This window comes from Crocodylus siamensis, chromosome 13 (genome assembly GCF_052110815.1).
Source record: "Crocodylus siamensis isolate JL-2025a chromosome 13, ASM5211081v1, whole genome shotgun sequence".
Classification (NCBI taxonomy): Eukaryota; Metazoa; Chordata; order Crocodylia; family Crocodylidae; genus Crocodylus; species Crocodylus siamensis.
In genome coordinates this window covers 25,612,238-26,188,953 of record NC_143407.1, presented here as the reverse complement: position 1 = coordinate 26,188,953, position 576,716 = coordinate 25,612,238, and the positions used below count along the sequence as shown (strand labels likewise).

The window sequence follows — 576,716 nt, the reverse complement described above, 5'->3', positions numbered from 1 at the left end:
TCTCTTTGCAGTGCAGAGTGGGCCACTATACAAGCCTGCTTCCAAAACGCTAAATTCAAAGCCACAATACAATGGCTATAATTGAATACAGGGCAGACTTGGTGCTAATTGGAAACGGGTGTCACTAAGTTGGCCACCGATACAAAGAACAGCTTAAATCTTTACTTGAATACACATGGGAGTCTTAAGAAATGAGAACTGGAGCTAGTTGGAAACTGGAAACCCTGAAAAACTTCATAGAAAATTGAAACGGTCTTATCCAAAGAAAACAGAAATGCTGTCATTGTGTTTCATGTAGCTTCTAAACCTCGAGCCCTCAGTCTTTTCCACAGGGTAGGCACTCTGGTTGGACAACCTCTGCTATGTTTTGCCAGTCCCCCATCTTGGAAAGGAAGTTGCATCACTGAAGTCCAACCCATAGATGAGAAGTGTGTCTTGAGACGACTGTAAATTCCACAAAACGATCATTTATGGAAGGAAAATTGCAATTTTCAGGGCATTTTATTTGCACCCTGACAGGAAACCATCCATCTCCCTTAAATATTATGGGAAGAAAAAATAAACATGAGTTTTTACATTTTTAACCACCTGTACTGAAAATAGCCAAACTGCTGCTCCATAGCCGCATATAATTGGTATCTCGTTCACATCATCATCACACAATAACGGAAGTGCGCGGTAATGTAGCGATAAATCAGTAACTGTTTCTGGACTCTTGGGTGCCAGTCTGACCACTGAGAACGCCATGGTTATACCTGGGAGGGAAATCAGATCTGCCCAGTTCAAAAGCACCAGTCAGGTTAACAGAGACTCACTTCAGCTTACAAGCAGCTCAGAATACGTGATGCTTAATGAAGCATTTCTGATTTTGTCCATTAGAAAGAAGAGCCCATGACCATTTATACCCTGATTCACATGCATGCGTGATCAAGTGTTTTCCTGAGCAGAGCTGTTGGCCACTTCATTACCTTTGCAGAAATGGTGATATAATCTATATAGGTCAGGTAGAAAAATCCACCGAGAGAGGCTCACAAATGCAGGTATGTTTGAAATAATGAATATGAATTGATGTATGAATTTGATATAATGAATGAAAATAAAAACGACAGTGTAGGCAACAATAAATATTCCTCATTAACATATGCGCTTGGAGGGGAACAATGCATCTGATTTCCCAGGCAGCCGTCTGAGGGTCTAGTTAGAAATTCAAGTGGGCCCTCCCTGATTTCATGTCACTAATGTTCAGGCAGATTGCAAAGCCTCTAGATAGCTAAGGGAAGATAAGAGAATCCAGACAAGAATCTGACAGCCACAATTTAATCTACTCACCACATGAGCTTTCTGAAGACATCTACTTCTTTGCAGACCACATACCGAGTAACAAGGCAAACTCAAAGCCATGCAGGGCTCCCCGCTTTAGACTCCTCCCTGTCATACATATGCATCCGCTCTGTAATTATTACCCATAGGAAGAACCATTGCCATGTGAGCAATCTGATTTTATCCAGTGCTAACTAAATAACAATAACTCCAGAGAAATGGACTGAAGACCTTGCTGGGACTCCTGAGCTTGCATTTACTTGCTTTCAGCCACAAATACATGCCTGCCAAGTTAAAATAGCTGTCAAGCAACGATATCCCAAGTATCCAATCCAGTGGTGCACAACGTGCTGGAAGCTTGGGCTTGGAGGGCTCCCAGCACCCCGTGCACTGTCCCTGCCACCTTCCCGCTGTCTGGGACTGCCCGGGAATGGGTTGGCTTGCCCTGGGGTAGTGCGGGAAGGCAGCAGGAGGACAGCTGGGTGCGCCGGTGGCTGGGGTAGGTGGCCCATCAAATCCAAGCTTCCCTGAGCACACCGGGGCTTCCAGCACCCCGTGCATCATCCCCGCCTCCTTCTCTGTCTGCCAGCACACCCAGGTGACATGTACACACGCACACATTTTTTTATCCACAATGGGACAATTTGCCCCAATCAAACTAAAACACATCAGAGGTGGTCTAAGCTGTCATGCTCAAAGAAATCTTTACAGGAAAAAAATCATGCATGTGTACACGGTGATGCCATTACGTTAGACAAATGACAATTTCCCCGTCACTTTTTGGCGCATGTACATGACGGCCCTGCCACCACATGTCCGAGCTCCCTTAGACTAGTGGCGTCATCACCTGATGAGTCTATTGCTGGGAAATCTCAACAGGCAGAAGGAATCTGTGTCCCACATCAGTTTAGACCCAGCGGTAGCAAAAGGAGCCAGTCTCTTTGGCTCACCTGTGTGTTTGTAAAGTGCTGTGATAAAAATTGGGCTCCAGGGAATTGGATGACCTTCTGTATTCTCTCCATCTTTCTAACAAAGAAGAAGTGTTTGAGCTGTTTTTGGAGCTGGCACCCATTGCGGGGTACCAAGGGATGGACTATCTGGTCCTCTATATTTTAAAACTTGCAGGTCTTACTCAAGCAGAATTCCAGTTCTCCTTTCCACTTGTCTGTCACATACTGTCTAATTGCTTTTAAATATCTAAGCCTGAAGTTTGTGAAATCTGCATCCCATGTCAAATACACAAAGGAAAACAACGTATCCTAAAGACCTTCCTTTGCTAGTGCAGGATAAAAGTTGTTAATTTTGAAAAATCTTTTTTCCAATGTGCGCATTAAAAAGCCAATCTGTTTCCAGCTCATTTTTTACTGGGAGTGCATCCAACAGTCATTCAGGTGTTAGGGAAGATGTTAACTTCAACACAGGCTTGGAGAGGCTCTTGCTTTAAGGAATAATTATCAAAGCCACATCCAGGGATTTAGCTGTGTGACTCCCATTAACATCAATAGACGCTGTGAGGCTACAATCCTCATGGGCCACTTTGAAAACTGACCTCTTACCAAATCTAAGCTGTGCGCCATCACATTAAGAAGTTGTATTGCTTGTAGGTTAATACAAAAACCTTCTGATGAGAACAAAATAGCTTTAGAAACAGCAAGTCGGGAGGATTCGGATAACACCTCGTTCTGACTGCTCTTGAAAAATAAAATCAACTTAATTGAAGCTCAGCCTCTGCCTAGGCCTTGGAAAAGTGCATCCTGTGTGAACTCCTATTGGATCCAAAGTTTAGCAGCTTTCAGACTTGCACAGAAGTCTCAACAGTTCTGAGTGCTTTATTCAAACCACCTGATGTTAAGTTGGGTGGCAGCACATTAGATATGGGAACACAATGCCTGGGCTCTATTCACAGCCGTCACTGATTTACCATCAGATCTTGGGCAAATCCTTTGCCTGTCTCTGTTAAAATGGGGAATGCTCTGTTGAAATGGGGCCAAATGTTTGTCAGTGTATCTTTTTCATGTCAAAACTAGGTGAATAGTTTATAGTTAAACCTATGCTAGCGGACATATTTTAATTACCATGATTTTAAACAGGCTGAAAGCACGATAGATTTGCAGCTTAAACTAACTACATCTGAAACGAATAGCACGCGCTTTTGTGAGCTCACACTCACTTAATCAGATGCCGTGAAAGGATAGACACAGAGTAGGGTATCAAATAGAGAGAGCGACTTGAATACAAAAGAGGTGGAAGACAGGGAGGCAGGTAAAGAGTGATAGTCCTGGAGTGGCAAACAAATAATAAATCCACAAAGACAAAAGGGGTCACAAAAGCTAATCGGGTAATGGCGATAACAAGCTGTAGTCTCTGTCTAGACCACACGTCACACAATCCGGCCTGTGGATGATTTTACAAGTTCATTTTTAAATTTTGTTGTCTAGGGACAACTACCTTGCGGTCAGTGATGGGAAGTTCAGAGAGGTTAAACCGTTCTGCTAGAGGCTTGTCCATCTCTGGAACTGATGTCAAATCAGTGTTCATTTGTTCTTACAAATAGTGATTGCCCCATCTATCCAAAGTAGACAGCAGAGGAGTGCTGTAAGCAGGTGATGGCATGTATGACCTTAGCAGAGGTGCGGGTGAACGAACCTCAGAGGAACGTTGTAACTAATAGGGACAGAGCGAGTCATTTAAAAAAACATGTTAGTTGGTTTCCTGTGGGAGAAAATAGGATTGACCTGGCCTGCTGACATGATGACAAAAGTACGATTTGTGCTATCTGCATCAGGGGCTAAGTCTTATTCAGAATCAAAATGAATTACTCAAAATACATTAGGTGTCATTTTTCAGTTCAACTAGTTTCCCCCCTCTCCTAGCCTACATGCAACGTTCGGATGCTACAGATAAAAAGGATCATCACTGAATTCGTTTATGTAGCCCGTCCATTGACTTAGGAATAAGGAACCTCATTAAAATCCATGGACACCGACAAAACTTCACTGCCACATTTCCATTTGAGTGATGTGAGAATTCAGAAGGGAATACAATGAAGCTACTCATGTGCACACGTGCTACTCAGCGGGCGCATCTACACATGCAATTAATATGACCGAACATACTAACTAATCCTGGCGTCACTGCCCACATGTGCGTTAAGTGCAGTAATTTATTGTGCTGCTGGATACCACTTGTATCTGACAGGACTATCAGGCAACACAGTAAATTAGTCTACTGCATCCTAATTGCCGCTCACGTGTAGACCGTGACGCTTTACTCAGCAAATTAGTCTGCTGTGCAGTAAAGTGCCTCGGATAGATGCACCCAGTGTGACCTAGCAGTATAGAATTGGGGCCGGGGTTATTCTGAGTATGGAGGCACCAATGGCCAGTGGGTCGGTAATTGAAGTTGACCTCCATTTCCCGCTCCTCCCCTCAAAAGGAGCATAATTTCTTGTTTAATACTTTAATAAGTTTTGCTTCCGTGTCCAAAACTGGAGGGAAACTGCTCTGGTTCCTAGGGGCTTTAGGCATTTGTCTTGCTAATGAGAGCAGCAAGCATTTGAGCCTGATCTGCCCTGAAATGGAAAGTGAAAAATGAAAGCTGACTTCCACCACTAACATTGTCATTGAACATCACTGAGCTGTCTCCTGGCTGTGGTCTATATGCCAGCTGCTGCGTGTGATGTGATGTCATTTGGAGCACGTCAGGTTATTTGGCCTTGATGAATGCACTTGGTACCACCTGTGCCTTAGGATGTTTAATCTTCTAACGTTGCTCAGTCTAGGCCTGATTTAAAGGCTTCGGAAAAGGTAAAAGGAAGTTGTGTTATAGTCTTCAGTGTGCTCTCAAAAGTAGGCAACAAAAGACCAATTCCTCACGGTGATCTTCAGTGTGGGGCCTGCTTCTGAATTAATTCATTTTCAGGCCATGGAGATATAAGTAACATGCCCACATTACTGTCCCAGACACTGTGATCTATTAAACTTGGTGTTAGCTTGTGGGGAGCAACCTAAAGTCGAACTGATTGGCGTCCTGAGGAGTAGATTCAGCGTGTCTACAACTTGAGCCCAGTCTAGATTCAAAGCAAAACCCAGCAATCTTAATAGCCTCAAGGCCTTCTACTCTTCCCCAGATTTAAAAACAAAGTAACCTAGATGAAAAAGAAATCACTGTAATTCCTCTGGGCACTGGAGATCAAAACCTTGTCTTATTGAAGTCACTGGCAAAAAAAAAATCAATGAGCAGGACTTGATCCTAAACATCTTGGAATCTGATTCAAAGGCCACTGAAGTCAATTCAAAGTGCTCCCCCTCCGTCCCCCATCAATAGACAATAGACCAGGCCTTTGATCCTTAGACATAAGGATTAAGGCCAACAAGACTGAGAAAAAGGGAGGGAGATGGGGAAGGGAGCAGAAAGTCCAAGCTGAGCAGATATTCACCTCCTGCAATTCTGACACGTTACTGTACTGGCATACTGAAAAAAATGCACGATGCACAGTGCTTTCCATTCCTGACAGCGGTTTAAAAAGAGAGTAGAGCTAGGAGACTCTGGACCTTGATAGTTTCAGTGATGGCTTGAGGCTTGTTACAGCTTTTCTTTGCCCAGTACCCAAGAGCTCCTATACACGTGCAGGAAGGCTCCTTTGACATGCTATAATTTCATCGTGTTGGAGCATGGTAATCGCTGCACTCCAGCATCACATGTATCAGTGCCCTCACGCTGCAAAATGGTGGTGGGGTATTGTAAATTAAAGCTTGTTCAATGAGCTTTAGGTCAAAGTGCCCTGCCGCCCTTTTGCAGTGACACTCCGGCTCTCGGAGCTGCGCTAATTAAAACGCCGCCACTCCGCTGCCCTCCCTGGAGCACATCTATAAATGCCCCAAAACTTTAGCCGTATCACCAGAAAAACACAAGGTCACGAGGCATGGACACACAATGTCCTCACTGCACTCGCAGAGCTAGCTTGCTTCTATGCCTATCATCCTGCCATTAAAGCAGCATCATTTACTCACACTGAGCTCTTGGTTATTGACTACATCTGAAACGTGTGAAGGTCACTCCCTCACTTTACACATCTCAGCAGTGCTGTGTTTCCACATTTAGCCACTCCAGTTTGTCGATATTAACATCTGTTACTATTTAACACCTGCCACTGTTTGAATGCGCAGAGGTTTTAGCACACAGACACAGAAATCCAGCTTGTCACGCTGCTCTGTACTTCAAGGGCTGGAACGGACACTGCACTGGATTGCAGCTGTTCACACATGGGTGTACAAATCATCATTGGTAACTCCTCCTAGTCGAGAATGATTGTTTTCCACGATTGTCTTATCTGTGGATCTGAAGGCGGCTGATGAGGCCTATTCGGGATTAACTCTTTTGCAGCTTGGGCACATGTTTCTGTGGGGGAGGGAGGCTTTGGGTTCTTGGTTTGGTCTGGGAGATGCTTTTTCTGCTGCTTCCATTTTTGTGTCTCCTGTTGTCATCATAAGGTTTCAAAGTACTGAGACCCCTGCAGCTGACTCCTCCATTTGGAAGGTGGTCCTAGGTAATAGTCTCCCCTGAGTTGATATCGATGTCTCATTTTTTCAAGGTGGCCTTGAGGATGCCCTTAAAATGCTTCCTCTGCCCTCCTCTTGAGGGTCCACCTCGACTGAGCTGGAAGAATCAAACTTACTTCGGGAGTCTGTAGTCGGACGTCTGGACGACATGGGTGGCTTAGTGAAGTTGATATCAGATGATCATTGCCTCGATGCTTGTGAAAGGACACTAATGTTAGTGTGTCTGTCTACCCACTGAATCTGCAGGCAGCATTGATGGTACTTCTCCAGCAACTTGAGGCATCTCCTGTACATTGTCCATGTTTCAGCTCCACACAATAAAGTAGGGCTCATGACTGCCTGAGAAACCATGAGCTTGGTTTTGGATTTGACATCACGATCTTCCAGCTTGCATTTCCTTAGGCATCCAAAGGCTGCACTTGTACATTTGAGGTGTCGTTGGATTTCTTCATCAGCGTCATCCTTCTGCAAGAGATGGCTTCTACGGTAGAGGAAATACTTAACTTTCTCCAGAGTCCCGCTGTGAATCGTAATGCCTGGAGCTGAGGTCTGCTCATTAAGAGCTTGTTCACGGAGGACCTTAGTCTTCTGACGGTCAAGCATCACGCCATTTTCTTGTACGCCTCAGTAAAGACATTAGTGATTGCCTGAAGGTCCACATCCAAGTGAGTACACAATACAGCATCATCAGCTTACTGGAGCTCAATGACTGAGGTCAGGGCAGTCTTGGTTTTGGCTCAGAGTTGGTTGAGGTTAAACTGCTTACCATCCATTTGGCGGGTTAGCTCCACTCCAGCTGGAAGCTTGTTGGTGGCCAGCTGAAGCAAAGCAACCCCTGCTGGACTCCCCTACCTTTTACAATGGAGGATGAATATCAGCACTGGAGGGAATGAGTCAAACAACACCTCTGACCAGACCTCTGCCGTTTACCCGTTAGATCAATTAGTTTTCACTGGCTGCCTTCAGAGGTGGGGAAAAAAACCCTGCACAGTGAACTTCCAGCTCAGGTGGCCTTCAGTTATAGTTTTCCCTGTTTTCAGGCTCTGTTACTAGGAAAGTAAAATACACGGACACCACTGGTCCCAAATATGCGTGCACTTCACAATTCATTTCTCATTCCCTCACCCTGCAAACATGCCATCGGTGTGGGGAGAGAGCAGCAGAGGATGCCTGTCTCTCTCATTCTTTACTTGAAGTCTAAGAAGATAAGACGACAAGTGGCAGGCAATAAATTAAACGACAAACCTAACCTAAGTCAATCCACTCTGTGTGTTCTCTGCTCACAAATCTCAGTGTCCACACAGCTCTGAAAATCTTTAGGTGAACTTGAACCATGTTATAAGTACACCCACCCCAAGTTTTGGATGCTGGAGAGGCATTTATGGCTTGGAGTGGCAGTTAGATAAACCCTAATAAAATCAAATAGCCTTTTTTTTTTTTTTGCTTCTGGGTTGCTTTTATCCTTTTGGGTCTTTCTATTCAAGTAGTTTTACTGTGCTACTCACCCAAAGCTGTGCATACCACCAATAAAATGGAAAGAAAGGGTTTTGTACAGCTTTCATCTCACTCTTGTGGACCCACAGGCACAATAAATAGCAGCAGCTTTGTCAGCTGACATAATCATTTAATGGCACTCCAGAGCCCGCAATGTCGGCAACTCTGCATTAGAGGGATTTGCCCTGACACCCATGACAGGGGGAGTCTGACTTTTGCTCAAGAGATGTGTCCACCTCCACACAACAGTGAGAGGTAGGATCAACTTGGTGTCCCTTTGTGTCAGGATTCATGATTTCTATACACATTGTCTTCCTTTCCCTGCCTTCCTGCCCCTGGAAAGAGAAATTGTTGTCCTTTGAAACACCATTTAGAAGGGACCAATCTGATTTAAGAAGCCTCTTCCTGACTTTCACCACAGCTCTGAATATCCCTGTAATGTTCCATAAAACTCAGCAAGTCCTTTGTAAATCCTGTGCCAATTCGGATATCATGTCTCAGCATGTTACAGCAGTCAGACTCTGAAGCCGCATCCAGACGAGCATAGCCACGTGGTCTGCGGCGCCACATACTGCACGTTCAGTTGCTCTCTGCGCTGCAAGGGAGCAGGGTGGAGTGTTTTTTGGACCCCTGGATATCCAGGGACCAAAATACCCACAGGAAGAAAAAGCCAAGTGATGCATGCGTAGTTTCATAGTTTCTAGGGTCGGAAGGGACCTGCGCAGATCATCGAGTCCGACCCCCTGCCATGGCAGGAAAGAGTACTGGGGTCAAATGACCCCAGCAAGGTGTTCATCTAACCTCCTCTTAAAGACCCCCAGGGTAGGAGCCAGCACCACTTCTCTTGGAAGTTGGTTCCAGACCCTAGCCGCCCTGACTGTGAAGTTGCACCTCCTGATATCTAACCTAAATCTACCCTCTGCCAGCTTGTGACCGTTATTCCTGGTCACTCCTGGCGGTGCTCGGGGGAACAGTGACTCCCCCAGTGCCTGCTGGTCCCCCCTCACTAGCTTGTAACAGGCCACTAGATCCCCGCTCAGCCTTCTCTTGTGGAGGCTGAACAGGTTCAGGTCCCGTAGCCTCTCCTCAGAGGGCCTGCCCTGCTGTCCCCTGATCATATGAGTGGTCTCCTCTGGACCCTCGCCATGCTGTCGACATCCCTCTTGAAGTGCGGCTCCCAGAACCGGACGCAGTACTCCAGCGGCGGCCTGACCAGTGCCGCATGGAGGGGGAGGATCACCTCCTTGGACCTGCTCGAGATGCATGTGTGGATGCATGACAAGGTGCGGTTGGCCTTCCTGACTGCCTCTCCACACTGCCGGCCCATGTTCATCTTGGCATCAGTGATGACCCCAAGATCCTTTTCCACCTCCGTGCTGACAAGAGGGGAGTTCCCCAAGCCTGTAGGTATGGTGCCTGGTTGTTCCTCCCGAGGTGCATCACCTTGCACTTGTCTGTGTTGAAACCCATCCTATTCTCGTCCGCCCACCCTTGTAACTTGTCTAGGTCTGATTGCAGCCTATTGCTCCCTTCTAGTGTGCCCACGTCCCCCCACATCTTAGTGTCATCAGAAAATTTGAACAGGGTGCTTTTTACCCCCTCGTCCAAATCGCTGATGAAGATGTTGAACAGTGCGGGCCCGAGGACCGAGCCCTGGGGGACCCCACTGCCCACATCCCTCCAGGCTGAGAAGGACCCATCCACCACCACCCTCTGGGTGCGGTCCTCCAGCCAGTTGGCGACCCAATTGACTGTGTGGGTGTCTACACCACAGCCCCCCAGTTTCTTAATGAGAACAGGGTGAGAGACAGTGTCAAAAGTCTTCCAGAAGTCCAGGAAGACTATATCCACTGCTACCCCTGCATCTAATGATCTGGTGATCTGATCGTAAAAGGCCACAAGGTTGGTCTGACAGGACCTGCCATTGATGAACCCGTGTTGGTTGCCCCTAAGCATGCAGTCCCCTGCTGGCCCCTCCTGGAAGTGTGCCAGCATAATTTTCTTGAACAGCTTGCCTAGGATCGAGGTAAGACTAACCGGCCTGTAGTTTCCCGGGTCCTCCTTCCTGCCTTTTTTGAAGATGGGGACCACGTTGGCCCTCTTTCAGTCCTCCAGTACCTCACCAGAGCACCACGAGTGCTCGTAAAGCCGTGCCAGGGGACTTGCAATGACCTTGGCCAGTTCCTTTAGAACTCTAGGGTGGAGATCATCCGGACCAGCTGACTTGAATACGTCCAACCCCTCCAGAAGCTCCCTAACTAAATCCTCGCTAACCCGTGGTCCAGGTGTGCCTCCCCCGGGGCCCGAGGGGGGCCCAGCAGGGAGGTGGCTGTTCTGGACCCTACTTAGGAAGACGGAGGCAAAGAAATCATTAAACATGTTAGCTTTGCCATCTGGTGTGATGACCAAGTTTCCCAGCACGTCCTGCAAGGGCCCCACATTACCTGGGACCTTCTTTTTACCCCCTATGTATTTAAAAAAGGACTTCTTATTGTCCTTAATCTGGGAAGCTAGTTCCAGTTCCATCTCTGCCTTGGCCTTCCTAACTACCTCCTACATCCCCGAGCAACTACAGAATAGTCCTCCCTGGTGATGACCCCTTCTTTCCATTGGGTGTAAGCCTCCTTTTTAGCAAGGAGACATTCCCGGATGCTTTTGGTGAGCCACGGAGGCTTGTGTGCTCTCCTGCTCCCTTTGATCCTTGTTGGGATTACCTTCCTTTGGGCTTGGAGAATCGTCTCCTTAAGGAGTGACCACTCTCCTTGGACACCTGGCTCCCCTCCCCTCTGGGACCTCAGCGCTTCACCAACTATGCAGTGGCAGTGTGCGCCACCCAAAGCCAAAGCCTGGCTGGTCGGGGCTGTACAAGGCTACCCACGAATGACTTCCACCTCCTGAGGCTGGGAGGGGGCATGGTGACTGCCTGCAGGTGGTGGTGGTGACGCCGGTGGTGAGGGTGGGCTGAGTGCGCCGGCGTCAGCAGTGGCCAATCTCAGGGGGGACATGTGGAGGCCCCCAGGACCCCAGGTAAGGCTGGGGCCAGTCCAGTGCTGGCCCTTTCCTCCCCTACCCTGCCTAGGGTAACCTGCCACGTATCAGAGCAGCTGTGGCAGAGGTGTTCCCTGGGGAGCACTAGTGATGGCACAAGGTACACCACTACTATTTGTCCCAAGGGAACCAAATGTCTGCTCATGTCTGGACATAGCCTGAATGTCATCTCCGGAGCACTGAACCACTTTTCCATGGCTTTAGATGGCTTCAACTTCATGATCATCTGAAGCCCATGTTGAGAATTAAAATCAGCAGTATTCAAGGAAAGGCCACGATTTTGCTGCCATGTCTTTGGTAACATCAATAGAAAGAATACCAAGGAAATCAGAACAAGCTGTATGGCAAAGCGAATTACAGCTGGAAATGGGCCTGGGTTGCAATATTCTCGTCCATACGGGAAGATCGGTGGAGCAGGGATGATAGAATCCGGAGCTTCCAGTTAGGGTATAAAGACTTTTTAATTGCCATATAAAGATTTCAACTTTTAAAGCGTAATTCACATCACTGACTATATCACCTTACAAAGCACAAGGCTCCTTGCATTACAGGGAGACGAATAACAATGTCAGATAAAAGAAGAATCGACTCAAAACTGAGTCCTGACATTTGTATTTCACTCTTATTATTTTTCAGTTCCATCCACTTCTTTTTGTCGGTTCTCATGAGAACAGGAGGAAAAGGGGCTGAAATGTCAGATGATCAAGCCTATTACTAAGAGACCGAGTGTTCAGATTTGCAAAGTGACACTGCAAATCTGACACTGACAAAGTGGCACTGACAAAGTGTGCGTGGCCCAACAAAAACATTCAAAGTTTGGGAATATTTCAATAAACCAAATGATGTTTCAATAGTTTCTTTAGGAGTCACCTATCCTTGGGGCGCATTTCCTGTCAGTTGGGATGGTGGCATCTATAGTCGCCAATACAAAAAACACATAAAACCAGAACAAACATAATTAATTCAGCTGTTGGCAGAGTGTCTTTACGATCTGTTGGGACATATTCAAATGTTCTGCTTCTGGGCTTCTTCTGATGGAAAGGGTCCTCAATTTGTATGTCTCCTCAAACTATACAGGTCTCAATTTCCTTATGGGTAGTATTTCTTTGAAAATAGTATCCAATTAGGATGTCGTTACAATGCCCTACAAGGTCTTTTACTTCTATGGAAAAAAAATCCCAATAGAAATCAGATGTGTATTCTCCCCATTTAATTAATTGTGCAAGCAATTATAGGATCTCAGAGACGTTGCTATTAACCAAACCCAATAGCTCTGTGATGGCATTTGAGTCAACATTATTTTTCAACTCAAGGTAAAAAAGGCACACCAAACCAAACCAACACCCGCCGCCCCCCAACCTCACTTATTTAAAACTATCCATTTAGGTTTGCCCTAGGGATGTCCTAAATTTCCACTAGCTGATTTAATGTATGGCTTTTCCAACAAAACTGTACCTACATCTACATTTATTTCTCTCTTCTCTTTTCATGAAATACAACTGAAGGCCAGCAAATTCAGATATAATCCCTCTGCCTACTCCCCTGCAAAAAGTGCTGTTCGCAAAGTAAAATGGTTAGAGAGGTCTTTGTCCTTCAGACTTAGCACAAATGTGAGGCCCAGAAAGACAATCAGTGAGGGAGGTTTTAGCAGGAGGGGTTTTCCAGTTTCAGTCTGTATGTTGTCAGACAACACAGTCTCTTTAAAGAAGGAGTAAGGAAAAGCAGAGGAAACCCCATGCAGTTGGTGGGATGAATGAGTAGCAGAAATAGAAAATTGAGAGAGAGATGGAAAAATGTCAGGCAGGAGTCAGTACCGTCCTGTGTTAATGCAGCAGTGAAACATCCAATACAAATGGCTCTATTAGAGAAGCTTAATTTGATAACTGGGCAGCTCAGCGAGATGGATCTAGAGATTTGAGTTATACTGGAGGGCTTCTAGTTCCCCTTTTTGTTTATGGTATCTCCAATTAAATTTGCACTTTTCAGGTATAATATTGATAATAATGAAGTTGGCACCAAAGAGCCTTTAACTGGATTTTTGCCTTTCCCCCTCAGCAAGCGCACAAAAGATGAAGTTGGTGACATCACCTCTAGCAAGAATTGGGGCCTTCTCATGATATTCTGTTGTTATTCTTAGAGGAAAATGAGACCACATTTAGGAGCTGTTTCCTTAATAGAAGAGGGAGTATGTTGTCAAATAAGCATGCAAATAAATGCTTGAAATCTTACACTTTAAATGGATAATGGGCTGGCAGCAGAGTGGCCATCATAGAGGAGATTCTGGTTTTCTGCTACTCTGTCCTCTGTTGATACGAAACACAAAGGGGAAGAAATGCAACAAAAGGCTTTCAAGAAAATAAAAAGAAGTACTGGTGTTTCCATCAGTTTTGGCATAGTAGTCAGTAAATTATCTAACTGTATCAATGGACACTACTTTCTATGATCAGTGCTCACTCAAAAACAGCCTGATGGAGATTAGGGATGTATTGTATTCATACGAAGAAACCCCATGGAAAGTGAGCAGGAATGCAATCAACTGGAAAAGGAAGCTCTAACTATCTCTTGGGTCTGCAAATGGCCCTGTGTGTGTTTATTCACCTTGGATCCTAACACAGAAACAGATTTCAGGCTCTAGGGACAGACTCTGTTCCATCGATTGGTATGGGATGGTTTGGGTAGAGGTGATTCTGCCTCAGGCAGGAGGGTTGGATGAGATGACCTCCAGAGGTCCCTTCCAGCTCTACAGTTCTATGATTGGATAAATATATGTGTTCAAATCTGAAGGTACCTAAGTCCACATGCAGGCCTAATACATAGAATAAAATCTAGCCATTAGTGTACTTCCTGGGTTAAACATCCCTTGGACAACTTTCAGAGAGAATTCAAAGATCTCCGTGCTGACTGATGCTATTTTCTTTCAGTACTGACGATATAACCAGGGCAAGTGCTCATACTGGGGACAAATGCCAGAGCACTGATTAGCAGCCCTTAACAGAAAAGAAGACTTTAAAGTCAATACTGGCCTTGTCCTGGCAGCAGTCCCATCACCTGCCAGTCCAATTCAGCAAATTAGAAATGAAGAATTCAAACACGGTACTGCCCCGTCCTGAATGGGCTTCGTATTGGCTGGCCTACTTTTGAAAGGGCAGCACGTTTTGATCCTCCATAGTCATTTCGAGGCCAAAATTCTTGGGGTGCTCACTGCAACATGAAGATCAATCTGCGTTAAGTGGTCTTAGACTAGGCTGGGCATCCGAAAATGGATGTTGCCAAACTTACAAGGCAAATACCTCAGGTTCACTGGGAGAACTTGTTTCAGTTTGGACAAAATCACGGAGGTGGAGGCTGCTCCCATGAATACTGCTGTCGACTCTCATTCACCTACGAGATGAATGGACGGGTGAAGATGCAGACAAAGCAATGTCAGTATAACATTCTTTTGACAAAAAAGGGACAACCTTTTCATGGCAACGTTCGTGAAAAATGCATTCTGCTTTGATCTGGTCTGATAGAGAGTTAATAGTATATGCACATATTCATAACCGCTAATTGAATCAGTCGTATGATTTAATAATTGGAGCTGACTGAAGAGATTCTCTCTTTATAGTTTCCAAGGATAACACTCCTCTGCATATCCACAGCTCTTGCCTTATTTGCTCACATTTCAATTTTAAATCCCGCCACTCATAACATAACGGCAAAGCTTTCATGAGACTTCCTCAGCCAAGAGAAGCCTGTCACAGCCAACAAGCTGATCCTAGGGAAAGGGAGTCTGATTAAAAAACCTCATTGTGTCAGCCAGGCAATCAGATGTTCATTATCCTATGACACATGACTACTGAAATGGAACATTCCCATATTTTAAACTTGAGAGATTTGTACTTTAATATAATTATTTTTGAAAGATTCTTCATCAGAAAGGTTAATAAGAGCAATATAGGTTAATAACGGTGCTAAGGCAGCTGACATAATCAGATAATTGACCTTATTGATATGTTAAGTGCCCTATGCTTCACCTTGGGATGTTTGACTGCTCTCCACAGTCAATTATCTTATAATGATGCCTGCTTCTTAAAGTCTTATTGCTTAAATATTGGCCTTAGTCCAAGGTTTTCTTCTTCCTCCCCTCTAGAAACCCTCCAGTGTAGGATTTCTGCTTCGCTCCCATTCTGAACCAGGCTGGAACTCAATGGATATTTTAATAAAAATGGTGCGGGAGCGAACTGCAGTTGATTGGCTGTCAGTTGTGTTTGTTTTCCTTAAACAAAAATAGCCTTGTGGCAGGTTCCCATTTTCTCTTTTCACTAGTATTCTGCAAATGCAGGGAAGAAGGGACGATCTCTCTGCATTGTATACAGCATACGCGGTTTAAGGGCATAGCCTCAGGATGGGAAGAAACAGCTCTGCACCTACTTACTTGACGTAAACAGCGCTCATTAAATGCACAGCACTGTCATTGCAGTGGCATGAGCAGCCTCAAAACTGACTTTCCAGCTGATTTTCAAAGCTTCTAATACACTTGCGAAAAAGATTATTTCCAGCCCCGAAAATACGGGGAGACGCTGACCCTGAAACTGACTAGCTCCTGTCAATTTCAAGGCTCCTAATGGCAGCCCTTTGACAGCTGCTTCCGCTTCACCATGCCAGTGCAGTTCACTGGAATACAATTGCATTATGCAGCAGACAGCGGGGCTGACAAATGCTACGCGCTTAACCACTATGTAGATAAGAAATGTCTGTTGCAACGTAAGCAAGTAAGTCAGACTGTCTGTTCAGAATGAACATAAGGACTTCCTCATTTGCGGACAACAAAATCAACTTCCAACATGTCAAACAATTATTATATTTTACCACTTTTTTTTTTTGTTAGATGAAACAAGACAAAGGGTTTGGGAGCAGGATATAAAGGATTCTGGAAATGGGGGAATGCAGATACAAAAAGATACTAGATTCTTGCGGTCCCTGCTAGCTGTCTCATCTTTCTCCCCTCCTCCTCTGTCTGCCTGCCATCCAATCTACTACCGAGGTGTCTTGGTGCTATTACGTGACCTGTAACATGTTTCATTTGGCCAACACTGCTCAAGCATCTTGGCACCTAATGGGCTGGAAATTGGGATAATATCCAACTAGAAGACATTAACTAATTTTGTGGAAGTAAGAGTAGGGACTGAAACCTCTGAGCATACAATACAATGGGGCTGCAATATGTAGGCTGGTGAAGACAGGTATTTGCTCTGCTACCACTGTGAAAATGAAGGTTGCAGTTGAGGCCATTATTTCAGACTAGTTCTTCCCCAGTGCGTCTCTGAAGTGCTGTGCAGCATTCACACCTCTAACTGATGTAAATGGCAGGCTGGTCTAATGCTGTCCTGCAGCTTAACAAATGTGATGGCAAAATGCAAGTGGCAGGCTGCTATTTGGTAGCGTCTCCGGCAGGTCTGCCTGGCAGTCATCTGCTGTGTTCCAAGCACCTCATATAAACTGGAAATGAAGGACTGCTCTGCACGTTTTATTAGTAAACCTGGTCTCTGCAGTTTTACCTGTTAGGACTTCTCAGGATCATCATAATTCCAGAAATAAAATTTAATCTGCGTGAGTTCTTATCTGTTAATATCTTAACGGGGGTATCATTGTGGCATCCTGAGCTCAGCAGTCCAATTAAGTCGCACAGGTAGGGCATCTTCTGTAATCTCACTCACTTTAGTGCCTCACTTCTATCCACCGGGGATGCATCTGCTGGAGGAACATTTCCTCACCCTGGCATCAGTAACTGGAGCAAGGCAATACAGTACTACCTTTCCCCCCACACTGCAAATAAGTGTAGCTTAGGCCAAAGAAAAGAGACATTTGCCAAAATGCCAGGGGAGCTACTAAAAGGAAGTTCCTACCAGACTACAGTCAGAGAGACCCTTTCACACGTATTGCTTTCACCCTGCTCTGTCCCTCCAGACCACTGCGGCTAAACTTTTCGTTTCCCACTTTTTGGTGAGCCAGCTCTCTGAAGAACCCTGGCATCAGGGTGAACTTGCCCCTGGGACTATACCCTCATAGCCAACTGTGCTTTTAGTTGCTTTGGGCATGTGTTTATATAACAGAGGGGGGCACTTGGAAAGGTGTGGGACAAAAAATAAATAAATCTGTGTGCCTTGCATAAAAAGGATTCGATAAATAACTCTTTCCAGGTCTACCTAAAATCTATGCCATGCAGTGGGTAAATTTTGATGGTGTCAAGATAGAGCACTACCTATAGTTCAATGCCTTGCAGTCACATAAAGTGTTTTGAGGCTTGCTAAAAGGCACTCTGGATAAATTAATATCTGCTCATAATATTTTCAGCCTCTCCAGTGACAAGGCTTTATAGATTTACCCATAATATTATCTGTCGTTAGATGCAGAACATCCAATATATAATAAACTTTCACAGAGAAACCACGGAGGGAAAAATATCTAAGGTCAGCTCCCGCTGTTTATAAGATCAGAACAAAACATTCTGGCTTTGGATCAATCAAATAATGGACAAGAAAGGTGAGAAATGCACCATTAACAACATAAGCAGGGTTATAGCAGCGGCACTCAAGAGGAATATACCAAGCTAGGAGGTAGTCACATCGCAAGAAACATTTTACCCATTAAAACAGAAGACAAAAAGTCTATATCTAAAATATAGACATTAGAAGCTGAGCTCCCCTATACGGTATAGGGGGCAATGTACTTTTTCCTCAGTCACAGCCACCTGACAATGTAAAAAAACCCCAAACTATGGAGAGAGTCTCTCTGCTCCTGCTTGATGCAGCTGTGTTAACATGTCGCTCCACCTCCCCGCAAGTCTTTTGCAATTAGAAGGCTTATTCCTCTTATTTATTGTGTAATAGCTGTTTGCTACATCACCTCTATTAGACACAGTGGACCTTTTCTGCAGCATCCTCAGTAAGCTGGGCTGCTGTTGTCATTCTTTGTATTAACAGGAACACCTTCAGCTCTTTGTGCCAGGTGCTGTACATCTACATTTATAGAAAGAGCTCATGATCTAAATATACAAGACCGACAAAGGAGTTGTATTTATTGGTTGCATTAGTCCCATTCTATAATGTGAAACTCAACTACTACCCACCCTTCCTTCATCTTGCTTCAGCAGGAAGGAGCAGTAAATTCCTGTGACCTAGTCTGACAGCAAATTACTACCCCTGGCCAGTTGACAGAAGAAGGCCGAGAACTCCAAGGGAAAGAAACAGGCATGTAGGGCTCCCATCCTTGCTAAGTGCTTGGGTCTACTATGTAGGTGCCACCTACCCATCTCTACATGGGCATGTCACCTGGGTAAAATCCAGTCCTTGTGACTATTAACTTTATCTGTGGATGAAGTTCAGCACAGATTTTTTTTATGGTGTGTGCCCACGGAGGGTTCATGTTAATAATAAGCATACCTAACCAAAGATCTTTACCGTATCTTAATCTCTCTCTCTCTCTCTCTCTCTCTCTCTCTCATGTTGTTTAGTAGGAAATAAGAAAAGGAGTCAGTCAGTGGAATCAGTAATTGCCTTGGATACAAGCCACTCTAGTCTAGAAGAAAGGCTCCTTTTAAATATAATTCTGGTATCATTCGAGCAGTTACGGGAGTTAAAACCCTAGTTTTGCAAAAGTATTATTTTCTTATGAACAATTCAATTGCTATCTATTTGAACCAGATTCTCTTCAGCACTAGGCAGCCAGTATGTCCCTAAGGACTCTGGGATTTCTTTTCCATCAAGAGATTGATGGGGTGGCATTTTGAGTGCATCGTGTTGATCTAACGTGATGCCTTGCCCACCTACTCTCACTCCAGATGCCAACCCAAAAGTAAGACTGAAAAGTCATTGTGGGGATGCACCCTCACTATCATTTTGAACTCTGATTCCAGCATGTGTGAGAGCAGTAGAAAGGCACCCACAGGGCCACTTCACTGCATAATTTCTGGGTTTGGTATGTGCAACTGGAAGGAGATGGGCACGGCAAGTTTCTGGAGCCTGCTAAAATAGTATAGATGTTCCTAGTACCTTTGTACCTACAGGAATCATTCAGAGGCCACAACTGTATAAATGAAAGCATAAGAGCAATATTGGATCTCTGCAATCTGCTTGCGAGTGCCGTGGGGGGGCAGAGACAATGTAGGGTCAGGGTGACCAAGAGCCAGATAGGATGCCCCTGAACATTATAAGACAGAGTACCTCTTCTCCTCCCAAATTTAGGGCCCCGGAGCTTACAGAATAAAAGGGAAACCATGAAAGGGGCAAGTCACTGATGAGCCAAGTATAAACTGCTTGACTGGCCACTAGACCTCAAAAGGCACTGAGTAACTAGTAAACAGTCAAGTCTCTAAGTGGAGGAGCTCAGCCATATTATGTCAATATTTGGGGCCCACAATGCTCTTTGGAGAAAGGATTCCTGTTCACCTGTCTCAGTGCACCATGCACCAGGTCACTTGTGAAGGTATATAAATAATAGATGGCAGTAGTTAATAAATCATACCATGGCACCCGGTGTGACGTCTGAGCAGAATTGCTCTGCTGCAGCTCTGAAGCGTTGGCAGTGCTCACAAATGGCATGGCAGAAACAATAATATTTATATAAAAGTTGGAAAATATCAGTGCCATAATTAGATTTTCCATTAGGTTTGTGTGGCATAATTAAAACTGTAATTTCCCTGTAAGTACTTAACAGCCCTAGTAACAGGGTGTCACTACTTATTAGGGGTATAAGCAGGTGCTTCAGCTAACCACATAAATTGATTAAGTACTAACTCAGGCAATGGGGTCTAACTGTTTTGAACAAATACTGCATGTAAGAGGACACACAACTTTGCCTGTTGGACAGCATAATTCATTCTGACAACTGGCGGTATTAATGTTTAATACTGTACTTGTGCTCTTAACATCAGATATAAAAATCTTACTCAGATATAAAAGCCTTACACAGCCTGGAAGTTTTATGTTAGATTGGGAACTATCAGTGATATTTTTTAGATAGGACCGTAAACTCTAGGAAGTCAGTAACTCAGGTGAAGGATGTAGCATCCTAAGCCTGGGGGTGAGGAGATCTGCATTACAATCCAAGAACTGCCACTGAGTCACAATGACCATGGGCAAGGCATTTGATCTTTCGAGGTCCCTTCCAGCCCTAAATTTCTATGATTTAATAAGTCCATGCCTGTGTCAATTCTTCATCCGTAAAGCCCTTTGAGTTTGTAGATGAACTTCTCCCCTCCCCAATAGGACTGCTCGGATAGTCCGAAGAGCAGAAGGGGACTTTAGCTCTCAAGTGCCCTTGTGGATTCCAGCTGTTATTATTAACTAGGTTTAACACCATTTTATTTAGGCTGCCGATCTTGCTTTTCCACAGTATAAATGTCTGCCCTATCTTTTCTGGCCCCACATACCTGAAACACAGCATACATCCTTAGAGCATAGGGATGAGACTCAGACATTATCAAGGCAATGATTTTGACAAGGTGTGCCGTTACAAACATTGTCTTTGCAAAATCGAAAGCTTTGATTAAAAAAATGATTTTTTCTCTTTTTCAAAGCATTTCCATTTCTGTCAAAAATGGGACCCTGAAGCCTCAAGAACGTGCCCCTGGGAAGCACCCGAAGCACTGGTAGCACTCCAGAAATGAGGAGCTGGGGGAGGAAGGCAGGTAGGATCCATGGCTGGGCACCCAAGGCAGCCGTCACAGATGCGGCAGCTGTTTTGGTCGCCACTGTAAGCGCAGTCGTATGACTGCAGCGGTAGCTGACGGGTCTCTCTCCCCCCTGCCCTGCCAAGTTGGTGCCCAGGGAGGCTGCTCCGAGTTACACCGCTGGGTAATGCTACAGCGAGATGGATTCTCTCCCTGTGGGGCGTTCATATCGGGGCACGTCTGCTGATTTCAGTCAGCCCCATTTGGTGCAGCGGAAGTGAAAAGGAAATCAGATCCAATTCCTTCATGTACAAGCTTTGCTACAGCGGCCCTGAGAACATTTATTCCTCCCACATTACAGAACGTAGAAATTTACCATCAAATAATGAGCCCTATTATGCAAACTGGATCTGACAAAATTTCCATCATTACATTCCCGACAAGTGCTTAGAACTGCAGAGCGCTTTGTGCTCTTTTCTCCTTCTTCTTTTTTGAATCTGCATTAATATCTTAAATACAGAGCGGGAACCCCGTCCTATCAGAGTGGCTCAGCTTTCTTGAACACCTTAACTACATCTCCCTCCTTCACAGCTCATTAATCCCAACTCCTCTGCTGTACATTGACTTTTAAATTCTTTCCACAGATCTAACACAGCGGAGGTATTTATATCATGGTTAATCAGCATGCACCAGGCTCCGAATGCTTTGCCTGACCTTAGTTTTTTGAATGACCGAGGATCATTAGGAAATCAGCAACGTCCGAAGCACCGCAGTTTGAGGCCTTCTCAGCCCTTACCAAACCGATTGGAGTACTCACTGCACCTTTCTTACTTGTCCCTCCCCAAATGCCCATTAAAGTGGTTCAATTACCATCAAAACATTGACTGAAATTGTAAATCCAGAGCACAGAAGGTTTCCGTGTGATTTAGCAACTGGCTTGGCTTTATACCCTGCTAGGCCTTCTGGGTAGCACTTTGCAATCCAGGGAGCAAATATAATTCAATTTCTCTTTAGTCCTAAAATGGGTCAGCCCCAACCCCCAAAACCTTTGCTTAATGCAGTTACCTGCCTAGTTAAATTAACTAACACGGCTTCGCACATCAGAGACGTATTCAGAATGGGTGGCCTCAGCACAGTTTGAAAACAGAGACTAATACAAGAGACGTGCTTAAAAAAAAGTCAGCTTGCATGCGTTTAGTATGACAAACAGCTTCCAAATCTCCTTTTTGCCTACCCTGCTCACTCGTATTTCCTTTCTTTGTTTGCTTTTGGTTTCTCTTCTTGTAGTTCAGATCTCCTCTTACTCTCCCTGATCTTTCCCTTCCCACCACAGTGGCTTACATCTTCCCTTATGCTCGTCCTTTCTTAGCTTTTTTCCTCAAAAAGTTTCCTCCTCTGTTGCCGCTCAGTTTATCTAGAAAGCAGCAGAGAGGCTGGAAAAAAAGGAAATGAACCACAGACAAGAATTAATGTGCTCACTGCCCCCCTTCGATGCATTGGTAAAAGGTTAGGTGAATATGGGAGCCCAAAAGCAATAATTGTGGGATTGTAAAAGGATCGCACCAATCTCTGAGCAGACTGACATACAGTTTCTCTGTCCTGAAACTTATTGGATCCGCGTGCTGCTGCCGTTCCAGCAATTTGTAAGAACTGCTCAATGTGTAACCAGCTGGAAAGCCCAACAGCACATAATTGTGCCATTATGGCAGACTTCAATTGTTTCTCTTTTATTCATTAAATGGTCATTTATTTAAGAAGGGTTTTACAGATGCATTGTTGGAAAGCTCTAGATTGGAGTCACCTGGACCAAACAAGGACAACACTTCTCTCTCCTGCTGTGCACTTCCAAGTGCATGGAAAATAGTTTCCCTGTCTCCAGACCACTGAGATTTCAAATCTCACTGGGATGAGACAGGCTACGGCAGTATTTCAGAGAAATCAAGTGCAGCTCGTCCACCCCAGAAGTCAAAGCACTTGCTCTAATAAGCTGTGGATGCCTCAGATTCAAACCTCTGCTCGGCTTACGCAGAGAGTTTCAAACTTGAGACTCTTGTCTCAGGAAGGTGCCCTAACTACTATCACCCCAGAATCCTTCCTATTGGGCCAGCGATGGAGAAATTATATTGCCTGGGGGCTAGGGCATTCACCTGAGCACCGTAGGACCGGAATCTGTCTCCCATGTAACTATTTCAGCCCCAGCATATTTTGGGGTGGGCGCATTAATCTCTGGTTTAGATTAGGCAATCTATCCTGGAAACCTGAGAAACACGCCTAGCGCATTCGGTTCATAGCATGGTACGCAGTGGACTGAGGCTAACTCACACTTCGCTGTATAACCAAAAATGTGAAAAATCACGCAAAAAAAAGAACTAAAGGGGAAAAAAAATTCCCTTGCTCTCCCAGCCTTCCTCTGAAGCCATTGAAAAGGGCTAATTATGTGAGCTGGAATTGTTTCCTATGCTTTTTATGGGCTTTCTATATTGATCTTAGCAATTTCTCCACTATGCTATATAGGACTTGTCTGGGCAGGAAGTCCTATGAAGTGAACTGACATTATTGAAAAAGTGAGAATTATCCCCATTTAGTTGTGTCAAACAAGGCTCCCACCAAGCAAACTTCTGACCCCCTGTCATATCGGATATGATCCCAAACAGGCCAACCGCTCAAACACCCTCATCAAGCCAGAAGATGTGAACTCCTAGCATCCAATAATGAAGCCAGCTGGTGTCTTCCCATTGGCTTTAATCCGCTTTGGATCAGTTTAGTTTATCTCCAAGCAAGCATGCACTTATGTCAAGACATTTTCCTGGTCTAAGATGACTCATTTCCCCAAAGTAGTTACAGGCAGGACTCTGTACTCCGCGTTGGTCCTGGTTTGTTCTCAGGATGAACCGGATGGAAAATAAAGGATGCCCAGATATTTGCACGTCGCCGGGAGACAGAAACGAGCCCGGTGCAGAGGTCTAAGAACTGGGCAGGTAGACAGCTGATCTCCGCGGGCGTCCGCTCCAGATGCTCGTTCCACTTTGCGGGACTTTGGTGCTGGTGAGCGTGTCCGAGACAGATGTCCCTGGGGCAAACAGACAAGTTACACAATCCAAGCGAGTGCTGCGGAAGACAAGGGAAGAGATTTATGTTGTATAGCATGACAAGCGCAAGAGTTTAACCGCACATGGCATTTTTGGAAGCGTGCCAGCTCCCAGTTTAGTGTGTTTTGTGTACTTCACTCTTAACTGTTTATTGTGACAGGTAAACACTTGTTTTGAAAGCTTGCAGGCGTACCATTAAAACAGAAGTGTGCCTGACACAGTCAAGCTGCGCTGTCAAATGTTTATCTTTTGAATGATGAATGCTGGCTTCTCTTTTCACTCCTTCCAGTCTGCGTGGAACAGATCTTAACACTTACTCGCTCAGGCTCATTTCACCTGGAGGACAATTGCACGGCTGCTGGGCCTCGGTAGTGCCCTGTAATTATCAGCCCATGTGCCAATCAATGATTCGGGACAGAGCGAGGGACGTGGCTTGCATGAGCTGAAACGAGGGAGGAGATACAGGGGAGACTCGGTGGCCCGGTCTGTCTTGCCAGTGCGGATTTTCATTTGTAGACACTCGATCGGATTCAAAATTCAGCAGTATGTCTCGGCGTGTGATTTTTTTTCTTGGACTCCAAAAAAACCCAAGTGACACGAGCGTACTTCACAGATCAAGTGCAGGAAATTCGAGCAGGATGCGAAACTAGGAAGTGACTAGAGAATTGTATGATTTTTTCTCTTTTTTTACCCTTTAAAAAAAAATAATCAGAAAATGGAAAAAATAACGTTACCATCTTGCACTGGAGAGAAAATACTGGCTTCAAACATGTTCTATGGGCGTGCTTAGGGTTGTTAAAATGCTGGCGAAGTAAAGGATAAAAAGGCTTTTGGGTGAGAATGAATATTCTCCACTCAGTGCCAAGATGAATATCCCTCTGAGCTCTCCACTCAGTGCAAAGATGCTTCCTGGAAAATTAGGGGGGGAAATGCGAGAAGAAACAGAAATTTCTAGATATTTCTGTGCAGCAAAGAGTAGCAAGGTGATGGATTTCGGAGAAAGTCCCAGTAGTGCATGAGTGGATTTCAGAAGTTTCAAATGTGCCAATTATATTGAGCTGTAATATGACTTCTGGGGAAATTTGTGGTCTTTGACTAATTAAAATGGTACCAAATTTCCATGAAATTGTTTAATGAATTCACTTCAAATGCATCCACCGTCCTTTGCTTTGTGCCATCTTTGTCATTTTAATCAGCGTAATTGAAATGGAGCCTTATTAGGGGCACAGTCGGTTCAACAAAACTGAAAGGCTGAAGATTCAAGACTGATAAAGGAAAACACACTTTCACGCAACCCCTCTGACTGCGACACCCACTGCACCCGGGTGTCACAGAAGCTGGCATGAGGACTCTTTGGAGTCCTTATACAGGACTCAGAGAAGGATGGGATGTTTTCATGGGTTTCAAGAAGCATTTGTAAGACTAGATATCAGAGAAGTACAACTATCGAAAGTCTGGACAGGATTCACTTGCTGTGGCCATTAGCTCAGAACAATGCTGTCCTGAGCATTAAAACTGTACATTCATAAACCTTATCAGTGTATTAGTACCTAATGTATGTGGATACATTAGTAAGCAAACAGGAGGCTGAATAAGGGCTTAAAACGGCTGTGTGATTTTTGGCAAATCAACTAATTTTTCTGGGTCTCCGTTCCCTATCAAGAAGGCTAATTATATCCATTTGCCTCGTTCCCATCTGTGATCTGTCTTGCCTGTTTTAAGAATTTGAAGAGGCAGGGTTCATGCCTCACCTAGGGTAATCTAGCCCTGCAGTTGTCCTCCAGTCACATTAATATTGATCATCGTAATGAAGCACTTGTTCTTGTTCCTTTCATTATTTTTTCCAAGTAAGGGAACATGACTTCCCTTTCGAGGAATAGTCTTTCTTCGCTCCACTGACTTTACTAGGACATTTCTGATCCCAAACGCAGCCCGCCTACTTGGGCCAGTTACTGCACAGTGAGCAGAACAGGAAATTTGAGGATAAGCATAAATTTCTAAAATACTAATTCCCCCTGCGGACTCTCAAAGCACTCGCTAAGAGGGCCTGCGCATGAATTAGACCACGTTATTAAGAGTGTCTATATTGGGAGTTAATATGATGCAAATTCACTCTTGCCCTCCGAATACTCCCTTGCCCGTGCAGAGAAGTCCAGAGACTAAATCTGAGCTCTTGAGAAAAAAAAAGGAAAGATAACTGTACTACAGATGAACACAACATACTTTTCATCCATGCTTAACACAGCGCTGTTACACAATGAAGAGATCACTTCAAACCCATTACTGTGCATGCACATTTGCCCCCCTCTGGCATGAACATCTGGTGACCCATAAACCAGCCAAAGCATTGCCGCTTTCTAATCAGGGAGATGGAACAGAGCAGCTCAGGCAGGTTTATTTACAATACATCGCTGCTGCAGCCAGCAGCTTCAGGCAAAAAAATCATTCCTAGAGCATCACCAAACACCCTTCTGAGTGGGGACGGGTGAACTTACTTTGCCTAATTTGGAATCCACTCAAATGGCACAGATTCGAATAAGACAGGAGAAGGTTTGCGTTCTGTAGAGGGGCAAAGACTGCGGGGGGTGGGGAGGAGCCAAGAGGAAACTCAGTGAAGAAACAGGATGCGAATTGGAGCAGAGGCCAGAGTGCAACCCAAACAGAGACTTGAAAAGAGACAAAGAGAGGAGGAAAGAGTATTAACTATGGTATATATGGGGAGAGTATGTGACCCAGGTAGAGATTTCTCCCCAGCTGGTATATATTGGCTCCACTGGGCTCCATTGGCTTCAGCTGTCTCGGGGTTGACTCACTGGATATTTCGGCCAGATATTTGTGCTAGCCTGTTTATTGGGTAAAGTGTCTCTTTTGATTCCTACGATGTGCAATGGCACATGTGGCTCCTCTGTCCCCAAGATGTTGAGTTTAATTGAATGACTCTTGGGAAACTAAAAAAGACAAATCGGGCAGACTTTCAGTCTTATCACAGCAACAACAGGCTTCTTAAGCCGGAAGCACTAGAAATGTGAGCAAGAAGTGTAGAGCTCCCAGGCAGATTGGTGCAGGCGCCCAAAAATTACCTTAAAACTTGCGTGGCCCTCCTTTTGACTCTTTCAAGCTTCTCCATGTCCTTCCTGAATTGCGGCACCCAGAACTGGATGCAGTACTCCAGCTGCGGTCTCACCAAGGCTGAGTAGAGCAGGAGGATAACATCCTTAGTCTTGCTTGAGTTGCATCAGTAGATGTATGCCAATGTTTGATTTGGTCTGCCAGCTATGGCATTGTATTGGTGGCTCATGTTCGTTCAGTGGTCTATCATGACCTCCAGGTCTCTTTCAGTTGTGGTGCTGGCAACCATAGCACTGCCAAGCCATGTCATCTAATGCCAACATGTTGCTCCTTATGGGTACGTCCAGACAAGTGTGGATGTCTGGCTCCCAGGGACAAGTAGTGGTAGTGCACCTTGTGCTTTGGAACATGGTAAGTTACCTTGGGTTGGGTAGGGGAGGTTGGGTCCAGCACTGGGCTGGCCCTGGCAGCCCTACCTGGGATCCTGGGGGCTTTCTGGGGCTATAGCAGCAGTGATTCTGCTGCTCGGAGCCTGCCCAGCAGCCGCAGCATGGCTCTGGGTGGCCCGGCTCCACTTTTGAGCGGCGTGTGCTGCTTTTACATGTGCAGCTCTGCTTTTTTTTCTCCGTGGGTTGTTTTGCCCTGTGTATATCCAGGGGTCAAAAAACTTGAGTAAGACTCTCGATTCTTATGGGGAACAGAACTGTTTCCACGAGGTGCTGACCACCCTCAGTTCTTGCAGAAGGCAGGGTAAGTTGTGGCTGCTCAGTACCAAGTTGTCTGAAAAAAAATTCTCTTCAGTTCTTCACACGTTAAACCTGGACTCTCCAGAACAAAAGGAAATAAACCTATTCTGATCAGGATCATCATAACCAAAAGTGAACAGAGCATTGTATAACACAATAGGCGATCCCTGCCCCAGGGGTCTGTTCTAACTAATGCCTTTGTCCTGTCAAATAAAAAGAGTATGAAAAAAGCAGTAATAAAAAGCATTAAGACACACACGAGGCATGTTAAATGATTTAAATCTTCATAATGTATAGTGTTCTCCTGGTAATTAAATTGGAACATTGAGTCAAGCTAAATGCCTACTACAGTTAGATAACACTTAAAAATCCCCCTCATCTGCTCAAATATTGTTTCTTTACTATGTCTTCCAGTTATGAATTAAGGAAGCTGAGGGAGGAGTGCAAAAGTAGGTCAGAAATTAGACCAAGTATGGATGCTGCTGTGTCCATTACTTAAAAAGTGAGTTATTCTTAAGCACGGCATGAACTACTCAGAGCATGGGCAAAAGGCAGCTAAGTGTAATGTCAAGTATACCATTACCATACACCACATTTTACTGGATTATACACCATGAACCTTCCAATTATGGTTACAAGATGACAGGGATGGAAAAAGGGGGTGGGGAGTTCCATGGAAAGCTTAGACTTTTTGGTGTAAAATGGCCAAGCAATGAGAAGATTTAGGATGGGGGGGGGGGGGGGAGAGGAGGGAGGGAGGAACAGGGGTTAAAAGTAAAATCTCTTTGAGGAAAGCAGAGATTTTTGTTTAGCTCCAAACCCAGTTTTCTGCTACAAACCAGTTCAGTAGGAAAGCCCTTACCAGTTCTAATAACAAACTCTTAGGCTACAGCAATGTTCCACTGGACACACTGACATTTTGCTTTGCTCCTACTGATGGCTGAAGAATGATATTTAGAGATTTGCTTTTAGGAACTGGCTTGCAGGTAAAGTAGATACTGCATTACAAAAATGGTCCAGGTGAATGGCAAGGGTTAACTGGTTTCTAAAAGCCTGTTTGTGACAAAGTTTCCTTCAAGGCAGACACAGTGTCTGAGGCTGATGGACAAGTGGGCATAAACAGACTGGGAAACTGAAGACATGTACTACACTGTTCATTGATAATCCATAACACAAAATAGGCTTGCCACATTGGAGCCAGATCACAGTGAACAGCTACAGAGCCCTTAGGATTTCCAGTTTTGGTGGGTAGACGAAATTAGGAGGCCAGAGTACAGCCAAAATTAAGACACCGGTAAAGTACCAAATTAAGATGTGTGCATGTGATAAGATTGTTGGAACAAAGGACTATGCTGACAGGACAGAACATGGACAATATGACAACCACAGGGAAACCAGTCAGTGGTACCCGGAGGTAAAGAGTCATCAGAGGAAGGAAAGAATACAAAAGGAAGGATTTCAGAGCACCAAAGGGTCCCTGAGGGGGGATCTCGAGGCCACCATGGACAGCGGGTGCATGACCAGCCCATCTCACCCATTGCACTGTGGGGGCAGTGAGCCTCAGCCCCAGATCTCCAGGCTGCTGAAATCTGACATTCAAGAAAGAACCATAGGGTGAAGCTCATGTACTGGCCAGATGTACCTTCCCTCTGACTGCCTTAGGAGTTGCAGACATAGAATCAGGGGAGGGGAGGGGGGTATTTTGTTTGCCTTGCCTGCATTATTCTTATTTGCTATCACTATGTATCAATACAATTTGCCTATTGTCATTAAAATTTGCCTATTATCAAATGGAAGAAGTCATGGTCTGCCTGAGGTTTGGGTCTGCCCGGAACAAGGTACCTGGTAGGGGTGTGTGAAATGGGTCCTAGTCAATTCTGATTTGGCTCAAATTGGGGACAGTGATTCGATTAGTTGATTTGGATCGCTGTCCCCAATTCAATTTGGCCGAATCTAAATCTGAAGATTGGATGCTGATTCATTCAGAGAATCAGCAATTCAGACATAGACACAGCTTTAAATGTTTTTTCTACATACCTCAAGGTACCAGGCATGGCCTATGAATGCCTTGATGCTGAGGCAAATGAAGCATCCCACAGCAGTGTAGGGGGACCCTCCACGTGTTTGACAGTGAACCCAGAACCACCAGGGAGCACACTGGGGGCTCCCCATGCCTCCCTGGCTCAGTGATTGGCCACAGGGGGACCCTGGGTGCCCCCGCAACCCAGGAGACAGCAGTCACCGAGCTGGGGAGGCATAGGGGGCCCACCCTACACGCTCCCAGTATACCTGGAAGTGGATCAGAAGTGCTTCTGGTCCACTTCTGGGTCTGCTGCCAAGCATGCTGGGGAGTCCCCGGTGCTTCTTTGGGACACTCCATGTGCCCCAGCATCACAGTACTCATGAGCCCTTGCTACCTAAAGGTATGTAGAAAAAACACGTAAAACTGTCTCTATGTCTGAATCGCCAAATCTTTCTGAATCTCTCTGAATTGATTCAGAGGGTTCCGATTTGATTCGGAGAGATTAAAGGGTCTCCCAGTTCGATTCAGATTCGGAGATTTAGTCAGCGAATTGGGCTGAATCTCCACAGAATCGAATCAGCAACTGAAGCTTCGTACAGCCTTAGTGTCTGGGTCATAAATCCAGTGCCAGCAATGCTATCTCTGCTAGTAGCGAAGCCAACCCCCAGAATCACAGCTAGCCATTCACAGTTCTACCAGGGATATGCCATCAAATGAAGAAATTCAAGTTCGCTGCAAGATACAGACCTAAGAATGTTGCAAATATTTATCTTATCTCCATCCTCTTTTCTCCTTTCTCTTCCTCCTCTGTTTCCAAGTTCAGTTTCTACTTGAAGTATGGATTAAAAGCAATGCTGCCACTGTAGACATTAAGACAAAAAGAAAACCAGGGCCCAGGACAGCAACTGATTAAAGACTAAGACTTGGAAACAGTCCTGACAAGGTCTCTCCCTAACTCCTCCACTGACTTATTCGTTAACCTTGGGCGGGTCACTTCAGCTTTACAGCTGCACAATAATAACTTCAGCTTTACAGGTTGCAAGATAATAACTTTTTACCAGGGCCATCAGGCTTTGGGATTCAGCCACTTTTGACTAATGGTTTGTAATTCAGCCACTTTTGAGTAATGTCCCACTATAAGAGCTGGAATTTCAAAAGAAAATCCTTTAGGGCAAATATCCAGGAAAGTTTGTCTTTCAACAAGAAAAGGTTAACTCTCCTCAAGACTGTAACAAATTCATGGCAACCCCACAATGTACGGCTGCTACTGTATTCCATCCCATGTGGCCTTTTAGATATTCCTTTAGGACTCAAATCCTTCTGTTATCACTTGTAAAGAAGAATATCTATTGTCCACGAGAAGCTTAGGGCCCATGACACACAGTTGGGATGTTCTGACTCCATCTAGTAGGAGGCAATAAAATACACCTACACCCCCACTTTTAATGGGGATGTGGGTATGTAGGTATTCTCTCAGAATGCAATTACTTTTTATACCTTCTGTGTCTAAAACCAGAACATAATCAGGACTATATTGCAACACAAGTTATAAGTGCAAAAGCACAAGCCCTTCTCTTAGCCTCTGCAGATTGATCTGTAAATGTGCCAAAATCCCAGTCGGTTGAATTGACGCTGCCAAACTGTGCTTGGCAACAAAAAACAGTGACGGAGCTGTTCCATAAACTCTTTGGGTGAAGCCTTCATCCACTGAAAGTTATATTTAAAAAAAATCTGGAAATTTAAGTCTATTTTCAAAATCCTCCCAGGCTAACTTCATATATCATCCAAGTTGAAACTGCTGTTGTGATATATTATACATGGAGACCGCACTACATCATCAGGGTTCTGACACTGCCATGTTCTGGAGTATGCTATAATACAATATAATGTATTACAATAGTGGACATTGACAAATACACTTTAGGGGGAGCTTAAATTAATTTTTTTTTTAGCAGCTGGTAGTTGAGCTTAGAAGGTAATTTTTATTAAATAAAGCAATGGGAGAGTGGGGTTATCCAAAAGCTTTGGCAAAAGGACATAGTTTAGTAGATAGGCTTGGGAGTTAGAAAATTCTTAAGCTCAGCTCTGAGACTGACTTGTTAAATGGCTTTGGAAAAGTCAGCTCAGACCCAAACTTGCCACGACTTACTTATACCTAATGCAACCCCTTTAAAAATAATGGAAGTGTATGGGTGGAAGTGACTGCACCGTCTTTAAACCTGGTTGCCTCAAAAAAGATCCCCACATCTATAGTTATGATTCTACATTTGGCAGTATGTAACTGGTTCCCATTGATTTTGGTTGTGGGGTAGATTGTGGCCTTTGCTCACGCTTATTGTAGACATATTAGACATATTCCCGTATAAAAAAATGTACACATAGGCATTTTATATCAACATTTTAAAAATGGTGACAAGAAAAGAGGAGTTGATAAAACCAAACCAATGAACTTTCATGGGAAGTAAAAGTTAGTGCTTGTGACAGAGCCCAGAATAATAACTCTCTGCATTCAAAAACTTTTAGCATTACACGGGGAATCAATTAACTACGGTGCCTTATGCAAGTAGACTTTAGATTAGTACCATTCCACTTCTCTATAGATAATTAACCTTAGTTTCCAAATTAGCAGCAAAATAAGCCAGCTATTAGTTTTTATAATGATGAGGACTCAATATTTTGGGTAGTTAAACACCCAAGAGTTTAAATTAAAATAGACATCTGACAGAAATCCCTAAAGTGTTCTTCAGATCATTAATACTATAAATTCCACAGAAGATTGAGCTGACAATGTTCCTTTTCCCTTCTGGAGCATTCCAAAGGCACGCGCTACTCCCTCGAATCAGCATTCAGTTTGATCTCTAAAATAATCTCTCCTTGATACCTAAAGCCTCAAGGCCAACAGAACAGCTAGATTGATATCCTCCTCTTAGCATGAGTCTAGTGAAGTGAAAAAATAAACCGATCTTCTTCATCCGTATATGGAGTGCTGCAGGTATTACAGAGACAAAGCAGCCTTCACCAGCTGCTATGAAATTCTAAGGGCTAAAGTCTGACTTGAAGCAACAGGTGGGACATAAATTGTACTAATCCAGGAGGCAATGAAGACAGGCACGTGAGTCCTTAGCTCATGTGAGGTGGGGAGGGTGAAAGCCAGCTCTGACTTCCAAGAATGGTAATACCGGTTGTTTTAGGGTTGCTGGGTTTTTTTACATACCTGGGGGAGCTCACCATTTAACTGAATTTCAGTGCAAGTGGAGGCCAGTAAATAAGGAGGCTGAAACCAAGGTCCCTCCCCACCCACTTGCTCCATGATGTGGGGAAGCAGTAAAGATCTAGGTAGCCTGCCTAGCAGCATGGGAGGGCTTCTTCCTTCCTTCTGCTCATGTTTCACCTTTGCTAGACCTAAATCATGACAGCTTTAGTATTCAACATGATTGCCGTATCCTTTTTCTCATCACTCAGAAAAAAACAATAACGAACCTTTTCTGAGTGCTCTCAAGGGAATACAGTAAAGTGAGGGAGATAAAATTGCCAAAGACTTTGGCAAGCACAAATGGGTACGTATTAGGGCTATGCGAAACTTCGGGTGGGGATTCGATTCAGAGGAGATTCAGCCCAATTTGGTGGCCGAACCTCCAAATCCAGATTGAATCAGGGGACCAATTTAAAGATCCAAATCAATTCAAAGCTCTCCGAAGCTTTGTAAAAGATTCGGAGAGCTTTGATGATTCGGGCAGTCCCTGGTGACTGCAGCAGGGAGCTGCGGCTGACCCCGAGCGGGTAAGTACTAGACGCGGGGAAGGGGACTTGGAGAAGGGGAGGGGGGAGGGGAGCATGGGGGACCCCTGCCAGCCCCCCCAACCTCCCCGCTCCCCCAGCCCCCCCCCCCAAGGCTTCCCCACCCACCCCAGCTTGGTACTTTAAAGAAAAACCCTGGTGCTCACCGAGTGCTGCCAGGTGGCAGCCATGATCCCTTTTGCTCCCCGCTGCCCCATGCTGCAAGGGGAGTTCTGTACAAACCCCCTGAACCTCGTCTGCTCCCCCAGCCCCCCCATGGGTGCCCTGCCTGGGCCAGCTCTGACCCTTTAAGAAAAAAAAATGAGAAAAGCCCTGGGACTCACCGCTCCTGCAGCAGCCTCGGGGCTCATGCAGAGCCCCCCATGTGGTGCAGGGCAGTGGGGGGCAGCAGGGATCACCTCTGCTGTTAGGAGCAGTGAGTTTGGGGGGTTTTCTCATTTTTTTCTTTTCTTAAAGGGCTGGAGCTGGCCCAGGCTGGGCACCAGTGGGGGGTGGGGCTAGGGGAGTGGGGGGGGGTCAGGGGATTCATGCAGAGTTCCCCATGCAGTGTGGGGCATTGGGGGCACTGGGGATTGCCCCCTTGCCCAGCAGCACCCAGGGCTTTTTTTTAATAAGCGCCAGGAGCTGGGGTGGACGGGGCAGCCTTTGCCGGGCTGGGAGAGAGGGCAGGAGATGGGCCTGGCCTGGCTGATTTGGAAATTCAGAGATTCAGCTGAATCAGATTTGGCCTAATCAAATCGGGACAGTGATTTGAATCAGCAAATCGAATCACTGTTCCCCGAATCGGCTGAATCTGAAGCGAATACTAGCCATTTGTCACAGGCCTAGTACATACCATATAAAATAATAACAGCTTATGAATGTGGGCACAAGCTAGCTCAGACCTGACTTTGGAATAGGTTAGAGATACAGGGTGCAGGTTGTGGGGTGAGGGTGCAGTGGTCAGCGCGTGTGTGTGTTTGCATGTACCGGTGAACCCCATTTGGGTATCCCTAACAATGGGAGCTTCACATGCTCTGCCCTCATTCTGTCTGGGAAGTTCAGCCCTTAAAGGCTCAGTCCCTAATAACATGGGGTGTGTTTACTTGAGACATTTACTGCAGAGCTGTCTAATTAGCACCTCAGTAAAGTGCCAGCTTCTACACATGCAAGTACTACCCTGTGGTGGAGTGCTTTACTCTGTCATGATGCATGGGTAGATGCTGACAGAGCTGGTTGGGACACAAGGGTGCTTCAGTGTGGGGGCTGCCTGCTGGCTAGTTATGAGCAGAGGAGCCCCAGCCAGCCCCTCTGCAGCATGCTGAGCTGGGGTGGAGCAGATCCAGGCTGGCAGTCCGACTCCCCTGGGCTCCCTGCCAGCCAGAACTGCTCCAACCCAGCTCAACATGCTGCAGCCTCAGGCGCATGTGTAAATGCAACACCTGGGAGTGACAAACTGCAGTGTGATATGTGCCAGAATTTATTGTGTTGCATTAATTGCATGTGTAGATGCACCCATACTGTTGCATGCTACACTTTGTCATATCTCACTTTTTTTAGTCTGGGCAACTCACTGAGAGGCAGAGTGTGACTGCTCTTAGGGAGAGAGGTGATGAGGCTTCTCTGTTCAAAACTGCAGTCAGCATCTCTGTCTGCGCTTCGTGGCACACCTAAGGAGCACGGTCAGCTGGCAGAGCACAAAACTAATTGCTTTCCAAGTTTTAGTTATCAGAGGTGACAGCAACTTGTTATGAAATCTGTGTATCTTCTCTGTGCCTTCAGTAAAATGTCTTCAGTAAAGCTGTAACTCACTGATTGCAAGGACAGAACCCAGATCCATCTATTAGCACTTGAAAAGAAGAATGTACGCTGGCCACTAGAAGCCCAGGGCCCATGACACATGGTTGACATGTTCTGTCTCCATCTAGTAGGAAACACTAATACATACCTTCATCCCCACTTCTCATGGGTCTTCTGTATTAGACCCATTCTCATGGGTCTTCTCAGACTGCAATTAGTTTTTTATACCTTCTGCCTCTAAAACAAGACTGCAAAAGCTGTGACTCACAGGACCATGGCAAAAAATATTATCACATGAGACAGGTAAGAGGTAACAACAGGATCTGTCTTTGGGTCATAGCTAGGGCTGCATATAACAACCCTGTCCTATAACATAGAATATTCCTGAATTTTTTTTAGGCCAAGAAAGGAATAGAGGCAGTAGGATTGGCCTGCTGAAAATGAACTGTATGTTCTAAGCGAAATTAGAACAGTTAGCAATAAATATCCCATGGGTGTAGAAAAGGCTGACAAAATGTGCCCCAAATAATGAAAGATTGGAAAGAGAAAGTTATAAAATATCAGTGACAGCTGGCCCTTGGGAAGATGACAGGGGTAAGTTGAGAAAGTAGTCAAAGTGATAAGAAAAGCAAAAGGACTGCACTAAAGGTGAAGATAAATAATGAGAAAGATTTCCAGTGTATATGCTATAGCTGAAGGGTTTGGCGAGGAGAGTGTAAGATGTCCAGGAGTACAGAAAGGCAGACGAAGGAGGCAAACAGTGCCAAAAATATGAGTTTATTTGTCTCGGCATTGAAACAGGAGAATGGGCAGCAGATGCCAGGAACACTCAGAGACCTGTATTCCAAAGAGACGAAGGAAAGAAAGCCCCCACTTAAAGCTACTGGGGAAGTATAGTTTTTATTGCAAGAAAAATGTTACCTAAAAATAAAACCCTTTTCACTTTGGTGGAAAATTTCTGCGGGGAAAAATTTAGGGCTGTGCGAAACTTTGGGCGGTGATTTGATTCGGAGGAGATTAGGCCTGATTCGGTTGCTGAATCTCCAAATCCGAATTGAATCAGGGGACTAATTTAAAGGTCCAAATCGATTCAAAGCTTTCTGACTCTTCAGAAAAGATGCAGAGAGCTTTGATGATTTGCACAGTCCCTGGTGGCTGCAGCATGGAGCTGCAGCAGACTTGGAGCTGGTAAGTACCAGGGCCGGGGGAGGGACCATGGGGGGACCCCTGCCAGTCCCCCCAACCTCCACCTGCTCCTCCAGCCCCCCCAGCTACACCACCCACCCCAACTCCCGGCATTTAAAAAAAAGCCCCGGTTCTCCCTCGGTCCTGCAGGGCAGGGGGACATCCCCGTTGCCCACATGCTGCATGGGAGGCCCCTCCCTCACTCCCCCAGCCCCACCACGGGTGCCACACCTGGGCCAGCTCTGGCCCGTTAAGAAAAATATAAAACTGAGAAAAGCCCTGGGACTCACCCCTCCTGCAGTGGCCTTGGGGCTTTGGGCAGTGGCACAGGGCAGTGGGGGGCAGCAGGGATCACCCTCCACTGGCAGGAGTGGTGAGTCTGGGGTTTTCTGGTTTTTTGGGGTTTTTTTTAAAGGGCCAGAGCTGACCCGGGCAGGGCAGCAATGAGGGGTGGGGGCCTGGGGGAGCAAGGCGGAGGCTGGAGGGCTCATGCAAAGCCCCCCATGCAGTGTGGAGCAGTGGGAGGAAGCAAGGATTGTGCCCCCCCACCCAGCAGCACCCACTGAGCCAGGGCTTTTTCTCCCCCAAAGAGCCGGGAGCTGGGGTGGGATGGGGTTGGCTGATTCAGAGATTCGGCAGGAGCCGAATCTCTGAATCAGATTAGCCAAATCGATTTCAGAAAGCGATTCAAATCACTGACTCGAATCACTGTCCCCTGATTCAGCCAAATCCGAAGTAAATACTAGTCGCTTCGCACAGGCCTTGAAAAAATCCTTTTGGATTTTCCTCAAAAAAAAATTACAAAACAAAACGTTGGCACCAGGGGTGAGTGAAGCGGGCCCTACTTGATTTGGATGCGGCCTGAATCAGGGACAGTGATTCGATTAGTTGATTTGGATCGCTGTCAGCGATTCGGACATAGACACAGCTTGAAAAATTTTTTCTACATACTTTTTCTACATGAGCCAGTGTGATCACTGCAATACTGGGGCTCATGGAGTGTCCTATGGGAGTGTGGGGGGGCCCTCCCCATGCTCAGTGGCAAAACAACAAGTGGACCGAAAGTACTTCCGGTTCACTTCTGGGTCTGCTGATGAGTGCACTGGGGGACCCCCCATGCATCCCTGGCTCAGTGATTGGCCGCAGGGGGATCCTGGGTGCCCCCCTAGACCCAGGGGGCACCAGTCACCAAGGCAGGGGGGGAGGGGAGGGCCCCCAGCACACTCCCCGGCAGACCTAGAAATGGACTGGAAGTGCTTCTGGTGCACTTCTGGGTCTGCTGCCAAGCATGCTGGGGAGGCCCCGGTGCTTCTCTGGGACACTCCATGCGCCCCACCATTGCATTCATGAGCCCTTGCTACCTAGAGGTATGTAGAAAAAACGTTTAAAGCTGTCTCTATGTCCAAATCTCCGAATCTTTCTGAATCTCTCTGAATCAATTCGGAGGGTTCTGATTCAATTTGGAGAGATTGGAGTGTTCTCCGATTCAATTCATATTCAAAGATTCGAGCACCAAATAGGGCCGAATCTCTGCCAAATCAAATCAGGCACTGAAGCTTCGCACAGCTCTAGTTGGTACTAAACCAAAATCTTTCTGTTTTGAGGATTTAAAAAAAAAATGCAACCCTGAATATTTTTCCAGAAACCAACAAAACCCTCAACCTTCAAAGTCTTTTCATAACCAAAGTTTAACCAACTCCAATCATAGTTAGGAGCTGTTCAAGAATGGAAAAAGTCTGAAGAGGCCATGAACTGCAGAACTGAACAGTGGAACCTTTATCTTGAGGCCAATCTGTATCTCTCCTGCTCATTAGCACTCTAGTAGTTTATACCTAAGCAAGGCATGCTCATATTATTTGGAAATTTGCATAATTTAATCATTATGATCTTCTCGGAGTCAGAGCAGGAAAATTTCAGGAAGGAGGACATTGACATTTCTTTATAATTTCTTTATATTATGAGCCTTTGGAAGCAGGGACCACGTCTTTGTTGTTTTGGGGACCTGGGATGTGACTGAAGCTCCTAGGTCCCACTGTAACACAGGTAATACTATTTTTATGCAATGTATTGTTGACCTTTGTTCACTGAAACTGAACTTCCTCAGTGGTTTTCTCCCATGGCCTTTTGGTTTTTAGCACAGTGTTGTGGAGGCGGGGGAAGGCATGAATTATAAACAAATGGCACCAGGAGTGAACTGGAAAAGTGCTGAAGAAAAGCTAAATTTTTGGTTGTGGCCTTGTTGGTCTAAGGGCATAGGCAGGCGAAGTTCTTTAGGTAGATGTGATATCTTTTATTAGACCAACTGAGCAGTTGGAAAAAAGGTCTTTTCAAGCTTTCGGGCAGAAATCGCCCTTCTTCAGGCATAGCAAAAGCTAATGCCAGGTACCATCCTGAACTGGGGTGATCCCACGTGGTCTGCTTAGGAGTGAGTGGCACTGACACATCTGGGGAGAGTGGAGTCAAACCCTGAACAATTGTACAGACGGAGAATGGAGAAAGGGAAGGAGCAGTGTAGAATATAGTGGGACATTGCAGTGGGAACAGTGCCCTGGAAGGAATCTGGATTCAGTTCCTGGATCTGCTACAGACTCCTTGTGGGCCCTTGGGAAAGCCACTTGCTCTCCCTACCTCTCAACTTCCCAAACTATAGTAAAGGAAAAAGGGATGGTGAGGAATCTAGCAGTAAGAAAGACTTGAAGGCTCTACCCCTTCCGCTGGGAGCGGTGGAAACTGATTTCACTTGGGAGCATTTTACTACTGTTTATGGCTCAGTCTCTGTTCCAGCTGAATACATACACTTGTCAGGAGCAGGCTCCCAATCCAATAATTACCAGAGGTGCTTCTAACTTGGCCCTGTCTTGATCTTACACTGTGTGATTACTTTATTATTCAGCTTCATTTTATTATTCAGTTTGATTTGGCAACTGCCTGAGAAACTCACGGCTGCTCCAACTGGATATTTTAAAATCTTTAAAATCTGTTGATACAAATTCTTTGAAAGTCTCCACGCCTGAGTCAACATTGTTAATTCTGAAGCTCTAGCCTGTCAAATTGGCAGCGAGAAAATCACCATTCACACACGCACACACACGCATAAACAGACATGCTCGCAGAGCTCAGCAACTGCTTAGATATGTGTGTAGTGCTGGAGGTGCCTGTCATTTTTCATCTGGATCACAGACAGCCAGATTCAATGGCTCTTTTGTGAGAGATTCAGTGAAGAGACAGAAGAAGTTCAGGTCTGGTTTGAACTGGCTTGAAACAGATAAGTTTGGAAACTCCTTCTTGCCTAAATTGAGATATGTCCTTAAAGGTTTTCACTCTCTGTTCTCTATGACTTTTGCCCTGTGAAAAGCCTGCTGGATACAGTGGATCAATGACATTCTTAATGACTGTTGTAGGAGGGTGAAGAAAATTCCAGCTGGAGAATGAGAAGTGGAAAACATCTTGCCAACCCAAGCCCCAATTTTTTTGCCCTTGGCGATGCATGTTTCCCATTAGCATTCATGGGTCTGTCGGATAAGGACTCCCCAAGTCCAGTTAGCTAGCGGCTCTTGCTCAGTCATGCTGAGCTGCTTCTATGTTTTTACCTTGGTGTAATGCTCCTGCTTATCCGAGGCTGGACTTTTCCTGGGTCCCCACCAAGTTGGACCTCCCCTCAACTCGCCTGCCATGACTTTGATGGTAACAAATTAGATAGGAGGGAATGGTTGTAAATACAGAGGTCCCACTTAGGGTTAAACGAGAATCCAGAAGCAGTTGACGAAGCGGGCTCCACCTCCCCTACACCCCCAGCCACACACGTCAGCTGTTGGTGTTAAGGTGTTGAATTATGTTGCCACAGTTTGATCTGTTCCAGGTTCTTTCAGAGGCAATCCTGGCTACTCTACCTGGACTTATCCAGTTAGGCTAAATAGCCTCTGATCTACTAGGAGTTAACCTTTAAGTCAAACCCTATGGAAAGACTCCGGGTGTCCGGATCCTAATGTTTTCTTCCCACAGTATCAAGGGGGAAAAAAAAGAAGAAAGAAATGAAGAGGAGCCTCTTCCTAAACGGGTTGCTCCTGTTTTGGCTAATAACCTTGTTAGCCAGTCTGCCACTCTCCCAGCACCTTAGGAATGCTGGTTTAGTTGCTGGGTCGAGGCTCAGTTTCCTTTACCTCAGATTCCCCACAGCCTACGCAGCTCTATATAAATGGAGCCCCTGTGACTCTGTCAGCTCTTTGGCTGCGTATCCCAAGCCAGCCTGCCTCTTCCTCGGAAACAGCTCATCCAGAGGCAAGCTTCTCCTCTCCTCCCCGGCACTCTGGGTGTCTTTTAAATCTCCTGTGGTGGTACCAGGGGCTGATGTCATCAGCCTGGCGCCACCCCGCTTGATTGACAGCTGGCTCTTAAATCGTGGTGGTGGTGCCACACATTGTTGCAGCCCTGCCACTTCCTGCTCCAGTGGTAAGTTTCTCATTTTGTTGTGAGCTTGCTCAGCCCATTTGGGGTTCTGAGGTTTGCTCATGGCGTCTCTCAAGCCCCTTTTGTTACATTTGCACAATGGTAGCAATGTGATGGCTCAGAGAGAATTACTGTCCCCTTCATCTGGATCCTAAGGAGACCATCTTGAGACCACTTTAGGGGTCCCTTGGTCCCACCTCTTTGAGGGGTAAGGACTGTTGGGTTTTTAAAAAATGTGTAAGTTTGATATCCTTCCCTCCCTTGATTTCAGATTACTCAGCTGCTTCTTGTCCATTTGATGATCAAAACCAAGATCCAGCTTCCCCTGCTGCCTTCAAACATTTTTAACCTGCCTCCACAGCATGTCTTTTCCCTCAGATTCCCTCAATTTTTCTTCTGGGCCTTCCCTGTTCACATTCTCTTATATGTTCAAAGTCACTCACGTTCCCCTTTTGTCGATACCCTTCTTTTTTTCTCTCCTATAACAAATTCCTCTGATTATAGTTCTTCAAGGGCAGCAACACGAAGTTTCAACCATAACTTTAAAGGAATCTAAAGGCTAGATTCTCACTGCCAAACTCTGTCTGCACAGCAAGAGGGGAAGAAGATCATGCCAAGACGGGGCTAGCTAACAGCAAGAGGGGAAGAAGATCATGCCAAGACGGGGCTAGCTAGGATCCTGGTGTTGAGCAGAAGACACAGGTTGTGACAAAGTATGTCTATTCTGGAAAATCTTCCCTAAAGTTTACCATAATTTTTACCCACCCAGTGCTATTAACAGTGGTGTAACTGTTAAAATCAATTTCAGCAATGACGTTGATAAAATCAAACTTAACCATATTCTTTACGCTAGGGACATCTGAGACTCATACATAGACTATTCAGGATGTGAGTGTTGCCAGTGGTGAGTCTATACAGCAGGTATCAGTTCAGTACGGTTTCTAGAAAATGGGATTTCAGCATAGGCTAAATTTGTCAGCATATTTCAGTACTCAAGCTCTGAAAAGGACTTGTTGTGAAGGTCTTACCCAAGACTATATGTATGGGCTGCCCATATGCTTTTTTCTAGCTCTTAAACTTTTGCTTGAGTTTCATCCTATCTATTATGCATCAAACAAAACACACCTGCTTAGCATTGCGGCACGGAGGATAGGAATCTCCATGGCATGTAACAAAAGAACATGGCTATACCAACAGGAAAGATCATGTCAGACCCAATGGCCTTTCACTTTTATCAAGGCATTTGTATTAGAACAAGGCAGACAGCCTATGATTTTTGTTTCTGCTTTTCTTGCGGAATATTTCAGATGTATAAGAAGATCTTGCCTTCAAACCAGATTATTTTAATACCCGATGGATTTATCTCTGAAGATATTTATTATGAGTGCTTTTAAGATAAAGTAGTGCTTGAACCCAAGTGTTCATCCAGTCAGTTTTAAAAAACTTTCAATTCACCTCTCCTCTTCTCACCTCTCCTCTAGTCTGTTATATCTACATTCTTATACTTCCTTCATCACCATGGTATCAAAGTGCCTTCCAACAGTACATTAAACAATGTGACTAACATCTGTGAAGTGTGATTTGATCTCTCTTTTATAGAAAAAAAAAGAGCCTTAAAACACCCAAGTATGAAATCTCCTTTGCCATTATGCATTCTTCAGGGGACAGTCGTGTCTTCACAGCAGCAGAGTACATCATCTGCTCTGAGTCAGAGCCAGAGCTATAGAATTTCCATTGTAGTCCACTTTCCTTCTTCATTTAATTACGGATGTTAATTGCATCACTGTACCAGCTAATGGCAACTTAACCGGACACTGGGAGAATTAACATTTCCAAGATTGTGATTCTTCCTGGCAAACCCCTAAGAACTGTAAAAGACCAGCTGAGCCAGCATCTTCTTTCATTAATGTCTCTCACCTCAAAAAACAGGAGTACTGAATCTGTAGTTGGACCTCATTTGCAATGGCAGAGGGCACTATCTGCAGCTCCGTTCCTCCCCTACACTGTAGCCCAAACCTCGCAGATGGCATCCAGATGACAGTGCTCCCGGCATACAGCTGGACCAAGATTAGGCCTCATTGTCAGGCCTCAGTCACACACATGTTCATACTGCCCTCCTCTGACTAGGGCCTCAGACACACTCCACCCCCTTTCACAGGGTCTCTTTCATGCGTCGACAACACATACTGCCTTGCTCCCTCTTGGAGCTGGCCCCTTAAGCCATAGGCTTTACCTAGTTTATACCCTGGGTGGCAGACATACTGTCTTTTGGGCCTCTCCCATGAACCTCACCAGGGTAGTGGCCAGTCAATTAACTGACCAGATCTAAGCTTGCCCTGGCCCCTTCCAGGGGCAACTCTATACATACCAACATTTTAGGCTCCTAGCCCTCTGCTTCCCTGCCCCCCCTGACTAGGGCTCCTCATCTCCACCCCCGTACCGGCGCTGTCCCCTCACCGGGGTCTTCATTTCCGCCCCCTCACTGGGGCTCCACACTGCCCCTTCACTGGGGCCATGCGGCTTCCATCCCCAGTGGGCTCAGGTAGTCACAGCTGTGCCTGGCTCCAGCTACCTTTCCTTGGGGGTCCTCTACCCCATAGGACTCAGGTGGCTGCAGCGGTGCCTGGCCCCAACTACCTCCAATTGTACTGATCCACCTGAAGGCAAGGGCTAGGGTTAAGGCATTTCTACCTACCTTTCACCAGGGTGATAACAGGCCTGGCATTTCCTGGAGGGCTCTTGCACCACTGAGAGTCCCACCAGGCCACCCACTCCTGGCAGGGTGCAGTTTTAGGTCATGCACAGGACCAGAAGCCTCTGAACCAACCCCAACAGCTCCTCCTGTACCTCCAGGATGTTGCATGGAGCCTTGCAGCCAGGCAATGTTACTACATAGCCTGCTAGAAGCGAACTGCCCTGTTTATATAGGCCACCAGAGATCTAAAATGGCCACCACAATCAAGCACCTGAGGGCTGCTTGGCTCCACTCTTAAAGTGGCAGGCACCAACAGTGCCCTGCCACACACCTCCCCCCTTAAAACAGTTCCTGGGGGAGGTTTCCCCAGCTGCTCCTCCAAAGCAGGCTCCCCTCAGAACCTGTGAAATCCTTCAAGTGGCAAGCACCCCCAAAAGTGCTCTGCCACACACCTCCCTCCTTAAAATGACATTTGGGGTTTTGCTTGGCTGCTGTCTCCACTGGCTTTGTCCCAGCCTGCTGCAGCCCCTTCCATGAAGAGAGCACCCCCAAAGGTGCTCTGCCACAGGAAGCATCTAGGTTTTCTTCACTACATCACTGCCAAAGGATGTACTAGACGATAGCCCTTCCAGCCATTCATTCCTATGACTGCATAATCTATTGGTGAGAACTAGGGTTAGCTATCTGAACCCAAACCTTTCCATGGATACCAAAGGTTGGAGCTGGGGCATTCTTAGTAGAGAACTCTTCGTTATGGAATTAATCTCTCTTCCCTCCTTCAGTACAATCAGTACTTTTGTCTTCCTTATGAATGTTCTCTAAGGCCTCTCTATTTTTTTCCCATGAGGGGACCAGGGCTGGGCTCCAGGGAGTTGAGGAAAGGAGCCGTCCTTGAGTGGGGGACAGCTCCTAGCTACATGGAGCTCATGATCACAGCCCAGCTTGGGGGTGCTGGCTTGGGGTGATGCCCCATGGCTGAGCAGCAGCAGCAGCATCCTGAGCTCCCCCCTTGCTTTGCTTGCTGAGAGGACAGAGGAGCTCTCCGCAGGAACCAAGAGCTTAGCAGCACCAGGATGGGGGAACTTTCTGTCCCCACAGCACCGGGTCAGGGACGGAGAGCTTCTCCCCTCCCCACCCAGCCATGCCAGTGCCTATGCAGCACATGCTCCAGTCAGCTCCCACTCCCCACCTGTGTCTGTGGGGGAGCTGGGAGCTGAGCAGCACCAGGACTCGGGGGAGCTGTGTGTGTGGGGGAAGAAGCACTGGGACTCAGAGGAGCCATGAGGAGGGTAAGCAGCACCAGGACCAGGGACAGAGAGCTCCCCCAACCCCTCATCAAGCAAAGTGAGGGAATAGCTTAGGGCACTGCTGCCACTTGGCCACAGAGCATCACCCTAGGCCAAGACCACTGAGCCAGGCTGCAATCCTGAGCTCTGCACCAGAGTGGCAGACAGCGCCTTCCCACACCCCGTCTGTCCCCCGCACTGGCTCCCTGCTGCGTAGGCCAACCAGGAACAAATTGCTCCCAGTCAGTGTCTACATGTGTATTACTGTGCGTAGCTAATGCATGGTTAATCTAGTACCAGTAGTTCTTGGTACTAGGAAACTGTGCATTAGCTTAATTTACTGAACATGCACGTGTAGATGGTGGCACTTTACTGCACATAAGATTAGTTTAATGTGCAGTAAATCATCTCACGTACATGTGCCCACTTAGTCTTTAATACTAGCCACAAGTTTAACTGGCAAAGAACACAATGTTTTTAAATGACTGCATATGAAGAGTGTGAGGCTGTGATAGTCACCAAAGCGAGAAGAGCTCAGGCAGTAAAGGTAACTCATTATTATCTTGACTGATCATTTGTATTCTGCTCACACCTGGCAATCCAACTGTCTCGATTGCTATACGTACTGCATAAATGCATTGAAAGAGACAGTCCCCACCTCAAAGAACTTCTTTTATTATTATCTCCTTTTCAGGTAAAACAGAAAAATTAGGGCCTGATTTTTAAAGGTATGGAGGTATCTGAGGGTGCAGGTAAGCGCCTGATGGAATCTTAGAAAGACTTTGGGCCCTACCAGTATCGAAATCAATCGATCAGAAGTTTTGTGCCTTAATGATTTGGAAAATGCCACTTGATCTCTCTTTAATAAATAAACATTGTTAAACCTCTAGCCTGAAGTGACCTGCCCACAGGAAGTTTGTAGCAGTCCAGTCTTCCTGGATCTCAGTCTAGTGTTTTAACCCATAGGCCATATCTTCCTCTGGCAATACTGACAGCATAGGAAATGCCCTTATAAGAGGCATATTGGATTGGGGGAGAGCAAATTAACAAGCAAACTGGGGGAGGTAGTGGAGACTTGGGAAGCGTAAACTCCGAATAACTGTTAAAATCATTAGATTATAAATGTGTAAAACCAGTCAATCTGCACATTACTCACAAATTTGCTTGTGCTGGTCAGCTGCAATCCCAAAGATGCTGGTAATATGAGCCCTAATGTGTTGTATTTAATGCTGCAATGGGGTTAGATGGGAGTACTAATTACATGCAAGTTTTCCAACATTTCTGTAGGGAGTATTTCACATAAAAGCTAATTGTTCTTTTGGGGGTTTTACCATGGGTTTATCTAATTAAACTGGAGTTTTCATATATATTCTGAAATAACTCACAGAAAGAAAACTGCGGTAGCCAGAAGGGGTAAGTACAGCATAGTGGAGGGCAGGAGAAGTGAAGGAGACAGATTTGAGGAGATTACACTGCAGAGGATTGTATTTTACTCAGGGCATTAATAAATTAGGAATGTAATATATGTGTGTAAGAATGAGGCTATAAGCCCTGGTAGAAATCTGTGGGCTTGATGCTTTGTGTAACTTTGTCCAGATTAGAAACACCAAAATTAGGTTGTGGAAGCACTGAATACTGATTCTGCACAGTTTTCTGATCCAGCAGTGTTTTGTTACAGGATTTGAGAGCAAACAATTTTTTAGGAGATTAATTGCTCGAAGACTCTCCCTGGAAGCTTTAGGTACATTCCCCTTAGCTGCAGGGGTGCGCTCTGCTTCCTTAATTTCATTCCTGACTACCAGATATATCTGCAGCAAAATAGGATCTTTAGGTTAGGAAGTGAGTTTACTTCCTCCCAGCTCCAGCTGAAATTACAGAGCAAGCAGCAGCTATTCACACCTCCCTGCATCTACTAAGCCCCCTTTCCTTCTCTGGTGAAGTTATAACACAGGAGCGCTGGAAAGCAATCAAACATTATGTCCTGGCACTTGATCAAGGCTAACAGTATTGCACCATGTTGTATTGGACTCCACTAATACCAGGGTTTTCTACCATATTTTACTCCAGCATCACACCAGAGTAAATCTAGCCGCTGGTGCTCAGTTTGCAGCCTCATAATTGTGGTTGTGCAGAGGAATTGGAAGTCATCGTGAACTTTTATGACCAGGTAAGGAATATGCATGAGCAGATGAACACCAAAGAAAAAATCTCCTGTATTCATGTGAACCTCTGAAGCAAAGAGAGGACTCTCCCCTCACCTCCAAACACCAGTCACAGTGGTGAAACCATTTCTACCAAGAGTCTTGTATTAAGTTTTCTCTGGCCTTTATGGAGGCACTTTATGTTAGAGCTAATTATTATACAGCCTTTGGGAACAGAGAGCCAGTGTGAACAGTGGATACAGGACCAAACTGGGGCTCAGAAGGGCTGTGTCCTAGTCTTGACTGTGCCACCGGCCTGCTGAATAACTTTTATATTTTTAATCAGGACACGCTGTATGATTTGCAGGGACTCCCATTATTAGTAGGAGAGCTCAGGATATAAAATGAGGAATGGAAATAAATGAAGGCCTCTTGCGTTTGCAGAGTCTGTGCAGAGCAGCTAGCATGCAGTTAATGTTGGCCCCCATCTTTATAGACTAAATTTTCAGAAGTGGTCCACTCCTAGCAGCTCCCTTGGTGACACCCGTGGCCAGCACCCAACAGACTGAACTCTCTTAAAACCCTGTCTGTTTACACCAATACCTGAATGAAAGCTCATAGGAGAACCTGGTGTGGGTGTGAATGCCGGGTGGATCCGATAGGGAATGTTTCCAAATCGTGAGGGGTTTTTTTTGCTGGAAAATGACAATGCAGCATCGCTGTAACTTTTGGAACAGATGTGTCAGCTTGAATTAAACTTCATTAGGAAACAGGTTTTTGGATTAAGGATCTAATTTCTGGCCAAAATGAAAGAGATGTTACCCAGCTGTAGCCAAGAGCCTGGTGGTCAGGGATGAAAGAGCCCCAGGATCACATCCATGTTCTGCCTAAATTAGACTGTCTCTTGCAAGTTACTCAAAGTAAGAGTTTGACAGGCAGCCTTTAGTCAGGGGCAGAAATGATTGCTACTGTCACTTGCTGTTTCAGAAATAATCCACAAGAAACCGGTGATTGCCAACAAGCAACAGCTGCTCATTAAGAGGCTGAGTCAGAGCCAATAGCGCAAAAAAGCTGTTGTTCGCCAGACGCACGGGGAATATACCTTAAAAACACTTTTTATATGTAGGCAGCCTTCATATTTTCAAAAGGAGGCATTTGTGCCAATTTCATGGAGATCAGAAAGCACAGTTGGATCCCCCCCCTTCTTTGACTCCCACCAGTGCAAACCACTGAAGTCAATGGCATTACATTAGTGGAACTGAGAGGAGAATCGTGTCTCTGTTTGTTACAGATCAGGGGCCAGGTCTTCAGCCACTTGCCTGGCACCGAATGCTAAAACAGTAGCACTGGCATTAATTAAAAAACATTTTACGCAACATCTTTCTGCAAAAAAAGGAATCACAGAACTACGTTTACGGAAGTCAACCCTGATTCTACACTGAAATCAACGGGCACATTGCCACTGGCTTCAACGGGTTCAGGACTGGACCCGTACTTAATGAATTTTGCAATCGGCAGGGAGGATGAAACTGGGTGCTGTGAAGATCACGATAGTAAAGGCAAGGTTTTGTCATGGATGCGGACTGAGCAGAAAAGCACACGCGTGAAGTGGCCAGCATCCCTGAGGCCAAGCAGGTCACGATGCAATGCAGGAGGTACATGTGCATGGAGCAGGCTTTGCACTCCCCCGCTCTACTCTCAGCTGTAATTCTTCAGTAGGCAGGTCCATGCTACAGCTATGGTGCTGTATTTGTATGTTTTCATGCATGCACATGTGTTTTCAGTATGGAAAGGATAAAGGGAGCCTTTTTCCTAGAGAACCCTAAACAGGCCAGCTGGAGAACTACAATATGCCGTTCATAAGGCCACAGGCCATCAAGACCATTAATCCAAGTGGGCATATAACTCTAATGACGTCAGTGCAACCGTACCGACTGATAATGATAAATTTGACCTCCTTTATAGTGTAGTGCGTAGCACAGGGGTAGCCAGCCTGCAGCACATTTGCCACAAGTGACACAGGGAGGAAGCCTTTGTGTGTGGCACGAAGCAGGGGACAGTCAGCTCTGTGGCAAAAAGGGTAGGAAGCAGAAAGCAGAGCAGTCGATTTGGCAGGGAGCACAGGGCTGGAAGCAGAAAGCAGAGCAGCGAATTTGGCAGGATCAGGGGCAATGGACCAGTGTGGTACTTGGGGAGAGTGCAGGGCTAATTTATGGCCTGCTAAAACAATTACCCACCCCACATTAAGCATCATAAGGGAAGGCTTAACCACCATCCTTATCAATTATGTTTTCCCAGTCACAAAAGCCTCTCCCCTTTAGGTTTAGAAGTGGGATCTCCAAGACGTGTTTCCTTTTTGTTCGCACTCTGGCTATGTACATGAACAGCAGCACGAAGCCCAGTAGTGGCCAGTCAAGATCAGTTATGTTACAGCTGGTAATGATGTCAGGCCGTTCATTCCTTGCTTTGTCAATGCAGCTGCAAGTCCAGCCTGATGAATCTCACCCCCTAGATAATGCCAGTCAGACATTTGCATTATCTACCCCATCCAGAGGGCACGCTACAACTGGAACTCCTAGATCCTTGCAACCTCATGTACTTCCCTAGGCCATTAAAAAAAAAAAATTAGGTCTTGGAAGCGAAAACCAGCTGAACTCATTTCTTTTTTGATTACTGAGATTTTCTATTCCCCCCTCTTCTTAATAAGACTTTGAGCCTTAGATACATTTCCGTGAAAAGGAGTATGTTTCAAATGAGTTTGATATTCAGCATTTTAGGTTTAATGCAATATTTAACCTCCTGTCTCCAAAAATCATTGTAGCATTAGTTAATTTAAGGCGAAGGAGACAAGCATGAATATTTATAATCCAAGCATATAGTCTATAGACTCAAGTCTGTGCACACAGAAACCTAAATTAATTTTGTTTGTCTTATTCCTCAAGATTAAGCTGAGATATTTAAATTGGTCCGAACTCTCACTGAAGCCAATGAGACTTGGCCTGAGTTAGGAAGGACTCCAAGGTCCAGCGTGATAAAAATTGAACGCCTTTGTCCTGAAGCACTTAATAATTCCAGGATTTCTAGCACAGCTTAGCACAAATAATTAACCAGATATTCAAGAGACCAAAGCTGATATTTCAGCATAAGAACCAGCTTTCAAAAGAAAGGATGCATCTTGTGTTTTGAAAATCTGGCTCTGTGTCTAGGTGTCATCACTTCACCCAAAATGCATCATTTCTGAAGCTGAACATAGCAACTAGAAAGCATGTACAACAATTTAGGACAGAAGTGCGAGGGAATATCATATAATATTGAAACAGAAGAAGAGTTACTGTACGTAGGTAGGACAAAAAAGGACACAAAACTGTTCCTATCAAACTGGGAATTTTGTCTTTGAATTCAGTTCTAACAGGATCAAACTCCCAAAGTGCAACTTTGTTGAGACATCACAGACATCATTAAAGCTATACAAATGCCTGATTTTTCATTTCAGTGTCAGAGGCAAAAAACTGGAAAAAGAGTCCGTTTCGGATAGCGTGGAAATGAATTATTTTTAAAAATGTTGGCAAGTTGAACAGTAAAAAAAAAAAATCTTTTCAGGTTGAATAAAACATTTCATTAACCTCAAATGAAAGGATTTGTTTTGATTTCAACCATATTTAAAACATTTTCTTAAATAAAATCAAAAGAATTTCTTTTAAAAATGCATTTTACGTTAAAAAGCATAAACTTTTTTAGACTATGTTGAAGCAGTATGTTTTTACATTTGAGGACCCCCCCCCACACACACACTTTTAAGACAGTTCAGCGATCTGGGAATGGATTGCAAAATGTTATTGTGAAATCAGTGTTTTTCATCACAAAAAGATTTTCTCCTGGTAGAAAACCTCAGCCCCAAATCTACAGAAACACTGTACGCTGAATTTTTCTCAGATGCACATAAAATGTGTTCTAGCTGCTGTAGTCTAATTCTCCTATTTTAATTAGAAAGAGTGTTAAATACTCTTGTCCTGGGGGATTCCCACTGAACTAGGCAGGTTTCTGATCATGGAAGTTTTGAGTTAATGAGACTTTTAGTTTGACTTACAAAAGCTCTTACATTTACACAGCTTGGATTTTAGCTTCAAAGCCCCTCAGAATTGCTCCTGGCATAGCTACCCTTCTTCGGGGTCCTAATTTGCAATGCTGGTCTCTATTTGTTCTTTTGACAGTGTTGCATTAGTTATGATTACCTCGCCTTGTGCCAGTGTCTGCGTTTGTAATGCCGCTAAAGGGAGCGGCTAAGGGGACTGAAATGGGAGCCTGTAATCTCGCAGAATTACCCAAGGTAGCAGGAGCGGGGTGGTGGAAAGCATGGAAGAAAAATGGGGACTGTTCGGTGTCTCTGCTTTAAGCCCTGGGTATAACATTTATACTCATTCTCATTCTTCTCCATGATTTTCCACTCTGTCCATCTGGAAACCAACATGAGCCAAATGCGCTTCAATTGAGTGAAAAGCTGCATCCCTGTGTTTCCTTCCAGTTGTCTCTGTTCATAGCTCTAAAACACCAGCAACAGCATACAGCGCTGTCTAATGCCACCCCAATTTTCCAAAGCCCTGTTATAACCAAAACCCTGGATAAACCAGAGGTCACTTAGGTTTCTGGGTTGCAGTATTGTTTAATTCCATTCTTCTTTTTGGCCATTCTTCTGTTCGGTTTTGGTGTTCAAAAGGAAGGCTTCTCAAGGGCTTCTACTTTCGATATACCGCAACAAGATTTTTTCCAAGTCGCTGCAAAGTCATTGTCACATCACATGCTAGGCCCACCTGCTTGGCTCGTTCTCTGATCAAATGTGTTGCTCCATTAATGAACAACACATGTGGTGTTAGAGGTACCTGGTTGTGTCAGTGGGTTTTTGGGGATGATGTGGGTTTTAAGATTGCAGAATTGCAGGAGGTTTTCTTGATACAGTACGTGCCTTAATGCAGTCACACTTGCACCCAAGGACCTCCGTGCCTCTGCTGTTTTCGCAAACTGCTTTGAGGCGCTGCAAACTGCACATGAGAACTCAGGTGGGCCCAAGGTGTCTTTTTTTTTTTTTTAAAACAGTATCCACAATTTGCAATGCAGCATTGTTTTAAATCCCATTAACATTTCTAATCCTAGCTATGGAACGTCCCATGGAAATATAGGAATCTGTTGCTCTGCAGTAGTTGGAGTGTGTTTAAAGTATCCGTTAACAGGGCAGCCTGGCCTTTTAAGAGGGAGTTGGCAGCTTTCTTGAAGAAGCCCAGCTGTGGCCTTTTGGATAAGGAGGGATTTTGGATCAAAAGCCCAAAGGAGAGAGAGCAAAAGATGAACTGGGTGAAGGAGCAGCTTGTAGGCAGGAGGCAAATTCTAACCCAAATAAGCAGGAAGGGCCACGCTGCTGTGCTGGGGCCAGAACCAGATGACCCGTCCTACTGCCTGGAACAAGGCCGAAGGGCTTTGCTGTTGCTCTGTTTGTTTGCCCTGCAAAGACTGTGGCTTTTTATTTGGAGGCCTGGCTAAGGAGCTCTTCAGGGAGCAAAGCCAGCCTGCAGGACCCAGTGGGCTGCAGTACCCATCACAAATGAATGCTCTAATATGAGGCAGGAAGCAGGGGCTTCACAAGCAGGGGCTTCACCTGTATGAACAAACCGCACTGACGCACGGGTATATTGAACATGAATCGAGGAATTATTTCTGGCGTTTTTCCAGTGTTTATTAGATTAAACACAGATTAGTTGTGGTCATAGTAAAGTTGCAGCAATGTGAGTGTTTTTTCAACATCACAAGCCTTAGCTAGCTCGAGTCCTAACCCCATAGGACTGGAGAGGCCAGAGCCTTCCTCCCAGAAAGCTTCAGGCATCAGTTCTACAGAGCTCCTAAGCTCTCAGGACTGCAGCTGAGCTCTGCTGAAGCTCTGTTTTTGCAAAGTGTATGATCTCCACAAGACCTCACCTTTTCCAGGAAAGCTCTTAAGTTCCCCTGCTCCAGGATAGTGTAGGAGCTGATGCAGAACTAAATCTCTTGATTATCAGATCCTCTGATCATGAAAAGATCATTCAAAACTAAAAGAAAAATCAGGGTCTAAACTTTACAGTGGGATTTTCAAAGCCACATCTGGGATTTGGAGGCTCAGTTCCCACTGGCATCCAGACCTCTTGGCTTTGAAATAGTCATCCTATATAACAAAAGTGCAAACATGCTGTATTGCTAGGGAAGCAAAATAAGCAGCTGTTTTGTGTGTGTTTGTTTTAAAAAAAACAACTTTGTGTGTGCTGGGAGTAAAGCGCTCTTGAAAATCTCATTGCAAGTGCCACCGTTGAACCTGCTTTTGAAAGTCTTGCCCTGTTTGGATTAGGAACAGCCAAAAATTGAAACACAAAAGTGTTTTGCAAAGGAAAAGCAGGTCTTTGACTAAATTCATTGTGTTCGAGTGAGAGGCTACATTACAAGAAAACGTATTGGGGTTTCAAGGAAAACCCAAAATTTTCTGTAGGAAAAAAACATATCCCACCCCTTATTTTCCAGTCACCTCTGAATTTAAGGCCTGAATTGGAACTGAATTCATTTCAGAAATCTGGCCTCGGCTGCGGGCGTTGAGTGTTTGAAGGTCTGGCCCTGAGCTTTTGTGTAAAATCCCTGCCTCGTATGCAGGTTCTGCAGGTACGTTGGAAAAATAGCTTCTCAAATGGCTCGTCGTGGAAAGTGAAACTCCCTGGAATCTGCTTGTTCCCACATTTCCTTGACACTCTGCAGAGATGAACCGAGAGGTTTGCTAAGACTTAAGAAGGCATCTGAGCAGATTCAGGGTCATGCTGCAGTGAATGTGGGGTGAGGTTGGGATGTGCATCCAATAACATCCAAGTCCACTGATCCTTACAGTTCCTGTTGAAGCTGTCTTTGCTCAAGCCAAAATGGCTCCTGGGGCTTCTGTAACTCTTTTTTTTCTCCCTCTACTTATTAAATGGAGAAAATGGCAATGTCATAGCAGAGGCAAGAGCCCCCCTGACATAAGCAAAGTTTGGTGCGTTCATAAAAAATACAGATATCATTTGGCAAACTAGCTAAACAAATCATTTCCTTTCATCCTCCTTGTGACGTGTGGTTGGCAAATTTTATTCCCTGCTGCTCTGCCACCTGCTTTTCCTACTGCCACGACTGGTCCCATCCTGCGTCTCAGCTCTTGACTGCTCTGATAACAGCCCTGCGTGAAGTTGCCTTGACTTCAGACTGCAGATACGGGCCAGTTGTCGTAGCTGCTCTTCCAGGTAGCAGGTAGTCAAAAGTACAAGCATCTATTTCGAGACGGAGTGTGCGAGCCACAGGAATACTTTGTGAAAAATCGGAAATGCCCTTTATGGTGCCAGTGATCTTCACTGCTTCCTACTGTGAACCCATTTTCTCCAACCACACTTGTTGTTTCCATGCATTCATTTATCATCCCCGTACTGTGCTGCCAAGGTGAAGGACAGGGTGATACACTGAGCAGTAGAAAGGCAAGTTATTGTCAGACACTTGGGTGGTACCTTTTGCTTATACGGATCCCAAAGACCTCCATCTCTTTCAGCATCTATATTACCATCCCTATTTGTTTCCTGCAATGCCAAAAATGCATGAAGAGCTTTCCCAATATAAAGGCACAGTCCCTATTATGAATAGTACGACAAGTTATACATACGTATAAGATGAAACACAGAATCAAAAGCGTGGGCTTCAGTTTAAACGCTGTGCCCCTTCAAGTCGGCAGGTTGAATAGCAGAAAGCCTGGAAAAAAACCCCACTCTCCTCCCCAAGCACATTTTTGGCTCCCTTTGTGAGTGAATCAAGTAACAGGCTCATGAGTGTCCGTATATTCTTGGTAGAGCTGGTAGCGCAACCTCAAATTAAGGTTACCTGACATTTTTCATTATAAGAATCTGTTGCCAAACTGCTTCTCAGGTTGATTTTCTCTCCAGGCCACGTGTCTGCCTCAGGTTGACTTTTTAAAGAAATCTTTACAAAAATCAATCCGGCCATTTCAAAGGGGAAAGTTAAAGAAAACAAAGAGAGCTGTTTTGTTACATTATAATTTCCACTACTTGGGAAGCTCTACTGCTTCCATGCTCCGGAGAGAAGACTTGTCATCTGGCATGGAGATGGTCTCTTTACTATGCGTTTTGCTAGTCTATGAAAAATGAACCAAATATAGATGAGGAATGAGCCCTAGAGGGGAATCTCAGGGCAAGAAGCAAACCTCAGCTCCTCTGGGAATTAAACACCACTTGCTCAAGGGTGGCCTTGGCTGAGCAGGGCGTTCCTTGCTACTGCTCCTTGGGTTTCTACAGGCTTGTGTTAAGCCAGAATTGCGAACAGGGAGGATGCCTCTTTTATGCTCTCGGTGTTTTCCTTGCTGGTGCCCCAGAAGAAGTGATCTAATGCAAAGGAGACAAGAGCCAGATATTGAAAGGAGGCGGCAGTAGAGGAAGGAGACTGTGACAAGGAACTGTCCAGAGCGAGGGTGTGGTAAAACTTAGCAAGGGATGCAGCAGAGGAAGTAACAGTGAGACTGGGACTGGGCAAGAAAGATGGGAGACAGAGGCCGTTGACAGATGTGCAGCTCCCCACTGTAACTCATGGCACTTCACATTCGCTGTTGGCTCAGGCGGGTGGAGGATTGAGCTCCACTTTGGAGCTGATCCAGGAGGAGATGCATGTCTGTAGCCTCTTTCCCCTAGCCCCATTCCCCCCACTCCCAGCTCTGGTCCTGTCTGCATGACGTGAGGGGGAGAAGGGAGGGGACAGTGCTGTAGGCTGGAGTTTGCCCAGCCTGTGCTGAAGTGGGGGGCAGGGCAGGTGTTGGAGCCCCCCTCCCCGGGGGACCTCCAAGCCACCCACCTGACCTCTAGCACAGGCTGGAGCCTCGTTCCCTCCCTTCTCCCCCTTTCATCATTCAAACAGCACTGGGGGTGGGCTGCATCAGTCTAGCCCTGATCAGACAGAAGTTAATAAAGGTGCTCTGCTCTGAAGTGCCTTCATCTCAATCCTCATGTCATTTGTCGCACAATCAGGCACTTTTAAAGCACTCCGCAGCCGTGCACTTCTGTCAGGGCATGGCTGTAGAGCACTTCCAAGGGGCCGATTGCATAACAAATGTCACTTCTATTGGTGCCCAGAGAAGCTAAGGGGTATTAGAAGGGCTTTGGACTGGGCAAGGAGCCTACTTTTACAGAGGCAGGGCTAGTTCAGGGAAGGTAACGCTGGGGCCAGCTAAAGCATCCTCTCCGGGATAAATACGTTCACCTCTCCATACAAAGAATTTATGCAAGGTCTGAAACTGGTGAATTCTCCCAGCTGAAAGACATCATGATGGTGGAGGTGCATGCACACATTGAAGCCTAGCCACCCGCAGCGTGGGATGCAGCAGTTGCAAAAGATTTTAGGGACAAACACGAAAACAGAGAATATTACCAATGACAATGGAGCGAGGAATATACAAAAGGTGGAATCTAATCTAGTCCTCCCCGGGGCACAAGTTCCCACAAGTCTGTGGCACGTCCTGTGGAAATATGGATGACAGTAAGTACTCGTGCAGTCAGTTTTGTTTTTCTGGGAAAAAAGTGAGACAAGATATTTGCAGTATGATGCTGCCAGTCCTTGTTTGTCTTTTCATAGGCGAAGAAGGACTGGGCCGTTTATTTGGGATGGCGTTTTTTATTGCGTAAGGAATGTCTCTGTTCCCATTGCCCGCATAATAATTGCTGACAGTTTTGCTCTCTTGGCTTTCACTGATCTCTAGGCAAAAAAAAGCCTGTCTGAAATATCCTATCTAGTCATCTTTTGTTGTGTTTTCTCACCTTCCCCTGCCAACATAACCCTGCGGATATAAACGGTTTGAAGCACCTGAGTTGTTTTGGAGGATAAGTGGGAGAGATGAAGCCGCACACAGTCTAATCTTCAGGGCTTCTGTATCAGTCTTCGCTGATGCTCACTTTCTCTCCCACTTCAGACAGGTTTCCTTTCTCTATCTTCCCCCCGCCCCTCCCTTTTCCACTGAAAACAACCTTCAGCTTAAATATGGTTTTTAAAAAGCAAAATGTGCATGGTAACAGTTGAAGCTGAGAGAGGTAGTCAGCGGGGTTAGTTTGAAGTTAGGCAGATTTGCACCTTATATACTAACTAAATCAGAGCTGTATGGCAAGAGCCTGAGTTCCCTTCATCAGAAGAAGCTGCCATCAGCAGCACTAACTTCACTTGGGAAGCAAATTGCTGCGTATCCATAAAACAAATTTGGCATGGACAGTGAAAGTGCAAACTGCCACATTAACATATCCCAACTATGCACATGACACATTTACTCCTGGATAATTGGGCTTTACTGCTGGGCATAAGTGCCGTGGACACTGCTTTAAGTCACTGCACTCAAGGGTAAAGTTACCCCTCTGAAAGTGAGGGGTAAGTGTATACCGGTGTGAGTTACACTGGTGTAATGGTAGCCCACAGATGTAGTCAGCTCCATCCCAAGGTAACCCCTTGCCCAGCTTTTCCTGGATGCCTTGCCACCTAGCGGTGAGGTACTGTAATAGTCTCTACTGGAGGACAGCTGCTTCTGGAGGGCTCGTCCTGTGCTTAGCTCCAAACCCTGATGCAATTCACTCCAGAGTCAAATCTGAAGTCAATTATTTTGGGTGAGACATGTTGTAGGTCTGTGCCCTATATTGGACCCTCTAGCTAATTATAGGAAAGCATATGGCAGTAATGGGACATCCCCCTCTCCAGCGCTGCACGGAAGAACAGCGGCTCATGATGTTTGCTTTCAGCTTTAAGCTCCCTGGGTGCAGACCTTGCATAAATGCTCCTGGGATTGTAGATATATCTTAAGGATTTATCCTGACCCAGCAGCTGCCTTCCCTGAATCTGCTTTGCCCCATGGAGAAAACTCTAACGCCCACTGCTTGAAGGGCAGAAGGCTTTTATGTTCCTACTTTTCCCTCCTTTGTTCATTTGCAGTCACAGCCACTGCCATTTGATCCACGCAGCCAAGCGTGTCCGTCTTCATTATTCAGGCTGTTTGCGACTGAACAGACCAGTAGACAAAGCTTATGTACATAAACTCTGCAGCCCACTAGGCAAGGCACAACATTTGAAGTTTAATAACCAAGTGCCTTCAGGCATTGTGCAGCTTTTGCAAATGCCATTTCTCCCTCCCTCCCAAATGGGAAGCATTTTAGCAGCGGCCAAATCAGAAACCAGCAGTTTCTCGTAGTGGGTTTTCTAGCAGAAATAAACCGAGAAGATAATTGGGCCCACATGGTGGTCAGGCACTGCGGCAAGTGGATCCGTTCTTTTACAGTCCTCTCCTCCTTGCCCTGCTTTATTCCACGCTCTTGCAGTGCCCTACACAGGGCACATCTAATATCCTCGTCCTTCACGTGCAGGGGCAAGCTTGCTGCAGAGCCTGCAACAGTGTCATTATGAGGGTCAGCAGAAGGAGACTGCCAATGACAGGCACGTGATGCTTCGAAGACCTGTGCTCCTATTCCGAGAGCTGAACCTGAAACTTAAACACACCCAGAGGTGCGGGCCCTTGGGTTCGTTCCCCACGACTTTTGTTCCTTATAGCCACAGAATTGCAATTTCTTCCCATTCCCTTTTCCTTCCCCTTTCTGAACGCGCTGTCCTGTAACGTAACCCACTTTACTCACAACAGCAACCTTCGTTCATATGAGAAATCTCACCAAAGTCAATGGCCCGAAGCCTGTCGGTCTTCAAGCAACTGGAAAACACATGCAAGTGTGAGCAGATCCATTCAGAACGAGAATCAAGGGTCAGAGGTGGATGGCTAACCGTACAGCAAACGACCTTCCTAATGCTGGCACTGAAAGGGAAATCCAAGCAAGGATAAGGGTGAAGGTTGGAGAGAGGGACAGAGAATAAGAATTTGCTCATTGTTCCTGCAGTGTATTGAAATTATCATGCATAATAGTACTGCCTAATGTCTATGGTGCCTGAAGTGTTATCAGAAGGAGAAGCTAGGAACAGGAGCCAGTATTTATGTGCTCTAATTTAAAAAATATATGTATAGCAATCTCAGCCATTCACCAGAAGAACAGGAAGGGCTTTACACACATTAAGGGGCAGACTGGCACTCTTTTGGCCACTAGAACCAGTCATGGAGTAAGATGCTACTTGATGAGAGTAAATGCGGTAAAATGAGGCCCTTGCTGATAAATGCCAAGAAGTCCTTTTTTTTTTTTTTTTGTGCAAATGTGACAGGTTGTATAATCTCTTGGCTCCCAAGAGCAGGAACAGGTATTAACACTGCTATTGATTACATCTGCATTTCATAATACCTGTTTTTAGAGCTGCATAAACAGGTACAGAGAAATGATTTTCTGGAGCCAAAGGACGCAAGTCAGTGGCAGAGCCCAGAACTGAACTTAGGAGTCCACTGTCCGGTCGACAGATCGCCCTCCTAGCTCTGCAAGGTACTTGCCGGTTCCTTTGCTGCCTGAGCACCTCATAATCTTTTAAGTATTTTTCCTTATATCACCCCCAGGGAATAAGGAGGCACTCCTATCTCCATTTTACGTGTGCCACCAGCCTCACCTCCCAGTACAAGGGAAGAGCAGGGATGTACACCCAGGCCTCTCAAGTCTCAGGATAGTACCCTAACTACTGAACTACTGCATCACTTTCCTCTGTTCAGTGCATTGAATCTCCCAGCAAGGACTAGGTATATGAATATATACAAGTACACATTAAACCAAAAGTCAAATGTGACTGCTAGAGAGTGGAGAAAGTATCAGAATTTATTTCCGAAGATCTCTAATCTCATCGCCACCAGGTTGGCAAATAGCAGCACAGAGCCCTGGGTAGCAGGAGAATTTGAATTCACTGTCTTTGAAGGGAGAAGCAATACAGCATTTTTATTGCTGCTCTTCTGTTTAACTCAGCTGGACTGTGCAATTACCTCCATTGCCACTCTCCAAAAGGGATGACAGACTTCTTACCTCCTTAGCCAAAGATACTAGATCAAAGGTACTTTGCGCTCACAGTCGCTTGGTGTGAGTGCTTTCCTTAAGGTGGATATAGCTATAGTGCAACTGGACCAGTGCTGGCTATGGGTGTGCCACACTGACGTAACAGCAGCTTCAATGATTATTGATTAATGCAACCACCAAGTGCCACCTGCTGCCAGTCAGCGTAGATCCAGCCATGCAGCGTGTACTGACCATTGTGACCTCCCCCTGTGGGCTCAAAACAGATTCTGTATTTAGGAACCAGAGGCTGTGTTGCACCCAACTACCCCTGGAAACCTGGGGTATTACAGGGACTCCCACAGGCCCCTACAAGGATTCATATATGATCTGCAGACGTTCGTAATTTATAGCAGCTTCTAGTGCACTGCTTTGTGACTACTGCCTCCTTCCCACCCAAAATGTCTGTCACCCCTAAACACTCCCCCAATGCGCCCTGTAGTGTGCAGTGCCTCTTTTTAAGGAGAGGACCACAGAGCTTGCATATACCAGCCCTATGCTGCTCTGGCACTAGGGTAATTGCCTTGTAGACCATCAAGTGCTCTCTGCAGCAGTGTAGATGGGCCACAGAAAGCAGCAGAATTTGAACCCAGGAGCTCACCTGGAAACATGCACTAGAAGCTGCTGCGTATTCAAGACACGGCTGCAGCACCACACATTCAAAGGCCTAATCAGCAATATTGTCTGAGGCAGCATTGTGTAATGCACACCGGGCTTCTGCTTGGGAAATGGGAGTTTATTGCACAGCGCATGCTTGAGCCATCCTAGCTTTGAGACCCTCCCCTTCCATGAGGCCAGACTCTCTTCAATACATGAGGGCACCACCGTTTTAGAGATAGGTGCGTGTCACACTGATTAAACCCACCCTTCTAGCTCTGAGAAGAGAAACAGAATCATCTATAAGGGTATATAGAGTCTTATAATACTAACCCTAACCCTAACGGGCACCAGAAGTGTAAGGGACTGGGGCATAGGCACTCTGGCCTAATTATTAGGCCACTGAGGGAAACCAGGGCCAGGGGCTGGGTCAAAGGGCAGCAGCCAACCCAAGCCACAGGGAGATCCAGAAGCAGAGTCCACCACACAGGCCAAGGTCAGGATCCAGGGGTTAGATGGCAAGTATCAATCCTGGGGGCAATCCACAGGGCAAAGTCCAAAAACAGCTAAACCAGGGTCAGGAGCCAGGAACCAGACCCAGAGGGAAACCTGAAGGCGAAGCCCAGAACGAAGCCAAAACAAAGGGTCGGGAACCAGATGAAGCAGGGTACAGGAACCAGGAGGCTTGCCGCAGCAGGACTGCTGAGTGGGCTGGGGCCCAGGGCCCCAGCTGGCGCTAAATGAAGAGGTGGTGCACCCAGTGCCAGTCAGGAGGCTTGTTGCTCTAGATAGGGGCCCAGCCCATTCGCTGGGGCAGGGGTAGGCAACCTCCAGCACAGGTGCCAGAGCAAGGCATGCAAAGGCATTTTGCTTGGCCTTGGGGCGGCCAGCGGGGAAGGGGCTAGGGCTGTGCTGCCACAACAAGGGTTGGGCCCCTGCTGTCTGCCCCAGCATGCTTACAAGTCGAGACTGCAGGTGTTTTTGGCACTCTGCCCCAAAATGTTGCTGACCCTTGAGCTGGGGCTTGCTGCAGGCACGGCTGCTGCAATACTGGGCCCAGGCTAGTCTGCCGGGTTGGCATCGCTGACAAGAAGCCTGGTCCAGCTGCAGCAGAGACCAACAGCAATCACTTGCTCTCCTTTTGCTGCCATATTCTGTTTCCATTTATTTTATCTCAGACAATCTAGGCCCTTCCAGCCCAACAACGGGCAGGTAAGTTGACCTGCCAAGATGCCTCCTTCGAGCTTTACTGAGTAGCCTGAGAGAAAGGTCGGTTACTTGTCTGCCAGGTCCAAGTTTACAAATTAATATTGTCATTGAAACATCCTTCTTTCTGGACCTTTCAATGCATCTGCATTGATTGGGCTCCAAAAGCATTAATCACTGCGAGGGGTGGTTTTCTGGGTCAGAGCCAGTGAGTCAATGCATCCTGCACTCAGCGGGGAGGAGGATTTTAAACAGGCAGCCAAATCATTCTCCTGCCGAAGAGGTCAGCGTCTGAGTTCCTGTGCTGTTGTTTCAATTCCGCGGTGGCGGCTCCTCGAGGATGTAGCGGTTGTTCGGTGCATCTCACCTCTTTGTTTCACAAGCTGAAACACCGGTTCTGTTTGACCAGATAAAAACATACCCAGCTTTGGGGCAGGGAGCAGGGGGAGGGCGGCATTGTGAACTCCTTGGATTTTCCATCACGTTCAAAACTGTAAGTCGTGCTTTGCATCAATTTGTTTGAGCATATGGTGAATAATGTGTCTAATTTGTGTATGGCATTGGTGTTGCCTCAAAAACAAACAAACAAATAAAAAATACATTTCAGTAATGCTTTTTCTATGGGCTTTTACCCAGGAAAATTTGACTGGTTATGCTGATACACATGGGTAATATAAACCTACTTTGGCAGAAGCAGGAATAGAGAGCTGGGCTCTAATCTCACAAGATGTCTGCGTGTTTTCAGATTGAGGCACGTCGTGGACAAAACGCCTGTGATTATCTTCATTTCCTGAACACTGCTTTAAGGACCCTTGTGAACTTCTCCAGCTAAAGAATAAAAGGTACCAAAGAAGGGCTGGCACTCCCATCCTAAGTGCTGTTGAAAATCCCAGCTATTGCACCTCAGAGAAGATGACAGCTTCCCACCTTCAGTAGACTTTTGCTACCCTGTGGATTCACTTCTCCATCGTTAGCCATTAATTTTCTTCTACAAAACTCCCGGTGACTAACAGTGACATCTGGCATCTACAGTTCAACAAGAGGATTTTCTTTTTTTTTCTTTTTTAAAGAGCATGTTTGCTTTTCAAGAGGGCTGCAGCTGGAACGTGGCACAGCATATGGCTTTGGGGAGGCACATTTGGTTCACTTAGCACAGTTCTGTGGCCTGTGAATGTTCAACACATTCGAACATTAAAGTCATCAGAGAGCTGGCACTGTTCCTGCTCTTCTCCTTTCGTCTGAAAATCTGCTGTTCAGTACAGGAGACGACAACGTGGGCCTCTGAGAAGCACCAGTCAAGGCGCCTCTGGCTCTCACTGCTGTCCCCCCAAATCTTCACCCCGTTCCAGCAGGTGCTCCAGCTGGTGCTTCCCAAGGAGGGAGCAACTGGCAGGGAGGTTTCCATCATGCGCCTCCACCCCTGGAACATGATCCCACCCTGTCCAGAGCACATGGGCTATTACTGTTTGCCCAAGACTGCTAGAGACAGGATGGACTGAAGGATAGGAGGCAGCTATGTGGTACCGTCATTAATTTGGCTCCCTGTTGCTGGAAAGCAGATCTAACACAACATAATCCTGATTCTGAAGAGCACTAGGATCCTGCAGTTCTTACCCGTTTTAGTGCCGATGATGCTTAGGATCAAACCTTATCAGCAGGCATCCTTCCTTCCTGCGACCCTGACTGAATGATTTCGGTGGGGAGCTTTTCCTACTGAACTGAAGAGACCCAGGGATCAGCCCCTAAGAGCTCAGCCCACAGTAGTCAGATTTAAATGTGGGAAAGAGAGCATTTACAGTATCCCCCATCAGAACAGTTTGTTTTGTCTTGGCTTGGAAGCGAGCAAGAAATTGCCATGCAGGTCTCTTTAAAAAGAGACATCAGTATCACGCGGCATATTTAGGCTTCATTTATCTTGGTTAAGAGACTCTCTGTTATGTTCCATTGCAATCATTTAAAAGAAAAGAGTTCATCAACAGTTTAATTCCCCAGATCTCTGGATCGCAGGGTCTGGGGATAGGAATAAGCAGGGAGTTCTTATTTAAACCCCAAAAGCGTGTCAGAAAAGATTAAGCACTTGTCTTGTGAATTCCTACAGAGGAAAGCGCTCACGGATTCAAGTGTCAACTGGGGTTGATGCTATTTGCCTCTCCAGCAAATGAACAATGGCACCTGTCTTTGCCCTGCATTTGCTGTGGCCAAAACCAAGCCACCGTCGCGCTGCCATGTGTATCCTTGTGGGCCTCCACCCTGTGAGGTGTAAAACAAGAGAACGCAGGAAAGCTGTGATTTGAGAGGGGAAGACCTGCTAGCTTTGAGCATGACCTATATCCTGCGATTTTTTTTTTTCCACCGTAAAGAAACAGTTGCAATAATGGACTGACAATAACAGAAATGGAAACCAACCAGAAACTTGGACTCAGATATTTGGGGATTTGGCCTGAAACAGTAAAAGGCAGTAAAGTTTTCTTTAGATGCTACAGTAATTTTTCTGGTAGAGTTCAGTTAATTATGAGGGGGGGGGGTGTGGGTGGGTGGGTGGGTGTGGGTGGGTGAGTGAGATGTAGGGGGATAGCACATATATATTTAACGTTTTGAGAGATAAAAACATTAAGCATGTTCTCTGACCTTTGTGAAGTGACTTGATGGTTTCAGTCCAATTCCTAGTAGCTAGAAGCCAGATTCTCAAAATGTCTGTAGGCTCCCAACTCCCACTGAGGAATTAGGACCCACCTTTGAGGTTCTCTAGGCCATGGTGTCCATACAGATCGCCATTTGCACTTTTGAGCAGACCTAGCAAAAAAAAAAAAAAAAGGCATATATAATGTAGTCCCTTCCCACCAAACTGTGTGGTTCTTTTAGTCTGGAGTTATGAGGCATTGGCAAAGCTGGGCAAATGTTTCTGCTGGGTTCAATTCAATGAATAAAAAGGGGATTTCAGGCTCCAGAACTGTTCATCTGAAGCCCTGCATCAAAATTAAATTCTTTTTATTGTTGCAAGTGGATTTGCTTTGTGTTCCTAAGAGCAAAACCCCACTGTCTGGAACTGCTAGGTATATTGAACATTCCCAAGCCATTTATTGTTCTCTGCATGACCTGATTCATTTTAATGTTTCAAATTCCCTTTTTCTGAAATGATGGAGATGGGGCTTTTTTTGAGCAATGAAAACAAGAAGCAGAAGTTACTGCTCAGCTTCTTCAGTGAGGGGGTAGAGGACACTCTGGCCCTTCCGATTTCATTAAGTTATATACATGTCTAAGGACTTTGACATACCAGGGCCAGAACCTGCAGCACTTTGCCACCCTCAAGCACCTAGAGCCTGTGCAAGTCTTTCCAGTCCCTAAACGTGATGCAACTCCATTAATGCAGAAAGAAGGTTGCCCACTGTTGCACTGCACCCTTCTAAAACATGATCAGGGAAAAGCTTAATCTTCTTAATCAGGAAATCAGGAGTTAAAAGCTTTGATTTTTTTTTTGGCAATCACAGCAGTTAAAAAAAAAAAATAAAGTGCTTTTCAGGAAACGGCATTTGTTGAAATGCTACAAAGAGAGTAGTTTTGCATTGGTTTTTTTTTCTAGCGACTACGGCTGAGCCGTTGCTCATTACAGTGTGGGCTACAAACCACTTGAGTGCCTAAAAGTACAAAGCTGTGATAAATAACAATGCATGGAGATTGGCTGGGTTGTAACCTGTAACGTAGTGCTTATTTTTTATTTTAATTGCAAGCAGTCTCTGAGACATTAGAGTGCATATAGTGCTAGACACAGCAGAAGTAATTAAACTGAGGGGGACACATGCAGCCGGCAGTAAAACACCAAATGTAGGCAGCTTGAGAAAAAAATGTCAGTGATTCAGCACCAGCGAGAGGCTGGGAAGAAAGAAGGGCGGATTGAAATTGTCAACAGCGGAGCTTGTTCCAAATGTAACAGGGAACGCTACAGAGGGAAAACAGCAGCGGGATGTGTTAGTGCAGAACCGCCAGCGTTTCGGAGTGACAGGTACCGAGGGTGTCAGCTCCTCAAGGCGGATGAAAAAAAAATTGCCTTAGTCTGACCCCTGTACCCAGCAGGTAGAATCCGCATTGTCAATTCTTGCAAGAGAAGAATTAAAGCTTTCACGCACAGTTTTAAAAGCAACAGTTAGCGATGTTGGGAAAGCAACAGTTGGCAATGCTGGGAAAGCAGCAGATAGTGAGGCTGGAAAAATGGATCCAGACTTGGTGTGCAGGTGAAAAGCACATGTAGTCTACAAGTAGGTGACCTGTGACTTTAAGACAAAGTAGTGGTACTAGTTTAAGCTATGTAAGAACACGACATTTTGTGGGTTGTTCTTTAAAGGCCTCATCCAAAGCCCATTCGTGTCAGTGATGAGAGGTAAGGACTAATGAAAATCCTGCTGCTGCAAGCCTAGACTCTATGGCTTGTCCTCCACCAATAACTGATTTAGTAACTTCCCCCCAGTAAGAAATGGTCCCCTGGAAGAATCTCTCATTGACGCTATAGGCTGGGCTTACCTCTTCATGCTACACCCCAAAATAGCTGCAATGTGCAGCTGCCCTAAAACAGCGCTGGGAGTGCACCGGTAAGCCACCTGAGACTTTGTCTAGCCCACGTGGAGCAGCCACGCTGTTGTGGAAGTCCTGAGCTCAGTGTGTAAACATGTCTACACGGAAGCCAACACAGAGAAACCCAGTGTAGGTCAGGCCAGGAGAGGCAGCCGTAACATCTGCAGGTGACAGCATATGCTCTGATTCTCACGCAGCAAAGCATCTAAGCGCACAGTTGACTTTGAGCACACACCCAGCGCCATTGATATCAATGACCACGTGTCGCAAACTGTACGCCGACTGCTATGACAATGCAGATCGTGACAACGGCAGACTGGTACTCTGTTCTGTATTCATAACGCGGTGGATCAGGCAAGGCTGTGGCAGCACTCTTTGCTAGCAAAACAGCGCAGCTACATCTGGCCATGCATGCACACACACATGCACATGGATATGAATTTCTTTTTCAGAGTTCCTCTGCTGTGTTTCTTCATTTACAGCTCCTGGCAGTGGAGACTGTGCATTGGGAACTGGCAGGTCTGCTATTGAAGTAGCTGAGGGTGTGGGAAAGAACGTCACTGGATTTGGAAGTGCCTGAAATGAGTTGTTCAGATGCTGGCAGCCTAAGTGCGCAACTGGCTTTAAACCATTAGCACATCTGCATCCTTAAATAGTCTAACTGAGGGGGAGTCACCGCAATGCATGTTAAACACTATTGACCGTTCTATGAGCAATTAGTTACAGCTAAGGTTAATGATAACTTCTAGCTTTAAATAGTTTATGGAAGAAAGATGTATCTGATGCCTTCTAACAAGGCAGCTATTGGAACTCGCTGCTCTTTCTACTGACTTGCATATCATTGATCTTTTCTCTTGAAATGATTATCCCCAGGCAACCTATAAATCTTACTTACTTTGGCTCAAAAGTGCTGGACAATGTAATGAACTGTCGTGAGGGCAAAGGAAGAGAATTGGGTCAGCTCTGATGAACTAGCAGTACAAGTGCCTGGTGTGTGGGTGTGTGTGTGTGTGTGTGTGAGATTGTGTGTGTGTGTGCGCGCGCGCGCGCGTGTGTGTGTTTGAGAAATACCTTCAGGTGAAGTTTTTAATTAAAGATCAGATGTTGGTTCCAAGTATGCTGTGCAGTGTCAGTTTTTGATGCTGCTAACTACAATGGGCACGATAACAATCTGGAATATGTCAGCCTGCATCAGCATTTCACTTGAAAAGGCCCCTGCTGTGTATGTCTCTGTGAGGGCAACACCAGATCTACTGGTTCACTTCAAATGAGCATCCCAAAAGGCTACTACTAAGAGTGAGCAAAGGGAACAGTTAAAGAAAACATGACTAGTAAATGTCTATCCTCAATGGGATAGTCATCCAGGCATTAACCTCAAAACTGGGAAGGTTGGGAAGTAGTAGATTCGTAAATTTGAAGGATGGAAGAGAACATTATGATCTTATAGTCTCGTCTCCTGCCAAGTCTTTGGCATGCCACCATTCCTGCCATTCTCACAAAGCTGTTCCTGCCCTCCAGAGTGAGGCTTGTGGTTAATTTTATACCGAGGACTTTTGAGTAGAAAGCTGATCAGGAGCCTAGCACCAATCTAGCTGCTCTCTGTGGTACGCTCTGCAGAATCACAGAAAATGAGGGTGGGAAGGAACCTCAGGAGGTTACATCTTGTCCAACCTCCTGCCCAAAGCAGGGCCATCCCCAACCAGATCATCCCAGCCAAAGCTTTGTCTAGCCGGGTTTTGAAAACCGCCAAGGATGGTGCTTCCACCACCTCTCTGGGTAACCTGTTGCAGTGTTTTACTACCCTCCTAGTAAAAAGATTCCTCCTAATATCTAACCTCAGCTTCCCTTGCTGCAACTCGGGACCGTTGCTCCTTGTTCTGTCATCTGCCACCACTGACAACAGTTTAGCTCCATCTGCTTTTGAACCCCCTTCAGGTAGTTGAAGGCTGCTATTAAGTCCCCTCTCAGTGTCCTCTTCTCTAGACTAAATGAGCCCAGTTCCCCCAGTCTTTCCTCATAAGTCATGTTCCTCAGCCCCCGAACCACTTTTGTTGCCCTCTGCTGGACTCTCCCCAATTTGTCCACATCCTTTCTGTAGTGGGGGCCTAAAACCGAGCACAGACTCCAGATGTGGCCTCATCAGTGCTGAATAGAGGGGAATAATCACTTCCCTTGACCTACTGGCAACACACCTACCACTGCAGCCCAGGATGCTGTTAGCCTTCTTAGCAACAAGGGCACACTGCTGACTCATATTCAGCTTATTATCCACTGTAACCCCCAGAGCTGCTCCCCAGCCAGCCAGCCCCCAGCCTGTACAGGTGCATGGGATTGCTCTGTCTCAAGTGCAGGACTTGGCACTCGTCTTTGTTGAACCTTGTGTTGTTCCTTTTGGCCCAAACCTCCAATTTGTTTAGGTCACTCTGAATCCTAGCCCTACCCTCCAGTGCATCTACTACTTCCCCCAGCTTGCTGTGATCTGCAAACTTGCTGAGGGTAACTCTATGCCATCTTGCAGGTCATTGATGAAGTCATTGAACAAAACCAGCCTCAGGATTGACCCCTGGGGGACTCCACTTGACACTGGCGGCCAACTAGACTTTGAGCCATTGACTACTACTCTCTGAGCCCAATGCTACAGCTAGTTTTCTGTCCACCTTACAGTCCTTTCATCCAGTCCATACTTCTTTAGCTTGCCTGTGAAAATGTTGTGTTGAAACCGTATCAAAAGCCTTGCTAAAATCAAGGTACACCACATCCACTGGTCTCCCTGCATCCACAAAGCCAGTCATCTTGTCACAGAAGGCGATCAGGTTGGTCAGGCATGACTTGCCCTTGGTGAATCCATGCTGACTGCTCCTCATCACTTTCTTCTCCTCTAGGTCTTAGAAATGGATTCCTTGAGGATCGCTCCATGATTTTTCCAGGGACTGAGGTGAGGCTGACTGGTCTGTAGTTCCCTAGATCCTCCTTTTCCCCTTTCTTAAATATAGGCATTATGTTTGCCCATTTCCAATCATCTGGGACCTCTCCTGATTGCCACAAGTTTTCAAAGATGCTGGCCAGTGGCTCTGACATCTCATCAGCCAACTCCGTCAGCGCCTTCACATGCATCCCATCCGGCCCCGTGGACTTGTGCAAGTTTGGCTTTTCTAAGTAGTCCCTAAGCTGTTCTTTCACCACTGTTGGCTACTCATCTTCTCTCCAAACTGTGCTGCCCGGTGCAGTAGTCTCGGAGCTGCCCTTGCCTGTGAAGCCTGAGGCAAAAAAGGCAATGAGCACTTTAGCCTTTTCTGCATCCTCTGTCACAAGGCAGCCTCCCCCATTCAGCAAGGGACCCACATTTTCCCGGATCCTCCTCTTGCTACCGACATACTTGTAGAAACCCTTGTTACCCTTCACATCCCTTGCTAGCTGCAACTCCAACTGTGCTACGGCCTTCTTGATCTCATCCCTGCATGCTTGAGCAATGCTCTTATATTCTTCCCTAGGTATTTATCCAAGTTTACACTTCTTATAAGCTTCCTTTTTGTGATGTAGTTTACCGAAGAGGTCCCTGCTAAACCAACCTGGTCTTCTGCCTCACTTGCTAGTCTTCCTGCAGGATGGTTTGCTCCTGCACTCTCAGTAAGGTTTCTTTAAAGTACAGCCAGCTCCCCTGGACTCCTGCCCCCCTCTGTCTGGCTTCCCAGGGGATCCTGCCCATGAGTTCCCTGAATGAGTCGAAGTCTGCTTTTCTGAAGTCCAGGTTCCTTACTCTGATGCTCTCCAACCTGAATTGAATCATCTCATGGTCGCTGCTGCCTAAATTGCCACCCACTACTACATCCTCCACCAATTCTTCCCTCTTTGTGAGCAACTGGTCAAGAAGAGCATGGCCCCCAGTTGGCCGCTCCAGCACTTGCACCAGGAAGTCGTCCCCAATGCTCTCTGAAAGCTTCCTGCATTGCCTGTGCACTGCTGCATCGCCCTCCTGGCAGATGTCAGAGTCACTGAAGTCCCCCATGAGAACCAGGGCCTGTGGTCAGGTAACTTCCACAAGGTGTTTGAAGAAAGCCTCATCCACCACTTCCTTCTGGTCTGGTGGTGTATAGCAGACCCCCACCACAACATCACCTTCGTTGCTCTCCCCTCTGACCCTAACACAGAGACTCTCAACAGTCCTATCTCCAGTGGCTCTTTTACCTAAAGTGCAACTCCTCCTCCTCTTCTCCCTGCCTGTCCTTCCTGAACAGTTTGTACCCATCCATGGCAGTGCTCCAGGCATGCGAGCTCCCTCCAAGTCTCTGTTATTCCAATCACACCATAGTGCTGTGACTGAGGAAAGATTTCCAATTCTTCCTGCTCATTTCCCAGGCTCCGTGCACTTGTGTACAGGCACCTGAGGTATCTAGCTGATTGCCCTGATTTCTCAGGCAGTATGAGAGCACCTCCCTTGTTGCGCCCTCCTGCTTGCTCTTCCTCCAGGTCTTCCTCTTCCCCACTTACCTCAGGGCTTTGGTATCCACACCCCAGCAAACCTAGTGTAGTGTGGCAATAAGCAGGAGCAGCACCTCTGGGGTGCTTACCTGCCACTGAACTCCATTCAAATCCTTCCAGGATGCTAATGAGCAGTCAAATATCCATTCTTGTACCTTGGCATTCCTTTCCTTTGGAAAGATCACACAGATCTAATCACAAAGGATATTTGTCCACATCATTATCTTTAATGGGTCCAAAAATGGGGTGGCGGGGAGGAGGAATACTAGCAGTTCTAGGCCCCAGAGAAATATAAATCTTCCTAGGCAAACCAGTGTAAAGTACTGATGCACTTTACAAGCTGTAAACTCTGCTTTTATTAGCCATTTATTGGCCACTTTTCACAATGCAGCTTTAATATTAAACAGTAAAGCTCACAATGCACTTATAAAGGAAAATAGACTCTCTCATTTCCTTTCAGATCAGAAGTGTGGCATCGCCTGATCATGTCAAATCAGCACCACCAAGCTAATCTAGTTCAGGCTGCATATTATTCTGGCCCGAGACATGATGCGGATATAGAGTAACAAATAATGTGCAAGGAGACAGGCAAGGACAGGCTGGGAAGTGCAGCACTACCAAAAAAACCAACAACAACAAAATCAGATTGAATTTCTGGAAAGTGATAACCAGCCCCCATTGGTCATAAAAGTAGGCACAAGAACAGAGCACTGAAGTTTTCAGGCAAATGTTGATAGTTCTTTGTATTACAATAGCTATGGGGGTCCCATCTGAGATATGGACCCCAGAATACCAGATGCTGTGCATACACCTGTTAGGAGATAACCACTACTCCTAGAGCTCAAAGACAAAGGGCACAAGTAGGGGAAACAGAGGCACAGAGCCTGAATTAAATGACCTGATCAAGGTCCCATCAGGAATCTGTGGAAGAGCGAGGAGGAGAATGCAGGTCCCAGTCCAGTTCCTTATGTGCAGCACTAGCCTTCCTGTTCCTGTTCCTTCTCCATTGACTGCAGGGCGAAGCAATGCCAGTGAAGTCAGCAAGTGTGAGTAAGGCTGATGTGCACAAGTACAGATTGCAAGCACAGGCCCCCATCTGAGGAGTGGTTAACATGTGTACCCCTCCAGCACAGGGGCGCGCAATTATTTCGGGCGGAGGGCCGCTTACTGAGTTTTGGCTAGCCATCGAGGGCTGCATGACAGGCAGCCAGGGGCAGATAAATATTAATCTTCTAAATTTTTTAGGAGCCCCGCTGGCTGGATAGAATGGCCTGGCGGGCCGCATCTGGCCCGCGGGCTGCATTTTGCCCACCCCTGCTCTAGCATGTACAATAGCACCGAGCATTTAAGGAGTCAGTTCAGCCTGTTCTTTTCCCATAGATGGCTTTGTACTGGAGCTCCTACATTTGTTAGGAGATACCAGTGGGTGCAGCGTGCTTGTGATGGGTGGAAAGTGCTACATTGGAGGCTCTTGTAGACCCGTTTGGATAACCGTTTATTATATGGTTGCTAGTGACTGCAAGAGATTGGCTATGCTGATCCTGGCAGCAGAAGCGTAATGATGTGGATGGGTGCATGGCGCAGCTCTCACATGGGGGCAGAGACGACTTCTGGTTTCTGCCTCCCATTGAGTCGACGTGGAGCAGCTGCCTCATCCTAATCACACGTTCCTAGGTAGCATTGACACCAACCATCTTAGGCTGAAAATTACACCTTGGGTTTATTAACTGTGTTTTTGCCTTGCTCACATTCTAGGTGTGCCCATTGATCCAAAGCAGCACAGCTGGCACACAGCCTATCTGTCAATTAAACATCCTAAACTCCAAAAGAGCATCGGGCTCTGTTAACGTGTTGCACATATGCTCATTGCCCACCCCCCAGCCACCGAAAATAAACAGTCCAGAATATTCAATACGATATGTTATTTTTTTTTTTTTATTTCCTGGCAGTTGGTTGAATATTATCCAGCATCATCACACACGTGGGTAGCTGACAGACGTAAAATCCTGCAGTATTCTGCATGGCAGTCACTAGCTAAGTCCTGTTTGCTTTGTGCCTACAGAATAGTCAATCAGCTGTGTCACTGCGCCCATGAGGTTTGTGTTGTCTTTAATGACCAGCGAACACAGACTGCTGTTTTCTCAATGAAGTGAGTGTGGAAAGCAGCTTGTTTTACATGGATTAAACAATTATTGACACTGTCACAGAAAAGGGCTTTTGGATTGTGTCGTCTAGAAGAATAATAGAGTGAATGGATTTTTTTTTCCCCCTGTGCACTCAGAATTTTTAGCTCACACTGATTATTAGAGAGGCACCATGTAAAAATAGACTGTGCAATTAAAAACCGTGCTATTCAAAAAGCAGCCACGAATAAACTACTAGAGAGTCATCGGATGCCACGTGAAGAAAAACCGCTCCTATTTAGTTTGGCCCGGCAGCTTGAAGCAGCAATTATCACCTTGAAAATAAGGAATGTTATATTTTAATATATATATGTGTGTGTTTTGGCATTTCGGAGATGAGTGCCAGGGACTACTGCTTTATGGAAAAGTGCAGCCATTTTTCTACCCTTGGGGGTATGAAAATTCAGTGAAAATGATTGTAAAATAGTTTCCAACCTACTATAGCACTGGTCTCACAATATGGAGAAAATGGCAAGCTTTAATAGTTAGATAACAAAGCACTGTTGATTTAACAAGACTGTGCCCTACATTTTTCTTTCTACATAATTGGTGTGGGGATGGTGAGTTGTATGATCTGATGGCATTAGTATTAACTGACTCCAGGATATTGCTGATGAGAGAAAGGAAAATATTACAATAAGGCACTGGGGTAGTGATGGTTCAAGTCCTGGGTTTACCCACTACTTGGGCAAATCACTTAGGCTTAGTTTTATTCAGAGATAGTTCTGTTTCACATCTTACGGTTATGGCTATGGTTGTAGGGTTAAACTTCCTCCATAGTCAGGGATAGATGCATATGCTGGTCCTTGCATATATACCTCTTTCCAGACATATACAAAGCTTGAAACAGTGTTAGACTAATGCATGATTTTAACCCTCACCCAAAACAACATGTAAATGAAAAGCAGGCATTTCAATGAGACTTGCAAAACTAGCCCAAAATAGACAGTAAGGGAGAGGTGAGAAAGGCCCAACTTCTTCCCCAAATTGCAGATAGGTGTTGGAGCAGATATTCTCATTTGCAAGATTTTATTTAAAAGGAAGTGAAACAAAATATTATCATCCCTGTGCATTTTTAAGCTAACACGGGAGAACTAAGGGGTTCTGCTGTTGTTGTACTCTGCGCCATCATAAAAGGAAGCTGTTGCTACCAGAGACCAGGTCCTTTTGACACACAAGACAGCTTGCCTGCTTTATTACTTGGTGTCTGCAAAGAGTACCTGAAATCTAAAAGAATGCAATTGTCAATTCATTGTGACATCAATTGACAGTCTCAATGCTGAGAGTGCATTCTCCTTGTGCTTTGATTTAGAGATTTGGGTAGTCTCTGTTCCTTCCCGTCTCTGAACATATATATTTGATGTATTGTTGAGTAAGGCATTTGTTATCTTCTTAGAGAACACGCATGTAACTTGGTAAATCTATTTCCAGACTGTCTTCTAAGACGGATAGTACAAGGGTTGCTTCTGAGGCATCAATTTATCTGATACAGGGAACAAGGCCTGTGACAAATGCAGAGACCACCAAAGAGCTGTTATTGTGTGTCACTCCTACGTGGTCTTTTCGTGGTTGTTGATTTGTTTGGATAACGTCACTGTAATCATAGGCAGGTTCCCTTGCCATTGTATACCCAGTGTAAGTGAGTGGGACCGACAGATCCTGCGGTTATATTCTGGTCTAGCAAACAGGTATCTTGGCTATGTTACTAACTGACTAATTCCCTCTTCTGCACTTAGCTTTCACCTTAGATGTATTTACTGGGGATCACACCTTAGAACACCCTAACCTGGGGCAGGCAATTATTTCAGGCAGAGGGCTGCTTACCCAAGATTTGGCAGGCTGTCGAGGGCCGCATGGGTAGCCCCACCCCTTGACAGGTGCCTCGCCCCCCGCCACCATCTTGGGACCAGTGTCCCAATGTCTTGGGACCAATGACCCAGGCCAGCACCGGTGGGACCCAAAGCGGGGCACAGGCTGGCAGGGGTCTGTGGAGCTGGCCTGGGCTGCTCCAGCAGGGAGAGGGGGGAGCTGGTCCAGCTCTATAGAGCCCCTGCCGGCTGGGACCCCGCACTCCTGCCGCCCTGCTCTGGGCCCCGCCGGCACTGGCCCCGGGACACTGATGCAGGCCCCGTGCTCCCGCTGGCCTCCCGCCCACTCACTCCCAGTGCCCCTCAGCCCCGCGGTACAGGCGGGGGGCAGTGCACAGCCCCGACCCCCTGTTCGCCAGCAAGGAAGAAGCTGGTGCTGAGCATGGGGAAAAGCGACCCCTCATCCTCCCCATGCCCGGCGCTCCCTGCTGCAGCCACTTGCAGCCTGCGCGGGGCTGTCTGGAGCAGGAACAGGCAGCCCCATGCGGGCTGCAAGCAGCTGCAGCACAGGGAGCTGGTCACGGGGCAGGCGAGGGGCCGCTTTTCCCTGCACTCAGCTTTTCCCGGGCCACTTTTCCCCGGGCTTCTTCCCTGCCACCCCTTCCCCCTTCCCCATGGTTCCAGTGCAGGGCAGTCGTGTGGTCCTAGGCCAGAAGCTTCTGCTGGGGCTCCCAGCTGGGGCAGCGGGGCGGGTGGGCCCTGCTGTTGTGGGAGCCTGCCAGGTTTCCCCTGGATCCTACTGCCTTTGGTTCCTGCCATTTTTGACAGGAACCAAAGACAGAGAAATATTAATTTTCTAAATTTTTTAGGGGCCCTGCGGCCCAGGTAGAATAGCCTCATGGGCCAGATCCGGCCTGCTGGCTGTATTTTGCCCAGCCCTGCCCTAACCAGTGCATCTATCAATACATTTAATGAAATGATCAAAATGATTAGCAGCATAGTTTTGCATTTCACCACTATGATGAAAACACAGAGTTTATTAGAAATCTATGAACTTATGTGGCTCCTTTTGCCATTGTATAAAGCCTTAATAAACCTGGGACACAGTACTCCAGCAGTGGGCTTCTCAGCAACAAGAATACATCCTAACCCTTTTACCTGATATCCCCTCTTATTTCTACAGACATTGCATCGGCCTTCTGTGCGATAACTGTTTTGCCACAGCGTTGTCCTGAGAGCTCATGCTGATGCTGTCCTCACAATGACCTCAAACTCCTTCTTTATGGCAATTTTCTTCTCCAAATTAAAAGTTCCCACCCGGTAAGTGTAACTGTTTTTTGCTTCTATTGTTTACCTTGCATCTGGCCACCAGAATACTTTTTTTGGACTGTGCTATAACTAGGGATCTGGGTTTTCCATTTCCCACAGGAAAACAGAGAAAAACGTAGATTTTCCCCTTACCAAGGAAAATGCAGATTTCTCATTTTAATGGAGAAACCCATGGATTTTGCAGGTTTGCAGAATTCCAGCCTGCAAGGGGCTGGGAGGGAGCAGGAGGAGGGCAGCCAGGCAGGGGGCACCATGTGCATGTACATGTACGTGGCCCCAGGCAGCCTAGAGAGCAGCTCCCACAAGGTAAGTGGCAGGGGGGATTGAGGCCCCAATAGGGAAGGAGGGAGGGTGTTGGACAGGTCTGGAGCTGCTGCCCATCTGGGCAGTGCGTGCAACCCAGGGCTGCAATGTGTAGCTGCAGAGCCCTGGTGGGGCACAGGAGAGAGCCTTAGACAGCTCTTCCAGAGGGCAGGGGATGGAGCCAGCTCCCTGCCATTGCATACACTCCCAGCAAGTGAGGGGGGACCCGTGCCCCCAGATCTGTGCACAGGATGGGGGTGGGCTGCCTGCTGCAAGCTTGGGCTTCTACCCTGCTGCCCACCCCCAGGGCATCTGCAGTGCTGCAGGGCAGAGCAAGTCTGTGTGGAAAAGCTGGTTGCTGCTGTGAGCTCCCTGCGGCCCTGGCGATGCATCCCCTGCCTGCAGAGCAGCAGCAGGTGCAGTGGTACGGGGTTGCACCGTGCCTTACCAGGGCAGCAAAGAGCTCACAGCAGCAATCAGCTTCCCCACAGAGCCCCTCTGTTCCCTCCAGTGCTGGGTCACACCCACTGGGTTGCAGAGACCCTGGGGGAGACAGCAGGGCGGGAGCCCGAGCCCGCAGCAGGCAGTGTACACCTGCCCCACACACAGATCTGGGGGCTACAGGTCCCCCCTCCCCCTCTGGGAGTGTGGACAGCAGCACAGAGCTCCACCCCCCGCCCCACCTGAGCTCACAACAGGTAGCAGCAGGGGAAGCAGGAGCGCACTCCATTGCAGCAGCTTCCACCTCCTGCCAGGGGCAGGCGGCCTCGGACCCAGGTCCCTTGTCCCTGTAGCCTGCCAGCTGGGGGCCCCCTCTAGCAGGGCGGGAAGGGGGGGCAAGGGCTGTGGGTGGGGGGCGAGGAGCACCAGCAAGACTGAGGGGGATGTGTGGGGGGAGTGAGAGGCACCAGCATGGCGGGGCGGGGGGGAGGGAGAAGTGAGGAGCCTTACATTTTAATAACGTCCGAGAATTGCTCATTTTTTATCAGGGAAAACTGGGATCCCTGGTTACAACAAAACGATTTGGGGATCTTCAAGAGGAGGCTAGACAATCACCTAGCTGGGGTCATTTGACCCCAGCATCCTTTCCTGCCCATGGCAGGGGGTCAGACTTGATGATCCCTTCTGACCCTACCTACTATGAAACTATGAATTGCTTAACAATGACCCACCCTCTCCATTATTTGATAGTTCACCAGTCCGTGTGTTCTCTGCATACTTGGAGTAAAACTTATATACCGGTGCCATCTAGATCACTGGAAAAAAAATACTGAATAGACTTGGTGAATAACTTTTCAGCTGGGGGACCCAGCTGAGACCCACCTCTGCATTGAGGTCTCCTTATTATCACCTACATTCAGAGATCTACCAGAGGGCCAGTTTTTAATGCATCGAATGTATACTTTCTTAATTCAATGCAATATACAGTATTCACCTAATATTAAACAAGTCAAGTGTCTTTGAAAAATAAGTATATTATACTGACAGAACTGTGACTTCATTATAAAAAAGAAGGTTAGGAAAAAACCCAAGACTTTCATTGAATGTCCTCATTTGACAAGACCCATCTTCCATGAATCACTGCTGTTTATTAATATTAATTATGTTTCTGGCCTCTGATTTTTTTGGTGCTAAAGTCCTGAATGTTCTGTTTTCTTCTTATGAGACTTAGTGGACTATAGTAAAGTATAGTCTTTTTTTTTTCCTTCCTGGAATTAAATTATCAGCTCTTCAATCTGGATTTGCCATTGTTTTCCAGGAACTGTGAATAAATATTGAAAATTCAGAGATCTCCTCAGCTAGTTCTTTAAGGCTTAGATATAAATTATCTGAGCTTCTTTAATTGTCTGAATTTAGCAGATGTGGCCCACATCCTCCTTACAAATGGTATACCTTCCAGTCTACCAAAAACCCATATGGATTGGATGTGTCTTGTTTTCCTGCTTAGTTCTAAATACAGACCAAAAATGTCTATTGAACATTCATACCTTTTCTGATTCACTATTTACTATTTTACCATCTAAAATCAAGCAACAGACCAGACCAAAGATTTTTGTTGTCATTGCTGTTTCTATTGTGTTTTAAAAAAATCCACTCATTGTATTTTAACCCTGTAGACCATTGATATTTCATTGATGTCTTTAGATTCCCTTATCAGTCTGCATAATAATATTATTAGCAGTAGTACAAATGGATATATTTCTGGTCAGAGGACCTCAGAGTGCTTCACAAATACTCACTGCCTAAGCCATACAACATGCCATTCCTGGAAGGTGATAACAATTTAGCTATGGGGAAACTGAGGCATAATAGAGCTGAGTGGCTCACTCAAGGGTACATGGACACTAACTAGCAAAGCCAGCTCTGAATTTGGCGGGTCCTGGCTGCTAGTCCTCTGAGTCAGCCACAAGATCACCCGCATTTCATTCCTTTCATTATATCACATATGATTTCCTACATCATCCTTCTCCAGGGTGGAAATAGATGTATATGGCCTCAGGTACACATGAAGACCAACATGTTGTTTCTCACAATCTGCCTGTACTGTAAGTGTCACTGTATCTTGTAGTTTATAGCCTAGGAGAGCAGGAAGCTCTTACGTGTATACGGTGTTAGCTGAGGATGTTGAACATCTTGCAGGATCAGCCCTGTAATGAGTTTAAAACAATGGAAATGGAAAGCATGTGTTCTTTTTAGCATAATCTGTGCCTTATAATCAAACCTAGGCATTCACAACCCGCTCAGATTATAATTAGGAGAATGACTTAAATGGTAGAATGTTCTGCTCTTTCTGCAGGTTGACAAAAAAACGAAATTACACGTAGGCTTTCTATTACAAAACAATAGGCAAATTGAAGACCAATTATGCAAACCCATCAGAGAACCTGGTGAGCTGTAGAGAATTTTGCATTTCTGAAGCAGAACGACTTTTTAGATGAAAGACTTCTACGACAAGAAATTGGGAACATCTGTGCCATCAAAGAAAGAACGCAGTGAATAATTGGACAATCACAGGCAGCCATTTGAATATGAAGCTGTTTGTAATGTTGCAGTGGAAAGGAAATTTCCGAACGCCGATGTTCCTTAGCTGCCGAATGCTCGTGCTTTTTTTCTTTTGTGCTCATTATGGCTCAGTTGCATGCTCATCTTGCACCAAGCCAGAGTGGGTCGAGGGGAAGGTTTTTAGGATGATTTGGTTCCGATTTCTCATGTCACTCGTGTAAGAAGAAGGAAAGGTTGCCGGGCAGTCATGGGACTCTCTTTCTGGGAGGATCCACCTGCTTAATCATATCGTTCATCTCTCTATTGGCTGACATGCCAGCAGCCGTCTCCTGGATGACAAGCTGGGATACTCAACCCCCACAGCTGACAAATGCTGTGCAACTCCCAGTGTGGTCTTACGTGCCTTGCTTCCAGCCAAAAAATGTTTATGACACTCCGAAGAGAAAATATGCTGCTTACCTCCCAGCTAATGGACCCACTGAAAATCCCATCCCCTCCCTGCCGATGACTCACAAGAGAGCCCGTTCTCTAACATCTCAAGGCATAGCCGTGGTCTAGAGGGCCTAGCTTCTTTGAAGGGGATGAGGAAGGTGTGAGGCCATGATCTTTCCATTTGTGCGGTATTCCCGCTCTCTCAGTTACTGGTGCTGGGTGGGACATGGGAGCCCCTGACTGGTGATGTGGGCGCTATGCTTCCTAGGGTCTCTAGACAGTGCTAAATTATCTCAAAGATAATACCTCGAGGAGCTCTAGCTGGGGTACATGCTCCTCCCTGAAATGAAGTCCATTACAACCCAACAGTTGAGCTCTTTCCCTACATATAAACACTAGATTTACAATATCTGGGCAAATTTTCCGCAGACAAATATTTAGGAAGCCATAATACCTCCAGCAAAAATAAAAGTGTTCAACTTTGTTATGATTTCATGGCTAGTTGCTCAGACATTCACATGTTACTTTGCACAGTCAGTCTAATAACCAGCTTTCAGAAGGACAGACAGCGTAATGAATGGGTTGTAAAACACGCTCATAAAAATATTATAGCGTGTCTCTGAGCATTTGTTAGTGGCTTTTGATTTACTGGGAGCTCCTGTTTTACATTTTCCCATGATTTCTATGTTTCCTATTGGAAAAAATAAGCTTTCAATGTGCACCCAGTTTATTTTAATTCTTCCCCTCCCCCTCCACCCCCATTAGATGATAAAACTTTTACAGTCAGGAGAGAAAAGGTGAAATTATAGGCATCAGGTTCATTATACAGTAATTAAGACATGGTAAGTATCCTGTAAATATTATGTTGTAATGACTTTAAGTAAATACATACTGTACATCAGCAGTGCCCATTAAGTCGGTGCTACTTAAAGTGAAATGTTACTAATTAATTTATTTTAAAAGGCTCACGTCAACTTGGATGTTCTTTAGAAAGTGCAGCACAGGGCTCGGAAAGTGAACAATGAGTTGGTTGGCCTTTAATAACAGCACTTTGACATTAATGGTTACTTTTCCGGTTCATTTAAGTGGATTGGACACCTGCACCTGGATTGCAGAAGAGAGCAGAGGGCTGGGGACTGGAAAGGGTGGGGGTCTTATTGTGATAAAGAGCTGTGAAACCACAATAATATATTCCAGTATCAGCACGAAGAGTGGCTGAGAACTTGCACATGGATTATTACCAAAGTGTCATGTCATAAAAAGCCTAAAACTGCCAGCGTCTAATAATCTCTTTTGAGCAGACAATGCCAGTACAGTAACTCTGGTTTCACGAGGAACTGTTGGGCCTCTGCTGTGTTTTTGTCCATTTTATACATTATATCACTTTATTAAGGGACTTTGGCTGGCTCGGCTAAGCAATAGCAGAAGCAGAGGCTTTGTTCTGCACCCAGCTAGAGGCTCAGACATTTCCTTTCATCCTGTACAATGCTCTCCTTTCCTTCAGCAAAAGTAGCCCCTCACAAAACATCCAGCTTTTTAACAATTTCTGTCATTTTCTATTTTAAATAGTAGGGGGGAAAAAGCCTAAATCTTTCACTTTTTCATCCTGAAACACAAATGGAAGCAAGGTGTGGAAGGTGAACACACTGAATTTAGGGCTCAGGAGGGGTCAGCAGTTCTTCCACCTGTGACTTCAGCAAAAGACGGTAAGAGAGGCCAGTCCCTTTCTTGACGTGTTTGAGTTTTAATCATGCAGAGGGGAATACTCTTCTTAGGATGAGACTGTTGTGTGAATGTTAATCAATTTCTGGTGTCACACCTGGTGGCTTGAAAAATGGTATGTCAAGGTCTGCTTTTGGGGGGAATTGGCTTATAGGTATAGATATATGCATTTAAGGGTTCAAGATGGGCAGCAGGAGTTAATGGATTTGTAAGAGCCTGGGTTTCACACACAAAGTCCCATATAGCCCTGGAAGCAGACAGGCTGTCTAGCATGACCAGGCCAATGGATGGACACGGCCTGAAAATTGAGGGGGGCACGCCATAACACAAGATCACAGCCTTCAAGGCAGACAGGTTGTCTAACACAACAAGGACATAGTCTAGAAAACAGCCTGGAAAACAAGGAAGTATGTACCATACTGTCCCATAACACAAAATAAGTGACACCAGCTACAAGGCCCAAGGGCCGCAGGGGGCCTAAGTTCCGGTTTTGGGGGAAGAGACCGAATTAGGAGAAGGCCTGGAAGCCTATGTGGATGTGTGACCACAGAGAGACAGCCAACCAAAGGTGGCCATGCATGAAAAGTCATCAGGAGTCATCAAGGGGGAAGGAGAATACAAAAGCAGAGACTTGAAAATAACTTTTCATCCATGGCCATCTCTGGTTGGTTGTCTCTCTGTGGTCACATGTCCACATAGTCTTCCAGGCCTTCTCCTAATTTGGTCTCTTCCCTCCCTCTCCCTCCTTCATTTCCTTTCCATCTTGGTCCCCTCACCCGGATTCCTCCTCCTTCTCCTCCCTGAGAAGGGTCCCCATCCCCATCCCCATCCCCCGGGAAGGGTCCCCAAGGCCACCATGGACTGAGGCCATACCAGCAGCCCATCTCCTGCACCCCACTGGAGGAGGGCTGTGGGCCTTGGCATCCCCCCTCCAGACTGCTGACACCTCAGAGTGAAGCTGGCAAAGTACCAGAGGTATTTTGACTCTGAAGACAGCCCTAGGATTTTGCAGATATATACAATTGCTTGATTGTTTGCATGGGGTTTTTTTTTCTGTTATCAGTAAATTTGCCTATTATCGAATGGAGAGGTAGTGGTCAGCTTGAGGGTGGCTCCCTCTGCCCCGAACAAGGTATCTGGATCCTAAATCCAAAGCCAGCAACACCAACACTACAAATAAGTGTACATGGCTATCCTCAATTACAGATGGTAAAGCTGAGGCACTGGGTTGTTAAATGGTTTGCCTAAGGTCACACAGCCGTGCTATAACTACCAACCATTACGCCTCTCTGAGGGGTGACTTCCCTGAAACACGCTGAAGTTAACCGAGGAACACCAGAGAAGAATTTAGCCCCATGCATTTTGCAGATGGAAAGGGCTGCGCATTTGCTTTCTGCATTTCGGGAGATGTTCTTGGGACTGTGGATAATACTAGAAAGGTCTCATGCAGCATCTTCTCTTGTGGCCGCTTTCCCCGAGTTTTTTTCACTTAAGTGACTCTGAACTCAGCACTGGCTGGTGCTGTCACCATTTCAGCGCATTGTGGGAAGGCAGAGAAGCAGCAGCTTGGAAGCACACAAAGGTTGCAAGGACAAAGGGGTCTGGAGATGGGCATGGCCACATGTGCTGTAGCCCGCAGCACCTGTCTGGTCAGAAAAAATGAGAGTAGGTTGAGGCTGCCCTAACGCTTCCACAGCCGATACATCCCCAAAGGGCCATTAGAGCAGGTGGGCACCATGTAGTCTGGGCAAGGGTTTTCCCCAGGGGCTACCTGTCCACAGAGATCACCTTAAGGTCTGAGCAGCTCCACCAACTTGAGGATTTTTCTACGCAGACAAAGCAAGTGGAGCATCTTTGAGGACTGTCCCTATTACATGGATTGTGCACATCCCTGCTTAAAGCTTCAGCGCTGGCTGCAGAGAGAGAAAAAAAACCCATGATCCATCTCTGAATGGTAAGGCAGGGGCATAGTTCAGAGTGGCATGAGCAAGAGTCACTGCTAGTGGCAAGGACGAGGAGCCGTGTGCTCTAGCTCTCTTGACAGGCAAATCGCTTCCTGGCTCTTTGCCTCCGTTTCCGGTACTTGTCAGGGTGCGAGTGAGGCTTAATTAAGGAATATTTGCCATGCACTTGGAGGCTTGAGTTGGGACCTTCTGTATATAAAAAAGTATATTTATAGCCATCTAATTGTATAGCTTTCTAGTCTTTCAGTGCTCCCACATGAAGGAGCATATTTTTTCAGAGCATATGAATATACCTGGTACCAAGTCTGCTGTGGCCCCATTTCCCCGCTCTCAGGGACCTCTGGTCTTGTAGTAGACCTCTTCACCAGCCCACATATTCATCTTGGCCTCCTGAATGAAAGAATTCCTTGCCCGGTTTGCGGATGGGTGTGATTTTTAACATCTCTCATGTGCATTTGCCTTCAGCTGAACAGTGCGAGGCATGAAAACATGCTCTTATGACCAGAGAGAAGTGACCAGCACTGTAATTTGTATCATTTATGAAGGGCTCTAACCTAAAATTTATTTCTGAATTGAGTACAAGTGCTGCCTATTTCACACATATCTGGCTAGCAGATGAGAGCCCTTTTAGCAACAGAAGCAAACAGAGCTACAATCAAGCAGCTCAAGGCACAACCCCCTAATAGTGCAGTAATCAGTGATAATCACCCATACTCTTTATGTACAGTGAGCCCTAATAGAATCCAACTATTCTACAGTGAATACATTTTCATTTATGGGACTAAATGGAAGCATACGTTATCTACTTAATTAAAATCTAAATTCTCTAGCTAACCATTTGCTGTTTCTCCTGGGTGCACGTTACATACATTACTGGTGTTTTCCTGAAATCCGCTGTGAATGGATTAAAAATAACCTGATGCAATGCATTCCTGACTTCTTTCGCTGCATTTGATGATGAAAGAGCATGCAAATCATCTGGTAGCATTAGTACACTGAACTCATTTCCACTGTTATTCTTAGGGGCTCCCACTTTTCTGTGCAGGACTCCCCTGACGCACTTCTCCTATTCAACAATGTGGGAAAGGCAGTGAGAATGGCACCCTCTTAGTGCTGCTTGCAGCTATCCAGATTGCTAACTGCTGATTAAATTAATAGAAAATGAGTTCTCCAAGGACCAAAGAAAACTCACTCGATGCAAGTGAACATCGAGTGCACTGGGGTGAAGCCCTTAAGAATCAGGGGTGGGGGGTGAAGAGAGAGCTGACTGGGTAGGCAAACTGGCAATCACCCGGAGAGATACAGGAGAAACCCGCTAGCTTGTAATGGGTTATAAATTGGTAAAACCCTCTAAGAAACCCTGGACAGAGCATGTTCGCTAGCATCATCTGGAACAGAGTTTTAGTGCATTATGAAACGAATGAAGCAGCGTTGGGGGAAAAAAAAATCACATTGCAGAAATGGTATTTTCCCTTCTCTCTCTATTTTAAATTGAATCTTTGATATCTGTTTTTAAAAAATATTCTGAAGCAGGCCCTGCTGATTTGCTTGGACCTTGTCACACTAAATCTAGTCAAATGGGTGTGTTCACTGTGCTAGTGAGTGCTGGATAAAACATTTGTATAGGTTGATTACTGATGGTCCTAACAGAGGACCATTGCATCAATGGCGGGGGGGCAAAATGACTCTAGGCTCTCTGTCTCCCACGAAAAAACAGAGATGTCCTTTTGCTGAGTTTGAAAGTCATAGCTTCACCGGCACTAAAATGAAGCCTTCTTTATACCCCATAAAAAAGACCCTGGCCATTTCACACCATTACAAGGTGAATCCAGTGCTTTCAGTCATCTGATTCAGAGATAAGCTCTGATCCTAAGGTCTCTAAACATCAGAGAAGTTCAAATCCCATATTAACCTCCATAGGTTGGAATCTATGTCCGGATGATGAACCTCTTGATAGGGCCATATTCTTCTCCAGTGGTGCTAAACCTGGCTATAAATTGCAGCTCTCTCCCCGTGTCTCAAGCTGCTCCACCAGCTTCCCCCTGCACTAGCTGTGCAACCGTGTAAAATACGCCAGCTCGTCAGACTGGCATAAAGCATCATTTCTCCATGACCAGGCAAGTAGATGCGTCAGTATAAAATTAGGGCTGATGGCTCCTGCTCTTGGATGACAGATGAGGAGAAGCAAGAGAAGATCCTTACTTCCTTACTACCAGTCAGAGGGATCACGATATTTTATATGTGGGTCACTGGGAATTTTGACATTTCTCCTAACCAACAGAAGATAACAGCACCTCCCACGTGTCAGCTGACCTATCCTATAATTTAGTGACAACTTTATTCCCAGGTAGGATTTGGACTCTGGTCACTTGCTGCCCAAATAGCTATGTCTGCAGCTAAATTATCAAGGAAAATGAATTCCAGTCCAATACCATGATGCTTCCTTTTTTCCTAGCTTTTATTTAGGCTAAACTTACAGAGAATAGGGACTGCTTCTTCCTCCGTCTGTGCGCAGCACCGAGCACAGAGGGTCTCTCCTATTGGTTGGAGTCTCTAGGCACTACTATAATAAAGTAATGTTGAATCATGTTTTGCAAAGAAAATCAAAGCCGTTCAACCACCAAACCTATTCCAGTACTATCCCCTTCTCTTGATATATCGCACTCTCTAACTACCGGCCCGCTATTTTATAGTGTCATTATATTTTTAATTATTTTGTATGTACTTCTTTATAACTATTTGCTATATATCCTGCATGACAATGCTGTAAATTAGGCTTATCCCACTGACTGCTGCTGTTCTTTACAGGGAGCAAAGCAGTAAATATAACACCTGAAAAGCCTTGCTCACATTACATTGTTAGATGGTATGTGACCATAATAGCAATATGTAATGATTTCAGGCCCTTGGAACTCATTTAAGAGGGCAAAAATATCAGGGGCACAACGGTGTTGCATCCATCAAAAGCAGCAGACAACACAAGGAACAGCGTCCAGTCTGTGTTTCCCACCAAACCCTCTCAGTGGCCAAGTGGGGGAAACAGAGACCAATTATTGCTGAAGTTGGAAGTAAGCCAGAACAAAACCCTCAGATGTGAAACCTTAATGGTCCAGGGGAGTGTCTGAAACCCACACTCAGACCCAACCATTGCAATTGGCCCCTAGTGGTATCATTATAAAAGGACAACATCGGGGTGCACAGGGCTCCCATTCCTGTGGCACCTTACAGTCTTTAATGTACGTCCCACTGCAGACCGAGAAAGGTTGCATTATTACCTCCATTTTGGAGCTGGAAAGGAGAGCGTGAGGTCCTGATCTTCAGAAGGTATTTAGGAATCCACTCCCAGTGAAAACCAGGAGGAGTGAGATGCCTAAATATCTATGAAGACTCCAGCCATCATTGACTAGCCAGATGTCACACGGAGAGTCTGCAGCAGAAGAGAGATCTGAGCCGGACTCTCTTACATGCTACACTGGCGCTTGGGCTGTGCTTCCCTGAGGTTACAATGTCGAGGTGTTTGAAATCCAGATGGGGCCTCTCATCACCTCTTGTTAAAAAAGCAGATAAAAATAAAAAGTGTGGCTGCCCACGGTTGAACCAGAGTTAAACCTGAGCCGTTCTAGCTTCAGCGGTTCTTAGCTGTCCTAGCTTCAGGAGTTCAGATGGGGGCTACAACAAATATCTGACCCTTTATGGACTGACACAGAGAAATACCTGACCGTTCGCACTCCCTGAGCAGGGGGCTATATCTGATTTAAAGGACTGGGATCATTTAGGGGGTTCTGTAATTTGTGAGCTCTCCTCCCAGATTTGCCAGCAATGTACTGCACAGCCCGAGGCAAATCCTGCTTAACTTTTCTGAGCCTTAGTGCATGAATGAATGTGCACCAATATGGGCATTACAAAGTGCACCCTACTCACATGCTCCAAACCCAGGAATGCGTCGATGAAGCTACTCCCATGTCATCCTCAGCAGCTACTGTCAAGTCCATGAACATCTGAGATGTCAGGAACAATGGCTGGTGGATGTCCCTGGAGCAGCTGCCTCAGCACATTGCCATTTTTGGAGCTCATGAGTGAGAGTAGATGAGTAAGAGTGCTTGAGGTCATCCTCCCCCAGACACAGTGGAGATGTGGGGTAGCCCTGGCCTAATCTTCCCCACCTGCAAAATTCAATATTGATGCCAGCTCGCACTTGATGGATTAACTCATTAATCGTTCTACAGTGCTAGACAAATTCTGAGTATTTCCTTATTAATCATCTGCTCTTTAACAATTATCATTACAAACGCTTCCTGCATCCCTTAAAAAAAGCCCATTGGGAGCAACAGTGGTTCTTCAAACCTGAGGCAGGTGACTCCTTGTCCAAAAATCAGCACATCTCACAGTCAAATTAATTAATCAAATAACACCTTGGCTTTATTATATATATGTGTGTGTGTGTGTGTGTGTGTATATAATGTGTGTGTGTATGTATATATATATAAATAAAATGACACTTCTTCCCTTTTAGCTGCCCCACGTTGAAGCTAGATAGGAATATTCTGGTGCAAAATGCTTCTTTTTGCCCCACAAAATCAAAAGTTTTCACAAGTAAATGGCACTTTTGCCCCAAATCTTTTGCTTCCCGGAGGAACAAACAGAAATGACTGCTCCATGGCTGCCCCCAGGGAGGCTGCTACCTGCATCCCTGGATAGGGAAACTGATACCAGCCTTGCAAGGAGCTTGCCAGAGGTTGACTGTTCCCCTGCCCCATCCTCCTGCCCTCACCCCCATGTGCATCACCTCACCAGAGGTGTCAAAAAGGTTCTTCCGAAACAAGATTTTCATTTAATATATTATTATTTGCAGAATTTGGATCTGGATTCAGCTGATTGCTTATTTGTATTACAACAGCTCTTGAGAAAAATCCTCGTTCAAGACTGGAGTTGAATTGTACCATATGTGTATAACCCACTGGAGAGCAAGTGGCTCCCTGCTGCACTTCAGTCTGTACAGGATGGAGAACTGACTCTTTAGCTCAGAGTCCGTGGTTCAATTTCAGCCAAAATAGTGCTCTTTGCACCTGCACACAATAAGACAGGGCTCACCTGAGGGATCTTATAACCTTAGTTGACAAGCAATTCAAATTGAAGAGGACAAGGAAAAGAGCCTTTTTTCCATTTTGCAGATGGGGAAAATGAAGCATACAGAGCACATGATTTCCTCCAAGTCACAGAGAAACTTTCCTTTCTTCAAACTGAAAAAAAGAGAGAGAAAGAGAGAGAAACCAGAACTTCCACTCTTTCAGGTGTGCCAGAAACAAAATAAATTGTGGGGGGTGTTTCTTCCTGGTTTTTTTGCTTTGGCTTGGTTTTGGGTTTTTTGGGGGGGGGGGAGGGGCATTGTTTTTTGGGCGGGGTTGGCGAAGAGAGCCTGAAAAAATATTATTTTGGCTCAAACTCAATGCTTCACTTATCTTTTTGGCCAGGAGTGGGCAATTATTTCGGGCAGAGGGTCACTTACTGAGTTTTGGCAAGCCATTGAGGGCTGCATGACAGGCAGCCGGGGGCAGATAAATATGAATTTTCTAAATTTTTTAGCAGCCCCTGGTGGGCCACATCCAGCCTGGGGGCCGCATTTTGCCTGCCCCTGTTTTAAGCTCTATTTTCTTTTTTTCCGTTGTTTTAAAAATAAGTTTATAACACGGCAGAATTGCAGAACTACAGCAATCCGTTTCATTTAAACTTTTACGACATTTTTTCTCAATTTCTTTTCTAGGCAAAACCACTAGCTAATTTCAGATGAGCAAACAGGAGGAGTTTCATCAGATTTAAAAAGGCAGTTTTTGATGGGAAAAAAAAAGAAGTTTTCCTGACCCTTCTCCTGAGTCCAATGCTTTTCCTTCAAGACTCCCTTTTGCATGCATGTAGGGTATCTGAATGCAGGGTATATATGAAACTACGGGATTCTGGTTGGGCCTCTCTTAAGCAAATAGTAACCACATATCTAAAACAGTGAGAGAAATATTATCATAATCCTTAACACCTTGAGAGAGAAATTTAATGACTATGTTCCAAAGCTTGTGCACTGTGTATCAAAGATATGTCAAAATAGCTTCTTAAAAGAAAAAAAAAAACCCCTCAACTCACCAAATATTGCATATGTTCACAGCCCTCCTTGCTTTATATCCCAGGAAGAAGGTATTACATTTCCAGTATTAAATTATAATTTCATTACACTTATAATCAAATGCTGGAATGAGCAAGAGCTGAGCAAGTCTCTTGATTTAGGATAAAGTGGTTTGTATTCCTCAATGCCTATTTTATTTGTACAGGAGACAAGCAAAATAGAGGAAAAAGGGGAAAGGGAGCAGAAGAAAGTCTAGGGAAGGAGAAGAGAAAATGCTGCAATGAACTTAGCCTGCAGTGCTCACTTCCAGGGGGCTGCATTTCACCCCCTTCTGAAGTCTGCTCCCACATCCTAGATATTATCATGCCCCCATGACCATTAGGCTGACTCTTCTGGCCCCTGTTCATACATCCCAGCTCTGACTTTATCTTGCAACTCCTTCTCTGTCTCTTCTACCCTCTCCCTGGCTTTTCTCTTCCCGCATTGAATACCATGTTTAACAAAGGCTCGAGGCTGCGAAGGCTTCTAGAGAGCCTCTTGTGTGCCACACTTCTTATATGCCCTGCTCTTTGCACTCCCCCAAGCAGCCTGCTCTCTGTCCATGCAATACAAAAGAGACCAGCCCGATTCCTTTTATCATGCGGTGAACTCATCCACCTGCTCACATTCTTTTGCAAGCAAAATAATTTCCTATGCCCTCAGTGAATCTGATAGCGAGGTGGGACTGCACAGGGCAAGATCGTAAAGAGCCTTACATACAGGCTGTGCAAAGCGGGGTGGGACTGAAGGCTAAGGCTGCCTGGAGTGGTATTGCAACTCAACGGTGGGTTGCTCACTGCATTGTGTTACTCGGGCCATTCTGTGGTTTGGGTGTGCTGATGCTACTGCACCCAGATGCAGAGAAATGTTAAAAGGGGCTTCGAAAGGAATAATTTAAATGCAAGTCATGCTATGGCTTTTTTTAACTCTCTCTCATACACGCAATACCGGAGTACTCATGTAGGTAAGGCACCTTATGGAAAGAGAAGTTGGAAACCGTGCTATAGGTATCTGGATGCATTGGGGTTGAATCCCCCAGGATTGACTCAGGAAGAAACTCCCATAATTACAATGCACGAGCTGTAGGATTTGGCTAATGTCATTATCTTGGGCTCAGTCTAGCCAGGTAGTGAGCGCTTCCTACGATGTACTGATTGGTGGCAGCACCAGGTAGCTCAGCAGGAGTTGAAGTGGACAGCACTTCTCAGATGGCGTTGGACTTGCACGGGGGGGCAGGCTGACAGTATCCAGTCAGAATATTATTTGACCCAGACTTTTTAAAATTTACAGCAGTTTTTCTTAGTGCTGTGCATGAACTTGCAGGCATGCACACATACCTATCTGGGTGTGTGCATACATACATAATAGCTGTGTGCATATACATGCACATACATGTGTGCAAACACAGAACAAAAGTACCCTCTAGGGATGCAGGCCACTGGGTGGGGAGTCACAGCATCTGCGTTTGATTTCTGGCTTATCTGCAGGGTTTCTGTATGACCCTGGGCTAACACCCATGCTAGGGCTGACTTTACGGTAGACCCTAAGCCTTTGCCCACTGATTGACTATGCTGGAAACTTGAGCCTGACCTTCAGCCCAGCCCTGGGTGCTTGGCTGAACTTGTGGGTCATACATCAACCCTGCACCCACTTTTCTCCCCTCTCCCTGCAGTGAGCTTGGAAATCACCCTACCCGCAGGCTGCTCCCAGTAACTCTTACAATCGCTCTGAAGCAATGCTAATTGCAGTGCTGTGGGACAAGTCAGCACAGGACACTGTCATGGTGGACAGATCAGGAGCTGGCCAGCCCAAGGAAGTGCTTTGTGAGTGTGGCGAGAGTTTCAGGCCGTGCATGGTGGATCACATTGTGCCAGCATAAAAGTAAATGAAGAGCCCGGTTAAACCCCCTGAAGGAGCGGTGGGTTTAATCACACACATTAGTGGCTGTCTCCAATACAAGGGGCTGGTGGTGGCTTGCTTCAAGCTCCACTCTTCTTCTGTGCCAGTCTCAGCACAGTTACTGAAGAACAGAGGTCGTCAGTTATGGTCATTTGGCAGTATCACCAGGCCAGCAGGGAATCTGTGGCTGCTTCTCATGTGCATTTCTAGCCTGGAGCATCTGCTAACCCACCTCTGCTGATTAGCAGCATAGGAGTGACTTGCTGCCTGGGAGGCATTTTAGGTTTACAGGCCAAGTCCTGTGACTCTAACTGGACCAATTCACTTCCTTGGACTAGGAGAGGTGTGTAGGCATCATGAGTGTGGAAAGGACACAGCAGTAATGGAAGCAAAAATAAGGAGGAGCAAAACCTAAGCTTCAGTCAAGAACAAATGTTAAGATTATACCCAGAGACTGCAAGTTACAACTTATTCCAGATTTAGTGCCAGGATAATATTAATGATTGTCTCCTAGTTATACCCAATCCTTTCACTCTTCGTATTGGTGTAGTTAGAAGTATTTTAAAAGTATCTCCAAGATAACTATTTGATTGAGCATTTCTTGTTAGTGGTAACTTACACTGTGCCTTTGGCATCTTCCTAAGTAACTACATCAATCGCTTCAACTAAGAGTGATGCAGTTTGAAGATACCCTAACAGTAGTTCAGAAACTCATCCATAAAATATCCAGCATTCAGACTTGCAGCAAAGACAGTAGAACGATGCCATTTTACACTAAATAAGGATTTGGTCCCCTGAGTACCAGGGAGTGAAGTTTTTCACCAGAAGCACTATTTAGGGTTCAGTGAGTGTGAAAAAAGTGTGGCACTCGTTACTATAGCATGAAAGGATGGTGTGTCGTTGTGTTTAAGAGCCCAGTTCTTCCAGACCATCTTGTTGCCAAGTACCACTTGACTGTCCAAGTAAACCCTGGTGAAATCAATGTGATAGCTTGTGCTGGAAGGGAGCAGCTGGGTAGGAATCTGACTCTGAGGCCACAGACAGATGTTAAAAAGACGGTGCAATGGGATCTGATGGATGATCTCAACAATCGCGCTTCTTGCCATGCCACACGTGCATGACCGGAGGCGTGATTGTGGAGTCAAGCACATACTGCTGGTACAGTATGATCCCAGGCTCCCCCTACACCAGCCATCTTTGCTCCCATGGCTGGGAGCCCCATCAGTTGACTGGAGCGTGAAGCCTCTGAAGCAGACCACGTGCTCCCGGAGCTGAAAGCTGCAATCAGCTCATGGAGCTCCAAGCCACAGGAGTGCATGGTGCATCTGCACGGCTGGGAGCTGTGATCAGCTGACCAGCGCTCTCAGCCTCTTTCCACATTACACTTAAGGTGTGATTAACCAGTTGCTCACATCTTAAGTTGTGACCCAGCTACACGTTCAACTCGCTAATGAATGGCGCAATAAATCAAGCAATAAGCTACAAAGTTATTCCGAGAAAAAATGTGTAATAACGTGTAGCTTGTTCTTATCACACCATTAATTGAACATGTGGCCAAGTGCTCCCCTACGGCTGGGACCCCTATCAATTCAGGGTCTTCCAGCCACATCGGTGCAACCCTCCGCTGCCAGCTCTGCAGGTGACAAGGCTTGCGGTGGTGGCAGCATTTCCTGAGCTGCTCCCTCTGTGAGCCCCACAGCCAACCATGCTGGCCCTGCTGTGAGCCCTGTCAGCTGCAACATGATCCCGGGTTTCCCCTGCACCAGTGATAAGGCATGATGGGATCTAAAGTGTAATCCCACAACTGCACCTCCTGCCATGCACGCATTGCATCTCATTGTACCTTTACCTGCACATATAGAGGGGCCCTCTATGACTTAGGTCAGCTTTTATCACGTCCTTCATTGAATGAACGTATGGCCAGGTCATTACTACTTTATCATGTCTTACGTGTAATGTGTGTCAGGAGCCTAAACTTACAGTGTTACAAACAGAGCATCCTGAGATGCCCTGTTGTACATTAGTGCATTTTCCCACTTTTGGAAGAATAATTTGCATGTCTAAATGAATGGGAAAAGTGGGACCTGTACTTTTATCATCTCCCAGCACACAAACAAACCAGGATCCTCTTCTCTATGGTCTTGTGAATGGGCAGTATTTGAACAGCGTCTCAAAATGTAAGGGCAGGATAATAAATATGGGGATTGTCTCACTGGTGAGGGAAGAAGAGGTGTTTTATTTCCAGCAGGAATAAAATTCACTTTAACCCGTGTGAGTGAGGGGCAGTCAGTAGGACTGGGCCCCCAAAGCTGCACTTCTATATGAGTGAACAAAATCTTGCTGTTCTGTGCAAATCTCATTTGACTTGTTAACTGAGTTTCCTAATTTAGAACCCATTTTTTTCTGATTAGAAGGACCTTTAGAAATCAGCTCTTCATTTTTCCTTTTTTTTTTGCATAATGATTTGCCCCTTTTAGCTTGTAAATAGCACTGGCATCACAGCCACAGATTAAACCCACCGGTTGTAGCAAGAAGGGGCTGACACTTGTACGGTTTTGCTGCGTGCAGTTTCCAGCACCCCTGACATGGGAGGTTTGTCTTCACTTTTCACCCATCTCCAACTCTAAAACTTCACAGCTGTCCTCACTGACCAAGCATGCTCACTGGAGAAGTACACATGCCATCCATTCAATTATTGTTACAGCAGTACAGCATCTTCAGGTTTCTCTGTGCTTGCTAGTAACTAGCAATGTTGGATGCTGGTTTCAGATTGAAGAATTACTTAGATGCGTTCTCGGGGGGCTACAACCTCATACGACAGGGGCAGAAATTCTCAGGGGATTGTTCCCCAGTGGCTTTACCCATTGGCCAACGTAGGGAGTGAATGAATATTACTGATCGGATAAAGGGATTAGTCACTGTAATGGCTGAACCAGTGTCTACCTTATGGTCCTTCATTATTGTAAGAACACCACCACTTATGGACTGGCACTGCAATATATAGAGAGTGTTATACAGTCTGTCATCAGGAATTGCACGCAGGACCTTTGAACACTTAGGTCACCCATTTCTGAGCATGGGTAAAGCATTATAGACTAGATGGGTACAGGGTAGATGCGGGCTTGAGAGATGGGATAAGCTCCAGGTCACGAGTGTGAGGTTGGAGATCTCAAGGCCTGTGGCTATGAAAGGGTATAAGGTTTGTGGAGCAAAACGGCTATGAAACCCACTTCTGTTTAACTTTTTGTAGGAAGCTGCTGCAGCTTTCCTGCAGCAAAACCCGTGCTCTTCTACACTGCTTTACCCTGGGTACTAACTTGTGGATTTTAGGCAGCCAGTTCATTGTCTGAAGCATTTTTTCATTTCTTTTTCTGAACAAAGTGGTGCCCCTAAGAAAGAGCAGTCCTGCAGGGTTGCTAGAAACTCTGGGTCAGATCCTCAGCTGCTGTCCACAGGAATTGTTTCACCGGCTTCAATGGAGCAAAACTGACTGCTACCTGGTCAGAAATCAGCCCTCTATATTTAGCCTGCCTTGGCTTTGTGCTGCACATTTGCTAGCTATTAAACTTACTAAGCTGAGGCTCACATCACTGTTTGGTTTAATTTTTCTTGACGTTTTACCTCTCTAACCTTCTCTGGGAAAGGAAACAACGGCTTGCTTCCTTGAAAGTCAGTAGTTTGCTTACCTTGAAGGTAAGCAGCTGTGCCGAGCAAGGTCAAGGTCTGATTGCTACTAAATGATAGTTTTAAAATACTATATTTGGCATAAATGGTTTAACTTATTGTGGGTCCTTCTCTGGGAAAAGCATAGCCGTTTGAGGCCCGATGTGACAAGAGTTCCCAGGCATATACCTACTGATTGTTTTGGTGATAAATTATGTTCCCTCCCAGAGGACTTGTGCAACTGGCCTGGAAAGGCCAATATAAACCTAGATAGGACATCAGGGCATACAGAAATATTGAATTAACTGAAAATTCTCATTCTGACACTCGTATACTTCGAGGGCCTTGCAAGTCAGTATCTTAGCAAAGGAAAAGTTAGTTATGTTGAATCTCTTCCAAATGTAACTTGCTTTATTCATACTTAGGGATCGACCTAAATTGTTAAGAAGGGTAGGGCAGCCCTCTCGGCCAATCAGTAACAAGGGATGGCTGCCATCTCTGCTGCTTCCCTTCATACCAGTGGCTTTCCCCCAGCTCCTAGCAGGCTGCCAGGCCAGGCCACACCAGCCCTGAGGACTGCTGGCTCTCATTGGGCTAGCATTTTAGCTTTTTCTCCATCCCCATGGCTATTCTGTACCAAAATCACAGGGATTGCCATTTTCATGGGCACACAGAAACTACTTTTTCATGGTTTCCCTGAAAAATGTGAAAATCGCCAGTAGGGTAGATCCCTATTTATACATATCCTTATGCAGCACGCAGGCAACCCCTTTGCACAGAAATACCATTGTTCCCGTGAAGGCATTTTCCATCACTAAATGATTCTAACATTTCTTCCAAGGCAAAAAAATTGCTCACACGCTGGGAGAAGAAGCTTGCAAAACTGGATATGACAGCACCACTTGTCAGAATGCAGTTTTACTGCATCCGATTTGTGGGATCTGCAAAATGAAATACAAGCCCAGATCATTTGGAAGCTGAGCAAAGCTCAAGACAAGCACAGTAATTGTACGTGCTATTTGTCAAGGAATACCCCTCTCAAAGGGGAAGGTGGCGGATGACCATTATTTGGTACCTATCAGTGTGCAGTAGAAATATCCCCGTGTTTAGTATTGTGCCCAGTTTACAGACGAGCATGTTGAGCCGTGTGAGATTTGTAATGGCAGAGTAGTGCAATCAGCTGCAGAAACCATAAATCCTGACAGTCAGTTCCTTGCTCTAAGCCGGTGATTCTCAACCAGGGTCCCATGGCCCCTCCAAGGAGTACAACTAGGTGGGAGGAGATAAGCAGATAAGCTTAGTAGATAAGTACAGGCTCAGGCTTGTCACTACCTTGACCAATCCCCACCATAAACACCTGATCCCTCTGCAATTGCAGCTCATGCAGGATTAAATCTTCCTCTTTCCCTCCCTCCCTTCCCCACGGGCAAGTATTAAAAGAGGTATGGCGGAAACTTCTTTGCTTTACCACGGGGAACAACCCATGGGTTTCAATGTGGCCACCTGCATGAAGAAATCAAATGGGATTTGGCCCTTGGTCATGAAGTGGTAACTAGAGTGACCTTTATCAAATACCCATTTGAAGGATTTGGGGTTTTTTAGGGTTGGGTTTTTTTTGGCTTGTCCACAGAGTCAGCCAGAAGCTTTGTCTCCTGAGCTGCCATTGAGAGCCAGCTGTCTACCATTTATATTGTTAATTCATTAAAACCAGTTCTTTATCCTCTCAGGAAATCACGGCAGTCCTGCTTACTGGCAGACAATAACATTCAAGGGCTTGCTGCTGCAATTGCTGACAATATCAATTATTTAGTTTTCTGCCAATTCCTATTAGACTTTTCAGGCTGGAGAATTTACACTGTGTTATTGAATTAAAAAACAGCTAAAAGCTTTAGGGAATCCAAACTAATTAGCCGGCATTTGTAAACCCCTTTGTTCATGGTAATTTGTTTACAAGAGTAGCTCAACCTTTTAATTATGGGCACACTCATAGGCCGCATACTGCACTGTTACAGACATTTTTTTGTTTGGCGAGAAGAGGGCAAATACGGTGACGCTAATTTTTACTTTAATGAGCTGTGATGCCCCTGCCTGGCTCTGTATGACCTAAAATATGAGCATGTCTATAATTATAACTGAGCAAAAATAAGGCTCTTCAAGCTTTGAGCTGGGTCAGAAATTATTGCTAGCCAATCTGTGGGAGCAAGACAGCTACAGCTCTGCATCTTTACGGACTCTTCAGCCTTTTTTCCTATCCTTTTCTCAAGACATTTCTTTTCCCAGCTTGTCTCGTAAGGATACGTTTTCGGTTTGAAAGGTGGAGTTTTTTTTTTCCCCCCAGTCATCATATAATGAGTTAGATTAACTGGCGTAAAGGTGACGTAACTCCAATTCACATCAACGAAGAAGCTCGCTGGGCATCCTGAGATCGTATACTTCTTTCTGGAGGGGACTATCTTTACCTCTACTGTAATGAATCATGTCACTTATATGCTAATGTTATAGCTGGAGTCTCCGGAAGATATCAGTGCACATAGTCTAGTGAGTTTTTAGCGTGTGAGCAAGATTTTAGTCTTGGGAGAAGTGCCATATTGTTGGTGGGTTTTTAAATGCTTCTGGGGGAAAGCTGTGGCAAACAGCAAGGGGACGCTGTTTTCCTTAATTTGAAGCAAATGGCAGGACAGTTGCTCCATGACCGTCAAGCATGGGTGTATGCACTGAGTTCCCTTGCATACAGTTTATAACCATTTTTAAAGCATTTGTATACATCTGAGTGACTCAATCAAGCTTCGCTGAGAATATGCCCAGGCAACTGGCCTGGAAGACCTGCTTCGAACAGGCCAAAACTGAGATGAAATGCAAAATACTTTTGCCTAACAGGAATTTCCCCCATGTTGTCTTGTTCAAGGCAGGAAGGGAGGGAAGAAGAAGATTACACATCTCAGGGGAAGGCAACATGCCAGATTATACAGAAACTCAAACATGAATGGCTTGAAGCAAAACATAATACCGGTTTCAAAGCTGACAAGGTTTCACAATATTTGTTGCCTATGATTGGGGATGATTTATTAATTTACTGATTCCAGAAACTGCAAATATTCATGGTGTAAAATATGGATTTGGAAAAAGTCAACAAAAAATGAATTTTTGAAAAAAAGAGAGGGGTGGGGGGAAAATAAAAAATGTTGACTGTTTAAAATCTAGCCCTGACCCTGATACATATGAATTTGGTATCCCTCGAGCTGATCTAATACACTGAATGGAAACTGATTTCACCTCACCACAGCAGCTCCATATAGGAGAGATAAAATGTCTTCTGCCTTACGCAGAAGGCAAGGTTCTTTGGGTGAATCTGATATCTTTTATTAGACCAACTTAAATAGTTGGGAACAATTTTTTTTTAGCAAGCTTTCAGGTTTAAAAATCCTTCTTCAGGCTGAGGAAGCCTCAGCAGTTGGCGTGGGCGCTCTTCCTGGTTGGAACGAATAGTAAAGAAGCCAGAGCCTTCAACTCACACCTGCATGAGCAGTACTTTTTAAGTTCAGTTCATGAATAAGGACTAAAGAACGGAGAAATCCTATCCCAAGCACCTCCTGCGGAGAGCAGGGTCTCAGGGACAGGACACCAAACTAACAATCATTATGTCTTTGCTTTGTTCACCCCTCTGCCACTGACTTGTTGTAGGACCTTTGTCAAGTCACTCCTACTCGCTTTGCTTCAGTTTCCCAGCCTCTAAAATGACATTAATGAGTCATTGTTTATGTCTGTAGTGTGCTGTGAGGGCTGTTACAAGATGCCATGCATTCGAATTAGAAGCTGCAGCTCAGAGACATGCTTCAGTAAGATGAATGATTTGCTACAAGGCTTTGAACTTTGCACTGCCGTTGTTAAAAAAAACGGCGAGTGGCAAGGGTTGCCCTGCTGTGACTTGGATTCAAACTTCGGGGTCTCCAGATCCACCTTTAGTTAAAACACCATTACGGGGGCAGCATGTTTGACAAGAATGTATGACAGCACCAGCCATATGGAAAGCATAAATATTAAATGCTGTATATTGCAGCCATTTGCAAGAAACTGCATTAATCCCTTGAAGGTTAATGAGAATTATTCATGTGCATCTGAGGGAGAGAAGTACTTTACTTTAGAAATGGAGCTGCTTGACATGCCTGATTTTTCACCTACCAATAAATATGAAAATGGATGGACATCTCAATACTGTACATAAATGAGAGTCAGACTGAACAACTCCCAGGTTTGTTTTTCCAAATCAATATTTTACACTGTTAAAATCTGCAGTTTCAGGAATCAGTGAGATAATAAATCATCCCCAATCATAGGCAATTCACCAAAGAGTGGGATATCCATGCAAGAGGGGAAAAATAGCTGTCAAACAAAGCAATATAAACCTGTTATAGCTTGTAATTTGGGAACTTTTAGTTAAGTGTATGACAGATAAAAAAGCAGCAGAGCCTCTTTCTATTTTTGATCCAAACAAGAGCTGCCAACAGTATAGTGAAGCCTATCTTTAGACACCTCAGCAGGGGGAAACAAAAATGAAGCACAACTGTTGTGTGTCGGCAAGACGATCTACAAAGACATTTTCACCAACACAGGTGACAGTCAGTTGTGTTTGGAGCCAAGTTGGACAGTCATTTAAAAAGCAAAATTACCTCCTAAAAGTATGGGTTTTCACCAAATGTTAAGAAAAATGTACTGAACCGATCACAAATGTCTTTGAAAACTGTGTTATGACCCAGGACTTCTAGTGGCTCATCTGCATTAATACATTTGCACATGTTTGTAGAGAGCTGGTCAAAATTCTCCCAGTATTGGATGAAAACCAGCCATGATTAGTGAAATATTTTTGCCATTGGCCTGTCAGCTGTTGGGTGGCATTTAAAAAAAAAAATAAGTCAAAGATTTTATTTGAAACTAGTTATTTTTATAAGACACCCCCGCCCCTGTTTTTCTCCCATCTTGTATTTTTGTAGAAATATAGGAACCATATGCATGTGGCATGCAGTGCCAAAAATATAACAGCAAACTGTCCTGGGGCACACAGAGCTTAAACGAAATGGGCTTCAAGCCCAAAACAGAGTGTGCTAGCCAAGCCTGCTACAGAGCATGAACATTATCCTACGTGCAAAGTGGCAGATTTAATTGCCTATGCAAAGTGAAGAGGCAGTTGTTATATTTTAACTGAAGTAAGCAAGCCCATAGGACCAAGAGTTCAGTTGATGTAAACAAAATGGGGTTTGTATGACTTCAAGGGAATCAATGGAGCTATGCTCTTTTACACCAGCTAAGGATTTGGCTCATTTTATTATGTTCTGCTATAGACTTCCACTGGGTTTATAATATGTATTGTAACAATTTGACTTCTGGAATGTCATGATAATAAAGGAAAGAGATAAAGATGCCATTCTGCAACATAACAGATGGAGGTGAGAGACCAATGGTGGCCAACCTTGTCTCACGTCACTGAGGTAGTGAGTAGGGGATACTGTATTATGGTTTATTTTAATTGTTTATCAGTCATGTCAATTGTTGCTGCTTCCTGCTGGACTTTCCAGGGAATTAAACGCTGGGCTTAATTCATTCGAAAACCTACTACGTGCAAACGCTGATGTGACGCTACAAAATAAACAAGTTTAAATTTTATAAACCTATTTAATTTAATGAGGACTAAGCCCCATGACATGTATAGGCACCCTCAGGCAACAAGGTACCCTAGAATGTGATGGTGGAAAGGAAAGTGCATCGCGTCACATGGATTTTTTCCCCTTCTGAAGCGTCTTGATTTCCGATTCTAATCAGAATTGGCCTCAGTAAAGTGACTTTGAAACAGCAGGTAAAAGCAGGTCTGCATGGATCACAGCATGTGGCCTTTATCACACATTTGAGATAAGGAGATAACCCTCTCTGACCTGGAGCATCCTGCCCCATTTTCCACACTGGGACAAGCTCTGTGTTTGTCTGTGTTCAGTGATGTATACAGGCCAGAAACAGTCACACAAGCAGCCAGTTGCTGCTCTCAGGGAATTTTTATTGAATCCCATAATGATCCAAATCCTAAATGGGTCTTATGGGTTGTCATTAGCCAGAGGGATGGATTTGCTGAATTCTTTTGTGTTGCCCAGTGTCAGAAACAACAGCTGAGCCAGTCATGCTATCTGTTGAGGGTAGATTGAGAAACAGTTTCTAAAGAGTTAATAAATGACGAACAGATGTTCTCATAAGTGGTCAGTCAATTGTAACAAATTACTATGGAGTCCAATAGATCAATTGGTTGCTTATAACTGCGTCCAACCACTTCTGCAGATAAGTATAGAGCCATTTGTATAACACATGCTACTCTTGTCTGGAACACCGATGATTAAATATTTCTCAAATATTTATAAAAGCGACCGTGCCATAAGGTATTACTTCTGAGACTCCTTGCAGACTCAGCTAATCCAGGAGACTGAGAACCACTGACCCTGAACAGACATGTTAAAGGAAAAGGTAGGAAAGGTCTTTGCTTTTTCAGAAGAGCAGGGGCTCTTTAAAGGAAAGTCAAGCAAACCTTGCATTTTATGCTGTTTTCATTGTTAGAGCATACAATTATTCTTAGACCATATGAGAGAAAACACAGCTGGTGAGGTTGGACTTTTGTTATTTTGTTTTTATTCTGAGCCATTTACCACCTCCTTGAAATAATCCCAGAAGCCTCCACAGGGGTTTACTTTTACAGCGTTGGATGGCTTGTGAGTGTGTCCATCTCTGGACTTCTCCTGCTTTTCAATTTTCATTCTGGATTGCGTCCACCTGAAGAGCAATCCCTCTCTGTAAGTTGCTTAATAGAAATGCGTTAATGCTTTGGGCTGGCTCCACAGCTGATATAAAACAGAGTAGCTCTGTTGACTCCAGTAAGGCTGTGCACATTCATGCCATCTATGGGTTTTATTTTTAAATTTTGCCTTGATACTGCTTTTAAAACAAATATGAAACTCAGAGCTACAACTCAGGGGAAGGGTCCTGGGTGTGGGCATCCTTGACATTTGTCCTAAAGATTCCCATGCATTTTCCCCCAACTGCAACACTATATGCTATAGTAGTGTCTTGCGCCCTAGCTGAATATGCCTACAAATAGAACAACAACACTTATTAATATTATGTGCTTGAAAGCACTAGCCAAAGATTGTAAATGCACCCCGCAGAAATATTTCTTTGTTCAAACCCTATAATCAAAATAACCAATATTATCCTGATTTTACAGATGAGGACACTGATGTGCAGGCGACAAAGGGCTAGCTTTTAGACGACTAAGTAAGAAGGTGTAATAGGTAGTTACCAAGGTTTATGAAGAAAATGAGACATTTATATGGATAGAACCACTTGTGTTCACAATACTGATAACTGCGTGTGCCACTGAACATACACTTCCAATATTAGAGTTTTTGAAAAATTAGACATTAAGTAGTTTCAGGTAATTTTTGAACTTGAGTGCTCTTGTCCCGTAGGTTATCCTTGGGAACATCACCCCCTCCAAAAGCCTTTCATTCTTCTCCCTGTTCTGCTTTTCGTGGGCTTCTGGCCCAATATTTTTGGGCTTCATTAAAAGCTGAAAGAAGGTTGTGGCTTTGCATCAAAACCCTCTAAAACAAACTGATGAAAAATAAATGATCTCAGGGCAAAACCGACGCGTCCCCACACCTGTCTGATGTCTGCTTGAGGGGCCCACAAGGCAAACTGAGCCTGAGCTGCAAGTTAGGCTCTTAGACTAGGTGAACTCTATGAATTCTTAGACTAGGTGACATTTGCAGTTATTTAATACCCAAACTGGGAAGAAGCTGGCTTGACTGGTAGATCAACTCCTTGTGCTGCATCTATTGTGGCCTATTTGGAGGAGGGGAAGTGGCTAAACAAATCAGTCGCTCATGGACAGTTTTTAGTATGGGTTGGCCACTTGTGTCAGACCTCTGGCCTCTATTCAAAGATGGAAGAATCATTTATAGGTGGAAGATTTTTGTGTCTCATAATCTGTTGACCTCAGGATTACTCTTCTGAGACATTCATCTGTGGTGGGTTTTGAAATGAGGTAAAAGCCCCTAGAGAAACATTCCTTTCCCTTAACATGAAAGATGAAGCTTCACTGGAAACTTGGCAATCATGCCCCCCTCGCCCCCCAGTTTTGGCTTTTACAGCTAAAATGTTGTCTTTTGATATTTTAAGTATTTGAAGCTTTCATTTCCTTTGCAGGAACGTGTTTTGTCACCGCCCGGGCACATTCAGGTTGTGTATTCTCTGGGACACGTTTTGTATGCTGCCGACAATTGCAGCACTTGGTCTCTTTGCATAAGTAATGCAATTCTTTATGGCAAATTAGCCTCTCCTTAATGAAGACCTGTTGTTCCTAAGGAGTCAGCATTTTTGGAGGAGAGATTTAATAATCTTTATGATCCTGCTGTCCATTATGATGCCCAGATTTAATTTAATCTTATTATTAATAATGATAGGAGGGAGTCTCTTGAACACGTGCGGTAGGCAATCTTAGAGGTCTGATGGAAATCTTGGCCTCCACCTGACGGAGTCTGTCCACTGCCAGTTTAATTTTTTACGTTGTAGTACAGATGAACAACAGAGGGTGTCCCTGGAAAGCACCGATACAAGGCTTAATCTGTGAAGGACAATGGATTTTTGCTTCCCCACAGGTAAGCAACATTTCATTATTAATGAAATTGCAACTCTTGCACTCTGTTCATGGCCATGCTTGGCAGGACTTTCACTTGGCTTCATTATAACCTACCGATGACCACATGGTATAAAATCCAGACTTCTACCACCCCAGAAGTTGGATGCATTTGGATCCTGTGTTTTATTCTGAACCTCTCTGTTCTATGGATGCAGTTTCACTATATCAGAGATCATAATGTGGTGTATTTGATTTTGGGTCACAATACTTATACTCCCATTCTGTGCTTATGTAGGACTCGGTGGTAGACATGGCTCATGCAAAGCAGCTTATACGCACATGGAAGCTGCAATGCCCCAACCCTCACTAGGCCCGAATGAGCCACCTTTGATAATGTCACTCCAAGGTAGTGATCTCATGCTTACTGTTACTCAGCAAGATCCTTTGGGATTTCGGCATCACTATTTGGTGCCCTTCCCTAGTCTTCAGACAAATTATGACTGTCCCTGTGTAGCTAAGGCATGAGAGCTCTCTCTATGCAGCAGGCTTTTAAGTTTGCTTATTGAAGAGGATAAAATATTTTTTTCTGGGGAATACAAGTGCTATTGAATTGAATCAAGAGAAAACCAGTGAGTTTATAGAGACATGAAACAGGATCCTACAAAAATGACCCTAAAATTTATAGTCTTAAAACAAGCAAGGCCCTTTCCATGCGTATTTCATACTGTTGTAGCGTTCTATGGCAGAAGCACACACTTCACATAAAAGCCTGGAGGACACTTGAAAAAGGACAATGTTATATGCAATACTGTAGTACTTTCCCACAATAACTTAACTGGCTGAAAGACTTTTTTTTTTTTAAGGTAGAACAACATTTAACTGGGCTAAAATGAATTTCCTACCTTTTTACCTCTATAAGCACATGCCAGTGTGTCAGATGTGACCAAAGCCCCTAAATTCACGTTATATAGCTGACCTGAGTGTCTCCTGGTACCCCATAATTTCACTGTCCAGAGTAACATTTTCATATTGTACATTATTCTCTTGTATGCATTCTCTTCACTAAGTATTACTGCCATAAGCATGTTATTTTTCCTATCTCACTGTTACTAGTCGTGCTTTCCTGGTTCATTTGGTCCAAACATGATAAATCAATTTTCATCCAATTAGGCTGTGCCTGAAGAATTAATTTGTTACACGTTAGACTGTAGTACTTTGTATGTTCCTAAATGCAATTAGAAAACTTTAATTTAATCTTACATGCCAAATATGATCGGCTTGTACATAAGACAACCCATTTGTGGCTTGTACAGCATGTGCGTCTTGTTGTAAGGGACTGGCAATTTTATTTTAATATGTTTTAATGTCATGCATGGGTTCTTGATTTGCTTTGGGTCTCGCTCCTGTACACATTTACACACATCAGAAACCTTCTGCAGGTGAGTAGCCTTGCTGACCTCAGTGGGGTGACTGGTACTTGAATATGCATGGAATAAAGGCTTAGCAGGTACTGAACCATTTCAGTAACCTCGAGGGATCTTATCTTCACCTGATACGGTTTTCAGAACTGCCAGCGGCCAGGTTTTCCAAGTGATATAGGCACCAAAAGGGATTTTCAAAACAAGTGAGGCTCCTGGGCCCAGACATTCCTCAATGGGAGCTAGATGCTTAGATACCCTTGAAGACCTGGCCCCTGATACCTATTAAGAGTTAGGCGTATCATTGCTTTTCAAACCCTACCAGGCACCGGCATGCATCTTTGGGTGCTAAAACATTGCTCTAGCTACTTAGATACCACAATGCTGAGCACTAGGAATAGCTTTTTCTAGCCATTATAAAAGGTTGTCTTATTACTTACAAATATTTTATGAGGGAACTATTGCTTTTAAACATTTAAAAAAGTATGCTGACCTCAGCCAAAAGGAAACAGTTTTAAAAAACCCTTACATTATTGTTCTTCATTTCTAAAAGGAAACCTGAATTTGGAAGGAGTCTTTAAGTGTATATAACAGGATCCTAATAACTCCAAGTTTTCCTCGCCCATTTTCCAGATGTGTTTGTATTCAAAACCAGGGTGCAAATACGTGAGTTAAACCAAGGACGGGCAATTATTTTGGGTAGAGGGCTGCTTAGTGAGTTTTGGCAAGCCATCAAGGGCCACGCGGGGCAGATGAATATTAATTGAATGGCCCGCAGGCTGCATTTTGCCTGCCCCTGAGTTAAAAGGTACAAGTTCTCATTTCTAGATATAAATAAAGGAGCATTGTCTGGATATCCCTGGAGTTCATCAGAAATACGTAACAGAGCAATAGCGATTTTTCACAGCAGGTGGTTCTTGCTGTTTTGGTCAGTAAGAGTTTATTAAGTGAAAAAAGGGACATGGATAATATGACGCGTCACAGAAGAGACTTTGCTTATGAATTTGGCCTCCAGTTTGTTCTTGGGTTTGTCAAGAACAATACAGAGGGCAATTTCCATTGCATGCGTTTGATATACTGTAAAAGATGAAATGCTAACCTCAGTGGTAACAGTACAGTCAAACTTTGAAGTAAGAAAATGTATGAGGGAGGTTGAAACAGTTCTGAAGAGGCGGAAGGGGGGGAAAATACCCCCCCCTTACGCATCTTTAATTGTGGCTAACCCAGTGTTTACAATCCTCTGCTATGTTATTTTTGAGAGGGAGAAAAGTAGACATTAAAAGGACAGTGATTTCCTCCCTAATGCTTCAGTTGCTCTTTCTTTGATTAAAAGTGACCAGCTAGATTTTTGCCTCCTTTCATTCTCTACCAGCGTGTCTCCGTTTAACAGCAAAGGAGGGGTAAGAGCTGGAGAAAGCAGATTCTTTATAAAACATGAATATCACCAGTGCCCGGTCTCCCATCAGGACTCATGGAGAAGTTGTTGGAAATGTCTGGCAAAGGTGGATAAAACAAAGCACTGTATAGGTCTGCCTGTTCAGTCTCCTTACGCTGTATCACAATGTCCTCTAGCCTGCATTCCTCTTCTGCTTATGAGGACCTAAAGTAGTCAACACCAGACAAGTGACATCAGGAGATGCAAGTAACCCTCAGCTGGCCACATGTTTCAGTTGACTGGAACCTGGTTAACTGAGGTTGATGTTAGGAGCACAGGACTCAAAGGGATGACCCAAGTCACCGAGTCATTGCAAGCAAGCACACCACCCAGTCCCTTGCATACATGGCTCAAGCTACGTCTTAAAATCACTTAAATTGTTTCAGCCTACTGCTCCTGAAGCCTGTACCAGAACTTCATTCCTCTAATGGCTAGAAAGATTCTTCCACTTCTCAGCCTGAATTAAATGGGCCCATCTGCACTTATTTGCTCTTGTGCCCTATGTGTCTCTGTACGGCCAACGCCTCCAAGCACGGCATCACTGACACGTTTCACTCCTGACTTTTGCATTAAGGGCATTCATTTCCCAAGATCAGGTCCAAATCTTATCCTTGGGGAGCTCCATTAGTAACCTCCCTCAAGTCTGAGAGTCCACCCTTCAACGCCACCTGTGGTCATTTCTCTTTCAGCCCGTTCCTTCCTGGCCTCGCAGTGTTTCTGCTCAATCCCCTCTTGTCCAACTGAACTAACATTTTCCTGTGTGATAACATATGACATTTTTAGTACAGTCCAGATAGATTAGATCTACTGTTGTTTTAGCAAAGAAAGATATCAGGTTATTCTGGTACAATCTCCTATTGGGAAACCTAAGTTGCAGTTCATCCCAGTTCCCATTTACCTCCATATCTTCATAATTTGTACAACTCGTACACTTTAGGCCAATTAAAAGAGGTACAAGCAAAAAGGTTATTCGAGCTATTGCATCATTATAAGATAGCCAAGGTCTCCAGAGAGTACAGCCCTCTGCTGTGTGTGTCACCATATTTCCTAGTTACCCACAAAGTATGTTAGTGTCATATTTAGTCATTTTTGAGGCGGTATTTACTTAGTGCTTTAGTGTGATATCTTTAGTGTGATATTTAGTGATAATTGCTCATTATTCAGTCACATAGTTCCAACTGCCTTTGCTTAGCAAATATATCAGCATCCCTCCCCCAGACTTCCTGTGTCTGGGAAGCTAACCCACTTAAAGATGTTTTGCTTTTTATAAATAATGGAGTCAAGGTAAGAAAAGAGAGCAGACTAGGCCGGTTGACCTAGGCCATACTGTTTATTCAAAGAACTAACCCTTTTGGAAAAGGGAGCGTACACTCTTAATATTGGAGCAATGTTTAAAGGCCCTTATACAACATAGCGTTTAAACCTATGCATCACTTTAAGCATGGAAGTCATCGTACTGTAGCACCTGCTTGGCTCTACATGAATAGGTAGCCCCATAGACTCCAGTAGAAGTCATGCCAATACTTAGGTGCTTATGCATGTGCTTAAAGGCGTTACAGGATCAGGGCCATGGCTCATCTGTCTCTTTTCAATACACCAGGTGTTCTTGATTTCAAATTGTGCTGTTCAAAATATTCATTTTCCTGAATATGACATTTCTAGTCATATTGTTTAAATGTATCAGGAGAGTTTTGACTAAATCTTTTAATCCCATTTGATCTAAAGACAGAGCTGTAACATGACAGGTTGGATTAATGCATTTGGCATTTGCAAAATTATAGATTTCCAACCTCAAGCGGTAAACAGACAGGAACTGCCATTGCAGTTCCCTCCCCATACCCCCCACCTTTTATAACACTAGACTGAACTAAAATAAACGCTCTTCCTACAGCCACTTTTGATTGAAAGATAGACATGCAGGAAAGGGTGAAGTATCCTAAGTGATGGGCTCAGTGGGATATTGAATTTATGTCTACGCTTTGATGCTTCTAGGTTTCGTGTTCTGCTCCTGAGTGGAATTAATTCTGTTCCCTGCAGGAGTCGATTTGGTATTCTGCATAAAACCCCAATTTTATTGTTTTAAATCCTGCTTTCAGGGAAAGCCAAGAAGTCAAGAGGAGACAGGAGAAATGAAAGGTGGAGAGGGGACCTTTTACAAACCAAATGATTGTAAAGTCCCTGTTTAATACACTGAGCTCCATTTTGTCTTTCTTCATTTTAAAGGGGGGGGGGGACAGTGCTTGTAAAGAGGCCCTTGAATCCTCATTTCAATTCTACATACTTCCGAACAGTCCTTTAACTTGTGTTCTTGACAGGTGCTCAGCTGACAATATTGCTTTCCCTACTGCGCTCTGCAGAGGAAATGAAATAGCTCGCTTAAGACCTGCTCCGAAGTTCAGTGAAGTCAGTGGATGGACTCCCAGTTCTGTGCAGTGCATTTGAGTTCAGGTTCTCAGGGTTTCCTATTGCAACGCCACTAAGCTGCCTCTGAGCGAGTTAGGTAAGCTTTCTGGACCAACAGAGAACCATAGCACACGGCCAGGTTTTGAACTGAACCAGCATTCAGCAAAATGACGTCCGCTGTATGAAAGAGGAAACTCGCAGGCAGAGAGAAGTCAAAAAAGGAAAACATCGAGATGGAGCTAACAGGATCTTTCTAAGCAGGGATGGAAACGGGCAATGATATAGACTAAAGCTTCTTTTTCGGTTTTCCTCTCCTGGCACAGTCCAGCATGCCTGAGTTTGCAGACAGCCTAAGCCAGTCCTTCTGACAGGGCTAAACAGTGCCATTCCTCTGAAGAGTATATTAGGAGTATGTGTGTGTGTACACATGCATATGCATAGTAGGAATGTATAAGAGTATATTCACCATCAAAGCCCTTTCCCCTTCATGCCTTTGCTCTGGTGGGTGGGACAAAAACCCTCCCCAGGCAAGTCCTCAGCTCAACTGGAGGAGGGCAAGTCCCACCCTTCTGTGACAGATCCCGAGTCACCTGAAGGGACGGCAGCGTGATCCACAATCAACCTGCCACTGTGTGGGTGGTCCCTACCATTTATAGAGGTCTCCCTTGGGGGTGGCACTTTGGGTCCTACTTAAGTGCTTCATCTTCATACCAAGGACTTTAGACTGCTTTAATGTGGCCCTAATCACAACATGCCGCGTGTGAATAGCTCTTTGCTATTCTGGTACTAACAGTGTCAAACGGCATTAATTAAAACAAATCTCCCATAAAACAGACGGGATTCATCAACAATAAGTGAGGCAATATTTTTCAATTTTTTTGTGGAGAATTTTAATGAATAAACAGCAATTCTTATTCATTATTTATCTACTTCTGAATTTTAATGAATAGTTCCCAGTGCTCATTAACAAATCTCTGTATTTATGGAAAACTGGCACTTCATAAATATCAGATCATGCTATTTTATGTGCTGGTTTTATATAAATATAGAAATTCAGTAATTATCACTCGAACTGATCATTAAAATTCAAAAATGGATGAATCAGCTGAAGCTTTCTGCCTGAGTATTCAGACAAAACATCTTTGTCATAAAGTTTCCCAGTCTCCTCATGTTGTGCCCTTCTTTAGGGTTGGTCTAGGGAGTTGCTGCCTTTCTAAGGTTTTATTTTGGGGTCCTTTCTTTGCTTGCATTCAACTATTTCTTTGTTTCCTCTTGAGCCCTTTCTTCCCCTCTGCAGCAAGCTCTGTGGTATTATATCTGTGCTCTGGGTTAACCTCCCTTTCCCCCCTTGCTGTTCTTGCCTCTCAAGGTCATTAGCTTTCTGGGGCTGTCCTCCTCATTCTGTGCTGGTCCCTCTTCCTCTTTTTTTTGGACATTGTATTGATTTTTATGTTTTTTACAGCATAAACCATCAGCCATTTTATGTAAATCCATGTGGAATCTCAAGTCCATAAAACCAAATTTCAATTTACAAACTGATGTAATTGTATAGAGCTGCCTCTCTAAGAAACAGCTGGGAGGGAAACAAAAATCTACTTATTTGATGCTGATCAAATAAGTGCAGAATATGTAAGATTCTTGGGTTGAATCAGGAGTAATTCCATGGGAGCCCATGAAGCTATTCCAAGTATATGCCAGAGTAAATGAGATCAGAATCTGACTCCACATGTATTAAAATGTTAATAGCATCAAACTACCACTTATATGTTCTTTTTCATCTTCAGAGTTTTGCAGATATTACTTAAATCATCCCTCCCCAAGGCATTATACTCTATTTTACGGAAAGGGGAGCTAAGGATGGTGTGAAGAGTGGAAGGGCAGAGGAGGTGGCAAAGAGAGAAGTTAAGTGATTTACCCAAGACCCCAGGGGGATTCTGTGGCAGAGGCAACCAAAGAAACAACTTACATTTAAGGGATTGAAACTTGCCAGCTCTATAGCTTCATGAAATAATGAATGCCCAGTGCCTATCAAACCTACAAAAGCTCTTGAAAATACCTGTGTTCAGTCTGTTCCTTAGGTTTAAGTTTTTCACATCACTGGATGGAGAAAGAAAGAATAACTTAAGCAAACAAGGCACGTGGGATAGACAGCCTTCATTTACTCATTTCCTCACTGGTGAACTTACCTATATACTATGTTAATGATCCCTTTGTTCTCATTGGGTCAGAAACCTCATTGTATCTAGCTCTGTTGTGGATCACTGCAATCATACTTCATAACAAATATCAATCATACTTGATAACATAACTTGATAACACCTTTTGGTGTTAAAGGCTGAGTGTCAGTGTCTTTGTGCGCTAGCAATGTTTACTTTTTGATCTCGGGTCTAATATGACTGATATTTTTTTCGGCTTTCAGAGTCTCAGCATAATTTCTCATTTCAATTCATAATTATGGAGGCCAATTCATATTCTCTACATATTTTCCTCCTTTTTTGACTATTTCTATTAGTCACATACACTATACCTTCAGCAACATTGAATTATGGAATTTGGAGAATCAGAGAGTTTCATGTGCCTTGATGCCAGCCTCTTCAGAGCTTTGCAGGCTCTGTGACAAAGTATGCTATATAAACCAACACTTACCTTGTACAGGCATTCAGTTTCTCCTGGGAGAATTGCTGCTCTTCCAGGAGAAACCACAAGTGTATGGATGGTCAAACTTTTTTTTCCAGAGTAAAAATGGCCCACTTCCAGGGGAAAAATAGCCAGGGAACAACCAGGGTTAAATCTCCTGGGAGAGTGAATGTCTGTATATGCCATGGCTTCTCTCAGAAGAAAACACTGTCCTCCAACATCCTGCCCAGGAAGCCAGTGTGTCACTGGCTTTCCAGCAGGGAGCAGAATGCAACACCCTTCACAATCCCCACACTGAGCTACAGAGAAACACAGGATGACTAGCGGCAGTCTGGGTCAGCCAAACAGGGCTGCCCTATGTTCTACTGCCATCTGTCACCAGGCAGACTAAGGAAGGTGGTAGATCACACATATATGTGCACAGACTACACTGCTGCCCCCCTTTCCCCCCCCGTCTGCCCTTTTCTGGCTGGATGGTGTCATCATTACAACATCTCTACTCTTTAAGGCCTCAACATTCAAACGTACATACACGCAGCGCTGGATAAGTTTCTCTACCAGGAGAATGAACCTGGGAGTATTCTCCCAGATTATCTGAATGTATGTACACTGCCACCATTTTACTATTCCCTTACAATCTCCTCTGTAAGCACTCGTCTCTTGTTTTACACTGAGGTGGTGAGGTTTATGGAGCAGCCACCAACTTTTAGTTCTGGGTTGTACAGTGCCGAGCACTGTGGGGCCTTAGGTTATGACTGCAGCCATTATGCACCACCTCAAATACAAATAATAAGTCAGAGAGTAGTTATAGTGCCCTACTGTAGCAGATTGCAAAGACTTTCAAAAGTTACTGAGTAAATGGCTACGTTTATCCTATTAGACACTGATAGGAGTTGTGCATGCAAATCCCCCAGAATAACCAAGTCCCCGCGTAGGTCATCAGCTGATAACCAACAGAAAACCTCTCTCTGATTCAGGCTTTCCCTTTTCCCCCTTTTGAATTCCAGCTCCACTTTTTCCATCAGACCCTTTTTTCCACTGTGCCAAGCTTCTCCACAGAGCTGGCAGCTGCTATTCAGTAAGTCTGCAAGGCAGCTGAAGGCTGAAGGTTTCATTATAGCAAAGCCCTCCTAATGTCGTGCATTGTGTAGGTTCAGCTGTGCAGTCATTAATCCTCTCCCACTGCTCCCTGCCACCCCTGGGGGAGGTTCCACTCCAGGAAGCATATCCCCTTGGCCTGTCATGTTGAGAGCCAGAAGCTCCTGAATTATTTTTGAATTTATTGTCACAGTTGTAGCAACAGAAACATTTGACTTTTCTGTCTAAATCAATACCGGGGTGGGGTTTTTTTTTTTCTTTCTTTCTTTTTAAAAGGACATATGCCTATACAACTGCTTCACTGCCAAGCTCTTCAAAGCTCAATCAGAGTAAGAGACAGTGGCTCATTCTCTCAGAGGCTTCAGTACCTCTTTCATTTGCCCCTCTTCAAGCAGGTCAGGCTTGCAGTCTTGATCCACAATTCCCCTCAATCCCAGGTTTGATGTTGACCTACTTTTCTGAGTTGTAATTCAGAAATGTCCCCCTTAGTGTTAGTATAATAGAACCAGAGGAAAAATCCTGCTCTCACTAAGAAGTTATTTCCACATCCTACATTTGCCACACTTGGGTCCAGCTTTTATTGTAATACAATAATAAGATAATGAGTTCACATTACAATTCTGTCTTTGTCCATGTAAGGATCCCAAAGCACTTAAGAAACACAGGAATGTCCCTGTGTTCTCAGTGTAGTGGTCCATGTCTAACAGTGATCGGTATCACACGGTTCAGAAAGAGGTGCAACATGTCCCCTTCTCCCCTTCTCTTCACTGAGCACTCATTAAATAACGTGGCCATATGGACAATTCTCCTCTAATCCTTTCCTTTTAGATATTGGCCAATAACTGGGAGTGTGAGATTTATATCCAGCTCTAAACTCTTGGTTCGTTTCAAGTCTTCTTGTAATAGCTTGTGTTCTTGTTACCTATGTTTTTGCAACATATTACCCATAGTGCTCCATAGCGAAGGACTACCCATTTTATATATTAGAAAACTAAGGCTCAGAAAAGATGTCAGAGCAAACAGATATAGGAAACTCTTCCCCCAGGTTACAGTACCTCGAGCCTTTTTTACAACAGTACGTTCCTTGATCCTGAAAATGTTGCATTTTTGATTTTGGAGTATCCTCAACCCCAGTGTCAAGCCGTATCACTTAGCCAGAGGCAGAGTGAAAACCCTTGGGGTGCTTAGCTTCTCAATGGCTGTAAAGAGCAAGAGCAGGATGTTGAACTGGGTGCAGAATCCAACTGGGACACCAGAGGAGTGTGTACAGCGCAACGATGATGAACTTTTGCCAGTCCTTTTTTCCCCATATGGTCCTCTCTTGCTATGGGAGCAGAGGTTTCTGCATACAAAGCCTTAGGAGAAATGAGCTCCAGTAGTCCAATTTACACATGGTTACAGTATGCTCACAGTCCATCAGCCAAGGGGCATGGGCATGATCTCCTGAGGTTTGGTGCAGGGAATATTTTACTATCGTTGCTATTTTGACCTATGGAAGTAATGGTGGGACTCGCATGCTAGTCTTTGTCTTTGGAATTAGAATGCCCTTGTTCTGTGCTCCATCCCTTAGACTGCATTTCCTCTCTTATTTGCACTTGTTGTATGCCCTTAAATCCTCCCCTGACATGGCAAAATCGATACACACGGGGTATTTTCTGATTCCAGAACATGGCGCCTGGTGATAATCTTGCAAAAGCTTGGAATAAAACAGAAGAGAAAATTGGTGGAACTTGGCTCAAAGAGAAATGTTGTCCTGTCTTATAACTGTAGGAAAGTAGAGCTAGAAAGACCTCACAAGGTCAACTAATCTAGCCCTCTGCTCGATCACCCCTGACTAAAGCCATCCCAGAAAAGTGTCTGTCCAACCTGATCTTGAAAATTTCCAAGGATGGAGCTTCCACAACTTCTCTTGGTAGCTTGTTCCAGTGCTTGACCCCACTCATCATAGTCAGATAATTCTTGCTAATCTGCAACCTAAATTCCCTCTGCTGCAGTTTATTCCATTGCTTCTACTCCTGTCTCCTACAGCCAAAGAGAAAAGCTCATCTCCATCCTCTCTATAAATTGCCCTTCAGATATTTGAAGACTGTTATTAAATCCTCCTTCAATCTTCTCGTCCCTAAACTAAATAACATATTTCTTTCAGCCTTTTCTCATAAATCATGTTTCCCAAGTCTCGAGTAACTTTTGTAGCTGTCTCCTGGGCTCTCTCCAATCTGTCCAAATCCTTTCTGAAGTGTGGGCCCCAAAACAGGACACAGTACTGCAGGTGAGGCCTCATCAATGCTGAATAGAGTGGAAGAATCACTTCCCTTGATTTGCAAGTGATAGTTCTGTTAATACAACCCAGTATCCTGTTGGCCTTTTTTTTTTTTGCAAAAAGTGTACACTGTTAGCCCATATTCAGTTTATGTTCTACTGTAACCCTCAGGTCCCTCTGTGCAGTACTGCAGCCTAGCCAGTTGTTCCCCAGTTTGTATTTGTGCATGCGATTATTTTGCACTTGTCCTTGTTGAATTTCATCTGGTTGATTGCAGCTCATTTGCCCAATCTATACAGCTCGTTCTAGACCCTAGCCCTGCTGCGACCTTCAGAGTGTCTGCAACTCCACCCCAACTGGTGTCATCTGCAGATTTGCTAAGCATGCACTCAGCCCCATCTTCCAAATCATTAATGAAGATATTAAACAATACTAGACCCAGGACTGCCTCTGACGAACCCCACTTGTTGCACCCTCAAAATCAGAAATCGAGCCATTGATGACTACTACTCACTGAGCAAAATGCGTCAACAACTTATGTAGCCAGCTTACAGTCTTCTATCTAGTCTGTATTTCCTTAGCTTATTAATGAGAATATTGTGGGAGACGGAGTCAAAAGCTTTGCTGAAGCTTGTGATTTTTATAGCTCTTTTTATAGAGATTTAAAAAAAAATTTTTATAGCTTTTGCCACGAGAAGGTATATCATACAGGTGCCACCCTCTTCCCATCCATGGGGCCTGCCAGCTTATAAAATGAATTCAGATTGGTCAGTCATGATTTGTTCTTGGTGAATTTATGCTGGCTGTTTCTGATCACTAATCAAGCTATTTAAAAAAAAAAATCTTTCAGCCTTATTTCTGTTAGTCAACTGTCCTGCTCATATGACTAAAGTTACGGTAGCATGAATATGACTTATAAAATGGCTTAATAACATAGGGAGATTAAGGACTATCAACCTGTGAAAATTAACTAGGATTATAGTGGGGTATGTATCTAAAATACATTTGCTATTCTCAGATAAACCCAGAATAAAACTGTCCCCTACCATGGAGTTATCCAGGAACATCTATTGTGAAATAACCATTCCCCAGTAACTCAATAACTCATGGTGTTTAACACCCCCATTCCATCCCTTGTTCATGCTTTGTGGAGTAATAAGGATAATTATACAACTTTCTAATACCCCAAAACACTCTACCTGGTAATGGTGTGACAGGGTTGCTTGTGTATGGTTTTAGGATTAAGTTAGACAAACTCTTGTATGGGATGTTTTGGATAGGGATTATCCTGCCTCGAGCAGTGTTGGACTAGATGGCCCCGAGGTCCCTTCCAGCCCTACTTTTATATGATTTTATGATTCTGTGTTGTAGATGTGTCTTGAAAACGCTTTAAGAGTCTTTTTCATGAAATGCATTGTGTAAATTTAAAGGATTATTTAAATATATATCAGAACAAAACAGGAGGACCGCAGCATTTCAGAACAATAGCTGAAATAAGAATCACAAGTCTTTTCCTTCGTGCGGTCCCAAACAATGTCTGGTTTACACTGTGACTACAAGTACAAAAATGCAAAATACACATTGGAATATAAACTTTGCAGAACTGTTTGAAGCAAAGACTGCCAAAAATAAACTATAATGAACACAAAGAGGCTGCTAGGCATAGAAGGGAACCAGCATTTGCTCCGGCTGTCCAATTCCCAGATTATCATCAAGGCTGTGTTGCCTCTCTGAGACTTGTTTGGCCTAGGAAGCATAGTAAGGACTAGTAGCTAGAAGCCCTGACTGTACAGACTGAAAATGAAGCGTTGTTTTCAGAACCACATTTGGCTTCAATAATAATATATTTTGGCCACTAGCAACGCAATGAATCCCAAAACATGCACTGCCTGAGCTGGAGCTTTCAGAATAAACTTCTCAGGTCAGGTAGAATATTTTTATCATCCTCAAAATAGTACTACCAGCAAAACCAAGTGCTACAGACATTTGAACAGATAAAACCATGGGAAAGCTTCACGGACTTGAATGAAGTCCTGACCCCTATTTACACCAAGATCGAATCTGGCCCAAGGTATTTTTGAAAAACAATCTAGTTTTGATAAATGAGCTTCTATAGTTCATACTCTGCAGGGAATCCCTCCTTCATTGGGTAGGTTTTTGCTGTGTATGAGTTTTAGGCAGAAGGCAGGGACAAGCCTACTTCAAGGAGTCTTGCAAGTATCTACAGTGCTAACAGGTCCTTTCCTCCTTAAAAAGAACCAAATCAGAGACAAAATTCAGGAAGATTAAAAAACCCCCAGAAACAAACTTACGCCAACAGAAGAAGTAGAATAACTTGAGTTTTTAAAGGGGTATACGTTTCATAGATGTCATAGACATTAGGGCTGGAAGGGACCTCGGAAGATCATCGAATCCAGCCCCCCGCCCAAAGGGCAGGAAGTCAGCTGGCGTTATAGGATCCCAGCAAGATAAGCATTCAATTTGTTCTTGATGGTGTTTCAGTCCATCCAGGAAGAGCACACACGCCAACTGCAGATGCTTCCTCAGCCTGACGCACGGTTTTTTAAACCCAAAAACTTGCTTGAATTTTTTTTTCCCAACTATTTACGTTGGTCTAATAAAAGAGATCAGATTCACCCAAAGAATCTCGTCTGCCTTGAGTTTTTAAAAATGTTTTACTAAGCTGAAGTCGGACAAATTGTTGCTCCTTTCCTTTTTGAAAATCGTTGATGAGCTGTTATTTCTTCTGAACTTTCTGTTATGCATAGGTATCATCTAGGTAGTCAGGTACATAACTTTCACCCCATTGGTCAACTATACACTGTTCAATTCAACTCGAATTGAAACATATATTGGGGTGATGGCATGGTACATAGTAATTTTCCCTTGTGGATGTACACACACAGCTTTTGAAAGATTGTTTCTAGTCTCAGGCTTCACAAACGCATTTGATGGCTTAAGTAGGATGAAGTCCCTGACTGAGTAATGTTATATCATACCGGGCCCGTCTACACCTGCCCCCGACTGCACAGTTGTTAGTGAGCGGTCAATTAGTACTTGCCGTTACTGTGCAGTCCCAGTGGCACCGGGGTTATTTCCAACCCTACTGAGCAGTAGCAATGAGTTGCTACATAGTAGCTTGTTGCTGCTGCACAGTAGCATCCATGTCATGGTTCACGACCGCGGATGCTCATCGCTGTTGCGACGTAGCTAAAATTCCTGGAAAAGTTATGTTAGTCCTGGTAAGTGATTACTGGGGTGACTTGATAAAAAAACAAAAGCAAAACAGATAACCCAGAACTGAATGACGAAAAAGGAAAGTCTTTTTTTAGAACCATGCCATATCTTTGTAGACATCCCTTAAACAAGTTAAAATAGTCGCCGTCCGCCTGACCAGTGAATGAACTTAGACATTTTATCCAGGTTATGCTCCAAGTTGACAGCTCAGCCCTGTCTTACATAGCTTGGCAGTTGGTACTTGGACAAAATCTGAGCGCACGAATATTGAGCACCGCATCTATCTGGAACTAACTTTAGAATTACAGGATTCATCCTGTGCCGTGTATGGATGCACAGCTGCCCTGAATGCATGGAGTTATGTATAGCGCCTTCTGGGGCTGGCGAGCGGCCTGGGAAGGATAGCTGTGGACAGCTGGAGAAGATGGCTTGTGTCATCTTACAAGGACTACCTGGTGATCATGGTTTAAAAGCAGCATGAGGGCTGCCTTGCCTGCAGGCTTTGCAAAGGATGGGGTGGGGATACACCTTTGCAAACTGGTGTACTCCAAGGCGGGATTTTCAAAAGCAGCTAATGAAAAATGATCGGCAGCTTTGAAACTCTGCCGTCTTGTCGATTTGGTACAACTGGCTACACGTTTGTCAGATCATGTTAAACAGGATGAGGAAAAAAAGGTTCAGACTTGACCTAGAAAGAATCTAGCCAACCCTAATCATTAAGGGATCAATTGGGATTCAAGGCTGTGTCTAACTAGCAGATAAAGGCTGTGAGAAGTTTACTGGGAAAGGGATGTCCAGAGGAACAGACTGACTCGTAAGGGACTCATTCAAGTCAAAACAGTTCAGCTAGGAAATGAAGAGGTCTCTGCTAATCTTAATGGGAGTATAAGCAATGCATATGCAAATGCATAGTAGCTTTTATATCATCTACCATCTCTTTGGTTGTTGAAAGCCTTGGAGCAAGAGTATCTGATCTGAGTTACAGCCCTGGACCACAGCTTTCACAAACAGAGTAGCGCGGTACAGACACCTCACCCAGCTTCTGAGTCTGCAGGTGGGAAGGGGATTATGTTTGATCGGTACCTAACACCGCATATGCTGAATGGCATGACAGGAGGCAGCACTGGAGGCTATCAGCTACTGTTGAGTCACTTCGGTAGACATCTTCCCTTTGAAGTTTTTTTGTGTGGGGCTTTGCTCATCTTAAAGCAGCTTTCTCTTCGTTCTTCTCAGAAGCAACGGCGTAGACGGGGAATTTTGGTAGCATCCTACACAGAAGCAGACCCCTGTTTAAAGATCCAGCATTACGTGCTAGTGACAGTGATAACATACCACAAAGCACTGCTAAGCTTCTGACCCAACATTTGGAGGCACTCCCTCTGGCTTCAGTACATTTTAGGATAGGCCCCAATTCTCTCACTAGCATCTTACACTAGTAGTGGCTTCCCTCTCCCTGCTGTGGCTTTTTGGGATGACTTTGGTTGTCTTGATCACTTTACCGGTAGGTGGATGTCTGGGTGTCGGAGGCAGGTTCCTTAACAGAGGGGCCTCTCTTGGATCAATTCAGCTTGAGATAACCCCATTGCACATGTATGTGCATGGGGTACGAATTCTAAAAGTAGTCAGGAAATGTTTGACAGTCTGAAGTCAACTTTGGTCAGTGTGAGGGGAGGGATGGTTTGGCCACTATATCAGTTCTTTTAGAACTGGGAAGTAATAGTTTAGCCTATAACATGAGGAAATACAAATGAAGAGCAGTGAAGATTGAGGCACTAAAAAACAAAGGGAGCAATGATCTGGAAGATTAATAGGTAAAACAGCGACTGCGTTACAGAGGTATAAGAGATGTCTGTATCAGAGCAACAGCATACTGAAGGAAAGCTTCGTATGACAGCCAAGTACACATTAAGATTATTTTCTCCAGGAGAGAGTGCATTTTCCAGTGCCTTGTGCAGAGACGGCCCTTGCGTTTCTTCTAGAGGAAGGGGAGTATGTGTCCGTCTGTACTAAGTGGGATTAGGGTGGCCATCAGAGAGGACATTCCCGTTTTCTGCTACTCTGTCCTCTATCCTCTATTGATATGAAACCTGACGCCTTTATGTCCTCAATTTTTCCCTTGAAGAGAAAAATTGAGGACATAAGAGCATCTGGTTTCATATAGGTACAGGACAGAGGACAACTGGACTGTCCCCTGTGATGGCCACCCTAAGAGGGATAGGAGGGTTTCATAGTTAGTAGGGTCAGAAGGGACCTCAACAGATCATCAAGTCCAACCCCCTGCCTAAGTAGGAAACAGTGTTGGGGTCAGATGACCCCAGCCAGATGGCTATCCAACCCCAGCCAGATGCCTATCCTATGGGTGTTTCAGCTGACTAAGCACAAATTAATTTTATCACAAACTACTAATAAATTGGGGTGCTGGCTTAGATGACTTCCTGATGTCATCACCACTTCCAGCCCCAATTGATTCTCTGACAAAAAATAAATGCTAACCAATGCCAGTTTGTTTCTGAGTTCCTCTGGTTCAGAGTGGACCTTTTGGAAAAACAGAGGACCCCCCTAAACCAAACAGCCAATAGCGTTGTTACAGGGGCTCATACCCCCATCTGCCCGCATCCCATTACTAACACAGAATGGAACGACTCCAGGAGGAGGGATGGAGGAAGACTGATTCTGGTGGTTAAGGGACTTGCACAAAACCCAGGTTTAAGTCTATCAAGAGACCAGGAGCGTGAACCTGCGCCTCCCAGTCTCCCAACACTACCTCGTTTTGTGTTTTCATAAGAAATTGTAAAGGTTCTCTGGTAGATCCTGATGTGGCATAAACAACAGATTTCAAAACTGAAATGTTCTTAATTATGGCTCACCAGATCCTCTTCTTCATTCTGGCACTGGAGTGAAATGATGGTGAAGGGTCCTCTTTGTGTCTGGCTGGATGTGAGGCCAAGTACTCAGCTGATTTTTGCACTGCCTTTATTCATTGGAGAATGGGGCCCTGAAGAGAGCATTGTGGTGCAGATTTTTTTTAAAAAATCCAATAAAAATAAAGGCATGAAGTAATTAAGCAGAAAGAATGAGCACTGTTATGGCTAAGCAACTGCCCAGCGATTCAGGACAACTCAGTTCAACCCCCAGCTCTTGCCATACGACGCCAGTGTGACTCTAGCCAAGTAGTTCAAGACTGGTTTTCAGGGATACTGAGCACCTACTCTCTATTAGAGCAATGGGTGCTCATTACCTTGGCGAGTCAAGCCATCCATGTCTAGACCTCAGGTTTCTGCCTGTAAATGATATAAGTAGCACATGCTGTCTTAGCTTATGCTAATCTATTTACCTTGCAAGTGTTTGGGGGTAGATAGTGTTTTTTAGGAAATGTTTGTACAGTGTTTGTCACACAGTGGGACCTGAGTTTGCTGCAGGGCCTATAAGCAGTAATGTAATTCTAATAATGGCTGTTCTTAGGATTATATTATTGCTCTGGTATTGGCTTTAATGAAGAAAGAGAGAGGAGGAGTCCTGGATCAGAGACAGACTTCATTTACGTAGAGTTCAGCTGTACAGGATTCTCCCAAAGCACAGAGTAGCTTGATCAGAATATGCCAGGGAGAAAGAGAGTCTAATTCTCTGCAAACACATTTGGAAGATTATACAGTTTGACTCATGGGCACATTTAATGAGTTTCTGGCGGAGTGATTGCACCTCCTCATTGAACTGCTCAGAATGAAGGCAGAATTTTAGTCACACAGAAATTACATCAAAAGGAAAAGCCAGATGTTTTGTGAATCCCACCACTAATGAGCTACAAGTGCTGTTTTTTCCATTGTACAAGAAAATTATGAATTTTTAAACATATACAAAACAAATTGTTTGTGATTACATTAGACCTTCAAAAGAAAGTGGGAACATAAATTCCGAGATGAATAGCATAATATTGGATGCTTGCCTCACTGCTTGACTTCAATAACTTATCTCAATAAATCCCCCAGCAGAAAGCATCTTATGTACTTCAAGTCTGAAGAAGATGAGACATGAATGCTGGAGGAATTACAAGACAGAGGGGCTTTATTGCAACAGTGAACAAGCTGAAAATTACAAGGTAATGGAAACTCAGCAGGAGGTCCTCCTACCCTGCCATTAGCTAACTCCTACAATGATTGCTGCAGAAATCACTTAGGTTATGTAAGCACTGTACACTGTTTCTGCACTTTGCATCTCCATCCAGCTAAGCACAGAGACAATTTAATTAGATAAGAGGAGATACCTGAACAATGGGGACTTTGCCTTCACAGATGAAGCAGCATTAACCTGCCCTGTGAATTTTTTTCTAGTTGGCAGGGATCTTGCCTCTTCCAAGGGATGTGTGTGGGCCTGTGTTTGATGCATTGTTCTTGAGGTACACACACATTTGTTTATTAAAAAAATGACTGTATTTAAGGAATGATACCCCCCAAGGCCCCAAAATAAATCCTGTAAATGACAATAATGCTGAAGAAAATGAAGGGCTCTTAACAGGAACGCAGCACTAGGTTGGAGCTAGGTATAGTGCAGGAAGGTACGCTTGCAACCTCTAACAGTTTCTCTTCAGTCTTGCCCCAGAATAATCCCTGTAATCCCAGTTTTGGGTGTTAGACAAGAGTGGTACGAGTTTCCTTTCTACTGCACTTCTACTAAGCAGCCAGAATATAGGGGAGGGAGGAGAAATATCCCTTCTGCTCTCTTCTGGTAGTGTCTTTCTTTCCTTCCTAACCCAGCTTTCCCTCCAGTGAAAGGACAGAGTACCAAGTCTTGACCCCTGAGCAGCCGTAATGTCTGGAGAGGGAGAAAGAGTAGTGAAATTTGGAAAAAGAAGGTATTAGAAACAAGCTTTGCCTAGAACTTGATCCATTTCTCGAATGCAAAATAGCGGGACCGTGTTGCCGTGTTTTCATCATGGTGCTACAATAGGACAGGAAGCCTTGTAATGGGAACAAGGAAGAGGGCCAAATGGTAGGATCACATAGAAGGGAGTTTATTCAATGCTTCCTTTTCATGCCAAAGAATTTGATAGCCTTATATACAAAGTAGCATTCAAATCCCAAACAGTGTAATGTTCAGTGGCAGCTGTAATAGGTCCACTGGCTATTGACTGCTGAATTAATTTGCATGTTGTCATCGTAGGTGTATGCTGTACTCTGCTACGTGCACTAAATACTATGAGATGCCACAGTTTCATAAAGGTTAAATCTTCAATGTGGGACAATAAATACTTGCACTGATATTTTCCAAAGCCCATAAAGGAAAGTGACCCATTTTCAAAAGTGACTTTAGTTTAGCTCTTTAATGGTACCGAGATGCTATAGGTAAGGACTTTGCAGGATTTTCGAATGCTGTTAAGAGCCGAACACCTACTGATTTCAGGACTCCAATGAACTTTTGTGGAGACACACATCACACTCAGCTTTAGAGAGAGGGAAAAAACCTGACTTAAAACTCCAAAAGTTTCCATCAGGTTACTGAGTGACTGATCAGGAGCTAAGTCCCATCAGCTTTCAGTGAAAACTGGACTTAGACAGCACTGGCCATGTCTGCATGAGACACTGACTGCTCATGTAGATGGCAGAGTCATTACTGCGCAGTCATTTAGTACTTGTGCACCCAAATACTAAATGACAATACTGTAACTGGTGTTACTGTGCATTAGCATGTCTGCACAGCTTCATGGTGATGCTGATTGCTCTGTAGCTCGTTGCTACTGTGTAGTAGTGTCATGTCACGCTTCGTGCCCCATGACACTACTGTGCGGTAGTAATGAGTTACTATGCAGTAAGCGTCGCATGTAGATGCAGCCTCTGTTACTTAAATGCTTTAGGAAAGATATTCCTAATCTTTTCTGAATCCAAATGACAAGCAGCATAGAAGTGTTAGCATGCAACAGGTGAAGGTAACTATCAAATGCCTTCTTAGGTCAGACGAGAGGGGTTTTTTGGTGATATCTTTTGTTGGATGAAGAATATAGTTGAAAAATATGTTAAAGAAGCTTTCAGGCCCAGTGCCCTTCTTCAGTTCTTGTAAAGGAAAAAAATGCAGCCTATGCTAAATATTGGATAAAAAAAATGGGTTGTCTTTACCTCCATATATAACCTACTGGAGCGGTGTTTGTTTCACAACAAGAATCACAGAATCATCGAAAATAAGGGCTGGAAGGGACCTCAGGAGGTCACATCCAGTCCAGCCCTCTGCTCAAAGCAGGACCATCCCCAACTAGATCATCCCAGCCGAGGCCCTCTCTAGCTGGGTCCTAAAAACTTCCAAGGATGGAGATTTCACCACCTCTCCAGGTAACTTGTTCTAGTGCTTTACTACCCTCCTAATGAGATTTTCCTAATATCCAACTAAACTTCCCTTGCAGCAACCTGAGACCATTGCCTCTTGTTCTGTCATCTGCCACCACTGAGAGCAGTCTGGCTCCATCTTTGGAACCACCCTTCAGGTGCTGCTATTCAATCCCCCTCAGTCTTCTCTTCTCCAGACTAAATAAGCCCGGTTCCCTCAGCCTCTCCTCAGAAGTCATGTCCCCCAGGACACGAACCATTTTTGTTGCCTCCCCACTGGACTACGTGCAGTTTGTCCACATCCTTTCTGTTGTGGGGGGCCCAGAACTGGACACAGGACTCCAGATGTGGTCTCAGCAGTGCTGAATAGAGGGGAATAATCACTTCCCTTGATCTCCTGGCAATGCTCCTACTAATGCAGTCTAGTATGCCATTAGCTTTCTTTGCAACAAGGGCACGCTGTTGACTCATATTCAGCTGACTGTCTACTGCAACCCCCAGGTCCTTCTCTGTAGAGCTTCTGCTTAGCCAGTCAGTCCCCAGCCTGTACCGGTGCATGGGATTGTTCCAACCCAACTGCTTGTCCTTATTGAACCTTCATGAGATTTCTTTTGGTCCAATCCTCCAATTTGTCCAGGTCTCTCTGAATCTTAGCCCTACCCTCCAGCTTATCTATTACTCCCCCCAGCTTGGTGTCATCTGCCAACTTGTTGAGGGTGCACTGCATCCCATCTTCCAGGTTGCTGTTAGGAGTTTGCTAAGCTCATCTGGTTCTAATTAAAATCAGATCAGTGGTCAATCTATGTAATTTACATCAGCTAGCAGTAATTAAAGCATTTGCTGTGAACCTGTACAATGAAGGCTAGCAATTTTTTTGTCTCTGTCTTTCAAAGACCATTTTATTCTTGGAGCAAGCCGTTTGTGTTTTACTTGGAAGGGGTTGGCTTTTTATCATGTTCCCAGGAGAATATTTAATATATATGAATAGGAAAAAACCAAAGAAAATACAAGCCTTACATGCTCTCTGATAGGTCGTCCTAATTCCAGTCTTCCTTCCACCATAACCACACTCCCTTAACAGACCCTCTTTCTTCATCCTGGATTTGGGCATATATAGCAGTGTCGGACATCTCTACTGTCTCTCATTACCACTGCTGCTTGACCCTTCTATATTATTTTACCCTTTTCTATGCCCTTTCTTTACCTACATTGTCCTTTGGACTGCAGGGCATGCTAGAAATCTGATGAGCAAGTCAACTGCCCTCCTCAGTCCCCACTCCCATCTTGTCTGATATCGTGGGTAGTGGATTGCCATCTCACTTGAATAGCTGTACAGGTTTCCCTCGCTTTATGCTGCACATGCATCCCAGGAAAACGGCGCGCAACTCGAATTCGCATAAAGGGAACCCACTTTACAATGTAACAAATAGGAATACGTTCCCAGTCCCCAACTGTACTGACCCCTCTGACTGTACTGATATAGCATCGCGCCACTCCCAGGGCACCCGCAGCCCCAGAAGCACAGGCACCAGCTGCCCTAAGTGGGGACCATGGGTACTGCTGCTGGGTGGCTTCACGGATGACAGCTGATGGGGCACTGAGCTGATGGGGCCGGACCAGACCAGGCTGCAGGGGCTGGTGCTGCAGCCACAAATAATTTTTTCTTCCTCTGCCTATGGTGTCACTCCTACAATGCAACACGCAAAGCAGCTGACTGAAGGTTTCCACCACACAGATCACGCAGGAATGAATTTACCTCGCGTACAATGAATTTGTGGTATAAAATGGGTCATTGCATAAGAGCGAATTTGCACATACAGAACCCACATAAAGCAAGGGAAACCTGTACTGCAAATATAGGCTGGTACAGTTTTGGCTTGCCGTGCTTGCTTCAGATTCAGCCCCGTGAATAGTCTGCTGTCTTGCCCAACACTCCAGCTAGTAGATAAGTAAAAAGTACTATACTTAGGCTGGAACAATCAAATGCACAAATACTGAAAGAGCCGGCTGGGCTGGAGTATTACAATAAAGAATCCATGGGTTTTAGCGGACCAGAAACCGAATATAGGTTGATGTATTAAAAGGCATGTCATATGCAAGCTGCAGGGAGTGGTTCTTCCACTCCACTCAGCTCTGATGAGGCCTCACTTGGATTACTGTATAGTGAAAGACTTGAACAAGTTGGAGAGAATCCGTAAGGGCAACCTAGCAGAGGACTACAACATATGCCAAGTTGGAAGAACAGGGAGCAGAAAAGAAAAGGCCGAAGGTGGATTCAATAATAAGGTGGTTATAAACAAACAAAAGGGATTGCTATAAACAGGAAGGTAATAGGCTCTTCTCTGTGCCCACCCTGGATAGAACAAGAAGTAATGGACTTAAATTGCCAGAAGGGATATTTAGGTTGAATATTAGGAAGAACTTTCTAACTGTAAGGGCAGCTAAGTACTGGGACAGATTACCCAGAAGGCTTGTGAAATCTCCATTATTGGTCATTTTTAAGCGCAGATTGGATAAATGCTGGATGAGATGGTTTAGGAAAAGAGGATGCTGCCTTGAGCCTGGAGCCAGAAGTAGATCAAATCTGTCCAGCTGGCAGCCTGCAGGCTGCATCTAGCCTGTGACGGGCTAAGTTGCAGTCCCCAGGCCCTTGCTTGGCTGCTGCTACCAGCTGCAGGAGTAGCCAGAGTCTCCAGGCTCCCCCTCCTACCTCTGGCTTCTGCTGCCAGCTCCTGCCCTAGGGGGTGGGACAATATAGCATGGCCTGACCCTGGGAGTTGAGGGCGAGTCTGGGGCTGCATGCATGATGCAGCAAGGGGAGGGTGTGCATGTGTGGTGCAGCTGGTGTGGGGGGACATTGGCATGGGCATGTGGTGCCGGGGTGAAGGACAGAGAGGGTCTGCACCAGCACAAGGTGCAGCAGTAGTGAGCAGGGGGCAAGGAGGGAGTGGGAGCAGGAATATCGGCACGGCACAAGCCCTGGGAGGCCTGTCGTTTTGCCTCGATGCGGTCCACATAACACGTGGCCATGGCTGCTTAGAAATTGGGCAGTTCTGCGGTAAATGATCTTCCAACCATTATTTTTATGCATCTAATATTAGAACCCTTGCAGACTCAGTATATTATAGTATCCAGGTGACATTTTCTTGTACAGAGACAAGTTAAAACACTTCCTGTTCCCTAGCATTATACAACATGTTCAATTCACATCCCTAGTCCTAGTGATCTCCTGCCAAGTCCTCTCTCTAACACAAGTCCCATCAATTAAATGATAGCAAATAAACCACAACTTTAGCAGCACTCCATAACAAACCAAAATGACTTCACAGCATTGTTTTGTTTTACTTTTCCCTCATGCCAAATCAGTGTCATTCAGTTCTGGAAAACATCCCCTACACCAGAATACAAGAAGCCATCACAGACTGGTGAAGCTGGCATGCGAGAGGGGTTCAAATGTTGACCTTGTTCTTATCATGAGAAACTGCTTCAATTTTCACTTGGTGCTGGGCACTAGACTGGTGCAGGGATGGTCCAGACGTGTCAATTTGTGTCACTCCTTTACCTTGCTCTGAGTAAGCATGTGGAAGAACCTCTAATCTTATAGAGGATCCCTGGCCTCCTTATCCCCTATCTTGGAAATCTTTTGGCCAAATGACTGCAAAGTTATACCATCGACTCTATGCATGTTGCAAAATACAGTACAGACATTTTCCATTTTATCTGCCTATTTTAATGTATCGGGGGAAAAAATAAGCTTGCATTTGAGTCCCTCTGGAGTGTGTTGTTCATCCATGATCTGACTTTGTTCAGCTGTTTCTCAAGCAGCCCAGTCACGGACTAACTATAGCAGGGAAGAAAGCAAGCCCAGAACTGAACTAAACTCACTTAAAACTGTCTCCTGTAGGAGGCTAAAGAACTAATATGCTGGACCAAATACCTAAGTGCTTCATGAGTTTATCTAAGGGAATATTTGTAGCTTACATTATTTACTGTATCTTACCTATATTGTCTTCTTGAATGGGACTGAAGGGCTCCATTAATCTCATTGTGTACTGTGGATATACCAGGAAATGTAACTTCAAAGAAACAAGCTCTAATGTGCACCTTTGCTATCGTTCACAGAATATGCGGTGCTCGGACAAGGTAACCAGTCTGCAGAGATGCTTTGCTCCCTTAACGCTCATTGAGAAATCTGTTGGAAAATTAATTTGGAGTTTTTCTTAATGCTGAGGGTATCTTAGTCCATTGTAGCTTCTTGCTCATTCTTGATAACCGATGCATAACAGAGCATATTGAGAATGAAGAGATACTAAGCTTCAGAAAGTGCTTGCAATTATGTATTTACTTGCAGTTGATTATTTGGGCATTAGATGTTACCAACAGCTGCACAGAGATCTAGGCAGGGCATGGAGCTGGGTAAACAAAGGAAACCGTGCTAGGATCAAGCTGTTTGAAAAGCTGTCATGAACTGGAATTTGTAGTTTTCTTTAAAGAAATGCCTTCTGTTTAAGATGATATAGCAAGGGCGTGACAGGAATGAGTCCCCAGGGGTGGCCATGTGGCTCCTGCCTGGCTCAGGCTCCGGATCCAATACAGCCCACCCTGGTTGCTCACCCACCACACTTTGCTCTTACAGAAGATTGAATAAGGGAGGCTGCCCACTGGCCTTAGTCCATTTTAATCAGAGCTTGGTCTCCCCCAGACCTCAATAGTCTTAACTTAGCCCTTAAGCCCTCCCAGCCTCTCTGTGCCCCTAATGAGTGCCAGTAGCTTGGACACTTATGTGCATATCTGTGCCCTTCCAGGGCACCCATAGCCCTAAGAGCTCAATTCATGGCTCTGTCCCTCCCCTATGCCACACCCCAAGGCTTGCGGGTGTTATCACTAGTTGATATTGCCTGTTTAAACACTTGGCCCCCTTGGCCACTCAGACCCCTCGGTGCCCTACACAGTCTTCCTCTGAGCTCCTGAACCTCTGGTCCCAAACATAGCCACTCCTCTGGGGTCATAGACCCCCTGATCCGACTCTCAGCCCTTCTCTGGGTTCAGAGACCCTTTACTCCAGCTTAGCCCCTCTGGGTTTGTGGACGCTCTGGCCCAGCTCAGCTCTTCTCTGGGTACATGGACCCACTGCTCTGGGTCTCAGCCTTTCCCCAGGCTCCTGGACCCTAATCTCACCCAGGGGCTCCTGGGTTACTGGATCTCTAAATAGGGCTTGAGCCTGCCACAGCACCACCGGTGCCACTTGAGTACAACGAAGCATCTAGCCCTCTAGCAGACATCTCAAATCCTCTCTGGGTTTAACATAAAACAAAGACCATTTGCCTGTCAAACCCCATCTTTCTCTGCCCAGGTGACCTGCCTCTGTTCCCAGGCCTGCAGAGTTATTCACAGAAACCTGAGCCTTGCTGGCTCTACAGCCAGGAGCTCTTCATTTTGGGGCTGCCAGAGGGAGAGATGTTCAGGGGCAGGCTTGAGCCCTCTCCTGGTCATGCAAAGTCTCTCGTTAGCCCCCTGCAAGCAGCCTCTCAATGCCCTGCTACAAAGGATATTTGGCTCCTTCACAGATCGGACTCTAAGGTTTTGACGTCTCTCTCTGCCGGGGGAATGAGAATTCGGCCGCTGGCTCCTGTGGCAGCAGGACACAAGATGCTGAGCACAATTTCCATTGATTTCAGTGACTGAACCTAGGAGTACTCTGTAGCGGGCTCTTAGTGAAGAGCTGATAATAAAAAAGGAAGTGCTTCTTCGAGCATGTCAAGTTTGGGCTGGTTTAACTGAATTAGGGCTCAAGCGAAATCAATAGTATCCATTTTTTTATGCAGCTTTCCCATAATCTGCTGTATACAGTAACTTGTACTGCTAACTGCACTCACGGTTTTGCAGTAATAAATGGCTGATAGACGAGGGCAAATGAATTGGCTGAAATCTCTGTAATACAAATGGCACCAGAGACACGATGAGATCAGAACTATTACGGGGGCCAGGAAATACTGAACTCAGTAGATTGAAAACAGCTCCAGCTATACTTTGCTTACCATTTAGCAATAAACTAATGGGGACCTTTTCCTGATATTTTCCTGGGGACCTCAGAAATCATTCACTCGCAACAGGAAAGAATCTGTAAATGAATCTGTTCAATTCAACCACTCAGGTAAATTGGTCTCTTTCATAATTGATTTCCCCCACACAATTGATTTAAACTTTTAAACCCCTCATGATGGGGGGATTAGATGCGAGTCTTTTTCTGCGTCATGCAGTTTGCATGGTGAACTCTGCGCTAAATTTCTCTTTCATTGGATTCGGCTTATTGGAGGAGAGGGACAGAGTTCAAGGACGGGCCAGCAGAAAGCATGTGATTTAAACACAGCCCTCAAGAAGCTGAAATATGAGAAAAAGAGGAGCGGGAACAAGACTACTTCTCTCACTTCCCTTCGTACAAATGATAGCTGCAGTATTTGGCTCTGTCGCCCATGGGCGAGGGGTTAATATAATTTCCTAGCCGCTGGTTGTGTTTATGGTAAGGTTCACTGCAGCACTCATAGCATTTTAAGGTATTAATTTATGGCAGTGATTATCAACTGGGGTGCTATGAGATGCTTTAAAGGGTGATGCAGGAAGGGTCAGGCGATATAAGAGGTGTAAAAATAGAAGCGGATAAGAGTAGGCTCAGACTCCAGCTGCGAGGATAAAAACAGATAAGGGCAGATTCAGGATCTCCCTTCCTGGCAATTCCCCTGCCCCTCAGCCCAGGATCTCTGCAGAAATTCATTTTTGAAATCGGGGTGCCACTCAATTCACAGGAGTTAGGGAGGGGAGCCTTAAGTCTGAAAAGGTTGAGAACTACTGATTTACGGACAAATTCAGCTCCTTGATGCCAACGAGGATCTTTTGCTTGCTATCAGTGGGCTTAGCATCAGACCCTGACAATACCCTGGTTAGTAGAGCTGGCTGCAAAGTAACCAAAGTTTACTTGTGAAGTTAACTGGTGTACAACTTTGTCGCTTAGTTCCAGTCCATGTTGTCACCCGTACATTTTGTTGGTAATGGTTGTGTTTTGAAAGAGGATTTCTTTGCTTGCTAATTGAACACACTTTCTTCGGAAACAAATTCCAAATTTAAGAAACTTGGCTCAAATGGCAAAACTCATCTCCACTTGCAAGTATTCCTCGTTTTGACTTCTAGTAAATGTAGCACCTGATGGATTAGGCTGTCGCCTACAAAACACTCATGGCTTTTCAACCAGTTAGTCTCTAAGGTGCCATGCTACACTATCTTCTGTGTGTATCACTGCTATCCGTGGGATGAAATGCAATGCTTTCTTTTGCAGGTGTCATCATATTGCACTCTGATGGCTGGTTCAAAATCAATAAAAATGCCAATCCCTGGCACGCCTAATAAAAAAAATGGCTTTAATTGATGTGATAAGAGGAATAGGCTGTGAGGGAAGGTTGTTAGACCAATGATCTTGGTTGCACCTTTGCAATACAGCAGCCAGTTGTGTATCAGTAAGCTAGGGAATTGTTGCACTAATCTTCAGTGCTTTGATCACAATGTATGACTCTGAAATACTGGATTTCTCACATATAACATGCCCCTGAGTATAATACACACCTTAGTTTTGAAAGGCAGAATGAAGAAAAAAGACTTTCCTGGAGTTATGCCTGTATACAGCAAGGAGTCTTCAGCTGACTCAGCCTCCCTCCCCTTTGTGCTTAACTAAAGCTCAGCGCCTAGGTGCTGCTGAAGACTGATCGGCATGATTTAAAAAGGGCTTAGGTGTCTCAAAGGCTATGACATAGGTGAAAAGAGGCCGGGAGCAGCTAGCAGACAGCAAAATTGCCCTAAGAAAGCTTGGCTTGATTAGTGGAACATGGAGACCATTAAAAAGGAGGGACTATCATTAACACCTCAGCTGTGAAGACAATGAGTCATTACGTCTTCTGCTGCCCAAATGGTCACGTAACAGCTGTTGCACTGCGGAGCAGATATCAAGGCAGGGCGCTTCTACCCTGGGCAGAAAATCAGCCTCCCTGCTTAATACATGTGCCCCAATTTGAGAGAGGGCTGAGTTTTTGTGGAGGAAAGGTGCTCACTGTATGCGAGAAAAGACAGTAATTAATACTGGCTTAAATTTTCTGAATTATTTTTTCCATATTTCTCAAAGAGTTGGATTTTGATCAAAAAGGGATTTTTTCCCCCTGAATCACTTGCTCCCTAGGTCTTTAACCAACTCATGGAATCTTTACTCATTCTCCATTTTTCCTTTTAACTTAACCAAAGTAATCCATCTTGATTTCCTGGAGGGTTGGCAGAATATGTTTTTTTTCCCTGTGTAGTCTGGGATACCTGTGCCTCTAAGAATGAAAACAGTCTTAGCAATTTATTTCTTAAAATAACTTGCAATATCATCTTGTGACTTGTGCTCTTCACTCGACCAGTCTGCTTATGAGGAAGAGACTGTTGTTGCAAAATTCAGCTCTTGATTGGTATCCAGAAGAGATTGCAAGTGTTTGCTAACTTGCAGAAGCGGGTCAGAATCATATCTAAAATTACGGTGTGAAAAAGATTTATTATAATCGTATCTAGGTCTTTATATTGCAATATGCAGCTGTGGAGCTCAGAATGCTATGAATTGGGTAAATATTATTTGTCCCCATTTCATAGATTTCATAGACATTAGGGGCTGGAAGGGACCTCATGAGATCGAGTCCAGCCCCCCTGCCCTAGGCAGGAAGTCAGCTGGGATCAAGTGATTCCAGCAAGAAAAATATCCAGATGTTTTTTGAAAGAGTCCGGAGTCACGAATGGGGAAATGCTGGCACAGGGAAGTGAAAGGACTTGCTCATGATCTCCTGACAAGCCAGTTGCAGAACCGGGAATAACACTCACATTTCCCAACTCTGTTTCCAGTGCTCCGTCCCCTAGACAAAACTGTCTTGTATTGCCAACCCTATCAGGTGACATTCAGTACAATATCAATACGGAAACTCATCCTTTATGAGCTTTTCAGTTCAGATCATTACTTAGGACTTGCGCTGAGCTACCACATACAGAATTTCCACTGGTGTTGTTTTACTTCTCCCTTTCGCCAGTCCAATTTGCAGCACTAAATAGTCAGCTTGACAACAAAGCCTTACATACCCTGCAATGATCAAGTCAGGAATAAGATAAGAGACTGCTATTGTCTTCTACAATACAGTACGTCGCAATAATACTGCCACATCAAAACTGTACTGTTTGTTTCCGTCTGTGATACGGGTCACCACTAAGTTACTCTGACTTAATACAAGAAAAGTCAATATTAAGGTTACTCCTTGTGGGAGGCATCCAGGACACCCAACTGACAAAGTGTTTTTAATATTAGAACAGCAAGATTTTTAAGGGCGTGTAAATGTCTTTCATTGCATGGGCTAAAATAGCACTAAGCACAAGTTCAAGGTGATGCCAGAGGCTCTTCTAAATCTGCATTTTCATCTCCCTTTAGATTAATTCATATTTTAACTGGTCATATCACTGATTGAAGTACTAGAGACGGAGCACTTGAATTCCTTTCATCTCATGCTTTTGCTACATGCTGGTAAGGCTGGACATCAGGCAAGCCTGTTTCTGGGGCATATAGGGACAGTGGGCGGGAAGACGGGTAGAATGGACTTGAATGAAGAAACATGAATTACAGGGAGAGTTTGAAGCCAGACTTGATTAAAATTGTCTAAAGCCTTTTCATGTTAATCCCACGTTCTCAAATACTTGTAGCTTGGCCAAAAATATTACTTATTAAATATTCCACACCAAAATAATTCAGAATACCAAAACTTGCAGTGCAAATAGATTTTCCTTTAGAGTGGTTGACTTCTGGCCTGATTCTGCAACCCTTCAGCAGAATGAAGTAGTACTTTGGTAGGTGATCAGATAAACTCTCATCTTCAGAAGGATTGAAGAGACTCGGGTTATTTACTTAAGAAAGGAGACAAACAAGACCCAATATTATGAATATATATTAGTAGTAAATAGTCCAGAGAAGACAGATTGGGAACTGCTGTTTTCCCCATCTCACAATGGCAGGGGGCATTTGAAGAAAATGAAAGGTGCAGGATTCAAAGCTGAGGAGAACAGTTTTTCACACCATGAATAATTCTTCTGTGCAACCCATGATCACAAGAAGCAGTTGAGGCCCAGAGCTCAAGAAGATTTTAAAAAGTTAGTGGTTATGTGCATAGCCAGTGCTGGATTTAGGCTTAAACTACTTAAGCTACAGCTTAGGGCCTCACAATATGAGGAGCCTCTAAATAAGAAAAAAAAGCTGGACATTTTCATGCTAATATGACTCTCTCTCTCTCTCTTTTTATATATATATGTCTATACACACACACACACACACACACACACACACACACACACACATATTATATATTTTTCATATTAGAATAAGCCATATAGATAGATAGATAGTATGGCTAATATATATATAGATATATATAATGATAATAATATAATCTATGAACATATTATATTATATAGTAATAGTATAGTGTGTGTGTGTGTGTGTATACACAGAGAGAGAGAGAGAGAGTGAGAGAGTCATATTAGCATGAAAATGTCCATTTTTTTGTTTTTATATCTATATATGGCTCCACAGTTATTATTCATATTGGAATTCATAAATTTGTGCAGAAATAACAATGATTCATCTTAAAATTTCATGAAAATCCATTTTGGGCGATTTCGTGGATTATTTTTTATCGTATGGGGCCTCTTAAATGGGATGTAGTTTAGGGCCTCAGCATGTCATAATCCAGCACTGTGTATAGCGATCAAGACTGTCCTGAGCAATAATTATTCAACGGCAAAAATATCTGGAAAGGAGATTTAACGTTGTGTTTCAGGTCTTAGACCAATCACTAAGTATGAGGATACCTTGGAGGGGGACAGGGAAGGAGGCAGTGCTCCAGAACGAGCTGCTGAGGGGTGCTGGTGCTCTCTTCTGGATGGTCCTGGTCATTGTCAGAGGTGAGATGAAGTGGTGGCAGCTCCCACAAGCCTACGGTCCTTATCAGAACCAACATCAAGCAGCAAATGCATGCTGTTCATCACAAGTAAGGGCTGTACTATCAGGCTGTTTCAAAATATCATGCTTTACACCCAAAGAGATACGTATGCTGTAACCACCGTTCCTTATTTGAGCAACCATGCCTCCCATTTTCTTCTATAAATCAGACTGGCACTGTGTCACTGGTCTGTGACTCTCCACACAGCACTCCCTGATTGGCAAACTGAGACTGTTTCCATAGGCTATACCCTTGATTTGAAAAGTAGTCTGCGCACCGACCCCCACAGAATGACAAGTTTCAGTGTTAATAGAAGGGTCTCTGCATGAATCACTGCCTCTGCTAAGTATTCCTGCTGTGGTATGCTTCAGGCCATTAATGTGATTGCAAGAACTGGCAACTGCATAACTCAGGGCCTTGACATTTGGATTAAAATGGAACCTTAAGCTATGCCCACACTAAGGACCATGCTTTTGGCAGGAGCGTTTCCTAGGCTCATGGGTATTGGATATCATTGTTTTTACTGTTTTGTTTTCTTTTCCACCAGGAGATGGGTCTTTCAATGAAGACAATTGCTTTCCTTGCTCTGTATGCCAAGCTGGTTTGTCCGGCTTCAGATACATGCGCACATCCTCCTTTAATTTGATTAGTGACAGATGCCATTATCTGAGGAAATCTAAATTGCCTCTTCCTGTGCTAATGAACTACTGCACTATGTGTGTGGGGATTTGAGAACAAGCTGGATTTATTAATGAGCTCCTAATTAAAGGGACAGTTCTCCTGTTCGTACCGCACTTGGTGTATGTTGGGTGGGGGAGTGGAAGAAGAGACAGATGGCACAAAGGACTGCCACTTCTAACTTCAAGCAAACATCTCTGTCTGTATATCCATTTTGTGTGTCCAGGCAGATATTTTAACTGAAATCTCAAATTTAATTTTTAAATCCTAAAAATTCTGAGATTATTCCAAAAAGCTAAAGGCTAAAAAAAATAAGCATTTCAAATAGTACCTAGCCAAAAGAGGCTCTATCTTATGAATGGGATGCTGAGATACTACTAAAATATTAATTAAGAATCAAATACAACACATAATAAATCTCTGCAGTCATCATTGATTGACTAGTGATGAGCAGGAGGGGTTGCTTTATGTCTACGGTATAGGCCCTTATCTTGTATCGTTTCTCTTATCTGTACTTACCACGGTACTTTTTATAGGTAAAAATGATCATCTGCATTTTACAGCTGGGAAAACAGAGGCATGGGAAAGGTAAAGTACCTAACTCATAGCTGTCTTCCATGTAAGTAGTGATGGCAGATGTAGACTCTGTGGTTCCTAACTCCTGGCCCAAAGGCCAAAACAGTGGACAATGCTGCCTTTCCTTATGAGGTCCTGAAAAAAATGAGAACTCAATTTTCTTTAAGTTGCATCCATCCTAATAAGTGTAAAACCTCTCTTCAAAGCCAGTTAAGTTGTTCCTCAGAGGGCTGGGGGGTAGGGCCAATGATCAATGAATGTCTCTAGGTTCTTAAAATGTTGCCTACACATGTTCCTATAATATATGTGCTTCTAAAAGAAATTATCTTCCTGAGAATGCAGAGGACATTCCTGTAAAAGGTGAAATGTCACTTCCTGAACTTAGCCAAAACTTAGCCAATTCATTTTTTAAGGCATTGCATGCTTGTGTCCCAGACCCTAGCAGAAACGAGTTCATTTCTTGGCTGTGACCTTCAGGTACTTCTATAATGCCAATAATTGAAAATAGTGTAGATCTTCAAATGAATTCATTCCTCTCCTGGATCTCCTTCTTCCATCCCTTGACTGTCTACACTTGGTTGCTCTCAAGAGACTTCCCTGCTCTGGTGCTAGGACAGAATCATGCCTCTGACAACAGAGACATCCTGCTGTTATAGCACAATGGACTTGCTGAATCGGTCAGAAAGCCTCCAGGAACAGAGTGCCCAATGCAGACAGCTAGTGAAGCGTACCACAGTATGGGAATGGGTGGTGGAGGTGGAAAGCATCTGATCGTGCTGACATATGAGAGCTCCAGTTTGTACAGTGGACACACAACCTTATAAAGTCACCACTGATTTTTGGTGGCATATTCACTGAACACCTGGCTTGAAATGCTAACAGCTTTGATTCTGAGAGATGGGTGGCTAAAGACTTTCTGAAAAATCATGGCTGTTTATGAAATTTCTAGTTGGGCACTTCAATAACACTCATCAGTCTAAAATGTTGGCCTAGGTATCTGTAAGCTGAACCTATCTACAAATATACTTTGCAAGAAAGAGCACTTCTATAAATGCCCAGAAGACGTATTGTAACTTAACCTCATACTGTGCACTTGGAAGAGAGTAAAAGAAAGCACTTCAAAACTATTTCCATGTGAATGTCTTCTTGGCTTACTTGTAACTTTTACCCAGGGAGCTGACTTCCCAGGAGCTATTTCCAAAATGTAATGGAGCAACTTGTTTCTTTTTAAAATTACTCAGGAATTGGACTGGTCATAAATTATACTGAATGGTCTCCAAGATCACAGCCCATGGTACCATTGTATTTAAATCCAACGGAGAAGTGTTGGGGGGTTGGGGGAAAGGAAAAAAACAAGCTAAATACACAGAAATGTCTTTATCTTAAAACTATGTTGCTTTCTTGACTTGCAGCATCTCTAGGTTGGATTAAACTCAATGTGGACAGCTCTCTTCATCTTGTATCCAAGCACCACGTGCCACCAGGTTATCCAAAAGAAACTAGAGGAGTTTCTTTTCCCTTACTGTAGAAGGGCCCAATCCATCTTTTGGCTCTCTGGGTGTATCTACACGTACATTTACGTTGCATTAAACATACTGCACAGTAACTTATTGCGCAGTAAGCAGAAATAGGCTGGCAGCTACATGTGCAGGCGTTAAAGCGCATTAATGCTAAGCTTAGTCCCAAATCAGTCCACACACACAGTGCTAGTACACAGTAAAGTGTCTACATGTGCTTTACTGCACAGTAACTAACTGAGTGTAAATTTGATACCTGCATGATCCAGGTATCAAATTTATGCCCAACTCCGTGTACGTCGCCATAGTTACTGCACAGTACAGGCATGCATGTGTAGACATGTGCCTGTACTGCATAGTAATTTAGGTTACTGCACAGTAAATTTGCATGTATAGACGCACCTAGTGACTACAGGGGTAACGGAGAAGGGAGTTTGGCCCAACAGCTCTGATGTTACAGAATTTTCTCTGTCACTGAAATGTTTTCATGAGTATGAGGAGGGTCATTGTCACTCACTAGAAACAGTGCAGGGAAGGAGAAACTGGGATGAATAAAACAGAGACGAAGGTACACAGGTTTCTGATTTAGCCAGTTCAAGACCTTGCAGGGGCAGTGACCATAGCAGGAAAAAAAAACAAAACCCTCTGTGGAGATGTTGCTAGAATAGGAACTTGTGCAGCAAGAGGCAAATTAAAACTTTCTTCTAAAGAGTAAAGATTCAAGTGAGTTTTCCTTCTTGAACACTTTGGAGCTGACACCTTTGGAGTACCTACCAGTTGGGAACATGTGTATCTTAATAGCAAATCCTAACTCTTCCTCCACCAAGTGGGTTGGACCCTCTGGAAAGCTACTTCATTTGCCCAGCTTGCTGGGGGATCTCCAGGATCATGTAGGGTCCTCTGCTTATTTCTATGGTAACCTTATAATTAATGCTTTTCTAGTTCAGCAAAGACCAATTTTACTTAGGGAATCTAGGCTTCTGTCAGCAGCTATGTCACACTGTGGTCTCTTACCGTGGTGTCCTCTTTTTCATTTTGGCCCCGATTTTGCACAGCACTTGAGTAATCAAGAGGAAAAAATATAGGGCCAGCTGATGAATATCAGTAACACTGGACCAGCAATGATTGGGCCGTAGAAACGATCAGCTGTTCCAATATGTTTGTAGACACATTTTAAGGACGATCCTAAACTTTTCAGGTACGTTCTACATGTGGTGGATGGAGGGCATTTGATTGCTTTACTTAACGGGCCAAGAAACATGGATTTTATTATGCATTACTGGCTACCAAAGCCCTCTGAAATCAGTGGCCATCTAACCAGGCACTGCAATAGGCTTTGGATCTGGCCTCACGAGCCAGATGCTCAGCTCATGTATCTCCTTGTCGTTCCAGTGACATCCAAAGAGCTACAGCAGTTTACAGCTGGCTCTATCCCCCTGCTCTCAACAGGTACAATCATCTGAGAAAGCAGTCTGCTGACAACCTTCTCCTCTTCTTCTGCGCACTATTTCCACTGTGTTCCCAGCTTCCTCATCTACCCAAATAACATCCTTCTCTAGGTGTATTATCCGTCACCATAAAATCACTCATTCTTTCAAATACAATTAATTTTAATGAGGTTGGCATGGACTAACAAGCCGTTGACTCGCATTTATGGATCCAGTAAACAACTTGTTTTCTTTCAATACCGACACTTGGGTGTGCTAAATAGATTTAGAACATTAGCCAACTTTGTGTGTTGGACTTGTGCCCGCCTTTTTACTGGGACAGGTCCAAGCGTTTCCTCCAAGGTTATTACTGTGCACATTCATATCCAATAAGAGGGATGAAATGAGAGTAACCTGCTGAATGAGTCTTGATTTTCTTACGCTGCTTAAAAATAGGCAAGACACAGACTTCAGTTCTCTCTCTGAAGAGGTGAGACCTAGCTATGCTGCTCCCAGAGAGGTCCTAGGAAGCCATCATATGTCCTTCATTGACCTCCACCTTACTTCAGCACCCAAGTAGCCACCCGATCTTTCCTCTGCAGAGAGAGGCAGGGCAGGGGAATGCTTTATATGCCATGACCCCCCTATGTGGCTGTGGAGAGCAGTTTATAGTCTTGGCCAGTGGCTCACACATTTATGGGTGGGGAGGGCAGTAAAACAGCCAGCTGGGACATTTCCATCCAAGATTTTTAACTAAACACTGGAAAGGAAATATTCTACATCATTTTTAATGCTATTTGGCACAAGCCTATGTGACCATTACATTCTTAACAAAACCTGGCTTGGTAGTGAAAAAAAATCCCAACTCTTCGCAAATGACTCATGTACTTATTAACAGGGAAACAGTGCCAACTAGTTATTTGATTAATAGCCTTTGGCCATCCATAATGCTCACTGAATGGAAGAAACACTTTTTCGGGAAGAAGTTGTTAGAAAACTAATGAAAAAGGCTCGGAGACATTTTTGACTACCTGACTGCTGTGGGTTCTGATATAAACCCCTACTCAGCTAGATGAGGTTTTAGACCCAGACTTTGACGTATGAACTGTCTATTGATGTTTTTAGGCCTATAACAGGAAGGACAGTTCAGCAGTGAGGAAGCTACCCTGGTGCTCCTCAGTGAGATATAGTTCTGCCAAAGCCTTTGGGTATTACAATCTCTTTGTGCCTCAGTTCCCTATCTGTACAATGGGAACAATAGCATTGCCCCAGGGTCAGGCAACTGTTTTTCGGATAAGTATGTTAAGTTAAAAGGTTGTGAGATGCTCAGAAGGAGTCCCCTAGGTACTTCAAATCAATGCATAGGTAGGTGTTCTTGTAATTTTTGGCCATCATCGAACTATTTGGAGCACTGAAAACAATACCTTCATAAACCGCCCACAAATCACAAAGCCAAACCACCCATGCATTATACTTTTAAATATGCTGCACAATTTCCCGAGTGATTCAGCTTAAGCTGGGAAGCCCGGGTTAGAAAATTATGAATAAGAAAACTTTTGTGAGACTATAATCCTTGTATGAAATGTATCCTAATAGATGTTAGCTCCTGTGCTGTCAGGGTTAGCCCTATAATGCACCAGCCACCACACATCCTACACATGAACTGAGTGCATGCAGTTCAAGCAACTCGTCCTCTATTAGCTAATTAACCGTAAGCAACATTAATTAAGTGTGGTTCTCTGTCTATCCGTATGAAACCCAATTACTTGGGCTTTTACATTGCACAATTAAAGTCAGAAATAAACTTGAAGCATTAAAACAGGCCCTTGGTCTGGGCTCACTAAACAAACAAACAAACAAGAGCCGCCCCTCCGGGATTCACAGATCATAAAAATCTATTGCTCATAATGTTCTTACAAGACAAATTCCCAAGTTTTGGAGGACAATCTATTATACAATACTTTGGCTTTTCTTCCCATTCAGGGGAAGCAAGCTATATTCATAAACCAAGCCTATTCATTGATTTATCAAATGATTAAACAGGCTACATCATTTACATCTTTTAGTACAGTAAGCAAGACATATAGCAAGGGAATGTAAGCATTTAAACTGAACGCAGCTGGCAAAGGAGCTCAGAAGGACCTACACAACACTTTTGGAAAACCAGGCTTCCTTATGGTATCTCAGGTGGGGCATCCAAAATTGCGACACAGGAAATCACTGGTCCCGGTATTACTTATTTACTCTCACCAGAATCATGTGTGTGCATATGCATACAATCTCTCTCTCTCTCCTATGCAGCTAACCCTTTTGAATTGCTAGCCCTCTTGAATTCAGTGGGACTTCTTGATTTATCTTTGAAGTAAGCATCTTTATAAGCTTCTGTTGGATCAGAGTTACAATGATCAATGGAAGCAGGACCAATTTAGGTAAGAACTAAACCAGCTTATTATCAGGGATCTAATAAAACAATGCAATGGGATGCACTGGCATCAGATAACACTAAACAAGGGCTTGATGGTATTAAATGCAAAATGTAAAAACAATCAGACTGACATCTTCACAAGGAGAGCATTTAAATTATTCACAGTCAATGCAATACAATCCAGAGCTAATTACAGTCTATATGTGCAAATGAAAGTAATGATAATCATAATTACTTTGCACTTATATACTGTAGCAATTTTCCTCTGAGGTCCTCAAAGTCTTTATAAACATTAATTAAGCCTCACAACAACCTGGTGGGCGAGGTAGTCTGTTACCATCTTTCTCATTATAAAGACGGGAAGTGAAGTGTAGAGAGGTTAAAGGGGCCGATGAAAAAGGGAACTTTGGGCATTTATACACGTGTTCCTGGAGTGGAGGCGGGGGTGCTTTAATTAGGGTGGCTCCAAGAACCACTCTAATTAAAGCGCCATGCATAGCAGTGTCCCTGCACTGAAAAATGGCAGTGGGGCACTTTAAAGCTTGCTGAACAAGCCCCTGCAGAGATGCTGATACATGTGATGCTGGGGGCTGCTGGAGCACGGTAATTGCCACACTCCAGCAGACTCGATTAACTGAGTGCACTCCGACACACTGTAATTACAGCACGTCAGTGCAGCCTTGCTGCACGTGTATAAGCACCCTTTGGTTCTTCAAATTTGGGCTTAAGTTTTTGGTGCTTGGCCTCATGAGTGGAATCCAGCCCCACTGCCCCCAGTTCCTGCTCCATCCATTTGACATTCAACCAGCACTGGATCAAAACCAGAAATATTTGGAGGAACAGAACACAGGCCTGTTCTCTTTCAGCTGAGCACAATAAGTTTTACACTACTGTCAGGCTCTCCTAACTATGAAGTTGGTCCAATAAAAGACAACACCCCCAAATCCTTGCTTTTCCAAGAGGGAGGAGCTTGGTGAGTTTGTACCCCACCAGAACTGGGCAGACACTGAGCAGGGCGCTCTAGATTGCTACTTTAGACCTAGGTACTCAGGACTCCTATACACATGCAGGGATGTGGTCCTAAGTAACTTGCTTAGTGTCATAGTCTCTTTCCTAGGAGAAAACTGAATACAAGAATCCTCTCTTTGTTATCTCCACTAGCAGTTAACATCATTCTCTGTGTCCAAAGCTGCGCTATATCACTGGTAGATAGGTTAGGGCATAGGTGATAAATGTTGAGAGACAGGTTGGAAGGAGGTCTGATTGATGGATTAGGGAAAGAAGGTGTGAAGTTGGAAATGCGCACCTCATTTATAATTACAATGCCATACAACTTCACAATGTTGCCAGCAGTAAACTTCCAAAAATCCTGAAGCAGACCCTAAAAATAACGGTTGGCTTAATTTTTCTGCAAAGCGGGTTCTTTTTATTTTCTTCTCTTTTTGGAGCATTCAGGTTCCTGTCCTGAGGGGGAGTCACTGTGGCAAGGATCTTTTTGCTCTGTGCGTGGACAACTCATTGCACGATGGAGTTCTGGTCTTTGATTAGGGCAGCTATTCCTATGACAATATAAATAATTGAGAGACAAGTAAAACATTGAGAACAGTTTACTTATCTTTTTTTGGCTTAATGTTTTGGGCTTCAGTTAAAAGATAAATGGATTTTAGAGATTATATAAAGCAGAGAATTTGCCAGTCTGAAAGAACTGTATAACCCAGCAGACCATAGCTTGAAATCCCCAGTCATTTTTTAATTGCTGTTATTTACGTGTGCTCCGGTAACACCCGCAATACTTGATGGTGCTGCGCGCGCGCGCGCACACACACACACACTTCTCTAGGCAGTTGTGCGTTCATCATTGTTTAAGGCCATAAAATACAACAACCATCAATTTCCAGCCTGCCAGCTTAACAGACTCTTGTGATGGCTGCATTTCTATAGACCTACACAATAGGACTAATTGCATGGGCTTGCAATATAAGCCAGAGGTCGTTTGATTACTGGCTGTTTTGTACCATGAAAGTGCACATTAATTATTTAAAAGATGGACTTATAATTATTGTGAGCTCTAAGTAATTACCTATAATTTTGGCAAGTGTTAGAAAAACTGATAGTCTAGCAAATTCAGGTTTTAGTCATTAGTAAGCTCATAATTACATTTAAATTGCAAAATGAGAATTATGCAATTTATCTCCCCAATAATGCATAAACATTACAGTGATTGTAGGTTTTAATGGACTATATTATTACAATAAAAAGTAGAGCAGTGATGGGCAGTGAGGGGCAATTTGAGTTCATTGCAGTTATTTTACATTATAATTGCTTATCAGTGACTGCATGGTTAGGTCTCCCGAGATTAGTGTAGCTTCCCCCCGCCTCAAACAAGCATTTTATATTGGAAAATAACATCATATACAAAAGAGTCAGTAAAATGAAGTAGTGACTAATTTTACATTTATGTAGAATTAATTCCACCATATGTTTGTAGGTAAACGGCCTAGTCCTGGTTTAATTACTCTTCTCCAACCACAGTTGCTAAGCATGTCATGAAGATATGCACTCTTGAGCTGTGCTCTTTGGCCAAGCCTGTCTCTTCGTTGTGTACTTGCATTCTGTAGACCTGTGGGGTTCTGATAAATGAGTAGGGCTAGCAGGTCCTACTGCAGTACATGCAAGTAAAATTGTAATTATTAAGAAAGCCACCAACTAATGCATATAAAAAGAGTTTCATACACTGTATTCAGTGGGTTCCTTAACAGTTCAGGACAATCCGCAAGCCATTAAAATCAACAGAAGAATTTCTACTGACTTTAGTTGCACTCAGTTGTACAGTAACTGGACAGCAGAGCTGATCGTGAAACAAAGAGAAAAAAAAATCACTATACTAACTTACTGCCATTATAGTCTCCGAACATCTATGCACACAGAGGATCCAATAAGCAATGTCCATAATCATTATGATCATTCGGGATGTATCTAGATTAGGTAAGGAGCAAGGTTGGCATTTCACCTGCTTATTGGTGATGACAGTATCTGCAACACCAGGTACTGCAGAAGTCCGCTGTATGCTCTTTTATAAGCAGAAGCATCACACAAATTCATTACAAATTAGGCTGTACCTGAAAAGCAAATGAAATCTAGTCAGTGTTTATGCTTCTGTATTTGCAGAGCTGGGATCAAGGCAGTCACAAGAACATGGAGCAGGAGAAAAGAAATGAGGCTTTTTGGAGGGAAGGGAACACTAAATATAGGCTAGAATATAGGGTAGAAATGGAAAAAGCTCAGAGCGCTGGCCTAACTTTACTCCATTGAACCCAATGGGAGTTTTAACACATATTGTCAATACCAAAGTTTTTGCTGCATTTCAGTAGTGCCAGTTTTGGAGCTGCATTGAAGCGACTGAAATGATTTGTACATATGGATGAAGCACTTCATCCATTAATCCAAATTAACTTTGTTAGTTTAAGGCAGAGGGCAGCAACATATGGCCTGTGGGCGTGGAGTTTGGCAGCATTTAAGCAACGGGGGATGCTTTCTGTGGATGCTGTCCCCATCTGCCATGGGGGAAAAGTGCCAGCCGTGGGCACTCTCCCTCTCTGGTTAGGGAGACAATTGGTGGCAGTGGAAGGGGCTTAGCACCCATTCCCCATTCTGACCTGCAGCTGGAAGCCAGGTTGTCTACCCCTTGTTTAGCTATTAGCAATGGTCACCTTATGAGACATCAGATTAGTTAACAAAGATATTTTTGGTAGCTGCCAAAAAAAAGTTGAAAGTTTGGAAGTGTCAAATACAGTTCGCAATGTAAGGTTCCAGTTTAGACCCTGGGGTTTCCATCATATACAAGCAGTTTCAGCTAGCAATAATTCACGTACATACTGGAGTACTGAAAATAAAAAAGGCTTATCACAGAGGAATCACTAGCACAACTTCTTTACTTTATAGATTTTTCTCCTTCCCTGTCTTTCCACAGAGGTGACCAGGCTGATGTAGGGGAAGGCAAAGGTACTCCCTTCTTTAAAGGGAAACCTTCCTTTGCAATTACTTGCTCCATGATTATAAGCTTGACCTAGCAGTTTCTTTGGTCTATGGAAAATTCCTTCTCTTATGTTGTGGAAGGAATCGTGAACAGGAATTGCACTTCCAGTCTGGTCTCTGGTAGAGAACTTTGTGAGGGGAAAAGAGCGGGGCAAAAAGAAAGTCCCGAGAAACCTGAATAAGGGATACTCACCGCAGGTGCAGAGAGAAGCCCAGCCAGAGCAGGGACCGTGCCACCATATTTCTGCAGCACATACTGCCTGTGGACTGGTGGAGGGGGTACAAAGATGGGTATTTCTGGGCCCGAACAGTGGAGGACCATGGCCGGTGGACTGAAGAGATGCTGGATGTCTTCCCAGCTGGCAGCATCCTGTGGCCAACTGCAGGAAAAGCAAGTGGGCTCACTAGCCAGAATGGTTGGAGAACCACTGACAAACCCCTGGATGCGCTGAGCCAGGGAAACACTCGAGGACACCCGGGCAAACACTAAAGCAGTGGAGCCACCGTGAATGGGTCTGTGAGCTATCAGAGGCACTGCCCCTTTTTGCTTTTCCCTCTTTTTTGTTGTTATTGTTTTTAGAGGGGGGAGCTATTGGGCTCCCCTCTCACTGTGCTGGGGAAAGTGGCAGGAAGGAGAGCTCCCCTCCTTGAGGGTGCCTGTTCTAACCCTGAGGAGCCAAGGCAGGGTAGGAACACCTGCAGAATTAATTTTGTTTGATTATTGGGTGCATCCTTAATGGGCTACTTACAGTTGACTGCTCCAGGAGCCTGGGATAAATTGATTCCACTTGATGATCTGATGGATCATCAGCACTGAAGGACTGAGAACAGTTGATCAGCCCAGGAACCTGATTTCAATTTTTGATTATATAGTTGGTTACCTGATTGGATCCTTAAGGGACTGATCCAGACTGAGTAACCCGGGAACCTGGGATGAATTTGAGGTCATCGGTCTTACGGACTGCAGGTGGACTTATTTTAATTGATGGACCTATAAACCAATGAGCGACGGATTTAAGGATGGCCTCAGGGAGCCCGAGCAAATGTATTTAAGCTCCTAGACATTAATTCGGTACAGCACTTAACTGCCAGCAGCACAGGGGGATCGATACAAGATCCAGGCTCCGACATGTGTCCTCCAGGAAGTGGTAAAGGTGGTGTAGGAGGGGAGGTGGAGCCCCACGAAGAACACCCTCCGAGACGACCAGCCAGGCTCTATGGCTGCCTGCACATCCAGCTCCCAACAGTTAAAGGAACATCAAGGCATGGCAGGAGAGAAAAGAATATCGGAGGTTGGGGCATTGCAGTACTGTGCTGTATCCCAACAGCTTCTTCCCATAAGACATCGGGCTGGCATGGGTCACGGCCATATTGCACCTACGCCCAAACTTGTGCGCACTTTTGAGCTGGAGTTCTGCCAGGAGAACTGGCTTTGTTTGACACCAGGAAAAATGTCAAAGCTGCTTTGTATTGCGACTTTACCAGCTCTTACACACAGCATTTATTTTAAACAATGTGCTACATGATTTAGTGATGCTTACTGAAACGATGAAAACCAGTGCTGGATGTGTTGTACTGCATGGTCGGTGTGATACTCCTGGATATGTTATTTCACTGGGGCTTCCCCAAAGGCAGCAGCAGCAGCAGCAGTTGTAGCCTTTGGGACTTTGCATCCACTCAGAAATTCAAAAAAGAAGAAGAACATTACTTGCTGTTAGCTTTTTTCCACCTCCCATTGAACCGAACAGTTTCTCCAGATGATGGATGACAAGGGGGCAGCTGTTTTACGCTCCAGGCTGAGAAGTGAACATTGCAGCAAAGAGTCCATGGCTTCACTATCCCACTGATCAGGCCTAATGCTATAGCTACAGAAGAGCCACGTGGAACAGGCACTGCAAGTTTCACCTTACACTGGCAGAGTCGGTGGGAGTCCTGCCTTTGATTCTAAACAGAGCAGGAGCAAGGCTTTATAATTCGCTCCAGTGGCCAGTGACATCCATGGCTCGCCATTCTTTATCACCCCATGTGAACCCATCTGGGAACTGCAGTGCAATGAGTGTCCTATCTCTGCACTTCAGTTAAATGAGTCTGACCTGATCAGCATGTCTTCCTCTTACCTCCAGTGCTAAGAAGCGGTCTTTACTGCACTGGTGTGGAGGCAAGCAAAGTGCTACCTGTTGTCAAAGTATGGAGTCTAATTTCTTCAGGGGCAGCACCACTCAACCTTTGCTTCCCCAACACAAAGGGAACAACAGGCTGCGCAGCACCATTTGCAGTCTTGTGGTAAACTCACTTGAAATAATAAGAACTTGCACATTGCCAGACCAGTGGGTCTATCTAGTCCAGTGCCTTATTTTCTTCACTGGCCAGCACTGCCTCCTGGATGTGACAGAATATAAAGCGATCCGTCTTCTTGCTCCCTCTTTGCAAGACAGACTGTTTATAAATGGGGCAGCATGAGAGCTGACGTGCAAACACAATTTATTTGTCAAGAGCATTAAACAGCTCCTGGTTTTCTTCGTGCTAAGAGAATGGATATCAAGATACTCTCTATTCTTTGTAGCCTCCTCCCTTGATCTTGTTCAGTTCTTTTCATTCCAGCCCCGCCTCAGATTATGGGTACAGCTTATTCATCCCATTCAACCCAGTCTAAGTAAATCACATCATATCCAGTGACCACAGACAGGCAGTCTGACAAACGGGAACACATAGACCAGGCACAGACATTACGCTTTCACCACTATAAGTGCTTGGAAACTGGGTTATACCCATAACAGAACATAAGTGCTGCACCCAAAGCTAATCTATACCTGTAACAGAACAGAAGTTCAGCACAAATAGTCTGGTTTAAAAATGTCAGAACCCAGTCTAAAATTTCCCCCTCCCGCCAAAAGGGCAAATATGTGTTATGTTCACTACCGACCTCAACTATGCCGCTTCCAGAAAGTAGTGCAACTTAGATCAATTCCACCTCAGGCTTTTGCAATGTCTGTACCCATCCATATTAGCAGGGAACAAACACCCGTGAGACACAAGATACCATTAGTAATGGAATGAGCTGCCCGCAGCCCAGCTCCTATCCAGCTGCAACAGGTCTGATTGGATATTAGCGTTTGCCCAGTTCATGCTTCAGGCCTGTGTGCGGCTTCTCTAACTCAGCTGCATGGAGAGAGGACTTTGTCACAGTTTCAGTTCTTGTGTCTGAATGAGCGGAATAGCTGCTCCCTGTGCTGCTGAGCAGGGGTCGGGAGTACCAGTCACGGTCTGGCCCGGCCCAGTTCGGTTAGCTTCCCCTGCTATACGCCATTTGGCCTTTGCAAAGAACCCTCCATTTAGGGGAGCAAGTAGCAAGTCAACTCATAAATCAAAATGGGTGAAGGAGGACTTGCCCTTACAACAACAACCCCAGAGAGCTCATTATTACTTTAAATTAACAGGCATCTCTTTACCAGTATCAACTACTGCTTTAAAAGATCCGGTGCTATATATGCTGCTGATCACCTTTTGGGGAGGTGAGTTTTTGACCTGAGCATCTATCTTGGCTGGCACTTAGAGAATTAACCACTGTCAAATATCTCAAGATATTTGACAGTGGTTAATATTTGTCAGTGGTTAATAGGCACATCATGCCTATTTTGGACCTGCTTCTGATGGTGGAAGGATCAGGCTGCCACTTTGCCACTAATACCTGTATCGGACCCGAGGTTGTACTTTTTGTCTCACTGGTACAGCAGAGTATAATTGCAGAAGGAACCAGCACAGCATTATTAGCGTGAGGCCTTCCTGAGATGGAACGGGCTTCAAAGAACAGAAGCCCTTTCCCATGTCTAAGTCCTGGAGTAATTCCCCATTGTCAGTGCACAAAACATTTGGATGTGTAAAGACCACCAGGGGCAGAAATGCCAGACACACTCAGTCACCAGGGGACCACAGAGAATGGCTCTGAACTCCTCATGATCATAAGTAGGTTTTACAGACCCCTCTCCAGCGTGTCTGGGGCTGAGAAAAGGCAGCTGAGCCTCATTAGTGAATCAGCCAAGCAGGACAGGTAGCCTCAGGTTACACTAATGAGCCAATTAAGAGGACTTATAAAGGGAGCCTGGTAGGGTAAGGAGGGAGGAGAAAGCCTGGCCCTATTGGTTGGGGCGGCAGCTACGTTTAGTCAATGTTAGTCTGCTGCATAATTACAAAGACTCTTTGCATTATATTGCTTGGACCTGAGATGGGGTCAGCCTTAAAAGATTAAACATGTCTGGTCTGGGACTGTGATGCTGTTAATCTGTGTCTCAGAGCCTGCAGGAAAACCAAACATCAATAAATAACGATGACTTTGCCCTCCCTATAGTGCCTACTCATCAGATCTTGAGGACATTTTGCAAACAGAGACCAGCACAAAACCCCTGGGCCCGGTCTAACGTGGTGCTGAGAGCAATATCGAGGCCTGCTGAACTCAACGGGACTCAGGGGTTCTGGTCTTGTTTTGGGGGGCTGGTTTATCCTCTTGTAGGACTGGAAGTATGAAATGTATAATTATAAACAGCTGACACTTAAGTGAGAGCTCATGTGAAGCAGGCTTGTTTTGACAAGTTACCACAAGTATTGTTATTCATTATTTCTGTTTCCTTAATGGGTAGGCACCTCAGACGTGGACATGTGTTGACAATACAGTCAAGTGTCTACAGACAGAACAGAAAGTATGTCCTTCAGCTTAAATTTTAAAAGTTTAAAAATGAATTATTCAGATTTTGAATCTGAAATTCAACACTTGAAGAGTCTTGGTGTTTATCCTGGTCTCCGCTGCATCGCTGGAAAGGTCTCCTCTGCATCTCGTCCCAGACTGTAGTTGGACCATCTAATGTGCTAGGTTGCAGCTGTTGTCAGCCTGAGCCTAGTGTGTGTGGAATAAATAAAATGCCAAAAAGCAAGGCAAACATACAAAAACTCAGCTTATCCACCCAAATAGCTAATTTTGAGCCTTTGCTTGGGTGACTTGAAGCTGGTTAGAGAAATTTTCCAACTCTCAAACATGAGGCTTACAACACTGATGTGGGTAAATATTAGTGCCTAGTTCCTGATCCTGGCATCAGACCTTTCCACTCAGATGGCGCTTTACTGATTTTTCTTTTTTTGCATCCCAAACTGGAGCAGATATCCAAAGGCAAAGGTTGGATCATCTGGGAAACCTCCCTTTCTTGGCAACATGATAATGCATGTACCTCTTCACATGGGAAACACAGAAAAAGCTCAAAACCATATCAATATTAAGCAGCTTACTACACATGGATATAAAACCCAGGAATATTTTGTGCAAGGGTGAGGCCAGAAAAAAAGCATGATTTGAACAAATTCCTTGTTATTTCCCTTGATAGTTTTGCTGTCTCCAATGACCTAAACTTCTAAGGTATATGTTTTTTTTACAGCTTCCAAATAAAAACATACATTTTCAGCCATTTACATTCTTTTGTAACACCACTTACAGCCTGCTATTCAAAAAGACCCCTGCCGTCCTGATAGTCCAGCATCCAGTCGAATGCCATCTTATATTAGTTGCCTTGGTAACACACACACGCACACACGCACATGCACACACACACAAAAGAATGGATCACAGAAAATAGGAGGAAAAAAATTAAGATTAAATTAGGAATCAACTTCAGGCTTTCCATTTAATTCAAAATTCTGGAAGTCTCAAAACCTCAGCATATGAATGTAAAAACAAGTTGTAATCAGCCTAGAATAAAGTTGGCACCAGGGCAGTACTTATGCCTTGACAGGTGCACAAAGTATTATTCAGAGGAACAGGCCCCAAAAATCAAATTCACTCTTCAGGATGCTGTGCATTGTTGGGAGCAGAATTAAATGTGGACCGCTTTCCCAATTAGAGCATTGTTTTATAACAAATTAAAGCAGAGCATCAAATCCAAGTAATCCCCACCTGCTTGGCAGGGTATAAAATTCAGATCCAGACTTGGTCTGGCCCATATAGTGAGGCTGAAATTCAGGTATGAGCGTGTCTAGACATCATCTCACAGGGTTTCCCCTTTTTGTTTTTTGTGCACTGTGAATTATGCGATTGGATTCCTCTTGAGTTCTTCATAGACCTATCTGAACCTGAAACCAGGTTTATCCGATTGTGGATTCATTACAACCCAGAAAAATCGGGTTCAAGTCACTGAGATGTGTTAGTTTTGGGGCCAACTTTCTCCAAGTTTTCATAAAGCCTGGCCTGCACTTGGTTTACGATGTGCAGTTTCAACCCACAGCCATAACAAACTAATGGGATTTTAGCTAAGCTTTTGGGCAAGTTTTACCCATCAAGACCGATGTTTTGTTTTCTGAGTTTTGATGAAAGAAGCTGTGGAGCCTGGTAGGCAAAACTGGCACAATAAAAGTGCATGAATGTTTTACAGCAGCATGAAAGGAACATACTGTATCTGAATGCAAACAGGGACAGCAATTCTCCTGTTCTGTGTTAAAGTGCCTACCACGCTGTTAACCCCGCCTGTGCTAAGGTGCCTCTACTGGAAGGCATCCCAGCTTAATCTGAAGACAAGGACCTGGTTAAAGAAAGGACAGACATACCTAGCTGCTGCGATGCTTGAATAAGCCACAAAATTAACTGCTCCACCTAGGTGGTTATCTCACGGGGATCTCAAACTGCAATGGCAAACAGGAAAGCCACAGTGCTTTCATCCAGCTCATGTGAATAACCTGCAGGCACACAGAGCAAGATCAAATCCACACGGCGGAGTAGGAGGTGCTACACGCATCGAACACTTCCCATCAGGACTTGGGAAGCTCCGCTATTACGGGAAGAACGGCAAGACAGACTTTCACTTTGGTGCATTTCGCTGTTCTTCTCGACATGAATTACCGGTGCCTCGGAAAGACCGTTTTGCGTAGTTTGCAGTTAGCACAGATTAAAACCGTGCTGGTTGCAAAGTCCAAAATTTGATTGATTTGGAGGGATTTTTCTTCTTCTGGCTTGATGAAGCCATCAAAAGAAAAAAAAAATGGTGCTGTTATTTGAAAATCGAATATACTAGCAACTGTCTGAACCAAGGAATCTCTCTACGGAGGATCTCCCGAAATGCCCAATTTGGTATTTCGCTTTCACACCTTCTCAGCTGCTCAGCCAAGCATCTAACTGTTCCAATGGGTAGAAATTATGCGCTGTAGAGGGAGGCACCAATTTTCATGGAATAAAGTTGGCGTTTGACCAAAGGACATAAAGCCGGTTCCAAATTTTGCCACTTAAAGAAGTCTACGGAGCTTGAGCACCGCCGAATATTGCCTTGGGATGTGTGAAATATTCACAAATGTTCTTTTTTATTCCTCACCCAACGTTCCAGGAAAAACACACTAAAAACACCCAGTCATGTTGTGACGTGCTGAATTGTGAACATCCTTTTGTTGCATTTCTAAGAGGTTATTACCGGGAGGTTCGGAAGATATTCAATCTGAGATTATCCGACCTACCAGCAGGATTTGGAGTCCCAGTTTCCATTAATATGAATGGAGCTTTCAGATCACCTACCTAGACTTAATAGTTTTCATCCTGAATTAACATGGAAGGAAAAGGATGCAAGGAGAGTCTGTTGGCTTGGTCACTGAGACTAGGTTTAGTTAAGATCTCTGACACAGGTTTACCGAGCGACACTGGACAAGCCTTTTATTCCCATTGCATTTTGACTCCACAGGTATAAAATAGGGATAATAAATGCTTTATTCCTCTTGTCTTACTTATTTAAGTTTGAAACCTCATTAGCTCACGGGCTGTTTTTTATTTTACATATGCGCAGCAGCTAACTATACAGCTCTAATCCTGTTTGGGGTTCCCAAAAGTTCAAATCTTTACATAATAATAATAGCAATCATTTCTCTCCTACTGAGACTGGTAAGAAAAAGTATTCCTATGATATGAAATCCTCTTGATGGAACAACATGTTTCAGTGGGAAGAGAAAATTTTAAATAGCATCAGCTTGGAAATAAACAGGACTAGACTTTCATATGAGATCTAACACTCTTGACAGAGAATAACAGTTCTGAAGACTTAGCCTTGCAGTACTTTTTCTTTCATCTAATGCAGGTATAAAGGTTTTCTGTCTCACAGTTTGTGTAGGGTTTTTTACATGATTAAATTGCAGCGAACTCAGAAGGAGCTTTGAACCTTGTCATGGATTTTTTTCCCCCATATGGAAATGTTTTAAGAGTCTTTTAAATACAAGCTTCTGATAAAGCAAACATGAAAACTGCGGTCATCTCCATTAGCTCGAGAGTAACTAAAAACATACAGAAGCTGACAGAACAATAAAGTGAAAATGTCCCTATCTTTAGCTACTTAATTCCTCGTAACTTGTTCTTTGGACGGGAAATGTAAAGATAACAGAAATAAATCAACAGTTTTGAAAAGCTGACACTAAGGCAACATTTCATGCAGATTGTTCCATCACCAGCTCCTGTTCAGTTGAGAAGATCTAATCTCAGCATCTTCTGATCCTTTTCCATAGTTCATTACTTTCTAATCACTTATGGCCCTTATCGAAGGAAGCTCTGAGCCTCTCAGACTGGAACAAATCCATAAATCAAAGGCAATGGCTTTCTGCTGCCTTTAGCAGCCTGTCTTACCCTTATCTCTTCCATCTGTCGAAATTTGGTGCACGTGTGTTTGTGTGAGCGCACTCATGTGTCCACATATTAAAAAATGAATACATTCACGCAAGATGTTTTAGTTGGAGGCAAACCTGTCCATTGTCTTCCCGAGCACAACGCCTGGCATGAATCCAGCAAACTGAGCAATACGGTGTGTAATATCTTTTATCTCACTCGCAGTAAGCAAGAGTTTCTCAGTGCTCTTTTATTGACGTGTACTTTCTTACCCAGACACCAGCAATGGGAAAGAGGCACGGCAACACAACGTGCACTCACCACCTGGAGTTTTGGCTAGAGTATAAAGCTCTGTCTGAAAATTTTACACTATAAATTAGGAGCATGCATTTGTTAGCAGTCAGTCCTTGGGTCCATTCCTCACTGGAGTGAGTCATCAGCTGTGATGTTGGGATTTTTGGGGGTACCTACGTCTTTTCTATACTGAATAATGAGCTCCGCATCAGTCTAGTGCCATACTGTCTCCCTCCTCTGCGATGGAGATTATTACGAGAGCCTGATATTTGTTCTGGCAGTTATGCCCAGCAGGCCAACAGGGTAAACGGAGTACCTCGGTGTGCTATGGCAGTGGCTAAAAGGAGACTGCCAGCTGGAGGAGATGTGGATGAGTATGCCTTGTTCATGCTAGAAAGAAGAGAGGGACCTTCTCTTTAAAAGTGTTTTCCAGTATTCAGAAGTGAACCTGTGGCCAGGACAGTTAGCCAGGGTCTGAATTAAAGCTGTGCAGAATAATGGGAATCAGTTAATTGCGAGCCCCATTTGTTTCCTTCTTGTGACGAGGCAGGACAGTCAGATTTGGCACACATGGGAAACAAGCTTTTGGGCCCTTAGCTGTACTGGGTCTTGTGGGGTAGCAGCCTTCTTAGGAAGTCATTGCTGGGGTTAGTACAGGGGACATAGGGTTGCCAACCCTCCTGGATTGGCCGGGAGCCTACCAGAATTGGCATCCATCTCCCGGTGACCGCTGAAAGCAACCCAGTAGATTTTAATACGATATTTGAAGAAAATAAATTCAATTAATGACACTGGGTCATCTTGGGGGGGGGGGGGATCTCCCAGAATAGCTTCAGATTTGGGAACCCTAAGGGAAGATGGAGTCAGGCAGGGCACAAAGGTGGATGGAGGAGGGGAAAACCAGGTGATAGTGCAAAGTCTGTTTGCAAACAGTTCATCAGCAATGAAAGGAATGGATACCAAGTTGAGTATTTTCCCTAGCTGTAGTTTTATGCAAGTTGGGTACCAAAAACACAGCACAAGCATTTTGTTCTACCTCTTGTTGGTTTGTATTAGGTATGCTTTCCTGGACATGGACCCCAGTTCTGATTTTGAGGAAGATGACATTATATATCCAAGACAAAATACCCATCTGGGATGGTATTTACAAAATAAAAGCATTGTAAAGCAACAAGAGCCCATAAAGATAACAATAACGTATTCTTGGCATGTAGATAAATATAAGACACACACTGTAAGCAAGTTTGTATTTCTTAGGCAACATAAAATGCCCTGTGCTTCACCTCTGTGTTTTCTTCATCCATACAACTTACTGGAATTTATCTGTAGCCGTCTCACATTTTGATGGCACTCAGACAGACTATTTCTCTGGAGGCAGAGCCAAATTCTGCAGTGTTACTTGAAATAAAAGCAAAGCTGCCTCTGAAGATCAGCCTGATTTTGAATGGCCTAGGTGATTGATAGGATACATCCAGAAAAGAGTTACAAATCTCACTAAATTAGCAAGGTTTTTCATTTCTTCTTGTCAACAATCAAAGTGTTGACAAAAAATTATTCCTAGATCTAATAATAGAACAACTAGCAGTGACATTGGTGTGCCAGTTGCAGGAATTATTATCCATATGCTGAACCAAATAATTGCTCATTGCGGTTGTGCACTGTTATGCAGTTACTGTCTTCCTCCCCAGAGGGAACTGCATTTTTTTTTCTGGGTGTTGTAAATGTATGTGCAAATACCTCACAAGTCCAAGGCCTCCGTGCCATTGCTTCTAGACATCCTCAACTCATTTAGCCTCCTGCTGATAGCTATAATGATGCTGTAACAGGTAGGAAGTATTGGAAGTAAACGGGCAATTGAAAGTAATCCTGTATAGTCTCCAGTACCTTGGGGGTTTTTTTAAGACTCCTATTGCTCTAATGAGTCACAAACAGAGCAGATACAATATAAAATGAATGGGACTCTAATTTTGTTAGGCTTTCCAAGGAATATACTTGAGTTAATAAAAACCTTGAACTTCAGCTAAAAATCTGAAATCTAAAAAGATCCGCCCCCGCCCCGCCAAAGATTTGCATCAGTTGGAAAGATGGTTTCTTTGAAGAGACAGCTTCATAAGTGCCTGTTTACCGATGTTATTCCAAGCGTATAAGCAAAAGCTTATTAGACACTTGCACAGCAGCTGGGAAAAGATGCCAAGCCCAAGCAGGTATTCTGCATTTTACTCCTTTCACTTAGGCTGTCTACTGTTTCCACAAGCCGATTGCACAGGAGAGAAGAGAAGCTACAAAACGGTGGCTCCAGGTTTTGCCACCGTCCATGGTACAGAACTGGAATAAGCATGTCCCATTGCTGCAAATGGAAGTTGAGTGAGCTAATCCCCATGCACCATGTTACAAAAGCACCACTGAGAGAAAGCTTTTTAAGACAGTGCCTAACAGCAATTTTGAGTAGCAGTCCCTGTTGTGTGGTTCAGTAATAATCCTTTGGAAGAGTGGAGACCTCAGTACACTTACCCAAGCCCCCCTCCCAATGCTTATGCCAGGTATAGTTGTTTGGGGCGGGGGCTGTGCCAGAGGGGGAAAGAAAGGGAAAGTTAGTCATTAAAAAAGCAGCTCAGCTAAATAAAGGCTCTCATTATGTGTGCTATTTTTATTCCTCAAATGTCTGCCTTGCTCTCTTCCTCTTGAGGTTTCTAGTGAAATCTGACAATCAGGGTTGAGTTTTACTGTCAGCTTCCATTAGGCAAATCAACCAAGGGGGGGGGGGGGGGGAAAAAAAGAAGAAAGATAGGCCTTGAAAGTAAGCTGATTCAGCACCAATAACATGTGTGTGTGTTTGCTACTGAGGTGTTTAATTAGTTGCCTGGTGCACTGCCCCTCAAAATGAATTATTTCAGAACGTTCCTGCAATCCTCCTGCACCACGACTTGGAGCGTGGCTTTCTGTTAGACCTGCAAAAATGTGCAAGGTACACAGCACGTGCCTTTGACACTGTGACAAAGCAAATGACCTTCAACATGTTCACCGGCCACAGAATTCATTTCGGTGTTGTAATTGATTGTACAAGAAATCTTTGTTAGGCCGAGTAATACAGGCATCCTACCTAGTCGAACAGAACAGAACAGATGCCAGGGGAAGGCGTGGGTTCTCAAGGATCCCACTAGTTTAACATTTGAAAATAATAAGCTCCTGATTTTTTTGGAATGTCTTATTTCCACTGTTCCTTTATGCATTTCATCTCTCATCAGCTCACATAAAATGGGGCAGAATATGAACCGCTCCATGTACAACCCCCTTCCAACTTTGTCTGTCTTTAAGTAGAAATGCCTCCAACCAATAACTCCTTTTCCTACCTCTCCTATTCAGAATTTCCCATTGCTTCAAGGAGAAGCCAGCCTCAATAGCATGAGTAAATGCACTGTAATAAATCCATGGCTGCATGCACAGGGGTTTTAACATCAGTTGGTCTATACAAACGCAGCAAGGAAAAGGAAAGAAAGGCCATCTGCCAGAGAAAACATGTCTTCTATTCTCTTCAGCTAAAGAACTGGCACCAGCTGTCAGTACTGGTTGGGTTGTACCCTTGTGCAGCACTCTCTTTGCAAACCTTCAGCTATCAAATAGCAAAATAAATACTGGACAGGTCTGACTGCTTCCAGCAAAAGGAATTGGTCTATTATATTTCCAAGGCAAAGCCACAGAACCAGCTTGCAATATGTATTTGATTACAGGGCACAGATGTGCCTTACTTTGCATGAGGTATCCATCAGGCACCATCAAACCAAACCCATTATAAATAAGTGGGTTAGATGTAATGGCATATCTTGCCTGGCTGAAATAAATGCTCAGAAAAGACGTTAACCTGAAGCTCAAGCCCAATCAAGCTGCACCTTCATCAAGCTCGGTAATAAAATAAGATAAAATAAAGTAACCTACTGAGGATCACCTGTAGCCACTCTCTTATCAAAGCATCTGTCTTAACTAATCAGGCAATAAGTGCTACAGCTTTGTTCTGATCAGGGCTGGCTGAAAAGCCATAGCTAAGCCAGATACACACAGTCTGTGGCTAAGAATTAACAGATGCAATTTTGCAACCTGGTTTTCCATCACTAGAACGCTTCAGATTAAGCAGAAAGGGACCTAGAGTATTCCAGGACAAGCCAAAGTTTATTTGGTGGATAAAGCCCATTTCTTTCTCTCAGTACCTATTAAAAAAAACAAACCCCACCCAACAACAACAACAAAAATTTAAAAGACACAGCATGTACAGGAGAAGCCATGCTTAAATACCAAGGCTTCTCTGATGAAAAGGAGAACATGGGGTTCATGTTGCTAGAACATGCCATGCTACTCTGGTGCTAATAGCTTCTTTTTTTTTAATTGGAATTCAAAATCTTTAGTCTTTTTATACATGCCCAAGTGACCTAGGTATCTACAACCTGTTGTTAAAAGTTATTGAAGCACTTGCAACTCAGAAGTCTGGGTTTCTTTGAACATCCGTGATGATATTTATGCTCCCAGGTTTGAAAATTTAACTCCCCAGTTCTGAATCCTGGTCCCCTTTAGATGCTTTGGAGAATTATACATGCAGTGTTAGGGAGTAGGAGTGGGGAAGCCTTAATGGAAAAGAGTAATTACTACTATTTTCTCTTAAAGGTCTAAATTATGGCTGCCTAGGGAGTTAGCCATTACAACTGTAAATGGGGGTTTTTTGAAGGAAGTTGCTGCCTCATTTTATGGGTATGGAAACTACTGCGTAGAGCTTTAAAAGGAAGAAGTCTGTGTATGCACAGTGATATCTCTCACCCTTCATTTCTTCCTTGTTCATGTTTTAGTTGCACTTGTTCTTCTCCCCTGCCATGGGAATAGGGTAAATTGCAGCACTTTTCAAAATGAAGCAGAGTTATAAGCAGCTAGACAAGGGTTAAATATCCTCTCTCACCGAGGTGACCCTATAACAGGTGTTTTGCTCTTATTGCAAGGATTAAGAGAGTGGGGGCGAGAGAGAGATTGTGGCTGCCTCCACTGATTTGTAATTGTCCAGTCACGTAGCTATAGAGGAAAAGTCCCTGCCTTTTGAGAGAGTCAGATGAGCCCTAGGCTACATCAAGAAATTGAACTGTGAGATCCCTGTTGTTTTGCATTTTTATGACTCAGAAGATATGAAAACTTCTCCCTTTGACCTAAAAAGCTAGCCTCTACTCAGTAGGCCTATGGTGTTAGAAAATGAGTAGTTGCATTAAGCCAAGACGCGTTTGATTGTAGAGCAAAAGTTTGTGGAGGAACTACTTAACTACAAATGGTTTCAAGAAAAAACAATTAAATAGCACCCCAACCCCTGCCATGGGCACACACACTCCCCCTCACCCTCCTCAGTCTTTTCTTTGAGCCCCAGCGTGCTTTTTTTCAAACTTCAGGAGAATTCAACAAGTTGCTGATATAGGTCATTTCCATTAATTCATGTGAATTGTTCAGAAAGCTGTCAACAAGTGCGATTTTTTTTTCCCTTTCTTTCTTGAAGTAGGAGCATTTTTATTACAAACATTTTCACAATATTTTTCTGACTTATTTTATTGTGTCATGCTTCACTATCACGTAACCTACTCTGTTTTATTCCTCACAAAGATGGGGGGGAGGAGGGGGAGTCCTCTCTTGCCTTTTGTAGCATCTCCTCCAAAGCAGGCAGAGCCAATGGGAAATGGGATGTCTTAGCTCCACCCCAGACATCTATCTATATCAATGGAGGTTAAAGCTTTTTTATGGGGTGCTAGCCCACTGTTCCTAAAAATGCATTTTTTTTCCATGTTACATACCAGGAAAAAATGCACTTTTTTCATGTCAGAGGGGGGAAAGGCTTTCTAATGTAGCCTATACAGATGTTGCATGCTGTTATAATCAAACTTTGTTAAGTGTATTCATGTAGGAGTTTCTTTTACCCCAGAGAAAGTTGTATTAATGATCACCGCTAAAAATAATACCAATAGATAATAAGTATTGGTGGACCTATAGCAACACTGTTAACTTCACCTATTCAGTTATATACAGTTATTCTTAAATAGCAATTTGATTTCAATATGCGCTTGTCTTCTACATTCCTGATTTTCTCAGTAAGTTTAAGGGCTTAAAACTTACTAGTTTAGTACATTAAAGCTGGAAATCTAAGTTAATCAGTTGACTTTGAGAGTTTGAAACCACTTGACTATTATATTAGGCAATAATATGATGTGGTTTATTAGTAATTGAACACCTATTTCTGGTTGTCCCTCACCTTGTTATGATTTTAAAAGTTGCTAAACATCAGGTTCCCTAGGTTCTGTTGCTGTTATAAGCAAAAATACACCATTTCTACTAACCCGTTTGTGGCTTTTTCTACAACTGATTCTGCAGTGCTTCCACAAAAGATTTGGTTCAGAAAAAATGCAAATCAAAAAGTATTTCCTCCATTCTAAGTTCTGCTGAAGTTTACAGTTATAAAATCTTCAGCTCTGCAAAGCAGTAAAAACTTCTTAGGTTTTTTTTTTTTTCATAACTTAGTCATTTTAATATGGGAGCACTTGTCCCAAATGAAATTGCAGGCTTATTGTAAAAGATGAAGTACATATTTATAGTAAAAGGTAGTCCCAGGCCCCAAAAGTTTCTAATCTAAATAGAAATAAGGTGGGGAAATGGTTGGCAGCTACAGATGGGGAAATGGAGATAAAGTGGTTTGTCAAGTAAGTCAGTGGTAAAGCCAGGAACTGAAAGAAGAGTTGCTTCAGAGCCTTCAACACAAGACTAGCCTACTTCTCATCATCAGTGTTACAGCTCTGTTATGCTATTAAATTGACTAAAGCTTGATATTCCTGGCCCCAAAAGAAGCACGAAGTTTCCAGAGTTATCATAAGAAAACTCCTCCTCTTATGCAATAACACAGACCAAATAGATTTTTTTTTTCTTTCAAATGCATGTATACAGCAAATCTGCACATTCACTCCAATGCACTGGCAACAGTCCTTCTGTTTTAGGTCTCACTTGCATCTGACTACACAGGATGCTAGAGCCACCTCCGTGCCTCTTCTCCAAGAAGAACATCCAAAGCCATGTCCACAAGGTCCGTACTATCTCAGATATACACTAACAGTAGTTCCTGTGGGGCTTTGCAACGTGCAGGGCAGATAGACCTAGGGAGAAAAGAGTCTCAGAAGGGATCACACACAAGTTCTCCCTTAAGGATGTGTTTTAGACCTCATCAGAAACGGCTTGAATGCAGAGCCTTTAGCTGAACCAAAGTCACCAGGGAACCTCAACATAGAGGACAGCTCAGTCAAAAAGACAGGCACTCTACTAAGGGAAAGCACAGGTTTCGAGGAGAAGGCATGCTCTTGCAGAATATTCTCAGCAACTCCGTTCCGTAGTTGCTGCTGGAAACACTGTGAGCCCATCACATATCTTGGCACAAGTATTTGTCTCCATTTAATTTGGGCCCCAGAATGGGCAATAACAGTGATCTCACAAAGCAGGATTGACAGGCATTAGCAGAGCTGAGTGCTCATAACTTAAACCAGTGATATGAGTAATGCTTTGCAAGAGATTGCTCTAACTGTTTTCGGGGTTAGTGTCTATAGCGATAAGGAAGCAACTGCATTATGAATGCGCTATTCCCCCGACACCGCTAAATTGTTGTTTTAAAGTCCTCCGAGAGGTGCAATCCCGATTACAGCACAGAGGAGAGGGTTTCTCCGCTGAGTATGAATCCTACCTACCTACCACTGTTATTAATGAAGGATGGAAGGAAAAAGCAGCGAGTCCCACCATTATAGGAAGGTCTTCAGTATGTGCAAAAGGCAGCATACTCGAAGGGAACAGTGTGCCATTAAGGTACAGAGCTACCTAAATTATTGATGTATAAAACAGAGTAAAAGTCATGCTGTTCACCAGGGTTCTCAGTGCAGCGAGGATTAAGCTAATCCCCCTGCTGCAATTAGGTTGGAAATTTGTCCTGTTGGACAGTAGTGAAACCTGAGGGCATGACTGAGATCTTAAACCTTTCGCTGAAAGCAGCTGATCCTGGAAAACAAGAGAGGGTACGACCAGATAAGGTGGACGATTAGCCTGTTTTGGGAGAGCATTTTCCAGGTTACTTGTGGACTCATTTCTTCCTGGCAAAAGAAACCGAGTGACTGTGCAGTTCCATGGTGTTTGTGCTTAAATGTAGTTTGGGGTAAAACTACTGACTCGGCCTTTGAAACCCTTTCCTTTTGAGATTATTCCAAATTCAAGGGCTGGCTGTAAACTTCTTTATGCCAAGTACCATCCTCTCAAGAAAAAAAAAATGGTGGAATTTCACTTTTATTTGTAAAGCCGTTTGCCTGGTACAAGAAATTTGATCTGATGAGTCAGTGCTGAGCCATGCATTATGATGTCTGCCTGCATCTTAGAAATTAGGGCTATGGCAGTTAAATACAGGCACACTCTATATTGTTTGACAGGCTTTGTTTTCAAAATGATGGGGCTGCAGTTTTTTGAATGTCTTTGTGTTTCTTCTACTGTGAAGCTTTTAGCAGACCTGATGGAAATAAATGCAATCAATGCGGCACTGCAGGGATTCTTAAATTTTCATTATCAATAGAAAAGCCTCCTCCCCTCTTTCCTGGCCTTATTAATCCTGAATATAATAGAAGCAGAAAGAAGCAAGCTCTCGGTCACACTTCGGGATGCACGAGGCCAGAAGAGATGTGAATAGGACAGCATATTTTTTGCTATTAAATCTTCTTTGTCAGCTAATACGCGCTGTATTTTGTTATGTAAAACACAAAATATTTTTCCTTGTCCAAAGCCTTCCTCCATGTTGCTCTGAGAAGCACTGGCTATGTGGTGGCATTTTCAAAATTAGGGAACAGCTGTAATATTTATTAAGATGGTTTGGGTTTCTTTGTGTGCGAGAAGGCACCATAATTAATTTATTTCTCCTAATGTTTAAAAAGCACATTTAAGGGCCAGTTAGGTGTTTTGGTCACCTTGCTAGTAAATTAAACAATGTAAAATGATCTGAGCCAATAATGTGCTCTTGGTGCAAAGAAAACTAAGAGTATGCTGGGCTATTTAGGAAGTCAAAGGAAGTGATGAGGAGGCCTCTGTGGGGGAACTGTGTCCAGTTCTGGGCGCTGCATTTCAAGAAAGACATGGACAACTTGGAAGTTGGCCAGTGGAGAGAAACAGAACTGATTAGTAGTCTGGGAAACACAGTTTATGAGGGAAGACTGAACGAACTGGGATAATTTAAGCTGGAGAAGAGACAACTGAAAGGGAATTTCAAAATAGACCTCAGATACCTGGAGCATGAATCATAATAGATTATTCTCTATGGCCACAGGGGACAGAACAAGGAGCCAATGGTTTTAAATTGCAGAAAGGGAAATTTAGGTGTGATATTTGATATACCTAGAGAGGTTGTGAAATCTTCATTTTTTTAAAGGTTTTTAAGAGCAGGTTAGACAGACATTTATCTAAATGGCATGGACAGGGATGATCCTGCCTTGAGCAGGAGGGATTAGATGTGACCTCCCGAGGTCACTTCCAGCCCTGTTTTGCAGTGAATCTAATACAAGTTCACCAGGGCACCTCTTGGGGTAACAAGGAACAATGGTCACAAACTGACAGAGAGCAGATTTAGGCTAGATATCAGGAAAAAAGTCTTCACGGTAAGGGTGGCCAAAATTTGGAGTGGGCTTCCAAGGGAGGTGGTGCTGTCCCCTACCTTGGGGGTCTTTAAGAGAAGGCTGGATAGGCATCTGGATGGGGTTATCTGACCCCCAGCGCTCTTTCTTGCCCAGGCAGGGGGTCAGACTCAAGGATCTGTTGAGGTCCCTTCTGACCCTAGCATCTATGACTGTAAAAGAAGACAATCCAGGAAGTTTTTTGGAGAGCGCTGGGGATAACTTCCTGGTGCAGGTGTTGGAGAGTCCAACTAGGGGCTGAGCTCTTGACCTGCTGCTCACAAACAGGGAGGAATTGGGAATGGAGGGGATCGTAACTTGGGCAGTAGCAACCATGAGATGATTGACTTCAGGTTCCTGAGAATAGGAAGGAAGGAGAGCAGCACAGTAAGGACCCTGGACTTAAGAAGCAGACTTTGACTCACTCAGGGAACTGATGGGCAGGATCCCCTGGGAGGCCAGTCTGAGGCGGAAAGCAGTCCATAAGAGCTGGTGATATTTTAAAGAAACCTTACTGACAGTGCAGGAATGAACCATCCCAATACACAGGAAGACTAGCAAATGTGGCAGAAGACCAGCTTGGCTTAGAAAGGAACTCTTCAGTGAGCTAAAACACAAAAAGGAAGCTTACAAGAAGTCTAAACTTGGACAAATGATTAGGGAGGAGTGTAAGAGTATTGATCGGCCATGCAGGGATGAAATCAGGAAGGCCAAAGTGGGGATGGAGTTGCAGCTAGCAAGGGGTGTGAAGGGTAACGAGAAGGGTTTCTACAACTTTGTGAGTAACAAGAGGAAGGTCAGAGAAAGTGTAGGCCCCTTACTGAGTGGGGGAGGCTACCTAGTGACAGATAAGGTGGAAAAGGCTGAAGTGCTCAATGCCTTTTTCACCTCAGTCTTCACAGGCAAGGTCAGTTCCCAGACTACTGCACCGGGCAACCCAATTTGGGGATGAGGTGAGCAGCCCACAGTGGGATAAGAACAGATTAGGGACTATTTAGAAACGCTGGAGATGTAGAAGTCCACGAGGCCAGACACGATGTGCCCGAGGATGGTGAGGGTGTTAACTGATGTGACTGCAGAGCTGATGGCCCTTATCTTTGAAAACTAGTGGTGAGATTAGGAGAGGTCCCAGATGATTGGAAAAGGGAAATCTTTAAGAAAGGGAAGAAGGGGGATCCAAGGAACTACAGACTGGTAAGCCTTATCTCAGTCCCTGGGAAAAAATCATGCAGCAGGTCCTCAAGTAATCCATTTCTAAGCACTTGGAGAAGGTGATTAGGAGCAGTCAGCATGGATTCACCAGGGTCAAGCCATGCCTGACCAACCTGATTGCCTTCTGTGATGTGGTGACTGGCTCTGTGGGTGCAAAGAGAGCAGTGGGCATCATATACCTTGACTTAAGCAAGGCTTTTGATGTGGTTTCCCACGACATTCTCGCGAGCAAGCTAAAGAAATATGGGCTGCATGAATGGACTCTAAGATAGATAGAAGAAAACTGGCTGAATTGTTGGGCTCAGAGGGTAGTAATAAATGGGTTGCTTTCTAGTTGGCAGCTAGTATCAAGTGGAGTGTGCCAGGGGTTGGTCCTGGGACTGGTTTTCTTTGGTATCTTCATCGATGATCTGGAAGATGGGATTGAGTATACCCTCAGCAAATTTGCAGATGACACCAAGCTGGGGGGTGGGAGGGGTGTGAGTAGTAAGATAAGATTATACTATAAATACTAGAAGGTAAGGCTTGGATTTAGAGAGACCTCAACAAATTGGAGGACTGGATGAAAAAAAGGTTCAATAAGGTTCATGAGGTTCAATAAGGACAAGTGCAAAGTCCTGAACTTTGCACGAAACAATCAAGTGCAAAGTCCTGAACTTTGCACAAAACAATCCCATGCAGGTACAGGCTGGGGGCTGCCTGGGTAAGCAGAAGGTCTGCAGCAAAGGACCTGGGGGTTACAGTGGATGGTACGCTGAATATGACCCTTGTTGTGAAGATGGCTAACAGCATACTGGGCTGCAACGGTAGGAGCATTGGTATCAGATCAAGGGAAGTGATTTTTCCCCTCTATTCGGCACTAGTGAGGCCACATCTGGAGTACTGTGTCCAGTTTTGCACCCCCCACTACAGAAAGGATGTGGACAAATTGGAGAGTCCAGCAGTAGGTAAGAAAGATGGTGAGGGGCCTGGGGGACATGACTTTTGAGGAGAGGCCGAGGGAATGGGTTTTATTTAGTCTGGAGAAGAGAAGCCTGAGGGGGGATTTAGTAGCAGTCTTCAACTCCCCGAAGGGGGCTTCCAAAGAGGACGGAGCTGGGCTGTTCTCAGTGGTGGCAGATGACAGGACAAGGAGCAATGGGCTCACGTTGCAGCAAGGGAAGTTGAGGTTAGCTATTAAGAAACACTCTCTCACAAGGGTATTAAAGCACTGGAACAGATTATGGCATCTCTATCCTTGCCTGGGAAGATCTAGTTGGGGATGGTCCTGCTTTGAGCCAGGGGGTTGGACTAGATGGCCTCCTGAGGTCCCTAAGTTTCCTATGATTTTAGGACTAGGGCTGTCTCGTAAAGCATTGGGACTTACAAAACCTCATTCTGCCCCAGGTTCTGTCACTGAACACCATGATCTTTTGGGAATGTGTCCCATCTCTGTGCCTTTGTTTCTCCTCCTACCCCTTAGCTGTCTGATATTTTTAAGCTGTACATGGAAGACATAACCTGCTACTGCAGGTGAATGTCTACCACCACTAGGCTCCAGCTGGAGTTGGGACTTCCACGCATATTGTAAGACAAATTAATAATAATAGAAGATTATCCTTAGTGAAGAAAATATCTCTTGCATTCTTCCAGTCCTCAACCTAACCTCTTCTTAAAGGCCTTTGGGAGAAATGTTGACATTGCAGGCATACTACAAAACCAACAAGTCCTTGTTTTGGTCATGTTCTGAAGTCAAGAGCCTTTCCTTGGAAAATAACCTGCCAGTAACCCCCTCTCATTCATACCCCAGCTCAAATGCCACGGTTGGCAGCAGCACAGCGGCAGTATAAAAAAGGAAGAGAGGTGATCTCTAAGTTGACCAGGTTCCAAACCATTTAGGATTTTATACCATATCTTCCCCAGAGGTTTATTAGGAGCTTGTACAGATTGTGGAGCATGGTTGTAATGGGCTCTTAATTTGTAACTCCAATTAATCAGCCATTAGCTTCTGAATGGCTGAGTGGTGTATCCCTGTGCCCTGTAGCAGCTAAGTCTGAAGGGGACTGAGGTATAGATAAACAAGGCATGGTCCGCATCACAATTGAAATAGGTAGGGCTGTACTGTAGGATGCGTGATTTAAATTGGCCCCTACATATGGAAATATCATGTCAGGATTTCTAAATATAGAGAACCCACTCATTTTATTACTGTATATTGGACAGTGTGCTACAGCGCACTATAAATTGCACACTTCCCTGTCACTCCATTTATTAATCACTTTTCTATGGATTGGATTTCCCATCTACTGCTACAACCCTGTCACTGTAGAGTCTGAGCATTTGTTAGTTGTAATAACGTTACTCCTCTTTTTTTTGGCTAACAAATCATTAGCAAACTGATGCTGCCTTCTTTGCTTGTATCCATTATTCATAATTGTTCGGTGAAAACTTTGCTTTGAAACGATTCCTAGCCCAGGGGTTTGGTTTGCTCTCTTTGTTCTATTCACTGCTCTTTACTCCTGGTATGTGATTGCATGGATTGCTTCTGTTACCTATATGATGAAGGAAATGCTTTCAACTGGAGAGCGGCGAGTTATGATTAATGCATAACGCTGCACTTTTGGGGTTGATTGGCATTAAAAAAAAGTACCGTTTGGGCTCAGCTTGATGACGTGTTCAAGATCAGTGAACATTCTTGTGAACTTCTGGCAATTTTTCAAATAGCATGGTAATTAAAATGTTTCCATGAATCGAAAAGATTCTCCAAAAGATTTATTCCCAGATTAGCCTATGTTATTTGACCAGCTCTGGTTCTGTTCATACCGCTGTGTGGCACAATTTGACAAGCAGGAACCAATATAACCTCAGGCGCCTCCATACCACCAGCTCGCCAAAAAAGATACTAGCTGTCTCTGACTCAGGTGGCCGGTGCAGCCTGCTCCATTGCTGTGCTACCGGTATAGCTAAGAATCTCCTAATTAAATATACTGAGTTTGGCAGGTACGTGCAAACCGTACTTTAAATATTCCAGATTCACAGGGACCTCTTAGTGTAAGCAGTGCTCTGCTGATCACATCATCAGTATTTAATTGTTTTCCTCTGAAGCTGCCACAAGCACCGTTGAATACGTATTAATGGGAACGATGTCTCAGACAGTCGTAGGGTTGTCCCAACTCCATCTGCTATGGCTGCACATTTTCTTTCCATGTCCAAGCGCGCTTCACTGGACTGTCACTCACGCTATTAACACAGAGCAGCACAGTTAGGTCTATCTTAGTGTTTCCTTTATTGCTGACAAAGTAAACAGCCAACCCTTCACTGGACCTGGGGGTCTTCCTGTCCTCCTGGCTCCTTGTACCAGAGCTTTCTGCCAAGCTTCAGTCACTCCACTGTGTCCAGGGGGGAGCACTTGTGCCTTCCTCCTCCCCACCACTTTGATTCCTGCTCCACCCAAAGATTAAAACCAGCTGTCTGCCACTGGCAGCAGCATTTCTAGCCAGATGGTGCTGAGGGAATCGCTTGACTTCATGGCTCATTATAATCTACCTGGTTCTTTCTAAACTCTTCCTGCCACAGTAACAACCCTCTCTTTTTTTTAAAAAATGGTCTTGATGTTCCACCGATCAAGCTAGCCTTTGTTCTGCAATTCTGGTGGCTGTTCCTGGTAATGAAGCTCCTATTTCACAGCCCTGCAGATTGTTTTTAAGCTATTCCAATGAAGTTTGTATTTGTTTTTGCTTCAGTCTCAAACTCAATAATCCATCCCTATGCCCCTAACATAATAGTAAAGCTAGTTTATTTTTAACAGGAGAAAAATGTGGGTTTTTTATATATGCGATGGTGCACCTCACCATCTGCATTCCCATTTTCAAAATTCTAGATCTGCCTACGACTTTCTCTTTTAACCCCTGTTGGTTTGCATGCTTCTCAGTGTCCCAGAATGCACCACTCCTAGTCACCCTACTGCTTGCTGCCTGAAGAGATGGGAAGCCTCATGTCCCATTTCCTATATGCCACCACCTTGCTCCCAGACATGTATACCTTTCCCAGCGGTGTTCCCCTTTCTGTGTTACATCCTCCCAAATCATTTATATGGGCTTGGACATAACAGGTATGCTTGGCTCTGCTTGCAGCCAAAGGATCAATTCCCTGTGGCTCAGACCCTGGCACCAACACTGCAACTTGCATAGGAAAGGGATGCATGTCATTTGTCAGAAACTAATAACCAAACTTTCAGGAATAATAAAGCATGATATGCTCTGTTAGACCTTTCATTTCAAATAAAAGCCTGTGACACAGATATCATTATCTTTTATATCTCATCAGAATTAAATTCAGCATGTATGGGGTAAGTATAACAGATCGAACTAAATGTCCCATAGAAGAGGGGTCCATATAAATACAAGCAAAGGATATTAGTGGGTTTCTAACAATGCTGTCTCCTAGCCAGGTTCCAGCCTGGCCCTGCATACATTGTAAGCAGTAAATCTACATGGAAGATTTTTAGACTAAACCTGTGATAGTTCCTCTCCCCAGTCAATAATCTGGAAGCCATAGGTACACGTGCCAACAGAAAAAGCAAACTGGAGTTCAAAAGATATGGCATGCCAGAAAGTAGCAGGGATAATTTTTACCTTATTTCACATCATCAAAAACTGCTACACAAAATGGTTGTGAATTATGGAGACCTGCTGTGCATTTGATTTCCCACAACTGCTATCACAGCAGTCACTGTCCTGAAAATTAAGTGCATGTTTCATGTGCTCAAAGGAAGCATATAAAAAAAAAAATCAAAACTCTTACATATCTTGCTAAAATGCAGTGGAGTCAGCAATCCATTCCATTATTTGTGCTCCAGGCCAGGGTTTAGGGAGACTGTGTGAAGTGGCTCTAGGCAGGACAGGCTGTGTAAATCAGATTGGGAGCCAGAAAAGAACTACCAGAGCTGTCTATGTCCAGCAGCCTCAATATGTTCATTCAATTTATATTTCCAACAACTGACTCCCGTCTTTGCTCTACAGCAGGGGATGCTGTACATAGCTGATCACTTCGGCTGCTCTCTTCCAGAACAGACAGTATCATGAAAAGCCCTCACCATTGCCAGGAGCTCTGCAATGCCATCATTTGAGTTTCTAAGCAGCTATTGAGAAATGAGGGGGAAAGGGAGTATATTCCTTGCATATTTCCATGTGACACTGCACCACAATGTTCCTTCCTAAGCACACATCCTTCTTAAGAAGCTAAGGCTGAGCTGGGTGCCTTCACTTGTCACTTCGGCATGGCTTTGGCGTAGCTTCTTATTAGGGCACAGCACTAGACTGAGGTCCAAAGGAACCCCACAGTCACACTTTTCCCTCCTCTGTCCATTACCGTGCTGTCCTAAACCAGTGGGGGCCAAACTCTTTGGCAGGCGTGCCACTCTAATCCCTTCTGCTCCCTGCCCTGTCCTACCTGCCACTGTGCTGCCTGTCCCCTCCCCAATCGCACGCTCACACTGCCTGTGCCACTTGTTGGCACCCTGCTGCAGGTTGGCCTCCCCCAGCAGCAGATTGAGGGAGGTTCAGTGATGCAGCTACACTACTCCTTGATTCCTGCTCCACACACCCAAGCTTTAAAACCAACTGCCTTGGAGGTGTAGCGGCATTTCTATTCAGGCAGTGCTGAGGGAATCAGTTGATTTAACGGCTTCTTATCCTCTCCCTGATTCCTGCTAATCTCTCTCCATTCCACAGTGTTAACAACCCTCTCTCCTTATTAATTGTCTTGATGTTCCATTAATCAACCCATGCTTTCTTCTGCAATTTTGCAATCTGTTCACCATTCCTGGTAATGTCTCCCTTTTGTTTCACAGCTCGGCAGACTGCTTTTAGCTGTAGCTAAGCACCTTAACTCAGGTGCGGTCAGACAAACTCTGGGGAGCCTTAACTCAGGTGTGAAAATGACTTACAGTAAAGTGTTGGATACACTATCAAGATGCACAGAAAGACTGGATTTTGATTTACAAATCTGAATAAGAGATGAACTTTTAACTATGACGAGTGCAGGCTTAATCAAACAATTTCTCTTGACTGTTTTGTCTAGTTTGTTGTGTTTTTTAAAATGTATATATAAAATCTAGCAAATCAGTGCATATTCCTATAAAGTTGTATTTGTTTTTCCTTGGACCTTAATACTGAATAATATAGTGCTACCTTCCTACCATATAAGTAAAGCTTGTAGGTTCTCTTTAACTGGAGAAAAATGTGCGTTGTGGTATATGTAATGACGTACTACAATCTGAACTCTCCTTTTCAAAATCCTGGGTCTGCCTATGACTACCCCTGCTCCAATGAAATGCTGACTGGAAAGACCACATGTTTCTTTCAGTTGACCAACACAAGAACAATGATACATCATGCTTCTGTGTCCCTAGATTTCAAATCACGTTTTCAATGTTAATTACATTTAGCGGTGGGTTGATGGTATATGACCGTATTTGTGGAGAGGTGAGGCAAAGAGTCCCAGTGACTTCTAAAGGCTGGCACAAAGAGGGTTCACAACTAGGAACAAAACTCGGGATCTTTGACATTCCCTTGGCCATACTAATTATTCCATGAACCTGAAGACCTGCATGCACAAAAAAATCCTACCTTGGGTTCTGATACTGCTGCTTGTCACTAGCATGTGGAACCAGTAGCATTAGAGAAGACTCCAGCACGGTTCAGGGACTCCCTGGCTATTTTTCTTCCTAAAGTCAAATCTCAGTTTGGAATAAGCCCTTTGTTTTGTACTGTTTTCCAGGTGGGGTTCATAGAGCATTTTGGTCAGAAAGGGATGTCAGGACTGTGAAGGGCATCATTATGGTGGAAAGGCTTTTTCAAAGAGGTGCTGAAAGCAAGTAAAATACCACCATGGTTCATGTGTGGATTGTGCTTACTCAAATGGCCCTTACCAGATCTTCATGGGAGCCTAGCCCGGCCTCCCCCCCTTCCCTGGCAGCACAATGTAACCTCTTCGAATCTCAGCACGTAGAACCCAACAGATCAGGCTACACCCCAAATAGACAAGAAAAGCCTAAGAACCACAATTTACTGGGTCAAACCATAGGTCCATAAAGCCCAGAGTTGTATCTCACAGTGGGAGAAAGGATGCTAAGGGAGAGGGTGAATAGGAAACGTCCAGAATTTTCTACTCCCTGCTCCTCCCCTATTGAAGCTTTTCGTGTTGGCCATAAAGGACCAACTCACAGGATCATAATAAATTCTAATTTATTGTATGGGATGTGAAGTTACCAAGAAAACCATAAATGCAAACTTTGAGTCATGAGGGGTATTAGTCACCCTAGCGCACGTGCACGCACACGCACATGCACATGCACTCATTCAAGCCCCTGTCATTTAAACCCATGTAGTATAGAGTATAGTAGCTGCTGTAGTGATTGTGAGAGCACTGGTGTCAGTATATCTACCTATCCGAGGCCCTGAGATCTGGTCAGCTTCCTCCAGGGCAATCATCTTCTCCAGAAGATGGTCGCCTGCTTGTTCTTCTGTCTCACTAGGTCGGGTGCTGGATGAAAGGGTGCCACTGAGGGGCACGCTTCACTGCCTTTTGTCCCTTTCAGGCAGACTTGTATGATCTCCTAGTGTCATCCTGGCTGCCCAATCTGAAGGTCACTGTCCCATGTGGGTCTCGAGTAGTGCATGACTGCTCTCAGTCACAGTCGCTGGGGGTTCCACCCCAGGGTGTAGTTTTGAGAGTCCACCCTTGATTTTGATCGACTCAATGGCTGTATTGACATGGGTTACAGGAATAGTCAACAGGGTGGATGCTCAGTTCCAGGAATCAGCTCCTTGGCTTGATTAGCCTAAAATGGCTTGTAGAGTAGAGTTTTGTAATGGTAAGTTCCTCTAGCTAGGCTATTGTCAATTAACAGCCAGAAGTTCTTGGTTTGTCATTCATACTCGCATTCACTCCAGGACCCACCCAATATAGCAGATTTCATCACTTTACAATTACAATTTCAATGCGGTTTTTAACAATGGTCCAGAGTGGAACTTCATGGTAAAGGGAGTACATTCCTTAGGGGTTTAAATGTATAAAATATAAAATACAAAATGCCATGGTAAAGATGAGACAGATGAAATATAAAAATGCACTGTGAGAAATACATAAAAATGCAATGTGAGGTAGTGAGGATCAAAGGCTACTGGGGACGGTGAGCGAGTTAGGTTAGCACAGGATATATTTACAGACTTTGAAGTGGATATTTTAGTTCTTTTGTTGTCTTTAGTGACATTGAGCTTAACTGATATGTAGATGTAGTTTGTAGTTTTCTCCACAGAAAGCCACTTCAGCTTCTGGCTTGCTCTGAGCCTTGGCACACAATGAGTGTGCTAGGTCTCTGCCAGTACTTAGAAGGAAAAGAAATGCATAAAATGGGGGCAGGGATGGGTTTGCAAGCAAGGAGAGGCTTCTGTTATATCCATGTCCATAAGGGAAATATGCGAAGGCGGCTTTCTGCTACACTGGCAGTCAGAGGTTGAGGAAGCTCTGACACAGAGGCAGCACCCCTGCTGACCCTATTGAATGTCTACCTGATGGACCTTTCCTCTAAGAACTGGTCCAATCTCTTTTCAAATTGCATTAAGCTACCAGCCTCCATTACTTCTTGTGGCAATGAGTTCCATAAGTTAGTGTGAAAAACAATTTCCTTTTATTAGTTTTAAACATACCATCCAATAGTCTAAGGCAGGGGTTTTAATGCCTTTTTAAATAAGTGTACCCCTTCTGACTCAGAGTTTCAGCTCCTATACCCATTAATATTCTTTCCTTGTTTTTAAGGGTGGGCGGGCAGATTGAGACTCCCGCAGTGAGGGAAGGAGTGGGGCTGGGGCAAGTGCTGCACAGCTGATGCAGGGCACAGGATGAAGCTGTGAGCGGCTCATCTGGGGGCCGTGAGGGGCGGTGGCTCCTGCCGCTGTGTGCACCCAGGGAGTGAATGGGAGAGTGTGCCCCTGGATCTGCATGCAGGGCGAGGTGAGTTGCCCCACTGGTGGGAGAGAGATTGGGGCTGGGGCAAGGAATGCCCAGCTCGGGCAGGGCATGGGCCAGCTCCCACTGCTATGCACACCCCTGGGTGCCATGGGAGGGCATGGGGGGGTGTATGCCCCTGGATCTGTGCATGGGGCAGGGTAGGCTGTGGAGTACATGTACCGCCAGTTGACAACCACGGGTCGAAGGAGGTTTAAAGAGGTTTCCTTAGACCTTGGATCCACTTCCTACTAATGCTCCTGCCTCCCATCAGTGCCAGTAGAACCATTTTCCCAAGAGGCAGATACTTCGTTACAAAATTGAAATTATACTGACTGGGTAAAGAAGAATTCTTTACTATCCAGTCTGCTGCTGAAGCTATTTAAATACTCTTCAACCCACAAGAGAGTGGGATTACTTTTGGGGACTCACTGGACATGTCTATGTGTGCACTTTAATGTCTGTTTTACTTTGCAAAAAGTGCTAATATGCAAATACACAGTAAAAATAAGCTACTGCACACTATAGTTTCATAGTTAGTTGAAACTATAGTGTGCAGTAGCTTATTTTTACTGTGTATTTTTTTTTTACTAAAAAAAAAAAATATCATGTGCTTTCACTACTGTGCATCAGGGCAACCTAACGCACATTTATTTCATCCCTCACATTGCAAGTACTAAATTTAACGTGCATTAGGAAAAGCGCATTAATGAATGTGTAGACGTGCCCACTGATATAGGAAGTTGAGTCACAGTAGGTGGAAAATGTCCGCTTATACAAAACTGTGGATAAAATTAAAACTGATAGTAGCCCCTATGCATCAAGGTAAAAAGTACACAGATTTTCTGTGCGTGCATCCAGGTATGTTACTAGTAACTATCTGTCTTTGGAAATTCAGCACTACACTTAGACTGCATGGGTAATTATAGCTATTTTTATGTTCCTGTATCAAATTCTGTGTACAGGTATAGAGATAAATTTAATATGCATATTTGGGGGGGAGGGGAAGAGCTCTGCCTTGACCTGTTTGTTTTTGGCCCTACCTTGGCATTGTAATAACTACACTGGAAAAAATACAACTTGCCTCTAAATGGCACTTTTCTTTTGAAATCTAAACTGCACAATTCCATCACCTGCCACTAGTCTGTAGCAAGTATAATTATTTTAAGTACTCCAATGTTTTCTTGTCATCTCTTCTATTGGCTGTCCTAGAACTGGGCTGTTGCCATCCTTATGTGCCCAAACAAACATATATGGGCAAGAGAAGGCCTTAAACTAGCTGGAGCTGTTCAGTGTGTCCATCTCAGCCCGATTCAAAATTCAAGGCGAAGGAAATACAGAAATATTGACAAATGGAAAGGCATGTAGTCATTAACAGCGGGTGGAGGGGAACACTATTGTCCTGGCTTGCAAGAGGGCCTTGCAAACAATGGAAGAGAAAAGGATTCTCCTTAATTTTTTTTTTTTTTCTCCCCCAAGGTTGGGATTCCTGCTTTCGGCCTCACATAATAAGAACTGTATAGCACAGACAGCAATAGCAACCTGCTCTAAAAGCAGCTTGCTGCACGATGGCAAATTGCTCATGGGCAGCCATGGCAAAATTTAATCCCCACTCTGCTCAGAATGCAACCTGCATAGCCACTCAAGACAACATAATAGCACTTTTGTAGCTCTCTACTACAAACATCACTTTGAAAAGGATACAGCTGTGGAGGGGGGTCTCCACATGCGCCATTTCTGGCTGGCTACCAATTTAGCAAAGCCACAGATACACTTTGCTATCTCGTACAGCTCTGCCAGCCAAGCTTGCACAGCCCACTGCATATTCATTCTTAGACAAGGGGAAGGATGCAGCAGTGTGAGCTTAAAGTCACTCAAGCTAAAATTATCCTCGGCGATAAGCGCACTTGGTCAGGTGAACAGCCCAGGATTTTATTTGCTGAAGGAGCTGTATGGGAGAAACTGGGGAGGGGCTGGGGGAAAGCTTCAGTTTGGGCTTTTGCTTGTCCCAGTCGCAAGCGAACATTTGTCCAGAACACCTTCGTCGTCACACGGGTGGCACATAATTGTCTTTGGATGGATGAGAGGGGATGGTTTCTGAATCTTAGAGCTATCATATTCTCAATTAAGGACCAGAAGTAACACCAGGCAAGCGCTTTGCCCCCCTCAGAAATGATGGAGACAGCTTGTATTCTGCATCTTGTGAATTAGCTCCACACCCAGAATTATCAGTCAGCATTATGGAGTGACTAACAAATCCAAGAAAAATGTAAGCCGCTTACAGACAATTTAGAGGCAGAAAAAGCTACAGCATTTGTCAAATTACATCATTTGAGTCCCTGGCTCCAGAATATTTCTAGAAAGGATTTCCCTAAGATGCTCCGTTTCTAATAGCAAATCTTTGAGCTTTACCAATCACTCCCAACACAAATAGAGATGCAGGATTTTGATTGAATTGCCTAGTAATTCTGTCATGAACTAAACTCTTCTCCACCCCTCCCAAACGTATTACTGATGGTAACAAGGGAGTTATTATCAATCAAGGCATGTTGCATTGTGATCTCTGCCACAAATCCATTTCAGATTGGAGGATAAAATGTGATTATATTTACACTTCCCTGACACAATTCAGGCAGCAAAATAACAGCCTTCCAGAGACATTTTTCTTCTTCATATTTAGATTTGTCAGTATAGTGGAGCTTTGTGAGAAGGGAGGGAATTATTATAGCAGCTGGGATTCAGTGATACGTTTTAGTTGGCTTACAAATAAAGATGTTCAGTTTATTGTGTTGTCTCCCTGTCTCTTTCATCTCTGAGTCCCTTGAATATTGCCCAAAACATCCGCTGGATTGATGATATTGCATTTCAATCAATACAAGCTCGATGTAAATCCATTTTTATTTTTGACACAGCCCATAAATTATTTCTACTTATAACTTTAATTGGTCTGTATTCATTATAGGAGGTGGAATTTATAACTCAGGCAGCTGTTTATAAATTAAATTTGCAATTTATGGAGAAAGTGCAAGATTAAACACTTTATGCTTTCCCAATTTGAATCTGAAAGGATATAATAATGGTTTATATGATCAAATGTTTGCTTGGGGATTTTAAAATTAAAGGTGTAAGCTCGGGGGGGGGGGAAATAAAAATTTTAAATATGTTTCAAATACTTTGTTCTTTCCTTCAACAAATGGCAAATTTTCTCCGGCATTTGTCTGCAGGCCTGGTATTCCCTGAGGTTGAGCTCTCAACTTAGGCTCACCCAGAGCGGTGAGCATAGTGGGCTCTAGCACTGGCTCCCTGCTACAGGAACAATTTTACAGAATTACTATTCAAACTTGATAACACAAATCCACTGAGTGCGCTGGCTGGGTAGCATGCACTAAAGCCAGAAAGAAACATAAGCTGGGGTGTGCGAAGCAGGCCCTATTCGATTCAGATTCGGCCTGAATCAGGGACAGTGATTCACTTTGTTGATTTGGATCACCATCCCCGATTTGATTCGGCCGACCCCGGATCTGAAGATTCGATGCTGATTTGGAGAATCAGGGATTTGGACATAGACACAGCTTTAGAAGTTTTTTCTACATACTTTGAGGTAGCAGCCATGGCTCGTGATCGCAGCAACGCTGAAGCAGATGGAGTACATCCCACAGGAGTGTGGGGGGGCCCTCCATGTGTTTGGCAGCGAACCCAGAAGTGAGCCAGAAGTACTTCTGGTCCACTTCCGAGTCTGCTGGGGAGCACGCTGGGGGCCTCTTGCACCTCTCCAGCTCAGCAATTAGCTCCAGGGGGATCCCGGGTGACCCCCCGACACAGGAGGTGTTGCCCTGTGGGGTCAGGCCAACTCTCAGGATCTCAATATTGCGGTGTTAGACAGGAGGGTGTGACCCAATTACACATATACAAGAGAAAAAGAAAAGAAAAAAAGCCTGGTGGCAAGGAGGAAACAGCCAGGAAAGAGAGAGAGACAGAAACTTGGGAGCTCAGGGCTCGAAACTGAGGCAGGCCTGGGGACAGGATGGAGACTTGACAAACAAAATGGAAACTTGACGTGACTTATGCTAACTTACATATGTAGGCTGAAATCATATAGTACCAGTAAAACAGTAATATAGAACAGTAAAAATCAATATAAACATAATAATTATAAAGAATATAAAGAAGCATATAAAGAAATATAAAGAACAATATAAAGAAGAAGAAAAAACAAAACAAATACAACTTGCTACCAAAATAAAATGCAGAAGCTTATCCTATGTTTTAGCTCACTTATACTTATCTATAGGGACTAGAGAGGGAGAGAAACGTCAGAAATGGCTGGGGAAGGGGAGGGAATGCATTTTAAAATAAATTAAAGAAAGAAAAATTGGGGGGGTTGCTACAGAGGCACCAATCACTGAGCCAGGGAGGCACGGAGGGGGAGCCCAGCGTGCTTCCCAGTGGACCTGGAAGTGGAATGAAAGTGCTTCTGGTCCACTTCCATGTTTGCTGCCGAAAGCGCTGGGGAGCCCCCCATACTTCTGTGGGACACTCCATGAGCCCCAGCATCGCAGCACTCACGAGCCCCTGCTGCCTAGAGGTATGTAGAAAAAACATTTAAAGCTGTCTCTATGTCCGAATCTCCAAAACGTTCCATATCTCTCCAAATCAATCTGGAGGGTTCAGATTTGATTTGAAGAGATTCAATTCGGATTCAGAGATCCGGCCACCAAATCGGGCCAAATCTCCACTGAATCGAATCAGGGACCAAAGCTTTGCACAGCCCTAACATAAGCCCTACCCTTTTTTTTTTTTTAACAACTGGAATTCAAGCCCTCTTCATTTGGCCAGTTTTCTTGTGCCTGCAACTTTTCTTTTCTTTCATTGAATTCAAAGTTCTTTCCCAACTTCAATATCCTGCTTTAAGTAAAGCCCTGTTCCTTTTCATTTCCACGTTTTTTCCTCTGTCACTTATCCTGTGAATTTAAACATTGTGTGCAATTAAAAAAACACGCCCTTGTGCTTTTTTTTCTTTTTTAATTACAGCCACAGATAAGTCAGAGGGAACATAAGTAGAAAAAACTCTGTTGCCTTATCCCAATGTATGCATGTTAAGGCTCCTCTGCATTGCCAGAATGGTGTGAAGTGGAAGGCCTTACTATAAATGAGAATCAGGCCCTTAATTCTCTGGGAGCTAACGTGAAAGCAGCCAGCATTGGAAACCATAATGGTGTAGGGGGTCACAGAATAGGTAAAGTTGAAGGCAGCTGAGTGCAAGATTTCTCTCACAGCTCAACCCATATGCCTTAATCCTGTCTTGGAGAGAGTGCTGTTAAATTCAACAGAGTTATTCAGGCTCTGGCACTCATTTTTAATAGTAGCTGTGTATTTGCTTTTTGTAATGTGGGTACTGTGTATGAGGAAAGCACATCCACAACCCCAGAAACCCCCCCTATCCCACTAACAGCATCAGAAAGTACCTTCAGTGAACAGCTCATCATTTTTGCCAAGAACAATGTTTGGATGCAAGTACAGAAGAAGACGACTATCACATGTGTTACGGGGGATGGACAGATAGTGAAGTATCTCTAAAGAAACAGACTGGGAGGAAGAAAGGATGATATTAGATATGAAAAGGGATCTGAGTTTTCCGTTTCCCACAGAAAAACAGAAAAAGCATGGATTTGCTGTTTTAACTGAGAAAAATGCAGATTTCTCATTTTAACAGAGAAATACGCAGATTTTCCACTTTTGCACAGAACTCTCTGCCCAGGGCCAGAATTCACCGCTGCAGAGCCTGGGCATGGAGCAGGATGGAGCCACGGGTGGCTTGTCCAGGGGTGGGGGGAGCTGGCACCCCACTGCTCCCTGGGGAAAAATGGGGGGGCATGTGCCCCCAAGATTTGTGTGCGAGGCAGGGCCAGAGGGGGGTGTGGGATGCCCAATGGGGGCTCAGGCTCCTCACCCTGCTGCCCTCCCCCATTCTGGGCATTCATAGTGGGCAGGACCCAGCATGGCAGGGCAGAGCAGGGCCAGGTGCGGGGAAGCTCCTTGCTGCTACTAGGAGCTCTGCATCACCCTAGCAAGGCACCCCCTACCCTCTCAGCAGCAGAGAGGATGGCAGCACAAAGTTGTGCCCTTCACTGCTGCCGGGTGGGCGCAGGGTATCTCACCAGGGTGGTGCAGAGCTCTCAGTGGTGGCGCAGAGTTACCCCACGTGGCCCCACTCTGCCCTGCTATGCTGGGTCCCACCCACTGTACCGCAGAGGCCCCGGAGGGAGGGCAGCTGGTCAGGGAGCTCTGAGGCTGTGGATTTGGGTCACTGGCCCCATAGCTTTGGCAGCTGGGGGCCCCTCTGATGGGGCTGGGTGGGCAGGAGGCTCTGGTTGGGGAGTGAGGGCCACCAGCAGGGCTGGTGGGGCTATGAGTTGGGATTGTGGGACCTGGACCTGTGTCCTGGTGAGCTAAGAGGGCAGGGGATATGACAAAAAAACCCAAATCAAATGCCAACATATATAGGTATTTATAATTTATTTTATTACAGTGATTATGGCACTGATAGGCTTCCAAATTGCTATAAAATGGCAAATATATCAAGAAAACATTGTGTTCAACTTATCCCTATATACATAGCAGCATTTCATTTTAAATATGGATTGGGGGGGTTGTCTGAGAATTTGCAATTTTTTATCAGAGAATTTCCTAGTGTTTTTTTTTTTAATCAGTGATTTTTTTTTTTTTTTTATCAGAGAATTTCCAAAGAAAACCAGGATCCCTGGATATGAGTTAAGAAAACAAAAGAAAGCAGGATGAACCAGAGATTCGGTATTGGAGTAACTTGGAGTGAATAAGCAATAGTAGGAGTGCAGGTATGGATGTATAAGGGAGAAGCTTTTAAGATCTCTCTCTCTTTTTTTTTTTTTAAAGAACTGTTGAGAGTTGAATTGAGACTCTGTGCAAAAATGGGATCAACTACATACTTTAGGTTCTATTACTAAGTGAAAGCTTGAAAACCTCCTAACCTGAGACATGATGGACCCGTGTCTAAAAGGGAGCTGGTGAGTGAGCAGAGATACTTCTTCCTGACTGGGAATCAGGCACAGGTGTTCTTCTGGAAGTGGGGGAATTAAGACCCTTCTTCAGCTACCCACCTACTAAGGACCTAGGTCTGTCCCTTTTTCTCAGCACAGTTAACCAGTGGCTTCAGTGGAATTTAAGCACAATGTAAGTGCCTTGCTGAACAAGGATGCTCATAAGCACGATGTTAAAGTGAAGTATGTGCCTATGCGCTGTGCTGAACCAGGACAGCAAATTGGGCTTGTCATCCTGGGAAAGCACACATGGCACCCTCATCAACAGACTGAGTGCTTCATATCAGGAAATCTTTCGTTATCGCTGGATTTTCAATCTAAATTATTGACCTGTTTTTCAACTTTATGAAGCCATCTTGCACAGGATGACTTTCTTCCTCAGGTCAGAGGTGGAGGTGAGCAGGTTTTCTGGAGGAGCAATAACTTTGCTAATGAAATATTTACTTATTTAGCAGGCAAGGCAATGTTCGCTTTTGTCTTTCCTAGCATATGGTTAAGTTTTCCTCTCCATCAGATTTAATAAATAGTGTTTACAAATTCTTAGGCATGCTTTTCAAGTAAAATCCACTAAACCTACAACAAATATACTTATCATGACATTAAGTTGGTTAAAGATTTTTCTCTGAGTACTGACAGCCATATCTAATTTCTAGAGATTTATTTTTATTTCAAAATATATTAGATACATTTTGTCTTCCCACTGCATTTTTAACTCTCATTCCTTATGAATGCAACTGGGGAAGATAGTGTTCAACTCTTCAGTTTTAGACTGTGTCTTCCTGAAAGATGTCCGTCTGTTACTTTTTCTAAGCACAACTAAGGATTTAAACTCCGCAACACAGATCTGTAAAGCCCCGAGTTAGTTCTTCCTACAAGCTCATGGTTCAAACACCGTTCCCTCCTGGGAGATTATCTGGTGTCACAGTATTGGATATTAATATTGAGATACCGGTAGTATATGAAATAGCATATTTGCACACATTTTCATCTGAACTCTCCTACTCAAACTTGTTCCCTCTTGAAGATAAAATCAAGCAGCAACTACAAAGCAACCATTTCATTTTACATTCAGTTCCATTGCTCAGTCTGTTTCTGGTTTTATCCCCGCGCTAGCTTTTCTTCTCAGACCTGAAGAAGAAAGTCTTGCATTTGAAAGTTTGTCTAACTCTATTCCAACTATGCAGTTGGTCCAATAAAAAATATCACCTAAAGAAATCCTTGCCTCCGTTTTATGAAAATATTTCCCCCCCCCCATATTCCAGTACTCAGCAATTAGGCTTCTAAGTCAAATACGCCGGACCAAATCCATAGCTAAAAAAAATGATGCAGAGATGGGCATGTGTTGAGTTTTGCCTTTCTAGTCATATTTCCTGACATTTATATATACCGTATTTACTCGATTATAAGACAAATTCCTCCCCCCTCCCCCAATTCAAGATGGTGTTGGGGGAAATCAAGCCTAATCTTATGGTTACGTAAGACTTACCTGAAACCAGAAAATGCCTATGGCCACCAGCAGAAGGGGCCTGAGCTCCCCTCAGCATGCAGGTTCCCAGCTGACTGCTGTAGGGTCCCTCCACACTGCTGCCAGCATGTGCCAAGTTGCTTCAGCATCCTCTGCCTGGAAATCCCACATGCAGCTCAAAATGACCCAGCAGGTACTGGCCCGGCACTGTCCCTGCAACACGTGGGTTTCTGGCCAGCACACGCCGAGTTGCTCTGAGCTGTTGCTCCAGTGGTAGGTGCCGGAGCAACTCATCACATGCTGGCAGCCTAGCCAGGTCCCTTGCTGTGTGCCAGGTTGCCCTGGCACCTCCCACTGGGGAAGCAGCTTAGAGTAACTCAGCATATGCTGGCCAGAAACCCTGCAAGCTGTGGGCATGGTGCCTGCCGGGTCATTTTATGCTGCGTACAAGGAGCCTGGTCAGTGCATGCTGAGTTGTTTCAGCACCCACCAGCTAGGAGGCAGCTGGGAGCAACCTGCTCACCTCACACCCAGCATGCTGTGGGGAGAGGATGGCCAGCCATACAGCAGGGGGGGACCCCACAGGGGCTGGCCAACACATGGGGAGGATGAACCAGGCACCCTGCATGCTGCAGGGACCTCCCTGCAGTGACGAGGGACGCTGTACTCAGCAAGGGGCCCAGCACATGATGAAGGACTCAATGCATGGCGAGGCTCCAGGCAGCAGTAGGGAGGAATCCAGTATGCAGCGAGACTCCTAGCAGCCGCAGCAAGGGACCCAGCATATGGCAAGTCTCCCTGCAGTGGTGGCAAGGGATCCAGCATGAGGCAAGACACCCCGCATGTGGTAGCGAAGGACCTGGCAGCAGTGACAAGGGACCCAGGATGCTCATGCTGACAAAGAATCCAGCATGTGACAAGAAACCCAGAAACAGTGACGAGGGGTGTAACACGAGCGTGCCAGGGAGGGATCTAGCACACACCGAGGCTCCAGCCAGCAGTGGCGAAGGGGGCAGCATATGATGAGGCACCAAACAGCAGTGAGACAAGAGGCAGCAAGGCACCCACAGGAGGGGCAGGTAGCAGGGGATTACCCAGTAGAGCGGCAGGGAAAGCAGCAAATTACAGGACCTGATCACCACTGACTGGCTCGGATGTAAAACCACAGAAATCCATGGTAAATTCTGTGGGGAGAGCGAGGGCAGGGAAACCCATATGACAGACCATGTAGAAACAAGAGGAAGCAGTGGTACAAATGTGCAGATACCAAAAGGAATGAGGCACAGCTGTGATGCAGACTTCAAAATGAAGCTTATAAATTATACTGAAAGAACCAAATTATTGTGAAGGAATTATAATAATTGGGAAGGAAGTCTAATGCTGCTGAACTAAATGTGCGCTGCTAGAGACAAAAGGAAAACTTGAGAATACTAAGTCCACATGGAAAACAGTTGGGAGTCCAAAACAAGGTCACTTTCCCAAAACTGATGAGCAAGTTCTCAAGTATGCTCAAGAAAAGAGAAAGGAGGGAATGACAATTATCTGCAAAGTGCTTCAACTCAAGGCTTTAGAAATAGCAAAGGAATTGAACATTTTCTTTCAACAATTCAAAGCAAGTACTGGCTTGTATTGTAGTGGCTTTGGGGTTAATTAGCTAGCGCAGTCCTTTAACTATACAAAGTTTTTTATTTCCTGGTCCCACTGGTCTCTCAGTAACCAGCACAAACCCCACTCAGTACTCAAACTTTAACATAGTCTGCACAGGGTTCGCTCACAGTCCTTGAAGCATTAACTCGTAGCCCTGAGAAGGTGTCTCTGGCCACCTGCGGCTTTCTTTCCATGCTGTAGCCCTCCGTTTCTTCCTCAGGGTGAGTTCCCCATCATGGTACTGCTGCTTCCAACTTTGCAGCCCTGGGTCTCTTCTCAGACCCAAGGAGTCTCTGGCTTGATATTGCAGCTCCTAGCCAAGCAATCCCCTTCCTCTTCCTGCTGTCTTATCTTACTGACTTCCAGCTCTCTCAGCTACTCTCTTCTATCTCAGTCTCTCTGACTCCTTTCCCTGGCAGCCCTTTTAACTTCCTTTGGCCAGAAGGTTCACTTTTGCAGCTGGCTCAGTCGTCCAAGCAGGCCTGTAATTCGCCACACTGCATGCTGCTGGCTGTAGTCCCTGCAAACCTGCAGATTCCTCCAGCCTGGAGTGCGGAGTCTGTTGCAAGCCTTTGTCAGCTAGCCTACTACACGTGTATCTAAATGATGTGACATGGGGGCTTCGCCCTGAGACAAAAAAAATGCCTTGCCCAAAAGTTACATTAGATTGTATTGGCACCGTCATTCTTTACGCAGCATGGTGTATGTGCCGGTGCGCTCTTTGATGGCTGCTGGGTTTGATGCATGAGTGAGAGTCCTGCCCACGGGTAGGGCACATCCACACACTAGCAATGCTCCGAATCCAAGCAGCAGATTCTTTCTTCCTCTGATGCTGGTCATCCCAAAACTTGATCCAATTCACCTCGCAGTGCCTCACTCCATTTGCAACCTGACTCTGCCAACCAGAGAGGCATTCTGCACTCCTTTCCACATCATCCACAGAGACTACAAAGGATGTCATCTTTGCAAGTGTCCTGAAATCTGTGCAGTGGTCTGCCTCACTTTCTAGACCCTTTGTGAGCTTCACAATACAGCACGTTCTTTGGGATCCTGAGATCTGGCATTTGCTTGACATGACCAAGCCACCTGGGTCTTTTCTTACTAATCAATGGTCCCGTGCATGACATCCCAGCACAATTTAACACTTCCACATTTGTCCCCCTGTCTTGCCATCTTAGTCAATGAATTTTACACAGGCATCTGATATGAAAGCTGTTTAGTCTTTTCGTATGTTTGGCATAGGTCGTCCATGTTTCTGAGCTATATAGCAGAGTGGATAAAACCCATGTCTCATAAATATGGATTTTCACTTTATTTGATAGTTCCTTATTGTTCCTGGCTCTGTCCTGAGGAAGACCAAAGTTCCTGGCTGCTTTTCTGATTTTACTAGCGAGCTCAGCCTCAAGATCTACACTGATGGTTACCGTAAAGCCAAGGTAAAAAAAAATGATCAGTAACATCTAGATGAGTACCATCTAGGGCGATATCTGGAACGGGCTCTGAAGAGCCTTGGTGCATGATAACGGTCTTCTTCAAGCTTATTGCTAGCCCAGTGTTTTTGCACGAGTCAGAGAACTTGGTAATGAAATGTTGTTAGGGCATCAATACTGTGAGCCACAGGGGCTGCATGATCTGCAAACAACAGGTTCCTTATCATGATCTCCTTCAGCTTCATGTTAGCGCCGAACCTTGTGATGTTAAACAGTCCTCTGTGATGTCTAGTGCTGAGACAGACACCCTCTTAAACACCACAGAACGCATGTTGAAGCAAGAATGAGAAGTAAATATTAAACGTGGGAGCCAGCATGCAGCCCTGCTTCACTCAATGGTTGACGATGAATGAGCCAGACTCTTGGTTTTCAGACATTACAGCTGCCTTTATGCCATCATGTAAGTATTTTACAAGGTTTAGCAGTATAGGTGGACAACCCAGCTTCTTCAGAACAGCTTGAGTGACTAGCTATTCAAAAGCTTTTGTTAAAGTTATAAAAGCCATGTACAGTGGGACACGCTTCTCGCTGTACTTTTCCTGCAGTTGTCTTACAGACCTTTCTGAGCCGAAGCCACACTGGCTCTTAGGTTAGATTCTCTCAGCTAATGTTTGAAGTCTAGGTAAAAGAATACGGCTTAAGGTTTTCCCCGTGATGTTGAGAAGAGATACACCTCTGCGGTTATTACAGTCACTTCTGTCTCCTTTGTTTTACAGAGTTGGATGAAATGAGTGTCCTTGAAATCTTGCAGAACGGTTTCTTCCTTCCAACAGAGTAGCAGTATCTCATACAATCTTTGCAGCAAGTTTTTGTTTGCGCGCTTCTAAATTTCAGCAGGGAAACAGTTAGATCCCGAAGCTTTGTTACTGGGAATCTTTTTGATGCATTGTTCAAGTTCCTTTAGTGTAGGTTTGGCATCCAACAGTTATAACTTCAAATCCAGGCAATTCATCTAGCACACATCAGACTACTACAGACTCCCTTGAGTATATCATGTGCTCAAACCACCTCTCTAGTTGCTTCCCCTTATTAGTTATGGCATCATCATCCGAGTCTTTCAGTGGAGCTGTCTTGTACTTTGTTATCCCAATGACCTTTCTAATACCCTCATACAACCGTCTACCGTCACCTGTGTCAGCTGCCTGTTGGATGCTGTCACAGAAAACCAGCCAAAATTCTTGTGCACACTTCCTGGAAGCTGTTTGAATAGCCTTAAGAGCTTCTCTTTGGTTGTTGAGCAAATCAGTTGTAGGAGTAGACTTGCTGGTGATCAAGGCAGGTTTTTTTTTCTCTCAATGCATGGCAGCAATACCTCTGAATGGTTACAAACCGATCGACATTTTTCTTAGTACTCTTTTCAAAGATTGATTGCCACGTGGTACATACTTGTCCTCAGAACTTCCCATGTATGTGATGCAGTTTCATTCATTCCAGCTGATTTTGCTACGTCTTCGTTGAAAAGCTGTTTGTGGACAGGATCGTTGATTTGGCACAAGTCAATATGAGGTTCTCTGGCAGGTTTATTGCGGTGGATCTTCTTAGCTTGAAATTTCATTTTGGAGCAGACAAGGGAGCGGTCTGTGCCGTAGTCTGTGCTTTGAAAGGGTCGGGTAGGCAGGATATCTTTCAAGAGCGTATGTCTTGTCAGCACCAACTCCAGCTGATGTCACGGGTGTCTCCGCGATGTTCTTCTGATGTCACCAGCAAAGAAGCTGTTCACCAATAAGTAGGCCTGTGCGAGTAGGCAGCTGTTCGATCCAGCTTCGGATCTGGCCGCTTTAGATGCCAGGGATCCGATCCAGAGCTCCGGACCGGGTTTCCCACTTCAATCTGGCTGAAGCGGCTCCAAAGCCTCGGAGCCACCTCTGAGATCCAGCCATAGAGTATAACGGGGAATAAATGAAATACCTATGACTTAGTTGTTTTTTGTCTGATTTGGATAAAACTTGCAGAGGTGGTAGCCTCTGCTGAGAGCATGAAACCTGACAGGCTTCAAGAAGATCGGTATAGGGGGTTTGGGGGGAACCCCAAATTCTGGAAAGCAAAACTTGTGTCATGTGTATGAGTTAAGCCACAGTGGTGTCAAAACTGCAGGGATAGTAGCCCCTGTTGAGGTCACAAAGCCTGCTAAGTTTCAAGGAGATAGGTGTGGGGGTTTGGGGGGAACTGCACATCAAGCTGCTGATGGGCAAAACTCGTGACATAGATGACCCTGTGTGTGTTAAGATGCAGTGGGCTGAAAACTGCAGGGATGGTGGCCCCTGTTGCAGCCACAATGCCTGCCAAGTTTCAAGGAGATAAGTGCAGGGGTTTGGGGGAAACGGGACCTCAAGCTGTGGACAAGCGAAACCCAAGATGTGGGTGACACTGTGAGTGTTAAGGCACAGGAGGGTGACAGCTGCAGGGATGGTGGCCCCTGCTGCAGCCACGACGCCTGCCAGCTGTCACGGAGATCAGTGCAGAGGGGGTTGTGGGGCCCTGCACCCCTAGCTGCTGATGGACAAAACTCGTGACATGGGTGTTGGTGCAACTGTGTCCGTCTTGGGGCACTGGAGGGGGGTGGACACTACTGCAGGCCTGGCTGCCAAGCTACTGTGTTACCAGTTACCAACCCAACCCAGTTACCAATCATGAGTCACTCAGGGACCAGCTTAATGCACAGTACCTAGCTACTAGTAGCTACTAGGTAACGAGTTAATTAGCAATGATTAACACCTACAAAACCAGACTAAGGAGAGGGAATAATCAATACAGGCAATCAACTGCCCCAAGCCAGAGACAGTCAGTTGCACAAGCACCATGTCACAAGTTTTGTCTGTCAGCAGCTAGAGGTGCAGGGCCCCAGAGCCCAGAACCCCTGCAGCTATCCCTTTGACAGCTGGCAGCCCCCCCACCCCCACACAGTAGGGGCTAGCATCCCTGCAGCTGCCACCCCTCCTCACCTTAATACACACAGTGTCACCCATGTCACGAGTTTTGCTTGTCCACAGCTTGAGGTGCAGTTTCCCCCAAACCCCTGCACTTATCTCCTTGAAACTTGGCAGGCTTTGTGGCCTGAACAGGGGCCATGACCCCTGCAGTTTTCAGCTCGTTGCAACTTAACACACAGTATCACCCATGTCACGAGTTTTGCCCGTCAGCAGCTTGAGGTGCAGTTCCCCCCAAATCCCTGCACCTATCTTCTTGAAACTTGGCAGGCTTTGTGGCCTCACCAGGGGCCACCACCCCTGCATTTTTCACCCCCGTAGTGCAGATATGAGTTTTGCTTTCAAGAATTTGGGGTGCAGTTCCCCCTAAACGCCTGCACCAATCTTCTTGAAACTTGGCAGAAGTCATGGTCTCAGCAGAGGCTACCACCCCTGCACAACTTCATCCAAATCAGACAAAAAACAACAAAGTCATAGGTATTTCATTTACTCCCCATTATATCCGATGGCCGGATTTCTGAAGTGGCTCCGAAGCTTTTCTGAAGTGGTTCAGAAAGCCTAAAGAAGCCAATGCTACAATCCGGACATGCTGCTTCAGCATCCAAAGCATCCAAATCTTCTCCAGGTCTGAAGCGCAGTCCGAAGCCTTGCACAGCCCCACCAGTAAGCCTTGACCGGCACAGAGCTCAAGAACCCTCTGACCATTGTTGTTCATATGTTCAATGCCATGCCTACCCAAAATCCCAGGCCAGATCAAGCATTGGATCCAACTCTTGTACTAAAGTCTCCAAGTATGAGGATGGGGTCATTTGTGGAGTCCTGCCAATCAGTTCTTCCAGCTGTTGCTAGACGCCGACCTTCTCATCACTAGCCTGCGGAGTTGGAGCATAGACATTGATGACATTGATGAACCCCTTCTATGGTGTAATTCGAAGCCCCATGGCACATATGGACACTGTAATCAGAACCTCACACGATGATATAACTTCATTCCTGACAGCAAAACCTACACCATGCTTTTTCCTTACTCTTTCAGGTTTGCCATGCCAATAAATGACGTAGTCCTTCTCCTTTATGAAGCCTGTATCTGAGAGCTGAGTTTCTAAAAGAACAGCAAAATACCAATTGTGAATCCTGCAAGCTTGTTACTCAACACAGCCATTTTCCTCAGATCTAAATCCAGATCAAAGTTGTATCCAGGGGCCAAAAGTCTGAATATTTCAGCAAGCAATTCTGTTTATAAAATCAGTTGAGCCAGGATGCAAGCATTGAGGCAAGGCTTGTTTGACTGACCTTTTCTAGGACCACCCTTATGCGAGGCAAGCAGGCCAGCCCTAAATAGGGCTGCTTGGAAATCTGCCTCAGGGCCATTATGCCTCTCTCATATCCCTGCGACCATCTTGCCAAGACCTTCGGTGCATACATTGAGGCAGAGTTATGGAGGAGCAGAGGCTGTCATAGACCTGTCGTCCCCATTTTAGACCACTGAGCCAAAATCTGAAGGCAGAAAGAGTCTAGACATTCAGTGACACAGAGGTTGTAACTTCTGCCAGAGAGCAACCTGAATAGAGCTGCTAACTGCCTATTGCTTCAGCGTGAGCACCTTTTCTGTCAGGGTGAGGTCCCTTAGGTTTTCTTCAACCAAGAAGTGTCCACAAAGCAGCGAAGGATGCAGTTTAACGTCATGCCCAGGACCAGACTGCAGCAAAAAAATTGTTGAATTCCCGTGGTACATTTTTGGGCTACACAATGCTCATTACCTGCTTGGCCAGATAGGCAATGCTGATGAACCTACAATCTATTTTGACATGCTGAACAATGCCACCATCCATGAGAAGGGTGCAAAATCCATAATTAGGAGAAACACAGGGAAAAAACACAGAAAAAAGTTGTGCATTGCAGTGATGTTAGCAGTATTGGCAGATGAAAGAAAATCGCCACCCTATGTGATTTTGAAGTGCAAAACTCTGCCAAAATAAAAGTTGCCACCGGGAATAGTGGTTAAATGCCAGGAACAAGGATGGATGTCAAGTGAACTGATGAATGACTGCTTAGATGTTGTATGGAAATCTAGACCCAGGGCACTGCTAAAGAAAAGATGAATGTTAGTATTAGTTTCATTCAGAGGGCATTTAAAACCAGATGTGAAAACAAAAAGTCAGTCAATGAATTGTGATCTTGTAGTCATGCCTGCTGGTATAACATCTCCACTCCAAGTACTGGATGTCATGGTGAATAAGTCCTTTAAGGACCATTTGCAGCATCAGTACTCAGATTGGCTCTTGGCAGGGAACCACGCACTTACCCTTGGTAGGAAGATTAAGAAGCCAACCACAGCATTGCTTTGCCAATGGATTCTGACTTCTTGGGGAAGAGTATCTTCACAATCCAGTATTAAAGACTTCAAGAAGCGCTGTATATCCAGTGCCATGGATGAAATCGATGATGTGTTGTGGGAACATGAGGGAGAAGAAGGGAACAGTGAAGTGAGGATGCATGCGAAGGTGACCAGTCCTAAACTGTAGGATCTAAGAAAGGAGTAGCACTCACCAGATTCTGGACAGAAGCATAAGTGAAGTTAATAGTTGAACTAATGTTGAATTTATGACCTACTGGCGTTGCTGCAGTTACTGTCTGTAGGTCTGTTTACAAAAAAAAAAAGAAATAAAAAAATTTCCATGTGTGGAATCTAATTACTGGGGGGCTTGTCTTAAATGCAGGGTTCTCTGAAATTCAGGGTCATCTTATATTCAAGCAAAGGCAGTATTTTGCATAATAATTAAATCACTGATTCCATGCCTGTTGTCACGCCAAAATATGGTCCAGGTACAGACATCACACTTCTATTGGTACAAGTAATCAGAAACTGGTCGATACCCATGACAACATAAAAGATCGGTGCACAAAACTGGTCAATACCCGGAACAGAAGTTCAGCACGCACGGACTGGGATGACAATGGTGGAGCCTGGTCTAAGATTTGCCCTCCCTCCACCCCCGCCCCACCAAAGAGTGAACGTGTGAGCTAGTCGCTATTCACCTACACTATGCTGCTTACAGAAAACTGCATAATTTAGCTCAGTTCTGCCTTGAGCTTTTTGAACGTCGGTACCTAGCCGTGTAGTCGTTTTACACAGGTGAATGCATTTGTAACAGGAGAGCTTCACAGTTTACTCGGACTGTAAATCCTTCGGGGCAGATGCTAAATGTGTTGCTGTGTGTCTGTGCAGCACCTAGAAGAGCAGAGTTCTGGGCCGAGATGGGCTCGTATTATCATAGCTATACTCATGTTAACGGCAACAACAAAAGTATGACCAAGATCAGCTTCCTTCTAGTGCCATGGCTATATTTAAAACTTGCAAACAACCCTGTCCCAGAGAGCTCCATTTGTAACCTGTTTTTTTTCCATTTTGGTGAATGAGAGGCCACTAGTAAAAGGAATTCAATACAGTGCTGCATTTGATTGACACAGCTGCCAGTAAACACGACCCATCCTTTGCCAATGCCCTGAAATACTGATATGTTTGGAAGAAGGGAAGCCAGATTATACCCTGGGTATAAACATTCACTAACTTCCGAGTTCTGGAAACATTTTTTTCCTTTCCTCTGTATATTTCTTCTGTGGTTTGCTTGTTGCCATTTGCTAAACACTACATGTTTCTTGATTTGGTCCATGGCCTCAGAGCTTTTATGTGGTTTCCTCTTCACTTTAGGAATTTTTTAAATAAAGCACTGTACTGAATCTGTTTTAAAGAGGCTCCCCCTGCTCCTCCCCTCCAACAAGTAATATACTCGGCTAAATGAAAACAGTCCCATTATAAATGCATCTTTAGGCTGTTTAGAGTTGGGTGACGGTTTACAATAGCACATTCTCTGGAGAAAGGCAGGACGTAACCACAGGAAAGGACCGAAGCACTTGAGTACGTACACACTAACAAACTGAATTCAGAAGTTGCACTGGGGAATGGCAGTGCTGTTTATCCAAACTCCTCTAGTGCAAAATAGAAACCTTGTCCCGTGATTGCCTTAACATCCTCCCTCTGTATCCTAGCCAAAGGGTATGGATCCAGCTCATACGCAGTAGCATAAAGGTTCCCCCACATCCTCCAGTCATGAACCTCAGTGAGTGATACTCACTGAAGGGTCAGTCAGAGGAAATGTCTTTGCTGACATTATTTCCTTTCCAAGTATTTACCTGTCTCTAAAAAGAGTGCTACACTTTGCAGTGCTTCGGTCAACTAAGACAATGCACAAAGCAAGCAGAAGATGATGTGGCAGCGGCGACTGCACTGCTTAAAGGCCCAGGTGAGTGACTTCCTTATCCCAGCCCTGCCACCGGCTTGCTGGAGGACCTTGGAGCACACTTAGCCTTGTTTTATTCATTCTGTAACATGGGAACAAACTTCTAATCTTTGTAAAGCACTTCTGAAATGACAGATGACAGGCACTACAGAAGAGCAGGGTATTGTTTTTGCTGCTGCTGCTATGAGCAAAGGGAGCAGAATCAGACCCTCAGCGATGCAAAATGACGGAGCAGAAGATGTAAGTGTACTGCACGTATCAAATACCGCGTGCGTCTTTCAAACAGCAGGAGAGGGACCACCCAAAAAGGCAGCAGAAAGGCTTAGGCCTCAGGGACTCTGAAGACAGACATTTGGGCTGGAGGTGGGGAAGGAAATAATGTCAGCAAAAAATAACTTTGTAAAGAATGCCTTCAGAATCCGTAATACATCTGAGAATTGCCAAGCAACACAAACTGCTGGTCGGTGGGCACTGATCCACGTTTCAGTGACAGGGGTATTAGCCTTTGTAACCCTGAGCCATGTCAGGTGACTGGGGCCAGGGACCAAGGCTCACACTTGTAGCAGGAGTGCTGTGCATCACACTTATCATACACCAGGGAAGCTCCTCTAAAAAGCCAATACAATTTAGCTTCACGCTAGTATACCATTTTCCCAGCATATCTAATAAGTCCCCCTTTTTGTTTTCTGCAATGGATCCAGCTCCTACAAGTAAGCAGTAGTGCAACAGTTATTTTCAGCAGCACAGGTGTTGAAAAATGATTTTGTTGTTGGGGTTTTTTTTATTTAGCTGTTTGGATTTTTTTTTTTTCACTCCTTTGCATACATTTCAGAATCAATCACTGTCAGGGCTAAAACTACCAGTGCCTAGAATATCTTTAACACTAGGCAGCTTCATTCGGATTGGAAGATACTCAACAGCAAGGTGCTTCAAAGCTTATATTTTCATATCATTAGGTTGATAGAAGCAAGGTGACAGGTATACTGCACTTTCCAGAAAATTATGGTGTTGCCCTTATACCAGCAAAATAATGGAGCCGCGGTAGCAACAAGAGTACAGTATGGATTATCAATTATATAACAACAGAACTAGCATCTCTGTTAATCAGCCGCTGTAGGCATCTTTACACGTGCCCTGGAGTGGGGACGCTTTAATTAGAGTAGCTCCCAGGCGCTGCTCTAATTAAAGTGCCCACCATATCTTGTGTATTCAGCGTCCCACGCTTCAAAATGACAGTGGGGGCACTTTAACTAAAGCTCTTCAAACCACTTTTTTTGAAGGACAGGGATGCTGAATACACATGACACAAAGGCTGCTGGAGTGTGCTAATTAGCACATGGCAACAGACTCAGTTCATAGATGTTAGGGGTTGGAAGGGCTCTGCACTTGGGCAGGAAAGACGGCTGGGGTCAGATGACCCCAGCAAGGTGGGTGTCCAGTTGTTTTCCCTCTATGTCCAATCTAAAGCAATTATCAAGAAGTTTGTGTCCATTAGCTCTTGTCTTCCCCTGGGGTGCCTTGGCGAACAGCTGCTCTCCCAGGCCCTGGTGGTCACCCCTTATAGGCTGCCACCAAGTCCCCTCAAAATCTTCTTTTCTCCAGGCTGAAGAGTCCCGCGTCTTTCAGCCTCTCCTTGTATGCTTTCCATTCCTCCAATTATGTGCATGGCCCTCCTTTGGACTCTCTCAAGCTTCTCCACGTCCTTTCTGAAGTGCAGCATCCAGAACTGGACGCAGTACTCTAGCTGCAGTCTCACCAAGGCCAAGCAGAGTGGTGCATCAGTAGATGCATGCCAGTGTTTTGTTCGCTGTAATTAGAACACATTGGAGCAGGTATTGGGCACATGTATAAGTGCCCTGAATTATTCTTGCCAAGTCTCTACGCTAAACACCTAAATGGGCAATCCTATAGAGATAGGTTTCATAAGATCTTAAGGAACTGATTTGTATGGCTGCTGAGAATCTAGATCTGCTGGGGACTTAGTTAAAACCTCAGGCACTTATAAAATGTAGACCTAGACAGCAAGACTGTTGAGAGAACTTAGCTTCCATTTAAGCACCTAAATAATCAGTGGGTGCATCTACACGCGCAATTAGTGCACATGAATAAACTGTAGAGCTTATTGCTTCAGAGTTTTTCGCTCCCGGGCGCATCATTTGAATGTGTTCCTGGGAGCAAATAACTCTGGAGTAATTAGCTCTGGAGTTTATTCATGCACACCATGTGAAGCGCAGTCAAAGCATCGCTGGCTAGCGGGAGGCCCCGGGGGCCGGCCTGCTAGCTCACGTCCGTTGGCTGGGGCATGAGGGTGCTTCAGCGCGGGGCTAGCGTCAGAAAGCCTTGACACTCAAGCACCTTTGTGCCCCAGCCAGCCAGTCAGTGTCTACACCTGTGCTGCTGCACAAGAAAAAAGCTCAATAGCAGGGCAGTACTTGTATTTATAAGTGCTGCTGCCCTGCTGTGGAGTTTATTAGTTTTGTGTGCCCCAATAGGGGCACACCTGTAAATGCTGAGACATTTACTCTGCAGTTAATTAGTCAACTGTGCAGTAAACTTCTCACGTAGATGTGCCCAGTCATTCCAAAATGTTCAACATCCAGCAGCTCCCACCGAAGGTATTGCAGGAGGGAAAGGAATAGGCCGTTATTCTCGAGAGGAATTGCTGGGTATGGAGCAGTTTAGAAATCTAGCTTTTAAGTGCCTGAATAGGAGCAGACATTATAAATAATCTGACACTTTAAATGTGTATGAATCAGGACTATGAATTAAGGAGGACCCTGGTTTGAAAATCCACCATTAGCCATTTAATTTCCTCGCATCTGGACAAACCTCCCTGTTACTCTCTTCTTTAGCTGGTGCAGTTGAAAACTGGGTGCCCAGCTGAATCTGAATGAAAGGGATAAAGCACAATGTGTGATGGGGAGCTGAGAGCAGAGAAGTCCTTGCAGTTGGTGAAGGATGGAGAATAAGATACTGTATAAAACACTTCTACACTTCTAGCAGCAGCCAGACTAATTCTCTCCTCCTGGAAATCTCTAGTGGCACCTAGCATTGACTGATAGTGCAGTGTTCTCTTAGTGAATAAATAGATATGGCCAAATATGAGAAAAAAATTCATATATATCAGGGCAAATAAATCTCCTCTGGAGGACCTGGTATAGTGACCTTTTACAGAACCATGTGTGGATTAACTCCACTATATTACTTTGATGTCTTGAATGAATCCCTTTATGATAGATCACCAACTATAAAACAAATAAGGCCAGAGTTATTTAGCCATTGGAATATTACTTTGCCTTCCCCCAAATGGCTCTTCACATACCTACAAGCGCCAGACTGTATTGAAAGAATATGAACTGATCGCATCTGATTCCTTTCCTGTTGTCGTCAGACTTTGATTTATTCTTTTCCTTGGTTTCCCACAGAAGCCCTGGCCAAAACCAGGGTCATACTGTGGTGGGAAAAATACAGAAGGAAAACCGTCCCTAACCTGACGATGACTTGACAGCCTTCATAGACCAGACAGGGCATGGGAGAAAAGGAAGTAGTCTTGTCCCCATTATACAGATGGGGACCTGCGATTTGACTGATGTAAGATCAAATAGGAAGGCTGAAAATGAATCCACATCTCATTCCCACTACCTACAAAACTCCCCTTTTGATTCTTCCAGGTTTTATTACGCCTCTTTAAACCGTGCACCATTATTTTTCTTGACAATCTCGCCCTCCTTGGTTATAATTTTAATTATTTTACTGTGTAAAACGTGTTTTTAATGAAAAATTAATTAAAAAGTTATTAACATATTGAATGTGTTCTTTGATGCAGAAGAGACCCTGGTTTCACATTAGATCAGCCAGTGCTGCTTCTCAATTCACAGGCAGTTGACAGTTATTGTTAGTAAATGTCTTAAAAAAAAACCTGTTACTTTGTGAAATGTTTATATTATTGATATATGAAGTTTTCATTAGAAAAAAAAGACCAGACAAATACCCTAGAGCTGAGGCACCTTGTAGAGTTTGAAATTTTTTTGGATTATGCTTGAGAGCCAAGAGGTTTTTTTTTTTCCCCTCGCTCACATTTGGTGCCTTTCATCTTAACTCTGTTCTGAAGTCGATCACCCCTGTGGTGTGTAAATGAGAGATGACAGTGAACCCATGGGGAAAATAAGGCTGATGAAATGCAAAGAAGTGTTATTTATGCGGAATCTGTGTGGAAAGTATATTTCATACTTCCTTGATTTTTAAGTAATAACCAACTTTGGGGAAAAATATGCCAATATTTATCTTTCATATTTCTGAACTCTGTCTTTTTTCTTCCTTTCTCCCCTAGCTCAGTGAAACGCAATTTTTTTCTTAAGTTTGACTTCAGGGCTCGGACGATGATTGCAGCTACAAGAGAAATGTTTATACCGAACTGTACATTGAACGGCAGCTTCTTGAGCTTTTCTTTTGGAGGGGAGGAAGAAGGGAGGAGTTTTGATCAAGGAGTAGCTTCCTTCAGCCCTTAGATGAGATACCAGCAGCTCAGGGAGAGAGGCACATTGCTATGGATATTTAGGCAGGTCACACCGCCTGGGCTATCTAGATTATATCCCTGCTCCCTGTGGAAATGAACTGCTTCACTTTGAAGTGTTATCACTCATTCCTTCTATACAAACGTCCCGTGAGTCCTATTTGGGACTTGGTTGGATCAAATGACCTCCTGAGAGTCCTTCCAGACTCCTTTTTCCATGTTTTTACAGCTCTGATTTCCAAGCGCTCTTTATCCAAGGGCGCTGACAGAAGTGACGGTTTGTTACATGATCCCCCTGTAATGCTCTACGGCTGCAGAGAGCTTTAAAAGTGCCCAGTCGTGCAACAACCTGAAGCCTTATTACTTGACGTTTCAGATAAAGGTGCTCCAAAGCACAGCGCCCTCAGTAACTTCTGTCAGGCCCTGCCGGGAGCAGGGCTGGGCTGATGCAGCCAAGCCCAGCCCCGGTGCCGTCTTCAGAATGGGAGGGGGAGAAGAAAAGGGAAGGCGCTCAGGCTGGGATTTGCCCAGCCTGCGCTGGAGGGTGCAGCAGATGAATTGGGACCCCTCGCCAGCCCAAACTCCTTCCCCTCCCTGCTCCCCCTTTCCATCCTGAAGACAGCACCGGAGCTGGGGTGGGGGGAAGAGGCCTCAGACATGCAGCCAAACTGGAGCTCAATCCCCCGACCTCTCAGACCAGACAGCGAACCTCTGTGGGGTTGGGGGAATCTCTGTAACTCATCAAGTGCTTTCCTCTTCCTCTGTGATCTATGCTCTGTCCTGTGAAGTGCCATGAGTTACAGCGGAGGGCTGCATATGTCAACACCCCAAGGGAGTTGAGCTGGTCTTTCATGCCTAGAACTAGAGACTGTTGAAGTCAGACAGCTAGGCATACGCAGTATCAGATGCAGCAGTCTCATGGCGCCCAGACCCAAGTCTGCACTGTAGTTGCTGTTCCATCCTTAGGGACACTTGCAATGTATTTCTAATGGTCTCGCCCATCTGTACCAGGCATTAAGGGTTTTGCTGCAGGTTATCAGCTACCGCGACAGGCTATCAACCCTGCTGTGTGTCCAATGAATCCAGCGGATGTACAAATGGAGCCTTTGATTGTGTATTATTAATTATTATCTTTAAATATCACAGAAGGAAAAAAATAATCAAATAAATCAAATTGTTCCCTGTGTTGACATGAGTAGAGGGGACTGGAATCCAGGGGATCTCCAAGAACGAGTTCAATGCTCTGTGCTATTGCCCCCATCTCCTTCCCCTCCCTCTCCCCGCACCCGCACAAAGTAACCCCCCTCATGCCACTCCTCGAGACCCAAAAGATGACCGGGATGTTCGGAAGGCGATAGCAGGTGCTGCATCTGAGACAGGGAAGTCCAAAATCCAAGTGTTGCTCCCTTCCCTGCAGGTATTCAGGACATATTCAGCAGGGTGGTTTCAAATGCTCCTAGCTGTGGTACAGCAAAACTATTTCTCCCGAAACCAAATAAGGACCTCAAGGAGGTTTCAGTTTTCATATTTATTTTCTGGTCACATCTGGGATCTAAGTGATTGCTGTATTTGTATACAAGTGGGGCAACCTGTTTTTACTGGTATGTTCTGCCGTAGCTTTCCCCACACATAATAAATGTATGAATGGATTTTGCTTACATTGCCTACTAACAAATCACTGGTCAGCAATTACAGCTCAAAATGTCAATGCTTTTGGGTTTATGACCCAGTGAAAACAGGGTGATGCAATGCAAACTGCACTATAGCCTTAATTGCAGTGTTTGTGTAATGACCCCTAGCATCTGATTCCCAAATCTTCCGTAAAAACTTAAGAACTGCCATACCGGATCAGACTGACAGCCCATCTAGCACAGTAGCCTGTCTCTGACAGTGGCAGGAGTGGATGCTTTTCAGGGGAAGTATAGGTAGAGGGCTTGTCTAGTGTCATCCACCCCGTCATACTTTTCCTGGCATCCAGAATCATCTCAACATTGTCCTCTGAGCAACTCCATCAGCTAGTAGCAGTAATAGGCTCGTATCCACCAGAGAAACCATCAGAGGAGAAAGCAATACATAGTCTGTCATCATGTTACACACCCTTTCAATTATACAATTAACTATGGCTTGAAAGATTTTGTGCAAATGAATGTGAATTACTACTTTAAACCTTCTAAGCAGGTCTTGTTGTTTGCATGATGTAATACTGTCAAAGTGGACAATTGTAACATAAAGTCAAATTTCTGGTTTTATAAACGAAGCATAAGAAACTCTTGTGAGGAGTGCAAACAATTAAGTTCAACAACATTTGAGCCCATATGGGCTGTAACAGGTTTCACACAGCACGGCACTCCTCTGATAAGAGGGCTGAGTCCTCAGTGCAAAAACAGTCCATGCTGCATCTTTACTGGAGGAAAACATAAATTTTATAATTAATTTTGAAAGAAGATGCAACAGATTTTTAAATGACACAAATTAAAAATTAATTACCTATCTGGGTTTTTTGTTGTGTGGGTGTTTTTTTCTTCTTTTTTGTGCTCAGGCTATTAACTGTCAGCAGGGGTGGGGGCCATCAGAAACATGTTGTTTTGTGGCACTGTGAAATGGCAGGTGTGCATAACAATGAGAAAACAGCTGGTGGCAAGAGACTCGCTGACAGCTAAGAAGGTGAGAATCTCCTCCCTGGCTTGGCTCATTCATGCTCTCAGCGCCTTCTGTCTGTGCCAAAACAGGAAAGAAAACCAGAGAGACCTTGGTGCCAAAGTACTTGGCATAAGCAAAGCATAATAGAGAGAAAGGGAGAGCGACTGTATGCCATGCCCTGTTATTCTTACAGACAAGTGTGGCATAGAAGGACAATTGAGACAAATGAAGTACCATCCCGCTGTTAGACACGACACCAGTGATGAACACAACATGCTCTCTCTCACGTTACTATTTCCACTGTGAGTCTGTGAAGCAGAGATAGGGTGCTGTTTAGTTGTGCCCGGATTCAGGACCATGCCACCCAACCACTGCTCACCAGTTGAAACAAACACATAGCTGAGCAGAAACTGGGGCAGATCTTGGATCTGAAGCACAAAGGTGGGGTTATTTCATCACTGGTTTCCTTACTTCATTGCTATGTGCATCCTTAAGCAATGAAAGGATGGTTTTTTTGGTTAGAGCCCCATATTGGAGATCCATGTGTTCCTGGCTCTATCAGAAATTTCTTGTGTGACCTTAGGCAAATCATTCTGACTTCTTTGTGCCTCAGTTTTCCCCTGTAAAATGGGGATACTACTTCTTTCCCTCTACCCTTCGTATACTTTACTTAGATTGGAAGCTCTTCAAAGCAGGAGTCCACCTTATTATTTGGACATTAGTAAATGTAATGAAGCCTCAGCCATAGGCAGGGCCTACTGATGGGCTAAAGAAAAGAATAACCATGCGGATCATGGAGACAGTAGGTTGGTGAAGCAACACATGAAGGCTGACAGCCCCCTGTGTTACATTTGGTCTTTGGATAAATACAGGATTTGGTCCCTAAAGGCTGATAGTTTTGCATGTCGTCCCCAAATAAAATCTCTCTTTTTTTTTTTTTTAAACCCAACAAATCAATAATAAACAGGAGGAAGTAGTCTCCCTGACCTATCAAGTCCTGAGTTCAACTGCTCATCCAAAGTGCTGCATCTCCCCATCATAGCTTTATACTGCTTTTAGCTATAGTGTTTGGAGTCGCCTGCAAATGAGACGCATCTGTTTTCTATTTAAACCAGCAAGAAAATATTTATGCTGCAGGAGAACTTGTGGTTTTGCTTGCAGTGCCAGAGGAGGCCATTCAAAGTACAGCAGGAGATTCCAGGGCACCTGCAGACATCTTGCTAGGATAGAGCCGCTCCATTGTATTGAAATGGTTGGCAGCAGGCCATTAATTGTGTTTGAATTTTTGCCCTCAGTAGGTGGTTTCACTCCAGTGAAGCTCAACTTCACGGGGGCAGCAAAACCAGAGAGTTGTCACCAGGGTATATCCAATGCTCTGATGTGCTAGTTCAGTTCTAAATTATGTTTTTAATTACTTGGCATGATTTACTGAGTCAGTGTCTCAAGGTCAGAAAGCGCTGCTAAGTCATACCACTCGCCTGCCAAACAAAGTCTCTGCCTTCTCACTGCTTTCTCTCTTCTGTCTCATTCTTACTGTGCCTCCTAGCCTCCAGCTTCTCTAGCTCTGGTGCTTTGCCCCAATCACTATAGGCCCTGTCCTTTCTCTCTTGGCTTTTATATTACTTCAGCTCTCCCTCCATCTGCCAGGAGCAGTTGGTTTTTAAAATGTAAGACTAGATCTGGCCACTCAAATCATAGGTGCAGTCTCAGATCCCACTCTGACCTGCTACAATACAAACCCCGGGATGAGGGCAACAGAATCCCTTTAGTTGCCACTTACAGCAACTAGCCTGAACACTTCAGCGATATAATTAATAACCTCCTGGAAAATGACAACCATCTCAAGATAGCCATGGGTGACAAGGCTGTCCTGGGTTACAGGCAGCCCCCAATCTCAAATGGTGTCTCTCCAGTGACAGACTACCTGTAGCCAGTCCAGCCCTGGGCAGCCAAATCATCCCCTAGCAGCCATCTGGGTCACACTTTGCTCACCCCCTCTGGCCTTTCAGGTTTCCACCCTGTTGTCTCGCCTGCCATGCCTTGGTGCTATAGTTGGACAGGCAGTCTTCTGGGCTGAGGCCCTATGGCCTTGGCTCACTTTACTTTGGCTGGGCCTCTCCATCTGAGGTCCAGTGTCACAGGACCCTAAGCTCCAGGACCGCAGGTCCAACCATGCTTCCACATGCTCTGGGCCCCTTGGCCCCAGTCTCACCCTTGTGGGCTCTGGGCTTGAGCCCTCAACCTCTTCTGCCACAAGGTACAGTCCCTGGCAGATAGCAGCACTTGCTTTAGGCACTGCTCATGGCCTCCAAGTTTCTTGCGACTCATGACTGGGCCTTGGCCCTCTCAGACTTAGCCCCCTTATGCTACTTGCCACCCCTTTGTAGGGCTTGGAACACAGGGTCCCCCTGGCACCCTTCTTTGTGACCTCCTCCTCCCCTACATCCACAATCTGGTCCTCTGCATTCAACTTCAACACAAACAAAAAAATACAAGCATCTGCTCCCAAAGGTTCCCCCCAACCCTAGGTCAACATCACCATGGCAACACCACACAAGGCAAAGGCAAAGTTACTTACGGGGCCAAGGGGCTTCCTTGATGGAGTACTTCCTCTTCAGCCAGCCAAGCCCATCTCCTCCCAAAACTCCACTTCCTGCAGCCTACAGAGCCAGACTGCTTGCTTTCCCTCAGTCCCTGGGCTTACATGCCTCTAAGCCCCTTCCTTTCCAGTCATATGGTTCCCCAACCATACACAGGGGTGTTTCCCTTTTCTCAGGGTTTGAATTACACTTCAACTCTATGGGGGGTCTGCAAAACAACTGGCCAGGGTTTGGTCTGTGAGCATGGATCCCTACCAGTACCACAGGGCTGGGGCCAGTGGCAGTAGCAGCTGGAAGGAGCTGCTGCCGCCTGGGTGTTTAGAAAGGTACAGAGTGGCCTGCAGGGGGGAGAAGGGGGTTCTTATCTCTTGCTCTCCTATAATTTGAACCCTGCCATTCCCTCATGTCCAGGCTGTGCTCTTCTGTTGTAACCTGCATACAGCACCACTGCACTCTCTCCTTAAAGTGACTGCAGCCTTTGGCTCCCTGTCCAAACTACCTAGCTCCTATTCTCACCAAGGCACCAGACCTCGTTCTGAACCCAGATGACAGCTGGGACAAGATAACCCACCCCCTAACACCTCACCTTTGCCACAGGAAGTCCTTTTCTTTGCCCCGTAAGTACTTCTTTTGCGAGGGAGAGTGTTGCCATCTTGAAACAGAAAAAAACTAATCATATACTTAAAAAAAAAAGTCAAACACCTACTATAACATACTTTAATTTTATTTTTAAAAAATTGTCCTGATTTGTGTGTTGGCATAGTGTGCCTAGAGGTGATTGCATCATAGCTCAAAATACAGTCTTATTCTTGTATATTGTGTTGGTGGGCAGGGAAGAGTAAGGGGGTATATGTGGGGCATGTGTGGTTGGGAAGTGCATGTGTGTGTGTGTGGTGGTGGTGGTGGTGGTGGTGTGTGTGTGTGTTATGTGGTTGGGGTGGGGGCTGTGGGAGGGTGTGGGTATGTGTGGGGTTATGGTGGGGATGGGAGTATGTATGGGGGCTATAGGAGGGTGTGGGTGTGTTTGGGGGTATAGAGGAGGGTGGGCTGCATCTGGCTTTGGGAGCTGTTCTGTGACCAATACCGTACTAGGTTTCTCATACATGCAGTTAGATTAAGTACGATGTGGTCAGATTATCAAACCCTAGCCCAAGTATTATTTGGGCCCTGGAGAGCTGTGGACTGAGGATCACTGAAGGCAACATAAGAAGACTACAGAGTTCAACAATAATGCATTGTAAGACTTCTATAAATAAAGGGGCTCATTACTTAATTGAAAGAAAGTGAAACTAAAGAAGTGGGAAGAAAGGGGCAACAAGTACCCACTGGGGGCTAATAGGCATGTCCTATGCTTCAGTAAACACAGAGCAGAGTCTGTTAGGGAGAGTTAAAGTGGCTTTGTGGTTTGAGCTTGAGAAACAAATCTTAGCTGGAAGAAACCCTGGAGGGAATAACAAAGCTGCTTCCTAAATCCAAGTAACAATTGGAAAGATTGCTCAAGATTTACACACTCAAGCAAGTACAACATGGGATAAAAAAAAAGGGGTGGGGGGGAGGGAGAGAGAATCCATTGGTGCCTGAGGATGGTTTGCACCAACAAGTCTTTGGGGAAGAGATAAAATACAGCAATGAAAGGAAAAAATATCTCTCATTAATTAGATCATTATTAGGCTCTTATGGCTCAAACGTGGGTAGCTTTGAAACCCCGGCTGCTATCAAAGAAAAAGATTTACAGAAGTTCCACAAAGAGAGAAGGAAACAATAAAGTATGGTAATATCCCAGTGGGCTTGTGAATTTGTAGATACACTTACTGCGAGTTACTAATTAAAGCAGTTGTAAAATCAGAAGCTTAGATCTGTGCTAAACAACAACATCCTGCTTTGGGCCCCATTTTCTGAGATACAAGAAGTTGTACGTGCCTGATATATGCACATGGGCACAGGCAAGTCTTTCCAAAAGCAGAACCAGAACATTGCAGGTGCAGATGCATGCTTGAATGCACAAATACCCATTCTGCACGTGCAACAGCATATTTCACATGCACGATTACCTTTTTGCTTTCCTGCATGCATATTTTGTCTTAGCCCCATGGGACACCTGTTTTTAACAACACAACCCCTTGTCAAAGAAGCACAAGACTTTCCCCTTAGTGTTGACCCCTCATATCTACTAGGTATTGGGATTTCAAGTGGGCCAAATGCTTGGGTTTTTTTAGCGTTGCTGCCGCATTGCGCCACAAAACTGGTGCTTTGCTGCTCATGAATATTCATCTACCAAATCTTCCCAGAATTCTTGAGATGTAACTAGTGAACTTGTCAGCAGAAGTAAGGGGAGAGAAGACGTGCATCTGGTCTAAAGGATGGAAATGCAAAAGAGAAGGTGTTATGTGATCCTGGAACAAAGACTGGAACTGATGCAGGTAGTTTTGTTAAAGGGCTGTCTTCTGCTGTCAGACTGCCATCATTTACTCCAGCTGCAGACAGTTATAATCAGTTGTGAAATGCCCTTTGGATTTTAATGTCAATATCACTTTAAAGACCGCCCGTCTTTCACTTAGCAAGCAGGTAGAATAAAAACAATCGCCAAAATCTACTGTGAGCGGCCATGCTCCCTCTGCTGGCTCTGCCATAGCAATTAATTTATCCAAAGAGGATTTCTGGCAGTGCACTGAGAACAAGTGAGGAGGGGGCACAAATAAAGGAAGTCTATGAAAAATAGGCCTCAGAAATGCAAACTATAAAATGGATTCCCTGCTGGTTCAATCGCAGGCATACTTTGCTATGATGCTTCTTAGAAGGAGGGAAGAGCAATGAAGAAGAGAACAGCAGTAAAAACAAAATGTTTTTTTTTCTCAGAAGCCCCAGGCCAGACACCCCACGCTAGTCTCATGCAGCTCAGGACAGCAGATGAAGAAAGCTGTCCTTCCCATTCAACACGTCAACAGAGTCCTGAGATAACTTTCAGATCGCTAGGCTGCTGGAAGGCCAAACAATGACATAGCAACTCAAGGATATTCCAAGTTTCAGCCAGTTATTTTCAATAGTGACTTGTGATTTTGTGTGCCCCAAATGTGCTAGCAGTCTGCAGCAACCAAAAAAAAAAAAAAAAAGAGCAAAAGAATGTGAACTAAAGATCTCTCTCTAAAGAATGGATAAAGGATGTGGGGAAATTATCGTTATTAATTACTGCTTCATAACAGTTTTAACAGACTACATAAATTTCACAATTGATGGATGAAACAAGAAAAAGATATTGCCATCTGATAAGGGGGGAAAAAATCTCTGTACGGCTCAGAAATGAGTTATTAATATAAGTAATCAATAGCAGTAGTTCCATATCAGTTTTACATCTAATTTAAACTTTGAGGTCTCTGTGTACTCATTAAACAATATAATGGATTTACATATTTTAATTATAGTTTATGGATTCTGAACATAATGTAATTAAAAGGGCTTTTCAGCAGAGATGATTAATGAATGGCATGGCCAGATATACTGTAGAAGCCACTGTACAAAATGGACTTCCATGTAATATGAGATTAAATGCACGTGTCTCTGGTAGCAGGATTCACTAAAAATCTTGTGAAGCGTATTGACAATACTGTGAGTACACTGGTGCACTGAAGTGAGAAGCCAGACTGAGGGTGCAAATCCTTTTTGCTGCTAGCATTCCTATGTTTTTATTATTCAGTGAAGGAAAACTGGGGAAACCCCCCCCCCGAAAACAAAAACAAAACGGTCCTTAGACAAATACAGAGGAAAAGATCTCTCAGATGTAACCACTGATCTGCCAAATATAGCATTAGCCCAGCAATGAGAAACACCTGGGCTAGAGACAGAAGTTAGACACAAACCAGTTAAAGTGATTGGAAACCGGTTTAAAGCTGAAACAATTTGGTGCACATAAACTGGTTTAAGATAATCCTGGATGGATGGGGTATCAGACTTAACTGATTTAGGTTAAACCGGTTTATGAAACTTCTGTCCCAGTTCCCCTCTTGACTGAAGGACACAGTCCCCCAGTATCCTAGGAGCCTTTACAGGTGGACATGCTAGCCTCTGGCAGTGCTCCTCTTCTGCAGCTAGCTGGGCTGGCTCTGCCCTGGGCTGCTGGGGGGCATGGGGAGCCAGGGGAAAGGAGCACCCCACCCCACCCAGTCTCCCCCCAGTCCAGTTGGGGTCTGCTAGGCTGGGTGGAAGTATGCCGTGAGGGCTGCCCCTGCAAGGCTGGGCTGGCTGCATAGCCCTGCCCCCTGCAAGTCTCCGTCTCTGACCTGCAGGAAGACTGGACCCCCCTGCCACACTGCCCACTCTGAGACAACTTAGGAGAGTTGCGTGGTGGGGGCTCCCCCTGCTCGCCACCCTTCTATGGACCACTTGCATCCCTGCCACCTGGCACAAGGCTCCAGGTTGTCCGGTGTGTCTCGCCAACTGCTGCCCGTGTAGCGCTCCACTGAGATGTGCCAAGTAGTCCAGAGGACATAAGCTGGGCAGTGGCAGGGACAGGAGCACTCCATACAGGGAAGGGTCAGGCTCTTCTGGCCAGTGCAAGCCTCCCAGGTGTGCCCCCCGGTAATACCCAGCACCAGTGGCAGCCAGCAACACACACCGGGTGGTCCGGGAATCTTGTGCCAGGAAGCGGAGTCTGAGTCTTTCTTGTACTGGGTGCTTTCATCGTCGCTGTGCAGTGCAAGCACCCTGGGCTGCCTGGCACTTCCCTCCAGAGCCTGGCACCGGCAGCAGTTGGCAGCCCTGGGAGCTTGTGCCTGGTGCTGGGGGCCAATGTTTCTTTCTATGGAGCAGACTTAGTTGGCTGGGGCCTGCTCCCCCATCCCTAGCTAGGAAAACCCCAGCTCAGGGGGCTGAGACCAATGTGGAGGACTTTGTTCCCTCCTCCCCCCACCTGTCACTGACCTGGCCACACAAAGAGGGGATACTGCCTCTTCCCCCACCACCCCCCATAGCTGGTTGGACCTGGACTTGAGGGCTAGCCCCAGGGGGTGGGACTCCTTTCTCTCCCCCCCTTGCATGTCAGGGACCCATGCTGGCCTGGCCTGGCCGTGGGAGGAAATTACCTTCGCTCCCCCCTCCTCCTGCAGCTGGCTCAGGCTGGCCATGGAAAACCACCCAGAGGTCTTCAGCTCCCCCCCAGCATGGGCAGATGGCCAACAAGGGGCCAGCCAGGGATGGGGAACTATTTCCCCGCTTTAGGGGGACAGCAGGGGGTTGGGGCACGCGCCAGCCAGCCAATCAGGGATGGCCCAAAAACGGCCGGCAGGCTGGGAGGCTGCTCTAGCGCCCTTTGCCTTTGGTCTGGGCCAGGGCAGGCCTCTGCCTGCCTTTCCTGACTCAAAAGTAAATGTCTGCTCTTCTCATTATAGGTTCAATCGACACACTTCTAGAGGAACCTGCAAAGATTAAACTGATTCTGCCTCGGGCGTTCTGTCTGTACTTAGCCCTGAAGTTTGAGAGACCAAAGGCTCCTCATAATGTATGCGTCTGGCTGTGCCACATTGTATGTGCCACAATTGTATGCACAATGTACAATGTGCCACATTGTATGCAGTGCTTTACAAACACTCATAATACCCAGTTCGTCTGGAGCGCTTCTCATCCATCGATCGTGAAGGGCTTGCAGAGGGAGGTGGCTTCCCCTGGGTTGTACAGCAGGTCGGCGACACAACTGAGAACAGAACCAGCATCTCGCTGGTCCCAGCCTGGCGCGCTGTTCGCTCCCACTCCCTTTTGAGGTAAAATGCAGCTACTTCTAGGCTGGATTAGAAAAACTACTGAACTCTACACTGCAGTCTAAACAACAGCTTGGGACCGAAAGAGAAGAGCACCACCAGATCGAAATAAAAGGGCACGGCGGGAAATGGCACTCGGTATTGCCAACTCCTGTCACTTTTTTATCACTAGTCTCATGACACCAAGTGTTATCCTCACAGCTCCAGCTGCTCTGTCAAGTGAACACTAAGAATTTGAGTTTACATTTTTGTAAAATACCAAGTTGCTAAACCCTATGGTTCTGGATAAAGGCTTGAAAGAGAAATAACCGGATGCCCTAAAGTCGAAAGCCAGAGAGAGACAGACAGCCGGAAAACAATCTGCAAAACTGCTATTTAAGAAAACCTCATGATTTTAAAGCATTTCCATGGTGTTTGAGGCCATGCTCTTGATTACTGAACAGTCGGAAACTGGCTAACACCCTGTTCCTGTCATGAAAAGATTTTCACCAGGTTACAGCTTTATGGCTCACCCAGAGACGACACCTTTGTGCGTAATGTCCCCTATCGCCAAACCGAAGTGTTGATTTAATCCCAATTGAAAACAGCAGTTTCCGCAACCCCCTATTTATTTTGTGGCAGGCTTCTCCCCCATTTCCTCTTACCAGGTAAGACTGGATTAAAGCCCCCATAAAGCTTGGCTACTGGCTGCATCAAAATGCAGGTTCCAGAAGAGGAAGGAAAAAACCAAGAGTGAAGATACTGGCTGAAATGGGAGATGTGGGTTTAACTCCCAGCTCTGCTCCAGGCTCCTAAAGTGACCAAAAGCAAGTCACTTACTATCTCTGTGCTTTATTATCGTCACATAATAGGTGGGAAAAATGATGTTCCTTTGAGAGTCTTGGCTATTTAGATGAGAACAAGGACTGCCTCTTAGTACATGTATATGCAGTGTATAGCACAACAGGACCCTAGCTGATGTCTCTGTTCTTTTGGGATGTAAAATGTTACTGCTACTAATAACAACTCTGGAATAAGCAGTCACTTGTCCTGTGATTTGTTGGTCTCTAGCATTTGAAAGCCTCCGTCTGTATGCTGATTTGGCAGTCACTTCTGAATTACTCTACAGCTTTTCTTATTCCTTATATAAAGCTATTCTCTAGAGTCTAGGTCAATATCAAGTCAATAGAGCTCTAAGATGGCCATAAAAATCCAAGGATGTGAGCTTTCATGGCATTGTTGGGTTGAGATTTCTTCTCAGATTTAGGGAACAGAATTGATCACCGCCTTTTCTTTCCCTATTTTAATTAAACCAGTTGCACCTTTCACCGTTATAAATTACAGCGCCTTCCTTTTGGGATCATCCGTTCCCTACAAAGCAGCTTTCTTGACAGCCAGCGGAAGCGTTGTTAGGTGGTATGAATTAACTTGAGGCCGCACAATTGTCCTGAGCTGCTCACAGCAAACTGAGGCCAGAATTTGCCACATTTATTTGTGCCGAGCTAGACTTTGCTCTGCAGCAGATACTACTGGAATGGGTAGGAGTTGTTCCTGAAAGCGTACCACTCAACACGAACAAGCTTGGAAAATTGGACCCCTGATTAGCAGCCTCCTCCTGAGCTATGTGATTGGCCACCTTAGTCACGTGGCCTAGGATCCCTATTGTGATAGGCTGACCTGACTTTATGCTTTACTCCAACTACAGGAATATATACTTCACACAAAGCAATGTCATTTCTCGGTTAAAAAAAAAAAAAAAACCCCAGCCGTTGCTGTTGATGCAAAGCTCCCACTTTTTCTTTGAGTATTCATACAAGTTAATTTTTAGATTCACCAATTTTACACTTTATTTAATCCATGTTGCAGGAAAAATGCCATTTGGAATTCCCCCCAATCTTCAACAAGCCTTAGCTGACTTGGATGCGTGAGCACAGGGGATACCTGGTGACAGGTAGTCTGAAGGTGCCTAATTCACCCCAGTGTCGAAGAAAGGAGATTTTAAGACCTCATAAAACTCTGTCGCCTCAGTGGGGTCATTTCACTTAGGCCTTGCCTAGTTCAGGGGCGAAGGTCACATCTTGATGCTACTGTTCCAACTACACGAGACAGGTGTTAATACTTTTTAACCAAGGTCAGTCCCGAGGTTGACTTCTTCTACACTAGCAGCGTGGTCCTGGTTGGCATCTAGTCGAGTAGCTAAGGCTGTCAGCAATGACCTCTAAACAAAGGCTTTCCCTTTTTTTGCTTAATTTTATCCGCATATCACAAAGCAGACGTGGTTCTTTGCTCTCCAGAATACAAATGCCTCAGTTCCTGCCCTTACCCAGGCTTAACCCATCGGAAACGCGTCCCTGAAGCCTCATCTCTCATATGGCAGCGCAGCCCCCTGCAGCCTTGCCGCATCCGCCAGCCCTACCCGGTGCGTCGTTTAGTAAACATACCATGCTCTGTCTAATGTAAAACAGGAGCAGCTCATACGCTGATAAAATTACTTCTGTGCTTACACAGCTACTTAATTCCATTTTGCCATTGATTTGTCATTTTAAAGCTAAATAATAAACATGGATGGTAGCCAGGATACTGAAGGCTGCCTTCTCTCCCTCTAGTTTTTGATTTATGTGTTTGTTTATTTACTGATATGTTTAAGTGCTCCCTATTGCATTTCACGTAATCCAGCAAATCCTGAGGATTCACTTTCACAATTGATTAGAACCGTCAATGTTTTACACAAAGGATTAAAAAGGACAATATCTAGAAGCCTTGATGGAATCTGCTTATGAAAACCATTATCTCCGGCATGGTCCCTGGCACAGGAAAGTCTATGTTGTGTGTTGTCAAGCGTACTGAAGCACATGACTGTTTAATGTTACAGATGCTCTCGTAATTAAAGTAATCTACTCTCTAATTTGCGCATTGTGAGAATCTGTCCCAGGCTTTGCACTAAACCAGCGCATGCTGAGATCTTGCCATTTTCGCTCTTTAGCAATTACTCCTTTACCGTTCCTTCAACAGGAAGATGTTTTGCAAAAGACTGATCCTAAGCTGTGAAATAGCACCTGCTTTTTCAATAACAATGTTACTGTCCCTACTTTTCACTACAGCTGGGTGAATTTAGGTGCCTCCCCCCTTTTTATTTTTAACCAGAAATACAGCTTAGGGTCAAACCAAATATTCTGTGAATTTGTACTGGTTTCAGTAAATTGGAGGGGAAAATAGCCTAAGAAAAAAAAAGTCAAGGGGTTTTATTTTAAAATTTTATTTTACATGGACTTCCTTTATTCTTTTCCAAATAAGATTTTCTAGCTCTCTTTTTTTTTTTAACATTCATAAAACATTTAAAAATGAAATGTTTAATTTCATGTTGAACACCACTTTGATGTGCCTTAAAGAAAGTTAATAACATTCCTTTTGATCCACCACCACCACCACCCCTTTTTTCTTGTGGACAGCACACTGAAAAGAAAGAGAGATATTTGCACAGCTGCAATTTTTACCTGTATATTGCAAATCACTTCATAAAAGAATCATTTTCTAGATGAAACTGCGGTGCAGAGAAATAAAACTATTCGAAAAAGACACTGGTTACGCTGAGGCTAGAATTGGATGGGTTTTAATCCTGAGTTCTGGTGGCTAAGAGCACGTGGCAAACCTCCACTGGTGCTGTCAGGGGCAAAGTTCAGCTGCTGGGGACAAACCATTGTATTTCTGGTCGGGGCTTAGATGGATGAATAGGATATAATTGACACTGTCAAGGACAGGCAAAAAGAACTTGCCTCTGGGCTGGTAATTTTGGCATGATTTAGGGAGGGCCATGCTTTTGCTTGACCATCAGACTTCAAGGGAGTAGGGCAAACACCTGGCTGGGGTCATCTGACCCCAGTGCTCCTTCCTGCCCAGGGCAGGGGGTCGGACTCAATGATCTAATAGGTCCCTTCCGACCCTAAAAATCTATGAAATCTATAAAATCTCTGCACAGCCTGTTGTGGAAAGCTCACACGAGCAGTCGGTATCAGGCAATAGGGAAGCACTTTTTCTGCATATCATTGTTAAAGAGGTGAGAGAGGAATGGACAGAGGATGCACAGAGACCTGACCAACTCTGCACCGCTGGGAAGCACCCTCAAGCAGGTGACACTGCTATCCCCATTAAGCACCAGCCATCAATGCTTAAAACACCACCCAGTGAGACACCCCAATTAACAGAAGATAAAGCTCAGTGCATTGTGTGCAGTGGATTTTTGCTTAGATGTGAAAGAAAGCGTGCAACACAATAAGAAGGGAAAGATGGCATGGTGCAAAAGGTTCCTTGGCAGGATGCAGGGTTGAGTTCTTGCACGACTGATGACACTGAGCCTCTTCTGTGGACAACCAGGGGTCTTTGGTCTCCAGGGCTTTCAAGAAAGGTGATGGGTGCTTCTCAGGTCACCCCATCACTACCAATGAATGCCCAAAATAAGCATTGAAATTTGTGTTATTATTCCACAAGCAGACAACGTGTGCAAGTCTGTGCAGCATGCATGCTTGAGCTGCTCCTTCTCATACTGCCTGGTAATAACACCAGCTGTAAACCCCTTACATTGTTTCTACATTGGCTGTGGGGGACATCATGTGCAGGGTCTTTTCTACTCCCTTTTATGCTGTCAGCATGGCTTGCAAATGCTTTTCTTCAGCTAAGAATCAGGGCCCGCTGTTCTCTCTCTAAATTTCCTCAGCTCAGTGCAGAGTTTGGCTTTGTCAAGCTAATGTGAGCACTTTTTCTTTCTTTTTTTTTAACCCAGTAATTCCTCTTTTGTTCGAAGAGCTTTGACCTTTAAATGAAGGTGTGTGCCAAGACGAATCCAGAGCTTGTTATCAAGACTATCTGTGGCACTAGCTGTGTGGTACTGTCCTCCCGAGGTGATGAATCAGATCTGTCAATGTCTAGATACTAAGGCCTTTTTTTATCCTTGCAAACTCAGGGCTTTCCAAATCTTTAAGCCTGATCAGAGATAGAGTACTACAAGAGCTTGCTTAAATCTCAGCAAGTAGGGGGGGAGGGGGGGAAGAGAAAACTTACATAAAATAAAAGACCACTGCTTTTTTTTTTTTTTTTTTGAAGATAAAACATAACTCCAGGTACATGAAGCATAATAAAAGCCTTTAGAGAACAGAAGAGATCTTTGTCAGGAATTGTATCTCATTTAGTACTATTGTTTCACTCTGTGCATTTCAGAAAGACATTTATCTTGCCTCCCCCCCCTTGAAGTCGGTTTTCAGTTTCATTCTAAAATGAATGGTTGATGGAGGTGCTGGTCCCATCCCTTCTGCTGGTAGGCAGACTTCAAAAATGGGATAATTTAGGTGCAAAAATAACACATTACTACTGAGATGATGTAGTAGTAGCATGTATTTTCCACCACAGTTTTATTTACGTTGACTTATGATACACATACGTGCCCTTCAGGGGGATTATAGGTATTTAGGTCAAGTTTTCAAGGCTGAATGCCTCAAGATAGACACCTTAATTGCATACTGAAGTATGTAAGGGAGAGATTTTCCTTTCCAGGGGACAAATTCCAGGTGTCTCAGCTCCCGCTGAATTCCCTGTAGAGGTGCTGGGAGCTCATCTTTCCAGGCTTATAGCACATGCCTAGAATCCTGTACCTGCATCACTGAAAACCTCCAAGGGATTTTTCTATGTCTCAGTATTTGCACTGAGCTCATGTTAAGGTTAATGGGAGTTACACATTCAGTACAAGGAGGAAATCATAGCCCTGTAGTGTGAATACCCCTGTGATGAGGAATAATGCTGTAGCGGTTTCTGCAGAGAAGCAAACACCCAGAAAAGCCATATCAACTTAGAGCAACAGAGTTTGACCTTTTATTCAACATGATGCAGATCAAAATACTCTCTACGAGCCTGACAGCGTATTAACAGCATAAAAGTTATGCCAAGTGTGTTCAAGTCATAGATCCAAACGGTATCTACTAGCCCAAATCTAACGATGCATCAAGGTGAAGGCAAAATCCTGACCCACACACGGCAAATTCCCCTGGCTAGTTTATGGGGTACTATGACCTGGTGGAAGGGAGCCACTTCATTCCTACCCATGCAAAATCATCTTACATCTACTCCCAAGAAGTTTGACTACCAATCCAATATTGCTAGAAACACCCTTGCTTGACGTGAAGTGGCCTGACGTTTACAGCTTTCAGAAGCATTTATGTTAAATTTCATTTGGATAATCACTTTTTTTTTTAAAAACACCTCATATATGGTAAGAGTTTGGAGAATTTTGCCAATCAGGGTCTTGAAAAGGTAATAATAATGGTAGTAGGAGGAGGAGGAGGAGGAGGACGAGGAGGAGGATTTGGCATTTCAATAGAAGCACCTGCGGAAGGTCCTCAAAGCCCTTCACAAAGACTTCATGAACTAAATCCCAAAATGCCTCCTTGAAGAGCAAACACATTAGTTATTTTGCTGCACAGATGTAAGCATCATGGCACTGAAGGGTTAACTGGTTTGTCCAAATTCATGTACAGCCAGTCGCAAGACTGGCTTCTAGTCTAGGGCCCAACGGGATTTTCAGCAGTGCTGAGAACCCACCACTGGAACGGAGGTCGACAAAAGCTTCACGGGCACAACAACTTGTCCTCAAAAATGTGGAGCTCTCTTCGCTCTAACTTACGTTATTAGGAATGGCCTTCTTGTTATAATCATGGACTTTTGCCTGATAATCCTAGCCACTGAGCACCTGCAGCTATAATTGACTTCATGGGCAGTCATTGGGCTTAGCATTCATGAAAAGTCAAGCCTGGAGTGCTAAAAACAGGGCTTCCTACTCCCACCAAATCTTCTGGTCACTTCAAACAAATTCCCCAAATTCTGCCATTGGCTTGGAATCGGGCGCTTAACTCTGTGAGGTTTCTTTACATCAGAAGAGAACCGGGATGATGCAAAAAAGCTGCTATGGGAGGGGCAGGAAGCTCTTGTTGGATTCACGCCCTCACTGGATTCAAAAGCTTAAAATCAAATCACTCTGTCAATCAGTCAACAAGTGGCAGTGCATCAGGAATAAGCAGTAAGGAGTATGCATGAGAACCTATCGTCTGAAGAATGGCTGCAGGCAGAATACAACATTAACTTAACATTGTGGTTATGTAGCCTAATAGGGAACCTTGGTGGGAATCGGGATACCTCGGTTTCAACCCCTTTTCTGCCAGTCTCTTGATCTGTAACTTTGAGTAAGCCACTTGTGTGCTCTCGGCTCCTGTTTCCCCTCCCAATCTTCGTACGGCTGGCCTCTCTAGACGGCAGGTTTTAGGGGACAGGTGTCGCCCCTCATTCAGTGTTACATTGGAGCACAACGGAAAACTGATCGTGGTGTCAGCCAGCTTATCGCGAGTCACAAAACTCAGCTAATCAAACTCAGATTCTGCGCCCCAGCATACTTGCACTGAGTTATCTTATTCTACGAGTAACGTGGTTAATTTTGCTGCTTTCCTAGTTTTTTCTAGAGCTAATTGTATTGCAGCTCACCCTTTTGCTACAACTTAAATACAATTACCATAGCAAGGCTGTCATGCCCGCAGTCACCCTTTCATACTCCCCATCAGTGCTGTCCCTTGTGCTCCCCTGGCATATCCTACCTATTGTCCCTTGCCTTGTAACTCAATGATATGCTCTCTGGAGTAGAGATGATCTTTTTCTTGCGTGTCTGTACGGCCCCTAGCAAAGGGTCATGGTCCAGCCCCTCTGAGTGCCCCTTGCTCTTCACTTGTGGGTTTTTTGGTGCGTTTCTCTTTTTAGGCCTTTAGAGTAGAAGCAGCAGCAAAACATTAAGCGGGCTGTGTCAGCCTTTTGATTAAGTGAAGTTACTTTCCCAACAGTAATTACCAGTTCCTAAGCTGTACCCAAGCGCTGAAAATCATTTTTATTTCTGTATGCTTTAAAACTAGGAGGGGGAATCACTATTCACATATGGACAGCATATGAATTGCCTGCAAAATCCCAGATCATTTATAAGCCACCCAGAGCAGCATTTGCTGAGGGTTTTGCCCACTAAACATATCATAAATCATCGACTTCCTTAAAAAAAGATAGCAATATTTTTAAAGAGGAAAATGGGATTGGTCTGGATCATTATGTTCCCCCTCTAGGGCAGGGAGTTGAGAGTTTTAATTTTCCTTCATCAATCTAAGTCATCACCAGAGCCAGAGAATGATGCTTGACTTCCACAACCCAGGTACCTCAGAAAAGACATGATTCAAATCCTTTCCGGAGGAGCAGCTCAGATTTCTGTATGGTGCGAGGACAGAATGATAAAGTTCCCATCCTGCAGAAAACATGGTAAAACTAGGCTAAGCATATTGGAGGATCAGGGCCCAAGGCAGTTGGCTGCTGAGAGCATGGTGACCGATATTATATCCTTTTGGTCCCTTTGCCTATATCCACCTGCTGTCTCTCGTCTCCGTGCACTGGCTCTTTGAGGAGGGGGCTATCTTGTCCATCTCTGTGTGTACAACACATTGTACAATAGAGTTTTGGTCCATGACACCGGATCCTAAATACTACATTCATCATCCTTACCATGACGAACTCAGCCCAGAGCTGAGCAGTATTTTTCCCTCTATCCCAGGGGTGTTCAACCCCAGGGCCGTGGGGCAAATCCAGACCATCGAGTCATGGCACCTGGCCTTTGGAGCTCCCCATGGGCTAGGAAAATTGGCAGTAGGGGAGCAATGGCAATTAATAGCACTACCCCTTCCCGCTGCCAAATACTCAAGCCCTGCATAGCCAGGTTAGGGCCAAGCCATATGTCTACCCCCTGCATGGCAAGGTTGAGGCCGGGCAAATCCCCCTCTTCCACTATGTGGCTGGGTTGGTACTTGGCTGCCCTCCACAGCACTCTGCATGACACTGGATCCAGCCCAATCAACCAGATCCAGCCTGTAGATGGACTGGATACTACTGGCCTGTGGGGCAAAAAAGTTGGACACCAATGGCAGAGCCTATCCCTTTCTGCAAAGGGCATTCAAGCACTCCGATCTCCCCAAAAGCGTTAATTATTCAAAATAATTTACTGTATCATTTCTGTGAATATAGCCTTTGCTCTGCATAGGTTTTCCATCGTTTAATCTGAATCGCTACGTTCTAAGCACTATTTATTACTTGTACTCCCATCTGGAGTCGGCCCTCCATCCTGCTAGACACTGCACAGAGCACTAAACAATAAGATAGACAGCCTGCCCTCTATAAGGCTCATAAGCTTAGGTCAAGATAAAGCTAGCGGATGAGATGATAGAAGGCAAGTAATTGAGAGGTTCATAAGGTAACAGTGAGATGGGCAAGTGTTACACAGAAAGCAGTGGCTAGTGCTTACCTGCAGCTGATCTGTGGTTTGCTCATGGGGTTTCATAGGCACTCTGGCCTGCTTAAGGACCAGTTTGTGCCACATGCCAGGGCATCAGTGTCCAAGGGATCTTCTGATGCTGGCACACCAGGCTCTCCAGGTCTCTGGCTACCCCATCACTCAGCTGGCTTAGCTTGTGCTGCCTCTTGATATCGGCAGAGGTTCATATCCCATATGGACCACCACATCTCTTGAAACCAAGGCTTGTCATGCCCCAGTATCACTAGCCAGGGCAGCATAGACAACAAGCAGACAAGGATTATGTGGGTACAGCACATCGTGAATATTGTGAGCTGTACCCAGTTATCGTAACAGGTCTCCCCATGCAGGCAAATAAAGACCTATTGACCCACTAACTTTCTTACTTCCTAGGGTACCAGCTTGTCCCTCACTATAGTTTGCGTCCATCTGGAGTCTACAAACATCCATGACCTTTTGCCTGGTCACCTGCACTTCCACAGCCAGATATGAAATATTTGGGATCTGGCCTCTCCCCTTACTTCATCTCCATAACTACAATCCATAAGCTCAGTTTGTGCAGGGCCCTTAGCTCCAGGCTCCCAGAGTCCCGTGTCTTCCTACAAAGGTTGGCATCCTTTCCCTGGCTCCAGGCAGGAATTCACAAAGCGGCCTGGTTTCCCACCCTTGTAGCATTTGTCACACTTGTAGTATTTAACCACCTTGTCTTCTAACTGGGGTCCCCTCTCACCCTCTTGAGGGGCTACAGTCTTCCTGAGCTTGACCATCTTGCTCTCTCCATGCTGTTTCTTTGACTGCGGAGAAGGCTTCAGCTACTTTTACTGCTTCATCCAATGTGGCTGGGGTACGCCTTTGGACCCAGATCCAGGCTCCTACTTCCAGGTCCCTTAAAAATTTCTCCAGTATAACTTGGTCTGTTGTCTCCTCCTTAAATCTTCTTCCTGGGATCAGCTATTTGTACACCACATTCTTGAGAGACTGGGCTAAGTGCCTTGGTTGTAGCAATCCCTTGGCCTTCTTACCCCAAAACTTGTGGCAACACCATGCGTCAGAAATACCTACGTGCCTTATGGTGGTCTTCTTCACAGTCTCATAATCCCAGATTTCCTCTCTGGTTAGTGCTCAATATGCAGCTTATTCATAGACTCATAGAAGTAGGGTCGGAAGGGACCTTGTAGATCTTCAAGTCCGACCCCCTGTCCTGGGCAGGAGAGAAAACCAGGCTCAAATGACCCCAGCCAGGTAGATGTCTAGCCTCCTCTTAAAGACCCCCAGGGTAGGAGCCATCACCACTTCCCTTGGAAGAGCTTGGGCCTCTCTGATTAATAGCATCCCCAGCATTGTGGCCCAGTTGACCTGGTCCCATCCATTGACTTCAGCAGTTCACTTGATGAAAGCCTGTGGATCATCATCTTTCATCATTTTTTCTATGGGGAACTGTCAGATTTTCTTGGGAAGTTTTCTTCTCTTCCTGTTCCTAGATTACCTAGGCCGGTTGTTCCATTGGTTTTTTGCCTTGTGAATAATACTTTCTGCCCCTCTGACTGCTGGATATGATAGTGAATAATCCCCTCCATCTGTCTCTGTTTTCCTCACATCACCTGGGCCCAAGCATCCTGGCCTGTTTAAGTTTCCTCTTGTGGGGGGTGCCAAGCAGTGTGGCCTCCTGTCTGCTTCCACCTTTTCTGCCCTTGGGTCCTCAGGCCAGGGAAGTTGGCTTTCATCCAGTCACTCCAAAACCCTCCGGCCAAAGTACCAGTTGTGATAGGACTTGAGTAGAGGGAGTCCTCCACTCTCTACAATGAGTCCTGTTATCCTCAGTCCATTCATAAATGTCTCTCCTTTCCCAATTCGCCTACCATGCCTTGTTGTTAAAATTAAATCTGGGAGATATCCTATCTTTACACTAGGGAGGAATCTGATGACAAGGTTCCCATGGGCTGTTGGGACTTCCAGTGCTTTTTTGCCCTCTGGCGATCTTCTCTTTACCGTGACTTGTACCCAGCTCAGCCCATGAGGTCTCACTTCTGGGTTTGTGGTCCTCACATTTTCTTTCCTCTCTCTCAGTCCACTGGCCATCTTTTGGCTTCTACCCCTCCAGGGTCTAGAGCCCAGGGCCCAAGGCTTGCTAAGCTCACAGCCTAATCTTTGGGCCCTGGCATCTGACCCTTGGGCCTCAGACACCCAGTTTGGGTCCTAGTCTTAAGTCTTGTGCCTATGCCTTTTGGTCTGTTCCTCTTACTGGAATATGTCTCCTAGGATGTCAAGCACTCTGTTATGCAGCCTCCTCATCTCCCCTTTATAGCTGTTCTCCATCCATCGCATGTTAGTCAATTAGAAATTTTAACTTAAGATCATCCCCAATGTGGGCAAATGGACACACTATAACAGGAGGCATCACCCCTTTGGCCTCACAAATTAAACACAAAGCCCAATTTTGACTTATTCTGACTCTGGGTAAATGGACACAATCTGTAACATGAAGTTTTTTCCCTTTGGGCTCACTCACCTTGCAGACGAATGCTTCTCTCCTGGTCAGGAAGGAGTGCCCATACTCCATGGTCAAATAAACACAAACCCAGTATTGCAGCAGGCTTTCAGGGCTACTAACCATCCATTAAGGCATACCCTCAATCTGTCAGGAAATGATGGGTCCTCTTCTGCTGTCTGGACCTGAGTGCCTCTCTCTGCTGGTTTAAGCTTTTATATTTGATAGCCCTTTCCCTTTTCCAGCCAACTGACCCATGCTGCTCCTGCCTGGTACAGGAGTCTCACTTCCTCTGCAGCATCCATGTTAGCAGCTCTGTTCTCTTTATTTGCCCTTATCTCCCTTTCAGGCTTTTGGCTACTGCTAACCAAAAGGTCTCAGCATTAAAGGGGACGTGCCAATTGTCCAGGCTTTTCCACCCATTCTCAGTAACAGGTATTTGACTTGATGGCTGTAATGAAGCTAAAGGAGCTTCAGTGGAGTGTAAGAACAAGATAAGCAAATCAGTTCGATCCCCAAAACTGGTCTAGTCGCATATCTTCCATACTCAGCCCACAATTTTTTTTTTTATGACTCTTCCACTCATAGGCATACCCCTTACCATCTTGTATATCTTTACAGCCCCCACTTTACTGTAACAGGGGATTAAACAGGCATGATAAATAGACCTCAGAGACTAAAAGCGATAGTAGAAATAGCATGACGATGCAAAGTCAGCCGGTATAATACACATTGTGAAGACAAAAACAAGGTGAACACTCGGAACGACGTTCTACATAAACTCACTGACTCGAAGTGGGGAGCTAGTCTCTTGGCCATCTAAACCACTGCTCTGGCTCTTAACTTCTCCTCTGCTGAGCATGCATGCTCTGTATGGGAGAGAGCCATACACGTCAAGTGCCTTAATCCAATTCTGAATGACAGCTCCCGACGCATCATGGGATATCTGGAGCCTACCAGCCTGAACTGTGTGTACCTGCTGACTGGCATCGCTCTGCCTGATATCAGAAGAGCAATGGCTAGTAGGATAGGGTGATCAAGACAAACTGAAGATGTGAAACACCCGCTGCACAACCATCCTGCAGCACACAAACATCTGAAGTTGCACAGGAGCTTCCTCACCGGCATCCCAAACTCTTGACACCACACCCAAAGAAACACAATTACAGATGTGGAATGAGAGGCTGAAGGAAATACCTGGCAGTGGAAAAAATGGACGTTCCAGCAACTGAGGTCTTACAGCCCTGAGCTGATGAACCATGGCAAAAGTGCTGATGTCTCAACTGCCTACATATTGAATTCGGACACTCCAAGGGACTAATGAAGAAGTGGGGCTATACCATTGGTTCAACCATCTGTGACTGCAGCACAGAGCCTCAGACTATGCAACACCTGCTGCTTGAAGGCGCTTGTACAATGAAAGACCTCGCAAAGCACAAACAAATGAGCACAAGCATGTGTTACAAAATGGTTGTGTGGTGCAGAGACATGAGAAGTAGAAGTAGCAGCCAGTAGAATGGGGAAGAAACAGAAATAATCACAGCATCGCTATTTATTGCTGTGCAGTCATCCGTCTTAAAATCTAGACAAGGTATTTCCTGCTAGAAACTCCAAAGGTTCATGGTTCCAACGTAAATCTCTGCCTGTTTTTAGTTTTGAAATTCCACCTAGCGTATTGATAGTTGAGCAGTCATATGTGCACACAAGGAGCTGCACATGAAGCCTTGTGGAAAGATTACAGATACTAGTCTTTACAGATATCACACTGGAATAGCTTTTCCTCCCATGAGAACTGCATAGTATCAAAATCTGTCAAAGGTATAATAATGAATTTACTCATCTGAGTACATATTTAATTACAAATGTAATGTTGCCTTATAAGACATTTGTCAAGGATTCTGCCCTTCTGCCAAATGGATGCAGACTGGGTAGAACCTACATATGAAAGTTTTCTGAGGATAACTGGAGCTTCAGAAGGCCCCTGGCAGCTGTCCACTAGATATGAAAAGAACTATACAATGAGAAGAGCCTTAAAGAGATTGTACCTTGATACAAAACCTTTTATTATGCATTCACAGCTTGAGTGCATGTGTGGGACTCAGAAAAGGAGAGACTGAAATGCAATTGAACAATCTTCCCTAGATACCAGTTAATTAAGATTTTTCAGCATCCAGTTTGGGAGTCTGAGTTAATTTACAGCGTGTGAGCAGAAGGATAGGATATTTAAATAAAATGCATTTTTAATGAAAAGAAATCTAACTAAAAAAGGATAGATTTAAAAAGCAAAACCAGGTATTTCTCTCTGCACTACTGTAACCTATGTAAATAAACTATCCCACCTATTTAATATATATCAGATGTGTAATGCCTGCATGTGTGGGTCGGTGTTGTGTACACACACACACTACATCAACATTATATATAAAACAACCTAAATAGTGTATGTAATCATTTAAAATTTATTTAGGCGATTACCCCAAGTTTCTTTAAAATTAAAATGGAGCCTTTGTAATACTTACCTGCCCGAAAAGCCCAGAGGCATCTTGGGTTCTCTTCCCTCTACTTAATTCCTGGTCCTAATTATCCAGTGAGGCAGAAACCTTCCATAGCCTGCTGCTCCTTGCTTAAAGAAATCAGTCACTCATCCTGTCAGCAATGAGGTCCCTCACTCCTGCCAGAAAGTCACTGAAGTCAGTGACCAGACTCCTGAACAGTGCAGAATCATGCCAAAAATCTTTTCCTTGTTGCCAAGTTTTCTGTCTCCCGATTTCTTATCTGCCGCTTGCACTGCCCCTCAGGGCTGGATAAACGCATAGGCAAACCAGGCACATGCCTAGGGCCCTAAGTGAAGGGGCCCAGTTGTGCTTGTTTTACATATTATAATTATTGAGTGAACAAATACTAGCAATATTAATGTACACTATTAAGTAGGGGCCCACGTGTTTGTTTGCCTAGGGCACACTTAAGGATTAATCCGGCTCTGCTGCCCCTCACATTGCAGCTATCAGCATTCACCCCAAGACCTGACTCTTGTTTTTCCTTCAGTTGGCATAGAAAATACTCTTGGAGCATCCTTTTGCACATGTTTTTGTATACGTTGTGTAGCTCTGCTCTGGTAAGAACAAAAATGAAAAGTATTTGGACCTGGACTTGCAGCTCTGGGCTGGATGAATGGTCTTTACACACACGTACACACACACACACACACGCAAACCCATTTCAGGCATAACCTAAGACGCAGCTGTCAAAAATATAATAATGAATTTACTCATCTGGGTACGTATTTTCAGAATCTAGTCTTTACAGGACACACTGCAGTGAATGGTTTTCAGACTTTTTAGTATTAAATTAGTGCGCATCTTATGTTTTTAATGCTAATTCGTGCAACATTAACTCATTGCTAATAGCACAAATGCACGCCCCCTTCATGAAATGTACAGCATTAAGACCCTCCAAAAGAGACGAAATAGATCTTAACAAATTTTGCAATTCAATAACTCACCATGGAGTCAACTCAGAGCACTTATTAATGGGGCCCTTGCTGCCCTAACCAAACTCATGAGTCACTTAATAACTTATCAAAGATTCTGCTCAGGATTTTGAGTTTAATACTTTTGTATTGATTTTTTTTTTTTTTTAAACAAGAAAATACAATAACATGACGCGTGTAAAGCGGCCTGTTCAGGGTCTTGATTTTGCCGAGGCGCATCAGAAGTAACATCCATTCATTTTATACGTGTCACCAAACTGAGTGACCTTTAATCTGTTATTCAGCATGAAAATTAATTATCATGCAAAGATCTTCGAGAGCCACTCAGAGCAAAACCACCATGCATTGCATCACGTCACACACACAAAGGACTGGATATTGTCGACACTTTTAATACCGTGGCAGAATCAGATGGCACTGGTTCGGAGAAGGCGGTTAATTCTGTGTCACAGACAAGACGTGTATAAGTATACAGACAAGACGTGTATAAGTATTATGTCCATCATGAAGAAACAAGGTGGCCCAGCAACTTCTCCAAGATCACGTGCTTTATTCAGGCAATTTTTTGCGCTCTGGACTGTGGGATCTGAACACTTCACTCCTGCTAATGGAAGTGACCCTGATAAACATGCATCTATGGCAGAAATATTAGCTCCATTTTACCAATTGAGAACTGAGGTGCAGAATAATTTAGTACAGTTTTGTACGAGATCCTTTCCCCTGCCTGTTCAACCTTCAACTCTCCATCTCAGAACGAAAAATACAACTGGGAGCGCCCGGCCCTCAGTGCCTTACCCGGAAGGCCCCCCTTCCTCCTCTGAGAAAACCAAAACTGAAGTTGGGCCTACCATATGGTATCATGTGCGGGTTTGCTTGTGTGTGCGCGCACCCTTGTCTTCACTGAACAGAATCAGAACAGTTTAAATGTTTGCATCTGCCCTGCACATTGGTAGCTAGCCAGCAAAGAGGATCTAGCGCCATAGCAAGACATTCAGGTAGTGGCCGAAAGGATTTTTTTTTTTCTCTTTTTCTTAGCTCTATTTGACAAGCTGCATTAATTCATCTAGCAGCCAGGGTGTCCATGCTGTGTGACTATGGTCATGAGAGGCAATGGCCTAAGGCATCATACCGTTTCATGGCCAGCCAGGCCATTTTTGTTTGGTGGGGTTTTGATTGTTTGTGCTGTTGATTATTTTTAATTTTTTGCAAAGAAGGAAAGCAGCCCAGAGTTAGTGCCACTGGGGCAGCTCTTTTCCTTCAGTATGTTTTCCATTTATTGGGGTATAAAAGGCAGGTTTCACACATCCTCAGCAAAGCCCAACAGTGACCCCTTTGTGACATTGCTCAGTAACACGCATAGACTTTTATAAAGGGGTGGGGGGGGGGAAGAAATGTAATCATTAAATTGTAAATCCCTTTAAATGCAAAGATCAAAGGGAAAGTTTCAATCCAATGACACATAATTAAAAATGCAGACGTGAACGACTTTGATTCATGAACGCTTATGCACTTTTAAATTGTTGCCAGGGAGATCAGGGCATGAGAAAATTAAAAACCATTATGCTTCAAAAGCATAAATGATTTTCACAGCTTTCTAACATTATTTCCTGTTGTGTAGATTTGGGGGGGGGGGGGTGTTAACATTTCCCCACCACGCCTGGGCTGATTTTTTCTTTAAAAGGGGGGGAAAAAAAGCTTTCCCAGAAAATTTTCCACACTCAATGAAATTAAAAGGAGCTTAATGAACTGGCTTGGATGGAGAATTCCCATTGGCACGTAACATTAAATGCTCAGTATAGCGGTGGTGGTGTGTGGGGGGGGGGGGGTTGGGGAATGGCACATTTAATTCATTTTACCAGAACTATAAATTTCACAGGAACTATTAATTGAATAGGTTTCAATTAATAAGGCACAATATAATATGACATGGAGACAACAATTTTCATTGACTTTGGGAGTTTAGGTTCAATTATTTCATCATTTTCATGTGCAAGACTCACAGCATTTTACTGAAAGGGAAGGCGGGTTCCTGCGCTACAGACGAAGACGGAAGCATTGAGGAAGGATACGACCTACTGCTAATTGCATAGTAGAGCTGGGAGTGGAGCTACAGTCACTTGAGTTAATGCCCATTGCTTTATCCACTGGCCTGCACCATCTTACATAAAGCTCCACTTGAGCAAAGCACGTAAACCTTGTAACTTGAGCACACTTTGCCCACTCGGCACCCTAATAAATACTTTGGAGCGACGTTAGTCCATAAAGACCTTACAAAATCCTGCAGAATATAGCTTCAGCTTGAGGTTTTGCAGGTGTTCAAAAGTGAACGTCTTCCAGAAGTAACTTATTGCTGAAGCAGGACTGTACATCAGATGATTTGCAATACATCCCAACCTCGTATTTTTGCAGTGGCCTGCCAGTACAATCAAGGGCTTTTCCAAGGCAACCTTTAGTTTGAGGATAAAGCTGAAATCACGCTGCTTCTCGACCAGATACAACATGAAATGTCCAGCTCTGAAATAAAACAATCCCAGTGGCAGAACCAGAATGGGGTGAGCAGGGCATCTGCCCTAGGCACCGACTTTGAGGAAGCATGAAGAAAAAAATAAAATAAAATAAAATAAAATAAAAAAATCCCTTCCCTGGGAGCTTTTTGCTATGGCAGACACAGCCGTAAATACCCAGACATAAAAGTCAGGCATCCCTGAGCTGTGTAGTGTATGGGGCTGCAACAAGGATGCCGCAGCTGAGTGACAGGCCCCAACCAGCTGTGCCAGCCCTGCTGGGCAGGTTCCCCGGGAACTGTCCCCCGTGACCTGATCATTCCCCTCCGGTACTCCACTGGGCATGGAGCTACACCCAGAGCTCGCTCTGCAGTCGCCGCATGTTCAGGGACGCTGTTCAGAGTAAAGGAAGAAAGCAAGCTGCATTTGCCGGTGTTGGTTTTAGAGCAGCTCTAGGTTTTGTGTAGGGGGAGATGTTGCCTTCTTTCAGAGCCCAGTTTCGAAACCTAAATAAGCAGCCTCCATTCTTGCATTGCTCTGGATTAAATCAGGCTCAGAGAAATCGTCAAGGAGCTAATTCCACTCAAATCCATGGAAACATGGGTAGTGACATCAGTGAAAGCTGGGGCAATCCAAGGGTGAGTTTTGTCCTAAAAACCAGTAACAATAATTGAAGTCAGCTGAATTATACCAGGGATTAATTTGGCCATGATAGTGTCAAGATAGCTTGCTTTCCACGAAGAACTTAGAGATAAATTCTCTCTCTGTTAGATATGTAACATGATAAAAATGTTAAACCCCCTTTCTTTTTTTTTTTAACCTGGAGAAAACCGATAGAGATGCTAATAAGATGTCTAGCAAATGACTTCCACAGCTTTTCATACACACACACACACACACACACAGCTGAATTAGATCTCCTGCCTGGCCTGATCTTAAATTGTAAGGTAGAGCTAGCTGGCTGTCAATCAATCCAGCCTTCATGAATTTTCCCCGCAGAGGGGAAAAAAAAAAAAAAAAAAAAAGAGAGAGAGAGGAAGAGAGACAAGCAGCAGTTGACTATAAGAGCGCGGAGAGTTCAGTAAGCATTTTGTGTTGAAGGCAAGAATCCTGTGTTTACATGTTAACACGTGAAACAACTCGCTGATGGATTTGGAGTCTCTCAGAAAGTGTCCGTAGCAAGCAATCACTACAAGGGGTTGAAACCAAAATTAGCCAACGGTTGTCTATTTTGTGCACTGGAACCAATGGGACTCTTCTAGCAACAAGATGTCCCAGGACTAATGCAAAATATGTGTAACGGTTTTAGCAACAGCCTGGGGAATTTGCACCGTCTCTCCAGCTCTGTTGCACGCTTGCTGTGTGATGTGCTATTTTTACCGAGGCTTTTGTCTAGAGAGAGGTTTTCCATTGAATTAACTGAGCTTTGGATCCGAATCCTGCTAACCAAGGATGCGTTAGGGAGCCAATAACTGATGTTTGTAATGTAGTCCAGGAGCCTGGGTTAAAAGCTGCAAGAGCAGGGCTATATGTTACTATTCATTTATATGTTGCTACTTCTTATATCCAAGTGAACGATTTTGAGCAAATAATTAATTTAAAGAACTCAAACATCTTTCTCACTTGGCAGTCATCCAAGAGCATGTTACTAGCTGTTAAATTTTATTTCTTGTTTGAAATTACAGGATGACTAATATCTATAAATAATTCTTGCTTTGTAGATTCATAGATTGCAAAGTCAGGGAGAGACCTCTAGATAATTGCCCCTCCTGTATACCACAAGCCACAAAACAGCATCCAGTTATTCCTGTACTGAGCCAAATAACTTGTGTTTTTTTTACTACGGTATACCTCCCAGGAAGGTATCCTATCTTGACTTAAGCCTTTCCCATGGTAAGTCTTTCCTATTGTTGCACTCATCCTCACTGTTAAAAATGTGTTTGGTTTCCAATTAGAATTTCTTGGGCTTGTGTGTCCAGCTCCTGGTTCCAGTCACACCTTTCCCCACGTCCCTTCAGCTGGCAAAGCCCTCATTTATTTTCTGAAGGTGCTTTTACGCTATATTCAGGTCACTGTATAGTCTTAAATGGAGGAGCTAAAAAATGATTGGAGTTCCTTGTGTTGTTCACCAAAGGCACCTTCTCTAGCCTTTTTATGGCTCTTTGGCACCCCTACACGTGCAGGTAAAGGCGTGATGGGATCTAACACGAGATCTATACAATCACATCTCCTGCCATGCCACACATATGACAGGAGGTCCGATTGTGGGATCACACCTTAGATCCCATTGTGCCTTATTGCTGGTGTAGGAGGACCCTGTGCTCCTCCTGCACTGGCAAGAAGCAAGCTCTTACGGCTGGAAGACCCCTCACCTATGCACTCCCTGCAGCTGGGAGATTACCACTGCCACAATCTCCCTGCTTTAGGGGGTCATTCACCCCTGGGATGGGTGGGGAAGATTGCCAGGAGGTATGAACCCTATTTCTGCAGCGTTTTGGACTGTAGGTCCTGGCAGATACTGGGGCTAAGAGTCCTGAGCAGATGAGGGCCTTGCAGCCCCAGCTGGGCAAGGTGCATCTCTGCAGCTGGAAGCCCACAGCTGATGGGCTCCCAGGTGCAGGGGAAGCCCTGCTACCCGTGCAAATTAAAGCTCAACAGCAACCAGCCATGGAGTTAGTACATACTCTTGAGGTCTAACTTTATAGCTGGTTGGAGCTTTTTATTGTGCAATAAAGTACTTCTGCACCTGTAGCTGGTCTTGAGGTAACTGCACAATTAATCAGTTAATGGCATGATACTTGTGAGGTGTAGAGGGGGGCTTTGCTGCATCTTCTCCACTTCTTGAACTTTCTTTTAGGGCTGTCAGTTAATCACAGTTAACTTACGCAATTAATGCAAAAACAAATTAACGCATTAATTTTTTTTTTTTTAAATCGCATACATCGTTTTGACCAGTGAAGTGGATCAGCCAGAACCTGTGCGCACAGCCCTGACCCCAGCCTGCCCCAGACTCACCCGCCCATGCCGAGCAGTGGCAGCAGCTGGGCAGAAGCTACTACTCGGCACAAGGGAAAAGCTCCCCTCTCCTTCACTGCTGCAGGGCCCTTCTTGCTGCAGGCACCCAGAGCCTGCACCACGGCTTGTCTCCACTGCTGACACCACTGCCTCCGCGCTGCTGGCCTTCACTTCTTCCTGGCTGCTGCCACTGCTCACCTTGGGCAGGTGAGTTTGGAGCAGGCACAAGGAGGGCCAGGGTTGGGTCTGGGCCTGTGCTCTGTTGCTGGAGGTGAGGAGCTGCAGGGTGCATGAGCTCCAGGCTGTTGGGTGGGGGTGGCGCTGACTATTGTTTAACTGTGTGATTAAAATTGCAATTTTTTTAAATCTTGCCATTAATTTTTTAATCATTTGTCAGCCGTACTGTCTTTTAAAAAGAAAGCCCCTAGAACAGTGATTTTCAACCAGGGTGCCATGAGATGTTTTAAAAGGATGCCACATGATGCATTCAAACAGCTACACTTGATTTACTAGATAAACACAGAGATTTCAAGTAGGAATCCATAGCATCAGAACCATTGATTCAAACTGGCCGGGGTCTTTCTGAGTCTTTAAGACAGAAACATTGCTCTATTAGTTTTTCATAGTCAAACATTAGGTGACAGCTGAGAGCAGGGACCTTGAGTCTAATGAAGGGTGCTAGGAGTATTAAAAAAAAAAAAAAGATTGAGAGCCACTCTCCTGGTTGCCGTGTTCACAATTCAAAAAGGATGTGGAGAAGCTTGAGAGAGTCCAGAGGAGAGCCACGCACATGATCAGGTCAGGAAAGCAGACCTTACGATGATAGGCTGAGAGCCATGGGGCTCTTTAGCCTGGAAAAGTGCAGGCTCAGGGGTGATCTGGTGGCCACCTATAAGTTTATTGGGGTGACCACCAGGATCTGGGGGAACGTTTGTTCACCAGAGAGCCCTAAGGGATGATGAGGTCAAACGGTCATAAACTCCTGCAAGACCATTTCAGGCTGGACATAAGGAAGAATTTCTTTACTGTCCGAGCCCCCCAAGGTCTGGAACAGCCTGCCATCGGAGGTGGTTCAAGCGCCTACATTGAACACCTTCAAGAGCAAACTGGATGCTTATCTTGTTGGGACCCTATGACCCCAGCTGACTTCCTGCCCTTTGGGTGGGGGGCTGGACTAGATGATCTTCCGAGGTCCCTTCCAGCCCTAATGTCTCTGAAATCTATGAAACAGTTCACCAGGGCTTGGTTCTAATACCCTATACACATTGGCCAGATTTGCAAAGATATTTAGGCTATTTGGCATCTACTGGAATTTAGAAAGCACCTAAGTAAATTAAGAGCCTAACTCCAATTCATTAAGGACTTGGTGTCTAAAAGGGCTGTGCGAAATTTCACCGCCAGTTTTGTTTCGACACTGTTTTGACTGGTTTTGAGAATGAAACAGCAAAATCGAAATGAAACAGATATCATTGAAACAGCCTCGAAACGGAAGGAGGCAAGTCAAAACGTTTTGCCCATAGGCCGTAATGGGGGAGGTTGAAACAGCCTATAACTGTCATTTCTGGCCTGATTGGGATGAAGCTTGCAGGAGTGGTAGCCCCTTCTGAGGGCATGAAGCCTGCTATGTTTCAAGAAGATAGGTGTAGGGGATTTGGGGAAACTGTACCCCAAAGTTTTGAAAGCTAAACTTGCATCACATATATGTGTTAAGCCACAGTGGGATCAAAACTGCAGGCATGCTAGCCCCTGTAGAGGCCACAAAGCCTGCCAAGTTTCAAGGAGATAGGTTCAGGGGTTTGGAGGAAGCTGTACCTCAAGCTGTGGACGAGCAAAACTCATGACATGGGTGATACCGCGTATATTAAGGTGCAGCAGGATGAAAGCTGCAGGCCTGCTAACCCCTGCTGTGGCCATGAAGCCTGCCAGCTGTCGAGGAGATCGGTGCAGGGGAGTTCTGGGGCCCTGCACCCCTAGCTCCTGACAGACAGAACTCATGACATGGGTGCTTGTGCAACTGACTGTGTCGGTCTTGGGGCAGAAGCAGCTCCCTGGCTCTGTTTATTGGTTCTTTCCTCTCCTTAGTCTGTGGTTTCGTAGGTGTTAATCCTTGCTTATTAACTCATTATCCTAGCTAGCTACTATGTATTGAGCTGGTCCTTCAGTGAATCATGATTAATTGCATAACAGTAGCTAGCTAGTGCAAGCACCCATGGCACAAGTTTTGCCTGTCAGCAGCTAGGGGTGCAGGGCCCCAGAACCCCCCTACAGCTATCTCCTTAACAGCTGGCAGGCTTTGTGGCCACAACAGGGCATAGCAGCCAGGCCTGCAATAGTTCCTTCTCCCCACCCCCTGGTGCCCCAAGACAGACACAGTTGCACAAGCACCCATGTCATTAGTTTTGCCTGTCAGCAGCCAGAGGTGCAGGGCCCCAGAACCCAGAAGCCCTACACCGATCTCCTTGACAGCTGGCAGGCTTTGTGGCCTCAACAGGGGCTAGCAGGCCTGCTGCGCCTTAACACACAGTGTGGCACCCATGTCATGAGTTTTGCTTGTTCGCAGCTTGAGGTACAGTTTCCCCCAAAACCCTGTACCCATCTCCTTGAAACGTGGCAGGCTTCATGCCATCAGAAGGGGCTACCATTACTGCCATTTCCATGCAAGTCAGGCCAGAAATAACAAAGTTATAGGCTGTTTCAACCTTCCCCAACATAGCCTATAAGTGAAACGCCGAAACAATTGCACCGTTTCGACAGACCGGAATGGAACGGCTGTTTCTAATAGAAACAAAATTCGAAATAAAACACTGTCGCATCGAAACGCTGGTTGAAACAGAACACTGCCATTTCGTACAGCCCGAGTACCTAACCTGCTCAGATAAATCTGTTAGGCGTCTTCCTGCATTCAGGCACCTAAATCCCTTTTTTTAAAATCTGGCTCGCAAGTACAGCCTTACCCCACGACCGGTCCCACTTCCAAGATGTCACTTCCTGGAGGAAGTAGAGATACTTTTCCAGTTTACATTAGAGCAGTTGCATTGGCTCCAGTGGAGTTTTATCCATTTACACTGAGAGCGCGTTTGTTCCAAAGACTGGGAGTATTTTAAGAGGACTGCACTGTATCTACACAGAGGTAACTAGGATTAGTGGAGTGGATACTCTACTAATTAGAGCTGCTAAATATGGATATTAAGCCCTCCCCAAACCACCACTCAAGAGGAACTTGACAGCATTTGTAGGCATTATCTAAAAAGTATTGGCCTTATTCTGTTCAAAATTCCTAGAGGGTATCCTTAATACTTCCGGTGGGCAGCATTTATGTGCTGACTCACTGGCATGGCACAAATCTGCCGGCCCCAGATGAGAATATACCAGTCCCTTTGGTCTTTTCCCCAGACTTTCTGTAAGTCTATATTGTTGTCTATGCTCGGCATTGCTTCCTTACAAGAGTGTCATTTCATCATGAAATGGGGGAACAAGTGGTACACACAATATATTTAAAGCAATGCCTAATGTAGTCCATGTACCACTTCCTGTGATTTATATTGTACTCCTCCAGCAATATTCCAAGCATTTAGCTTGTTATCTTCATTGCAGCTCTATGGTGCATTGGGCCTAAGACTTTAGGGACTTTGCTAAAATAACTCCCAACTCTCTCTTCTATTTTGTATGCGACAAAGATACCAAGGCATCTTCCTCTGGATTTTTCAATTCAAGTCTTGTGATTTTTATCTCTACACGTGTCAGTTGTTCTTTTATTAGTTCAGACATTGCTTCCTTGTTATTCACTGGATCTCCCTACTTGTACCATCTGCCACTTCGAAATCTGTACCCTCTGTGCCATTATAGTGACACAAAGTTAGGAGGGCTAGGTTGGGACTTGGACTGAAGATGCACAGAAGAGTATTGGGGTGGGGTAAGAACCTCTTACCCTGTAGCCGACTGCCCCAACCTCAAGTCCAGAACCGTGGAAGGACGTCACAGCCCATATTGCTCCCCTCCCGTCTGGAGCTGTTTCAAGTGGGACGGGAGTGGGAGGAATTGAGTGGAGGATAATGCTCAACACAACTAAGCTGTGCATAGGAAAGGAGTCATTACGTTCCCTTGATACATCCCCGTACCTTATCCCCTCCATTGCCACTTTCTTTACTATTAATTCTCACCAGCACCGCATCTTTGTGCGTTGTTTGCATTGTGGTCCATAGGAATGGGTGAACAGGTTCAGACACAAATATAATAAAATAAGAGGCCCCTGTTGCATAAACTTTTGCCCAGGCCTCACACATACAAAACATGAAAGAAGGTGCATAACTTCCTTCCCCCACTGGATTCCAACACAGAGACAATACACTTCCTGATCAAGCAATCCAGCATTGGGACACAAAGCAGAAACCTGTTCTCTGTTCCAGCCTGATGGAAAGCAATAATGGGAAATCTCTCACACACATTAAACTCCCAATAAAAGCTGTTAGGCTTCTTTTTCACTTTGCCCCTGGACTCCTAAAGTCTTTGCGCCAATCACAACAACAGCTTGAAATGCCTGGGCCAGCTTCAAGTCAGGGGTGTGATCTCTGGCTCATTTTACATTCCAGTCCTAACAGGTGATTACCTTGGGCCCAGACTCATTGAGAGGAGCAGACAGATGGGAAGAGAACTCAGGAGCTTGGATGCCATTTATCACTAGAGAATTTGATAATCTGCCTCACAGATTGCAGCAGCTCCAATTTATAAAGCTTAATTTGCTTTCCAGGACAAGGACCAATGTAGTTCCTGACGATATCGTTGGTTTATCAATGTCCATGGAATGAGAGAATACCAAGTGGGCCTGTTTACCGGATGGCTGGTATCATCTTCCCTAGGGCACTTGTGTTTTGAACCATTTTCTAGGCTTGCATAGCTTTGGACTTGCCCAGCCTGGGAACATACTAGAGAGAAGTTCTTCTAGAGAGCTAGCAATCCCTCCTTTGGGCTCCTAGGCTAACAAAAATGATGGTGAAGATTTGGAGCTTGCCTTCTCCGGTACAGTAGTGATGTGCAAGGAAGCATCTGCCATGTCACAAATGGATCCCAAGCCTGTCCCAGCTCTGAGACCATCCTTCATGAAAAGAAATCAACTCTGTTTATTCTGCAAATCTCTGCCGTCTGAAGAGCCATTCAGTAATATGTTTCTCCGCACTCCCATTCTCTCCCTGAGGTTTGAAGTAGCCACTTTATACCAGAAAAAGTGATATCCCAGTGGAGTTATTTCTCAAAAGCGATAAGCTTCAAAGTTCTCAGCGGCAAATCATCTCCTAGGGGTAAGCCAGCCACAGATCTGGGCTCGCTTCATGGCTCTGCCGCTGCTATGTGACATTAGGGAAATAGCACCCCCAACCAGGCCTCATTGTAAAATTGCAGTAACCATTTTGCTGGCCTTCTTTTGCAAGCCCTGGGAGAGCTCTACTATACTATAGAGCAGTGACATAATTGTTATCAGTTTTTCACATAATTATTTATCAACACACACTCTCATCTGCTTTTCCTTATTGGCAAACCTCTGCTTGAAAACTCCTAGAGGAAAGAATTTTGCCCTGGCACGTTATCGATAGCTACAAGGAGATCTACAAGCCGAACATCTGCATCTCCCCAGCTGACAAACAAAATCCCCATTTCCCACAGGTAATTACCATCTCCTAATTGGGTTTGAAAACATGAGAGTTGTGTTTAAACTTGCAGTGTTCACACCAAAATGAAGAATGTGCTCCAGAGAGGTTGAGAGCTGCATGAAGAGAAGTGGATGCTGGGGCCCCCACCTGTGCATTGCCAGGTCTCCCCTTCCTGACCATCTTTCAAGATGGCATTTGGAGCATCTTTTCAAATAACTCCCGTTTCCTTTCACGGGTTGGAATCAGCAGCCCTACTCTTACTTGTATTTCCTCTTTCGTGCCCCAGACATGTCACATCCACTTAACTGGCAACTAGCAGCACAAAAATTAAACCCAGTGCCAAAATAGGCATTTGCAGTACCACCTCTGCTCCTATAAAGCTATATACAGCCAAGTGATCCATGTCATAAATTCCTAGGACACTATCCTTCTCCAAGTCCCGGGCCCCAGCCACCTGCTTCCTTCTCAGATGCCCAGGAAAAAGGTGGCTGTTGCAGTTTTCCCTGATTATTAATCATACGGATCTTGTAGCCGAGGCCGGTTTTGTTTCTCATCTGTGGTAGAATAAGGATGTGCCATCCATCAGTGCAGCGCAGGGTAACTGTGCTTAGTAGGAGATTAATGCAATAGAGTATTAGAGCAAAAGCTTTTTCTTTTCTTTTTTTTTTTTGAACACCGCACACTTGTGGAAACCCAGGATTCATTTTATAGCCTATTGAGGTTCATGCAAAGGCATGCATCAGCTTCAGTGGGTTCAGGAGCAGGTCCTGAATGGATTAATTCAGAGCTGGAGAGAAAAGCACAGCAGAGAGTCAAACAGCAAGCAGGAGATGCTGAGTAGAGGGCTGAAAGAAGTGTGCCGCCTAGGTGTGTAAAGCAAAGTAGCAATTTGGGCCCCGAAGTGTGCGCGCAACACCCTGCAAGGTGCAAGTCCTACAGAAATGTTAAGCATTGTCGTCATCAAGGGTCTGCTCTTTCCAAACCCTTCACCACACAGCAGTCTCAGCCATTTCGTGTCAATGCTATAACGATGTTCCTCCACCACACGGCTGCATGGATCATCAGCAGGGTTTGAACCTAACTCCTACAGTGCGATAGGACACTCTGCCACTTGGACCACAATACTAGGTTGTTATCCTCTATGCTGAGGGATCCAATCCATGCTTCCCAAGCCTGTTGCACTTACTTTTTTAATACAGCAATACCCCAAGTTACTAATGCAATTAAAATTAGCTAGCAAAACTCCTCTTGGGTTTTTTTTTTCCCCCCCCCTGAGAGGGGAGCAAAACACAGTACTTCAAAGCACTCGGTTCCCTTTTCATCCTCCCAACATCCCCCACCCCTGGAGTATAGCTTACATGAAGCAGCTTTGTGCAGAGTATGTTGTGGTTTTGTGCTCTTATATCCAATTTTATATTGACACCTGCTGTGCATGTGTGGAAGTATAACTGTATGGTGCCCAAGAGCAATCCTGGCCATGGTGTAACTACTACCACCATATACTTATAAATGGTTCCAGGCAGAGAAATAACATTTGTATTGATCTTAAAGAACATTATATTGATTAAAGGCTGCAGAAGCAGCCTTTTGAAATGCAGACCCATTATTTACCAGTTTCTTGCCAGGAATTGAGCTGAAAATAGGAACACGAGTGTGTTAAAATTTTTATCAGCATAACATTTTTATATGCCGAGATCGCTTTGATGATATGCAGTCAAATTACAAGGCTTTGAGGCTTTTTGTTTTGGTTGGGTTTTTTTGTTTCACTCTGGGGTTTGGTTCCAAAGCTGCAGATAAAATGCTTTCAAAATATTGATGTTAACAATATAAGACAAAGTGGACAGCATGTGCTCGCACTACCAACTACCGGGTGATGCACAGCTCTAGAACATGAGATCAGTATAAAAGATCCAGCTGTTTCGAAAGAGAGTTTTTTGGGAGTTGCCCACTGCCCTTTCTTTTAGCCGCTTTCACTGCTTTTTACCGTGGATTAACAGACAGTATAGCACGCTAAGCATCCAGCGGTCATGGAGGCCTAATTCTTGTGCTTACTGTTGGGTTATAAGCATTTGGCAAAAAAGAATTATATGAAGGACATCGGCTAAATACACTCTCTTCTAATCTTAAAAGTAACCCCACTGACATACAAGTCAGAACGTTATTGAGCTGCAACGTGCAGCAAAAGGATGCTTGGAGCACAGGTACGGTCCATCAGAGCAAGGGTTCCTCCCAAGCTGCCATCTGACAACTTTCCTTAACTTTTTGCTCACCTCTTACATCCCCTGTTCTGCTCCCGAAGAGAAAATGTAGAAAATCCCATGTGGCATTTCTGCCAAGAACTAGGAAATGTAAATACAAACCAGCAGGCTCTCGGGAAATCTAAATTCAAAGGTTTTCAGACTCAATCTCCACACAGCTCAGCAGCTCTCTGAGATTGTGGGAGCCTGTTCTTGCATGAGAAATCCAGTTTCAATTGTTTTACCATTTATGTTACGCTGTCGGGAGAGAAAACACCACAAGAATGCAATGACAGTTACAAGGGCAGGAAATAAGTGAAAGCCAGCGTTTGGGGGCGAGAGCTTGCCATGGGTCTAGATTTTGAATGCAGTTCAAACACAGCTTGGACACATACGGATCACGTTAGAAGTCTTTTTGTCTACAGCTACAGTGTTTCAGTGTCCTTTAAATTGTTTAACTTCTTACAGTAAGTATAAATAACACTATTGATTTTGATGGTATCATGCCTGCTTACTGCTCGCCCTAAGGCTGAGCTTTTTTTTCCTGCGAGAAGAAGATACAGTTACGCTAGTTAAACTAAAGTTTAAAAGGCCTCGGTCTTCATATACCGAGGCACTGAATAAAACCCATACCCCTCTACCCATTGTTGAACTATTGCAAAGTTTAGCGTCACAATAGAAACGTCCATATTTCCCCCCTGAAGCCTTTGGCACTGGTCGCTGCTGAAGTCAGGATATTGGACCATGGTGGTCTGAGCCATTGTGATATTTTAAATTGATACCAATGCCAAATAAACTTTTATGAGAAATAAATACTTTCTTACTCACTTTGTCAGTTTTAGGAAAGTTAAAGGACTGAGCGCTAGACTGGTAGGTAGGAGGCCTCGAGTTATAGTTCTGGCACCACTGTGGACTCATCCATAACTGTGGGCAAATGACTTCTTAGCTCTGCTTAATTTCCCTGTATGTAATGTTTACCCACCTGGGTCACGTCTGTGCTCTCTGATTCTGTTGCATCTTTAAAAACCCTTGGAACACAAAAAGTCAAAAGAAATGTTAAATGCTATCATTAGGGCTAGGTGGGATGATTCAATTACAAAAAGTCATTAGGTGGAATGATTAAAATCAGTAGGATGATTTTCCCATCCTTTGCACATTTTGTAGCTTTCAAAAAGTTTTTGACATCCCAATGGGGCGTAGGAAAATATGAAAAAAATTGGCAACCCCACAAAAAGTGGGTTTGGGTCACACAATTTGCTTTGATTTAGACCTTACTTCTCTTGTTTAACCTTTTAGTATTACAGGAGTGCCAAAATGTCAGAACAAACAAAATGTTAAGCATAAAGAAAGCAAGCTGTTTGTTGTAAACCATCAGATGTCTCATTTTGACAGTTTTAAAACTCCCACCCCCCAACATTTTCAAGTTGGGAAACCTAAAACTCTTTCCTGCAAGGAGCTTCCATTTCAAACTACCTTTTTCATAAAGTCGCATCAGCTATAATCTTTTATTTCCTAGGTTAATGCTCTTTGGCCAAAAAAACTGAATGCAGTGAAAATAGCACTTAGTAGCAGATCTTAACTAAAAAGAAACCAAAACTTCTCACTGTACCTTAGAAACTGTGGTACACAGCAATACAAACAGTAAACTGAAAGAGCTTTTACAACCTAAAACTACAAGAAAATGTTTAGCAATCAGTATCATGGAGGGATTGTTGTAGGTTTGAGACAGACTTGGGACTCAGAGCTGCATTAACCTCCAACTCTACATCAGAGTTCCTGTGGTCCCTTAGAAAAGTTATTTACATTTTCTGTACTCCAGTTCCCCAAGTGGAAGATGGGGATAATACATCTATTTTGTCCATATTTGGACCATAGGATCTTTAGGCCACAATGATCTCTTTCTACGTATATAGGAAGAACTGAGCACAATGAGGCACGAGACCTTAAACTCAGATTGGGCCACTAGGTGTTACTGTTATAGAGATAGTTAATTTGGTCACATGCCAGATACATTTTGAGATTTACGGGAAAGAAGGTTCAATTACTCTTCAGTCTGAGGAACAGCCAGCGGTTCAGGCCTTACCTACAAACAAAGCATGCTTTTACAACATGCTTCCCAAGCAGTCTGGAAATGTAATACTGAGCAGTATAATACTCAGCTCATAAAAAGACTTAGGGTAGTAGGTCTGAAAGAAAGAGTTCTTACTGGCAGCATTAGCAGCAGGCTGGTCCTATACTCCGGGGGCAGATGGAGAAATTTGGGCACATCTGTACTGAGTGTTTTCTTTGCAGTATGCATTGAAGTTTGGCCCACAAGCAAACTATTGAGATGGCCTGAAAGTATTCTGCAGCTTAAGCTCTAATGACTTTCAAAGAGACTTGGGGCATGTCTCCATGTTCATTAATGTGCAGTGCCTTCTGTGCATTCAGTTTAGTACTTAGATAACCAAGTACTAAATACATGCACAGTAGGCTGCCGTACTGTGCATTAGCATGATTGCACACTTTGTACGTGATGCTTAATGCAAAGCAGACCAATAGTACTGTGTATTAGGGTATTAGCATGGTTTCTGCTGTGCACGCTAATGCGCAGTAGAATTAGTCTGTTGTAAGTGGCACACGCCAACTCTAAGGAACGTTAGATCACATTAACGTTAGTATGGGTCGTGAACAGTCACGTGTCAAGTCGTATACGCTCTCTAATGTGCACTACTCAGACCTGCCACTAGAGGGCTGACAAGGAGAGGCATGGCTAGCAGTTACCAAATCTGTGCCACTTGTCAGCTCTCTACCCTCAGCATAAGCCCCCCCACCCCATGCTGCTCGAATTCCCTCCTTGTTCCCCAATTAGAAAGCCCAGGCCCCTGATAAACCCCTCCACCAAATGCTGTCCTTCCCTTTCCTTGCCTGCTCCCAGGCTCCCTACAGTCCATGCTGACCCCACACACCCTAATCTAGCCCCTGCTTGGCTCACCAGCACCTCACCCCACAGCTGCCCTTAGGCACAGGGTCCTAGGTTGGATCTGGGTGCATAAAAACGGTGCAGGCTGCAGGGAGCTCAGGAACAGGCAGAGAAGGGGAACCTCTACACCACTACTGCCCGCTTCCCTTGGCCCCCCTCTGCCTCTCCACTCTACCTGCTGCCCAAGCTGTCAGTCCAGGGCCATAGAGTCCTGGATGCTTGCTAGTCCACTTAAAAGCAGTGCCTCCTGGGATACTGGAGGACTGCAGATTGGTGGTTTTATCTCAGGTGAACAGCCCAAATTGAACTTAACTCAAGCGGGGTAGCACAGCTCAAAGACAATTCTTACCCAAAGTGGCATAGCTTTAAGATGCTTAGAGAATACTCAGCAGTTGATAATGAGCCTTTATGTGCGATTGTTCAAGTGTTAAGTGCCCTTAACACGGTCTAATTGTACTGTGTAATTTCATCCTTAAGCTGGGCCTTCAAACACCTAAACCAGAAGCAGCATTTGTCATAAGGATGGGCAAACTGACATGGACACTCACCCGTGCTAATTAGCTGTCTCACACTGCTATGCTATTTCTGCATAAGAACGCAGACTAGTATGAGCAGGGTGCTGGTGCCTGGCACAAGAAGGAGACTGATTTTATATATATGCGTGAACTTATCCTTTCTTGAAATTAGGGAATCAAATCTCACAGTGCTGACTAATTGTATGGGCCCCTAGCTAAAGGCTTTTGTAGGGCGATCTTCAAAAGTGGCTCAAGTTTTTTAGGCTAAAGAAGTGGCTAAGGCATTCTGATGCTTGCAAATAGGAGAAGATAAGGAGAAGAGAATTTTCTAATTCATGACTGAGATCCAAACCTATCGAGGAATCTCTCAGAGCTGTTGAGAAGTGTTAAAAATCCCTGAAGAAACCTCGGTAGTTGCCTCTGTTTGTCCATTGTTGGGTACCTACCCATTCCAAAAACAAGCAGTGTAAAGGAGCAAAGCCATTTTACTACCAAACAATTCTAACTACACTTTTCATTGGTATATTTAATGCTAATTAGTCCATTTTGAATTGTTTCCCTAAACTGCAAAATAATATCATTTCATTAAAAAGGCTTCAATTAAGAAAAAGGAAAAAAAAAAAGTTCTCATCAGAAAGCTATCTGCACACATTATACTAGTGCTCTCAAATTAGAGATGAAATTACAGCTTTCCTGTTACCATGAGAACAGCACCATTTCTCACAGGCTGTTAAAATTATTAACTCAAAGAGCATACATCTTTTTAAAGTTCACAATTACTTATCTAGGGTTGTGTAAGCTCCGCTTGTGCCCACAGAAAATGCTGTTAATCACACAAGTGATGTATTCCTACAGTGCAGAAAATCTCCACTAGTTTTTGCCAGCAGATGAACTGGTTTTATCTTTCTGTTCTGGTCTTCCCTCTGGACTCTCCCACCCAAGGCGTCTGTATACTTCAGATGAATACACTGCTCCAAGGAGCTGACAGTCCATACACCTCTGATAATTACCAGAGGTGCAAGCTCTCAGAAAAGGGATCAATAAGGACAAAGCATCTCACAGCCTTGCATAAGGTTAGGACAGTGCTTTAAGATCTACTGGCGGTATCATGCAACTAGAAAGGCTGAAGTTACCACAGCAATATAAACTATGGGTAAAGTCTTGGTCAAGGCAGAAAAAAAGTTATGTTTTGCTTTCCAGCCATGATATAATCCTCAGAGTCCCCTCCATCCTCATCTCTAGTCTCTCCTTCACACCAGCAATGATCATAACCGTGGCTTTTCTTCACCCTTTTGGTTCAACACAAGTTGCGTTTGCCCCGGCATGAAAAAAAGTACTGCTGAAGTGAAGGTCTGGCCTGGAAAGCTATCTACCACTTGCTACTGGAACAAGTATTCACCAAACTCCATCCTGGAGCCCATGAGCTTTGCATGCCCGCTACCCGATAGCTTGCAGGAGATGGAACCGACAGGCTCACAGTGCTGCAGGAAGGAAAAGACCTGGCTCTCTTGCTGTCAGGCTAGGCAGAGAAACGCATCCTTGCACAGGGAGGTTATTTTGTTAGTTGGAGACATTGTCATCATTTCCCACCCATTGAAAACACCTTTACTGGGATTGCTGCAGGAGGCATAGAGCATGTGACATAGGGTTGCTGCATTCTCCATGATCTCTGGGGTCACCCTCCTCTTATTCCCAGGAGCCCCTGGACCATTCTCCCTGCCTCTGTTGTTAAATGCTGTATTTGCAGCTTTATGCATTCCCCTCAGCTGCAGACTGACACTTTTCCTGGGGTGGGTAAGAAGTCTGCCAATGCTTGGAGCATGGTGGCAAAGGAACATGGAGAAAGGGTTTGGGTGGTGGCAGATGGCTATCCATGCAATAAGACATTCTGCACACATGTTGGCTAGCTGCCCTGCTTTGGACACCACTTGTAGTCAAGGGAGTAATGAACACACACTCAAGCATTTGCAACAGTGGCAGGAGACGCTTCAAGTTTTTCTGGGCAGAAGTTACATCTCCTGTGATTTTTGTGCAGTAGCCTGCGAGACACGGCTCTGATGTGTTGAGCACCTCTGTGATGCAAAACTGGCTTAAATAAAAGGAAAACAAAAAAAAAAAATCTAGTTTCTTCCTCAGATAAAGACTAGAGTCGGAAGACACCCATGGGGAAAAGTATCCAAACGGGTCAGTGAATGGTTGCCAAGTTAGCAGCAGAGGCTTACTTTGCACATGTGCTTGAGGATAAACACTTGCAGTCCAGCCAAGTCACTCTCTTAGGGTCTCCACCAGAGTCCAAGGAGTCAGGACCCTACTTAATTAAAGAGGGGTGGACCATACTCCTTCTCACTAGTCAACTTCCATACTGATATTAGAAATTAGTTCCGTAGAGCCATTCAGAGCTCTGCATGAACTCTTAGACATAGGCACATTTGAATATACCTTTTAATGTCAAGTATACATATGCCAATACATTGCAGTGCTGCTTTTTTGTTGCACTTACGTTAACTAACAGATTGTTGGTTAACGATACTCCCAGGGTTAGTTTTTCTTGATACACATACCCCTGGCTTTGAATCTTGCTGTATTGTCTTTTTAAAAGAACCGAGCCATCCTAATCAATATGCATTTATTGTTCACAAAAACAGAAATCGTGTAACAAAGAGAAACAACTAAGACAAAGAAGAGAAATGGGGGGCTAAGCAAGGGGGGGGTGGTATCTATGTAGTTGAAAAATTAGTTTTTAAGATAAGGAATGCCATCATATTGTGGGGAAAATAATAAGAAACCAGAGATAAAGTAAACCATAACAATCTTTATGGTAATGGGAGAGGAGCACATTAAGAATTTTATTAGCAAGAACTACAAAAATTAGCTTTCCCCATTTTCATTTTAGAATCACTGAGCACTTTGTTTCCATAATAAAAACAGCAATGAAAAGAAAATTGGACACAGGGCATTACACTTTTTCCTCTGCAGGGGAAGATGATTTCTTCTCTCTCAGAGGACTAATACGGACAAGTGAGGCTTTATTTCTGGAGGGCACAGCGCATATCATGAATGCACGCGATAACCTGCTACCAGTACCACTCAGTGCAGTCCAAGTGACATTTATAAAGTGACATTAGAAACGAGTCCTATCTTTCCAAGAGGTGCCCTAAGAGAAGGGAACGGGGGCTTAATGTTGAATTAAACAGCAAATTTTGCCTAACTCTCACACTGTTGGATATGTATGAAACAAAAACAAGACACTGTATTCCAATAATCTGAAGTAATGCAAACTAGGCGGCAAAAAAATCCATATGCTCCCGAGCCCGGGCAATGAGTCTAGTAACAAAACATATCTACAAATGGAAGCCATGCATGTCCTAAGGTTGACACTTTATGGGATCTTGGCTCAGTCTCACCCGTGCCTGATTTAACCAGCCAGGGAGACAGGGCTTCAGGACAAAGGCAGGACTATAGCTTGACTGGGAGAAGCAGGAGAGTGCAATGGAGGAAAAGATCCTCTATAGCGGTGTTTCTCAGCCTGCGGGTCACGGCCCAAAAGTGAGTTGCCCAAGAATATATGAAAGGGTTGCGAACAAACTTTAAAAATGGATTCTCCTTTAAAAGAGAAAACATGGGCAACGGTGGCTTTTCCCTTGCAGGCTGGCAGAGTTGCAGTCTGTGAGGGGCTGCTTGGGGTCCCCATGCCCTCTGCCCCCACTACCCTATACATCCTCCCCACCCCACACACTGGCAGGTGGGGGGTAGTGGGTTGGGAGTGAGGGCCAATGGGTTGGGACTGGCAACTGATGCTTACAAATGGGTCCTTGTACAAAAAGGGTTGAGAACCACTGCTCTATAGATCCCCAGCCAGATGGTGCAGGGAGCACGAGCTTACTGGGGAAAGCCTCAGGCAAGTTGGGAAAGCAGGACAGTCTACAGAGGAAGAGTCTCAGCTGAAAGGGCTGAGTGTTAAGCTGAGTCTTCTCCAGAGTACTGAAAACTATAAACATGGAGGAAGGACTGAAGCATGACCTCCTTGTCAGCTCTGTAGGAGATGCTCAAGGGCGGAGAGAAGAAAGGCAGATTTCTCATGACAGCTGAGTCTAACTGAGGCCTGAGTTCAGATCCTCAGGTATTGTTGGAAGGCTGCAAATAAAAACTGCTTTGGAGATGATTAGTGAAAACCATTTAGTAAACATGAAGTACACCTAAGTTCTGGCTCCTCTCCAGCATGCTTGAATGATAATCGGACTTCACATTCTTGCGATGCGTCATTGCCCTGAGCCTAAATTGGGCTCAGGTTGGCTGCTTAAGCTTTGCTCTCTCTGGGATATTTACTGCAATCTCAATAAGGCATACTTAGCAATTCAAGAACAACTACAACTGTGTCTTGTAATGGTCATTATGCTGCATTTTGAAGAGCATTTGTCACTTCTCCAAGACCATTTCCAATATCATAACTTTGCATGGTCCCCAAGCATAAGAATCTTACTGCCGTTCAATCCTGACAGAGCGGATTGTGTTTGGCATGCGCTCCAATTGCGTCCCTAATGAGTTGAAACACTTTTTGCTACAGCCCCTAAGTACACTAGAGGAACACGCACATACATTTAATGCGCAGGAAATCAGTCCAATTGAATTCCAAGGGCCAGAGAGCAAATGCCAGCAGGATTAGAATGGGCGATTGGTGGGAGGTGGAGGGAAAGACCATCTATATTGTGAGAGACAGTTATCGTGAAGAGCGACACTGATAATGTACACTCGTACCAGTCAAGCAGTTTTCTGTACCCATCCGGGCAGACAAATGCCATCTTTCTCAGTCCCAAAGCTAGAGTGTGTTAACCAATACAAGCGAGAAATGTGGAAGCACTGTGGAGATCTCCTATACTTAATGCTTGCCATAATCTGATGCCATGCAGAGACAGCAGGCCATCATCACATCTGAGCACAAGGAAACCACAATCCTAGGGCATTCAGCTCCTACCTCACCCTGTAGAAAGGAAGGGAGTCCCTCTATAGCAAGTAAAGGTTATTCACCCTGTAATCAGAAAAAATCTCCCACACCATCTCAGATCAATGGACTATTAAAAGGGTCAGAGGACAATATTTTCCAAGTCTCTATGCATTGTATTCAAAAGTGGCTCATGGTCCCAAGGACCAACGTTATGTGGGCAACTTTAGAAAAGAAAAATATAAAATAATAATAAACAAAGAACGTGCAATTAACTCACTTAGGTGTTTTGAGCAATTGTGCTAGAGTTGTCAGTTTGGGTCTCTGTTGTCATTCAAATCAATGGAAAGAGAGACCTAAATCTTGCAGTGGTTTGTGGGAGTCTAAACAGCAAGTCAAAACCAGTTCCTGAGTCATGGAGAGGACATCCTACCAGTTGCCTTCCTCACCACTCCTCAGGTTAAAGATTGTGCTGAGAAAGAGCCAGCATCCACTTACCATAGCTCAGGCAGCATTTAAACGGGGAGGAAAAGCTCTCATCGAGCAGAATTGTGGCTGTAATGCTGCAGATTATTCAGAAAACAAATTTGGAGTCTCTTATTCCATCTAGAAGAAATGACCCATATTTGTCCGAGTTCTGTAACTCCTAACCCAATATGCAGCATTCGGCATCATCTAGCAGTAGCCAGAAGGCATTAGTTCCCCAGGAAATTATAATCTCTTCTTTTTGGAGCTTTCTCCAGTGTAAAGAACAAAACGGCAGGATTGACATAAACAATTCCCATCCCCTTGAACCATTAAACTGCTATGGATCTAGTTTATTGCCCTTGATTATGAGTCCTCTCTCTTCACCGAGCTGTAAATAACGGCTTTTGACTTTAAACACAGCTCAGATATGTCATGATTGAAAACAGTCTGCTGCTCTCTCAACATGTTTATCTAATGTCTGCAGGAGGAAGAACGGGGAGCTTGGGAGCAGATGGTGCATCTATCTCCACACAGGCAGTACAGCCCATACATGCAATATGCAGGCATCCACTATTTTCCAATGCCAACACTATAATTATAGTGGAGAGAATGTTTTATTTTTAAACTGCAGCTTAAATAAAATGATTGCTCCAGCTCACACAGCCCTAAGCACAGCTGATCTGATGTGTAGCATTTCCCAAGAAAGCAGGGCGGACTTCAATGAGCTAAGGAGAATATTCGGGGAAGCACTGAGGTCCCAGAGGGGTGGGAGCCGGGTGTCCAAGAAGAGTGGTTGCTCCTTAAGGAGACAATCCTCCAAGCCCAAAAGGGAGGTAATCCCAACACGGGAGGCGCACACCCAGTGGAAGGGAGGGGCCATCACCAGGGAGGATTATACTACAGTTGCTTGGGGCTGCAAGGGGGCAGTCAGGAAGGCCAAGGCGGAGATGGGACTGGGACTAGCTTCCCAGATCAAGGACGACAAGAAGTCCTTTTTTTAAAGGAAAATACATAGGGGGCAAAAAGAAGGTACCAGGTAACATGGGGGTCCTGCAAGACACACTAGGAAATCTGGTCCTCGCACCAGATGACAAAGCTAACCTGTTTAATGACTTCTTTGCCTCCATTTTCCTGAGCAGGCACCAGATCAGCCCCAGGGGAGGCGCACCCAAGCCAAGGGTCAGGGAGGATCTAGTCAGGGAACTTCTGAAGGGACTGGATGTATTTAAATCAGCGGGTCCGGACAATCTCCACCCCCGAGTGCTGAAGGAATTGGCTGAGGTCATTGTGGGCCCCCTGGCATGGCTGTACAAGCACTCGTGGTGCTCTGGTGTGGTGCCAGAGGACTAGAAGAGGGCCAACATGGTTCCCATCTTCAAAAAAAAGGGAGGAAGGAGGACCCAGGAAACTATAGGCCAGTTAGTTTTACCTTGATCCTGGGTAAGCTTTTTGAGAGAAATATTCTGGCACATGTCCATGAGGGGCCAGCAGGGGAGGCTATGCTTAGGGGCAACCAACACGGGTTCATTAGCAGCAAGACCTGGTGGCCTTCTATGACCAGGTCACCAAATCCTCAGATGCAGGGGTAGCAGTGGACATAGCATCAAAAGCCTTCCAAAAGTCCAGAAAAACTGTCTCTCACCCCGTTCTCATTAAGAAACTAGGGGACTGTGGTGTCAACAGCTACAGAATCAAATGGGGTAGTGGATGGGTCATTTTCAACCTGGAGGGACGTGGGCAGTGGGGTCCCCCAGGGCTCGGTCCTCAAGCCTGCACTGTTCAACATCTTCATAAGTGACTTGGATGAGGGGGTAAATAGCACCCTGTTCAAATTTGCTGATGACACTAAGATGTGGGGGGATGTGGGCACACTAGAAGGGAGCAATAGGCTATAATCGGACCTAGACAGGTTACAGGGGTGGGCGGATGAAAATAGGATGGGATTCAACACTGACAAGTGCAAGGTGCTGCACCTGGGGAGGAAGAACCAGCAGCATACCTACAGGTTGGGGAACTCCCTTCTCGTCAGTGCAGAGGCAGAGGCAGAGGCAGAAAAGGATCTTGGAGTCATCATTGATGCCAAGATGAACATGGGCCCGCTGTGTGGGGACATGGTCAGGAAGGCCAACCGCACCTTGTCGTGCATCCACAGATGCATCTCAAGAAGGTCCAAGGAGGTGATCCTCCCCCTCTATGCGGCACTGGTCAGGCTGCAGCTGGAGTACTGCGTCCAGTACTGGCGCCGCGCTTCAGGAGGGACACAGACATCATGGAGAGGGTCCAGAGGAGGCCACCCGCATGATCCGGGGACAGCAGGGCAGGCCTGACGAGGAGAGGCTACGGGATCTGAACCTGTTCAGCCTCCACAAGAGAAGGCTGAGGGGGGATCTAGTGGCTTGTTACAAAGTAGTCAGAGGGGACCAGCAGGCACTGGAGGAGTCCCTGTTCCCCCAAGCACCGCCAGGAGTGACTAGAAATAACGGTCACAAGTTGGCAGAGGGTAGATTTAGGCTAGACATCAGGAGGCGCGACTTCACGGTCAGGGCAGCTAGGATCTGGAACCAACTTCCAAGCGAAGTGGTGCTGGCTCCCACCCTGGGGGTCTTTAAGAGGAGGCTGGATGAACACCTCGCCGGGGTCATTTGACCCCAGTACTCTTTCCTGCCATGGCTGGGGGTCAGACTAGATGATCTGCTCAGGTCCCTTCCGACCCGACCAACTATGAAACTATGAGGAAAAGGCCCCTACATGCATGGCTGCCGAGACGATTGTAGGTAAGAGGTTAGGAGACAGAATGATTAACTGTTCATAGGACAAAGGACAGCCAAAATAATCACTGGGGGTGCTCTCTCTCTCATGACAGCATTTGTCCTTCTCTGTTGGATATGTAGCAGAGGAAGGAGAATTATAGGAGATACGGAAAACTGGTTTCACCTCCTGGCTTTTCAGGCATGTCACTCAAGTAGGGAAAGACAAGTTGTCCAGGTTGACCAAAGGAATCAGTTCCTGCATCCTGAAAGGCTTAGGGGAAGAAAAATAATGAGTAGGAGTGAGATCTCTCTGAGGGCTTCAGGCAAATCAAGGTTGGTACTCAGGATTCACCCAACACTTACTCCGACTGGACCAAACAGAAAGGGGTTACCCCTGCTCTGTTGGGAATGCAAATCTTCCCTGCACCAGCCTTGAAAAAAGCAAGGGGTCTGGTTCTAGGACATGAGGAACCGATAGCGCTAACTGACCCAAAACCTGGCTGAGCCCCAGAGAGGCTGTGGTGAAGAGCCATCACCACCAAGCCAGGACATACTACGTGATGCAGCAAGGAAAGAAACAGAGAAGACTGTTTTGGCTTGCCACCCCTGAGGTAGGTCTCTTACCGACTTGTTCCACTTAACCAATTTTGAACAGATTTTAGAGGCTGACGCTAACATTTTCAAAGCACCCAGTGCCCCTTTCACAACTTAGACACCCAAATTGCAGCACCCTGTTTTTAGCCTTCTCCCTCCCAATGGAATACAGAGCCCCAGTTTAGGCACCCCACGGTTCAGACTGGGCCCACAGACACTTCCCTCCTTGCCCCTTCCCCCCCACCCAACCCCTCATGCTGTATCCAGCACACACAGCACTCACTCTAGATGATCCAGAATGGCACCTCATGGGGTACTCATGCAATTTGGGACCCATGCCACAAATGGCACCCACCCCAGACCACCCAGGGTGGGCTGTGCTCATGGCGCAGGGCCCAGACAGGCTAAGGCAGGTAGCCTACATGGTGTATATCCCAGGCCAGCCACAGCGAGAACTGCGTGCCACAGGCATGGAAGCAGTCTGGCACACACCACATGCTGCACATGGGTCAAGTCCAGACACGGGGCTCTGCTAGCCATATCCAACCCATGGGCCCCCCCATCTTTGACACCCCTGTTTTTATATCTACATTGTGTATAGAACAGCCATATTAAAAATTTGACATTTTTAGATGGCTACAGTTCGATTTAAAAAAAAAAAAAAAAAAAAAAAAAAAAAAATCAAAAATCACACACATACACACACAGTGCTTGAAAATAAGTAGCTGGCTAAAGCGTTGTGTTTTCCAAGAGGAAAATATTTTTAAGTGCGAAACTGTCTACAATCACAAACAGTGCCTAACACCATAGAGGTCTACTGAAGAACAATTCTAAGGAGCCAAGAGTTTTACTATACTCTTATTCCCCGTATATATTTATTTGAGTTTTGCTAAAACAAATGTCAGAGGCCGTTAGAAGTTGCTGAAGACATTAATGGTACCATCAATAAAGGTGATTTGGGGAGCATATACGTAGGGCATGGTTTGTTTCTGGTTCCAATTAATTTTGAGTGGCAAAGCATGGATTAGTATTGAGTTTGGGTTTCTTTAAAGATGAGGTAGGGTGACACCAAACATTTATGCTGAAATCCTAAGTAACTCAGGTAGTAGACTTTCACCTAGAAGTTCATCCAACTTCACCAGCCACCTGTGGCTGAGTTGGTACATGTATTCCAGAAAAGGAAACTCTCAATGTTGATTCAAAGGCTCAAAGAAGGTGAATCTTCAATGCATAGCGTACCCTGGCATATCATTGTGTGCACTCCTCCTTTCATGCTACAGGACAGATTTCAAGTCATTAAAAGGCAAGTATTAGAGATCCTTCAGGGTCCCCTTATGTCACCCTTCTCCTACACACACTGCTGAAAATACACACACAGATAAAGGCCCTTCAGCCTAGTTGCATGAGGATGCTTATCATCTTCACCAACGACAAAAGTGGTCCAATAACAAGCATCACAGAAAAGCCTTGCTTCTTGTACATGTCCTAGACCATCACAACCACAACATTTCAACCCTGCTAGTTATGCAACTGGACTTACTGCATTTCCATGAGACTAGGCACGTGAGCAAAGTTAGTTACATGTGCGGTTTTAGCATCAGCCCCTTGGCCCTGGATTCTGTGGGCAAGCTCTTTTACTGATTTTGCTGTCTTGGTAGACAACTGTACAAGGGGCACAGCTGTGAATTTTCAAAGTATTTCCCTGCATTATTGCTATGCAGCAAACAAGTGGTTTCATTTTCAACAGTGAAGCAAAGAAAAAGGTTGTCTCCGCAGATGACAAACGAATGTGGTCATTGCTTGCAACAACATTTTGCAAAAGCATAGGAGGGTTTGGTTTTCTCCAACATCAGGTAATTTGGGGGGGGAAAAAACAACTTTTCAAAGTCACTAAAGCGACTCCCTCATTCTGCAATATTTCTGACTTATACAAAGTACAGCCAAGGTAGAGTAAAATTAAGCAGTCCAAGTCACGTATACCAAGTCAGAATGATGAAACCCTGAAAGCATGCTGAATTGGGATTTCCATTAAGGGTTTTTCTACGGCACTCTCAATAAGGCAGCACATGGCTGCTGTGCATTTTTGTCTACACAGCAGCACGAGTCAATTTAGGATGGTAAAGCCTGTAGTAAGATTAAATGCAAATATTAGGACGAGTCATTGTACAGGCACACACATTAGATTATACCAGGTCGCCAGTGATCACTGGCAGAAAGTCATCAGGCAGTATTACTCCTCAACAGTGAGCGTCCACGCTCTGTCCTAGCACAAAGCTTAATTTCCCACTTCTGCTAGCAAGTACCAAGAGAGGCACAGAACAAGCTATTCCATCTCTCGCAACCTTGAACCCGCCGTGCCACTCCTCATTGTGGTCGCTTAGCAGTTGTTCCAGTTGAGTCAGTCGTCTCATTCCTAGACCTAGCAGCTACACCCACTGCTAACATCCTGTAGCCAGGCCAGGGTGCCGGGGTGGTCGTCACACCTCCCAGTGCTGACTTGACTCCTGCACCCCTCAAACTCTAAGGTACTCACCTGCCACACATTGATCTTACTAATAAAACTTGGAAAGTGAGGCTGCCCATAGAGTATAAAGCCGGCCATAACCTATCACCTGCTCATGGATCCCACTCTGAACCTGCAACATGGGCCCTCATAGCCCACGCGCACCTTCCAAGAGCACCCATTGCCCTACGAGCTAATCACGGCCTCCAAGCCTGCCCTACAGATGTGCCCGTGCCTTGCAGGTATCTCCAAGCATTACTTCAGGGAGCACTTTTTGCCTGAAATCACCAAACTACCTTGGGCCCCCTCTTCCTTGTTGGAGCCTCGGCAGGGCCAGATTGACCACCCTGGCACAAGCCCTGGCTTATAGGCAGAAGTGGCGCAGCATATTTCCGGTCAGCTGACTTGCAGCAGCTTCTAGCTGCTTATCCCTTTGCAGCTAACCTTTGTATGTCCCTCCGAGTACCGTCTGCTACTGTTTTTTCCTGCTCAAATAACAGGAGCCCCAGGCTCAATAGACAACTCTCTTACTGTGAGCTACAGCATGGCAAACGCAGGTAGCGCACAATACACCTGCCACTGGAAACTGGTGGGAGTCTGTTCCACTGATTTTAATGGCAGCTAGGTTAGAGCCATGGAAACATGTACTCCTGCTGTCAGATATCAATAAGTTCTCAGATGAAACTGGCTGAAATGCACGGGTGCTTTGCCCTAGAACAAAAGGCCATTTTCCAGAACACTGCTCAGTATACTAAAATAAACCAGCCGCATAAGATATAAAGATGATAAATCATCAAAAAATGAAAGCACCGGCAACAGTTAGCTCTCCCGCTTCTACTTCCATCTCTATGCAAAGTTAACAAATCTCTGCTAAAAAAAAATAAAAATTAAGTTTCGTAATTTTTTTTTTAAACCAGAAACATAACAGCAAGTTGGCTTCCAAATCACTGGACTTTACCTTTACTTGAACACAAGAGAGGAGGATCGCTTTTCTCCAGATGCTTCCTCCAGGATCCATTAGAAACCACACAGAGACACATAACCCACATTCAAGGTTTTCCTTAAACTAAGTTTGGGGTAATTACTGGTAAGCCCCAGGGACTTAAGTCCTTGAAATAAGAAGAAAAGAAAAAAAAAAGTACTGCTCTCCAAAAGCTCACTACTACACAACACAGCAAATACAAGAAAAGAAACCTGTGAGCTGCTACTGAAACAGTTTAAACACTGAAGAGTGTTGCTTATCTCCTGTATCCAACCCTTGCTGACTAAACCTTTCTTCTGAGAAACTAACCCTGCCTCTCGGTCTGCTTGGGAAACCAAACCACCTGCCTGTGCAGCCAGCTGGTTTGCCTTAACAAGCTAATGAGGGGCAGCTGAGAACAGTTGCAGCCAGCCAGCCTACCCTTGCATTTTCTTTTTTCCTTCCCTTTTTGTATTAATTGTTTCTTTTGCCATTCCCCCGCAGTTTTCCCCATCTCTGACCCCAAACTCCATCCTCACAAGCAGGTTCAACTAAATACTGTGCCACTGGGGACGAAAGCCAAAAGCTGAATGGGAACACACTTGGCCTTCAGGGAGTGTTCTCCGCAGAGGCTGTGAGACTGGGTGTCATCAGGGGCTCAAGGGCTCCTGTCTTTTTACAGGATCACTTCAAGTCACTTTTGCAGCTCCCCTGGTCTGGCACTAGCTGGGGACTGCCGTAGCCCTGGACATTACCAAGTTATTTATGGCTGCCTATGGCTCCAAGGACCTGCTCTGAATAGTGCCCTGATCAGGTTCCTGTTTTCCCAGCAACATCCCCTCTGCTGCAGACTGGCACTGAAGGGAATGGGTGTCAGCCAGCTCCAGTTTAGACAGGTATTTGCCATACTAGGCATTTGCACTCTGTTTGGCTTTATCCCTATACGTTCTGCCTCAGTGTTACAGGTGCCAAGAAACCTGTGTCCCAAAGGGACAATACAGGGGTGCCTTTGAACTGTGATATGATAAGAACTTACAGCATGGCTGACTCTAATGCATTTTCTTGCTGAGTGCAGTTGTTAGGAGTATTAAAATTCCCCTCTGGTGAGATGTATTTTTGCTGCATGTTAGTCATAATTAGGTTCAAGCCAGCTCTGAAAGCAAAAGTGCTGGGCAACTTCACTGCACTGTCAGGGCGAGTCTCTCTCTCGCGCGCGCAGTGAGAAGGTGAGCCCTTATGTCAGCCCCGGTGACTGTAGAGATGCTCCTTTTCCTTTTTCTTTTTCTTCGAATGCAGTCAGATGCAGAAGAATCTGTCAATGCAAAGTAAAACATTAACTCGACCATGCCAAGATATTTCCTAGAGAAAAGACAGCAATTCTAATGATGTGAAACAACCTTTGAAAACTTCCTTGGAAGGAGAAGAGAATAAATTAATCCGTTCACACATGAGAAGGGAAGTGGGGGTGGGGGAAGGGGCTTTACAAATTCTGTAGGGCTGCCTACTAAGTGCTGATTTACAGTAATTCCTTTCATTTCTTCTCTAATTAAACATCTCCTGAAGGATCAGGCCTGACAATGTGATCTGAAGCCTATAGCCTGAAGTGTAAAGTGAGGCAAATTGCCTGACTTACTTGCAATGATAGAGTCATTTTGGAAGGAGATTGGAAATCAATACTTGTCATCCCTGCACAGTGCTCTTTATTCAGAGGGGCAATTTGTAAGTGTAATCTGTATGAGTGTAGTGGGAGCATGCAAAGTTACAGTACTAGTCATGCAGAGTGAAATGACAGAATATAAAATATAGGTTTATTGCCATTTTATTCATATTAATGTCAAGGAAGATTATGAATAAGCACAAAATTTTAATTCAGCACTGTGCAGTCAGGCTGATTGCTGCAGTCTTCAGTTCCCTTCTTAAGCGGCAATCAACATTAAGGGTACAATGCTTGACATAATTTCCCTGTTGACAATGTCAGACAATATCTGCGACGTGTCTGGTTTCAGCCATGATGAGGCAACGAGGGCTAAAAAAAGGAAACGGATCGACCCGTGTACGCCGAGAAAATAGCAAACAGCCTCTCAGCGATCACAAGGGTTTAGTCAAACTGGAAGAGGAGAGCAAAGCTCGAGCTCACTGAGCTCAGATGCAATCAAGGAGGACAAGAGGCACTCAAGAGCGGGTGGTTTTTTCAAATGAGAGTACTCATGAGTGTAGGACTGGCAGCACTAGTTTAAACCCAGCATAATGCAGTCAGGTACCTTGTTAACTTCCCCTTGCAGCTTAGCCAGTTCACTTTAATCTGTGCTGGTAACGATGAACAATTTCCCTCTGGGGCTTCTCCTGAACTGAACTGCCAGTCATGACAATTAGCTGGCCGGTTTGGGGATGGCGTGGGGGACAAACGTGTGTCAGTTACTGCAGCAAGGCTGTCACACTCGCTTCACTTATTCACCTAATTGGAGAGCTCAAAAAGTGTGTTATAGCACAGGTCTGCTTCACCTATCTACATGTCATTGTTCGGTTAAAATATTTTCGTGTGCGGGCTCACATTCAGAAAGCAGATCTGACATTTCTCTCTCTTGAAAGGAGCAGAAAAGAATTCATGTAAAATCTAAAGGTATTTGGGATAATCACTATTACCCCAGCTCCGCCACAGACTTCCTGTGTGGCCTTGGGCAAGTCGGTCTCTCCCTCTCTGCCTCTCTTCTCCCTCTGTAAGGTGGGATTAGTTTAACTTTTTCATCGTACAAGGAGGTGGTGGGAGGATAAATACAATAAAATGCAGTACTCATACTATGGCATTGGAGGATTCATAAATCCTGTGTAAATAAACAGACTGATTGAGCAGTTGATGGATCCAGACTTACCCATGCTGGGAAGAAAACAGAGCTTTCAGTAGTCTACCTATCCTGAAACTGAGCTACTTCTGAGCTCAGCTCACCACGGGATGAGAAAGTGGGACGTCTTTGCACCTCTTTGCTTCCTGAACTGACACAGGACTGTCAGCTGCCTGCAGACACTAGAAGAGCTGTGCAGCAGGCTTGTGCGAAGCAGCTATATTCGCTTGGAATTCGGATTTGACCGGTTTGGGGGACAGTAATTCGATTCGGCGACTCGAATCACTGTCCTGATTTGAGTTGGCTGAATCTGATTCGAAGGTTCGGCGGGCAGGCCAGGCCCATCCCCCACCCCTCTCCCAGCCTGGCAATGCCTGCCTCTCCAGGCACTTGGGGGAAAAGAAAGCCCCGGCTCAGCTGGTGCTGCCCGGTGGGGGGCAATCTCCGCTGACCCCCACTGCCCCACACTGCATGGAGGGCTCTGAACAAGCCCCCAAAACTCCTTGCCCACTCCCCCAGCCCCCATGGGTACCCCACATGGGCCAGCTCTGGCCCTTTAAGAAAAAAAAACCCAAAATCTAAAGAGACCCCGGGACTCACCGCTCCTGCCAGTGAGGGGTGAGCCCCACTGCCCCCTTCTTCCCCTTGTTACCCCCCCACCATGTGGGGGGCACTGCATGAGCCCCCAAAGCCCCAAGGCTGCACCAGAGACAGTAAGTCCTGCGGCTTTTCTTGGCTTTTTTTCTTAAAGGTCCGAAGCCCTGGCAGGCAGGGCAGCTGTGGGGGGGGGCAGGGGAATGGGGGGGGTCAAGGGGCTTGTGCAGAGACCCCCATGCAGCATGGGGCAGTGGGGGGCTGTGGGGATCGCCCCCCCCCCCCCCCCCCGCCCAGCAGCACCTGTTTAGCACCAGGGCTTTTTTCTAAAGTACAGAGCTGAGGTGGGTGGGGACAGCCAAGGGGAGGCTGGGAGAGTGGGCAAGGGTCAGGGGGGCTGGCAGGGGTCCCCCCATGGTCTCCTCCCCCATCCCTAGTACTTACTTACTTACTTCAGGACTGCCTGAATCATCAAAGCTCTCCGAATCCTTCCCGAAGATTCAGAGAACTTTGAATTGATTCAGACCTTTAGATTGGTCCCCTGGTTCGATTCAGAGTTGGAGATTCAGCCACCAAATTGGGCTGAATCTCCTCCGAATCAAATCACCACCCGAAGCTTCGCGCAACCTTACTGTCCAGGGGAGCTGAAGTGCGCTGTCCATTTCCTTTCCACAGAATTTCTTCCAGAGGTAGAGAGGGTGGGCTGTATATGTGACCTATTTTATTCCAGTGGCCCTAAAGCACCAGAAAATCCTCTCTCTTCTAGGAGTAAAGAAAGTAACAGAGAGCCCAGAAGGAAGTGCTATGACACAGAGGGGGTACGTACCCCCCCTGAGATTGGCTGCTGCCGCTGGCGTCTGTGGGCAGTAGCTGCTTGCCACCCATCACTCGCCACTGACACCGCCATGGCCACAGTGAATCCCACAAGTCACAAGTTTTGTCTGTCAGCAGCTAGGGGTGCAGGGCCCCAGACCCCCCTGCACTGATCTCCTCCACAGCTGGCAGGTGTCGTGGTCACCCCCCTGCACCTTAACACACACAGGGTCACCTATGTCACGAGTTTTGCTTGTCCGCAGCTTGAGGGGCAGTTCCCCCCAAACCCCTGCACCGATATTTTTGAAACTTGGTAGGCTTTGTGGCCTCAGCAAGAGCTACCAGCCCTGCAGTTTTGACCACCCTCCCCTCCACCCCCATGGTGTAACACATAGACATAACAGGAGTTTGGCTTTCAAGACTTTGGGGTACGGTTCCTCCCAAACCTCTGCACCGATCTTCTTGAAAATCGGCGGCAGGCTTTATGCTCTCAGCAGAGGCTACCATCCCTCCAAGTTTAATCCAAATTGGACAAAAAACAACAAGGTTATAGATATTTTATTGATCCCCCATTATACCCTATGGCCGGATCTCCAAGGCAGCTCCAAAGCTTTGGAGCCGCTTCAGCCGGATCGAGGCGGAAACCTGGTGCAGAGCTCCGGATCAGATTGCTACCATCTGAAGCAGCCAGATCCAAAGCTGGATCAGATCGCTGCCAACTCGCACAGGCCTAGTGCATATACAGATCACACAGGGGCCCTGACAAGAGCATGAACCAAAGTAGGCCCTTTTGAATATGAAACTAGGCATATGTGGCTTGCACAGAAGTGGTGGAAAAGTAGCTCATTAGTTTTAAAGGCGCCTCCAAGGCCAATAGCTAGAGAATGAATTGATAAGGCTGGTACAAAACACAGATCAGAGTGGCTTGGCCACGTATGTCAGTATCTGGTGAGAAGGTTGCACTAACTGGTGAAAAGTATGATATGGATGATGTCACATAAATATGTTTCACTGATCAATAAGTTGAGTATGCTGTAAACACAAAGGTGTTTTGATCCATGTACAAATATGGGCCTAGAAACCTTTAATGCCATGTACTGGGTTAAGGGTTATGTTTATATTTGTATCATGACCTAGCTGCCACTGTGTATCAGTTGGTCATGGACACTAGTGTCTAGGCTTGTCTGTGGGCAAGAAAGATGACTGAGTTTTTGTTATGAAGAGCTGAAGCCTGTTGTTTTTTTTCTTGGAATAATGAGTTCTGGAGCACAGCATCACAGAGGGTATCCTGACAATGTGCACAGCCCATCCAAACCGAGGGAGCCTGATGTGACCAGTAATACCTAACCCCCTGAACAGCTCTAACAGAGTAAAGTAACAACCACACTGTCAGAGACCTACACTTGGTCCACAAGCTTTCTTAAGGTATGGCCCAATGAAGCTGCCAAACCTCAGCCATTTAGTCACAGAGTAGAAATCCCCCATAGAGCCGAAGAAATATCACGCTTCTTATGTATGCTGCATTCTTCCTCTCAGCCCATACTAAATAAAGCAATTGGCACATTGTGGTTTCTGCAGATGGACCAAAAATGCCACATGTACAATTGCAGCTATCTGGCATGCAGGGGCCTGGGTTTTGCATTTGCCAGCTAGCTCCCCAGCTCCCCAGCAGCCAGATTTAATTTGGAAAGGAACTGTCCACAGTTCTTGCACAAATAGCAAAGAACAGGTTTTAATCATCCTCAGTCCCTCCCTGTTCAGTCTCTTCCTCTCTCATATAGATGAGAAAGGTAGGTCAGACAAAATTCTGGAGGAATGTTTCATAAACTGCAAATGGGTCATAAACCTGGGGTCCTGATCTCATCCAAAATGCCTCGGCGTTGTTCAGAAAAGTGGGGTTGATTAGCCAAAGGATCCCAGGTCAAGCCCAGTTAAGTAATGGCGTTCTGCCATCCTAAAGTCTTCCATGTAATTTCAAGCAGAAAGAGGGTTTTCTTCCCCGCATTTCCTGTTCTGAAGGGTGGCCGTGATTAAATATGCGTTAGGTTCCAAGTCAGAACCAGCTGCATATTAGTAGGAGACAAAATGATTTTATCTCTCTCTATATACCTAGATTGCTTTCCTGCCTGCATTTATCCCAAGGAATTTGTTCTTTGGCAGTTAGCCATTTATGTATTGTATTAGGTATCATTGATATGTATAAAGCTATCTAATCTGATGCCCCAACTCTCCTTTTAACTACTCCCACATATCTCTCTGTTACTTGTTGCACATTCTGGGCAAGCAGAATGTGCAAGACCCGTGGTTTGAACTACCGAAGCAATCACTGAAATTCACTTGCCTTGCCCTTCTAACTTTTTAAGAATTGCATTTATTTTCCAAGTGTACATTTGATTGACTCCATGGGTTGTTCATTTCTCCTTCTACTTATCAGTATAGGTGGGTCCTTATTTCCTTTGCCCATCAGATCAGTTTTGAGGACCATCTTCTTTTCATTTCCAGACAGAAGTGAAGATAATGTTCAGATATCTCTAGACTTGTCATTGGATGCTCCATGCCAGGGAGTGGGTACTGATGCCACAGTTGCGTGACAAGGCTTTTTGGGTAGATGTGATATCATTTATTAGACCAACTAAATAGCTGGAGAAATTGTTCATTGCAAGCTTTTCAGCCTTCTTCAGGCATAGAGAATCTGCTGGTGAATTATGTGCTCTCCTGGGTAGAACAGAACCCAATATGGAAAATGCACTGTAGGGGTGTGCAAAGTGGGCCCTATTCGATTTGGATTTGGCCCAAATCAGAGACAGTGATTCGATTCGTTAACTTGGATCACTGATTTGATTCAGCCGAATCCAAATCTGCAGATTCAATGCTGATTCAGAGAATCAGCGATTCGGACACAGACACAGCTTTAAAAGTTTTTTCTACGTATCTTGAGGTAGCAGGCATGGCTTGTAAATGCTGCCATCATGGGGCGGATGGAGCATCCCACAGGAGTGCAGGGGGTCCTTCACATGCTCGGTGGCAAACTCAGAAATAGATCAGAAATAGTTCCGGTCCGCTTCCAGGTCCTCCAGGGAGCGCACTGGTGAGACCACTGTGCCCCCCACCCCAGCTCAGCAATCAGCCATGAGAGGACCCCAGGTACCACCCAGATCCAGGAGGCAGTCACCGAGCCAGTGGGGAGCACGTGGTGCCCCCCGTGCACCCCCCGGAGGACCCAGAAGTGTACAGGAAGTGCTTCTGGTCTACTTTTGGGTCTGCTGCTGAGTACACCGGGGAACCCACTGTGCTTCTGTGGGACACCCCATGCACCCTAGCACTGCAGCATTCATGAACCGCCTGCTACCTAGAGGCATGTAGAAAAAACATTTAAAGCTGTGTCTATGTCTGAATCTCCCCAAATCAATTTGGAGGGCTCTGATTCAATTTGGAGAGATTAAAGGGTCCTCTGATTCAATCTGGATTAAGAGATTTGGCCACCGAATTGGGGCAAATCTCCACCAACTCAAATCAGGGGCCAAAGCTTTGCACAGCGCTAAAATGCAAGTCTGTGAAAATGCAAATGTATGGCAACGAGGATCAGAGGAATGGAAGACAATGTTGTTGCTGGAGTATTCAAGAGAGAGTCTGATGGAGGGATGATGGTTACTGATTTCCATCACAAATTCAATCAGAGACTGCAGGTTTTCAGTCCAAATGATGAAGATGTTATCTATATATCTTAGGTATAGCATGGGTTTGATGGTGCAGTTCTTGAGGAATTATTCTTCCAGGTGGGCCATAAAAAGGTTGACATAGCGTGGGGCCATTTTGGTGCCCATAGCTATGCCCACGGTCTGGAGGAAGTGTTGGTTATTGAATCGGAAGTTATGTGCGAGGATGAAGAGCATAATAAGTAATTTCTTTGTTTCTGTGCTCTGAGTTGTAATCTTGCTCCTGTAGATATGTAAGGCAGGCTTGGACACCATCTTGGTGTGGGATGTTGATATATAACCTGGTAACATTCATGATGGCTAGGAGGGTATTGCTGGGAAGGTGGTCTATGTTTAAGTTTTCATAGAAAGTCTGTTGTATCTTGGACAAAGTCCAGTCTTTGGGTGAGTAGAGGTTTTTGGGATGGATTCGATCAAACCTGATATTTTCTCAGCTATGGTTCCATAGTTGGATATTATAGGTCTGCCTAAGTTTCTGTATTTGTGGATTTTGGGGAGCATGTAAAAAGTCCCTGGACTGGGTAATGGGGGATCAAGTTTTGTAGTTTTCCTTGTAGTTCAGATGGAAATAATGTGATGGTGGTTTTGAGTTTTAAGGTGAAAAGGGGAGTTGGATCTTCCTCTAGATTTTTGTAGTAGGTGGTGCCAAATAATTGTCTGTTGGCTTCTTTTATGTAGCCTTCACAGTTAAGGATAACTATAGCTCCTCCTCTATCTGCTGGTTTTATTACTATTTGGTGGTTGGATCGTAGAGAGTCTATGGCCCTTCTCTCTGAGATGGAGAGGTTGTTATGGTGGTGTTTGTTCTTGATTATTTCATTGTTCATTCTTTCCCTGAAGCATGAAATACAGCAGTTGAGGTTTGAATTTCATCCATTGTGAGATGCCCAATCTAATGTTTTTTAGATTTTTTGAGGCGTTGATCTTTTCCTCGATGTTGTCACAGGATGAAGTGTTGTTGAAAGTGGATTTGATTTGCTTGTGGAAATATTCCTTGAGACAGAGGCATCAGGAAAATTCTTCTAGGTCTCCACATTGTAGTATCTTATTAGGGTATTTTTCCTGACGGAAATTAAGGCTATTAGAGAGGACAGATTTTTCATCTTCGGTAAGCGTGTTTGCTTGGAGAGACTGACAATATTTGAGGGCCGACTCGTTCCTTCAGTTTCATCAGGCATGAGGTTGGAACGTTGTTCGGTATTGGTGTTGTTTCTCTGATGGTTTAGTATGTTCCTCTGATGGGGAAGTTGTTCCTGTAGCAACCGGTTCAATTTCTTCTTTTTATATTGGATGGATGTTGTAAAACATCTTTGGTAGTCTCTTTGTATACACTGTGTAATGTTTGGGAAGATATCCAGATTTATCTCTTTTAAGTTGCTGTAGCATGTGCTGATTTCCGTTTTGAGTTGATCTCTTCTGGAGTAGGTTATATGAAGGAAATGATTCCACATTTTTCTGAAGTTCTCCTGCAGCGTTGTGAAGCATATTTGGAGTTGTGTGTAATAGTTAGAGGATTGTAGATATTCAATCCTCTGGGAATGATGTATTTCTTGCATAGGCTTAGAAAATATACATTGCTGTGAAGTTTGGCTTCTTTCTTCCTGGTGTTGTAAAGTTTCCATTTCAACAGGTGGTTGAAGCGGAACATTTTCATGTTGGAGATTTTATATATATACATACACACTTATACATACATACATACATACACACACACATATATATATACACATACATACACACACACATATATATACACATACATACACACATATATACATACACACACGCGTATATATACACATACACACACACATATACACACGCGCACGTATATATACACATACACACACATACACACACGCGCGCGTATATATACACATACACACACACACATATATACACATACACACACACACATATATACATATATCTACTATACACACACACACATATACGTGTGTGTGTGTATATATATATATAAAAAACCCACCAGCAAACATCTTCCATTTGGGGTCTGCTCCTGCTATTGAAGTCAACAGCAACATCTGGACTAATCCAAAATTCATGGGATTATCTCAGTGAGGCTCCTGCTGAAATCAAGGGAAAGCCTTACCATAGGTTTCAGTGGGATTTGGATCTAGCCCTTACTACAAGACGAACTTCCTGGATCTTCGGTTTTAACAGCCATCAGGAAGTTGCTCAAACTGTTGTTTGAGGTGGGTTATGTTGGCCATCTCTAGAATGCAGTTACTAATCTTAAAGGGGAGGAATCTTCAGTGACAGCTCAAAAACTACCTATAGCAAATTATGACAGAGGTTACTTTGACTGCACTCTGGGAAATTCTGTCACCATGGAAACCTAGGAGAGAAACTGTTTCTCAACTTTCTGTCAATGCCAACATGACAGTTTAAAAAGCTGTTCATTAAGAGCTTGATGTCTATTGTATACAAATTCTTTCCAAAAGAAATAAAGGCACAGCATATTAATAAAAGAAAAAAATGAAGGGAATGGATTTTACATTGACGAAACCATGCCTATGCTTAAGCTGAGGGTCTAGGCCAGCATTTTTTTTAAGGTAATATAATGCTATTTTTACTTAGGACGGGTCTCCCTACAGTTTTTGTACTACTAAAGCTATATTGGACTAGAAACTCTGGTTAAAGCAGTATGGCCTCCTGGCAGGGAGATAGTTATAATGTCACAAAAAGATTTATAAAAGAAGTTGTACCAATCTAAGCGTCTTTATAATGGATTAACTGCATCCACACCAGGGAGTCATACTGTTTCATTTAAATCAGTTTCTAAAATGATCTGTTATTATGGTACAAAAATTCATGTAGAGGAGATTTTATTGGTTCCATTTACATCCTTGCGACTTAAGCACATGCTAAAAACTGCTAAATCAGGGCATTTGTGAGTAAGAGAACAAACTAAATGAAAGTGGTAGTTAATTCTCCTGAAAACGTACCTCATTAATTTATCTGACAAGCCTTGCTCCATTTTAATTGCTTATAATAATGCTCACTATGGAATATGGTATTAAAGGCTTGCAAGAATTAGGGAGACTGTGGCTTCTTGTTTGTACAAATTATAGGATGCTTGCAAAGTGCCAGGGAGCAAGACTGCACAGGCGCTACATTTTTTGTAAAACTATTTAAAACTCCAAAACATGATTTAGAAGTAGATGAATATAATGACTGTGGTGGCTATGAAGGTACCTCATATTAATTCTTTTCTTTAAACTGTAATTCATTTTTATTTTCCACTTAATTTTTTCGAGTTTGCTAGCCATTATAGCCTGCCCTGTTCTTTCATTACTATTGTTTATACATCCAACTCGATTTAAAAACCACCAAGGTTTCTTTTGCTGATACTAAAAGCAGGAGGGATAATAGTAGAAACTGGAGCCATATAAAACTGTTTTACTACCCTACGTGGGGATCAGACTCTTCTGATTTCTGATTCAGGGATTCATGCATCATCCTACAATGTAACTAACAGTGCCCATTGTCAAGGGCCAAAATGGAGAGAAGTTTCTTTCATTGTAGTCCCATTCAAATCTGACAGGTGACTCAATGAGTCATCACTTGCCAATAAGAGCAAGGGTTCACAGCTGTAGGGGTGAAATTGCACCTCACAATTAGTTCTTGTTAAGGGCACTTAAAACTTGAACAATTGAACCACACTAACAAGTGCTAAGCTACGCCACTTGAGGTGAGGGTTATCAATGAACAATGCTAGGCAGCTCAACTTGACATGAACGTGTTCCACCAGTTTGCAGTCTGCTGGCATCCTAGGAGGCACCACTAGTTGTTCTTCAGGATTCTGGTGCCCCGACAATAGAGCAGTGATTAGCAAATAAGAAAAGGGGCAGAGGGGAAGGGAGATGCTGGGGGCACACAGGTGAATTAGGTGAAGGGGGAAGTGAGGCAGGGAGCTGCCAGGCTGCAGTGTGGCCAAGCAGGATGCCCCTCCTCCCACTGGTACATGCACATACACATTCTGCTTTTCATATGGCAATATGGCTTAGCGGCCTTGTGCAACACCCCTACTGCCACCCCTATAACCTGGCTGTGCTGCTCAGTGGCAACAGCAGCCAAAGGAAATTCTGGGGGTGGGGAGTGTGCACATGTACACTTGCATGCACATACTAGGGGGGTGGGGGGTGGGAAAGGAGTGTATGTGCATGTGTGCACACACACTGGGTGCTGGGTGTGTGCGCTGGGACTGGGGGAATGTTTGTTTTTTGCTGCTAGAGAGCCAGGTGAACAGGACTGGCATAGGGCAGACTGGTCAGCTAGCCATGCCTCTGCTCTCCAGCCTCTAAGTAGTAGGTCAGAGCTGTGCATGTTACAGAGAATTTTAATCCCAAACATGCAACTGCTCTCAGCACGTGCTAACTTTTACAATGGCCTATTCCTTAAAGTTAGCACATGCTAGTTGCAACTTGTAAGCTCACTCTAAGATACAAGGTTCTAGCCCTTTAAATAGTCCATGAGCCCTCTAGTGGCATTCACGGTGATCTCTGTTGTAAACGTTGCCCCCAGCTAGAGCATCCGTAAAAATGTATGTAGGCTGGATGGGTCTGTTGATGTTTAAAAATGTGACGATTTGAGATCTGTGTCACCACACCCCACAATCTGAACCACAGAGATAAAATCTGACAAGAAACAAAGCACTGCCTGAGCCACTATGGCACTTCCTACTTTTAAGGACAAATAGATTATTTGGAAGATATTCTAGGCAGATATTTGTTAATAATAATTGTACAGCACTCATACTGGGGGGAGAGGGATGTGGGGGGAAAGAGAGTGGAGTTGGTGTCCTGGTCTCCCCCCCTGCAAACCCCTTAGCTACGTGATGGCTGCTTGCAGACATTGAAAAAAAAAAACCCAAAATGACAGTTTACTTTAAACTCTGTGTGCTCCCATGCCGAATGCTGTGCACAGCCAAAAGAAGCAGCATGTTAGCTAGACCCACCTTGCCCAACATCTGTATGGATTGGGTGCTTTAGTGGGGCTTACTTGCCGCTTTTATTGAATAGCTGATTGAATCAGCTATTCGATAAAAGTCCCACTGAAGTGCTGCAGAGCCAAGTTGAACTAATATGCTGCTTCTTCTGGTAAAGCATTTTTTTTTTTTAATGTGCCAGGGGAATCCTTTTAAGGCAAGAGAAACCCCTGACAAAAAAGAGTAATTTCTCTGCACTCACCTAAGGGAAACGAAGGATCACCACTGACACGTGCAGCAGTGTGCCGCACTTCTGGAGTGAATGCTCACTCTGGATTGGAGGGAAAGGAGCCGCAACAAGCATTTCCAGCCCCAGAAAGGGGCAGCCAAGGAGAGACACCATTGCTGGGAGGCTCTCTCCCTGATACCAGCCTGCAAAGGATTCAGCAGAGCAGAGGCATAGAGAGGAAGGCACAGGCAGTTGGAGGACCACCGCTGGATAAAGTGCCAATAAAGGAGCTGTGATTAAAGAAAAATGGCTGGTTGGGGAATGCCACCAAGAAGTAGGTGCTGAGGCAGAAGGAAAGGGAGATCTGATGAGCCCTGTCCTCCCTCTCTCTTTTTTTTCCCCTCCTTTTCTGGGTTTTTGTTTGTTTGTTTTCCTTTTTGCTGTGGCGTTCGGGTATTTTTTTGCCTCAGCCAAGGTTATTTTTTGTTTTGTGTTGGACTTTAGGCCTGGTGGCTCACTATTAGAAGGTCCCAGATAGATAGGGAAGGTTTTGTGAAATTATGGGGTGCTGACTCCTGTGAAAGACTGGTCTGAGGGTGAGTAAAGAGCTATAGGCTCAGCCCTTTATCTTTATCTTTTTCTCCCCTTTTTTTTCAACCCAGGGATAGGGGATAGGTTTATCCCTGTCCAGGGAGAGACAGCCCATGGGACTTGCTTTCAAGTTAGAGACAAGGTGGGGTAAGGTCGGGGTGCAGGGGAGAAGGAGCCCCATAAGGCAGTCCCATCTGGTGGTCTGAGGTGGTTTTTCCCCAGAGAACCAACTCCCAAAACTCAAAATACGAAACATGAAAAGTCATGGCAGGTAAGAAGACAACACTAGGGAGGAACTGAGGCAGGTATTCATAACCCCTCCACTGCCACCTGCTCATGGGGAAAGACATCAACGCACTGAAGACCCAGGCCTTATAGCACCTACCAGCAACAAAACATCTGCAAGAGATAGCCTACCCATGCAAGCTTAATTTAGCTAGCACATGTGTAATAGGCTCAGGGTATCCAGGCTTCCTGGTGTCTGATGCCCCTGTCAGTCAGACTTGCTTGCCGCTGCTCCCTGGCCTTCTCCACCTCCTGTCTCTCACCTGCTAAGACTTGATCCTAGTATATAGTTAAGGAGAGGCTGCCTCCAGAAGCCAGGGTAACCTCTTCTTTGGTGCTTTCTCCTCCTGGTTTAGTCTGAATTCTCCTTACCCCAATCCTTGGCCTGACCCTGCCTCACTCCATGGGGTGTACTTCGCTTTTAAGATGGCCCTAGTTGTGCCGTAAGGGCTATATCATGGTCTCTAGCCACCCTCATAGCCACACCCATGTCTCACAGATGACTCAGGTGCCACTTGGAGGGGACCTCCAGGCCCCAACTGATACTGGGCCCCTCAGGCCTCAAAATGCTTGTTTGGGCTTCAGCCTTCCTGCTTTGGTCCTTTTTATCAAGCTAAACCCCCTCAGCCCAGGTCCACTTCTTTGGACCCTGACTTCCTTGGTCTCAGCCTCACAGGACCCTGCCCAAAGCTGGTCTCCAAACACAGAGCACCCTTGGCACCTTGCTCCATGGCTTCCAGACCTCCCCTATAGCCACAAATCAGTCCTCCAGTGTCAAACTCAAATACAGAAAATATAATTGGAACACAAAAAGTTAACCATCTAGTTACTGTTCACCCCCAAATCCCCTCAGAGCCATAACAGTTGCCACAGTCATAAGGAGCTAACAGTTTCCCCAGCCTCAGGTACCTCCTATTCTCTTACACCCAGCTCTGTCCTCCACTTATTCCCATGCAGACATAGATTGCCCACCTGAGTCCAGAGACCAAGTTTATATGCAGCCCGAACGCTGCCCCTTCCGTTCACCTGATCATTCCCCTTGGGGCTGTGCTCAGGAGTTCCTGTTCAGTCCAATGTGCTGTTCGGGTTTGCCTGCCCTGCAGCAGCCCTCTTGAGCTGCTTAGCAGTCCCAGGTGTCAAGGTTTGGCCTCTTGCTGGGGCTGGCTGATGCAGTAGTTCGCCCCTGCAGGCCAGAAAGCTCTAGCTGCCCTTTGGGTCCCACTTTTCCCTCCTGCTCCTTTTCCATAAGTAGTTAACATGTTTAGGGTTCCCTATTCTAGGTAACAACAGAAGTAAAGACACAACATCACAAGTTTTATCATGTGCCAGGAAATGGAGTATAAACTCTCCAGGGCCCCTTGGATATATAGTCTGGTTGGTGCCATGTGTTGGAATCCATGCCCCCATATCTTCACTTCCAGATTAAGCTACCACAGATGTGCTAGCACATGCTGCATCACACCTTTGTTTTGCTCTGTAAACCTATCCCACAAATGCACTAACGATAATAAAATTAGCATTGCATTCTGGCAGCTGTAATGAGTCTATTGTTAAAGATTAATTGTGCTAAATCTGTTACAACTTCTAATGTATTTGATATTTTTAAAGCCAGCTGAAAATAAACAGTGAAGCTAATGTTCCTACCAATCTGCAGGGTATTACTGTCACAAAGCAAAAGGTGAATTACCTTTAAAATTCTAATTAGCCTGTGAACAACCAAGTGTGTGGGACAGACTGTCTGGCTTCAAAACAAGACTATCAAACAACAGCAACAAAAGAAAACAATGGGTGAAGAATGGCTGCCATGGAAAAAAAAGAACAATTAGCTCATTCATTTTTTTAAATGATAGCTGATTTTGTGGCTTATGTTACATTACCATATGTGAATGCTCTGGAATCCGAATAGATACAGAAAATATGTTAAAAGGGGCAAAAAGAGAGAATCTGACTCCTAAAAACAATGGCAATAAAATCCCAGCTGCTTAACTATAACAATCTAAAACTGGAAAGTAGTTTGGGGTGGTTGTAATTGAGACAAATACAACAGTTATTCTGCCTTAGACTCCTACTCCCCTCATTGCTTCATGCCCTGTTCCTAATTAAACCAGCAGGCATTTGATTGGAGCAACTGATGACTTTATAACTAAACTATCAGGAATCTGGGGTAAGCCAAAGGAGTGGGACACATGTAAGCCAGCTTGTAGCATCCCTGGTATGATGGCCTCTTACTATTTTCCTTTAATTTTAGATGTACCAGAATGCAATGGGATGTGACACTTCATCTCAAAATGTGATTCATCACATGATTTGCTGAGGCACATTGCAGGCAAAGTGCCAATAGCTGAGATCTTGTTAGAAAATAGTCCATTTCAATGGGCAGATTTTGTCCATTAAAACCTATTACTATTTCCTTTTAGAGCCCAGCTGCTTCCATTATAGAAAATTGGACTAAAATGATGTCAGGCTTGTGCCATAAAAAATGAATAGGAATATTGCTTTTCATTATGTTAAATTGCAGATATTTTTCACTGATATGTGTTTATTTTTGTTCCTTTCAGTTTAGCCCTTATGCATGACTATGACCCCTTTGATAATGAACAATGAAAGCGATACATGTTTGCACTGTATTTTCCTGTGTTGACCCGAGTTTTCCTTTTAGGTTAAAAAATACTTGACTTCACAATCCTATCCATCTTAAGCTGTCATTCAACTCTTCATTTGAGGAAGAAGCATCAAAAGATATTTTAGTGAAAGAACCTAGGATAAAATTCTTTCTGAAATTTCAAAATTATCTCAAATTTACCGGGATCAAGCACTGCTCTTCAGCCATCTAAGAATTAAGATAATAATGCATCACTTATATTATTTCTGAGAGGTAGAAAGAAAAGATACCTTTTTAAAATGGTGACTTTTCTTCGGGATTTATCTTCGGGGATCTATCTGCCGTTATCACTGGCTTGAGCTGAGTTCAGAGATTCACTCCACTGAAAGTTAAAAAGAAGAATAAAATTAAACTGGCAGCGTGGTTCTCAGCCCCTGCCACCCATCCCACACTAGCCATGCATTGGCTATAAGGCAGGAACAGAGATCATAGTCTTTATTGACTTTGACTGGGGATGTGGTTTCTTCTAAGCCTTAGAATTTCAGGTAAGGTAGAGTTTTCCATCCCACAAATTTAGGTTTTTATATTAAGAGCAGATTTGGCTATGGACCAACATTCATCTAGGGTCAAAGTTGGGGCAACTCAGCTTGTTTGTATCACTACAGGCTCCTGCTCATGGTAGGAACTCCCATCTGTTTTTGAAGCTGTTATAAACATATATTTGTCCATACCCTTTGTTGCTGAATGTTCAAACCAGCGAGAAAGTCAGTGTATGAAAAATAAATTGAAATGAAGGAAATTTGCAGGATATGAGGAAAAACATCACTAGATAGGCACAAATCTTTTGCTGCAAAACACAAAGCTATTATTCTAAGCATAGAAGGGCTCAGCCCTTCTAAAGGCTAGCTGCATTTCAGTCTGTCAATCTCAAGCCCCATGAGTTTCAGATACAGGAGAACAAACGGGGAGTGATATCTTATATGGGGACAAACAGCATAGTAGGGAGAGATGCAGTTGGGCCAACAAAAGACAGCACCCCAAACATATCCTTGCCTCTCGCATATTTCCTGGACTACCATGGCTGCAACAACCTGACTCTAGCCCTATTGTATATACCATATTTTCTTGCATGTAACCTGTACTTTTTCCCCCAAACCAGCTGGTAAAAATTGGGGTGCACATTAGGGCTGTGCAAAATGTTGCCGGCCATTTTGTTCCGACACTGTTTCAGACCAATTCTGAGGTTGAAACAGCAAAATTGGAATGAAACAAAGGCCATCGAAATAGCCTCGAAACAAAATGAGGCTGGTCCAACTGTTTCAACCATAGGCTGGGGATGGGAAGTCAGCCGAGCTGGGCTGCTTCCCAGTGCCTCACACTACATCGTGCCGGCGCGAGGCACCAGCTGGGCTGCCTCCCGCCCCCGGCACGATGTAGCATGGGGTACTGGGAAGCAATCCAGCTGGGCTGCCTTCCACCCCTGGCGCAATGTAGTCCAGTTTGGCTGACTCCCCATCCCCAGCAAAACTCGAAACAGCCTTTCTGTTTTGATGGAATGGAATGGAACAGCTATTTCAACTCAAAATGAAATTCAAGACAAAACACTGTTCCCTTGAACCATAGAAACTCAAGGCAAAATGGAACAGTGCCATTTCACACAGCCCTAGTGCACATTATATGCAAGGGAATGATCACCCATAGGTCTGGACATTTGGTAGCAGGGGCAACGGGAGCCATGGCAACTAACACTGCCAGTGCCCCACCGCACACCCCCCTGCCAAATGTTCAGACCCATGAGGAGGTCTCCTTCCCACCAACATGTCCAATCAGGCTGGCATGCAGGGTTGACCTGTGGCCAGACCACACGCACTGGCTCCAGAACCATGCTCTGGATTGGACCTGGCACATAAAGTCAAGGCCAGTGTACTGACTATAAAACCAGCATTGTGAATTGGACTCAGCACACAGCTACAGAGCCAGCATGTAGTGCCACTACAGCCACATCAGGCTTGGACCTGCTACATAGCCCCTGCCTCCCAAGCTTCACCATGTGGCCCGAGCCACAAAGCCCCTGCCATGCAATCCCTAGGTCCCTGTCCTGGCATGCAACTCCAAGCTCAGAAGCACCCAGCCTTGGCACATGGCCCCCAGCTCCCAAACTATAGCCCTAGCCCCCAGTCCTGGCATACGGTCCCTGGCTCCCAAGCTTCCAGACCCAAACCCCAGCATGCAACCTTCATCTTCCAAGCCTCACAATCTCCATCCCCAGTGCATGGCCCCAAGCCCCAGAGACCCCAGAATTTATTTATCCATACTCTTAAAGATTTTTTTTCCTTCTTAGGGCATTCAAAGAATAAGGTGCAAGTTTTATTTGGGCTCAGGTTATATGCAAAAAATACAGTAAATCCTTTCGCAGAGGATTTCCACAGGACATTGTTGTCCATATGCATAGCTCTAGCTGAGGATTTGAAACTGCTCTCACCTTCAGGGTCAGTGAGACTTCCCTTTATGTGATACTTCTGACCCACAAAATATTTCAAAGGGGCTTCCCCCTCCCCAGCCTTCAAAAACCCTGCATTGGCTGCTTTTTTTTTTCCCCCCACCAACAGAGGTGTTTTCAAAACCCTTCCCACACTTAAAAATAAAGAAAGAACAGTTCATTAACTTGTCCATTGCACAAGGCAGCATTTCTCTACTAAAAGAAGATATTAAAATGTTCAGCCTATTGAGCGATTGGATTGGCTGAACATTTCTAGATGTCCTGTAATAGTCATTAATGCAAATTAGTTATATATTTCATTAGTTAAGCCAAAACCTATATTCTGGCTGTTAGCTGGAAACCTGTTTGAATTAGATCAAGGAAATTAAAATAAGAACCATTCAATGGTAGCAGTTAATGAGCCATGACTAACTGAAAAAAAAATTTCCTTCCAGTTGCAAAATACTAAGTGTAAGAGGGAATCACAGTTTGTTTTGTAAATGTACTGTGTAAATCATTTGCATTGCTATACGCCACTCATTCCCATACCCACCCCAAATGGGTTATCCGCTACCCTGTGACAAGCTTAATAGCCTGAGCGACTTTCCAGTTCAGTCTTTGTGACAGCATGACACTGCACTGCAGGGTAATACTGCCAGGTTCCCAGAGTCTCTTACTTACTGTAGGAGAAAACCTTCTTGGAATGAGGCTAATTCTAAGTGCTGCACAGTCAGGGACTGATAACTCCTGGACTGTAATTTCCCTTGTAAATCTCTTCAATTTTATTTAATTCTGCTTTTAGCTTCCAGGTGTACCCATTCTGAGACAATTCTGTGCAGGTGTAGATTCTTATCTCTGGGTTGGCAGAACTGATTCACCATTTGTCCAGTGCCACAGTCTCTCATCATAGTTAAGGATCAGGTCAAGAATAGCTGTGCTCTTGAGTGGTTGTCTACTGGGATTGGAACAGGACCTCCAGATCTAGAACATTTGTCTCCACTATGCCATTGGAAGTAGCATCATCAACACCTTAAACCTCTTCACCCACTAGAGGGAGACAGAGAGTTGAACAAGGGAAAAGGAAAAGCAAGTTGCCATGTCTGAACTCCAACTAGCTTCAAGCATCAAGGACAATAAAAAGTCCTTTTTCAGATATGTGGGGAGCCGGAGGAAAAGCAAAGGCAACATTGGACCCCTGCTGAACCAGATGGGGCAACTGACAACTGACACCCAGGAAAAAGCCAACCTATTAAATGGGTACTTTGCGTCAGTCTTTCATCGGTCCCGTGGGATGCCCATGCCTGCTAGGGGACAGGGAGGTCTGGGTGAGGGAGATCCCCTGCCCTCCATTAATGCTGACCTCGTGAAGGAACACCTTGAGAAGCTGGATACCTTCAAGTCAGCCGGTCCTGACGCTCTACACCCCAGGGTACTCGAGGAGCTGGCGAGCATCATAGCTCAGCCTCTGGCACAGATCTTTGAAAACTCCTGGCACTCTGGTGTAGTGCCTGAAGACTGGAAGAACACCAATGTGGTGCCAATCTTCAAGAAAGGGAGGCAAGTGGATCCAGCTAACTATAGGCCTATCAGCCTGACCTCTATCCCGGGGAAGATCTTAGAAAAGTTTATTAAAGAGGCCATCCTTAATGGACTGGCTGACGCCAACATCCTAAGGGATAGTCAGCATGGGTTTGTTGCGGATAGGTCTTGCTTGACCAATCTCATTTCCTTCTACGACCAGGTGACCTATCACCTGGACAAGGGAGAAGAGATTGATGTCATATATCTTGACTTCAAAAACGCCTTCCATCTGGTATCCCATGATCACCTCTTGGCAAAACTGACCAGTTGTGGCCTTGGGTCCACCATGATCCACTGGCTGGGAAATTGGCTCCGTGGTCGGACCCAGAGGGTAGGAATTGATGGAAGTCAATTGTCATGGTGTCCTGTAACCAGTGGGGTCCCTCAAGGCTCTGTCCTTGGACCCATATTGTTCAACATCTTCATTAATGATGTGGACATTGGAGTCAGAAGCGGACTTGCCAAGTTCACCAATGACACCAAACTTTGGGGCAAAGCTTCCACACCAGAAGACAGGTGGGTGTTCCAGACAGACCTGGACAGGCTCAGCAAATGGGCAGATGAGAACCTGATGGTGTTTAACACCAAAAAATGCAAGGTTCTCCACGTTGGGAAGAAAAACCTGCAGCATCCTTATAGGCTCGGCAGTGCTACGCTGGCTAGCACTACAGAAGAAAGAGACTTGGGGGTCATCAGTGACCACAAGATTAACATGAGCCTGCAATGCGACACTGCGGCTAGTAAAGCAACCAAAACGCTGGCTTGCATTCATTGATGCTTCTCAAGCAAATCCCAGAACGTCATTCTCCCCTGGTACTCGGCCTTGGTGAGGCCACAGCTGGAGTACTGAATCCAGTTTTGGGCTCCACAATTCAAAAAGGATGTGGAGAAGCTTGAGAGAGTCCAGAGGACAGCCACCCGTATGATCAGAGGTCAGGAAAACAGACCTTACGACGACAGGCTGAGAGCCATGGGGCTCTTTAGCCTGGAAAAGCGCAGGCTCAGGGGTGATCTGATGGCCACCTATGAGTTTATCAGGGTGGCCACCAGTTTCTGGGGGAACGTTTGTTCACCAGAGCGCCCCAAGGGATGACGAGGTCGAACAGTCATAAACTACTACAAGACTGCTTCAGGCTGGACATAAGGAAGAAATTCTTTACTGTCCAAGCCCCCAAGGTCTGGAACAGTCTGCCAGCAGTGGTGGTTCAAGCACCTACATTGAACACCTTCAAGAGCAAATTGGACGCTTATCTTGCTGGGATCCTATGACCCCAGCTGACTTCCTGCCCTTTGGGTGGCGGGCTGGACTTGATGATCTTCCAAGGTCCCTTCCAGCCCTAATGTCTATGAAATCTCCTTGTGGCCTCTTCACATATATATACTTGGTGAAATATAATATTGCAGTTAATTCTTCAATGTTCTTAGCATATCAGGGTTTATTGACCTATTTGAGGTTCTTGCGCTCTTAACTCTTCCATTGAGTATTTCCACGGCAGTGATTGTTGTTGGTTTCCATATCCTTAATCCAGCTAAAACAGCAGCTGAACTTATCCTAATTCACAACCTAATTGTCTTGTACTGCTGGCTAATTAAGTGTTCAAAGAAGTGATAAATTAGGCAGGTGGATCATAACAATACAAGCAATTAGTCAGTTTAACTAAATCCGAATCTTGAAATCCATGTACACAGGATGACAGGAGAGTAGGAAGGAATAAAGTATTTTCCACAGTTGAGACACAAATTTAGGGACTTCAACCATGTTATTTATACCCTGCAATAGTTTTGGCTTTCATAGGCTGTTCTTGCAGAAGCAGTTCTTCTTTGGTGGTTATTAGAGAAGCTCTTGAGTTCTGAGGTCAAACCTTGTAACTGGAAGAGACAGCTTCTATTTTCTGGTGGAACCAGTTTGGATAGATGATCTCACCAATGTGAGATTAGGCCTCTGAGAAGTCTGCAACAGCTAAGAGTAGATGAAATGGCATCCTATTTACATACAACTCCTCCTGAAGATGAAGTTTGTTCTTTTCTACATCATAACCTCTTCGGGCCCCACTTATTGATATGGACAGTAACTTGTAATAATATGAATGCATGCAAAATGAAACCTCCAAAGTGTGGTGAGTTTTGTCTTCTGCCTATACAGATAATGCTTCTGGAAAATCTTATCATTTAGGAATCTTCTAACCTGAGGAGTCTGGCAAAGCATACTCCCTGAAAATGGTCCTTCAGGTCAGATCACTAGAAATGCATGATATCGTCCTGTTCCTTTGAAATGCTTCTGCTCTGCCTATCACTATTGACCCTGCACATCCTTAATTAAGGCCTGATCCTAATAAATTGGCATAGATTATTGTTACTAAATCAGGGGCTTAACTCTTATAAATTAATCTACTGACTCCAAAGCAGATACTGATATGAAAAGGGGCTGCAATATAGCATCCATTGGTGCAATTGTTAATCCTTTACCAATCCTTTTCCTCAGTGGAACTTTGTGGAAAGACTTCTCTCTTTATAGAGTGCAGCTAGGGATTACCAACATCTGTAAGCACTCTGTGGCTGGCAAATTACACTGACACACCCTTGAGAAGTTTGACTGGCAAAGCTTTACTAAATGTACCATTATGCGCTCTCCAAAAAAAAGGGTTTGTGTAATACAATTTCGCATGCCTGCCACCGGTCAGTCTTTCTGTTGGAATCTTAGCTGCAATGAAATACTAATGTTAGTCACTCAGGCCTTTGCAGGTGTTCTGGTTCCGTAAGTGGTCTTATGAAATAGTTAATAATTCTAACAATAAATAAATTAGTTCACCTCAACCAGACCTTTGTCAGTTATCCATTTTTCTGTCAACCTTATAAATACCAAAAGTGACAGTTAAAGTGATATTCTCTGTTTTGTGCAAAGATTTTGAATGCTTGACAAAACCTGATAGGGCAGGATTTGAAAGGAACACTGTGGTACCTAAAATGACATTCAACATTAGGTCCTAAAAATTCCCACCTAGCCCTGGAAATGTCCATATTCTCTAAGTGCTAAGTGCTAAGCCAGTTTAAGTGATCAGAAACTGGTTTGAACCTGTAAAAGAACAGATGTTCAGTGCTCATAAACCAGTTGAAATTGGCTGACACCTGTTTGAGGTAAACCTGGTTGAATGTAGTATCAGACTTAACTGATTTGGGTCAAACCAGTTTATGCAATGTCTGTCCCAGACCCGTTGCTGGTTTAAATTAAATTGGAATCCTCCAGCATCCCAGTTGCTTTGCAACTCTGAGCAGGACTCTGCTCTCTGCTCCACAGCACAGCTGGCCCCTCCTCTCTGCTCCCTGGCTGGAGCTCAGCAGAGACTGCAGGCATCTGCCTGGCTTCCCCCTGCTCCCTACTCCCCTCCCTGCTAAGCAGAGATTACCCCATCCCCTCTGCCTTACACAGATACCTCTCAGCATTAACTAGCAGATCACATGCTGGCTACAGTCCATGCTGTAGGAGATGAGACAAAGGCTGAATCAACAGGTAACTGGTAAAGTTCCTCTGTTGTTTTCTTAATGGGTTGATAAATACTGAGTTAGGGGTGATAAACACTATATTATCAACTGCCTGCTGGGCTGGTCAGGGGAGGGGGGTCTCCCTAATCAGGGTGTCCTGTTGAGGCCTGGCCACGTCCCCCCTCAGCTCAGCGCTATGGAAGGGAAGGGAGGGCTCCTCCAGCGCAACCCAGCTTCTAGCATGTACATTGCCACTACATTGCAGGCATGTACTGGGATGTCTGTAGTCCAGAGGGGATATCTGTGCAGTTATAAACTGATTTAATAGATTTCATAGACATTAGGGCTGGAAGGGACCTCGAGAGATCATCAAGTCCAGCCCCCTGTCCCAGGGGCAGGAAGTCAGTTGGGGTCAAAGGGTCCCAGCAAGATAAATGTCTCTTGAATGAGTCCAGAGCAGGTGCTTGCACCGCCTCTGGCGGCAGTCTGTTCCAGGCCTCAGGAACTCCAGTAAAGAAATTCTTCCTTATGTCCAGCTTGAAACAGTCTTGGAGGAGTTGGTGACCGTTTGACCTTGTCATCCCTTCGGGTGTTCTGGTGAACAAGTTAGACTAACCTGCAAAGACTGAATCAATTCAGGCTCAGGCTTTTTGAATATCTGTCCTTAACCCAGTGGAGTTCCCTAGGTCAGCGTTGTTTCCATGTGTAACTGGTCACTGTCCTCACCCCCGCTTATGTACAACAATGTAGATTCTCTAGATATTAGTAATGTTTGGCTAATACATAATAGTGACCTGAAGCAGTGCTTTCAGTTTGTAACTGCAAGAAGTAGGGGAAAAAATGTTACAGCCCATCAGAAACCTCTCTTTGCTAGGGGGTGGCCTGTGTGCTCGTCCTTTGCCAAGCAAGTCACAGCTTGCTTCCTAAATCCCAAACTTCTATTTGTTTTGCTGAATCAGCTGCTCTTTCCAACAAGAAATGATGATTCCTAAAATTAGAGAAGTTGAACTTCTATCCCTTTTTGTACTCTAATTGGTCTAGCTGGATTGTGTTAATTAGCTTTGATCAAGATTGTTTAATTAGCATGTCAGGTCAATTATGAAGGCTCTTCTGGGTTTTTTAGCAATGATGCCAACCATGCATTATTGTATGTTTTGAGTGTTTCTAGTACGATCCCAGAATTAATGCAAAGAGATAAGATAAAATGTTTCGCAAGCATTTTGTAGGTCTTTTCTACCAGGCATCACTGGGACCCAAAATGGCTCTCTCCATTGCCTTTGTCATCATGAAGGCAGGGTTTATTCCTGGTGGCTAAAGCAGGTGAGAATAAGAGCATGGAGAGCTGTCATCTATTAAAAAACCTGGCAGACAGGTAGTGGAATATAGTGAGTTGCATGCTTTCTGTCATATGCGTAGAATGTGGGATTATAACAAATGCACCCCCTGCCTCTTCGAAATATTGTGTGATCCTCCGAAGGAAAATGCTGAGAGGTTCCCGGCTGTTTTTATATTTGTTCCACATTGATAACCTGTTGTAATAGACTTATTCATCAGAGATGCCTCTACCTTACCTTGGCACAGAAGGCATCAATTAAATCAATACTACACATATATTTAAGTCTATATCACATTTTTTCATGTTCTAAATACTTGATTTATTTCTGCCAGTGTAGTTTTTCATCAAACCATCTTTCTACTTAATTGAGCTAATAACTTTACTCCTGTCCTCCTCTTTGTTCAGCCTGGCAAGCAATTTCCCAGCCTCATCTTACTACTCATATATCCACTTTTGATCTGGTTATTAGCATTTCATCTTGCTCGGCATTCAACATATTGTATTCAAGCCGAGCTTTATTTAAGGAAGTAATACCTTCTGGTGTGCTGGATGTCACACATTCCCTTTGCAATGTAACAATTTTATCTTCAGTTATTGCAAATTATTTGCTCTCCCTTTTCATTATTTTTTCCCACTTTAACTGGCATGTGACCTTTCATAAGAAGCTTTAAAGGAACTGTGAACGCAGAATGAAAATTGAGTTAAGCCTGGATTTATGTACTAAAGGCTCCTGCTAACCAAGTTAGCTAGGAAATTCAGTACAGAAATAGATATTTAACCTTTTTAAAGGAAAAAAAAAAAGAAAAAGAAATCTCTCTCTGCAATGTACTGTGCCTTTCCAGGTTTGCTCAAGTACCCACCAAGCACAACATCCTGTAATGAGACGGGCAAGAGAAAACTCATGGGCAGTAAACAATCATTGTGTCAATGTTGAAACAGCTGAGCATAGCATATTTTGACAAGAAAAGGTAGGGACAGGATATAAAAACACCACCAACCAGGGAACAATAAATTAAGAAGAAAGAATAATGTCAAACAGGAAGTCAATAGGAGACTTAACAGAGAAAGGATCATGTTAGCAATCTTATTAGTCTCTTCTATGGATCTGATCAGAGAGGGCCAGAGGCTCATGCTGCCTGAGGGTGGGTTTGGCTTGTGTATATTCTTGCTCCAAAATATATCCTATTTCTTTTGGGCATTTAGCCAAACACTTTTGCCATAGCTACTATTAATATAACAACAGATTTTCCTAAGCTCAGAAACTTATAGCAAATTTCTTTACCAGCCAAAATCAGTAGGGTCATTTTTTTCCTATACTGTCTTTCAATACTTTCCATGATGGATATCTGTCTATCTAGGTTCTTATACTATGCCCAGGATATTGGGCTGCCCTCCAAAACTGTCAAGTTTATATACGGAGATGTGACCCTTTCATCCCTTCAAGCTGCAAGGAACAGTTGAGAGGTATGCCTTTGGTGCCACTGTAAGAGGGCTATGGCGAAGAAATGGGGTTTTCAGTTTGCTCTAATTCCTTCTGGAAATGATCTCTGGATCTATGGGCGAGTCACTGACAACCTCTCCAACTTACTTGATATAATTTGTTCATCTGTCAATACTCTTAGCCCACAACCTGGAATTTGACCTGATATTCAATAAGAGGCCACTGTGGATTGCATTGCTGAGTAGACTTCATGCCATTTTCCTAAAGCAGGTTTGCAGAAACGTTGCTGTCAGTTTGCTTATATGTACCCCGTCCATTCCTCTAGCTAGCTTTAATCAAACAGACTATAGGATTTAGGGCCGTGTGTAGATGAAAAGAAAAGGTGTGCGTGAATGACACTTCAAAGTGGGCTAAATGCTTTTGCGCCACTTGAATGGTGTCGGCGTTTGCACAACTCAATGGCGTATTGCGCATTCATTCCAGCCGCTGTAGGAAGTTCGGTGGCATATTGCACCTTAAATGGCTTCAGGCACAGCAAAATAAACCTCCTTTGAGGGGTTTTAGTTTGCTGCCCCTACAGCCGCAGAGTGAAGCACCAGGCTCCGTGCAGCTCCACAGCTCTGCGGGAAGCCCATGCAGACAGCCTGATACCATCCCGGGAAAGCGGCTCTGCCCAAGAAAACCGGTCAGCCAGATCTCCCCCTCCCCAAAGCCTGCCTGCCTGAGCTGCCTGGGGGCCTGGTGCGTCCCTCCGTGGCTGCAGCGACCGCCTGAGCCGGATGCCTGCCAGCGGGTGCCACCTGGAGGGGGGGCTGCAGCTGATGTGGAGGCAAACACCAACCCCCCACCCGCAGCCCAGAGACTTCCCTGCCCACCAGCAGCTTGCACTACCCTCCCTGCCCGAGAGGCAGGTAAGTCAGCAGGGTGTGTGCACGACACGGGGGTATAATCAGCCCTAAATTGGAGCAGTGTTTTTTTTTAAAAAAAACCACTTCAATTTAGGGCCCTAGCTCTCTGGATTGCCAGATGTAAGTTGGACTGTTGGTTGTTTGTAGCAATTTTTTTTAAAAAAAAAGGAAAAATGCTAAAGTTAGTATCATGCATAAGTTGAGAGGGAAAACAGCACTACTGACCCCCCTTGGTTTCTGTGAATGAGCCCATCTCAGGCCGCTTGCTATCACTTTACTTGGGATTTGACTATGGTTCCCTGTCCCATGAAAAACCAGGTCCTGGTTTTCGGTCTGAAGTAGATTAACAGAGACAACTCTGCCAGTCTGACTTTCTACCAGTGACGGCAGTAGTGACCACGGAGCCAGGGACCAGGGAGCACTTAAAGTAAAGAAGAATTAACCAGAATGAGAGAAGAAAGCAGATGCTTAAACAAGACACTTATCAATTATTTAACTCCCTTTTATATGGGGCTCCTGCCAGAGTTGTGTGATATACGTTCCACAGCATGCTACGTGACCTTTTCTTTGAGTCGCTTTGTATACCAATATTCATAGACCACTGCATGGTAGCTCCATATCTGTCATACAAATCTATTTCCAATATTAATAGATTTCTAAGGAAGAACAAAATATGGCCATTCTGAAGAGGGATTGCCTTTAGGCAATATAAAAATAAAGCACATTTTAATTTGCAAGATTCCTTCTTTCCCTCTAGTTATAACCTTTTCTGCAGTTACCACAGAAAAATGTTCCCTTTGGGTCTGATTTATGGCAATATATTAAATATACAACTTTGCATTATTATATGCAAATGTGTTAAAGGGACATCAATGATCAAACTCTGAAAAATAGAGTAATATTATACGCTTCAGGGACTAAAGGATACCGCGTTACTCAAAATACAGTAACTATGGCAACAAATTAAGAGAACTTCCTCTCATTCTTCATTCCTTAAATTCATGCATATTACATTATCCTTATAACTTAATTTTGAAGTCCAAATAGATAGAAAAATCATGGATTCCAGCTCAGCCAGATATATATATATATTGGAGAAGTGAACGGTCACGTCTAGACAATTCATGCAGTATAGCCACATGTATTTTAGTTGCTCTTTCACAATGGATGAATCGGAGAGTGATTTTTGGCAAGTGACTTTCACTTGAGTCCTTCTGTTGTTTTAAAACTGATTGGTGCTGTGAGCAGTTAATTTCAGGATTTTATTGCCAGCAGGTTCAGGTGGTAAAATGTACAGCCTGTCCTTTCAGTGTTGCAATGGCTAGGGAAAAATTGTGCCTCTTGATTAATAAAGGCGTCACTGTCGAACTTTCCTGGAACACTTTGGTCTTCATAACACTCCAGTTCTTGTAACTGTGGTCAGTAAGGCCTCCTCTGTCCTATCTAATTAGCCTAGACGTTCTCTGGGGTATTACTTATCTTTTACTATATATGAGAACATCATCTAATTAGAATGAGACCATGGTTTACAGCATATGACTCCTGGTCATCTCATGAAACAACTCCTACTTCCTATGGGCTCCTTATATAAGGATAGCGAACCCCCTCCCCCCGCTTCACGGGTTATGCATTTTGAACCGCTGATGAAAGCGTGAGTTAACTAGACTATTAATATTATTCTTTCAGTCGCACATGTTGCCCTGTCTCCTTTGTGCATTTGCACGAGTGAGGAATAGAAGTGTTTAAACTGTAATGCAAGCACATAGCATCATCACATAGTATTGAATTATCAGCTTCTACTTTTCTTATAGTGCTGGTTGTGAAAGGAAGCACATAATGAGGAAAATTACTTGAAAGATTACTGCTATCTTTCTGTAAAAGCTAAATATATTTTCTAACTGAAAAAGGGGGATTCGTTTTCTACACGGGAGCTACCCGCACCCATTTTAATGCCCACAAAAGTGCATCCAATGCACACCAAATACCAGAAAGCGTGCACCAAAGGATCCGAGCCAAAGACCGTCCGCAAAAGTGCATCCCACACCCACCAAATACCGGGCCAAAAGAATCCCCGGAACAACCAAACCACCAACACATCACACCATGACACACCCCTTCGCTGCATTTCCTGTCGTGTCTCACATGCTACGCGGTCAGCGTGCCAGCCACACAGTCCTAAACAATTCCAACCCTGCTCCATCCCATCATACACGTCACACAACCTTCAACTTCCACACAACAGAGAGCAAAAAAGCAGCCTGGCGAGGGCCCAGGACATGGCAGAGCTGGAAGTCGCAGTTCGACACCGAGCCAGCCCGGTCGCCCAGACCGGTCATGACATCAGAGCGTGTATTTGAGATGGCCGTCCTCCACCCGGCACAGCGCTCCCTCAAGGACCCAGCGCGCCTCAAAGGTGGGCACCGCCCGTGGGAGCACAGCGTGCTCAAACTCCAGCGAGAGGCGCGCCTGCACCAGGAGGCGGAAAAGCCGCAGGGCATCATCTGAGCCGGTCCCGGCAAGCCGGTTCCGGCGGCTCTTGAGGACGGCCAACTTGGCCTGACCCAGCATGAAGTTGGCCAGGCAGACGGGGCCCCTCTCGGCCGCCCGGTACGGGCAGGAGCACACGTAGGTGGTCTCCGAAAAGCTCCTGCCCAGAGCCCGCAGCAGCAGGCTGGGGTTGACAAAGAGCGGCTGCAGGTGGGGGCAGTCAAGGAAAGCATTAAAAAGGGTCTCCTCGACATCCCCCAGGCAGAAGGGGCAGGCCGTCGAGGTGGCTGGGTCCAAGTGGGATGCAAACGTGCCGGTGGCTAGGATGCCATGCAGCAACTGCCACTGCAGGTCGCCAGTCTTCTTGGCAATTGGCGGCTTATACAACGTGTGCCACGCCGGGTGGGCCGGTGGGGAACCTGGCGGCCCCAGGTGCCGTCGCCACGGTGTGTCGGGGCAGCCCGCCAGCACTTGGGCGTGGCAGATGTGGATGACCCAGGCGTATAAACCTCTACGCGACAGAGAAGCAAAAGGACAACCCATGTCACTGTCAGGAGGCACAGGGAGCGTCAGCAGGGTGCCAGGGCCGCCGGCCAGATTGTCGGCCACGGCTGGGGCGACTGGTAACGCAGGGAAAGTCTTGCTCGGGGCATCCTCAGTGCAGGGGACCTGGCCCGCCCAGAGATGGTCCTCCAGGGCGGCTGCCGCCTCCAATGGGAGGGCAGCCCGGATGTCACACAGGAGACGGCCCACGGTGCGAACGGAGCGCATGCCCAGCCGGCTGCTCGAGGCCTCGGGCAAGAGCCAGGCTGACCGAGCGGGATCAAGGAGGTGGCCCAGGCGGAGAACACGTGCCTGAATGAGAGCAGCCGTGAGACTGGCAAAGGCCAGGCTTGGCACGGGGTGCCTCAGCGCTGGGTTGTGCACCAGGGGTTCCCCCAGCAACCGCGGGAACTGGAGGTGGAAAGTGGCTTGCCAGGCTCGTACCACGCTACGATAAAAGGCTGGAAGCACGGCCCAGTTCAAAAGTGTGAGGTCCAGCAGGAAGAGCTCCCGGTCAAAGCCGAGGGCCCTCACCTTCTGCAGAAACCAGCATGACAGGTGTTGCCAAGGTGGGCGCTCCTCACCGTACAGGAGTCGCTGGAGGGCCTGGAGGTGGAAGGAGACCACCCTGCTCGCCAGGTCAACCAAACTCTGGCCCCCCTCAGTCACAGGTAGGTAAAGGACAGGTCGTGGGAGCCAGTGGCGCCTGTCCCAGAAGAAGTCAACCAGGAGGCACTGGAGTCTCTCGAGCAGGTCCTCCGGCGGATTGAGTATGGCGCACCGATGCCACAGGCTCACCGCCACTAGGTTGTTCACGATGAGGACGCGTCCATGGTAGGAGAGGCTGGGTAGGCACCAGTGCCACCCTTGAAGGCGGGCCTTCACTCCTTCCTCGAGGCCGTCCCAGTTGCGTGCCATGAAGGCCGGTGGCCCCAGGAACACGCCCAGGATCTTAAGGCCCTCGTGGCGCCAGCTGAGGCCCCCGGGCAGGGCCGGGGGGGTCGTGGCAATCCATTCTCCAAGCAGCAGGGTATCACTCTTGGCCCAGTTGATACAGGCCTAAGAGGCGCATTCGTAGGCTCGCTGACAGGCTGTCAGGGCCTCCACGTCTTCCTGGGTGTTAAGGAAGATGGTCACGTCGTCTGCGTATGCTGAGAGCCGCAGCGGAGGGGCAGGGGATGGGCCACTGGCTGGTGGCAAGGCCACACCGCTCAGGCGGCGCCGCAGCGCATGCAACAGTGGCTCGGTGGCCAGGGCATAGAGCATGCCCGATAGGGGGCAGCCCTGATGGATGCCTCTGCACGTGGGGAACGGGGCACAGAGCATGCCGTTCACCTTGAGCAGGCTGGAAGTGTCTTGATACAAGACCCGGAGGGCGCTGATGAAAAGGGGCCCAAAGCCAAAGGCCTCCAGGGTCCGAAAGATGTAGGCGTGGTCCACCCGGTCAAAGACTTTCTCCTGGTCCAGGGAGAGAAGGCCAACGTCCAGGCCAAAGAGTTCACTGGCTGTAAGTAGGTCGCGCAGCAGAAACAGGTTGTCTTGAATGGTTCTGCCCGGCACGCAGTAGCTCTGCTCAGGCCCAGTGACGGACGCCATGACAGTGCGGAGGCGGGTGGCCAGCGCTTTGGCCAGGATCTTGTAAGCCGCGCACAGCAGGGAGACCAGCCACCAGTTTTTAATGCAGCCAAGGTCTCCTTTCTTGGGCAGCAGCGTGAGCACTGCACGGCGGCAACTGATCGGCAAGACCTTGTCGGCAAGACTCTCCTGGAAAACGCGCAGGAGGCAGGGGCCGAGAAGAGGCCAGAAAGCCTTGTAGAACTCCACAGGTAGCCCGTCGAGGCCTGGGGCTTTGCCGGAGGCGAGGCCAACTGTGGCCGCCGCCAGCTCCGCCAGAGACAACTCCCGCTCAAGCTCGCCGGCCTCCAAGGCACCAAGGCACGGCATGCCCACATGGAGTTCCCGCGCGGTGTCAGGGCAGGACAGCTCAGCCGCAAACAGGTCACGATAGAAAGCCACAGCATGCTCACATACTTCACCCGGGTCAGTGATGACCTGGCTCTCAGAGGACTTGAGGTGATCTAGGACTTTGCTCGCTGCCCGCCGTCGCTCCTTGTTGAAAAAGAAGCGGGTCGGGGCATCCGTTTCGGCCAGCTCTTGGCAGCAGGCATGGATCCTCACTCCACGGGCCACACTCTCCGCCAAGTCACGCAGGCACTTCTTCCAGAACCGGAGGCTCTCGCGCAGCACCGCATCACTGCCGGCTGCCAACAGGGCAGCCTCGAGCTTCACCACGTCCTCTTCCAGCTCTCTGATATGGCGGCGCAGTTCATTTGTGGCCAGCTGAGTGTACTGCTGGCAAAAGGGCCGAATCTGTACCTTGCCCACTTCCCACCATAGCTTCCAGGAGGAGTAATTCGGTCTTGTGGCCTCCCAGCCCCGCCAAAAATTGGCAAAGCAGTCCCAGAAGTACGAGTCTTGAAGCAGGCTGACGTTGAAGCACCAATAAGGCGCTTGTGCACAGGTTCTCCCTGGCAGGCTCAGTTCACAAAAGGCTAGGCCATGTCTGACAGGCCCGAGGGAACGATGCGGCCACTGTGTAGGAGTGGCAGGTGGTACCTGGTGACATAAATGCAGTTGAGGCGGGCCATAGTGAGACCCCCGGCACTCATCCTGGCCCAGGTGTACTGGCGCGTGTCGGAGTGCAGGGCTCGCCAGACGTTGACGAGGCCTGCAGTCTCCAAGACGGACTGCAGCTTGCAGGCTGAGGGCAGGTGAGGCTTGGGCCCCGTATGGTCGAGCAGGGTATCGGTGGTACAATTAAAGTCCCCACCTACAAGAACCAGGTCATCGTCCTCGCCGACGTCGCACAAAAGGCCGGCCAAGGTCTCAAAGAAAGTGACCCTCTCCTGGCCATCAGAGGGTGCATAGACGTTGATGAGCAGCAGATGGTGTTGCGCTAGGGTGACGCGGACCGTCAACAGATGGCTGGGGACAACCTCTCGTGCCCCGCCGTATCATGCTGTAGCTGTGATGATAGGAGAGTCGCGACCCCGGCGCTAAGATTGGTGCCGTGACTCAAGAACACCTGGCCTTGCCAGGCAGTGCGCCAGGCCAACTGGTTGTGCCTGTCGGAGTGCATCTCCTGGAGGAAGGCGACAGCCAGCCACTTCTGGCACAGGAGCTCCAGCACGGCCTCTCGTTTTACCGGATCTCGACAGCCGTTGATGTTGAAGGTGCCAATGGTTGTGGCTGCCATGGGTGTGAGTTTGGGAGAAGAAGAGCAAGGTAAGGCGTAGATAAAAAGCAAGCCTCCAAGAGTCAAGCAAAGGCAGAGACAGGTCGAAAAGAAAAGGCCTAGCGTGCCCTACTCTAGTCCAGGGACCCCGCCAGGCCCCACTCATCTCTCACCCCCTGGGCGAGCTTCTCCAGATGATAGGCCATCTGCCTAGTGCCCAGATCTTGCTGCATGAGCTTGGCCGCAGCCCTGGCAGCCTTGACGAACACTTTAGGGTCCGCGCGCCACTGGGTGATGCGCGCCACTATGTTCTTTTGTCCCTTCGTTTGCTTTAGAAAGGTCAAGAGCCCCCCATAGTCAGGACCAACCCGGGGGGGTCTGCCAACATGGGCTGCACATTTCCCACAGAGGAGCGGTAAGGGCGCACACTGGCTGGGAGCGTTACATCCACACCCTCAATATCCAAGCCCATCAACCTCCTCTGATCGTCCAGGTCGAGGTCTGGCTCTTGAAGAGCAAGCCCCACCTTCTTTTGGGGGAGAGGTCATCTCGCTCTCGAGGTCGCTTGCGACACTCAGAAAGCTGGATTTCCATCTCACAAGCTTCCTCACCCAATTCAGTGGCCTGGGACGTGACCAAGAGGTCAGCAGACTCTTCTGCTGCTCCCTGGGTCAGACCCCCCGAGGCGACGCATTGTGCATACGTCTTCTTGCCCCCCATCTCCAAGAGCTGGGAGACGGGCGAGGCGTTAATGACCCCTGTCTCCCCCACCTCCATACTGCCCTCATCCCTAGTCAGCAGGGTTACTGACGTGACAGCCGGAGCAGGGCTGGGCTCTCCAGCAGGGGCCTCCCCAGCACCAGCTGAGGAAGGCCTCAGTGGGGACGGGGCATCCTGAGGGGTCCCTTTCCCTTTCTCCTCCTTGTTGCTCTTCTTCTTCTTCTGCTTTGTGGCAGATGACCCATCCTTCACAGAGGATGGGCCAGACTGTGCCTGGCCTGCCTCCCCAGAGCCAGCCACCTCAGCCAAAGCCATGGTGGAGAGCAACTTGCAGGAGGTCTGAGCCCCGTCGTCCAATGGGGCCTCGGTGCCACAATCGCTGACACCCTGGCCTCGATCAGGGAGGTCAGAGCAGGCAGGGCAGAAGCGGAAGCATCCGCCTCTCCCCCCGGTGCCGTGTCTGCACTGGTGGGAGTGGGCACCGTAGGTGGAATGGGGAGGGAGGGCTGGGGCCCAGCCCCAGCCCCTCTGCCGGACGACACTCCCACTCCAGAGACTTGAGCCCCCTCAGATGGAACAGGGGCAGGAGGAGGTCGGGAAAGACTCCCAGCCTCACTGGGTGGGGCCTCCATCCCGGAATTGGATGGGCCATCCATCGGCGTCACTGTAGTCGCCGATGTTTTGGCCGATCCCCCCCATGGGCACTGAGCTGCTAGGTGGGACGAGCTCCCACACTGAAAGCACGTGGTCTCCCCACAAGAAAAATAAATCACATACCTCCGCCCATTGGACAAGAGGCTCAAGGACTGAGGCAGAGACCGTGAGCCCTCCCTAAAGAGCATGAACACCTGCCTTCGAAAAGACAGGACATGCCTCAGTTTGGGGTTTTTGCTCCCTATGGTCAACCGGCGAAAGGGACTCGTAAGCACCCCATAGGGCTCGAGTACCCCGGCCAGGTCTCGATCGGTCACGTGCGGGGGCACATTGGAGATCACCACCCTCACCGCTAGGGTATCTAGGGGGGTGACAAAATAATGCACGCCCGCAATGTCCAGGCCCTCTATGCACACCCTATGGACTAGGGTGGGGTCGCTCAGGTAGATCACTGGGACCGTGTTGACACGACCTGCGTAACGGATGGTCTGCTGTCCCAAGAGACTAGCCAGAGCATCCACGCAGACCTCAACCCCAACAAAGGGAGGGGTGTGCACCCTCAACCCACAGGTAATGGGAAGGTTCTGGGAGGCATCCTCGTGCCAGCTGCTGGCTGTAGGAGCAGCCATTCCTGATAGGACAGGGTTAATTCCCAACTCTAACTAAGCAAAGCAACAACAAAAAAAGTTTATAATAACTAAAAAAGATAAGTGTCCGGGAAAGCGGCCACAAAAACTCCAGATGGGAGGGGGGAAGGGGGTGGGGAAAAAAAAGCATCTGGGGTTTGAAAAAGCGAGGAAAAAAAGACAAAAACAAAAGGGAGGGGGGAAAAGGGGTCATTTCGAGCACCCCGTGGAAGGCAAGCTAATGGAAGATAACTCCCCGCTACAAGCAAGCAGAAAAGAAAGAGAGAGAGAAAGAGCGAGAAAGAGACAGTAAGAAGGAAGGCTGCGAAGACAAGAGACCGGAAGTACGGGGGGATGGGACAAAGAGGAGAGAAAAGGGGGGAAAAAAGCTGCAAAACAGCAAGAAAAGAGAGAGAAAGCAAGATAAACAGAGGCTAGAGACCTTTAGACAGGTGGGAGTGGGAAAATAAAAGAGATAGGAAGCCGGGGAGTCTTACGCTCGGGATCGCCCCAAGCGAGCCTGGTCCGGTGCGTCCAAAGCGGAAGGAAGGAAGAAAGAAAGAAAGAAAGGGTGAAATTACATGTTACACTTATACCAAATTAAGGGCACTTAAAATGTGAGCGTCTGAACGTTAAGGCTTCTTACCACATGTTAAATCCGAGCATCTGAAAGTCACACCACTTCAGGCAAGAATTAACTCTGGGCCATCCTACCAAGCTTGTGTTAGGGTAACTTCAGTCAGCACCATGGAACTAAAGGGAGCAATTTGCAAATCTCCAGCATCCCAGGATGCACTGCTCCCAGCCTCCCATCCCCACTCAGAGCAGGTATACAGACCCAGTGTCCTGGCTCCTAGCCACAGCTCTCTACTGGCAAGTCAGAGGTATGCAGGAAATAAATTATATTAATCCTTAATGTGCGACTGCTCATAGTATGTTCTCATGTTAAGATTGCATACCATTCCACAGATTTAGTACAGTCTGGGCGCATCTATGCGTGCTCACGTCTACACATGCACACCCATACTCAGCAGTAAATATGGTGATTTACGCCGACTTGAGCATAAATTTGATACCTGCATGATTCAGGTACCAAATTTATGCCTGATTAGTTACTGCACAGTAACACTGTGCTTTAATGTCTGCCCGTGCAGACACTGGCCTATTCCTGCTTACTGCGCACAGTAAGTCACTGTGCAGCAAATAGGAATAGGCCGGCATCTACATGTAATTTTAAGCTGGTGTAAATGCATGTGTAGACATGCCCTCTAAGAGTAACATGTAACTTTACTAAAAGAAACAAAGAAAGAAGCAAAGTCCCAACTGGTTAATGAAAAATCTAGGTCTAGTAAACTGGAGGGTGGAAAACAAACAAGCCAGCTGATAATAAACAAACAGCTCAGGAAAATGCTAAGTAAATCCATTACAAATGGAAAGCATAGCTAATAATATTTAACATAACTAGCTGTTTCAAAATCAGCAGAGATATAGCAGCTGACAAATATTAAATATAGAAAGTGAAGAATTTGATCAGTATGACCTGGTCCCCAATATCTTTGAGCTTTCTCTTGCAAACAAACCTGAATTTAAACATATTGAAAGCACTTTCAACTTGTGTTTTTGTTTTGGGGCTCCCCCCTTATTTTGCAAATATGTTTTTTAAAAGTTTGCACATAAACTTTCTGGGCCTCTTTTTTTTATTGAAAGCCACTTCATAAATACTCTGTCTTCAACAAGGTAAGTAGAAGACATTTTGATGTGTAAGAGCTCATAAAAATGGTTAATATGATAAAAGAAAAAGCTTGAAGGCAATGACTTCTAAGGAAAGGCTGTCTGAAGAACCTGAAATCAGATAGAATAAAGAGAAGGCTAAAATGACAAACATGTTTGATCTTATACACTTAAAATGAAAATCATTTCTGAGACCTGTCTCATCCTATGAAGGAGCTGATCAACATCTGGAATTTAGATTCTTGTACCTATATTTGCCATTGAGAAAATTACACACTTCCCCTCTGCAGCTGAACTAATGCTGTTTCATAGTTAGTAGGGTCAGAAGGGACCTGAACAGATCATCAAGTCCAACCCCCTGCCATGGCAGAGAAGAGTACTGGGGTCAAATGACCCTGGCGAGGTGTTCATCCAGCCTCCTCTTAAAGACCCCCAGGGTAGGAGCCAGCACCACTTCGCTTGGAAGTTGGTCCCAGATCCTAGCCGCCCTGACTGTGAAGTAGCGCCTCCTGATGTCTAGCCTGAATCTACCCTCTGCCAGCTTGTGACCGTTATTTCTTGTCACTTCTGGTAGCACTCGGGGGAACAGGGACTCCCCCAGTGCCTGCTGGTCCCCTCTGACTAGTTTGTAACAGGCCACTGGATCCCCCTCAGCCTTCTCTTGTGGAGGCTGAACAGGTTCAGGTCCCATCACCTCTCCTCTAAGGCCTGCCCTGCAGACTCCTGATCATGCAAGTGGCCTCCTCTGGACCCTCTCCATGCTGTCGACATCCCTCTTGAAGTGCGGTGCCCAGAACGGGACGTGGTACTCCAACTGCAGCCTGACCAGTGCCGTATAGAGGGGGAGAATCACCTCCTTGGCCCTTCTTGAGATGCATCTGTGCATGCATGACAAGGTACAGTTGGCCTTCCTGACCGTGTTCCCACACTGTTGGCCCATGTTCATCTCAGCATCAATAATGACTCCAAGATCCTTTTCTGCCTTTGCACTGACGAGAAGGGAGTTCCCCAACCTGTAGGTGTGGTGCCAGTTGTTCCTCCCCAGGTGCAACACCCTGCACTTGTCAGTGTTGAAAACCATCCTGTTTTCATCTGCCCACCCCTGTAACCTGTCCAGGTCTGATTGTCGCCTATTCCTCCCTTCTAGTGTGCCCACATCCCCCCACCTCTTAGTGTCATCTGTGAATTGAACAGGGTGCTTTTTACACCCCTTTCCAAGTCACTGATGAAGATGTTGAACAGTGCAGGCCCGAGGACCGAGGCCTGGGGGACCCCACTGCCTACATCCCTCCAGGTCAAATAAGACCTGTCCACCACCACTCTCTAGGTGCAGCCCTCCAGCCAACTAGTGACCCATTTGACTGTGTAGGTGTTGACGCCACCATCCCCTAGTTTTTTAATGAGAATGGGGTGAGAGAGCATCAAAGGCCTTCCTAAAGTCCAGAAATACTACGTCCACTGCTATACCTGCATCTAAGGATTTTGTGACCTGGTCATAGAAGGCCACCAGGTTGGTCTGACAGGACCTGCCTCTAATGAACCCGTGTTGGTTGCCCCTAGGCATAATCTCTCCTCCTGGCCCCTCGCGAGCATGCACCAGGATAACTCTCTCAGAAAGCTTGCCCAGGATTGAAGTAAAACTAACTGGCCTATAGTTTCCTGGGTCCTCCTTCTTCCCTTTTTTGAAAATGGGAATCACATTGGCCCTTTTCCAGTCCTCCAGCACCACACCAAAGCACCACGAAAGCTCGTAAAGCCATGCCTGGGGTCCCGCAGTGACCTCTGCTAATTCCCTCAACACTCTGGGGTGGAGATCGTCAAGACCTGCTGATTTAAATGCATCCAGTCCCTCCAGAAGTTTCCTGACTAGGTCCTCACTGACCCTAGGCCTGGGTTTGCCTCCCCTGGGACCTACAGGGGTCTTGGTGGGGGAGAGAGGGTGACCTGGTCCCTGCTCAGAAAAATGGAGGCAAAGAAATTGTTAAATATGTTAGCTTTGCTGTCTGGTGTGATGACCAGATTTCCTAGCGTGTCCTGCAGAGGCCCCCGGTACCTTCTTTTTACACCCTATGTATTTGAAAAAGGACTTCTTGTCCTTGATCTGGGTAGCTAATCCCAGTTCCATCTCCACCTTGGCCTTCCTGACCGCCCCCCTATTGCCCCGAGCAGCCGAGGTATAGTGCTCCCTGGTGATGGCCCCTCCCTTCCATTGGATGTACACCTCCTTTTTGGCTAGGAGACATTCCTGTATGCTTTTGGTGAGCTACAGGGGCTTTTGCACCCTCTTGTCCCCTTTGATCTGTGTTGGGATTAACTCCTTTGGGCTTGGAAGATTGTCTCTTTAAGGAATGACCACTCTTCCTGGACACCCGACTCCTCTCCCCTCCGGGACCTCAGTGTCTCCCCAACTATTCTCCTTACCTCACTGAAATCCGCCCTCCTGAAGTCCAGGGCTGCTGCCTTGCTGCAGGCCTTTGCCACCTTGCACTGGATGGTGAGTTCCAGCAGGCGATGATTGCTATCGCCCAGGTGGTCGAGCACCCACTGACCCCTCACCAGGTTGTCGCCTGTGGCCAGGACCAGATCCAACAAGGCATCTCCCCTAATGGGGCTGTGCACCTCCTGGGTTAGATGGAGGTCCTGTATCTCGGCTAGGAACCTACGTGAGCAGTCAGGCCTGGCTGACTGCTCTTCCCAGCAGATGTCTAGAAAGTTCAGGTCACCCATGATGACCACGTCCTTTGACCTAACTACCTCCGTGAGCTGACTTAAGAATTCCTGGTACAGCTCTTCCCTTTGGTTGGGTGGTCAGTAGTAGACCCCCACCCCCGGGCCCCGGTTAAGTCCCTTTTCCCTCAACTTCCTTGTATTCTAACCCAGAGCACTTCAGTCTGCCCTTCCTTTGACCCAGTGCCACTTGTTGAGGATGTGACTTTCTTCTTGATGTAGAGCATCACAGTCCCACCTCTCCTCCCTGTCCTATCCCTCCTGTACAGCCTATAGCCCTTGATATTCACTGCCCAGTTGTGAGTTGGGTCCCACTATGTTTTGGTGAGCCCTGCTATGTCTGGGTTGGTGTTAGCTAGCGGGAGGGCAGTTCCTTCTGCTTGTTTCCCATACTAAGAGCATTAGTATAGAGGCATTTGAGGCCTTCAGAAGATGCATGCACTGGCCCCCTAATCTCAGTACTACCCAGGCCCCTGTTGCTTACCTGGGTATTTGTTCTGCTCATCATGGGTCTAGGCTGGGCTGTTCTTGTGGGTGATGCTTGGTTTAGTGGTCCAAGGCTTCTGTCGCTCTCATCTTCCCCTTCCCCCAACGAGCCTAGTTGAAACCCCGCTGAAGGAAATCAGCCAACCTAGAAGAGAACACACGCTAATCTTTGGGAGGAAAAAGTAAAGCTGTGTTTTGGATTTGTTGGGACTTCAGGCCCCCTTATGCATTGTGGACCCAAGCATTCCTTTTAATTAATTAATTATTAAATTCTCCAGAAGTCATCTAAGAAAGCCAAATTCTACTTTCTGATGCTTGTGCAATGAGGGAATTCTTTCCTTTTTCAAGACCAACTACTGAATGCAGCTGAAAATAAAGTAATTAAATGAATTTGAGGACCAGTAAGGGAGAGTGATGCATGAAAATGGTTTGGCAACAAATTGTAAGCAATCTAAGAAAAAACTAGTGTAGTAAATGTAGTGAAATTCATTGGGCTGGGTGCATGGTTAAGAAAAGAGAGTGATATTAGCCAAATATCACTTGAAAGGCCATGCCAATGGCATTTGACTCAGCGGCTGACTAAGGAGAAGATGGAGGGATATAATGCTGAGAAAGACTTTAAAAAAGACTTCTACAATGGTGTATCCTCAGAACACCTCTATGATACACTACAGTCTAATTAAATAACAGTTGAAATGATGTAAAGACTTCCACTGACTTCGGCCTCTAGGTCAAGCCTTTGCTGAGGGGTACATGGCCCAGGTAGAAAATTGAGGCAACAATGGGAATGAACTAAAGAGGTGATCCAGGAGAAGAAATAAGGAAAGACTGCTTGGAGAATGCTTTTGTCTCTTCCGTGGAGGGAGGAGGTAGTGGGGAGTGAAGCAGCAAAGGCTAAGTAAGCAGCAGGAGAGGAAAGGAAGCCATGAGACCTATAATGAAACTGGAGCAAGTAGGTGTTGGAAATAGAGAAAGATTCTGCGAGAAGCCTCTTGGAAGTACAGTGGCAAACAAAGGCCTCCTACAATCTGCCAGATCTAAAGCCAGCATGGAAGTCTAGTACAGATGTCTATAGGTTGTTCTCTAGCCCCGGATACCTGGAGTTCATAGTCAGCTGGTCCTTCATGCCTGGCAAGCTCCTCACTGTGTTTGCAGCACACTGCAGCTCAAATCTAACTCAGAAACAAAGGCAGCTTTCAATCTATTCTTAAAACAGATAGGGACTGTGAGAAGCTACCTACTAAGAAGTGAATTCTTTTGCAAAGCACTTCTACTAGCACTCTCACATACAATGGAGCCTGGGTAGAGTTCTGGGGCCCCGAATGAGGCAACTAGAAGAATTAAGGTATAACACTGAACGAGAACAGGAAAACTCCGGCATTAGTGACACAGAGGGAGTAGTGGATAGGTGGACTCTATAGGCAAGACTGTGAAGAGAAAAAGCAGAGTCAAGACTCCACAGTGGAAGCAAAGTAAGGCAGATGGGAAGCGTTGTATGCAGATTTCCCCCAGCCCTGTTAAACTGAAAAAGCTGAGAAAGCTATCTTGCTGTATCTCCTTTTGCAAACCAGTGCCCCTCTCCAATGATCCAAAAAAGCCTCTATACCAAAAGTTCTTGGTTGTTTTTTTTTTGAAAAACAGACAAAATCCCTTTATTCAGATACAATGAATGGGGCGGGGTGGGGGAGGCGGGGACTGGCAAATATTAAAACCTTTGGTGCCCATTCTAGCTTAGGGCCTGAGCCGAAGACCAGCAAAGTGGAAGCAAAGTGCACCCAGCAGGATCTGGCTCAGGGTCTCGATCTGCTGGGGTCTGCGCTAAAAGGCTACATTCAGATTCCTCTTGATGTTGTTCAGCAGCTCTTGCTCAGATTATGCAGTGTCAAGTGTAACATGCACAACCCCCAAAGTACTGTCAAAGATGTCAAGGTCTTCAGAGTTGTGCCTGAAAGTCTGTTTTGTGCTGTCTCTGACAAATCTCTTACGGTTTCTCCCCCGCATCACCACTGGCGTTCAGCGATTTGTTTTTCTCTAGCTGTAATGGCAATTGATGGATGAATTATGCTGCACAAATGATTTGTTCCTTTTGATAGCAGCAAGTGTCCTCGACTACTAGGCTGGGATGGCATCTGCCAACTTCCCAAGTTCCCTTTGGAAAGAGAGTGTGTATACACATGCACATTGAAAACTCAGAAGCATCGGCTCTCATTCCCTCAATGTTTACTTCTCATTCATGTCGAACACTGAATGCTTTTCTGGCCTTGGGGCAACATCCGGTTTAAATTTCCTTTCTTCTTCTCAAGATGCATTCTTCCTGCATCAGTAGACTTCAGTAATCCCGTCTGTGATCGCAGGGCTCTTAATTAATTAAGAACTCTTCATTAAGCCTTTAAAAACAAAAAGAAAAAAAAAAAAGAAGTGCTTCATTTTGCAATATTTATATTCACTTTCTACTCCATGATGTATATATGAAGTGGCATCAATACTCATTAAAAACTGTGTAATCCTTAAATAGCTGCCATCCTCCTTTCCTCTTATCTACTCAAGAAATCACCAGAGCCAAGGCATGTGACAGAGGTCTGCTTCATCGGGTGGCCAAGTTCTACATGAGCAGCATTGCATGACATGAATGTCTGCATAATGAACTAGTTCAAGCTAGCTCCTTCTAGAGCTACACGTTTCCCTGTAGGGACAAATATTCCGCCTGTAATTCATGAACAGCTTGCAGCTGCTGTAATCAAAGTGATAGTCCCACTGCCAGTGTCCTGTTCAGCTCAGTGAGGATGCAGGGGGCTCAAGTTCCTGGACATGCTCTGAAATAGGGAAAGCCCCTAGGAGATATTTCAGGGGCTGGAAACTGAATGCTTGAAACTTGATGTCCCTGTTCTGTACTCAGAGCCTCTCTCCCCATCTTGGCTAATGTGACTTTCTTAGCTTATAATTATTATAGGCTTCCAAGCCTGCCTTTCATGTTGAGTGTGAAAGGACACATATTGGCACATGCTTTGAAAGACTTCCCTAAGCAAGTGTAAGGAGAAATGTTGTTCCTTGATTGAAGACTTGTTGCCTAGCAGTCATAATTATACTGGACCTGCGATCACATGCATGAAAATGCAATATTGATCTGGTCTTCCCTTGCTAAACAACAAGTGCTTATCATTTGAGCTAAGGGAGGAAATGATGATCAAATATCCAGCTCTTATCCTGCTAGCAGCCCTGATCACTCAAGTAAGGTGAAGATGGACTTGCTTCTCTGGCTGTAAGGGACAGGACTAGGAGCAATGGTCTCAAGCTTCAGCAGGAGCCATTTAGGTGGGAGATTAGAGGGAACTTCCTGACTATGGAAGTCAAGGCCTGGAACAGCATACCTAGAGAAACTGTGGGATCTCCATCATTGCACATTTTTGAGAACAAGTTTGACAGACACTTGGCTGGTTTAGTCAAAAATGATCCAGCCTTGAGCAGGGGGCTGGACTATAGGACCTTGTGAGGTTCTGCAACAAGACCAGGCCCCCAGGGGCAGCTGTGATACCCCTGGGGGCCGTATGGCTCCTGCCTGGTTCGATCTCTAAGCTACCCTCCCTTGATTCCTTGCCTACCTCATTTTCTTCTTATTAAGAGATTAAAGAAGGGAGGCTGTCCATGGTCTTAGAGCAAGACCTAGTCGATTCCCACCAGTGGATTCCCTCTCGCTCTGACTCTGCTGGTTACGCCACTCTCTCCTGCAGAGTGGGCTGTCCTAGCCCACTTGTGTCCCCATAGTACCCATCGATTTATGGGCTAATCACACCTTCTGTACCTACCCTACCACTGTGCCCATGCCTTGCAGATGTCACTATCCCATCATTCCCTTGTCAGGGCCTCAGTCTTCTCAGCCTCCACCCCTTTTCTCTTGCTGGGCCTTCTAGCCCAGGGCCCCTGTCCTGGATCTGGCTTCTTGGCACCAGCCCTTATCTTGGCTCCAGGTCCCTTGGCCCTCTCTCTACCCTGCTCTGGGTGCCAAGCCTGCTTTGGCTCCATCTGGACCCCCTGGTCTTACATCAGCCCTGCTGTAGCCCTCTGGCCCTCTCACCCCAGTCTATTCCTTGAGCCTGACCCCAGCAGGGCTTAAGGCAGTCATGTGCCCCTCAGGACCTCCAATAGGACCTCTAAACCACCCCCCTTAGTCCCTTTTACAACCCACCAGTATAGAACTCTAATAAACAATAAGCTCTCTGGCTACAACACAAATCCCTAACTGGGTCAAACCCCAGCTCCTTGGCTGTATCCCTCTGCTCCCTCCTATCTCCTTGAAACTTGGCAAGCTTCGTGGCCTCAGCAGAGGCTACCACTTCTGATGTTTTCATCCAAATCTGCCAGGAAATGACAAAGTTATAGGCAGTTTCATGCTTCCCCATTATAGTCTACGGGCGAAACGTCAAAACAGCATCAAAACAGCGAAACAGTTTCAAATAAATGAAATAGAACAGTGCTTTCAAAATAAAACAAAACTTTAAATGAAACACTGTCCTGTCAAAACATAAGTCGAAGCGAAATGGTGCTGTTTCACACAGCCCTACTATTTACAGAGGCTCTGATACTTCTTATATAACCCACTTGTGCTTTATATATATATCTCTCTCTCTGCTCTATCTAGTGTTTGTTTTAGGCAGTTTTCTTATTGGAGTCAATTGTTTTATAGATCACCTTCCTCCCAGCTCATTAGATCATGCCCCAAATAGTTGCTACTGTCCTTATCTCTAAAGTGTGCTGGAGATATTTTTTGATGACCAGCCCCACTCCTTGTTTCTCACTAGAAGGCTACTTGCACTGCTTTAAGGAATGGGATGTTCTCTGCCTGCCAATGGAAAATGAGCACACTGTTGCCCAAGATCGCAGCTCAGCAGAGCCAACTCCATTGCAGACAATATTGGAGTAGGCAAGGGAGTTAAATAGCTTTCAAGGAGGCAGCTACTGCTTCATCAACAACTGCAGGTTCGTAGATAAGCAAGTGTCTTCCATGAGCCATGTAGATCTTTCCATTAGCACCCGTTGCCCGTCTAGACGGGTAGTATCATGTTAAGAAAAACTAACCTGTAGAACTTGCTGGCTTGAAGGAATGGAATAGTTGGTTAATTCCATGAGCCTGTTTCTAGTAAGTTGAATTCCCTTTAATCAGTTTTTATTTTGGAAACCTTCCTGTAACTTGTACATTCCCAACCGAGTTCTCCTCTCTAAAGATAGGTGCAGCAGACTTGAAATCTTACCTTTAAGCTATAGAAGTCATCCACAGGAAAAATCCAGCTTATTGAGCTTCTTAGAGTCCCAGATCAGGGAGGCCTCTCTGTCTTCCAGTTCAGCCAGGCCATAATTTTTTTAGGAAAAGGGTTGTACTGAGGAAATGGTACTTTTTTCCAGCCCTTCTGGGAAACTCAGCACCATTGAAATGATTAAAAGTTCATGTATTTCCATGGCAAGTGAAGTGAATGGCTATGATATAGCACAATATCAACATGATTCTATTTATTCAGTTCAAAATTGTAGAGAACGATGATTTGCCCATTACAAGAAAGGTGCTGGAAAACAGAATTGTTCATAGGGTCATTTGTATTTTACAATTTAACACAAAACCTGTTAAATCACAAGAGCTGCTGTTACTGTCTAGAAACACTGTGCAGTGACTTCTGGCATTTACGTATGAAAAAAAATGCAGTATGATTCCAGAGGGAACTGATAAAGTTGCATAAAAAATTTAAGAGCCCATTCTCTAGCTGTATGATGCTTTTAGCACCTACCCAGATGCTTGTTTGAATTCCAGTGCTGAGGATTGTGCTACTTTGTCTTATGTTTTATGCCTTCAGCATTTAAAAGTGATATGGCAAACCAGGTAGGATGCAGCTGAGAGTCATGGAGGCCCCTGGCAGATGTTCTTTTTAAGGCCTGATGGGATCTAATCCATGATACAAACAATCATGCCTCTGCCAGTGCCACGTATGCCTGGCAGGACTCACAGTTTTGGGATCAGAGATTAGATCCTAATTGTGCCTTACTTGCCAGCGCAGGGGAAGCCCAGAATCATGGTCTCAGGTTACCCCAGAACCATCAAGTTGAAACTCAGGTGCCAACAATCAGCTGATTGCCAACTGGGGCCAGGGACTGAGCTGGCATCTGGAACTAGGTCCTTTCCGGTCCTGAGCTCTAGCCAACGATCAGCTGATTGTCAGAGCCCCAGCTGGGGAACACACATGATTTTTATAAATACCCATGCCCAGGGATGAGTAAAAACTGTGTGCATCTTCTAGGTCCCTGTGCACAAAGACCTTGTGATCTGTAAAATCAGGTGTGCTGCCCAGTTGGACAACATATGGGATTTTTACTTAGCCCCGGTCAGAAGGACCCTGAGATTGGGCTGCTGCATCCCGACCCTAGGGTCCCTGTGCCCTATGTTACCACATGGGCTTCCCAACCAGGCAGAAAAGAGAGTTTTTACAAGACCTGGAGTCCAGCAACTAGTTATTCCAGGGACTGTGTCATGAACCCTGGGGCTGCCCCATGCTGGATCCTGACACTCAGCTAGTTGTAAGGATCCATCCATCATGGGCCAGAACCAGCTGGCCACATGTTCAGTTTAAGGCATGACAGAAATGAGCCACAAAGTTGTTATACATTGCGGGCACATCTACATGTGCAATTAATGCGACTAACAACTAATCCAGATGTCACCATCTACGATGATGATGGGTGATCACTTGTGAGTGAGTAAGATCGTCTTCCAAGGATCTTAATAGTGAGTCCACAGGTGATCTGTATAGCCCAATTCTAGATCCACATGTCTTGTCTCAGTGAGGACAGGTGTTTCCAGGAGGGATGGGCCCTGTTTTGCTGCGTTGGATGTTCTGAAGTTCTTTTCACTTGTTCCTCTTTTTCTCTTCTGCCTGTCAACGAGATGTTTCAAAGTGTTGAGGTCCCTCCCAAAGAGCCTTCCTCCATTTTGGTCAGTCCTGAGCAAGGGTCTCCCAAGTGTTGATGTCGATGTTACACCTCTTCATGTTTGCTTTCAGGGAGTCTTTGAATCACTTTCTTTGCCCTCCACTATTTTGATGACCTTCTTTCAGCTGTGAGAAAAAGATTCTCTTTGGAAGGTGGGAGTCAGGCGTGCAAACAACATGACCTGTCCAGCAAAGTTGATTTTGGATGATCATGGCCTCAAAGCTGTTGGAATTTGCTTCAGCCAAGATGCTGATGTTTGTGTGTCTATCCTCCCAGCTGATCCAAAGGATCTTCCGAAAGCACCTTTGGTGGTACTTTTCCAAGCTCTTGAGATGCCTTCTGTATGTGGTCCAAGTTTCTGAGCCATACAGCAGAGCTGGTATGACAATGGATCGATAAACCAAGAGCTTCATTTCAGTGAGGATGTCATGATATAAGAAGACTCTCTTACTCAGACGTCCAAAGACTGTGCTTGCATATTGCAAGCGGTGTTGTATTTCCATGTCAACGTCTGCCTTTCTTCCAAGATAGGCAAAGTGATCCATGGTTTCCAGCAATTTTCTGTTGATTTGAATGGAGCGGGGGTTCTTTCTCCATTTGGAGAAGATTGGTAAAGGACTTGCGTTTTCCTGATGTTTAGAGTTAGTTCAATACTCTCATAGACTTCCAAGAATACATTAAGAATGGTTTGGAGGTCCATTTCAGATTGAGCAACAACAGCATTGTCAACTGCATACTGGAGCTCCATTATGGATGTTGTCATGGTCTTTGTTTTGGACTTGAATCTGCTGGAGGTTGAAGAGTCTTCTGTCCATCCTATGCACAATTTGAATTCCAAGTGGGAACTTTCTGTTGATGAGGTGCATTATAGTGGAGATGAAGATGGAAAACAAAGTTGGAGCGATGACGCAACCTTGCTTCACTCCAGTTTTCACCTCAAATGGTTCTGTTTGATTCCTATTGCTGAGAACCCTTGGACACGTTATGGAGAAGTCTCAGAACGCTGATGAACTTGTTTGGGCCGCTAATTTTGGACAGGATTTTCCACAGGGCTTTGCAGTTTACAGAATTGACGGCCCAATAGAGAGGTTGATTTTGCTTATGACACTTCTCCTGGATTTGACATGTTGTAAAGATCATGTCCACAGTTCCTCAAGATGGTCTGAAGCTGCTTTGAGATTCTGGAAGATTTTCTTCCACGAGTGGGAGAAGGCAGTTAGCAATGATTTAGGCAAATGGCTTTCCCCACAGTGCCCAACAAACAGATATCTCAGTAGTTTCCGCAATCAGCTCTGTCCCCCTTCTTGAAGATGGTAACAATCAAGGCATCAGTTGGCTGGGATTTCTTCCTTGTTCCAGCTTTTAAGGATGAGGACATGAAGCTGACCCATATGTTGTTCTCCTCCTCCTTTGAAAATCTCTGCAGGTATTCCATCAACACTGGCTGCCTTGTTATTCTTCATTTTCCCAAAGGCACTTCCGACCTCTGCCAGGGTAGGCAGCAAACTGAGGTCTTGTCTGATTGCTTTTTGAGGAAAGTTGATCTTATTTTCATGGACAGTTGAGTCACGATTCAGAAGGTCCTGGAAATGTTCTTTCCAGCAAGCATTGATCGATTCACTGTCTTTCAGGAGTGTTGTTACATCCTTTGATCTTAGAGGATTAAAGCCTTGAGTGCTAAGGCCGTAGACAGCTTTGATAACACTGAAGAAGCCATGAGTGTCACGGATGTCAACAAAATGTTGGATTTCTTTTGATTTCTGAATCCACCACTCATCCTTCAGGTCTCGTGTTCTCCTCTGCACCTCTGATTTTGCTTGTTGGTGTGCATTTTTCTGATAGCATAGTTGATGTCATTCTGCCAGGCACAGAAAGCTTTCCGTTTCCTGTCAATGAGAACTTGAATTTCAGTGTCATTTTCATCAAATGAGTCTTGATGTTTCCTGGTCTTGTATCTTATGGTATCTTCACAGGCTGAGAGAACAGCTGTCTTCGGTCCTGTCCAGTGCTCCTTCTGGGTGCTTTGTTGGTAATGTCTCATTCAGGAGTTGCTGGAATTCTCTCTGCTTGAGTGGGTCCTTCAAGCACTTAATGTTTAACTTGCACCTGATCTGTTTCCTTTGCATTGTTTGTTTAGGAGCAATCCTGATGGACATGGAGGAAGGGATGAGGTGGCAGTGAGCCCAACTGTCATCAGTGCTAGTCATGGCTCTTGTAAGGAGGACATCCTGGCAATCGTGAGTCCAAACGATCAAATGCCAGTGTTGCAATCTAGGGTGTTTCCAGGACATCTTGAACTTGTACCTTTTGATGAAACAGGGTATTCATGATGACAAGTCCATGTTCTGTGCATTTCATCAAGAGAAGGACCCTGTTAGCATTTGAATTTCCAATGCCTTCTTTTCCAAAAGTACCTTTCCAAACTCTTCCCATTCTGGCATTAAAATCTCCAAGAAGTATGATCTTATCTTCCCTTGGGATATTTGTGAGGATGGTGTCAACCTGTGACCAGAAGGGAGCAAGGAAAAGGTTTATTCCGCTCTCTCCTCCCTTCCCTTTCCCACCGTTGCAGACCTGCTTTTCTCCACTCACTGGTCCAGCAGCAGGGATGTGGCCAGCCCCGGCAGTAGCCTAGAGTGAACTGGCCAGGAAGGGTGTCTTATTACCCCCTCCCTGTCCCACTGGGACAGACCAGAGCCAGGGTCTGCTGGGCACTCACCCCTTGCTGTTGCAGCAATGGGGCCAGGGCATGGTCAAATGCTGGCCCACATGGCCCCTGAGGCAGAGGGGACAGGGAGGGGGGACAACAGCCAGAGTCTGCCTGCCCTGACTGCCACTGCCGCCACTCAATCCCTGCATGGGGAGAGTGTCGGGATAATCCCCTTCCTGCCTACAGCCAGATGGGAATGAACGTACCCGATCCCATCTGATCTCAGAAGCTTATTACACTCCCAGCAGGGGTGGTGCAGGCACCTACTCTGGAGATCTTCAAAAGGGGACTGTACGCACATCTTGCTGGGGTTATTTGACCCCAGCAGTCTTTCCTGCCCAGAGCAGGTGGACTGGGCCTGATGACCTCACGAAGTCCCTTCCAGCCCTAAACTTCTATGAATGTCTCCGTCCACCAGACAGAAGGGGAAATAACACACCACCCTGCCTCCTCATCTAAGGGACCATGCTGGCCAGCCTCTGGCCAGGCACCTGGTCCTGCCTAAGCCCTCCTAGTGCCACCGCTGCTTGCCCCACACAGTCTATGGTAGTTTCCCCCGGCCCACAGCATGGCCCACTCACCGGCAGAGGATTGCATTCTGGGACACTGTGACAGGGGCTACAGCCCCTGTTACGGTCTCTCCTCCTTTGCCACTCCAGCAGCAGGGATAGGGTGCAGTCAGAGGCCAGCCAGCAACCCCCCTTAGGCAGGGTGCAGGGAGGGGAGTTATTCCTCCCTCCCTCCTGCAGGGAGCAAGTGGCAGCAGCAACAGTCTGTGCGGTGGGGAGAGCTGGCACAGACTGTGTGGGGTGAGCAGCGGTTGTGCTAGTGGGGTTTGGGGGGCTATGCCCCCCACCCCCATGTCCCAGTGCTGCTGCTTGTCCTATACAGTCTACAGGAGCTCTGACCCCCCACTGGGAAGAGGCTTGTGCTCCACATAAATCAGGACAGGGGGTGGTGTCCCATCAGGGCCCTGCCCCCTCACTGCTCCAGTGGCAGGGTTGGGGGCCCAGCCAGGGGCTGGCCAGCATGCCCCTTAGCTGAGGGGGCAGGGAGGGGGTTACTGCCCTCTCTCTCCAGTGTCTGGTGGCGGGCACAGAAGGGGCATTATCCCACTGCTCACCCTGTGCAGGAAGTGAATGGTGGCGGTCAGGAGGCCAGACCCTGGTTATGGTCCCCTGGGGGGAGAGGGGGGAATAACTAGAGGGCAATGCTGGTCGGGGCAATAACTAGAGGGGGGAATAACTGAGGGGGCAATGCAGGTCACAGTTTGGCTGCACCCCAGCCCCACCACTGCAGCAGCAATGGATGAGTGCCCAGCAGACCACACCTTGGGTCTGTGCCAGTGGGACAGGGAGGAGGGAATTAAACTCCCTCCCTGGCCAGTTCACTCCAAACTACTGCCAGGGCTGCCCTCCCACCCCAGCACAACTTCCCTGCAGCCAAGGGCTGCTGTAGCACCCCCCAGCTCCCGACTGTAGGCACATGCCTGCAGTGGCTCCATTTCATGAATGTCTATTTACCTGCAAATTGGTTCAACCTAAGAAGATTAGCCTAACCTGAAAAGATTGAATCAATTCAGGCTCTGGCTTTTTGAATGTCTGTCCCTAGCCTTAGAGTTTAGCCCCGCCACTTGTCATCCACAATGCATATTAAACTGAGCTACATGCTCTGCCCCTTCCTCCAAACCCAATGGATCATGTTTGCAATTAAACTATCATACTGCAAAGGAAAACAAAATAATTAAAAAAAAAAACTTTAAGGGTGGTTGCTCAAATGAAAATATGGCCCTAATTTGGTTTCCCTGGTCGCGGGGGCATACCTTAACTGTTGTGAATACGGATATTGTCTCATGTTGAGAGGTGGGATCTGTAGTGGTTTTTACAGTTTCTCATCTATAACAGACTCGGATCGGACTTTTGACCTGAGGGAGGGAAACAAAGTAGAATTCTATTGAGTTAAATTACCTTCTGCTGCATACAATCATAAGCCATAACATAGTTAGGTAATAACATTCATGCTGCCATTAATAGAAAAAAACTTTTCATTGCACTCTGGAGATTTTTGCATGGAAGTGATCCATTCAGGTTGGAGCTGCAGGAAGCAAGCCTAGGGGATTAAACACCACCAGCAGTATCATGATAAATGCCTCTGCTATATTGTGTAATCTCTGTATGCTGGCTTGAAGGAAATATGCCAAATGCTGAAGCTATAGGGCTTGGAATATATAAAATAAATTCATCCTGAATGGCCCTATGGGGCTACATGAGTTACCTGCTGCTTTATTGCAAGTAAATCATAAGAAATGATGCTGTTCCACATAATACTTAAAAAGTATTCTCAGCCTAAGTGAAATACATGTCAAACCCTAGCACATCTTAACAAAAAACAGCTTCAGATGAGAAAGGTAAGAATCAAATATAAAATAACTAAGAGTAAGCTCATCGTCTGCTGTAGCTGATCATAAATAATAATTGCTTTAAACTAGGAATTTTGAAAATGTAAATTAGTTTTCTGGGTGGTGTTTTGTGTGTGGGTGTCCTATAGCAACCTTCCAGTAATCTGAAAAGCAAACACAAAAAAGGCAGGGTGGGGGAGAGAAAGGGACTCATTCCTACCTTAGCAATCAGCACTTGTTTGCCACGAAGAAGAGATTCAGATAAAAACATATTGTCACAGTCTGGCAGTGTTGCCTGAAAGACATCAATGTGTTAGCAGACCTTGATCTTGTTGATAAAGAGTTTAGTGGGGTCTACGGACTCACATCTGCAGGAGACTCCTTGCCATAGCTGGATATGAGGGAAATAGGAGCACCTGCATATGACCAAAGGATTTTGGTTGGAGGTTAGAGTATCCTGTGGAAACAATGCTAGGCAAGTCAAAGCTGATCTTAGTCCTTACTGAAGCCAAACACAACGTCTACTGTGTGGACAACTGTTGATCAAGCATTATCTACCTGCGTAGCTCACAAAGCTACCTCAACTTCTGGCTCCCTAAATTCACATAAATAAATTAAATATATTCTCCTCCTGCAATAAAAATAACTCCTTGAGACAGTGATATTGTCAGGAATGGACTTGTGAGATATGGGTGAGAATTTAATATAGCTGCACTTCTTCTGGGCATATGTGGCAAAGGTGGAAATTGGTGATGAAAAGGAGGGTGAGAGAGCTAATTTCAGCACTGCAATAACTCCCCTGTGCCTTTATCCCCTTTACTGGTGTCTGCAACACTCAGGACAGGGCTGTTCCTCAGTAAAGAGGGAGCAGCCACTAAGGCCACGTACAGAAGTTACACTTATTATGGCAACAGGAGCACAGAAAGTGCGCTACAGCTGTAACTGAAACAGATGGTCTGGGCGCATAGAGCACTGTAAAAATAGCAGATCCCACTTGAAGATAACCCTGGATGGATGTGGTATCAGACTTCAGCACTAGGTCAGAGTGCTGTAACGAACGTCCGTACCACAGCCCATCCCGACTCACGTTAGGTTGCATTCCACAGACATCCCATGGAGCACTGTGGCAACCCTGCTCACCCCCTCTCAGGGTGGCGCTCTAGCCTCAGCCAGAGCTCATGTGATCTGCCTGAGCACTGGGCCCCCAAAGACTCACATTAGATTGTGTGTGCAAGTTGTGCAGTTTGTTATGAATCTCTGTGCACTGAGTACAGTGGTGAGCCCCCTAGTGCAACAATTTCTGGACAATGCAAGAGCACAGTAATCTGCTGGGACGTATACCATTGCAAGTGCGGTGGTTCTGAGCGCTTTCAAGTTGGCACACAATGTCATGCTGGTTAAACCTCTTAAGGCAGCTATCCATGCAGAGACTTGACTTCTGATGTTCTGGATGTGATATTTATAAGTGAGGGAACAGTCTAATGCGACTCCTTGGTTCGCTGGGGTACACTCATGGGGAAAGTTGTGGTTCCCTACTCTGATATTCAGCATGATCTTGGCTTGATGATTGTTCACATGGAAGACCAATGATACTGATTTATTGATGCCGCCCACTGACCTTGTGCCTCTCAAACACCACCACCCCCAACCCCTGCACCACTGGCCTGGAATGAACCTGAGGTGCCAGGGTCAGGACCCCTTAGTGTTGTTGCGAGCTTGTCAGTCTGTGTTACATTGAGCAGAGCCATAAATTTGGGTAATTATCAACAGACCACCCCCATGCCTTAAGGCTGAGTTGCTTTCCTGAGAGAGGCCAGTGTGTTTACCCGGATCCACCTGACACAAACCCTAATCCAAGCAGAGCATGATATACATGGGAGCATCTACATGAGATGCTTTACTATGCAAAAGAGCTAATTACTGCACAGCAAGCATCTGCATCTACATGTGCAGATGCTTACTGTGCAGTAACTAAATTGGCTACCTGCAAATGCAAGTACAAATTTATTCAAGATTAGTATGCACATTAGCGCATGTGTAGACCCCTGAACAGGAGCAAATGTGCTCCCAGTCAGCTGGGCAACAGGGGGCGGGAGATTGTTCCCTACCCCCATGAGCTGCCAGGGTATAGGGATAATGTCCCCCTGCCCCAGCTGACTGGGAGGTCCCAGGCCCCGTTCTGTGATCGTGGGGCCAGGACTGGGAGATCTTTGTCTCCCAGCCTGAGCCCTGCGGTTGCATGACCCAGGCTGAGAGATTCTTATCTCCCAGTGCCAGCTCCGCAATCTTGGGGGCACCACTGGATGATCATTGCCCTCCTGAGCCACAGTGGTGAGGCAGACTGCCACCCACCCCACTCCCCCAGCATGGAGAGCCCTGCTCCAGGGACTGCTTTCTAGGGCAACATGATTAAGAGTCCAGGAGGGTGGATGGGGGGCCTGGATGGCAACCATGGAGGAATACTGTGCATTGACTGGGGGCATGTGGAAGGGATGGCAGGGCCCAAGAACAGAAGATATGGTGCATGGGAGCTGCTGCCCTGTGGTCTGAGGAGCTAGGAAGGTGTCCAGAGGGGCCTGCTCTGGAGATCAGCAGTACAGGTGGGGAGGCGACCAGGCTGCCCAATACCCAATGCCAGGGCCAGCATTTACTCAGTCTGCTGTCCCTCTGCCGCCCCAAGGTTTCATGTTTATTAAACTGAAGTGCTCCTTCTGGTGATCCAGCTGCCTCCCATAGGGCTTCATGAGCCAGAGCAGAAGCGGGTAGGATGGCCCTCTGACAAGGACTGGGGGAGGGTGTGGTCAGTGATGTCACCAATGATGAAATCAAGGACTCCAGGTACCTAGTGCCCACTCCACCACCCCGGGGAACAGTGAGTTGTGCAAGAGGCAGGCATCATCCCCATTCGCTGCGTAAAAGTTGGTAGCCCAGTCGTGTCCTGGACACCTGGGGGGGGGGGGGGGGGGGGTGTGTGTGTGTGTCCAGAATGCCTGGGGGGAGAAGAGGGTGTAGCATCCAGGCAGACAGCCATGAGGTCCCCACCAGCCAATCAGTGTTGGCTTGGCGGTTCAGCTCCACTCACGAGTCTTCGGCAGCCCAGGGATCCCACAGGGCATGCTGGGAAGTATGTGAGAAGCCCCCTGCCTCCTGCACTTGGGCCGTGCAGGCAGACTCTGAGCCCCCACGCTTCCCTTCACAAAGGCTAATGTGTATTCTGCTCCTCCCAACCTATACAGGGGCACTTAGACTAAATTTAGAGCACTTCCACCTCAAGCTTCTTGAATGCTATGTTTCGCTTAAGTTACCGTATTTATGTTACAGTGTTGTTTGATGCTTGGCATAGCTAAGGCTATCTGCTCTGTTAAAATTAGCTGGTATGCCTGGTGATTAAAAAGCCTTTTTGTCCTTTTGAAGGTAAATCATTCAAAAAAAAAAAGTAAGCCTGGATGCTGCAGCCAGCCCTTAATTAAATTTTGTAGCATTCTGAATGATAATGCATTGGTCTCCTCTCTAAATCAAGGCTGAGAAATTATAATATGGCAGGATAAACAGGAAAAAATGAAAATGAATGCTTCTGAAAAACAAATCACATTTTTCTGCAAATCTATTTACCGGGCATTTCTGCTTATAAACTTCAGAGCTAGAAAGCCTCACTTACATTGAACCTAAACCACTCAAAAGTGGATCTTTTCCTCAATTTCGTGACTTGCTGTTCCTGATAGAAATCCATAAACTTGCACAGTGCATTAAAGGCATTACCATAAGCAGTACAGTAAATAGACCAAGACTATTAACCTCTGTATAAACAAGTAAGGTAGAAGATGGATTATGGAGGATAAAGCTCATGTTTACACACATTTATCTTTGGTAATTAGACATCTGGGGGTGTGGAAACCACAAACATAAGAAAGAGGAATTGATTTATTATTGGGTAATGTGTCTGGTTTTTGCAACAGGGTCTAAAAGTAGATCTCATCAAGTGATAATTTTTTACGTCATTTGCATGGTAAAAGAATGAAAGTGGCAATTATTGCCCTATTATATATCAAAGGTTGTTAGAGAAGGTGGGCCCAGTGACTTCTAGAGCACAAGACACTCATGTCTCCATGAAAGACCTATATTTCAAAATCCATTCTGCCTTAATTGGACATCACAGGAAAAGATGCCATAACATGACTCTACGTTAGATGCAACCTAGTTTAAGGACAGCTCTCTGGGACAAGGTTACAAGAGACCCAGGAGTGAGAATTTGGTTTTTTGTCCTGCATAGAAATGGTAATCCTTTCAACTGGGTGCTGAGGCTGTTGTCAAATGAATTCACTTCTACTCTTTCTATTAAGTAACTGGATAAATAGAACATTTCAATGTACAGTGTTTAACCTAGATCTGTATCCGTATATAATGTATATACCTGTTACACAGATCTATAGTGAAAACTACATACTTACAGCCACAGTGCCATGTTTTGGTGTGAGCCATTAAGAGACTACACATTATTCAGGACTGAACTATGTTATCAAACAGCTGATTTTGAGAGTGCTCTATTGCTAACCCTCTGCTCTGTAGATGTGCAGCTCTTTCATATAATAGGAAGCACAGTGGACCTAACTCAGTGTTTCTCAACCAAGGGCCCACAGCATACTGGAGTCCCTTGAGATGCGAGCCGCTGTGTGATGCCACACTTAGGTGTGCAAATATGATTCACGAGATAAACCTAGAGACTTCAAATAGGAATTTGTAGTGTTAAATGTGTTCTGACCTTGTTGTGGTTTGTCTGAGCTCTTTGCAACAGAAAATTGCTCTATTATTTTTCTCTAATCAAAACATGAGTGAAAACTAAGAGCTGGCATTTTCTGAGGGCTGCTTCATGTCTAACAAAAGGTGCCTTGAATCTAAAAAGCTTGAGGACCCCGGCCTAAATAATAATCATGGTGAGAGAGTTCACATTCAGAAACAATTTGCAGATCTGGGACCTTAGAGATAAGGGGATATTGTTTCCACGTGAGTAGATGGAGGTGTATTTTTTTTCCCTTCTGCTAACACTTGGCTTCACAGGTATAAGATAGACCTTGCCATCTTCTTGGATGATAAAACTCATCTATGTACAACTAAGTAAATAAATCACCACTTTAAATGCCACAGTTGGTAATCTATTTTGTTGCTAAAATTCACCTGGTTTCATCAACTTCCACAAGTGCATATTCTTCTAGTTAAAAAAACACGAAGGAAGGCTTCCAAAACAACTGGATGATGCAAACCAGGTACATGTTTGGGTCAATAAAAACCAGCACAGAAAAGAGCTGTGTCCCTTTTGAGAACAGCATTACTTTGGTAAAGTCGGCAAAACACCCATATATATATCTTTTTGTATGTGATGTTTCTGCACGGTGTATGCTAGCAGCGTGACTTGGAATTTCCCATAGTTGAGAGAGGGGTAAAGAATCCAACTCTTTCCTGAGAATCAAGTGCTTTCCATTATGGATCCTTCCCAAATCTTCTACATCTTTTGGGGCAGACATTATACAGTACTGCAAATCACCTGCTAATGGTCTTGACACAGTGTAGGATAAGTAACAAGGTGAGGGTGCATGCTTTTTATGGAGGCTTTTTGCATCGCTCTCCAGCAAATGCATTTGGCATTTTCCCACTGCTTGGAACGTCAAGGTAAATGGCTAGCAGTATACAATGCTACTATTTCAGGGAAGCTAACTGCTGTAATAGAAATGCCAGTCTGTTGTTACCGATGGAATAGTCATCTATAACCCAGGCTCAGGTCCTTTCTAATGTTCATAAAGCAGCTGTGCACTTTCTGGCAGCAGAACCCGATCGGGTGAATTATGCCTTACATTTAGTCAAAGACCACGCATTGTTATGAGTTAATCGAAGTCAGGATGAGGGGAAAATTTTGTTCTACAAATCACTTTGGCTTGACTCAAAGGCATTACATTGCAATATACTTTCTGGTTCCCATATTATCGCACAAAATTTATAGTTGTAAACATTTCCTGGCTTCTACATTAATAGGCTAATATTAAAGGTGCTGTGCAACCAGGGCTCTAATTGGCCCCACTGGGATTTGTGGGAGCTGAGTGCTTCTAAAATTAGGGCCACTTTTATTTAAGAGACACAGTGAAGACTTAGGAACCAAACCTTTGGCTGCCCTCATCTGAATAGTATAGAGGTTTTCAGCTTCTTCAGTATTTACTTTTCTCCAATAGTCTGCTTAAGAATTGAGCTTCTCTCAACCGATTATTTGTCCCTATGTAACAATCAGCTTATATCTCTTGCAAAAACTCTTAGTTTCTGAAAAGTTCGGGAACTTATAAAATCCTAGAATCATAGAAAATTAAGGTTGGAAGCGACCTCAGGAGATCATCTAATCCAACCCCCTCCTCAAAGCAGGGCTATCCCCAACTGGATCATCCCAGCCAAGGCTTTCTCTAGTTGGGTCTTAAAAACCTCCAAGGATGAAACTTGTTTTCACTCATGATTGACTGTAGTCTGAACTTCAGAAAAGAGCTATGTCAAATAAAGCATTTTAGTGCTGCGTGAGGGCCTCCAAAAAAACCTATTTTTAAAAAAATGCACATTCACGCACCCCAATTCCCATCGAGCTTCACCTCATTAGCCAAGACTTGTTTTACCATTAGTAAATCCTTCCATGCCCTATCACAGAACCTGACCTGTTTTCTCAGTTAGATATTTTCATATTACAATATTAGATAGCACCAGAGACAATAGATAGCCATAGGGACTCTGCAAGTGAGCTGTATGAACTCTTCTTACCAGAGAGCATTCAAAATCCAGACCTGGATCCAAACACTGAGAGACAAGTTTTCCATTTCCCTACAAGGTGTCTGGAAAGAAACTACCTTCTAAGGCAGACTTGTCCAACATACGGCCCGCGGGCCATCACGCGGCCCTCCAAGCTGTTTTCTGAGGCCTGAGGTGCTGCAACGGGAAACAAAAGTAAACACTGTATTTTCATTTTGGGGGGGTGATGTGATACTGCTTCCTGTGAGGTCTTTGAATATGGCTCGCTGGCCCACTGGGTGATAAAAAGTTCATGATCTGGCCCCACATTCAAAAAGGTTGGACACCCCTGTTCTAAAGAGACCCATTAGGCTGCTAAGGTGTGGGAATATAGCATCATTCCTTTTAAATTGTTTGTTAGCCTTCTAGCGATATGTACTGTACTCTAAGCTTTCAGGGCATTTTTACACATGCAAGTGCTGCAGTGCTGGGCGCTTTGAAGAGCGCCCGGTGTTGCAATGCTTACAGTTGCATAAGTGCCAAAATGCACATCAGCACTGAGAAAATGGTGGTGGTGTGCTTTTGAACTAAAACATATCAGAGATGCTTTCGTTCAAAAGTACAGCACCACGATTTTCTGTGTGCTGATGCACATTTCGCCACATATACAACTGCACGCGGTACAATGCAGTTCGCCTCAGCTCGCGTGTAGAGCAAACTCAATTAATCAAGTCTGCTCCCAAGTGGCAGATCTCCGGTGCATTGCGGGACAGAAAACTGTGTGTAAAAATGCCCTCAGAGTCTACAGAAATGGTCAAAGCAACAGAGGTACGCAGCTATCTTACCTGTTGGTGTATATTAAGTGAACACGGAGATCCTGGAACTTATTATACTGGTTTTGGTTTTTTTCTAATTTCTGCATGCGTTTTGGGCCAACACCAGTGGTTCTCAACCTCTTTAGACTCAAAGCACCCTTTGTTACACTGGAAGAATCCATCATAAAAAGCCAGTTTTTAGTTTTCACTTATTTTTTAACTACAGAAAAAGTAGTAGAGCTATTTTTCTGTTGTAAAGAACTCAGATAACAACAGGCCACAATGCATCGAACACTTCAGATTCCTATTTGAAATCTCTGGCACCTAACAGTGCTAACATTGTGTGTCACTCCACATGACCCTTGAAAGGATTTCAAAGCACCCTGGTGTGCTGTGGCACCCTGGCTGAGAATCAGTCACCTATACCCAATGACATGTGACCATTGCGTCTCCTGAGCTAAGGATGACAGTCAAATGGTCAGATTAGTATGGAGTGTGGGTTTTTTGCCTTCCTTTGTAGCAAGGAGCATGGCCCTCTTTCCGGGATCTCTTGAGCATATATTAACAACTGTTACCGCAGCAGGACATTGGCTGCCTTGATCCCCCTGCTTTATGTGTGGCAGATGAGGGTGTTATGTCTTGTGCTATGTCTGGGTTGATTGTATATTTTTGCTAAGAGGTTAGACAATGGATTTGTATAGGATGATTTGAACAGAGATGATCCTGTCTCAGGCAGGGAGTTGGGCTAGATGCCATATGGGCTAAGTACAAACAGTCCAAAGTCCTGAGGCTGAATCTATTCAGTCTTTGCAGGTTAGTCTAAACTGCAGAGATTAAATTGAAACAGAAATGAAAAGACATTTACCTTTGATTCAGGAAATACAGCCACATGTCTGCAGTGACTCAGACCAGAATCTGGGGGGCACTAGAGCACAGCTCTCTGGCTGTATGTTCACTTCCTCTTCCTGCTGCACCTGAGGTCTCTGGGATTTGTATTCTAGACTTACAGCAGCAGGACTCTGCAGGGTTTCTCATCACTTCCCCTTTCTGCTTCCAGGTGCCTCTGGGATTTGTAGTCCACAGTGGAAGCCGGCAATAAGCAATATGTTTGAGTGGGGGAAGGGGTGTCTAACCCCCCTCCCTGGCCCCAGACCCCAGGTGAGGTTTACCTGGAGGGGACTGGGCTGCATCCCCAGCCAGGATTGCACCCCTCTCCCCACCTTGCCTTGTCAGCCAGTCCTCACTGCTCCAGCTATGGAGCAGAGGGGAGGGAACAGCCCTGCTCTGCTGAAGCAGACAGCACAGCACAGTCCAGGGCTGCAAGGCATGCTGGGATGCAGGGCGACTGTGATTTAACTTGAACAAGGAAGGGGTCTGGGACAGAAGTTTCATAAACTGGTTTGACCCAAATGAGTTCAGGCTGATACTACATTCAACCAGGTTTATCTTAAATCAGTTTTAGCCATTCTGAAACTGGTTTATATGCACTGAGCTTCTGTTCTCTTACAGGTTTGAACCAGTTTCTGATCACTTAACCAGTTTATGTGTAACTTCTCTCCCTAGCCATGCACTTCCCATCCAACGCTACTTCTCTAGGATTCACAGAACAAGTGGACCAGTTACATGATTCAACAGGTTACATGATTTACCTTAATATTCAGGATGTTTGGGGAATTAAGTGTTTGTAATAGCAGTTCAATAATTTGATTCTCGTTTCAGTTAGAAAACACAAAATGTGGAGCCTGGATTTGTATTAAAACAGAACTTTGAACTGTAAATACATCTAGTGATTTGGAAAACGCACAATTAGCCTAACAAAAAAACAAAGTAGATGCGAAGGAGTCTGCATTGAGTCCTGTTTGTCAGAAATCATTTTAGAACTACTTAAATGATTGTCTAAAATGACTACTTCTATTAAATTATTTCTGATATATTTACAATCCTCTCGATTTAATCATAAATTCTTAGCTATTTGTTTGTTTCTCTTCTATGTTAAGAGTATAGTAAGGCTTTTCAGAGCTAAACTTGCTTTGTATTTCTTCTACCACCTACCTACCACGAGGGCAGAGAAGCCAACCGGAAGCCTAAAGCAACATTTTATCTTTGATTAGTCATATTTGAATTTCTTTTTTGCCTGTGAAATAACAGCCATAGGGACAAATGTCTAACAACATGGGGGCCAACCAGGTCACTTGAAAACCAGCTCCTGGGGCATGTCTGGATTGTGAATGAGTTCATGACTTTTGTTAGGAGCTACCATTCTCCCATTGAGATTATGCTTCCTACTTTAGAGGGATCACATTCACTGAGCCAACAACTGCCTGTAGGCAATGAGTATATATAACTGTGCCCTGAGGAGCACAACACTTAACCTTATGGGAAATAGTTTGTGGGAATGCGGGGAACAAGAGAAGCGGGGGAGAGGAGAGACTGTTATTGTCACTAATGCTGACACTAGAGTCTCTTCTTGTTTGCTCATATTTTTCTATTATTTATCATTTTGTCTAGGAGATATAATGTAAGACATCCTGGGTTTCTTGTGCAGGTCTGGGGGGGAAAAAATAGCATCTTATCATGTCCACTAATATCAACTGGTACTGTGGTAACACTAAGAGGCCACAGTCTTAGATTGTTACCCCACTGTGACATTCCCATACTCTCAAAAGCTTTTCTTTTCTGTGAAAGCTAATTTAATAAATCTGATACAAAAACATCTCCTATTAAGTCTGCAGGGCATTGCCCTTCTGAATGGAGACACTGGCTGGAAACTCTCGTTTCTGGCTTCAAATCCCCCTCCCATCTGCTCTCCTCTAAATTCCAAACCTGGATTAATTTTGAGCACTCAGATAATGTTCAGGTGTTCAGCTTCTGGGTTAAATATTTTAGATTCTTCCTCTACATAATTTGATAGCTTAATCTCTGGTGAAGCCTCAAACATCTGAGCACTGTTAGTGTAAATGATTGTTTACAAGGAATAAGACAATGTTGTTAACATATTATATTATCCTAAAGCATGCAACACCCTTTCCTCTGCTTCCACTTTATAGCTCAAACTGGACTACTGAACAGAGAAGAGACCAAACAAAGAGGAAAAGGATGCAGTGGCTGGCAAAGGATTCTCTCCCAGGAATAAGTTTTTATTAATTAGTGCCTAGTAGGGCTGTGTGAAACAGGCCACATTCAGTTCGGATTTGGATTAAGCCCAAATCGGGGACAGCGATTCAATCTGTTCATTCAGATCACTGTCCCTGATTTGATTTGGCGGAATCTGAAGATTGGATGCTGATTTTGCGAATCAGCAATTTGGACCTAAACAAAACTTTTGAAGTTTTTTTCTACATACCTGGAACTGGCAGGCTTGGCTCGTGATCACTGCGGTGCTGGGGCAGATGCAGCATCCCACAGGAGCACGGAGGGCTCTCCAGCATGCTCGGCAGCAAATCCACAAGTGGACCAGAAGTACTTCTGGTCCTCGTCTGGTTCCACTGGGGAGCGCACTGGTACCCTCCTCCCCGCCCCCTCATGCTCCCCCAGCTCGGCAATAAGAAGGCACCAGATGCCAAGCCAGGAGGATGTGGCCCACCCCCCCACACCCCCTAGTGCACTCTCCAGTGGACCCAAAAGCGGACCAAAAGTGCTTCTGATCCATTTCCGGGTCTGCTGCCAAGTCTGCTGGGGAGCCCCCCTGTGCTTCTGTGGGACACGATGCATCCTAGCACCACAGCGTTCAGAGCCCCCGCTACCTAGAGGTATCTAGGAAAAACGTTTAAAGCTGTATCTATGTCCGAATTGCCAAATCTGTCTGAATCTCTCCAAACTGATTCAAAGGGTTCTGAATCGATTCCAAGAGATTAAAGGGTCCTCTGATTTGATTTGGAGTTTCAGCCACCGATTGGGCTGAATCTCCACCAAATCGAATCAGGGACCAAAGCTTCACACAGCCTTAGTGCCTAGTAGCGGTGGCCAAATATTAAAATCATGTTCCATTATATTTACCACTTTTCATTTTGCAAAGTGAGTAAAATAATGAAACGGAAGGCAAGTTCAGTACCTGGCCATTTGTAAATGACCAAGTGCTCAGCAGATTCACCGAGATGAGTTCTGTAGGAGGAAGACGTGAAAGCGTCTCTACCTTCCAAAAACCCATTGTCTAGATGAAGTATAGCACTGGGAGCAAGGAGGGCTGGAAGATTTGTTCCTAAAGAATTAGCCCATTTTTATACAGGGGAAAAATGAAGCTTAGGTCAAGTCTCATGCATAGCTAAATTGGTCTTTTAAGAAGTCTTTAATTCAGTTTCTCACTGACTTCACTTGTCAAGTGAGATAAATAGTTTGGAAGAAAAATCTATCATTAAATTTGGGTCTTCTATATAAAAGGTCCAAGCCCCTTCATGTGGTATGCATGTGGCCAAGGCAACTGATGGACGTCTTTCTCATTTAACGCTTTTTTTAATAGAGAATGAGCCAAGCAAAAAGCACAGTAATGCCAAACTCACTATTGGCATAATGCGATCCATTTAGAAAACTGACATGACCTAGATTTCGATTTGCAGAACGGAGTGATACACAGTTGACTGTGTGTAAACAAACACAAAAAAACCCAACCTTATGTAACGCGTGGAAATGCTAGCGTCTGGATGGAGTCTCAATCCTATTTTACATATTGGCAATTCAAAAAGCTGATATGGACAGAGATAGTCCAACTTCTAAGATTTACCATTCAAACATACTTGAACTGCCATGAAAAATGCAATAAAATAATTCTTTCAGACAAGTTTAGAGAGAGGTTTTCCCAAAAGACAGAATTCTGGCTTCCAGTCACATAAAGCTTACACTTTGTCAATAACACAGTGAAGGAAGGCATGAATGAATTTTATTTCATTGGACAAGTGACTTGGAATACAGATAAGGCAGGGTGAGCATATAAACCTTTAAATAAATGTTTTAGCACTATCTGGAAGGGAGGAATGCAATTGATTCCAATCTTTTCTGACAGAAAATCAGTTCCTCTAAAACTCTTGGGGCAACAAACGCTAACTAAAAGTGCCTGCTCCTAATAAAATCTTTAAGTACAACAAAATAAAATGTTGTCATTTGCAACTAATAGGCTACAATTAATGCAAGCACTTCTTTCTTAGCAGCTTGATTGCAATATTAAACTGCAGTCATACAGACATAGTGTAGTAGGGAATCATTGCTTCACAATGACTCAACTTGAGAATTTTCCTTGGGCGTTTTTAAAGACAAGTCTGCGACAAAGCACTACACAAGGTAAAAAGTATTCTGTTGGTTGAATGCTACAGTACATTTTGGATTTAATTGGAATAAACCGTCAATTAATAGGAATCACTGATTTAGGACTATGAAATGTGGAACAGTATTTCCTTGTTTTGCTAAGTAGACCATATTTGTTTATATGAAGTTGTCCCGATCAAAATCTTGTGTTTTAATATTTTCCTTCTGGCTGCTTAATATATGGCTTCTGAAGTAGTACCTGTACTGCATCTATGAATGATTATTCCATTGCAATTTTTAATTCTTAAAATTTTCCGTCCCAAAATACAAATGCTGTACAAAGTAGAGGTTAATTTCATGGCTGTTCAGAACAAGTCTGTGGAGCTTTTATAAGAGAGAGCCAAATCAGGACTCTCTTTTTTCAACGGTTTAACTGCAAATCTAAGTCAGGCTTGAGTTTTACTTTTGTTTCCAAAACAAATACCAGCTTGTAAAAAATCCCAAGTCAACACTGTAACAAATGCATTGGCTACCCTATGCCAAAAAGAGACTGCTCTATTCTGTCAGGAATAGGAATTCAAAAAGAGGTGACATGAGAAGCAACTTTTTAAAGCTGTGTATTTTCATTTGCATTGCCTATCTCATCTAATTTTACGTATTGTCTGCCTTTTGCATTGCTTTGATTTTACTACCTTAAAAGAAGCATGAGTCAGAACTAAAGCCAACAAACACAGTGAAATGTATTACTCAACGTCTTACAATATGAGCTGTGACTAAGTGGTGGCATATCAGCCTTGATATGCATTTGTGAAGAATTATCATGCCCCAACTGCCAAGCCATGCCAGAAACGGTAACTTTGAAATAAACTGCTAATTGTAAATGAATGCAGGCAACCCTCACCATTCACAGGGGATATGTTCTTGTATCCACCACGAATGGCTAAATCTGTGAATAAGGCACTGCATTCACTGCGGCTGCTCTGGGGATGGCGAGAGCGTGACAGCAGTGGTGGGAGCCTAGCGGCAGCAAGCGTAAAGCTCCCAAGGAGCTCCTTTAAGTGTATTTAAGAAGTGGCTTCAGCATTCCTGCATATTTGAAACCATGAATGCCAAACCCACGAATGCCAGTCCCCTTTTGTAGCAAAGGAAGCTAGCGAATAAAAGCCATGCACCTAATTGTTACAACCTCAATGACTGTAATCAATTGCTAAGAGTAGAAGTTTATTCAATAATTAGACCTTTAAAGAAAATCTTCATGCGACTCTTTTGAAAAAGAGACAATTAAGAAGCACGTAACCAAGTGAAGGGACTATTTTTATGATCCAATGTTCCATTCTCATTTAATATCTTGTCCCCAATTTCCTCTCATAATTAGCTGCCTTAGAACAACTGCCACACAATGTCTAGAAACATTCCTATGCACTATGTTACTTATATAAGCCAAGGCATCAAACTCATCTGATCCCATTGAGTGATTTGGGACTGGTCCAAAGGCGGAATGAACGGACCCTTTCCCGTTCCCCTCCCTCAGGACGATGCCTGCTCTTGCCAGATTGGGAGACGAGCTGCCGTTGGCTCCTGCTGCAACAGATCTGCAGTGGATGCCATGTGCTGCACGGTCCCAGAACGGCTGGAGTGGGATTTGTGGATGCTGGATCAGACATGTGGGGGTGGGGAGGGAGAGAGGGAGGGGACGCCCAGATTGACCCCATGTGGGGCCAACACCAGGCACTGGATGATGTCATTCTCGGACTTGATGATCTGCTCGGGTCCCTTCCGACCTTACCAACTATTAAACTACAACTCTGAATGCTGGACTTGGCCCACAGGCAGCATCTTTGACACCCCAATATAAACCAAAAGTGGCCTGTCTCTAATTTATTGATTAATTCATTGCCTTGTTTCAGAGCATTAACTGCCTCTAGCATCTTTCTGTACTTTGTGAATTGTCTGTCCGTTCTGAAATGTATGCTTTTATCGAGGGTCAACTGCCTTAGAGAGTCCCTCGAGTTACTTTGAGGAGTGGCTGTATTTTCAATATTAAACACTTTTCTCCTAGATACTAAAATAATGGATTCATAATACAAATGAAGGCTACCAGAACCTGCACAGTGTGCAGTAGCACTTGATCTTCTACACTTCTCATCTTTCTTTGACAGAATTTCTTATCCTACTGCAGCAGAAAACTAGTCTAAACCAACCTTTAAGTCTACCTATTCTTTGCCTCTGTTTTCTACCAGTTGTACTATCTTCTTATGGCTATAGTCCTACAATCAGATTTCATGGTGAGAGAGAGAGGAGGGGGGAGGTTGATACACAATGTGCATTGATGGTTCCTTTCTTGCTTTCAAAGCCTCACACAGATTATATCAATTTGTGAATAAGTGGCTAGAAATTGCTTGTTTGGATTAGGTAAGCTTTCAGGCTTCTGTTTATTGACACAGATTGACTTTCAGTTTAAATGAGCTTAATAGAGCTAAAGCACAAAATGCCAACCTCAGACATTCCTCTTGCTCATGATTTTAGGACTAAATCTATGTCTGTGGCATGAAGTTCACATAGAAAGGGGTTTTGGGTGTAAGGGGGTTTTTTGGTTTTTCTTTTGGGGTTTATTTTTTTGGTCTCGACTATTCTCTGTCTACCTTACAGCTCAATACTGCTCCCATTAAACTCCAATTGACTTACTGTTGAGTTGCACTCAATACTTAAAGACCATTTTAAACCACTAATGTAATATTCTATTAGAATGAATGGAACTTCCTGGTGTATGCAAGAGTGCAGTAAATGTCTTTGACAAGAAAAGCTTCACACAATATCCTATTACAGTAGTGTTTGTTACAATTAAGGAAATGAAATCTATGGTGTGGCTACAAAATGTCCATTGCTATCTTATATGTTCTCTCTTCCAACCCCCAGCACTTGTTTTCTCAAGGACTCGTCTTACCTTATGGCTTAAAAATGTCAGTCTTCCACAATGGCATTGCAGCTGGCTTCTGTGGAGATGATTGACAGGTGAATTAAAAGATAAAACTCTTTTAAGATAAAAATAAGCTTTGATATCATAGATTATAACAATAGAAGGGACCATTAGGAAGGAACCATCTACTCTAACACCTTCTATAATAAGACTTCCCATAAGATTTCCCTGTCTTAACTCCTAAATGAAGAAAAAAAATCTAACTTGGAACTCACTTCAGTGGGCTATGCTGGGGAATGTAAATTTATATTCCCAGTAGCTTAAATTGTCAGAGTAAATTCAGCTAAAATCTGAACTGCAGTGGCTTCCTAAAGTAAGTATTAGTTGTACACACAGCTCATCAAATACCTTGCAGAGAGAGTCGAAGTTTTTGGGTAGGGGTGATATCTTTGATTAGACAAACTAAAAAAAGTTATTTGCAAGCTTTGGACACACACACAACCTTCCTCAAGCAAAAAAATAAATAAATCAAAATGGTGAGAGATGTGAAAGATGGCCAGAAATCCTGGAGGTATGAAAAAAGCCAGTCGCCATTTGTGCTCAGACCAACATGGCTACTGCCTAGATCCTTACAGAGGGAGTAGCACTCTAAAACCACGTATGGTCCATAGGCTAGGGACAGACATTACACATAAACTGGTTTAAGTGATCAGAAACTGGTTTAAACCTAGAACAGAACAGATGTTCAGTGGACATAAACCAGTTTGAAAATGGATGAAACTGGTTTGAGATAAACCTGGTTGAGTGTAGTACCAGACTTGACTGATTTGGCTCAAACCAGTTTATGCAATGTCTGTCCTAGACCCCCTGCTGGTTTAAACCAGGCATCCCAGCATGCTGTCTGGGCTGGGCCAAATAAAGCTTGTAGGTCCTGATGGACTTACTGGGGCCATGAGACGTGCAAACAGATGCTCACATTGAATAGTGGCAATAAAGCAAATTAAGAGGACTCCATTATATCAGAAGGACCAGTCTACCTGGAGGGAAGAATTCTCAGGACATAATAGACTTATTACCAGGTATATCTGTTGTGATAATTTACCTGAGAAACTATTGTTGACATGCTCTACTGCAGTGGTTCTCAACCACTTTATGCTCAAGGCAACCATCAGAAAATACCAGCTCTTTGGTTTCACTCATTTTTTTTAATATAGAAAAACAGTAGGAACTATTCTTCTGTTGCAAAGAACTCAGAAAGAGCATAACAGGTCAGAATGTTTTTGACACTCTGGATTCCTATTTAAAATCTTTGGAGTTATCTTGTGAATCATGTATCGGTATTTGCATACCTAAATGTGCTAATATTAAGCAGCATGACACATCATCCTTGAAAGGATCTCATGGCACCCTGATTGAGAACCCTGGTCTACTGCATGAAACACCGTGCAAGGGTCCTTGTGCTACACAGAACACTGAGGGACACTTTACTTCTATTATTTGTACTTACATCTCATCCACAGATGATGCAGTCTCAGCTCCCCTATTTTTAAATGAGAAATGGCAGATTCTAACCCCTTTCCAACTCAGTTCAACACAGAGGAAAAGTAGAGTCCATATGTAAATGCATCTGAGCTCTACAACATATATCACAGTACATTTTCTTTTACTTCAGGCACAGCCATGAGCAAACAGTACCATACAAATTGCATGACCCCTGGAGTCTTTGTGACTCAGCCAGAAACATCAGAGTTGCAGTTTTTCCCCTTTTCCTTTTGCGCCCTGGGGCAGTAACGGACAGCAGATACAGACTGCCAGTCAGTCACTACTGTCTTCTCACCCTGTCTACATTGGCTGAAGAACCCCATTGGCAGGTAGATACGAGGCTCTTTGCATTCCCTGCCCATCTGCTATACAGCAGATGTAGTTTTATTTACATCCAACTGTGCAAACTTCAAGGGCCAGGCAACTTGGTGTAGAGTGATTTCTTATTCTCTTGTGTATTTTTGCAGGTGCATGCAGTCCCCAAGCTGGAGTTAAGTTCCAGAAGTGAAATCAAGCCATCAGTTTTCCTTACAGGCATTTCCTTTCTTTGCACGTCTGTCTGGATTTAGGTCACCGATGAAGAACATAACTCTCATCAGAACCTATTGTATCACTTTTGCAACATGGAAAAATAGTGAATGCAAATGGTATAGGACAGGGATGTCCAGAGTTACTCACCCTGGGAGCCACATCCGATACTCTCCCAAAGTTCAAGAGCTGCTGAGCAGGGTGGGGAGGCATGGTGGGGGGAGGGGGAAGTGCTGAGAAACCCAGAGTGGAGGTGACTCCCCACCTCCCAAGCCAAGCTGCTCCAGATTTCCCCACAGGGAGCATGCCCTGAGGTAAGCAGCATGGCTGCAGCTCCCGCCCCAGCAGCCCAGCACCTGAGCAGGCAGTCCCAGAGGGAAGAGAGCAGCTAGAGCTGCCTCAAGAAGTAGTGGGCAGGGCTTCACATAAGTGGAGAAAGAAAATATGATTACAGGACTGAGTGCACATGGCACCTGCCCCCCCAGCAAGTAAGTCTGTCATGGGGAAGGGACGGGGGGGGTATATCAAGGCCCCTGTGGTGAGGGAAGTGGGGCAGGGGCAGGAGCAGGGACTCGGGTGAATGGGGCCCCAGGGCTGGGGCAGGTCATGGGAGGCTCAGAGCCCAGGCAGCTCCTTCAGGGGCATGTGGGGGTAGGGGCTGCTGCCACTGTGCGCATCCCCAAAGGGCAGGTACAGGGGGCACATGCCCCCCCAAGTCCTGCTGTGTGGGGCAGAAGCAGCTGCCACTGCAGGCTACATTCCACACCCTGCTACCAGTGTACCTTGGCAACCATGCGATACCACATGCCTCCTGCACGCTGGTTGTGCTGCCTGCCCGGTGGTAGGAAGCACATGGCTTCATGTGGCAGCCAGGGCACTGGCAGCGGGGTGCAAAGTGCAGCAGAGGCCGTCTCCACCCCACACACAGCACAGATTTGGGGAGGCACATTACCCTGTGTCTGCCCTGGGGCTGTGGGCAGCAGCAGGAAACACCCCCGACCCCGTGCCCCTAGATGAGCCGCCCAGGCTCTGAGCCTCTCAAGTCCCACCCTGAGGCCCCATTCACCCCCACCCATGGGGCCTTGATCTGCCCCCCCCATGCCCCTTCCCTGCCCCACACCCCTTTCTGTCCACACATTTACCTGCTCAGCTGAGCACTGATCCAACACAGGGCCAGGCCAGGCTGAATTCCCAGTGCAACTGCAGGCTCCGGCTGCTCATCTCTCTCTGTGCCTCCCCCCACCACGTGCAGCCGCCTGGAGCCCACAGTTGGGCTGCCTGCATTTGTGGGGGCTAAGCCCCCTTAGCCTCAGCCTTTCACCACCTATGGGGCTTTGCCCAATTTGCAGAGAGTTGCAAGTGCCATGCCGGCAAGCCGCATGGGTCTTGTGAGCTGCAGTTCGGCCACCACTGGTATAGGAGGCACAGAGGGAGGAATGTTACATGAAAAGGCTGTGGTTTCCATGCTCTCTGTTAGAAATGTCTTGTTGCCTGCTTATGCTTTCTCCCCAAAACACAAACTTAGTAAGCCTTCAGGAAATGATCCCTTTCCTTGGTGAAATAGAAACTGCTATAAACAGTTTCCTACCTTTGACTGGTGGACAGGAGTGAGTGTGTATTTAGGCACTGGGCTGGGATTCGGGAAATATGACATGAATTCCTGGCTCTGCAGCAGGACCTTGATCCCATCACTTCATTTCAGTGTCCAAAGCAATATGGAAAAGTGGTATCTCCTTTTTTTCCACCCTTATCTGTCTTTTCCTTCTTCCCCGACTGGGTAGGCAGTGAGAGACTACCCCTGATGTTTACAATGGTTTTATACCCCAGAAAGCACAACGGGGTTTTGATGTTAACTGGGCCTCCTAGGTGCCACTGAAATATAAGAAAAGTAAATTAGCATGCAGAAAACTCCTTATGGTGCCAATTACACAATGAGTTAAATGCATTAACCCTAAAGATTTGCCCAACTCTAATTAAAATTCCATATATTTTGTAGTCATTTCTCTACTTTTTCTCCGCACACGTAGGTAAAGAGATTAGATAATTCCCCAGAATCAAAGCAATAAATACAGCCTGATATACAGTCTTGATTGGGTTCTCTTTTATGGAGGGTGTGCAGAGAAAGAAACATATAAATCACACTAACTGGTTAACACATCTGAGGCACTGTATACTAAATCAGTAAGGCCTCATTTGTTTCTAGTCTTAATTCCAGCATTCCCCAAGGATCAAATAAATGTAAAACCTGACTTCACTGCAGTAATGTTTTCTGCTCATTCCAAAGTCTTTTACCACAGTGAAAGTTTGATTCCAAAGCTGTGTGTAAGCCATTGCCAGCACTGCCACTGATAAATAATTAAGCTGATAGGCGGCTTAAAAGTGAGAGGTGTCTATCTTTCAAAAACATTTCCTATTAACTCTTGTATTTAGCTACTCACCAATAAAGCTTACAGCTAATGCTGAGTTAAGAAATCTAATGTTCTCTGGGCACGTCTACACAATGTCCTACAGCGACATAGCAATGTACCACGTTGCTGTACGGTGTGCTCCAGCAACATAGCAATCACACGGGTCTACATGCGATCACCAGCTAGATCGCCATAGCGGCACGCTTTCCCAGCATGGCGTACCACTACGGTGACGTAGTGGCGAAATGTAACAGTGTGCCGTGCACACTGCGCGGTAACCGCCCATACTGCGGCATGCTTTAGTATTTCCAAACATGACCATGCAGTGACATGTAGATGCACCCTCTTTTGTGCATCAAGAACATGGAAGCTATTGATAGTATTATTCCTGACCAGATGTTTGGCAGCTTCATTCTCTACACAAGCTATACCTTCCCCTTATGCCACTCAGTCGCTGCACCACATGCATTGCTTGCCTCGTAACCCCGGTGCCTTACAAATGACTTGTGGAGCTTGGAAGAAAATGCTATGCAATATTTCTGGTGTCATCTCTTTTTAAAAATGGGCATCTAATGAGGATCGCTGAGCTCCAGTTTCTGCCACCTGAAGAAGTAAACGAAGGCCACTATTTTATCTTTTTCTTTCTGCTGCAAACTCAACTGAACCTTGCACAAACACTACCTGTGTCCATCCTTATGCTTCAGCTGCTTTCATGTTCTGTAAGGATGCAGGCCTTCACAGAGATGAAAAACGTGAGGGTACCCATTTCATTGTCCTTGTGATCTCACTGTGCCAGGTTTTCAGCTGGGGTAAAGCAGCTCCACAGAAAAATGTAAAAGTTTCTCTTGCAGATGCATCCGTGCAAAGTTTGTGCTTTCTGATACAAAAGTATGTGTGACTGTACCTGGTCCAAAGCAGGCAAAAAAAAGGGGTCCTCTATGTCCCAATGCAGATCGCAGTCTGTTACCGGTAGTCCTTGATTTACAATGTTTCAAGTTACAACGTTTCACACTTACGTCGTTTATAAATTGACAACCTGTTTCAACTTTCTGACCTCAGTTTCGAATTTACGATGTTTGATCCGATGCAAAGCCATGCCAGTGAACAAGTTTGCTGCATCACACATCTCCCTGGAGAATATCTGTCCAAACTTCCTTGGATGCTTTCTTTAAGAAAATGGACAGGACTCCAGAAAAACCTGCAGTCAAGACTCCTAAGACAACTCCAGCCCCAAGTACTCTTCAAAAAGTCCAGCAAAGTCACCTCAAAGAAATCCTTCCAAATCAATATGATTGCTATTTACAACATAAATACATTAATGTAGCTATATTACTTATCTATAATTGATTGAGTACAAAATTCTGGGTTATTTTGGTGAAAATAGGGTATTGGGCCTTGGTTCAGGAACTAATCCTCCATTTATAACATTGTTTCCTATGGGAAAATCAGTTCTGAGTTGCAACATTTTGACTTAAGACCAACTGTGTCGTAAGTCCAAGGACTGCCTGTATTGTACTGTACTTAGAAAATGGTGCAAGCCATGGATCTGAAGGTGGGGAGAGACAGAGCTAGTCAGGAAGCATGTCAGAAAAATGCCAATTGCTCAACATTTAAGCTTTCACAAAAATAGCAGTTTCAAAGCACGTTCATTGGAAAAGGTTCCTCACATCCAAACAGAGTTTCTGGTTCGAATGAGAGAGAGAAGGAGAAAGAGAGAGACACCAACTCTGTCTACAGAGATCCACGTTCAAGTTTTCCACTGTGTCAGGCAGAGTAGGAAACTGAAGCTGTATCTCAATTGTTCCACAAAAAATCTGAAACCTCTTATTTCCTTCCAATTTGGACTAGAAAAAATTCTGAATCCTTGATTTTTTTTTTTTCCTGGTTATCCTGATCAAGGAGCCACTTACACAACAGATGACAGGGATAATATGAGAAGGTCTCATGCGGAGAGACAGGCAAGGCTGGGAGAACATCTACATGCCCATACATGAGCAGAGAGGCTGCTCCGATGTGCTGTAATCCCAGCATGTTAGAGCAGACTCAATAAATTGAGTGACAATTACTGCACTCCATCGGCCTCCCATGTCTCATCTATCAGCATCCCTGCGCTTCAAAATGGCGTTTGGGGTGCTTTATCTAAAGCTCATTCAGTGAGCTTTAGGTAAAGCGCCCCGTTGCTAGTTTGTAGCACAGGGACACCGATACATGAGACACTCCAGGTGCTTTAATCAGAGTGGCTCTTAATTACAGCGCTCCCCCCACTCTCACACTCTGGGAGCATGTGTATAAACACCCCTAGTGCTGTGGAAATAGCCTGAGGCCTCTGGCACATGTTACACTTAAGACATGATTAACCAGTTAATCACATCTTGTTACTCAGCCCATGTTAATGAAGTTAATGATGCGATAAAACAAGGAATTACACAAAATGTATGTCATAACTTGGTGACTTGTTCCTATCATGCCATTAACTGAAGGCATGGCCAGGCAGGGGCTCCCAGCTGTGGGTGTGCTCCTGTGGCTGGGAGCTGAAGGGGATCCCAGCCTCCAGGATGAACCATGTACCCCCATAGATGGGAGCCCTGTCAGCTGATCCAGACTCCCAGCTGCGGGGATGCAATATGTGCCTCTATAGCTGGGACGCTCATTAGCTGACAGGGCCCCTAACCCCTGAGGCACATGGTGGGAGCTCACTACGTGCTGGTGCAGGGGGATCCTGGGCTCCTTCTGCACTGGCAATAAGGATAAATGGGATCTGATGCTGGATCCCACAACTGGGCCTCCTGCCATGAGCGTGTGGCATGGAAGGAAGCACGATTGTGAGGATCAGGCTTCAGATCCCATGGTGCTTTCACTTGCACGTCTACCAGGGGCCTGAGAAATAAGGTCCTGAATGACAGTAAGGCAGACAATTAGAGACCACCTGTACTTGAAGAAAGGCCAGTATAAACATTAGATTGAAACTGGCTAGTCAGTGATGATCTGAGGACAGATTAACTTTTTCCAAAAGCAGCAAAGTATTTAAACCATCACTTGGATAACCATTTACTTGACAAAGCAACGTTAAGCATTAAGCGAAGCCTTAGTTTCAAACAGCCTCCGATAGTTGGCAACAGCCTATTTTTTACTTTCTGGCAGCATTAGCTATGTGCTGACGACTAAAGTAGGCTTTAAATGACAGCATAAGCTTGAAAAGCTGCCAGCTCAACATTTGACAAGACTTTCAGATCAGTACCCTGCATCTGCACCACTGGTCTGACCAAGGACAATACACTGTGTGATTAAAATTAAAGCCTCGAAACACAGCCTCGAAACACAGCAACCCTTACAATGCTAGCAGAGAGACAAACTGCAATCAAGAATGCCTGTGAGAAGCTGCATTTCATGCCCACTGTCTCTGTTAAATTATGTACAGGTCTCGTCAATTATTTACTGATTTCAACAAGACGCTTCCGTGTCCTGTAGTTAAAGGTAAAACTTAAACACGGCCAACTCTTTAAATCCAAGAAGTCTACAATTTTTGCAGGACTTTCAGATCGCCGGGTGTGTAAAACCCAAATGCTAACCAGCTGGATTTCTCTCAGTAGAGATGGCTTGTCTTGATTTCCAAAGTAGAATTCCACCAGCCTGAATATTATAAATAATTAACACCCTTTGTATCAGTGTAGTAGCTAATGAGGCTTGAGGCCCCTTGGTGCCAGGCACTGTACAGACACCAGCAGGAGGGGAAAGAAATCTCCACAAATACAGTCCTTTTACTGTGGATGTAATTAATAGGTGGTCTGCAGGAAAATGCTCCCTTCTCATTAGCTGTGTCTCTATAGCAATGACATAGCTTAGCTTTTGAAGAGAAGACGGACTGAATATTCATGTGGTTGGCGCTCGCTTCAGCTCTCGGTGAAACCTAAATCAGGCTTCTCTGCCGAAAGTTCAAACGCTACAAAAGCAGCCTCTCTTATCGGAAGAGCTGAAGGTGTGGAGGTGAGGACCTGAAGAGTTTTAAAGCACAAGACACAGCAAGCAAGAGAGACTCCCTGTCCCCATTGCTTACCAAGCGAGGCCCTGATCCTGGATTAAGCATCGGTGAGCCACTCGTGAGGGTCTTCGTGCAGGTTCAGAGTTTGCGTTAAGACAAGAGGCATGCTGATGATTTCCTCTTCCACACACCCCTGGAAAACTACAGAGTTGTCAAAAACTTCAGAACAGGGAGACTTGTAGCGAGGCAGGCCGGAGATGATTTTGGGGCCAAAACATAAAATGTTTATGGGGAAACCAGCTGCTTTTTTTTTTTGGGAAAATGGTTTAGTTGAAACCCAATTTTATGTCAAAGTGGGTTTCCTTGGAAATTTCTCTAACAACCCTACCGTGGGTGAACTGAATGCAAGGAGCTTTGAGTCGGCTGGCAGGGGGATACAAAGCGGGCGAAAGACGCAGGCTTCCTCCAGTGTGGTGGTACTGAAAATGTCGCTGTTGGAGCGACTAAAGCGAAACTCATTCACATGGGGAGGGCCAACGTTTTCGGCAGGTGTGCCACAAATTAGCCCCACGCTCTCCCTACACGAGATGCTGTGTCACCATAGTGATGAATGAGTTACGCTGATGTAGCATTGCCGGGCACAAACCATAATGCCAATACTGCACGTGTAGACGTGCTCCTGGAGTGCCAGTCTAACTCCTTTCTGCTGCCAAATCTGCTGCTTTGCTTTCTGCTACCTGCCCTGTACTCCCTGTCTGATCTGCTGCTCTGCCTTTTGCTCCTTGCTCTATCTGTTGCATGCCACAATTTGGCCATCCCTGCACTGACATATTACACCCTAAAAGTGAGACTAGTAAAAAAATCAGTCAACCTGAAGACTATGGCTGGGGAAGAGAGAGAGAGAGAGAGTATGAGGGGTAAAGAGTAAAAAGAAAAATAGTTTGTGACAACACAGATAAGACTTGTGCAACTCTCCTTGAGAAAACTGGGACGGGAAAAAAAAAAGGAGGAGGTTGAAGAAGCAGAGAGACAGTGTTTCTAATTATTTTCCACTCCTGCACTCTCTTTCACGCAAAGTATTAACAAGGCTTATTGCAGAACTGACCCAAAACACAAGTGACCAGTTTTTTAGGCAGCCAGTACTGCAAGGTAATTTGTAGAGCTGCTCAAAATATGAGCTATTAGGAAAATTTTGATATGATTTTCGCAAATGGACACATTCAGATTTTTAAACTAAGCGGCTCTAATTAGTTGCTTGGAAAAAACATTGCAAAGAACATAACTTGCTAACCTTTTGAGAGCTGTTATTCCTCAGTGCCCTTTTTGCAGCTTAATGTGTATTTACCAGTGTCAATCTGCCTTGTTCTGAAATTAAAGGTTTGCTGTTTAATTGTATTCACTAGCTTAAAAAAACCCCAAAGTATCATTTTCAGGGGTAAGGCCAAAGGGATACAGGTCAAGTCTGAAAGACCACCTGCTCATCTGATGTAAGAAAAGATTATCATTTTTAGGATCTTCCTTATTCTGGAATGATTTTACAGTGTCTCACTTATCTTGTCTAGATACAAAGGACATGCATAAATCTCTGTCACCTCTTCATTTTTGGTAGGGCCAAATGTATTCCTCTTTCATTTTTCATCATAATCTCAAACACATCATGAAGAGCATCGAATGCATTTTTTTTCTATTGGGGATGGTGTCATTACAGAGGAATGCTATTTTTCTTGGGGCCTAACAGCAAAACTGGTAATTGTTTCCAGACTAATCCAAAATGTACTAACTGCAACTATGGACATTAGATACACACTGCAGCAAAATTATCCAGTACCTTCTCATTCTCTCTTAGAAGATCGGTGTTTTGGTATCTTTTCATTTACACAATATTTGATATCAAGCTGCTTTTTTCAACCCCAAAATAAAACCACTATTGTGCTCTTCATTGTAATGTAACTTTTCTTTACATCCAGGTTCTGTGGGAATAGTAGATTCAAGTACACAACAATTTCTCAAAAACTACCCGAATGAGAAAAAATAAAAAAATAGTCTTGGGGTCAATGTGCAAGACCAGTCCATTAGACTCGACCCCACCACACCAGTCTGTGATGATTTGCCCTAGGTTAAGTGGCTTACAGATTCTCAGTGCACACAACTCCAATGCTTCTTTTGATTTCACCAGGAGAAAACTTAGCCCTCAATATTTCTAAATCACTTTTTGAATTTTTGGTGACTATGGAAATAATTGTCACCCATCTTCAGTTTCTACCCGTTCTAGTGGTCATTACACAGTAGTGCTCAAGCAAGCAAGAAACCCTTCATACAACTACTCATATAACTAGCGGTTTGAAGCAATATGCCCTGCATTTGATGATGCTTGGTATATAGAGATCCTGAAAGACTTAAAGGACAAAATACCATTACAGGATCAAGATTGTCTTTCTTCACAGGAAGAAATGGGTCCGCTGGTCTGTGGTGGGTTTATGTGGCAGGATATTCAGAACTGCTGGCATCTCAGCCAGATGTTTTACACTTACAAGCAGGCCAGCCAGGCAGCATGGACAGCTCTCCAACTTTCTGCCTCATGTGCAGGGATCCTGGTTTTCTCTGATAAAAAATATCCCCAATTTTGGAGTTAAAAACAAGTAACCCCAAATCCACATTTTTCCACGATCAAAATGAAACACCACTATCTATCTATCTATCTAGCTATCTATTAGTGGTGTTTCATTTTAATCACAGGTAAAACGTGGATTTTGGATTACTTTTTTAACCTTAAAATTGGGGATTTTTTTATCAGAGAAAACCAGGATCCCTGCACATGTGGCAGAGTCAATTCTTTAGTGATGCTTCCACAAGGAGAAAGCACTAAGCTCACTGCACAAATCCAGGTCCATCAGTGCTATAACAGTAAACCCAGGATAAAATATACTCCCTCCTATGCTATAGAAATTTCCGCAATAATGTTAAACAGAAACAGTTTCAGGGCCTCGGTCATGTAAAACCACCTCCACATTTATGTGCTAACTTTAAGGGGATGATGCTGCAGGCTAGGCTTGCTGGGTGGTGCTGGCAGCTGAACAAGGGCCAGCTGTAGTGAAACAAGCAGGCGAAGTGTCACCCGGGATAGGAGCTAACTGCAGAGCAGTAGACTGCACAAGGGGCAGGCTCCCAAGCAACCCAGGAGCAGATCTCCGGGCAGCCCCAAAGGAACAACTGCAGGCAACTAAGTTCAGCCATGCAGAGGAACTCAAGCCGAAAGCTAGCCATCAAGCCAAAATGGAAACCCATGTGGGTGGCTGAAGAGGCACTTGACAGAAAGAGGTAGGACTTTTAGAGGCACATAAGGCTAGCGCTTGAGAACAGGCGGTCAGTGTGGCCCTGATGGCAGTGGGGAGAGGAGCTCCTAGGCAGGATGGCGGCAGAGGGACCGATTGGCACCCAGGATGCTCCGCAGAGACACAATAAAGGACTAAGGAGGCTTTATAGCTTTGTTATATACCTGGTGGGCTTGTGTTTATGTTCTTAATAATATTGGCGGACTGGGAGGGGCTACAATGGGTGAAGAGGAGGCACAGGGAGGTGCTTGAGGGGCACCCTGAGTTTAGGCGCTACTAAGCTGTCTGAGGTTTGGACCACAGAGGCACGTAAGGTCTTGAGCCACCAAGGTTTGGACTACAGAGGCACGTGAGGTCTTGAGCTCTGCCAGGGATCAGGGGCATAAGACACAGGCAGGTGGAAGTCAGGAAGGCTAACACTTGAGCCACAGTTGGGTGCCTGAGAGGCATCCTGAGCTGTGAGCCCCAACAGGGAGCCTGGGCACCAGAAACAAATAGTTGGGACTAAGAAGGCCAATAGTATGAACCCAAGAGAGGCCAGAGAGGTTGGCTGAGGCCAGGAGGGCCAAAGCCCACAGCCCTAGAAGGGTGACACCCAGGTCAGGGGCTCAGAGCCCAGGAAGGGCGGGCATAGGCAAAAGGGCCAAAGTCTGAATGGAGAAGGATAGAGGGGACCTGAGGCTGAGAGGACCAGGCAGAGCCCAGGAAGGGTGAGACCAGGGCCAGGGCCCAGAACCAGAAACAAGGACTCCGGGTCCAGAAGCTTAGGTCTAGGACAGCGGGCCTTGGGCTAGGGACCCACCTAGAGAAAAGGGGCTGAGGCCAAAAAGGTCAAAGCTCTAACAAAGCTTTTGAGGCCATAGAGGCCAAGCTGGATGAGGGGGGTCAAGAGGCCCAATTAACGTGATAACTTGTACCATCTGGGAAGCATGGGTATGGCTGTAGGAGTAGAAGGACAACAAGTAACCCTTAAGGCAATGGCTGCTCTGAGGGTGGGGGGAGGCTGTGGGTGTGGTTGGGGCCAGAAAGGCCCCACTTAATACTTGAGGGCAAGATTGAGATCAGTTGGGCCCAGGAGAAACCCACTGGATGAATAACAGAAGATGGCTCACTCAGAGTAGCCCTAGGTCAACCTCCCTTTTGTAATCTAACTTTTCTATCAAAGGCGTGGCCAGTGAGAGGAAAGAGAGGGTACCCAAGGAGCCGCAGCAGGACAGGAGCTGTTTGGCCACCGGGGGTGTCACAGCCGCCCTTGGGATGCAATGCCGTCACACTTAGGCTCTTTCATTTTAGGTTTCAAACACTACTGGTCTTCAGCTAGGGACAAATTTCGTGAAGAACTAAAACAATAAACTAGTTTTATGTTGCTGTACTTTCATTGACCTTAGGTAGTGACACATCCCCCAGTGTGACACTTATACCTATTGTAATCTCTTTATTTGGAACTGGTATATGGCACAGGTGACCCACTGCATCCCTCTTACAAGCTTGTTGCAAATGAATATTTAGAGTTTCAGGCAGCATTCGCACATGAAACCTTCTGTGGAGTCATATGGTGACTGAGCAGCAGTTCACTCACTGCTTGACTTCTTCCTAAGATGGTTGCCCAAAGTTCAAAAGGACCAAGGTACGAAATGAACTCAGAATAAAATAGAAATGACTTGAGTCATAAGCCCAAAGGTAAGCTACATCAGCCATACAAGTGAATAAGGACCAGTACAGAAAGTTAAAGCTTCGATGTGTTTGGGGTATACCCTCTTGAAAAAAAAAGCACACCCTCCTCTGCCAAGAAATGGCTATCCTTAGTTTAAGTCCAAATCCACCTTTAAAATGAATGAAAAGCAGCTGGTTGGTTATTAACCCTGAAAAAGTCATTCTTGGACTACCAGTTTGAACTCCTGTGGGCACTACCCAAAAGAACAACCCATCTCTGGATCCTAGTCAGGCTTAAGTGTGAGTAGGTGCTCAGTTGCTTAGCCCTGTTGAGACTGGGCACCCAAGGAACTTGAAAGCCAAGCAAGGACGTGCCATGGAGTTCATGCACCTCCAGAGGTAGGCAGCAGCTAAGTAGGGCTTCCAGGATTGTAGTGTTGGATTTGAAACCCCAAGTGGAGGTTGGGCAGAATTCAACTTAGGCAGAATTCAAGTGCCTACATTCTTGTCTTGGAGCTGGCCCTAACCCTGTAGTTGATCAAACTGTTCCTGAGTCAACTGGCATGAGAAGAAATGTGTTTCAGATAATGCTGCGCACCTGAAATGCTACCAGACAATGACATTTTAATTGCAATGCTCACAGCATGCTTCTGCTCAAAGCAATAGTCCTTTGCAAAAAGATCTGCCGTAGTTTTTTGGATGGTAGATGTAATTGCTGTTAAGTGCGGGCAGTGATAATGAAAATTCAGTGAAGCTGCAATTGCCATCATAGACCCTTCAAGAGAAAATATAATTAAATCATGGCATAATTACCAATAACGCAAAAGCAGAATGCAGATTTGAAGTTAAACTTGTGTTGTTAAATTCCTCAGATTTTCCTCCTCCCCCCCCCCCAACCCCGATGCTGCCCCTTTTAATTAATAATCTCTTCTTGTTAGGTTTGAAAAGTTGAACAAGCAATGGCAGACATTCAGCCTCTATTCAAAAAGAACAACTTGGAGTGTTTAATTATCAAATGCCTTCTCGCGTATTAGCGCTGAAACTCCTCCCGCCACCCCTCAACACCACCCCCTCACCACCACTCTTAAGTTGCTCTTTTCTTCCTGTAAACTGAGCTAATAGTATTGGAGAACAGGTGGCACCCATTGCTCTGGGGGTAGGTTGCTCCAGCCTGCTCTTGACACCTCATTAACACATGGGTGGTACAAAACCCTGCTCCCCCTCCAATCCTTTGATGTTCTCACTCCCAGCCATACTCATCCTTTGCATTTATGAAGTTAATTTACCAAGGTTAAATGATACAATGTGTTTGACTGCATTTTCTCACCTCAAACTTCAGCCTTGTCAAGCCTTCTAGGTAGGAAAGGAACACTTTTTCCCTTCATTATTCTCACTTATGCTGTAATAGGGATTACAGAGCCGCCCCCACTGATTGCTAGCTTGTGGAAAGAACTCCAATTAAGTGGTTAGCCATAACAACACTGTGGCCCTTTAGGAAACTGCTTATCTAAATAGAGATGTACAGAAGGCAGTTTTCTCTCTAATCCTGATGCATTTTCAATTTATGCAATACAAAGTGCATTGGTCTGCAGTGTCCCCTGCTACTGATGATTAATAGCCCATACACTGCAAGGGTCTACAAAGAAAAGTGCCAAGGGAAGCAGATGCAGCAGGTTTTATATTATCATGACTGCAACAAACTCATTCAGTGGTGTCAGCTCTGACTGCAGGATTCTGATTATGAAATATGATGCGTGTTGAATTTAATGGCTTTCTCTGCCCTTCTGGTGAGTTCACTGCTTTCCAATGTCATTTTGTGTTCTCATCTGAGTGGTAATAAAAGGAATATCATTGACTGTGCTAGCTCTGTAACCACTGTGTGTTTTACAATAAATTGTGTTTCAGGACCTTTCTACCCAGGAGAGTGTACAGGGCCAGAAAGTAATATTCCCCAGTTCTGCTATATGAATGCTTTCTGTGAGAAGATAGGAAATTATGCAGGACTGCCCTTCTCCTGAGGCATTCCTTATGCGAGCAGGACATCCATTTTTCAAGTGGTTATACAGTAAAAGGTCAGTTTGTATTGGAGATAATACAAAAGATAAAAAACCCCACATCAAAATAAACAGCTGCCACACAGTAGAAATGATTACATCCTGATGAGGAGAGTAAAATCTGATCAAGATAATATATAACTAAGTAACCTGGATAAATCTGGGGCTTCAAAACATGAGCTGGATAGTCAGAGAGGATACAACTCCGACCTTTTGGTTCTATAAGCAGTTGTTGATGCCGCCTTGCCGTATAACTTTGCAACACAGACCACAGTTTACAGGCGATTTAGATGAGATGAAGTCTAGTCAACAGTCAAAAAGACTTTCTGCGCTAGTTTAACCAATATTACAACACTGGCAAAACCTTTGAGATAGGAACAGATGTTGCATTTGTCCCTCAGCAAACTGTGCCTGTGTTTGTCCCAGGACAGAACTATCCCAGGACTGGTGTGTACATCCATTGCCCCTCTAATCAGGGTTCAGTGAGCTGCTGAATGTATTGTTGCTTTTCTGCTATAGATTTAATGAAGGATAATCACACAGGCCACTGACAGATGTACAGTCCCTGCTGTAACTCATGGTGCTCCACAGGAAGTGCCATGAGTTGCAGAGATCCCCCGCAACCCAACAGGCATTGGTTGTTGGGTCCGGAGGGTTGGGTGATTGAGCTCCAGTCTGGAGCAAGTCTGCAGCCATTCTCCCCTAGTGCCCCTGCCCCAACTCCAATGCTGTCTTCAGGATGGGAGGGAAGGGAGCTCAGTCTGGGGTCTGGCCAGCCTGCGCACAGGGATGGCAGGGGGAATGGAGCTCTGGGGGCTCCAATCCACACCCCCCCTCCAGTGCAGGCTGGGTAAACCCCAGACTGAACTCCCTTCCCTCATTCCCATCCTGAAGACAACCCAGCCCAGCCCTTCTCCTGGTTCATAGATTCATAGAAGTTAGGGTCAGAAGGGATCTCAATAAATCATCGAGTCCGACCCCCTGCATAGGCAGCAAAGTGTGCTGGGTTCAGATGACCCCAGCCAGATGCTTAGCTAACCTCCTCTTGAAGACCCCCGGGGTAGGGGAGAGCACCACCTCTCTTGGGAGCCCATTCCAGATTTTCACCACTCTAACTGTGAAGAAGTTCTTCCCAATGTCCAGTCTAAATCTGCTCTCTGCTAGCTTATGGCCATTAATTCTTGTGACCCCCAGGGGTGCCATGGTGAGCAGAGCCTCACCAATTCCCTTCTGTGCCCCCATGATGAATTTATAGGCAGCCACAAGGTCACCTCTCAGTCTTCTCTTGCGGAGGCTGAAGAGGTCCAGATGCCCTAGTCTCTCCTCGTAGGGCTTGGCCTGCAAGCCCTTAACCATACGAGTGGCCCTTCTCTGGACTGTCTCCAAGTTATCCACATCCCTCTTGAAGCAGAGCACCCAAAACTGGACGCAGTACTCCAACTGCGGTCTGACCAGTGTCCAATAGAGGAGAAGTATCACCTCCTTGGTTTTGTTGTCATACATCTGCTGATGCATGATAAAGTGGTGTTAGCTTTGCTGATGACTTCTTCACACTGACGACTCATGTTCATCTTGGAGTCCACTAAGACTCTGAGATCCCTTTCCGTTTCCATGCTACCAAGCAGGTTATTTCCTAGGCAGTAGGTGTGCTGGACATTTTTCCTCCCTAAGTGCAGCACTTTGCATTTCTTCTTGTGAAATTGAATTCTGTTGTTTTCTGCCCATTTGCCCAACCTGTCCAGGTCTGCCTGTAGTTGCTCCCTGCCTTCTGGTGTGTCCACTTCTCCCCACAGTTTTGTATCATCTGCAGACTTGGACAGAGTACACTTCACTCCCTCGTCCAAGTCACTGATGAAGACATTGAAGAATATCGGTCCAAGGACCAAGCCCTGCAGGACCCCACTGCCCACGTCCTTCCAGGTCAATACCGATCCATCCACCACCACTCTCTGGGTGTGACTCTCTACCCAATTTGCCACCCACCAAACTGTGTAATCATCCAAGTCACAGCCTCTTAATTTGTTCACCAGTATGGGGTGAAATACCGTATCAAAGGCCTTCCTGAAGTCTAAGTAAACAATATCTATCCCTACTCCTGCATCCAGATGTTTTGTAACCTGGTCATAAAAAGAGACTAGATTAGTCAGGCATGATCTACCTGCTACGAACCCATGCTGGTTTCCCCTCAGCATAATTTTTCCTGCTGGGCTCTCACATATATGAGCCTTAATAATCTTTCCAAGACTTTGCCAAGGATGGAGGTGAGACTGACTGGCCTATAGTTGCCTGGATCCTCCTTCCTCTCCTTCTTGAAAATAGGGACCACACTGGTCCTTTTCCAGTCTTCTGGGACCTGGCCCATGTGCCACGAGTGCTCATATATTCCTGTCAGTGGCTGTGCAACGACATCAGCCACTGCCTTCAGTACCCTCAGATGGAGCTCATCTGGGCCTGCCGACTTAAACGCATCCAGTCCTTCCAAGTGACTCTGCACCATCTCAGGGTCAACGCTTGGTAGCCTGGCACCCTACTGTTGCCTCTCTACAATCCCATTGTGAGACTTGTCTTGCCCCTCGTTTAAGAACACTGAGGCAAAGAACTGACAGAAGTGCACTGACAGGTGTGCACTGACAGAAGTTAAAGAAGGTGCTCAGCTTTGGAGTGCCTTCATCTGATCCCTCATATAATGAAGGTTGTTGTGTGCTCGGGCACTTCTAAAGTACTCTGCAGCTGTGCACTTCTGTAAGGGTGTGTCTGTAGATTGTTTCAGGGGGCCAATCACACAACAAAACATCGCTTCTGTCAGTGCCCTCAGGTGTACTTTGTGATGTGCCAGGATAAACTGTTAGAACTTTTTATCCTATGAGCCTTTTTAGGAGTTACCCCAGAACAAAACCCATGGATGTCAGAACAACTATACTTTGTCCAAGGATGAAATTGTTTATGCTCTGAGGTAGCAGGTGATGCTACATTTACAGTGGTTCTGTCTTCACCAGAGAAGACTATATTGGAAATAAGAGCAATATTCTTCCCTTCCACCCTACTGACCCCCTCCAAAAAGAAATTGTAGGCCAGAATTTTAGGATCAGCTCTGTCTTGCTATTTAACTTCAAGCCCACTGGATGGTCTTCCTTATTCTAGGTAGAACATTATCCATTCTGATTTTAATCATGTAGAGATCTTAGAGCCAGCTCAGGACTAAAGGGGTTAAACTTTAATATTTACCTGAGGACACCATAATTGCACAAGAAGTGCCCAGATAGATCATATGAAGGTTTCCCCATGACACTGAAAATATTTTTTTCGGGATACATGAGCTATTAGTAAACTGGAGAACAGGCAAGCTGAAAATCATTACCGCAATCTAGCTTTAGGGTTTAGAATCAAGGACCAAAATCCACTCCCCTCCAGTTTTGCCATTCATCAGTCTCCCTCCCTCCCCACACACACCATGGCAGCCTTTTTGAAGGGGTCTTGATAAAGATTCTAGAAATGAAATTTTATCATTGTAAGAATAATACAGGGAATTGTTCACCTTGTTTTTCTTTGTCTGTAGTTGAAATGCCACTGGTATTCTCGATCATATTTTATGTATGAACAGTTAAAAAGCTTACCCTAAAGGACAAATGAGAATTTTCTTTTGTCTTTTCAGATTACACTTCATATATTTCCACATAAAAATGTATTATAACAAGATTTAAAAGCGTTATATGTTTTATTGAGGCATTCCCCCACAGGGGGAAAGTAAAATATATTAACTTTTAACATGGTGGCTCTACCTTCCCACCCCATCTCCCTCCTCCACTTCCACCTCCCCCAATCCTTTTGTTGTTTGCTGAAAAACTTCTAACAGTTGAAAGGTAAGAATGTCAGCCAGAAAACTCTGATGGGATACAAAATAAAAGTTGTGCACCAGGGTAATAAAAGCCAAGCATTCATCCCCCCCATGGTAAGTCATCAAATGTGCTATGAATATTCACAAGGAGAGGGCTTAAGAAAAGTGTGCTAAGACTAATGTGATGAGCTTGTATTTCCAAAAGCCTTGTCGCACATAAATTTTAGGTGGCTCCTGGAGCTCTTAACCCATGGGTTCCCCACATGTTAACACCTGAAAAATGGTCTAAACACACTTTAGGCAGCTTAAAGATATGCTACTCCAGGGCAGGTTTCTCTCTGATCTGTGTTACCCAGCTTGTGCTCCATTAATGTGAGCCACTCCCCAAAGGTTAGTTGCCCACGTTGGAGTCCTCCAGAATCCCAAGATGCAGTGTCCTTTCTCCCACCCTCCTCTTCTTTGTGGGCAAACTTTCCACCCCAACCTCTACTGCCCAGAGGGTGGTTCTGGCACCAAGCCAACTCCCCCTCTTGCCCCCAGGGGTATGACCTTCCCATCCCCAGAGATGCAACCTTGTGCAAACAGCCTGCAGAGCACATGCCAATTAGCCAGTTTGCAGACCATGGATGGGTCCAGGAGTAGGATCTAAGGGTCCCATTAACTCTTAACAACAGCTTCATGATCCTGCTCCCCCAACCCATCTCTCACACACCCCTACCTACAGCCAGCATAAAAACCTATCCTGGCTCACCAGTTCTGTAATGGCAACTCACAGCTGTAGCTCCTAGTCAGGCCCCTGCTCACCAACCCTCTAGTGGCAAGTCATTGCTGTGCAAGTGAGGGGACAGTCAAGGTTTGTTTGTTTGTTTAGTAGGGCTGAGCAAAGCTTCGGTCACTGATTTGATCCAACAGAAATTCAGCCCAATTTGGTGGCTAAATCTCCAAATCTAAGTCAAATCAGGAGACCCTTTAATCTCTTCAAATAGAATTGGAACCCTCCAAATTGATTCAGAGAGATTCAGCGATTTGGACACAGATAGAGCTTCACATTTTTTTCTACATACTTCAAGGTACCAAGCGACTCGTGAATGCTGCAATGGTGGGGCGGATGGAGTGTCCCACAGGAGCACGGGGTGGGGGGCAGTACACTTGGCAACTGACCCAGAAGTGGACCAGAGCACTTCCGGTCCACTTCTGGGTCTGCTGGGGTGCGTGCAGGGGGGCCCCACTATGCCACCTCCCCACCCCGGCTTGGCAACTGGTGCTTCCTGGGTCCCAGGGGACACCCAGGGGTCCCAGCACGCTACCCAGCGAACCCAGAAGTGGTCTGGCAGTACTTCCAGGTTTGCTGCCAAGTATACGGGGAGGCCCCCACGTTCCTGTGGGACACTCCATCTGCCCCAGCATCGCAGCATTCATGAGCCATGCCTGGTACCTCGAGGTACGTAGAAAAAAACATTTAAAGCTGTGTCTATGGCCAAATCTCTGATTCTCTGAATCAGCATTGAATCTTCAGATTCTCTCAGGGACAGTGATCCAAATCAAATCGGGGACAGTGATCCAAATCAACGAATCAAATCACTGTCCCTGATTCAGGCCCAATCAGAATCAAAGAAGGCCCGTTTTGCACACCTCTGGTTTTTAACCTTAAGGTGTGACTGCCTTATACTTAAGCTGTCACTAATACCAATCAACACTTGAGCAGATCAAAGTGTAACATGTATCAAGGCCCTGATTGTGCCAATTCCTTTTAAGCCAAGCAACCTGCTCTTCTTCTCCTGTTTGGTATGCAGGAACAAAGAACAATCTGCCTGCCAATAGGCAAGAACTGAAGGCAGCGAACCCTTCTGAGACAAAGAATACCTTTGCTTACCATTGCTTTTAAGGTATTCTGTACTTTGTAGGACTGCTCTGTTTGTGTCTTTACCATTCCTGATGGTAATTTTACCTCCAAGTTCTCCTTGCAAAGCTGTCCCTCGAGCATTCTGCTTTGAACCTTCAAGAAAATGAATGACTCCCTAATGGCTGAGAGGAGCAGTTCCAAGGAGGCAGGAAATAACACAAGCTAACTTGCAAACAATAACCCGTGCAGTGGCTTAGGTTTTGGAATCCCTTGCTTATACCCAGGGAATAAAAATGGTGCATAACAACTCAAACTTAAATTAATTCAACTGAAAGTCATTAGACATGGAGGATCGGCTACACCTTGCAAAGTCAGGGACAAGGAACCATCCAAGCTATGCCACTGGCTGTGACTCAGGAAAAAGTAAGTGCCAGCTTATTTTCCCTTGACTTCAGTGAGACCCAAGGACATGAGCAGGTCTAAGTACATGAGTAATCCTATCCCTCTTCACTTAAGTAACCAAGCTTGCCCCTATAGACTTTGCAGAACTGGGATCTCTACCCTGACCACTGAAAGCAGCCTTAATACCCAATGGTGCTCAGTACTTATTCTATCAGTCATTACAACAGTCTCTGAGGAGAACACTTGGCAGTTGCCCCTGCTACTGTTGATCATGTCAAATCTTTCACTTCACATGCAATAAACCTACCTGGAGAGATCCTTCATTTCCAAACTTCCCATACACTTGCCTGACTGCTCTAACAGCAAGTTTCTCTTTCATCATTTACCAAGAAATGCGATTTTCAACACATTCTCAGCAGCGAGAGACCACCTGGCTCTTTGATATAACCTCTTTGATTGCAATTCGTATTAAGCCTAACATGCTAGCACGGTGTTTTTTTACTGGTATGGACACAATTTTTGCACTTGCAAAATCTCGCTTTAAAAGCTTCAGTTGAAATGTTCCAGTAGGGTACAGTAAGGTAGAAGGGAATTCTATCCACTTTTTTGCAGTTCATTAACCCCAAACAGGTTGTCCTTATTTAATTTTCTAGATGTTACTAAAGTCCATATTTAATTTTTTAGATGCAACTAAACTGTTAATATTCCAAATATGAAGACATACCCAACTTATCCTTCAAACAGTGTTTATCAACTGTACCTGATTGGTGATATGGATAGAATAATAAGCCATTCAGCGTCTCTTTCACCATTTTGTCCCATTTTTAAAAGGGGAAGAATCACCGAGGCAAAGAATAAATGACATGCCCCAAAGTTCCTGAGTATGTCATTGGCTGAGCTGAGCCTAGAACAGGTCTGCCTTTTTCTTTAACCTGTTCCTTTTCACCTTTATCTTGACAAAATACTCTAAAAACTGCAAGGATGCAGTCAGTCTGACGGACTGAACTGTATTTAAAAAAATTAAACATAATTTTAACACATCTTTAAAAACCTGGCTAAAAGGTGAGCTTAGGTAGGTCATAAAAGAGTACATGTGTGGGAGGAGGGGGAGAACGATTAATATTCTTGGAGTTTTCCCTTAGTATGCATGAAAGCCAGCACAAAGGCACTAATAACCTCTTCAGGCAGAGTGTATTTTCCCTTGGGGATAATAGCTCAAGGATAGAGAAAATTTTTACATTATATAGGAACATTATCTTTCTTGTATGAAAACTAACAATTTCAGCTCTTTCATGCAGAACTAAGCTACCTTAATCTTACCTGTACACTCGCACCTGTGCCAGAGCAATGTAGAAATGCCAGCAAAATGCATTTCAAGGATTCTATCTTAAGCCTCCCCATTTGCACTTAATTTGCTTCATCACATAGGGATAGGAATTAAAGGCCTTCACTACAGTTTAGGCAGCTTGCCAATACCTATTTTATAGCAATAAAATATGTACAAATTAAGGAATCTCATGTGGAAAATTCATTCAACAGCTTCAAAAGCCAAATGAATGGTAATTACTTTGAACACAATGTGGTGGCAATCAAGCAAGATTGGATCATGCTTTTAAATGTATGTCTAAATTTTTAAGAACTAAGATAATTATGAATTATGAAAATAACTCAGACAATGCCACAGCAAAGCTGCTGTTTGTGAAACAAGGAAGGGATATTCTTTGAGGAGCCGAGAGGGGGATATTTCAGCACCTGCATAGTGATAATCAGATGCAGTCACTAAGTGCAGGGCTGATTTTTTTTTTTTTTGGGGGGGGGGGAGGGGGGTGTTGCTTCTTAGCCCTTCTTACAGATGACAGGATTACCAGTAGATGACTACTTTGAGGGAAAAGAGCACTCTTTATAAATAATATTCACGAATAAAAAGGACCTGTGCTCTCTCACAGAAGTAGGGGTAAGTTCAGTTCATATTCAGACATGTCATGATGTGAAATACAAATATGCCAGCTTAGCTCTCTGTGGGTTTCACTAAATCTTGAACCCAAGCTTAATGTTCATCCATTTACGCATCGCTGAGTGAATAAATACAAAATGGGTTCAATTCTCAAGGGTAAAGCTGAACGGATTTAGAGCAATATATACATTTGCTGTTCGTGCACTTGGCAAATACTGCTGTAGCTTTGTTCTTTTCTGGAGTGATCCCTGGGAAGGCTTTTAAAGCAGGAGTGGAAGTGACAAAACTGCATTAGGTTAAAAAACTAAGATTATGCAGGATTAACAAAAAAAAATGAAACTCTTTAAGGAAGTTTAAAAATGAATTTTGCTATTTTAAATATTTGTCAGGGTCTGTTAAATTTTCTTAGTGTTTTGTGTATGTACTTCTTTATTTATCCAACCCTCACCCCCGTGGATAGGGCCTGGTTTAAATCGCAATTTCACATTGTTGTGAAAATCATCAAATTAAGGGACTTTCATGACAAATGCAATTTGCAACAAAATGCCATGAATATGGCCACTTGCTGGGGAGTTCCCCAGAAAGTGGCCATATTCATGGCATTTTGTTGCAAGAGCCCACATGTGTGCGATGCCACCTCTGCTCCAGCCCCCCTTGCCTGCCTCACAATCCTTTATCTCCCCTCTCCCATGCCGGCCACAGCAGTGCTGACGGACGGGGTAGGAGGAAACCCAACACTTTACCACCAGAGGAATTGCATCAGTTTGACCCAGCTCCCTAACATCTGTATGGCTTGCACACTTTAGCGGGGATTTTTGGAGCTTTTATGTAATAGATATAAGCCGCAAAAAGCCCCCCTGAAGCACTTGTGCTATAAAGACACTGAGCGAACCAGGTCAAACTGATGCGATTCCTCTTCTGGGATCATGTTGCGCTTAGAGCTGAAAGTAAAGCACTTCCCCCACCGCCTCCAACATCTGTAAGCACCCCCCTTCCCCCAGCTGGCACTCGGGGCTGGGTTCAGCCAGCCACATGGCCCTAAACCTGCCCTCTCAGCCCATCAGGAGGCATGGTGGGGGAGGTGGGGGGAGGGCACAAAAATGTCAGCTTCTGCCACAATCAAGCCATGATATTCGGGAGCTGGACCTGCAGTTTAAACCAGGCCCTATCCATCTACTACACTCTTGGACGATGGGACTATTGCTGTGCATGACTTTGGTGAGGCTTTGGTGAGTCTATTCTTGGAACGTGGTGCCCAGTTCTGCTTTAAAGAGGAGGCAATTCATTGGCAAGTCTTTGGTAAAGAAAAGGCTACAAGAGTAAATCCAAGTTGGGAAAAACTGCCTCATGGTAATAGGCTAAGGAGGTTCAGTCTTTTTGGCTTACCACAGGGAGGTTAAGAGGCAACCTGATTAAAATCTCTAAAGCAGAAGTGATGGCATAGATTGCTTTGATCTAGCAGGTAAAGGCATAAGGCTCAATGTTCGGAAGCTGAAACTAGATACGTGAGAAAGGTGCAAATTGTTCCACTGGCTGGTGATTACCCAGACTTATCTAGAGATGTGGTCAAGTTTCTGTCACTCAAAGACTTTAAGACTGAATGCCTTGCTAAGATCTATCCTACGGTTCAACCAGATCTTACCGCCATGATGCAGGAATCACTTGGTGACAATCTCTGACTTACGTTATTCAGCAGGTCAGACTAAGTGATCATGACAATTCTTTGCGCCATAAGCTCTATGAACATATGCTTTGGTCAAATGAAGCATGCAGAAAATGAAATTTTACAAGTGCTATGTTGGGTCTATGAGGATGTGCATCTTGTGCCATGCTCCTTCTAGATAATGCCATCACCCCCCAAAGGCCACGTGGATGGGCAGGAGTTGACAATCCAGGATCTTGTAGTTCTTTCCACTGGGGTAAATTAAAGTGAAAAGAAAGCACGGCGGTGTAAGTTCTGTTCTGGGCCCTGGAGCCTAGGGTGCTGCTAGGTGCATCTGTTTGAACCACAAATAGCGGGCCAGGATCTGGATGACTGAGCATAAGAGCTGAGGTGAAGGCCTGTTTTAGGTGTTTGACTGCATGCTGCGCCTCTCTGGATGATTAAACCTGGGTGTTCTTCTACAATGGCATAGTGAATGGACTTACTACCTGCACAAAATTGGCAATAAACCTGCAGTAAAGGTTCTCAAACCCTGGGGGGCGCTTTGAAGTTCCTTGACATTCCAGGGGGCCTGCCACTCACAGACCTTCTGGGGGTCCATTTTCAGGCCTTCAGGGGATAAAACAAATCCAGGGAACTCTATTGTTGTTCAGTTGAATGCAGATGTCTCTAATTTTGCAAAAAGGCCATGTTAGCACAGTCTTTCTAGCGCTGTTTGGACACGTGTTGAATGTTGGTTAGTATCCTGCAAGAAGATTAGTCTGTTGTCAAGGTAGGCAAATGCAAACTGGCCCAGTAGGTCTCACAGTATGTTGTTAATGAAGTGTTGGAAAGCGGCTGGAGCATTTGTGAGCCCAAAGGGCATGAATATGTACTCAGAGTGTCCATACTGGTTTCCAAAAGCGGTGTTCCACTCATCCCCAGCATGGATTCACACCATGTTATAGGCTCCCCAAAGATCAAGTTTAGTGAAGATGCATGCAATTTTGAGCTGATCTCACAGTTTGAGGATGAGGGGTAGAGGGTACTGATTGCAAATGGTGAACTGCTTCAGTGCCTGATAATGCATGCATAGGTGGAAACTCCTGTCCTTCCTTTTAGTGAACAGGATGGGGGCTCCTGCAAGTGAGATGGACCTGCATATGAAGCCCTGGACGAGGTTCTCGTCTAGGTACTTCCAGAGAGCAGCAAGTTTGGGCTCCAACATAGCATAAATGCATCCCACTGGGATTTTTGCACTTGGCTGCAAATTGATGGGGCAATCATAATCTCAATGCAAAGGAAGAATTTTTCTTCTCAAAGATCCACAAATTCCTGATATTTTACGGGTAGCTTGATTTTGGATTCTGGAGATGGTGCCTTTTGTGGGGTCACAGCAGGCAGGCCTCCAGCTTGGATTATAGCGTGGTTTATCCCCCAGGATTTCCAGCAGTGTTGCTGGCAGTAGTCTTGAGTTCAAATGGACTTCCCAGGGGGTCCACCTGATCAGTGGGCTGTGGGGTGAGCCATCTATGGTCTCTATTGTTTTGGGTTTGTGTTGTTGCCTTAGTAAGATTTATTAACTTAATGCTGCAGTTTCATCTATGAAATTGCTCATGGGTCCACAGTCCAGCAGGGTGGTCAACATGGGGCATAAGTACGTCTGCCCCAGGACTCAGAGGTGGGCAGATAACAACAGTTACTGGTTCTGTGGGCTAGGTATAATCCAAACTTCACGTACCACGGATGCTTTGGGGACTCTGGATGACCTCAAGTCAGTCCTCTTCATTAGGCCCAAGATCATTAATTTACCACGACTCCCTCTCTGGGGCCATGTGGCATGATCTTGCCCTGGAGCTCCATCTTAGCAACACAGGTCCAGCCACTGGTGCTGTTCCTGTTGTTCTGGCAGAGAGAGCCCGAGCCCTCCACCTACTAGCATCATATTGGAAGGGATCATCACAGAGGGAGGCCCTGGAGGAGGCAAGACATCTTTCTTTTCCTCTCTGTTCCTAGAAGCAAAGGCCAATCTGGGTGGTCATATCCATGAATGCATCAAATTGTGAGGGTGGCTCCACACCAGGCAGTTCATCCTAAATTTCCTCCTGCAGACCCCAGCGGAAATAATAGAGTTGGACTCTATTCAGTGTCTGCTGCGTAACAGCCAAAGAAGGATGCATAACCCACAACAGAACTTGCCCCTTGATGCAGAGACTACAGTACTATCCCCACCGTCTGATCCAAGTGAGGCTCTCCGAACGTGGTCACAAATGCCTTGAGGAATGGTCTCCAGTCCTGAAGGACTAAACTATCACACTCCACCAAGCATGTGGCTCCAGATACCCGTGTGTAACTAGGACACCATCTCCCCACAAATTGCTCCAGCACTCAACTACACACCCATTGCAGGGAAACAGTTTGACCAATATTTTACTGTGCAGTCAAACAACTGGTATATGAACCTCAAAAGATGCTGAGAGTGTAGGTTTGGCTGGCATATACATCTCACAAGGCGGGCTATTTAGCCCAATCTGCCTTAAGCCTTTAAGACTTTGCTGGGAATCTCTGAATGCAGACTTCTCCCATGGCCTCTCTTCTGCCTCTTGTTTTAGCTCAGGACAGGAGGCTTCCCAAAGCTTGCTCAGCTCTAGCTGTTTGTGGTACTGGAAGAGTTCTTGGAGGTGATCTGGATTCATTTCTCCAGCATAGTCTCTACTATGCAAGACAAAACGTGTAGGTCCTGCCTTTCCATTGTGAGACTCGCAAAAAAGTCAGGTGAGGAACCAGTTGTTGAAATGTAGACTTGAGTAGACCAAGACTGCTTAACAGAGCAGGATGAGCCCCTCATCCACTCCTCCACTTGCTAAATGGAGTGTTAACAGAGAAGGAGAAAGGGACGACTACAATTAAGTCAGAGGAGCTAGAACCGTGTAAGCTGTGTTTATTCTCAGCTTTGGCAAGACTGACTCTGACACTTTAATCACAATCTTTTAGTTGTGCAATTGGTATTTTTCTAAGATATTTTGGCTTTGCTGGAAATCAGAGAGTGGGGTAGGCGAACCCTGCTCACCCTCAAGATAAAGATTACTGGCAAGTGATTAAGATGGCCACTTTCTGAAAAGATATGAAATACAGGGAATTTATTACTTACTCTGCCGCGCCGGTGGCTCTCTCACTACTTCTGGGTAATGGTAGCGCTGCACCAGAGCTTTTTGTTGGCTCTTTGTCAAGCAGCCAGGTACCGAACTGAACAGAGTCAGTTAGCTCCCCTGTCCTTTCCAGTTACAAGTAGCGTGTACCCAAGCATATCCGAACAGAGAAAGGGAAAGAGCTGTACGTTTAAATGCTTTTAATTGAAATACCATTTCTTACAACATGATTGCTTATTAGGCATCTAGAAATCCTGCGACCCCCCTGTACAATGAAAGTTCTTCTTGTGATTTTAGTACTTAGGGTCTGATACCGAATGCTGCTTCACACCGGGAGATCCCATCCCACAAAGCGACCTGGAGAATGGGACATGACAGTGCACAGGACCCAACAATTAGAAGATTTATACAACTCCGTGACTCAGCCTTCAGTCCTAACAGCAAAGCTCACACGCTGCATGGGAAATATGCCCTTTTACATGAAAGAACGCAGGAAATCTCAGGCTGAAAAAAAGCCAGGCCCAAATATCTCTTCCCTTTTAATTCCGTATTTCAGCTCTTCAACACTTCCTTCCTAAATAGTACTTTCCAAAAATCGTTTGACAGTTTGGTGGTTACTTCCTGCTCAACAGGAAATGGTCTGAGATCTTTCAGAAAGTATTACGCACATGCAATATGTAAGGGGAAGTACCACAATTTCTCATGTAGAACATGGGCAGGAATAAGATGCGCATCTTGTTTTCGAAAGGCGGAAGGAAGAAAACAAGATTTTTCCTTGTAGTAAGTAACTGAGTAGTAGCAGCCAGAGCGCCAAGCTTATTCATTGTCTGATCCCTGGGGATCCCTGCGGATTTTACTTTCATTCATGTCAGCCAGAAGCTTATGTAGCAGAAACTATTGTTACCGTATTTCCTCATTTATCATGTGCCCTCTAATTTCCCTCAGATGGTTTTAGAAAAATACAGTGCTGCATGCAAGAAAAGAAAGTATTTAAGAGAAATTGGGCATGTGCACACAAGATGCTTTTCTGCACAGCAGGCAAATTTACTCCAGCTCAAATTGAGCCGGGGCATATTCACTCACATTAACTGCATGTGTAAGCATGCCCACAATGTTGTAATAATAAATTCCTTGTTGAACTACAGTGTGTTATGGCAGGATAGGACAACTTGAGCATGCTATACAATACTGTGTAATAAACCTTAATAATGTGGCCACCAGTCTCTTCCTAGTAATTAAAAGCCAACATAGGAAAGGAGTCAAAATTCCCCTGCTCTTTTATGCATTGGGGAGGTCAGGGTACAATGTGACTACAGAACAAAATGGATTGTGATAGTCATTGAGAAAGGCCAACACTGCCACAGGAACATTATACTGGCCTAAAAAGTGTGTTTGCCTAAGTTGTCTCATGCATCTTCCAACATCAGCAACTCCCCATGGCCAAGGCCCTTACTTGAATCTGTTAACAACTGTATTACGCCATCAGGTTTAATGGACATAAAAGAATGAAGTTGAACATTATTTTTTGCTAATGGATTCTCAATTATTTGCCAAGGAAACTTCATTAACACAGATAGCAGCATGGCAAGGCCCAAGCTCCAACATTTATTAATGTGGGTAAGTTAGAGCGCTCACCCATTTTGAAAACAATCCATTTTCTGTGCTCCTACAAGAGCTGACAATATCTTGGCTTGCTGCACCCTCAGGCCATCTTTTATGAATGCCACTGTATTCAAAAATGGATGAAAGGGATGAAAATAAATTTAGGGAAACAGGTCACATTTGTGAGCCCCTCCTCCTCACCCTTTTTGCTATTTGTTGAGTGACTTAAGTATCACAGAGATTTTCCACAGACTAACTTCCTAACTTAATACACAACTGTCTATCAACACGTAGGATGAATACAGGCAGTTATTACCACTTGGCAGGGCAACTACTAGATGAATTGGCTCAAAGGTGCCTTTCATTCTAACTATTACTTGTGCTAGAAACAAGTTCACACTGATTGCCACAAACTGGAGGTTGAAGGTAGCTTTGACTGACACTTCTGCAACCTTATTCTGACAAACTCTGCCCAGATAACACGAAGGATTTATTTGGTGGATTACTTTCATATACTATCCACCATTAGAAGGTTTGGGGAAAACAATTCATTATGCCGGATGGAAATTTTTCATTCAAAATCTTATTCAACACTTTGCCTATGTAAAATGGTCTCTTCTTTCAAAATCAATAATGTAGTTTTGCTTCAATTGCTTGATTTTTTTTTTTTCTGCACCGGCATAAAATTTGTAAATTTTAAAGCTGTCATAGCTGAAGGTTTCTTGCTTTCTTTCCCATAACCCAACCCTGCAGTGCAGGCTACCAAGCCTTGCTTCTAGCAGCCTTGCTGACTCCCTGCTCTGGTCACATACCATCCGGCTGGGACACGACTCCTCGATTGCCAGCCGAGGCTCTTGCTGCCCACTTGGCCACGTGCTCGGTCCGCTGTGCTGCCCGCTTCCTGGGGAACGTGCAGGCCACTCTCCCAGCAGACGCGGCAGCTGCCCTGGAGGACCACCTCCAGGCACAGAGAGCCCTCCCCACTGCGGATGTCCCGGGCGAGCCTTTTCCACCACTGCCCATTGTCCCGGTTGTGGACGGTGACCTGAGTGGTAGGCCTGGCACCTTGTTGGCTCTTCCCGTGCCTCCTGACAGCAGCACCGGCATTCGCTTCGACGCGCTCCCCCGGAAGGCCCTGTATCCGTGAGTCTGTGAGTGATTCCCATTCGCCATGCCCGCATCCTTGCTACTCGGCTCGACACGGTGTGGCGGAAGCACAGAGCAGTACTGGCACTCATGCCAGCCCGCCCTGTGTGGCACACGCTTTATAAGCCCCCCATCTCCAAAAAAGACCGGTGACCTCCAGCGGTGGTTGCTACATGGGATACTGGCCACCGGCACGCTCATCCACCGGAGACCCAGCTGCATCAGCAGCCTGCCCCTTTTGTCCAGGGGGAGTGGACGAGGATCTTCATCATGCCTTCCTCAGATGACCCCAGCCATTGCTGCTATTTGCTGCCCTCGGCACCTTGCTCGAGGCGCTGGACTTGGCCTTCCCAGAGGCCATTTACTTGTTCTCCCTCCCTTACCAGGCAGCCAATGGGGGTGTCATCTGTCTGGCCAACTTCTTACTCGGCCAGGCTAAGATGGCCATCCTCAAGAGCCGCAGGAACCAGCTCACCAGGCTTGACTCAGACAACGCCCTGCAGCTCTTCCAGTTTTTGGTGCGGGCACGCCTGGCATTGGAGTTTGAGCATGCGATCCTCCAGTGGACGGTGCCCGCCGTCCAGGCATGCTGGGCAGCTCAGGGGGTGCTCTGCAGTGTTGAGGGTTGCCGTTTAGTCCTCGCACTGTGACACTGCCCTTTCCCAGGATAGAGGCAGGGGTCTCAGCAGGCTGATGTACTGGATTTTTTATTTTTAAGGCCTTGCAGGCTGAAGCCCCAGTCTCCGTCTGTTGTAACCCGGGCCCCTGCATGGGCAGCGTTTTATTTCTTTGTTGAATTGTTACCCCCCTTTTCCCCTTAATAAACCTTTATAAACAGTCCAAAGTGTCTCTCTCCTTCTTTCTCTCTCTCTCTCTTTTTCTCTCTGTCTCTTGACCACAATGGCAGAAAAATGAATGGAAATGTAAGAGCTATGGGGATTTTTCACCAGCTTTCTTCTGACTTCTGTGTCATGAAGGGCATTTTGTATTTCCTATCCTTATGCTGGGAGTTTGCATCCCTTTTGTCCACACCATATTATAGGATATAGTTATTAACAATATTGTTATATTTCCTTGTAGCAAAAGAACAACAACAACAACAATAATAATACCAACTCTGAAATTCCTATTTCTGACAGGAAGCATTTAAAAAAAATAATTTCTGGAAGAAAGCTCTGATCTAATGTGGGTACTAGTCAATTCCCCAAATTTGGCATCTCTATTAAACTTAATTTACTTGCATTTTTATATACCCAGGAAAGCCCATTCCTGTTTAAAAATCCCCATTACCTAAGCAGTTATCACTCTCTCCAGTTTCTGAAGCTGCCAGATAAGTGTTCTATGAAATAAAGAAAAAAGACAAGCATAACACTGAAGACATTATCTTAAAATGCCCACAAATGCCTCTTTGCAGCATATTAAATGGGGCAGACAGTGCTTTGACCATAAAAAAAAAGGCCAAAGAGCTTGTAAAGGTAATATTTGCTTCACCGTTAAAAGATGAACAACTAAGTGGAGTCCTGATATTCTACTCTCTGTGTGTTTGTTTTATTTTAATTTATACAGCTTTGCATTTCACTGAGTAGATACCAAAATTGATTCTGCCTACTTCAGGCTAAATGTGTGAAAACGCTGACTGACAGAATCACCTAAGGGTAATAAATCTGCCAAGTGTTTTGTTAAACAGCTATCCAACTTTGAAATGTATCCCCAAGTACTAGAATAACAATAGGCTAGTGTAATGTATGGTGCATTAATTATATAGTTGACAAGAAAATTACCCTTCAAATCAACATTAGTAAAAACTTTACTACATGTTTTTGCTCTGCTGTTAAATATATTGCTCAGCGTAACCACCCAGAAGTTTTGCTCACCTCTTTTTTCAATGTTAACCAGCACAATAAGCATCTCTGGGTGATTGACTCTGGTGTTTTACCAAGTGCAGTTTGCCGCACACCTTAAATTTATTATAGTGGTTACATGCTTGGAGAATCTTTTCTTTTTCTTTTCTTTCTTTCTTTACTGGTCCTGGCTATTTTTAGTTAGTTTTTCTGATTAACCATAGGAATTGCTTGAATTTGTGAAATATATTTAAATCCTACAATTCTTACTGAATATCAGCCTGGAAACACAGCCTCAGCATTTGAAATGCTACCCCCCCACTACTGAAAGGATGAGAAACATCAGGGCTCAGCAGTAATACAAAGATATTGTAAACCAGCACGGGAAGCTTAAAAAAAAAAACACAGAGTGAATACATTCTGCTAAGCACTGAACAAGTTGCATGGCTTTTTTAGGCAAAAGTATTTCTTTTCATCCTCCGTGGCATAAGTGTAACTGGAGGGGGTAACTGGGGCAATGCAAAAACAAGAGTCGCTGCCCTGCTATACCTCTTCCCAGTGGGCTGCTTTAAGCCCTATTTTTCAAATGTGAATGGTGCATAGCTTCTGCATGCCCACAACTCGGTGTAAAAGGCATGAGTGGGCAAAAGGCAAGCGCAAATGCCTGACTTGCATGATTGGTGCCAGCTGCAGAGGCAAGCAAGCCCATATGCACTTTTGAAAACATGACCCGCCGTTGATAGACTGTTCTTCCACTGCATCCATGTAAGTGCGGCATGTGCAGGGAAACACAAAAAGGCTTGTGACAGGCCGGCACTTTGCTCTCTGTTACTTAAGCATGAACTATTTATGAAAGTGCCAGCGCTCATTTAAAGCAAAAGTCTGCACAAAATCAAAGTTATTTTGAATTGGATTATGGTCGACTCCCAAGCTGCAATTTCCAGCTATTTTTAATGAAAACCCTTTCCAAAAACACATTTAGCTTAGTGAGTGCCCAACACTCATGCACAAGCTCTGAGTTCGGAAAGTGCTTTCAACATTGACACGAGCGTATTACATGTGAGCAAAGATACATCCCGAAAGTACACTAAAACTTCGCTCTCACTAGCAACGTTACTACTCTAATTTCTTGACAAGGACCTGGTGTAACTAATCTGATCTTAGAGAAGAAAACAGTACACATACAATCTACAAATTGAATTATACCTTGGGTCTCCTTTAGCCATGGCACTGAGCTTTTTTTAGAGATCATCAAATTTGATTTTCTGTAATTTACAGTAACCGCACTTCCTATAACTAAACATTTCTGAAAAATGGTACTAGTGAGATTTGCCATCACGGCAAACTGTGAAGAAACATATTTTTTTAACTTAATATACTTCTTTTTTCAATTGCCTGCAAAAAATGTCTCCAAGAATCATCTTCAGGAATGGTGGTCTATAAAAAAAATGTTTCAAATAATTTGTCTTCAGTCTTCATTTTGTGTCTTTACCATTAACATTGGTAAAGAGATGTCATAACACTCTGGCTAACAAGTTTAAAAGGCCACTCTAGCTCAGTTGTAATCCCTAATTGATCAAAACACAAAAGCATCAGATAGTTTTGAATACATGCTCATGTTTCATTAAAATTAACAGGATTAAAGCTTGTGCGCTTAAATATTTTGCTGATTTAGAAATGTGCTTATATTGATGCTTTAGAGGCCTGATCCAACACTCATTGAAATCAATGGAAGTCTTTTCATTTACCTGCATAGATTCCAGCTCCTGCCCTAAGGCAGGGGTAGGCAAGTTTTTTTGGCCAGTGCCAAAAAAAAACACGTCTATCTTGGAAGGTGCCAGAGTGCCAATATGCTGGAGCCCGGAGGAGCTGTTTGCAGCCTCCCGGCTGCAGCCGGCCTGTGGAGCCCAGTCTGCAGCCTCCCAGCTGCCTGCTGGGAGCAGCCTGGGCTCCGTGACTGGCAGCAGATGCTGAGAGCCCGGGCTGGCAGCGGTGTGCCGAGCAAAATGGCCTTGCGTGCCATGCTCGGCACATGTGCCGGGGTTGCTGACCCCTGCCCTAAGGCTTTGGGTGAATCAGGGGCCATCATGCAGAACAGTGGTTAAGGAAGGCTTTTTACCTGAATCCCTGCTGGAGCTGTGGACAAGATTAAACATTTGGGAATTCTCTTATTCATACAGGAAGATGTATGAAATGACAATCAAGTGAAACTATGCAGAGAATATTTCCAGTATCTGAAATCTGAGAGTAAGGAGATTCTCATTAGCTTGACAGCAGATGTAACCTGTAGGAATGCTGATAAATAATTAAAAGCTGGGTCCCAGCCAAAAAACTAAATGACTAAATGTTACCGACATTGAGGAGTTTGAAATCAGCATGGCGTAGCACATGTTCATTTCTGTCTTATCCCACAACGGTCCCATGTTTTAAAGGTAGCCTTAAAGTTGGGTTTATTTGGATTTCAGTGACATTCAGTAGGGGCTAGGGTGGCATGGGTGCTCAGGCATGTGGTTGACAGCCCAGAGGTCAGACGTTAGAGGCCGTAGCAGAAGTGCTTATGGCACAACCATGTCAGATTCCAACGAATCTGCAAAATCTGCTAAATACCTTGTCACGAGGACACGAGAAGGAAGGACATGATGATCAGCAAGCAGCCGAAGAGGCTTGAGTATGCTGGGTCATTTTCAGAAAGAAACCTCACAATCAAAGCACATTGATCTGATTTAGAAGCTTGGGTTCCTTCTTTGATGGAAGGGGCAGGAGGATCCAGCTGTGGTAACCAAAGAAAATGGCACAGAGGTGAAGCAGATGTAGAAGGGAAAGCCTGCCTAATAATCTCTGGAAGATGAACATCTGGACAATAAGAACTACATACTAGGCTCCAAAGCATGGCCCTCTGCTCCAAGGAAGGCAGCATGACATATATTAGTGACCTTTGGGGTCATCCTGCAACTGCCACCTAAAGGAAGACTTGAAATGCAACTTTTGAACTGCAGAGACCAGAGCCATAGCCAGGCCGTTCAGCCATGTGACACTTGGGGTAGCGCAATTGCCACTGCTGTGGTTGTACCCTCCCAACCCCTCCACAAAGACGGTGCCTGGGGATGTGGCAAGTTATAATCATAGAAAATTAGGGTGGGACGGGACCTCAGGAGGTCATCTAGTCCAAGCCCCTGCTCAGACCAGGACCATCCCCAACTAGATCATCCCAGCCAGGGCTTTGTCGAGCTGGGCCTTAAAAACCTCCAAGGATGGAGATTCCACCACCTCTCCAGGTAACCCCTTCCAGTACTTCACCACCCTCCTGGTGAGAAAGTTTTCCCCAATATCCAACATAAACTTCTCTTGCTGCAACTTGAGACTATTGCTTTTTCTTCTGTCATCTGTCACCACTGAGAACAGTCCAGCTCCATCCTCTTTGGACCCACCCTTCAGGTAAAGGCTGCTATTAAATCCCCCATCAGTTTTTTTCATCTGCAGACCAAATAAGCCCATTTCCCACCAGCCTCTCTTTATCAGTCATGTGCCCCAGCCCTCTAACCATTTTTATTGCCCTCTGGTGGACTCTCTCCAACTTGTCCACATCCTTTCTGTAGTGGGGGCCCAAAACTGAATGTAACACTCCAGATGTGGCCTCTCCAGTGCTGAATAGAGCGGAAGAATTACTTCCCGCGATCTGCTGGCAATACTCCTACTAAAGCAGCCCAGGTGTGCTGTCAGCCTTCACTGTTGACTCATCCAGTTTATTGTCCACTGTAACCCCCAGGTCCAGTTATTCTCCCTTTAATTGTTCTGCTGATAGAGACTTTGAGAAACGCTTCTCTTTCACAGCTTTATTTTAGCTGAGTCAACTTAGACTGTACTTCTAAAATAGACAAGTGTGAGCTATTTATTACATCTCTTAAAAAGCTGGATTTGTTCGAAGCCTTCACATGTGGATGCTAGACTCCAGATGCTGCTAGATGCTGTCGGCTATTTGGTGTTCTCTTGTTTCAAATACATGACTCTAACTAAGTGGATATTTGAACTTGTATCACAAATATCTAACCCCACTTGCATTAAATTATAGAGACAGAAATCTTAATGAGGAGCAGCAGGCCTTGGAAATAAGAACAAAAAAAAAGACTGTGGGTAAGCTGGGTAGAATAAAACTGCTTTGTCACTGGCAGTTTCTCTTTTTGAGTCTGAGGGGATCCAAACCCATGCAGAATACATGAATTCTTGGCCCCACTGAAGCTGAGTGAAAACCTACTTTTGGCTCCTGTGGAGACAGGTACTGCGGCACGCCAAACTCCAGCGACTTTCATGTACTGCAACCGGACTTACTAATGACGTGGGGAAAGTGTTTTACGAAACTGGAGCTCTAATGAATTCATCTGTAATTTCTCCATTACCACCATCTTCTATCTCTGTCTAATTGTGGTTTTAAGCTCTTCCTAGAAGGCACTGCAATTCTTTTAATCTCTACAATGCTATGCTAATGTTTAAATAATAATACAAATGGACCATGAGAATTAAATGTAAGGTCTATATCTCTGCAAGATATTCCTCCTAGTATCTTTGTTTCATCCTGATGTAATGTCTGATGTACAAACAAGCTCCAGGCTGGAAAGGACTCCTGTGCAGAGTCCAGTCCTTTGCTACTAGAGGCAACCACATCATACAATCCCATTTGTAAATCTGTCCTAAAGCTCCAACTTGGAGCTACTCAGGTTGTTTGCTGCTACTTCTCCTATTAGGGGCAGATTAATCTAAATTTTAGTATAGTTCTCAGGTCTGACCTGGTCTTTGACTGTGTTAACCATTTAGTTATACCTGCATCAAATTCACAAATTCTGCCTGATCTCACTTCTACTTGGAGAGAAACCAGATGTCCAAGCAAGCTGTTCTGATGATCAGCTGCCCTTGCTTGTACAAAAATTGCAATCTTGTTTTTAATCTGAATTTGTGTAGCCACCGTTTCCAATCATTATGTCCTTTTAAAATTCATTTACTACTAGGAATGTTTTCTCTGTGTTAGTAATTGGGTACTGTGATCAACTCATTGCTGAAGCTTCTCCTTGTAAAAGTAGACAGAATGAAATGCTAAGTCTTTCATGATAGGACAATTTTCCAGATCTTGGATCATTCTTGTAACTCTTTTCTGAAATCTTTCCAACTTATTAATAAACCTTTTTGAAGACAATACACCCAGAACTGGGCACAGTATGCCAGTTATTAATTCAATGAAAGCATTTTGTAGCAAATAATCAGCACAGTCCTACTTAACAGCTTTCATGTTACAACTACTGCTGTGATGCATGAAGTATACATTAAACGATTTAATACTTATTGGCTGTGTTTTTGGTTTGCTTATGGTTAATCTTTATGCATCTGCGATAAGAACAATACTTATTTGAAATGTTATTAATATGCATTCATGCCCTTTGTAACTGATAGCATCAGTTTTCTTGATTTATTTTCAAAGTGGGCTTCTTCTGAGTGTTTCTTCCTTTCATAAAAACATAAAATAAAATTATTCTGGTATGAGAAACAACAAGATAGGGCTATGTGGCTCATTACAATATATCACATTTAGGGTATAATCCTCCTGACTGTCAATCAATAAATAATTCTATTTCATTTACAGAAGTGAAGACTGATTTGTTTTTGTTTGAGGACAAATCCTGTTTTCAGAGACATCTAGAAGTGTCAAAAATGTCAAGACTGACAAAAAATAGTTACAGTCAGGGCTGTGCGAAGCTTTGGTCCCTGATTCAATTTGGCAGAGATTCGGCCCGATTCCGTGGCCGAATCTGAATCAAATCAGAGGACCCCTTAATCTCTCTGAATCGAACTGGAACCCTCCAAATCAATTCAGAGAGATTTGGAAAGATTTGGAGATTTGGACATCGACACAGCTTTAAATTTTTTTTCTACTTACCTCTGGGTAGCAGGCGGCTTGTGACTGCTATGATGCTGGGGCACATGGAGTGTCCCACAGAAGCACAGGGGACTCCCCAGCATGCTGGGCAGCAGACCCAGAAGTGGACCAGAAGCACTTCTGGTCTACTTCCAGGTTCACCGCCAAACACATAGAGGGCCCCCCCACACTCCTGTGGGACGCTTCATGCGCCCCAGCATCGCAGCAATTGCCTGCTACCTCAAGGTATGTAGAAAAAACTTTTAAAGCTGGGTCGATGTCCAAATTGCTGATTCTCCAGATTCGGCCGAATCGAATCAGGGACAGTGATCCTAATCAACAAATCAAATCACTGTCCCTGATTCAAGCCGAATCCAAATTGCATACGGCCCACTTCGCACACCCCTAATTAGAAGGGGCCATGTTCATCGCAAGTTGTTCACCAGGATCTGGGGGAACGTCTGTTCACCAGAGCACCCCAAGGGATGGCAAGGTCCAGTGGTCACAAACTCCTCCATCACCGTTTCAGGCTGGACATAAGGAAGAACTTCTTTACTATCCAAGCCCCCAAAGCCTGAAATAGACTGCTGCCAGAGGTGGTTCAAGCACCTACTTTGAGCACCTTCAGGATAAATTTGGATGTTTATCTTGCTGGGATCCTATGACCCCAGCTGACTTCCTACCCTTCAGGCAGGGGGCTGGACTCGATGATCATCCGAGGTCCCTTCCAGCCCTAATGTCTATGAAATCTATGCAAGTTGCATGCAGAACTTCCAGGGAAGCCCATGGGAGTTGCTTGGCTTTGGGCAGCCCAAGAAAAATCGGGCCTCAGATAGAAAAATGGTCTTCACTCATCCACAAGAAGAGGACTGGCTGTCAAAAAGTCTGGTCGAGTCTGGAGCCCCATTAATAGTGAACGAACCACAGAAATCCATCTCTGAAGGACCATGCAAGCAATAGTTTGATAAACAAAAACTTAACTTTTCTACAGATTTTTTATGGCAATATCCTAAATGCCTGCATTGTTCCAAGTACTAGGAAATTTAGCCTGTTCTCCCTCCTTAAATGCTTGAAATAAGAGAGCTTCATTTCACTGCTAGGGTATATAAAAAACACTGGAGGATGTTAAAAGGAAACAATATGGCCAAGGAGAAATGCATAATCAAGGATGACAGGAGAGACCCAAAAGGATTTTATTCTGTCTACCAAGTAAGTGTTAAACATCTCCCTTCTCTGCAGATTTAGGCATAGTTACATGGGCATTCTAAGTGAAGGTTGTAAAAGATCATTAAAAAAACTTTTTAACATTTACACAAGTGCAACTGTGGCAAACAATGAAAGCAGTTTGGCATTTTTATAAGACAGTTCAAATAAAAATTAATGGCACATGTAATAATAATTCCAAGTGCATTTTGTTTCCATTTATATCTGGCTAGGAGACAATTTTTGGTGCATTTGGTTTTACAGCTCTGTGTATATGCGGCAAAGTAAAAATTCAGTGCATGGGAAAATAAATAAGCGGTTATATGACTGGCTGACAGCAAGATTTGTAGAGCTAATTAGTTCAATGAATAGGAAAGGCACTCAAAACTAACAGCTCATCAAATAGTTCTTCATACAAGAGATATCTGTCACCCTGCCTATGCTGAATAAATATTTTCACTCTCTCTCAGATCCATGCCAACAGAGACGAAACATTTGTAGCGACTCTGCCTGACTTAATTGACTGGGGTCCACAGCGGAGAAAAGCCAAAACCCCAGAACAGAAATGTCCGTCTGTCCTAGCTAGCATCCAAACCAAAGACGGAGAATGGAATGCCCCCTATGATCAAAAGCCAGCAAGTCCCTCAGTCAAACCACACGTGCAGTGTTAAGTATCCAGAGTGGGGGAAAAAAACCACCCTAACATCATACATTTGTAGAGTGCCTAACTCAATTGGGCACTGGTCCATGATTGAGGTTCTAGACACTTTGGAGTTATAACAGAATAATACATATGAAATACCTTCTCATAGCATAGGATAATTCAGAACAAATCTGCAGTTGGAGCATGGGAACAGTCGCACAGGGCTCAACTTGCAACCAAGCACATTTTTCATGTGTAACTGGAGTCCCTGTACCAATTCACAACGAGCGTGCTGTTGGAACTACAAAACTGCCGTCCAGTACAAGCCACCAACACACAAAGATCTGCTTGATCATCTGCTTAGGTCCCTTCCGACCCTACCACCTATGAAACTACGAAACCATAAAAGACTCACATACGTGATCCTGGAAAGCAGACAGTCTTTCTCCCTGCTACGTGTTCACCCGCATCCTTAGGCACCGACATCTGATCCCTAGGGCAGGTTTCATTGAAACACCATGGGATCCCTGCGCATGAGGCTCAGGTCCTCAAAGGTATTTAGCTGTCTAAACCTCATCAGAATTAAGGGTTACAAAGGCACCAAATCACTTTGCTGCATAAGGAGTTGCCATGAGAAAATGATGCAATTCCATCTGGTAGGACCTGGCCTGTGAGCCCATCCTGTAGAAGGTCCAGTTTATAATCACTATAAAAGAGGTGGCCCATCCTCCCGGTTCCCCGCTGTACATAGAAGACATTATTACATGATAAATTAAAAATCCATTCAGCCCCCATTGGCTTGTCAATTAATTCTACAAGTAACAGACTGAGCAACTGCACAGCTCACAAGCGGTAGATTGAAATAAAGCCCCAAAAGGGCTGTGCAAATGAAGTTAAAATTGATTTAGGGTTCACTGAGCTCCTTAAGCTACATCTTAAAACCCCTTTGGTCTAGTTCCAATCATATGGGGCCTGGATAGAATGAGCTTTAGTACTAAATGTGCTATTTTCATTTTTCTGTTTTCAGAGCTAGGCCCAGTCTCTACAATTTAAATCTTCTTAGCTGGAGATTAGAAAGACACTCCATATATATATATTTTTTAAATTCCCATGAAATGAGATATAAATTCACCCAGGCACTTTGCTGCTGATGCTACACCACTGCCCAGCAGCTCAAACATTCATTACCAGATATTGGGCAGTTTGCATATTAAAAGCCAATGACCATCCAACAACATCTAGCAAAGGAACTAGGTACACTCCAGCTGCAGATTCATGATTCTGTCCTCAGTGCTTTTCCGCTGTGTAAATTACACTGAAATTAATGCAAGAATTGAAGAACATGCTGTCACTTGCCACGGACTAATGCGCTAATTCAGAGCATGGAACTCAAGGAGTCACTCAGTTTAAGCACAGTTTTGATCCCATGGACCTCTAGAAGATTTAAGCACACATTTGCCCCATAGCCATCTGAGTTAGTGAAGATAGGATAGTTTCATAGTTTCGTAGTAGCTAGGGTCAGGAAGGACCTGAACAAATCATCTAGCCTGACCCTCTGCCACAGGCAGGAATGAATGCTGGGTTCACAGGACCCCAGACAGGTGATCATCCAACCTCCTCTTGAATTTGCCCAAGGTAGGGGCGAGGACCACTTCCCTGGGAAGTTGGTTCCAGATTTTGGCCACCCGAACTGTAAAATATTGCCTTCTGGATAACATGGTTAAAAAAAAAAAAAAATCATTATTCTCAGCAAAAAAGTGGTAATACAGCATTTTATCCAACCTATTCAAAACCTAGACATAATGCACACAACTTCCTCTCCTCAAAAACTGGATTGGCCCAGGAGTTATTCCCCTTGGCAGGATCTGTAGCAGCCACTGTGTGAAATAAGCAAGGAGAGACATGACAGGTTTAACAAATTGTGCTGGGCAAAATACTTACCTACAGTTAGCATAATACGAAACACTACTTACCCATCTCCATTTCAAGCTTCTTGAGGTGGAAAAGAAAATATTTTTTAAGTTAATAAAAAATAGATCCAAAAGCAGCAGCAACAATTGCGGTACAAATAGCAACTCACGGCTAAACCCAGGACTCGGTTCATTCCAGAGCCATGGAAAATAAGAAAGACCCTGATGACTGGAAAGAATCAGTCCAGCACATCTGGTCAATCAGGCTTCATCAGAGAACCTGGAGAGCAATGAATCAGCCTGACCACAGGCCTTAAGTGGTCTTTGTGACATAGACTTTTTCTATGATCAGCAGTCCCAGCACAACTGTGTCATGCAGTGAAAATGGGGCTAGGTACAGAGCATGGCCCAAAGTAATGTATGCTGTATCACCTTCTCGAGCAGGTGATATTTTTACCTGGTTTAAAATTCATGGTGGAACTATTTTTTTCAATCAATCCAGTTCTGCAAACTGAATTGACATCTGAAATCAATCCAAGCGAGAGACAAATGAAAATGTAATAAGTCACTATTAAAAAGTTGCGGGGGGGGGGGAAATTAAGTGGGCTATATGCTTCATATAGCGTAACACAAAGTCTTACTGTGAGATATTGGATTTTGATTAATATTCCACTAAATTCCTTTGAAAAAGAACACAATAGGAAAAATTTCAGGCTGTAGCTGGTTTTCTTTGCATCTACTAGATCTTCAAAAGCAAATCCTCAGAATTCTATTAGGCCGCTTGGAGCTACCTTCCAGATAGTATTTTTCAAGCCAATTTTTAGATAGAATAGCCGCTTGGGACACACATAAATTAACGATTCACAGCTGTTCTCTTCTAAGTATATTGATATGACAACCTACTCCCGAGTACCCTAATCATCTAAAACTGAAAGCAATGAATGGAATCTAAAGTCATGCAACTTGCATCTGAAATGGAATAGAGTAGCTTTCAAATAATTGCTTTTTAGCATGCTCTTCAGATCCTGTGTCGCCAACATTTAGGACAACAGAAACACCACAAAACCATTTCTATTTTACTCCAGTAGCACTCCAATCCTATCTCTACGAAAATCAAGTGTGAAACTCACTTCGGTGGCAGCAGGACTGGGGCCTTTGTAAGGCACGGTCAACGGAGATGAATGATGTTGAGTGTGAAGAAGCTCCACATTCGCAATTAATATTATTCACCAATGGCGTTAACTCTGGTATTGAATTCTTCTCGTGTGTTCAAAGACATGCCACAGCCAGTGCAGCATCTGTAATTAAGGCCCTCAGAGTTGCTTTTTTCACTATAAATTAATTGTCAGGGTTTAATATGTCAGCAGTTGCAACCCCATCAGACTGAAACTTGACATTTAAGTGATCAGTACAGAGGTACAATATTGCACGTATCTATTTATCAGAAACATAGTTTAAATCTAGTCAGTTGGAGCAGCGTGACAGAGGGTCTAAAAAGCATGGATCCATTTTTTCCCCCACAAATGCTTTGCATTAGGTCTGTGCGAAGCAGCCAGTATTCACCTTGGATTCGGCCAATTTGGGGGACAGTGATTTGATTCGTTGATTCGAATCCCTGTCCAGAATCAATTCAGCCGAATATGATTTGGAGATTTGGCTGCTGAATCAGCCAGGCCCATCCCACCCCAGCCTGGCAATGACGGCCCTGTATGCCCCAGCTCCTGGCTCTTTGGAAAAAAAAAAAAGAGACTTGACTGGGTGCTGCCAGGCGGGGGGTGATCCCTGCTGCTCCCCCCTGCCCCATGCTGCATGGGGAGCTCTGCCATGAGCCCCCCAACCCCCCTCATCCCCCCAGCCCCCCCATGGGTGCCCCACCCAGGCCAGCTCTGGCCCCTTTAAGAAAAAAATGAGAAAAGCCTGCTCCTGCCAGTGTGGGTGATCCCTGCTGCCCCTCACTCCCCCATGTCATGTGGGGGGCTCTGCACGAGCCCCCAAAGCTTCAAGGCCACTGCAGGAGCAGTGAGTCCTGGGGCTTTTCTTGTTTTGTTTTTTTTCCTTAAAGGGATAGAGCTGGCCCAGGCGGGGCACCCATGGGGGGGCCAGGGGAGCAGGGAGGTGGGGTCGGGTGGCTCATGCAGAGCTCCCTACGCAGCATGGGGTAGTAGGGGCCAGCGGGGATTGCCTCTGCTGCCCAGCAGCACACGGCAAGCACCGGGGCTTTTTTTAAGGTACCAAGCTGGGGCGGGCGGGGGTAGCCATGGGGGGCTGGGGAGTGGCTGGGGGTTGGGGGGGCTGGGGGAGGGTCGGGAGGGCTGGCAGAGGTTCCCCCATGGTTCCCTCCCCCCTTCCCCTCTCCTCTGCCCCTAGTACTTACCAGCTCGGAGCTGGCTGGACGTCCCTGCTGCAGCCACCGGGGACTGCCTGAATCATCAAAGAATTCAAATTTTTTCTGAAGATTCGGAGAGCTTTGAATTGATTTGGACTTTTAAATTGGTTCTCTGATTTGATTCAGATTTGGAGATTCGGCCACCGAATCAGGCCGAATTTCCTCCAAATCAAATCACCACCTGAAGCTTTGCACAGCCCTACTTTGCATCTATTTAGAAAACATTATCTCAGGAACAAATTTACCTCTGATGAAGGCAAGTAGGGGCACCCCTCTGTGGAGTTAATAGGAAAGCTTCCCATTTGTACTAGGCTTGGATTTAGTGTCTTGGGTTTCTTGTTTATTTACAGGTACTCCTTGAAATGGAATGAGTCCTTTGTGACATTTTGAAGCAAACCTGAAAATACTGCAGAAAAGGGCAATTGCTCACCTACTAATTCTTACAGTCAGTGGAAGCTAGTAGAATGAGTCTCAGCCAGCTTTTAAGGGTCTGGGCCTGCTCTATCGAAATTAACCTTCGCTAAGTTTACAATATTGGGGTGGGGGGTGGTTCAGACCAGGCAGGACTGCACACAATATTCCAGGTGAGGATACACCACTGATTTTTATAATGGTATGATAATAGTCAACACATTGATCTCAAAGGCGGGAGAAAATGTTATAGATTAGAAAAAGATAAAAACATATTAGTACTTCTGACTAATAGGTTGGCAGCTAAGTGGAAATGCTAAATTCTAACATATACAGTCATATACACGTGTGCGTACAGGCACACAAATAAACATATACATGCATATGCGCATACATATCACAATATCAAATTCTCTTTATGTTTTTCTCCTCTTTTGGAAACAGAATATCTAAATGGCCTGGGGAAAGTGATTTACAAAGTCATTTTGTACAGACCATGCACCTTGACTATACCCATTCAGAGCTGCTTTGATTTGACTGTCACAACCATTCTATGTTCTTAGCATGGAAACAGGAGTTATCTTTAGCTAGGTACAGATGTCCAGGGAGGATAGCAGAAGCTTAGAGAGCATCACCTGATCTAACACAGTTTGCCCAAGTACAGACTTTACACTTAGACCTGGTCTCAGTGGTTGGAAAGCCATCTAAACCTGTAACAGTACAGAAGCTCCATGTACAAACAATGGCCTAAAAATGGTGGAACCTGGTTTAAGACAGATCTAGAACAGTGTACACCCAAACTTAACTGTCTAGGTTAGACCAGTAAACCTAACTTCAATACAGGTACACGTGCAGTCCCAAGGCTGCATTTTTCCTACCTGCCTCTTTTAGCTCCCTGGCCCCTCGCCCCAACATCCATGGACCAGCTGCCCTGCTCCTCCTCTCCCCCTACTTAAACCCCTCATCCCACCAGATGGTTTTATCAGTGTTTGCAGGTGCAAAGTAAAGGAAGCAAGTATTAGTGAGATGAGCAGGAGGGATGGGGGTGTAGGTTCATTTGGGGGAGGGGTTGGGGGTCCCTCTAAGCCCTTCTGAGGACTCCACGAGTCCCCCTGATCCCACCAAAGCCTCCTGAACCCCAGCAACTCTGTGGATTCTGCCTGCCCCCCAGTTGCTCTTGCAGATCCCATCTGCCCCCTGATTTTTCCCACAGATGCTGCCTGCACCCTCAATCCCCCCGATCCCTCCTGCTGATGCTGCCTATACCCCATCCCTGATTGCTCCCATGGATCCTGCCTGCCCCTAGATCCCATCTTCCCTCTCCATTGCTCCTGTAGATCCTACCTGCCCCCCAATCCCCCTGCCGAAGCCATCTGCACCCCCAGTCCCCCCCAATCATTCCCACAGATCCTGCCTACCCCCCATCCCTCCTGCAGATCCTGCCTGCCTCCCCAAACCCCACATGGATGCTGCCTGCCCCTCCACACCCGCCCACCATCACTCCTGCAGATCCTACCTATCCCCCCCAAGCCCCCTACCTCCCACTTACTCTCTCATCTCGGCTTACCTTAGACTGGGTGGCCATTTTTAATGTGATCTAACCTCTCCTAACCCTCCCTTAAACATCTGCACTTAGCATTTTCTCTCTTAAGGAGAAAAAGCATGTACAAGCAACAAACAACTAAATGAAATATAGAGGAAATACTTTCTAACCTTTTTTCAACAATACATCAGCCATATAAAAGAGGGGGAAAAGTCAATACACTTTCCTTTTTATATACTATATTACATTACAGGTACACTTACCTACAATATTGAATTCCAGAGGTGCGCAAGTATACCACTGGCACTTAAGGTTGGGATTTTCAAAGGTGCACAAGCAGATCACTGCCTTTTAATTAGATTTAGGTACCTAAATCCCTTTGTCTACTTCTTAAAATCCCAGGCTAAGCTGAAAGAGCACAGAGATGGCCAGATACTCAAATGGAGAAAGTCAGCATAACTGTGTTGAGTTTAGTACACCTACACAGGTTTGCAACATGTGAGGATCTGGCTCAGATAGTTTTCATCTTTTCAAAAGCTCACAGTGGTTCTGCATTAGCAAGTCAGCAAGAAAAGAACAGAACCTCTCCCCTGTGAAAGATCAAAATGAATTTCTTTCTCAGTTATGACAATGGTGCCTCTACCCGAAAAGCACTTGGCAATAGATCAACTTCATTCTCCGCTAGCCCAAGCACTCAGTGAGTCCAACCTTGTCTCAAAGGAATATCTAAAAGAGAAAGAAAAAAAAGGAAGGCGGTAACAATATGCTACATGTCTCACAGTCAAAGTGGGGAGATAGGACATGTTGAAAAATGCCTTGGTGTTGCTTTATGTATAGTTTTATCCACATACTATTTCAGAAGAAAACAGCATGGGAGGGAGCATCTTTGTCAGTGTAGCTGAGGCTTACTCTTTTGAAACGATTAGAAATAAATCATATGTACATGCCTAAATTAATCTTTATGAACACCATTAGAGAAGGGCAGGGGTATCATTTAACCTGAGTAAATGGAAGGGCCAATCGTGTATCTGAAGTGTATGCAGCCAGTGGCTAAGGACAGACATTACACACAAACCAGTTTAAGTGATCAGAAACTGGTTTAAACTTAGAACAGACATTTAGTGCACATAAATCAGTTAGAAAATGGCTGAAACCAGTTTGAGATAAACTTGGTTGACTGTAATACCAGACTTAACTGATTTGGGTCAAACCAGTTTATGCAATATCTGTCCCAGACCCCTTTATGGTATAAGTTAAACCAGAGTCCCCCAGCATCCCAGATGCTCTGCAGGACTGTCTGCTGGAGCAAAGCAGGGTTGGCCCTGCCCCTCTCCTTCCTAGCTAAAGCACTATCACTGCTCCAGCTGACTGAGGGACAACAGCAGCTGCTAGGCTTCCCACCCCAACAGCCCTCTCTGGTGGCTGCTGAAGCAGGGATCCCCCCCTCCCACCCCTCTCCCATGGCAGGGACCCCAGTGCAGGGACCCAGCATCTGGCCATGCCCTCCCCGCCACCTCCATGCTAGCTAATGCTGAGAGCTGTCTGTGTGGGTCTCCAATTTCCCTGGAACAAAGGAGGACAGCCAGTGGTTTGCAAATGCAAATGCACCTTGCAGATAAGACAAGCTTGAAACTAATGAGAGAAATGTTTTCTTTTTGTAGGGCTTGATGGGCGGTTAAACATTGTTCAGACAAACAACCTCCCGGGCTGCAATCTGTCAGTCTTCAAGAGGGGACAGAGAAAGGTGTTAGAAATGACCTGCGTTGCAGACAGTCTGAAGAAGCAGGGGGATGGAAACTGAAAAGCTCAGTATCAACAGATGCAGGGTCTGGCAACACTCCCGCCCCTCGAGCAGCCAATGGGGAAAAGCCTGGGACTTCAGGCCAGGGTGGGGGTTAAAACCCCTTCCTAATCAGAGCTAATCACACCCCCCTCAGCTCAGTCTGTGGAAGAGAGGGGAGGGCTGCTGTAGCGCCCTCCGGCTTCTAGCCTGAGCCACTGCAGGCATGTGCCTGCATTTCTGGAATGAAATGGGGATGTCTATTTACTTCCAAGTTGGGTCAAGCTTTGTAGGTTAGACTAACCTACAAAGATTGAATCAATTCAGGCTTAGGCTTCGCGAATGTCTGTCCCTAGCTAATCAGAATTACTCAACAAGACAACACACGAACTTCATACTAGAGAGTGGATAAGTTGTCAACTGAATTCTGCTTCATGAGTCAAATCTAAATCTGTTTCCCTACAACCTTTTCAAGGCCTTGTCTGCAGAGATGATTTGGACAGAGGTAGCTACTCCAATATAATCTATCTATCCTGGAATAATGGATTTACGAGGACAAACTGTTTGCAATAATCTCTCTTATTTCTAAGAATACAGAATAGAGTGAGCACTTGGGGAGCCATCTGAGTCGGTTTCCTCATGCAGCAAGTCAAACTGTAAATACTGGCATGTTCGGTCTCACAGGACCGAGGCAGATGAATGCAAGTTGAAAAATGCAAGCAAGTATTTGTGATGCCCCTTCAAAACACAGGAGGTGAAACACTTTGAAAAAGATACTCCCAAAGCCACAAATAATATCACAAAATTTTTCTCTCAAGGAAATCACCATGCATGGCATACTTGCCTGGTCAGGATGGTGAATGAGTTTTGAAATTTCTTCCACTGCACAAATCATGATTGAAGAAATGTAAAATTTGCATTACCTTTTAAAAATATCTCTGGGTCGAAAGACTAAATGTTCAGTGTGCATTTTCCACTTCCACATTAACACAACCTTTTTTTTTGCCATGGTTTCATAGCAGTTTCATAGTAGTTTGGGGTCAGAAGGGACCTGAACAGATCATCTAGTCTGACCCCCCACCACTGGTAGGAGCACACACTGGGATCACACAACCCCAGACAGGTGTTTGTCCAACCGCTTTTTTAATTTACCCAAGGTAGGAGCGAGGACCACTTCCCTAGGAAGTTGGTTCCAGACCCTAGCCACCCTAACAGTGAAATAGCGCCTCCTAATCTCTAACGTGAACCTGTTCTCCAGCAGCTTTTGGCCATTGTTCCTTGTCACCCCAGGTGTTGCTGGGGGGAATAGGGCCCTTTCTATTTGCTGCTGATATCCCTAACGAATTTGTAGGAGGCTGCCAAATCCCCCCTCAGCCTTGCTGGCTGAGGCTGAACAGGTGCAGGTCCCTCAGCCTCTCCTCATAGGGCCTACCCTGTTGCCCTCCAACCAAGCAGGTGGCCCTCCTCTGAACCCTCTCAAGGCAGGCCACATCCTTTTTAAAGTGCAGTGCCCAGAACTGGACGCAGTACTCCAATTGTGGCCTGACCAATGGCGTGTAGAGGGGAAGTATCGCCTCTCTGACCGGCTTGAGCTGCATCTTTGGATGCACGACAAAGTGCGGTTGCCTTTGCTGGCTACAGTCTGGCACTGGCGACTTATGTTCATCTTGGAGTCAATAATGACTCCAAGATCCCTTTCAGCCTCTGTGCTCACAAGGGGGGAGCTTGCCAGCTTGTATGTATGGTGTGGATTCCTTCTCCCCAGGTGCAGCACCCTGCATTTATCTACACTGAACCCCATCCTGTTACCATCCACCCACTTCTGTAGTCTGTCTAAATCTAATTGCAGCCCCTCTCCCCCTTCGAGCACGCCTACCTCTCCCCACATCTTGGTGTCATTGGCAAACTTGGACAACGTGTTTTCCACTCCCTCGTCCAAGTCACTGATGAAGATGTTGAACAGTGTGGGCCCCAGGACCGAGCCCTGGGGGACCCCACTATTCACATCCTACCAGGTCGAGTACGACCCGTCCACCACCACTCTCTGGGTGCACCCCATCAGCCAATTTTTGACCCATCCAACTGTGTAGGCATCAATGCCACAGTCGCTCAATCTATTAATGAGAATGGGGTGAGAGACTGTGTCAAAGGCCTTCTTAAAGTCCAGAAAGACTACGTCCACAGCAACACCATCATCCAGGGATTTAGTTACCTGGTCATAAAAGGCCATCAGGTTGGTCTGGCAGGACCTGCCTTTGATGAACCCATGTTGATTTCCCCTGGGCAATATCTCCCCTGCTGGCCCCTGACAGAAGTGATCCTTGATAATTTTTTTCAAGGATTTTCACCAAGACCCATGTGAGGCTTATGGGCCTATAGTTTCCTGGATCCTCCTTTCTCCCTTTCTTATAAATGGGGACCACATTAGATAGTTTCCAATCTCTGGGCTCCTGGCCCGTGGACCACGATTGCTCATACAGCTGGGCCAAGGGCACAGCAATGACCCCCGCCAGCTCTCACAACACCCATGGGTGGAGGGCATCAGGGCCCGCAGATGGAAAAATATCCAGCCCTTTTAGAAGATCCCTAACTACATCTGCACAGACCCAAGGCCTGGCAGTGCTATCCCCACGATTGCCCCTACCTGTGGTGGGAGAGCTGTCCTGGTCCCTGTCCAAGAAAACAGAGGGAAAGAACTTGTTAAAAATTTTGGCTCTCTCATCTGGCATAGCCACAAAATTACCATTTGAGTCTAGCAGGGGCTCTACATTATCCAGTGCCCTCTTCTTGCTCCCAGTATATTTGAAGAAGGACTTTTTGTTGTCCTTAATCCTGGTTGCTAGCCTGAGCTCCACCCCCACCTTGGCCTTCCTAATAGCCCTCCTACACTCACGGGTCAAGGAGGAGTATTCCTCCTTGGTGATGGCCCCTGTCTTCCACTGGGAGTATGCCTCCCTTTCGGCTCTCAGGCATTCCCAAATGCCTTTGCTGAGGCCATGGGGGCTTCAGAGCATTCTTACCCCTCTTCTTTCTCTCCAGGACTGTCACACTCTGAGCCTGGAGGATCGTCCGCTTAAGGTACAACCACCCCCCATGGACTCCTATATCCTTTACCTTTTGGGCCCTCAGTGCCTCCCCCACTAATCTCCCAAGGTCGTTGAAGTTGGCCCTTCTGAACTCAGGGGCTTTAGTCTTGGTATAAGCCCTCAACAGCCTGCGCTGGATGGTGAACTCCAGCAGGCGATGATCACTGTCACCCAGGTGGTCAAGGACCTGCAGTCCCCTCATCAGGTCATCCCCAGTGACCAAGACCAGGTCCAGCAAGGCATCTCCCCTAGTGGCGCTGTGCACCTCCTGGATAAGGTGGAGGTCCTGTATTTCAGCTAGGAACCTATGCGAACAGCCAGACCTGACTGACTGCTCCTCCCAGCAGATGTCTGGGTAGTTTAGGTCCCCCATGACAATGACATCCCTAGAACCAACTGCTTCCATAAGCTGTACTGAGAAATTCTGGTCCAACTCAACCCCTTGGCAGGGTGGTCTATAGTAGACACCCACCGTAAGATCCCTTTCACCTTGCCCCCCTTGAAGTTTGACCCACAGTGCCTCTGCCTGACCTTCCTCTGCCCCAAAGCTAATTCTAGATGATGCGAGTTGCTCTTTGGTTATGAAAGTTAACAATGATAAAGCACATCAAAATGAGAAAACTAGATTTCACTTGCTAAAGTATCTCCATTTTTTTTTATATAATGTTCAATATTGATTTTGATTCAACTAGTCCTTTATTAGAATTATCTTTCCTAGCCAGCTGCCAAATATACCTGTTCAGTAATGTGTCCAAATTCATTAACAGTTTTGTTTTAATAATATTTCATTTTAAAGTTTAATTTTATCCACACATTAGCTTCATATTACTTATGCAAATAAAGGCTTTATGGGTTTATTAGCAATAATTCATAACCATTCCCTACTGGCTTAGTGAAGGAATTTGTAACTTTGGAGTACATCCAGCACTTTTAATTGAAGATACTCAGGGAAGTCTACATTTAGTTAAAATCATTTGCACATACAAATTAAATATGATTAGCATAAGTCTCTAAAACGCTTTCTATACTTGAAGCCAGGCTGTGACTTTACCTGAAGCCCTGAGTTAGTGCATGGATGTGAATCCCAAGAGCAAGCCAGGGAAAGAACTGTGACTTTCACAACTGGCCCCAGGGGAAAGAAATAACCTGATTATTGGCTCAATCCTTTTAGCAAATTATCTCCCATTTTGTCCTGCTTCAGCCATGATGACAATTAGACTTGTGGAGGCACATCCATTTCCCACCTGCCTGCCTGTGGGCCCCACATACATAGGGAAGATAAAAATAGTGGCCCTCGAGAGTCCAGTTTCCTCCTGGAGGCATTCAGATTTTACAATACAAGGAGGTCATTTTGGAGAGTAGTGGAGCACCTTTTGTTGGCAGCTGGCAAAATTAAGGATGCAAAACTCAGCTGGGGGAAAACATCTTCATTCAACAGTGGAGACCTGAGGAAGGAGGCTGTGACACCCAACAGCTTACCTATGTCCATCCCAAGCACGCAATGGGTCTAATAAAAGAGATCACCCACAAGAATACTTGCCTCTTCATTCAACAGCATTTCTGTGCGCCTCAGAATTAGCTTAAGATACTTATAAATATATAGGATATTGGAAGCCAGGTATCTATAATAGTAAAGAAACTCCTATTTTTAAGGACATCTATCACAGATACAAGTCCAGACGCAGCAAGTTTCAGGTGCCACTTACCACACTGCAGGATCAGACCTTAAAAGGTCTCAAAAGTCTCTCAAAAGCTGTATAAGAAAGCTAGATTGCACATACTCTTTTCTTTGTGCTCTAAATGGGTTCCTGTGAATTAGGAACTTATCCATGTTTACTTTATTATGTCCCTAGTCACACAAGAACTGTGGGATTTTCCCTATCTCCTAGAGAACAAGATGTTTTAATTAGCCAATTATATTAGTGAAAAGCAATCTAATTTCTAGGTCAAACAATAGCATGGCATAGATTTTAAAATCAAATTAGCAAGATGTACTACTGTTCTCCTTTAGCATGCAAAGAAGACCTCCTGCATAGATAATCAGCATTCTTTCTTGGAGGTTCTCCGTGGCAATGACACGCACGACTACAGCAAAGTTGCGAACATAGTAGGAGGTACATAAATGCCGTTTACTCCTATCTCCTTGGCCTCCCACCTTTTCGTTTAATTGTATAGTATGCACAATATGGTTTTTAATGTGATGTTAGGATGCTTTAGTAAAAAACAAACCAGTAGCTAGACATTTTGACAAGCAAGCAGAAATGGAAAGTTTCTTTGGGGAATAAGACACTGATTCAGGAGGTTCAGTTTTGGATTCTCCCATGGAGTTTCTGTGTTGCCTTAAGAAAGCAGACCCGAAGAACAATTTATGATTTATAATCTGTGCCTTAACCTTTTACAAGCCTGTTTTGTCACCCTTTGGTCTTCTCTAGACTGAACAAGCCCAGTTCAGTCTTTTCGCACAGGTCATATTTGTAGACATCTGATGTTTCCTGTTGCTTCCCTCTCTACTCTTCTTCAGCTGGTCCATAGCATGTTGCACAATGCTTCAGCTGAGTCCTCCCAGCACTGTGTAGGGTGGAAAGATTATTTCATGCCACTTGCATGCATCTCAGTATGGTGTTTACTGTTTTGCAACAGTATGGCATCCCCCGCTCCTATTCATTTCATGATCAATGACAACCCGCAAATTCTTTCCTAAAGAACTGCTGTCTAGTTCTTCCCTAAAGAACCTGCTATCTGTGCAGCTGATATCCCTACCTAAGCACTGTACTTTGTACTCTTCCCTACCCAATTCCAGCTTATTTATTTGAGATGATTGGTCAAGATCATTTGGAAGTGTTAGCCCATCTTCCAGAGTGCTTGCAACCCCTCCACTTCGGTATCATCAAAAATCTAACAAATATACTCTCCATCCCATCCACCAAGTGATTCTCGATCATACTGAATAGTTGCGGACCCAGAGCAGACCCTCTGCAGAAGTTCACTTGATGCACCCAGGTGTGTATCTACTTTATGGTAGAGTGGTTTCACTAGCTTGCTTGTTATTCTTACCAAACTTCTGAAACATAACACTGCATGAAAATTATGAGTTTTCTCCAACAGAAAACAAAATCTGTAATTTCACGCTTCAGCTTCATTCTTTGACTCCATCCGTATTATCTCTATCAGGGATTGCTGCTCCAGCATTTGACTGCTTCTCTACTTATAATGCTTCAGGATACAAAGTATTCGAATACATCTGGCACTTCACGGCATTGTCTTCTGAGAGGGAAGGATGACACGGTAGGAGGAGAACGAGTCATATTTGTAGATAGCTGATCTTTTCTGTTGCTTTCCTCTACACAGTGTGAAGACACAAAGAGTACTTACCAACAGTGGGCCCCTAGCCAGGGGAATGTGCCCAGCTGTAGCAGCATGACCATGCTGCAACGGGATCTCCCAACCCACCCCAGCACCGCTTTATCACCTCGCTCGGTGAGACAGATTGGCCTAATTAAATGGCCGGGGGCTATTTCCGGCCCTAGGAGATGGGACAACAGAAAGAGAGGAGAAGGAGAGGGTGGCACAGGCAGATATTTTCCTTTGCAAAGAAGGTTGTTGCGTACCTGGTCTGGCCCTGGGGCAAGTGCCAGTCAACGCTGGGTCGGGGAGTCATGGCGCCTCCCCCTGTTAATTAAGTCATCAAAGTTGTGGCAGGTGAAATAAGAGCAAGGAAAACCAACCCAATTGTGCTGATTGGTGCTGGCTCATAGTCAAGAAGAAAGCTGAATGCAATGCTGCTGTTCTGATGCAACTCTTCTCAGCATTGCCACTCATTTTTCTGAAATTAATAGCATTGTACCCGGTGGTCTCCTGACAACAGTTTTTCAACTCTTTCTTTGGGGAAAAAAAGTAGAGAGACTAATGCTGAAGTCTTGACCCTGCTTTTGCTCTATTCTTCCTCCAGCTCTATTCTCAGTCATTGGAAGTTTTTTTCCCAAATATGACCTTAAAGATTTTGTCCTAAATTTTCAAAAATAACGAGCCATTTTTGTGTACAAAACCTGAGAAACCTGAAAGGGGTCTGACGTTCTGAAAATGCCAAGCAAGCTCCTCTCCGAAAACAGGGCAACTTCTTTGCACGCTGTTTTCAGAATCTGACAAACGGAAGCCTCCAAAATAATTCGTCGCCTTTGCGAAATGTCCACTTTGTGCCAAAAAAATGAAAATAAATCTCTCATTAAAATCATATTAAAATAAATATCTCAACAGCTAAAACCCTGTTACTTGCTGCTTTGTGCCAATGGTCTGGGATCCGCAGCAACACTGTCTGACAACAGCAGGCAGCAAACTGAATCTATTTGAAAAGCAATCTGGATTTGTCTGAATAAGACATTTATCCCTCAAAGGCCAGGGCAAGAGAGCACAAGGCTTATGAAAGCTAACAGATCAATTCTGCTTAACCCCTGAACTGGGAATCTTTATTACACCTTCCACCCGTCCTAAGGTGTAAAACCTCTTCTAAGCAAAACAATAACAAAGTCTACCCTACAGTAAAACAGATGAAGTGGAAGAAATATGTTAACAACCACTGTAATGGGCTCTTGCCTGCATTCTCAAGATATACAGCCCCTATTGCTACAGTGCACCATATGCTACATTAGCTTCAGCCTCAAACTAAGGTTTTTACTCAGATGTGAAGTAATTGTTCCCCTAACAACATGTGACATCAGGGAAATGCCCAGAATTGGTACTGACACATTTCTAATCTGCTCTAATGTATAAAGTGAATAATTTCCTTAAATGGTGTGGTAGATCTTAAAGGTGCAGTCCCTCCACAGTTCTTATGCCAAATTTAATTTATATTACAAATTAGTGTTTCCCTGCTAAAGGGATAAGTTATGCTGCCCTGCTTGTTTGGAGTGCCCTGTATTTCCATCTGCATTTATTGTGCAGCTGAAATGAAAGTCTGAAAGCACTCATAGTCAAGAAGAAAGCTGAATGCAATGCTGCTGTTCTGATGCAACTCTTCTCAGCATTGCCACTCATTTTTCTGAAATTAATAGCATTGTAGATATTCTGTTTTGCCTGAAGGACCGTGAGGCGCTTTTATAATATTTCCAACCAGGACTCCATGTTTTTACATAAGACAGTACACTACTTAGCTAGCCACCTGCTGGCATGCATAATAAATGGAAACAGTAGGGTTATGCGCTCAGTCAGACCAAATATTCCATCCGCTATGCTGAAGGGCCGATTAAATAATGCTATTTTGTGCTTGTTTGCTGATAAAACACACATGCAGGAGAAATCCCAAATATTTGTGAAACAACTGGCCTCTGAACACTTGACCCTATGACTAGGCATATCTTCTCCTGCTAAACATCTGTCATTAATAGACTTTTAATGGGCTATTTCCAAAGAAGGATTAATGGTGGCTCCCTAACTCTGAAACTAAAGATCTTATTAAGACCATGACAGTACATCTATTGGACAACACTTACAGATACTTTAATTATTTCTTCAGTCATTCATTGGCCAGCTACTATGAATAAAATATTCTACATTTACAGTTCAATACCTCCTTTAAGTATTAATGTTGTTGCCATATTTCATCCAAGGGGCTGACTCTTCAGCTTCCTTTCTCACATATTCTGTGCATAGATGCAACTGTTCAGAAATGTTTCCTCATTTCCACAAGGTGACCCTGGATTTGCTGCTTTTTTATTTCTGTCATCTCCGTGCCTCCATCAAGTCACACCGGTGTCGCAGGTACTGAGGCCAGATTTTACAGTCGCCAGTGCTGATGTGTACTCACAGAACAGGAAATATTGATGGAAGCATATTAAAGAGATATGGATCACTGACTGTGCATGCTTCTTCCCAGCTGTCAGAACGGACCCACCTCCCTAAGCTTTACAGTGCAACAGCCTTTCCAACATCCTGGACCATACAGGTGTTGAAACCCAATAGCTGAAAGATGTGGTATTAGGTTGCCTCACAGATTCAGGATCCAACTCTACTGGTGTAACTCCATGGTTAACATCAGGAGGGAACTGGACCCTTGCCATGCCTTACACATTAGCTCAAGCAACAGCTTGACTACTGCCTGCATACAACCAATAACAGCTATATCAGCAGCTGTGCCATTTGGCTCAGAGGCAGTCCCAGCCAGCCAGCCAACAGAACAGCGTCCAAAAAATGGGCAACTCTAGACTACAGTCAAGAGGTAAGAATACGAATACAGCACAGGTATATGTATACTTAACTTTAATGTAGTTGTTTCAGATGAGAGGAGCAGTGAACATGCACCAGCAAAAACTTCAGTAAGGGCTGTCCAACCCTGGATCCTGGCTGCTTCCTAGGGTGGCTGAAGACCATGCCACTATGTCTTCACTGCTTCACTGCTAAATCCAAGCCGAAATGACTGCTTCCAACTTTGACAGTGTTGCCAGCCTTGGCCATTTTCAAGGGCTAAGTTGCAGAAGTGCTGTTAAGCAGAAGATCCAAAGCCTGTTTCTGAGTGACCATAGTGTGAACCTTTGCAGATGTGACAACTAACTTGGTCAAAAAGTAAAGGAAACCATCAAACACAGTTAAACAAAGCACACGGCCCAAAAGGAAAAAAAAAAGACAACCATACATTAAATAATCCATATACGCTATATCACAGCTTTATTTTAAAATAGTAGTATTGATGTAACCAAACGTATTAGATGTTACTTTGCTATAATAGAAACATTTTTGTTAAAATGCTTAGATAATTTGTAAAAACAACAACAACCTGTCAGAAAGGCCATAAAGTAAGGTAAAGGATAAACAGAAACAGCATTCCACAATGGGGACGGAAAGGAGATAAGAAACCCTCCCTCTTTCCCAAGGATATAAATCCCAAATAATCGACGCTTTCCAAGTCCACAAAAGATCTGGTTCAGTCCAGTTCCAAAAGCTTCAGTGAACAAAGACATTTGAATTAGATTATCAGAGGTGATTTGTTAAAATATTAAAACCACCCATCTATAAATACTGGGCATAGGCTGGAGGGCAATTTGGAGAACTCAGCAAATTCAAGATCTGCTGCCACCCCCTTCCCACCCCTCGAGTCTCCCCAGCTGATATAGGTGAGAATCTATGTTGTCCTGTTGTGGGTAGCCAGGTAGACTTTACGATAAATGTTTGTTCTCATCTGTTAAGGTGCAAGCAAATAAAAGGTCGGGCTGTAGGCATCTCTCTGCCTATTTTATCAGTAGCCTGCCCAGAAAGTTACCTGTAATCTAGATAACAATACAGACATATTCTGAAGACTATAGGAATTAAAGTAAAGCAAGGGTGGGTCATATTCTCAGGCCTCTATAACTGAACAGATTAAGTTAGGATGAGAAAGACGATACTATGGGTTTGAGATGCAAAAGCTGGAGCTCAAACCCACCCCCCCACCCCCAAATTCAAGGCTTAACCCTATGATTTGGGTGCAAACCCACCTCAGTGTTTAACTGTGAAGTGTTTTAATAAAAAACGCTAAATTACATGCAAGTCACATTAAGAACAATCAGTCTCATGCGATAGGGAATCTAATAGTTCATAAATGAGATGCAAATTCATTTTTACGGGTGCACTATAATAAGCCAATTATTTCCGAGCTCTTCAATTATGCGGTTTCAAAAAGCTGAATTGCTTTAAATTATTTTTTTAAAGCAGCTTTAGGTTTTTCCATATCTTTCAGGGAAAGAAAATACATCTGCACTGCAACCAGTGCAAAAAATAGAGGCCAAGTCGCAAGCAGGAAAAATACAAACATGAAAGAATAAGCCAGCTGGCAAACCACAAACGTAGCAGAAGTGCAGACAATAGACCCTCTGTATTCCTATCAATTAGAGGCACTCAGTAGCCCATCCTGTGGCAAATTGCTATGACTATCATGATCTGCTATGTTAATATTATAGAACCTCAACAGCCACAGTGATTAATGTGTGCATGTATGGAGATGGTGCTGTAGCTCTATCGAAGCAGCTACTTGTGATCAAAAGGGCCCACTACAATTTTTGGCATCAAAGGTTGGGCTGGAGCTGATTTCCCTTTTAGGATGGTTCGGTTTATTGCTAGCAACAGTTGTGCCCTCCTCTTTCCCACCCCAGGGTTTTGTATAAAGAGAAATAATCATCTCAATAACTGACATGCAAAACTAGTCCATTTAGGCATATCTATAGCCCATTTCCTTGTGAGGGAGCATCCGGCGAGCGATGTATCCACAGGCATGTAAGGCAGCCTTTAGACTCATCACAGCTGCACAGAAGCAAACATGAGATTTATCTCAGTAAATGTCATCGCTCTGTATTGACCTCAAGGCTCGGGTGCCCACTGGCACCCACCCGAATACGGGACGCCCCCTTGGTGAGGGGTGGGACAACCTGTCCCCTCAGCCAATCAGCAGTGAGGGGCAGGGCTGCCACCTCCTTAGTCAATCAGCAGAGAGGGGTGGGGCTACCGGGCCCCTTGGCCAAGCCACAAGGGGCAGGGCACCGCAAAAAGACCACAGAAAGCCTGCTACTTGGTCCATGAACCCCATACCAATGAACACGTGGCGCCCGATGAAACAAAGGGGAGCAAGTGCTAGGATCTGTACGTTTGTGATCCTATGCAGGTCAGCCAGCAGGGAGCCTCGCCTTGCTCCCCTGCATCGTGGTTTCACATGTCCCGCAGCTCTGCCCTGCTCTCCAGTCCAGCCTTGAGAGAATGGGGCATAGCAGGCGTGAGGCCTGAGCCCCGCTTCCTCCCACTGGGAGCCGGTCTCACCCCAGCCCAGCCAGGAGCGCACACTGCACAGCGACCTCACCTCCCTGCCATCCACCTTCAGCACAGACACCGGGCACCTGGGAAGCTGCCCTGGCCACCTTCTGGTCAGAGCTGGGCTGAGTGGGGTCAGCAGGAGTTGGATGCTTATAGCAGTGCAGCCAGCTGCCCGGCAGGACCTTTCCTTTCTTCCCCAGGAGACAGCCAGGTTTGCATGTCCTGGAGGAGAAATAATGGCCTAATGAGCTGGCCCAAGAGCTCAGAAGCCCCTCTGTCCAAGACTCCCCCTTCCCGTGCAGCAGGACACCCTGGGGACTCACCGGGCTGCTCTGGGGCTGCAAAGACAGTGACAAGAGCCACCTCCCAGGCCCACTGGCGTGCCAGCAGATACAAATGCAGTGCTCTACCTGCCTGTTCTCAAAGCCATGACCTTGTGCTGAGGCAGCACAGGGGGATGTGTGTGTACAGACCAACTGCCCGGCTGCCCCTGGGGCCCATGGCCACCCCCACACACGAGCAGGACAAATTATTGACATGCATTTCCACCAGTGAACAGAAAAACTGGACTTTTTGCAGTCCCTAACTTTCAAAGGCATTTTCTGTCTCTCCATTTTTTTCTGCTGAAAATTATTTAGGAAAGAGTGTGGAGGGAAGCCTCAATCCTGAACCTGAGGTTTTTGGAAGGAGCTACTCACAGGAAAAGAAGGAGCATTTTAAGGCTTTCAAATAAGTCATTTTTGCATGAACTCTTCAGCTGGGGTTCTGTTGAACATGAAATCCTGGTTTTGAGCTTTCAGGGGTTTGTATGTTATAGCTTACCAGCAACTTGGGAGTTTTAAATGGGAGCTTTGCGTTCATAGTGCAGCCTTTTTCCTCCATACATCCCAAAGGCAGCTGGCATCTTTACTGGATGTCGAGCAGAGTGTTCACCCTCTTCTCATGGTTCCCTTTGCAGTTCTTGGCTTTTGCTCCCAGTCACTTATGGAAGATAAGGAAGGCAGCTTTGAAATGCATCAGATCCGATCTGAATTTGCAGTGGTAGCTTCGGTCTGTCCCATTCCTCTTAAGATTTGTATTGAGGTAGTGCCCGGGAGCCGGAGCACGTGGGCAAGATCACACTGTGCAGGCCACTGTGAAAATACAAAGCCAAGAAGAGGCAGTGCCTGCCCCAAAGAATTTATAATGCTGCCGTCCCAAAGCAGAGCCCAGCCTCTCCTGCAAGGCACAGATTTCTCCAAGGTTGCCTTGCTCCTCCTTTGCTGCAAAATTTTTGATGTGTACTGACAGCTGACCCTCTCCCCCACCAAGAATGGAACAGATCCATAAATAGGTCCCCTATCTCCAAACCCCGGGCTCCAACTCAGAAGCTACAGCTCTCCTCATTCATGTTTGTCCATTCACAACTGCAGGACTCAACACAGAAGGGAAAAGTACATCGTACGTTGTACGCGAGACTGCGCCAATACTTGAGCAGCAATGAAAACTGATGGCCAGAGATTGCTCTTCAGTCTATTTTAGAGAAGTGTTTAGCCATGTTAGACTGAAATCACTTTAGAATCTAACTCGTTCAGGGAGGAAAAAGCTTCCATAAGCATCAATCAATACATTTATTTTAGTATTACTCCTTCCAAAAGGTGACAACCGACAAGCAACATCCTGCGATCCAGCCCCAGTTTGCAGTGCCCCCGACCATATCTAGGTTTACACAGGGATTCTGCCCAACAGAGAACAAGGCAAACTTTGCACCTTGCCCCTTGTCACACATTACGTGAGCATCTACATAAAAACATAACAGGGCCAAATTAAAGCGATACCCAGATTTGAAATACATTGCTTAAGTATACAATGCTGGGACTGAACCAAAGCTCCGAGGTGAACTCCTCTGAATGTTAGAGATGTTCACACTCAAGACTCATACCTGAATCAACATTATGCTGATGCTTGCCATTCTTAAATGCTCCAGTTCTCGACAGCACCAAAGTTTGAATAGTTTGAAATCTGGGTCAGATCCTGTGTGTCTGACAGCCAACACCGTTCAGTAAATAAGGAAGATAAAGGAGTTTTCAAGGAAGACCCTTCAGCACAGAGCTCTTTTAACTGCATTCTCTGGCCCCTGGAAGACATTCAAACAATGGCATGACTGGGACTGGAGAAATGTTATGCTGCATTACAAAAACTGCACCTCCTGCTATGCCAGATGTGGTCCTGATGCCAACCCCTGTCCCTATACCAATGCTGATGAGTGTCAGCATGTCCATGGGGATGCTACACATTCAATGAATGGTGCCAATACAAAGAAGCCACAAAGACGTTCCACATTTTACACAGAATAACTTTGTGGTGGATTTGCCACCTTATGGCGCCATAAATTAGCTGAACATTAGCACCGTTACTATTTATGGTGCAATTAACACATGAAATTGCACCAAACCTGTAATGTCTGCAAGGGGCCTCTGAGTCTGCTGCCAGTTGACCTTCTGGGACAATATAATTTTAATAGAATTGTGGGCTTATAACACTGTAAACTATATTGTGAATGCACACATCAGTCTAGGGTAAGCAGCTTAATAATAAATCAGTTAATTTTTTTTCCCTGTAGCCAAGAGGCAGTGCGAGCCATAGCTTTATTTACCAAAGGTTAAACATTCCTTTAATTGGATTGCTGGCATTTAAGTGCACAGCAGAATATCCTTCAGCAGTGTCCCTTTTATTTGTGACTGGAGAAGGGCCTAGAGAAATGCCAAGGGAAGATTTTGTTTTAATAAAAAAGAGAAGCTTAAGATCCCTTTGGAGGCTTATGTTACATCTTAAAACTACCATGAACTAATGAATTTAATCTAAACGGTCCCCAACCACAGGACTGAAGAGAAATTGCTGCACTGTCTTTGTCCTCACATTTCTGTAACAAATACAAGCTTACACGTGCATTCAATGTTTTGGGTTCTTTTGTGCATTTTCTAAATGAGAAACAAAGGCTGCCCTAGAGCAGCATAAGGACATTTCAAATAAGTCATTCTGTCAGAGGTTTGCACGGAAATGGAGCTAAATAAATCAATAAAATCCCAGCCCCCGCCCCCTCCCATAAGTCACCGCTGAAAAAATTACACTCCAGCAATCACCCTGCCTGGAAGTAGAAGAGCTCCCTCTTCTTCCGCACAGCTCATACTGTGTTTAAGCTAAGGACCCAGCAGCAGCCATGGGAGCTGAGAGCCCTCAGCTCTCACAATTATCACATGCACAACACGAGGAACCTCCCGGGAGAGCGGCTAATTTAAATGTTACATCCCCAGAGAGCAGGAGAGGCAAGCATGCAAAGGGACAACAGTCTATAAATTGCCACAAGGGACCTACAACTGCAATGTACGTGTTTAATTACCGGGATGCTCTCAGATGGGTAAACTCAAAGGCAGCTGCTGGGACATCGATTGTTATTTAGGTTTCCAGATTATTACAAAAATGAAAGAATTTTGAAAAAGTCTCTCTCTCAAAGGCAGCTCTAAGACGTGTGCAGACTGTAACGTGTTAACAAGGGGTTTGCCTAGAAGCAGCAATGGACCTGCGTGTGACTAGCTGATCATCAGGTGCATCCACTTCGAAAGCATGGGTTCGGCTTTGTAAAATGCAGCCATGACAACATTGCCTGACACGCAAATCCAGGGACCTAGAGAGCCGCCCAAGAAGCAGGCTCGGCCCCGAATCTCCTTCCTCAAGCCTCAAGAAACGCTCAAGTCCCTCCACCTTGTAGAAGGTGTGAGCAGTGCTGCAAAGTGGTTCCAGCCCATTTCAGGGCAGGGGTAGGACAAAGGGAATGAACAACCAAATGATTTGCTCAAAACAATAAGTCATCACCCTGCCCCCATAGTCTCCCAACTCTGTCCCCAGCTATGGGTGTTCGCACACTTATCTGTGCTCAAGCCTCACCATTCCCCTTGCTCAGCAGAATTGAACCATGTCAGGCGGCCTCTCCAGAAAAGTAAAGTTTGCCCCCCTGAGTACAGCAGCAGAATCTAAAAGCAATAATCAACCAAACAGCTTGACACGCTCGTCCAATGCCAGGTACCGAAACATCAACTCCTTCTTCCCCTCAAGCATGGTAGACAAGAGAGAAAAATCACAGCTGCAGGTTTCCATTGTTGCTATATGGATTTGATATGTGTTTGAAATGAAACATTTCATTTTCTTTGTTGTTGCACTACTAGTAGCAGTGGTGGCGATAGTAGTACTAGTTCTGGTTCAACCGGAAAGGTTTTTCTTTTACTACGTTTCCTAATTGTCAGCAAACCACACACCCGCTCATTTACCCAGCGCCAGTTCCAAGGGGTGATCCAAGTCCAGCTACGCTTTGCGGAGAGGACAAGTTGGGTGAAACATATGAGAACAATTTGGAGCCATCAGGCTCTTATTTCTCTGTATGGGAGCTCTGGCTAGATCCTTTGAGTCATGCTGGCTTGACTGGTAGCTGCTAGACTGAGCCCTCATGTTTTGTGCTCAGTTTTATATTTGAAGAAGTTGCAAGCTGTTGCTTTTTGCCATAATCCTAAATCATCTTTTATTGAACATCAGGACTCAGCATCAATGAAGAGAATGTTACAAATAAATGGGAAAAGTGCCCTGAAGCTACTGCTAAGTATTTCATGTTCTAGCAAAAAAAATGTCCACGTTAAGAAAGTAACTTCACTGTCCATTTTGTTCACCCCAGAACCAAATGCGCCTCTTGTAAATAAATGCCGCTCTACTCAGTGCTGGCCCAAGTTACATGACCCTTCTCGGCAGCAGACGGAGGTGATATTTCAAAGCCTGGAGGAATGAAGACCAGTGAAGGGAAGAGGAGACCAAGGACCCAGGGTCCCCAAGTCTCAAGAGGCAAGCAGCCTTAATTCCATCATGTTACATTAGCAAAGGCCCCAAAATGAAATGCTTTTTCTATATTTATCTCTTTACAGTTAAGTGCCCCAAACTCTGGTCTCTGCCAAACCAGCACCTGCTTCTGAGTTAGTGGGTTCTGAATCATCAAGGCTACCCTGCATTTGAAAAAAAGATGCTGCTTATTTGATAATCACGTGCCACCCTGCTGCTCATGGTGAGCATAATCTTACCATAAAGGAAACCCTCATTTGAGAGGCTGGGTTGCTGAGTGGAGGAAATCCTGGAGACAGCAAAACCACTAACTTGTCTTCGAGACTGACAGATGAAAAGGGCAGTAATATACTGGCTGCCTGCATCCCACTGCCCAGGCTGAAGGGGGTTTGAAAGAGGTTGAAGGAATGGAAAGAGAAGCAGTGATGCTGCCTCTGACCAGCTCCAACACAGTCAGCTGCATACATTACATACAAATGGGGAAAACACATGTAGGATGCCTTATGTAGCATGTTCTCATGGGTTATATGATCAGTAATTCTCATTACAAGCACTGATTTTAAAATGCTTTTAGCTAGAGAATTCGGTATCAATATTCTCCAGTGGAAATTAAAATAGCTAAGTTATAAGCTCCTTCAAGAACACTAGCAGATGTGTACTCAGGCAGAGCAATAATGCAAACTAAAGGTGGGGGGGGGTTTAAGGGAGACAATATAATTTTGCCTGAGGGACTGAGCTAATTAAAAACCTAAACAAAACAAAGCCCCGCAAACCCCTGATAGATTTTAAATGTTCATTATTATTTAGAGTGAATGTGTGAATGAAAGCAGTGACAGGAGTGACCCATATTAGCATGTGCATTACCACACATAACATGGAGGAATGAAAAAGAATTTATTTCCAGGTTGAATAGATTCACATTAAATGCTGCAAACCATTAAGGTAGAGAGGCAAGATTTCATATTATCACATATGTAATTCTTCACACCTTTCCCCTTTATTTGTTGCTAAAAATTGCAATTTCCAAGACAGGTCAAAGTAACTAAAGGGTTGGGTTTTTTTCATCCCCATGACTTTCAAGTCTTCTTTTTCTTGTTATAGACGACTTTTGCCATGGGAAATACCATGCCTTGTAAAAGCATCTTTTAAAAGGAAGGGGGTTTGAACTCTCGATTTTAAAAAAAAACTACACTCTGTTGCATATAAGATCAATGACTAGCTGTTTTCTATGAAAAACAAACACATAACAAAGGATGGTCTAGATGGGAGAGCATTTCCTTAATTTAACATAATTTATGTCCCTCTTGCAGCCATAAAGGAAATTGATCTCTCCCTGTGCATGTAAGTGAGCTCGATAGACGATTAATAGCCAATGAAAGGAAAACATAACTCTATATTTCTCCTTCATGTAATTACAATGGTCTAAAAAGAATAATCATTTTGGTGCATTTCAACATGACCAATCGTTTGCTGCAGATAAAGTAGCCACTTCTACATAAATCAGCCTACTGTACCACAAACTTAATTGGATACTAAGTGCATCAAAATCTATGGAATTATCTTGTTTATACTGCTCCTGTTTCTTTAGCTTCATTTGTTACCACGAAAAAAAACCTGTTGTTCTTTATACGTCTGGGATGCAGATAGTGTTGTACTTCAAGGCATTACTGAATTGTGTTGTTACTCCTTAGAAAGCAGAAGCAGCCAGAATGAGCTAGCTAATGCATTATTTCTTCATTGCCATCCAGGAGCAACTGCTGCTCATATAAACACACAAACCAGTTTTAAATTAGTTAGTTCAGTGCAGAGCGGCAACATGGAGTCCAACTTAGGTTATTAAGCCTGCCAGTTAGTCTGGGCTGAGTTGGGTTTTGGGGCTGCACCACTAATTAGTTTTAAACCCGTGTGGGCATTAGCTGCAGTTGTATCTTAGACTATGGTACAGCACAGAAAACCCCTAAATCTTACAAGATGCCAGGTGATGCCAGAGTTCTGGGGAACGATGTGGAGGGCTTCACAGAACTGGCAGCCAATACTGAAAGAAGTCGGCTACCAAAAGGTTCGTAATTCTTATTTTCATAGATTATAAGGCTGGAAGGGACCTTGGAAGATCATAGGGCCCAGCCCCCTGCACCAACCAGAAAACATAACTGGGGGTCAGGTGACCCCAGCAAAGCGACTGTCTAGTCTCCATTTGAAGATGTCCAGGGTAGGCGATTGCACCACCTCTGGAGGGAGCTTATTCCACGGTCTGGACACCCTGACTGTGAAAACGTTTTTCCTAATGTTGAGCCTGAATCGATCTTCCAGGAGTTTGTGGCTATTACCCCTGGTTTTCCCCTGGGGTGCCCTGGTGAACAGTTGTTCACCGAGCCCTTGACATCCTCCCTTAGTGTAGTGGTAAGCTGCTACCAGGTCCCCTCTCAGCCTTCTTTTCCTCTGGCTGAAGAGTCCCAGATCCCTCAGCCTTTCCTCATATGGCTTGTCTTTTAAGACTCTGATCATACAGGGTGCTCTTCTTTCGACTCTTTCGAGCTTGTTAAAGTGGGGTGCCCAGAACTGGGTGCAGCACTCCAGCTCCGGTTTCACTAGTTCTGAGCAGAATGGAAGAACCACCTCCTCGGCTTTGCTGGACATGCATCAATTGATGCACGCCAGAGCAGTATTTGCCCTACTGGGGGTGACTGTTAGATAGCAAAAAAGGTTCTGTTAACCCAAAGGATATGGCTAGGATTTTAACAATGTTTCTCGTCTTCAAATTGGACTACTCACTTCAGAAACTAAATAAGATCTTCTGGACAGGGCCCTCTTTTGGTTTTGTTTGTACAGTACCCAATACATTGGGGTCATGATTCACTAATGGTAGTGGCAGTACCGATCATTTTATAAAATGGGGGAAAGGTAGAGGCTTTCTGAGCCATTCACATTATCTAAAGTAGAGGAACAGAGCAGAGTCACTGCAAACATTATTCAGCTGGCATTGCTCACGCTTAGAGAAAGTTAATACACGTAACCAAATTGACTGGTACCATTGCCAGTTCAGACTAGAATTTACCTTACTTCAAGCTGTGTCATGTAGTGTCTGAGCAACAATAGTTGTGTGCTCATTTGTTTGGATTTTTTTCTTGTCTTGTTTTTCCTAGAATACACGTACATTTGCTGCTTTCTCTCCCACATGCCATTTTTTTTTTTTTTTTTTTTTGCTAATTCCTAAGTTGTTGCATATTACATCTTCTCAACTATTTATGAATTCCTTTGTAATAACAAAATGTTATGGAGTTTTAATTGTGGGGACTGCAAATCATTCGGTTAAAAACAGAATGACTAGTAACTCAAGATGAAGGCTATAAATTAATCACCATTTCACATACTCTATTACACCAAGATTTTAAATTTTCATGCAAGTCCAGTTGTTGCAAATCATCAAGATCAAAAGAGTTTTAGGGCACTTTAACAAATATGAACAAAACATACATTAGAAATGTCTAGCTAATCTTTTAATCGCAGATAATTTCAGTGAACTACTTCAAATTTCTAAACAGATACCAAATCATTGTCTGGACAAGCACTCCGTCAACAATGTTGTTCCTCAGAGAAAACCCAGATAAGAATAGAACATGCACTAAGACTGCTGGCTCCTTTCATTAGGTTTTAGGTAACAAAGCTTGCATGAGCTCCTTCGGGACAGGGAAAGCTTTTCTGGTCTGTTGTTGCACAGTACTGTACACACCTGGCTCCTCATTCATGAAAGGAACCACAGGTTGTTACCCAAATACAAATAATAAAGGCCAACTGGCATATACTTTATTTTCTTGGATAACACACACACACCTTTTTCCCAAAAAATCAGCCTCCCAAACTTGTGTTGCACATATTAAGCATGGAAGCTAATTTTCTATAGGGGTAGAAGCACCCATCTTTGATTCCTGCTCCACAGTGCAGCAGCAGTGGCATTTTTATTCAGGCAGCTCAGGGAAACTGACTTAATGGCTTGTTATTCTCGATTCTACAGGTGCTAGGGACCATCTCTGACAATTTTTTTTACTGGTTGTGATGTTACACCAATCAAGCTAACCTTGCTTAAGGCAATTTTACCACCTGATAGCTGTTCCTGTTCTCTCTCCACCTACTACACAGCCTAAGTGGGAAAAGGAAAGCAACTCCACTGAAGACAAGGCTCTGTCCCTGCTGTATGCAACCATAACCCTTCATTCTGCCTCTCAAAAACAAGGCGCATATTATATTCCAAGGTGCACTGAGTGCAAGGAAATATGGTATGTTTAAAGTAAAAGAACAAAGGAAAATCTTTCTACATTAAAATGTCATTGTATTAATCAGCACCCCCTAAACCTACACCCAGGTACACACACACACATTCACACACTCCAGCTACACCTTTCAATGTACAGTATTAACTCAGCTAGACAGAAATTGAACAGGATAACTTGTAGATAAAGATTCATCTCTCTTTGATATATTCAATACTTCACATGCTTCACATTATCTTGTGAGTATATATGCCTTGCCTTCAACTATGTGATCTACTGTGCCATATATCATCATCTAATTTATTGAGTGTAGCTTCACAGTGCACACTGTACATCTCTGCCCAGGGTCAAGCTTGCATACCAATCTTTAATCTCACTTTCCATCCCAGTAGCTCTCTGTGTGTCAGCGCTGGCATGGTTTGCATGGTGAGCTATAATCACACAGTCACACATTCACCTGAATGTGTTAACATCTGTGGTGGGGAAGGATTTCTATCAACAGAGTTTATCCTTATTATAAGGCTGAGTAATATAGAAAATCAATCATGCTCATGGAAAGCAAGGTCCTTGGGGAATTCCCACATAGTTTTAGACATGGTCTCAAGCAGGAGCCATTTATCTAAGCCAGAGGTTCTCAAATTTTTCAGTTTCAAGGCATCCCTCGATAGACTCAAAGCCCCCTCCAAGACTTTTGTGACCTGAGCAGTACCCCACTTCAAAAACAACTTATTACAGTGCTTACCTCCTTGCAAAGGGGCTGGGCAGTGGGGGGCAGGGGAGTGGCTAAGCAGGGACTGAGCCTGAGTTTGCCCTTATCTGTTTATCTCCTCATGTCAGATTTAACCTCTTCACACCTTAAGACACCCTTCACAGGATTTCACAGCTCCTCTGGATGCCCCGGCACCCTGGTTGAGAATCATTGATCAAAGCAGTCTACCCATGTCTATCCAGAGCAAAGGTGGGCAAAATGGCCAATCCGGCTGGCAGCTGGACTCCATTTCCCAGCAGCCCCTGTCTGCATGCTTTGGGTTGCTCTCCATGGGGACCCCAGCTGCACTTGCATGAAAAAGCTCAGGCTGGGGTTGCCATGGAGACCAGCCCCAGCCATGCTGGCAGTGCGCAGGACAGAGCAGTGCAGGGGGCTGCTCCAGAGCCGCTGGAAACTCGCGATGGGGGCTGCTTGCTCCAGAGTCAAGGCAGAGCTGCAATCCGTAGCCTGCATGCTCTGGGCAGGGGCATACAAGCAGGAGACTGCGGTTCTGCCCCAGCTCCTTGCAGCAGTGACAACCAGGTCCCTTGCTTGTGCACCCCTGCCCAGAGCATGCAGGCTACAAATCGTGGCTGTGCCCTGGCTCTGGAGCAAGCTGCCCCCCATCCCAATTTCCCAGAGACTCCAGAGCAGCCAGCGCAGCTGTGGCTGGTCTCCATGGAGACCAGCCCAAGCCATGTGCGCAGAGACAACTGGGAAATGGAGTCCACAGCCAATCGCATCTGGCCCACAGGCCAGACTTTGCCCGTTTCTGATCCAGAGTCTAGATTCTGTGGCACCCAAACACAAGATCCTTCTAACTTTGAACTGTAAAATCAAAATCTGTCCAGAGAAGCCCTGGTTTTGTCCATTGCCATACATATATTGGAATGAGAGGGGGGTGTAAAAAAATATAGCCTCCACTTTAAAGATGTAGAAACTGAGGGATAAAGAATTAATGGATCTTACCCAAATTAGCTTGTGGCCAAAACATCTTTTCCATGGGGAATTACCTGCTTCATCTTTCTGCCCTAAATCTATCTACATCATGGGCAGTCATAGCACCAATGACACTCCAGCTCATTTGCTTCATGAACTTGGCCTCTTTTGGTATAACAGCTCCCAGGCCAAGAGGGTCTGAGCCACGATCTTCATTTTAAAGGGAAGGAAGATGCTACAAAGAAATCAAATGAAGGTATAATTTGTTCTACAAGTGTCAATGCAGTCCGATCGCTTGCTTGGACTGAAGCTGTGAAGCTTTTGCATTGCTCAACTGTGTTAAACCACCTCAAAGAACTAATGAGAAGCTAATACTGCCACTGTCCTGTAATACGCCATATTATGGCTGTGGTTTATGCACCTGGCTATGCTGGTTGGCATACTGCTCACACATTGCACTGTTATCTATCATCCCTAAGCAATGCGTTGGTCAGCAGAAGTCAGGACTCATGACTGAGATGTGGAGAGCGCTAGTGAGGATAAGCTCACCATCTCCTAGGAGTTCAAGATTTTTGCTAGGTTTATCACTGCTATTTGGCCAGATTCTGTCCGTGTTCCTCACTGGAAACACAAAGCCGCATGTGGTCTGAAGTTGCCTTTACACCGTCTAGATACCTAGACATATCTGGCAGCTAATATGACTGTCCCTCTCCCTGATTAATTAGGATGGTCTTGGGAGTGTGCATTAATTTGCAGCTTCCCCATAGAGCTACTACAGGTCTTACAATCCAAAATAGCCAGAGAAGTCCTTCCCACACCATAGGCATTTCACAAGAGAGGTGATGCATAAGTGTCTACTGCAACGTGTTGTGCGGGTCATTTCCATGCCTCAGGTTGGCTCTGATAAAACACTGCAAAAGGATCACAGCAGGATCCAAAATCTGGCTCTCTTTCATTGCTAACATGCAATCACCATTCACACTGATGGCAGCATTAAGTCTTTCATCGAAGTGTCCCAAAGAGATGTATGAACATTATGACATATCTCACATCATCACATGGAGAAGAGTGCCCATCTGGTGGACTGGGTAGTCAGGAAAAGAAAGGGGTATGCTCAAAGCTGGAGTTCACTTATGGTCCTGTACATCCCTTGCTTTACCTACTGCACAATTTTCCTTTTGTTACATAAGAAACTTATCATTTGAATCACACCAAAAGGTAAAAAGATGACATAAAACCATTTACACTTCTTTCTTTGGTTAATATAGACAAACTCGCATCTACAGCCGCGCTTAAATGGAAGCACACTGCATAAATATTGATACTTGCTGTGATTAATATTGCTATTTATATTAGCAATGAATTGGGTTCACATAGAAATAATTAGCACAGCATGCATAGATATTATTTGCTCCTAATTATATCACAGTTCATTTCTCCGACAGCAATATGTCACCAAGTCAATAGCAACCAACAATTAATAAACAAAAATGTATTATCTTAAAATAATTCCCTGGCCGCCATCCTGTGATGATGGGATACTAATAGGAACTCTGGTAGATAACTGTTTCAGGGGAATTCAGGGCTAGATATATTAATATTAATGTAAGAAGCAAACACCTGAATGAAAAGGGTATTTGCTGGTTTTAGATTTTTTTTAAAGGATGAAGACCATCATCAAAGCTAATGGTTGTTTCATAGGACTCTGTGGCGGGACTCCAGGGTTCTGTTTCCAGTCTTACCACCCACTTTCCACAATAGTCATGCATTCAAACTTGTATCCTCAGTAGAAAAAAAAAAAAAAAAAGGGTTAGATCCTGAGTCTTGGACCCCCCAATAACCTCTTAAACTGCATCTTGGGAAACAGACAGACCCATGCAATTATGTTCCAGTCACACCACCCAGATCATGAAATAGATATTACCAACAGTTAACAAACATAGCTAACAGTATCATCCGCACAACGCACCACCTACACCTACCGAGGCCCACACGTCTCCCTGATCCCCTGAGCAAGTCCCTTAGCCAAGTCACCATCCGTAAAACTGGGATGCCACTACTACTTTAGCACTTGCAGGCTATCACGAGGCTTTGTTTACCAAGGATTCTGGTGTGCGCTGAGATTCACAGATCGCAGAAGCGAGTTATTACGGGCTCCGTCCGGCAAGTTGCCTACCGCTCACAGCACTGGCTTAGAGCCAACAAAGCACTTAAGCCTGGGGTATCCTTTAGAAAAGCAAATTACCTTTCTACTGATCAGTATATGTAGAACAGCAAACATCTCCAGAATAGCTTTACAATAAGAGCTATTACTAAACAAAGCAATGTAATAGATGTTCCGATTCAAAGAGATAAGGGGAATAGTTTATTTTCTTCTCAACAGCAGATATTTCTATTTTGGCGCCTGTTGCCACCTGCAGCCCTTAAACTGATGGAAATGACCTTATGACAAACTGTATTCAACATGGAGCAGAGCAGCAAAAACTTTGAAGAAGCATTCACAGATTGTGTCATAAAAGCAAATATAAACTTTTCTTTACTGATCACTTGTTACTTAAGACAAAGTTGGACAGAAGTTAACACTTCTTGCCAATAGCTGTCAAATATACAGATACCTAATGAATACTAAATATCCCACTGTATATTCCATGCCCATAAATCAACCCTGCCAGTATTAGCATACTTTGCATCTTTATGGTGTGCTACTGCCCCCATGTGTAATAAACATTTCTAACAGTGATCTTCAGTTTGAAAAATACTGCACTTTTATTACTATTACTACAGAGCCATAGTAGCATGGCATTAAGTGTCATGGCAGAGTGTCCCCAACCCTCCAACACTGGAAAACAAAATGAAAAAAACCTGAAAATGAGGGCAATATTTTAATGTAGTTCAGTCTGATTTTTATCGCCCAACAAAGATGGCACATTTCCTTCTCATTCATTTCAAAGCAATCAGATGTTGCAAATGCTCAGCGTGTTGATGGTTCAATCTCTTTTGAAAATCTGCCCATAACGGCCACTTTATATGCCTAAATGGGAGCTGATTTCTCTGAAGAATCTGGTCCCAAATGTGGGTGCTGAGCTCTTGAATGTCTGACCTAGCCGATAGCACTTCCGACACATCAGAGGAAATAAAACATGATGTTTTATTAGCCTGATGTCTGAGGAGGATGTGTAGCACCACCTCCTATTGACTTCAGTATGTTGCAATTACTCAACACGAGCATAGAGTTGAAATCAGTTTTCCTTTCCTGCCGGGATTTTCAAGTGCCATCCTTTTGCCATCCTGAATCAGGCACGAAAAAGTCAACAGCTTGAAAATCTTCACGACCCAAAAAATGCAAAGACGCTACTCGGACAATCAAAGTGTTTTGTTCCATTTTAAACTTTCTTCTTTACTATGACACAAGTGAAATCTTCAAACCCATGGTCATTTCAAACAGGAAAAAAAAAACACTTTTTAAATTTTGAAAATGCTTAAATTTGCTATTTTGCCAACTCTGACTTTTTTCAGAAACAGTTTCAAAGTGCTGTATTCTGGTGTAGTCAGATGTTGAATGGTTGGGAATTCGAACCGTCTCATTTTACTGACCAGAGTGACTAACCTGGGGCACATATACCAGGGGCAGCCTGGATGTGGGGGGCACATGCGGCACAGGAGCAGGTATCACAGAAGACAGAGCAGCAGATTGGGCAGGGAGCAGAAAGCAGAACAGCAGACTGAGCAGTGGGAGGGAATCCAAGTGGCAGTAGGGGAGGGTGCAGGGCACAGCTGCCAAAAAGATAAGCCCCCATTGTCATAGGCTATCAGTAAAGAGCCAATGTGGTTAAACTGGATTTCGAGTGAAATGGACCCTGTGCAAACCTTGAACAACCTCCCTACTATGGACAAGGTAGGGGTGTGCAGCAATTTAAGGAGAAATGCAATGATGGTTAGAAAGTTTGCCGTGAGAAATGAGGACGGTAAAAGAAAAAAAAAACCATTACGTTCCCGACAGCAAAATACAGTAACTTATCTCTCAAACTGATCTATCATTTCTCTTCTCTGTGCCTTTGGGTATTTAGCGCGTAAGATTTTTGGGGTAGAACCTGCCCCCCCCTTAGGCATCTGTACCTTGCCTAGCATGATGGGGCCCTGCCAGCAGAATAGGCATCCTGTGCTAGTTTGCTGCAAACTAAAATGACAATAATGGAAGGAAACAAACCTTAATGTCCAGCTCATTCAAACGCTACAGCAGAGAAATACTAAAGTGAGGGACAATTTGAAAAGTCTCAGACCTCACACTTGGATTGACTGATATTTTGACCTACTGCATTTGGCAGTTAAGGTGCACATCACCTGTGCAACCTGAATATGCTCCACTGTCAGGACCATTATACCCAGTAAAACATCTTTGATGGAGAAGCTTAGCTTTTTCTAAAAACAGAAGACCAAATTATGGTCCCATGGAAGGCGGTAGCTGCAGCCCTGGGCCTTAGCCTTTTCTACACCACGTTAGAATACAAAAATAGGCTAAAACCCCAGCTCTCAGCCAGCCACAAGAATGGGAGGATGGTTGCAACCTCTGGACCCCTCATGTCGCCAGGCTATAGACTGTGTCCTGGCAGTCTCCCAAGAGCAAAGAGAACTGCCCAGCCAAGACAAGAAGTTAGGAAAATCTCTGTTCAGCAGATCTCAGTACAGCTCTACAGTTTCTCCTTGAATTAACTGTACCAAAAGCAGAGCTGGAGAGAAGTGCCATACTGGGTCAGACTAATATCCATATAACCCAGCAGCCTTTTTCCAACAGTGGCAGGTGGATGCTTTAGAGAGAAAGCATACGGACAAGGTATAGCTGGAGTGGTCTATTCCTTGTCCCCTGCCACTACGGGTTTAGAGATGCATCCCTGACTATTCTGCTTAATAGTTACTAATAGACCAACACTCTAGTCCCTTTTTGAACACAGCTATGCCATTCACCTCTACAAACTCCTGCGGTAACAAGTTCCAGAAGTTAACTGCGGGCTGTATAAAAAAAAAATAACTTTCCCTTGCTAGTTTCAGACCCGTTTCCCAGTAATTTCAGTGGGTGCCCCCCAGCTCTAGCATTCTGGGATGTGGTGAAGAACAGTTCCCTATTCACTTTGTCTGTATTCTTCCCGATTTGATAGACCTCATCTTCAACCAAATGCAATTTTGAAGCTAAACGGTTCCCTGCGGATAGGCAAGTTGCAACAATGTTTGCATTCGGGAGGTTTTTTGAGAGGGCGAATTGGTTGCTGTTCTGCTCCTTGTCTGCCTACTGTTCCTCATTTGGGGTATTGGCCTGGGGCGTAGGAGAGCCAAGCTCAAGAGTAACGTCAGATAGAAAACTGCTCAGAATTAAATATTTGAGCCTGTCTCTCCCCTGGCTTAAGCCAATGCCCTAATGACCTGACTACAGCCAAAGATGAACTCACGCATATGCAAACACACCCCAAAAAACCAACAACTCTCCCACACACACACACACACAAACCCCACACTGTGGGGTGAAAATAAATTGGACCTTTTGAAATGGAAACATTGTCTTCTGGCCAGTTTTAATCAGTAGGTGCACACTGTTCCAGATTATTCACCGTTGGTCGTTTCCTTTGTAGCCAACAGAAATACAGCAGCAGCCCCAAAATCCCACTCCAGCTCACAAGCGCCGTCTCTCAGAAGGAATTAACCCTTCATTTAATTCAGTCCCAAGAAACAAAGGCTATCCAGTCCCTGCCAGGCAGAAAGAGTACTGTAGCTATGTCCAGCAGACAGGAGTAAAGCATTTTTGAATAATGAGCTCATCACTTCCAACCTTCATTCAGACGTGTTGACAACAGGACCAGCAACTGAGGTGCAATTACCCACCGACCTTTATTACTAAAATTGAGCTTTAAAAATATGCATGCCAGGTTTTTGGTTTAAAAACAACAACAACAACAACAAAGATCTTCTACACTAACAAAACCAGTTTTTAAGTAGGGAACAGCCATTTGCCAGGTTTTCAAAGCCATCTGTTTTCAAAGCCTACCTTCCTTGTTGTTTACCACAGGCTGTCTATCTGTTTTAACAACCTCCAGTGGGATTTCACACACCTCATTATGCAAAATCACTACTTATGCATTCACTCCAGCACTTGTCTAACTAATCTGCACTCATAACACCTTCCTGTGCAAGATGCAGCATCCCTCTTCAGAGGCTGCAGATCAAAAACAATAGTAGCTGGTGTCATAGCAAGACAAAACATAGCCTCCTGTGGATTAGTGTTGTGATACAGGCCTAATCTGAGACTGCTTGGAGCTGCTAAAAAGAAAAGAAACCTCTGTATCACAAGAGATTTTGCATCAAGTGGAAGATAAAAAGCTTTCCTGGTTTCTATTTCGTAGGTTAGGCAGACTTTTACTTGGTCAAAAGGCTGTCAGTGCTTTGGTCTTTTAGGACTTAATCCTGCCACGGCATTGAGCGCTGCCGTCGCCCTCTGATTAAAGGCCTTTTGCACCTCCTAGCCTACACGCAGGGCTTCTCTCATGCACGTTTTTGCTCACCAGCTTCCTGTTTGTAACAAGCGGCTCTGACCTCTGACAGAGCATTAAGCTGCTGTTTACAGCCTCCCTTTGCCTCCCACTGCTCCCTCCCTCCAGATATGCTCACGTAATCAGCGGATCATTGACAACAATAGACCTTCCGAACCGCTCTGGTCTGTCGTGTCAAGGCCTACTTAGGGACCCTTTAAACACACATCATTGATACAATCCATCATGTTAAGAGCTTGCTGGGGGATGCTTTAATTCACGGATTATTAACACGGTAGACTATACCGTCTGGAGCCATTATGGCCTACCATGTCACTCAGCACATCCTCACTAGCCATGGAGAATTTAAAGGCAAACTACAGTTACGGAGATATTTGATGGAGTGGCGTTAGCGGTGCCTAGATTGAAACATCTCAGAGTTTCCTAATGGTTTTCTCAAAAATAATTAAAGTGATTAATTCACGTTGCCCGATTTAAAAAAAACCAAAAAAACTGCGTGAGGTTCTGTTTATCACAAATCTAACACTACAGTCCTAACATGCACTGCCAAAATGATTTTGAACTCAACGAAGGGAGGGGAATTTTCTGCTGGACTAAGCACTTGTAATCCAAGTTAGCGTCAGAGAAAGTTAAATGCCATAGTTGAGTTATAAACCCTGCGGGGGGGGGGGGGGAGGAAAAATATGTACACAGCTCTTACACCGTATTTTTCATCCATACGTTTCAAAGCTCTTACAAGAGAGGTAAGAAACAGTATCCCCCCCATTTTACACATGGAAGAACTGAGGCCGGAGAAAAAGATGCAACTTTCCAAAGTAAAGGAGCAAGCCAATGGCATTCAAGTGTGGCTTTCGGGGTAAAAAAAGAGCCTGAGGACTCTAATGTAGAAACGCTGCCCAGATCTGGTACGACCAATTCAAGCAACCCACCAGAGTAATACTGGAGTCATTATGCACTGGTAAAAGGTATCTGTCTTTGGAGAGAGTGCTCAATAGGCCCAATCACTGGTGAAAAGTTCCAGCTAACATCAAATGCTAACACTATAAACTCCAACATCTACTCAAGAAGTAAAAGCATGCTGGAAATGCAGAGATGGTGCGGAGAAGAGCCACAAAAATGATTCAAGGGTTTGACACAAACTTCTTACTGTGAGAGAGGGAAGAGCTCAATCAGTTCAGTCTATTAAGATTATAACATGATTATAGTGACAAGCACCTTCACAAGGGGGAAATTACTGGGTTCAAATGTTCTTTTTAATTTACTGGGAAAAGGTGTAACAATAGCCAATGCCTGGAGGTTGAATCTAGAGAAATTTGCAGTGAGAATAAGGCACAATGTTAAGGGTGATTATGGGAGCGATTAAAAACTGCAACAAGCTACCGAGGGAAACGGTGTATTCTCTATTCATATCAAGCCTGGATGGTTTTTGGAAGCAATGTTTTAACTAAACACAAGTTCATGGACTCGATAGCTGGGTGGAATTTAAGGACCTGGGATATACAGTAGGTCAAATTAGATGGTCTGATTGCCTCTGCCATATTTCAGCTCTAGGAATTTATTATGTTTTATATTTTCTTCCCCTGTATTCAAATGTCTGCCTCAGCTTCCTGGATTTAGCTTGGAGCTATTCTGTTTACAGTCACATGCAGGAGTCTTCAAGACACAGCTGGAAAACCTAGTTTAGGAACCCAGTCCTTAACAGTGACAAAGACTTCTGACATACGTCACCTCTCCTAGAGAATCACTCTTCAGTGACTTCATGGGAAGGGCAGAGACAACCCCATTGAGACCTGGATTTTAAAATACAGGTGGTCAGTTCACAGTGGCATGCCCCTGCAGAGGCATAACTATAAATTTTGGTGCCCTGGGCAAAACTTTGGGGTGCAGGGAAAGAACCCTCCATTGACACATCTGGAGCAGCCCTGTGCCCCCCACCCTTAGCTGTAGGAGGCCAGATGGAAAATCCCTGCAAAACCCAGCCTTAGAAGCTAAGCTGAGCAGCGCTATCCTGCCTGGGCATTAGAGGGCCATACCTGCCTTGGGGACCGATATGCCCACTGCTAGACCCCCACTCTAATCAGGATTAGAGCTGGCTATGTCCCTGCTCCCAGCTCCTATGGCTCAGGCTGCATGGAGCTGTTTCCGCTCAGTTGCTAAGGCTGAGGGGCATGATCGCAGATGGATTCGCAGGCAGGCCGAGCCCACCCTGAATAAGGAGGGCAGCAGGGAACAAACTATGCCAGCTCAGCAGAGATCTCAGCAATACAATAAGCCAAAGCCAGTGTTTGTGGCTGCTGTGGAAGATCTGTTTTCTGGGCCTCCGAATCCGAATTAGCGTTGGCAGCAATACAATAAGCCAAAGCGGTGTGTACAGAAACTCCTTTAGCTTAGTGAGCTCTGAGCACAGGTTTTGCTTAACAGAGTCCTGCATGTGTACAATTCATATTCACATTCATTATTTATTTAAGTACATATAAGTCCACTCTCTCCACCTATCTGCTTTCCACCTCTACAGAAACAGGCAGTGCCGCACTTCTGACATCTTAACAAGGAGCTCTCAAAAATATCCCAACCGTGTTGGTGACACACAAGATTTTCTTAAAGTTACAATATTCTTCCGGCTTCAAAACTCATTATTAATAATTCCTTGTTCTTCCCTTCAGCTGCCCCAAAACCTGTTAGCGAAGACTAGCTTCTGAAAAGTACTCTGCAGTGTCGCATTTTTTCATAATGCTGGATATGGATCTTTCCAAATCTCCAAGGCCGAGCTAGATCCTGACTTATATTGCACGGAGGTCCCGGGGCTCCTGATAAAATCAACAGGGCTTTTGTCCTGAAAGCCACCAGTCAGGGTGAGGACAAGGGCAAACTCTAGCCCTTTCAATGCCCTGGACCAGCTTAAAATAAGCAATTCTGTAGTAGGACAAAGAGCCCCTTGTCAAGACAAGCAGAAGCTAACTAGGCTGGCGTTATCAGCCTCTGCGACAAGCAGATTGTGACTATAAAGTTGTTTTTCTTTCTAGCTTAGTTTTACGAGGGGAAATGAAATCAGAGGTTTTAAAAGGCAGCTTGTATTTCTCAGGGTACTTCACGGATTTTGGAGGGAGTTGTACCGACCTTATGAGCACTTGCCATCCCACAAAAGTTAGAACCAACTCAAAATCAATCTGAAATGTAACCAAAACACCCACGCTTTAACTCATTTCAGGGCAAAGCCATTAACCCTCGGCAGGGTTGCTACCTCAATCTAAAATGTAGTCTTACTTTTAGGCAAAACTGTGGTTAAAGGGTGGTGAGATCAGCTGGAGTCTAATTACAAAAGGTTTGCATAACTCCAGCCAGCTGTGTTTTGTTCGGTTTTGACTCAATCACCGTGTAATACTGAAACAGAAAGGGACCGAGCCCTTTACACATAACAAGTGCTACATTTGGAGTTGCACCAAAAATCAGCTTGACCCAGGTAACTTTAGGAACATGGAAAAATGCAGTTCCCTACATACACATAATTTACACGTATAATTTCAATATTTCCCTCAACTACTGGTTGCTCTTCTCTGCTTCTCACAAGCCCGCGGTAGCTTTACAGTTGTGTAACGCTTCTAAACTATCTGTTCATTCTTTAGATACATTCCTGGTAAGCATTTGTATCGCTGCTCTTTCATCATCTCCATCCTTCCTCTATTTTTTGTTAAAGACTTCACCCCAGCTACCGTGTCGGATGGCTAACGAGCATAGCAATGCATGTAACATGATGTGAGTGTTTCATAGCTACTGGTAAGAGCAATTTCATGGACAAGTTTAATTTGTCCTTGTTTCCTGTCATGGTCCCCTTTTGAATAATCATATAACGTGACTTATTTTTATCAAGTCTTCAAAATCCTCAGCACAGCCAGCTGGTGTTCCAAAATTGACAGTGGTTCTCTCAGTCAGGCCTAAGATAATGCATGGCGTGCCAATAAAATGTTATAATGAAGTCTCTTATCTCAAGAGCATATGGTGCCAATGCTAATGTCCCATTGTATTAAGAGAAATGAAAGTAGCATCAACACTGATAATTTCCCCGTAAGTAAAATGAGAAGAATCCTTCTTTTCTCCTGCTATGTAGCATTTTGCTATATAGCAACCCCTTTTTATATTTGCATTTATAGGGCCTTTGTACATGCAATAAAACTGGCCTTTAAAGCGTGCACAACGGTGCACAGGGCGCTGGAAGTGAACGTGCTCGGGGAAGCCAGGCACCATTCCCGCTGCCTTCTCCCGCTGCCAGCACACCCAGGTGCCCTCCTGCCGCCTTGCCGCTCTGCCCCAGGGGCAAGCCAGCTGTTCCTGTGTGGTCCCAGCAGCGGGAAGGCAGCGAGGACAGTGCAGGGGTTTTGGAGCTTACCTGCCTCTCCCACAGCGGGGGTGCGGATGGAGGGCAAGCTGCTGGTGAGCTGAGAGGTCCTTGAGCTGTGGCGGACCCCAGTGCTTGCCTCCATGGTGGCGGTGCCCCCCAGCTGGCACCCGGAGCGGGCAGTCCCAGGGGGCGCTGCAGCCGTGGAGGGAAGCACTGGGCCCTGCACATTTCGGGGGCCATGAGACTCGGCGGCAGCCGATGCAAACAGGCTCAACTGAAGGGGAAAAAAAAGCTTCGAGGAGCCTGATCATGGGGTTTTTTTCTCCCAGAACCTGCCTGCCTGAGCTGTGCAAGGGCCCGATGCTTCCCTCGGTGGCTGTGGCGCCTCCTGGGATCAGCGGTGCCAGTAGGCAGGTACCACATGGGGGGCACTGCCACCATGGAGGGATGCACCGGGGTCCCCCCCGCAGCTCAGGGACTGCTCGGCCTGCCAGCAGCTCACCCTCCCCACCACCTGCCAGGAGAGAGGCCAGTAAGCTCTAAGGATCAGGCCCCCTAACCCTTGTGTACACACAAAGGGGTTTAGTTTTCCCTAAATTGAAAAGGTGGAAATGATGGGTTTTTAAAAACCCACTGTTTCAATTTAGGGAGAACTAAACCAAACTAAACCCCCACCGCATGCACAAGCACCCATATATTATAACCCCTATGATATTTATCTTTTATATATACTTATTGCAAGAACTCAAACATTATTATTATTATTGTAGTCATTTCTAGATCTTGTATAAGCAATACAACCTTATTCTAAAATATTCCTGAGAAACATTAGATAGGTACGCTCCATTATCTCTCTTCATTAGAACATAATTTCTGTTCCTTTTTCCCTTTATTTACCTTTCCAATGATCTCTTGCCTCACTTGATTCTCCAGAGGCTTCTAGGCATATGCGTCCACCTTACAGCTGAACCTGAACGATGAAATAAAAAATCCTCACATTTCCAAAATATACTACCACAGAGACACAAGCGATCTCATTGTTTGCACACGGATTGTTTGTGCTTTAAGAAGCTCCATCTAATGTGTGTAGGGAACTGTGTTAAAAATATATATATAGGCTGTTTAGATAAGTAGATCCGACTCTAAAAGGCTCTGCGGAAAAATGACACATGCAAATCTTACCAGCTCATAGTCCTGCATATTAACTCCTACCAAAAGTTTTATTCGAAAACTCTTCCACAACTTGTGGCACTCTGGAGAAGTCTCTGAGGACTGGAAGAGGGCCAGGGTTGTGCCCACCCACCAGAAAGGCAGGACGGAGGACCCCGGTAACTATAGGCCAATCAACCTAACTTCCATCCTAGGGAAAATCGTAGAAAAGTTCATAAGGAGTCGATCTGCGATAAGCTTGCAGAAGGTAAGATTCTGAATGGCAGCCAGCGTGGCTTCATCGCGGGCAGGTCTTGCCTTACCAACCTCATCTCCTTCTATGCCCAGGTAACTCGCCACCTGGACACGAGACAGCAGGTTGACATTGTATACCTTGACTTCCAAAAGGCCTTTGATCTAGTATCCCACAATGTCCTCATGAGAAAATTGGAGGACTAGGGGCTTCACTCCAAGACAGACAGGTGGGTGAGAAACTGGATGCAGGATAGGACCCAGAGAGTCGTAGCAAATAGATCTGTATCATCCTGGTGAGAAGTGGGCAGCGGTGTCCTGCAGGCGTCGATGCTCAGTCCAGTACTTTTCAACGTCTTTGTTAACGACTTGGATGTGAGGGTGAAGAGCTCGCTGGCCAAGTTTGCAGACGACACCAAGTTATGGGGAGTGTGGTCACACTTGACGATAGGCCACAGTTACAGGCAGACCTAGAAAAGCTAGCAAGTTGAGTGGATCAGAATCTGATGAAGTTCAATGTCAAGAAACATAAAGTGCTTCACCTGGTGACAAGCAACCCCCAACACACCTACAGACTTAGTGGCACCAAACTGACTGGCACAATGAATGAAAATGACCTAGGGTAATAATGGACCATGGTATAAATATGAGCCAGCAGTGTGATGCTGTAGGCTGCAAGGCAAATAATACTCCGGCGTGCATCAATCGATATACTCCAGCAAAACCAAGGTGATTCTTTCACGATACGCGGCACTGGTGAGACCACAGCTGGAGTGCTGCGTCCAGTTCTGGGCACTGCACTTCAACAAGGACACGGGCAAGCATGAGACAGTCCAAAGAAGAGCCACCCGTATGATCAGTCTTAAAAGACAAGCCATACGAGGAAAGGCTGAGGGACCTGGGACTCTTCAGCCTGAGGACCAGAAGGCTGAGAGGACCTGGTAGCAGCACACCACTAACACTAGGAGGGTACATCAAGGGCTTGGTGAGCAACTGTTCACCAGGGCACCTGAGGGGAAAACCAGTAGGGCTGTGCAAAATGGGCCCTAATAGATTAGGATTTGGCCCAAATCAGGGATGGTGAGTCAGTTCGTTGATTCAGATCACTATCCCTGATTCAATTTGGCTGAATCTGACAATTCAATGCTGATCTGGTGAATCAGTGATTCAGACACAGGCATAGCTGAAAATGCTTTTTTCTATGTACCTTGAGGAAGTAGTGGGGCGCATGATTGCTGCGGTGCTGGGGCAAATGGAGAGTCCCATAGGAGCATGGGGGGCTCCAGCAGCAAACCCATAGGAGAGTCCCATAGGAGTATGGGGGGCTCCAGCAGCAAACCCAGAAGTGGACTGGAAGTACTCCAGTCCACTTCTAGGGCTGCTGGGGAGCATGCTGCCCCCCCCACCCCGTGCCTCTCCGGCTTGGCAATCAGCTGTAGGGGGGACCCCGGGTGCCTTCCTCAGACCCAGGAGGTACCAGTCGCCGAGCCAGGGAGGGGCATGGGGGGGGGGTGCTGCATGCTCCTCAGTGAACCCAGAAGTGGACTGGAAGTGCTTCTGGTCCAATTCTGCGGCTGCTGCTGAGCGCACCGGGGAGCCCCACCACGCTTCTGTGGGACACCCCATGAGCCCCAGCATCGCAGCACTCGCGAGCCCCTGCTACCTAGAGGTATGTAGAAAAAAGATTTAAAGCTGTCTCTATGTCTGAATCTCCAAATCTTTCTGAATCTCTTCGAATCAATACAGAAGGTTCTGCTTTGAATCGGAGCAATTAAAGGGTCCTCTGATTCAATTCGGATTCGGAGATTCAGCTACCAGATCAGGCCAAATCTCCACCAGATTGAACCAGGGACTGAAGCTTTGTACAGCCCTACCAGAGACCCAATTTATGAAAACAGTTCTCAAATATTCAGGATAGAAACCAAAAACCGTTGTTGAGGGGTAAGAATTGTTCATGCTTCAAGAACACAAAGGTTGTGACACAAACGAGATCCCAGACAGGCCAGAGACAGACCCAACACTTAAATCACACTGTAATGAACACAGAGATAGTTATTTTAATCTAAATCAAGCCTGGGTTGAAAGCAAGCATAAGAAATGTCAGACCAAAGAAAATAAATTCCTCCTGATAGCATATGAGTATGGGCTCAAAAGCTCTCATAATGGTGGCTTGTGTTCAGGATCACATAAGTCCTCAGAGGCATGTATCCAACAGTCAGTAACTCTTCCATGAGAAACTTCAGAAAGGGACACAGTCAAGCATTCTGCCCTGTGTGACAGTCCTGTGCCTTACCATCACCTTCATATTATCTATTTCAGAACAGATTAGACCACCTTGATGTTGAGATTGTCAACCGTCCAGGGCAGGAAATATTGTTCTCTGAACCGGCTGTGAAGCACTGTTGGTGCTACAGCATGCCAAAGAGTTCTTTATAGAGATGTGTGTCAATGTCTGCTTAACAAATGCTCACTTCTTTTTTCGTCTTTTGACCTCAAAAGCACTTCTCATTGTACTATTTAAGCACTATATTAAAAACTTAGAGAGTCAGAACTCAGTCTCTGAAGATTGATATAAATTTCTGCACTTTTGTTTCTAATGGAGCTTGAAATTAACAAGAATTTTTTATACCATCATCATGTTTTAGCGAGTTTGACTTGCTTAGGGCAAGGACCATTTCTTCTTCTATAATCTGTGCAGTACTGAACACAGCGCCATTGCTCAGCAAATAAACAACAGAACATTTCTTGGCTACTATGGAGAGAGCAAGAGAAATGTTTACAAATTAAGCCATGCCATTGGAATAACAGCGTCTGGGATTTATTTAATGTACAAATAGAAAGACACTCCTCCACAGATTTTTTCCAGCAAGCTAACTTTGAAAACCGGAACTGCCGTAAAATCTCCATTAAGTAATAAAGTGGTGAATGGAGAAGCCATAGTCATAAAATGTAATGACTATGCAAACTGAAGGCTACCATTATGTGTGCATCCTAGAGTTTAGTCTTACAATGATTGCTAGGGAGTATCTAGATAAATAGGCAAATTTTTGTGCCCGTCGATCTAATCTTCTGTACTTAAATGGCTCCCATTATTGAAATGGATGAGTGCCTCACAATCCTTTATGTACTTATGCTCACAACACTGCATAGCGAAGTGCTGTTATTCCTCCTATACAGATGAGGAGTGAGAACAGAGAGGTCAAGGAATTCCCAAAGCCACACAGGAAGCAGGAAATTCATGTGCAGGCACATCTACCTCACAGATTTACCATGCCAGGGAGCAGTTCACTCACAACCATGCACTGCTCTGTATAGTGGAAATGCAAGTGGAAGAGCAGCTGTGCTGGCATTCAGGTAAGCTAACTAGTAGGGTGGTGGGAAACGGCACCGTTGCATTTTGAGTCGAAACAGCTGTTCCGTTTCATTCCATCGGAACAAAAAGCCTGTTTCACCACTGATTTGCGTTTCGCTGGGGATGGGGAGTCAGACCAGCTGGGCTGACTCCCCATCCCCAGCTAGCTAGATCGCCCAGAGGAGCTGCTTCCCTGACCCCCGTGCTTGATCACGCTGGGGGCGGGAGGAAGCCCAGCAGGTCTGCTTCCCGGTGCCATGCGCTTGATCGCACCAGGAGCAGAAGGCAACCCAGCGCAATGAAGGACGGGGGTTGGGGAAGCAGCACTGCTGGGCTGCCTCCCGCCCCCTGCTGGATCTTGCGCTGGGGATGGGAAGTCAGGCCAGGTGGACTGACTTTCCATCCCCAGCCAATGGTTAAAATGTTTTGACTTTCAAAACATTTCGATCAGCCTTGTTTTGTTTCAAGGCTATTTTGATGGCCTTGGTTTTGTTCTGATTTTGCTGTTTCAACCTTGAAATTGGTCGAACCAGTGTCAGAACGAAACAGCTGGCGAAATTTCACACAGCCCTACTAACTAGCAGTGCCTCTCAGAAGGCCTCTAATTTGAAGATACAGCACTGTGCAGACACAGATACACATTCCTTTTAGTTGGCCATAAACACCCACAGGGCACAGCAGCATGTTTGAGCGTGCCACTGCCTAGCATGGTGTGGCGTAGGCATGCCCTGGTCTCCAGTTCCAAGTTACTGCCATTGTACTATGTGTGTACAGGTAAGAGGTCTACAGTGAGGTAAGAAGTCTGCAGAGGTCTATAATGATCACACAAGACCTTCATTCTGTACAAATAGGCAAGAGTGTGGAGGAGTGGAGGCTGCCCAAGACCTACCACCCCACTTTAGACCACTGAGACAGAACTGAAAAGCCATACTGGCCGCATCCAGATGAGCAAGCACATGCTAGGCATGCTAGGAATGATAACATGTTCCCTGTGCTGCATATTTGCAGCACAGACTCTAAATTTGATACCAGGAAATCCCAATATAAAAAAAAAAAAAAAACAAGTTGAAAGAAGCAGCACATGGAGAATGCCCTGAAACAACCGGAGACTGGGTCCTCCAGAGAGACACTCCAGGACCCAGCCAGAGTGTCTCTATGGCTGCTGCGTGCCCCTGCTGCTCCAGCATGCTGCCTCAGTGTGCTGGAGCAAATAGGAGTGGGGCATTGCTGCAGCAGTGGTGGATTGGACTCAGGCTCTGTCCCAGGTAATCAGGGCTGCGGCAATGGCAGCAGCAGCAGCCACCAACCAGGCTGTCAGGGCACTGGTGGCCCAATCCTGGCAGAGACTCCCGGCAGTGCACAGCACCACCTGAGACCGAGGGGCAGCACGTGGTGCACCGTGGTGGCCTGACCCGCTGGCATGTGGCCTCAGATAGAACCAGGATGGCTCTTGCTGCCACTGCATGCAAGAGCCACATACCAGCAGGCTGGGCCAGGTTCTGCCTCCATGGAGTCAGCCCAGCCTGATGGCACAGGACACATGGAGGCAGGACCCAGCCTGGCCAGCGGGCACACAGCTCTTGTGTGCAGTGCCAGGAGACCCAGGTGGCAGCAAGAGCTGGCCCAATTCTGCATGAGGGGGCACACCACTGGGCCAAGCCAGTGCTCTGAAACAGGTACAGCCCCTGGGTCTCAGGCGGCATGCTGCCAGGGGTCTCTGCCAAGAGTGCGCCATGAGCACCCCGATGGCCTGGCTGGCTGCTGTTGCTGCTGCAGGAAGGGGCTCTGTGCTGTGGAGGGGGGAGGGCAGAGGGGACCCACCCCTCCCACATAGTGCCCCCACACCCACAAACCCCTCCACAATCTACCCACAAACCCCATACCCACCAGACCCCCACACTACCCTCAAAAACCGCACTCCCATCCACAAACCCCACACCTACCTCCCCCATACTCTTCCCCCACAACCCCACATCCTCCCAACAAATCTCACACTGTGCATAACCAGCCAGAACCTGCTGGCAGGAGCTGAGGCTGCAGGGGCAGCTGTCGCACTGCAGACCTGCCCCATGCCCACACCAGTGCTGGGACATGTAGGTCCAGCCTGGGGGGGGCTCCTGGTCCCAGAAACCACTTCAGGGGTGTGATGGGCTGCAGGTAGGGGTGGAGATGGTAGCAGGGGTGAGAAGGTGAGAGAGAGAGAGAGAGAGAGATGGGGGTTGGGGATGGAGGAGAGCTCTGGGTAGGAGAGCCTGCCAGATCCAGCCTTAGACCCCCTCTGTTCCCCTAAAGCAGCCTGTGCAGGGGGAGGCCAGCCAGCCTGGAAGGCAAGGGGCTTGCTCAGCCCAGGCCCCAAGCCCCAGTCAAGGGCTTGCCAAGAACAGCATGGGGACTGCTGGGGCCTGAGCACAAGTGCAGGGAGCAGAACAGCAAGGGCTGGCACTGCTCACAGCCAGAAAGGAGCCAGTGGGATAGCTGCAGCTGAACTCATGTCCTTGAGTGGTGGGACAGAGCTGCTGCCCAGGGGAGGTAGTGGGGGCAGGCAGGGGCTGTGGGTCAGGAGTGAAAGGGACTTCAGGAGTGAAAGGGACTGGCAGGGCAGTGAGTTGGCATCCCAGTGCTGCTCAGTGCCCCACATCCTGGTGAATAAATGAGGCAGAGGCAACTGATTTTTCTATGATAAAAAAACCAAAAGCAAATGCCGAAGTGTATAGATATTTATAATTCATTTTATTATGATGATAGAGGCACTGGTAGGCTTCCAAACTGCTTTATAATTGTAAATACATCAATAAAACATTGCCCAACTGATCTCTCTCTATATACAGTGGTGTTTCATTTTAATCGTGGAAGAACATGGATTTTCAGTATTCAAATGAGAGAATTTGAGGGGGGTGGGGTTTACCAGAGGATTTGCAATTTTTAAACAAGGAACACCAGGATCCCTGATGATGAAGCAAGTGGTGAGACCCAGGTGGAGGAGCCTTCCCAGGGCCAGCACTGGGGACCCAGCTGAAGGGCAGAAAAGGTGGCTGACCTTTTAGCCATTTGGGGCCAGGAGGAGATGCTTTGACAATTCAAAGTTGGCCACCGCAGTGAGTACATCTTCCAGGTGATGGCTGCCAGGATGGCAGAGTGGGGGCACAAGAAAATATACCACACAAAGACCAACTATGCAGCTATAGCCCACTGGCAGCTGGCCCAGAGCTGCACGAAGCTCTGCTGCAGTGCCCATACCACAGACCAGGCAGCCATGCAGTCCCCTGGATGTTGCAAAATTGTGGTATTTTATAGGAGCTACGCTACCACGAGTACCCACCTACCCTTCCAGTCAGATGCAGTCCCTCCCTGTCCCTCTTTGCTCTCCCTTCTCTTCCTTTCTGTCCCCCCCCCCCCCATTCCTCCTCCTCCTCCCTGAGAAGGGTCCCCATACCTGTCCCCTGGGAAGACTCCCTGAAGCCACCATGGACAGAAAGCACACACCAGCAGCCCATCTCATGCACCCCACTGGCGGGGGCTGTGGGTCTCGGCATCCCACCTCCAGACTGCTGACACTTAAGAGAAAGAGCCTCAGAGCGGAGCCTGCATCCTGACCAGATATACTTGGGCTCTGATGACAGCCCTAGGATTGGTAGACATAGAACTGCTTGATTGTTTGTATTGTTGCTTTTCTGTTATCACCCTCTATCAATAAATTTGCCTATTATCAAATGGAAAGGTCATGGTCAAGCCAAGGGTTGTGCTCACCTGGAACAAAGCTATAAGGGCTGGGTCCTAAATCCAGTGCCAACATAGGGGAGGAGAAGCCCCACAGAAGATGTGCTAATAGAATCACCCTGGGCCCTATGAGATCCACTGATTACTAGCTCCAGAGGTAAAACCTAATTCATAGAAAGTTGTGGCAGGAAAATAGACCCAGGTGTGGTGCAACCCATGGGCCAGGGCATGCCCATTAGCTGGCATGGTGGTTGCAAGCCGGTCATAATACGAGTTCAAACTTTTACAAAGTTTGGGATACTGCATGTTAGGTCATCGTAGAGAAAGAAAGATTTGAGCTGCAAATACCAGTCTGGATTTTAGATCTAGATTTTTGATTCCAGGGAGACTTAAGAGCATGAGTCCTGTAGAAAGTTGGTGGACATATGGGTTGCTTAGGCGCTTTTAAAAATCCACCTCATCTTCTGACAAACATGATAGATGATGCGCGTTGGCAATTCTGAGTTGTTATGGAGTCGCTGTAGGCTGGATCAATGTGAAGCTTAATAAGAAAAGTGAGTCTGAAGGAAGTAAGAGAAAAGCAGCTGGTGAATGGGAAATGGGAGACTTGTTGAAACATATGGGGTGACGTGAAAGAAAAAGTGAAACTAAAAGCAGGAAGGAAGAAAGATGAGTGCATCTAACTTGACACCTTAGGTAATATTTGTCAGAACTGGTTGGGAAAATGAATACTTCTTCCTTGGAAAACCCTGATGGTTTGAAACAAGCATTTATCCTGAATTCCAGTTCGCATAGCCACAATTTCAAAATTTATTGTAAAATCAAAATCAGAAAATGACATTTATGGAAGTATCTCCTAGACAATGTGCATGTCCCAGACTGAAGACACGTGTCATAGTTACACCGGTATCCAATGACATCCACACAAGCTCTTATGATGCAAGTACTACAGCTGCATGGCCACCACTGTGATCTAAGGTGATATTTCCATGGGCTTCAGTAAGGCCAAAATTTCATATCTTGTACCCATTTGTTCCAAAGTGCTAGCACTTCAAATACAGACACAAACTCAAACTTCCGAAGGCTGAGCTGAAAACTCTGATGTTATTAATTGAAACAAGGCGCTATTCAACCACAGAACAAAATACCATCATTACCTTAAAGAGCTTGCAGCCAAAATAGCAGGTTTTGGTTCTAGCCAGGTGCAACACGTCCGCAGCTAGCTTGCTTCCTGTTACCCAGCAGCCCTGCAGTATTGTCCACAGCATCAAGATTCCAGTTTTGTCTTATTTCTGCTATTCATATCGCACTCCAGAATTCAAACTCCTCATCTTCACCCTCTAGACTTCTTGTCATTCAACCTCTGCCTCCACTTCTACTCAGTTCATCTTTCATTCTCTCTTTATATTCTTCCTTAGTGCTTTTAGTTTCTCCCTTTCTTTCATGTCACCCTGTGTGTTTGCAGAAGCTTCCTGTTTCCCATCCCTAAGCTGCCTTGCTTCCTCCTGACTCACTTGTCTTATTAACCTTCATAGTGATCCAGCCTACAGTGTCTCCACGCCAGCCCCACGCAGTGATAATATAGAAACAAGTCAAGTCAGCACTAAACAGGCAGATCATTCTGCACCCCTCACACCTCCAAAGAAAATCAGGGTAAAAAATCAGGGCAGATTTCTCGATATTGTTTGAAAAGTTCTCAGTGTCTGAGAACTCCATATGCAGAAGGGTTGTTGGTTTAGTTGGTTTAATAAAAGGTATCACATCTACATGAAGAGCCTTGCCTGCCATATGCAGGAGGACACTTTTATGCTTATTAGTTCATGGAGTCAGAACACCAGTGTTGCTAAGAAGCATTTGTGGTTCATTAGACAACTCTTGGATGTACAGCCAGGGGTATATTGCACACTTGATGCACTCTGCAATGCACTCCAGCACTGCCTGTGGGGCCCCCCAGACCGCAGAGCCTGGGGCAGTCATCCCAATTCCACCCCCAGGGACACAGCGCACATGCAGGCTTCCCCTGTCCTGCTATCTTGCAGTGCCGGGTTGGGGCAGGGTTGACCCTGGGAGATCCCAGAGTCAAAAAGAAACCCCACACCAAAAAAAGTGGGGTGGCGCACATGGCAGCAGTGGGCACTGCCCAAAACTGGAGCCACACTCCAGCTGCTGGCCAGGCTCCCAGCTGCACTAGCACCATGGCCGCAGCTCCCCAAGGTCCCCAAGTGTTCCCAGGTAAGGCTGCTGGGGCCAGAGTAACCTGCTGTGCACTAGCGCATGCGTGGCACAGGCGTATCCCTGGGGACAAGCAGCAGCAGCATAAGGTGTGCCGCCACTACCTGTCCCCCAGGGAAACAAATGTCTACACTCGTCTGGATGCAGCCTGCTTTTCTAGCTCGCAGATCCTTCGGAGATTTGTGGGTGTCAGAAATCTAGCAGCAAAGCAAAAGCCTCTGCTCATTTCGAAATCTTGATATCAGAGGAATGTATTAATCAGATGCCTTTGTGCATTAATAAATTTAGTTCCAGCAGTGCAGGGTCTAAGACTGTCAACTTTAACAGTATGCTCAATGTTTTAGTTTAAACGTAACTCCAGGAAAACTCAAGTGAATCTAATCGACTCCCTCTTACCTGATCTCTCATAACTAACAGGTACCATATCAATGCTTTGAAGGGAAATGCTATTGTTAGGTCAACGTAATTTTCAGAGAGTTTTACAGAATTCAGCTGTGTAGTTCTGAATCCAGGATTTTTAACTGAATGACAATTACCAAACACATTCATTCTAGCTTGTCTTAGAGTCAGTCAAATCAACACATATTTTCAGTTAGAGTAAATGAGTCCCCTTAAAATACAGTCGGGCCATATGCATCCATACAATTCTAGCAAAGGAACAGTGGCGATCCAGGAAGGAAGAAATATATCCCAATGATCTCAAAAACTAAGCTTGCGGTCTAGTAGCCAAAAAATATTTTGTGATATGGACTTGAATTTGGGTCCATGGTCCCCTCTATAAACAAAGCCTATGACTGTCTTGATCCCCTAACATTTGAGAAAGGAGTTATTTCAGTCATCAGAGACTCAAGTTAGTTCAGACCTGCAAAAAGGGTGTGTTCTTAACGCGGCTTGGGTAACTCTCACGGGTTAAAACAGCCACAGAGACAAGACATGGGTCAGGTTAGCAGTCTGAGTTCATACCCCCCACTTTCCCATAGACTATCCAGCTAAGATTCATTATCATGGTAAAAAACATGGAAAAGTGGGGGGTGGGAGGGAAGGGGAAACCCATAGTAGGTACAGCTTTTGAAAGGCAATGTTACAATCTTTTCAAATGTCAGTTATATCCTCTCAAAATATTACACCAGGAAAAAAATATTCAGTTCTAAACCAAACCAGACAAACTGTTTCTAGTTCCATTATTCTAGGGATTCAGCATGTACTTATTTTTTTTTTCTTTGTTTTTCCTTACCTAACGTTTCCTGTTAGTTTTGATTTTTACTAGGTATGTCCCTTTGAGCTCATACGGTATCCTTTAAATGGATAAGTAAGTTCACATCAAGTTTTGATTAAAAATACAAGGCTAACCTTTTCTGTGCTTTTGCAATTATTGCTTCTCTCAATTCCAATTATCTCTCCTTATTAATGATCACCTTGAAATAAAGTTACCATAGCAATGCTGTTCTACCCTGATGTGGCTTTTGTTTAGGTTACTTAAAGATGAAGTCACAATAATTTCCACCAGCAACACTGAAGACACACTTCGTTTCAAGAGCGAGACATAGCTCAGTCGAATTTTTAAGAAGATTTTTTGTCATAAAATGCTTTTTAATATTTACCCTAGCTTTAAAATAATTGTGGAAAAGCAGTGACCCATTAATCCGATACATCTCACTTGCATTTCAGAATTTAGTCTAATTCTCCTGAGTTTTTCTAGTCTGTAGGCTCACAGACCTCATACTAAAATAAGTATATGAATCTTGCTTTTTTATTACAACTGCTTTAAAGCCTACTGACAGGGTAGGTCTGTAGTCATGTCCATTAGAAAAATAACTATGTGCATATATAGCACTTCATCATGTAGGTGCATGGCTTCACCGTAGATTTGGCAAAGACAAAACTGATAGCTCACAAAGGCCAGGAGCCCAAGATTACTGATGGTGAAGGGAATATTTCATTGGCTTCAGTGAGGTTCAGAAAAATTCCCAAGAGCTCTCATGCAAAGGTTTCAAATGAAAATCACTTTAAAAAAAATAAATAAACCAATCTCATTAGTTAATCCCTACTTTTTTAAGAAGGGCACATGGTGCATCATTTTTTAACTGTCCTTGGACACATCATAGCTAGTGTTTAGCTATGTATGTTGATTGCATTATATATAATGTGACTTACGTGACCTAAATTCAGCTACTTTCTTTAGATTATTTTTTTCCTTGAAAATCCACACACGTGCTAATTTGTCCTAGATATGTTTTAGAGTTTGGGTTTCCCCTCTCAAGGCTCTCCTCTTAACAAAGCCACAGTATTACACTCCCTGGTTTCAACCCCAGCCATATACCATCCAAAAAATTCCCCCTCCATACTAAAAAAAAAAAAAAAAAAAAAGAAAAAATCCCAGCATGCTTCTCAAAGACTTGCATGCTAAACCTCTCTATTGAATATAAAGTTACCTATAGTATAATGCTGATGAAACATGTGGCATCTACACCCATTAAACAGACTGTGGCTTCAATTAACATAGAATAAACCCATCTGAAAATAATGGCTTTGAATGTCTAAATATCTTTATCTTTATATCTCCTTTGGGTTAATCTGATACCTTTTATTAGACCAACTCAAATAGTTAGAAAAATTCTTCTTAGCAAGCTTTCAGGCACAAATACCCTTTGTCAGGCTGAGCCTTCCTCCTTGCTAAGAAAGCTTGCTAAGAAGAATTTTTCCAACTGTCTGAGCTGGTCTAATAAAAGATATCAATCAGATTCGCCCGAAGAACCTTGTCTGCCTATGTCCTTAGACCAACCCGGCTACAACCTACACCCTTGGAAATACCTTTGTGCCATTCAAGAATAAACTGTTTCTTTCACAAAGGATACTCGCATGTAATTTAGACCATCCATATTTTGACTTCCCTGCGCTTCTTTAGGTCTATGCTAATGTCAGTCACTCCATATGATCTATGTCATCTCCAGTGGCAATCCCATTGCACAGATTCCCATTTTCTGTCAATGCCTGACTGCCTGTGACGATACCCCAGTCCCAAACTAACTGAGAGGACTAAGCTGGATCCTGTTCCTATTCATAATAGTGGATAAACTCCCTTAGCCTCCAAAGGGAGCAGGACTGGCTCTTCAGCAACACATAAGGAAGACGATGTTAAGGCAAGGCTTAAAATGGTTACCCCTCAAAGTAACTGCAAGCAGATAAGCAATAAGAGACTTGCTCACATGCATAAAACTTTCCATGTGAATAAATGTTTGCACAACAGGGACCTTGGAATCACTTGCAATTTCAGACTAAGGTCAAGGAAGATTATTTCTAAATTAAGGGAGAGCCACCATTTCTAGAGCTGTCATCAGACAGAAAGGGCAAACAAATAACTGATTGCTGCTATACTGTACTTTCTGAAAATCAGCCCACTGCTTGAGCTTTGAAGTAGTGTAGCAGAAAGCCCCCTTTGTACATTCCCCTTCTGGACATGGATGTACCAGAAGCCCTTTCTTGCCTGCACCAGCCTCCTCCCCATTTTGTGCATTTCTTTTCCTTCTAAGTATTGGCAGAGACCTAGCACACTCATTGCATGGGTGTGCCAAGGCTCAGAGCAAGCCAGAAAGCTGAAGTGGCTTTCTGTAGGAGAAACCTAGAAATTACTTCTACGTATCAATTGAGCTCAGCATCACTAAAGAAAATAAACTAAAATACCCACGTCAAAGACTGTAAATCTATCCTGTGCGAACCTAACTCACTTCCTGTCCCCAGTAGCCTTTGATCCTCACTACCTCACATTGCATTTCTATATATTTCTCACAGTGCATTTTCATAGCTCAGCTCTCTCGTCTTTACCAGGGCCTTTTGTATTTTATATTTTATACTTTTAAACTCTTAAGGAACGTACTCCCTGCAGAATAAAGTTACACCCTGGACCATTGTTAAAACTGCATTGAAATTGCAATCGTCAAGTGAGAAAACCTGTTGAGTTCATTCAAGTGAATGAAGAGCACCAGTAGACAATAGCCTAGCCGAAGGAACCCCATTTTAAGCTAATCAAGCTAAGGAACTGAGCACTCACACTATGGACTATTCCTGTAACCCGTGACAATACAGCCAATGAGTCAATCAAATCAAGGGTGGACTCCCAAAACTTCAGGTCCCAGCAGGCAGAGACCCCGGTGACTATCGGCTGTCAGGTCATGTGGGACAGCGACCTCCGGACTGGGTAGCCAAGATGATGCTGGGGGATTACACAGGTCTGCCAGAAAGGGATAAAAGGCAGTAAAGTAAAGGGCTGAGATTGGGTTGGGGGGCTTCCCCTCACCCCTCCACATCAGTGACATGCTGCCCTGTGCGCGTGGGAAGGAATCACCACTCCCACAGCTGGGCAGACCTGGGCTTGAGGAGATCCCAGGCTGACCGGGGAAACCCTCCAGAGGCCTGGGGCTCCTGGCATGTGGGCAGAGGCCCTGTTTGGGGCTGGCTGGGGATGGGAGTCTGTTTGTCCCCCTGTGGTGTGCCAGCCAGCTAATCGGGGATGGCTCAGAGGCTGGGAGGCATGCTTCACCGCTCTTGCCCTTTGGTCCAGGCCAGTGCAGGCCTCTGCCTACTTTTCCCAACTGAAAAATAAATGTCTGTTATGTTCGAAAACTCCATAAATCGAATCAATCCCACCCTGGGCTTGTTGATTGGCTGTACTTAGCCCTAGAAAGCCAGGATTTGTCCAAAAATACAGTCCCTTCTTTGGAACATGGGATGCACAGAAGCGCTTGCACTTGATATGGCTGCCTGTCCAATGGGCTCCCATCAGCCTGATGCAAACCCCATCCAAGTCACTGGGAATCTTTCCCCTAACTTCTGTAAGCTTTGAATCAGGCCACTGCACCAGCAACAAAACCCATGCAGCTGCAAAGAGTACGTACTTAGAATGAGCTCATTTGCATTGAGTGCTTTGTATAGTATTTTCACGTAGTTTTCCAAGGAAAAAAATCCCTAAGGCTCATTACTAAGGGTTTAATTTCTTCGAGTAAAATACTTAATAATAGGGAGGCTGCAAAAAATGGTTTCTCTAAAGCTGCTTACTCCTGCCAGTCCGGACCTGAATGTTAACCTAATCAGAGATATCTTAGAGAGCCATTTTAGTTACTCATGGACTGTGTCTCATTTTCCTGAAGAACCCTTATTGTCTTATTTTAATTATGTATGTGAGAGGGCACCTGGCAACCACAATATATTTTTTTTCTTTTTTTCTTTTGCATTTCCGCCCTTCTCCCTTGCATGTCACTTTATTACCTCTGAGGAAAAAGGCTTAAGTACATTTAATGCTGGCAATACCCCAGGATTTTTTTTTTTTAATCAGATTTTCTGCTGTTATAGCCCATTTCTCTCATCTCCCTCCCTCTGGCAACAGCAACTGCAAGTGGAGAGCTAAAACGCCAAAGCCGGTTTCCCGCGGCAGAGCTCAATGCCAGCCATTGTTCTAGCAGCATGCACCTGCTCAATGGTGCTTACGGAGTCATTCCTCTGAATTTTTTCCTCCCCTCAGGGGTGACAACTCTGAACAACAACACTCTTAGCACACTCATCAGGCCCCCAAACACTTCCTGCTACCATCACTGGAATCTAATCAACGACTCAAAGACACCAGCTCTCAGCAAACAAACTGCATCTACATACCAGCTCCCCAGTGGGCTGATACTTTCTGCTGGCTCGCGCTATTTTATTTGATCGTCTATGGGAAAACCTTGAAGACGTTGCTTGTGTTTTAGGAGTGTTCCCATTCTGCCTCCCCTCCCTCCTCGAGCAATAAATCTATTATCCCACAAGGTGCTGCGATGGTGGAAGAAAAACAAAACGCTAAGGTATCGAGACCTCTGGCGGTGCGTCTTCCCACTTCTCTGGAGAACCTCTGTAGCTTTGAACATGCATTAAACGTACTAAAGAACTGGCTAAGTGACAGATTTCAAAGCAGAAATGTCCGTGGGGAATCTGTGCAGGGGTGTTAGGGACATTTCTAGCAGTGTCCCCCAGGGATTGGCACCAACTCTGCAGCTATTCGACTTTCTCCCCCATGTTCTGGAAGGACAGTGTAAATTGTTGTGCACCAAAATTTGCAGAGGACACCAAGGCTGGCAGAAAGATAAGTAGCGGGAGGACAGTGTAGTCGCCGAACGATCTGGATGGCTTGGTGAACTGGGACTGTTCCAACAAAATGCATTTTAACATGGGCAAATGAAAAGTTGCAGATCTAGGAACAACGGTGGCCAGTCATACCTAAGAAACACAGGGCTGTAATCCTGGAAAGCAGGGGCTCTGAGAAGGACTTAGCAGTTACAGTGGACAAGCCACAGCAGAAAAAAAGGCCAGTGGGATCCTGTGGGATAAAGCAACAAGGTTATTCTTGGATATATGAGCAGGGACTAATGAACAGAAAAATACAGGGGAGATTTCTCTCCATTCAGCATAAGGAAGAACAATGCTGAAATACTGCGTATAATTTTGGTAACTATAGTCTAATGGGGGATCGCAGACTTGAAGAAGGTATAGAAAGGAGCCACAAAATGATACGGGATGGAAAATGCCTTCTAGTGAAAGCACTCAAAAAGATTGAGAAATGACTTGATTACGGTGTATAATCCCCTCCATGGGAAGAAAATGTGAGGTACTAATGGGTTTTTTACACTAGTGATGAAAGACTTAACTAGAAGCCATGACTGGATGCTGAAGCCAGACAGATTCAAATTAAAAATAAGCCACCCGTTGTAGACACTGAACACCATTAATCATTGCAACAAATTCCAAGGATAATCATAAATTCTCCATTTCTTGAGAACTTCAAATCAAGACCGGATGCCTTTCTGAACAAAATGCTTCAGCCAAACACAAGTCATTTGGGTTCAATGCAGCTAGATGAAATGTAAGGGTCTGTAACATGCAGGAAGTCAGACTAAATGATATAAAGATCCCTTCTGGCCTTGAACTCCAGAAACTACTGAAAGGAAGCTCTTCTTGAACAAAGGTGAAAAGGCTGCCAATCACAGCCTCAAAAAAAATTATAACTGGCCCAGAAACTGCTTTGGGTACAGGTGGCTGTGGCATGACTAGGGGCACAACCGCCCCAGGAATGGACTTGGGAGGGTGTAAAAAGCACCTGCTGTTAGCAGCCCTGTGTTCGCAATTGCATTCCCAGTAGCAAACCGGAAGTCACCACTTGTGCTGTGCCCCAAGGTACCTGGCCACATCCCTACATTGCTGACAGATGACTTATAAAAATCATACATCCAGCAAGAACAAATATTACCCGTGGTGGGTTTTAATTTGCCTTTCTCACATGCTCCAGAGGTCATTTGAGATGGATGGAGGTGTTCCAATAAAAACAAAAAACAAAACACCACCCATATGAATAAACTGTTTTTCAAAACATATTATTTGATATGGTTCTGGCCCGTGAAGATGCTGTGCACTGGCTTATATATGCTGCTGATACTTGGTATCTCTCCTCATCCCATTTTTAACATATTTATAATAAAAAGCTAATGTACTGAAATCTTAACTTGCTGGTAGACCTTTCAGAGAGGTCTGCAGTGTCTACCATAAACCATGTCCAGTAAACCATGTCAGACACGGCCTGTAGTATTATTTATTATAAGCCATGCCTTTATTATTATTATTATTTATTATAATTATAATTATTATTATTTATTATAAGCCATGCCTGACTAATGTAGAAGCTCCATTTAGAATTAGCAATAGGAGTGAAATATTGGCAGTATAAGAAGAAGTGGCTAGGGACAAGGGAAACAAAAGGAAAGAAGGCGAACAGAAGGATGAAGCATCTTGCTGACATGACAACCTGCCGACGGCTGAGATTGGAGTACAAGGGCAGTCTCCTCAACCACAGGCTAGTGCCTTGTCCTCCTAACACCTACATGCTGCCATCTACTGCAGTGGCTGAATAATTTGTTGTGAATAATTTACCCAACAAATACTTTTCTGAATGCATGACTCGAGAATAAATATCTTTGCAGAGTGGTGAGAACTTTACCCTAGGGACCACTTATTTTGGTGACAGCTTGAAGTTTCCCTCTTATTATCCTTTTTATTCAACCTTGGTTCTATGTTTCTTTGTCTGACCCAGATGCTGCTGCAGGGCCTGGCTAAAACTGGGGCATGAAAGAGGCTTGCCTGGCTCGGGCCATACGAAAACTGGGAAACCGCCCAAAGCTACTGCATTGTCCACTTTGGCGGATGGTGTTATTTTGCTGCCCAAGTCTTCAGTAGAGATATAGCATTTGACTCCTTGCTAGGTTTAGATGATGACACAACAGTGGTCAAAAATGATACTTCTTCTGTATGCAACCACCCAGAAGGCTGCCCTCCTGGATACAGGCCTTTCTAATCACCTATGTCTGTGTTGCAGCAATGAATGATGTCTGGGACCACACCTTTATGTCTATGCAGAGACAGAAGCATGATGCAGAATAGAGTGCATCTTGTTATGAGTATGTTATCCCAGTATTTCATGATCTGCACTGCCTGCTTATCACAGGGGTTTTTCCCCCTGTAGAGACCTAAATGGCTTGCAACTCATCCACTTGAGAGAGAACACTTGCCATTTACTCCATTGTGACGATGAGTAGAAGCACTTATAAGGGTCAAAAGCACCTAGATATAAGAAAGTGGGGGCATTGTTTATAATGGCCTCTTAACTCTGCAAGCAGCTCTCCTGTTGAGACTTCTTGTATTTCAGGACACACATCAGAAGCTATATAATGTCCTGGAACTTTTGAGGATTTGGAAAGACGGGTTGGGAATTACTGGCTTGTTGCTGGGGGGAGCGGTTTTCTAGGCTTGCAGTGTCATTATTCCTTGTATGGATTGGTCTTTGAAATAACTGGCTGGATGCGTGCAATCAGAGAAAGGATGTTTGTGTTATATTTAAATCAAAACAAATAAATACTATATAAATACTTTATACTTTGGTTATTAATTGTGTTTGGTTACCTAAGCTTCATGGTTTCCAATATGCTTCTGAATCAGATGAACACCATATTATAAATAGCAAATACCTCAACCCAAACATGAAGAATTGTGTTTGCATGAATATAAGGACATTCATTTGAGCAACTGACAGTCCCCAAATACAAGTGCAAGCCTAATTCAGGGGAAAAACATATTTATTAAAAACCACCCAAAAGGAAGACACAATCCAAACCTTGGACCTTTGAAATCTGATAAATTTGCCCAAATACCATAGCAGTTTTTGCCAGTGCATAATCATCTATCAGCGTCTGCTTTTGGTGAGAAAGAAATTCTAGTTGTATTTTTACCACTTTAATGTTAACTTTGTGAAACTAGTAACAACTTCAGGGATTCACATTCATTAATCAATTAATTATACAGCACTGAGGATCCAGAGGTTGCCATTCTGTCCTTAAAAGAACCACCTGGTGCTTTGAAATTTCACATCTGGCAATTCAAACTGTCTGCTGCTCCTCTACTCTTGCAATACCAAAGCAGCATGGAATCAGCTAAGGAGTCACTGTTAAGGCCTTAATTTATGAAGTTGTGGAGTTTTTGTCATAGATGCTAAACACTAGGGCTGTGTGAAGCTTCGGTCCCCGATTCAATCTGGCAGAGATTCGGCCCGATTCGGTGGCTGAATCTCCAAATTCGAATCAAATCAGAGGACCTTTTAATCTCTCTGAATCGAACTGGAACCCTCTGAATTAATTCAGAGAGATTCAGAACGATTCAGACATAGAGACAGCTTTAAATGTTTTTTCTACATACCTCTAGGTACCAGAGACTCGTGAATGCTGGGGTGCATGGAGTGTCTTACAGGAGCATGGGGGGCTCCCCAGTGTGCTTGGCAGCAGACCCAGAAGTGGACCAGAAGCACTTCCAGTCCACGCACACTCCAGCGCGCCGCACTGCACCCCCTGCCCCCCCCCCAGCTTGGTGATTGGAGCCTCCTTGGTCTGGGGTGGAGAACCTGGGGTCCCCCTATGGCTGACTGCCAAGCAGGGGGAGGCCGTGCACTCCCTGGCAGACCCAGAAGTGGACCAGAATGATCTAAAAAGGTTTGTATAATTTTCTCACAATGTAAACTATTTTTATTTTGAATAAAAATTGATGACTTTATGCAGAGAATTTTGATTATTTCTGAAACACTGTTCGGGAATGTAGAATGTGTTTCCTATTGCACACCAGGAAGTAAAGGCACCTATATTACTTAGGACAATCAATCTCATTGCTGATTTTGAACATTGTTGTTTTACATCCATTTCAGAGTCTCTGGCTAGGTACAGACATTCAAAAAGCCTGATGTGGAATTGATCTAAGTTGCACAGCTTTCTGTAAGTGGTGTAGTTTAGATCAGTAGCAAACAGAACATACGTTCACCCCTTGTTGGTGAGGCGGGTCAAATCTTAGGTCAGGTTCTGCCATTTTTAAACCAGTCTATGTTTACCAAACTTCTGTTCTGTTATGGGCATAGACTGGTTTCCAATCACTCGTATCAGTAAAAATGTAATGTCTGTACTTGGCTTCTATTATATTCTTTATGCCAACGTCCAGTCTTCAAGTGAGGATGAATATATCGCTTTCTTTGGTGAAGTTCGGATGTCATTAAATACCTTAGTAACAACATAAACAAATTGTTGAATAACTACATTTCCTTCATCGTCCTTTCCACGTGCATGCCCACTCCCATAATGCTTTTTAACCATTATTTGTTTAATTGGTAAATTCCTATGATAACTTCTTCCTCGTCCCCACAAAGGTTTAAGTTAATAAATACTTCCTTAAGATTGAAAAGAGGAATAAAAGTATTTGTTGCCTACAATCAACTAATAGTGAGGATGGAACTCTTACACTTCAGAGTTCATTCTTGGACCAGTAGAATTCACTTTCTGAGTTCTCATTTGATCCCATCTTTAATTAGTGTTCAACAAACAGGATGCCATGTACAGCATTTATTTAAAACTGACAGTAACGCATGTTCTAGTTCAAGTTGATAATCGTTTGTAACATTTAATTTACTTTGGAGAATGAGTACTTTATGTCATTTAACACCAGAGGGGGTGATGAAGCTTTAAATTAATTTACTGGGGGGTTTTATGTCAGGAAAACAAATTAAGAAAGTAGAAGCAACAATAAAACAGCAAACATAGGGGTCTACAATAGAATCATAAAACGGTATTTTCAAAATACTTGCAAAGTTCCAGCCATGTGATTACCATTCACTTTAATGGATGCTGGGCTGCTAAATTCACACATTGCTTTGAAAATGTATAGTAAATTGGCCTTGCTACTGCAGGCATACCAACATGCATATACAACACAAAAAATAAATCTTCATGTTTGCCTCTTGCACCTGAGTTCATTTTCCTGAGTACTCACTAGTACCCAAAGTGATATTTGTGTACTAGATAGATTTTCCTTTTTAAAATTACACAGAGACTTTAAGAACATTAACTGGCAGGTATTTTTGTAAAAATCAGACTGGGATAGTAAATGGAACTGAAGTGTCCATTTGCTTGAAAAACAGGACTAGTTAATTGTGCTCTGAAACGTATCAAAGGGCTAAATGTGCAACACAGTGAAGGGGAAAAGTTTGTGCAGTAGACACTATGGCTAGGGACAGAAGTTACACATAAACCAGTTTAAGTGATCAGAAACTGGTTTAAAGCTGTAATAGAACGTAAGTTCAGCACACATAAACCCATTTCAAAATGGCTGAAATTGGTTTAAGATAAACCTGTCTGAACGTACTATCAGGCTTAACTGATTCAGATCAAACTAGTTTATGAAACTTCTGTTCCAGACTCCTTCCTGGTTCAAGTTATTGCAGCCCTAGGCTGGGCTGGGCTGGGCTGTCTACTCCAGAGAGCAGGGGTGGCTCTGCCCCTCTACTTCCTAGCTGGCTCAAAGGCCGGCTCATTGCCCTCCCACCCCCAGCAAACCCCGGCTGGGGTCTGAGGCTAGGGAAGGGAGTTAAGCAGCCCTTCCCCCATTCAAACTTACTTCTGGCTGAAACTGTGGACTACAAATCCTAGACACACTTGGAGACAGGAAGAGGAAGTAATGAGGAACCCTGCAGAGTCCTGCTACTGTGATTCTAGACTGCAAATCCCAGAGACCTCAGGGGCAGCAGGAAGAAAAAGTGAACATACAGCCAACACTGAACATTAGAGGTGCACTGATACATCAGTCTCATATCAGATCAGCACCGATATAAGGAAAATTGACAGTATCAGCAGCCCACCTGAATAAGATATATAGTAGTGCCCATTGCACACAGTCCCTCTCAATGCTGACTTTTTTTGAAGTCATTATGAGCCACTTTTTACACCCATAGCTGAGCTCCGCCTTTCTTTCCCATTTCCAATTATTCCTGTTTCTTCCTCAGGCTTAAATGTCTGGCAAAAATCACCTGAGGCCCCAACTAGTTCATCCAGAATCCCTCTGTCGCCCCGTCTCTCAGCCTGTTACATATGACTATTGTGGACCTGCCCTCCGTGAAGTGAAGTCAGACCAGGTCGCCTTGCATCTCATCTGCATATAAATTTGCAAGACTTGTGACAAGAAAACCTGGTTCCAGCCATGAGTCGGGGGCTAATTAACACATGGATTTTTTTGGGGGGGGGTGGTTATCTGGAGTGCATACACATACTCAGCAGTGCTGAGCTGTGGGGTCACCATTGCTTGAAAAGCTGTTGACTCTGCTGGTGCCCAACCTAATGAACTACGTGGTAAATCATAAGCCTTTTGGCTTTGGGCTAACATTATGCATAGCTTGTATTATATGTATGTAGGTAAAAAATGCTGCTTAAACCTATGTTTATGGAGTACCTAACTTGCAGCAATTTTTTAAAAAGGTAAAATGTATCAATTCTGGATGAACTAAGTCTATGGATACCCATAGGTATTTGCCTCTATGCAAATTATTACAGGCATTTTTTTTTTCAGTTAGTGTTTTCAAATTTGCCTCTCACTTCCATGTACTCAGGGAAAGCAGGGTCTGACAGTAAGAGGGGAGGGGAGGGGAGGGGAGGAGCTGTAGAGAGAAGAAGTTATGCGGGGTAGAAGGCAAGGGGGCTACCTGATTCCCCCCCACCACACACACACACACACACACACACACACACACACACAGAGTTTTTTTTCTCTGCTGTAGCCATGGGAGGGAGAAGAGTTGACGGCAAACCTATCCTTGGAAAATTACAACAAATTTATAAATTTTCCATGTATAGAATCTAATTAATGGGGGGCCATCTTATATTCAGGGTCTTCCTATATTTGAGTAAATGTGGTAAAAAAAATGTTGGTTTGTTTTTTCAAGAGGAAAAACTTCTCTCTTAAATTCTTTCCCCATTTTTCAAATGCAGAAGTTTGGTTCCACTCGGGGGGGGAGGGGGGGAGTCAGAAAATGGCAATACAAATTTTCACCAAAAAATCGTTTTGAAAAAATGGGACTTTTTTAATTTAGATATTTGAGGGCTGGAGGGAGAATGGAAAACTTCTAACACTTTCCGATATAAATATCTTTAAACAGGTTACAGGAAATCCTGGTGAGCACAAAGGATGCATATGCCCTGCACTCTGATGGTTACTACTTAAATAACAAGACTATGGTACTGGAATGGAGTATCCTTTCACCATTTGTATTCACTGAGGATTTATCTTAAAAGAAATAAGTTTGGGAAACAGAATTTAAGATGTTTGGATCAACTAAGAAGATGTAATATTTCCCCAGACCCTTGAAGTGTTTTTGCGTGTATAGTTATGCTAGTTCTCTTACCTTAAATAGGTTTCTGAGCAAATGTGTAGTTTGCCAATCACATCATCATCAAAGTTCTTCTTTCCCCAAGCACAAATTTAGTAAATCATATCTGCAATTTAATTCTTAATCAAGAGGCCCTTGACTGACTCCTGAGACTCATTTTTATGGGTTTGATATGCAACGTATGAAAATGAAGAACTTCTAGACATTGATCTGTGCTGAATCCAAGTCCTCCCTTATGTGTTATATAGGTTGAAAAGAACAGATTCATGATAACATAAGACATTAAGTGCCCTAGAAAATACTGGATGAAAACAAAGCTAAATTAGAAAAAGGGAGGTTCAACAAAAGAAGGAAAGAAAAAAAGCGTGTGCATCTAAACAAGATACCCATATTGGGTTCCAAGAGATACATTTTCCTATAAACAATAGAAATTAGGATGGACAAAAAATTGTGTGTAAAATATATTTGCCAGAAGATTCAATTTCCAAAAACACTGGCAAATATGGATCAAATTCAATGAGGAGTTGCAGTTAAATAGGAAGGAAGGAAGAAACGAAGATGTCAAGAATTGCAACATGACATTTTGATATGATCTTTAATTTAGAAATTAAACTAAACAACATTTTTGTAAGGGTAAAAACACTTAAAGACAAAATGAAATTTTTTTCAACCTAAGATTTGGGGGGGGGGAGGAGGAGAAAAAATAAAATTGCTTTTGTTTCACCTTGTCTTAAATCTCCCTCCCACCCCCTCACCCCCATATATCAGTGGCTCCACTAAACCAAAATAATCAGGCACTTGCACACATTCAGGAATAGTAAGAGGAAGATCCCCACCACTGTAAATTATCCTTATTGATGTCAGTGGTTCTGTGACAGGAAGCAGGTCTTCCGCATTTTTTTTTTTTTGGGTAGTCAATATAGAACTCCAAGCAATGTCAAATGATGCTGGATCAGGCCTTTACCTTACAGAAATACAGAAAGGAGGTCAGGTCATACTTCAGTCACCACGTCAGTAAACAGAAAGGTCCAACTCTAAGATACTTACCAATGAATGAAGTTCATACTAGCCTGAATACGCCCATTCAAGTCACAAACTAAATGGTAGAGAACGAGGTTGCAAAAGAAGTATCCAAGAGAAGTGGCCATGTATTACAAAGGAGGAATCCATATACCGGAAGTCTTTTTGGGACAAGATTAACGTGAAATAGGAGCCAGAAGGGGAAACGATAAAACCCCCTAATTACAGAATTTTATAGTAGGACACAACCATGTATTCCTAATAGTGAAACTATAAAAGGTCTCGAATTTTGACTTTCTGGTCCATTTTCTAGTGAACTCTGGCTTGTCCTAATGATCTTGAAAAGGGAGTAAACAGCGTGCTAATGATATCCATTTCCATGACTTGCAGGCACACAGAGAAAATTTAAGCAGCAAGTAGTGAAGTATATGGAATTATTATATAATTATTATATGACAGCATATTGTTAGGAGCAGCTAAAAAGTGTTCTGTTCACAAATCTAGGCCGGGCAATCTTTCATTAGGAATGCAAACCTTTGCATAACTAAACAGCAAAGATATCTCCTTAAGTTGGATGTTTCCTTAAATTAAAGGTGATGGCCTCAAAATAGCATGTATAATCAAGTAAATAAAGAAAGCTAGATTCCCTGATGAATAAGCATTTCACCTCAGTAAGCAGCTTATTTTGTATAAAGATTTTCAATAAATAATTAAAGATAAAACATTCTGCTTTCCAAACTGGCACAGATGTTGGAATTGGTCCCACATAAATAACCTTTCCAAGCGGCAACATGAATAAAAGTCTAATCACTACCCTAGCTGTGCTGAGTACAAAATGAACATTTAAATACAATCAATAATTCCAAGGTAAAGAGACGGTGGCTACACAGTAGGACTCGGTAGGATATAGATTTCAAGTTACAAGTCAACAAAGATGTAATAACTCACCACAGCTGCTGCCTGTCCCTTGGGGGCTCACTGCAGGCTTATTCACCTCCCAGCAATATTCTCAAGAGTTGATCAAAATCACTGAAGGACTTTTCTTTGCATCAGCATGATTTGTACATGCCATAAGTGAGGAAGCAGGAGGTGCAGATTGCAAAGCACGAGTTAGATGGAAGATGGATTTTTAGCAGGAAAAAAGTTACCATGCCCCCTCATAGTGATTAATCACATTAATCATATCCTTCATATCAGATTAATCACTGCAAGGAGATATGGTAAACACATTTGAGCAGGGTCTAATACACACACGCACACACCCCGCCCAAGTTTCAGCCGGTGCCTGAACCAAACCTTATACTGAAATCAGTATTAAACTTGGCACATGTAGGCACAGCTGAGTCTCAAAATATTTTTATTTCTCCAGCTGGTTTACTATCCACATTTTTGGAATATTTGCTAAGTCTTAACAGTCTCACCATCTTGCTAGAATAAGCCTTTGCAGCCACTTAAATCTCAGTGTTTTAATATACAGGAACCAAAAAACTGCCTTAAGTACTAAAGGTGCTGGAGAGGACAGAACACCGCCTCTCAAGAACGGTTTTATCTTGAGGAACACCTATATAAAAGTGGCACCTTCTTACCGCGTTGCCCCAGCCATTGTCGATATTCAGCAATGTGTCCTTCCACTTCCCTGATAAACACGTATTGTGTTACATTTTAAATCCTGTTAAGTTCCACGGAGCCTAGGCTGAGCTAGATTCTGTTACGACTTGCACATTATTGCCTAGGGGTGTGCGAAGCGGGCCCTATTCAATTCAGATTCACATTCAGCCCGAATCGGGGACAGTGATTCAATTAGTTGATTCAGATCGCTGTCCCTGATTCGACTCAGCTGAATCCGAATCTGAAGATTCGATGCTGATTCAGAGAATCAGCAATTTGGACGTAGACATGGCTTTAAATGTTTTTTCTACTTATCTTGAGGTACCAGCGTGGCTTGTGAATGCTGGGGTGGATGGAGCGTCCCACAGGAATGCAGGGGGGCCCTCCACATGCTCAGTGGCTTCTGGTCCACTTCTGGGTCTGCCGGGGAGCACACGGAGGGGGGGGGCCTCCCGTGGCCACCCTCCCCAGGCTTGGCAATCAGCTGCAGGGGGACCCCGGGTGCCCCCCCCCGACCCAGGAAGCACCAGTTGCCGAGCCGGGGGTGCGGGGAGGTCCTCTCTCTCCTGTGCACTCTCCAGCGGACCCAGAAGTGGACCGGGAATACTTATGGTCCACTTCCGGGTCTGCTGCTGAGCACACTGGGGAGCCCCTGTGCTGCTGTGGCATGCGCCATCCACCCCAGCATCACCGCATTCACGAGGCCTCTGCTACTTTGAGGTCTGTAGAAAAAGCATTTAAAGCTGTGTTTATGTGCAACTCTCCAAATCTTTCCAAAACAATTTGGAGGGTTCCAGTTTGATTCACAGAGATTAAAGGGTCTGCCAATTCGATTCGGATTTGGAGATTTAGCCACCAAATCGAGCCAAATCTCCGCCGAGTTGAAGCAAGGACCAAAGCTTCGCACAGCCCTATTGTTGACCCAATTAACTGAGTTCCAGTGCAGGGAAAACTACTTTCAAGTCTGCGCACCTGCAGCTCTGTGCTCCTTCAGTCTTCTGCCTTTAACCACAATTTCTGCCACTGCTTTGGCAAACTCAGGTTTGCCGCAACCCCCAGTTCTGCAAAGCCACTCTGCACAGGGAAATGTCTGACCAGACGTGATCTTTCTCCAGAAGTTTCACTGCATATATAGTTACCTACAGATTTTTGTAATTCCTCTGCATTTATGAACTTAATAAAAAGTTAATGCTTTAAATAAATCACCTGTGAATATGAGACATAATAAAGCAGTTTACAGTATGTTTCTTCTGACTTGCACTAACAGCTCACTTCATAAACTGCATCATAGACTTTTTAAAGCTTTTATGCCTGCCTTTCCTCTTGTGATTAAGGATGGCAGTCATGATGTCTGTGTTATCCAGCTCATCTACAGCAAATAAAGTATAACAACCATTACTGTATTCAACAGCTGTTGTGAGAAACATTGGTGTTTAGAGCTGTTCAGAAATTTTCAATTGGCAAAGGCCAAGTCATCAACACATCTCTGTTGACTGGGACTGGTCAAAAATTCTGATGAAAAGTTTCCTACAAGATCCCTGCCTGCCAGACAAGTTTCCACACGGTCCTCACTTTCTTGCCAGGCTTACCCGGTTTCTTCATAGCCCTCCTATGAAAAGGTGAAGACCTAAGGATCTGGATGCCCCAACCTCCCAACCCCACAGCTTTTTGGCAGCACAAGCTCTTGGCTCCATGATGACCTGCCAGACTGCTTTGAAACCAGAGTACACTAATCTATAAGGTAACATCCTGCCCCAACTTCTGCCTACTTTTCTAGGATCCTCATTTGCCTAGCAGTATGTCCTGGATGCAAGGCCCCCAGGTTTCTAGCTCTTTAGTAGCCCATAATTTCTGGGAACTCCAGATCCCTGGTTCCCCAGTAGGACTGTGCAAAATTGCACTGGGTGTCTTGTTTCCAAGCTGCTTCAAAGCATTCTGAGCTCGAAACAGCGAAATCAAAATGAAACAAATGGTTTCGAAACAGCTTTGAAACGAAATGAGGGCACTCAAAATGTTTCAATACGTTTCGAGTTTCGAAGCCAGGCTTACTTGGCTTCAGGGCCTGCCCCCGGCAGCAGCAGCAGCCTCCCCTCATCCAGCATGCAGATCCAGGGGCTCGCACCCCCAGGAGGAGTCCAGCACAGTCCGGCAGCCCTGCTGGGGGTGCAAGGAGGCTGCCCTGTCACTTGGGGCCAGTGCTGGGTGCAGGCTGCACTTAGAACCAGAGGAAATTGCTGCTGCCACCTGTATCCAACAGCAGCAGCAGCCTGTTCTCATCCAGGGCGCAGATCTGGGAGCTTGCACCCCCAGAAGGGCTCCCAGGCTGTGCTGGACTCCTCCTGGGGTTGCGGGCCCCCAGATCTGCACACCGGATGAAAGGAGGCCGCCAGTGCTGGCAAGTGTCAGGAGTTGTATTTTGAAGAGTTTCAGGTGCCGTTTCTGAGAAACCTCTGCATCTATCTCCTTGAAAACTGTCATGCCCTGAGAAAGGCAATTTCCCTGCAATTTCTATCTAAATCAGGCAAGAAATGACAAAGTTTTAGGCATTTTCATGGTTCCCCATTATAGCCTACAGGCAAAACGTTGAAACACATTGAAACAGCACAACAGTTTCGACAAAACAAAATGGGACGATGCTTCAAAACGAAACAAAATGACAGGTGTAGCCAAGGAATCCATCCTGTTTTAGCTCTTCATTCATAATCCACAATCTGTACTTGCAGCAGAGACTCAAAACTTAGGGCACCTATACACGTACACTGAGGCTGCTCCAATGCACTGTAATTACAATGCATCAGAGCACACTCGATTAATTGAGTCTGCAGGAGCATGGTAATTACCACACCACAGCAGACTCCAGAGTCACATGTATCAGCCTCCCTGAGCTGAAAAATGGCAGCGGAGACCCTTTAACTAAAGCTTGTTCAATGAGCTTTTGTTAAAGCACCTCTACCGCCACTTTTCGGCACAGGTATGCTGATACACATGATGCTCTGGGCACTTTAATTAGAGCAGTTCTCGGAGCTACTCTCATTAAAGACCCAGCCCTCCGCCACCTTCCAGAGCACATGTATAAATGCCCTTATTAGAGACCTTAACCAAAAGGACATTGCAGCTATAAGATGGCAGTCACAAGGGCTATCTTCCTTCCTACAGGGAAACCGAATCAGAGAAGAGGAAAAAAGTTTTGGTTTTGTCCTCACATCAGAGATGGGAAAAAGCACAGCATCTTTGCTTGTCTTTTACTTCATGGCCTTACCTGGACAGCTGCATTGAAATTCCCAGTAGCATATGTTCCCATATTACATATTATAAGAACTTGCCACAAATCATTTTAGCTTAGATGAAAGCAACTCGTAACTGTAAAGAAAGATTTGCATGAGACATTTTCTTTCTTTCACTCTGTTTCACAGAACCGGGACTCTGGGGTCAACCTCTCAGCTACATCTGAAGTGCAAACCACCATGCCAAACAACACTACCATCAAACACAATGTGTGAACACCCATGCCAATGAGGTACAACGCAGACCTGACTGCACTGTTTCCTGTTGGGGAGCCAGCATGCATGGGGCAATGCTTTTAGAGAGGCCCTGCCTGGCACAGTAAGTTTGCATTCTCGACATGGGCTTAATTTTCTTTGAGGAGTGAAGGGGCTATATGCAGCACTCCGGTGCAAGTACCTTTGCATGGCCAATAAATCAATTTCGTGCAAAATTTAACTGACGGGAATACAACGGTGTCCCATCATGCTTTGAAGACGTTTCTAATTAACATCAGTTTTACATAGACAGATTAACACGGCCAGTTTAGTGCCTAAATTTCTTGCTGCTTTAAAGACCATAATCTGCTGGTAGACTTGATATATTTTATCATAAAGACTGATCTGGGAGTCAGAAGACAGGGCTTCTACTCTCCCCTCTGCCGTTGACTGTTACCTTCTCCAAGTCACTGAACCACAGAGAAGGAGCACAGCCTAACAAAAAGGGCTCAGACCTAGGAGACCTGCATTTGAGTCCTAACTTGGCCAGTATCCTTGAGCAAGTCCCTTTGCTTTCCCTCCCAATTTTTATCTATCTCTTCTGTTTCAGGTGAGCTCTTTGGGACAGGAACGGTTATGCCATATTATTCTTAGCACAGTTGGATGCCAGTTTCTGTCTAGATCCCGCTATAGCATAGACAATAAATACAAGCTCATTGTGCATCGATTTCCTACATAATTAGATATTTCTCTTCCTTACAAGGATGTTAAGTCACCAGTGGTTCTTGGGTACTCAGCTATGCCAATGCTGAGTCTAGAGAAAAGCCAGAAATGACAAGTTCTCAGAATACCTTTGTGCTAGGTGGAATACCACTGACAGTGGAATAAGCCACTTGGCACTGACTGTGCACGAATGGTATAAACAGACATTGCCAAACAAAGTGGCTCAGCTATACGAGGATGTCTCTCACCACAGCTGATCTGTTGGGTGAAACACATGTTGCCCACTGTCCTTCACGAGGCAGGGACCTGATCTTGCAGGACATGTGTTTCTCTTGCAGAGACGCACCCCAGACAATCAGAGTGCGTCTCTGTAAGAGAGGAGGGCTGGGAGGGCACTCCTAGGACTCCAGAGGCACAATCCTGCATAGGAATTCCCAGGGCATGCAGAATTGGGACCCTCAAGCACTTGGAGCACCTGACCAGGGTGGCTGGAGAGCCTGGGCAGTAGGGGTGTGCGAAGTGGGGTCTATTTGATACACAGATTCAGCCCAAATCAGGAACAGCGATTCAATTCATTGATTCAGATCATGGTCCCTGATTTGTTTCAGCTGAATCCGAATCTGAAGATTCAATGTTAATTTGGAGAATCAGCAATTCAGACATAGACACAGCTTTCAGTGTTTTTTCTACATACCTCAAGGTACCAGCACAGCTTGTGAATGCTGTGATGTGGGATGCTCCATGCACCCCAGCAGGAATGCAAGGGGCCCACCACGTGCTAGGCGGTGAACCTGGAAGTGGTCTGCAAGTACTTCCAGTCCATCAGGGAGCACCGTGGACCCCCCCCCCACCTCAGTGATTGGTCATGGGGGGGGGACCCTGGGTGTCCCCCCACACAAGTCACCAAGCCAGGGAGGCATGGGTGGGCCCCCATGCACTCCCCAGGGAAGGATCAGAAGTGCTTCTGGTTCACTTCTGGGTCTGCTGATGAGCACACTAGGGACACCCACCCCCCCCCCCGCCACCACCCCACGCTTCAGTGAGACACTCCACGCACCCCAGCATCACAGTGTTCACAAGCCCCTGCTACGTAGAGGTATGTAGAGAAAACACTTAAACCTGTCTCTATCTTTGCAAATCGATTCGGAGGGCTCCGATTCGATTCAGAGAGATTAAAGGGTCCTCTGATTCGATCTGGATTCGGAGATTCGGCCACCGAATCTCCATCGAATCAAATCAGGGACCAAAGCTTTGCACAGCCCTACTGGGCAGCTCTGAGCAGCCCTCAGTCTCCCACCATAAAGCTGGCAGATGCCTGCCGCAATAAAGCAGCACAAATTGATACAACCTATGTCACTACAAATTTTCATCATGCATAGTGTGACAAGGGCTATAAATGTCTGTTTGCTTGCCGTGACACCACAAAGGCAATATCTGTTTCCAATCTAGGAGTATCCAGGAGTGCATTGTAAATTCATACCTCATCTTACTGCACAATGTCAGCCCAGGGGAAGACACACACTGTGGCTGCTAAACACTGCAGTTTAGAGAGAACACTCAAGCCACCCACCAACCACCAGGAGATATCCTTTCATCGGTTCATTCAATCCACATTAGGATAACTTTTCGCCCGTTTGAGAATGCCATATCCCTAGCTCATTGACCACATAAGCGGCTGTTTATGAGATTATCAACAAAGAAATCATAGCTTCCCCGCCAGTTTAATATCTGAATACAACCTGTAATTAGCTAAGAGGGACCAAACAACTGTGCTGATTGAGTCAATCTGATTACCCTGTGCTCCAGCTGATGAATATAAGCTATTTAAAAAAATTAAAAAGCTATTAGACTATTGAAAATAGTTTTGAACAATAATCTCCAGGTACATTATTTCCATGTTTAAAGACCTACCGGTAAGAGCATGTGCTGATATAGGCTGCCTGAAAATTCAATAACTATGAGATAATGGTCAATTTCTCCAATATTATTGTCTAATTAGAGAATTCTACTTTAGCTGAAATCCATTTAACTGAGCAGCATCCGTATATTGTAATGAAAGATTAAGAATGCATTAGGTCGGGCCACCAATCCTTACAATACAGCTAAGCAATTACAAAGCCATCTCTATGATTTACCACTCTTACCTCCCTTATTGTATTTTCTGCTCTGTCAATGCAAAACATTGGATAGCACTGAAATCAATAAAGAGCCTCCTCCTGCCTACACCACCTTTTTTTTTTTTTTTTTTCAACCATAGCTGTGGAAATATAATTGCTCCAGTAAACAATGGCTTTTCTAATATGGCGCAAATAATTTCTGCCCCAATCAGAGAAGGAAGAAATGGACATCAGTACGCATACATACATATGTGAATGACAGCGTCTTAGAGCTGAACATTTCTGCTGTTGTTCTCTCTACATCCATTTTAAGAAGGATGTACAGAAACTAGAGAGGAGCCAAAGGTGAGCAATAAAGATGAAAAAGGGGTTGGAACGCACGCAGTGCGAGGAAGAGTTGAGAGAACAAGATACATGTAGTCAGGGAAAAGGAGCGTAAGGAGAAACAAGATAAGAGCATTCAAATATTTGAAAGGATGCCATGAAGAAAAGGGAGGACAACTAGTCTCCCTTATCACAGAAAGCAGGACCCGAGGCAATGGGTATGAACTGCAGCAATGCAGATTTAGATTATAGCTCAAGAAAAACTTCCTAACTGGAAGAAGAGCGAGGCAGTGGGAAAAGCTGCCTCGGGAAATTGTGCCATCACCTTCACGGGAAGTTTTTGAGAGGAGGTTTGATAGCCATTTGTCTCATAGCCTGTTTCCATCGATGCGGGGGAGTTGAACTAGATAATGTTTAAAGCCCTTCCCACTCCATGGTTTTCTGCCTCCTTGTACCATGCTCTCCCACGAAGTCATGCAGTATTCAACAGCTGCAGTGTAATGTAATAAAATATACTCATCTCTAGTAACCTACAGGAAATCAGGAACCTGAGTAAATTTTGGCTGAGTATGTCTGGGTTTTATCTAGTGCATATCCGGGGACAAAAGGTGACAAGTCCAAATAAACAAAGAGATTACAGAGGCTCAAAATGAGTCAGATTTAAACCTGGAATTGGACTAAATACAACACCATTTAGAAACGTTACTGAAAAATATGACTAGACCTTGATGCCCAAAGCTAGGAGATCTAATCTGTAAAACTGCTTTGCCTTCAAAGCCACTGTTAAGTGCCAAGGGAGCACTTCTGTAACCCCTAAATGCACACGCCTGTGGTACTAATAACCAGTTTCCCCCGGACACAACAGAGTCGTATAATCAGAAAGAAGACAATCTCAAGTGCCATCACCATTTTGCAAATACCCAGACATTTTATTGTAGTCCCAGGAGCCTGACATTACTCGGTTGCTGTTGTTTAGTACCATGCCGGTGTTCATAAATTAATGCACTAATGTTGAGCATACACTAGAAGATTCTGATGAATAAAAATGAATGTAAATACACGTATTTATAGTTACACAGAAGGAAAGCCATTACCTTGCTTCAAAGAGTGGGGCCTCTCAACACCCTTCCTGATGATAACACATTGTTAAAGTGGGCAGGGGAAATGTTAGTATTTTCAGCTCTTTGCTCAAACTCCTCAAAAGCCTTCCATTTCTAGCTGAGCTGAAATGCTTTGCATCCAGAATGGAAATACTGTTCAAAGTAGACCTTTTTTCTAGTAGTATGCCTGTTTAATGGGTCTTTACCTATGACTGTACATCAATTTATGAACAAGTTTCCTTTAGATTTAGCTTTAAAAAAATAAAAGAGAGAGAAGAAGTGCTTTAACATTTAAAGCAAAGTAGAAGAATGCTGTGCAATTCCCAAGGCTACATTCGAAGAGGATCACAGGGGGAAAAAAACGGGTTACAAACACATTATGTGGCTCCTTGAACCTTCTCTCACACTCCAGGGATTTTGCTAAAGTATTCTTTTAACTCCGACATTTACAGTGACTTTCTCAGCCGTAACACCAAATCACATTCAATATTGTTGATTCAATGTTATTACCTTTTCAAACTGACTGATGAGAAGGTATGGAGAATCTTGACTGCGGGATTTTTCCTTCAGAGCGTATTGAAATGGCTGGGGACTCTGGTCCGCTGGGGAAGAGACTGCTCGTCTTCCTGGAGAAACCCAACTGCCCCAGGTATGTTCCTTGCTTAGACAAGACAGCATTATAAGCATATTCTATGCTTGGGAAATGGTAATTGGAAACAGAAGGATGCAAACACATTAGAAATCAATTATGCAAACGTTTAAACAACTGTGCAGATTTACTTATGAAGTCCTACAGAAGCGTTTGAGGGACAGGGTCATAGGAGCCGGGTACAAGCTCTGAGTATTTATTTCAGTGGTATGTTGAGGTCAGATCCTACTTTTTCAGCCGTGTGTGCACATGCTAGTACCGTGAAGCTCAGATAACACGCATGCACAACTGTGCCTAACCAGGTATTGTCCTCTCTCTCGTTTCCTCTCAACTTTGGTGGCATGAAAAATAGCTCAGATCTCAATTTGCCCTGCTTCTGGTGTTTCACAGTCAAAAAATAATTGAAGTTTTGCAAAAATGAAACCACACCAGCTTGCCTACCACTTGTTAACACTTAAAATCTTACCCAATACCTGCCCTGCCCTTTCTCCTCCCTCTTCCGCCCAACCCAGGCCTTTGCTGGTTCGTATAAAATGGAAGCCAAACCCAATTAACTACTGGCTTGGGGTTTTTTTCCAAAACTAATTTCTAGTCTCCTTGAAACACAAATGCACCATGAGCATATCTAACATACTAGCATCTGATTATTCAGCTCTACTGAGGCCCTGTAACATTTGGTGATAGTTTCATCTACAGAGTACATTTACGCTGAGGTCTAAATTATATCCCAGGATTTGGGGCTTTGCCTGGTCTGACCAATAAGTCTGCCAGCTCTTATTTCCCCCTTTGCCCTTTCCCCTTGTGTTTGCCTGCCACAGCCTGATAGCAGCACCAGTCAGTGGGAAAATCATCTTCTGTTCGGGATCCTCGACCGCGACTAGCGTGCAGGCATTTGTAGGTTCCAGAAAACCTTCATAATTCATAGGGGTTAAGGGTCTTTTCCTCTCTAGGGATGCCCATATGCAATCTCCTGTACAACGGTAATCTCACAGAACCAACGTTTACTGAAAATAAGGGGAAAAACAAACTGGAGGGGAGGGGGAAGAAATGTTTGATGATGATGTCTAGATATGCACGTCTCAAACTCCTGAAAAGGATGACTGAGCGTAGGTAAGAGGAGCAAAACAGAAATGAAATCACTTTTCTCTCCCAAAGTCATTCTCTCTCTCTCCAGGCAGCCTGGCAGATGCCGGTTCCCTCAGGGTGTTCAGGACCCAGTATTCAAGTCCCAGTCAATGACACAGCTTACATGTTCCCACCTGCCCCGCCGTGCCGTCCACCTCTCTCATAATTGCAAGGCTTCGTTAATGCGTCGGTGGGGGTTTCCTCAGCATTACACCCCAAAATCTGTGATTGGGAACCCCTCTTATGAGGAAAGATCGTAACTAGTCAGCCGGCTAATGCTTGGCAGCAAGACTGGTCCACAAATTTAAAAGCACTACGGAGGCCAGGGCAGCCAGCTGCCACAGCGCACAGAGACGCCCGGAGTTAAATGGTGACATCTGATGCAGGCCAGTGTGGGGAGTCACTGCCCGAAAGCCCCACGCGCACCCAGTTCACGATTCCCTGCTTCCCACTTTCTTGTGAGGAAGGGATGGCTCCAGCAGCAGCAAAATTTAACAGGCCCCTATGCCGTCGTAGTCGCTGTGGTGAGTTAGCAGAAGCAGAAAGCCAAGTGGCCGCAGCTGGGGAACGAGCATGTCCGCGGCAGCCCAGTTCTGAGCAGACCCTGCCCAGGACAACGAGTGACGGCTCTTGCTCCCTTCTGCGGACATGGAGTTAAAACCATGAGCTAGCTCTGCAACTATTATTTACTTTCGGTCTTTCCTTCCCTGACATGAGCTGTGCTAAGAGATAAAGAGCCAGCGAGGACTGTTTAGTAACCTGGAAAATCAAAAACTGAGAGGGAGTCCTGGTACAAAAGTAGCTCTGCTTTTATGCATCCAGAATCCCAGGCCGTTTGGAGAAAATATTGCCCCACTTCCCACCATTTCACACTGCCATCCCAGAAAATGTCCTTTTAAGAGCCTGGAAGCATCTCCGATTACCTAAATTCACTATTTATTCCACTGGCCTATGCACGCATGTGTTTTAATATACACATTAAATTTTAAAGAGATTCCTTTTAACTAATCACATCGAGTGGCATTTGTGCAATATAAATATTTGCTTTGTTCCTTCAACACTCTTCCAATTAGGCTGAACATTTCAGAGATACAATTACAGAAGGTTGAATATTAAAGTGGGGGGCTGGGGGGAGGGAAGAAGAGAGAAAGCAGGAGGCTGTAAGCTTCAAAGGGAATGATATACTTTGATTTGGGTTTGCATATTCCAAAAATGCTCGTATTTGGCTACGCAGATGTCAAAGCAGGAGATTGGTAATAAAGTAGGTTCCTTTAAGATTGAAAAAAAAATCAATTTAGGATGATCAAATCAAACCATCTTCCAAGTGCGACAGAAGTAAATGACGTATTAAGAGTTCTTCCCTGAATCTCACTCAACCATCTCTTTCTATCATAGCAGGGGACTGTCAGCCATGCAGGTGCTTGCCAAAACCAAGCAAAGGATGGCAGCGTTCCCCATCTGCTGATGAGTCCAATCTAAGGGAAGACAAAACACTGAGTTTATTTAACTCGGTTCCAATTATTGTTAGGCGATACAAGCAGTCGTCATGACACACCGCCAGGTTTATTCATGTGCTCAGCAAGCCAGGCCAGGCATAATAAAGAGATTACACACACACACACACAGTCTGGAACAAAAGGCTACTTGGAATGGGGTTTATTAAAACTTGAAGCGCAGGAAACATTGGCTAGAACAACCTAGGTATCACAAGGATGGAAATAGGCTTGGCTCTGAAGCATAACACATGGCAACCTTCGTGAACAAGGGTGAATATTATCATAGCGTAGCATACTGGTTTTTTTCCTTTGTCAAAAATAAAACCTGGACTATCACAGAGTACACGGCACTGTAAACTTAAAAATAAGAGGAACCAGAGTATGCTTTACTGACAGCAAACCACAATAAGTAGGTACAAAATTCCCCTTAAGCTATCTGTGCCCATGAATGATTGCTCCCCAGGGAGCATCATCATTCTTCTTTTTATTGCAGCCACAACTAGGTGCCCTGAGTGGAGTAATAGCTGTTGTGCTATACAAAAGCTTACTGAGAGATGGTCCCAGGCTTCAAAAAACCTACAATCTAAATAGCGGAGCAAACAGGATTGGGAAAGGGAAGAGCCACTGACAGGCAAAGGGATTTGCCCAAGGTCACAGAGTAGTTCAGAGTCAGAACAGGGGCTGGAACTCAGGTCACCGAAGCCCCAGTCCAATGGTCTTGCCCACTAATCCAATGCAAGCTCTGGGGCTCACAAACTTCTTCATGCCTGGCCTTCTTTGCCAGACAATTCTTCTTGGGCACTTAATTGAGACTGAGAGCATCTGTCAAGCCACAGATGTGCTGAACCCACTGGCTATCATGGCTATCAACACAATTTCCCTTCGCTCCCCAGGTCTGTCTCTGTCCTATTGTTGTTTCCTGCCCAATCAGCTTTGTAAGCCAGGGGCCACCTTTGTGATCTGCACCTAACACAGCTTTACCAAAAAAGAGTCAAGGCCTCATCATTGTCATCATAAACTCTTTTACAACCTAAGAATTTCACCTGCTAATGATCATGAGTCTCCCTTTAACTTCCCCCATTCCCATTGTCTTCCAGTTTCTAGGGAACACTCCAATTCAGTTTTCCACTATTTTCTTGCTATCCTATCATCCACAAATATGAGCACAGTGCAGGGAGGTTCTTTTTGTCCTTTGCTTAATTTTCTATATATACGCACTTGAGTCAGAAAACACTCTAATTAATCTTCTTGGACTGTAGTCAAACTAAATAGAAACACAAATAATAACCAACAAAGGTACTACTAGTTGGTCAGGTCTTGACTAGTTTCACATGTCCCTCAGTGTCATCCTGACTTCCTTCCACCCCACCTTTTTGTCATTACACCTACTGACTATTTTCATATATAATGCACAACTTTTTTTTCCTAAAATTCGGCTGCTGGCAATTGGGGTGTGCATTATAACGGAGGAAACATGGTAACAACAACTTCTGCTACTTCAACCTCTGCCAGGGAAACAGGCAAGTAAAGCTGCACCTGCTGCATTCAGGACTGTCTAGCTACTCTCTCTTTCAGCCCTTTCTCCCAGAAAAGGCTCTCCAAGGACATATCTTCTTTCTTCATCCTGCCTTTCAAAAATAAGGTCCATGTTTTATTATGGGTTATGTTGTATATCAGAAAATACAGCATGCTCTCTGTACCACCCTCAATAATGCATCCGTGTTTTCATAAGTCACTAGTTAATTAGCTTGTATAGGCCCCGGTTCTAACTGGATTTGATTTTAATCCTATGCACATGTTTAGAACCCCAGTTTTGGATTAAGAACAAAAAAGAAAAGAAAAAGTGTCAGAGACCAGAACAGATGCAACAAGTCATTTCAACCTGGAAAAATTATCTAGCTCCTGGAGCTTTGCAGCAATCAAGTAAATAGAGTTTTGATCAGAAGATGGAGACAATATTAGCTAGATAGCCATAAACAGAGGTATGCAACAAAGCTATCATACAGGGGCCTTTTTACAAGCAATTTTTATAGTCAGTAATTGAATAGCAATTTTGCTCTGAATCAATCCATAACAAGCTAGGTGAAATGTCTAGACAGATTTAATCCAGGTAATAACAAGTTCATATGACAGAGGGAGCTGGACTTTATTTAACAGGGGTGCAGTTTGGGTATAATGAAGGTCAGAGAGAATGACACACTGATTACATTTCTCAGATACAGCCAGGAGGTTCCCAGGCTTCTGTGGACCACATCTTCTTAGGAATCTGCCAACATTATTGCTGGTAATATTTCCATGAAGAGAGAGAACAGTTAGTATATTAGCAAGGCACATGTGCCTCCCCCTTAGAAAGCTGAGGCACAGAGGTTAAATAAATTGCCCAGGGCCACAGAGGTATTTGAGTGGCGGTGGCAGAAGTGGCATCTCCATCTAGAGACTCAGAGTCCTGTGACCACGAGACCATATTTCTTCCCCTCTCTCACATGCCTGGAGACTGAGCAGAAAGACATCTGCACTTCAATTTACTGCCACCACCCATACTTCTTCATTCAGTCCTAATTATAGCTGTGTGAGAAATCAGAATTTCTGTTTTGTGGGAAATTGTAGTATTTCAAGATTTCTCCTTCACCCAGACCAGGACAAGAAGTTAAATATTTTTCTGGGTGGATAAGAGTATTACATTTTCCTTTTGGAAATGCTAACATGCTCCATTTTGAATCAGGTCTCCATTAAATTGCATCTACCTGAGTTTCTCTGGTATCTCATGGGAGCTGGAATTGGGCCACATCATTGTCCCTTCTTGGGATCACAGACTGCACAACATCTCCCTAGAGGTACAGTAGTAACGAGACTCCCAGGAAATATTGCTGTAGCAACATCAGTGGGGACACTGAAATGCATCATCATGGAAGAGGTGATCTGATCAAGAGTCTGGCCCATCAGGAATGAGGTTATGATGCACCCAAACTGCAACTCCAAAAAGACATCAGGGGAGCTAACACATGTCCAGATTTGTGCTAAAATAACTCATTTTCCTGAAACTCCATACTGAAGCGGGGGGAAAAACCCCATACACATGGATGTGGATTTGATTAAATATTCCTGGCCAGTCCCAGACACAGTCTGATGAGCCTAACAACTGAGGAGCAGATACAAAGGTAAGTTGTTCAGCCCCGTAGTCCAGGTGGGTTTAAACACACACCAAGTCAACATCAGTGCATTAGGCAGCAAAGAAAAACCGAATGAGAGGCCCTCACAGATGCAGTCATGCAAAGCAGATTTGCCAGGGGAAGAAACACAGGGACAGACGATGGTAGCACAAGGCACAGCCCAATGAACAGGACAGAAGACAGGGAGAGCGGTATATAGGTAAAGGATTAAACAGTGGATGAACATTTGAAAAGGGCTTTCGATACAAGCTCTGTGTAAAGCTGGGTAATATTGCTGAAAAGGAGAAACACCACAGACAGGGCAGCATTACAATAATCACATAGGGGAATAAAAGGGACACTTACAGTACTCCACAGCCCTTAAAAGGTTCTCAGAAAATCTGCCTTCCATGTGGTATTAAATAAGAAGAGGTTTAGAGATACAGCAATACGCGCACAGATTGCAACTGTCTGCACGGAGGAAATGGGCGCATCCTACAGTGCACCAATAATTCAAACCCATTATTTGGGGAAATCTTAAAAGCCCATATGTGTTGGCGGCTATTACTGAACCTGGCAATTAGGGCTTGACAGTACTCTGTTTTGTAGGATGGAATAGTAGGCTGCAGACGGGGCTGCTAAAGTGGACTATGACAATGAGCTACATGGGAGCAAATTATACCTTGGGAGCACAGGATTAGTGCCAACAGCTAATGCAAAAGGAGGGTAGTTTGCTTTCCATTACTTTGCTCATTACCGCTCCCCTGTGCCACCTTCCAAGCCTTTCCCCTTCTCCCCATGAGGCCTCTATTTCAAGGGCTGGGAGTTGTTTTAACCCTCCCCCCTCATACTTCTTAACATGCACCCATGTGACGCAATCAATCTGATTGTGCAATACATAACCAGAATGTGGGATGCCTGTGGTTTGTTGTGCTTAACTGGTGTGTTATAATAGTGGGTTTTCTATAAATAAATAAATAAATACAAATTATTGTAAAGCTGTTTTTAAGGATATTTTCTCACTATGAATTTTCCAAAAATGTGATTTGCAAGAAAAGCTGGAGAGAAAAATTGCATCACAGGAAACAAGGAATATGCTCCATATTGGGCATAACCAGGATTGCAACCTTGTCTTTGCAGATAAGCAGAATAGACCGTTGTGATATAGACAATTTTGGACTCTATGGGCATGTCCCCGTGAGCGGGAATATGCATTTCTCCAGGCGCAAATAGCTGTCCCTGGGCATGTCCCCACATGCATGCTCTGGCACATGGCAAATTGCCCTGAGTGGGGTAGGGGAGGGTGGGGCCAGCACCTGGGCTGGTCCCAGCAGCCTCACCTGGAGTCCTAGGGGCCTCCCAGAGATAAAGTGGTGGCCATCTGGGCACATGGAGCCTGGCCAGCAGCCAGAGTATGGCTCTGGCCAGCCAGGCTCCAGTTTCAGGCAGCACATCGCAGCCACATGTGTCGTCCTGCTTTTTTCTGCACATGGATCTCCTGATGTCAAAAAAACTGTTGCGCTCCAGACCTATGCCTGTGCAGTGCATGTGGTTTGCAGCACCGCAAACTGCACATGCATGCTCATGGGGCTGCACTATAACTAAAAGTATAGCTCTTGACCCCAGCCGTCTCTTTCAGCATCCCTGTCGAACAGTTGTAGTACCTCAGTCACTACAGGGGGACTTAACGGCTCCATACAAACAGTCAAAAAGCCTGAGGCTGAATTGATTTAATCTTCACAGGTTGAACCAATGAGCAAGTGAACACACAATCACTTTTGAGTCCAGAAATGCAGCCACATGCCTGCAGTGGCTCAGGCCAGAAGCCAGGGGGCTCTAGACCACACCTCCCTGCTAGGCTGGAGCAGACAGTTTGAGCCAAGGCTAGCCTGCCCACCCTGTGATGTGGGGTTTGCAGGAGAGGTGTAAAGCATCCTAGGATGCTGGGGGACTGTCAGTTAACTTGAATCTGCAGGGGATCTGGAACAAAAGTTGAATAAACCAATTTAACCTAAATAAGTTAAGTTGGATACTATATCACAGAACCACTGAAAATTAGGGTTGGAAGAGACCTCAGGAGGTCACAACTAGTCCAACATCCTGCTCAAAGCAGGACCAGACCCAACTAAATCATCCCAGCTAAGGCTTTCTCTAGCTGGGTCTTAAAAACTTCCAAGGATGGAGATTCCACCACCACCCTGGGTGACCTGTTCCAGTGTTTTACTACCCTCCTAGTTCGAAAGTTTCCTAATATCTAACCTAAATTTCCCTTGCTGGCTGCAGCTGGAGACCATTTCTCCTTGTTCTGTGATCTGCCACCACTGAGAACAGTCCAGCTCCATCCTTTTTCAAACCCCGCTTCTGGTAGTTGAAGTCTGCTATTAAATCCCCCCTCCGCTCTCTCCTCCAGACTAAATCAACCCACTACCTTCATCTTCTCCTCAGAAGTCATGTCCCTCAGCCCCCTCACCATTTTCACTGTCCTCCATTGGATTCTCTCCAATTTGTCCAATTTGTATCTTTGTATTTTCAGTTAGTCCAATGTGTATCTTTTCTGTAGCGGGGGTCTCAAAGCTAGATACTATATTCCAGATGTGGCTTCACCAATGCCGAATATCGGGGAAGAATCACTTCCCCCGATCTGCTGGCAACACTCCTACTAACGCAGACCGGGATGCTGTTAGCCTTCTTTGCAACAAGGGCACATTGTTGGCTCGTCCATCCAGGTTTATCTTAAACCAGCTTTGCAGCTTATGTGCACTGAACTTCTGCTGTGTTACAGATTTGAACCGGTTTCCAATCATTTATACCAGTGTATGTGTAATTTCTTTCCCTAGCCTACGTGAGCTCTGTCAGTGTTTGGCAAGACAGACAAGACAGAAGAAAGCCCTGGGATTTTTTCCCAGCTTCGGGAGGGAAGCAAGGTCTATGTTAGAGCAGAAGCTACAGACCGCACAGTTGCCAAGCCATTGCTTTGCACATTCATGCTGAGCTGCAGCATGGCTGAGTGAATGCAGCTTGGATCTGCACCATTACCAATGCAAATGTTATTCCCAGCTGTACTGGAAGTGGCCTCATGCAACCTCACAAGTTAATTCCTTTCTGAATAAGAGAAATCATAGTTGACTGTATTCTAGGGGAGGGCATGAAATCTTGTTGTATGCTAACAGTTCCAAATGCACAGCCATATAGGCAAAAGTAAAGAGAAAGCAGATTAAGACTCAATGTCTACTGGCTCCCAGCTCAGTGCATTTCACTTTTGGCTTGGAGCAGCAGATTTGGAAGAGGAGAATCTCTCTCTCAGTGACGCAATAGGACAGTTAGTTTAATTCAAGAAAAATGTGGACCATCCTGCAAAATCTGGTACGTGCAAGAGCTTCACTCTACAACAGGATGATTTCACCCTGACTTCTAGGGAATTAGCTTCCACAGTAGCCAAGCAATGATATTGCTTATTTGAATACACTCTCCCGTAAGAGACCAATCCATATTTGGAATGGGGAAAAAGTTTAGTCATACAAAATACTTCAGTGAGACAGTGCTGAAATTTGGGCAGTAATGGCTTTTGCCAGTGCTTGCAAGATGGTGCTGGTATCGATGCCAAATATTCAGCAGCTTCATCATATGTGATTTTTTTCCCTACTGACAAAATATTCCACAAGGCTGTATTTCAACTTTAATTCCATATGTCACTTCAATTTCTGATAAGAGCTTGGAAATCAAAAAAAGTTACGGGCTGCCTCGATGGACCAGTAAAAAAGGATCTTTTCCTTTTACATATCAGTATTTATTCATCTCAGTCATTTGAGATTTATCATCACTATAGCCCCTTTTATGCAGAACAGGTATTTTCTTTCCAACTATTCTGGAGCTCCTCAGTACACATGCTCGTCCTCCTTCTATATTTGTGCATGGCAGGTGGTTCCATAGTGACAGTTTACAATCCTACATAATGATGGAGAAATTAAGAGGTTTTGTCCAACCCCATTTCTCACTTCCTGCCCCCCACTCTTTTTAATGGTGAGTGCTATCTTCAGCTCCAAAGGGACATTACCAGGATATGTCATAGATCAGGACTAGAAGGGCCTGTTAAGATCATTTGCTCTGACCTCCTTCAGCAAATTTCACCCCACTCTCCTGTCCTGAGCCCAGCCACTTGTGTTTAGCTCACAGACACTTTCCAGGAAGCCATACAGCTGAGACTTGAAGACATCAATATTTTTATTTATTTTGGGTTTTTACTTCCTTTTTCCCCAGTTTCTCCCAGAGAAATCGATCAGCCCTTTCTATGGCAAACACGAGAAGGAAGGATGAGAGTTTTTATAAATCCCATTGATACTGAAGTAAAAACAAATGCCAAGGCAGCTTTATTGATTTAAACATTACAACAACATCTGCTTCTTGTGCGTGTGCATTGTCCCAGAAGTGATAATGTTGCCTTTTTTTAATTCAATATTGAACCCTTGAGTATCACCACCAGCTCTCCACCTATTTTCCATGGTGACTACAAAAGATTAGCAGTAACGTATCTAATTAGTATAGAGAGACACAAAAATCAATGACAAGAGTGTAATGCTGCTGGCTCATGTTGAAAAGAACAGAGGTTCATGGTCACTGAGGACAACTTAGCCCAAAGGGTAAAGTTAGGCATTTGCAGAAAAACAAAAAGAACGGCATTTCCCATATTTCAAACCAGTGGCAATGAATAGGGTGCACGTGCACCCCCGGAGAGTGCTGGTGCACTGCCTGACTGGCTGCACTTGCTGCTTAGGTGATAGGCAGGCAGGAGTGCCGGTGCCCCCCCTGCAAGCACTGGCTGGGGAGTGGAAGCGCCATGTCCCCCTTGCAAGCGCCACAACCACTTCCAGAAGCAGCCACAATGACCAACCGCCTTGCGATCGGAGTCCCCCCACCACCCCCACCGCTCAGTGGAACCAAACCCCCACCCCCCTCCCTCCCCGTTGCTTACTGGTCACTGTGGGGGCATGTGCCCCCCCTGACTAAGGCAGCACCGGTCACCCATGTTTCAAAGCCTATCTTTCAGTCTTGCAAAATGCTTGCAACAGCAGAAATGTAAAGGCCACAATATGGCCCAATGTAGAAATCATCAGTCTGATTTTGTGTAAAATAAATTGGTATGTTCGGTCACCTCTGTTTCAGACACTGTTGGTAATATCTATAGTGGTGGCACCCACAGAAGAAATTGAAATGAACAGGGAATGGCAGTGCCTCTCAGTCTGGAGTAAAGACAGGGTTTTGGAAGCCCTGAGATTGGGACCGCATAATTCCCTCCTTCACCTCATTCGTTCCTTACCTCTGTTTAATGACCACGGGGGTCAGTCATGTGTTACATTCTGTCATGCACATCAGCCTATAATTTTTCTAGACACCTGCTATATCACTGTTATGCCGTTTACCCATTCCCCTCATGGTCTGCCAGTCCCTACCACAGTGAATAGCACATTGGCAGGTGTAATGTCCTGCACTGAGCAAATGCAGCCAAACAGCTGGAGGTTTCTCTTCATTGCCACATCAGTGGCCATCTCTGCTGCTCAAAATCTTTTTTCTCATTGTCTTCTTTCTGACATGCATTCACCACCTGGCCACAAGCAACTGTTTGGAACATCTCCTTCTGGAGGCCAGCAGTCTTTGTGCATCAGTCTTCTCACAATCCAGAGTCGGACAGCAGGATCCAGAACACGCATGGTCTTGAGCAGCCTGAATTTCATTGCTAGGGAGGTATCTGTCACTTCCTATCAGGTTTATGGCGCCCAAGGCTGTCTGTCCATGCAGGTTTCTGAGATCAATCTAAATCTAATATGTTGGCAAGGCTGCCCACATTGTCCACTCTCCTGCTGCTTCCTTTTGAGTCTGCAGAGCTGTCTTATAAAAGACCGTTGTTCTTGTCTTGTCCACATTAACATGCAGGCCAAATCACTGGCCAGTCCCTTTAAAGCAAGGTTCAGCAAAATACAGCCTGTGGGCTGGATCTGGCCTGCCAGGCCATTCTACCCAGCCCACGGGGGCCATCCAGAAAACAATTATTACCAGCCCACAGCTACCCTTTTAAAGCCAGAAGGAAGTGGGCTTTCAGAGGGCACATGCCACTGGACTGGGCAGGATCCATGCTTCCACCTCCATGGGGCTCTCGGCACTCCAGCTTTATGTAGATGCACTGAGTGGGAGGGTGCACAACTGGCCAGCTGGTAAGTGGGGAGGGGAGCTCCTACTTGCAGGATGGTGGGGGTGGCGGTGTGTGTGGGTAGTTGTGGGATGTGTGGGTTGCCATGGGCCCCCCTGCCACATGCTCCCCCCCACGACACACAGCCCAGCTGCAGATGGCAGGCTCTTGGGGTGCTCATGGGCCATGGCAGGCAGACCCCCACAGTGGCACATGGCTCTGGCTGAATCCCAGGAGCTGCACGTGGTGGCACAGAGCCGTTCACAGCACTGCAGGCAGGAGCTGCGTGCCATCTGGGGTGATCACCTTTTTAAAATGTAAAGGCGGGACAACACGCCCACCTCCCACACCCACCCACCAGTGGCATGGCCAAAGAAGAGCCAAGTGGGGTAGGGGGCAGACACAGGCTCTCCGCTCTGCTGCCTTTACCCTGGGAGCCCTGCACCAGGCATGCCCCCCCCCCCGCCCACTTGGCAGTAGCAGGGAACACAACTCCATGCTGCCACTGCCCCAGCTGCTGCCAGGTGGGTAGGGGAAGCATTGTCATGGCAGTGCAGGACTCCCAGGGGGAGGGCAGCAGGGCAGGGAGCCCTGAGCTTGCAATGAACAGCCCACCTCTGCCCCTGCCCTGCACACAAACCTGGGGGACATGTGCCTCCCCATAATTCCCCAGGTGGTGTGTGCAGCAGCAGGGAGCTGCCCTTATCCATACTCCCTAGATGAGCCACCCATGGCTGTCCCGCTCCCCAGCCCCAAGCTCCCATGTACCCTCCACAGACTTAGCTGCAGGCAGCTGCCCTCCACACTATCTAGCTCTTTCGTGGCCACGTGCACCTGTGTGCAGGTACACGTGCAGATGGCTCCCCCGTGTCCCGCTCCTAGAAGCCCCAAGCAGCCCCTTGCAGGCTGGAATGCTGCCTGCCTGCAAAGAGAAACCCAGATCCCTGCATGATGCTGCAAATCTGAGACAAATGCTGTCCTAGAGGCATGCAGCCTGGAACTGGGACTTGATGATCCCATTCCAGGCATGTCCCATGCAATATGAGATGGGTGGTTACCCTAGCACAATCAGGCTGGGCTGGCTCCATGCCTTCATGTAGGGCTTCCAGCATGTGCAGCTCCCAGGATTCAGCTGGAGCCACGTACCACTGGGGGGATCTGCCTGCCATGGCCCATAAGCACCCAGAGGGCTCACCCTGCTGTTGCCAGCAGTGGTGGGGGCTGTGCGCCATTAAGGGTGGGGAGTGTAGCAAGGCCCAAACCCACCCACAAACCCCACACACTCCTACACCCCACCAAACCCTTTCACAACCCCCCACACCCCTTCATACACCCCCCACAAACCCCCCACACACTGCCCCACAAATCCCATACATCCCCCATACCCACCCCTGCCCCACAACCCCCACACACAATATCCAAGAGTAAGACTTTATTTTGGACTATTATGCGAGCACCTCTATATGCACTATGCAAACATACATATATTAGGATAAAAATATTTTTTGAAATAAAATTTAAATATTTTATAGTAGATGTTTAATTTTTAGTATACGATTTGTTTTATTTTTCCAGTTCCGAGATGGCAACCCCCTCCCAAAAGCAGTACTTCCAGGGGCGAAGGGGGAGCACTTCTGATGACAAAGGACAGAGATTAGGGGTGTGATTTCCTGTCCCAAGATGACAATCAGGGGACAGGGCACCTGTCAAGCCCTCAACAGCTCACCAGAGGTTATTAAGCAGCCCTCCACCCCTGCTTTAGAGAGTGTTGACTTGCTCTGCAAGGCCTTATTCTCCACACATTGCAGACAGGCATCAGCAGCAAATGTCATGGCTGTTTAACTCCCCACCAAGTACCTTTTCCAAGGGCTTTGGCCGATTGGAAAACCAAATATTTAATTTAAAGGAAATTATCATCACACATATTATGTAACAAGCTTTTTGGAGAGGGGAGAATCAGTGCAGAACCTTAGGTTTCCAGGCAGATCAGTCAGGATGGCACACAAGAAATGCACGCAAGGCCCCTAGACCAAGCTCAGCTCATCCAGTCATACCATAAAAGACAGGAAGGAGTCATGCAACTCTGGACCTCCTAAACGTTACTTAACTCAGAGGATTTTTAAATGCTTAAGGATCTGTGGGCACAATTCTAATCCACCCCTGCATTTATTATCAAAGCTACTCCAACGCACCAGATTCTTGGGAAATGCAAATCATAATTACTGATTCTGACGGCAGTCTTGTCAATCTCATGTCAGCCGCTTTGCCAAATGCTCTCCAATCCTGCAAATCGCTCTTAAATCTCCACCTGCTCTGCAAACCCATGTGCACTGACATTCACACCCAGGTCTGCTGTCTGTACCCTGCCTGCGTCATCCTCATCTGTGCTTTTACAAAAAGCAGTTCTTCTGGGTTTTTCCCGGGGTCCATTTGCTGTTGTCATACAAGCTGTGCCTCCACAGGACTGTGCATATGATAATGGAACTATTGCGCAAAGTCACCGCGTGCTGTTTCTGAACAGAGAGGAAGGAAACGTATTGAACAAGACAAAAAAGATACGGAGGGGTTTGCATTTCAATGTTAGCATAAAAACGGGCCCTCATACTTTTAAAAAAATCTCCGAACGCCAACAACTTACTCATTTGTCCCTCTAAGAGGTCAAAATCGGGTGCTAGCAAGCCTAGGTCCTCTTTAAAAAAGTGAGTCTGATTTGGTATTAGCATAAACGGTGGTAGAACCTGGAGCACTAAGCAAACACCTTCTAGCTTCAAAGCACGGCTTGCACAGATGAGCAGAACAAAAGCATTACCTGACATAAAGAGAGAGGAAACAAGAGCCGAGAAAATATTTCATGTATGCATACAATACACACACACACAATATACACTTTGTTTTGAATACCCGCGCATGTAATCTATACGTAGGATTTTACACCAACAAAGCCTAAATGAAAACCCTCACTTGCCTGGATCACCATCTCTAAACCCTTCTTGCTTCCTAAGTTAAGCCCCAATTCAGAAAACCTTGATGTTCAGGACAGTAGTTAGGAGCACGCTTGTCTTTGAACATGTGTTTAAGTTGCACTGACATTGAAGTTAATCAAAAGTTTAAGGGAATGCACTTATTATAATAGCTGCTTCCCTTCCCCTCATAGAAAGGGAAGGAAACCAGACCAGAAAAGGAAGATATACAAACACTGCTTGTCTAGATTTTTTTCCTAGAATTTTTGCTTTAAAGGTTAGTACAGTAAGCTGGTGCTTCCAACTTCTTTTCACAGCAGGCAGATTATTCTCATTGGCACCACAATCTGCAACAGCTTTCCCCATTGACTGAAGTCGCTCAGATGCAAGGGCAGAGCTGTCAAATGCAAGTTTACTTACTGCTAAACTCAGCCAACAAACTGCTCTTGTCTGACAGATGTTTCTGATTAGAGCCACTAGGAACCGTATGGATCATTCCTCTCCATCAGTCTCAAGAGCAAACCCAGCAAATCCAAAAGCCAGAAATTTGCCAGGAACAAATGAAAAAACTAATTAGATCAGTGGGCAAAATTTGGATCAAGATTAGAGGGTCTGACATGACAATAGGATTAGACTATTAACAAGCCATCACAAGGACTGGTAATTTATCATTTCAAAATCAGTTTTTGAAGAACAAAAAGCAAGCGCTGGCAAGTTGCTCAACGGCAAAGATACGACATAAAAAAATCATTGTTTTTGCCTAATAGGCATTCATTTCAATACAGGATTCAAAGGAACTTGAGCACTCCACTCTTACCTCCACAGCACCATAACTACTACAACCATAGAAATGAGCAGGTAACTCTTTTCACTCAATGGCTGAGTATATACAGCTAATTTCACATATAATTTTCTCAGTTTTACAGTGAGCCCAGCCAGAATCATAGATCCTAGCAATGGTGCAAACAGACAAAACATCTATTTTTCATTATGTTGACACTGAGGCAATGATAAAGGCTGGCATAGCCAGGCCTCTGCATTTTTATTACCGGCTCTTTTAATCATGATCAGAGTAGGCATAATTAAATAATACAGTGATGCTCAGGAATGCTCCCTCTGTTGACCTGTCACTGGTGCAACTACAGTACTGCCAGTAAAATAACAAGGCATTGTCCTAAAATTGCTGGCACAACAAGATCAATGGGTCCTGATTTTCTGCAGTTAAGGGTATTACAGAAAATAGTAGAAGAGCTAAACACAAAAAACAAAAGGCCACTTTGTCCGGTCTCTAACTAGTCTTCCTACTAGCCTCTCACTAGCCACCTACTAGTCTTCCTCTATCATTTCCTGTTGCACCTACAGAACCAAGTATGGACACAGATGCAGGACTCTTTTTCCTCCACTGGAGGCAGAGTGAGCACAATGGCACCGGCTCACCTTTTTTTTCCCCCCCAAGTCTGGAAATGAGCTGTCTGGATAGGTAGACCCAAGCCTGCAATTTGATCTTCCAGGGCAAAACTCTGTGCCCATCTTCCCATCCAAATCAAAATAAACGTGGAGAGGATGCATGATTTCCTCCATGCCCAGCAAAAGAAACACGTCTTGCTCTTAAAAGCATAATTCAGCTTAGCTGTAACTACAGACTTGTGACCACTGCTTCCACAACCAGAAGTTTTCCAGCACGGAAGTCTGCCCAGCCCCTTGGAATTACTAGACTGCTTTAAAGGTGAGAAATGTACATTGCAACTCACTGAAAAAAGAGGCCTTTTGTCCAACATCCTCAATGAACACTCTCAGCAGATGCACAGAACAAACCACCTGCTATATTCTGTTGTACTCCACTATCCATCCATCTGTACCCATCTGCTACCACTTGTCTTGTATTTCGATTGCAAGTTTTTTTGAAGCAGGGTCCCCCCTTTTTATTTATATTTGAGCAGCACCTAGTGCAAGGTGATCCCACTGACTGGAGAACTACTGCAATACAAATAATAACACTACCACCGTCATCTTCATCCTTACCGGCATGTAGTGCCAAAACAGATGCTTCTAAGCTCCAGGGTATGCTACTAATCCTGCAGCTGAGGCAGTATTTTCTATGAGCCTGCTAAGATGATCCTGAAGGAGCCAATGATTTGAGTATATTTGTCATTCTCCAACTCAAGGAGATTAAGAGAGATTACAGGAACATTTACTATTTATCACTGAATAAGCTATAACTTCAAGGAAAGTAATTAAGTAATGACATAATGCAAAATGCGAACATAGCTAGGATCTTGTACTACCTGAAAACAACAGCGTCAGGAGGAAGAGTGTCCTGAATACAAAAAATATATTGTTTTAAAACGCATGCATTTGAAAGTGAAGAGTGGGTTTGTTTTTAATTTAAAGCCCATAATTCAGTTCAATTGAATTAGCATATATTCCCAGATCCACTGCACAGATCTTTTAGGCAAAAAGTTCTTACATTTTTGAAACTCTAACTACCATCAAGAGATTTCTTGTCTGGAGATAATTACAACCGTGAAGCAGAGGCAAAAGGTGAGGTTTTGCTCCCCTGTGATTCCCCCTCCTCCCCTCCATTTTAAGTTATTAACAGGGAACCTGATTTTCTCCATTTAAAAATCTCAAATTCTCCAATTTAAAAACCAAAAATCCACATATTTCTGTGATTACAATGAAACACCACTATATAGGTATCAGTTTAACACAATGTTTTATTGATATATTTACAAATGTAAAGCAGTTTGGAAGCCTACCAGTGCCTCAAACATTATAATAAAAGAAATCCTAGATACCTAACAATTTTGATGTTTGATTTTGAGATTTTTTATCATGGAAAATCAGAGCACCCCCTGCCCTCTTCACTCAACATGTGGTATGGTCCAGCTGTGGCTGTCTCCCCCTTCCCCACCTCCCCTGCTGCTTTGCAGCACTGAGCAACCCTCATACGCCAGTGCCCTTCCCCTGCCCATGCCATTGCCCCTCACACCGCACTCACAGTCCCCCAGCCCTGCCCTCCGCACTCAGGCCACAAGTGTGTGAGGAAGGAGTGGGTGTGTGGGGAAGGGGGGTGGAGCACAGGCAACATGACAGGGGGCAGCAGGGAGCCAAGGCAATGTGGGGGGGACACGTGCCCCCTGAGATTTCTGTGCTTACAGTGGGATGCAGGGCTGCAGCCGAGCCAGCCCAGCTCCAGGTAGAAGCCATCTCCATGGCCCAGCGGGGAGACCCGGTGCTAGAAAGAGTGTGAGCACCGCCATGACGAGGTACGGCAGTGGCAACAACATGGAGCTGTGCCTCCCGCTGCTGCCGGGTAGGCAGGGGGTGCCTCACCATGGTGCTCCCTCCTGTGCCAGGTTCACCCATTGGAGCTGGTCTGGCCTTGCCCCGCTGCGGGTGCAGAAATCTGGGGGGCATGTACACCCTCCCATCCCCACAGTGTGTGTCCTGGGCCCCTTCCCCCTCCCCCAGGCTTACCTGGAGGGAACTTTGGGAGCTGCTCTGCACTGGTGCCTAGCTGCCACATGCGTGTGCACATGCATACATGCACATGGTGCTCCCTGCCCGACTGCCCTCCTCCCACAGCCCCAATCAGCCCCTTGAAGGCTGCAGCTCTGCCAGTCTGCAAGGGGAAATCTGCCATTTCCCATATTTTTCCCCTTTAAATAGAGAAAATCCACCTTTTTCTCTGTTAAAGGAGAAAATCCACATTTTCCCGCAGCAAACGGAAAACCCGGATCCCTGGTTATTAAGCTTTCTATAGAGATGAAAAGGTTTTAACTAGTGTTCATACTACTGTCAAGCAGCACTAAAAGGGCATGTTACAGCAATGTTTTTCTCTACTACTCTGTTCAATCCTGCTGTACGCAATCTGAAAATTACCCCTCTTTGCCAGCCTCAACATTAATTCTTTAACTAAATTTAGCTTTTTGCTTTCATTAAAAATAAATAAATAAGAGACAGATCAATTAGGAAACTTCTGTATAAATGCCCGAACCTACGTGCATGCCGCAGGTGAGATGTGCATCTCACCTGCAGCAGCTTATTTATCTAAGCTTCTGCATAGCTTGGGTGTTACACCCTTATACTTAGACCTCTAAGCCAGATTACACATTTTTTTTTTTTACTCACTGTATTCATTCCCCAACCCCCCAAACTTTCTGTATCGTTGTGCCTGCATCCAACAGCAATGGAAGGATAGTGATATGCAGAACAAAATCAACCAAGAATCTGCAAAACAATGTCAGTGGTGCCAAAGAAAACTAAACTACCTAATGTCCTGTACCTCCTTTCTTTCATTGGTCAGTAGACTATTAAAAGTCTCCTATACCAACATAGCTCCAAGGCCATTGCTGCTTGCCGTGAGTGTTCTCGTCCTCTGAACAGAGGCCCGTTGTGACCGAAGCATTAAAAATGTTTGATGTGCTACTACTCTACAAACGCAAGATACCTTTTTACAATCACGGTTACTTGCAGGCACAAAAATGGCTGGATATATTGCTTCTTTAAGCATCCTGAGACTGGCCATTTTAGCTGCCATGTTTTCCCCTAAAGATACGTATCTAATCCTTGATAGGCAGAACACCTCATTTGTTTTAATTCTGAGCTAGAGCATACTAGTCTCTTTCAATCTCAATTAGCCAGTAGGAAATTTATTTAGAAAGCTGACAGGAACTATTTGGGGGATTAATGATCACTGATTTATGAATATTGAGTAGTATTTCAATAATCCAAGCAGAGTAATCACTTGTAGCTAAAGCCAGCTCTCCCAACCATTATAGTCTGTAGCAATCACTCAAAGGCAGTTAAATGATTCTGATTTATGACCTTAACCTACAGGGCCCAGTACATTTGCTCTATCAGTGTGTAAATTCTAAAAATGCAATTCCCTGCACCTCTAGAGAGCCAATTTAAGTCAACATTATGCATGAGCTGAGCATGCTTGAATTCTCAGATCTCTTATTTCACTCATTAAATTTGCACTGAACATCTTGCAATTAAAATTTCATATAGATTTCTTCTTATGATTGACATTTGGCCTTGGCAAAATGAGTTTAAATTTTGTTTCTCTAAAGATTTAGAAGTGAGTAGATTGATCTAGACATTGTTTTCTGCAAGATGATGATGATGGAGCACTAATGCTTTGATTAGCATTTTGAAAAGCCTCCCTTTTTGCTGAAAGGCTGTCTATAAGTACTAAGCGGAAGCAGTTCAGTAACCCAAGTCGAGTCTACAGTTAATACTGCTGTATGAGAAATACAGCTGCACAAAATATACATGCAACCCCTTCCTGCTTTTTAAGCCAACTTCTCTAACTAGGGTGGAACAAATTATGCCTTGCAGTACAAACGGATGTGTTCTGTTTACAGTGAATGACAGAGTAAATTTATACTTCATTATGTGGTTTATTTTTTTATTTTTGAAGTAAACCCAAGACAACTATAGTAGGGGTGGAGCTGTAGTGCTGGCTTGCCAGGCAGCGATTTAAAAAATCCCCAATACTTTATGATAAAAGGCAATCATTTGAAAATAAAGACCATATAGATTTAATGCAACATGGGATGCTTCACGCTATATCAATCCATTCTTTCATTATATACATCCTGTGACCAGTACAGTATGTTGTGCAAGGAAGATCAATAACCTTTGAAGGACCTAAATATAGACTAGACATGCAGACCATCTCAAAGCACAATCAAGTTTTTTGTGTACATGCAGCACCCAGCACAACTGAGCATTGATCTTATAAACCACTTTCAGTATCATCCAGAGACTGCCAAAAACACACAAGCAGGCCGCACGAGCCCTGTTGCATTCTCTGGCAGATTAGAGGCCATCGGCAGAGGAAATGCTTTATCTCTGGGGTCTGAATTAAAGGAGATGGCTGAAGATGGTCCCTAAGCAAGGAAAATCTGAATCAATGTTTTAGTCTTCCATTTCAACTCCACTGGTGGGAGCAATGATGGAAGCTGTGCTGTAGATAAAGCAATGCTATTTTTAACACCTTGTTGTCTAAGATGTCGGCAAGACTGCTCACCCCCTCTCTGCACTTGAGATTCTCCTCTAATATCAGAATCCATTAGAAAGCATTACTCATGACCCTGATTCAGTCCAGCAGCTTGCTTAAATTAAAGCACGAGTAATCCGATCTCCGTTTCATAAATTACACAAGCATGTGTCCAAGTCCAACTGAATTTGGTAGGATTTATACATGCACTTACTGCATGGCTGAATACAGACTGGATTACTCACATGCTTAAAATTAAGCAGGAGGTTAAGTGCTTTGCTGAACTGAATCAAGACCCCCCAACGATTATTTATTAAAAAAGGGAAGGTACTACGCTTCTCTAGTAACCTCCCCGCTACCTCCCAGGTCTAACAAAGGGGATAGAAGGGATGCAAGTAAGGGTAAATCTTTGGAGCAGGTCCAGGGGATACCAATGAAATGAGGTCCTTCCCAAGGGATGAGGCTGGAGAAGACGCTGCAGAGTCTCCTTTAGCCTTCGGGAATGAGTAGCTTTTGAGAAATCTCCTGGGCTGTGGGGAGAGGTGGATGATTCTTTTCTGAGCCCTTCAGCTTAACTACCCACCTCTCAGCCCAGCTGTTCAGGCCAGATGCTTGGCATGGTATTTGCCCCTTAGCAAATGATAAGCAAAGGAAATACACAGCAATGTGTCCTGGTGTTGAAGCAGATCAATATTGTACCTAAATTCTATTATGTAGCTAAGAGGTATAAATTCCATGCACTTTCCTTGGAGAGTATCAATCTTGCAGCAGTTACCCAAGGCATATTTTACAGCAGAACAGTAAAGTCTTTACAGTCACAGCATAATTACAGTAACAGACCAGTATTTTAATATCATCTCTATGAAATTAAATTTTGTTTCCATGTCCAGTCAATAATTCTGTCTCATCTCCGTGATGAATAGAGCCTGGCGAATAATTTGTCATGAATAATTTATTCACTGTATTACACCTTTCGGCTCTTTCTGAACGGTTTCGTGAAGTTCTGGAGCGGATTCATTACATGTGCTCATGCAACAAATAATTCTTGCCTGCCGATCACTCAGAAGCAGTTTATTGCACATAGTGAAAAACTGCGTTCCCTGGGTTATGCGGTATTTTTTCTGTTGTCTGAACGTGCTGGGAGGAGGGCGTGCTGAAGTAGCTTGAGGAAAGATACAGTTCCTTCTTGCCCTGGCTGCAATCAGAGGTGTGCTGAAGCCCAGTTAGGTCCGGCTGACTTGCCTTTAATTTCACCAGCTCCAGTAAACAATGCAATGAAGATGGGAGTGACACCGGTTCTGGCCACCCAAGTAAGTGCCTAGAGTCCCATGTGGACCTATAGGAAACTCTAGTGAAGGCCATCCTACACCATGTCTTCTCTGCATGGTTGACAACATTGAGGGTAACTGCCCTGCAATCACACCTCAGATGAAACACACTTCAGTATAAATAGAGCCTTAGACTTAGGGAAAGAGATGCTCCCAATCGTTGCTTGCAGACCTCTGGCAGCAGAGCAGGCCAGGGAAGTGTGTATGATCAAGCAGAAGAAAAAAAAAAAACCAACCAGCCACCCAGCCAATATTTTTGAGAGAACAGGAGATAAAGACCAGCATGAGATTCCACCAGAGACTTCAATGCAATGGAGAGCATAAAATGGGGCTAGCCACAGCGAAAGTTTTCAAGATGCCATCCAGCTTCTGTATTGTAGCATCTATCATACACAACGTGAACAGGGTGTTTATAGGGTTAGCTTGGCTGTCAATGCACAAGTTGTGTCTTGTCGCTTATTTTTTATGGTAGGCAATCCCATCCATCTGAAAACATCTTAGTGGACTGTTGGAAATGACACTTGAAAAATACAGGCTGTAAATCAATATTCAGGGTTCTGTCCCTGGCCAAATTTTGAAAACAAAATTGAAATTCAGCTCTCAGCCACAAGAGAAAGAATCTGACAAGCATAACACTTCCAGATAACCTGCCAATAGTCATCTTCTGTGATCGTACATCAGGCCTAGTATCTTGAACATGCAGAGAGAGTCATGATTAGAAGGGGGAAATCTGATACAGAAATGAAAAAAAGGGAATAAATTAACTCCACAAAAAAGAGAATTTTTCAGAGATGAGTGGTTGTCATGAACTGGACCTCCTGATCACCTGGATAATAAATTAACACATCTTCACTTCGCCACTCATACAAATGGCATGTGCGCTCTATACTGATTGCAATACACACTTGAATCTACCCTTCACCCCTGGGAGTTGCCCCCCTTCCAGCCAAAGGAAGTACATGAATGCTGTTACTGAGTAGTTAGACAAGCAGTGTGCAACCCCGGGCCTGAAGGCCAGATCCATCCCACAGAGCCATGTCATCCAGCAGGGGAATGATGGAAGTGTTAGCTGCCGCTCCCCGCTGCCAAAATTTGACCCCACAGGGAGCCCTGCAGGTGAAATGACTTGGCTGTATGCATCATATTGCACTGGTGCACAGTCAGGCCAGTGTGCGGGGTTGCTCAACGGGCAGATCCAAGTGCACGGGTCCTCACTGCAGCTGGATTGTACCCGTAGACAGGGATGATGCGTGATCCCTGTGCACCCCCTGCAAAAAGGTGCACCGCTCACCACCCCGCCATCAGCATCTGTGGGCGGTCCCTGATTGCCTCTGCCCACCGCTGCCAGTGGCGTCTGTGGGTAGTTGCCAACCCATTGTTGGAGCTTCCCACCCCACCCCACCCCACCGACAGTGCCAGTGGCATCTGTGGGAGCTCCCCGCTGCCAGGCTCCCACCACTGCCAGTGCAGCCGTGCCTCCCAGCCGCCGGGGGCACGCACCGTTCCTGCCCGTGGACAAACCCTGCACGTGGGATTCAGCTTATGGGGCCAAGTTGAGAACCACTGGCTTAGACTGCTGATTCTCAACCAGGGGGTAGCAGCACCCTTGGATGCCTTGATATCCTTCCAAGGGTGTTGCAGGGGACAATGTTCACACCATTAGGTGTGTCAACATGAGTCACAAGATAAATCCTGAGATTTCAAACAGGAATCCGTAACGTTAAATACATTCTGATCTGTCGGGAGTCTTTCTGAATTCTCTGCAACACAAGAATTGCTCTATTTTTTTTCTATAGTCAAAATCAAGTGAAAACCAACAGCTGACATTTTCCAAAGGTGCCTCGAGTCTAATGAGGGGTGCCTTGAGTCTAAAGAAGTTGAGGACCGCTGGTTTGGACTGTAAATTCCTTATGAGAGGGAGAGCTTTGTACAGCACTAGCACAATAGGGCCCTGACCTGTACGAACTCCATCAATTGAAATAATAAATCAGAACAACAAAAGACTAACATGAAACATGGGGGAAAGGTATAGATACAGAAAGTAACCTGATTAATAAGTAGCAAATGTGCAGTGTTGTATGAATATCTATATTGTTATCCCAAGCAGCCAGACGAAACAAAAAAAAAAAATCTGAACTCATACAGTTTGTTTTAATTAAAAGATGAACTGATCTGGAATTCAAATGCAGACATGAGTTTGCTGTAATTCTGTTCACCCACAAAGAAAACACAAAGTCCCTTTTCTCTGAATACAGGAGTCAAACTGCAGGAGACAATTTCATTGCCCGAAGGTCTCTGCCCCTTTTTGGCCACCACTTGGCCAAAAAGCAATTTCTCCAAGTCATTTTGGAGACTGCAGCACTTCCATAACACTGAAAATCCTACTTCTGAGGCCCATCTTTTAATCCCTTCCCAACATATAAACATATACCCACCCCTTCTCACTTTCACAGCTAAGATTCAGATGCTCCCTCATCTCTTCTTCTGGCCCATCTACCTCTGTGGTAGCTGCCTGCAGTCTGCAGCTTATCTAAGGTCCTGGCACATTTCCTCCCCCGCCATGCTTTGGCCTTCCAGCCCATGATACCCCCAAATATCCCTAAAGAAATCACCATGCCCATTTTAAAGGGGCAATATGCAATTGTAGTGATCTAATTAAGGATTAATATGCCTTTTCCATATAGTGCCTACACATCTTTGGATGTCAAATTCTTAAAAACCTTGGTAAAAAGAGTAGACATTCAGTGGTCCTCTAGATAAAACTACCAAAATGATGGTAGCCTGAACATGGAGGGGTAAGGTTGCTGGTACTGCAAACATCCAGTGTTGTGCTAAGGCAGTTCACAAGAAGTCCCCAAAATGGAAGCAGTATTGTTAGCTAGGTGTGGGATAGCACATACATCACTATATATTGCCTCTAACCAGGACTCATTGGCACATCTGCAATGCCATACTAAACTGGCTACACACCTTCTAGTTCAGGCCTAGAGCAGGCTGTCCAAGAGTGCTGCCTGTCACTGTAGCAAAGTAGATACTGTTCCTGGGATAAAGTTGAACAAAATCCTGATCCTGATTTTTTTTTAAATTCCTTCAGGATGCTGGAAGTGTTTTTCAGCTTGGTATCATCCCAGCTAAACCAGGCATTTAGTAGCTGTACCCACAGGTTCGTGTGTGGATTTGGAATAGTGTTTGCAAAGCGTGAGTGATCTATCAATGTCTCAGGTAACAGACAGAAATACTGGATAGGCAAGGATCTCATATTTTATATATTAGAATATAAAAAAAACTAAGGTGGGAAAGGACCTCAGGAGGTCATCTAGGTCAACCTCTGCTCAAAGCAGGACCATCCCCAACTACCTCATCCCAGCCCAGACTTTGTCTACCTGGGTCTTAAAAATATCCAAGGATGGAGATTTCACCACCTCTCTGGGTAGCCTGTTCCAGTGCTTTACTATCCTCCTCATAAGAAAGTTTTTCCTAAACTTACCTTGCTGCAACTTGAGATCGTTTCTCCTTGTTCTGTCATCTGCCACCACTGAGAACAGGCCAGCTCCATCCTCTTTGTAACCACCCTTCAGATAGTTGAAGGCTGCTATTAAGACCCCCCTCAGTCTTCTCTTCTCCAAACTAAATAAGCCCAGTTTCCTTAGCCTATCCTCAGAAGTTATGTTCCCCAGCCCCTGAACCATTTGTCTTGCCCTCTGCTGGCCTCTCCAGTTTGTCCACAGCCTTTCCATAGTGGGAGGCCCAAAACAGGACACAGCACTCGAGATGTGGCCTTGCCAGTGCCAAATAGAGAGGAATAATTACTTCCCTCTATCTGCTGGCAATGCTTCTTAACAATGCAGCCCAGTATGCCATTAGCCTTATTGTCCACTCTAACCCCCAGGTCCTTTTCTGCAGAGCTACTGTTCAGCCAGTCAGTCCCCAGCCTGCACCGGTGCATGGGATTGTCCCATCCCAAGTGCAGGACTTTGCACTTGTCCTTATTGAACCTCATGAGGTTTTTTTTGGTCCAATCCTCCAATTTGTCAAGACCTTTCTGAATCCTAGCCCTAGCCTCCATCGTACCTACTGCTCCCCACAGGTTGGTATTATCTGCAAACTTATTAAGAGTGCACTCCATCCCATCTTCCATGATGAACATACTGAACAAAACCATCTCTGGGACTAACCCCTGGGGCACTCCACTTGATACCGGCTGCCAACTAGACATATAGCCGTTGATTGCTACCCTCTCAGCCCAACAATCCAGCCAGTTTTCTATCCACCTTACAGTCCATTCATCCAACCTGTACTTCCTTGGCTCGCTTGCAAGAATGCTGTGGGAGACCGTATCAAAAGTCTTGCTCAAGTCAAGGTATATCATGCCCACTGCTTTCTCTGCATCTGCAGAGCCAGTCATCTCATCATAAAAGGCAATCAGGTTGGTCAGGCATGACTTGCCCCTAGTGAATCCATGCTGACTGCTCCTAATCCACTTCTTCTCCAAGGGCTTAGAAATGGATTCCTTGAGGATCTGCTCTATGATTTTTCCAGGGCCTGAGGTGAGGCTGACTGGTCTGTCATTCCCTGGATCCTCCTTCTTCCATTTCTTAAAGATGGGCACTGTATTTGCCCTTTCCCAGTCATCCAGGACCTTTCCCAATCGCCACAAGTTTCCAAACATAATGACCAGCGGCTCTGCAATCACAATTGACCAATTCCATCAACACCTTTGGGTGCATTGTGTTAGGTCCCATGGACTTGTACACGTCCAGCTTTTCCAAATAGTCCCTAACCTGTTTTTTCACCACTGTCAGCTGCTCACCTCCTCCCCAAACTGTGCTGCCAGGTGCAGTAGCCTGGGAGCTGACCTGTGAAGACTGAGGTGAAAAAGGCACCCAGAACTTCAGCCTTTTCCACATCAGCTATCACTAGGTTGCCTCCCCAGGGATGTAACACTTTCCCTGATCCTCCTCTTGTTGCTGGCACACTTGTAGAATCCCTTCACGTTACCTTTCACATCCTTTGCTAGCTGCAACTCCACTTGTGCTTTGAGCGTCCTGATTTCACCCTTGCATGCCTGAGCAATACTTACACTCCTCCCAAGCTGTTTGCCCAAGTTTCAGCTTTTTGTAACCTTCCTTTTCTGTGTTTTAGTTCACTGAAGAGTTCCCTGCTAAGGCAAGCTGGTCTTTTCCCATACTTGCTCATCTTTTGGTGCATCAGGATGGTTTGTTCCCATGCCTCCAGTAAGGTTTCTTTAAAATACAACCCCCTTTAAAATCATTTCTTTAACATACAACTGGCTTTCTTAAAATACAGCTTATATTATCCATAAGACGGCATTGCTGCCCTCTTCCTTCACCCGCTCTTCCACTATTCCTCTCCGTGGTTCCTCTACCTATCACCTTTATTGTGTTATCAGTGACATTTTTCATACAGGCACAGTATTTGTACAGTTGGTATGTTTTTGCCTGCCTGCCTGTTGACCTTTGTATCTATGCACTCCCATATACGTACAGAGTTTAAATTGGGTTCTGGGCAGGGGGGCACTCTCCTGGGAAAGGAGATTGAAAATTCAGAGCGTTTGGCACAGTCCAGAAGGCAAACAATACCAACTAGCTCCTCCAAAAGAACCTCTGAGTCACCGATGAATATTATCCCCTGGCTAGAATGGTTTAGTGCATAGATAAAACCCAGCAGAGGAATCGTCGCTCCTCAGCCTGCCCTTTCTATGATTGCACACAAGCAGTATTCTCTTCCAGCAGACTCGATTCTAACCTTGACTTCTACAAAAAAGTATACTTAGAAGATAAAATAGCAGACATGTCGGGAAGGAGAGAGCACTGGGCTGCTGAGTTCTCATCGCTGGCTCTGAAACTGACTCTTGAGCCTTAAAATAATGATCTTCCTTGTGTATTTCAAGTTCCCAGCTGTGATTTCCTGATAATAAAATCATACTTATTCACTGTCGTGTGGGACTCACGAATATCTATATAAATCTTGCAAACAAAGAACAATGGTTCTGCCTTTGTATAAGGATTTAAGGCTTGCTCCATTCATGCTTGTAATTCCTGGAGCGGAAGACTTGATTTCAAAAGCGACACAGGTTTCAATGGGAGTTTTGCCTAACTAATCACTTCTGAAAAGGAAGTTATGGCTCCTAAGTCAGGTGTTAAAAAATAAATGTGGAAACACCAAAAAAGTACCTATCAGAAGCTAGGCCTGTATCACAAAAGTGCTCGCTGATAGAAAGCCACTGGAGATGCTCCTCGCCAACACTCATGGGGCCCAGAGTGGTAAAGGGGATATTCCAAAAATCAGTATCTGTATCCACCACTACCACACAGTCCCATCTGAGATACCCGGTCCCACTTCTTGAGGGACAAAGCAGCGTGGAAGATATTACTGTAGGCTAACCCTATTTTGATGTGTACTTGCTAACTGACAGCCACTTTTACTTGATGCTGCCTGGATTCAGATGCTCCCATGGCCCGTCATTTATCCAATAAAATAACAAACATTACATGAAGTTAAAGATAAAATTGAAAGCGCTGTTAGAAAAAAAAATGCAGTGAGTGTTTACTCTGCCTTCTAACATACAATCCTACATAAAACATAATCCATTTTAGATTAGGAGGGAGCCCTCTGGAAATATTAGATAAACTTCACTAAAGAATGAATGGTTATTTAACTTATGGAAATTGGTGTGTTCGGAGTCATAGAGCCTTATTTCACATCTGCATTATAGCAAAAGCTAGAATTACAGACCCATAAAGAATAATTCTGATGCTTCACACATGCAATGATCTTAATAACAGACATGTCCCCAATGATACAATATGGCCACAAGTACTTAACCACTTAATTAAAATCTAGAAATTCAAATGTAACTTGCATTCAAATAAAATTGCCCTTCACAGCTGAATTTCAGTAACCTATGACCCTAAACAATACTAAACAATTAATAGTATTCTGTTTAACCAATGTTGGGATGTCCTCAGCAAGAGATAGCAGGTGCCACTTTACCAGGTTAGACTGATAAGCTATTTCAGGGATGAGAGGCAGGAGATGAGGCAGGGGAGGGGGAACACAGTACATGACATTTCATATATATAGTACAGGAAAATTACCTATTCTGAATGCACAGAATTGCAAATGTACTTCATAAAAACTGGTATGAAATGCCTGTTTGTTAAGTCAAAATCTTTGAGACCAAGAAGTCATATTTGTTCTCCAGCTTCTTTTAATTCTATTATAATGCAAGACAACTGTTAAATGAGGAAATCGGTAACAACCTATTATATGGTGGTAGAAGTGTACTATTTTTAGAGCTGTAAGGAGTATTCTACCGAGGAGGAATTAACGCAGTTTAAAAAATTATCAGGCTTTCCAACAGAATGTGGGAGATCAAAATGTTCTATTCTGTAGCAACAGAGAAAAGAAATTAGCTATGTTCTCCTTACTGACAGTTTGTGTGTGTTTGGAGACAATGCTCTGAGACAGGTTAAGACAAATTAGTGTCATAAAAGCAATTGAAAAATAAATTGTAACACAATTCTGAGGTCATGCATTTCAAGGAGCTTTTCTGTATTTAAAGTCGGAGCAAGTAGAGAATGATTCAAGTCAACACTTACATCAGCTCTTAAATAAGATTTGTCATTTTGCATTTCAAGCCTTCAATTAATGAAAGAACTTAAGATTAGTTATAGCATAATACTCCACAGTTGAACTAAGTTCTGCGTGGTGCATACTGAATGAGGCTGGGTAAACGTACAACTGAAGTAGTCAAAAAAGAATACATCCTCCAGGCGTCTGGGCAAACTTATCTTCCAGTCTTACAGAGAACTTGACGTTAGGGCTGTGCAAAGCTTTGGACAGAGCTTCGGATCCAGAGGAGCTTCGGATGTTTCAGGGTCTGAAGCAGCACATCCGGGTCGAAGCACTGGCCTCATTTGGCTTCCCGAAGCGCTTTGGAGCTGCCTCGGAGATCCGACCATAGGGTATAATTGGGAAACAATAAAATATCTATAACTTTGTTGTTTTTTGTCCAATTTGGATGAAATGTTCAGGGGTGGTAGACTCTGCAGAGAGAATGAAGCTTACCAAGTTTCAAGAACATCAGTGCAGGGGTTTGGGGGGAACTGCACCCCAAATTCTCTCATCACTTCTAGGCATTACAACATAGGGAGGTCAAAACTGCAGGGATGGTAGCCTATGCTGAGGACACAACACCTGCCAAGTTTCAAGAAGATTGGTACAGGCGTTTGGGGGGAAATTGCACCTCAAATTCTTGAAAGCAAAACTCCTGTCACGTCTGTGTTACACCACTGGGGGGGTCAAAACTGCAGGGGTGGTAGCTCTTGCTGCGGCCACGACGCCTGCCAAGTTTTCAAGATCAGTGCAGGGGTTTGGGGGGAACTGCCCCTCAATCTGCAGACAAGCAAAACTCATGACATGGGTGACCCTGCATGTGTTCAGGCGCAGCGGGGTGGCAGCTGCAGGGATGGTAGCCCCTGCTGCAGCCACGACACCTGCCAGCTGTGGAGGAGATCGGGGCAGGGGTTCTGGGGCCCTGCACCCCTAGCTGCTGATGGACAAAACTCGTGACATGGGTGCTGGTGGGACTGTCTGTGTCTGTCTTGGGGCATGGGAGAGACTGCTGCAGGCCTGGCTGCTGTGCTACTGTGTTACCAATAAATCAGGATTCACTCAGGGACCTAGCTAATGTAGCCAGTTAATTGCCATCAATTAGCACCTGGAAAACCAGGCTAAGGAGAGGAAAGAATCAATACAGACATTCAACTGCCTCAAGACAGACACAGTCAGTCCCACAAGCACCCATAGCACGAGTTTTGCTTGTCCGCAGCTTAACACCCGCGGGGTCCCCATGTCACGAGTTTTGCTTGTCTGCAGTTTGAGCTGCAGTTCCCCCCAAACCCCTACACCAATCTTCCTGAAACCTGGCATGCTTTGTGGCCTCAGCAAGAGCCACCAGCCCTGCAGTTTTAACCCCCCCTGTGTTGTAACACAGGGGTGTGACAGGAGTTTTGCTTTCAAGAATTTGGGATACAGTTCTCCCAAACCCCTGCACCGATCTTCTTGAAATTTGGCAGGTTTCATACTCTCACCAGAGTCTACCACCCCTGCAAGTTTCATCCAAATTGGACAAAAAAAACAACAAAGTTATGGATATTTCATTGATTCCTATAATACATTATAGGTATTCATTAATACCCTATGGCCAGATCTCTGAGGCTGCTCCGAAGCTTCGGAGCCGCTTTGGCCAGATCAAAGGGGAAACCCGGTCCGGAGCTCTGGATCAGATCCGAAGCGGCTGGACCCGAAGATGGATTGGATTGCACAGGCCTACTTGACATATCATAGTTCCAGTTCATGAAAGCAGTTAATAAGCGCCTGCTTTGGTGTATACCTATTTAAGAACGCACTTAAGCTGGTGCATAACTCCAAGCACATGTATTAGTACCATCGATTTCAAGGGCATTTCAATGTATGCTTAAAGTGCTCTCTTGAATAGCAGCTTTCCCTGAACTAGGGCCTATAAGAGGTCTTTTTTGACTCAAGATAAGTAAGTGGGAAGTGTAAGCCCCTCTCCCCAAACCAATAATGCCTAGATGAACCTTTTCATGGACAATCAGCCAAACATTTTTCTGCTAGGAAGTATTCAGGGATGTCAAACATACTCCATGGGCCTGATCTAGTCCACAGAGCCAGGTCATGCAGCCCACAGCCCTGACGGGGAACCTTCCCATGGCTGTAGCAAAGCACCCAGGTGAGAGTTGCCTCAGCAGCTCGGTGGGAAGAAGCTCAACACCATGGCTTGTCTCTCAGTGGCAACCAAGCCCCTGGGATGCTAGACCTCTTCCTGCTGGGTCCTGGACTGGAAATGTGGGAGATGGTTTGTGGGCTCAACCCAGCCCATGGGACCAGTGCCACACCATTCTTCCAGCCCACGGACCAATCCAACACCACTCATCCAGCCCACTGGGCAGACAAGTTTGATACCCTTCATCTAAAGTATGCAGCCAGGATTTTTGGATATGTTTTTTTTTCTTTTCTTTTTTTTTTTTTTTTGCACATAATACTATCATATTACATTTTGCTAGTTCTTAGACACTGGCTTTGAATATTAGACTATGCCAGAGTTATTAACTGAGTTATTCACTAGACCTTTCATTTTATGGCTACTAATTACGGCTACTAATTACTTATATATATTTTTTTTTACCTATACCCAGCATCTTGTCTTACCAGCACTACAGAATCATATTGGGTGATTCAAGACAAAAATAGGAAGACTCTCATTCTCTATTACCTCCTACAGCTATAAGAGCAAATCCTTCAAAGCATACTGAGCATCCTCCAAGAGTACTTTACTGTTGCACCAACTCAAAATGTGCTAACCTGGAATCCATAAACCTCCAAAGTCAAAAAAGCAAAAGCATTATTTTAATCCAGTATTCAAAAACCATGTGATACTTTTTAGTAGAGAATACTGCTAACTGGGCCAGCTTTGGAGTCTTTCTGTCCGTCTTTCGAGAGTTTTCTTTTGCCGCAGATATGATTGAACAAAGACATTCAGCCCCCTTGAGATTCACTCCAGTAAAGTTTGCAGGTTTACAACAGGACTGCATTTGCCCCACATTAATTAAACTGGGTGAAATGGCGCTTCATGGCAAACGCTGTCCATTAGCCTCTAACACCAAAGTGCTACGACTAGTGACGAGCACATTGTGTGTGTGGAACTGGGAAACGATTGTTGATTTATGACTTCTAGCAGCAAGAACTGGGCATTTTTCAAAATCATGAAAGCACTTCACTAAGTCTCAATCTGCTCATCTTTAATCACCACTATAATTTCAATCGTCTCCACCTACTGTGAACAATAAATTAAACAGAGGAGCTGTTTAGTCAGGGACGATTTTATTATTCATTTTTTTTAAATTGAAATGCCCGTAACTTGCCATGCTGACTGTCATTCTTTGGTCAGTAAATAGTGCCCCCTGCAGAGATTAGTACATGTTCAGACTCAATCTCTGCTGAGTGGTGATTCAGAAAGAGCCATTTTTTTCTTCTTGACCTAGAAGCCATAGTGGCACCATCTCATTTCTAAGGATATGGATAGCCTGAAATACAAATTTGCTCACTATTGAGCAGGCCAACTGATTCTGTCTTCATAGTGCTGTTCCCCATGGGAGAGGCATTAAAGGGGTGGGCAAAATATGGCCCTTGGGCCAGAGGCTTTGTCCAACCCAAAGCAACTCCCTTGGTCCCACCTGGCCCAGGCACTGTCTGGCCATGGTGCGTCCTGCCACCCCTAGGCATGAAGCAGGGCTGGGGAGGCTCCACGGTGGGACTGCCTTTCTAGGCAGCTCAGGCAGCAGCAGCTTCCTCCAGCTGTCACTGGCTCCAGCCATGCAGCCAGTGGGGACATGGGTGTGCAGCCCTGACCTGGCACACTGTGCACCTGCTCTGGACTTGCCTGCCCAGGCTAAACAGTGGCAGCAGCAGCCGGGCAGAAACTGTTCTTCAGCACAGGGGGAAAGTGCTCCTCCCTCTCGCTGCTGCTGGCATTTCCCACTGCAGCTGGTGGAGCCTGCACTGTGCCAGGCTACCTTGAGTCTCCAGTACCATCACTGCCACCCCTGGGCTGCCCAGTGGCTGCTCTGCACCGTCACCACTGCCCCACAGGGCAGCCTGGAGGCAGCAGTGATGGCACCGGAGATGCAGGGCAGCCCGGTGCAGTGCAGGTTCTGCTGGCTGCACTGGCAGTGGCAATGGGGAGAGGCTGCTTTTCCCCCCACACCGAATAACATTTTCTGCCTGGCCGCTGCTGCTCAGCCTGGGTGGGAGAGTCCAAAGCAGGTGCAGGGCATGCTGGGTCAGAGCTGCATGCCCACATCCCCGCTAGTACCATGGGGGTGGGGCCAGTGATGGCGGCAGCCAGGAGGAGCTGCCGCCACATGGACTACCTAGAAAGGCAGTCCTGCCACAGAGCCACCCCAGCCCCGTGGCGTGCCCAGGAGGGAACAGGACGTGCCACAGCCGAACAGTGTGGAGCAGGTGTGGGGCGCACCGGGGCTGCACACTCTTGGCAGTGGTTGGGAGGCACCACACAGCATGGGCACCAGGCTGCAGTGGGGTGGGGGCGGGTGCTGATCAGCTGAGTGGGGCATGCATGGGGAGCTCCCACGAATACCCTCAAACCCTCCCACACAAGCCCCAAAACCACACCGTCCCCCACATACAATCACACACACCCCACAAACACTGCACTCACCTACACCCTACCCAACACACACACCCATGCACCTCTGGGGGAACCCCGCCCACTGCTCCATGCACACACCCCACCACACACATGCACCCTCACAAACACCCCCAGCCACCCTCCCCCTCCACAAACCCCATACATCCCCACAAACCCCCCATACCTACACATACCCCCACATCTGCACTCACACACCCAGAGCCCCTGACAAAACCCATACCCACCCACCCATACCCCTCCATACAGCCCACAATATACAAGAGCAAAACCTCATTTTGAGCCATTATGCAATCATTTCTACATACACAATGCAAACACACACACAAACTGGGACAATTTTTTTTTTTTTAATAAAATTAAAATACATTATTGTGAATGTTTGATTTTTAGCCTTTTTTTTCCCAGTTCCAAGATGGCAAACCCCCTTTCCAGAAGGAGTACTTCTGAGCCCAATGGGAGGAATATCCAGTGGCAACCATCAAGGGTTAGGGGGTGGGACTTCCAGTCCCAAGATAGCGACCAGAGGGCAGGGTGCCTGTCCCTTGTGGCCAACGGCAGCTCACCAAAACTCATTAACTGGACCTCTAGCTGAAGTAATTGCCCTCACCTGAGCTACATCTTACTGCCCAGAGGAAACCCAGTTCTGGGTGTTTTGTCATCTTTTATCAGTTCTTGAACAAACCAACCTTTTTTGGACTCGAGTCACCTGGAAGGACAGCACAGTGTTTTACCATTTCATTTTACACGTTGCCGTCCCGTCTTTGTATTGTGAGAAAAGAGAAATAGAAGCATCTGACTGACATTCTCTCTACCACCCATTATTTTGTACGTCTCTGTTGAGCGGTCTGTTATTTGTCTCCTCTTGACACTGTACACCCTCAGGATCAGTAGCCATACAAAAGGAGAGAGGAAAAAAGGTTAAGTGAGGTACTTGCTCCCATACCGGACTGGCCAGCACAATTGGCTTATCAGACGTTGCACTCCCTGACGGGTTGCAGCTTTAGATAAGCTGCCCTTGAGATATGGGGAACTTTAAGAGATGATTTGCTTCTTTAATACCCAAGAGCCTTTACCGCTGTGTGCGCTTCCAAGAAATGCCACTCTGGAAAGGCATTCAGTCTTGATTTGAAGACTTCAAGCTGAAAAAGTGAAGACTTGAACATGAAAAAGTGATGAAGTCCCTGAATATTTTTTCCAGCAGTTAACAGTTGTGAAATACCCAAAATGTGGGCCATGTTATGGCAAGACTTGAGATACTGAGTACCAGAAAAACAGGTTTGTCTAAAATGGCAGATGAAGGCTAAAAAAGTAAACCACCAGTGAGTGATTCAATGGAGTCCTAACTCTCCAGTCAAATCTTTAAGAACAGCTTAAGGACTTTTACCACCTACAAATAGTTTTATGCCATGAACATGCCACTATGGTTGTTATGGAGGCAAAACACCATTAGATGATACCGACTCTCAGTCACTGGTTGTGAATCAACCAACTAGTAGTAAAAGGCTCTGTTTGTCCTATTGCTACTTCCTTGAGCTACTGAGTCTTCCTGCCACTAAGAAACTCATTTCTTACTATCTGTCACGCGTGCAAGGCACCAGTGGCCAAATAGTAAAAAAAATAACAAAAATGACCTCAAAATCTGTTATTAGAGGGAAGGAAACGTAACTGAGAAAGATCATCAATAAATTTCATTCTCACCAGAGACCATGAACACGAATTCTAGAAAAAAGGGGCTCAAATTATATATACATTGTGTTGCCAAGGGCCACCCTGACCCCATAGGGCAGGAAGTATAAGGACAACAGGAAAAAAAACACACAAAAGAAAGCTGAGCTCAACACTAGCCACAGGGTTTTCCTTAACTGAAGTCTGCCTTCGGGTTTAGCAGTTTTATATCCAATACCCAGACTGCTCTCCTCTTAAAGAAATAGTAACTTTCCCAGCAGGTTAACGCTCATGGTTGGAGAAGGCCAGTGAGCATGCTTTGGGATGATATGGATGAGCAGAATAAATAAATGATAGGTCACCAGCATTAAGCTTCACTCAACTTTAAATAAAGGTGTGCAACTGATGATTTTCGACTGCCTGCTACTGATATTAAAACAGTAAAAACATAATTTCCCTATCAGTCATGAAGAAAAAAAAACAGGCTTCTTTAATAACCATGCATAGATTAATTAGCAGTTGTATAACTGTCTAGTTATACTGAATAAGTCTCCCATATTTAAAAGACATAATGCATGGGGAGAGATATTGATTATTAAAGCTTTAACTCCATTGCAGAATACTTACGATGTAAACTAGCTAAGCTCTGCTTGAATTATTGCTTTATAATCAATTTCTCCCCATGCGCTATCCAGTAAGCTTTTAACTTACTCATCTCTTTAAAAAACAAGGTGACAAGAGGTTTTCAAGACATACTGAAATCCTTAGTTATTAATACTTTGTCAATGAAACTCTTTAAGCAGCATATTATTGGGTACTAAAACATAGAACATGAAAGTGCTTGTCATAAAACCACTTGCCAAATCATGACTTGACTGTCAGACTGCTTCTGTGGGGCTCCCAGATGACAGGAGGAGGTGCTGAAATGGTTTATTAGTTCCTAGACATGCACCTCAAGTGCTTTAAGTTATACATCATGCCAGAGCACAGCGAGTTGTGCACCAGCTGGGTGGCTACAGCTGGGATTCAAGAGAAGAGAATTGTTTCGCTTACGGACCCAAGCAAAGTAATATGTAGTATATGAGTTCTCTAACTTTAATAGAGGGCCAGGTATATATAGCCTGGTCCTTACACAGATGTGCTGCTGGGACGAATGGGGAGGGATAAAGGAGCACACTGAAGCATAAAGCTGTTTGCCTAAAGACGAAAACAAGATCCAGCCACAAACATAGAGGCTCCGACTCATTTGCCCATGCTGGGCTCCAGGCTCCCTCTCTAGGCAGGCCCTCCTAGACTCAAGCTCTCCCTCTCTGAGCCCCAGACCCTCCTGGCCTCCAGCCCCGCTCTCTTTCTGGGCCAGCTGGGAGCTCTTCTTGCCCCTCCTGCTCTGGAGCTCCTTCCGCAAACCACCAGCATTGACCCCAGCTCAGCTGTTCCTGGGAGCACTGCTGCCAGGAGCTCCTCTCCCTGCCGTGCTAGGGGCTAGCCTGGCTAAATAGCTCCGTGTGCCCTGTCACAGCTCCTCAGTCTCTTCATTGGGGAAACAAAGCTGCACAAGACCTTCCTCTGGGCTGTTATCCCTCTGACCAAGCAGTTTCTCCATGGATAACCCGGCATTTTGCAGCCCATACTTCAGGAACTCCACCCTAATGAAACCTACTGCTTGGGGAAGGAGTGGGGGATAAGGGGCAACTTAAAGAAATAATCTGTTTAAAGTTATTTCTTTATTAAATGGGGCACATGAGAACTGAGCAAACAGTTGGAAGAAAGTAATTCATTAGCTGAGTGCTCAGATTTGAAGGGAGCGTAAATGGGTCATGGGTTTGGTTAAATCAGAATTCACTTTTGGAGCTTAAGAAACATTAATGGGAATTTATTATTCAAATGCTCACCCCGCTCTGCTCTTAAGTGGCACAGTCAGAAACACAGAGATTAGGAAACAGATGCATGGAGTTACGTTATATTTAGTTGTTCAGCTACAATCTCCCACAAGACAGCGGTTTGCAATTAGTGAAAGGCATCTGAGGCTTGGTTGTAGAAGTATGGCCAATATTCACCACGGGGAGTCTCCTCTGTTTCACAGCAGAATGGATGGACTATCAAGGAAAGAGTCATAGGTAGCTCCTGATTTTGCAGCTCGATCTGCATCACTGACAGGCTCACACTCGCTGTACTTGCCAAAGGGCATGTCCTTTCCCCTTGGATCACATCACACCTGGGCCTATTCGCCTGCCATGACTTGTTGTTCATGCCAGGTGTACCTCTACTTGTCTGGAGGTGGTGACCAGTGGTTCCCCAAGGGTCCAGGTGTGGCTTTATTGTCTCATATTCTGTGGGGCTCCTACCCCCCTAAGGTATTACAATCAGCCCTGGCAGTGTCCTGGCATGATGATGGGGCTTTTCCTCCTACACTGGATGCCCGGTGAGAATGGAGACCACGAGAATCCTGCTGTTCTGTATTTCTCAAAGAATCGCAACACAACAGAAAATCTAACTACATCGTTCAGACTGAGCAGTAGGCAGAGCAATGATGCCCCTGCACTGAGCAATTCCCTTTTGGGCATGGGTTGATTCAGTGCCCAGCTCACCCACCTTCTGGCACAGATAGGCCTTCTGGCACAGGTTCTCCCCACCCTGATGCTAGGCCAGGAATGGCACTGTCTCATGGTGTCCCCTGCTGTGCTTGCAGCTCCACCGGTCCCGTCAGTGCTCTCTGAGCCCACAGATGCTCTGGGCAGTGCATATGGTGTCAGTGGGCTCCCAACCTAGAGTTTCCCCTTGCTTGGCCCGCTCAGGGTCCACTGGACTGTCCTCCTCTCCCAGTCCCACCTGACCCGGGTGCTTCCACGTGGTCCTCTGCATGCGATGGGGCATTGCATCAGGTCTAGGCTGTGCTGCTCACCAGCCACGGTCGGACAAGCTGTGCTCTGGATGAGTTCCTAGTGCTCTGTTGATGACCAATGCTTCCTGGGCCTTCCTGAGTATTTCTGCCCTGGGGAAAGCAACCAGCCTCTGGCTGGACATAAGGTGTGCATCCAGATGCCTTGGCTGCCGGATGTGCGTGCCCTGTTCCCCTGGGCACGCTAGCCCTAGGGGAAGGCGCTGGGTCCCTTCCGGCATCAGGGAGCAGAGTCACAATCACCTCAAGCCCAATTAAGATTAGAATAGCCCGTAGGCCCTCAATAATTGATCGCCAACTCTGCACAGCCAGAACAAGCAGCAGTCTGGCCATACTTCTTCCTTGACCTGCAACGCCTACTGCCTCTGGTGGTTTGCCCACCTTAACAAAATCTGGGGGTACCTTCACGTTGTACAAAATAGGAATCTAACCCGGTGAGTTTGCAATTTGTGCACGGGATTCCTGTTATATTGGGTACATATCTGTTAAATGCACACCAGAACAATTAGTTGTGCATCTAACTAGCCACTTGCATATGCAACTCTCATTAGCCATTGCAACAAAAGATGCAAGTGTCCTTTTTCTTTTAAATTTGCTCACCAGTAATACCTTTATACCTGTGATCTGCTTTACAACTAAAAAATCATTCCTCTGAGTGAAGGAGAATACCGCTGGGATTTAAATGATCTATTTTAGTACCACATTCAAAGATACTGAAATTATCATCTCAAAAGCGCAGCATAAATAAGATATAAACACTGGAAAATAGCGTATAAATCATGCTATTAGGCAAAGAATTACAGGAACCAACCCACATGGCACATACCTCTAGCATCTTGCACATCCAGCATAAATTGACATTTTCTTATTGATCACTAGACACACTTACATACTGTATACGAAGAATAAATGTCAGTATCCTCAATGAACACACCTTCCATTTACCTAAATATTCTGAAGAATTTCCTAAGTATCTAATGATAGTCATAAATATTTTCCTGATCTGATTCTACTGGACCCCTAAGAAGAAATTCGAGACCCACGGAGGACTTGCTGTTAACTTCAGTGGAGCCAGCAATTCACCTCTGGATTACGTAGAGAGCTAAATGCTATGCTATGAGAGAGCTAAGCATAAAGGAACCAAGTGAGTAATTAATTTTTATCTTTGCAGAGTGCAGTCAGAGTCACCCCTCTGAGTTAGATGAAACCCGGCAATGATCATATTTTAAAGACAGTACAATTCGTATGGCAGTATTTGATTACTTTCAATCTCTACTAACCAAATTTAGTATAAAAAGGTGGCCTGATTATTTTAAAGGTCCAATTTTCTCTTCTTTACAAACCCAGAAGTCCCACTGAGCACAAGGAAAGCCAGACTGGGTTCTTTGAGTATTTGTGGCATCGAGGTTAATGGGAGATTTAAATGCACAAGAAATCCAGGATCCAGTCATAAGAGTACTTGAAAAAGAATTATAATAGTCATAAAAATGAAAGGATATTTATTCAAAAATGTCTAGGCATTTCATAAGTTATTTCTCTTTCACAGTCCTTTGTCAGCAGCTCCTGCTCTCCTTAAGCTTTTTCTTTCTAATTCTTCTTTTAAATATTTATAAAAATTTGCACAGATGGGGGGAGAAAAAGCTGAAGATGTGAAACAGAATTAATTCAATAAGGAAAGGGCTAGAAGCCCATTACTGGCTTAGGCAGCCTCTTTTCATACTGTATATTGTTACAAGGAATAATTAAATTGAAGGCCCTTGATCTTTGGGAGCTTTTTCATTAATATTATTATTATTAATAATACCAATTTGCAATTCCCTCTCCCCACTTCACTTGTATTGGCCTCTAAGAGCTTCATTGCCACGAGGCACCTGCATGCTGCCACACAGCAGCAGGCTGCAGTTAAAAGGCTATTGCTTTCTTAAAGGTATAACAATAGCAGAGCTGTTTTAGATACCAGATGAGGAAAAAAAGAACCATCTTGGCCCTTCACCCCACATTTGGATCACACCCTTTCCAAGGCCCGAGTCAGTTATAAGGCCCATGCTCCCTTCTTGTTTCTTTTTGTCTGGATTATATTAAGCATTACCTAGAGTTACCAGGTGATGCAGGGTCTCCATTGTGCTAGGTTCTGCATAAAGACATAGACTATCAAGTCATAACAGACAAGACAGACAAAGAAGAGGAGAAACAGAGGTAAAACAGAGTTGGAGTGACTTGCCCAAGGCCACGCACTGGCATCTGTGGCAGGATGTAGTCTCATAACACAAACAGATGACAACAAGCTGCCTGTCTTATTAGTGGCCTTTCCCTCTTCCACGCCTCCCCATACCTGATTCCAGCTGGGCCCAGAAACAGAAACATCGCCAGTTCCTGCATTTCTCTGTGCCTTTTAGACTCAAGCCATCCGGCTAAGCATCATTCCTGTGGGATACTTCTAGGAACACGCCAAACTCCGGGGACAGTCAGGGTCCTCAGGTACCATGGGTTATGGTAGCCTGAAAGAAAGACAAGACATAGAATACATTTAAAACCCTGCTTCTGAACTAGCACATGCACTGCTCTCCCATTATAATGAGGTTATATGACTTTCACCACTCTGAAATTCTTCTTCTGGGTGCAAGCCATGCCAAGAGCAAGCTGCAGCATCTGTCCCGGTTGGAAGATTCAGCACCAGTTGTGTTGGCGCTTGAGAGTAGCCCCTGGAAGTGTCACTGTGCTAGGCTCTGGATGCACCATCTGGAGTGCCTCCTCCCCAGATGCCACGTGTATTTTTTTTTTTTAGCTCATGGCTTGTTGTTTTTTTAATTATTTGGTACGTTGCTATCTTGTCATGAATAAAAGTCAATACAAATGCTTTATTGAGACCTCCACCCATGTTCCTATATGACTGTTTTCTTCCTACCCTTAAACACAGAACAGAATGCAATATACATTTCATTTCCAAACTGGATTCTTCAGAGGAAGGAATTCCAGACCATCTGCCACACACAGACATCTCTGCTTTTCTTATTCATATGCAAAAAAGCCTTGTATTTACCAAAAAAGGACCCTACAGGCAAATAATCCCCTCTGTTTCCTGTCTAAACTATTACAGTTCAGAAATTCAGTGCTAATTATTGGGATTACAGTCCTTTATTTTAAGGAAGACTGGAGTAAATAAATGTTGGTTGAGAGCAGTTGAATCTACCAGTTATCTTCCCAAACTGATGAATCATCAGGCCAGCTCAGCCTCTTCCAATTTAAAAAGCAATCTAACCAAAGCCTGAAATTGAAACATTTTGAACTGAATAATATACTCTCTCTCCCTCTCCCAGATTTAACACACACTCATGGGACACAAGGAGACAAAGACAGACCTGGTTAAATCAGCTAGAACCATTTGTACAATCTGTCTCTCATTTTATCAAAGATTTTCATCCTACTATAAATTTAAAGACGGTCAGGTTGATTTTCCTATTACTGGAATGTCAGAATATAAATATACCATTAGGACCTTTATAGTTTGGATACATTTTAGTTTGTCCACTACCCAAATATCAACCAAACTACACAGGTATCTAGGATTACAGCCGGTTCTCCAGAGGTTTTAGCAAGTTTCCATTTCATTATTCATGAATGCTTCCCAATTTATTTGCTATAAAATCTGAAGTAAAAGAATAGAGAAGGAGTCCAAGTGCACTGGTCATGAGGCAGGGAGAGGAAGGGTAGACCACTGGTTTGGAGACTACCCTGGGACTCTTGAGATGCAAGTTCAATTCTCTGCTCTACCTCAGTCTTTTTACATAACCCTAAATAAATTGTCACAAATCTATGGTGGCCCCACATCCCGACTACTGCGCAGTTCTGGTCTCCTCATCTCAGAACACAATGTAGTAGACACTGGCGATGCAAAAGGGGTAACGGGGGTGCATGTGCACCCCAACAGCAGTGTTGCCAGGCAGGGGAGGCAAATGAGAGCCCTAGGGCCCCCCCTGAAAGCACCAATTGAGGTGTAGATGTACACCTTGCTGGGGTTGTTTAACCCCAGTACTCTTTCCTGCCATGGCAGGGGGTCAGACTCGATGATCTGCTCAAGTCCCTTCCGACCCTAGAAACTATGAAACTGTGCGTGTGCCAGGAGAAACAGTCCCCCCACAGCTGATCTCACCAACCCAGAAGTGCCAGCAACGCACTGCTGCCAGTTGCAGGTTGGTGGGATCGGAGGTGGGGGAATCCCCCACCGTCAGTCAGCAGAATCACCCACGAGGGGACCCTCCCCACCCCAGTCTGTGGAATCAGCTGTGGGGGGACCCCCCCCCCAGTTGCTAACTGTCTGTTGGGAGGGGCAAGTGCCCCCCCCCCCCCCACTCAGGAGGCACCAGTCACCCATTGTAGTAGATTTGGAAAAGCTACAGAGAAGGGCAACAAAAATAATAAGGGTATGGAGCAGCTGCCTAACCAGAAAACAACTAAAAAGACTAGGACTCTTCAGATTGGAAAGGAGAAAGGAAGTTGAAACAGATACCATAGCCAGATTCAAAAAGGGACTGGATAAATTCATGGATGATAGATCTATTAAAAGGTAGTAAATAGGACAGTCAGGGATATATCCTACTGGCATCTCTAAATCAATGATGCTGGATGCTAGGAATGGTAATGAAAAGGGGACAGATTACGCTAGACATACATGGTTCAACGTTTTCACTCCAGAGTATCCACTCCTGCCACTGTCAGACAGGATAATTGGCTAGATAGGCCATCTTCATCTTTAAAACGGAGAAAGAAGCATTTCTTTGCCTTGCAAGGGTGCTCTATGGATAAGAACATTAAAGACTGAGGTGCTCAGGTCCCTAACCGTAGGTCATAAAAGTATGTTAGCGAGAGAGTGTAAGCTCTTCCTTTAGGACAACAAATTAGATGAATTAGTCACTTCTACACAGCTGAAGCAAATCCATTAAAAAACATAAGCAAATATGTGCATTGTTTATTCTACTCTACCCTAGACACCTTACCCTGGAGGAGGAAAAACTGAGGAACTGAATAGGAGCGTGGAAAACAGGTCAATGAACAGAAGCACTCTGATCTCAAAGGGATGGGAGGACTTAGATAGCCATCAACATAAGGAAGTACAGTGATGGAGCAGATGGGGTGCCAGGCCCTACTTTCAGCTCTGCCAATCACCTCAGTCAAATTTCTTAACTAGTCCATAGCCCATTTTCTACCTCTGTACTAGAAAAATGAAAAATACTTCTTTCTTTTTGGTAAGGAGCCTAGAGTTCAGCAGATGAAAGGTGCTATGTATATGTTGAGTATTAGCAATAAATTGCATTTTATTTTATATAAGTTGGGTGTTCCCAAAGTGAGTGCCCCCCCCACACACCAATAGAAGGAGAAAGCCAACAGGGCACACATACTGGGGGTGGAAATTGTAGTTTACTCACTGTTCCCTCCCACCTATCGTGTCTCAACAGAGGAGGAACAGAAAGCGATGTCTTAACCGGGTACAAATTTAATACAGGATCTTCATAAAGTCCTTGTGCACGACCCAAGTTATTAACGTTTAAAAGTGCAGAAGGACTTTATCAAGACCCTGTATATGTATATATAAGAAGGCAGTGAATTAAAGTGAGTATTTACAGGTTACAAGTACATATAACTATATACATACCCACATGCAAACAGGTAACTTTAATGGTCCCAAACGGTATGAACAGGTAAATACAACAATAATTGGCGCTCTAAAATAGTAGGCGTACAGTTAACTGTTAATAAACACTCCAAAAATGCACAGCGTGCATCAAACAATCAATAAACACTCCAAAATATGAGATGCAAGCATCCTCTAGTGGTTCCCCTCCGTTAGGGGGTCTCTTCCTCCTGCCTCTTTTTTGAGGCTACCTTCCCCTGAAGGTTACTCCCCGGTGGGAGACCCATTGCCCCACTGACTCATGTGTCTCAAGGAGCCAGGTGGGGCAGTGTTCATAAGCTCCCTGGCCTGGCTAATGATTCTCCAAGGGAAGGCTCAGTTCCAGGCTTCAGGGGGGTGGCGCGACTTGCTCATGCATCCCAGTGGCTCAATCCTTCTCAGGGGGGTTACAGGCCTGGGCTGCCTTATGCATCCTCGCAGCTGTGCCATTCTGAATACTGCTCCTGGCTCACAGGAACTGCTCTGTTCCCAGGGCCTTTGCAGACCCACTATGCAGGGAATGGGCCCCAGAGCACCCAGCCCCTCCTTCTCCAGGGCCTTGTGCCCCACAATGACTCATCCTGCGGTAGCGTTGTCTCCTGTGTCTGGCCTCACTCTGTGGTTGGAGACCCAAGCTGCCTCGCCGCAGCTCCCAGGGTCCTGGTTCCTCACAGGCCATCCATGCAGGAATGCCTGCACTGCAGCCTGGTCTCATGCTGGAGTTGGAGACTCGAGCTGCATTGCTGGGGCTTCCAGGGTCCTGGTCTCTCGCAGTCCCTCCATGCAGCAACGCCTGCACCACCCACCGCTTCTGTCCAGCAGCAGAATCTTTCAGGCTCTTCTGGGCAGCTGGATACACCCACTAGGCAGCTCCTTCAACTCTTCTTCACCCCAGGACCTCTTCCTTCTTCTTCATCCCTCACCAACTGCCCCACATGCTCAGCATGCAGCTGCTTATATCCGCTTCTGGGGCTCCACCCCCAGATTGAAAATGAACCAATCAGAGGGGCTGCAACAGCAGTTCCTAATTAAGTCTGCTCCTGTTGTCCCCGTCCCCCGCCCCACCGCCTTTGGAGTAGAGGGGGAGTGAACTGTCCTCCTGGCTCCTCTCCTGCCTGCCTCTGATTGGTGGGTTTTGCCCCACCAATCACATTCGCAGTCTCCTAAGCCTGGAAAGCGGGGCGAAGCCAGCAAGCCCACCAAATTTAAATTAACAGAACTCTTAACATAATATTAAAGGGTTCCTGCACTGATGCAAGAAACTGGAATGCAGGATACACACCAATTGTTCACATAGATTATAACTACCTTGTTAACAAATTTCCTTTCTGCATGAACTGAATTTTACTTCTAGTAAATGACCACCTTGCTGAAATGTACCTTGCAGAAGTGTCAGAGCCAGCTTATTTTGAGACAATTTTACAATTTTCCCTGCTGAGGGAATTGGCTGGTGTCATTGCGGAGCCATTGGCACGGCTGTTCGAGGACTCCTGGTGCTTGGGCCAAGTCCCTGAGGACTGGAAAAGGGCCAATATCGTCCCTATTTTCAAGAAGGGGAGGAAGGAAGAGCCTGGCAACTACAGGCCAGTCAGCCTCACTTCTATCCTGGGGAAGGTCTTTGAAAAAATTATCAAGGGCCACATTTGTGAGAGCCCTGCAGGGGAAGTGATGTTGAGGAGTAACCAGCATGGGTTCGTGCCAGGCCGATCCTGCCTGACTGACCTGGTCTCTTTCTATGACCAGGTAACAAAGAGCTTAGATGGGAAGGAGGAAGTCAATGTCGTCTTCTTGGACTTCCAGAAGGCCTTCGACAGTGTCCTACCCAATTCTGGTGGGCAAGCTGAGGGACTGCGGCATTGCCGAATGCATGGTCACATGGATGGCAAACTGGCTCCAGGGGCGCACCCAGCGGGTGGTTGATATCGACCTGGGGGTTGCGGGCAGCGGAGTCCCCCAGGGCTTGGACCTTGGGCCGGTGCTGCTCAACATCTTCATTAGCGACCTGGACGAGGGGGTCGAGAGCACCCTGTTCAAGTTCGCTGGTGACACTGAGCTGTGGGGCAAAGTGAATCCACCGGCAGGCAGGGACCGCATCCAGGCAGACCTGGATAGGTTGGAGAAGTGGGCGGATCTGAACAGGATGCGGTTCAACAAGGACAAGTGCAGGGTGCTGCACCTGGGGAGAGGGAACCAGCATTATGGTTATAGGTTAGGGGCTGACCCTCTCGGCAGCACAGAGGCAGAGAGGGATCTTGGAGCCAGGATTGACTCCAGGATGAACGTGAGTCGCCAATGCGATGAAGCAATAGGCAGAGCCAACCGCACCCTGTCCTGCATCAACAGGGCCATCGCTAACAGGTCCAGAGAGGTCTTGCTCCCCATCTATGCGGTGCTGGTCAGGCCGCAGCTGGAGTCCTGTGTCCAGTTCTGGGCGCCGCACTTCAAGACAGACATGGAGAACCTGGAAAGGGTCCAGAGGAGGCCACTTGTATGGTTGAGGGCCTCTGTGGCCAGCCCTATGAGGAGAGGCTGAGGGACCTGAATCTCTTCAGTCTCCGCAAAAAGAGACTGAGGGGGGATCTTGTGGCTGCCTACAGCCTTATCAGGGGCCAGCAGCAGGGACTCGGGGAAAGTCTGTTCCCCAGGGTCCCCCTTGGAGTCTCCAGGAACAATGGCCACAAGCCGAGGGAGGATAGGTTTAGGTTAGATATTAGGAAGAACTACTTCACTGTAAGGGTGGCCAGAGCCTGGAATAGGCTTCCCAGAGAGGTGGTGCTCTCACTTTTCCTGGAGATCTTCAAGAGGACACTGGATAGGCACCTGGCTGGGGTCTTGCGACCCCTCCCACCCCCAGTGCTCCTTCCTGCCCATAGCAGGGGGTCGGACTCGATGATCTGTCTAGGTCCCTCCCAACACACTGATTCTATGATTCTACAAGTTGAAAGAGACTGGGAAAAAAATTGTTAGCTTTATTAGAAACATAAAATCTCACTCCGATTCTTAAAGAATGGGGCAGGAAATCTATAAACCCTGTGTGTGTGTTTTTTTAGCTTTATGGACCTTATTACTACATTTGCATAGCTGCAATAAAATACATATTTAAATAGAACTGAAGTCATGCACAAGTTGTAATGGCTTGTTTTTTTGCTCCAGTCCAGTACCAGGCTGTTTTCTATTACATTTACTTTTGTCACATATTTGATTATGCACTGAGGCTGAAGTAGTTGCAGAAGGAATTTCCCCCACGGGTACCATCCTCACAGACTCTTTCATACCCAGGCGGAGCAGAGCAAAGAAGTGGGCAAACCTGTTGTTTCCACTACAATCAATCCTAGGGCCAGGTGGGCACATTTTAGCTCTAAGCACAACCCATGGCTGCCTAAGAGTGTGTGTAGATGAAACGGGAGCCCTAAATTGAAGTGGTGGGTTTTTAAAAACACTGCTTCAGATTAGGGCCAAGTTAACCCCCGGGTCATGCACGCACCCATGCACTTACCTGCCTCTCCGGTGGTGGGGAGAGGAGGGCAAGCTGATGGCAGGCAGAGCAGTCCCTGGGCTGGGGAGAGGTTGGTGCTTCCTTCTATAGCAGTGGCGGCACCCACCTGCAGGCACCCAGACTAGGCAGTCCCAAGGAGCACCACAGCCATGGAGGGAAGCACCAGGACCCCGCACAGCACAGGTAGGCAGGCAAGCTCCAGGAGGGTGAGGAGATAGCCGCTTTTCTTGGGTGCAGCTCGTCTTCCCAAGCTGTTGCCAGGCTGCCTGCACGAGCTTCCTGGAGCCTGGTGCTTAGCTCTGTGGCTGTAGGGCAGCAAACTAAAAATCCTCCAAGGCATTTTAATTTCATGTGCCCCAAGTCATTTAAGGTACGTTACGCTGCCGAATAGGCCCGTGCGAGTCAGCAGCGATCCGACCTGGCGTTGGATCTGGCCACTTCAGATGGCCACGATCCAATCCAGAGCTCCAGACTGGGTTTCCGCCTCGATCTGGCCAAAGCTTCAGAGCCACCTCGGAGATCCAGCCATAGGGTATAATGGGGAATCAATGAAATATCTACAACGTTGTTTGTCCAATGTGGATGAAACTTGCAGGGCTGAGAGCATGAAATCTGCCAAGATTCAAGAAGATCGGTGTAGGGGTTTGGGGGAAACTGTACCCCAAATTCTTGAAAGCCAAACTCATGTCATAGTTGTGTGTTACACCACAGGGGGGTCAAAACTGCAGGGCTGGTAGCTCTTACTGAGGCCACAAAGCCTGTCGAGTTTCAAGACCATCAGTGCAGGGGTTTGAGGGAAACTGCCCCTCAAGCTGTGGACGAGCAAAACTGGTGCCATGGGTGACACTGCGTGTGCTCAGGCACAGCGGGGTGGCAGCTGCAGGGGTGGTAGCCCCTGCTGTGACACCTGCCAGCTGTGGGGGAGATCAGTGCAGGGGGGTCCCGGAGCTCTGCACCCCTAGCTGCTGATGCCAAAACTGGTGCCAAGAGTGTGTCTGTCTTGGGGCAGTTGATTGTCTGTCTTGAGTCTTTCCTCTCCTTAGCCTGGTTTTGTGGGTGCTAACTGATGCTCGTTAAGTCTTATGTGGTAGCTCGGTCCTGTGTATTGAGCTGGTCCCCGAGTGAATCATGGTCGATTGGTTGGTAACTGGGGACACAGCAGCTCCGCAGCCAGGCCTGCGGCCGTGTCCCCTCCCGCCCCAGGACAGACACGGTCAGTCCCGCAGCACCCGTGGCACCAGTTGTGCTTGTCTGCAGCTTGAGGGGCAGTTCCCCCCAAACCCCTGCCCTGATCTTCTTGAAACTTGGCAGGCTTTGTGGCCTCAGTAAGAGCTGCCACCCCTGCAGTTTTGACCCCCCTGTGCTGTAACACATAGATGTAACAGGAGTTTTGCTTTCAAGAATTTGGGGTACAGATGCCCCAAAACCCCTGCACCGATCTTCTTGAAATGTGGCAGGCTTTGTGGCCTCTGTAAGAGCTACCATCCCTGCAGTTTTCACCCCACTATGTTGTAACGCCTAGACGTGACAGGAGTCATGCTTTCACAAATTTGGGGTGTCCAAAGCTTCTCCGAATCTGAAGCTCTGCAGCCCTAATACCGAATTTGCTACAGCGGCTGGAATTACTGCACAATACACTGGAGATGCATGTAAACACCAGCCCCATGAAAGTGGTGCAAAAGCATTTAACCCGCTTTAAAGTGTCTTGTACACGTGCCCCTCATTTTGTCTACACACGGCCTAAAAGACTGAATTACACCAACTAGCAGCATCTTCTATTGACCTATTCAGCAGCTGAGGATTGCTGAAGTCAAAGCTGTCCTGGTCACACTCCTTCCCACTCCTATGAAAGCCTTCCAGTGTCCTACTTGCTGCCATGGGGGAGGGGAAGAGAGGGAAGAGTTTTCGGAAGTGGTCCAGACAGATAACAGGCTAAATGGTCAAATCCATCACGTTTGAAACCATCAGCATTTGTCCCCCCACCCCCCTCAAATTTAATGGTAACATAACTGGAGCTAAAAACACGTGGCAACTACATGGACAGCCCTGTAAGTGTAATAAGCAAACGCATGGCAGTTTCAGCCAGGAAATAAAGTTTTATAAACACAGAGAATGATACCATAAGGTTTTATAATAGCTACACACATTTTTAAAAAGGGTGGCAATTAAAACGCCAAAAAAGTTGGGGTTTAGCTCAGATATGTTTGTACTGCTGCACTTCTGGAACAGAAAGGTCCGCCACTGAACAATTAACTCAGAACACTGCCATTAGCAAACTGAGCGTTATCGCTCTGGAGTTGTACATCACAAATTAACTGCAAAGGACTGTGAATGAGCCCAGTGTTCTCAACACCAGGTTATAATTAGGAATTTAACACTTATCTCACGTTCCCTTTTAGATTACAGAAAATATGCATTCAGCCTAGAAGTCAAATTTTAGTACTAATTCCTGGAGCATGGGGGGAAAACTGGTATCCTCATGAAGTATATGCAACCGCTGCGATTTTGTAAATTATTATAAAGCTGTCGCCATTCCATGGTCTGGCATTATGCAACATTTTTTCATGCACTGACCCTAGATGAAATACAACTCAGTAGAGAAGGCTATTTAAATCTACCTTAAGTCCCGCTGAGAGAGCTTAAGTAGGATTTCATTGACCTTTGGGCCTCTCTGCTTGTTCTCTGCAAAGTTGTAAAATGTACCTCTGATGATTAAAGCGGCATTTGCAGTATAACAATGGCTCATATTGGAAAAAAAAAAAAGATGTGCTCTTCAAACAGATTGGAGAGATTTCAACAAAACCACATTCCATCAGAATGGGCAATGACACTGAAATCAACATGATTTGCAAAAATGAGTCTCTTTGTTGCAGAAAAAAATATGAAAGAAGTTGCAAATTGCCCATTTTTATGCATTTAGCATGAGCAACTTATGAAATTATATTTTGTTTTGAAACTTGTGTGTTACAGAATAACTTACACAATTTTAAAAAGTCAACATAGAATCAGAACATCGCCATTTTTCCCCCCAAAATGAAATATTTCAAATCACCCAGTGAACAAAATCATTACTACCTGCTCCCACTGTTTTCCCTTGTTCTTTAGTCACTGGGGCATGCATAGCAAATTGTTCTCTCTTATTCTTTTATCGCGCATACCAGACACACCAGATTACTATACCCATCTTATTTTGGGGGATTTTTTTTAAATTTTATTTTAAGGGATCATACACATGTATAACTTTGGAAGAGTGAGCCAAATAGCAAAAATTAATAACCAGTGTTTTAAACTGCAGATTTGTTATAAATGAACTGCACCTTTCTTATTAAGTTCCCTGTTCTGAAGCTTTCTCAAGCACCTGCATGCTTGTGAGTAGAAAAAAATGAAGTAACGGATTAACTCTGAACAGGGGTGGGCAAAATGCAGCCTGCGGGCTAGATGCGGTCCACCAGGCCATTCTATCCAGCTCACGAGGCCCTTAAAAATTTTAGAAAATTAATATTAATATGCCCCTAGCTGCCTGTCACGTGGCCCTCAATGGCTTGCCAAAACTCAGTTAGCGGCTCTCCACCCAAACTAATTGCCCACCCCTTAATTAACAGAATTAGTACTTGCTCATCACCTTTATAGCTGTGATCCAGATTTCACAAGCTAATAAAAGAAATGGCCTGGTCAGTACCTGGATGGGACACTTCAAATGAAATCCCAGGTTCTGTAAAAGTTGGTGAGTTAGTCAGTGGCAGGTAGTCCAAGGCTATGGCATAGCAGTAGTGAGGTCTGTGCTTCTGGAAGTCTCCTCTCTCTTGAATGAGATGTAAAACTGAAGCCCTAACTACAGCATTGCCTTGGGAAGCAGAGGGCTTATTGCCCGTATAGTATCCTAGTCGTCAGACCTGGGTAAAGTTCCATTTAATTTCAGTTGAAGCCATTAGCCTTTATCCCGAAACTATATTGCTAAGTTAGTGATTTAAACTGGCTCCCACATTCCACAGGAGATTTGCTTTTCTGTAACGCTGGAGTGATCCATAACATGTTATGTGGCAGAAAATTCATTTGAGATCCTTCTGAACGAAACATGCTGTATTAAAAATTATTATTGCTTGGATGAGCAGCAATAATTCATTTACCCTAGAAATACCCCTGAAACAGATATCCATTTCCAGCCACCTCGTTTCAATCACTTACCTATTTACTGCAACCCTTCCTTCTAAAATTTGCAGGGCGCTCTCTGAGAACACAATTGATGCATTCTGCTTCATTTGTTATTTTGCCACACCAACTAGCATTATAGCCAGCCACAAATGACATGGAAATACAGCTGTCTGCCCAAATAAATAATAATATTTATACCTGTTATTCAGTGCAGGCATTTTCCAGGGCTCTTTTTTAATACAAGGCTACGCTAAAAAAAAAAAAAAATGGCAGGGAAAGCAAAGTCATGATGTTTGACATTTGACTTTTATAAGCATTCAGAAGTTAACCATCACTTAATGGCTTTTTGCAAGCAGGTTTTACTTTGTGTATCTTGTTGCATAAAATGATCATTAACAAGATAGATTACCTAATTATGCTGTTCTGTTCTACTTCAGAGTAACACTGCAGCTATAAATTGAACAGAGTCTGCAGCATGTGCAAAAGCTTCTGACGGAATCCCATGACCATGAAGAACAGAATATGGAGAGAGTGTCATTGCATTTGACAAACTGACTGGTATCACTGTCAGTGTAATAGTCCCAGATCTGCAGCAGAAGACAACAACATTGATTGTCAACTCCAAAAGGGTCAAGATGAATTAAATATTCATGGCTCTCAGCTGTCTTGACAGCTCTTGATGTGTTCTCAAGCTGATCACTCCAAGCTGATACTTTCCTTATGGAACTTGGCCCACTAAATCAGTCGCAAGTTCTGAAGTTTATGTATTTATTTCCTACTATGCTGTCAGCCATGTACGGTAAAAAAAAAACACTGATGAGCTGCTATCCTCTAGAAAGACATCATAGAAAATGCGTGGTTTCTTCAGCAACCACAATCATGCCTTTCACTGGAGCTAATCAAACTATTAGCTGCAAGCACCAGTTATTACCAAGGGGGAAAGATGGGGTACTAAACCTCATGAGAAACGTGGCAAATGCTTTCAGATTGTGTCTTTCTGTTTCTTAATTTTTCACCCTCTGCAGTGCTGGATGGAAAAGGGAACGTGTCAATTTTTTTTGTCAAACTTTTCGAAAAGGCCCGGTTAATATAGGCACACGAGTAATGCCTAGGGTTCAAAAAACTGGTGCAAACAGTCAAAAAGGGCAAGTGGAATGAGGCAGGTAACTATGCGCTGCTTAATCTGACATCACTTCCAACATAAAATTATATTAAAGTTGATGCGATTCACTAGATAATCAATTAAATAATTGGACTATAATTAATACTATTCAAAATATGATTAAAGGGAATTAGGTCACATCCCACAAACATGATTTCATTCTTTGAGAAGCTGACAAGTTTTGGTTCAGAAAAGTAACTCATTAGACATAGTGCTTTGGGACACTGATAAGGCATTTGACTTTGCACTACATATTTGGCTTTAAAATTACTAATCTCCAGTAAAGCACATATTAAATGGATTAAAAATTGACTAGCTGTCATGTCAGAAGTAGCATCAGTGGAGAATCATCATCAATAGGGTTGATTCTATTCAGGTTCCAAAGGGAAGGCTGGCAGTCCATGGGACCCTACTCAATATTTTTTGTTAGTAATACTTAAACAAATGTAAAGATCACTGTAGACGAAATCTGAGGATGCCACAAAACCTGACAGAGTGGGTAATGGGGGTGGAAATACCCCAGCAAATGAGTAACCCATGCCTTTCACTGGAGGTGAGAGGCAAGATGAAAGAGGAGGAAATGCCTTTCTAATAAGTTTTTCCCTGATCTTCCATTTGTATTGTTTTCTCTGCCCTGAACCCTTATGCTTAGCCACACCTACTATTCTCACTCTCCTGTTCAAGTTTAGGATCTGATTATCAGGAAAAGAACAAGGGGGAAGTTGTGGTTTGCTGCCAGAATTGGCTCACCGGGTCCATCTCTGATGATGCCCTCTGGCTCTTTCAGCTCCTCATTCATATGTGTTTCACACAGAATTCACAGAAGTTTAGGGCTGGAAGGGACCTCATGAGATCGGGTCCAGCCCCCCCTGCTCTGGGCAGGAAAAACTGCTGGGGTCAAATAACCCCAGCAAGGTGTGCACCCAGTCTCCTTTTGAAGATCTCCAAGGTAGATGCCTGCACCACCCCTGCTGGACATCTATTCCAGAGTCTGGTCACATAAACCATGAACAAGTTTTTCCTTGTATCCAGTCTGAAACCTTCTTCTAGGAGTTTATGACCATTGCTCCTGGTTTTCCCCTGGGGTGCTTTGGTGAATAGTTGCTCACATAGCCGCTGATGCTCTCCCCTGATGTATAAGTAAGCTGCTACCAAAACCCCACAAAGTCTTCTCTTTTCTAGGTTGCCTAGTAGGGCTGTGCACAGCTTTGGGTGGTGATTCAATTTGGAGATTTGGCCTGATTCGGTGGCCGAATCTCCGAATCCGAATCGAATCAGGGAGCCAATTTAAGGGTCCTGATCTTCAGAAAAGATTCAGAGACCTTTGATGATTCGGGCAGTCCCCGCTGGCTGCAGCAGGGAGCTGCAGCTGGACTCCAAGATGGTAAGTACTAGGGGAGGGCTAGTAAGTACACAGTCCCCTAGTTTTATCTTGAGGCTCATGGGACACCAAGTCAAAGGCCTTCCTAAAGTCCAAGTAAATGATGTCACCCCCATCTCCTTTATCCTGGTGGTGAGTGAAGAGATAAGGTTAGTCAGACATGACCTACCTGCAACAAAACCGTGCTAGCTGTCATTCAGAATTTTGCCTTCTACCAGCTGATCACATATGGACTTCTTGAGAAATTTTTCAAGGATTTTTCCTAGGATTGAAGTCAGGCTGATCGGCCTGTAGTTCCCTAGGTCCTCTCTCCTCCTCTTCTTGAAGATGGGCACAACATTAGTACTGGACCTCTCCTGAGCACCACAAATTTGCAAAGATTTTTGCCAGTGGTAATGACTTTGGCTAGTTCATTCAGCACTCTCGGATGCAGTTCATCCGGTCCTGCTGACTTATAGATATCCAGCCTCTCTAGCTATTCTTTCATGAGCTCTACATTGACTGTTGGTAGGTGATCATCCCTACTATGACTATTATGTGTCATATTTGCATTCAGCAGGCTATCACTCTTAGACTGGTGGAATACAGATGCAAAGTACTCATTCAGGAACTCAGTCTTCTCCTTGGTTTTGGTGATCAGACGTTCAGATGCATTGAGCAGTGGTCCCATGTTTCCACTGGTTTTCCTCCTGTTACCTACGTACCCAAGGACTTCTTACTGTTGTAGGTTTCAGTTACTAAACTGAATTCAGTCACTGTCTTTGCTTTTCTAATCTGCCCTCTATAGCTGTGGGCCAATCTTAAGAAGTTTTCCTTGAGGCCTGTTTCTAGCTTCCATCATTGGTAAGCCTCCCTTTTCTTTTTCAGAAGACCTGCAACTTCCCTATTGAGCCAACATGGCCTCCCAGCCCTTTTGCCACCTTTTTTGCCTACAGGTATAAACAATTTCTGTGCACTGAAGATTGTACCCTTGAGGAACAACCACTCTTTGTCTACACTCGTTCCCTGTGGTCCATGATCCCATAGGGAAAATTTGTTGGTGCATAGGAGAGATCCTCCCATTGGAAGCTGGCCAGTGGGAAGCTAACTATGAAGCTCTCATAGGGAGTCCTGTCCGCAAGCAGACAAGGGTGGACCCTCTACTACACAGTGCTATTTTAATTGCATTATCTTGGTCGTGGTACCCTATCACAAGAATAGGTTAATGCAACCCATCTGAATAAAATGTTCAACCTTTGAGTTTGGGCACATTGCCCATAGACAAAACATGGACAAATTTGCATGCTGACAGGCCAACAATGGGGTCCTGTGTACTGTGTGCTGGTCCTTAAAGTATGATCACGGATGTGTAGGAATTGGGGAGGTACAAGAGTTTCTGCTTCATTACTTTATTGAATTGTTCTCCTTTGTTTGTTGTTTATTTCAGGACTGCCCCATATGGGGTTCTGCGCTTCTAATTGGTTGATTTGAACTTCTTGTTTTTTAACAGTGCTTTATTACTTTTTATAATAAAGGTCAAAAACGTCTTTGTAAAAAAGGCTCGCTCTCTCTCTCCCCAGCCCACTTTCCTTCTCACCGTATTGACCAGAAGTTCCGTTCTAAACATAAAAAAAACCTAATGAATTTTAATTAAAACAAGTATATTTCCACAAAAATGCAATGAATCAGCATTTTCTAACAAAAAGTATTTCATTAAAAAATTCCCAATCATAATAGTAGAATTAATGATACCGCAAACTCTTTACATTCAGAACAATAGAAAGCATTTTCTTAGGAAAACAAAAAGTGAGTTTACTAGGTAACAGTGAATTATCTAATCAGTGCATAAGATCACGAGTTTATTTCTTTATACTACTGAAAATAAGGGCAAAGTAGAGAAATTCTCTTCTACATCGATGACATCTGACACCAGCAATTTGCCATTATTTTGACTAGTACAGTACTTAAATCATCACCAGCACATAAAATTCAGTGTGCTAATTGCATTTTCCAGAAGTATGAAACATACTTTATCAAAATTACACTTTCACAGGACTAAATTAATTTAATAACAATTAATATATTTTTTTCAAAAACAGCAGTAACAGACATGTGCAGTGAATAATTTGATTATAAATGGTTTCCGCTTCCATGCTAGATATTATTAGCCCCAAAAAGCCACTTAAGACTATACAACATCACTGTCACCATTAATTACTGCATATGAAAGGTCATACAAAACTTGGTCGCAATACTATAAATCATTTACACATATGACTACACAGAGTCACTACTATTCCCTCAAAAGCTACAGACAGAGCAAGACTGCAGAATTTGCTGCGATAAACAATGGATACTGATCCTCCCAACAAAAAAAAAGGGTGTATGGGGGGGGGGGTGGAAGAAATGACAGATGAGAATAACAAAATCTGGCCAAAAAATGTGCAATATAGAGTCAGAATCAAATATCCACCTAATTTTTCTGCAGCAGCGTCTGATTGACAAAATAACGACTCCTTTTAAGCCAGTGGCCACTTCAAAAGGTAAATATGGTCAACTTTTTGGAAGGTTTCAAACCTCAGGTCACCTTCATGTAACGATGAGTTTTCTGCAATTCTGCAGAAAAACAAAAAAAAAAAAGCAATCGTCAACAGTGCTGAAAATCACATGGAAGTTCTTTTTATGAATTTTCACCAAATATTAGAGTGTGAACCCACTGAGGCTCTAATATAGGGGTGGCCAATTATTTGGGCTGGAAGGCATTTTGGTGAGCTGTCATGGGCCAGGTCAGCACCCTGCCACCCTGGCCCCCAACAGCTGACCACAACTCCCTAAGTGGCTCTGCCCCACGTTCCCCTGGGCAGATGGGATAGGGCCACAGGTAGGCAGGGAGCAGCATCCAAGAATGAGCCAGGCAGGGGGCTGGGCCTGGGATTGGGATCGCAGGGCTGGGGCCGCGATCTGCTCCCATCTTGCCCCTGCAACAGGCACCAGTTCTGTGGGCAGGGGCATGCAGGGAGGATTGTGACTCTGCACTGTCACTGCCCATCGATCCTGGGGTCTCCAGGACCTGCATGGACAGAGTGGGGCCACAGATGGGCAGGGAGGGGCATCCAGGAGGAGGGCCTGGGCCAGAATTGCAGTGCAGTAGCAGCACGGGGCCAGGGCCCTGGGGCAGAGCTGTGGTCTGCTCCCTCCGCACATGCCCCTGACCATGGAATTAGCACCCATCACAGGGATATGCACGCAGCAGATCACAGCTCTATCCTGGGCCCCAGACCGATGCTGTCACCCCTCCATGATCCAATGCCAGCCCCAGCCACCCGTCCTGTTCCCGGATGCTGCTCCCCATCCAGCCATGGCCCCATCCCATTTGACTGGCTGAGCACACTCTGCCTGCGCAGGTCCTGGACCAGCATGAGGGAAACAGAAAAAAAGGAGGACTGGCCAGCGTCCTGAACTCACTGCGGCGCCAAGCAGCTCTGGGAGTGGCGCGCCAGAAACGCCACGGCACTTCCAGAGCAGCATGAAGCTCCAGATCAGTGGGGAGAGCATCCAAAAAGGTGCTTCTAGCCCCAGAGAGGGGCACAACAATTGTAGTGGTGGGCAGTTGAAGCGGCAGGCTGAACTGCCTCCGGGCAAGGGACAGCGGAGGCTGCAGCCGAGCAGTACGCCCAGGCAGAGCAGCAGGAGCACCATCTGAGAACCAGGATGACTGCCAGGTACCAGCACGTGCAGTTGACCCAGAGACACCAGGACCAATTGCAGGTCAGAGGGACCCTGGGTCAGAAGGAGGACCAAACAAAAGGCCCGAGTGCTGAGCCCAAACAGACCCCTTGGACAGCATTATTGGACTCGGAGGGTAAGGGGAGAAATCGGGGTCTCTGCACTTCCAAGCGCTGTACTAAGGCAGGGGCTACAGGAGGCCCTGGAGTTTATGACCAGACCCATGGAATAAGGGCCGGTGGGTAATAAAGCCCTACACGACTACCACAGGGACTTTGCACAACAAGCCCAGAGCAGTAAAACACGCGAGTCAGAGGATCCCAGATTGGGAAGAAGTTTAGGATTGACGCCAGTATGGTGAGCTGGCACTGGCTATTCCCCATGGCATATTGTTCGATTTTGCAGCCTTTGGCCTCAGGACTAGGCTTTAAGGTGCAAGCTGGTTAATTGGCAACAGCTGAGACTCAACAGGAACCAGGCCATAACTGGACGAAGGGATAGCTGAGAAGACGGTTGCTACCACGGTGATTATAGAGCACACGGGCCATTAGAGTCATCAGAGACTCCTGACAATACCCATCTCTGTTGGAGTCTGCATGTGGCTCGGGTGGGGTAAAGGAGAGGTTTTGGAGCCCCACAAAGAGAACAAGGGAAGAACCTGGAAGGTCGCGTATGGGAAACTGCCTCCTGTAACTTGCATCAAAGTTGCGGCAGGTGAGAAATACAACATCATGTAGGCACTGGCAGACTGAGCGATGTGGACCAGGCTCCACCCTGTCACCACCGGTAGGGCAGAGATCCCTAGGTCAGGGTCTCGAACCATATAATACTTGCAGCCGGCACATCCAGTCTCCACGGTGACCCGGCACACCCATGCCATCCTGCACCTCTTCAGTGGGTCCGGCGGGGATGGACTGGTGTGCCTTGGCAGTGGGGACAGGTCTGGTGGCAGTGGCAGAGACTGGCAGCAGCGGCTAGAAGGAGCCACCATTGCGGGGGCTGCCAGGAAGCGAGTCCAGCCGCTGCGCCATCCCAGCCCAGCTGCGCGCCCCAGGGCGGCAGGACCAGCCATACATGCCTGCGGCAGGTGGGGCTGAGGAACCTGCCACGGGCCGGATAAAATTGCTCGGTGGGCCAGATTTGGCCCGTGGCCGTATTTTGCCCACTTCTGCTCTAATACAATCAAGTGTCATATGCGAGCAATATTAGAGGTCAGCAAATCCCTTACCTGAAATGCCTTCTTCAGACAAATAGTACCAAAGGGTGAAAGTCTGGGCCAAGTGAACTTATTGGCAATATTTAACTTAAGTTAGGTTTTGAACAAAAATATTTCAGCCTTCAGGTTGCTCTTCCTTAAAATGGGTAAATTAGGATTTGTTTAATGACTGTGGTCTAAGAAGCCTGTGCTAGATGTCTAAATGAGCATTATAAAGGTTCCAATACGTGAATTGACAATACATCATGACAGGACCCTCCTGCTATCACACCAATTTTTTTGTATTATTAATGCTTCGGTCACCTTGACTTCAACGTATTCCAAGATGCATCAAGAACATGGTCTCATGGGCACACTGTGTATTTTCATGACAGCTTCTATGTGGTTCAGTGAGTTAATTTGAACATCCCTCCTTAATGTGTAGGTTATAATCAATTCCCATTCAGTTTTAAATAAAAGGCATAAAAACCCATAACATAGGTAAAATTGTTAGAATCTGTTCCCTTCAACAATCCAGTGCCACTAGTTAAGTAGAGAATCTAAAATGTTTTTAAAATGATAAAAAAATGGAGGTTTCAAAGGGAGCAGAAGGGGGGAAATAATTCATTCATGGTGGCATCCAAAGTCATTCCTATATATACACACACACACACACACATTTATATATATATATATATATACACACACATATATATACAGACATATACATACATACACACACACACACACACATATATATATACATACATACATACACACACACACCCTCATTTTACACATGCCACAAAATCAGATGAAATCACCTCTTTGAAAAGTATATGGTTAGACTTGTACTATGTGACATATTCCACTAAGGAAGAATATTCTACCTATGGTAAACTATTACCGACCTTATAATTAGTCTGGAAGGAGTTACAGTCCTACCACATGATGCTTATTATATCAGACTAGACAAAAATGTGCAATAGGAAATAAATTTTGTGATAGCAGGAAAGGACAGCACATGGCCTAATGGGTCTCGTGTTGATTTTAGGTCCTTGAATTCTGGAAAATAGGAATCACGACCTAAGGCGTGATGTGGCTTACTGGCTCTTCAAATGCACAAGGAGATGCTCAGTCACATCTAGTACCCTGTATTTTGCTTACTGGTAGAAACTGTGGGAACAGGTAGCTGAAAACACATGAAGAGATGGGATTAACATTTGGGGATACATTTGAATGATGAGTACCAGGTGTTTCAGACTGCCAGTGATAACACCCGCAATCTCCCCTGCTCATTTGATCACAGGTATGGCAGCTTTGCTGTTTTGTTTATTGGAGTGTAAGTACAGTATTAAATGTAATAAATCCAGTAATTACATCCTTACTAGAGAAATATCAACCACATATGGCATCAAAATATACAGCGACATAGTATCGAAACTGATTTTCTCATTTGGTAATACCTGATACAGACTATAGATGAAGAGTGTCCTAGAAAGATATTATTGCATTTGAAGTGATAGTAGATTACTGAAAAGATCTTAGATTGCTGTAGTTTACAAAGACTAGATAAAAGGAAAAAAAAACATCTTTTCATGTTCCATCACTGTCTGCAGATCACATGAAATAAACTGATTTTACTCTAAGCAATGTAGAACATAAGCAAACACGATGAAGAGCAGCGATCTTAGCGATAGATAGCATTCACGATCCAGATCCTCTGCTGGTATAGATTTTCCTTGACTCCTTTAGCTTCAGGTATAATTTTTTTTTTTTTAAATAACAACTTGCCATTTGGGAATAGAAAAGCAGTAGCTCCTTTTCCACTGGACATCCAGACAACAAACTAGCTTCATATTTGTTCAGATGGCAAGGCAATGTCACCCTGTTGGCCATTGGCAGAGGCAGGGCGAAAAATGAGGTCTTCCAAGCTCCAGTTTGATGTTCTAGCCTAAGCTTCTCTTCCTTCCCCTCCAACACATGGAGGAGATTTCTTTACATACTGTTAGTAATGTAAAATGGAAGAGGAACAAAACTGCGAAAGTATCACTAAATGTCTGCCTCTTGTTGAAGTGTGAAATGTTGATGAAAATTTAAACTGGGATTCAAGCTTCAGCTCAGTCAGTGACCAACTAACTGTTCTACCTGGGTCAAGTCATTTAATCTGTACCCTGCTATCCCTCGCTGTAAAGCAGGGGCAAATATTGCTCTTTCTTTAAAGTGCTCCTCACGGATTCTATGACAGAGGTTATGCCATTAGAGATAACAGTAAAAGATCAATTATATTAATGCTTTCAGGTCAATAAAACAATTATTGATTAAATTTAGACTTAACCACAGCTATGTGATATATGAACTCAATATACATTTGTTCCCATTTGACAGTATTTTCCATAACACCAATGCACGACGTCACAAATATATGCTGAAAGTGAACCTCCTATTACATGTGGATTAATAATATCCTGCTCCCATCACAACACAGCATTTTCTGTCTCATAAAGCACTGACTTGACAGGCTTCAGCGCACACAAAAACATTGTGTAGTCAGGTCTTCAATTGAATCATCTAAGAAATAGTACTGATGTCAGCAATATATATACCTCTTTTAAAAACGTACCACTGATAAGGTAAGTTATCTTCAGCCTAGAACAGTGGTTTGCAACCTCTGATCCGCAGACCCTTTGGAGCCTGCAGACTTTGTCTAAAGGGTCCGCGAAAGATTAGTATGATCAATCAAAAGTCTGTAAATACACTTACAATTCAAAGGTATCTACACCTCTATTTCAAATTTTTTAAGGGGTCTGCAAATGAAAAAAGGTGGAAAACCACTGGTCTAGAACATGCCTGGGAAGGAACACTTGCTATCAGCTTTCTATCATATTCGTTATGGTGCCCATACAGTTTATTGCAGACAAATTATTGCTTTTGCCAAAGAGCTACTGCCTTAGAAAGTGCATGTTCTTCCTAGATTACCTTGAAAAAAATATATGTGGTAAATTTAGAATAAATATTGTGCTTGCTTATTATTCAGTCTGTGTTACAGTCTCTATGGGCCAGTGAGCACAGTTCATACCACAACAGCTGTAAAACACTGAAAACAAAACATAATTTATGCTTCACATGCTGCCCAATAAAACTGCATTTCCTTCATGTCAGGCAACATTTAAATTTGTATGCTGCTTTGATTTACCAGGAATAGAAGAAACTAGAATCAGCCCAGCTCATTCTCTGGTCCCTATCTATAAGGCTAAGTACAGACAGACAAAAAGCCCAAGGCTGAATCAATTCGGTCTTTGCAGGTTAGTCTAAACTGCATAGATTGAACCAAGAAACAAGTGAACAGACATTCACTTTTGATTATGGAAATGCAGCCACATGTCTGCAGTGGTTCAGGCTAGAAGCTGGGGGGTGCTAGTGCAAGCCTTCCCTTCTCTTTGCCAGTGGCTGGCAGGAAGCTGGGAGAGAAGCCCTCCGAGGTTTTTTCCCCGCCTCTACTCAAGCTGAAAGTGGGGGGCATGGCCAGGCCCCAGAAGGCCCACTGAGTATTACTGGGGCAGGGTTTAAGCCCCCCCACCATAGCCTGCACAGACCCCAACCAGGGGGGAAGGGGGAAGCAGTCCCTGTCAGGATTTTCCCCTCCTCCCTGCTGGAGTGCAGGAGGCAGGGGCATGGTCAGACCCTGGCCAGACAGACAAGCTGAGGAGGAGAGGGGTGTTTAAACCCCCTTCCCCACCCACATAGGACCCCAACTGAGGTTTGCTTGGCAGGGGCGGAGCAGCCCCTGCCTGGCTTTTCCCCGGTTGCTGCTGGAGCAGAGAGTCGGAGCAGTAAGCAGGAGAAAGGAAGGCAGACCCTGGCTGGGGTCCTGTGAGGGCAGGAGAGGGGTTTGAACCCCACTCCCTCTTTCTGCCTGAGCGTGCCAGACCAGGGCCAATGTCTGGCCATGCCCCCTGTCCCCTCTGCTCAAGCAGAAAGTGGGGAAAAGCTTGTCAGGGGCTGCTGCACCCCTCGCAGGCAGACTCCAGCTGGGGTGCCAGGCTTAAAGCTGCCTCCACCTGCTCTGCTCGTTCTTCCAGCCTGGCCAAGGGTCTGGTCACTCCCACCCCTCCACTCCAGCAGCAAGTGGGGGAAGAGCCTGTGAGGCTTCACCTCAGCCGGGCAGACCCTGGCTGGGGTCTGGGGTGAGGTTTCCCACCCCACCCCTCTCTCAGCCAGCTGGGGCAGTGGTATTGCTTGGGCTAGGGAGCAGAGGGCCCAACCCTGCTCTGCTGGAGCAGACAGCACAGCCCAGGGCTGCAAAGCATGTTGGGATGCTGGGGGACTGTAATTCAGCTTGAATCAGGAAGGGGTCTGGGAAAGAAGTTCCATTAACCAATTTGACCTAGATCAGTGAAATCTGATACTACATCCAACCAGGTTTATCTTAAACCAGTTTTGGCCATTTTGAAAGCAGTTTAAGTACACTGAACTTCTGTTCTGTTACAGGCTTAAACTGGTTTCTGATTACTTAAACCAGTTAATGTGTAATGTCCGTCCCTAGCCTAAAGGTCCCAGATCCAGCAAAGCTCAAATGTAATGCCTGTGACTAGTCACATGTCTGTTAAGCAAAGTGAATGAGAGCTGGGTACCTGCTAAAATCATTTGTTTGATTATTTTAGATTTAAAAAGGTAGATATAAGTTTGCGGGTTAGGTTAAGGGTTTGCAGGCCAAGCCCTATGAGGACAGACTCCACAAGAGAAAGCTGAGAGGCGATCTTGTGGCTGCCTACAAATTCATGGTGGGGAGGAGAGGGGGACAGCAAGGGATCAGAGATGCTCTGTTCACCAGGGTGCCTCTTGGGGTAACAAGGAACAATGGTCACAAACTGACAGAGAGCAGATTTAGGATAGATATCAGGAAAAGCTACTTCACGGTACAGGTGGCCAAAATCTGGAGTGGGTTTCCAAGGGAGGTGGCACTCTCCCCTACCTTGGGGGTCTTTAAGAGAAGGCTGGATGAGCATCTGGCCTTGGGGCATCTGACCCCAGCGCTCTTTCCTGCCCAGGCAGAGGGTTGGACTTGCTTGGGTCGGAAGGGACCTCAACAGATCATCATCTTTGAAGCTATAACTTTAAGTGCTTTGGTAGTCTGAATCCTGAAAAATGACCCGGCTGAGTCGACTCGCACCTTGAAATTCCTTCAGAATTTAATATTTATTTTGAGGGGGTTTTGACTTGTTTGCTTGATTCAATAGAGTAGGTTGCTCACCCAACCATTTATTTGGTTCAATTCTCACATTTTCACTGAATAGGAACGGCAGCTTCAAAAACAGCTAGCTCCACAAATTTTTGTGCAGGGTTGCATACCTGTCACTGGAACAGTTTGCTCTTGTGCTGGCTGTGTAGGCCACGCCATTCGCACAACGAAGGGTATGGAGCAGAGTCTTAGCTGAGAGAAGGAGCAGGGATTAGCAGCCAGATTTAATTCTCAATGTAATGACTGAAAGGCTTTTCTTTGCCTTAGTGGGAGTTGGACTAGGGTCCGTCTAAACAGCTCACAAGAGATATCCCCTAACTCGACTACTCGGATTAATTATCCCGGCTTATTCATTCTAAGACAAGCATTCACACTGCGTCTCCCACGCAGCCCAAGAAGGTTTTACAAAAGAGACAAAGCAGTCTGGTTGATTTGTTAATAAATACTTTGGAATCGAAGGTCAATGGACTGCAAATCATTAGCGCTGGGCACACAATTTATAACTACGTAGGTTGTAAGCTCTTCAAGGGCAAAGATTTCCATTTTTGTTCTGTGCCTGTGCAGTGCCTAGCACAATGGGTTCTTGGTTCAACCCAGAAGTTTCTAGATACCAATCCAAAGTAAACCGCTTTCATTTAAATTGCGGTTGGTTTGTGAACTAAGGGAGGGGAAGGGGAATTGTGAATTTTTGGTAGGGGTATTTTACGTATTCCACACTGGAGCTGGGTAACCGATTCGCCAGACAAGCCCCAGGATACTTCCCTGGCTGAACAAATGCACGTCAGCAAATGCTAGCTAACAAATTGTCCTGCTTGAAATGTAGCAGAAAGTTAATCAAAAAAAATGTGAAGTGGTCTGCAGCAAAGGCATTTTATTTATACTACTGCTTAGTTCTGGTTATCACGTTGGCCTTTGCTTCTAATAAAATATAGTGCTGATAAACACAAACAATTCCTCATTTACTGGCAAACTTTCTACAGGGGTTAGCACAACTCTACCTGCCTACTTAAGCACATTGTTTTCAGACAATAATAGCGCATTCTGCTTCTGTATGAGCATTTCATACCCATCTTCTAGAGCACAATGTAGTCATACGGCAAAAAGCAGCAGTTCCTTTTTTGTCTTTTATAAATATGCACAGAAATTATTTATATTTTTCCATAGCAGCCTATTCAATACGTTCTTGAAAGGGTTTGCCAAGATGGCTCACTCTTAGAAAGACATAGAAAAAAAGAACAATAGTACATAATTACTTTACAAATGGTTTCATAGAGTAATTATATCATTAGTCCTGAGTGGCTTCAGCTTCAAAGTGTTCTGTCACTAATCTTCTCAATACATTTTTCATAGGAACTAAGTGGAGATCACTGGGGAAATTATTTGTATAGAGGAGAGTAGTCCATACATACTTGACTCCACTTCCTCTTAGCTTATGTAAATGTACACATCTCCATCCCCTTTGCACTTTTTATAGCAGAAGTGTGAAGACCTGACAAGTACTGATGTGTACCACTTAGATAGAAACCAAGGTTGAAAACTATGCACGTGAAACCATACACCTTGGGTTTCATTTGCCTCACTACATTCATCTCTAGGCCTGTATATAACCTAAGTCCTTTATTAGGGATTTACATGGCTCACAGACTCCGTACTCACCCTTGTGACCGTGTCACCCTAAGGGAACAACTAACTGCATCCTTTAATGATGCATCTCCATGCTATCCCTCAACTGAAATTCCCCTTCCAATGTCCTCAAACATCCTTCCCCATGCTCCCTTACACTACACTTCTCCTAGGAGAGCAAAGCCCTTGTTCACGGCCAATCACAAATAAAACGTTTACCAGTTAAACTTAAATTGCTTTTCTTTTTGATGCTGAGCTCCTTGCCCATTACTTGCTCATTGCCCTTTTAGATCAAAATCTACTGGGGGGCAAAAACCTTGTTTTATTTATTGGGTTACATCTTTAGCAGGGTAAACAGAGGGTTGCATACATTTACAACATTTTAGAATCCAGCTACACTATCTTGCATTGCTTAGAGGACGTGACAGAACAAAAGTTCAGCTGCTTCCCAAGAAAAATTACATGACTTGCACTAAATTAAAACCCTCAATGTGTCGTTTATACTTCAGACTCCAAATGAATGTTGAATTTTATATGGTTTTCCCTATATTCCTCATACCCAAACACATAGCTCTGAATGACTCTACCCAGCACGCAATATTAATTTTCTTTATGTTAGCTCAGTGTTAAATTAATTTATTTTGGCATTTCATAAACCCTTCTGCGATACTGTATTTAACTAGAATATTTACTCAGATGGCAAATTCTTTGGGACTGGTCAACTTTTGCCCAGTGGTGATACCAAACCTAGAACAGAGGACTCATGGCTGGGGGTCCAGTATACGACACAACACAAACAAAAAATAATACCGATACTGTAATGAAGCAGGTAAAATGGGGGCTCTTTCTAAACTATAAGGCCCATAACAGGAAACTTTGGTGCGCATACAGCAGGCTTGCCAGCAGCAGCCCGGCTTGCTGGCTTGAAAGAGCTCAGAGTGATTGATGGGGCAATCCACAGGGACCCCAGTGATGGTGCACAGTTCGGTGCATGGAGGGTCCGGGGAGCAGACCAAGACCCCAAAGCTGCATGAGGCAGTTTGGGTCTCCAACCCACTGCAAGAGGCAGGGCACCTGGTGCATAGATCAGTGCACGGAGGGTCTGGGAGCAGGCCGAGACCCCGGAGCTGCATGAAGTGGCTTGTGTCTCCAACCCTGGCACGAGGCTGGGCACGTGGTGAACAGGGGTCACCAGTGCACAGGACAGTGCAAAGGGCCAAGAGGGGCCACCAGTGCATAGGATGGTGCACAGGGCCAGGAGAGGGCCAGAGGCTGGGAGAGACTTGAGCAACTGAGGACCCCCTGATGAGGGAGGAGGCACCTCAGTTGGAGGAATGAGAGCGGACTCAACAGGCCTCAGAGATTCTCACAAAGGAGGAGGGTCCCCCCACCATTTCTGTAGCTAGGAACTGGAAAGAAAGCCCCCTGATGGGGAAGGCTCCCAGGTTCAGGGTCAGCATTGGGGTATCCCTTCACTCTTCTTATCTTTGGGGCACAGCTATTGCTCCAGGGCAATTCAGGTTAGTTTTTGGGTGTTTGTCTCTGGTACCTGCACCTTTTCATTTGTAAGCCCTGTACCCCAGGCTTGGTGAATCCCGTGCCTCATATTTTGTGAACTTGCACGTCATGCTTTGTAAACTTGCATTCCATTAGATTATAAGATTGCATGACTTTTAATGAGACCCTTGCTTAGGCCCCTTTGATTCCTCACCTTGTATATAGAGTGTCTGCATATATATGTAAATAGTCTGCCTATAGTTCCTGTAATGTGTGAGATTATATATATACATACATACACACACACACACACACACACTATAACTTGTATAGCTTATTAAATTTGTACATAGTTAAACTTAACATGTATCTCGGCCTTGCTCTATAGGGGGAAGGAAGGAAACTATATACAGCAGACAGTTTCACCTCCCATGGTGCAGCAGCACCCATTACCATCCCTTCATTGGAAGAGGGGGTACCCATAGCAGTACCACCCGGGTAACACACATGTCAACAAGTACTGATTTATTCCAAAGGTTGTGCAGGCTACACGAGTATAAGCAACTCACTGACTAATTCATGCATCTGTTAATATTGCATACAAGCTGCATGGGAAAGTGGGTCTCGCTAGTGTGATATACACCACTCACTAGAGTGAAGTACATGTACATGGCTCCAGAGGCATGATCAAGCTTTCCTCTGGATTAATTCCAAAAGCTGATCTTAGCTGACCCAGTTGCAAATGGGTGCCTGGTCATTTGGGCTGGTGAGTCAAGTGCAGTCAGACATTATGCTAGACATTAGGGGTGTGCGAAACAGGCCCTATTTGATTTGGATTCGGCCCGAATCAGGGACAGCGACTTGATTCGGCCAAATCCGAATCTGAAGATTTGATGCCGATTTGGAGAATCAGCTATTCAGACACAGACACAGCTTTAAATGTTTTTTCTACATACCTTGAGGTACTAGGCATGGTTCATGCACAGTGCAATGCTGGGGCCGATGGAGCATCCCACAGGAGGGCGGGGGGGCCCCCGCATGCTCAGCAATGAACCCCAAAGAAGGATCACTTCTGGATCCGCTGGGGAATGTGCAGGGGCACCCTCCTGTTCCCCCCTGCCTCAGCGATTGGCCACGGAGGAACCCCACATGCCCCCCAGATCCAGAAGGCACAGGGGACCCTCCTAGCGCATTCCCAGAAGTGCACTAGAAGTGCTTCTAGTCCACTTCCGGGTCTGCTGCCGAGTATGCTGGAGACCCCCCTGTGCTTCCATGCACCCCAGCATCACAGCATTCATGAGTCGCCTGCTACCTAGGGGTATATAGAAAAAACATTTAAAGCTGCATCTCTGTCCGAATCGCTTCGGAGAGATTAAAGGGTCTTTGATTCGGTGATTTGGCCCCTGAATCAAGCCGAATCGGTTCAGCAACCGAAGTTTTGCACAGCCCTGCTAGACATGTCACTCCTTTATTTGCCAGTAACTTGAGTGCCTTAGCCACACTAGCCCAATGGGGAGGGAGCTTTGACTTCACGTGGAACAGTCATTTCAAACGTAAGAGGCAAATGCCAAGAATCTGCTTGATAATATTCAGCAAGGAGAGAGACAACTACTTTGAAAACCAGTTTCAGATACTGATTATAATGTTATTTCATTAGGAGAATCGTTAACTGTGTTCAAGTTACCATGATGTAACATGATCCTTCTTAACAATCTATACCCCCAGCTACATCTTATCAGTTAAACACTGCTCAGGAAAATGTACAGCTCTTTTCTACCCCAAAAATAATAATAATAAAAGATGGAGAGAGAGAGAGAGAGAGAGAGAGCGAGCGAGCAACATCTGCATACATACAATTTCTAGAGTGAATACAGATGTCTGTTAAGTCATTTTTGCAGCAATTAAGTAGACCCTTGGGGTACATTTTTCTGTTGCTTTGATCACAAACTAAAAATACCTTTCATGCATTGTTTAATACCGTTGATACTTGACAGGGATGAAGAGAACCATTATATTGTCACATCCAATCCTCTGAAGCTGTTAACATAACACAATGTGACTGACAGTGTCAGATGTTTGGGAAGGAACACGGGAAGAAGTGCAGAGGGCTGGGTCAAGAAACTGTTCTGGGGAGATTAAATGCATTGTTATTTGCACAGGCCTGGGTTGTGATTTCCAAAAATGCAGAACAAGCAAACATACAGGTCAGAGGCCTAATTGGGAATCTGTTTCAAACAACATGTTAGTTTAGGAGCTAAGGTATAAGGCAATTAACTCAGCTTTTAAACCCACTCAAATCTTGTTGAGCTAGTGACAACTGGCTTAATTTATTTGTGGAGAGACAGGTGCAAGCAATGATAAAATGCACACTGAAGTCTTCTTTCTTACTGTTTTTCAAAAGTTAAATCAAACCCATTAAATTGTTAATGAATATTTTGACCATTTAGAGTCTCATGGGGAGTCGTCCTTTCGAGAAGGTCTCAGCATCCTCCAGGAAAAGATTCGGTAGCAGCAAGTCTACTGAAACATGCCAGCCCCACCCAACGGAGCTAGGACTTTGAAGATATGTAGCTCCAACATCTACCCCCAGTAGCACCAAAGCGGTGACAGCTTTACATCCACAGACACAAAGGATCTCAGCATTTCCAACCTCAATCGTTCAAAAAAACATAAGACAAACTGCAAATCTAAGAGGTTGCTTGAATACACTTTTTAGCGTCTTTTGTTTTACCTTCTGATGTCAGAGCCCGCAGGGCACACAGACAAGTTACATTTTTAAACTTTTCTCTTCAACCATGGGAAAACTTGGTCCTTTTGTTAACAAAGGCTTAAATCACAGCATTCGAGAAGCTGCAACTTCTAGGAAAAGAACACTAAATATTTAAGAGACGCAGTGAAGTTAGCAACACCATCTTAGCAATCCCACAGAAAGACTTCAGGAAATGTGAAGTGTGAGGAAAGGGGTGGGAGTCAATACATGGGTCGGCTCTAGACGTATTTACTAACCACAGACTGCAAAACAGTCCCAAGGACTCCAGGAGGGACCTCTTTGGGAGGCCACCCCTATGGGATGCAGTGAGGACAAAGTGCATAGTGAGGTGCAAAGTGTGTTGCATAGTGCAAACCCTTTGGGAGGCCACCCCTATGGGATGCAGTGAGGACAAAGTGCAAAGTGTGTTGCATAGTGAGGACAAAGTCCTATCATCTGAGGGAGCTTTATATGAAAGACAGCTTAGCATTTTTCCCCAAAACTGAGACCACTTCGAATTTAGGAGGACGCTCTAATAATTACAGCCTATACCCGAAAAATTATAAATCATTATAAATTTCCAAGTATAGAATCAAATTATTGGAGAGTCCTCTTAAATTCATCCCCAGCCCTGCTACGGTGGCAAAGAAAGCAGTAGCAGGGGCAAGCATAGGGAGTCAAGTGGCAGTGGGCAGGCAGCCTGACCTTGGCCCTTGCCCCCACCCCCCATGCTTTTTCCCCTGGTGTCTGCCCCCCTCCAATAGATGATCCCCCCCGCCCTGATGTCTGCCTCCACTGTCACATGCTGTGCTGCCACTGGATCCCTTGCCACGCTCTGGCTCCACACTGGGTCTTGCACTGCTCCCTGGCTTTGTGCTATTTCCCTCACCACCTTCTGAGTCCAGCTGTTCCCTGGCTCCATGCTGATTCCCTCAGGATGAAGCTAGGGAGGAGGACAGTACCCAGCGCAGAGCTGGAGAGCAGTAAGGGAATCTGAACTGGGTCCTGCAGTGATCCCTGGCTGCCTGCGGAGCCAGAGAGAGGCAAGGGAATCAGCATGGAGCCAGGGACCCAGAGCTGACTGCAGGTACTACATTTTTACTTGATCCTTGGCTCTAAGACAAGGCTTTCTTTTCCTTGTATTGAACTGGGGGGGTGGGGGGAGGAACCTTGTCTTGGAACTGAGTAAATATGTTATATTTTGAATAGAGAACTAAAAATGCAAGGTTGAGTTTGGACGTGAAGGGTGGGCTAAGTAGCCACAAAAAGACTGGACGGAGAAATGGCGCTGAGTCATGAGTTATTTCAACTGATAGGGAAAGTGGAACAGGATCCCAGGGGTTATGGCAAGGAATTTAAAAATTAACATTCAAAAATCACATGCCTCAAACTGTACAAGTTACATAATTACCTCCCTTCTCCCTATAGATCGCTTCATGGGAAAGTCCATGCCTATCAATGACTTTTCACTTTCATAATTACTTGATATTTATTATTAAGGGGGGGGGGGAAACAGTCAGTCTAAATGAAACATTTTGACTGGCCTAACTTTTTTTTTGTTGCAGTACTTGAAATCTGGCAACATTTGTCCTAATTTCAAAAGATAAAAAAAAAAGGAAATCTTGAAATTATGCATGGGACAGCAAAATTGATTTCCTGTCCGCCTCAGGTCTCTACAGACTCTGCTTCCCATATCCATGACAAAGGTTGTTAATGTGAGTTCTCACCTAAGGAGCAATTTTTAACAGATATTTGACAGGGATGGTACCATCTGATCCACTAGGAAGCCCCTAGTACTAGAAACAGAGGGCTTAGATTATAGAATGAATTATGTTACTGACTCACTGTGTAGTTAAGTCATTGTACTCCTCTGTACCTCTGTTTCCTGGTCTGTTAAACTATTAAAATGATACTTGCCTTTTTTCGATAAGAATTTGAGACTCTTAAAAAAAAGAATTTAAAAATTCTATAGGAGTGAATGAAATAGTTTACAGGGGTGTAGGTTGTAGCCGTGTTGGTCCAAGGACATAAGCAGACAAGGTTCTTTGGGTGAATCTGATATTAAGTTGGTCTAATAAAAGATATGAGATTCACCAAAGAACTTTGTCTGAAATAGGTTAAGCATTCAAGAGAAGTACAGTTAGAGTATATTAGCCAGTTTTACAAGTGACCATTACATCTAAATATTACTGTGTTGAATGTAAAATATTTAGAACTGGTTAGTCTATGCCAGGAAAGGCTGTTGTCATTTCTATAAATACTACAAGAGCCAAGATTTTTAATACTAAATAGTATGACATACATATATGCAATAACTACTTTCCATAAATTTCAAGTATACTGTGATAACAAAAATAGTCTCACTGGTTTTAAAGGAACCATATACAATTTCATAGCAGGCAAGGTACAGAACATGAAATGAATAGTATTTTTAATACAACCCATCATCACACCTGTAATATTTTATAGTAAGCTGTTTTGGCCTTTTAAACTAAAAGCGTTATGAAAACTATTCTAATCACTGCAAGGTCCCTGGAAAGTTATTGATGTTATTCTACTAATTTATTCTACCACCAATAAATGTGTGTCCTGCCTTGCATATCATAGTGTTACTTTTGCTCTGAACACAATGGCTACTTAATTATCCCTAAAGCATATATTCCTCTGAATAAACACCATGTGCAAGCTAAGAATTAACCTAGCTGACAATAACAATTAATAACAATTATTGTTTATACAGACCTTAACATTCCCTAAGTGCTTTACAAACCTAATTAATTACTAAGCAGGGAAAGGAAAATACAAGCAAATGTATTGCATTATGTAATAAAAACAAGAGTGTTGTGATGCGCTGTTTAGCATGTATATACTACTGTCTTCTGGATACAATCAGAAACATTCACTTGTGTGTCATAATGTGTAGGCTGGTAATGGCTGAGATTCTTCTTCTTAACTGCAAGTGGTAGAGACTATTTTCTGTCCCCACTCTAGTACCAAAGTGACTCCAATGTACACCAGCCATAATAGTGGAAACAACCTACCTAGTTTTAAGATCGAGTTTGGTAAGTTTATGAACAGAATTATAGGATATGGTTGCCTGTAATAGCAGAGAAGTAAATTCGGTGACCCAGGAGCCCCAATCACATGTGCCTATATACAGCTTATTACAGCACAACACAAAACAACTGACCTGCAAAGATCTATGGAAAGTTGTCTAAAACAATAAAGAGTCCAGGAAGTTTTTCCATCTCCAAGTGACTTTGTAGCCAGTTCAATGAAATATGAAAGCCTGGAGCAGGCCCATTTCCACTCACAATCAAGACAATCTTTCAAATGAAAACATCATAGAATGCGGCTTATTTTTTAAACAAGAAGGATCCATTTTCAAGAGCAAAAAGAAATTTAGGAGGAAAAGGAAAAAACAATATTCGGTAGGACTGTGTGAAGCTTTGGGTGCCGATTCAATTCAGAGGCGATTCGGCCTGATTCGGTAGCCGAAACTCCAAATCAGAATTGAATCAAAGCACCAATAAAAAGATCCAAATCGATTCGGAAAAGATTCAGAGCGCTTTTATGATTCAGGCTACCCCAGTGGCTGCAGCAGGGAGCTGGAGCCAAACTTGGAGCTGGTAAGTAGGGGGTGGGGGAGAGGCCATGGGGGGGTCCTACCAGGCCCCATCCCCTACCCACTCCCCCAGCCCTGCCACGGCTGCCCCAACCACCCCAGCTCCCAGCCCTTTAAAAAAAGCCCCATTCATCGGGTGCTGCCAGGCAGGGGTGATCCCTGCTCCCCCCACTGCATGGGGGGCTGATTCAGAGAATCTGCAGCAGCCAAATCTCCAAATCAGATTCAGCCAAATCAATTCAGGCAGTGACTCAAATCACCAAATCAAATCACTGTCCCCCGCATCGATCAAACCTGAATCCGAAGCAAATACTAGCCTCTTCACACAGGCCTAATATCAGGCAGTTTCATCCTTCATTGTAAATATTGCACAGGCTTCTAATATTTAAGGCCCACATTTCTTTCAGGACGGTCATATCCTGCAAAGATCGTTTCAGTTTTTTTATTGGTTTTATTCATAGAATATGCTACACTTTGCTCCTGGAAGGATGCTTGTGTCTGCCTCTGAATCTTTTGATAGCCACTACCTGCGTCAGTTTAACAGCCTAACTAAAGTACACCAATTCCTATGTTTTCATAACACTGGCAGGCCATATAATTCAAATATGGTGAAATAAGGTTGGTTGCTGTCATGAACTCCATCAGATTTGGGGAGTGTTTATGGGGCATCATGCAGGTTTCCTTCAATTTGTTTTACTGATATAGTTTGTGTGGTCTCATTGACAAGCCAATATTATGCTGTGTTCATTTATGTCACTTTTATCTCTGTATGGATTATGTTATGCCCTCTGTATATATCTTTACAATTTGGGGCTTGGTTTAGTCAAGGAACTGAGGGGTGCATAATTAGAGGGAAGGGAGTAGGCAAAACTGCTAAATGTGTCTTGCCATTTTGTTACTAAGGCAAAAACAATTACCACTCCCAAGCACAGGTAGTAGGGGTACTTGTTGGGATGGGGACCTCAGGTTTTATCTGCCTTTAATTTGAAATTCAATCCCTCAGTAGCAAAGGCATCTCAAAGTAATGGGCCATTAGCTAGAGGAATCTCTGTTGCCCCCTCTCTTGCAGGAAAGACATTTCTAGAGAGACTCATGAACGCTTGGGGGGAGGGGGGGTTGGTTTGGAAGTATTTTAGGGGCTATCTGTGAACTCCTGGCCTGTGGATTATCTCAAATTTGGAGACAGCCCAGATCCCCAGCAGTCAGGGCTGACCGGGTCAGCAGGCCTCTCAAAAGGCCTAGGTTGTGGCCGGATTGCGGGGAGGGGGGAGCTGGCAGGAAGATTCCCCTGCTGCAGTCGCAAAATCTGATGTAAGCGCAGTAGAGCTGAGGTTATCCCATTACAAACCTTGGTATGTTTCTTGGGGCAAGCAATGGGACAGGAGGAAGAACCTTAAGGCTTCAAAGATACCTGAATGCGATAGTTCTGACCACTAGGAAAGCTTCCACTCCTTCATAATTCAAGCAGTTTAAGGGTGTGTGTAGATGAAATTGGGGTGCTAAATTGAAGTGGTGGGGTTTTAAAAACACCGCTTCAATTTAGGGCCAAGTAAGCCCCCGTGTCGTGCACATACCTGTGCGCTTACCTGCCTCTCTGGCAGCAGGGAGGGGAGGGTGAGCTGCTGGTGGGCAGAGCGGTCCCTGAGCTGTGAAGGGGGCTGGGTACTTCCCTCCATGGCAGCGGTGCCCCCCCAGTGGCCCCACCCCCTTGGTCCCCCATGCAGCTCAGGCAGACAGGCAGGCTTCAGGGGGGATCAGGCTCACCCCTTTTTTTGTTTCTTGGATGGAGCCTGTCCTCCCGGGCTGCTGCCAGGCTGCCTGCACAGGCTTCCTGCAGAGCCCTGAGCTGCACAGTGCCCAGTGCTTCGCTCCACAGCTGTAGGGACAGCAAACTAAAACTCCTCAGAGGAGTTTTAGTTTGCTGCATCCCGAGTCATTTAAGGTGCATTACACTGCCTAATTTGCTACAGTGGCTGGAATTACTATGCAATACCCTGCCAACACATGCAAACACCAATACCATTAAAGTGGTACAAAAGCACTCAACCCACTTTAAAGTGCTGTGCACACGTGCCCCTTATTTTGTCTACACACGGCCTAAGATCTTTGTGACATGTTATACTACAAGCCGCACAAATGTTCATGGGTTAGTGCTAGCTGGAGTTTGTAGCAGTCACATGTTCAGGCCAGCAGTTCAATCCTAAAGGGTGGAAAGGTAAGAAACCCACCCAACCCTTGTCCCCAAGGCTCCCTGCCTTACTTGTATTTGCCCATGTGGTCTGTCCCAGGAGCAGGCAGGGAAGGGTTAACTTGCCTACCCAGCCCTGCCCTTCTTCTCCCAGCTAAGCCCTGCTCAGAGAGCAACAGCAGTGGTTGTGGCTTCTAGATGGGCATGTTAACCCTTCCCTGCCCACTCCCAGGACAGGCAGCCACAAATAAGCAGGAAAGAAGCAAGGGAGGCAGTAAGCAGGGATCTGGGGAGGACAGGGGTGAAGTGAGCCTTATGTGGGCCATCAGGGGAGATGAGCAGGTTGGGTTTTTACATTAAGGTGTAGCCTAGAGTAGCTATACCTTGGTGTAACAGGAGCTGGGTAGCATGGATCAGAGATAATCCTGTCCTGGAGTGACGTTAACTTTAAGCCGCCTAACTAGTGTTTAAAATTCATTGCAGGTGTTAATGTGCAGGCAGCCCAGATGATAAGAGCTCCAGGAGCTACCCAGAATAACCATGTAACAAGGCCCAAACTAAGATTTCAGTAATAGAGTTAAAATGAGATCTCTATAATAGAAAGTCAAGTTTTCACCCACAGGTATAAGCAGCAGACTTTACAATAAACACAGAAGTATTGAAATAGAAGTGCATGCTATTAAGTATGTACACGCTATTATCAATGCCTAGAGTCTAGCATGATAGGTACTTATAAATACTCCATATATATATATATATATATATATATATATATATATATATACACATACACACACACAGACAGAGGCATGCTTGTTATTCCTACCATCAAAGGCTTCACATTTTAAAAATATTCCTTCAAAACAATTTATTCCCATACCTAAACCATGCTGTGGTTTACCCCAGCAACTGTCATTTTACTACAGGGGCTGAATGTGAAAATCCAATTAAAAACCCAGTACTTAAAGTGTGTTCTCATTAATTTGTAACCTTATACGAGAATTTGAAGAAGCTGAGACCCTAAACTGTCACTTAAACACAGGGCGAGAGAAGAATTTATTCTTTTAATTTAACCAAGTCACTAGAAGAAAAGACAATCTTGCCTGACTTATCTTTTCAAGGACCTGCAGTAATAAGCATTTAATGTTCTGTTTTAGGTAAGTATCACCAACCCTGAGCTGGGGAAAGGGGTTGGAGGTGCATATGTGTGTACATTAGGGCTGTGCAAAGCTTCGGTCCCAGATTTGATTAGGTGGAGATTTGGCCCAATTCAGTGGCCAAATCTCTGAATCCAAATCAAATCAGAGGACCCTTTCATCTGTCCGAATCCAATCAGACCCCCCCCCAATCAATTTGGAAAGATTCGGCAATTCAGACATAGAGACAGCTTTAAATGTTTTTTCTACATACTTCTAGGTAGCAGGGGCTCGCGAGTGCTGCAATGCTGGGACCCCCCACCCATACCCCTCAGTTCAATGACTGGTGCCTCCTGGGTCTGGGGAGGTACCCAGGGTCCCCCTGCAGCCAGTTGCCAAGCTGGGGGGGTGAGGGGGGGCCCCCATGCACTCTGCGGTGGACCGGAAGTTGGACCAGAAGTATATCCAGTCCTCTTCCGGGTTCACCGCCAACCACGTGGAGGGCCCCCCCGCACACCTGTGGGACACTCCATGCACCCCAGCATCGCAGCGTTCACGAGCCATGCTGCTACCTCAAGTATTTAGAAAAAACATTTGAAGCTGTGTCTACGTCTGAATCAAGGATTCTCCGAATCAGAATCGAATCTTCAGGTTCAGATTCAGCCAAATCGAATCAGGGACAGTATCCGAATAAACAAAATCGAATCACTGTCCCTGATTCGGGCCAAATACGAATTCGAATAAATCAAATAGGGCCCGCTTCATACACCCCTAGTGTACATACGCACTCACAAGCTGATTTGGCTCCACTAAGTAGAGAAGGGTTGTGCAGGACAGTAGCCAAGCATCTGCAAAACACAGGTTCGGTTCCTTGACCTTTCATCTAAGGCATAGACCCTCCAAACATAAAGACATTTGGATGCTTTTCTTGCTGGGATCCTTTGGCTCTAGCTGACTTCCTGCCCTTTGGGCAGGGGGCTGGACCCGATGATTTTACAAGGTCCCTTGCATCCCTAATGTCTATGAAATCTATGAAGACACCTAACTTCTACCAAAGTGAGCAGGAGTCACATGCATCCAAACATCTTCAAAGATTTGAGCCTTAAACTGTGGAAGAGATTTTTCAAGATATTTAAGCACCTAAAGACACAGCTGGGAATGCGAGTTAAGCACTTTTAGAAACTCCTACAAGGCACCTACCTGCATTGTTAGGTGTTTCTGTACTTTTAATATCTGACCCTTTATTTCTAGGTTTCCTGCTGCTAAAATGGAAATAATACAATGTCCCTATTTCAACTGCACCCTGCAGGGGCTCTCTGTATCTTTCATTCCCACCCACCAGCTCTTTGTGTGCCCCTCTCCTATTTGCTTCTACTTCCGAGTTTCTCTACAACTTCTCCCACCCAGACCATGACATCCTTGTCCCATATAACTGTCCTATTTTTCCCTGGTACTGGGGACTCCAAGTGCACCCCATTCTTTTACCCTTCTCCAATGCCCCCTCCTCATGTCCATGCTTCCACTTCCACCGTTCCAGTTCTTACCCTCTAGGAGTCTCCTTCCCTCATCCCCACCATTGCTTTGTGGGTCTCCTTTTCTCCCCCAATGCACCCCTTTATCTCTGTTCTCATCCCCATTTTTACAGGTAGGGAAACAAAGGCTGAGGCAGGTGAAGTGACTTGCCCAAGATGACCTAGCAGGACAGTGGCAGAGGTAGGAACAGAGGTCAGGTCCCCTGAAGCCCTGCCCAGCTTTTGGCTTGAGCAAAATGTCTTAAGAGTCATTGACTCAGAGCTTTTAAGGGTTGTAAATGGTTACACTCGTTATACAAAAGCATGAAAACATAAATTTTAAATACGAACAGAAGTGGGAGGCAATATTATCACCCTGCTGTTATTCCACTGAGATGATCTGAGATCAATAGCTATGACCTGTTTGACTAATTGCTTTATTAAGAAGGAAAGGGAAATGGGTTAGTGCATCAGCAGATATCAAGGGAGGCTGATCTAAATGAACTCTGAAGGGTCCAATGCTCTCATTCAGCATCCTACAAAACCTCTTTACATATAATCCCCACAACAAAAAACTCCACTTTAAGCCATTTCAAAAAGGAAACTCTCATAAAATCTCTCTTTCAATATCTTGTCAAAATCAGCATCCTCTGTGACTAGACGACTGTCAGGGTGATCTATAGCCCCTAGCTAGCACTGTAATATAAGCTAAATTGCCTGAGTCACAAGCAATGATAGAGTCATTCTACAGGAAATTGGAAATCAATTCTTGTCATCACTGTACATAACTCCTTTATCAGAGTTCCAGTTCACCAGTGTAATGCAAGTGAAAGAAGCTGGGAGCTGACAATCCTGACGATACTAACACACATACGAAAAAATCCTACACGTATCAAGCGGAGAAATTCCATGCATTAAAATAGTATTATGCGTATGTGAATGCTGCCTGATAAGAGCAGCCCAAGTGGACAAAATATTGAAGTGAAATGGAGAACCACATATAGTGGGAAGCAGATAATCCATAGACACACTGTATCCTATTACAGTAAATTAAGAGAAAACACTTACCTGGGATTTCCATTGCCTGACTGGGGTTGTAACCACAACCCGTTCCCTGAGCTGGAAGAACAAAAAGTCATTTGATTGAACTGCGTGCAGCCAGGTAGCTGAGTTAACTAATGGAGCTCAAACTTCCCATATCACAGAATTAGAAATCATTTTGACATTAGCCTGACCCAGATGAAGATGTTCAAAGTAAGTGACAACTGCCCTCTTTAGTGATATATTTGCAAGTCTTGAGGACTCTGCTCCTGGTGTCAGGTGATTAGGTATGAATCTCAGCTTTCATTTTTCAAAAGGTTTCCAGGCCTCATGCTTGTGGAGAAAAGCTTAGAAACATGACTTGACTGCAACCTTAAAGATCAAAAATCAAGAGGCAAAGAAAAGGAACCACATTGCTATTGGATCCTTATGCATATAACTATGGTTGTAAATAGGTGTTTACCCCCAAAAGCCAATCTGATACCAGATGCAACTTGTACCTCTTGGCATTAGCTAGCATGCCGGGGGAAACATGAGCAGATGCCGGTGGGGGTCCGTGCTGTGGGAGAACGGGGTGGGGGGAATCTTGCTTGAGCAGCAAGCTGGGGGGGGGGGGGGGACGCACAGGAAATAGGGCAGGGGGAAGCCTGGCAGACCCTGGCTGCAATCCCCCACCCGCTTCTCAGCCAGCCAGAGCAATGATAGTGCTGCAACTAGGGAGGAGAGGTATGAGACCAGCCCTGCTCTCTGGAGCAGACAGCACAGCCCAGCCCAGGGCTGACAAGCATGCTGGGCGACTCTGGTTTAACTTGAACCAGGAAGGGGTCTGGGACAGAAGTTCCATAAAACTGGTTTGACCCAAATCAATTAAATCTGGTACTACACACTCAATCAGGTCTATTTTGAAACTGGTTTATGTGCACTGAACTTTTATTCTGTTACAAGTTTAGACCAGTTTCTGATCACTTAAACTGGTTTGTGTGTAACGTCTGTCCCTAGCTTTAGTGTCTTCCTCACTTCAGTGACAAAGGCTGTTATCACGGAAAGGCCTGTGATTCACCATGCAAAAGGTTGTTGGTCTGCACAGCATAGGGGACATAAATACACCAGTCATTCTGTGCAGCTCCCATTAATGCCAGCAGGCCAGATTGCAAGCTTGTACATCTTACTCTGTGTAAGTACATCTTATCCCACCACAGTCAACAGTGTATTTTTTTCACCATGAGAAGGGTATCACAATCTAGCTGAATGAGATTCAGTAGAAAATGTAAAAATGTTCTTAATGCATTGTCAATGAAGACTCAATGTGGGACCTCATGAAAAACATAGACCTCTCATTGCTTGGACAACAAAGAGTCTTAGTTCATAGGCTACTCAAAGTTTTGCCAACTCAAAAGTCTTGCATCAGAAAAAGGTAAAAAGGCATGCAGTGCTAGTATGCATTATGCACACATATGGAAGGCATGATGTAAACTAAGAGTCTGACATTGTGAAAGCACTTGAAACAACAAGGACTGCCTTCAGGAAAAAAAAAAAACCTATCTGAAAAGAGTGGCAAGTGGTGTTGATTATCGTTATTTCTGGACCCCCTTCCACAACGGAGACCTACTTTAAAGTAACAGTTTAAAAAAAGAAAATCATTACAGTTTCCAGGAGCAAAGTACACCCAACAGAAGTTCTGCTAGTCATGAATCTTCCGTATAACTGCCATTATAACCATGGGAAAATATTTTATAGTTGCAATAATCCCCTTTAAAGGAGATTACCAAAGTTAATAGCCATGCCTGAGCAATAACTGGTCCCAGCTTAGTTTCAGTTCTTAATTTAAGCACTGTTTGTTAACTGCTAGTTATTGCTGAAGCAAAACATAGTTCACATAGTAAATCATTTTAAAGAATGTTTCTCCATATATTAAAAGGCCTGAAAGAGAGGTTATGAAAACCCATAAACTTAAAAGTATGGAAAAACTACAGACGGAGAAATCTTTATCAATGCACGGCATTGTAGTAAACCAGGTCCCTACATGAAAAAGTAATCTGCATGTTTACTGATGCATTGTGGATATTTGTTCAAAGCTTTTAACATAAATTGTTAGTTACGCAGCACTGATTCATTTAAGTTCTGATGATTTCTCAAAGTTTTAATTAGCTCTGAGAAATTGTTTTATGTCAAGTCGCAAGTTACTGTGAGCGAGGCCTCCCCCCTCCCTTGTTACTGCTGTTCAAAGCTCATGGGAGAAGCCCCCACACACCATAAATAAAGAGAGAATAACCACCATTTTATAGACACCTGCAGAAATCTCTTAGCTCTCACATAGTGTCCTGTACCTATAGATCTCAAAGCACTTTACTAAGACAAGAAAGTATCATCATCCACATTTTTCAGATATGGGATCTGAGTTCGAGAGAAATGAAGTCACTTTCCCAAGGGTCCACAGTAGTGCCACGGACAGATCTGGGACTGCAATACGGGATTCTGATTCTTGGGTCGGTAAAGCCACTACAGGACAGAGGACAGCAAGGCCTGGCCACCCAAGTACTTTCCCTGGGTCCCAGATAGGCTTCTGTACCCTGTGCTGAAGCCTATAATCCCACCACTATACACTTTCAGTGTCTAAACTAGCCAGATTAGGGTGTACTCAGGTTAAACCCATACGCTCCAACCACACTAAGGGTAGCAAAGACAAAGCCTCAACCCAGTGCCCTAACCACCAATCCTTTTCAACTTTTATGCACTTCATCAACAGTTCTGCGTTAAATTATATAGGTCTAACTAAATAATAATTACAGAAATCAGACAGTCCTTTATTCAGTAGTACCAATTTATGAAGTAATGGGTTTGGAACCATATTTTATTTCTATATAGCTTCCCTGCTATTATCCCAATCAAATCCTACAAGGATCTTACATGACAGAGGCTCTGAGCGCAGCTCAGCTGGGTTCCCAAAATAGACAGACATGCTGCTGGCTTCCATGTAATATTACTTTTTTGCCTGTTTTATCATTTCAAAGGTTAGAAAGTAATTGCCGTTCACACTGATAACAACCCAACAAAAAAACGACTTTCCCCTCCCACAAACTATGTCTTACATTTCATTTATCATGGAAGGAAGTTTAACTGACCAGTCTTGAATATCTGAAAGCCTAAATAAGCGCAGATCATAACTAACCCAAATATTGGCCTGAACATCTTGGCAGATTGACTCATTTTAGCTGGCTTGTTTTTTCCTTCCAGTTTATTTCCATTTCCTGGTTTTGTCCAAGACCAAAACAGCAGGAAAGAGTAAAAAATAAACTGTCCCCTTGCTGTTTCTAGCATGGCAACAAGGAAGCACTGGAAACCCCTATAAGTATTCCAACTCCATTTCCACATCAAAGACTAAAAGACTTTAAGCCCGAATAAACATCTGCATTTTGGATGCTTTTCCTAGCTGAACTAAACCTTTTGAGGTTCTGCCATTGCTATTAAATGGGACTATTCATCACAGTAGTTCATACATTTTCACTGCTTAGATCCAATTTAATGTTGGAGAACTCCATAGAGACAAAAAATGAATCCTATGACAGATAAATACTATAAATGATAAAAGGTTTCCTTAATAAACTTCTTAAAAAACATGATCTGCAAATTGCTGGATTTTTTTATGCCAGGCTTTACATAGGATTTATATATAAACTACATCACTAAACATGTTGGTAGTGTCAGTTATTTTAACCTTTTTTTCCTTTTCTTTTTTTAAGAAAGGCTCATTCACTTTCAGTGTTTCCCCTAAAACTATACTGAAATGGCTTATTGCTCATTAGTATTTGGTAGGTACACCCAATATACTTATGGTTTTATTTAAACCATCAGCACTGGGATCAATAGGTTATTCTTGGTTATTATGCTTTCATTCATTCACAGATAGTTCCAGGAATTTCTTGGGCCTCATTTATTGAGCCCTCTGCTATTAGTTACTACGATGTACTTCATATATGCATCCATTCCCAAGGGCCATTACATTGGCAAATGTTTTTTATTAGACGACTTCAGGCTTGCTATTTAAGCAACTCCTTTATTTTCATGTGCAGTATAATAGACACACTTCTCTGAACAATTTTTCCTTCTGATAAGGTAAGTGACACAATCCAATTTCAAACTTCAGGCAAGAACAACTTCATGTGATCATGGGTTTTAGTCCATCATGCAATAATCACATTGGTTTAGTCGCTCAGTTTGTCATTTGACTATTTAAGAAACACTGACATGGCATCACCATCCATCTGAGAAAGATGCTTAAGTGCTCATCCAAGCTTCTTATATCTAAGTTATATCTAAGGTAGAGTTAGCAGACTAAGTCCACCACAAGCATTAGCAACTGCTTCAAAATACTTTGGTTCAGATTAAACCAAATTTTCCCCTCATATTTCCCTGAGCAGCAGAACACATTATTCTCATTTCAATAAAATATCGGACTGCGCGGAAAATATCAATAGCAAAACATTATGCTATTTTGCTATTTGCTTTATGAACTCATTTAAAGGTAATCCTACCGCATTCCCCAACCAAACTATTGATCATTGTCAACATTTGTAATTATGCTTCTGGTTCATTTATATAACAGTGCCATCAGGCTTATGAAGCTTTTGACTTTTTCATCCCTTCTTCTGAGATTCTTTACTTGACAGGTGAATTTTGGGCTTATTGGGTGAGGTTTCATTTCAGTGATAATTGCTTTAAGTTGCAAGTTCAGCAATGCCGACAACTTTGGTATACCAATGAGAGAACAAAACCTCTATAGCTGGCTGTAATGAGAAATAAACAAAGCTAAACTGAATAAATCATTTTAATAATCAAATTATTACTATTATGTGTATCAGTGATTAAGATTTTTTTCCTTTTTATTATAACCCAGCTAGCTTTTTTCCAGATGTACTAAGTTTCCTTAAAATCAAGTTTGTTTTACATAATGGCACTTTATGGGCTGCACTCTGTATTGTATTTATTTTTTCAGACTACTTAAACAGACATTGGAAAGTACAGTTGTTTCAAAGGAAGCCCGCTTAGGAATTTAAAAAATTGATCAGGACTGATCAAATACAGCATGGTGGAAGTCACACATTTTTGTTTTGAGAGACCATATCAAAGGAGGAAGGTAGAGAAGTAAAACTCTTTGTGGTGCTTAGACATGAAAAAAAATCAGCGATACCCTCAAAAGTTGCCTTATAACTGAGCAGAAAATGCCACATGGTCATTTTTGGACCAGTCCGTTAACTGATAACATTAAAATGTGCCACAAACGTCATAACAATATTTAGGATTAGTAAGCCATTGAGTTGCCAAATATCACGAATTATTTCTTGGAAGTCCTGTCTCCATTTGTACAGAAATAGTGTGGAAAACCTGAAGCGGCCAAGAAATTTCAAGAGAATGCTGATTTGTAACTGGCTGCTGCAGCATTTGAAAGCGTTGCACTGGAAGATATTCGCTGTCAAATCAAAATCAAACTAACACCACTTCACAGTTGTTAAACTATAACCTTCTCGAGAGAGACCCTTGGCACAACTAATTTCTTTTTTCCCCAATCACTATTAGTTGAGGCTTAACAGAGGCACTTTAAACCAGCATTTGGTGCTTGTTAAGAGTCCTCCAAGAACAGAACTGCAGTCAGCCAGCAGGGAACCTTGAAGCTTGGGTGAGGAGTTGAGGATCAGTGGTGAGTGCGCGAGAGCAAGAGCAGACTTCGAGGGTAGTATCCCTCCGTATAGTCTGGGAGCCCTCGGATGACACTCACCACATGCCATATTTTAGAAAGCTCCCAAAACCACCAAGTGCAGCAGTATGCATGTATTTGGGCCTTGCCTGCCTGTGCATATTTAAGGAAATGCAGTTAACCAGGACCAAACCATGCCCCTATGAGTTCCTTGCATGGCTTTGTTGTGTACAAAGAAAAAAAAAAAAATCAGCTAGTGAATGCTGTAAGAGAGCTCACAAACTACTTGAAGCAATACTATTCTACTGCTGTACACTACAACAGGAACGCAATATCGCACCAAATTCCTCACCATAGCTGCTAGTACCGCTGTCATCGTACAAAAGCAACCTTTATCAGCGAATGGATACAGTTGTCACTTGAGCAGCCTACTTTTAGTATGTATAGGAAATGAGCAATTCTTCACTTCAGGGCATAAGGAGAGAAACAAGCACACATGGCATTTGCTTTCAATATTAACTCTTAAGGGTCTGTGCTCTACTGTAGTGAATAGATGCTACTGATGAAGTATATCACATACTGGGCATGTCTGCATGTGCATATTAATGCAATGCAATAAACACTGGAGCATCCATAGATTTCATAGACATTAGGGCTGGTAGGGACCTTGGAAGATCATCGAGTCCAGCCCCGCGCCCAAAGGGCAGAAAGTCAGCTGGGGTCATCGCACCAGAGTTTATTGCTCCCAGGCACTGCATTTACATGTGTACCTGGGGCCGCAGCATGTTAAGCCAAGTCCAAGCAGCTCTGGCTGGCATGGGGCCTGGGGGGTTCAGTGTCAAAGTCTCAATGGGGCCTGGTGGGGTGGGGGTCACCACCTCAAAGTGCTGCTGAGGGGCTGGCTGGAGCACAAGTGTGCTTCAGTGGGAGACTAGCTAGCAGGCATCCCCCATGCTGAAGTGCCCTCATGCCACATGCGCTGCGGTGGAGTAAAAAACTCCACCACAGGACAGTACTTGTATTTACAAGTCCTCCGCAGTAGGGTAGTACTTGTATTTACAAGTACTACCTTGCTTCAGAGTTTATTAGTTTACTCCAGCCTAATAGCCCTGCAAGTGTAGATGCCGAAACATCTGCTGTGGAGCTAATTAGTCTACTCTGCAGTAAACGTCCCGTGCAGATGTGCCCACCGAAAGACATTTGAACTCAGGTGTTACATATCTGAGACAATATTCTACAGTACAGGTTTGTGAAAGATGAGGTTTTCAAAAATGTGAGGTAAAACTTCAGTGATTTTAATGTGGATATAGTTCAGATATTCCTGAGTGCCTGAAAATCCCACTCCAAAGGACAACATAGATTGTCTCTAAAGGACAAGATAGATTTTTTAATGTAAATCCAAAAAAATAATTTAAAAAATTTGCATGGTGTGCATTCATTATTCTTTCACTGCCCCGGCTTTATGTCCTCCACTAAGCCTTTCAGTGATGCTGCGTGCCCTTAAACTGCTTTCACATTCCAGCCCAAGGTGGGGATGCTCCTCTACAGAAGTGTGTGGTAGATTTTGCATAAATATGCAACAAATTGTACATTGTCTAGTAATTGCATAACAAAATAAGGCTGCGGGGGGGTCACTCAACTTTTCCCTACATTCATTTTTAGCTTCAAAAAAATTAGGTATGTAGCCATAAGCAAGAGGTAACTTTTTTAAATAAACAGAAGCACGTTCCAAGCTGAAGTAATGGAAGGCCATAGAATATAAATGTATTAATCCATTTTCTAATTGTTTTGCACACAGTTTAAATGCAAAATACTTGTATTCATAGAAAACTGGAGTCATGCTTGCCAGTTTACAGAGAGCCAGAAGTTACTATATGTAGATAGTACAACAAGTTGAATTTAAGATTACATGCATCCAACATATCAGAAGAAAACAAATTAACACTGCTGTAAATAAAAGAAACACCTGTCCAGTCTTTTGTTGGGTTTCAAAGTTGTAACAGTAATTGAGTCAAATATAAGACCTCTTATTAACTAGCCAATGCAAATCTGCATAAAAGATATTGTGGTAGAGTTTCAGCAAAACCTAGCCTAGATGCATTGAAAGTCGATACAAATCATGTTCACGATTTCCTGATGTGCTTTTGAAAATCTCCCCCCTGCCTCCACTAGTAATCCTAGAGAGGAAGCAAGTCCTTTATGATTAAAAAAATGGTTCAGTGGCTGTTCCTAACTCTGCCACAGATATTTTATAGGACCTCAGGCAAGTCACACATTCATCTCCATTCATCTACATGAGTGCTTTACTGGAGTTGACTAATGAGCTCTACAGTAAAGCATCACTGTCTACACATGCACCCCTAGTAGGGTGCAGTACGTTAATTAATTCTGCTGTAGGATAGTACTGTCTGGGACAAATACTATCTTACAGTGGAGTTATTTAGTGCACTAAAATGCATGTGATGGGGCCTGGGGCTGGCTGGCGCATGAGGGTGCTTCAGTGCAGGAGCTGCCTGCTAACTAGCCCCACAGTATAGCACCCTCGTGTCCCAGTCAGCCCTTCTGCAGCATGTTGAGCCAGTGTGGAGCAGCTCCAGGCTCACAGGCTGACCCCACAGCTGGCAGTGGCTGCTTCAGCCCGATTCGATGTGCTGCGGTCCTGGATGCATGTGTAAATGCGGTGCCCAGGAGTAATAAACTCCAGCACGAACTGCCCTGGTGTTTAATGCTACATGCTAATTGCACATGTAGATACACCCAGTGTGCCTCAATCACTTTGTTACAAAACAGGACTAATTTATACCCATGTAATTGGGGCGGGGGTTATTGTACAACTCAGTTAATTCAGCAGGGGCGACACGTAGTGGGTGCACATGGGTGAACGTGCACCCCCTGAGCATGGTGGTGCACCCCCTACAAAAATGCGCTGGCCATGCTGTTGGCAGCACTTGCGGGCAGTCGCTGCCAGTGTCTGCGGCCAGTCCGCGATCCCCGCTGGCCACCGCCAATGCTGGCAGTGGCAGCTACAGGTGGTCGCCGATCTCCCCCACCCCCACCACTGACAGTGCCAGCAGCATCTGCTGGAGCTCCCACGCTTGCCACACTGCCACTACCCCCGTGCTCCCCCCCACCAGCTGCCAGGGTCACAAGTCATTCAGCCTTGCAAAGCTTATGAAGACCCTCTGATGAAAGTTGAAATAAATGTCTAAACAAATAAAGGATTTCAAAATGACCAGTTAAACGTATTCATGTTTCAGATGCATTTGATGGGACATTCCTCTACACAAAATCAGGTGGCTACTACATTTCAGAACTGATAGTGGACGAATGTATTCAAAGAGTGCACAGCCTTTCAACTGTTATGCCTGCCTGAAGTATAACGCACCTGGAAATGTTTCGCCCTGGGCACATCTACATGGGCAAATGCTGCTAGATGGGTTTACTCCACAGTAAATTACTGCCAAGTAAACCCACACTGAGCAGGCACCTACACATACAGACATTTGGGAGGATATTTGCTCCCACCTTGCTCTGCCCCCCTGAAGGAGCCAGGGGAGCTCCAGGCTCCCTGGGGTGCTGGCCCAGGGCCTGGCAGTGAGCACAGGGCTAGGAGACAGCTGTCTCCTGATGGGGGCTGGGAGATTGCTCCCTGCCCCCAGAAGCTGCCTGCCACCAGGGCAGGCTCTGATGGCAGAGCCCAAGCTGGGGCAATGTCCCCCTGTCCCAGCAGCAGGGAGCTCCTGGCTCCATGACTGCAGACAGGGAGCTGGGAAAGAGCTGTGAGGTAGGGACAGGTCCTAGCCCTCTGCCCTGATCTACCAGTGGCACAGCTAGCAGTGGGCCCCAAGCTGGGTGGGGATTCCCCGCTCAGCCAGAAATGGCCGGGAGCTATCCCACCAGTGGGGCAGCTAGCAGTAAGCCCCTGGCAGCTCTTTCCACCCACTTGCCCCCAATCATGGAGCCAGGGCTGGGAGCTTCCTGCTGCTGGGGCAGGGGGACATTGTCCCAACCCAGGCTTCACCATCAGAGCCCATCTTGGCAGCAAGCAGCTCCCAGGGCAGGGAGCAATCTCCCGCCCCTTGCTGCCTAGCTGACCAGGAGCAAATTTGCTCCTAGTCAGCCATCTACACATGCCTTACTGTACAGTAACTACTCTGTAATTAATTTGCCACCTTCATTTGCAGGTAGCAGATGAATGGCAGAGTAGACCAAATTGCTGTGCAGTAAACATCTGCATGTGTAGATGGTGACACTTACTGCGAAGCAAATTCATCTACTGCACAGTAAAGCAGCTAGTGTAGATGTACACCCCTGTACCATCCCTGGCTGAAATATTTCAAATGGTGGCGCCTCCTAGCACCAGCCAAAGGGTTGTATAGGATGCTACAGTAACCCGAATCTCCACTTCCAGCTCCTCCTTTCCCTCACAGGGATGGGAGGTAGATGGGAGGGGGAAAACGAGAGCCAAACAGGTAAGCAGGGGTGGAGGGAGCTCCTAAATCCCCTGAACTTCTCCTCTCCCTCACAGAGAGAAGGAATAGAGGGGATTGGTGCTGGAGGACCCACCTCTAGTATCAGTGGAGATCTAAGTGAAGGTAGGTGGCACATGTAACCAAAAGGGAAAAGCTCCAAAATTGTGTTTTACTGAGGTCCTATTTTGGATCATTTCATCCACTTTTGCAAGGTTTCAAAGGACAAGTACTGGCCCTTTGAGACATTTTAATCATTATGTATGTCCACACCCAAAAGGTTAAAACACCTAAAAACTCTAAGAGCTGAAGTGGTACCCCCTGACTTTCCTCATCGTGGGTCTCGCTCGGTAGAGCAAGAAGCAGTTTCCTTTCCACATCACTGCAAGTCATGGCCAGGAGTCCCAAGTGACACAGCACTGCAGGGCTAACATTTGCTGATGTATCTAGCTAGAATGAAGGTTCAGTAATAGTCACTTGAAAATGTATATTTATGGTGACAGTAAATATTTCTGTAAAACCACAGTGCCATCATCTGGTGAAATGCTCATACTGGTCTTTACAGTAATGGCACCACTTGGTTATTTTAAGCGTAAACAGTATTGTTATATACTAGGAACTTTTGTGGCCTTACATTACAATGTGGCAGTTTAACTTTAATTATGCCTGTAGTTTTGTTGAAATTATTTGATCACTGTTTTGGGGGGGTTTTGCCTGTTGGTTTCATCATTGCTAATCAACCAATTTCCCCATAGTCGCAGGCCCAGCTTAGTTATTTAAACCTTACAGGATGGGATTTTTTTTAAAAAAGCAATGGACTTTCAAGAGCTGGTGAAAAACCTTTATCCAGAGTAAAAAAAAAAAAAAAAAAAATCAATATATAAAGGAAGAAGAGTCAGAATTCAGCAAAGGATCAGATAAAGGTCTTGCAGCCCCGGGAGACAACATCAGAAGGGAAGACTGCTGGCTGCTTATAATAGTAAGCTATATATACTTTTATTTTAATTACAAACATTTATCAACTGTAAATTGTCCAAAGAAGAAAATTAGTGGTTGTGGTGACCTTTTAATCAAGTACAATGTGACCACTATTTTCATTGAGGGCATAAATTCAGCCTCATTCTTCATCTTGCTACCTGATGCATCTCAGAGAACTGCTATGAAGATGAACAGCAGTGTCTCAGCCGGTGGGGATAGAGCTGAAAGTGGCTACCTCCCGGGTTATGAGCTGGGAAGCCAAAAAATGCCAGCATCAAAATCCTCGTGCTCTTGGAACCAGGCAAGCACCCTTCCTCCCAACGCTGTTTAGAAAGCCAACACATGTTGCTGCAGCTTTCTAGTCTCCCCTTCTTTCCTGCTCACCCACAACTGAGAAGAGGACAGCACTGCTCTCAGAGGCTGGGGACCTGCTTGAGTTCAAACGCAGCTAAGGAGGCAGAAATTATCACAGGCCCCAACCTGCAAACATTTTTGAAAGACAGGTGAGCTGAACATTGGGACAGACTATTCTCTTCCCCTTGAGTTGAGACCCACCGCTGGGATCTCCCAAGGAAACACAGTAGCAAAGTGGATAAAACGGTACACACTGACAAAAACCAGGCGCAAATTCTCTGTGTTATCATGACGTTTTCTACGACAAGCCAGCAAGCACGCTTTTATGCATTGAATGTAAACACTGGACAACAGCACCTGACCTAGAAAAATGGCTGTCCATGGGGATTCATCTGTAAGCTCAAAGCCCACCTGGACAGGACAGGCAATGGCATGGGGAAAATAACTAAGCCGCTCATGTTCATGAGTAAGTTTTCAATCAATGCTCCAAAGCACACCTCTAGTTTATAGGAAGCATTTTTTTTTTAAATGCCTGCAACTTGAATGAAAATGCCTGAGAATTAAAGGTAAGTGGACAAAAAGGGCTATTAATCTGGCAGTAATGGTTATTAACAGATCTCACAGCCTTGAGAGCTTGCACTGAGAAATAGCAATGGACATGGTATTTCTGCAACAGACAAAGGATCTGTGTTAACAGTTCTTTTTCTAGACACATTTGAGAGTCTGCAGGCTTTCATCTCAACTAGCTGAAGTGAGTACAACGGTCTTTGAGTATATCAAAAAATGAAAAGCTGCCAGCAACACTTACATGTACTGCAGAAAACATTCTGCATGACTTCCATCTGGTATTCATCAGTCTAGCTGGATTTAAGGATGGCATATGTTAGCGTACTCCAACAGCCTAGAGAAAACTAATCGCCTTACTGTCCGCCACTCAAACATAACATTTTTTGCACAAATCAGGCATGATTTTAATTCGATTATTCTCCCCATACTGCATCATCTTACACCAGCCAAAAGCTCTCTGGACATTCTCAGTGTAAGCAGTGATTTTGTAAGAGTCCTGGGTGGGTTAACTGCAGGTTACCTCGCAGCACAACTCTGCCCTTAAGGCAATGATCCAGAAAAACCTGACACCGATGAAAAAGACTCACCTGTTCACCACCGAAGTTCTCTAACTTGAATGAATTGGGATGTGGGTATTGCTTTGCCCACAAAATAGACAGTGAGATCCAAACGCATCCTATTTTCTTATATTAACAGCGCTTAATTTGTTGCAAGTCTTAAAAGGCATTTAGCCAAGCCAAGTCATCCAGGACTGAGCGCAAGTAAGTGTTTTCCCAATCTAATCAATCTTTTCTACCATCATTGAAAGTAGAGCCCTTCCAGCCAACTCTGGAAGGAAGAGAGCTCCATCTAGGTACAGTTCGAGGCAACCAGAAATATGGGCATCAGGTCACAGATGGGCTGAAGGATTTTTAATGCTGTTGCATTTAACAGCAGAGCAAAGCAATAATATAGCCAAACTCTAAAATAAAGGAAGGAAGTCAACCATATGGCTACAGAGAACAGGACAAAGACAACAATATGGAGCAAAAGCCAGTGAACTCAGAGGAGATCCCCTTTCATTTCAGTGGGCCCCGAGCACCCAGTACCAACCCTGGGTCTTACTTCTAAAGTTTCAAGCCAGCAGGTATAGAGCGGACTCCTCTTTGTCAATAAAGGACACAAGCCCCATGAATTCCTACATATCTCAGTCTTTTTCTTCATTCAATGACATGCTAGGATGATTACAATTAATAAGTTAGACAAGGCATCCCAGGTAATGTTGAAGAAATAGCCAAAGAAAGGAACCCAGCAAACTGAAATAAGTGAAGTTGGTATTTTAAATTCAGTTGAAAACTGTGCTTTCTCCCCCACTATTTTCTGATTCTAAAGCCACAAGTTAAATTCTGTATATTCCACATTACTAAGGTGCTCACCATCCAGTAAGAAATACACAAACCTGAACAGCAAGTTTTCCACTTTAAGGGGAGAAGCTGCCTGAGTGTCAGCTTTCAGGTGGTGCGGGCTGCTTGGAGGATCACCTAGCCGGGACAGGACAAGGCTGGGGCAAGGTAAGTCCAAGACCTGAGTCAGTCAGGAGGTCTAGCCCTGTGAGCCTGGGGAGAGGAGTTCTCTGCAGCAGGCCAGAAGGGCTCCAAAAGAGCTCAAGAAGCAGAGGAGAAGCAGAGCAACTCTGCAAGTCTTGGAACCCAAGGACACGTCTACACATGCATGAATGCGCTTTAGTTAATACACATTAAATCTAATACCTCCATTGTGAGCTACTAGCTTGTCTTAATGTGTATTAACTAAAGTGCATGGTTTTTAAGTGACATTTAATGCACATTAGCCTGTTTTAATGCACATTAACTAAATAGCACTGTTTTTTTAGTGATGCTTTAATATGCATTAAAATAGGCTAATGCACATTAAAGTGCACATGTAAACACACAGAGAGACTATTACCCGGGGCAGAGAAGAAAAGGTTTATGCCAGCTAGAGGCCTTGTTTTTATGTTGGTATTATTGTTTGAGTTACAAGCCCTGAGCCCTGCAAGGACTACAAAGAATTCCCCAGCCCAGAGAAGAGGCTAAATAGGGTAGAGGGTATTCCCCAGGCCATGGGAGGGGCTGAGCCAGGGAACAAAACAGGGACCCACCAGCCAGGGAGAGTCAGAGCAGGGGATTAGAGAGTTACAGTCCCTGACAGAGAGGGCAGAAAGACCCAGAGAGTCTGATAGTCCTGAGAGGGGCTAAGAGAAACCAAGTGCTAACACCCATGAGGCTTAAGGCATTGTATATGGAAGGAATGGAGCCACATAATTTGCCCTTAAGGCTATAGGGGCACAGCCAGGCTGAGAGAGCCTATTTAGCATAAGGGCTGAACTGAGACTAGTAGGGTCTAGGAGGGACATGCTGAGGAGTTGATTGGGCTCAAGCTCACTCTTAGGCCTGTGGGCAGCCTCCATTACTTATCTTCAATAACATTAAGGCATGAGGGGCAAGCAATTAAGGGAGGGCAACATTTAATACAGAGCCAGGCAGGGGCCACACAGCCACCAGGGGGCATCACGGCCACCCCTGTGGCTCGAACCTGCCACAATGGTGAACTACAAAAAGCTTTCAACGTCACCAGCCAAGAATAATCCAATAAGGATTATTTCTAGTGCTTTACAATTTATAAGACTGAATATCATTTTGTACCAACATGGAAAGAAGTCTTGGGTGAAGAGGGCACCAGCACAAAAAACCTGGCTTTGGTAGTCCTTTGTGGGAACTATTTCTTTGTGACTCTATGACATTCTTCAGACCTTTTTAAAGGAGCATACATTTCTTAAAATACAAATCCGGTTTTATTAGGGAACAGATCAGTGAGCACAGAAGCCAGTTTATCTGAAGCATAGGTAACCAGTCATATCTTGGTGACAGCATGTTAAACTACTATATTTACTCAAATATAAGATGGCAGTGAACATAAGATGACACCCCCCATCCAATCATTAGAGTCTATATATGGAAAATTTATAATTTTTTCCAATTTTCCAGGTATACAATCTAATTATTGGAGGCTTACCTTGAATTTGTCTCCCCTCTACTACTACAGCAGGGAAAATAAATCCAGAGGGTCAAGTAGCCCCCTCGCCCTCAATCCCCCCACAACTTCTTCCCCCTGCTGTCCCTTCCCCTGCCCCTCTCCTTATTGTTAGGCCCAGGTCTCCTTGAGCACATGGAAGTGAGGGACAAAATTGAAAACACTGACCTTGAAATAAACATACCTGTAGTAATTTGCCTATATGCAAATTGATACAGGTACCCACAGACTTTGTTCATCCAGAATTGATACATTTTATCTGCATTTTAAACTGCTGCAAGTTTTAGCCCAGCTGCTTCATAAACATACTTTTAAGTAGTACTTTAACACTGACTTAGGTATAGTACAAATCGGGTGCATCTACACATGCTATTAATGCAAAGCAATAAACTCTGATGCAGTTTGCACCCCATGTGCACTGCTCCTGGGCTCAGCATTTATATGTGCACCTGGGAGCTTAGCATGCTGAACCGAGGTGGAACAGCTGTGGCTAGCAGCAGGCCCCAGAGGTCAGCCTACAAGCCCAGGACTGCTCTTACCCAGCTCAATGTGCTGAAGAGGGGCTGGCTGGGGCATGAGGTAGGCAGGCCCTGCACTGAAGCACCCTCTTGCCCCAGCCAGCCCCCATCACTGTCTACATATACATCTTGCCTCATGTAACTACTCTGCCATAGGATAGTACTTGTGTTGGGCAGTACTCTTCTGCAGAAGAGTTAATTAGTAAAGCTGTGCAAAATGGGCCCTATTTGATTCGGATTCGGCCCCAGTCAGGAAGAGTGATTCAATCCGCTGATTCGGATCACTGTCCCCGATTCAATTCATCTGAATCTGGAGACTGAATGCTGATTTAGAGAATCAGTGATTCGGACACAGGCACAGCTTTAAAAGTTTTTTTCTACATACCTTCAGGTAGCAGCGCGGCTCATAATCAATACAATGCTGGGGAGCATGGAACGTCCCACAGCAGCGCAAAGGGCTCTCCAGTATGCTTGATAGCGAACCCGGAAGTAGATCGGCTTGGCGATTGGCCATAGGAGGACCCCAGGTGCCCCCTCCCAGATCCAGGAGGCACCAGTCGCCGAGCCAGGAGGGCATGGGGGGCCCTCCTCTCCATGCTGCCCGGTGGACCAGGAAGTGGACTGGAAGTCCTTCTGGTCCACTCCCAGGTCTGCTGCCGAGCCCCCCCCCCGTGCTTCTGTGGGACGCTGCATCTGCCCCAGCACTGCAGTGTTCAGAGCCCCTGCTACCTACAGGTATGTAGAAAAAACATTTAAAGCTGTGTCTACGTCCAAAGCACTGAATGTCTGACTCTCTCCAAATCAGTTCGGAGAGATCAAAGGGTTCTTTGATTCAACTCAGAGATTTGGCCACCAAAATCGGGCCAAATCTTCACCAAATCTAATCAGGGACCGAAGCATGGCACAGCCCTATTAATTAGTTTACTGTGGTGTAATGGCACCGGATGTGTAGATGGTGATACTTTACTGTGGAGCTAATTAGTCAGCTCTGCAATAAACATCTCATGTAGATGCACCCACTATGCATGATATTATTCCAAAGCCAAAAGGCCCATGATTTATCATCAGAGAACCTGGTTTTCTCCGTTTAAAATCTGCAAATTCTCTGACAAAAATTGCAAATCCTCTGATAACCCCTCACCCCAAAATCCATGTTTTTGCATAATTAAAATGAAATACCACTACATATATCAGTTGAACAAACAGTTTTATTGATATATTTACAATTATAAACAGGTTTGGAAGCCTACCAATGCCTCAAATCACTGTAATAAAATAAGTTCTAAATACCTATAAATTTTGGCTTTTGATTTTGGGTTTATCATAGGAAATCAGTTTCCCCTGCCACCTTCACTCACCAGGACACAGATCTGGCTGCAGCTATCCTATCACACCCCCCACAATGCTTCATGGTGCTGAGCTGCCCTGATATGCCAGTGCCCTACCCAAGCCTTGCCCCTCAGTCCCAACCCACACCCCCCAGCCGTGCTGGTGCCTCTTTCCCCACCCACAGCCCCTCACCACCCCCAGCCCTGCTGGAGGGGACCCCCAGCTCCCAAAGCTATGGGGAACAGGGACCCAGATCTACAGCCCCCTGCCCCCCCAGCAAGTTCTAAGCCCCAGTTGTCACCCATGGGAGGTGGCAGCTACTGCAGCAGAGCAGAGCACAGAGCCTGGCTCCCCCTCCCCCTTGGGCAGCACAGCCAGAGTGAAGTCTGTTACTGGGGGCATGAGGTGGATGAGGGCTGGCTGCTGTGGGCTTGGGCTCCACACCCTGTTGCTCCTCTCGGGATCTCCACAGCCCGGAGGGTGAGACCTGGTGTGGCAGGGCAGAACAGGGCAGGAAAGCTCAGTGTCACTAACATGAGCCCTATTCTGCCCTGGTGAAGAACCCCCTGCCCACCCAACAGCAGTGAGGAGCACAACCTCATGCCACCCCCTCTGCTGCTGCCAGGTGGGCAGGGGTGCCTCACCATGGTGGTGCAGAAGTCATGTCAGCAGCACTAAGCTTTCCTGCCCCACTCCACCCTGCTGCACCAGGTCCCACCTTCCAGGCCATGGAGACCCCAGGAGGAGGGCAGCAGGGCAGGGAGGCTGAGCCCACAGAGGAAAGCATGCCCCAAACCTGTGCACAAACTGGGGGGGGGGGGGGGCACATGGCCCCCATTCCATCCCCAGAAGTGCACACAGTGGCGGGGCATCAGGTCCCCCACTGTCCCCTGGATGAGCTGCCGCCCATGGCTCCATCCCACTCCCTGCAGCCAAGCATACTGGTCCCGGGCCCCAAGCACCACCCCAGCTGGATAGCAGCCTCAGCCCCAGGCCTACCCATCTCCCTCCCTCCCTCCCTCACTAAGGTGGCCTCAAACTCCCCTCAGCCCTCCCCCCCGCCATCTTACCTGCAGGAAGCTGCTCTCCAGTCTGCCTGGTGGCCATATACATGCGTATGTGCACACATACACATGGCACCCCTGCCTGATCGCCTTCCTCCTGCTCCCCCAGCTTCAAAAATTAACATGAGGTGCAGGGCACCCTGGTCTGGAGGGCAGAGCTATACTGATCATATACCCACTGATCATGCTGACTGGGGGGAAAACCTCTTCTTATATTTAAATAAATATGGTAACACCTGAAGGCAGCATACAACCTGGCTCTACATAACATGCATAGAAAACAGTTCCAAGCACCAGCATTACACCTGCTTTCAGCACTCAAACACTGAACATCCCTACAGTCCAAGACCCAGCAGGTCAAATGAACCCCAAGGTCCTTTCATTTTCATAACAAAACTAAAAGGGCTCTGTACCCTCCTGCAAAAAACCCAAGCTATTCACCAAGAGTTTGGATTCATTGAAATGCCCAAACCTTGAGAGCCCTAGAAGCCAGGATGAGGTCTTATAATTTAGAAAGGTCATTTCCCAACCATGACAGTGGCTCCCCCAAACCCTTGCAGCCAGAACATGTTTCCAAATGCTGTAGCTCTAATATATTCGAAGAATGCTGGACTTCACTTTCAATCAACATTTGTGTCCTTAGAGGCTGTGTGCAGTCAGTCATACCTATTCTTTGGCATGACAAACCACAAGCCACTGCAAACAGGAAGACACTGGAAACACTGCATCTGACACATTTAACTCTGCCATATCACTGGCTGCTTATAATCCTTTCACTGATTTCAAAAAATAAAATAAAAATTGATCGTTTTGTCCCAGAAAAGTAACCTTTTTCAAAATCGTGAACATTTTCATGAGACAGAAAAACAATTTCCTACCCACAGCTAGTGCCTAAAGACAAATGGACTTGGTGATGTCACTGGCTGGTGTACTACTCACTATCTGCCAACCAAATTAGACAATGAAAGGAAGGCTGAGGTTTAGCAGTGGCATCCCTTCAACCAAAGAGGGCCTGCTGACTGGCACCTTTCAAGAGGAGAAAGGAAAGGATGTTCATCTTCAGACCCCAACTTTCAGAATCTATTGCTGGCCTAAATAAAAGTGAAATGATCTAAGTAATATGAATTCATAGCATTTAAGGACAGAAGCGATTGTTATGAACATCTGGTCTTCCTTATTAACACAGGCCATAGGACTCTTTCTAGTATTTCATGCATCTAATCAATACATTTGGGTTGAACTAGAGCATACCTTTAAAAACAGTATCCAATTTTGACTAAAATCATCCCAACAAAAAAAAACAAGTTGCCCCACTGGTTAACTATCTATGCTATTCAAATCCCGCTACTAATTCTAGCCTGAATCTGTGCAGTTTCAGTTTGCAGTCATTAAACAACCAACCCCCGCCCATGACTGCAATAGTAAGAGGACTTAACAAGTAAATGCATTTTTACAACAGGAACAAGTGCTAAGCCTGTGGTAACTAGTGGCATGTATCCCCCCCCTTAATGCAAAGGCTTCAGTGGTTATAGGTCCCTTCAAAAAACATAATAATCAAACATCACAAGCTCGGTTCAAAAGGAAATACCCATGGGAGAAGACTGGAACAATCTGCAGAGAAGTGATTGCACTGTTGTTACTCTTATTCCTGTTTCAAGCGCCCCAAGAGAACATTGGAGCCTAGGCAATATGGTATCTTTATTCACCTCCTCTCTCTGTTCCCCGAGGAGCTCCCACGTACGTTTTAATACATTCACTCTTTCTACATTATGCAGCTTCTTTTATACATATGAATTCTAGAGAAATGGCACCAGCAGAAACTTTGCAAAAGTGTCATTATCTTAAATATGTCTACGAGCTAGCAGTATTTTTCAGAGCATGAAGAAATCCGTGTCGCTCCTATTAACTTTATTCAACACCACCTTAATAGCATAAGGCAAAAAGAATACCCTATAATCAGTAGTCCTTGCTTTCATTTATATCTTCTCACTGTTCTATATTCAGCATTGGCATAGTCATGAAAAATGAAGGAAGCCAACAGTGCTGTTTTATATCACAATCATGATAATGATCTGGAGACCAGTTGCAAGTTATTGAATTGTGTGTATTGACAGGCAAGTTAAAAATAAAGAAAAATGAGGCAAGGTTATCAAGTCATATATTTTGTGAATTTATTTAATGTGCAGTTTATTTCTGCTTCTTCGTGCACAGAGCTCACTAGCATACTTCGGAAAAGCAATTCAGTGTTAACAATGTAAGGTCTCATTATGGTTCTCTGCAGTTCTTCAAAATACAATCTTCGTGATATAAAATGTAATATAAAATGAAAGAAGTAGCCCGGAAATCAACGTCAGTCCTATAATTGTTCATCTCACATGTATTGCATTTAGCAACGGAGCAAACAATTGCACTAGATTTCCCAGAGGCTTCCCTTCTTTCCAAACACATGAATTTAAACATTAAAGCTCCTATTTGTAATTACTGGAGCACTTGTGGCTCATATCCTAAGTACAGGCCTAGCCTGCAGCAAAAACAATGAGTAAGAGTTGCAATAGTACATTCCAATTAATCATCATGAAGTATGACTGTACTTAACGGTTGGTACTCAGATGTTAGCTAAGGCGCATGGAAAAGTTTAACCACAAATATGTTACCAAGAGAAACATGACATTTTCTGCCGGCTGCAGTAATACTTTGTTATCTATGCCAATGAAGATACTTTTCTCCTCTGTATATGGGATGGCCCAACATCCTAACACTTCCAGCCACAAAACAAAACTTTGACATGACTGAGAGCTGCAGGACACAAAACTTCGGAGATGTGCATGCCCCAGAGTCACCGATCTGATGACAGATCAAAATCCAAACATCAGATAGGAGGCAAACACTGTGACTTCGGGAATTATATAGACTGAAAGTATTCAGCGATTAAAAGTTTTCTGGAGACATTGGTTAAGTTAAGTATATTACTTTGAAATGACAAATAAATCATGGAAGCGGCATAATTATTCCTTGGTTTATGATCATAAAGGGCTTTTTATTAAACCACCAAACCAGTCCAATACTGCAGCTTAGCGAACTCTTCTGTTAGACTGGCTGATGCATATAGTCATGGTAATTTTTTAGGACTTTATTGTAATCGGTATTTAACATCTGCTAAAAAGGTCGGAATTTGACAACTTCATGTAGTTACTGTTCAGTTACTTTTCACCGAAATTCCCCCTTGTCTGAGCGTATGATTGGGAAGCGAACAGAAGAGTAGAAATGTCTGATTAATTGCAAAACAGCCATCTCTGTTCAGATAAAAAGCAGGTTGTCTTACTCTCTTCCTGAATACATTATGCTAAATCTGCATGTAAATGAGAAATGTATAAATAGAATTGGGCATTAACTGACATTAAACAGTTTTTTTTTTGCGGGGGGGGGGAGGGAGGGAGCGAGGGATGTTGTTATTAAAGGAGTTAAAATCTAACATCTGTTTTTAATTCTGCCAGCTTATTTGTCTGTTTATACCTACAGGCTTTCAAGGCATCATTCAACACTGCTAATTAAAGCTGACAAGTTTTGTTCACTGCAATGCTTTCTTCTGTCCCTGCAAGCCACTTACTCATGTCACTGCTGTCACTGGAGGTGACATCGCTTCTTGACGGAGGGATGACATGGGGCCAGAGAGCTGCCACAAGGGACCAGAAGAGTTTCACCTTGTCCTCTGTCAGATAGGGGAAGGAAAAAGTGATGGATGTTAGTGACCAATGCTTTGTCCTCAAGCCTCGTCTCCAGTCTGGGTCACAATGCAGTGATTTCCTCCTGTGCCTGACAGCAAATACAAATCCACCGTCATATTTTTAAATCTATTTTGAAAAAAACCACTGAGATGGGAAGTTACTATTTATATGAGATACACGCATTGTATAGACACACACTGTACAAACACATACACACACACGTATTGTGTAGCAGTAAGAAGGCTGACTGCAGACGTGCTCAGGGAAATGCGTTCTTTGTATTTGGGGGGGAGGCGGGGGGGGCTGATTCCAAGAAGGAATCTATATGTGCATAGTCCATGCATTTAACAATTTGCATGATAAGGTCCTGCCTTAATTAAGATAAAATGGCAAATGCGATGGCATAAATCACGGTGAACAGCAGCAAAACTGGCTATTGCAATATTCAGTGCTTCATTCGCCAAGTTTCATATCTCGTATCTTAATAAGAGCAACAGTACCTAACTCTTATATAGTGATTCCACATCCACAGATCATTGTGTTTCACTAAGAAGGAAGCTATCCTTATTCCCATTTTATAGCTGGGGATGCCGAGGCACAGAGAGGTGAAGTGACTTGCCAGCAGAACCGTGGCAGAGACGAGGATGAAACCCGCATCTCCCAAGTCTTTGTCCCCTATTATATCCACCAAAACAAATCTAGTCTGCCCATCACTACATATTTGCTGGTGCTGCTGCTGTGCTGAGCATATGAAACATATGGGCAAGAACTGACCAATTACTGAGCTAGGTTTTTAAGTGGCTCTGCCTATTGACCCAAGGAAGAGGGAGAGACTGATTCCAGCTGGAGAAGCATCAGAGGAGCAAAGCTGTACGTGGCAAAAAGCAACTAAGAAAATGTGCATTTGCAATAATCTTGAAATTTCGGGGGACAGGGAGCAACTTTTGTGGCATGCATGTGTAGCACTTAGGACAGCAGAGTCCGCGAAGCCATCTAAGCATCGCTCCAGCACAAAACATACGTCTGAACAATGGAGCAAACTAAAACTAGTTCATTATTTCAGTGTTTGGAGAGCTCCTGTACTGACAGTTGCCATAGTCAAAATGGTTGGCTGTATCATTTGGACAATTTCTAGAGCATGGTAGATTGTAAGTAGGGCTGTGCGAAGCTACAGTCGCCAATTCGATTCAGCGGAGATTTGGCGGCCGAGTCTCCGAATCTGAATCGAATCAGGAAACCCTAAATCTCTCTGAATCGAATCAGAACCCTCTGAGTTGATTCAGAGAGATGCGACGATTTGGCCATAGACACAGCTTTATATGTTTTTTCTACATACCTCAAGGTACTGGGCAGCTTGTGAATGCTGTGATGCTTGGGTGGATGGAGCATCCCACTGGAGTGTGGGGTGGTGTCCCCAGCACACTTGGTGGTGGACCTGGAAGTGGACCAGATGCACTTCCAATCCAATTCCAGGTCCACCACAGGGCACGTGGGGGACCCTCCCCCGGCTTGGCAACTGGTGCTTCCTGGGTCTGCGGGGTGCCCGAGGTCCCCCCACAGCTGATCACTGAACTGGGGGGCATGGGAGGGGTCTGCAGCCAAGCAGACTGGGGGGCCCTCCTGCGCTTCTGTGAGATGCTCCATCCACCCCACCATTGCAGCATTCATGAGCCACGCTGGTACCTCGAGGTATGTAGAAAAAGCATTTAAAGCTGTGTCTATGGCCAAATCACTGATTCTCCAAATCAGCATCAAATTCTTCAGTTTTCGATTCAGCTGAATCGGATCGGGACAGTGATCTGAATCAACAACTGAATCACTGTCCCCTGAATCAGGCCAAACCCAAATCCAAATCAAATATAGCCCACTTTGCATACCCCTAATTGTAAGTACTGTATAATATACATACATCTTTTATAATATTGTGTACATATATATTTATTTTCATAGATTCATAGATCACAAGGTTGGAAGGGACCTGGGAAGATCATTGGGTCCAGCCCCCTCCACAAAGCAGTAAAGACAACTGGGGTCAAGTGACTCCAGCAAGGTGACCGCCCACTCTCCTCTTGAAGATTTCCAGGGTTGGCGATTGCACCACCTCTGGAAGAAGCTTATTCCATGGTCTGGACACTCTAGTTGTGAAGTAGTTTTTCCTAATGTTGAGCCTGAAATGGCCTTCCAGGAGCTTGTGGCCATTACTTCTAGTTTTCCCCAAGGGTGCCCTGGTGACCAGCTGTTCACCGCGCCCTTGATGTACGCCCCTGATGTAGCAGTAAGGTGCTATCAAATCCCCTCTGAGCCTTCTCTTTTTCAGGCTGAAGAGTCCCAGGTCCCTCAGCTTTTCCTCATATGTCTTGCCTTGAAAGTCTCTGACCATCTGGGTGACCCTTCTCCAGACTCTCTCAAGCTTTACCACAACCTTGCTAAAGCACAGCACCCAGAACTGGACACAGTACTCCACCTGCGGTCTCACCAATGCCAAGTAGAGTAGGAGAATCACTTCTTTGGTTTTGCTGGAGATGCATCGATGGATGCATCCCAAAGTATTGTTAGCCCTGCTGGCTACAGTGTTGCACTGCTGGCTCATGTTCATACTGTGGTCTATTATTACCCCCAGGTCCCTTTCATTCATGGTGCTGGTCAGGTTGGTGTTGCCAAGCCTGTAGGTGTGCAAGGGATTGTTCATCCCCAGGTGGAGCACTTTACATTTCTTGATGTTGAACATCATCTGGTTACGGTCCACCCAACTTGCCAGCCTGTCTAAGTCTGCCTGCATCTGCAGCCAATCTTCAAGCATGATCACGCGTCCCCATAACTTGTTGTTGTCCGCAAACTTGGCCAGTGATCTCTTCACCCCCACGTCCAAATCCTTGATGAAGATGTTGAAGAGCATTGGACCAAGCACGGACCTCTGCGGGACACCACCGGCCACTTCCCACCAAGATGACACAGATCCATTCATTACAACTCTCTGGGTCCTACCCCACATTCAGCTTCCCACCCACCTGAGTGTTGAGCAGTTAAGATCACCTTTAATTTCTAAAGCAGCCTGTACTAATACTTGTAGCAAAGTACTTGGATCAATCATTCCCTACAAGTGAATTTAGATCCAAAAGAAACTCCAGACCTGCAGAACTCACATTTTCTGTTAAGGATTTGATCAAGAAAGGAATTAAGCACCTGGGAGCAGTTAGGACAGAGAGAAATAATAAATATAATCTTGCCATCTGAGAGGTTTCATAGCCGTGGCTGTTTATTTTCTTCTTGAGGAAATTATTTGTATAGTTTAAAATACTGCCGGAAAAGCCAAGAGCCATTGGGACAGGTGCTTTAAGATTAAATAAATGAACAAATATGAAAGTATCTTTATTTGAATCACAGACTTTTAGAAGGCAGCTTCATTTGTCTGAAGAGTAGGCTTTTATGACCCGATACACAAAAACATTATGACAGATATGCAAATCTGATATTTTCAGGCAGGAAAGGTGAAATGCCTATATCTGAAAGGTTGAAGCGTGATCTTTAAAAGGAGCCTGAAGCTGGTTTCTGTCATCTTTCTTTCTCTCCTTGATTCAATCAGCTGACCCATAGCTATAGAAGTTAGGGTTTGATTGGTAGTAGGAAGAGGAGCACCAGTCCCAGAAACTGGATCATTCAACCAGCTTACCTCTCTTTTCTCAAAAAAGCTTTTGCACCTTTCAAAAAAAAAAAAAAAAAAAAGAATCGTTTAAAACGGCAAGGGTAAGGCCACCTACCCCTGTGGTGTTATACAAACATCACTGTAGAAAAGACGAGCTGGAAGGGCCACCTGAGGTCATCCCTAGTCCAACCCCTGCTCGAGGCAGAATCATTCCTGGCTAAACCATTCCAGGTAAGTGTTGGTCTAACCTGCTCTTAAAAACTTCCAAGCGTGGAGCTTCAGCAACCTCCATTAGTAGTCTTTTTCAATGCTTACCCACCCTCACGGTGAGAAAATTCTTCCTAAGCTCCAACCTAAATTTCCCTTGGTGCCATTTAAGATTACTCCTCCTAATCCTGTCCCCTGTGGCAATAAAGAATAGTCTATCCACCATCCTCTTTATAACCACCTTTTCGATAGAAGACTATTATTAAATCCCCCCCACTCCCCCCAAGTCTACTCTTCTCAAAACTAAATAGTCCCATTGTTCTTAGTAATGCACAAACACACACTGAGAAGCAGCTTTTTTTTGCTTTGGTACAAACCACTAATATTTTTATGTTATTTGCTCACTACAAAATCGTATCCAGCCCAGCAACCTGCTAATTTCTCATGAGGAAGGTGGCAAGATCATTTTGCATGTCTCCACGCTTTCCTGCCCTTTGTCCTTCCCTTTGCATTCCCAGTTGTGGTGCCATTTTTCCCACAGTTAATGAGCCAAAGGGAAAGTTATCTTTACAGCTGCAACATCTTTCTTCTCCTGCACATGAAAAGGAAATGCTCCCTCCTTTTTCTTTCTTTCCTCACACTGATAGTATGATTCTTGTGCAGTCTCCTCCAGCCCCAAGCCTCAGAGATGTCATTACCTATTAATGTTACATTGCTTAGGTCTATAAGCTAAACTTACATAGTGCTGGGTTTGGGGGTCGGTTTGCTTTAAGTGTATGACTCAGACTTGAAGATGCTGAGAGTTTCTAAATTATTCTTGCACACATAAAAGTTTTAGTGCAACTGTGCAAACCTTTATTTTTCTTTTAAGAACTGTAAATTATCAAAAGATCTTTTTCTTTGGAGCTCTTCCAATTCATTCTTCCCCCTCCCTACCAGCAGAGCTCCAGACAATTTAGGCAACCCGCTAGACAAAGCTGATGGGTATAGTACATAAAGTATGTGAAGAGCTTGTGCCCATTGGCTAAGTAGTAGAAAGGCTCTTTCCAGCTTTCTTGGGAGCAGATGTTCTCAGCCTTCCACCTCCGCCAACCCAAACGATAGTGAGCGGCTTCATTCATGTGTAACCTCAGGAGTGCTAGGACAATGCACTGCATATATACAGCATGGCACTTTGAAGGCAGATCAGCTGAATTAAAACCCTGAAAAAGATCTGTCTTGAGGATTTAAAATGCATCCCAATTTTCTTTAACTGGGATGCTTTTAAAAAAAAAAAAAAAACAACAACAACAACAACAACAAACCCCCATCCAAATCTACAGCTAGCAACCGAAAGCCAGCAAAGTGCATTTTCATTTTACTTTAGCAGTGCTGCAGGGATGCGAATGCTCTTCATTTCCTTTTTAAATGTTGAGCTGCCTAATTTAAATGCAGCTCATATAGCACCCAGGCTCACTTCTGGATCACTAAGAAATTGGTCCGCTTTGAAAATGTCAGGTTCTGGTTAGCAATTCAAATGACCACAGTGGTAATTACGCCTTTTCATGTTCTGGCATGTTGCACTGCATCAAAACTGACATAAATGCCTGGTTTTATAATATCACAGCATGGAAATAAATGTCCAAAACGATATGAAAATGTACTAGTAAGAGATTAATAACTGTTCTTCTAGGAAGAAAGATGGCTCTTTTCAACCAGTTCTTTTTTTTTTTTTTTTAAAGAAAAAAAAAAGCCTCTCCGATAGCATCTCTCCTTGAGGGGAACTGAATTATATTATCACTCACAAGCCATAATGATTTCTGTCAGCATCAGTCAGAATATTTGAAGGAAAGGGGGTAGGAAAGCCAGAAAGAAGGGGTGGGGGGAAAATAATGCAATCTTATAAATAAGTCCAGGGAGATCCTCCTGGAAGGTTCCCCTCCAGCATTTTGTTCCCTCTCCCCACCCAGCAAAGTCAAACATATTTCAAGTGTTTTATTTTGATCATAAAATGGAGGAATTATGTGGACAGGGAGCAATGCATTGTGAGTGATGTGCTCCACTCTGCAGTCTTCATCTCCGATGCATCGTTTCAAAATACCAGTCCAAAGCAATATGGATAGAGGAAGCTTTTTTTTTTTTTTTTTTTTTTAAAGGGAAGAGAAAATATCTTTTGGAGCCTAAAATGTCCGTGGAACTTAGTTTTGTAAAATAGACACATTCAAATTAAAACAAACAAGTTGTGCCCTTGATAGACCTCTTTTGCAGAGGCTTAGAAAGCCAAGTCATATAATGATGCTTCCAGGCTACTTCCCAGCTAGGGTGTCACTTACTGATATAGCTTGCTGCTTATTATAAAGGGGAGCAGATAACAAGTCTCAAGGCCAGCTCCATTCCAGTCACTTCCCCACTCATCACCAGGCCGAAACAAAATCTCAGAGATAAAAGCAAGTAACCAATGAGGTTTTGGTAATTCCCATTGATGAGGTTGGATCTGGCCTTTGAGACACCCTTATATCCCCATATCCATCCCAAGCCAAGAGAGATTTCCCAAGAGGAAGGCAGGCAGTGAAACAGCCTTCTGCCACCCCTGTTGAGACTCCTTGGCACCTTTCATTCCCCTCAAAAACTCCCATGGGTCACCCCTCCATCTCTCTTCATGCCATACATCTCTTCCCCATTTCCTCCTTCCCCCTGAGGGCTCTGTGCACCCACCCTTCTTCCCCTCTTTCCTGTATGACATGCTGTCCCGGTCTCCCCAATATAAAGACGACTTGTGCCTCTAATTCTGCCCCGTTGCTCCCTTTCTTGTGCAGTTCCTTTCCTTCCCTCCATTGTGCCTATTTTGATTTTTTGTCTGGAAGATACGCTGACATTTTTAACTGCACTGGGAGGATCCACGAAGTCTAGATGACAAGGTCCTGTGGAGGGGCGTGTTAATCACGCACAATCTTTGGATCTCCCAACAATTACAGGGATGCCGGAAACTGCAGGTCTGCTAATCGGATACCAGGGGCTGCACACGTCCGTCTGCTGATGCCCTTTGTAGTTTCCAGTTTTCACTCAAATCAATAGGGCTCTTCCCATCACGACTCAATGTTCCTTGGAACGTTTTTAATTGAGTGGATGCAAGAGTCAACAGTCTTTGCACTAAAAATCAAGTCATAAACTGAGTGTGCTCCCTATAACAAAAATCAAAAACACAATACTTCACTTTTTCCTCTTTTCTGCGGGCAGGATGAGATAATAGATGTTCAACATCTGATCATCATACAGTTAACACACAGTTGCAAGATGCTTGTATGCTACGGTGATGAGCGTGAAGCAGCTCCCAGCCTAACCTCAACTTAAGAAGCTGGGGTCATATACTGAATTCTGACAGGGCTCTTTACTGATGCTCTGTATTAAAAATGGGATGCCACAACTGTAGGGTATTGACCGCTGTTGGTTTCTGCCACCTGTTACCCCTTGCCAAGCGTGCACACGTTTGTAACTCCCTCCAGCTCTCCTTCCACCCGAGGATTAGGCCCCACCGGACTAGGACCTATTCAATCATATACACAGCTTCTTAGGCCCAAAAAGCTCACTGCTGGAACGCTGCATCCTACGTTCTTGCCTGTTATCTCATTTTTCAGCCAACAAGAAAATAGCTCTTGGGAGACCAAGTCTTCCCCACTGTCCAGAAGCTAAGAAATAGTACGCGCAGTGTGCGCATGCAAGGATTTCAATGCGCTTTCTAAGTCTAGGCTGACCATATAGAAATCCTGGAAATCCAGGACATCAGCACCCTCCCTTCTCCCATAAGTCACTGGGGTAGGGCTGTGTGCCAGACACGCAGCAGTGCATGCAAGGTGCTCCACGCCACTCCACCTCCCAGCCAGGCTGCGCCCCATGTCCCTTGCGCTTCCGGGATGCCCATTATATTCCCCAGTTGCTGGACATGACCAGCCTCTCAAATCATGGACTGCCCCAGCTAAAATGGGATATATGGTCACCTTATGTAAGTATTACTTTATTTAACTATAAGTTGGATTCTGCTTTAATTATAGAGGCATTACCACTCCACTATGTTTCCTCAATATCCCTAGAAGATAAGAAGTTTCACATGGAAGACACTCCCTAGGAACTGACTGCTACCTTTGTAGCTGCCTTCCCGTCTCGGGACGGAGACAAGAGTCAAGAATGCAAACCAGCCTAGCAATGCACAGTGCTGCAAATCTCTTCAACCAGCTCTTATATACTACTATCTCAACAATAAAATAACATCTTTCAATGAAGCCTTTTCAACTGGGTCTGTTAGTCCACCCTAAACTTAACCTTTGCTTTGCATATTTAAAAAATAAATTTAAAAAAAAAAAATTCGATGGATGGTCCCAGGGAATACTGAACAACCTTAATCGCTCACTTCCCTTCCAAAACACCAAGAACACTTTTTGATCATTCACGTCTCATAAAGCTTGCCAGCAGGGACGGCTCCTATACAGCATTTGTACATTCATCTATTCATGGCTAAGATATCATAATCTTTTGACTGAGGGTAAAACAATGCACAAACCAATAAACCAAAAAATGACTACAGAGAGAATGGATTTCTACAGAGACATGAACATCCACGCAGGACAATATTATTTAGACTATTTATTGTCCTTAATGCATAGAAAATGAAGCAGAAGAATTCAGAGACATCTGGAATCCATTTCTGCTACAGAGCCTTTGGGGAAGAAGGGAACTCACAGATTCATATGCCAAAATGGTGAAGAGAGTCCTGCCCTTCCCTAATTCATGATCACTTAAACCTTACAGAGGTGGTCAGAAACCTGCAGCCTCTTGAATTACTCTTCTGTCTTTTACACAGAGAGGTAAGAATTAAGTGTATCAATAAAAATATGTAATTATTTCCCCTAAAATCAACAACAAAAAATCCCTAAAAGGGCCATTTTCTCCTGATATTTTAAAGCAAAGCTAATGTTCACTTTAATTTATTGAGCAATTTTGTTTGGGGTTGTTTGGGGGGTTTTTTTGTTAGCGCCTAAATTATTACAATGGGAGTTGCCAAATGATTCCTCCTCATTCTAGTTCACAAAAAAGGCCGATTAAAAAGCAAGAAACAAGCAAGATATATGGATCAATTGCCCGTCTCAAGTCACTGATGGATGGCTTTGCAGATTTTAAAAGTTGTGTTTCAGAAAGGAGCCAGAACAAGAGAGACAAATCCTCAGGAGTGAGACTGACAATTCAGTTGTCAATGCATTACTTGACATGAGTATTAAAATTAGAATGCCCCATCAACACTTGCAAATAGGCACGAGAGAATAGGTATCGTAAAGGGTTTTGCTATTGCTTGGAAGTGATTGTAAAAAGCCATCCACTTTAGCCCAGCACAAGTGCACTGACTTGTTTCCAATGGAAACAAAACCCTTCACTTCTTCCCCCAAACTGCCATTTAGCGAAGTGCAAAGTATCCCACCCCAGAAGTAGCTGCAAATAGACATAGCAGAGTTTGGAAGGACCTTGTGTGGAATTTCAGTTTAAGCCAACACGTACGACTTGACATGCTAAGTTGAAAGGGAAGCACTTTGCTTACGACAGGGCCGTCTGACTTCTTAGCAGTCAGGGGCCGCACAGGGCACAACTGGGGTCACACGCTAGTTCAAGCCATGGGCCCCTGGGCTGCATCCCCCACTGTACCACATGCACAGGCAGCACCCCCCACTGCTGCACCTCAAGCATCCCCTCTACCCCCTACCTTCCTCCCCCACCTCAGCTATTGCGCTGCAACACACCATGGGCTCCAACACTGTGGGCTACGCTACCCCACATCCTGAAAGCTCAGGGAGGAAGGGCAAGTCTAGACCTCCATCCTGTAGCAACAGGCAGAGCAAAGGCGGGGAACAAGAGCCTGGTAGGAGCCCACAGACGATATACTTACCCCTCACCGGCTGCAGGCAAACGTCTCCTGTATACGCTAATGGATTCGCATTCTAACCCCCCTAATTCAGGTGAAATCAATGGGGTTTTCTTGAGTGAAACCCTCAAAATTAGGAGTTGTGCTTGGCTGGGGATGTCGACATACAAAGAGCACTCCCATTGGCAAATGCATCTAACAACTCAAAGGGGGCACAGAGGGGAATAGGAGCCACTTCTATTGAAGTGAAAGATGCTCAAGCAAAATGTGCAAACATTTTGGGGCAGTTGACCACCTTTTCTCTGCACAGTGCCTTGCACAACAGGATCCTGGCTGATGAGGGGCTCCCACCTGCTAACTCATTAAAAATAATTTACAGTAATAAGGCAAATAGGAACCTGGATTCCCAGTGGATAACCCCATTCTAATAATTTACAAGGAACACATGTTTGAATTCCACTAATACTCTAACAAGAATGTTTTTTACGACTCTGTTTCATGCGCCCTGAGAATAGTGCCATCAATACAGAATTCAAATGTTTGAAAGCCACAAAGAGCCTGAGCATGTCTTTGACTAATTAAAATTACCCATGTTACAAAGGTCACAAGCTAACCCCTTTGGACATTGCCTAATATTGGCTAAGGTCATTTCATCAAGCAAAATAATGAATCTGTGTGCTCAAAAGGCATGCACAATGCATTTGTTTAATTAACATGTTCCTGGATTGAGGCAGATTTATGGAGTCGTTTGAAAAGTGGAAGTCTCGCCATAGTGCTCTTCAATCATGAGACTATCCAGATGCAATAATATGCAAAAGTTTTTGATCAGGTCATCGCTGGATTTCAGCTGAATTATTAATCAGGCTACAATATTGTTTGATATGAAAACAACCTCTCTCTTTTAAAAAGCAGCAATTATTCTAATTTTAAAATAATGAGACGCACTTTTGAAATTCAAATGAAGAGGAAAAAATTGTGAATTTATTTTAGTGTTCTGAACACATAATTGCGACAGATGTATCTTCAAGTTTCTTATCTATATTAGGATTCGTCCCTTCACGGGCAGCGTGACAAGAGGAGACGGAGCCAGAACAACAAGGAGGTTCTAATCTCAGGTTCTGAAAATGAATCGCTGCATACTCCTGAACAGGTCCTAACCCCTCTCGGCCTCGGTCGCCTTGCCTGTGATACCATAAAGTTATAGGCTCAATTCAAAACCTGTGGGATGTGGTTCTTCAGCCTGTATTATGCAAGAAGCCAGCCCAAGTGATCACAGATCACAATGACAATAGGTTTGGCACCTCTGAGCCTACAAGCAACCCAGCCCAACAGGTAGGAAGGTGCTCTAAAGTCTTGGCCAAGATGTGATCCATGCAATTATAATTGTTATAAATGATTGCACCAGCATCCCTATTTTTCAGTAAAATGCACCCCCCTCCCCCCGCCATTTCAGCAAGGACTTCTATAATGGTATAACAACATAAATAAATAATAAAGTGGGAGAATATCAGTTTAAAAGGCCTTTGTCCCATTTGCAGAGCATGTGTGTCCTTGATAAAGCACTTCCCACTGGGATTAGTTTCTCTCTGAACACAAATCTCACAGCTAGTCACTCAACGTGATCTGACTGAGCCACATGACTATCAGCAATTTATTTTTTTAGCATATTGGCACTAACAAACTCAGAAACGTAGTAAATGAAAATAATCTCCTTATGTCACAGAGTAAAAACCTCATTTTTCCAGACACTGATCTGATTACTGTATAAATAAAGCTAATCAGTGTAATTACACATTTAAAAAGTGCATGCTGTGGATCCACAGATCATCACAGACAATTCTTCCTTATGCACCAGCTGTGTTTCACACTTGCTAAGCTAGAGTTTTTCTTATGTTGTCCCCGCTAGAAACTTGTTTTTAAATTCCTCTTTTGAGCTTTTTGTTTTAAAGAAAGAACAAACAAATTGTCAATTGAGCAAAGAAAACAAAACACGGGTCTTAACTGTAACCAGAATATTTTGGGATTTAAATAAAAGCCTGCCAGAGAGCATTAGCTGCAGTAATGTTGATTTGATATAGCTATAAAAATAGATCCAGATAGACAATTAGTAATACAAAGATGTATATATGTGCATGTGTGTGTGCGCATGTATAATTACATATGTATATTAGATATAAACAAAGATATACAGGCATATATATATTATCTATATGCTGATTAGATTAATAATATACTTAACCCCAAAAGGTGCTAGTTTAGCTACAATATGGCCAGCCAACTTTGTAGTCACTTCTACTGAGATCATACTAACGCTACACAAATGGAAGATTCAAGGCGATATGACTTTATATCATCAAGACAAATCATTTTTGAGCTAGGGTCCAGAGGCATTCTCTTGCACACAAGTTCAGCAACTCTGGGCAAAAAAACCCCCACTTTGCCATTTCTGGCAAATATCCTGCCCTCAGCAAATGCATTTTATGCTCATACATAGCCTCTTGGCTCCTTCCTTCCATAGCCATCTGCTGGCATGAAATTGTGCCTACTTACTAGATGATGTGCCAGTTTTATTAGGGCAGAGACAACAAGCACAGGTAGTTTAAAATAAATAGCACACACAATTAATTTACAACCATCTTACCGTAAAGATGCAACAACACCACACTCCAAAAAAAGAGGGATACTGCATTTTCACACCCAAAAAGCAGCCACTAGTAGAAGCAGTAAGCAACTTAATGCAACACATTAAGAATTTTTACTTCTGCATATGACCAGGAGGACAACATGACTGTTAGGTTCAGTGCGAGCATTAAACAAATCAGCCCCCCGGCAAAGGGCAACCAGTTGGGACAAGCACTGAAGAGCAAAGTTGATGGAGCTCAAGCACACCCATGAACTTCCACTGAGAAGGTGAGACCCAGACAAGCTCATGTAAACAGCATTGGTCTTCAGTTGGAGGCTCATTTTTCTATGCAAAAATTGGGTTTCCATAACTCCAGGAATTGAGGGCATTTATAGACATGCTCCGAGACTGGGAGGAGGGGGGGGGTTGCTTTAATTAGAGCAGCTCCAAGAACCACTTTAATTAAAGCACCCGGAGCATCAGTGTCCCTGCACTGAAAAATGGTGGTGGGCGCACTTTAACTAAAGCTCATTGAATGAGCTTTAAAATACCCTCCACTGCCATTTTTCAGTGCAGGGATGCAGATACAAGCGATGCTGGAGTCTGCCGGAGCGCGGTAATTACCACAATTAATCAAGTCTGCTCCGATGTGTTGCAATTACAGCGCGTCGAAGCAGCCTTGCTGCATGTATGTAGGTGCCTGTGGGTGCCAAATTCCAAACTATTTGAACACTGTGGCCGGACAGCCATTCACTTTATGGCAATCCCAACAATTGTGCCCCCCGCTATGCCACATATGCATGGCAAGATGCATGATTTTGGGATCGGGAATTACTTGCAGTGCTTCAGGCCAGAAGCCGGGGGGCTGGATCTTAGATTCTTAGCCAACTCCTGGATCCCTTCCTGCCAGGCATCACAGCTCCTGAATCCACTTACCTGCAGATGGTGAGCCAGCTACTCTGAACCCCAAAATGGATTCTTCCTTCGCACCGCAGGCTTAATGCTAATTCAGAGCCATAGAAAAGAGATCATCTCTCCGCTGCTATAAATCAGCATAGCTCTACTGACTTCTGCAGAGCTATGTTGATTATCAGCAAGACCCTTATTTTATGTGCATCAGCATAGCTCCATAGGTGTCAGTAGCTGTGACTATTTACACTGCTGAAGATCTGGCTCCGACTATTCTGGGGATGCGAATTAGATGCTCAATGCTGGACTCAGAAGAGCTCCTGCTAAATGCACACAGAATATTTAGCGCTTGGAGCATGCCTTGGCTCTACAGCAAACTCTACATTCACAAGTCAAATATGCGTTTTGTTTGTTCCCTGAGCCCATAGAGTAGCTGCAATTATTTATAGATTTATTTCTGCTCCTTGCTGGATATAGCTGAATATTATTAACTACACCACTCAGATGTTTTCAATGGAAACACACCCCTCCCATAATTTATTTGTGAAAGATACAAGAACTATGAAGAATGCCTTTATAGCTGCAATTCCAGCCGTGAAAAGAAATGCTTACAGTCAGTATTCTTCTCGCAATTGTTCATGCCGCTAGGATGCAAGCCAAGTCTGCTAACACATAGCAACCACAGTATAATATAGACTTTTCCATCAGAGGGACAGATCCAGGCCCTAACATAACTTTTTTCCACTGCTGGTGGAAAGAAGAGGTGGGGAGGGGGCTCAAGCTGACTTAATACAGCTGCTACAATTTCTCCTTGTATAGGGAGAAGTCACAGGACACACACAGATGGTGCTGTGCCCCTTCCTCCTGGTTGTCTCATATGGGGTCCACATAGGATGGGAATCCGCAAATACATTAACACTCAGCAGCCCAAGAAGTTGTTAGCTGGTGGCATGAAAGAGGACAGCTGTGAGTCTACTCTAACTTATATCCAGAACCATATTATCCCTAGGAACTCCTGAAAAAAGCAGAGTAGAGATGGGACATGTTGGCCCCGGCTTTCACTTTGCATTTGGTGCACACCGGCTACACGCTTGGCTTCTTGAGGATGCAGCAAACACTTGTTTTGGACCCAATTCTGGCAAGACATTCAAAAGAAACCAGGAATATTCCCCTCCCTCTGAAAAAGCGTCTGGATCAACTCCAGTGTATTCTGGCCAATAGCTCCTTCCAAGGAGAAAATGTGGGGGTGTGCCCACGGCTGGGGGAGAGCTCTTGTTCACAGCAGGTGGCAGCTCAACCGGTGCGTAATCTCTGCGATATCTGTGTTTACCTCCAGTCCGAAAACTTAGTCCACGTTAAGCTGAATTCTACTCATTCCTACAATTTCTGTACTATAATCACATTACGGATTTCATAAAGCGAAAGCTCGAAAGCAACAGTTTAGCCCCATCTGAATGGGAGCAAGATTACGCTTGCTCGAACTTCCATATAATTTGTTTGTGTTTGCAGGATTTGCAAACTGCTGCGGAAAAAGAGGATTATTGTAACCACTTCTTCTTCTTTTTTCTTTTTAATACTTGTTTATCTATCATGGTGCAAATAACATCTGTAGCCATCATGCCTTAGCGCACCGAGTTTCTAAGAGACAGAATAATAGCAGGGAGACGGACCTGTTAGCATACATCAGCGTACGCACCTCCCTGCCAACACAAAAGTGTCTCCATCACTTTATTTATTCATGCTCTAGCCGGTCTATTCCTAAAAGACCCATTATAGGAGGAGCTCCCACTTCCACCGATTTAGCAACCTATTCCACAGCTCAATACATCTATTTTAAATCTTTTGTTCCTGAGGAGTTAATGTTTTCCCTAATACAGCGACGCACCTGTCTTCAGGAAAGCACATAAGCATGCTTTTATAAGTTAAATGCATGTTAAATCAAGATGGCCTATTTTCTTCAGGTATTTAAAAAAAAAAAAAGATCCTTCTAATAATTATTTTGTTCTTTTATTAGGGACAAAATCCGCCTCACCAGCTTGCTGTTTCCTTCTCAAAAAAGAAATGGGACACTCCATGATTCAGAAAGAGCTTAAGCACAGCTGGAATTGTTCATTTTACAGGGCAATATTTAAACAAACACTTAAATGCGTGCATGTGCTTAAGTGCCCTTCTAAATAGATACGTTTGTCCTGAACTGAGTCCTTAGTCAGAATGACAGTAGAAACACCAATACATTTCTTTACTACCAGAGAATGGGCATCATCTAGGCTAAGCCACTGGTTACGATTCATCTTTTCCAAGAATTCCCTTAATCACTTTTAGCATTAGACCTCTTCTCCACACTCCTCTCATACTTATGTCGACAACACTGTGTCTATGAGGTTAGAAACTGCCTTTCTCTCTAGAGCGACTGTACATCCCATTTGGCCAGACAGTCCCAGATTTTGGAGGCCAGTCCTGGTTGTCAGGTAAAAATTAAAAGAGCATCCCGGGCTTGGGGCGTGGAGTCAGAGTGGCATGAGCTGTGAAATAGGAAGCTGTAGCAGACAGTAAAATTGCCCTAAAATAGGTTAGGCTTGATCATGGGAGTGACCATTAAAAAGGGGAGCCTTTACTGTGAAGTAAAGAACAATGGGTCTTTAAGGGGCCATTTACTCCCCCCCCCCGCCTGAATAGTCATACCACATTTGCACCATACTACCCAAGCCCACTTCTGCCTACAGCAATGCTGTTGACTTGTAAGTGGGGGTGGCAGGGAGGGGAGTGTCCCAAGTTTCACATTTTCCTATAGGGTCACCCTAGTTATCCCCATTTTACAGAACTGAAGTCAGAGGCAGATATTATTGCAACAGGGAAATATCCAGGCCTAAAGGAACAGAAAAAGCAAAAGAGAAATAAAAGACATGTTGCACCTTTTCTGTACAGTTGTGTTTTAAGAGGAGGGAGTTTGTTACGAATACAGCTGGAAACCAGAATTTAGGATCCTTACAGCTAGTGGCCTTGGGGGAAAAAAAGACAATACTGTAAAAAGCAAATAATTTTGACAAGCAGAGCTCCCAGAAAGAAGTTCACATCAGTATTGCTGATGGAAACTATACAGAAATGGGTCAAGCAGGTGCTTAAATACTATGGAGATACATAGACTATAAAGACTCAGGCACACAAGGAAACTTGCAGTTATCCAGAAGGACAGTTTACCCTACTGCTGTATGTCATGGCCCATTACGATAGCTTCAAAAGAACTTAAGACCAGAAAAAGTAATGAAAGCTTAAAACCAGAATGCAAGAGATAATGCCATGTTATACAAAGGAAGATATTAATCCAATGTATCCATTAGCCACAGAAAGGAGAGAAGAAAATAAGGTTGCTGATAAAAGGATTCATGGAGCCGCACTTTTCTTACGGTTTAACAAAGCAATTACTGAAGTCTGTGCTAAAACCTCCTTACAGTTTTAGAAAGGCAAGCAGACACATTGTAAATGAACACAAACACTTGAAAAAAAGCTTTGAGAGCCATGTTATGTCCACAATGTCAAGCCCATCATAAAGCAATACTGAAGCATACCTCTGAACATAAAATCTATCGTTACAATAGAACTACAAATTCCTAATTGGACAGCAAATCCTGGGTTTAAAACAGCAGTGACAGCATTACTTGCTACCGCTTAAAGAACCACATTAATTAACACTGCTCCCAAATTTACAGACCTGTGGCAAACCCCATGGGTGAGATGATACAGATCACATGCAGCAGATCACTTCAGCGTACAGGGTTGCTACATGGTAGAGCACCACTGACTTAAAGATGAATCCAGGACTTCTTGCTGAACAATAGGTGCCTGATACAGGATGCTGAATTTTTAACATCAGAAGTAAAGGGGCACACATCAACACCTCATGTGTTAACTGGGATATGGTGAGTGAGATCTCCTTTCCAGCTGAATTAGTTTCATTAGCAGCATACGTGGAGTCATGACGGCGTTGTTCATTATGGATCTGCGAAGCAGGCCCTATTCAGTTTGGATTCAGATGCGGCCTGAATCAGGAACAGTGATTCCATTTGTTGATTCGGATCACTGTCCCTGATTCGAGTCGGCCAAATCCAAATCTGAAGACTCAATGCTGATTCAGAGAATTTATTTCTACATGCCTTAAGGTAGCAGACGGCTCGTAATCACTACAACTGCAATCCTGGGGTGCATGGAGCATCTCACAGAAGTGTTGCGGGGGGGGGTAGCCCAGTACTTCTGGTCCACTTCTGGGTCTCCTGGGGAGCACGACAAAGGGTCCCCTCATGCCCTCCCCCCCCCAGCTTGGCAATCAGCCACAGAGGGACCCCAGGTGTCCACCCTCACCCCCGCAAGCCCAGGAGGCACCACTTGCTGAGCCAGGGAGGCACAGTGGACCAGAAGTGCTTCTGGTCTACTCCCGGGTCTGCTGCCAGGCACTCAGGGGAGCCCCCTTTACTTATGTGGGCTACTCCATGCATCCTACCACTGCAGCACTCATGAGCCCCTGCTACCCAGAGGTATGTAGAAAAAACATTTAAAGCTGTGTCTATGTCCGAATCACTGAATCTTTCCAAATCGATTCGGAGGGTTCCAATTTGATTCAGAGAAATTAAAAGGGTCCTCCAATTGGATTTGGAGAATCAGCCACTGAGTTGAATCAGGGACAAAAGTTTTGCACAGCCCTAATGTTCATGTCCCATTCATATGATATGAGCGTGCAGTCAATAGTCAGGCCCAATGAGGGTACCTATATTCTGGCTGCTTAAAAGTCTCCTGCAATTGCTATTTGCATTGTAGCGGTCTCTTTGCCTTCAAAAGATGAACACCTTTGAGTCAATTATGAGGTTGTCCTATTGCAAGAGTCTAAAAAACTTGTTTCAAGATCAAAGATGTATAAAAGGCAACATTGAAAACATGGAGTTCATATACATTTGTTCTTGATTATATTACTTAAAAATGAAGACCGATGAATTTAATCTTGTAAAATACAATTTATCATACATGCATTACATTTACCCTGACTTTAACACAAGTAACCCAAGAAAAACCTAGTTAGTTAATATGGTAAGCTACCACAACTTTACATCTTTCTTCAGCTCACATATTCACAGTTCTCGATTTGGATTTTCAATTCTCTCTCTAGAAAATTCATAAGAAAAAGTGAAAAACCAGTGATGACAAGGATGAAGGATGAAAGGCATGCTAAGCAAATTTTCATTTGCTTTTATCACCTTTCAGTTCAACATTTTTTTTTAATTTTTTTTTTTTTTTTACTTAGATGCCTTACTCCTTTATGTTCAAAATTTGAAATCTTTTCCCATTTGGTCTTACAAACATCATTTCAACAAGCATAAAGGCCAGGTACAGAAACTATACCTATTGCATGGTAAGCACACAGCAATTGCTCTACAGCCATAACTGAACACACAGCCAGTACTTAGTGGACTGTGAAAATGGCAGCCCCAACTCCAAGATAACCCTGGATGGATGTGGACAGATTTCAGCGCTGTAGGTTAGCTCTATAATGAACATCTGTACCACATCCCATCACTACTTATGGCTGGTCACATTCTGCCAACACCCCATGGAGCATTTCAGCACCCCGCTCACCTCCCCCCATCACGGGGCAGTGGTCTAACCTAGGCCGGGGCTCGTCTCTGCCTGATCACTGGGCCAGCCCTATGGCCTGACAAAAGTCAGCAAAGTCTCTGCCCCTAGGCCTCCCCACATCCTTCTTCTGGGTAGCATAGATCCATCCACACAAAGAAAACTGCTGATTGCTGAATTTCTCTTATTGCATATTGTCATGGGTGCAGGTGAACAAGTGCCAAATGTGAATCTGCTGCTATTTTGCTTCTGCCCACAGTTAACCTGTCTTAAGAATGGATTCACCTGCACTGATTTCTGGCAATGGACAAGTTCCCTAATGAAAGCAAAAAATGTACTTGAACATGCCCAAAATCTGCATCAACATACGTACACATACTAGTATATGGCATCACTGCTTTCCGACTTGTCTGAGGAAACCAAATGCACATGTAAAATGTAGCCCATGTGAAGAACTGAATGCTCAATACAGGATGCAGGAGCAGAAACCTATGAGTCCATCTCACAAACACAAAATCCCAGAAACCCAATGCATTCAACTGTCCATAAAGGAGCAGAGGATTTCTCTGTTTTCATGTCTTAAAGCCAATGTTGAATAATTCTGGTCACTCAAGTAATGGTTTGGAACCATACGCACCTGACAGAAAGCTGGTTCAGACAGTCTGTTACAGAGTTTGAGGTATGCTGATGGGGTTCCCACAGATGCATACATAGGGCAGCTAGCTATTTGGGTCAAGCACCCACATTTTTTGTTTTATTTGTTACCATTGTTCAGTTGTCGCTTTTAATGGTTACATGAATAGTAATATTCAATGGTCTTGTTAGCCTTAATGTAGTGTTCCTTTCCTAGAGCAACCCCCCCAGTAAAAAAATAAACCTTCTGAGACACAGCATCTATGATGTTCCCCTTAGTAAAAAACCTCACATTCTTCAGTGGGAGGAAAGGGCCCTCTCTCCTCACCTTCCCAATCTGCTGCCTGCAAAAGAAGCAGTGATCTGATTTTCCCTTGTGAGCCCAGAAGATTCCCTAAAATCTGTACAGGATGTTGCAAGTGACCAGACAAACTGGGTCACTCTCCTGAAGCCCTAGTGCAGGGGTGGCCAGCGTTACTCACCCTTCAAGCCACATCTGATCCTCCACTGAAGTTCAAGAGCCAGAGAGCAGTGGGGGTGCTGTGCGTAACTCCTCCCTGGGGTGCGGGCCCCCGATCTGCCTGCCAGATGAGAGAAGCCGGGTGCTGCTGCCTGGGACCACCACTGGGATGATCACTGCTGCCACCAGTCCCAGGCAGCAGCACCCGACTCTTCTCATCTGGCAGGCAGATTGGGAGTTCACCTGCACCCCTGGAAGGGCTGTGCCAGAGTCCCCTCAGGGGTGCAGGCCCCAATCTGCCTGTCAGATGACAGACCGGTGCGGGGCACAGCCCACAACCAGCACTAGGGATTGGCGCTGTCGTTGGCCCCAGGCGGCAGCACCCGGCTCCTGTCACCCAGCAGGCAGATTGGAGGCATACAACCCTGGGAGGACTCCAGCACAGCTCTCACAGGGATGAAGGTGGGTCCCCATCTGCCTGCCAGCTGACAGGAGCCAGGTGCTGTCAGCCTGAGACCAGTGGGGCCACAGCAGATCAGCTCGTGCGGGGATCCGCCACCCCAATCCCAGCACCACTTTTTCTACTTGCTGTAGTTGGGAGATGACCTACTTCTGCTGCGTGCAATTTCAGATGTATTGGGCTCTGTTTCTTCTTTGGGGCTCCAACCTCCCCTACACCCCATCCTAGTGCCACGCCTGTTGTCCTGGGTCTCCCTAGGAGCGTTCCTCTCTTCTGTTCTTTACTCCGCCGTACCTTGGCTGTCTCGAGCCTGGTTTACCAGGGCCACGACTCAGCCGGTCCTCCAATCACTTGGTCAGGCTTGAGCCATGAAGAAGGAACAATAGACACTCAGCTTGGAAGGAAATTCAGGTAAATCCTGCCCAAGGGTGTCTACTGGGAGTGGCTGTGTCCCTGGTCCTCAAGTGTCTATAAAGTATCAGCTAACCCTGGGCCAGTGGCCCTCCCAAGAGAAAATAGGAAAGAAAAAAACTGGGTGATCCTCTCTGGCCTCCTTCACCCTCTGCTGGGAAGATTGCTACTCCTTAGATGCTTTGGCGTCTCCCAATCAAAAACCTTCACAGCTCCTGCCACTTTCCCTGGCATGGTGGGTTTGTCCACTCACTCCTCCAGCTTAACTCTGGTTGGCCCTTAAAGGATGGCTCCCTTGCTGACTTGCCTCAGCTAGCTCTGGCTTCTTTCTCTCTCCCCTCTCTCAGAGCTACAGCCCTGTTCCTTGTGGGGGGAGGAAATCAACAAAGAACAAAAGAAAAAACAAAAGTAAACTTAACTGCAAGAGCGTTGCAGTGCCAGCTTCTTCAGGTTATGCCTTCCCTCAGCGCATCTCCCAACCAGAATTGCTTGCAGTCTCTGCTCCTGAAGCATTCATCCCAGAGAGCTTCAGTAGCAGAGCCCCTCTGGGCTCTCGAGGACCCTCTCTGCCTGCTCCTCAGGGTCAAAGGATTCTCTTCAGGTGTCTTGGTGTTCCTGACCCTCCTCCATTGTCCAGCACTCATCTCTTCCTTCCCCCGACCCCAGCAGCAGGCCAGAAATAGCTACACCACCACGGGCTGGGCTGATCCTGATTGAGCAGCTGCTGACAAAGCATCGCAGCTGCTGGTCTTTTCTTGATGTCAGTTCTGGTGGGACCAATGAGTTCTCCCCTGTTATGAACTCAGGAGAGTTTTCCTTCACTCTTTTACACTATGCTTCATCACCCCAGGGACCAAGGTGTTGTGCACAAGGCAGGCATTGTCCACATCAGCTGCATGAAAGTTGGTAGCCCAGTCATGCCCCAGACACCCGAGTTGTGTCTGTAGTGCACATGCATATACACGTGCATATGTGTGCATCCAGGATGCCTGGGTTCTACGTGTGTGTGTGTGTGTATACACATGGGGTGGACACTTACATGCAGAACCCAAGTGTCTGACACACATACACAAACACTTGGTGGGTGCAGGGCATGCTGAATGGGCATGCAGGTGGCTCGTGGCCATGAGGACACGTGCCATGATGATCCACTGTCACATCAGACCCAGGTTGGCTGGCAGAGACATCACAGTCGTCCATCGGGGCAGCTCGGCCATTCGGCTCCACTCAGGAGTCTACATATGTTTGGCAAGTCTGCAGGGCATGACAGGAGACATGCAAAAGCCCCCCCACCACTGAAAAGTAAAGCTCAAAAGTCAGAGCACTTCTGCCATGGGCTTCTTCAGTGGTGACATATAGTGGGTGCACGTGACCAGCCATGCTTGCTGCTTAGGCCATGGGCCCGGCGGGGGGGGGGGGGCAAGTGGGAGTGTCAGTGGCCCCCTGCAAGTGCCGGCCGATCTTCTGGGAGCAGCTGCAGTGATCAGCCAGTGCTTGCTCCAGAAGCAGCCACAGCTGCTCCCAGAAGCGGCTGCAGCAATTGCAAAGATCAGCTGTTGCAGGATCACCCAGGGGGACACTCCTCTGGTCCGCAGGATCTCCTGCAGGCTTCTTGAATGCCTGTACTACATTAAGATATTAGGAGGGCCAACTTTAGACCCATTATTATGGTACTAAAGGAAGTAATTGCACTTAAGTTAAATAAATTTCAACTGTAAGAGACAGTCCCATTACTACGTCAATTACCCTCTGAATAATATAAAAATAAGCTTTTATATTGTCTAATGGCAACAATACAGCCTCTTGTTGCATTTAAAGGGGTATAGTTCAACTGAACTTTCCCAGAGTACTTCAGTTTGGCCCAACAGCTGTGAAAAAGATAGACTTCTAAGAGCTGTAATTATTGTAGAGATTATTAAAATGCATTGATGCACCTGAAAACAAGACTAGACTATTCCAAGAATGACCAGCCAGACAGTATTAGCACAGCAAAACTAACAGACATACAAACTATAGGCAAAAAGTCTTCAGAATGCAGAAGAGATGGCTACCATTTTCCCCCCTAAATCTCCTTCCACAAAGTAATCCAGAATTGATTTTGTCGGGGACCGGGCGGGGTGGGGGGAGCAGGAAGAAAAGAAAACCTTGATGAATTATTCAACAAGTGAGCTTTCCATTAGATGCAACACATATTTTGTTTTCATCAGAAATCAAAGTAACCAGATGCCACTTCAGATGAGAGATTGGCTCGCCACATGCAATTTGTACATATATCTGAGTTCCAGCAAATTTGGTTTGCTAAGATACCAAAAGTCTTATCAGGCCCCTTTCTAGTACAGATAGTCAAAGAGCCTGAGGCTGAATCAATTCAATCTTTACAGGTTAGTCTAAACTGTGTATATTGAACGAAAAAGCAACTGAACAGACATTCACTTTTGACTCCAGAAATGCAGCCACATGCCTGCAGTGGCTCAAGCCAGAAGCCAGGGCACTAGAGCATGACTCCCTGCTCATCTGGGGCAGGCAGCTTGGGCCAGGACTAGCCCACCCACCCTGTGGAGGGGGGATCCGGGGGGGGGAGGAGGAAGCAGTGTTCAGAAGTGCAAAGCATCCTGGGATGCTGATGGATTGTGAATTCACTGGTATCTGGGGGTGGGGGGGACAGGATCTGGGACAGAAATTTAACAACCTGATTTAAATTAAAATCAGTTAATCTGATTCTACGTTCATGCAGGTTTATCTTAAATCAACTTGGGCCATTTTGAAAGTGGTTTATGTGCCCTGAACTTCTGTTGTGTTACAGTTTTAAACCAGTTTCTGATCGCTTTACACACAAACTGTTATATTTCTGCCCCTAGCTTTAGCGATGATCGCCACCAGGCTAACAGAGCTAATCAAACACTGGCACGCATCTACCGAGGCATCCCGAGCTAAGCTAAAGATGTCATCTTCCCACTCTACTTGGCCTTGGTGAGACCGCAGCTGAAGTACTGTGGGGCGCCGCACTCCAGGAAGCATGCGGAGCAGCTCAAGAGAGTCCAAAGGAGGGCCACACGCATGATTAGAGGCCTATAGACCAAGTCATATAAGGAAAGGCTAAGGGACTTGGGACTGTTCAGCCTGGAGAAGACAAGACTCAGAGGGGACTTGGTGGCAGCCTATAAGTATATCAGGGAGTACATCAGGGCCTGGGGGAGCAACTATTCACCAGGGTCCCCCAGGGGAGAACTAAAAATAATGGGCACAAGCTGACTGAAGATCGCTTCAGACTAGACACAAGGAAAAAATTCTTTACCAGTCGAGTGCTAAGGGCTTGGAACAGGCTCCCCTCAAATGTGGTACAGCCATCCACCTTGGCAATCTTCAAAAAGCATCTTGATGCCCATCTTCCTGGGGTCATCCAACCCCAGCAATCTTCCTTGCCTGAGTGCAGGGGGGCTAGACCTGATGATCTGTAAGGTTCCTTCCAGGCCCTAAAAACTATGAAAATGTTACTCATTTCACTATTCTTGATTCACTTTCAAATTGTTTCTCCACGCTTTTTTAATATGAGAAGTTGAGAAAGAAATAAGTTAAGTCTTTGGGTCTGAATTCTGATGATCATCTCACTTGTGCCACACGCCCAGCACCATATATTTCTGAAGGACCTCCTCCATTCTTAAACTGGGCAAATATTTTACTTGTTTCAGGTCACTGGCCAAAACGAAACTTCGAAAAGGAAAATTCACTTAATTTCAAACTGAAACAATTTTGGTTTTTTTCCTCCTGAAACAAAAAGCATAATCATTTCCAAGCCAGTTACCTTTCTTAAATTAAAATTTAAACTTTATATAAACTTTTAAAATGAAATGACATTTCAAGATAATTAACAAAGTAAATAATATTTCAGTTTTCTCTTTCCATTTTTCAGATGGGATAATTCAATGAAAGTTGTCTCAATTTTGTGAATATAGGGTCATTTGAACCAAATAAGCATTTTTAGCCAAGAAAAGGTTTGAAAATGCCAACCCTACAGTTTCTACAATTCGTTAGCCATCTGAATCTTCCCACTAGTTCAAGACACAAACCATGGGGAAAAAAATCTTTTAAAAGTCACCAAAAAATTTTAAACCAGTAATTCAAAACTACATAATGACTTAATTTACACCTAATAGAAAATGGTAACTCTACTGTAAACCCCTTTCACACAGAGAAATCCAAAAAATGTATGCCAAAATGTTGAATTTCTGTTGTCTGGGTACAGCAGTAATAAATTGACACTTCTGTCAAGATATATATACTACTTGAATACCCAAATTGTTTTAGGTTAAAAAGGATACATTTCAAATACATAGGAATTCTGTGTTAATTATTTATGGCTACCATGGAAAAATCCTATTTAAGCCGGGATCACCTAGTAGAAAAGAAGTTTTAATTACACTGCAGCACTTAACACGGGAGACGTCAGAGCCTTTCCCGAACTGCACATCAAGGTATTTCCATCTTTCAACCTCCACAGCAAGTTCCTTAAGGAAGCAAATGGCAACTTTAAACATCTCCACATCTTAATGATAGTGCCGTCCTCAAACAACATCAGAAGCCTTGTCATTAGACCTTGGTAAAACCACGGGATTCAGTCCAAACAGAAAAAGCTATTAGTCCCCCATTTGCCAGAAGACAAACAACACCTTTACACTAAAATCACTGTCAGCTCAGACAGTGAAAATACTGAGACTTAGCAATGCCAGTGTGGAGACTCTTAGCATCGGCAGGGAGGGTCCTGGCAACCAGTAGTTATCATGGTATTTCCTGGTTCCAAGCAACAAATCACTATTCTTCTAGGAAAGCAAGTCCGTGCTCCTCTTGCCCAATTTCATTTCACGGGGGAAATTATTTGGAAAGCACCACACAGCAAGAGCCATCTCCACTCCCCCAGGCCAGTTCATAACCCCCCTCTCCTCAAGCCTTCTGCCCAGGCAACTGGCTGCTCTCAAGAGCTCAACGCAGTTCAGCTTTCTGAGAGCAGAATGACTATTTGCAGGTCCGGGTACCTGAACAGATTTCATTATAATCGTGTACAGGAGTGTGAAAGCCAAGCTGGAGACGACATTTAAAGATTTGCAACTGACACTTCACACCACACGTCATCTAACGTTCAAACGTTTCCGTGCCGTCAAGAGTTTACAACTGCGTTAATGTCTTGTAGTCGTGAACAGGGCTACAAGACATTGGTGCAAGGACACAACTGTCGCACCAATTGCCAACAGCATTTTCAGAGCTACTGAGAGTGAAAGTTTCCCTGACTCGTGCTTTTTGTCCCCTATCAAGCTTGCTCCTGATGTAAGCCGGGGACATCTTTGCATACGTCTAGACAGTGCCATCCCTAGACTCCTGGCAGCCCCGGGCGAACGTTTAGTATTGGGGCCCCCCTTTGCCGGAGATAATGATTTTTTGTTGTCGTTGCAGAAGTCTTTATCACATCCATGGTATCGATGTCTTTAAATAGTCCGCCCTCAACTGATAACATTGCCAGACCCACGTATGTACAATATTAACACTTTGTTTTGCAATTTTAATTCTTTTTTTCATTTTCGGGTCCCCTTTCTGTCTGGCACCTGGGCGGCCACCCAGTTCACCCATGCCTGTGTCTAGACTGTGGACTACAGTGCCATGAGAGACACCCAACCTAGCTTTCAGTCTGCTAGCTCTCGGTTGCCAGTTCATCCACAGCAGCACGTTGTTCCACACCGGCTCTGTTCTGCCGGGGCTTGCCGACTTCTGGTAGCTGAGCTAGTTCATTTAAAGCCAGCTGGGATCTGCCTGCAACGTAAATATACGCAAATGAATAGCTTTTAATCAGAGCTCAATGCAAGCCAAAAGCCCCCCAAAACTTTGTGGAAAGTCTAGACCCAAAGGAATTTAGCAAGGCTTGGTGTTATTTTTGGGGCAGACAGAAGTACCCTGAAGAAGCCGCACAGGACTCTGGGCTTACTACACCTCCGTTACGACTACCTGGAAAGCTACTTTCCCAATTTTAGCTTCACGCTCTCAGGAAAGAGGCAGGACGGTGGATTTGGATGGTAGCAGACTCCAAGAAGGTCCAGATGGATTTTAAATACTGGCTACAATTCAGAGAACGACGTTTGGCACGCGATATTCCTCCGTGTATCACCAGGTGGCTGGAGCAGCTAGTAACTAAATGTTTTTGCTTTTCAGTGGCTGCTCAGGCATCTACCCAGGGCAAATCTATCGTGATTTCAATTAGCATCCTAACAGACAGTTGCCCTCACCACAAATGAAGCTCTATGGTATGTTGTTGGCACAGTCACCATAAAAATTGAAGACTCAGCAGGCACGGCTACTGAATTATACTCTCAGCCTTACTGGAGGTGCATCCAACTCCAAGCTGACAAAGCAAAGTGAGAATACGTTTACTGCTGCTGACTACAAGATGTCTTGCTCTGCGAACAAACTTCTGCAGCGGTGTCAAACTGGCACTTCTGAAACACTGCGTCCGCCTTTAATTTTTTTTTTTTTAAGTTACGTTTTAGACGTTTATGGGAATCTGAAACCACAACTTAAGGTAATAGTCCCTGACTCATGCTTTTTGCCCCCTATCAAGCTTGCTCCTGAAGTAAAGAGGGCTACAGAAATAAAAGGCAGTAAAGTATCAAATGGCCCTAAAAAAAAATGTAAGCTACTGAAAGAGGGAGGGAAACAGAAATCAGGTGGAAAGAGAGTCCAAAGGTGGGTTATTCTTAACTCCTTCTACGTAGCGTTCATACAACTTGCAGCTCAACCCAAGTCAAGCAGAGAGCAACAAGCTTACTCTACTCAAATGGCCACTCTATTACCTTTTGCAGCAAGACATTACTGATTGAACAATTAACATGCAGGCCTCTAAACGTGTTGCTTTCCAAGGTACGCTGAGTTTCTCATCTGAGGCCAAAGCAACACGATTCAAATGTACCAGTGTCTACCCAAGTCTTACGAAGAGCCCAGTCTTGCAAGCCCTGGTCTCAAAAGTTACCCTGACTCAGGAAAGTAGTTTCAAGCACCTCATCACCCGATTCTCCACACACCACAAACTACAAAGGAGTCACACTTGCCATGCTACACTTATGGCAGAGCGTGGAAATAATAACAACAGATCAAAGACAATTTCCCAGCTGTAATAGATTTTCCTTTTGCACAAGACAGCTCATTTAACAGCCTCATTATTTTGTTTCAGCTCTTCTTCAGTACAGAATATTTACAAGCGTTTTACTGGACTAAATACTGGCTACATTTCTTGCTGTCTGATTCAGAAGACAACGATATGACACTAATGTTGCATTTCTTGTTAGAGGAAAAAAATCTAGAGGGGGGAAAAACCCATAGAGGTTTCTACAAGCCTAAAATAGAGAAACATCTGCTAAAGTTTAGGAACAGCTGGCTAGTGATAAGGTCCAATAGTAGAGAAGGCAGTAGTTAAATCTCCTTCTGCAATCAATAAAATTTGTATGAAAGATTTTATGGAACAGGGAGAAGTATTTGCTCAGGTTCAAAGCTACTTTTACAGGGAGCACTGACAACTTTTGATCATTAAAGCTCCTAAAGATCTTTTATTGAAGTGTGAGGGGGGTTAGATGGGCGTCTCAGCCAAATTGCTCACCTAAAGCAGTTTCAGTTGTCCTCCCCAGACCTGAGGTATGCTGTCCTGTCACATTCTTGGTAGCTCTTCGGCTAACCTAGAAGCACCTACACCTCTCATTGGTAAGCAAGATGCCCCCTGTCTAGAGGTAACACTAGGGTATCATCCATTGATTGATCTTAAGTTCAGGGTTAACAATAGCTTCTGTAATCATAGACTTGCATTATTAATCCCCATATCATTGAATGATGGAACATCAATTCCCCAAATCTCATTAAGTAGCAAATAATCCTCATCTTCACATTTCAGCCCTCCTATTCTAGCTTTAAAATCTCCTACTGATATCAATTTGTCTATAGGATATTCTAATTTTATAGGTTTTAAATGCTCAATGAGCAAATCCCATTTATCTCTAGCTCTTTTCTCAAAGCCAGAGGCATATATATAATTCGCAAGCCCCCTGTAGTAAGTGTATTCAACCTTCTGCCTGAAGGATTTTACAATGTTGGAAAAACCCCATTACACTGTTATAAAACTTTTACTGTGTAGAGCTACAATACTTTGCTATCCAAAGACTAGCTATTCAAAAGTGGTGCCACACAAACTAACACAAGTCATACTATTGTTTTGGCCTTGTTATCCTGAGGCTCTTTATTCCTCATCTAAAAAAAAAAAAAAAACAAAAAAACCTTCAGCTTTAAATGCAAGGGCCAGTCAAATCCACATTTGCATGTTCTACATTCTCCCAATATTTGCCTGTATCCTTGGCCATCTATGCATTATGAATGGCATTGCTGTTGAAAAGGATGCAAACTGCTCAGATGGAGAAGTTGCATGTCCTACAGCTATCCAAGCAAGCCAAAAATAAAGAGAAAAAGTAAGGAACACCAAGAGGTGCCTTTGAAGCATGAAACTTAAATCTGCACATCCAGTTATTTAAAGGGCAAGTATGTAATGCATGTGAAAAAGAATTTTACTTCACTGCCCAGTTTATGTCAAGTGATATAGAAAGGTGTACCTTTAAAAAAGAGAGTCTTCTTTTGCTCTTGTGGTCTGTTTCCCCCCTCCTGCCCCATCTATGCTCCCATGGGTGGACCTAGGATTTTAAAAAAAGGGGTGCAGATGAGGAGATGCATATAAAACAACACATTGTTTTCCAGGTAAAAAGAAACTAGAAGCTTAATGAATATGCTAGGAACCTAGGGCTGTATTATTCATCTTAAGGATGAATAAGCCTGGAAAAGCGCAGGCTCAGGGGTGATCTGGTAAGTTTATCAGGGGCGACCACCAGGATCTGGGGGAACGTCTGTTCACCAGAGCGCCCCAAGGGATGACGAGGTCGAACGGTCACAAACTCCTCTGTGACCGTTTCAGGCTGGACATAAGGAAGAACTTGTTTACTGTCCAAGCCCGCAAGGCCTGGAATAGCCTGCCATCAGAGGTGATTCAAGCACCTAATTTGAACGCCTTCAAGACACTTTTGGATGTTTATCTTGCTGGGATCCTATGACCCCAGCAAGACTTCCTGCCCCAAGGGCAGGGGGCTGAACTCAATGATCCCCCAGGGTCCCTCCCAGCCCAAATGTCTATGAAATCTATGTACTGTGTGTCCAAATTAGCATTGCTTAAACAAATTTACCATACAGCACTGTCCCTAAATTGATTTGGCAACTTCACTAAATTCTCTCTCTGAGGGTATTATCATCACTTACATCACATCTGCACTGCGTTTTAAAAATATATATGTTGATGCAAATCTACGTAAAGTATTATTTATAGATCTATCTATTGAATGTTTGAGACGTACTAAAAACTTACACTACTGCAAACAATTTTTGGGGGGGGGAGGGGTGGCGAGATAAACGTTTAGATGTGCATTATAAAAATGGGCTACTGATATGAACGGAAATACTCCTAGTGACCTTGAACAAACTCTACATACAAAGAGAACTTTCTTGAGCAGGGGTAACTTTGTTACTGCCAACAAGAACTGCATTTCCACCCAGAGGTGACGGCAGTTCAGTGATCAATTAAATCATCACAGCACTTAAGTCTACTGAATACTGAACAACCCCATCTGTCTTCCATTCTTCTCTGATTTTACATCTAAGCCGCTTTCAACATTAAGAAACGGTTAGGCTGCCTTCCCAGATTTCAGAGGAAGTCCGCCCCGAGAATTTATTGCATTCTAGAAAAAGACATTCGCAATTGGACCTCCACAGGAAATTTGGTTTTTTCTAGGGAATCTCCACCAAAAAAAATTGCTCGAGTTCTAGCACTAAAAGCAGGCAACCATTACAAATTCTTCAACCAGGTCTTTGCAAAATGTGTTTTTAAAAAAACCTTAAGATGCCAGCGTACATTTATAAGCAGTATGAGTTTTTTCTCTCTCACAACAAGCTGTGCAGGCCACAACAAGCACAAAACATGGAACTTTGTTTCCTAAATCATGGAATGAAACATTCAGTACAACATTTAAGCATCTTAACCCTGACTCAGTTATACTTATATACAGAAAGCTACTGGTTAGGTTGTGCATCCATCTCAGCTACTTATATGTGGCCCCAATACCAGCATGTCTGAGCACCTCATAACAAGGGGCGTGAGAAGCGGGCCCTATTTAATTTGGATTTGGATTCAGCCCAATTCAGGGACAGCGATTCAATTGGTTGATTTGGATCACTGCCCCTGATTTGATTCGGCCAAATCTGAATCTGAAGATTCGATGCCAATTCAGAGCTCGGCAATTCGGACATAGACACAGCTTTAAATGTTTTTTCTAGATACCTTGAGGTACCAGTGTGGCTTGTGATTACCGTGATGCTGGGGTGCATGGAGCATCCCACACGAATGCAGAGGGGGCCCTCCACATGCTCAGCAGAAAACCCAGAAGCAGACTGGAAGTACTTCCGGTCCACTTCCGGGTCTTCCAGGGGGTCTGCCCCCCCACGCCTCCCTGACTCGGTGATCGGCCACAGAGGGACCCCGGGTGCCCCTCCAGACCCAAGAGGCAGCAGTAGCTGAGCCGGGGGGACGCGGCAGACCTGGAAGTGGACCGGAAGTCCTTCTGATCCACTTCCAGGTCTGCTGCCGAGCGATCTGGGGAGCCCCCCGTGCTTCTGAGAGACACGTCATGTGCCCCAGCGTCACAGCATTCACAAGCTGCCTGCTACCTGGAGGCATGTAGAAAAAACATTTAAAGCTGTGCATGTCCAAATCTCCAAATCTTTCTGAATTGATTTGGAGAGATTAAAGGGTCCTCTGATTCAATTCAGATTCGGCCATCGAATCGGGCCGAATCTCCACCAAATCAAATCAGGGACCGAAGCTTTGCACAGTCCTACTCATAACCTTTTCAATGCACTTATGTTTGGGTCATCCCTATGAGATAAGCAAGTCCCATTACCTCCATTTACAGTTGGGGGGGGGGGAAAAAAGACACAGAGGTAAAAGAGGGACTTAACCAAGAGGCCACGATAAATCTGTGTGGAAGCAGACCTGTGAACTGTGAATTTGGATGCTCCAAATCCTATGCATTTTCATCACTGCAAATTAAATTCAACAAGGAGACAGGACTCCAAAGTAACTTAACTGAGGTCCAACTCTTTGACATCATTAATAATCACCCCCAATTCCATACTTTGGCAGCGATCTAAACTGTTCCAACTACTCCTGAGCAACCCCATAGACTATCACAGTGGAAGAGGAGCTAATGGAATAACTAAAAACCTAATCCCTTAGAGAAATGAACCATTACATTCTACTCTCTGCACTATGAACCAAGCCAAGAAATATATTCCGCTTGAAAGGAAACGTGGGACACAAAACTGAGCCTTTGGAGACTCTGACTACACATCGCACTCTGCCTATGTGACTTCTTATATGGCTTATGGAAAAAGGTCAGTCTCTTGGTGCCTCGGTACCCTTTGGTAAAATGGGGATGGCTGTGTTCCCATTGTATTGTGAGGTTAGATGCATCAAAGACTGAGACATGCTTGGATACCATGGTGATGGAGGTCACACCAATATCCTTGACAGATAGATAAGGAAATAAAGTTACATTCCAAATACATAAGACATGCTCCTTAGTTTTGTCCAATACATACTAGGTAATTCACTGCAGATGTTTCCGCAGATTGTTTTTCTTCTTGTATTTAGAAGACTGAAAAGAAACCTTCTGCATTTAATCAGACAGAGCTTGCTGCAGATATTTGCTAAGCTAGCTTGTCAGCTGGCCTTGGTTTTTGCTGGGGGGGCAGCTGAGTGAGCCTGCCTCTTCTGCCTACTCCAAGGATTCAAAAATCCTGAGTCTTCTTCTCCTCCCCTGTTCCAGCAAATCACAGGATTTTGGAAAATGGTTTGGGGTGCTTTTTTTTATTTACCTTTGGTATGTTGGGCTGCTAGGGTAGACCCTCTCTCTGAAGTAATGACACCCACACACTTTCTCTTGTTCTTTATTGAAAGCTGAGATTCTTGCATACTCATACTAATCCCAAAGATGGATATTTAAGAGAAAAATGCCAAATGAAGTGAACCATGTGATGAAAATCACAAGAGTGGCAAACTGAGAAGAGTCAGTTGTAGCTCCATAATTCTGGGGCCAATTCCACGCCAGCCATGACCTTGGCAGAGTTTACTGATGCCACAGGTCTACTTTAATGAGTGCTGGCTGGTTTCCCCCTATTCCCCCAGCCACAGAAAACAGCCAGGGCCCAAACGAACATGCAGTTGATCAGAGCATATTCATCAGAAGTTCATTTAATCAGAATATAGTGTTTCACCAAAGCCAAAATGTTCTGTGGAGTTGTATTACCATCAAGAGATTTTTTTTTCATAACAGTGCATTTTGGGTTACAAGGTCCTCTGGTCATTTTGGAGCAACAGAACAAGATCCATTAAGACCTTGCAATGTTCAACCCCACAGCTACTATTTCTAACAAGTTGGGGGGGGGGGTTGTTGTTCCAATGAAGAACCAAATGCAGTTTGAAATTTCAGAAGTTGCTGCAAAAC

At 44.9% G+C, this 576,716-nt stretch overlaps 2 long non-coding RNA genes across 9 annotated transcripts; both read right to left on the bottom strand.

Annotated features, from left to right (window-relative positions):
• Positions 1 to 145,165: 145,165 nt before the first annotated feature.
• Positions 145,166 to 147,814, bottom strand: LOC149854119 (uncharacterized). The gene is made up of 3 exons (XR_016439040.1): positions 147,720 to 147,814; positions 147,032 to 147,218; positions 145,166 to 145,922 (listed from the first exon to the last, which is right to left on the bottom strand). It is a non-coding gene; the product is annotated as an uncharacterized LOC149854119 (long non-coding RNA).
• Positions 147,815 to 244,950: 97,136 nt separating this feature from the next.
• Positions 244,951 to 521,854, bottom strand: LOC149854118 (uncharacterized). 8 transcript variants are annotated; one of them, XR_016438943.1, is made up of 10 exons: positions 521,507 to 521,854; positions 482,441 to 482,606; positions 323,335 to 323,383; positions 307,808 to 307,882; positions 307,012 to 307,113; positions 300,757 to 304,981; positions 297,223 to 297,897; positions 295,509 to 295,655; positions 271,367 to 271,458; positions 244,951 to 255,767 (listed from the first exon to the last, which is right to left on the bottom strand). It is a non-coding gene; the product is annotated as an uncharacterized LOC149854118 (long non-coding RNA). The 8 variants fall into 8 exon arrangements; XR_016438945.1 differs by having other exon boundaries at positions 297,735 to 297,897; XR_016438946.1 differs by having other exon boundaries at positions 295,509 to 297,897; positions 307,808 to 308,003.
• Between the last annotated feature and the right edge of the window lie 54,862 nt (positions 521,855 to 576,716).